General features: G+C 37.7%; 1 protein-coding gene and 1 long non-coding RNA gene across 3 annotated transcripts; both read right to left on the minus strand.

The window, feature by feature from the left end:
* Window positions 1-1,158: 1,158 nt before the first annotated feature.
* Window positions 1,159-315,413, minus strand: PDE7B (phosphodiesterase 7B). Of its 2 annotated transcripts, XM_082731015.1 has the most exons (13): window positions 315,019-315,413; window positions 207,264-207,324; window positions 76,045-76,128; window positions 40,861-41,012; window positions 38,647-38,710; window positions 36,294-36,389; window positions 34,129-34,229; window positions 32,549-32,680; window positions 17,476-17,567; window positions 15,015-15,159; window positions 12,828-12,924; window positions 8,731-8,811; window positions 1,159-4,879 (listed from the first exon to the last, which is right to left on the minus strand). In XM_082731015.1, the coding sequence occupies exons 1-13, from the start codon at window positions 315,037-315,039 to the stop codon at window positions 4,665-4,667; spliced, it is 1,341 nt and encodes a 446-aa protein (XP_082587141.1). In that variant the 5' UTR covers window positions 315,040-315,413; the 3' UTR covers window positions 1,159-4,664. The 2 variants fall into 2 exon arrangements, with proteins under 2 accessions (XP_082587141.1, XP_082587140.1); XM_082731014.1 differs by lacking the exons at window positions 207,264-207,324; window positions 315,019-315,413 and adding an exon at window positions 141,990-142,998.
* LOC309864989 lies at window positions 99,928-101,581 on the minus strand. Its single transcript, XR_014311893.1, has 2 exons — window positions 101,353-101,581; window positions 99,928-100,329 (listed from the first exon to the last, which is right to left on the minus strand). It is a non-coding gene; the product is annotated as an uncharacterized lncRNA (long non-coding RNA).
* Window positions 315,414-576,716: the final 261,303 nt, after the last annotated feature.

A 576,716-nucleotide genomic window follows, 5' to 3' on the forward strand; every position in this document is an offset into this window, starting at 1 on the left:
TGGTGACAAGGATGTCTTTACCTCTTGGTACAGGAGGCTACCTTTACACATGGGAGATTTAGTGCCTGCTTTCAGGGGGACAGAGGATAGGCTGTCATGTAAGTAACTTTTATTTAAAATATTCAATATGCTGACATGGCACATTTTGGGGCAGCCTGCCTTGGCCGCTACAGTCTCCAAGCTTATCTATGTTCTGCTATGTTGTACTCGGGGAGAGAGCTTTATCGGTGGCTGAGGCCTTACAGGTGTTCTCACGGATTCTCTAAGAAGCATTCACTGGCTGTGCTGGTCTCTGACACAGTCTGATTTCTCCTGGAGAAATGGAGTCTTTTTATATCTCAAGTCTCTAGTGCAACCTCTGGCACAGAGTAGATCCTCAATCAATATTTGTGGAATTGAAATTCAATTGCTCACATAGGCTTGACTTAGTGCACAACATCTCAGCTAGGTTCTTGGGGCCATTTGAAGATCATGTCTGACTTTTATTTGGAAAACCACTGGGTTCTCAATTTTGATTTTGATCTTATGATATCAAATATCCACAAATGAAAAAGTGGCTTTGTTTTCAGACACAGGGAAGCCTGAAGGGGGTGAGATTCTGTATCTAATCTTAATAAAAAGGGACATGAAGAGACCATGCAGATACAAGGTTGTTTCTGGGAAGCAAGGGTGGTGATTTTTTTCTCCTCTATTTCCAGATGGGTTTAGGACACTCAGTTGTCCTTCCTGAACTGTTCTATTGTTCTTGATGGTTTCTAGTCCCGAAATCTGCAAAACCATATTTTTCACAGGTAATTATTGAATGAAGTCAGCTTTGTCTTTACAACCTAATCCATTGTACCTTATTCTCACTCATATATGAGTTTGACAAATGTGAAACAGAAAAATATCAGGACTCAGGGGAAGTGTAGAACTGCATGGTGGGAGAATGAGAGCCTTCTTTCCTGAACTTGGGACTAACTGGCAAGAGATGCCTTCATGGACAGGGCTGTTTCTGCAGCCCCAAGTAGGATGAGTCACATGAAGACCATGTCTGTATCTGTGCATTTTTCCCTTGCAAGTTTCCTCTCCTGAACAGCTGGGCTTCATTGTTGAATCTGATTGTTTTGCTTATAACATGTTACCTGGTGAGAATCAGTATATTTTCAAGCTTTGATGTTTTTAGGAAATTATCTTTATTTTCAATCGTTGATCTAGACATGCCAATGGATATTTAGGCCACATTTTGAGCTCACAAGGTGTTTGTTTGTTTTCCAAATCTCACATGTATACACAAAACAACACAATTTTAAGGGTTTGCTTAAAAGAACAGAACATAAGAAATACAGTGAGACACAAGCTCATAACCAAATTCAAATCAGTGAGCGGATCTGATTCAACAAGAGAAAAGATTACAAAACAAGTCTGTGTTTTGTAGGAAGCACTATCTGAAGACAGTGTCACTGGACACGCTCCAAATGCCTTTGTGAGAAGCCTTAAGCAGGTGGAAAGAGAGCTGGATTTTTACTCAGCCTGGAGTAGTTCGGGTAGGTTAGGGCTTCATGAACAAGTTTCTGCATACTCACGGGTTCTGTTAAAGGAAAAGCAGGCTTTGACAATCAGACCTGGCAGTGATATATATTCTCTCTCTCTTAAATTGATCTGAACTCTGTGTTTTGCTTACTAAAAATAGCCCTTTGATTCCTTTCTTCTCAAGTAATGACAGAATTAAACTTGGTAAGTCAACTATTGGTGGTCCATGGACCAGGAGGAGAATATAAAGATAAAATCCATGCTTGATCCAACAGCTGTGTCTTAACTAGCAATGAACTCCTCTATCGAAAGGGAGCCACTACTAGGCAGGAAAAAAAAAAAAGTTTTCACATTCTCTTTCTTTCTTTCTTTCTTTTTTTTTTTTTCTTTTTTTGCCAGAAAGCAAGGAACTCAAGAAAACTCCAGAAAGAAGGAGAAAAATGCATCTAGTTTATGCATCGTGTCTTCTTCTACTTCAAATTTAAATTATACTAGTAGCTGCATCATAATCGATATCCGGTGGTTTTCTCTGTGAGCTCTTCTTCAAGACCTAATTGTAAAATAGGCTTCTGTCCTATGAACTTGGAACTACTAAAAATGCCTCCAACCTTACTTATTTAAGTTACAATATAAATATAATTTAAACAAAGTCCATTTCTTAAACCCAAGACAGAGGTCCCATTCGCTCGAATAGCATCTTCTCTTTTCTCCACTGTACCATCCTTGACAATTGCTTTTCTTCATTTGATCTCAGGTACGTTAAACACAGACCACTCAAAAGCTCTCTCTGCACCATCAGACCAAAGTAAGAGAGATTCAGAAGCAGGAATACATTCAACATTTTCTCTTTTGAGGCCTTACCCAGCTGAGAGCTCCAGAGGATGAAAGCAATAAAGAATCCTGTGTCAGTTCATAGCTATTACAGAGAAAAAAAAGTTAGTGTTGAGATTTCACAACTTCTCTCTTACCCATATCAACAATTTCAACTTCTCATCTATCCATTTCGTGAGGTTTTTCACACTTTCTTTAGTACCATCTGACAATCTCTCCTACTTTAATGAAAATATAACCAACTTTCCAAAACGTCCCCTAAACCTTCACTCGGCAAGCCTCAGTGTCTCTACAGAAACTTAGTACAAACCATTTAGTTTCCAACATTTCATTTGTATGTTAGGAGGGGAGAAAACCCACAAGAGTTGCAAGTAGGAAACGAGAGTTAGCTGTCAGTTTGTCAGCTTGCGAAACAGCTCGATAGTGGCAGAAATGATCATATTATCATTCTCCCACTACAACATTATTTAAGGTAAGAAGAAAGGGACATGCCAATTTTCATGTAACATTATTTAAGCTAGAACTTTGAAAGAAAAGGTTGAATGCACAGAGCTCAGTCACCAGAGAAGGATGCAGTAACAAACTGATTTTCCGACCAAGAGTCTGTCGAAAAAAATGACCAACGAGATTCCAAGGTGACTCTGTTAGCTAGAACTGTAATGAATCACGATGACCTGCCAGGAAGGTAAATTCGGTCGCAAAACTGAAATGTTTTCTTGATTTCAATAATGTTAACTTCAGCTAGATATTTGAGTAGTTGTTCACACGAAATTAAGGAAAAAGAAAAATCCAGTTACTGTTAACGCCAAAGAAATGCACGCCAACCATAAACCAAAGGTGCTTTGGTACTGTAGCCATAACAAACAAAGTGTGGTGGGAAAGCAGGGAGTTCCCTGATGGTTAGATGACAGGGTCATAGAAGGTTTGTGAGACCTGCCGTGTCTCCTGCGAGGTTGACACATCGCCACGGTCCAAGACAAGAGTCACATAAACACGAGCTTATCAGCTGGCTTGTTAAAACAGTGTGCAACATCGCTGTGTTGAAAAGTGACTTCAGGCTTGTTGAAAGGTCCCATTAATCTGAGGAAACGATGCTTGGTGCCATAGATAAAACACTATGGTCTCAAGCGGAATGCGTGTGAAGTTTCCAGAATATTTCCTCAAAGACTTTAGTCAGTTTTGGTTTGTGACCTTAGCTGGAAAGCACAAAGATGGGCATGGGAAGGCAGTTCAGAAGGACATCTGTGAGGATTTAAGTCGGGCAGCTTTCAGAAGATGAAAGATGTTTAAAGTTAAGGCCTTTATCTGCAAACAATAGTATATTAATAAACTCTATACCAGATTTACAAACGCATTCTCTTGTATGAAAACTAACAGTATTCTGTTCACAGTGCCATTATTGATACAGGTAGCAATCCCATAATACTCATGTATTTTGGCATGGGAATCAGTAGCGCTTGGTATTTACAGAAAATGTACACGTGTGCATATAAACATATCATGGAATCTGAGTTGTAGATAAAAGACAGATCGGCTAATGGTGCAAAGGAATGAACTGTACAGCACCTTCCCCTCGGATCGGATAGGAAACGTGGTTTTTTAAATTGAACAGATGCCAAATCTCTGACCCCAAGTGGCATCAAGTCAGTAACAAAACAATGAACCCCCTGTTCAAGATTGGGTACATTGAGTAATCCTAGTCCAAAGTTTTAGATCCATTGTCTAGTGCATAAAATATAAAAGTTAAAAAGATTTATTATTATTTTTATAATAATAATTATTATTAAAATAGAAGGTCCTTTCTCTCACGTTCTCGTTTGTGCTCTGGCACTTAAGACCCATCTCCTTGGAGGTCCGAGTATGCTGGTGTTTTTGTCATGCAGATCAGCAGTCAGATGGCAAACGCTAAAAAAAAAAAACCCCAAAACAAACAAAAAACTGCTCTGGACTCAGCCACCGTCGCCTGTCACAGTGTGACCCGGGGCCCGAGGAGGACATGGCAGGAGCACCTCTTTCTGACTCCCCAGTCTTCTCCTGGAGGGGCGAACCTGACCCCCTCATCCCCCCCCCCCGAGACTCGGCGCCCACGTTCCTGAATGGAGTTGCTTATTTCGGCAGCGAATGCTGAGGTGACGGATGGCTTCTGTACACTTGGAAAAAGGAGAAGAGGCAGGTGAGTGGGAGGAGGGTGGCCTTGCAAAAAGCCCAAGACGGATCCCAGCACGTGGCTGGCCTGGTGGCCAAGAGCTGCCACCCTCTCAGGAGGCCTCTGCTCCAGGAGGTTCTCCTCTCTGTGCGGAGCGGGGGCGGACTGGCTGGGACTACGGGGCGTCGCCTTTGGTCCCAGTGGGCACGTCGCTGTCAGTCCCCTGGCCCGCGTGCTCCGCGCCGCCGCTCCTGTGGGGCGTGGGCAGCAGGCTCTTCCACTGGGCTTTGTTGTGGGACAGGTGGCGTAGCATGTTCTCCGACAGGGCGCTGGGGCCTGTGAAACGGGCCCACTCCCGGAAGAGTGGCTCCACGATGTAGCTCATGAAACCTAGAACGGGCAAGGCCAAGCTCAGCACCGCGAAGGCGGCACGACACCCACCCCACCGCATCCTCCCTCCCAGACCCCGCTGGGCTCCCTCCAGAGGCAAAAGCAGGTATGTTCCCTAAACTTAGGTTTGGGAGCACCTGGTGTGTCACCCCGGGCTTGTTGCTTAACCCCTCGAGCCTCAGTTTCCTCATTTGTAAAAAGGAGCTAGGAAGAGGACCAAACCCATAGGTTTCTTAGGACCAGGAAATGACTTCACACAGGTGAAATGCGCAGAAGGCTCCCGGCACGTAGTAAACCCTCCATACCTTTGGTTGTTATTTGCGGAGGGAGAAAGACATCGGAACAGGAAGGTAGGAAAAAGTCTGTGTTGGAGCTGAGGAGGGGGTGCGGGAGAGGAGGAAAGGGGGAATGAGATCAGGAAGGGGCATATGGTTGCCGTAGATCCATGGGGGAATTCGTGTGTTTCACGCTGTAGGATATTTCTTCAAGAGTATTGATTTACAGCTTTATCTTACTCTCAGTTATGTTAAGCAACTAAACGGAGCTTCGCTCATTTTTGATAGGGATTTTTACCTGTATAAAATCCCTACGTTGATGACCAGATAAGAATGGTTGATATTCGGTATGTCTGTTCTCTTAATTTCAATGTCAGGGTCTTTCCATATTAAATATGATTTATTAAAGCCAAGACGACTTTTAGTCTAGGCTGGACTGACTGGAATCATCACCAACTTGGACATAGTTAGGTTTTACTGAAATGTAGGTGTGGGGAGAAAGTGTTTTTTAGCATAACGAATTTTCCACTGACAATGTATGTTTATGAGGCTGTGAATTACAAGGCTTGATTGGATTATCTTTTTATTGAACAAACAGCAGATGCTTGGCCTTTGAGGGTGCTACAGAGATGGAAAAAGAATGGAGGCATGCAAAGTGTTATTTCACATTTCTGCATTATCTCATTGTATGTGAAATATGATTTAAGTAGTATGAGATCATTTTAGATCACCCAAACCTGACTGAGGAGGAAATTTAAGCCAGTGATAAGGTTATAGGGAGTCACAAGTAAGGATTCCCTTGAATTTTCTTGTTTACTATTCCTGAATTTTCTTCACTTCCTTCATAACCTCCATATCTAATTTCTAATATCCTTCACCGTACGAGAGATTTGATATTAGAAAGATGGCTTACAAAATGATATTATTTTCAGGTTTAAAGTGTAAATATTTATCAGGTGTACGTTCATATCAAAAAGCTACAAATCCAACATTGAAAAATCTGGTACTTGAAAATCAACTCATTTTCTTCCTGGTGTTCTTGGGGAATTATCCCCCATATATCTACTTGCCCGATATAAAGAGCGTTCATAGTAGATTAGGCAAGCCAATTTTGAAGTCTGAGTAGACACCAGGAGGTACTTTTTCAAGTGAAAGTGACTTCCGCACGATCACATTTGGGAAACTGTTCCATCCCTTCCCAGTGCATTATGCCAAGCTCTCTCGTCTAAGCGAGGGACTGCCTGCCTGGATTGTGTCCTCCTAGAAGGCTGGGAGGGGGAGAGGGAGGCATGGTGGCCTCAGAGCAAACAGGGAATAAAGGCAAGCCTCTTTCTCTTCCTCCTTCGATAGCTTTCGCCAATTAGAGATTCATTTGATCTAATATCTTCTTTCTAAAATGCAGAATTCAGTGGAGAGAGGGAAAGGGATTTTAAATCCCACTTCCACTTGGGCGAATATGAATGACTTAAACAGAAAATCAGATCCAAACCTGAGATGGCACGTGGGGAAATTCTCACTGTGGATTGGGACAGGAAAAAAGGGGACAGTTACAGTCCCGGGGGAATCAGGGCAGAGGACATAGCTGCCTTACTTAGGACCCACTGGCAAAATCCTCGTTTGGGAGCATGAAACCTGCAGCTCCCATCAATCAGACTTTATATCCAGATTTTTGTAGTTTAGCTTGATCTATGCCTTCATACACACACCTCCCAACCCTGACCCTACAGAGCCCGGGAATGGGGAACAGAGATTAAGAAAGATTTATGTACGAAAGGTTGTTTTATCATCACCTTTTCTTTCTCTTTCTCTTTATTGGTGTGCTTCTGCAGCCTCACCAAGCCTTTCCTAGTCACTCAATCCCCACCCCATTTTAAAAACAGGTATCTATGGTAACCACATTTTCCTATGCTGAAAACCAGGACATATGATCTGACAAAATAAGTGTGTTCTCATGACAACAACAGGGTAGAATCTCTAAAATCAGGTCTGTCTTGCAAATCCAGGTTGTGTGCTTAACAATTCACATTGTTAAGCACACAACCTGGATTTGTAAAGACATTTCACAAAATGTCTTTAGCAGAGCCTGGTAAATTTCTTTGTAGCCAGAGCCTTAACATTTGTGGGGGGGGGGGGCACAGGGTTGGGATTTTGGTCAGGGTCTATTCCTTTTAAGTCGCATCTGCAGAACCTCCATAACTAAGGGAACCTGGAGTGGAGACTGGCTCCAGGGAGACCAAGGCTGAATTTCTGTTGATGTTGCTCCCTTCTCTGCACTGCCCCCCAGGGATTCTGTAGCTATGTCATCACCCTGAATTCTTCCTGGTTTGTGGTTTTTTTTGTTTGTTTGTTTGTTTTTCGTTTTCTTTTTGTTTTATAACACTCCCATGTTTTCCTCTTTTGGGTGGAAGAATCAGTTTAATCTTAAAAACAACACAACAATACTAAGGGCAATTTGGAAAAAAAAATGGATCACCAATAATCCCATAATTTTAACATACCTATTTTAATATTTACATCCGTCATTCAGATCTTTGTAACTAGGTTAATTTTGTTCCTATTCCCAGAGGATGACTTTATGACTCTTTTGTGGATGAGATTTGACTCATAGTGACTATAAGCATATTATTATTTGGCTAACTTGCTCTGGTTTTCTTAATTTTCAGTTTAATTTTTTCCGATGCCCCGTTCCCTCCCAGTAGAGGCTTTAAGCCTTGATCCTTGCAGAGGGCTGCAGCTCTGTGAAGGCATTAAGCTCTCTGACGTCTGTGGGTACATGTCAAGGCTCTAGTTTATGACTAAAGGAGTTCAAGTTCTGAGTTTGGCTTTAATTGGAAGGAACTGCAAGGATATGAGGACTTGCTTTAAGTATAGATGAAATTGGAAAAGTATTTTAAGAACTGATGGAAATTCATATTGGATCAAAAATATTTCCTATGTGCCTGAAATTTCCACCATTTGATTTGTTTCATAGTTTTATGTAATATAAAGTAATTATTATGTTAGGTGCATTAGCATCACAGTTGAACAGTTTACTGCAATCAATACTTGAGAATAAGACTGAAAATAAGTTTTGAAGTGCAAAGTAGAGAAGTAGGGGACCCAGAGCTAGAAGCAATAACATGGTTTGCCGAGCACGCGCCTTCGGATCTTGTTGGGGATGAAAGGTACTGGGGTAGACTGGAAGGGTCCTCAAGGTTCATTCTGCCGACTTCCCACTCTTCAAGTCCTAAACAGTGTGAACTAATCTGTATCTCAGCAGCAAATAGTTGGTTCTTAAGACTTTCCTTCTACTCAGTTTGGTTTTGATTTGATTCTGAACTACAAAGTTAATACAGGCTAGTTAAGGGTCTGTGACAAAGAATTTACTCCATTTTTCTTAGTTTTTTAGTTGGTAATTACCCAGTAGATCAGTCATGGTTAGACTGTTTATTTGGACTTAGCCATTCATTAAACCTCAAGTTTGGATCTTTCAAAGGCTGTGTGTAGATGTTTTTTCTTCGTGACTCTAGCAGAGCTGCCAAAAGTACTTATTTAAAATTAAAACTGAAAAAAAAATTAAAACTGAATTAAACTCACCAATTTGTATACTAGGGATTGAATCTTTCTGTTGATTACAAAGCGGACTGATTTCCAGCTCAAATTTCTGTTCAAGGTCTCCTAAGAAGAAAGAAGAAGAAATACTGGTAATCTAGAATATGTAAAAATGTGTGTTGTTAGCTTTAGTGATCTAGTTCAAAGAAGTTATTGTGGGAATTACCGTTTGCTGCCTATTACCATTAGGAACTCTCTAGCACCCACTTGCTCTGGTAGCTTCTGTGAAAATTTTAAGATATCAGAGTGTCAATGACCATTTACAATAGGCTTGTTGTAAATGAGTATGCTCTGGGGCTAGAATAAACCTTTCACCAAGATCTGTAAAAACAAGGATACAAGTAATGAGCAATTTCCTACATGAAATGGAAGTTCTGGCTTAAGTTACAGTTAAAGTGAATAGATTTTGTGCTCCCCCTGCCTTTCACCCTGCCTGAGCCTCGTCTGATTTCCTCTGAACCAGGAATAGTGAATAGGCAGGAAATGGGAGTGAGGGACTAGAAAATCTCACTCGAGGAACATCTCTGTCTGTAGCTACAATATTGAGCAGAAACAAAGGTTATCTATCACCTTTAATCCGACTTAGTGTCACCTAGTGTAACTAAAGTTTAAAAAAAAGTATAAGTCAGAAAAATATTTTTTTAATGCCTTTGTCAGCTAGAAAGCCAAAGGCCAAGTGTACCATCTAAAGATTCATCAGAATACTTTATCAGTCTTTTAGGGGGTGAAAGATTATGGGTCAACTTTGCACTGGGAAAAAGAGTCTGGTTAATCAGTAGAGAAGCTGTTCCTTAGAAACATTAGCTGCGTTCACAGAGGAGATCTAAATACAACATTAATATCATGCCTCATGTGTGTCAGGCACTATTCTAAACATTTTACATATGTCAATTAATTTCATCCTCTTAACAACTTCATTATAGTACCCATTTTACAGATGAAGAAACTGAGAGGAAGGGAAGTATTTTGACTCAAGTTGCCACACTACTAATAAATGGGGGACCCTAGTTCCAACCTAAAAGTCCAGCTCCAAAGTATCTGCACTTAACAGCTGAGCTAGGGTCTCAGAGATGCCACACCTCTGTCATTTGTTTTAAGCCTTGTAACCATGAGTCCTGTGGTCCCTTGGGGCCTGGCTATTCTCAAGACCGAGGTAAGGAAATCAGTCTGGATTAACTTGAGGAATCCGGGGAAGCCAGATGATAATAGCTTTCTGAGGACAGGGCATGATATCATTTAATATTAAAATGACTTTTACTCCTTACCTCCATAATTCTATTCATCATGATTTTTCAGTCAGCTTGACACTTTGGAGGAATTGTCTTTGATTTCTCCCTTCCCTTCACCCTCCATATTGAGGCATCAAATCCTATTTATTCCTCTCTCAGAATATCTTTTTTTCCCCTATTCACACTCTGCCTGTCTCTATTCTGGCTTACTAATAACTCACTTTTAGTGTTTGCTTCTTGGTTGGTTTTCTTCCTTCAATATTTCTTCTACTTCAATTATATAAGTTGCCTCCATTGCACTTTCTAAGATGACTCTCATTGTCATGTTCTCTACTTGAGCCTGGTTGGCGTACAAATCCCCAAGTCCCCATATTCTTGCTTTCTACGAGTCCAGATTGCTATATGAAGCAGGTCCCCGTTTCAGTGCATTTGTCCATGTCTACACCTGCCTAGCCAGAGCCGCAGCATCCAACAGACTTTCTGCAATGATGGAAATATCCTCTGCACTGCCCACTGTAGTGGCTTTTTGCAGTATGATCAATGAAACCAAGGAACTAACATGTAAATTTAATTATTTTAAATTTAACTAGTCACATATGCTGCATGGCTCTCCTACTGGAAAATGCAGGACACTAACTACACATCCTCCAACACATCCAATTCAGATTCTTTGTCCTCAGCACCAGTCTTCTCCTGTGACCTCAACCATGAGATGCCATCCAGTTAAATCATTTATTCATTCAGCACAGAATTCTAAAGCACTGTACATTTCAGACTCTTTGTTAATCAGTATAGAGAACAGAGAGGAAAGTTGCATCATTTGGCTACTCCAGGAAATTTACTGCCTACTACTACTGCCTACACTTTATACTATCTTGAGGTTCTGAATCTTTAACTCTACTTCTTTGTATCCTTCACGACCCCTTTGGGGGGCTTTGTACATAGAGGAGTTAATAGTTGTGCTAGGGTTTAACAAGGCTGGAAGCAGATGTTCAATAAAAACTTTTGGGAATCTTGGTTGATGGAGATGACATCAGCCGGTGGTTACAACAGGACAGAGATTCTACTTCCCTAAAACATGGAGAGGAAGGAGTTGAATGATGTTCAGAATCTTAATTTCTGTTCTCAGAATTTAATGCTATTTTCCTAATTCATGGGATGTCATCTTCTTTCCCTGCTAAGTCCTCAACCTTGATTTTAGAGGCTTTTCTTTGCTCAGCATCATGAACCATTAAAGATACTTGGGCTAAGACTATGAGCTGTCTGTGGAAACCCAAATCCTTCCAGGAGACACGCCATAGCAAAGTGAATGGAAGCTCACCTTTTGTGGTCAGGGTTACACATGTTCTAGATTGTTCTATCTTGTAACATTGCATGTGCATATATTGTTAAGGGCAACAATGGGTTTTGGTAAAGAGATCTTATGGATTCTTTTCCTTGGTTGGTCCCATTTACTACATGTAGTTAATAACTCTAACTCCCCAGCTCCGTGGGCCTTACTATCTGTCCAAGTGACATGGCCCCCTGCCTCAAGTCGCTTGCTCATCATTCAAATAAGAGGTAAAATAAGCAAAGGAAGGGGTTAAATGGCAATCAGTGCCATCTGGAGTACACGACTGAGTCAAAACCAAGAGGGACAGAGTAGAATCTCTTTTCTGCCCCATCATTTGATTTCCAAGCATGAGGATCTTAGTCCTTCTCTCATGTTTCAGTATTTTCTATATCACAGAGTAAAGAAGATACTTGTCTTATCTAAGTCTCCTGTTCCAATTTTGTCATATTTCCTTTTGTTTTCTCTCAGTGGAGATTTTATATCATAGGCCATAAGAACTGATTTTTTGACTTCTAGCCACTCACACTCAACTGAAGTGAAGTCACACAGAGTTGTGGGCACTCCATGAGCGCTTTTCCTCTGAGCGAAAGAGATGGTGAGCAGAGACTTCTGGCCCCATGTGAACCCTGTCCCATCTGCTTTGTCTTCTGTCTTTGGGACCATCTCGATGTCACTGACACATCTTTCGATGAAAGCTTCTCCAAAAGGCTCACTGTTGCTGCTTGACCTCCCCACGGAGCTGGTATGTGGGACACTTCAGGCTTTATTTGTTCTCAGCCTCTCAAACCTGATCCTGTCTCTAACATCAGGGCACTGTTGTGCCTGAACAAACATCCTGAGCACGGAAACCAGGCCTGAAGAAACAAGGCTATGTTTAAAGGCCGATATCCCACCCAGCGTCAAGATCCTGTTCGCTCATTCATAGCCTTATTTCTGAATGAGGTTAATCTCTCAAAAATTATACCGAACTTGGGGCCATTTCTTTTCTCACTGAGTATGTTTGAGAGGATGAGCTCAGTTCTTGGTCAGCTGTGCTCTGTTTCATTATTAACTCTATTTAAGAAAGCTGGGGGAAGGAAAACAGGAATCCAAGTCCCATCTGAGTGGAAAACATTGACCCCAAATGGCATTTAGCCTTTAGGTTGTGCTAAGCTCATTAGAATGAAGGTCAGAGCAAAAATCAATCTGTCCCTCACATTCTTATATCCACAGAGGAAAGCCATTAAAAAGATTACATATACATACATATAAATACACACACACATTTATTTCCCACTTCCTCTCATTTTTATTATCCCTCTTTACTACCTGTTTTCACAGTAAGACAGTGTTATTTATGTTTAAATTATTTCCAAAAAAGGGCTGAATGGTTCGCAGGAGAGTCAAAGAGAAAGGCTAGGATAATAAGAGTTGATGAAAGAACAAATGTCATGGTAGATTAGCCATTTCTTGTTTGATGAGGCTAAATGCCCAACAGGAACAGGGACCATGAAAAACTCAGCTGTGGGATCACTACTAACCTTGCCTGTAGAATTCTTCACAGACCCTTTCACTCCATTGCTTGCTCATCTCCCAGATTCTACAAGGATTGCAAATGTCAGCACACTTCAAGGCAATCTGAGAGACAACAGGGTGGGAGAGAAGGTTAGAGGCTGATCTTTCCACAGCCAACGTGCCCTAAGCCCGAGGGGCTGTCCCACCGGCCAGGGGGCCTCATGGTCCCCAGCCTGTATTTACAGAGTGCCTCTTCAGGAAACAGCAGGTATTCACCACCACACAAAACCTTCATTCAGAATCCCCACTTTATAGCTTTGAGAAGGAGAGAAGAGCCACGGTCCAAGGACAAGAGCTTCCTGGAGGAGGCCTGGGGTGGGCAGGCCAAGGAAAGCGGGTGGCCTGGCTCCTTCCATTGCCCCACCCCTCGCGAGTGGGGAAGCCGCAGGGGCCCCAGCCAGGCTCCGGTGAGATCATTTGGCCCTCATCCTCACAGTGGCCGCACTGACAGACGCCGTGGATCACTTCACTTCTGTGTGGGCTCTCGTGCCTGTGTCTGTGGATAACAAGCGAGCCCCGACTTGCTTATCCAGCCAGGGAGCTAAGGTCTATCAAACCTTGGAGCGTGTTGTGTCTCAAGCTAATTCCTTTTTTTTTTTTTTTTAAGATTTTATTTATTTATTTGACAGACAGAGGTCACAAGTAGGCGGAAAGGCAGGCAGAGAGAGAGAGAGGAGGAAGTTGGCTCCCTGATGAGCAGAGAGCCCTGACGTGGGGCTTGATCCCAGTACTCTGGGATCATGACCTGAGCCAAAGGCAGAGGCTTTAACCTGCTGAGCCACCCAGGTGCCCCAACCCAAGCTAATCCAAAGCTTACCTCACGTTGGTCTGGATCTGGGATGCCAGCTCTTGTCAATAATGCTGACTCTAAGAGGGTTACCTTGAATTCTCAGGAAAGTCCATTCTCTCCCTTAACCACCGACGGCTAAGTTGGACCCCCGCTAGTGTGTTCTGGCCACCAGCAAAGTCTGTTTGTTTTGACCCAGTTCCTTGGCATCACAGAATCGCTGGCAATGCTGGCATGTGGGAATGCTCTGATCATATTAAAGTTACAAATTTGATTGTTTCCTTATTTCCCCGTTGTCGGGGACGCCAGGCCATGCTGGAACTGGTGAGGGGCAGAAGTGTCCTCCAGGATCTGCCCTTTAGGAATTCATTGGCCGCAGCAAGCCTTGCTTTTGAAATGCAAGTGTGCCAGCCAATTCTTTCAGCTACTCCCAACTTGGCTGGGAATTTTGAACACCCGATACCTTGATCTTTGTGGCACTCAGGGACTACAAGATGGGTTTGGAAAGTAAAGAAGGAAAGAAACCTAGTTCTACAGCTGGGAGGAAGGCATTTCCTAGGAAGGAACAGCCACAGAGAGCAGCAGGAAAGCATGGAACAAAACCACTGCCCAGTTCAGTCTGCTCTGTGCAGCTGCATTTCCCTGGGTAAAGCTGGTCTATCTAGATGAATCCAGGGTCCATCCGTTCAGCCTTTTGTGCCAAAAGGAAGGAAGCAAGACAAGAGAAAATACAGGAAAAGGCTCTGGTTTGGATACCAGCTCAGACCTGCCCTCATGGGGTCCACCGGTCCTCTCGTTCTCATGTTCCAAATGGCTCCTTGCCGTGAAAGGAAGCAGAAAGGGTCGCCCTGACACAATTCAGTTCATTCACTTAAGACTAGTTTGTGAGCCTATGAATTTAGGAATAAAAGGAAGTACAGCAGGGTTTGATGAAACGGGTTTTACATGAAGGAAGGTTACTTGGGTTTCAATTTTGTTCATACTACAGATAATATAACCTGGTTTTGTGTTATAGAAACAGTGTTTCTAAGTTGCACAGCTATCACAGGGGCCGCTTTTACACCAAGCCACAAAACGTGGTAGGTTCTTACCATGTATGGTTGCCCCACAGGGCTACTTTGTGGACACTACGGGGTAAGGAAAAGTGAGGGCTTATCAACTTGATGACATGAAACCCAGATTTTGCTTACTTGGAAAACACTTAAAAATTTCATGGGTCTCAGAGCTTTTCATAAAGTCGGTCACCGCTCTAACTGATCCCATGGGGGACACGCCTTCTCACCGGTGCTAAAGTGATTGATCATGTCACGAAGCATTTTTACCCGCAAGGAAGGCAGTGGCTTACTTCGTGGTGGCTGTTGCTTACCTGAAGCATAAAGTGTCTGTCGTGTACATCCTCCAGTCTTAAGTCTTTATTGTGGAGGTGAGTTTTCAGTCTGGTCAGAAATTCATTCTGCCTGTTGATGTCTGTGGCCAAGATCAAGGAGCCCAGCTGCTGTTCAATATCCTGTCTGCATCCGCGAAAGGGAAAGAGAAAACACACACACAGAGCAAATCCTTTGGAGGAGGGTGATCGGTTCTGCCCCCAGCAGGTGGCTTGGACTCTCATTGGTGCCTTTGATTCTGTTCGTTACCCAGAGTCCAGTCCCTCTGAGCCCAGGGGGACTCTCTGGACCCCCGGTCACTTCTGTCTTTGGGCCGGAGGTGCTAGTAACTGCACAGTGAATAGTGATGGTAGTTTATACATTCCCATGGTAACCATGGGTCTAAAGACGGAAAATTGGTTAGAAATGCATGCTTTATGTGGGACATAAAAAACTGGATAGCATCGCAAGAGTTTGGGTTATGCTTTTAAAGAGTGGAGACCAACTCAAACATTCAGCTTTGCATGGAGAGAGAAAGGGCATGAGGAGAGTAATAATAAGGAAGACAATAACAGTGACTGATCTGATGGTATGAGAGATACACCAATGGAACAAAAGAGGCTAGGAAAGATACTGGGACTTAAAAAACGAATCATGGGTAATTAAGACACCATTAAAAAATCAGTAGGCAAGCGATATAGTAGTTGACAAACGGTAGAGGGAAAATGAGATATTTTGGAAAAACAAGCAAATCAGAGCTTTAGCTCACACATAGAAGGAAATCAACAGAAGCAAAGATCCATAACTGTTTTTTAAAATTCATCTTCAAAAATTCAGTATACTTAGGTTTGTCTATAACATCTGTGTATAGCAGTCTTTATGAAGCTGATGATCGCTTACGTTTGAAACTATTCTTTACTCCTCCGCTTCCCCCCACCCCTCCATGTCTTAGGTTTACGGTGTCATACTTTATATCCCTTTATTTTATAGGGTGCTTAGAGCACACAGAGTTGAATGCTTAGGTATGAAATAAATATCTGTCATCCCCAGCCAGGCGGAGAGCAGGAACGTACAAGCAATAGCATATATGGTCTGACCCTTGCACCTGTCCCCAAACCCCTTTTCTTACTATGGTATAACATTTAGTCTTCCTACAAAAGCAATCTATAATGCGGCATCCCACAGAGACAAAACAAACATGGCGTTTTTATCTGGGATCCATAGGGATGAGTAGACGTATCTCAGGAAAGGAGTGTACCTGAGCAGCCGGCAGGATTAGGGCGGAGAGTCTGGCCCCGAGTCTTTCCCTCCTCTCCTCCTTTAGTTTTGTTTGCTCTTTCTCATTTGTTCTCTCTCGTTCTCTCCCTTCTCGTCTTCCTTTAGCTGTCCCTGACACATCCCTCCTCTTTTCTTCTCCTTCTTACTTGATTTCTTATTCGAGTTTTTAGTTCTTTGGATCTTTGCAAATGTTCTAGCAAAAGGCACAGGTTTTAAATCCCTGCATGATAATCGGTTTTATTTCATTCCAGGAGGTAAAAAGCGATCGGAACTGAAATTCTTCCTGCAAATGCCACATTCCTCTGGGTGCTAGGAAACAGCAAGATAGTGTCACAAGGCCAGGAATACATGTAGGAGCCCAGAGCACACTGCCTGTTCTGCAGAGGGGAAACTTGGTGCTTGACTTTAAGTTAGGCCCCCTCAGAAAGACGGGCGCATGGATCTGTTCATCTACTCTCCTCTAGCTGTCCTGGGTTCTGCACATTTAAGTTAACAGGTCAGAATTAGTGGTGGCCTTGGATGATGTTCCAGGAGTTAACTCAGAACCATGTGGAAAATGAGGTACTGGCCTTGGATTTAGGATTTGGCCTGAATACCTGGATGGACAAACAGTGGGCCAGGAAACTAGTATTTCCCCTTCTGTTTAAAATGCAAGAGACATAGGTAAATTAATGGCCCCCAGAATAGCTGGGGCCAATTCAGTTACTTCAACAAAATACATCCCAGGAAAGAATTTCTGATTTCTGTGTTTGCTAAGACCGGCCATTAAAAAACAAACTTTATTGAACTAGTCTTAAATCTAGCTGGAGATCTCCTATGTTCCCTCTGGATAAATATTTATTATTTGGATCTTTGTGGGAGGACACTGTTGCTAACATAAAAGACAGGAATGTGACAAAGCCGAGCATTGATGCTGAGGAGTGTGAAAGCTGAGAGCTGTTTATTATCCTTCTTCCTGATGTTAGGTCAGAGACCATCCAAGGGCCTTTCAAAGCTTATGGAGAGATTCGGGTTCTGGGTTGCTGTAACTGACGCCAAATCTCCTTGGGGCAACCACCAAGCGCAGGCAGGAAGCACAGCCGACTGTCTCTGTGCCCTTAACCCTGGGGTCTCAAGCGTGGCCTAGAGAAAGCGGCTTATCTCTAAGGTGTGGACATCAGTACATTTCATCTCTACACCACTTACGTCATTTCCTCTGGCAAGTGAGCAAGAAGCCTCGATTCTCGAAGCATTCCGATTGTAGATCGCCAGTGGTGATTCTCCAGCACAGACATATTCTAGAAAGAAAGAAAATCAAAGTCATAAATGAGAGAAAAGTCAGATTCTGATCTTTCACACCACACACCGTTTCCCTGAGGCCAGTGTTTGCCCTCTAGCCGATCTATCCCTGGTGACAAAGCGGCAGGCGAGAGAAGAAACAGAAAATAGAACCACCGCAGGCTTATAATGACGGTGGGACAGTGGCGGGACAGTGGCAGGGCTAGTCCCTTGCTGTGTCTCCCCTGGTGGGTTATTCTCTCTGGCCCCTGCCCCCATTTTTGATAGCTCAGTCAGGCAGCACTCAATGTAGAAGAAAACAAGCAAAACAGATAAAAATAGGTAATAATAGATACCGCAAGTCCCTGCGCGTAATATAATTCAAGATTTTACTACTCAGCTGAACAGAAGCAGGCCCCACAAGCTCTGACCCATGGCACTAACCACTGAGAATATTCTGTGTCTGGTTCAGCCAGGTGGCTGGTGACATATTCAGATTCCTGAGTCCCAGTCAAGATAGTTTTGATTTGGTAGGTTTGTGGTGAGTAATTTTTATGTTGACTAAAGTTTGAGAACCACTATGCTATGGAAGCAGCTTTATCAATAACCGTCGTGGTCAGTAGATTTGCACTTAGCCTTTTAGGGACGAGTTTCAATCCACGGTTGCTTCCTTGTTCAATGATCTTGACGTTCCTTCCCTCGTGGGAACCTCGGCTATGTTCCATCTCTCCTTTGACCTTACTGATATCTTAAATATGCTGCTTGTGTGCACATTAGCTAACTGTTTAAATAGCAACTATTTCTTACAATCCATTGTGTTTTATGTGAATTAGCAAGCATTATGACCTCGCCACTGACTCGATGCATATAGAATTGAACCCCTCTAGTCCCCAGGAAATATTTTTGCTTTTATTATTTTTTTTCTGATTTATTTATTCATTCTCCATTTTGTTTCAGATGGGGCTATAAACTTACACAGAACACAGGAAGATAGCATTTGTTAAAAGTAAGGTATTGCATGACGGCATATATGAGGTACTTAGAGTAGTCAAATTCATACAGACAGAAGAGTGGTTGCCAGGGGCCAGGTGGGAATAGGAGTGATTATGTAATGAGTACAGAGCTTCAGTTTTGCAAGAGGAAAAGAGTTCAAGAGATGGATGGTGGTGATGTACTTAATACCATTGAATTGTACACTTAAAAAAATGGTTAAGAAGGGGGTCCCTGGGTGGTTCAGTGGGTTAAAGCCTCTGCCTTCGGCTTAGGTCATGATCTCAGGGTCCTGGGATCGAGCCCCCCATTGGGCTCTCTGCTCAGCAGGGTGCCTGCTTCCGCCCCCCCCCCCCCGCCTACTTGTGATCTCTGTCAAATAAATAAAATCTTTAAAAAGGTGAACTTTAGGGGCGCCTGGGTGGCTCAGTGGGTTAATGCTGCTGCCTTCGGCTCAGGTCATGATCTCAGGGTCCTGGGATCGAGTCCCACATCTGGCTCTCTGCTCAGCAAGGAGCCTGCTTCCTCATCTTTCTCTCTCTACCTGCCTCTCTGCCTACTTGTGATCTCTCTCTGTCAAATAAATAAATAAAAATCTTAAAAAAAAAAAAAAGGTGACCTTTAAGAGGGTGAACTTTACATTATATTTGTTTTCCCACAATTAAAACAAAGAACGAGAGGGAGGAAGCAAGGAAAATAATATGGAGACTAAATGGAGCCCAGAGAGTGACTGGGAACTATCCCACCATTGTGCCCTGCTTGGGCACACCTAACTTAGCCACCCACCACGCAATGCTCAGCTTCTTCAGCCAATCTGAACAGAGAATCCTAGGGTCCATTAAGATAAAGCAAATTCAAGAAAACCTCCACTGTTCTTGGGTCTCAAACCAGACTGTGATATCCTTCCAGGACTTTGAGAAATGAGTTTCATGAGGCAGCATCTGGGATAGACTGCTCTGCTGCCCTTCCTTTCTTCCCTCACCAAGGAATTATTATTCTTTATTCATCACCTGACCGTGTTTGAACTGGTGATGAGATTTGGTGACTTTTATCAACTGGTCCATTATCTCCTTTTGGGCATGAGCCACACACAACAAAAGAGAATGTTTGTTCGAAATAAAAGGTCAGACTAATTTGTTTTGATTGCAAAGATTTATGAGAGCAGAGAGCAATAGGTCAGCGTGACTTAAGGGATGTTCTATGCTGCCGTGATATTTCATTCAGTCACTCGCAAGCGTTCACTTGCTAGACTAATTCTTGTAGATGTGGAGGCAAGTAAGTTTTCCGAGGGGTCAGAACACTGGACGAGACCTAATGATAAATGACACCATATCCCTGTTGAGTGGAACAGAAGAGTCTGGAGGATTGCCTCAAGCATAGTTACTCATGTCAGCCTGATTTTACATCTTCATTAATAATCTTCCTGGAGACGGGATAAAAGGATACTTGGGAAGTTTGCTGGTGAAACCATATTTGGAGCTGAGCTCTGGGAAAGTGGAAGGAAACTGAGCGAGCCTGGACACTGGCACAGAATAAAAGACAATAGAATGCATGATTATGAAAACAAATTTTCATGGAGCAGTCATTATAAATAAAAGTATGTTTTGGCCAGAACTGTGCTGGAAGTAGGGGTGGCTCTGTGGATTCCAGAGAATGAGAAAAGAAAAGCAGGGGGATGAACATTTATGAAGCGCCTACTCTGTGCCAGCCATCTCTATGATCTCATTCAGGCCTCACTTAGCTGTCTACTATTTTTATTGTTAACTTGCAGATACTAAATTTCAGGTTTCTTTGCAGGGCTGCTCAGCTAGTGGTTGAGGAAGGCCTTAAACCCAGGCCTGCTGGTTCTCAAGGCCGAAGCTTTGCACACAGCCCTTGCTGCCTCCCAAGAATTTCTTCTGTGTGGCCACAACCAAGCATTCAGAAGCCTGACATTTATAAACTGAGAAATGCCTGCAGTTTCACTTAATTTTCCAGAAATTACCTATAAGTTGTTGCTTTAAAAGTCTATGGTTGATTGTTTTAATGAGATGATAGTTTTCCCCCACATTGGAATCTTGGCATTTACCTTTAAATTTGATTTCACTGTGAAAAATCCTGTAGTTGGAATGTTGGGAGTTGAGTAGATTGAGGCTGTATTGGGAAAGAATTCATCGCTCATGTGCTTTTAGCCCGCACATCCACTTAGACCTGCTGGTTCTTCCAACATGGCAATGCTTACGCCCATCCCTTCCTTGCATTCAAGTGACCTTATTTTAGGGCTTTAGTATCCTTCTTTTCTAACCTCCTGCAATCCATCCTCCTTACAGTGGCCAGAATGTGACTTGCTCACTTGACAGTTTGTTTTTAACCATCTCCTTAATCATTGGTTGAAATATAAACTAATATTTTTTGAGCACTGATTAATATGCCAGGTGCTATGGTGGGTCCTAGGGATGGAAAGATTAATAAGACAAATTGCTGCCCTCAATTCAAGAAGTTCACCTAATTGAGTTTACCTAACTTCGATATGATTATGCCATCTGCTTTCTCCCATGCTCCAAACCCTACATGATTCTTTATCAGATATTCTTTATCAGATAAATGAAGCCTCAGCATTCAGTGCTCTCGGAAAATTATCTCAATTGCCATCCTGTTCCTACACGTTTGAAACAAATGAATATCATTATCGCTCTCCTATGAAGATCTTATGGTGCACATAAATGATGCCACATTAGTAAGACGGTAACATATTATTGAAATAATTATTAAATTATGAGTATATGACTGTCCTTTCAGTGTTCTTTTGTTAATTTCATGTCTTCCAGGGTGAGTTATGATGCTCAAACACCTCTATCTCTGTGTTTACTTAACAGCCTCTCATTTGTCTTTCAAAATCCATTTCAAATACTCCATCCACAAAGCCATTGGGAATCATTCCAGTCAGAGGCAAACTTCATTTGCTCTGAGTCCTGTAGCTCTTTCTTCTGGCATTAAGTCCTGGCATCTGAGTCCTGGAGGATTCAGAGCCTTTGACATGTGTTAGAGTTATTCATGCGCTTACCAGATTATAAACTACATGTGAGTAGAAAACCCGTTTTGTTCCTTTTGTATCCACCCCACTATAAGCCTTGCACAGAGAAAGTGCTTTCTATTAATTTGCAAAATAAGCTGCTGAACAAATTATTTTATTCATTTGACAAATATATTGAGCGCTTACTCTGTTCTAGGTGCTGATTACGTCAACGAACAAGACAGACGGGGAACCGATGGTGGCAGGAATGGGACAGACAGATAATAAACAATGAACATAATAAATACTTCAATTCTGAAAAGAACCGCATTCATGTCAAAAGGCAGTAAATGGATGGAAAGAAGGAAAATAGAGCAGAATAGTGGGAATTTGAGAGCCTTTGGAAGTGGGGCTGCTAAGGTAGTTGGGTAAGATGTAAGATTTGAACAAAGGCTTGAAGGTAGGAGGGAGTGTGAGCAGGAAAGTAACAGGATAAGAAGTTAGACAATGAGACCAAATCATGTATGGCCTTCTGTCTATTATAAAGATTTTGATTTTACTCTGAGAGAAATAAGGAGCCACTGCAGGAGTTTGGGAGGAAGGAAATGATAAAAGATTTTAATAAGATCACTGAGGCTGCTAAGTTGAAAGTGGACTTTGGAGGGAATAAGTGTAGAAGGAGGCATAGCTGGCTCTTTGGGGGTAGGAGCAGTCATCCAGGCAAGAGATGATGGAGGTTGGGGAGCCGAGGTGGAAGTGGGCAGAACGGTCCGTCTGGACCTAAGGATGACTGCAGTGTTTTTGGCCTGAGCAGCTGGAAGGATGGCCCCTCCATCACTTGTGACGGGTGGGCTGCAGGTGGAGTGGGTTTACAGGACATGTTGAGTTCTAGATGTCTGTTTGACATATGGACCTCATAGTGGAGATCTCAAACAGCTAAAGCAGTATTAACAACAACAAAAGGAAGATAAAACAGTTGCATGAGTGTTATAGTAATTCTGAATGGAGAGAGAATGTCACATAAAGGGCAAGACCATGTTGATGAATCATTCTGATGGTCTCTGCTTTAAAATTAAGCCTCAGAGACTCCTGGGTATTCATCCCCTCAATCTGTTTTCTTTTGCTTCTCATTCACAGAGCCTCAGTTTTAGATGGTCTCATGGTCTCAAAGAGAACATTTTCTAGCCTCCTTTACAACTAGGTGGGATCAGTTGACTAAATTCTCATTCATTAAATGTACGCAGAAATGTTATGTTGGATTTCTAGGAAGCTTGTTTAATGGGAATTGACTTCTCTGACAGAGGCCTTTCTTGTTTTTCCCATTCTTCCTTCTCATGGTCTGGAATGCAGAAGGAATAGCTAGAGCTCCAGCAGCTATCTTGTGCAGTGAAGAAAAGTGTAACACCCTAGTGATGGCGGCTTGTAGAACTAAAAGGATTCTTGGTCCCCTCATCCTTAATTTTGTGAAGCCCCTGTGCTGGTTCTGAAGTACCAACCTCTAGACTTATTTGATGGAGAATAGAGATAAACTTCTGTCCTCGGTTAAGCCATTAAAAACACCAAGTAATTTGTTTAGTATATGGTCTTCCATATCACCCTGGAAGGGCTAATGAAAGGATATTTCAATGTTTTGGTCTGTAATCCTGCTTGGTTTTTGGATAAGAGTGATAATAAAGAATTTTATAACTCCAAAAGCGTGAGGAGAGTACACCTCAGTAAAATCAGAAATACATGCGTGTGCCTGTGGGCCTGTCTGCACACCCACCTGCCCACACATGCCCACCCACGTACACGCACCCCCCCCCCCCCCATTTCTTACTTTTGAGATAAACCATTGCCCTCTGCTAGGAAAGATTCTTCTAGCTCTCTAAACAGAACTGACAGCTCCCTCTTCCACCCCAAACCCAGGCTTCTGTCTTGGTGTCTGAGATACTTTATAACAACTTGTTCCCTGGCTCCTACATGTCAGTGATCTTCACAGGTTTTTGTTCATTTACTCTTGAAAATAACTTTGAGAAACCATGCTCTTCATATAGTTTTAAAAAATTGAGGGTTGCCTGGGTGGCTGGGTTAAGCCTCTGCCTTTGGCCCAGATCATGATCTCAGGGCCCTGGGCTCTATCCCTGAATCTGGCTCTCTGCTCAGCAGGGAGCCTGCTTCCCCCTCTCTTTCTGCCTGCCTCTCTGCCTACTTGTGATCTCTCTCTCTCTCTATGTCAAATAAATAAAATCTTTAAAAAAATTGATATCTAAACCTACAAATTTCAATGGTAGCACAAGAGGGAATGCCCTGCATATTCGTGACTACTGGTGATTTAATACAAAGTCATTGCATCATTCTTTTTATAATAAGTGTATCTAAGGGACTCTAAACACCAACGGCATTTAATACATATTTATCACCTGTTGAAAAAAACACATGTGTAATTCATTTTTTGAGTTAGAATTCGAACTCAAATTTAAATTTAAATTCTAACTCAAATTTTAAATTGATTCTTTCCCTTCTAGAACTTATATTCCCATTCTATTTCCCCATAGAATTTTATCTTAACATAATATATTTTTAGGTGTGAAATTCCTTTATTGTCACCTATCATATTTCTCTGCAACAAAGATATGTACACAATTTGACATTTTAATTTAACAAACATTTCTAATGTCAGGCTCTAAGTAATAAATATTTTTCCAGCCTGAGTTTACAATGCAATTATTATTAGTAATAAGGGATCAGGATACATGTATATGGCCAATTTAGAAAAAAAAATTGTGCTTAAGAAAAAAATTTTCTAGCCATACATCTATTTATGTGGTGACTGGGAGAGTTAAAATATGTCAGTTTATAGGAGACTATGCAATCTGCAGAATGGGTAAGAAATATGTTCTTCTTTTGCAAAGTGAGAGTAGCTGAAACGGAGAACTGGCTTGACTGCTTTGCAAGCACATTCCAGACAGGTCAATTTAAGGGCCTTCAAATGGATTCTGTTAGCACTACTCACGCCTGTGTGCCCCATGGAAAATCTTCATGTATCCCCATGGGTGCACAGGCCTGTTCTGAAAAGTGCCGCCATACACAATCACCACTGAGAGCAGGGAGCATATCTTATTTATCTTTGAGCCCCAGTATGTGGCACAGTGCCACTTAAACAAGTCAATATTTGTTGAATGGATACTGACTAATTACTTTCCGAAATCTGAAAGTTCAGTAGCTGCAAGAGTTTAAATAACTTTAAAAGAAAAGAGTTCTGTTCATTTTTTTTGGCCAATACCCTAAAGGAGCCAGACTTGGGGTCTTCTTTTGGGAAATCCTTAGATTTAGGTGGAAGCCAAAGAGATTTTTAAAAATATTACAGCGATGCGCTCTTTCCCACTACTCATCTGCAGATAGCCAGGATCAAGTAAATGATTCCAAAAATAACATGTATCTGATAGCATTTTTCAATTCCAAGATAAGCAAATAGGATGATTATAAAGAATTTTTCAATCAATGCTTTTCATTCTTCATGTAGTAAGAATTTATAACCAACAGGAAATGGGACAGTGGAAGTGCGTGCCCTGATTTGGTGGTCTCCCTGGTCTGAGTGCTGCTGCCCCTGCTTGGCAGATTTCCACTCAGGGTCTCTGGTGTCCTCCCTATTGCCAATATTCCTGATCTCTTGGCGTTAGTCAGATTCTGTCTTTCCTGTTGCAGGTGTCCTGTCTGTACGCCCACCATCCTTCTACTTACTCTTCCAGCAACCTTCCTCCTACCCAACAAATAGTCCCTGAGCACCAGGACTGTGCTCAGTGCCAAGGGAGGACACAGAAGGAGGTAGGTACCCAGAAGTTTGCAGACGATGTGGGCCGGTGGTGGTGTGGACAGCCAACCGGGCAATGGCAATTTAGAGACATGAGCACTGGGATATGGTAAGTAATGAAGAGCTGGAAAATCTTAAAGAGGAGCAGGGAAAATGGGCTCTTAAAACAAAAGGAGGCATTTAGGAAAAAGATATGTCCAAATTGAGCTCAGAAGGATGAGTGAGTTAGAAAGGAAGGAGGGCAGGGGTTATTACTTGTTTGGATCATCTTCCATAGACCCAGGACCTGGGATGTATTAAGCTCTCCGTGAATATTTGTTGAATGGATAAGAGAATGAGTGACATGTTTGGGAATCTGAAAGTAGATCCGATTGGAGGATGCCTGGGGGCCGAGTTGAGTCAGAGCAGAAAGTGAAGCTGGGAATGTCGGGTGGCCTGAGCATAATAGGATTTGTAAATGGTGTGAAGACATTTGGGCACGATCATGAGGATAAGGGGTTTTAAGCAGTCACCTGTAGGGTCAGATTTGAGTTTCGGGAAACTCGTGCTGGCAAGAGAGTGGAGGGAGGACTGGAGACGGGCGAGGCTGTGTGGACCCCAGGATGATGGTGGTGCCGTTCGTTTCGGGGGAGAGGGTGCTGTGAGCAGGCGGGGATTTCCTGGTCTTTCATAGGAAGCGGCCAGAGTTATCTGTGTCCTCACTAACAGTGGGATGGCTCTGCTCCTATACACCCCTCTGGCTTTCACAGTGGTTCAAAGACCAATAGCAGGGGCACCTGGGTGGCTCAGTGGGTTAAGCCGCTGCCTTCAGCTCAGGTCATGATCTCAGGGTCCTGGGATCGAGTCTCGCATCGGGTTCTCTGCTCAGCAGGGAGCCTGCTTCCCTCTCTCTCTCTCTGCCTGCCTCTCTGTCTACTGTGATCTCTCTCTGTCAAATAAATAAATAAAATCTTCAAAGACCAATAGCAGAAAAAGCTCAATTGAAGAAAGAAGAAAATAATCCTAAATGCAGGTGAAGATCTGAGCATAGGATGAAATGATAGCACTTCAATAGTCATTGAAATCCCCCGTCCTGGTTGGAGTCCCACATTAGGTACCCCGTCCGTCTACCCTGAAGAAGTATCAGCTCAGCAATTTTGCATTATCCCAACGACAGTGAGTCCTCATGTCCCAAACTCTTTATATTTATACTTTTAAAGATAATCTTCATCTTAGAATTGAAAGAGTACCTATCCCCTGTTGTGGCAACATAACTTATTAGAGTTTTAATTTGGAAAAACTAAAACTCTTAAAACCCCTGCGGCAAAGCCTGTGTTTCCCTTTATGTTGAATTATCAAGTACTATCCGCTCTAAGAACAAAACAATCCCTTTGTTCCTGAATAACATCACATCAGGCATTTAATAAACCACCAGCACAGGTTTTCAAATTAAATCAAGAGTCTATTTGTCACAGAGAAGCCAGCAGAACAGAACTGCTCTCATGCAAGGCAGCTTCCAACCGTTTCTCCCCTATTTATCAGACACTTTCTTCGATTAAAATATGTTGATAAACTGAGTCTGGTGTATCACAGGAATCTGAGTTAACGACACATTTTTAAAAAGGATGTTACAGGAAGAAAAACAATAGGAACATAGTGTGCACTTTCATTTTGACTCACTCATGAAACAGGGAAGCAAGACGTGAGGACACCATGGAGTTGCTGGGCTCTTCCCTGACAAGCCAGGGGGTCCCCTCTGTAACTCTGCAAGCCCCTCAGCCCAGGAGGGCTCAGAGGGACAGAAGCTCCTTGAGCCTAAATAAGACCTTGGCCCCTGGTGAAGCTGTAACACAGCCACGCTTCCTGCCCGCTGGAAGACATCTTTCTCTGATTCCCAAAGCACTGCTCTGAGACCAAGGAACCTGGACATCAACTGCTGTCCATGGGGCAGGCCCGTGTTCAGATGAGGGCCCCGGACAGGCCACATACAAGCTACTGCACTGTGAGCAGCAGAAACTTTATGAAACAGAAAATGCAATTTGAGCCTCCTTCCTGCAATTTTCACATGATTGGCCCCAACACTGTTCGTACTGCAGAAATTATGAGGTTCTGTATCATCTTTGCAGTTGCTTGTTTGAGGAGGGGTCATAGGACCATGTGGCAGGAACATTTCTCCTGGCTCTGTCAAGTTCCTATTTATGGTTCAGAGTCAGTAGAACAAATAGTGGTTAAATATGCTGATGGGGGATGCCTGGGTGGCTCAGTCGGTTAAGTGTCTGCCTTTGGCTCACTTCATGATCCCAGGTCCTGAAATCGATCCCTGCATCAGGCTCCCTGCTCAGAAGGGAGTCTGCCCCCCGCTCTGCTTCTCACCCCATCCAAGCTCTCTCTCTTTCTCTCTTTCTTAAAGAAATAAATAAAACCTTAAAAAAAAATGTTGACCTGCTCTAAGTGCTTGTTTAAGTGACTAAGAAAAATGATTATATAGTTCTGTAAGATAATATAGAATTCAATATTATGGAACATTACATTACACTGTAAGGAACAATGATTAATTAGTTTATTCATTAGGCTGCTCTGTCATTAGTTAAGATGTTAGATAAGTTAGACCCTATCAAAAGGAATTACATTTGAAAAGGAAATGAAAGTGATTCTTTTTGCAATATTCCTTGTTGTGATAACCAATATCCTATCAAATTTAATGCTTACTTTGCCCAACTGCTGAGCACACAGGTGGGGGATTGCAGGTGGAGGGGCAGAAGCTAAGTGCTCCCATGTCTCCCATGTGCCTTTCTCTTTCAGTCCACCGGGGACATCTGGATGGCCTCCACTCTACTGAGAGAGGTGCCATGTGGAAGTGCTTTTTCACCTTCATGTTGAGCTTGGATTGGCAGTTCAGCTCGTGAGTCTGGTCCAGACATCAGACAATGGGAGGGAGCCCTCTGACCTGGCCTTCACTCCAGCTGCCCTGGCTCTCTCTTTATCTCAGGGCAGAAGCACAGGCTGGGTGTTACGCAATGATCTTATTTATTAGAACTAAAAGAGCACAGCCAACAAAAGGAGGGAGAGGAAGCTCTCTTCCATTTTATCTCATTTATAGAAAAACTAGATTGCAGAAAGTCACGCACAGGGTGTTCTCAGCCCACATAATTTCTGGCACATCTTCTGTACTGGATTCTCATTAACCAAATGTGTTTATGTGGGTGTGTATAATTTTGTTTGTGTGTAATACACACACACATACACACAAAATCACAATATATTGTGTAATATATATATAATGTATATACATATATTTTTATTCATTACAGTATATATATTGTGTAATATATATATAATGTATATACATATATTTTTTTATTAATTATGGTCAACTTGTTTTAAAATATGGTGTAAATTATGGATCCTTACCCTAGAAAGAAGTGCATATGTCTATCCTTGGAAAATCTGCATATAGTTTCCTGAAAGTTCATTCATGTCTCAACCAATAGGTTCTTGGTAGGCTGAAAGTCTACATTTGTAAAGATTTTAAATAACATGTGTTGTTAATTCTCTGGCTCAGTTTATATATTAGGTAACATCATCTTTTTTCTTGAAATTGAAAACCTGAAGTCATGCCAGTTCCTCATCAACAACTTGGTGCAAAGCAGAGATTTTCTGCCTCAGGTCAAGTTCTGTGTAGCTAATCTACAGAAGAAGCTTCTACAAAGAGAAAATATATACTTAATGAAAATATACCCAAGACACTGATCTGAGAGCAGGGGCTGTTCCTAGGCTCACCTAATGGCCACAGAGTCTGTTTTCAGTTATTCTTTAGTTGGGGGTTTTAACCCCTGAAGTCCACCAGCTCATGCTGCTTCCAGTGTCCTCCCTCAGCTCTGCTACTCAGAACGTTACACGTCAAGGCCCAGTTTACCGTTCTTCCTCTCTGAGGTTCCCCCCTCCCCCAGGCCATCTGCAGCATCAGTTTCTGTCTTTCTCTCACCTTTGTAGCTATGTCCTGAAGAGTACTTCACAGAATCCCTCTGCTTGCCACTCGGCTCTAACCCCTTTGTCTCCCTCACTTCAGGAGGAAACCTGGTTGAGGGCTCCTACTGCCTCGCGCACAGAAAATAGGTGATCCCTGTGAATTTCAGAGGCCGTGTGTATAGTGCTGAGTCACTTCTGCTTTGGAGACAAAACACTTATTCTGGCTTTGCCATTAATTAGCTATTTATTTTCAGGAAAAACACTTGATTTTTTTTTTTAACACTTGAATTTTCTAAGTATCAATTTTCCTCTTTCTGGAAAATTGGTATGATAATTGTACCCACCTAACTGGACTGTTGTGCAGAGTAAATCATATAATGCATCAGAAGTGTTTAGCACAGTTTTTGAGTCAAAGTAAGCATTACATAAAGGTTAGTTATATAATTTGTTGAACTATATTTTACATAGAATTTTCTTTATTTTTTTGAAATAAAGAATGGTATATAGCCAAATATAGAAGGCATCAGAAATTTTTTGGAGAGGGTCACCTGGGTGGCTCAGTCGGTTAAGCATCTGCTTTCAGCTTAGGTCATGATCCTAGGGTCCTGGGATCAAGCCCCGCATCAGGCTCCTTGCTCAGTGGGGAGGCTGCTTCTCCCTCTACCACTCCTTCCTGCTCATGATCTTTCTCTCACTCTCTGTCTCTCAAATAAATAAATAAAATACTTTTTTAAAAAAAGATTTTTTTTTTCGACAGAACTGAAATCTCATAATATTTTTAGGTCCTCTTGACAATTTTTACTTTTAATATGTTATATCCCAATTTGGCTGATAAAAATTTCAGCTTTTATCCTAGTGAGCTCTAAGATAGTAGAAATATCTTTATGATACTGTGTGATCCTGTTTGCCTTCAACACACTTTTCCTTTTTTTTTTTTTTAAAAAACATTATTTCTAAAACCTAAAGATAAGGGCCTCTACCTAGCTTCCAAGAGATCCTAAGACCAGATGAGAAGGAGACTGGGGAAGATTTATCCTGCATGTGATTTTCACGTCCCATATCCCAATTCTTTCTAGTTATTATCAAAAGGATCTTTGTCTTTCCTTTCAAGGATCTGGCCAGACAGTCCAGATGGATAAATTCACTGCTAGAAAATATAATAGCTCATTTTATTATAATAACAATTTTGAACACAAAAACAGAACAGGTCCTTACTCTTTAAAGATTTAAATAATATCTGTATGTTTATCTTTAGCTAACTCCCCAAAATGTTTTCAAACTGAGATTAAGTCTTAGATTTTGCACATTTTGAGCATCTAAGTTTCAACAAATGTTTGAGGGCAGAGATTATACTTGATCCATCTTTGTACTCCTAGATCTTAGTATATTATATAATATATGCAATAAATAGTTGTTGATTAAAAATATGCAAGTCTGTATATTGTATTGAAAAGACTGAAGAATTTGGTTGTATTGGAATGTTTATTTTTAAAATTTTAAAAAAGATTTTATTTATTGGTTTTAGAGAGAAAGAGATAGTATGCATGCACAAGCAGGGGGAGGGGAAAAGGAGTGGAAAAGAATCTCAAGCAGACTTGTGCTGAGCACAGAGCCCTATGTGGGGCTCAATCTCAGGACCCTGAGATCATGACCTGAGTCGAAACCAAGAGTCAGAGCCTCAAGTAGCTGAGCCACCCAGGCACCCCAATATTGGAACATATATTTTTAACAAAGAGATTAAAATAAAAACTATTAAAAATTACTGGACTTCAAATGTTTAAGGAATCCATTTTTTTTAGAACAATTTTAATATCTGAACAAGACAGTATTTTTATTTGGAGAATCAATTTTTGTTAATTAGCAATGAGGACTTAATTCTTACACAATTCTATGACTTTCTTATTTTTAACATCTGACATATTTCTTTTTAAACTTCCTGTCTAGATATGAATCCATCTCATGTCTTGTATATACTACATGCCGAAGTGCAGTTTTATGACCCTCATTTTATGTACCAATAAGTCAGTGACAGCAGATACTTTCCTAAACTTCATTGACATGATTTCTTTGATGACAAGAAATTAGAATTATGTAAGCATTTACTTTATATGGGAAGGGACCAAATAGCAAATTTTGCTGATAGATTTCCTTTGTCTAATAAAAGACATTTGAAAAAAATCAGCGTTGACAGGAATAGAAAATCTGTCTGGAGGTTTTCAGTCCAGTCGTTCATGTCTGTGTTTTTTCAAGCAATAAATTTAGCTTCTGATATGCTTTTAGAAAGTTTAGCTTCAGGTTTTATTTTTCTTTGTTTAGTTTGTAGCTCATCATCAAAGGCTTTCTGAATTCTGTCATCTTGTCCCCGCAATGTGGCCACATCTGTCCTGGCTCTGGGTGCTGGCTGGCCACTCAACAGAGCCCAGCTCTGGATACATACTGGTGGATGCATAAACACTGAAATGTCAGTTCCCACCTACTCTAAAAGCTAATCAACGGATGGGAAAAGGCTTTTCTCATGTTCTGATCATGCTTTATTGGAAATATATGCATCCTCAAGCTGTAACATCTTGTATAATGCAGGTGTTTTATGGAGATCTGTCAGGAAATTTTTAGCATCATGTTTTTCAAAAGATCTACTAAAATTGAGATCAATGGCTACCTTGTACACAATGATTTTGTGAATGACAACCAAAGGTTTCCAAAGGACTACCCTGAAAATTCTGGGAGTTATTAATCTCTGATACAAGTTTTATTATCTTAAATAACATCAGAGATAAAAGGTCTCTAGGCCAATCTACTCATGCTGCTGAGCTACCTTAGAATATCAAAGTATGCCTATTATCTTTGATAACATACCTCTGACCTGGAGGCCATTCAAGTTCAGAAATAGTCTTAGAGACATAGTTTAAATTAGGATTGCACTTGGGAATTATCATTTATAGAAGTCCTACAAGGACTGGCTTCAACTGTCCATTATATATGCGATGGTGTCCAGAGAGACACAGTCTCAGATCCTGAGAGGGTAGGCTCAGAGATCCTGTTTTCCTTTGCATAATTTTCAATCTGCTTTGGAGAGAATGGATTTCCTCAGATACATTTGTAAACAAATTTAATCTTCTTTGGAAAATATCCTGGACTTATTCAAATCTATGATCTTTGGCTATGGTTGTCATTGAGGCTGATCCCGAAGGAAGGCTATCTCCAAAGGTGAGAATCAGGCTCCAGCACTGGGCCTAAGGCTGTTGGCTGAACTGTGACTCAACACTGAGCTCCCTTACCTGGTATAGGTTGGCGAGATGGTGGTTAGTTTTGATCAAAAATGGCTGGTTCACTCCTGGATGGTCAACATCGTGGGCTGCTGCAGCAAGCAGTCCAAGCATGATGTCCAGAGGTGTGAGGAAGCTGGCGAGCTGTTAAAAAAAAGCACATTGGGAGATTGATTGGTGTTTTCCCACATAGGTTAGCGTTTGTTTTGGCTGCTCAAACTGTCTGGATTGTGACAGTATTTTTCATGCTTTCCATCCTAACTTTTACCCTCTTGAAGCAGCAGTCAGTGAGGTGATACCACATGGAATTGCAGGGGGAAAAAAAGACAGTGGGAAGTAATTAGGCAAGTCAAATTTTTCTGGATCGTTCATTCAACCACCCTCCTCTTTGTACTGCTGTCCTTGTTTCTTTTCATTGGTGTAGTGAGTGGTGTTGCCTGTTGTCAAGACTGTTCTCTGCTGAGCAGGGAGAAGGCAGGGCCTGAAGTTAGCCTTGCTCCGAGAGAAAGCAGTGAATGAAGGAAAATTTTAAAGCCAAAGTAATGGACACATTAAAAAAAAACCATTTGTGTATTTCAACCATCCACTCTACCATTGCCACTGTACATACAGAACCAAGAGTGGGCTGAATTACAAAATTTGCATATTTCTTCAATGTGTAATAAATAGTGGGGGAATGTGTAAGAATCTGTCATTTTTTTGGTAGCTACGAAAACAAGCAGGAGAATGGGAATCCAGTGTTAAATTTAAGCATACTACTGTGTAATATATTAGAGCTTTCAGACAATTTACAGATAAAAAAACACAACCTTTAATGGGATATTTTACAAGGATGAGGCATCTACCCAGTTTTCTTTTGGGAATGCCTGTCTGGCATCTGTATGTCTAGTGATTGGTATTAAAACTGGTCAAACTAAACAGAGAGACTTGGACTAAGATATCATTTTTGAAAAACCTTAAGAAAATGCATCCTATATGTTAAACCAATTTAGTTATATATGGTCGAGAAATGCTGAGGTTTCAGGTCGTGATTATTATTATTATTATTATTACGTTTTTAGCTTTGGATTGCTTTATTGCTTCAGAACACACTTGCTCTGGGATCTTTGGAGTTGACAAGTTCTCTTGGGCTTGCATCAGGATGCCCCGTTGGTTTAGTAGGAAATAGAGCTTCAGTCTTGAAGAGTTTTGATTCTATTTTTCAGTCAAAACCCATGCAGCAGGAGACTTTTTCCAGAGCATTTCACCACTGGCACAATTTGTGGCAGAGGTCCAAGACCAAACAATGAATTTCTTGAGGGCTTTGAAGATATCTAAGATGTAGATTGTCATAGCAAGGGTTGTTTTTGTCCTCAGTGCAATCTTGAAAAGTATAGAAATTCTGGGGGAAAAAACCCTAGGGAAATGTCCACCCTCTTTCATGTGTATTATATAACTTCCAAAGTGGATCCTGGAACTTTCATAGACATAATTTGTATTCTTAGAGTGAATGACCCATACAGTTATTTTGATATGTTGTGTGATTTGGGACTTAGCAGGCAGTTTACTTGACATCTCCAGATGGCTGAGGAGGCACCCGGGTCTTCTTTTACCTTTGGCTCTTTCAGGTAGCAGTGCATGGCCTGGGTGACATCAGCTGCGTGAACAGCGTTGTGATACGGGTTTTGGCTGTGGTAATCTTCTTGAACCATGACTAGGAGGCAAACAGATAACTCCATCAGCTAAAACCAAAACAGGAAGGGCAGACTAAGCTCAGACCTATCTAGAATCCCTTTTGCTTAAAAATATGAATGTCTCCAAAATGTGCAGCCTGGGGATCCTTTAAAAATAAACGTGGTTTGCAAGCTTGGCAGTTCTACTGGGCTGTTTTTAGTGAAGAGGAGGGGGGAGGGCAGACAGGAGAAAGGCTAAAAGGATTTGCGAGGCCCCTGGGATTCCTCACCACCTTCATCAATCACCCCTTTCTGACGCGCATCAAGGCTTTCATTCATAGGAAAAATAAATACGAAGGAAAAGGACAACTTTATTTCACACCATAGTTTAATTATTTAAGTTTGCTACCATTTATGAATAATACGTTCCAAAGAAGAGGTTTCCCTTTAAAGAGCCCAAGTAGCATTGGGCCCCTGATATCCAAAGATTGGCTTAGCAGTTGAATACCAAAGACTGACCAAAGCAAATCCGAGGCTTCTTCAGGCAGAAAGTCAAAGTACTGTGTTGATCCAATGGTGCACTCCTTTGTTTTATTTCTATCTTATTCAGATCAAGCTAGCATCTCTCACGCCTTTCCAATATAAGGACCAGAGTGCTCTTGGAGCCAAGTAGAGGCATAAGTGAGGCGATTTTGTTTTGCAAATTACAGAAGCTGGTAGCCTGCCTTAGCTCATAGCCATGGGTTAGGGTTCAGTATGTTCAGTGTGCATAGAATGTCCAGATTTGCAAGTGTGGCCATATTATCTCAGCCAGTTTAGCCCTGAATTTGGGTGTTATTTCTGTCATCAAATCTTTTCATTCTTTACACTACTCTGTGGGCCAAAGTATCTGTGTTGTCCTTTAGACAAATAAAAATTATTTGGGCCGTTTGTGGCCATTACTTTGCTTGAGAAATCTAAATTCAATTAGCCTGAGGTTGTTTGTGTTTCTGGAATTGAGCCATGTCGTAGCTGGTTTCAAAAGTTTCTTTCGTGTCACGTATTATTTTACGGGTTTCTAAAAACAATTAGATTTCAACTCTGGCCCTCTCCCTTATTGTTTGTGGTTGGGTCAATTACTTAACCATACGTTTCCTCAGTTTTCTTCTCTATAAAATGGGAATAACAATAGCTCCAATTTCAAATGGCTGCTGTAAGGATGAAAGGTGGTTAAGATATGCAAGTCCATAGTCCCAGCACATGTAAGCACTGTATAGGCCTGGTTGTCCTTCCTTCTGTTGCTATCATGTCACTGTTATTTTACTCTGGAGGCAACAAGGCATCAAGTCAGCTTCAAGATTCAAAGCACAGCTATGGGGCACATTGAAGAAGCCAGAAACATGCTAAGTGACAGTAGGAAGTTATATGGTGATTAAAAATGTGCTCTGGATAATTTGGCAGATAAATAAGCATGTGCATTATGTCCAGTAAGAACTGGGGCTGTTTTTGATAGAGAGTGATGGGGCGGAATGGAGTGGAAACATGGCGGACTTTCAAGTCAGACAGACCTGGACTTAGACAGAGGCTTTGCCAATTACAAGTTGTTGACCTCAAGCAAGTTATGAAACCTCTTCCTACTTTTCCTTAACCGTGAGCCAAATGGCGTTGACAATCCCAACTTGCAGAGTTGGTGAAACGGTTAGAAATAACACACTGAGGGCATCTTGTAGATCACGAGCTCTATGTAAACAGTAGTTCTACTTATATTAAAAAAAAAAAAAAAAAGCCTATTGAAGAATTTTAACAGCTCATGTCCAGATTGGAATTATTTGAGGCCTACATTATTGGGGTTTGCTGAGATGTAAGCAGATCTGTAATTTCTTTAATGGTCACATGGTTTTCTTTATATCATTTTTTTCCTCTATTGTAAACATAGCTAATTGAGTAAATAATTTTCTCACTGATTAAAAGGGGCAAACCATATTTTAAAATTAAGATGAGTTATTTTAAGTTTAACTTGAGATCTTCATTTTCCAGCTATGACTGTTGCCACTTTATGTTAAAGAATACTATGGACTGCCATCATTCAGGGGAAAGGAGGTAGGAATACGGAAATGAAGACTTACCTAAAAACCTGTGCAAGGTCACCATGTCTAGCTTGAAATGGTGAATGAGCCCATGGGTGTTGAAGAGGTGGCACAGCAGTGTTACCAGGCTGTTTCCTATAGGAAAACAGTCACTTGCTTTAACTCATTTTTATCACCATTAAAATATCGAGATTGACAGAAGGATCCAAAGTTTCTGTAGTGAAAGTTCTCTGGTAGGTCTCCTTTTCCCTATTAGAATTGAATTTTTTCCAGTACAAAAGATATTATTCTTATGGTTTGGTCCTAGGTTTTCTCATATTGTACAAATGAAACAAGCTAGGTCAGACCTTTCTCTACATCAAAGGCAATGAAAGCATTAAGAGTCTGCCTATTGTGGGGACACACCCACCCACCCATGTGAGTGTATTTTTCAAAGACACAGTTTAATGGTTACTTGCGATGTGCCTTAAGTTGCTTCCATCTGATGCTTACGTCTACAGAGATACCTAAGTCACCAAGTTCCTTAAGAATCCGAGTTTGTTCTTCCCAGGCAAAGTCACCCAGGATGAGATCTGATGAGGAGATAGTTTAGAACTTAAGCCAGCAGAGATGTGAAATTGAAGCAATACATTTAGTATTTAGAAAATATGTAAGCATTTAGAAAATATGATGGACTAAAGAGTAATGACTTTGAATTTTGAATAATTTGAGTAATGATTTTTTGTATTTTAAAAGCATTAGAGAATTTATGAAAGACTTTGCAGTGGACCAAGATGATGACTGGATTTCTTAAGTGGAAAACTAAGTATTGCCTAAGCACAATCTTCTGGGGCACCTGGTCCTGCAGTTCTGCAGATTCCATTGTCTTTGAGCTATTTCATAACTCTCGAATTTGTAGATAACAGATAGCATTGCAAATGATTCTTGTCCATAACATGCAAACAGAATCACTGTTTGACAACAGAATACAGTTGACTTCCTCTTCGCAGTTTTACAGCTATTAATAAATTCATTTAAGCATTTATTACTGTTTATATATGTGTTGTTCTTTGAATTTTCCCTTCACCTAGTTTTAGCATTTTTTTTAATTAACATATAATGTATTATTTGCTTCAGGGGTACAGGTCTGTGAATCATCAGTCTTACACAATTCACAGCACTCACCATAGCACATACCCTCCCCAATGTCCATCACCCAGCCACCCTATCCCTCCCACCCACCACCTCAGCAACCCTCAGTTTGTATCCTCAGATTAAGAGTCTCTTATGGTTGGTCTCCCTCCCTGGTCCCATCTTGTTTCATTCCCTGCCCCCCGCCCCCGCCAATAGCCCCCTGCCCTGCCTTTCTCGGTTTGACTTATTTTGCTTAGGATAATACTCTCTAGTTCCATTCATGTCATTGCAAATGGCAAGATTTCTTTCGTTCGTTCATTCTTTCTTGATGGCATCTTACTGGATCGCTAATTAATTGAGTTAAATCTTCGGCATGTACTCATTTCATATCCCTATGAGGGTCATGATTATCCTCTTTTGAACCAATTCTTTTATTCACAGTTACTTTCATCTACTGGTACTCATTTCTCAATTGATTTGAGCAAAGTGAAATATAAGATTGTGGGTTCTGTCGCTATATGGTCTAGTTAGCTTTCCACAGTGTAAAGCTCTGCTTCATACTCTTAGGCTGTTTCTTTCAACTGTATGTTATTTGTCAAGTAACCGAATGGTGAGAAAACCATCTGTAATGAATGACTTAAAGTACAAGCCTGGTATGTGGTGGGACATGTGAAGGTCAGCATCACATATTACGTCTTTCATTGGCTCCCTAAGCCTATCAGTATTTGTTTAATGGGCAGACGAATATATAACCAAATTGTATTGCTTTCTTTAAGAAAGTCTTTATAGGCACCAAGATTCTAAATGTGAAACCAGGGGCAATGTCTACTTTCCCCTTCAGCTACCTCCAAAACTTTTACACTGCGTCATCAGCCGGTGTTTTCCTTCAGTAATGCCGAGCATATCTGAACAAGACCTGCATTGGGCGAGCTTCAGCTCCCTCAAGGAAAATGCACAGACACCTGCCCTATAGTGGTCAGGCCTGGTCATATGAGCTTTAGTGTTTCTAGTTTTCACTAACAATGAAAAGCCTCCATTTGGATGTGGCCAAAGTAGTCTGTGAGGAAAGAATCTAATGTGTAGTTTCCAAATTCCTTTGGGATCATCAAGGCCAGAAGGAAAATGGTCTTAAGGTTCTAAGGCCAAATATAGTCCTTTTCATCTGAATTAATTTTCCCTAGGCCTGGCCCTTCTGGAGTGGCTGTAGACTTAAGAAAGTGGAAAAAAAAGGGAAAGTGAATAACAGTGTTTGGAAATAGGATTCTTTGGGGTGACTTACCATTTGTCAAGCGATCAAATAAGAAAATGTCAAAATCCCACATTCCCACTTTGGAGAGCATATGCTAAAAAGGCAAACGAAAACAGCAGTCAAATGAATCATACTGGAGACTCAAACATTTACTTTGAGACAGTGAGTGAAACAATTAAAAAGTTGGAAATAGTAGCACATTGCTCTCTGGCTTGTGGTAAAACAAATCTTGCTCTACTAACAAGAGTGTAAAAAGATTCAGACTATCTGGTTCGGTGTCAGCCACATCCCTCACTGGATGTGGGGACTTGGGCAAGTTCCTTAACCTCTCCATACCCCAGTTTCCTATTTGAAAAATATAGCTGATAATATAATCTACCTCAGGATTTTTTTTTTAAGATTTTATTTATTTATTTATTTGACAGAGAGATCACAAGCAGGCAGAGAGAGAGAGAGAGAGAGGGAAGCAGGCTCCCTGCTGAGCAGAGAGCCCGATGTGGACCTAGATCCCAGGCCCCTGGGATCATGACCTGAGTCGAAGGCAGAGGCTTAACTCACTGAGCCACCCAGGTGCCCCTACCTCAGGATTTTTGTAATGATTAAAAAAGGCAACGTATGTGGAGTGCTTAGAATGTTGTTTGTACATAATAAGCACACATAAAATTTGATATCTGTTAAAATTGTAGTTCAGTAAAGCCTCTACATTGCAAATGACTATATACTTAAGGAGAATGTTTATAGCAAATTTCTAAAAAATGAAGTCAAAATGATTGCTGAGCACATTACTCTGCTCAATGTGGACTAAATGTGAAATGAACCAGTCTAATAGATAGGAAAGTGAAGTGGGCCATGGAAAATGTTGGGTAATTTAAAGACCTACTCTCCAATGTGGGCTTATTATCCTGTTTTTCTTGTTTAAATCCCCTATGCACAGCTATGGTTACAGATTCTATCCTCACTGTGGCTTCTGCAGCTGGCCTTCCTCTTCTCCCAAAGCCACTGCTTCCAGTAAGGACCAGATCACTCCCCTCTTCCTAACCCTAAATATCTTCCCTGCATCTTCAAGTAAGTCTAAGGGCCTTGTCATAGCACACAAAGACCTTCCAGCATTACCAGAAAAATGAAGGACTAATAGGTGACCTGTGAGATCTAGTGTGTGTGAACATTTTATCCAAGTCAAATACTAAAGCAGAATCAGAACTTGATCCCTGATATCCTGACTTGTGACACACAGTTCTTTCTACATCTCAATGTCATCTCTCTTGAGGGGTGAAACTCGGAGGGAGAGGCCCCCAAGAGTGCTCTGTTGCTGTTGCCCTGCATTGGGAGCTCACTTAGTTTTGCTCTTCTTTCTCCAGCCAACCAGCCAACCAGCCAACCAACCAAACGAATAAACAAACAAACAACATTCACTCAATCTCAGGTCTTGGGTTGATAGGAGTGATTTTTTTTCCCTTTTTTAGACCTGAAGTAGTAGTTCTTCTGATATTACTTATTGCTTAGCTACTAATACTATACAGTAATAGTATATATTTCTTAATAGTATATAGCTAGCATAATATTACATAGCCATGTAAACTCTAGGACACTACTTCTGATTTCTGTTTAAACTGTGGTATTTTACCCTGAAATTTAAACTCCTTTGACAGTTTGGGCTAGAGATAACTTGCGAACTTTTTTTTTTTTTTTTTAGATTGTCACATTTTAATTTCAACCTTTGACCAATGAATTGCAAAAATAATCATAAAATTTGTGAAAATTATTTAAATAAAATGAAAAATGTATAAAGGATGACATACCATATCGGTAGATGGAAGTGGAATTAAGAGTTGGTCATTATTGGGTTACTTTCAACATAGCTATCACAATGAGACAATTCACTGGGCTTAAAGATTGAGTTCTTCTCTCATTGGTAATTGATCTGTCCAAAATTTTACTTTACTTAGTGTTGTGCAAATATGTTTTGCCCATTTATAGAAACGAAAGTAGCTAGCATGTGCTAGGTATGAATATCTGAAACACATTAAGCAATGCTTTACCTTCTGTAATCTCTATATCACCCCTATAAGTGGGTATTTCTATTAACTTCATTTTATATTTGAGGAAAAAGTCCAGATGTATTGATTAACTAGCCAGAGTCACAGAGCGTCTCAGTGGTAGAAGTTGACTTCTGGTACTATCAGCTGAGGTACATGCTCTTAGCCCCTGACCTCCTGGGAGGTGACAGAGGGGAAACTAACTTACCCTTGCTTGTCCAAGGTAGTCTTCATCCAGCAGGTGGAGAGGGGCTTGTGGTATAATTCCACGAAGCAGCCTCGATGCATGGAAGTATCTTTGAAAGCTTAACAGTCTTTTCACCTTTTTTTTAGTGCCAATTTCCCCTGAGTGTGTTGTATCTGTGGAGAGTAATCAAATACAGAAGTTATGTATTTTAAAAGCCCTATTTTCTCCACTATGTAAAAATACAATGTATTATATTTAAGATTTTATTTATTTATTTGACAGAGAAAGAGCACAAGCAGGGGGAGCAGCAGGCAGAGGGAGAGGGAGAAGCAGACTCCCCCATGAGCAGGGAGCCTGATGTAAGATTCCAATCTATTATAAAAGAGATAAACTTAAAATATGCTCTCAGTCCTTTCTTAGATATAGCCTATTTAACTCTGCATTTGAAGTTGTCTTAGAACGAAAATGACCTTTCTTATGTATTACCTTCATTAAAATGTCAAGATATTTCTGAATGTGATTTTAGAAGACATGAAATATATAAATTAAAATCTTCATTTTCCTATTAATGGCACTGATGTGCTAAGTACGTAAAATCTGCATACTTCTGTATGCATTTGAAAGGAACAGTTATGCTTTTTTTCCTATGATATTAAAGCCAAGCCTCCATAATTTAAACAAGGTTCTCATCCTACACTCTCTAAATTAAAAGGGCTGAGAATACACGAGCTTATACATGAGGAAAATGTTTCCTAATGTTCCAGGAATACCAGTGGCATGGGAATCAAGTGAGGTGACCTAGATTTTCCGGACAAGAAGCAGAGAGGGTGTCTACTTTCTAATGGATTATATTCTTTTTTACTAGCGGCCAGGAAAGTTTTGATCCTGTCAGTAGAGATATTTTAATACTCATGTCACATGTGCCTTTCAAAACTTGACTGTTGACATCATGGTGATTGTCCAGAAATAACCCAGGCACATTACTTGAAAGGCTGTCAAGGTATGTTTTATCTCAGCTAAAATTCTATGAATCACTCCAGGGCCACTTAAGTGACGTGTGCTGCCCATTTCGAATCTGGAGTCAATTGAACGGTCTACTAGGAAAATGTAGAGTCCGTATATAAAGAAATTCTGGATTCTTTCATGCTGCCTTCTGTCTCCCCTTCTCCTCTAGGGAACTCAGAATCACAGCGGATAGAGAAGCAGAGGAAAGAGTGAGCAATGTGGCCCTCCCTGAAGGCAGTGACTGATGAAGATCAGTTTGTTACTTGGGCTGTATTATGCATGCAAAGGCTTAATTCAGGGCAGGCAAAACCCACAGTTGTCTGGAAATCCCACCTGACCAAAAAGCTCTCTATTTTTAAAATGGATCTAGATTTTCTGTGTGGAAAGAGGCAAATACACACCCAGAAAGAGCAGTGTAACCGAACCTGGGTGTTAAGCGGATGGCCAAATTAAAAATGGTATATGTGGACTCAGTTCTACTAGTGAGTTCTTACTCATTTCTACCAATTTATCAAGTCAAAGTACAGGACAAAGTGGTTCATCCATTTATTTAAAACATAGAGGTACAGTGAAATCCTTTGGTTCTTGATCCTCCGATGAGCAAAACAAAGATGCCTGTACTCAGGAAGTTTACTTTCCAGCACAAAAAGACATGCGATAACCAATAAACAAAAAAATAAGTAATTTATAAAAATTGTGTTAGAAGGTGGGAAGAACAATGGGGGAGTAGCCAGAAAAGCTGAAAGGGAGGGACCAGGTCTTCTGTGTTTGGAGAGTCAGGGTGGGCCTTTCTAGAGGGTACAGTCTAATCAAATGAAGGAGATGAGGAAGTTAGCCAAACAGTGATCTGGGGAAATACCTTCCTCACAGAGGGACCAGCTTGAATGTCCCTTGAGTGGGAGCCTCCTGGCATGCTAGCATGTGGGAGGAGCGGCAGGAATTCCACCTGGATAGGAAGGAGAGGAAGGGGGAGGAGTGGGAGGTGAGGTCTCAGAGCAAAGGCGGGCATGGAAATTAAAAGGGTCTTGTAGCTCATTCTAACAGTTTGAGATCTACTTTGAAAGAAATGAGGAGCCAATGCAAAGGTTTGTTTGTTTGTTTAAGATTTTATTTATTTTTTTGAGAGTGGGACAGAGAGAGAGAGAGAGAGAGAGAGCATGAGTGGGGAGAGGGGGGAGGGGCAGAGGGAGAGGGACAAGCAGACTTCCTGCTAAGCACGGACTCCCCTCTCCCCTGCAATGCAGGCTTGATCCCAGAACCCTGAGATCGTGACCTGAATCTAAGTCAGATGCTTAACTGGCTGTGCCACCCAGGCGTCGTCCTGCCACTGCAAAATTTTGAGAGAAGAGTGATATGATCACACATTTAAAAAGGGTTATCCTGTGAGGCGAGCAGATTGTAAAAGAAAGCTTTGATGTAGTGAGACCAGCTATGAGGCCCTTGAAATAATCCAGGCAAGAGATGATAACTGCTCAGACTTTGGTGGGACGAGTGGAGGGACCAGTAGTGGAGTCAGGGATCTGGAGATCTCAAACTTTGGGTACCTCCAAGTTTTTGCCCTAAATAATAAGGAGAATGCAGCTGCCATCATCACCTGAGATGGGAAAGCTGCAGGTGGGCCAGGTATGGGATGGATTTCGGTTTTGCACATGTTGGATTTTGATGTCCATTGGAAGTTCAGGCAGAGATGTCAGATCGAAATAAATAGATATAAAACCCAGGAGAAGAGTGGGCTAGAGTTACAAATCTGGGAGTTGTCAGATGGGATTACCTAGGGAGTAAGGGTGTATACAGATGAGGAAAGCATCAGAGTCTGAGTTCTGCAGTATTTAAACTTTGAAGTGGTATAGAAGAGCAGAGAAAACCAAAGGAGACTGAGGAGTATCCAGTGGGGATAGGGAAAGCCCAGCATTTCCCAGAAGCCTAGTGAAGACAGTATTGCAAGGAGGAAGGTGAGATCCTCAGTATTGAATGCTGTTAATAGATCAAAACAACAAAGACTGAAAATTGACCACGGGAATAAGAATTTGTCAAAATTCACTGAACTATGCACTTAATAGAGCACATTTTATTCTGTGCTAGAAGCAGCAACACCTCAGCCACACATCTAGCACCCAGATTTTGTTTTAAAACACAATTTCTCACTAAAAGAAACTAGACCACCTCAGTGAAATGGCCAAGTCTAGGACTGGGGCAGGCAAAGTACAAGAAGAAATGCAACCTCTTGGCCTTCTGGAAGGTAGGGGAAGGCTCGAGAAATGATGGGAACAGTACACAATGACAAAGGAGATGACTTGCAGGGGGTCCCTCTGCACAAATATGGGAAACTGAGCATCAACATGAATAATTGAAGAGCTGATTATAAACCATGGACTGAAAGAAGAATCCATTAGTCCACACTGATGGTAAGTAAGCAAGTAAGTAAATAAATGAGAAGGGGAAGCTCTCCCTTGCAGAGAGTCTACCCATAATGCAGAGGAACTAACAGAGTTAGAAAATTAGCATTTTACAACCTTTTTTTTTTTTTTTTTTTTTTTTTTTTTTAAGAGAGAGAGGGGTGGAGAGGGCAGAAGGAGAGGGAGAGAGAGAATCCTATGCAGGCTCGGTGCCCAACACGGAGCCTGACACGGGGTATCACAACCCTGAGATCATGGCCTGAGCTGAAATTAAGAATCAGATGCTCAACTGACTGAGCTCCCCAGGTGCCCCAACATTTTGCAACTTTTATGGTGATACTGCTTCAGGCCCAAATCATCGATGGATGCTGAAACTACTCAGTGAAAGTTTAAAAAGCAACAGGATAATTTATAATATCAAAGTATCACCCCACAGAGTTTCTAACTGGAAAGGAAGAACTGTGTAGTTTTTTAGTGGACAAATGTAGAGGGGGCGGCATCTTCACTAAGTAACCAAAGTTCACCTCCCCAGTAATGGGAGAAGTTGCCATTACAGGCTTTCGATGTAATAACACACCAAGGGTACAACATGGCCCGTGTTGTGTTCTTGCTCTGACCCCCAGGAAGAGGGAACATCATGAGAACCTATGCTGAAAGATCCTCTACACAATAATTAACCTGCATTCTTAAAAGATGTCAATGTCCTGAAAGACAAAGATAGTCTCTGGTACTGTTTCAGAATAATGGATACCAGATAGAGGGCTCTAAATGCATTCATGTGACTCTGAATGGGATCCTGGATCAGGAGAAAATTTCCCAAAATGGCTTATTTAGGATAATTTTTAAAAATTGGATATGGACCTATATATATATGAGATACTCCAATTCTGTCTATACATTTCTTGAACGTGCTGATGGAACTGTGGTTTGCAAAAGAAGGCTCCTGTTCTTAGAAAATACGTGCTAGGACATGCCTACATGGCTCTGTCAGTTAAGCGGTGGCCTCTAGGTTTCAGCTCAGGTCATCATCTCAGGGTCCTGAGATCAAGCCCTGAGGTGGGCTCTGGGCTGGGCGTGGAGCTTACTTGGGATTCTCTCTCTCCTTCTGCCCCTCTCCACCCTTCTCTCTCTCTCTCTCTCTCAAAAAAAAAAAACAAGTAAATAAATAGATAATTTAAAAATAAATTTAAAAAAAGGAAAATACATGCCGAGATATTTAGGGATAAATGGGCATGATGTATACAATGAATTCCCAAGAGGTTACAAAAAATATATATAGCAAAGACAAACAGGGCCGAATAATAATTGGTTCCTCTGGGTAAAGGGTATGTGAATGTTCTATACTTGAAAAATTTCTGTAAATTTGAAGGTATTTTATAATAAAGAGTTTGAGAGGGAATGAGAAGAGAAATGTCAGGCAATAGTATCAAGTATAGACAACCCAAGGGGTTTTACTACATAGGGAAGCAAAGAAATGTTGGTGATGGTTCTATACAGAATTATATAGAATGAAATCAAGGATGTCAAGTTATTGAAATGAGTTATTCCTGTGTTGTGCAGAAATTGAATAGGAAACAACCATACAATGACCTGTTCCTTTTTTAGCCTTCTATGAAAATTTCCCCATTCTAAAACACAAAAAGAAAATCTCCTAGGTAGCTGAGAGTACTAACATAACAGAATGGGAAGTAAACAAGGTAAGCCTGAATGATAGAAATATGCCACAAACATAGCAATTCAAATTATGGATTATAGTTGACCCTTGAATAATGTGGGGGCTGGGGGTGCACACCTGCTGGGCAGTTGAAAATCTGTATATACTCTGGGCATTTCAAAAGTTTATGTGAGAATAACCCACAGTTGACTAGAAGCCTTATTTGTAACACAGTCAATTGACACATATTTTTGTTACGTGTATTACATACTGCATTCTTAAAATAAAGTGAACTGGAGAAAAGAAAATGATAATAAGAAAGCCTTAAGGAAGAGACAATACATTTACAGTACTATATTGTATTTGTTGAGAAAGATCTGCATGTTTGTGGGCCCAGGCGGTTCAAACTTGTGTTGTTCAAATATCAACTGTATTCCTTTGTAAACTTCCATTCAGATTTCCAAGTGGTGTAATACTTCAAATAGATTCATAGGTAAGAAAATGACAAGTTACATACAATAAATATAGATAGGAAATAATGGTTTCATTCATTAAAGTTATCAGATTACCTAAAATATTGCTAATCTAATGATGCTTTGAGCTGGAGGTATTTTGTGTTTTGTTCTTGTTGTTGTGGTTTTCTTTTGTTTTCCTGTTTTTGCTTTTTTGGTTTGTTTTTGAGAAATAGAGTTGGGGGGGTCAGAGGGAGAGGGAGAGAGAGATTTTTTTTTTTTTTTTTAAGAATGTATTTGTTTATTTGAGAGAGACAGAGAGAGGCCAGAGGGAGAATGAGAGGGAGAAGCAGACTCCCAACTGAGCAGGGAGTTGATCCCAGGACCTACGATCATGACATGAGCCAAAGGCAGATGCCCAATCAACTAAGCCACCCAGGCATCCCAAGAGAGAGAATCTTAAGCAGGCTCCACACATAGTGCAGAGGCCTACCGGCTGGGTGGCTGGGGATTTGATCTCATGCTCTGAGATCATGACCTAAGCTGAAACCAAAAGTAGGAAGCTTGAAGGACAGCCATCTAGGCACCCCTGGACATATTAAATTTTAATTGAAATCCATTTTGCCCTTAAATCAAAGAAGAAAACAGCCAGATTCATTCTTCCCCACCTTTCTTCACCCTGTGGTCAAACAGGTAAAAATGAACCAACATACCAGAATATAGATCTCCTTTGATCTTTATTTAAGTTTTTGATATTTTTGGCCTTTATTTTTTTTGAAAGAATATTACTTTAAAATGCGATATACCTTGATCACTGAGTTATTTGGCGCTGTCTCAGATCTGGAGTATGAAATAAGTAACTCACTGCCCTAGTTCCCACCCTGTCTTGCATCTTTGGTGCACAAGCTCAGATAATGTCAAACACGTTCAATAGTAAAATAAACGTAGACAATAAAACCTTCTCATGGTTCATTTTTTTATGGTAGTCTGTAGGTTTTAAAAAGATAGTATATAATATTATTCATGGTGAGGATTTTTCCAAGTTTTTGGACAAATTGGTTATTATGAGGTATATTCTTTATTTATGCAATTTCAACCTCACTGCAATGGACAAGCAGATATCTACCAAGCAGGTGGCCAGTATTTTCTAAATACCGAGGCAAGCCATGACTATGCCATTTAGCACTTCTATCTGGGTTATTCTTTAATTGACAAAGAAATATTTCAGAATTGTTGGATAGCCATTTATGGAAAAAGTAGGGTTTAATTTTCTTATTTGAAGACACACATAAAGCTAAATGAGAAAAGCTTCAAGCTAGACTCTAAACAGGAAGAATATTCAATAGTGCAAGAAAAACAAATTTATTTAAAAAATATTAATAACTCATTTATCAACTGTCATTTAGGGAACACTTGGTGCTATGTGAGATAATGACAAGCTAGGATATAAATCGAAGGTACAGTTGGGAGAAAAAAAATCCATATAAGGAACAATTCATGAATAAGCATACAGCATGCTAATCCCAGGCACTTATTGAATAGGATTGGTTACATGTGTTTCCAAAAGGGCTCTCAGTAAGTAACCAGTGTATTTACTTTGATAGTTTCGGGCATAGTGATATGTGTATCTGGATAGAAATCTAAATGAGTAGCTAAGCTACATTACAGATCAGCTAAATTCAGCTTGTGAAAATTTATAGAGTTTTATTAACGTACCTAATAATGCAATGCTGTTTATTTAATATCTTTACATAGTTAAAAATTCATTATTTAAAGGCATTCACAGTTATCCTAATGGTACTTTTCGTTTGGATTTTGTTGTTTATGGGCTTTCAGTCCCCAAATTTTCTTTTGCAACAGTTATAAAATGGCGTTCCAGAATAGTTTCATTGCCTAATCTATGCGTGCATTGACCCAGACTGTGAAATTCATTTTCTGCTTGCTTGTAGTTTTATAAATTTCACAAATATGTACATATTAACACATTTCTGCACTATTTAGACACTAATTTAGGGTTATGAAGTTTATTTTGGCACTGCTAATATGGTCATTCTTAAATTTCACAAGGTGGGGTTGGCTTAAATACCAAGAACGTTAATAAAAATTATTTTCATTTGAGAAGCTTCTTTATGGCATATTCTCTTTATAGGGGCTGATACATTTTGGTAGGAGGAGACACCTTGAACCCAGAATAAATATCTAGGAGAAAAAAACCTATAAGCACACCTACTATGTTGAGGCTATTTCTGTCATCAACTCTATACCTGGTTCTTTCAGCAAGATCTGTAGTAACTGTTCCTGAGTTTGGATAGCTGGTAGTTGGTGCAGAAGTAGGACAGATGATACTGAGAACAAAGAATGCCTTTATATTTAAGTGAGCAGAACTCGCCTCAAGTAAACATGGAGACCCGACTCTATAAACCTAATATCAATACTTCCAGAGCATTAATCTACCTGAATCCTTTTTTTTTTGTATTTTACAAAGATTTTATTTATTTATTTAAAAGAGAAAGAGAGACAGAGAGTACCACCTAGGAGAAAGGGACAAACCAACTCCCCACTGAGCAGGGAGCCTGCTGGGATCCCAGGACCCCAGGATCATAAGATCATGACCTGAGCCAAAGGCAGATGCTTAAATGACTGAGCCATCCAGGCGCCCCAATCCATCTGAATCTTTTAAACAGTGTGTTACTAATCCATGCTCTACTCTGATAATTATTGTACTCATACTTATTACAATACCTATATTATATAATAATTATAATGAAATTCTTTGCAGGGTTAGTGTTATTCATTTGCTTTGTTGATTCTTCTATTATAGGATTTTTAACAGGTCTTGTACTATGAGTTGTTGGCATAAATAACTTCCTACCCTCCAAGGTCAGAAACCATCTCATCAAACTTTGTAATTGTAGGGGAAGCCATAACGGCTTTTTAAATTTTGTTTTGTTTTGGTCATGCAAGTGCCTGACTTAACCTTTGCTTGCTGGGCCCAGCATCCACTTCAAAGGGGCATCCACTTCAAAGAAGGCTATTCCAAATAAACACATTGCCAGCCTCACCACCAAATAAAGAGCCAGGTCACCTCCCTCCCACTGACGCTCCTTTGTTTTAGAGGTCTTGGTTGATTTCGATAACTAGCCCTGTGGGCCACTTGTTTTTTCTCTTCTTATGCTTTAAATTCCCACTCTTATGTTTTAAATTCACCAATAAAGAGTGAGTCTGCAGAACCCTAGGTCCCCACCCCCAGGCCCCAATAAAAGAGCCCCGGCCTCGCTCACACTCTCTCTCCCTTTCTACCCATGACTTGGCTGTGTGGCCCCAGTTGTGCTGTGCAATTTCCAGGTCCCGTAAGTAATAAACCTTTATTTTTTCAAAGTGTCTTGGTGGTTATGGCTGGAGGGTGTCTTGCAATCATAATAAGAAGCACGAGTGTTGGTCCAGCCATGACACTGGTTAGTGAAAAGCTGAGACCAGCACACAGCAGTAATCCCTTATATTGGTGCATAATGCTGACATAATGGAAACTCTATGCAAAATTTGTGGATTTAATTTGAATAAATTATCTCTGCTTGCAGAAATATCATCATCAAATGCCATTTTAAAATAATAAGTCGATTTATAAAGTGAAAGATGCTACAATTTATGTTAGTTTTGAAATCATTTTCTCAAACCTTCCAGTGGAGTTCCAAGGCCCAGATCTTTCTGCCACCACTCCTTGCTGTGATGACTCCTACTCTAACACCCAACTGTGCCCTGGATGATTGCAAATTCACTCTTATTTACACGTCTGATGCTCTAATTAGATGTCAGGTCTTGGAGGCCAGATTCCTGCTAGTTTTCTTTGAATTTCCACACTATTCTGCAAATCACTGATGGTAAATGAACGACGATGAGGCGCTTAAAAACTTTCTTGTATCTGTGCTCCAGTTCCAAGTTCAAGAAGTGTTGGAAAAATCAGGCTGAAATTCTAGTTTTAAAGAGTAGCTCTTAAAAAGATGAAAAGAAGTGAATTCATTTGATTGTAGGTGTCCTGTGCGCAAATGGCAGATTTACAGCACAGCTCTTTCTCCCTTCCTACAAATTCAACTAATTCAGGATTCAGGGTTCCTGCAAAGTTAGAAACAGGGAGGTTGTCCAGGATGGCATTTTTCTTGAAAAAATACAGGATTTTAAGAGTGAAACAATTTATTCTAAGATGCAGTTCCCTATAGATATAATTTTCAGTAGACCATTTTAAAAGGTGAAAAAAATTTAAAAAATTATAATTAAAGATGTTGCCTATAAAGAATAATCTTGGTGGATTTCTCAACTATACACTGCAGATTGGTAGTCTTGACGAGGTGCTAAAGATACCAGGCTCTGCATAAGACTAGTGTTCCTTTCAACGTATTAAAGACTTGGATTCATTTTCATGTGCTTTTAGCAAATTTCATAATTTAGACTTGGATGTAATGACTTCAGCCCTCAAATTCTACCTTTCAGAGTTTAGCATCTCTAGGCATTAAGGTCTGCATTTATTCATAAAAAGAATCAGCTGCCAAAAAGCCTTGTTAAATACATTACTATTTCTATCCCAGTCTTTCAAACATCGTCCGTGGTCATAAATGGCCATACTTGTTGATTTCTTCCTGTATATATTCCCAGCACTCAGAGAATGGTAGGTAGGAGCTGATGACAACCCGGGGTGTTATCTGGCTCATAACCATCACACGTGGAGACTGTGCTTACGTGGAGGGACGTATTTTTAAGATATGGTCATTACAAATGAATTTTGAAATCCTGAGCAGTGGGACTGCGATAAAATACAAATTAAATTCCTTAGCATCTAGGGCCTTTTCTAGGCTTAGTGTTGAGTCGGAAAGTAAGAAAATCAGTTGTGATACCAAAAAGCTAATAAACAAAAATACATATAATATAACATCAACAACAACAATAACAGAACACTGAGGGAAAGAAAGAAAGAAAGAAAGAAAGAAAGAAAGAAAGAGAGAGAGAAAGAAAAGAAACTCAAAGTATACAATCACCTTAAAGTGGAACTTGAAGTTGGGACATCAATTTGAGTTAAAAGCAGTGTGGAGGTTATTTTAAGTTCTCTACAATCAGGTGTTGAATAGAGGTGTATCAAAGCCCCGTGTGATTAGCTGTTCTGTGTGTGACAGATACTCACGACTGCTTGATGGCTGTCACTAGAAGAAGAGATTTGCTTCAACACTGCCATGGAGTGGGAGGAGGAGGCGGAAGAGCAAAGTCTTCTTCAAGACAGGGTAAATTGTTTCTCTAGTTCTACTTTTTAACGCGTTTATTTTTTCAATTGCCAGATTTCTCTTTGACGTTATTGACAGTGAGGAGGACACACCAGTGTGCCTAATAGGAGTTTCAGAATAGAATGAACCCCTTCCAGGCTTCCCTACACCTGCTGCCTCAGGGTTAGAAAATGTGGTCAGAAAGTATTCATGAGGGTCAAATGCTTGTCCTCAGCCACACGACACTCTGGCGTTTGGCAAAAATGTGCTGTTTTGAGCCTGTTGCTTTGCCTACTATAGACTCCATCTCAACCCAAGAGCTGACTGTAACTTCCAGGGTTCAGGGATGGTTGGAGAACTACTATTTTCTTTTTTTAAGGAGGGGAAAAGGCCTTAAAAATAAGCTCTTAAGACTTCTTTGGGCAACAGAGAAGTTTCCCAAAATCCCAGTTTGAATGAAATTTAAATGAATTAGTAAGAAGCCGATCAAATTTCCTCAGTCCTAAAGAAGAAGTACGTGCCAGGCACAATGCGGTTTTATTGAACTCTCCGCTTCTGGGAGTTTGAAATGTTTAGCAAATCCTGAGTTTTGAGGGCAATGGTTTGTGGGGAGCATATTGAGGTGACCAAACTACAGTTGGTTCTAAGTCTCCAGAGGGTAAAAACGGCTGCATTAACCCCCTAGGTCTCAGCATGTATTTAAAGTAAGTGTGGTCTTTCGTCTGGAGAGATGTGTTTGAACTGTTCTGTTTAACTACAAAAATTCCAGAATTGTGTTGGAATGTGCATCTGCTCCTCTGCTTTCCCACTCTCTGCGAGTTCTTTGCTCTCCTGCCCCAGGAAAACTGGACAAGCCCTCTGATCGTCTCCCGTTGACCCTTCCCGTCTATCTCACCTACCACAGACAGATTTATGCCTTCAGCCCAAATCCAACCATGTCAACCCTGTGCTCCGAATTCTTCAGTGGCTCCCCAGTCTCTACTTTGTTAAGTTCGTATTATTTATTCTGGTATTCGCGGCTCTCTAAATGTGATACCAACTTCTTTTTCCATTTATCTCCTGCTAGTTCCCTTGCAGATAAATAGGTCTCTATTCTTGCTGTTCCCCTCATCCCCAAGCAAGTCTCCCTCTGGTTTTCTACTTCTGTACCAATTCTACACTGCCTGTGTATAGAGTACGATCTTCACCTGTTGAAATGCCACCCACCCTTCAGCAGCCCACATCAGGTATTTCCTCCTCACCCTCCAGTCACGTGCCTTCAGATCCTTCTGGAAGTCCTCCTAATGCACTGCAGTTGGGGTGGTAGTAACAGGCATTCCTAGCTCTCTAGGCAACAGATGCCGTGCAGGCTACTGGAAGGTCTGTGAGGGTATGGTTATGTCTTATGGAGCATGGGGCCTGGCTAAGGAGGTGTTTGTTGAATGAAGGAGTGAAGGCAGGTGGTGATTCTTGATTGAGGTCTAAGATTTTTATTTTTCCTGTCTTACAGCAGCACATAACCTTGCTCCCAGTGGACACCACCATGGGATTATAGAACTGAATGAATTATCCTGAACAGGAGAGATTCATTCTTCGAACACAACAGATAATAGGGCTAATGCCCTGTGTAGAAGAACTTGAACTTCTTTTCTGAATTTGTTGGATTTTTTGCAATGAACAAGTGCATCTTGACAAGGGTGGGAGATTAGTACTAAGTTTATCCATTGGTAGAGGCGCAGATAGGAACATATATCTTGAAAAGTGACCAGCAAAGGATCCTCTATATTTTGTTCTTTGAAAAGTAGGTGCATTTTAAGTGAATTCCTTTTCCTTCATATGTTAAAAAGGTTACTAGAATTATATTTCTTCTGAGTGAATTCTATGATTTAATGGACTGAATCAAGTGGGCATTAGAAGTGGTTGGAGTATACTCTTTAAATGCAAATATCCACTGTAGTTCAGTAGGGAACTCGAGCTATTTATCTGTTCATTGAGATTTGTCTCTTATGGTCCATGGCTCTCTATGGTTTAAAGTGGCTCCTTAGGTGTAATCACATCTCTGACTCTTGGTGGAACAAGCTCTTAAGGAACAGGCTTCCATTAAGACTTAAGCCATTAATTCAGACCATGGAAAGCTTTTCTTACATGGGGAAGAAAGAATTGCTTTAGATGATCATTGCAGTGTCCATCTGCATGGGTACCTGAACTGTTTCCAAAGATATAACTGATATACTTCATCTAGAACAAATGCAACTGGCCTCCTATTCCACTTATACTATCCACGGCAAGGACAGGGCTTGGGGCCAGGAGTGATGGTACTAGGAAATACTGAGCATCTACTAGATAGTGGACATCTGTCACTCCATTCATTTTTGAAAAAGTGGGTATTATGAAGTTGATAGTGATAGATACATTTTACAGATGAAGCCATGGATTTGGCAAGGTTTAGTAATGTTTTCAAAGTCACACAACTGATAAGCAGCAGAAGGGGACAGAGATCCAGGTCTATCTGGCCTTGAAAATGACACTCTAGGGTTCCTTATATTCTACTCTTTATAGGAATGGACGAAGAGTAGGCGACATGTGAGTGGCCAGCATAGGACCCTATTTCCCTGGGATACAGTCAGGGATTGATACCCAGATTCCTTTCCTTTAAAAAATGATATTAAAATAAAAGCAATTAAAGGAAATATCAATATAACCCATAAACTTATGTGTTTTAAAAATGGATGAAGATTTAAAAGTTGAAGATTAGAATCTATATCACTGAACAGAAAATGTCACCATGAGAAATACTGAAAGGAAACTTGTAAAGTAATGACAGAACATATGAGACAACTTCATAGTAGAATTTGGAAGTGATTCTACACATGTCACTTTCCTGTATCTCTCACTATACGCACAAATGGCATATTAGGAGGTGAATAATAAATCACTGGTGAGCTTTAAAATTGAAAACACATGTATGACTGACATTGACTTAATGTGATTTGATTGTTATGTTATTACACAAAGAAATTTATAGGCATTGGTTAGTCCCTCAAGCTGTGGAAAAGACGAACATTTTTGTTGTGGACATAGAGCAGAGCTGCAGTTTCTGGGGAAGGGAAAGAGTGGGAGGCTCTCGGGCAAACAGGCTGCTCAAAATAAAATCGTGACAGGATGCACACAAGCTTCTGGTTTAACCATTTCATAGCCAAGCCTTCAAGTCACCTAAAGTTTCACCTGAAGGGTATCTGCTGACTGAGACCTGGTCTGAGGACATGATCTTCCCTGTTTCACCTAATCCCCCACCCCCAGCATTGTCTTCTCTCCCTCTTTCCTTCCCTCCAGAAAACACATATGGCTTTAGTGTGTTTTCTAAACATTTTTATTTACCTTTATAATGTGAAATAATATTCTACTCAGGAACAGATATTAAATAACTACATGGTATTCTTTGGTAGCTCTCAAGGAATGAAATGGAAGCCCTTTAATCACGAGTTGGCTATTTGCTCTTCCTGAGTCTCAGTGCATAGATTTAAGCAGTGTGGTAAACACTGGTTAGGTTCTACCTACAAATATTTACTGAACACTGACTCAGTGATAGGTCCTTGAATATACAGCATTTTCTGGACAGAGTTTCTTATGTCAAATACCCAGAGGAGGGTGGTGGGATGGACTCTTGTTGTCTTCACTACTTTCATTTCTACTTCAGCGGTGATGGGAAAGGGATATTTTAGTATGAAAATGCCTAGAAATTATCAATGAAGTGGAAAATATGATCAAGGGGAAGATTTTATGTCTAGTGGGTTCCCCTCTCAAGAATGTGATGATTCACTTTGCCCCTTGCCCTTGGTGGAGTCAGATAGCCCAAAAGGGTAGAGGCAAGATGGCCCCTGGCATGTATGGAGGGGACATGGTGGGGTAGAGAGGCTCAGAGGATAGGACAGGAGAAAAGGAATGAAGAAGAGGGATCAAAAAGAGAAGGGGCATACAAGTACCCATTGGAGGTGGACTCTGTACCATGAAAGCCAGTCTGAGACAAAATGTGAGGAGGTTTTTATACTACCCTTTGAATCCCACATGGGTTTGAAATTTGCTATCAGTGAGGTTGTGTTCTTTTTGGTAATGGCCAGGGTCCTTAATGGCCTTCCAGATGAGGTGAATGGTCAGCCAGAAATACATTCCTATTCTTAGAACTATAGAGACTAGAGAGCTCTAAAAACTCTATAAGCTCTAGAAGTTTATAATAGCCTGTATTGGAAAAAAAAAAAAATCAGTACACACAAAACCCTACTAAACCTGCAGACCATCCTGTTCAAGAAAGAGTTGTGGGGAGGAAATGGCGGGGAGTGAAGGTGGGGTGACATTGAAATGCACCAAGAAGCAAATGAAGTATTTGTACTGTTTCTTTTGCCCTAGATCATTAGCACTGGATTCTTCCGAATGAAGAGTTTAATTGCTGTGTCTGAAGGAGGGGCATTGGAGGAAGAGGTGGTAGACACTTGGCAATTATAGGACTTGTGAAATAACCAAAGAGAATTGTCCTCCAGTCCTTCCCTTCCCTCCCCTCCCCTCCCCCTTCCCGCCCTCCCTTCCTTTCTCATTATTCTCTCCTTCCTTCCTTTCCTTCTCCAAACATTAACTAGACATTTACTTTGGTCCAGATGCTGGGCAGTGCTGGCGGTGAAAGATGATGCAGAAACACCTTCTTCCCCCAGAAAGTCCCCTGTCGAGGGGAGGGCTTATTCCTATTCCTCCATGGCAGAAACAGCTGAAAGCAGTGATTCTGGGTGTGTAAGGCAGGGTGGGGGGTAGGTAGGAGTGGGGCGGTGGGTATCTGCACTCTCTTGGGCCCTCCAACGGCCCTTCTAGTAGAACAGGTAGTGCAGCTGGATAACTAAGTAACTGGAAAGATCCCTTGGCCTAGAGTCAAGACCACCTTGTTTAAGTCTTGGTTCTTCCATTTATCAGTCTTGGGGAAAAGAGCTGAAATTTACTTATACTGTGTATGCTCAATAAAGATCAATAAAGATTGGTTGAATGTGTAAAGACAGCCCCAGTCAGAAGGCAAATATCATCTGGAAAGAGTTAGCTTAGCCAATCAATGACTACCTTAGCTTGAATTAGTTTGCAATTAGGTACACAATATCAGACAGATAGATTCTGAGGCAGGAAGGCAGAAAGGACATTTCAAGGCTTGGGGCTTTATCTTGGATGGGAAGTCATGGGCGAGGATCTGCTGGAAGGTGGGGTGGAGAGGCAGAGAGAGAGGAGAAAGAAGGTAGTTGGGTGGAAAGTCTTCCCTGTTTTTCCCAGTGGTTGCAGGTGTTCTGTGCTGGGTTTCCATAGCTACCACCCGCGGGGGGGGGGGGGGCATTTATATTCAGCAAAACAGTTATTCATGAATTGTCTTGTTTACTTCTCAGCCACGAAACTGTTAGTTCCTTGAGGACAGGGGCCATGTCTTATTTACCTTTTAATCCTTAGCATTTAGCACAATGGAATGAGTGAAAGAAGGTATAAAAGTTGAAGAAAAACTTCACTGACTTAGTAATTTTGCCCAGGGGTCCCAGTTCTCTGAACAAAATAGCTTGAGCTAATAATGCCTATCATTGTTCCAGGTTTATAAGCAGAGAAACAGAGTAACAAAAGGTTAAGGAACTTGGTAGAAAAAACTTCAAAAGTAGAACAGGCATCAAAAGAGTTCCCACGCCTCTCATTAACTGATATTGTTTCTTAGTCGCACACAATAGAATTAATTAAAAAAAATCAGGTTCTATCTTGAGCTGAGGCAAGTGTTTTAAACTTTCCTTCTTTGCAAATAAAGCTCTGTTAGTTATTTTCAATGATCAGCTTTCTGATAAGAATTGAGGGGATGAATATAAAGTCATCACTTTGTAACTTGTATAGGGCATATCTGAAACAAACATACATACTGGGCCAGCTTTCTGAATGAATGGGAATCAGTGTTTTTCTCAAATTGCCAGGCCCTACCTCTAGGTAAAAAGCAAAATCTGCCCAGCTTCTGCAGTGTCCTACAGAATGTACCTCTCAGTAAAGACGACTCATGGTCTGCCCTCTTAGTGACCTGGTTGGGTTGACAGATTTCACACTGTTTAAGAACGGAGTGAGGAGTGTGCTGTTTGGAGGCTCTCCAGAACTATTCTTCAAAGTGTCAGAAAAATCACAACAGGGTGTAAAGTTCAGAAGTTCAGTTAAGTTTAAGGTCTTTCACCCCGGAAAGTTTTCATTCATTTTTTTTTTTTTTTAATCTTTCTTGTCCCCCCGCCCCCAATGCTGCAGTTGCAAATTTCCAAGCACGACTTGGTCAAAACCCACTCAAAATTATGCCAAGAATCTGCTTTGAAAGTTATACTGTCAAAATTTGCAGCCCTGGGAGGCTTAGATAATTCAAGAAGTATCTGATTTTCAGTAACCATATTTCTAGTTATATTGAATTTCAGATTCTTTCAGGATCCCCAACTCCGAAATATTTTTCCTTGAAAAAAACCCAAAGTTTCTGAAATTTGCTTTAAGAATACTTACTCTTTGGAAGTGATACCCATTGTGTGAGGCATGTAGTAAAGTGTTTAACAAGAATGTAACAAATATGTTTCTAAACAAAAAAGAAATATTTCTTCTTCATCAACTTTAAGCCAAAGAGAAATTTTACTGTTAACAAGCCATAAAACAATAAAATGTCTGAAATAATAATAACATGGAATATTATAATAATAGCTTTAGAAGTCCTAGAGCTAATCTTTTAAGATACTTTATAACCAAAAGCCATCATTGATAAATAAAAAAACCCAAAGTGGATTAATAAATTACACCTTAGTAATGAAGAGCTTAAGAAACAACCCCAATAGGGCCATTGGATTTATGAGATCAGTGTGGGAGGCATTTGGGAAGTGTTTGGGGGCATTTTTGGTTGTTGTAATGATGGAAAGGGCCCAGCTGGAGAGTGGAAGGGATCCAGCGAAGCTAGATGGCCTGAAGTGGGTGGGATAGCTCCACACTTCCAATGATGGTCCTGTATCTCATTCAGCTTTTATCGGCCGTTTGGGTATTCATGTAGGTGGAAAGCCTTTTTATAATGATCTGAACCTGGAACCTGACCCTCTTTCTCTGCTTTACATATAAACACAAAGCATTTTTTTGCACCATTTTAACTTTCCCTTTTCAGGAAAGCAACTGCTTTTCATTTCGGCAGGGAGGGGTGGTAGACAGGACTTGTCTCCCAGGACTTGTTCTGTATCTTAGGAAACCACCAGAGTGGCAAGACTGCCTATGATATCTGATTGTGTCACCCACAGAACACACCCGTGTCTGTCTGCATTAGTGGCTGTCACACTCTCAGTGATTCTGCATGGATGGGCGCCATGTGACTACTTCATGATGCCCTTTGGGGTGTTGGTGGGGGGCTTATGCCTAAGCATTTATGTGTTGAAACACAATTTAAGCCACAGACTGCTTTTGATTTCTGCTTTATAATACAGCTGGAACCTTAGATTGAGTTTTTGGGAACTTAAGTGAATAAGTAGGCTATGGATATCCTTTTAAGATAGTAAAAATATAAAAATATTTGCTGTAAAAAGGAGACACTGGAGCCGAGAGGGCTTAAAGCTATTCTATTAGATACAAACTTAGCTGATAAAGGTGGTGAAGTAACAGATTCCTGCCTGTAGCCTAGGAAGATCTTTACAAGAAGGCCGGATTTCCCGTGTGAGCCTTATTGCTCCAAGCGGGAACCAAGATCAGAGTTGCCACAAACTTAGTCATATACATGCCATTATTATGGTTTTTGGCACATCTGCCCACACCACTATTTACTTAATGTCTTTTTTTTAAACCAAACAAACTCACGTGTACTGACATAAATCTTTTGTAATTTTGGTACCGATAAAAACCAGATCAGACATGCTTATTACATTGTTTCCTAGTATGCATTAAAACAAATAGGTAACTATTAAGGTAAAAGAAACAAGGTTTTGTTTGTTTGTTTGTTTTTGGTAACAAGAAGATAACCTGGTTCATCCTTCCATACACATTCACTTTGGGAACCGGTGCTATGGAGGCTCTATAGTAAGGAAGATTGCTCACTTGGAAAACATGACTTAAAGGCAATTACCAAATAATATTGATAATCTTAACGAAGATACTCTTTACTAAACTCATTTGAAAAATGTCTTGTATCTGGGCAAAACCTTCAGCTGTTCTAAGCATATCATGTGTAGTTTAACTTTGGTAAGAAGAGACTACATCATCTATAGCAGCAGGTCTTTTTGATTAACATGCTTTTTCACTCAACAAATATTTGTCAAACCCTTACTATGTGCAAAGCATTGTTCTAGGCACCAGGACAAGCAGTGAACAAAATAGAGTTGTTTTTTTTTTTTAAGATTTTATTTATTTATTTGACAGAGAGAGAGAGATCACAAGTAGGCAGAGAGGCAGAGAGGGGGGGAAGCAGCCTCCCTGCTGAGCAGAGAGCCTGATGTGGGGCTCAATCCCAGGACCCTGGGATCATGACCTGAGCTGAAGGCAGAGGCTTAACCCACTGAGCCACCCACGCGTCCCCAAATAGAGTTTTTTTCATTGGGAACTTATATTTCATGAATGCAAGATGAGAATGAATGCAAAATTAATTTCCGTTAGTCTCAAGAAGAAAATAGATAGGGCTACAGCATTAAACTCCAAATCAATCAGATGGCCTAAACTTGGCATGAGTGGATGCACACATGCTATCATTTGGCTTTTCATTTTGTCTGGCAAAGTAATTTTCATGTTTTTGTTTGTTTGTTTGTATAGCTTTTCTCACAATATACGATTTGGTTGATGCTTTGCCCTATTTCTTGGCCTCATTTAAAATTCCACTCTACAATTTAAGGAATGGAATTTAGAATTTCCTGATACTTCAGCCCAAGTTTTCATTTTTCCTATGTAATTTAAAATTGTCCTTAAGTCACCTCGAGTCATACTTGTCTTTTCTTTCTTTCTTTTTTTTTTTTTTTTAGATTTTATTTATTTGACAGACATAGAGAGAGAGAGGGAAAGAGAGAGAGAGAGAGTACGCACACAAGTAGGCAGAGCAGCAGGCAGAGGGAGAGGGAGAAGCAGGCTCTCTGCTAAGCAGGGAGCCCGACATGGGGCTTGATCCCAGGACCTTGGAGCTCATGACCTGAGCTTAACCAACTGAGCCACCCAGGTGCCCCTCGAGTCACACTTTTCTATTATTCATGCCATTATTATTGTTGGTTAATGGTTACCAGTGCTTTGTATCATTTAAAGGAGCGTCAGTTGTTCCTTCTCTTACATCTTCTCTATTTAAGAGACTTAGAAAATAATACCAAAGGTGATTTAAGGTGGTGAGAGCTATTTAATGGCTCAAAATATTCTGAGAGAACATTCCTGTCATAAGACTATGGTGACATGCCTTCTTATTAATTTCCATGTAGTGGGTGTTTCTTACTTATCCAGCTATGAATGTTCGATGAAGTTCATCCATTGTGTTACTCTTGTTAGTCATTTCCAAACAGCTGAAATAAAAAAGATTTTCAAAATCTCGGGTGGCATGACTGGCCTTTATAGGTTCAGCTAATGGAAATTTTTAAAAATAAGAAAGCTGAACTCTTCTCCAAGATTGCTTTGACGTCCCAGTTAATAATTGCTGTTTAAAATAATTGGCTCTAAAGAATTCTAAGATTCTGAGAAGTCATGAGTCATTGAAGACAAACTAAGTTATATCCTCAAATAGCTTTTGTGTTAGGCATTTTGGTTATATTAGAATTCTTTCAAAACAGGTTATCCATATTTGGCAATTCTGAGTTAAGAGAACATTTGACTAACCAGAAAAGGCTCGTCTTTCAATATATTAATCAACTCTTTTAAGAGATTTCCCCCGGAGGTGTTAAAATCTATTTGCCTGTGATTTTATTTACATGGGTAGTAAGACTATCAATGGTATCATAAGTCATGTTGACCCTTTAGAAAGCTAATATTGCCCCTTAAGGAATAATTACTGCTATAATCAAGAGGGATAAATGATAGAGAAAACATCTCAAGAAAAGAGCTCCTCTAAAAGAGGGAACTTTGTTTCTTTCCCAACCTAGGGGCTAAGCTATTAGAATAGTGCCTGGCACATAATAGATTCTCAGTAAGTATCTATTTAGTGAATAAGCAAATGGAAAAGAGTATCCCAGCAACTGCAGTGTGTATACCATAAATAAGGTTATATATATATATATATATATATGGCATGGCATGTAGAACACTTTCAATACATATCAGTTTATTTTAGAGTTACCACGGCAGATTGTATATTGATATTGGCTTGAGATCCTGGACTTTTTATGTAAGAAATTTGAAATGGGATTGAGTCCTGAGACCAGTATATGTTGTTTTTATGAAGCATGTTGATAAAGAAGTCTTAATCTAAGGTAGAGAAGGTTGGACTAAAGGAGTTGATGTGACAGAGAATGCATTTTCATCGCGAAACCAGGAAAAATTGGCCGTGTTTCCAAAACTTAGTTTCAATATTAGCAAGAAGCAACCACTTGCTAATAATAAGCAAGATACAATGGTGAGAAAATGTTTTTCTTTACTCACAAGCACTTAATAATTCTCCACTTTATTCTTTTTACAGAGTAAACGACAAACTGCCATTTAAGATCGTCCCTGTTCTTGCTCTAACCGATCCTTATTGTGTGTAAAAGTTCAGACTGGTTTTAACATTAATTCTCATTACCTTCCCTCCAGCCCTGCAACTCCCTCCTTTCACCACTAAGCACTGACTCTAGGGTCTGAAGACACTCACTCTTTGAATGAATCCAGCATTTTCACACCACTGATCTTTATTTTGAATGTCCTTAAAAAAAACTCCACTTACAAAGATCTAATCATTGTCCAAGTGCCAATGCCAGTCACCTGATGAAGTCTTTCCCTAGAAGGTCCAGTGATCTCTTCATTGGAACTTCCTTGGCACCTGTCAGTTTATCTGGTGTTTATCTGAGTTGTGTGCCACCATTTCCCCCCAATTTTTTTTTTTTTCCATCCTGTATCTCCTAGAACTCATAGCTTGGCACACAGTAGTGGCTCAGTAAATATAAATTGTTTGATCTAATTTAACTTTTCTTCTTTAAAAAAAAAAACAACAACAAGATTTATTCCAGGTCTCCCAAGGAGACTTCTGGCATAGATTTTTAGCTTTCTAGTCTTTACCAGAATTATCTCCAAATTAGAAAACAGAGCTATTGTGGTAAGGCACAAAATGAAAGAATGAGAAAAGAATAAGAAAAGAGATGGTGGCCTTTCCTTCGTCATATGGCAAGGATTGTCCACCCATAGTGAGTGAGAGGAGTGAGAGAGGGAAAGAGGATGAATGGCTTATCATCTATGCTAAGGGAAGTATTTTCTACTTCACTAATTTCTTGGCAACCTGGAAATGCTAAACGTCTTTCCATTGCTGTTGGAACCAATGGGGAAAGATGAACAAGGAGAGAACACTACGCAGCCTCTGCCTAGAAGGAAATGAGCGACGGCCACAGCTGTCTTCACACAAAGAATTGCCTCCTCTCCATGGTAGTGGGGTGGGTATGTGAGACAGAGTAGAGTCCATGGGAGACAGAGGTAAAACTTGTTTCCATGGCTAACCATTCCTTATAGACTCTATTATGCAAGGGCACACACACACACACACACACACACACCACAGGAAAGAGAGGAGTCTCTGTTGTGAGATTATTTCCTTTTTTGCAGTTTTGTATCTCAGGGAGAGGTGAGATTGTGGGGTAGGACAGGAACAGTGATGGACTTTTTTATAATGGCTCACACAATGGGAAAAAGGGAAAGCAATGGCAGATGCTTAGCCAATAAAGGTGGTGCCAGGCCACCATGTTATGGCAGGAATTTCTCTTTCAGTGTTTCCACAGCTGTGGTACTTCTGATACCGAGGGCTGGTGGCCAGGGGGAGCACAGAATTTGTTCTCTGGGCAATAAATACACAACCATCAAGCTCAGAGGGTCCTCCAATGCCCAGTGTCTATGACACCCCACCTTGTGTCCTACTTCAGAGAGAAAGTAGAAGGCATTAGGTGGGAAATTCCTTACTTTTCTGCTACAAAACCTACAAAACTATGCAGACATTCTTTCCTTCTTTCTACTTGTTCTATTGGAAGAGGGGCTGCCTTTTCTTTCTCTCTCTCTCTCTTTCTTCCTTCCTTCGTTTCTCAGATTTTATTTCTTTATTTGAGAGAGAGAGTGTGCACGTACAAGAAAGCATGAGCGGGATGGGTGGGATGGGGAAGAGAGGAAGAGAACAGGCTCCCCGCTGAGCAGGGATCCTGATGCGGGGCTGGACCCCAGAACCCTGGGATCATGGTTGGAGCCGAAGGCAGATGCTTAACTGACTGAGCCACCCAGGTGCCCGGAGCTGCCTCCTTTTCTAAGACCAGTCCTCCTGTCCCCATTACTCTTCAGGACCCTTTACTCCCAGTTGTGACTTTTCTGTCCCATAGAGCTTGTTGTTCTTTCTCAACTAGATCTTTCTCACCATAATTTCAGCATCCTCGAATGTCTTACAAACCAACCAACCAACCAACAACAACAACAAAAACAAGACCAAAAAAGCCTTCTCTCTCCCACATTCTCAACCACGGTTTTTTCTCTATTTTTCTGTATCACTTTATTTACAACCATACGTGGGAAAGCAACATGTCTGGCATTGTAGAGGGGGCTCAATAAAGATTTGTTGAAAGAGAAAGTCCCTGCAAGAATAGGAGAATGAAAAAGAGGATGCATCTTTCTTTTCTTCAACATAGGTTGAGAACTCCTTACTGTTATGTATCGTATACTTGTCAAAGCACATCTACATGTGACCATAGAGAAGGGAAATACAGATACCAGAGATAATAACAGTCCACCTTATTGAGAATTGATACCACGGTAGGTGCTGCGCTAGCACTACTCACTCAGTGCCCTTCATGCTAGCTCTGGGAGATATGCACTCTTCAGCTCTTCTTTCTCAGATCGGGAGGCAGGAGGACAGAGGGGTCTGGACAGACACTGCTGCTGGAATCCAAATCCAGACAACTGTTGGAGAACCAACGGCCCCCACTGCCAGGGGAAGGCCTTGGTTGATCCTTTCTTTCATTGCCAGGGTTAAAATTTATTATCTATATATAAGGTAAAGTTTAAATAAGGAAGGCCTATGGTTGAGTGGAAAAACAGAATGTCAAAAGACCTGAATCCTGGATCTTAATGCTTTCAATACCTTGCCAAGAGTCACTTAGCATCTCTGTTTTCTTTTTGTTCTAATTTTTGGTTTTCGTTTTGTTTTGTTTTTTTTGTTTATAAACTGAGAAACCCGGCTAACAGACCTCTTGATTGCCTTCATTTAGAAGGTTTGTCAAAGGTAAAGTGCTGTTTGAACATGAATTAGAACTTGGATTTCATGCTTTTTGGAATAAATTTCCTCTTGAAATGACAAGGCATTATTGTGAAGTATCATACATACATAGCTTTTAGAAGTACCTAGCTTCATAATTTCCAATAATCTTTCCAAGGTGGTTTAGCAAATAAAGTTTTCTGGCCCATGGCTGCAGCTTTATTTTCTGTATCTTGGTATTACCTTATTTAGAAAAAAAATCCATTTTGGATTGATATTGCTTTTTCTTTTTAATAAAATCCCCTTTGTTCTGATTATAATAGGGATACATCTTATGGCAGAAAAAAATAGAATATCAGGAAGAAAGAAATAATAATCACCTTGAAACCACACCTGTTAAAACTTTAGTGTATTTTAAAAAACATAACCGACATCCTTAAGATCCTGCTTCTTTTCATTTAACATATTATCAACGTTTTGAGAAACTTTCTTTCAATTATGCACAGTTTGCGTGACAGGAAATAACCAACTCCCCCTTGAGAAAAATTAAAGCAACCGGTGGCAGCCTCAAATCTGACTTTGTCACAATAGCAATTCCATTTCCTTCTGCTTTAGGGAAGGCGTGCAAGTGTCCTCCGTGGTCACCACCACACCCTTCTCCTTCTTATCAAAGAATACAAGGTCAGATAATGAAACAGGCGACTTGTCGTTTGGCATCTTCTGCCAGAGCAGTAGGAATATATAGCTGAGAAGTTGCCAAATCTAGTGTTTTGATGTATGATTATATATCTTCTCACTAAGTTATAGAAATATTTGTTCCAAGATATTGAGGCATTTTTGTACCAAAAAGGAGAGAGTCTAAATGTACTAGAAAAAGAAAATGACTATTATAATGTATGAAAAATATTTCATATGAGTAATTATATCTGCAACACAGAAAAGGAATGTATTGCATACATGTATCGCCTCTGACCATTAAAATTCATCTCTAAGAAGGAATTATAGTACACTATCGTTAAAAGCTTGTGCTCTGGTATTTGGATTTTTAGGCTTTGAATTTCAGCTTACAAGTTATTTCTTGGGTGAGTTTCTTTTCTTTGAGCTTTAGTTTCTCTTCTGAAATAGTAGTGCCTAATTCCTAGGGATCTGGTTGGGATTAGATGCATTAATCTTGTGCAAAGCATGTAAAGCAGGGTCTAGAAACTAAGAGCTCCACACACATTATTATTATTATTATTATTATTATTATTACTATTTGCTATACTATGTGTGTGGCATAATTGACCTCTATCAGTGGTTCCCTAATACTCATGGAAGGTCCAGAGCCAGGCTTGCTGATTCAGGTAGCCTGGGGCGTTTTGAAATATGCTCTCCAAAGATTCAGGTTCAAAAAAGTTTGCAGTTACAGGGTGGTGGATTTTTCTTGGAGAAGTGGTGGTTGCACAGAGGAGGGAATGAGTCATCATTCCCCTGGGAGGGTGCAAGCAGGCTTTGCAAAGGTCATAATGCTGGGAGAGGGCTTGAGTGGTGAATAGATACTTAGGAGAAGAAGTGGCTGGGTTGTGTGGGTGGTGTACTCAGCGGAGGAAGAAGATACATCCAAAATTCAACTACATCTACGGTGGACCTATTATAAGCAAGACAGGCTGCTGGACACACTGATCTCATCTACCTCTCCCCTCAACCCAGTGAGGCTGATGTTACCGTCTCCTTCCACAGGTGTGGACAGTGAGTAGTTTGGGCACTTTTCCCACACTCACAAGAGAAGTAGGATTCAAAGCCAGGTCTGACTTCAAAGCTCTTTGTCTTTCTGCCCACTTCCTCCGTTAAGCATGGTTTAGAGTGCACACTTAGCAATGGGTGTGTGGTGTGTGTGGTGGGGCTCTGGGCTGGACAACGATGGTGGGCCAGGCAAAGAAGCAGCCTGTGGTTAGGTGGGCAGAACCTTGGCTATTTCTGGTGTTTGCAGCAGCCCTCCTGTGCTTCTTGGCCTTCAGGAAACCTCTGGCCTTGGGGGGCCTTGACCAAGAGGGACTTCGCCCAAGAGGGACCTCCACCTGGCTTCCTTCAGCCTCGCCTTGGAATGGAGCACCTCCCATCTCAAAGGTGTGGTGGTGGCTCTTGTTAGGTGCCACTGTACTGGCCATTTCCCTTGGGGACTCTCCTCAGTAATTGCTGTCCTCCCTTCTTAGGTTACTCATGAGTAATAAACCACCCAGATGACCCAAGGCAATTTGGTTTGCTAGTTAAGAGAGAAAACCATCTTCTTGAGCTTATGTGGGAACCCTGAGATCTCAGTTTGGAAACACAAAAGATTCTGAGGCTGGAACACTTTCTCTTTTTTCACATGTAGAGTTAAATACGGACCCTTGGCAAGTCATTTAAATCTTCAAGACTTTGAAGGTAGGGTAGCAGTGACACGACATAACCCCTCATTTTGTTTATTAATGAAGTCACAAGAGATAGGCTTGTGCTTCCTTCTGGGTGGGAGGTTGAATTTAATTTTGTTTCACAAACAACTCATTCTAACTGAGTGACTCATAGGATAACTTCAGTCAAAAGAAACTTAATTTACTCCTGCTTCCCTCTTGATTTTACTGTCTCTATAAATCCAAAGAAGCCGCTATATCAGAAAGACTGAGGAAGTCAGGGTTTTACTCACAGAAGTGCTGCAGTAGAAAATGGTCATTTCTCTGTGCTACATTCAAATGAGTTCGCAAACCCACTGGGCTCTGACATAAACAAATGTGTTTGTACTGACTAGAATCCATGGTGCGAGGTAGGGCAGTGTCTGAATCGTGGTGTCTAGTTTCTCACAGAGGTAAATAAATGGCTGGTAAGACTTCTTTGTGGGTTTTATTATCTGTAGTCTTACACTTCTAAATCAAGCTTATTAGACACTACAATTATAGGGTCTCTGGAATGAAGTCGTTGGTTTGGTGATACCTGTTCTGGTCCTATGGCTCATGGAGGATCATGATTCCCAAGTGGAACTTCCAGATCAGGCCTTTCTGATCTGCACTGCAGTCCCTTAATTGCAGCTCTTTCTTGGACATTTCCCTTTCATTCTTGCAAACAACCTGTCCCTGAGCTCACTATCTTCTCCCAACTCACCCTCCAACTTTGTTCATGGTTGATCTCATCTCCAGTTCTTCAGGTGACCAGATCCACCCTAGGATTTCCTAGCATTCAGTATCATCAAGTTTTATCTCCTTGTCTCCATGTCGTCTCTGGATTTAGACCTTCTTTCTACTTCTGCCATAGTCTGCGATCACGTTTTTCTTGATTTACTGAGTCTGCCCCTCCTACATAGGAGTGTTAGTTAATTTTCTTAAATGCTATTTTATGCTGTCTATGTTTTTCTCAAAATTCTCTGGTGACCTTCCTTGCTTAATGAGTCAAGTTCAAGTTCTTTATCTTGTCATTCTAAGCCTTTTGCTTTCTCTCTAGTCAACATACTTTACTACTTTCTGGATCTTCTCCCACTTAATGACTTAATGTCTCCCATATGTCAGCTCAATCTCACTTTTAGGCAATTCCTTAATGAGAGGACACTCTATTTTATCTCTGAGGGTTCAGCACAAGACCATAAGCCCGCTTTTCCTGCTCAGAACACATCAGTAATCTCTGCTGCCTTTTGTCTCTGATTAGTTGTCTCTGTCAATTCTTTTAGAACTAGATTGCTTATGTTCTTGTATACTCCTTGTATAGTTTAACGTATGTGCGTCTTGCCCATGTAGTGAGGTCTTTAAGGGTCAGGGAATATCTAAAAGTTTCCTTTTGAGCACTCAGAATCCTCAGCCCAGGTATAGGATGTAGTAAGTGCCACCCTGCTATCCACTGTCCTTGTTGACTTGAAAGGAATTGTTCAGATATTGCGGGGTCTTTGGCAGACTCCAGTCCCACGGCTGTCGGAGACAGGAGCTATCCCAGCTGTGTGGTTACCAGTGTGGCTCAGGACACCTTGGCTTCATGGCTGGCTTTGCATAAAGTAGATGTTCTATTCGTTGAATGAATGAATGACAACTCAGAGGAAATACTGGGCTCCCTATTTTGATTTTCCATTTTTTATCAATCATATACAAAATAATAAATCTATTAAACAATGTCAGCCAGGCTAACAAAAGGCAGTGGCTAGTTTCAGTTTTAGCTTTAGAAGGCAAAACCTTTCTATTTCATTGTGGATTTCCCCAGAAAGTCAGGTGCATTGAATGATCTCTCCTGACTTCTTTGTTTGGCTCCTACTTGAATACCTCATCTTCCAATGAAATTTATATCTAGTTGAGTAGAATTGTTGATGACTCCTTCCTAGTTCCTTGGGTCTTGAAGCACGTTTCAGAAGGACTGTAAAAATGCTGGCCTTACTGTGCAGTCCTCCTTCACTTCACTGTTGCTCTAAAGCTGTTCCTCTCTAATTCCTCTAGAACGCCTTCCCTATTTTCCCAAGACTGAGTTAACCGTTCCCTTCCCCAAAGTTAATCATGCTCTCCTCTGAATCCTGTATACACAAACATGTTTCTCATACTATGTATACTTTTAGTATACACGCATGTATTATTAAATGTATCAGAACACATCAGAATGTATAGGTTTATGTCTCTATAAATTCCTCAAAGACTGTGGCTGTGTCTCATTTATCTTTGTATCTCTAGCACCTGGCTCACTGCCTAACGTCGGGAGGTACTCCATCAACGGTTACTGGTGAGTAGTGACAGGGAGTGAGTAAAACAGTGAGGCTGACATCAGTTGTGTCTTCTGCAATGCAGTGGCATTTCGGTGGCTAACCATCCTACTGGTCTGGCATTTCTGCGTGTGAAGTGCTGGGGAGCTTGTAGCCACAGACCCTGGGTGCACATCATGGAGCATGACCCCCTTGAGTTAGAAAGGAACCACGACCACAGTCAGAGTCTTGTCTTGTCTTTCTTCTAGGAGTTCTTGTAGTTCTTCTAGACAACTATTAAACTTTGAAATTTTGGAGTGTTACTCTGGTGCTCACAAGAAGTCTGAGCTTTTCCTAGCTGACATCTCCCTTCTCTGCTTGTAGAGCATGGGAGCCTGAACTTCGGGGGGAATACTGGATATCATCTGAACATGACTTCTTTCCAAACATCCCATAACATTTTTTAAAGGATGTTTTATTTTCTCTTTTTCAGTTGAGACATGATTGACATGTAATATTGTATAAGCTTAAGTGTATAAGGTATTTGATTTGATACATTTATATATTGCTGTATGATTACCACAGTGTTAGCTAACACCTCTGTTAGGTCATATAATTACCATTTAATTAGTGTGGTGAGAATAATTAAGATGTAGTCTCCTAACAACTTTGAAGTGTATAATGCAGTACTGCTGACTATAATCACTGTGCTGTGCTTTGGATTTCCCGGACTTATCCATCAGTTGCAAGTTTATACCCTCAAAAACATCTCGCCCTGGAACATTTTAATTTAAGCCCTTTACATTTTGTGTGATTCTCATAGGTAACATTAAGAGTCACCTTTAAGAAGATGGCTGAAAGGCTCTCACCATCTGCTAGGAATTCTTTCTTAGAAAACTGAGTTTGTAAGCAAATTGTCCCTCTTTAAGAGGGGGGCATCCCTTAGTACCAGATGGTTTGTAACATGCTGGGTAGCTTTTGTTGATGGTTCTTCTGTGAACGTATTTTATATTTCTGCAGGGTGTAATGTTTTAGATGTCAGCTTTTATTTTTTTATTCATTTATTTTCAAAGATTTTATTTATTTGATAGAGAGAGAGAGAGTGAGAGCACCAGCTGGGGGGAAGGGGAAGAGGGAGAGGAAGACTCCCTGCACAGCAGGGAACCTACAGGGCTGGATTCCAGGAGGCTGGGATCATGACCTCAGCTGAAGGCAGGCACTTAACTGCCTGAGCCACCAGGGTACCCTTTGATGGCAGCTTGTTTTTAAAAGATTTTATTTATTTATTTGAGAGAGAGAGACAGTGAGAGAGAGCATGAGCAAGGAGAAGGTCAGAGAGAGAAGCAGACTCCCCATGGAGCTGGGAGCCCGATGCAGGACTCGATTCCGGGACTCCGGGATCCTGACCTGAGCCGAAGGCAGTCGTCCAACCAACTGAGCCACCCAGGCATGCCTGATGGCAGCTTTTAAAAAAGTCTTTGAAACTCTGAGTCACTTCTCCTCCATAATAATAAAGAATAATATATATATATTTTAATTATATATTTATATATTAATCACATTATATATTTATATATTATTTTATGTTTACATAAAATATTTGTATTATTTTGTCTAATTATGTATTATATAATATGTGTATTATATGTATAAATGTATGTCTAATGTATATGTATGTATAATACATATGTATAAATATGCATTATGTAATATAATTATAATATATCAAACACATATATATTCATATATATGAATAAATAGTATTTATTAGTTCTATTTCAACAATAATGAGCAAAGGAAAATCTTTTTGTAGCTCTATTAAAATTACCTCATGCTTGTGGAGTTAAAACAGCCCTGGAGAAGCAGATCTGGAGGAATAGAACTTTAAAGATCAAGATTAGCAAATTAGCCAACAGGAAACGCCAAAGAGCCAATTAATCTCCTCCTCCTGCAAAGACCGTAGCTGCCCTGGGGCTCCAGGCTCTCTGAGGCAGCTGAAATGTGCCTCCCTAAAACTTCCTGCTGAAGCTGCCTCATTCCTTCAAGCTCCACAGTCGCTGGGAATGTTTGCTTTGTATGTCACTTCCTTTGCCGAGCGAGTGTGGAAGTCATTGTGTTGCTCCAAAATGGTTGCCATGGGAACATCTCCACCTAGTCATTATCTACTCAGCCTACTGATTACATTAAACCTGGAGACAGAGAGGTACAAGGGCACTGTAGCCACCTGTTCAGGAGAGAACTGGATCGCTTATGCGACATTTTTGCCTCTGTGGCCTCACATTTCTCAGAACATTGTCTCCGTTTTCCTCCAGAGTTAGGGAATGACATAAATTTGTAGGACAGTGGCATTGGGATAACTTGAGTCCTTACATTCCCATTCGTTCTGCCCTCCTCTGGGTCCCCATTTTCGTATCTCACACAGAATAAAAAAAATTGTCATTCTTTTCTCTCCCTCTCTTCTGCCCCTCCATGCTTAGGCGTAAGGATAATCCTCTTCTTTAAAGGTCTATGATTCCTGAGCCCGCACAATGGTGCTGAAGCTACATTTTTTCTTCTTATCTAGAGAAGCTTCTCAAAATTCACACAAATGCCTCTTTTCTAAATTATATGAAATATAAACAGTAAATGAAACTGGCTGTCAACAGGTAACTTTATCTGACATATTTCTCAATAAAGAAATGTGTGGGTCTGGATGCGTCTCTTATGAGGAGGATTTCAGATCTTTATTCCTGGATTGAAAGTGACATTTAAGAGGTGTTGTCTTGAAGTAAATTTTTTTGATAGGAAAAACTTTAAAAAACTATTGGCCTTGTAATTATTGTCTAAACCAGAATACTTAGGGAATGAAAATGGCATTAATAAGTTTGCCTAGGCAACAGGTACAGATTTGACCCCTTATATGTAGACAAGTACATAGGCATGGTAGTACCATGTCTTCAAAAAATAGGGGGAAAGAGATACCTCTTCCGGAACAATGTTTGTTCAGTTGGAAATTGTAACTGAGGAATTTAAAATCTGAATGAGCAAGGAAGTTCCCTTTCTGTTTACACTTCTATCTCGAGTAAGTTAAGTCAATGTGAGTCCATTCTTGAAAGTAAAGTGATGGCGCTGGGGATTGGGGAAAAAGATGACATTAACGAAGGAAAATAGACCAGGGTGAATGTACCTATGAAGATGTCATAAACTTTTAACTTTGTTTAAAAAACTGACTTAAGGGTTAGTCACTCTTTTCTGTTAAGGGTCATACAGTTAAGTGTTTTTTGGCTTTGTGGGTCATATGGTCTTTGTTGGAAAGAAGATGTAGATGATATGTAAATGAAGGGCATGGCTGTTTGCCAATAAAATCTTATTTATGAGACAGGGATGGGTGGGAGCATAGATTACTGCATTGGTTTTCATTGGCTCATTCTCATTCTAGTTATCTGTTTTAATGTCTACAAGTTTTGTTCTGACAGAAACATATTTTAGATACTAATTCTGACATCTTTGTGTTCTGCTATGGCAGGTTGGGGCAGTAGATGAGAGGCCCAATGAAGAAGTGCAATGGACCTTACTATTCAATGTACATTTTTGTTAGTCATATTCCAGCCATTCAAGACATATGCTGAAGTGGGGGGGTAGAAGGTGAACTTCCTGACACATTTTGGACAGGGAGTGGCAGCCACATGGATTTCACTAAGCGTTTTAGAAGAAGAGCAGCTGGGATGCAGACATAGGGGAGAGAGGCTCTGGTGATTTGGTTATTACTATAAATGGTCTTTAAAAAAAAAAATCCTACCCGGATTCTAGCTTGGGAGAGTGGGGAAAACCGCAAGCACCTGAGGAAAATAAAGTCTTCAGTCTCTGACTATACTTGAAAAAAAATGACCCACAAGGAAGGTAAATGATACAGCAAATCACTTTAAACTAGTCCAGTACTTACTGTGTAGAACTGGAATCAGTTGGTAAAAATAAATTTTTAGAAGAAAGTCTTAAAATGTTCCTTTGGAGTTTATCTTTCTCTTTTTATAGAATTATACTTAAAATGTTTCCTTTTAGGGAGGAAGCATATGTTAACAAACTCAGGCAGGCAAATCTCAACAAGAACATGAACGACATTAAAGAGAATTAAATAGTATCTCTATTTAAATATTCTATCGCAAGTCACTATATGGAACACAGATAGACACACACCTGCTGCTACCTGGTGACAAGCTGCTGTAATTGCAGGCTAATCTAGAAACTGGAAAGTGACCACAGTCATGTTATTGATTCGGTTTTCAACTCTCTAACCAGGTACAGCAGGCATTTGACAAATGAATGGAAAGTACCACAGACAAGGAAAAATTTCAGAGGGTTTCAGTCCTATCTGAGCTGTTGAGCAAAATATAGGGGATGACAGATGTCATAATCATTTAATATAATCTTTTTGGGGGATCTTTTGATCTAATTGGTAACAAATGTAAGTGAGAAGTCATCAGGTCTTTGAGATCTCGTAGTCTATTTAGGGATACGTTTTATACATCTAGGAAAGAAATTGAGTCCACCATAAAGCAAAATACAATGAAGGCAAATAGATATTGTTTTAGCATGTTTTACTGATAAAGAGACATAAGTGAAGGGATTATCTAGAGTAGAGTGTTGAGAAGAGGAGAAAGTGGATTTCCAAATGGAGGGCCAACACTGTCACTTAATGTGTGGAAGGTCATGAGTAATAGTTGGAGTGAAATGGGAGTGGAGGAGAAGAGAACATCTCATACCAAGGGAAGGAGGCCAGTGTGAGTCTTGGCACTAGGAAGTTTCTGGAGGACCTACAGAAGATGGGTAACAGGATGGCACCTGTTTGTAAGTGATTTGTAATATAGTGAAATATTATCTGCATTAGTTTTCTGTTTAAATTTTTTATATTTTTTCATTTTTTAATGTTATAAAACCAAAAAAACCATGATATAACATCTCATCTAATATTGAGAGAGATTTTTTTGGTTTTCTCCATCTCACACTTAGTAGGTGAAGCCATTGGAGAGCCCTGGTGTCTGTGAGACAGTGAAATAAATAAACCCTTTACTCATCCCTATCTTGCTTGGTGGAACCATATCCCTGGCAACTGGAAATCAGTATAGTCTAGAGACTGTCAAAGGGGTAACTTCCATGGATGGCTGGAACAGCCTAGTGGAGGTCATAAGGAAACTTAAGAGACACCATCGGAGCTCTGCACTATACCCCCCAATATATCCAATATTGCATTGGTTTGGCAAATCAATTATGTCTTCTACAATGTATTTTTGGGGGCCGTGTTGGGGAGGTTATCTCTAGTATGGAAACGTTGCTCCAAATCTCTGTATCCCAGAAAGAGCTGAGAAAATAGATATTGTACATCGATAGGAAAGTTTAATGAGCTAGAAGATCATAAACATTTCCATCCCCTACTGAGCTTTTGAGGATTTAAAGATAGCAAGTTTTGACTCTCTTAGTAATTTTTAGGGGTTAAGGTAAATCGGATTACCTTTTCTGCTGAACTTGTTTATTCCAAAGGAAAGTAATACAATGTAGTTGCAACCCAACACTTCAAAATTTATGGATGGGAAGTGACATGAGAACCAAACACTGAAAACCTTGGAGCAAACTGAAATTTATCCACTTTCTACTTCCACCGGCCTCTCTAAGTCCAAAGTGCTGGATGGTTGCCATAGTTAGAAGACATGAAATAAGGTGGAGAGACTAGTCACTGGTCTGGGTTTCCAAAGGAATTTGAGATTAACAGAGTTATGAACTGGAGGTTGAGAAAAACTCCAAATAAGGAGAAGTATATGAAGGGGAAAGGTAGAAACGAATGACTTTCTGAGGTATTCATAATGGAGGAAGCAGCAAGTCCAGACTTCTAGGGTTCTGCCATGGTGAAGAGTATTACTGGAAACATGAGAATGGATCTCAGGGACCTTGATTAGATAAAGAAGGGAGAATGACACAACAGATAGTTACTAAGGGCAGCGGCATAATAGGTTCCCCTGTGGAGTTTTAGCAATGAAATAGAATCTCATCTGGTTGAGTCCAGGATGATGGTGGAAAGAATGTGCTGGATAATGAAAGGGATAAGCTTCCTTGTATAGGGCTTCAGAGTTTTTAAGACTTACATTTTTATTTTAATTTTTCCCACTTTATTGAAGTTTATTTTTTTCTTTTCAAATTTTTATTTAAATTCTAGTTAGGTAACATAAGACTTACATTTTTAAAGCTGACCTGATCTCATTTGATCCTCACTAAAGCTGAGGCAGGTAGGCTGGGTAGAATTACATCACTAGGGAGGAAATCTAAAGACAAAGGGTTAAGTTCCATTTGGGAGGCGAGACAGAGAGGAAGGAAGGCAGACCTCGGAGGGTTTTGAAGTTCAGAGGGAAGTAAGTTTTTTTTTTTTTTTTTTTTAAGGAAACATTTGTTCCTTTCCAGGTACACTTGATTACTCACTGTTAAGTAGGCGGAAGTCAATGAATGGGTAGGAGCCACGGCGTTCAGCAGGAACCCCCGTCTGACCCCTTAGACGTACATCTCCTGAAAAACAGAAAATCCAAACAAATGTTTGAAAACATTGCCAAGTATATTCACTTTTCCACTTATGTCACTGGAACCAACACCAAATGTCAGGAGGAAAATGATTTCCATTCACCTTGCATAATAGAGAGCTATGTGAGAAGGGATTTTTTTTTAAAGATTATTTATTTATTTATTTGATAGACAGAGATCACAAGTAGGCAGAGGGGCAGGCAGAGAGAGAGAGAGAGAGGAGGAAGCAAGCTCTCACTGAGCAGAGAGCCCGATGCAGGGCTTGATCCCAGGACCCTGAGATCATGACCTGCGCTAAAAGCAGAGGCTTAACCCTCTGAGCCACCCAGGCACCCCCGAGAAGGGATATTTAATGAATGCTGAGTGTAATGAACTTGGCAATCTCTTATGAGCGAAGCAGCACTCTGTTCCCTTTTAGATCTGCCTAGAAGATGGATCTGTGAAAACCATAGGAATTTACAAAATGTCCATTGTCTGAGGGCCACAAAGATGAGGCATCTGAATTGGGAAGGACGAATGGTGTTCTGGGATTATAGCTTTTATTCTTATTAACATGTTTAATTGCCCAGTGTTATTCTCTTGGTTCTAGCACAGTTGCCTTCTCACTGGTGTCTACCATCCTGTTGTCTAGGCCGTATCATGGATCTGCTTTAGAACCCGCTCAGTGAAGGCCCATCCTGCTCCAGGTAGTTTGGATACTTCACCTCCCTTGGACATAACAGTTGCTAGGGTTTGTAGAACTTATTTTTTTGTAGGTTTTCTTTAATGTCTGCATTCACTTTCCTTTGTGATGTGTCTTCTGCCTTCCCGATCAAGGGCATTGACTTTAGTACGAAACAGACTCGGGGTCAACCTTAGCTCAGACACCTGTTACCTGTACGATCTTGGGAAATTTATTTCTCTTAGCCTCAGTTGCCTCCTTTTAAAGTGTCATTGGTTGAAGAATCTAAAATAACACTTGCTGTCTTGCCATAAATGCTGGGTTTACTTTTTTCTCAACTCCTGAAAAGCAAGGGCTCTGCATGTTATGTGTTTTGCACTTTTCCATACAGCTTTGTGTATTGTATGGCATATATCAGACTCTAAGTGAATGTCTTCTGTTGACAAGAATAAATATAAAGACAAAATTTGCCAAATAATACATAAAGTGTGGAATTAGAGGAGAGGTAAAAATACACGAGATCTACTATATTTCTGGAAGAACTGAATCAGGGAAAATTTCAGTTCCATGAGTAATGGGTCCACTCCCATAAACTACTCTTTCCCAGATGTGAGGCAGCAGCAGGCCTTAGCCTATGAGTAGAGAGGAGGGACAGTCTTCTCTCTACCATTCCCACCTCCTGTAGTCAACAAGCGCCTGGGTGAGATCCCCTTCAGCTGTAACCCACACCATTGGCAATGTTTAAAATATCCCTTACAAATAGATGGGCTTACCAACTGCAAGCTGTGAGCCTCTGGACTATTCTGTGCTTTGAATTTTATATTGGTACCTTATTTAATGCTTTATATCATCTGATATTATAGTGCCATACTGATATTAAGGAACGTTATAGTTTACAGAATAAAGCAAAGTGGGAGGAGGAGGAAAGAGATGGAAAAGTACTTTTATAAATATGAATATCATCTGACATCAAAGAAAGGAATGCTGTTAGCAATTTGGCAAGCTCCTGGAGTAGATGGCCAGCAGTTATAAGAAAGCCACTGGGGAGAGTTGTAGGGTTTTCCTGTCTTCAGCAGCTTGTCCTGAACACCCCATGTTTATAACACAAAGCAGTTTCACAAACATCACAGTATATTTATTTTCTTCTTCATCTCATTGTATCCTCACAATAGTCTTGTGAAGAGAATGACTATTATTATCCTTATTGTATAGGTGAGAAAAAGGAGGCTCAGGGAAAGAAAACAAAGGACTGCTGTTCACCTACCCAGTCCCAGCTCAGAGCTCACGCCCTTTAAAGGCACTCAGTACGGAGGCCTGAATGGCTCAGTTGGTTAAGCATCCAACAGCTCAGGTCATGATCTCATGAGTCATGGGACTGGCCCCCAGTTGGTCTCCCCACTCAGTTGAGAGTTCTGCTTGATGATTCTCTCTCTCTAACCCTCCCTCAGCTCCCTCTATCTCTCAAATAAATAAATAAATAAATAAGTCTTTAAAGGCACTCAATAGATGGTTATTGACTTTAAGTGACTGCCTAAGCTTATGGTTCTTTAAGCTCAGAATTAGCAGGGCTGGTCCTTAAATCTAGGTTACTGAACTTCACAGCAGAGCTCTCCCCTCATGTAACCATTGGTTACTAACCTTAAGGAGAGTACAAACCTGGTTTAAAAAAAAATCACAGGCCCTCACATGATAGAAGATGAAATTTAACAGCCATGGAGAAGATACAGCATGTCAAAATGATATAATAAATTCAGCACTGCCTAAATGATTTCTGTTTTAGTTTTAGAAGATAGACATATATAGTAACAACTTCTGCATGGATGAGACTGTATTCATTTGGTCTGCAAAGCTGGCTAGGTTTTAGTCTTGTTGACCTGTTGTATCATCCCTGTGGGCTTCTCTGAATGGCTTTAGGCTCATTGATTTGAAATCACTTGTGCCCCAGCATTTCTTTCCCTCCGTATTAACAAAACATTCCTCCTGACTCTGCAGTTCAGAAGGTACCATTTTTCCCAGCAAATGTCTGTGTAATATCAACATAGGTTTTAAAGCCTTTGCCAAAATGCATTCCATTTGTCCATCTGACAGTGTAAGGCAGAGGATGTCCATTATCTTCTAAGGCTTTAAGTTTAGGGAAGCATTGAGAAGACAGCACCGCATGGCAGAGGGTTAAAGGGAAGGCAAGGTGTGAGTAATTCAGAAACTCCTGTTGCTGAGAGGATCAATATTTCACCCTCTTGGGTGGTTATGGGCAAATCAATTGCCCATTGATAAATATAACCACTTGGAGGTGGTTATATTTAAATATTTAAATTAATAAGCACAATTAATATTTAAATCAATTGGAATAATTAATATTTAAATTAATTAGCATAATTACAGCAGCTTTGCCCACCCCATAGGTGGCTGTGAGGAAATTACAAGGTGAAAATAGCATGATAGGTAACAGTAAGCCAATCCTTACACCAGACCGAGCATTTTACTTGCATTATTGACCATCATCTGCCCAACAACCCAGTGGAGTAGGTGTTATTACACCATTTTGCAGATGAGGAAACTGAAGCCAGTGGAAATTTGATAATTTGTCTGAGCTCACAGAAATAATAGGTGTGGAGCTTGTGCTCAAAATCAAAATCGGTTCTTAAACCCCATGTTGTTAGTCCCTCTCCTGTATTATGAGGGTGAAAAATTGCATGAATAGTTGAGCATTCACTTTTTATTGCCCAATGCATGCTTTGATTGCTATTTGCTGATAAACCAAAGACATATTCATCATTATTCCTGGAACCTAAATGCCAGGGAAATCCACCCCCTTGATGAATTCGAGATTCAATCAGATAGATGTTGTTTATTTGAACAGCAGTCCAGCGGAAATGGGCTGAACGGGTAAGACAACCAAATCCTGTTCTGGATCAACAAGGCATCTATTATTTTCAAGTAAGAAATGGAAGGCAATTATTAAAAATATTATTCAGTAGAACTGAAATTACCTAGCAACTAATTTAATCAAGCTCTTAATTAAATAGAATTTTCATGATGTAATGCCGTTTTGGGGAAAAAGAAACAGTGAAGCAAGTTGATAGCAAGGACACCTAAATAAACAAACAGAACAAAACAAATCAACATCAACAACAAGAACCTAAAGAACCCATATCTGGAAGGTTCCTTTTCAATGATTATTCTGTCTATAACTACAATTACAGTCTTGGAAGTGGATTACTCATAAACCTAATGATGGTCTTTAGGTTTAGTAAATAATAGTGTTTAAAAAGGATGAAATCACGTTAAAAATACTAGTAAGGCAGGAGGCAGGACAATCCTAAGTGGGTAACAAAGCATTTTAGAAAGTTTTCCACATGAACACTTAAATACAAACAAGCCAAACATTCCATATGTTGAGCATTCTATTAATTGGAGACTCTGCTGAGGTGAACTTCATGTCTTAAGTATATATTTCTAACGTAGAAAATTCTCTCCCTTTCTCCCTGCTTTTATGAGCCCCTTCTGATGCTAAATTGCTTCAATATGCTCGTGGGAAGAGAGAAATACTTCAGTAACTCTGGTCCCTGGAGAAGCAGAGGCCACTGGGCTGATGTCCGAAAAACAGAACAAGTGGACTCCTGCTGGACTGCTTTTTCTGGCCTCTGGTCCCAGGCACTCATCTATTTACCTAAGACCTTATATCCAAACTAAACAATTATTTTGACTATTCATTAGGCCCTTGTTTAACTTAAGCAACTTTTTTTCTGGCAAGTGAAAGGTGCTATGGAAGCTGGGTCGGAAGTGTTGACAGCTCAGAGTCGTGTCCTCAGCCTGTCCTTATTGTGTTCCAGAATGAAACAAACAGCAGGGGAATTATTTTGAAAGGGCTGCTTCTCTTTTGCCCCTTCAAGCCGAAAACATAACATGTCGTCCTTGAGTATTTCAGGCTGCAAACACAGGCAGAGAGCAGAGCTGAGTGGCTCTGGGAGCCAAGACCCGGAGACAGCCACTCACCCTCCCAGGGGACGTGGTTCCGGGATGGACCTCTTGCCCACTTGGCCTCTCGGGCTGTCTCTGCTTCATAAAAGCTTGTGCTAGGGAGCAGACAGACGTTCTGTGGCCTCTTATGTAACTGGCAAAGATGGTGGAGACTCTGGCAGCGGTGACAACGTACAGAGGCTGGAACACGGGCCATATGATGGGAACCGGAGTCTGGCCCCAGTTGTGGGGTCAAGGTCATTTCAGGGTGGAGAAGATGGGTAGGAAAGGAACAGAGCCATGGCTACTGCGCTCCTGTTGCATCTGAGATGTTGAGGAAGGTCATGATAATAGTTGCAGGAAACACGTGGAGGGTCATCGCAGGGGAGTCACTCTGAGCAAGGAGGATGAGCCAGGGGTCGTGTCAGAATGCCACCACTGTGGAGCACCCCAGACATGGTGGGAGAGCAGAGGCTCTCGGGAAAGGTATTCCTTCGAGCTTCCTTAAGACAGTACTCACGCACAGCACTGCTGTAAACTTGCAAACTTAAAGCAGAGAGAACCCAGACCCCCAAATCACAGCCAGGAGCTTCACCAGGCTGCACAGCCTCTACAGGCGGCTTCAGATATTTCAGATGACTACTCTCAATTAGCAAAGTGAATTATTTCTCCTGAGATGTTTATCTAGCCAAACAAAGAGGAGGAAGGTTGTACAATTTGATCTCTCTGTAGATTTATGGGATAACTTAGGTAGAGATGACTGTTCTGAGGGTTATGAGCTTGCCTGAGATCCAAGATGGCTGATTAGACCACATTTCCTATTGGGGGCTTCAGTCCTCTGCTTTAGGTTTTTGAGTGAGGCTGGACCTCTCTGGTGGTTAAGGTGTCTATATCACCTTACAACTTTGGCTTAGAATTATTAAATACTTTATGATGAAGGTGCATTTTAGGACCTGCATATTATGAAGGTGAATATACAAATAACAGTGTCCTTCTTTTCTAAAGCAGGTGAGGCAGGTTTCAACTCAGACTAGACATTCTTCAGCTTGATGGTTTTATAGAAGGAAAATGAGAAGAAAAAAAAAAAGTTACAATCACCAGGAACACAGGAGTCTAATAAAAAAAAGATATTCAACAAGAAGTAGCAGAAATGCCTGAAGAGAATTCCAAGAAGCTATAAAAGAACTTAAAAGAACACAAAGAACATGTCTTCTTATAAAGATTAAGGATGAGGGGAATAATTTGCAGAGTCATTTTAGGGAATATGTGATCTGGGTCTGCCTTAAGTAATGAAAACACTGGTGTAAGCTTGCACATTATTCACTTATTTCTGGGATAATGTTTTTTATTTTATTTGTTTATTTATTTATTTGACAGAGGGAGACACAGTGAGAGACACAAGCAGGGTGAGCGGGAGAGGGAGAAGCAGGCTTCCCACAGAGCAAGGAGCCCATTGAGGGGCTCGATTCCAGGACCCTGGGATCATGACCCGAGTTGAAGGCCGACGCTTAATGATTGAGCCACCCAGGTGCCCCTGGGGTAATGCTTTTTAATGCTAGAATCTCACCAAAGCAAAGTTTGTTGTTTTAAATAAATGTTACAGCTCTGTATATAGATGTAGATAGAGCTGTGCTTGTTCACCCCCAACCCTTCATGATGTCTGGCACATGGTAGGCATTCAAAAAAAAAGTAACTATTATTTTTATTTACTTACTGTTCTTCCTGAGGTTTCTGCCTGTCCCCTCATTTCCCCCTCCCATAATAGTCAGTATTGTTTAGGAGAATTTCTAAGTCAGGAACTGTTTTAAGGACTGTACTTGTATGAGCTTGTCTAGTCCTTATGACAGTTCGCCTGAAGGAGATGTGTGTATCAGCCCCCTTATACTGAGGAACACAAAGAACTTGCTTGCAGGAGACTGAATTGGGATTAGAAGCCAAGTGGCCTCGGGAGCTCGTGGTGTCTAACCACTGCTACACGGGGCCACTATCCCTATTCTCTACAGTAGTGACCAATGAGATCACCCATGACATTATTCAGGGTTTCCTTTGATCCACCAGTCTGTTTCTCCTCTGTCTGCTGGGTAGTTTAGGGTTATAAAGGTAAGTACCAAAGCTATGTCCCAAGGAAAGACAAATGTTTATCCCGTTACTTTTTCATGGGAGCATTGCAAGCCCAGTATGACAGGAATGCTGTGGCCCATGACATGGGAATACATGGTACCCACTGGTGCCGTGGTTAGACCACAGGGAGTCTGGACTCCACTGGAGATTGGAGCATCTTGCAGGTCAGTAGAACTTTTGAGTAAGTGAGTCAGCAAAGGGGCCAGTTCTAGGGCAGGCTCTGAGGGAACCCTAAGTTAATTGAATTCATTTCAACAAATGCTCATTCACAACATTATACAAAGTGTTAAAAAGTAGGTGTGGAAAAGAAAAATACAAAGATCCATAGGATGTAATCTTGCCACTCAGATAATTAATCATCTAGAAGAGAGCTACAGAAATGAGCAAATATGGCATATGCTAGAAGAAGTCTGATGTTTAATGGTACTGGAATATTTGGGTTTGGATCCCTCTTTCAGAAAGAAGCATTGTAGGCTTTATGATTTTATATGGATAAGTAACTTGAAAATTTCTGTGCCTTGAATGGCGCCCTAGCTATCTTATAAAATGTTTCAGTTGGTAAAAATGAAAGATAATTATTTAATGTTTAATTTTTAAATTAAATATCATTTTTAAATTTTTAAAATATTTTAATTTCAGTTTAGTTAACACAGCTTTATATTAGTTTTAGGTGTACAATATAGTGATTCAATAATTTTATACATTACTCAGTTCTCATTCTGATAAGTGTACTTAAATTAAATATAATTTTTACACTGAAAGGCCATTCACATTTTAGAACTATGGTTGAAAGAGTAATTTGGACTCTTATACCAGGTCTCTAGCAAGCAAGTTTCTTATAGACAAGAGACTTAAATGAATAGCATTAGTTTTAGAAACCACTTCTTATCAGAAGAGATGTCCTTTGTATCTGATGAATGTGATAGCTTTCTGGAAAAAAAAATATGTATACACACACAGCAGGAGAGGTGGGAAGGAGAGAGAGAGAGAGAGACATAGGACAAAGAAGAGAGAGAAGAGTCTATGAACCCTGGGGCTGAGGGGGAGGAAGGTGTCAAGGATAGTTCCTAGATTTCTGCATTGCATCACTGGATGATTGGTTGTGCCAATCACAGAAAAAAAGGAAGTTCTAAAAGAGGCATTGTTTTATGTTCTTCATTTGAAAAATGATATTTAATATACAAGATATTTATGACACATGGTAGTTTTGGCATTCACTATACAATAGTGAATAACCTTGGGAACAGACTTGGTCTCATGGAGTTTAGTCTACTGGAGGGGACAGCAAAGAACAATTATGTGCATAAATGTAAAGTTGTAACTTTGGAGAGTGGAACAAAAGAGACATATATTGTGTTAAGAAACTTACAATGGGCAAAGGAATGTTGTTTTAAGCTTCCCTGAGGAGGTGACATTTGATCTGAGATCTGTTGAATGAATGCAAGTTAATTTCAAGTGAGCATATATCTCAATTTTCCCTGGAAAACTTAGTTTATGCCTTCTGTTTTGCCTGGTGGAATTAGTAATAGTGCCCCTTTCACACTCAGAAGTATTCTAGTTGACTCTTACATGATCACTCTGACCTCAGCAATCCACGCAGGTGAAAATGCATTTCCAAATGTCCTATGGCAGGAGGATGACATATTTGAGGTAACTTAACAAGACCAAGTGCATCACAGCAAGAGCGAAGTGGATGTGATGGGGCATGGTATAAAATGAGGTTGGATAGTTGTCAGGACTTCGTAGGACAAAGGAGGCTGAGGGGTTTGACCTTATTCCAAGACAATTAGGAAGCCATGGATGAGTTTAAGGGAAGATGATGTTATCAGATTTGCATATTGAAAAAACAACTTTTGGTGCAATATGCAGAATGGATTGGAAGGGGCAAGAACGGAAAGTTAGAGATAATTGTAATAGTCTAGGTGAGAAAAGTTGGTAGCTTGGAGAGGCGGGTGAGCAGATTTTTGAGATATTTAGTAGGGAGAATTGACACGTGGTGTGGAATAGCATATAAGGCTGAGGGAGAGGGAAATAGCAAGGATAAGTCCTAGATTTCCAGGCTTGCATAACTGGATGACTATGTTTATCACAGAAAAAGGAAATTCCAGAAGGACCAGATTTTGGAGGAGAAGTTCATGTGCTCAACTTTGGTCCATTGCGTGTAAGTGTTCCTGAGATTTCAAAGCAAAAATGTCATGTAGGCAGCTAGACACATGGGTCTGACACCAAGAGGGAATGTCTGGGATGGAGATATAAATTTATAAGTCAAATAAAACTGTGGGCATGATTGAAGTTGCAGGAAGAGAAGTGAGAAGTGAATAGAGCCTCTCATCCAGCCTTGACAAACTATAACATTTAATGTCTTGTTAGAAGAGGAGTCTGTGAGGGAGAAGGGAAAGCCAGGGAGGTAAGAGGAGATCAAGGAGCTTGTTTTGTCATGGAAGAGAGTAATTTAAGAGGGAGGGAATGGTTTTCAGATAAATCTTGCTGAAATATAAGTGAAATGATGATTGGCAAAAGCCCATTTAGTCAAGTGACTATAATGAGAAATAGAAGCCAATTAGTTTGGCTATTATGTGGAGTTGGGAAATTGGAAAGGTTTTGTTGTTGTTGTTGTTGTTTAATTAAGGAGCAGATATTTAGATGGATCTTAAATGATAAGCAAACTCTGGAAAAGCAGAACATTATATTGTTGGCTTGTGATTCATCCAACTATGATAATTGAAATCAAGGGAAGGGATTTTTAGGAAAAAAATCAAGATGATCTTAAGGACAATAATCACTAGGAATGATCTTAATAATAAAGCATAATTTGAAAATTGCACAAAGGACAAAACAGTCCAAGTCATGAAAATGTCTGTAAATTTTTGCAAAATACATTGATACCCTAATCACTTCCTATACTTAAATATGCTTCAAGAAAAAAGTTTAAGGAAATCACTCCCAAGACAATTATTTGCTGGGAAGAAAATGATGGACATATCAATTGAGAATGAATAAATATAATTAATAAGATAAAATACTGGCCAAGTCCCAATATTGCAGAATAATTCTTGTTTTTTTGAGCATTGAATAATTTGAGAGAAGTGTTTTAATGTATTGTTTGTTTTCATGTGCTTCTGAACTTCCTGAATCTGGCCGGGAACAAGGACAAACCTGCCAAAATACTGCAAGAAAAGATGTTGCTGATCATGGGCAGGAAATACTCAAAGTCCCATGAGATAGCATGTTCTTAAGAGACTTCCACACCAAGTCTGCTGACCTCAGAAGGACCACTGGGCTACGACAATCCCTACTGAAGTCTGCTCAGGGCTAGGAGGTATTTGGGAATTCTTCATTTACTTCTGTTTTAAAATGGCACTTAACATTCTTTTAATCTTCAAGTATTGTTCATTTTTTGTTTTTCAGAATGGAAACCAAGGACAAAAATGGACTTTGTAGGAAGTTATTGATTGATTATATTATATCCATGTTATAGGATATTATTTTGTTATTAAAGCCAGTAACTTTTATCTCAATAGTAATAGCTAACATTAATTGGCACTTTGTATGTGTTAGGTAATATTTGAAGTACTTTTCGTGAACTTACTAATCCTTTTAATAATTCCCTTAGATAAATATTTTTATCAATATCCTACCTGAGGGGTAGAAGTATTAAATTACTTTTCCATGATGACATGGCCCAATGAGTGTGAAGGCTGATTTGAAACCATGGTTTTTTTTGTTTGTTTGTTTTTGTTTTTTGCTAATATGGTACCATACCTGTTCAATTATGTCTTGATCTGAAGTGGGAGCCATAGTATATTATTAAGACAGGATGGGTATTATATAGTATTTAAAAACTGTATTACAAAGTAAAGAAATCAATTGTGTGAGAAGTTGTTTACTACCTGTATGACGTTGGTAAGTCCTAACCATTCTAGGCTTTTTAAGATCTTTCATTTCATTAAGTAAAGATAATAATATCTGCTTTGTATACCTAATCAAATGAAATCACATAGATAAAAGTACTCTGTCAATTACTTTGTAATGAATTTTTATTATTAAGAATATTATTGTTGTTACTATATAAGTATTAAACATACAAAAAAGATGTTATATAAATTCTATATTGTATTATACTTTTATTATTTAAGTAGTAGTATTATTATTGATATTGCTATATAAATCTGGGTCAGTGTTAAAGTATATTCAAAGTGAGGAATATTATTTTTTGATATATAATTGAACATGTGTGTTAAGAGTATTATAGGGGTGCCTGGGAGGCTCAGTGGGTTTAAGTCTCTGCCTTCGGCTCAGGGCATGATCTCAGGGTCCTGGGATTGAGCCCCACATCAGGTTCTCTGCTCTGTGGGGAGCCTGCTTCCCTTCCTCTCCATCTGTCTCTCTGCCTACTTGTGATCTCTGTCAAATAAATAAATAAAAATCTTTATTAAAAAAAGAGTATTATAGTCAAATACTCTTGGGAAGCATAGAGTTTTAAAAAAATTAAACTTAAAAAAGAATTGCTGTGTTATAAGGGTACCTAGGTGGCTCATTAGGTTAAGTGTCTGCCTATAGCTCAGGTCATGATTTCAGGGTGCTGGCATCAAGCCCTGTGTTGGGCTTTCTGCTCAGTAGGGAGTTTGCTTCTCCCCCTGCCCCCAAATAAATTTTAAAACAATCTTTAAAAAAAATTGCAGTGTTATGGACTAAATTGTGCCTCCCTCCCCTGCATATGTTGAAGCCCTAACTTCAGTACCTCAGAATGTGACTCTATTTGGAGATGGGGCCTTTAAGGCACTAATCAATTTAAGAAGAAGGTGTTAGATGGCACCTAATCTAATCAGATGACTACAGAGGAAAGACCATGTATGATGCAGCAAGTAGGTAGCTAAGGAGAGAGGCCTCAGAAGAAACTAAACATGTTGATGCTTCGATCTTGGACTTCCAACCTTCAGAACTATGAGAAAAAATTTTGTTTGCTGTCTAAGATGCCCTCTACAGTATTTTGTTATGACAGGGTGAAGAGGCTGCTTCTACTGGCAAAGAAAACTCTTCAGAATTTAGGCGTTCCGTGTCCCCAGCTTCATCAGGGGCTTCCCATCTGTCCCCATTCTGATTTCCAGGGTCCCATTCCTTCCTGATCAAAGCCCTCACTTTAATAATAGACACCCTGCAATGTTGGGAATCCAATTTGTTTTGTAATTCAACCACTAGCATGATGAGATCCTGGAGGGAAGCAGTTCCACAGCTATAGGAAGTAGTCTCTTTCAGAGCAGATAGAGAAGGTTCCTGGTCATTTATGTGGTGCCTGAGCTGGAAATTTTAATCCCTCTGCTCTTCTTTTTATTTCCCCACTTTGTCCAGCAACATTGGGAGCAACAATCATTAGGAGAAGTCAATCTCATGATACTCCTTAGTTTGACAAAAATGCTCCAAGGAATCTTGTATATGGTTACCCAGAAACTTGTCTCTTGTAAGTATTTGATTAGGGATATCCAAAGTTGATTTTTTCCCTATCTCTCTTGCCACATCACAACATGCATTATCAGTGCTTTCTTTATTACTGGGAAGAGATTAATCAGCATCTTTAAACCTTATCAAATTAGAGATCCAACTACAGAAAACTGAGAACCAATTCAGAAAACATCCTTATGATTCTGTTCCTCTGGCACTGGTCTTGGTACCTATATCTGTATTAGTCAGTGTTCTGTTTCTCTGGAAAACCCTGCCTAATACATGAAAGATTTTTCAGATCCTTCAACATATTGATGTTTACTGTGAATATCCAAGAAAGTGAGATCGCACAGCATTTCCCAAACACATTTGTCCACAAAACATGTTTTTTCAAGTGTCTTCTAAGATGACTGTTTTGAGGAAAATAACTGGCTATATATTGCTCTACATAGAGCCTGTGTGTGTGTGTGTGTGTGTGTTACTTAGGTCAAAATCTTAGCATTCTAAGGAACTTAGAAGTCCTTTGACTTCCTTTATAAATACCATCAGCTCTTAAATTCTTGTCTTGTCTTGACTAAATCTACACCTCTGGTTCTAATTTTTTTTTTTTTTTTTTTTTAGGCTACAAATCAGCTGGATAATTGTTCATTTATTCCTCAAAAAGATTTGAGGAATATTACTCAGCCTTAAAAAAAGATGAGATCTTGCCATTTGAGACAATGTGGATGGACCTAGAGAGTATTATGCTAAATGAAATAAATCAGACTGAGAAAGGAAAAAAGAAGAATGAAATGGACCATTTCCTTACACCATGCACAAAAATAGACTAAAAAATGGATGAAAGACCTAAATGTGAGACAGGAATCCATCAAAATCTTAGAGAAGAAAACAGCCAGCAATCTCTGTGACCTTGGCTACAGCGACTTCTTCCTAGACTTGTCTCCAAAGACAAGGGAAACAAAGGCAAAAATGAACTATTTGGACTTCCTCAAGATAAAAAACGTTTGCACAGCAGAGGAAATAGTCGACAAAACCAAAGACAACCAACAGAATGGGAGAAGATATTTGCAAATGACATATCAGATAAAAGGCTAGTATCCAAAACATATAAAGAATTTATCAAACTCAACATCCAAAGAACAAATAATGAATCAAGAAATGGGCAGAAGATATGAAAATGACATTTCTCCAAAGAAGACGTCCAAATGACCAACAGACAAATGAAAAAATGCTCAACATCACTCAGCATCAGGGAAATACAAATCAAAACCACAGTGAGATACTACCTCACACCAGTCAGAATGGCTAAAATTAACAAGTCAGGAAACAACAGATACTGGAAAGAATGTGGAGAAATGGGAACTCTTCTACACTTTTGGTGGGAATGCAAGCTGGTGCAGCCACTCTGGAAAACAGTATGGAAGTTCCTCAAAAAGTTGAAAATAGAGCTACCCTACAACCCAGCAATCGCACTACTGGGTGTTTACCCCAAAGATACAAACACGGTGATCCGAAGGGGCACCTGTACCTCAATGTTTATAGCAGCAATGTCCACAATAGCCAAAGTATGGAAAGAGCCCAATGTCCATCTACAGATGAATGAATAAAGATGTGGTATATCTACACAATGGACTATCGCTCAGACATCAAAAAAAAAAAAACAAACTTGCCATTTGCAACGATGTGGATAGAACTAGAGGGTATTATGCTAAGCGACATAAGTCAATCAGAGAAACCCAATTATCATATGATTTCACTCTTATGTGGAATTTAAGAAACAAAACAGAGGATCAAAAGAAAACAAGACAAAATCAGAGAGGGAAACAAACCACAAGAGACTCTTAATCAAAGGAAACAAACAGGGTTGCTGGAGGGGAGGTGAGTAGGAGGATGGGGTAATTGGTGATGGACATTAAGGACTGCACATGATGTAATGAGCACTGGGTATTATATAAGACTGATGAATCACTAACCTCTACCTCTGAAACCAATAATCCATTATACGTTAATTAAAAAATATATATCAGAATGAAAAAATAAATTTAAGGGTAATCAACAGAAAAAAAATGGAGAAGGGTCTAAGAAGATGGCTCTGAGGTGACTTGAAGCAAAGACTTGAATGAAATGTGGGAGGATTCATGAGGTTCTCTGGGAGGAGCCTTTCAGGCTCAGGGAACAGCAAGCACCCTGCAAGGAACATGAGTGGCATGTCTTAGAAACAGACAGGAGGCCAGCATCCTGGAGCATAGGGGATGAAGGGAGAGGAGGAAAAGATAAAGGCCTAGAGTTAACATGCCAGGAGAAGCTTGGCGTGGGAGGAGTGGTAGACAGTTTAGGAACTTAGAGAAAAACAGGGAGACACAGAAGGCTTTGGATGACAGAGCGATATGATCCAATGTTTTTGAAGAATCGCACTTGCTGCCCTGAGGGAGAGATTTATACATTTAATAGATCCCAAAGTGAATGTGCTTTTTCTATAATCCAGGTTGTGTTTGGTGTTCAAGTCATGGTAAATCCAGTCAGTCACCACAGCCATGTCACTGGCCGTACTTCCTGTGTCCCCTGTTCCCGTGGGTGGTTTTAACTCAGTAGGGGGATAAGCACTCTGTTAGGGCCGGAGTGTGTGGGGCCTCTCTATACAAGAGTGCTAAACCACAATAAATATTCTCCTGGCTTCACAGAAAATGGATCATGGCACATGGCCACATGGCTATTTCATTCACACAAGTTGTCTCTCAAATTTATAAACATATAAAACATAAATACAAACATTTTTGGGAGAAGTATAATTTAGAGTATTTTACTTTATCTGTAAAATTAATGGAACTGATCCTTGTAGGCTACACACTTGGAAGAAAGACCTTGCAGCATATTTACTTAAAGTGAGGACTATTCAGGAAGCAGATAAAAATCAAGAAACATTGGCTACTGTAGAAACAGTCCCAGAAAGTCACATGTATGTGACTGGAACTTACTAACTCATGACAGGGATTGGATCTTCTGCTGATCTGCCCAATGAGAACGCTGCTCTGCTCTGCGCATACTCCTTTTGAGCCAGTTACATGGCCATTAGTACTCAAATTGGAGACCAAACTTAAGTGGAGGTATTTTATAAGCAGAGATAATTTGATGCTTTTTTCTTTTAACCAAATAAGAATCATACAATGTTTGCCTTTTCCTAGTTTTCCAACACACTTTTCATTCTTCGTATTCCATGAAGATTATTGACAGGAGTTTATCAAATATATCTGAAATAGGTGGGGTTATAATTCACTAGACTCAGAAACTTGAATTTGCAGAATGGTCATCATTTTTGTTTGTTTGTTTGTTTTTTACTTTCTTGAGCTTCCATTTCAACCCTCCACACTGACCCCTTTTAAAAACAAAGGTATACCTTTTTTTAGTTTGAATTAATTCTTTTTTTTTTTTTTAAGATTTTATTTATTTACTTGACAGAGAGAGAGACCACAAGTAGGCAGAGAGGCAGGCAGAGAGAGAGAGAAGGAAGCAGAATCCCCACTGAGCAGAGAGCCCGATGCGGGGCTCGATCCCAGGACCCCGAGACCATGACCTGAGCCGAAAGCAGAGGCTTAACCCACTGAGCCACCCAGGTGCCCTGAATTAATTCTTTTTGACAAGAGGAAATTTTTAAAAAGGGCCCTGAGATTTTACTACGTTCTCTTCATTACTATACTTTTACAAGACTTCTGCTCTTAATGTCTTGCCATGTCCTAGGCCATGGACTGGTCCTTTTTCCTTTTTGTTCTTTAAAAAACATTTCTAAATCCCTTAAAAATCCTCTTTCTTACTGCTTTCAATCACACATTTATACTTGCTTTTGGTTAGATAAAACTTTCTCTGTCTTTTATGCATGTTATTAGTATTTTAAAAATACTAGAATTCGGGGCCCCTGCCTGGTTCAGTTGGTGGATGTGAGGCTCTTGAATTAGGGGTTGTAAGCACCCCACGTTGGGCATAGACATTACTTGAAGATTAAAAACACTTAAAAAAGATAAAATATCTGAATTCCTCAGAGAATTTTCCGTGTGCCTTCATTGGATTCTTTAGGTAAACCTCTCTACTCTTGCTTAGTGGAAATATTTTGTGATGTCAGTATAAAAGATTTCTATGTTTCTTGTCTATAAACGCCATAAGTTTTGAGTGTTTGTCTTGGCCATTATTAAGAAAATGGTGTCTGAATTAACAGAATGGATATAAATTATAATAAATTTGTCTTTTAGAGTTTTATGTCCTTATCAAGTCATATATCTGATTTTGATAGCAACATATATATCTCACTTTTTGAAATTAAAGTCCAACAATGCTCAGCATTCCATTTTCTGTGACTCATGCTCCACCATTTTCCTCTTGTGATAATTAAACCAAGAGAAGTATTTCTTTATGTCCAAACCCAATTACACAATTTTAATCTATTTGAATGTGAGAACTGGAATTGAAAAACTGATCCAAATATATCTCTCTATATATTGAAATACTTTTTTTGGAGATGATAAATATATAAATAAAGCTCATTCTCAATCCAGTTCTATCTATTGAGTACTTATTGTGATGCTACTGTACTCATGTATTACTACTGACAGTGACTTTTTTATGCTGCCAGGTGACACCAGGGGGGCAATTTCTTTTAGTACCAATTATTTAGTTTTCCATATCTGATATTTTGCTGTTTATGTCTATACACTTACAAGTGCAATTCTAACAGATGGATGGATTTTTGCACAGTATAGAATTTTTTTATACCGAGTACAAACTTGGTGCTATGTATTGCTTGTTACTTCAGCACTCAAGATTCTACTACCTGTATTTCTCCAGGACTTCCCTGCTTTTTCAGTCCATAAGACACAGAAAATAACATTAGATTCCCACTGGGTTAAATGTATCTGGTTGTGCTAGTCCAGAGTCTTTCAGATTAGACTGTAAGCCCCAAGCTTGCCTGGCCACCCTGAGGCAGAAAGGGACCAACCTCTCAGAACATTAGAAAACTATTTATAGCACATTGGTTGGGTAACTCCAATCCATATAGTATACAATCTATACTATCTCTGTTCCATCTATCCTCCAATCTAAGACAACACTACCTGGAAAGAACCCTCAAACATGGCTCACCATAGGTTCGATAGATTAGAATACACACTTCTTGAGGTCAGCATACCTCATAGAATTTAGAGAATCATACTACTCAGTATCAAGAGTTGGGTAGAGGGGATATAGGTTATGGAAACTTAAAGTAGAAGAAGGAGACCACCATTTAAAGTAAATGCTGTTATTTCTCTAGACTGACATGGGAATGACCAAGAAAAACACAAGCTCTTGATCACCTTTAGCGTTCTCATCATAGGATTCAATAGAACATTCTCTCTCTCTCTCTCTCTTTTTCCATTATAGTGTCAAACTGGTCAGGATTTTCTCTCTTTACCCCAGGACTCGAGGGAAAAAGACTAACACTGTCCTGTTTTACAAACATCTAAGAGTAGCTGTTCTCAATCAGATCTAATTTAATTGGTCTGGAGTGAATCTGGGCATAGGTGTTTTTAAAAAGATTCCTAGAGACTTCAATGGGGAGACATTGTTGAAAACAGCTGATGAATATCCCACTCTGAAACTGAACACAAATGTGAAAGGATATACCGCAAAGCACAGTTGCTTAGCAAGATAGAGATGAGATATGAGGCAAAAGAAAATCATACAGAAGTATGATCATCATAGATCATAGAAATCATACAGAAGAAGAAAATAATACAGAAATATTTATAATATGCATCACCTTTGGGTATTTCTGAATTGTGTCTTGTTGGCGTTTGGGCACTTCAGATGGAAGAATGTATTATCACTACGCTGAGTTAGGAGAGACTTTATGAAACAAATTAACTTGCAGAATGTCTTGAAAAGAAAAAGGTAGGGAAAACATAGAGTATGAATTTATAGATTGGCAAAAAGAAGGATTAGAGTGTCAAATGGAGAAATGGTGGTGGAGTGGGATGTTTGGTGAGAAAGAACTTGGGACTGGAGTTGGATTAGATGAATAGGAGATAAAGACTCTTGGCCCTCCAGTGAGAAGCTTGACTGCTGAGCAAAAATTAGAGCACTCTGTGTAGGGCCTGATTCAGACCCAGAAGTGTAACTGGTACATTTTTTTTTTCTTGAGTTGGGTAATCAGAGCTGAGGAAGGACTTTGTCAACAACAGTCTGTACTCATACTCAAAGCAAAAGTATAACAAAAATAACACAATGGATTACTTTTGAAATTATTTACTGACAAGACTGAAAGCACAATAAAATACAGGTATGTTTCATCTACTTCCCATGTCCTTTATGTCATGGGCCATGGCACCAGCTTGATGACTCCAGGGAGGTAGGGGGCCAATAGGATTGATTGGCCATTGGCCCACTGAGTTGGAGGGCCGAGCCCAGGAACACCTCCTGTGGTGGTTGTGGTGCCAAAAAATTTAAAATATAGCTATAGATATAGGTATATGTTTCATATTGTTTAGTATATGGAAGTTGCAATTCAAGTTTTGAAGAAAAATACAAGTAATGATATAAAATCTGACTATTATATAGCATCTGTGAAGTCATATTATATCCTAATAATCTCTTCAACTAGAAGCACAGATTCTCCAAATTCCTAAATAAGGAATCTTAGGTTTGTAATATGCCTTTAGTAATAACTCACCACCAATTTTATTGAGGATTCATTTCTGGGTCTTTTCTAAAATTTTCAGCATTGTTTTTTTCTCCAAACCTTGATGCTCTATACATGATCAGTCTTTCTCATAGCTATGTAAAGGGACCCATGCTACCCTGCCAACGGAAGGATGTTTTCCTTGATGATATTGCTATGGTACAAAAAGAACAGTCATTTCTGGGTCATTCAGGGCTAATGGTAATACAGGAGTGAGTTAGTTTAAAAGTTTCATTTGGTCTTAGACTATCTCATGGGGCCTACACAATCACCAGCCATCACTGTGTATATCACAAGAGCGACATTTTGGGAAGATAGATGGTTCCAGGGGAATTATATGCCTCTGGTTGGCAGAATATTTGTATCCCCAACCAAGTAGCTGAAAGTGCCTTCTGAGCACTAGAGATAAAAATAAGAAAGAGAGAAAAGACACACACAAAGAAGTAAATGTTTAGAATTTAAGTCCCTGAGGGTAAGTGTTCTGCCTCAATATGACAAATATATGTCATGAATTTAAAATATTCCATAAATATTTTGTTATTTTATTTTATCCAAGCGTACTTTTTTCCCACTTGGGAATATGTCCTATATAAAGATGCATAAAATGTTCACTTTGGCAAACTCATTTCCATTCATTACTTGTTTTTTGGTATTCGGAAAATCTACAACAGTGTCAATATAACATTCTGATTATGTTTTTCAACTTCCCCATTCATTTACTTGGCTTTAAACAAAAATAATATTCAAAAGATGGCCCCAAAGAAAATATGCTGGGTACCAGGGTCATCAAGTGAACAATTGCATCTTTCTCTGAAAAGGGAGCTGGGGAAATGGACCAAATTGCAGGAGGTAGAAGCACATGTTTGTAGTCTTCTCTTTTCTCCATATTTAATAGCATGGAACCATTTATTTATTGACTGCTTGAAATAAATTCAAATAGAAGAACTTTGTAAAGGCTGTAGTCTCTGGTAAGACCTACCTGGTGCCAATCTTTTTTGTTATTTATGAGAAGGCCCAGAGAGTTTGAATGCCTACTCTTCTTTCTTTCTTTCTTTCTTTCTTTCTTTCTTTCTTTCTTTCTTTCTTTCTTTCTTTCTTTCTTTCTCTCATCCAGGAGTTTGTGTTGTTGAGAGCTAACGCCCTTTTGTCTAGAAAAGAAGCTGGAAAATAATCACAAGCTCATGGTTCTCCTAGGACTGAATTGGAACCCTATCCAACCTTGCATTTAAGTGGAATTCAAGTATGGTAGAAAATGAAGAACCCATGTTTTCTGGAGAGTTTTACTTGTGTCTCACTGTTTCTAGATGAGCAAGAATATTTCAGTGATCCCACTGTTTTGTTCCCTGTAAGTAACTGATAAAGGAGTGGAGGCTGGGTATGCGGAGGACTGAAGAAGACCCACTCCTAAGAGTACTTATTGCTTCTACCATTACTTAACTTTTCTTTTTCCATGTTTTATACGATCTTATAGTTTTAAAATAATGGCTTTATTGAGACATAATTTACATATCATTTAATTCACCAATCTAAAGTGTATAATTCCATGATTTTTAGTGTATTTACAGATTTGTGCAACTGTCACCACAAGCCAACTTTAGAACATTTTCATCACCTCAAAAAGAAACCCCATACCTTTTAGTTTTCACCTTCCTCGGCCCCCATTCTACCCTCCTTGGGCAGGAGCTGCTTGTTTGCATTCTGTGTCTTAGATTTCCCTATTCTGGACATTTCATATAAATGCAATCATACAAACTGTGGTCTTTTGTTCACTTGGCTCTTAACCTGTTTTGCCTTGTAATATTTGTGGTTGTGACATCTTGCATTGTGCTTTGAAAACTCTCAATGTGACCCTACCTGTTCTCCTCACATAGCTTGTGCTCTCCTTGAGTCAGAGACACCCTGCAGAGTATGATCCATACAGCACACCCCAATTAGTGCTTGTGAATTTTGAACCATTTCTCTTGTTTTCACTCTTAATGCCAAGAGAAGTTGTCTGCAGTATCTTTCTAAAGAAGGTCACAGTGCTTTTCTCCCATGTTATGGAGTAGTCTCCTCTCTCTCCCCTCTAACAATGTGTTCAACACATACGGTACATGCACAGTGCATTTCCTGCCCTGAGTCTTTCTACACCCATCTCCATCTGTCCTATCTCTCTCCTGCCCAATTTCCAGAAATGTGCTGTAGTAGCCTACCTGCTCAGTTTGAGAGTAACATTGAACTTTAGGTCTTCTGGGCCCTAGTGTACTGGCAGTGGAATGGATTGCTCCACAGAATTCCCACTGATTGTCCACTCTTCCTTGTGTGATTTACAGAAGAGACTTTCTCCCACTGGGATTGGCTTTTTGAAACTATGAAAAATCAAATCGTTTGTTTATTTATTTATTCAAATTTCTGGGAGAGTTCCAAGAGCAAAAGATTCACCAGTTTTGGTGGTGGAATATAACTCTGTTTGCTACATATCTGTATTGCATTACAACCTCTAAACTAGCATATGAGAACAAATTGCTCTCAAACTAGAAATATATATGTATATATTTGTCAAAGTATGGAGATACACAGACACATGCAAGAGAAGGATGATGATGATGATGATGATGATGATGATGATGATGATGATTTTGCCTCCCTCTTGAGGAAGACTGCTGTTCAATACAAAATTTTCTATGCCTCACACATATTGAAAAGTAAGGATGTGAAGTTATTGCTTTCTGATTGTTTGTTAACACTTCGGGGCTCCTGGGTGGCTCAGTCCTTAGAGTCTGCCTTTGGCTCAGGTCTTGATCTCAGGGTCCTGGGATCGAGCCCCACATCAGGCTCAGTGGAGAGCCTATTCTCCCTCTCCCTCTGCTGCTCCCCCTGCTTGTGCTCTCTCTCTGAAATAAATAATAAAATCTTAAAAAAAAAAAAAAGTAAGACAAACTGGGCTACTAGCTCAGAAGCTTTTGCCTTTGCTTTGTTTTGCAAATCCCCTTAGATATCAAAACACATTAGTACCAGGACAGCACTGTTAGCACAAGTATATGAAATCAAGGCACAAAAAAGAATTTCCTGACTCATTCTCTGTATGTGTAGTTTCTATTTTCTCCTGTTTCTGAGGAGAGGGTGTAAAGCAAAGGAGAGAAGTAAGCATATTCTCCTTTTCCTGTTTCAGAGCTGGAAAGCTAGGTCGGACTGTGAAATAAAAGGCTAGCCAACAAAAGGGTCCCACGTCTCTGAGGCATTAGCTTCTGCTCTAAGACTCTCTAAAAAGTGTCTAAAACAACAGTGCATTTTTGAAAGGATCTATTGCCCAGCTCAAGTGGAATGGGAAGAGCACTGGAACTATCATCTCCAGAGTGTGTCCTGCTCATTCGACCCAGCTCTCTTGCAAGTGCTAGAACGAAGCCAGAGTGGCCAGTCATCAGCCTGGAACTGAACCCAGCAGAGAGAGAAGGGTGGAGAGAAAGTGTGGTGGTGATGGGTAGTTTGGAGAAAAAAGAGATCATGGAGAATTTCTGGAGTGTTTTTTCCATCTCCTGGAAATGAAATCAAATTACCCCCTCCCCTCCATTGTCTGGAACCAGCACCACTCCCAAGGCTTTGATTTGCTAAAGCACAACAAAAATTTCCCTCGAAGGGAGAACATAGATCTTGTGCATTTTAGATGCCCTAGCCCTACAAGAGTCCCTTATCCAGTTGAAATATAATACAATTCACAGTTGTGAGGCTATGTTCGGCAATTGCTTTTTATACTTAATAGACCACTTTTACTAACAAAGTCTTTTATGACCACCTTTATAGGCTAAGCCATAATTAAGCCTTCTGACAGAGGATAGTGGTGTTTATCTTAAATCACAGAAACATGGAATTGCCCCCAAATATATGGTATATTAATTCTTAAGGCTTAGAACAATGAATACATGTCACTCTACATTTGTCAAAACCCATAGAATGGACACCACCAAGAGTAAATTCCAACGTAAACTGTAGATTTGGGGTGATAATGATTTGTGAATATAAGTTCATTCATTACAACAAATGTAACCACCCTTGTGCAAGATGTCAACAGTGAGTAAGGCTGAGCGTTGGGAGGTAGGGTATATGGGAACTCACTGTGCTTTCTGATCAATTTTCCTGGGAACTTAAAACTTCTCTGAAAAGTATAGTCCATTTTTACTCATTTACTTTTAAACATTTATTTATTTATTAAACATTTTATTTATTTGAGAGAGAGAGAGAGGAAGACTGTGGGGGATGGGGAAAGGGAAAGAGAAAGAGAGAGTGAGTAGGGGCTCAGTCTCATGATCCTGAGATCATGACTCGAGCCAAAATCAAGAGTTCAATGCTTCACTGACTGAGCCACCTAGATGCCCCCCAAAATAAAGTCTATTTTAAAAAAATAAAAACAACAAAAAACTTAATGAGGCAATAGTGTCTATCCTTCTGCATGGAAATTTTCTTCCCTGTCCATTCCTTTTTTTCTTTCCCTTTCTTGGGACCTTAGCTGTATGGTTCAAGCTGAAAATACATTTGTGGCACAGTTCTCTAGATATTTTATGTGAAAGTGGATTTCAATCCACATGAGCTAAATAATTTCCCAACTTATCAATGATTTGAGAGAGTGTAGATTTGTCCAGTAAAATCTTGTGTGTGTCAGGAAAACTCACTCCATTTCATTGAGGTGCATATTTGGGTCTGGACCCTTTCTCAGAGGGTTGTGAGGTTTCATGATTTTGAATGGATAAATAACGTGGAGATTTATGAATCTAAATGATATCTAGAGAACTTATAAAATGTCCCAGTTAGTAGTATAGAAAGAGGAATATTTTAACATTAATTTTCAAGTCAACTAAAATTGTTACATAAACGAGTCCTTCACATTAAGAACTATGATTGATGGTGTAATTCAGAGGCTCACACCAAGTTTCCAGTAAGCAAGTTTTTATGAGTACAAGCAAACGAAATTAACAACTCTATTTTCAGAAACTATTTGATATCTGGGAGATATGTCTTCTATATTTGATGAGCTTATATCTGTCTGAAAATAAAATCAGACAGAGCAGGAGGGCTGGGGGAGGAGGGAGAAAGTGAGAGGAAGAAGGTGGGAGGGGGGATGAGAAGGTGAAGAGACTCCAAAGAAAATGGTTAGTGAAGGAGAGCCAATCATAATCCAGCTGTTCCAAGCCAACCAAAGCATCTGGTTTCTTTAATTTAGTACACTTCATACTAAAAGGCCAGTTTGTTTACACTGTATATTTTGAGTTATTTGAAATCTTCCTTCCAAACCATTGGGTTTGCAACTTCAGGGGAGGCTTTTCAAATGTGGCTGGAAAGTATCCCCACATCAGTATCATGTGGTATGAATGATATGGAAAAAAGGGAGAAAAATTAGAGACATTTTGTAGTTAGCATGCCATTTCAAACTATTTTATTATGCCTTTTATTAAGTCTATTATGCCCTCCAATTCAACTTCTAAGCCATGCAAATTCAGCCATATTTTCTATACAGGTAGACATATACAAGTAGACCTATGTATCTCACCACTGGTAACAAGACGTATCTCTCCACTGGTAAAATATACTGTGTTCCAGAAATACTACTTACATTTTAAACAAAACACTAACTGAAAATAAACAAAGGTATCAAATCCAAGAAGCATTTATGTGGAGCCTTTCTGGAGGGACTGTTCAGGTTTTGTCCTGAATCTTCAGACTGTTCCTTTATGGACCTCTCTCACTGAGCTCATTATTGGTAGGGTTTCAGTTTTCCCTTTTAAGTGGGGGTATCCCAGTGTTATCCCCCAAGCTACTATTCCCATATGAACTCCAGTCCTAGATTTCCAACTTTTTCAAAACACTTCCACTTTGCTGCCCCATTCTCACCTGGATGTCCAAGACAGAACTCAACATTTTTACCTAAACAAATCACTCTTTAATCTTCATATTTATGTAATTGATGGCATCCTTCTTCTGGTCAAAAGAGTTGGTAGTTAATTTCATCTACCTCTTCTCATCCCTTATAGTCCCAGGTGGAGAAGACAAGTCTTTTACCATTTGCTTTATAATATCTTTTACATTTGTCCCTTATACCCACTCCCATTACGCTCTCTTCACTTGATACCAGAATGACACAATAATTTTCTATTTGATTTTTCAGTATGCGAGACTGAAAATATATACCTGAAGGCAAAGGCAAGAAAAACTCCTGAATATCATAAATAAATAGAAGATGCTCAAATCTATCTAGGAGAGACATGCAATTTGAAACCATTCACAAGAAAACTAATTCATACCCAAAGCAACTGGCAAGCCATTAAATTAACAATGGTATGGTGAGAAAGGTTCTTACCCATTTATCTTTTTTGTGATCCAGGCTAACTGCATGACTGTCCCTGAGCTGACCATCACAGCCTTTCCAGTGTCTGGTAATATTTGGAAATCTCGCCACCTTCTCCAGGTCATTAGGGGATCAGGTTATTAATCTTTGACTTTTAAGTTCAGATAGGATAAAAGAAGTTCAGACAGAGGAAAGCTTGCTCTCATTTCTCCAGTCTCTCCAGCTGGGACTGTTTGACATCATCAAGAGCCGTAACTGCAGCAACTTATGGACCAAGAGCAACAGCATTGCCCAGTGGGAAATGCAGCTGAAAAACAGGAGGTGAGAGCTAGTGGTAAGGGGCTGGTCATAAACACTTAAGAGCTCAGAGTGACACATTTGTGGCCTGTGTAATTCCCACTGACGTCAATTCCATGTTATGGATACTTTGGGACCCAGGAAAGAACCTTACATTGCTCCACAAGTCAGAGTTACTCTCTCAAATCTGTAAATTAGCGGGTCTCAGAGTGTGATCCTTGGACCAACAATATTGGCAGCAATTTTAAAATTGCTAGAAACATAGATTCATGGGCTTACTCTGACCAACTACAGAATCACAGTCTCTGAGATTAAAGCACAGTAAACTAGGTTAACAAGCTCTCCAGATGATTCTTATTCATGCTACAGTTTGAGGACCACTGTTCTACTGTATGAGGATGATACTTAGATATAACTAAAAAAAACCCAAACAAACAAATACGGAAATAAATATGGGATAAAGGGTAATTTGAGTAGAGGGTCTGATCTCTTTTTATACTTGCAATGTGTGGCACAGAATCAATTTCAGTAAACATTGTTGTTTAAATAACTGAAAGTGTCTTATACAGGTTGATGCCAAAATTAAAAATATTCCACAAAGAAAATGTCTTGGGTTTCTTTGCTTATTTGTTTTTGAGACACTCTTTGAAGTCTAGAAAATGGACACCAATCCGAGAGGTAGAACTTTCTAGGATAAAGAGAATCAGTTGTGATGTACAGAGAAAAGACCAAAAGTGCTCTTCCTTCTCCTGTTCTCAGAATGTTAGTAGATGTTCTGATAATAACCACTTCTCCCTTGAAACAAGGCTTACAAGACTGGTTTATTTTTTAATCACTCAGTTGTCCCTGAGGCCATTCTAGCTCTCTTCCATTTGTCCAACTGGTTATCAGATCGTGAAAATATTCCTCTTCCTCTTTGTTGAACTTCTTTCATTGGGTACTTTCTCCAATATGCCTTTAGTTTAAGCATCCATTCTTGTCTGAGGTCACATCTCTTTGGCAGCTCTCTCTTTTTCCATGTGTGACTCTATCCATTACAAACAGGTTACATTAATTTCCCTGAAATTACGACTCTGTGGTCATTGTTACATTTAAGACCCTTCAGTGGTTTTATATCATGCTCAAAATAAAACAGAGACCTTTTCATTATCTGACTCTGCCTAATTCTCCAGCCTTATTGCTTGCCTGGTTTACTGTACCTACCTTACCAACTTACTTGTCCTCTGTAAACAGTGTGCTGTTCTTGTCTTTCACTGTGCTGGGATATTCCTACCCACTTTCACCTTGTGGCTAATTCATAGCTATACTCCAAGACTCAGTTCAAATTTCTCTTCCTGGAGAAGACTTTCTCAGACCACCCACCCCCATTTTGCAGCGGGTGCCCCTCCTCTGTGTAGCACCCCATCCTAACGTTCATCACATCTGTCTTCTCTTTCTCCTTAGAGCTTCTCAAGGACAGGAGCCATTTCTTTATGTATGTAAACATGACACTTGGCTCTTTTCTTGGGTATACAGCAGCTGCTCAATACATGCTGATTCAGCAAAGGGAAGAATGAATCAATATATATAGAAAGTAGTCCTTCCAAAAGTTGCTCCTGGGGATAGAGTTGAGAAAGATTTTCATGTTTGCTGAACAAAAATGGCTCATGAGCACAGATAAGACAGTTCACATCAAACTGACTCCGAGTCAGACCTCAAACTGAACCATATTGGGAACCTACAGAAATCATAAATCTCTTTCCATGCTGTTATTTCTCCTCATATTTCCACACTCCTACTAGGACTGGGAGAAAATGTGTTTAAATGAAACCCCAAAGGTCATTTCAAGGAAGTTAAAATTGAAGTGGAAAGAGGAAGGATAAGAAATCTTCTGTGAGAATGTTTGTTCTCACTGCCAAAATTTCAGCCTCCAGAGATTTGTGTATGGGAGGAGAAGTTTGTGTCAGATTAGAGAGCATGTAAATTTAGATGCTTATTAAATTGAAAATAAATTATAAAAAATTGAAAGTCTACCATCTCAAATTATTAGAACAAGCCTGGAATTTAATTTTGTGTTATATTCTCTAGAGCTATAGGGACCCAAAAGGGGGGGAGTTATTTTCTCACTTGAGAACATGATACTGAATGTGTTTTTTTTCTCCAGTTTTTTTTTTTTTTTTTTTTTTCTCATCACTGTAGCATAAGATCTAGGAGAACTGCAGGTGGGTGGTTGGTTTGAATCCAGTTCCCAGACCTGATGCTCATTAATTGTCCTTGTTTTATTTATATTATGATATTTGGAGTGATTTTCCCATGCTGAAGTAGGCTGGATCCCAATCCACCCGGGAGCACCTACCCTCAAATTGTCACACTAATTTTGACTGAGCAAGAGCAATGATGTCTCAATGGACCAGATTCTTATGAAAAGTCCAGAACAGTTGGAAACCATGATCTTTGAGAAATCATTGGAAATAATAGGGAAGTTTTCTATTTGTCTTCTTCATCCAAATGTTTGGGTGGGTTTCAGTTGTGACTTGTGAATGCTAAAATTTGAGATTTAACCCTATATTATGTTGGCAAGAGTCAAAAATCAAGTGCTTGGAAAGTTCAAGTGTATAAATAAGACCCCAGCCTTTAAGTGGTCTACGCCTAAAGAAAATCTGGTTCTAATAGTGCTGTTCAGTCCAATAGTGTAGCCATCTACTATATGTGGCTATTGAGCCCTTGAAATGTGCTTAGTACAACTGAAGAACTGAATTTATAATTTTAATAAATTTTCACGAACTTAAAATTTAAATAGTCACATGTGGTTAATGCCTATACTATATTGGACCGTGTCGTTTCAAGACATGGTCTTAACGCGTAAATAGATATACTGAGCATGAAAATTTGTGGTCTTTAAAGAGAAGAACAAAGTCAGGGTATTGCTGTGGAAGTTTATCTGTTCATTAAGAATATATAGTTTCTCCAGGTTAGACAATAGTATGAAGGACATGACCCCCTCTTTGTATAAAATTCCATGTATATTCATATAGAGATGGCTGAAAGATATTAGCAAAATAGATTTTTCTTGGGTGATAGGATTTGGGCCACTTTTTACTTTGTTCTTTTCTGTTTTGTTTATTTTTAACAATTGTAATAAGCATGTCTAGTTCTTTTTTTCTAAATTATACAGCTATTTTATAAAAGTGTATAATGTATGTCTTTCAACATTATTTACTCTAAAATGTATATGTACTTTTTAATCATAAATTCAGCTACCCAGCTTCTGCCCAAAAGAGTATTTGGGAGTTGTGGTGGGATTTTGCACAGAAAGTTGTATATAACTTGCTAATCAGAGACTCCAAAGAGACACCTTTTCCTTTTCTCTCCTTTAGATACCAATATTTCTTTTCAGGATATTTAAAGTTTTTCATCACCACAGGCATTCTGAGAAACCTTTGTGGTATTTCATTCATGGGGCTCTTGGATGCTAAGATATCCAAATCTACTTTAACAATGAGGTGTGTGTGTGTGTGTGTGTGTGTGTGTGTGTGTGTGTGTTTTAAGGGAATCAATTAGGTGTGCCCTAGAGCAAATCTTGCAAAGGGGAAGTTTCTTCCCTAGCTCCCCTTTGCAGACATCAGGGCGATGTCTGATCACCAAAGTTGTCAGGTAAGTACTCATCCATTTTCCTTAAGTTAAATGTGTTGTGAAGGATGAGTAGCCTTAGCTGAATGTTGGAAAGGCACTCCAAGGATATAGTTACTCATCGGTCACCTATCCAAAGATGAGCATAGCTAACATTCAGCCCTCACTGTCATTCCTTCCCCCAACCCCCAGATTAATCAGTCCTTTGAGGGCTGTGTTTTACAGTGCAAAGCCATACCCTCTTTGTAACTTGAGCTACAACCCTGCACCATATTCCTACAGAAGAGGACCATATGCATATGCTAAAACATTAGCCTCATGTGATATCTCTTTTCCCCATTTATCATCTGACACCCTGAAGCACTCAGCTCACATGTAGCTTGGCACTAGGCTCAACATTCAACTGAACTGAGCATTTCATCCAACAGCTAACCTCAACTCACCCTGACATGAGATTAGAATCAGGAATTCTGGCCAGATTTGAATTAGCAATGGATGACTCCATCAGATTTAAAATAATCATGGAAACCTATGTGCATATGGGTGCCATATTGGAATGCACAGTACATTTGTGGTCATTATCAAGTAGCTCAGCTTTTGAATATACAACAAAGAAAATATACCCTATATTTGAAAGATAAAAATCCAGGATTGATGAAACCTCTTTCATAAGCCTGGTTGTGGGAATATTACACAATGCAATAATAACTGAGAGAAATTTACATTTATAAAAGTCTGCTTTTTGGGAGACCTCATAAAAGCCTTTAAGGTTAATCTTCATTAAAGTGCTTAATAATTTATAAATACAGGTTGAAATACGTACTTCATATGAACTAGTTTAGTATTTTAAACTTAATTTTAACTTTAATATGAGTAATACCATATATAGTTTAGAAAGTCAATACTATGAAGCCTACAAGAAGCAAAGAATACTCTTCTTTCTCACCACCACTCAGTCCCTAGTCACACACACCACTGGCAGTTACTTTAAACAATTTCAGAGTTTTAATTATTTTATTTATCTCTGTATTTCTAAATAATATATTTGTAGCACTATAACTTGATTTTTCAATTTTAGATATCCACAAACAATCAGGAATTCAGGCTCTTCCATATTCTTCTTTCATCCCCTCTCACAACCCCCCATACTTTCTGTTCTCAAATCATTACAATTTGGGCTAAATCCTATCCATTATTATAGTTTTAATATTTCACAGCTGAGCTTTATTGGATATTATGTTTATGTTTTTTTTTATTGTACACCTCCCCTTTTTTAACATTACTTAGTCTTCTGTGTATTTAAAATCATGGTAAGACACATTAATATTGTGCAGCACAACAGGTATGAGACTTATCTTATTGGTTCTGTTTGTAGGCTTCCTTTGTGTAGCATTTGTCACTGTCCTCCTGGTTATTCTCTTTCTTTCTTTCCTGTGTTGGATTCTCTACTTTCCACCCCCATTGCCCTCTATTTTTATTCTCACTTTAGTGGAACACATCCCCTTGAAGGTCTCTGACAAAGGATACATAAGAAGAGAAAAGTTGACATCTTGTATATCTGCATATAGTTTATTCCATCTTCATTCATGGTCAAGGATCAAGAGGGACTTGACTTTTTTTTTTTTCTAGAGAACTCCTCTTCCCACCAAATGTGAATAGTTTTATGTCTTTTTCCTGGTTGGGCCACTTCCCACAGGGAAAGAATCTGGTGCTGTCTTCTAGTAGATATGTTTTGACTTCATTCCCATGATCTTACAACAGTGCCTCCTCCTTCCCCAGGTGTTGTCATGTGCTGTTGTTCAGAACATTTTGGCCTCATATCCTCAGAGAATAGACCCTAGTCTTCTGCCAGGATGTAACAGGAGTATTAGCTTGGGTTTGTGGGGTAGAGGAAGAGACCTGAGGGTGTAACTGCAACTTACATGGATCTTCAACAAATTCTGTTATTTTTAGTTCTCTCCTTTCTTCCTTGCTGCATGTTTTTACAATTCCCTGGTGTCTTCCGTTCCCAAGTGTTTTAAATGTTTGAGGCCCATGTCACTTATTTTGTCCACATTTTCTCTTCTGCAGGGTCTTAGTTGTACAAAAAGGTAAACACAGCTCAGTTACTACCCACTCATCCACTTTCTGTCCTCCAAGTGTATCACCTGTTGACTGATGTTTTCTTTTTTATTCTTCCCTTGTGGGTTTATTCAGTTTTCAATTACTGCCCTAGCATAGGTTTTTGGGATAAACAGTCACGATCAACCTACCACACTTAACTGCCCTATAAAAAAATAAAGATGAAACATGTTATCACTGCACAGATGCAGAAATTGAGACACAGATAATAAGATACATAATCAAAATCCTAGGTAAATGAGTCATGTAGTTAAGGCTAGAGTTTGCTTTCCTACTTCTGACAAATGTGCTTCTTCTTGAGGCATTGCCTGTGAAGGTTTGTTATGCAACCCTCCTCAATGGTGAGTAAGTACCATTCCCTGGGATCATTCTAATAGGAAGTGCTTAGAGAAGAGGGAAAGGATGAAAGGAAAGGGGGCAATTAGGGAAAGAAAAAGGCCATCAAGCAATAAGCACTATGAATTGCAATATGTAACTGCACTTCACCCAGAATTAGGTCTTTAAATGATGAAGTGGTGCCGTTTGTTGGACATTAGAACACACACAAACCCCCATATGGCTGGGGTAGAGAGAACATAGTGCTCGTCCTTGTTTTAATGGGCAGGAGAGTGAGAGCATCATGATCGTGACTGTGTACCAGCTATTGTGTCAACTCTGCAACATCTCATTTACTATGTACCAAGACAGGAAGTCATCAACTGCTCTCTAAGCAGGACAGTTCAACACGCTTTCCTTTTTGTGAGAATCTGGAGGGGGCAGGGGACTTGTGCCTAACACTTGGTAATTCTGGTATACCAGTTACAATTTACATGATATTACAGCTGCCAGAGAACGTCCAGATAATTTTCTGATTCCTCTTTCCCTTTAATGCTTTGAACAATTCCAGTTTCAAAGAGTCTAAAATATGTTTTTGCTATGTGTAAGGAAAAGTACTCAGAAAGGAGAAACAGACAAAGAGAGAAGGTGACTGTGGCTTGAAGACATTTTATTCATTAGCAAGTGTCAACCAGTCTTTGATTTAGTAAGGTTATTTTAGACCTTTTTCCTCATTAGAGTTAACAACCGAATGATCTTGTGTCATTATTGTGGAGTGAGTGATCTCTCTGTTCCCCTCTTTAGCACTTTGAAAATAAAATTCTCAGTATTTTGAAACTCAACTTCTGTATATTATATATGGCTTTTTTTTCTAGTTTACTTTTCCTCTTGTCCAACATTTCTGAAGACATTGTGATTCTAAACGTTGATTTCTGAGTGATATTTAGCTCTTCCTACTACTTTGTTTCCCAATTTCTTTTTTGCATTAGGAACGGGATGGGAATGAATCCCCACCAAGGAATTAGGTCTATTGGTGGCATGTGGGAGCCAAAATGTTTCATTTGGTTCAGATATGAGACTTTTGGTGAAATGCCATGTTTTGATTTGCATTTTACTTTCATAACAGGTTTTTACAAAGTATGTTGAGATTCTCAGATACAAATTATCATCATCCATGGCTACTTATATTCTGATACACTTTTATGATATATTTCTAGATTTTTACTAATGTAACCACATTAAAGATACTGCTATGAACTCAATTGTGCCCCTACTGCCCAAATTCATATGTTAAAATCCTAGCCCCTAGTATCTCAGGACACACTGCCTGCATTTGCAGAGAGAGGGTCTTTGAAAAGATAATTAAGTTACAGTGAGAACATTAGGGTGGACTCTAATCCGGTATGACTAGTGTCTCTCTAAGGAGAGGAAATTTGGACATAGACAGCCATACAGGGAAAACCATGTGAAGACATAGAGAGAAGATGGCTATTTTTAAGCCACAAAGAGAGCTTCAGAAGAGGGCAAAGCTACTGATACTTTGATTTGGGACTTTGACCCTCCAGAACTGTAAGAAAATAAATTTCTGTGGTTTAAGCCAGCTTGTCTGTGATACTTTGTTATGGCAGCCCTAGCAAACTGATACAGATGATTAGAAAGATAGATTTTGCCTTTATTTAACCCAATCACATTCTTTACATAAAAAGGGTGGGGTGTTTTTAATATCTATTTTTCCAAGACCTATCACAGTAGCTGGCACTTAGACAGCTCAGCAATGCGTGTTGAGTTATGTACACTCCCCTTAACGTCATTCAGGAGGTCCTTGGTTGAGGCCCTAACTGAGTGATAATGTTTTATGGAAGCAAGGCAGCGGTGACCTGGGTTGTGAAATAGGAGGCAGATTCAAGCATGGCCACCTCTGTTGACAGTGCTAACTCAAATACTCCATCAACACACTTTAACCAGGAGAGGAGGCCAAAATAACCCAAGAACCAACCATGTTCTCAGAGCAAACCAGTCATAAGCAACATTATTCTCTGGGGCTTCTCCAAAAAGAGAAGGGTGCACTGAGTGACTCTTTGCCCTTCCTAGCAGAGTATATAGGTGAGCAAATAAAAACCACACGACTGACTTTCTCAAGAGCTGCTGACAAGCCCGAAAGATCCAAAATGGACACCTGACCCATGTCTGTTGTCAAGACATAATCCACCATAGCAACCAGGACATTTTCCATCGCACGTGCTGGTCTGCAGCTCAACTGACAAGGAGCCAGAAAGTCAGGATTCTAAATATCAACAGCCTCACTCTGTCAGCACCTCTCATATGACCTTTCTCAGAAAAGGAAAAGTAATGACAAAATGAAAGTTGGCCTGACCATCCGTGTCCAGAAAAGTCTTCAGTGATAGAGTCTCTGTCTGAAATACTCTGTCCTACAAGGTGGACAGTCTTTTTAAAGGGTAATGTGACACTGAGAAACTTATGCTAAAATGATGAAGGCAAAAGATGACTATTAGAAGGCATTTTTTCTTTCTTAAGGTCAATAGAAAAATAAAGAAACAAAATTCAAACATCTGTCTTACCTGCTAACTCTCCCCAGCATTTCCTATCACTGAAATTTGTTCAGTTCTTTGATAACACTAATGATAATTTTATCTGCCTGTTTCTCCCCTACCCTCCTCCCTCACTATTTATTTGTGCCCCCCCCCATTACATGTAGCCTTCATGAAGGCAGGAACAATATTTGTAGTATTCACCAATTATGTTTAGGACCAATTTTAATGCTTGCCATGTAATAGATACACAATAAATATTTTTTGAATGACTGCATTAATGAAAAATGTCAATGGAAATCCAAGAAATAAGCTGGTTATCTATTTAGTTTTTATCGCGTGTGCCACTTAAAAGGCACTGTCATAGGCTCATCTCATTTAATCTTCAAAATATTAGAATGATGTATTCTGAACACCATTTTTCTGCTGAGAAGACTGAGGCCCAGAGAAATATCACATTTTGGTGCTTCTGTACTTATTGTAGGATGAACTCTCTCTCTGTTCTCCTCTTTAGCACTTTGAAAATAAAATTCCCAATATTTCGAAATTCAAGTTTTATATATTATGTATGGCTTTTCCCCCCTAGTTTATTTTTTCTCTTTTCTAACTTTTCTGATGCTTTGGTGACTTTAAACTTTGAGCAGTGCTGAGGTAAATGCTGAGGTTGGCTGCAGAGACCACGGTAGTTTAGCTACAAGACAGTCTCTGTAATTTTGTTTTCACTGGTTATTTTCAATATATTTATTAGGTTGTTAAATGGAACCATGTTGCCTGTCTCTGGCCAAGTTTTCCCCAGTGCAAATGGCACATTAACTATGCAGCTATAGTGAAAGTAGTCAGCAATCCTAGGTGAGCTCCTGAAACTGAAATCCTGATGGGCAAGTCAGCAGTAGGTCGAAGGTTCAATGAGATCTTTTCCAAACCTCTCTGGTTTGGAAGTATAGTTAGAAACCTCCTGGGGTCAAAACTTCTGATGAGATTCCTGGAGCTTCTTGGTCCAGGCGTGGGTTTGGAATACTTGGGAAACAGCCGACCACAGGGATCTCAAGGCTCCTCATTCTGGCTTGGTTGGGAAGTGCTGAGCTGCATGAAAAGTAGGACATTGAGGGGGTTGTGGAGACTTTTTCAAACCTCAACAGGAATTTCAATTGTTCATTTGGGCAAGACTTTGGGTTTGATTCCTATGTAAGCCCAAATAACTTGTTTTCTACTGACTTTAGATTTTTGGACTCAAATTGTAAGTGTTCAAGTAATATGATCGTAGGAAAATCAATCCATCACCATATTTTAGTTTGATGATAATAAAAAGTCAATGTTTTGCAAATTTTTAGAAAAGGGCAAAAAATGACATTCTAAATAATTAGAGAGGGAGAAGAAGAGAGAATATGGGTGCTAGTACTTTAAAATATATAAAAATTACAGTGTTTCTTTAAAAATTAAATGATTTATGGCATATATGAAATGTCTAAAGTGTTATCCCATCTGGATCAATTACTGAACTTCTAAAATAAAAGAGTAAGTTAGAATACACTTAAAATTTTTTCATTGAATAATATTGTCATTTATGACACTTGAGTATGCCAATATTAATGATTTGAGAATCTCATATTAATAAAATCATCAAAAATCTGAAAAATGCAGGTCTGACCACAAATTAAATGGGTGTTCATAGAGCTTACTAAGTATTCTACCTGGATATCATTGTGAGATAAATAATTTGCCCTAATTTACTGATTCTAATCCAAATAAATTCAAATGTGATGGACTTTTTCTTCTGTCCAATTAGAATTTAAAGACTCATCATCAAAAAATCCCGAAATCTTGCCATTCACGACGATGTGGATAGAACTAGAGGGTATTATGTGGAGTGAAATCAGTCAGTCTGAGAAAGACAATTATCATACGCTGTCTCTGATATGAGGAATTTGAGAGCACGGCAGGGGGCCGCATGGGGAAGGAAGGGAAAAATGAAACAAGATAGGACTGTGGAGGGAGACAAACCATAAGAGACTCAATCTCAGGAAACAAACTGAGGGTTGCTGGGGGGTGAGGGGCAGAGGGCTAGTGTGGCTGGTTTATGGATATTGGGGGGGGTATGTGCTATGGTGAATGCTGTGAATTATGTAAGACAGATGATTCAGAGACCTGTACCCCTGAAGCAAATAATGCATTATATGTTAATTAAAAAAAAAAAAAGAATTTAAAGACTCAATCTATTTCTCATTGAACTCTTCTGTGTGTCACATCAAAATGACATGTTATTGACTGTTTTCGAGTTAAGGTACCTGTTTCTTAAAATTGGTTTTAAATCTTCGTTTTGCTTTTTATTCTTTGGTCCTTTAAAATACAATGCAGTGTATTCAACTGATAGATTCATTGTCTGTAACATAATGTGTATGCTGGGAGAGAGTTGGCCACTGGGGAGATTTCTAATTTTTGTTATTTATCTGTTAATATTCTTTAACTTTGGGGTCTTTTATGTTCATTTTGTCTTAAATTTGCTGTCTAACACTTTTTCTTTAATGTTGACTCAAAGTAGAGAGAGATGACCCATTGGTTGATCAGTAGCCAGACAACTGGGCAGAGAAAAAGATATGCTACCTCTTTAACTGAATCTTCTAGTATTATATTTACCATCCTTAATTTATTTTTTTAACATTTATTTTTGTGATACTTTTACCAAGGCATTTCATCTCTGAGCTATTTCCCGATAAAGATTTCGGATCTTGTAGCACAGTAATAAAAACCAAGAAACAAACACAAATTTAAGATCATTTTTTCATATTTTATAATTGTATATTTAAAAACTAAGCTCTCAAAAACGCTGGAAATGATTCATTCAAAAGACCTAGTTTATTTTAATTGGTCAGATATTATTTTAAACCATTTAAGAGTATATAAATAATTGCTTTCTTGAATGCCTGTAAAATTCTGCACATTTATACAGATTTTTAAATAACAGTCTTGTATTTCTGAGACAGTTTTAAACTGTACTATTTCAAGGACTGAAGTTGAGGGGAAAACCATGACTTTCTGTCTGAGAACACATTCACTGCTGATTATTTTCTAATTCTTCCATGAGTGCAATCTAACACGGCCTCACATTTCCATATTTACACATGCGTGTGCAGTCACACAGTCTTCAAATGGTTTGTAGGCTATTTCCCTGCATGCATGGAGCATGTTCTCGCTCATGATTTATTCCTGCCTGCTTACGGCTTCCAGCTTCCCTGCCTTGAAAGTTTCATACAGAGTACATTTTCAAGTCATTTCAAAATTATTTTTCCTTTGCTATGTAGAGTAATGGGATGTGGGCCACTAACCACTGAACTGTTTTTAGGATTAAAATATAAACCACGAACTTTCTTTTCGGATTGCATTTCCCTTTTTTCTTCTCCTGAAGGGAATCAAGAACCAGAAATTCAGTTTTAAATTAATTAAGAAATCATTGTTTGCTGCTTTTCCTCTTCCTGACCTTCTCTTTTCGTTGACTCTGAAAGGGAAGTGTGTGCTGCACTCATTTCAAAGGAATGCTTGCAATTTGGTGGTAGATTATGCAAACTCTAATTAGTGATCCACAAGGTGTTGAAAAAACAGGGCCCAACGTGTGGGAAATACTGGGTAGCTCACTTCCAGCAACTTGAAAAACACCTTCCTTGCTTAGATGTGAAGCTACATCTGTAGCAATATGAAATCCTGCTCAACGTCATATCAACAATAGTTGAAACAAAAAACAAAGAAAACAAACAACCAAAGAAGCAAAACACCTTAATTCTAGCTGTGCTCGGTACATAGAAATACTTACATATAGCTATTCAAGTCTTAATTAGAATGTCCTATAGAGTTTTGACCTTATAATTTATATATAATACATATAAATTATATATATGTTATATATAATATAAATTTTAACATATAATTTAATATATAAAATATAAATTATATATAATTTATAATATTCAACTTTATAATTTAAGTATTGTTCACTTTTCATTCGCTCATTTCAATCACAAATATTAATGCTCAGCATTAGATGTGTAGCTCTTCATGTAGTGTGTAACCTAGTTGGGGTGGGGGCTGGTGGAAAACAACAGAGGTATAGGAATAGCATTTAGAAATAGACATGAACTTGATGTGGTCTCCCTTGGCAATGGGATCATTTATTCTGGAGGAAAAAAGGTAAACTGTTACTATCGAAGAATTTTTTTAAAAAAGATTTTTATTTATTTATTTGACAGAGAGAGAGAGAGAGACAGCAAGAGAGGGATCACAAGTAGGGGGAGCTGGAGAGAGAGAGAAGCAGGCTCCCTGCTGAACAGGGAGTGTAATGTAGGGTTTGATCCCAGTACCCTGGGATCATGATCTGAGCCAAAGCCAAAGGCTTAAGGAATGAGCTGCCCATGCACCCCTTACTAAAGTTGTTTTAAGCTGTAAAATTTTATATGCATACCTCATCTATATGATCTAGGATGTTTCTGTGCATAAGGGAGACAGGTATATCATTTCCATCACTTAAAGGAATTCCTGCAGAGATCAAAAGCGTTTGTCCAGAGGAGTTCTCAGGGAATCATCGACAAGTCGGGTGATTTGGTCGGGTGACCAAATCACCCAACTTCATATTTCTCTGTCTTCAGATTCGTGCTCTATCTTGCCATCTCTTCTGCTTTGGTTGCTAAGCGATGCTGTGTCACTTTTTTTTTTTCCTTTTTAAAGAATATTTATCATGGTACTTTATGTAACAGAATATACTGTGTACCTAATAATGTGAAAAAAATTCCCTTTTATGTTAGGTATCTGTTCCTATAATTGATTTGCATCTGCACAGTGAGAGAGCTGAATTCTTTGTCTGCAGCCCAGGCCATGATTATTCTACAGATCTGTCCAAAGTGTCACACTAATTGAGGGCTTTGCTTTTCTCACAATTTATGAATGCTCCAATAAGAAAATGGTGGCTTTGCAAATGAATATCCACAAGGTTTCATTTCTGATACAGATTGAGTTCAAAATCAACTCACATACTCTGACCATACAGGTGTCTTCTAGAAGGACCAATCAAACCTGAACAGCAAGCAAGGAATCCAGGGTGTGTACCTTTGCTCTTAGAGCTCATTGAGTCATCCTGGAAGAGCCAGGTTAAAATCTGGGGCATGGTACTCAGCCATTGTGCTGTGGGGATACGAGATATCTGTGTTGTCTCGTAGGCACTTCCTTCTCGATTGTGACTAAGTCAGACTGACTAAAAGTAAGATAAGAGCTACATGTGGATATGCTTGGATAAGACTTAAAAAAAAAAAAGGGAAAGAGAAATTTTTATGGGGACATTGGAATGTGAGAAGCTTTGAGGAAGCCCCCATGGCAGTGATGTGTGAAATCGATGACCTGATTGTAAATCACTAGTTAGAACTCTGAAAACCACAAGGGAAATACTATTTTCATACTATTACTAAGAAATGATAAAAAAGAGCATAGCTTAGTCTTTGAATTGGAAATATTAACCATTTAATGACAGCTGCTGTCATTAAATCATGGTCTTTCTGAAAGTTATGGCTAATTATCTGGATTTTTTAGAAATGCAGAACAAAAGACTTTGATAAAAACATTACATAAACACCATTCAACCAAATCAAGTATCAGCATTTTATAACTTAATACTGTTATTTAGCACACATTCTGTACGCAGGATCCTCTGTTTGCTCTTTGGGTTTAGTTTGGTCCTTCTGGAAGGCAACCAATAATTCCTCAGGGATATGTGGAAGGGGTGGGAAATTCGGAACAGGATCCTGCAATTTCCCCTAAACTGGAGTTAAAAGCAATGTTCCTGAAGCCCTGAGAGTAAACTGGATGCTTGTTGAAGATGGCCACTCCAACCTACAGTAGACTTAGTGGACTCACAAAATAATCAGATCAAGCCCAAGGTCTCTTCTTAAATTAGCCAACACTTGTAACCATTAACATGATTTCTCATATGAGAGAAAAGTGATGACAATTTCAGTTTTTCAAACCATTGTCCTCCTGTGACAGCCTTAAAGGTAGTTTTGTGAAGCAAATGTTTAATTTGGTAAGCTTATTTATAAGTAATTGTGTCAGAAAAATGAAATATTTCCTTAATTGTCACATGAGGATATGACGTCCTCAAAGTAGACTAAGAACAACTTACAAGCCCAGATTTGGGCAGTATTCCCAGATAGCCTCTGTCAAGTTCTCCTGTCCCCAGGTGAGTCCAAGTAGCTGTCTCCTTCATTCACTTCTAAGCATGTATGAAATTGTGCTTTGTGGTATTTGGGTTATGGGTTGTCTGTAAGGATGCGGTATAAATATCTTTACACACACACAAACACATGCCATTCTCATAAATTTACAAGCCATTGGATTCTCTGTTACTTGCATTTGTTTATCGACTTATCTACAACAAATGTTTGTTGAGTATCTACCATATGCCAGGCTTATAAGTGACAGCACTATTTCTGCTTGGAAGAAGCTTGTAATGTTTGGGAGAAAGATAGAAATTAAACATACAATGTCAAATATCATGAAGGAGAAAGATGGGTACAGTATGAGCATGTACTTAGGACCTAATCTATTAGGGGCATCAGGAAAGGATGAAAAAAAAAAGTGATAATTCAGCTAAAGACCATGAAAACAATGCTTTATGGGCCATGTGAACTGACTCCTTTTTGAAGGAAAGGAGATGAATGAAGCTGATTTTCTCATCTGCACCGTAACGTTCTTGATGAAGTTTCCAGATATGAAGGTGGAGATAATTATATGAGACAGTTGAGAAATGAGTTAGGACCAGGGAAGCAAACCAGACAGGACTTAGCCTGAGACCCTCTTAGCTTCCAGTGGAGAACTGTCTCCATTAAGGACCCACATTTAAGCAAACAGGCAGCCTGCTGTTGAGTCCTCCTTTTTGAGTCCCTTGTCCCCAGCCTCTTACTCAATGAATTCCCCACCAACAGAGAAGCAGGTGGGTAGCTTTTGCAGTTATGAGATAGAAAGCTGAAGTGGGTTTTCTTTTTTTTTTTTTGCCAATTGTTTGGTGATTTTTGGCTTCTAATGCACAGACAGAAAGTAATTATAATTTGGCTTGTTTTTCTTCTTTCAAAGCACATGTTTAACCTGTTTGTGCTTTTCTTTACAGCTGCAATGTTAATACAGCTGCACTTTGAGAACAATTTTAGCTATTAACAGTCTTCTGTTGCACATTAAAAAGAATCCCAGAGTAAAAAGATGTACAATTAAGGAGTTGTGAATATTTTCATAGTTTTCTCACATGTTAATAGATCCTTAAACCAGATATTTCACATGTCATATTAAATATCATTAATTAATTAAATGCACTTTAATAAGTTCCTGCCTTGCCCTGGGCAAATGCATGTTGGAGGGAAATGTATTATGTAGCCAGGAGATATGAAATATATAATAGTAACTACAGCAATAACTAGAAGGCAAGAAAGAGATGCTATGGGTTACAGGTGTGGGGGTGTTTATCACCAAGATATCAGGAAGGCTACATGAGGGTGGTAATTGGGCTGATTCTTGAAGGATAAGGGAATTTGGAAATTAGAGAGTTGGGGATGAGGCATGAATGTCTGGGGGAACAACTCTGAGTAAATGTTCAGAGGCGGGAAATAACAGTGAGTAAGAGAAACACAAGCTATCCTGTTTCATTGGCATGTAGAAAATGAGGGAGAGAAGTGGAAATTAAAGAATGGGTTCAGCTCATGGTTTGTCTTGGATGCCAGATTAGTGGGGAGCCGCTGGAAGGTTTTGAGGAGAATGGCATAAGTGGAGCTAGACTTTGGAAAGAGTAACCTGTGTTTAGGACAGATTCACCTTTAGGAAATGTTGACAACAGGGAACTCAGGAGACTGATGTCATAGCCTAGGTCATGACTTCTCAGGATGGTGGAAGAAAATGGCAGAAGGATATGGATGGGAAATACTGATGGGTGGATATAAGTGTTTTGATTTTGTGAGACTTTTTCTGCTTTATTTTTTAGTCTCAAAATATCCAATTGTGGTCTTAAAGAGGCATCTATGAGATTTATCAGTTAGGGTGTCAGATTCTCCATGTGCCCCTGGGTGGCTCATATGTTGTTAGCTCAATGCTCTTTACTCTTTAGGCCACTGGTGATGCCCTGTAAGTCCTTGCATTATTATTTCCCTGTATTCACTCGAAATTCATCCTGTCCCTTCTAGAACCTACTTTTTGTAGCCAAGGTAATAAGTATTAGTGTTATTTTTATAGAAAACCTGCCCAACTAGTATCCAAAATCTATAAAGAACTTCTCAAACTCAACACCCAAAGAACAAAGAATCCAATCAAGAAATGGGCAGAGGGGAGCCCGCTTCACTCTCTCTCTCTGCCTGATGTTCTGCCTACTTGTGTTCTCTCTCTCTGTCAAATAAATAAATAAAATCTTAAAAAAAAAAAAAAGAAAAAAGAAATGGGTAGAAGACATGAACAGACATTTCTGCAAAGAAGACATCCAGATGGCCAAAAGACACATGAAAAAGTGCTCAACATCACTCAGCATCAGGGAAATACAAATCAAAACCACAATGAGACACCACCTCACACCAGTCAGAATGGCTAAAATTAACAAGTCAGGAAATGACAGATGCTGGTGAGGATGCAAAGGATGGGGACCTCTCCTACACTGTAGGAATGCAAGCTGGTACAACCACTCTGGAAAACCGCATGGAGGTTCCTCAAAAAGTTGAAAATAGAGCTACCCGGGCTCCAGCAATTGCACTTCTGGGTATTTACCCTAAATATACAAATGTAGTGATCCGAAGGGGCACGTGCACCTGAATGTTTATAGCAGCAATGTCCACAATAGCCAAACTATGGAAAGAAACTAGATGTCCATCAACAGATGAATGGATAAAGAAGATGTGGTATATATACAATGGAATAAAACGCAGCCATCAAAGGAAATGAAATCTTGCCTTTTTCAATGATATGGATGGAACTAGAGGGTATTATGCTGAGCAAAATAAGTCAATCAGAGAAAGACAATTATCAAATGATCTCCCTGATATGAGGAATTTGAGAGGTAACGTGGGGGGTTTGGGGTGTAGGGAAGGAAAACATGAAACAAGATGGGATTGGGAGAAAGACAAACCATAAGAGACTCTTAATCTCACAAAACAAACTGAGGGTTGCTGGGGGTAGGGGAGTATGAGAGGGTTGTTGGGTTATGGACATTGGAGAGGGTATATGCTATGGTGAGTGCTGTGAAGTGTGTAAACTTGGTGATTCACAGACCTGTACCCCTGGGGCTAATAATACATTACATGTTAATAAAAAATAAAAAAAATTAATTTAAAAAACTTGCCCAAGGTCACACAACAAAGACCCTATTAAAGAACACTATTAAAGGTTCTTTTCACTTTTTTTTTTTTTTTAAATCTCTCAACCTGCTTCAATTTTAACCCTAAGGTTTTGAGAATCTAGAACAACAGTAGAAAATTTAATACAAACTCAGGTCAGTGTGATCAGTAACTGCTTCCCTGATATTCCTCCTCCCCACCAAGAATTCGAAATGGCTTAGAATCAACAGTAGATTCTAGGTGCATTACTAAGGACAACTTAGCTTTTAGGTCTACCTGAGATGCTGGAGACAACTTCAGATCCATTCTAGAGAGGGATCTGGGTGTTAGGTTGGGTCAGAGCCTAAATGGGCATTGGAGGTGGAGAGGAAGGGATGGAAGGAGGGAAAGGAATCTCCGAGGACCCCAGAGCTACTGTTCTTAGGCCTGAAACGGATTTCTTCTATTTTGTTTTCTTGGTAATTCTTTGATCTGAAAAACCTGCATGAAAAGAGGCTGTGTGCCATCTTCACTAATACTGTGTGGTCTGGAGAACCCTCATGTGAGTTCAAATTCTGCCTTTCTAGCTGTGTGGCTTTAGACAATTACCCTAACTTCTTTAGACAACTACCCTAACCTGCCTTAGTTCTTGTATCCACAAAATAAGATACAATAGTCCCCCTTTATTCATTGTTTTACTTTCGATGGTTTCAGTTACCCATGGTAGGGAAGCCGGTGATCCTCCTTCAGATGCACTGCCAGAGGTCTATAGGAGCCTATATCACACAGTACCTAGACCATTCAGCTCGCTTCCTCTTGTCCCATAGGCATTTGTATCATCTCACATCATCACAAGAAGAAGGGTGAGTATAATACATGAGATATTTTGAGAGAGAGCTCATTCACATAACTTTTATTATAGTATACTGTTATAATTTATTTTATTATTGTTGTTAATCTCTAGGTATGTAGGTACAGGCAAAAGCATAGTGTCCATAGGGTTCAGTACCATCTGTGATTTCAGGCATCCACTGGGACTCTTGGAATGCATCCCCCATGGACAAGGAGGGGGACAACTGTAATGGGATTTACCTCATGAGGATATTGTGAGGATTACCGAGAAAGCATTCGAACATGGCTCAGTTCATAACCACGATACACCCTTAGCACTGAGAGGTTAGGTCTCCAGTCCTCTCAGTGCTCTCACAGAGCTCTGCCTACTCTATCATAGCAAGCACACCATACAGCACTTCATTGTTTCCATTTTTGTCTTTTGACTGGACTGCAAGCATCTTGAGAGCCAGTACAGTAATGCTAATATCCCATGTTTGAGGTCTGAACAGGTTAGTGGGAACAGTGGTCACTTACAAATGAGAAGACTGAGGTCTGAGAGATTAGTTTGCCAAGAATCACATACCTAGAAAGCAACAGACCAGGATTCAAAGCTGGGTATATTGAGTTATTCTCTCGATCACGGTCTTGTAGTATCTTAATCGCAGTCATCTTTGTACCCCCTGGGCCTGCTACAATGACCAGGCTGGATTAGATACTCATTTAGTGCTTGATGAATGCTTTTGGTAGATATTAACCTATGGTGGTTGAGTTTGAACACATTTCATATGACCTTTGTAGGGGTAGTGCTAAGTAACTGAAAACATAGAGAGGTGCTTTCCTCCCAAGTTCATATCTCTTTGACTTTCAGATTTGACAAGTAATGCTATCTGTTTTTCCTACAGGAGGGAGGGAGAGAGGAGGATGAGTCACTAAGGTTAGGTTAATTGCTCAAGAATTCCTGATCCCAGACTAGTCTCAGGACTTCCTACCCAGAACAACTACCCTTGAATTAGTGCAGAATTATTTGTAATCTCTGCATGCTATTAACACTAATACTGATGCATTCAAAAAATAAAGCTATTTATTATGCTACTAGCTAATAGCTGAATTTATCTAAGAGTAAAATGAAACAGAGGGTGGCAGTCAACTTCATAGCATTTGTCTCATTTGTGTATACGCACGCATTCAAGAAATCATTACTGTGCATCTAGTGTATGGCAGCTACCAAGCATAGCACACTGTTCTAGGAAATAGCACAAAAGTCCTCCAGCCAGGGAGGCAGAGTTGCAGGTGCTAGCTGAAGGAAGCCTTGGGTCCAGGTGCATGGAGTTGGGGAGTGTCCAGGACCAACCTTAAAGTGCAAACAAAATAATTCAAAGGACTTCTTTTTTAAAAAGTGGTTTGTACAATGAATACTGTTATGCTGGAGAAAAATAAATAAATTTTAAAAAAGTGGTTTGTATCAAGGGATGTGTATATATATAAAATATATATATATATATACTCTAGGTTGATTGATCCATGTTACAAATGTCAGTCATTCTTTTTTTGTTGTTGTTAAAGGATAATAATTTCCATCATGATTTCCATTGTACATATTTTCTCATTTTTTTCTATCTATCCTTCATCTACCTATATATTTCATTTTCTTTATCCATTCATCTTCCCAATGACATTTTAGGTTTTTTTTTTTTTTTGTTTTTTGTTTTTTTTTCATATCCAGGATGTGTTTCTTTTTTTTTTTTTTTTTAAAGATTTTATTTATTTGACAGAGAGAGATTACAAGTAGGCAGAGAGGCAGGCAGAGAGAGAGAGGAGGAAGCAGGCTCCCTGCTGAGCAGAGAGAGCCCGATGCGGGACTCGATCCCAGGACCCTGAGATCATGACCTGAGCCGAAGGCAGCGGCTTAACCCACTGAGCCACCCAGGTGCCCCCCAGGATGTGTTTCTTATCTAATCTTTTTTTGAAGCTCTAATTTGGTACAGATCTCCTACCCAACCTAAGCCTCAGTTTCCCATTTGTGTAGTGGAGTAATAATTCTGTATCTATCTATCTTACTGAGCTGTTAAGAGGATTAAAGGAAATAATATGAATGTGAAGGCTCCTTACGTACTCTAAATTTTTAAAATAAAATTGCTTTTATTACTACAACTTAGATTTTATTATAGTTTATACTTTTTCCTGGCTTCTTGCATTTTTTATTCTGCTAATAAGATGATTTTAGGTTCTTATTTACATGCTTCTTCTATAAAGCCAATATCTGAATATCTATTCTAATTTAGCTATTTACTTGTAAACGTGAATTTTAATATGTTAAGTTTTCTAAAAGTGGGCAGTAAAGAAGAGAAGACAAGGGAGACAGAGCAGGGGAGAAAATACAGAAAAATGACATAAATCAAATGAAGCCAAAGAATCAATCCTCTTTTCCATCAAAGTTAGGGACAAAAGGTGAAAGTCTGGGATTAGGACCTAGATTTAGAAATAATCCTTCTTCAGGAAAAAGCTCTGCTAATAGTGATTAGCTTTAAAAAAAAATAGAGGGGTATATTAGGTATTTGTTTTTATCAACTAAAATAATTATCTATTTTTGATTCAGAGGTATTCTAACTTTTCAGCTAATATTCGACGTCAGAATACAGGGTTTTGGACTGTTCATTAATTTTCTTGTTTGATTCTTTGGTTCCAAACTGGATTGTAAATTTTGAAGAGGAAGAGGTTATAACTTGTGTTTCTTCATAAACCTCTCTAAGCTTGGGAGATATCTGCATTCTGGTGGATGGAATAGTCAACTTATGGCAAACACCTTCCAGAGAGTGATATCTGATATTCCTATTATCAGCATCACTATTTTCTTAATTAAAATGGAGGGTTATTAGCTTTTTGCATATGGAAGGAGTTTACTTATTTCAACTGTGAGGGGTGAGAGATAAAATCTTGAATGTGAAATAGTCTTGAAAACTGAATGGCATGATTTGGGGAAGATTAATCAAGTGGACTTGAGGATAGTATTCAAACAGCTACTATGTTCTTGGACTTTACGTAGTTAAAACTTAGCAATTTATGCCCAGTGTCTAGGCTTTTCCTGTGCAAATGCAACAAAGTCATCACCCGCTCTTGCCAAAGCTGTCATTCTGAGCTTAAATCAAACATGGGCTCTGTTTCAAGTAACTGCACCCTCCAAGCATGTCTCCATCATGGCTCACATCTTTGTGGCTTGCACCTCCACTGGCTCTGGTGCAGACAGAGGAAAGTTTACATCTGCATAGCAAGTAGGAAGGTGCCTTTTGATTCTATGTCCGGGGATTGATTAATTCTAATTGCGCTGAGGAATTACTGAGAGAGCTCAGCCAAGGATGGAGTCTGCGTTCATTCTTCTGCCTTCTCTCTGCCTCAGAAATGAGTCACTTTTAACTCATACCCTACAAAGTTGTTATTAGACCACCCTTGGTCCAAAGCACAGGTCAGCTTGACATGTCAGCACCACTCACGCTGAACAACCGTGTGGGGTAACTCGCTCGCAATTCATGCATCTGAAAAGTGGATTGTGTGTATTTAGGTTGATGGTTTTTCCCATTTCCTATATTTTCATAGAAGAACCTAAAAGCCTTATGTTCTACTAGACTATTTCTTGTATAAATCACTTTTCTTCCTTCAAATCAGTGTCCGCAAAGGAATTCCTTTGAGGTCTAGTAAGACATGAAGTTAATGGACATGGTATTGTATATCTTTTCCAGAATTTTGTAAAAATTTGTAAAATGCCACCTACCCCCACACCCACATTCCCCCCACCTTCTTCTTTTTCTAAATCCACCTGTTGTTTCGTTTAAGAGGTGGCCAACCAACACCTGAGTTGATGAGAGGTGAGGTACTTATAAGCCTCCTGAATCTACCATTGCTTATAACACTGGAATATCATATATTAGGACTGCTAATGGGTAGTACATTCCAAAGTGGGATAATTTTGACTAGTTTTATTCCCTTAAAAGCAATTAACCAGATAGGCTTTTTCTTAATTCCCTTTGACTGTACTTCTATCTTACTGCTGAGTTCCCAGGAAATATACCTTGGAGGTGAGATGGCCTTTGATCAATGAACAGGCTGGTAGTTGTGAATAATTTCAGATGAACAGATGTTATATGTTTTGAAGCTGTCCTTTGTCTCCAATCAAAGGTCATCCAAACTTGAAATCTCATGAGAAAATCTAATAATTTTCTTAAACATAACTAGAAGACATCAGCTCCTGCCAGTTTCATTAGGAAATAAGCTATTATGTTGATCTCCTTACAAAACCCCTGGTTTCTGAGAAGTTTCTTTCCCCATAGTGCTTTGGAAAGGTCTGCCACTTGTCAAGAGTGATCAATCTTGATTCTTAAAAAACTGTGGCTAGAATTCTAATAGCAACGTGTTATGAATTGGATTTCTGCATTAAAAAGTCTAAGCAGATACCATCCCAACAAAATGGAAATCTAGAGACTGAATTCAAATCACAAAACTCTTGGTAATTAACTAGGTTTTTGACATTAGGTGACCATTCATACCACAAACAATTGACTTCTCAAAAATGAGAATACAAGCTCCTCATATTTTAACTTATTTTAACAAAGCATTTAGTTGACAAGCAATACTGGCAAATTCAATATCCTTTTAGAAATTACTTTTGCATGTACTTTGACTCAACCAAATCTTCAACTCTGTATCTCCAGCCTAAACCAATTTGAATATTTTGGCAAATGTATGATTAGAGGTATTAGGCTTTCACTGTAGGTATTGATGTATAAAGGGTGAAGGTTGGATTACAAATTAGAAGTAAAGAGTACTTTCAAGATATTGTATCACTAGATTTGCAAATATAGATAAGTAAAAATTCTTTTCTATGACTTTACTTCTCACTTTATTTATGAGTCAGAGTAATGAATCTTGGATGAGGGAAGGGGAGTTGAATAAGTGTTCCCTGCTAATCAAGAATAAGCTAAAAGGGCAACTTAATATTTTTGAGTAATTATTAGAAATAAGAAAAGTGTGGGATAATAATGGCTAGCACTAGCAGCATGCTAGGTGGATTATCTGACTTAAACATAATGCAGTTTTCATCATTGTTTCCATATTACAGATGAGAAAACTGATGACCACAGAGTTTAGTAAAGATGCAAATTCTTACTCCATAGCCTGTCATTTAACCATGATAATTCCTAATTAAAGAGAAGTATCCCCAGGGATAGGGCTAAAAGGGGAAGTGTGTAGGAATGTAGGTTATTAATTTTTTGTAAGCTCTAAAAAAAGAACATAAATCAGAACTACAAATTTATAAAAATGGATATAATATTTCCAAAAGAGCTGAGAATTGAAGGCTTTCTGAGAAGAGCAGTTCTTTATATGCTTTAACTTTTCAGCTTTGCAGGGCAATAGCAAACAACAATGGTCCTAGAAAGAACTCCGTAACCTCTAGAGTGGCCCCAGAAGCCTTTAAAGCACATGAACCTGATTCAAAGTAATTTTACAGTAGCCAGTATACAGCATGCCTGTATTCACATGCATCTTAATTCATACTTGGTTTCCAATGAAAGGACAAGGTTATTCAACTTGGTTAATGTGTCCAAGACTGATGATATAAATGTATAGCAACTCTTTTTTTTTTTTAAAGATTTTATTTATTTATTTGACGGGCAGAGATCACAAGTAGGCAGAGAAGCAGGCAAGACAGAAAGAGAGGAGGAAGCAGGCTCCCCGCTGAGCGGAGAGCCCGATGCAGGGTTTGATCCAGGACCCTGGGATCATGACCTGAGCTGAATGCAGAGACTTTAACCCACTGAACCACCCAGACACTGCTAGCAACTCTTGATAGCTAAGAGCAACTCACCTTGACCTTGGTGAGGTGTCAGGAAGAGCAGGTTGGCTATTAAGAAGCTAGAAGATACAGTATGTGACAGGTCTTCCTAGTATGTCCAGACACCTCCTCCTTTGAGTCTCTGGGCCACCTTTGGCTCTGGTGTCTTCTTTTCTTTCTACACTCCATTGTTCTTTGTAGAAAGCGGCCTCCTCTCATCTTCTAGTCTTCCACACTTTTCCTTACTTATTTTGCAAGATCATTGTCCAGTGTATGACACTCAGACAAAGCAAGGGGCTGTTTTATTTTGTTTTCTGACATTAATCTGCTTCCTTTAGTGTCTCCTCCGCCCTGGCAGTCCTCCTTGGTAAGTTTATTTAGAAGCAGTCTCCGAAAAGATGTCTGACTGCAGCTCTCAATATATTTAACATCCAGCTTCTCATTGCTTTTGTACTAAAGAGGAAGAAATCTACTTGTTTTCATACTTACTGAGTTTTCTTAAATATAATATTTATCTTTTAATCTAAACAGGTACATTCTTCCTAATTTTCTGAATTTTTGGAAAATATTATAGAGGGTTTTCACTGAGCAGAATGTTAGGTGGAATGAAGGAGATGGGTTCAAATAAAATGAGAATATGTTCAGATATTATTTATTCTGAACATTTAATTAACAGGTATTTTTTGAGTACCTACATGTGTTCATACACTGAGGAACACAGATGAAGTAAAGGGCTTAGCTGTATTACTCAAGATAGTGTAGCAGGTAAAAAACCAGGAGAAGCCCTATGAGCTAATTGGGACACTTGTATGTTTAATTAGAACCAAATGTCTGGTACAATCAAGGGCAAATATAAAAATATTTCTACCATCTAAGAGGAGGCATTTGTTTCTTAATTTTTCTCTTCTTATTTTAAAGATTATAAGAATAGGTATGACCATTATAAAATTAGTAGAACTGTGTGAGCTCCATGTTCCAGGGTCCTGTGACCTAACTTTCTACATTCATGAGAGCTGAACTCTCCTGAGGCTTGCTCTTCCCTCATGAGGCTAGACTCGTCCAACCTTACATCCTGCGACTGTGTACACGTTCTTGACTCATTATGTAAGACCTCTCCGAAACCACAACCTGGGACTACTTCAAATTTGACTCCCTATTTAATAGTCTCTATGGAACCATCTTTGACTATCTGTAAAACTGTCTGTAGGTGGCACAACTCTTCATATCTGCTTAAAGTCCTCAGAAGGACATATACTATGTCACCCATATCAAACCGTATCATCTAACCATTATCATCCTCCATTGTAAATATCACATTATATTACCATATCATCATTATCACGAACATGATAAAAGAGCCCTATATACATACCTGGGGAAAAATGGTTTTCTTCCCGAGGAATTTTCGAGGAGATCGTGAGTGCTAGAATTATTTTTCCCCCCTTTGCCCTGTCTGCTAGGAAATTTAGATCTCATTTCAGCTGTTACTTTATGTGATTATTCTCCTTCCCTCCGACTTTACTATGCAGCTTTTGTCTTTCATCATGACAGAATGGTTTTATGTCTTTGTGTTCTTATGTTTTATTGTGGCTTTTTAAAATAGGCCTACAGGGCGCTTGGGTGGCTCAGTGGGTTAAGCCACTGCCTTCGGCTCAGCTCATGATCTCATGGTCCTGGGATCGAGCCCCGCATCAGGCTCTCTGCTCAGCAGGGAGCCTGCTTCCCTCTCACTCTCTCTGCCTGCTTCTCTGCCTACTTGTGATCTCTCTCTGTCAAATAAATAAATAAAATCTTTTTGAAAAATAGGCATACAAATCTTTCTGGAAACAGGTAGATGCCTATAAATAAGTTGTCACCCTTAAAGTTCTTCTTTTTATAAATTTACATGTAATGTAATATTGATTTGGTCTTTTCCATCATCCTCTGAACAGCCCATCCATGTGCCTCTGCTTATTATCTAATGGTCCAATTCTATAGTTCTGGTTCTGAAGTTATGAAAGCTTCCCAAAGGGGAGTGGATGCCCCATACCATTTATATCAAACCAACCTTTACATATTTAGTTATGATGGGCAATGGTGGTGGCCAAGGAAAGTTGATAATAATGACAGTTGGAGTTACTACTTTGGCATCTTCTGGAGATGGTAATGTAGCTCTTTGCATCTTCTCAGAGACAAATCATAGCTATTGCTTAGTTGTCAAGATTGGCAGAGTTAAACTCTAGGAAGTAAACTCTGTTTGAGACAAGCCAGAGGGAGTTTTCTCATGTCTTATCAACAGTCACTTCATCCAGAGTTTATCATGCACGGATCCAGCTGAATTCGCTCTAAGACCAATTTAGAAGCTCTGTGTAATGTCTCCGAATACCTTAATGTTGACACTAAATTCATAATTCACAATTTCAGGATATGCTTCTTGTGGGGAAGAGAGAGGGGCAGGGGCAAAACAACAATGTGCAAGTTCAAAGGGGCTGAAGATGCACTTTGGGTATTTGGACTGGCACTCCGGAGCTCGCGGATGCTTGTGATTGCTTATCTGACTTATCTAAACTGCTGACGTCAAAAGAATTAGGCTAGAAATCTTATGATTACAGCTTTTCTTGTGATCTTTTCTGGTATTTCCTGTTTCCTGTCAGGCCAAATATACTTCGAGAGAGGGTCATTTTATGGCATTTCACCGTTTCTGCCTCAGCTAGAGCCAGAGGTACGGGAGGCATTAAGTAAAAATAATTAAGAACAACATCAGAAAGCTCCCTCAGCCCCCAACACCCCCACCCCTTCACAGTCACTGACGTTTCTTTCCAACATCAAAAAAGGTTTCTGCAATGGTTCAGGGTAGGGTCTTATTTTTGATGGAATGGGTCTATTGTTCATTAAAAAGAAGAAGCCACTTCAATTATATTTCTCACTATTACCTTATTTGGGTGGTAATCAGCAGGCAGCCTGTGAATGCATGATGTTGGCCGTGAAAAAGGTTTTTGCGAAGAGGGGATACAGTTTCAGAGCAAAAAGGAGGAAGCCGGTCACCAACGGTTACCCTTTTCTTTTAGGAATACAAACACCTTACAGAAATAGGAAAGGAAAAATAAAAAAGTGGCCAGGGGGATGAGTTGTATAAAGTCTTGCCTAAACTAACTGTTGCCAAATCTTCAATGTGCTTTCTGAGCTCAGCACTATGTTTGCAAAGAGAGACTGAGAGGTTGAGGGGTTCATCCTCAGTGGTTTATGGGCAATTGTACTGTAGACCTAAGCTTTCAACAGCCTCATGCACTGGCCCTGTCTGGCTCACCCTCCTGAAATTTGACCTCTGGACAATAATGCAGAAAGAAACAGAACTATTATACAGGATGACAGTAACATGGCATTTCACTTACGATGGTTCTAGCAGCTGCCATCTCTATCTCACATATAACCCTCTTTAACCTCACAGTCCTGTTTAAATTCTTATATCCCGTATTCCTTTCTGGTGAACAGCTACCCATTTAGTACATTGCAGGCACTCTAGATGGGCTTGAGACTTGCCCAGAACAATCTAGAATCTAAGTTTGGGAACAAGAAAAAATACATGTACACACGCACATATGCATTTAGGGGCACACATAAACTTCTTGCTTATGTAAGATGGACGTCGCACATAAAATACAATCACAGAAATGTTAGTGCTTGGTAGTGAAAAGAAAAGAAAATAAGATTTAGAGAATTTAATCATGTAGAGAGGCATTTTTTGGAGTTGGACCATGACAGGCAGCATGACTTAATCAACAGCATGGTGGCACTGACGGACCTAGAACTGGTTCTGAGTATGTTGTGTAACTTCTGTGGGGGTCTCAGTTTCCTCATCTAAAGAAATGCAGTGGTTTAATTGATGATATTAAAGGCATTTTCCATTATAAAATTTAAAAACTTCTCTACTCTTCCACTTAAAAATTTTCAATGGTTCTACAAAAATTAAGGGTTCTTGTCCAAATATAACCAGTCTCATTACTTCTCTGTTTCCCACTATTCTTTTACTCCAATGTCATATCAAGCTAACTTGAATAATCTCTATTTCTCAATAATTTCTTTTGTTTTTCTATCTTTGTACCTATATTCATTTTAATTCCTTCACAGGAAGTTCACTTTGCCACATCTGGTTGAGACCTTAATGATCTTAAAAACACAGTTGTCAATGACCAGTCACACTAAACCTTCCTGGGTTCCCCTAGAGAGTTAACATGACTCCTCATGGAGTATCTACCACACTTAGATTTGTCTGTTTGCTTGTTTTTAGAGAAAGAGAGAGAGAGAGAGAGTGAGTAGGCATGGTGGGGCTGTTGGTTGGGGGGAAGAGGCAGAAGGAGAGGATAGGAGAGAGATAATCTTAAGCAGGCTCCATGCCCAACGTAGAGCCCAATGTGGGTTTGTATCTCATGATGCGGAGATCAGGACCTAAGCTGAAACCAAAGGTTGAACACTTAACAGACTGAGCTACCCATGCACCCCACACACTTGGTTTGTATTTGAGTAGCTGGTTTTCTGTAACTCACTACATTATAAACTATAAATTTACTATTACAAAAATTGTGTTTTTCTTAGACATTCTCTCTTCCATCTTGTAGCACCTAACCTTGAAATAATTGCTTAAAAAAATGGTAACGTGAAGACAGGGAGAACTATGACTTGGCAGAGTAGGAGGGATAGACTGCTTGGAACTGTGAGGAAAAGTTGAGTCAGGTCTGAATTTGGAGAAGTGATGAGCATGAATGGAATGGGAGGTCTGGATGGAAGAACATGAGGAATATAAACCCTTCAGGACAGGTTGGTATCAAGTGTTAAAGGACTTGGACTTGATGATTTACATATTATTTCTTGTGGTTCTGTATAAAATACTATAGCACTTGGGAAAGTTGGTTTGTAAATTAAAGTGAAGTTTTCATCATTTCAAAATTCTTGATATTTACTAAATATGGTTACTAAATATTTACTAATATGGTTTACTAAATATGACAGTTAGAAATTCATTAGTATCCTGACCCCAAGCCTAACTCTCCGCCTTTATGGCAATCCTTCTAAAATGTACAGTTTATCATGTATGTCACTTCCCACTAAAATTAATTGAAGCCATCTCATTACCTGGAGGATATACTCCTTAGAAAGGCAGATGAGGCTCTGGGTGATCTGACCTCCAGTCTACCTCTCTAGTGTCATCTCTAGCCCTCCTCCTGATACACTTCCAATCTTAGGACTTGGCATTTCCAAGAATTTCTTGCATTTGGGCCCACTGTTTCTTCTTCCTGCAATGTCCTCTATCTCTTCTTCATTTGGAGAAATGTAACTTACTTTGAATGATACCTCAAAAACCACCTCCTCTCTGAAAACTCTTTAACACCCATCATACACACAGAATTAATCACTCCCTTGTGTGTTGGCATAGACTTTGTGTATGTGCTTATAGTGTAGCATGTCATTTGCCTTGCTCACTTACTCACTCATTTGTTCTATCCTCTATCTATCTATCTATCTATCTACCATCTATCTATCCACCCACCCACCCATCTGTCATCTATCCATCCATCCATCTACCTCAACTTTCCTGGTTCATGAGTTTTTATTTTCTAAGGAATCAAGACAGTATCTGGCCCATGATAATCAATAAATAAACTTGGTTAAATACACAGTCTTTGTCTTTTCTCAATGTTCTGAGTATTAGTTCTACTGTATCTTGAGACATATGTCCTTCTGCCTTGATATCAGTGAGCTGTTTATATGTCTGCCTCTTCTAATGGGTCATAACCTCTTTTCCTTCTGCTTTCTCCCAGGCACATAACACAATGCTATGCACCTAATGGACAGAATGTAATTCTTCAATTGAACTGCTTTGCAAGAAATACCTAGAGATCTGAATTATTTCCTTTCCTGAATATCTTGAATAAATAACCAGTAAATGTAGGCCTCAGTTTCTTTTCTTTCTAAATTGGGTAGAAGTCCTTTTTCAATTGATACTTACTGTATAGTAGAAGATGCTGAATATTCATATGTAACATTAAAACAATTTCCATTCTGTGACCTCCTAGAGTGTTTCTAATTATTTTTGGAGGGCTAAGACTTTCAAAAAATTTTTTCAAAACAAAGACTTTTTAGTTCAACTTTGTCTATTCATGTTCTATAATGCATTTATCACCAGATCAAACAATATGACATTTGGGACTAAAGAAGGTAGAAATTGCTTTAGAGCTTATGAAATCTGGTGAATTCATAGTTCTTGATTTTATATATCAATTTAATTGACAAGGAGATCTTTTCTCCTATTGTACTGTAGAATTAGGGATTGAGCCAGGAAAAAGCACTCTGTAACTCAGCTAATATTCAAAGGAAAAATGAAGGCAAAAAGATAGGTGTACCTAAACCTCCAATGAATTATAGAGAGAAAGACAGGAGGGAGGCAGCAGTTTCTTCACATCAGCTACTGTGGAAGATGTAATAACGATCCCTGTTACAATGCTAGAAGAAAACAGTGATCCCTGTTACAGTGCTGGCAGCCTTACTCTACATCACTCTCACTTCTCTTGGTGTCTTCTGCCCCCTTTTCTAGGAGACAGAGTGCACAGAAAGGAGAATAACTCTCAGAAATTTCTAAGGAACACATTCAAGCAATGAGAATGCATCAGACTTGACCAGAGTACAATGCATGTATGTTTATGATGACAATTCCAATATGTAATAGATATAAAACTTCAGCTTTTGATATGGAATCCAACCAGAAAGGTGAGACTTGTACACATCATGTTCCATGTATTACAGTCATTCAGTTGAACTTTTCGGTGTCAAAGTCCTGAGAGCTTGCTGAAATGCATGTGTATATTTTAGCCAAAAGAGACATAGGTAACAGAGAGGACAGAATAATTGGGTTCAACATATGCATGGGAATATACTAAAATAAATAATATTGAGCACACAATACTCAAGTTTAGGGCCCAGTAGTGTAGCTCAAGCAGTGTGTAATGGATATAATATTTTTTGAGAATGGTGCCAATATTCATCATTTGATCTTCAGAGTGGTTCTTATTCGTTTGCTTTACTTTGTTGTTGGTGTTTTGGGTTCTTTGTTTGGTTTTGTGTTTGAGTTTTGGGTTTGTAGCAGAATAGTACACTTGAAAACTGGTCTTTGTGGAAAGATAAAGGGACTCTCTACATTCTTTCATTAGATCCCATTAACATTGAGAGTTAGGCCTGCTGGTATGGTTTCTTATCCTTTCCACACTGAGACTTTCTCCTGGGAAGGAAAATATGGCACAAGGTAAGGGCATCTACAACTTATACCCTGGAGAGTTGTGAGGAAGAGAGTCAAAGTCAGAACCCAGTGGCCTTGGCTCCTGTGTCTAAGGCTGGCATTTTGCATTGTGTGCAGAAGCACATTCAGGTAGGTGGGTGAGAACCCAAGGCACATGTTCAACCAGAACCACCTCGGAGAAGAGTCAGGGGTGTGGTGTGGGGGGCAGTATTTACCCAAAAGAAGTAATTTAATCTGGAAAAGATTGACTTTCGTCATAATAGTTAGTAAGAATAAATTTTCTTATCCCATTAGGGTGGGCTAAAGAGGAAGTTTTATTAGTTGGAGAAGAAAAAAAGACTATATTTTATTATGCATTTGAGTGTGGACATTTGAGATATCCATTACAATTGTCTTCACCAGTGACTGTTTCCTCTTCATTGCTATATGTGTTTTTGATTACACTTCTTATACTTGAATGTAGATTGTTTGTAGTAACCTCACCTTACTTCCTTCCCCTTGGTATTCCACAGTTGGCTCCTTACTTTAAGGAGCCAATCCATTCCTTTTCTCTTCTCTTTCTAAATCATTTTCTTCAGCAAAATCTATCAATTTTTTTTCAGTGAATTTTTGTCACAGATCATCTAAACAAATATGCCTCTCAGTTTTCAGAAGTTCTCATCAAGGCTGTAGGGATTTGTGTGAGATATTCGGGTGTCATCCAAAAAGAGATGCAGAAGGAAGCAAGAAAAGAATCCTGTGCTTCGGCTTTAATTCTAGAAGTAAGGAACATCTGAGGATACAATGGAAAAAGCTCTAATTATTGCATTATGTGTATCGTAATACCCTCAGTTATTTAATTTTCCTTTTCAATACCTTGGCTAAAGATTTACATTTATTTCACCATGTTTATTACATTTATCATTACATTTACTTACATCTATCTATATTTATCTCTCACCTTGATTTTATTTTACAGTTTTCTGGCTTTCTCCCTTTCGATTTCTCCTACCAAGTACATACAATGGCTACTTAATCTCTCTTGAAATTTGTTCTTTTCTCTCTAGGGATTTTATTTTTCTGCAGTAAGCCTGGCCCTTTGGACTCATTTTAAGGGCATACACAACTAAATCTTGTTATGTCTTTGTCAACTATGCTTTCCAATTGCATACAAGGCCAACTTTTAAGTTTTATCTTGTTACTAAGGATAAGGACCATGACCTACAGGCTCTTCTTTAGTACTATCTCAGCACTGTGTGCCAACTGAGGAAGTCATACAATGCTCAGAACACAGGCTTGGTTTATAATCTGCAACATACCATGCATGTGGATTTTTTTAGGTGAGAAGAAGTCCTCTGAAGGAAGGATCTCCAATAATGTTGTAGTTTAAGGAAACTTAAGACAAGTGTAAAGATACAAAGTTCTCCTCCTGGGTAGTCTCTTAGCATTTTAGACATTGAAGTCAATTCTGAAGAGAAATTTATGGAAAGGCAGAGAGAGATAAGTGGAAAAATAAAGACTGTCTACACTGTGTATAGATCTAGACTAGGGCATTGTATTAAATTGCAAGTACTTTGAGCTTCGCTTTTTCTTATTGATATGGTGATACGTACCTACCAGGTACCCTGAAGCGTACTGATAACTAAAGAGTGAGAAAAATCAAGTAAGAGAAAAGAGCACATATTTCTTCATGCTGCTTCTGTGAATTGAAAAACTAACTTGAAGCTTTGGTCTTCTTACAATAAAGCTCCTAATGTTTTTCTTTTAGAAATTAGTCAGATGCAGAAGTCAATGCTTTGTTGTCCAGTTAACCAGGCTTGTTAAAAAAAAAAAAGAAAAGAAAAAGAAAGAAAACAAAAAGAAAAAGAAAAAGGAAACTGTTTCCAGGCAAAGAGCAGAGGACGTGGGAATAACATCCTCCACTCAGCTCTATCCCCTCAAAAGCTCATTTATAGGATGGGGTAAACACACACCTTCCGCATTCTATTTTAGAAATTACGTTGAGGAATATACAGACTGTTATCTGTTTAAAAAAAAAAAAAGCAACTTCTGAAACTTTGATTGATATAAAACGTTCCAAAATGCATGAACAGCATAATTATTTTAAAAGTATATAAAAGCATTCATAATTTGTATGCATTTCCTCTAACATTTTATAATTATCAGTACATTTCATCTTCTCTGTATGAAGAGAGAACTGTCTCATATTAGTTTGGCACATACTTTATACCTTTCTAATAGTTCAGAAATGTACTCTTGTGCATTCTTTTCTTTTACTTTAAAAGCTGTAATGATTAAACCTGAACCTCTACTAGAATATAAATTTAAAAATGGTTCCATTAAAAGGAATAACTAAAATTCCTCTTTCTTGAGCATTCTGTGCCTAGAAAAAAAATGTCCATTCTTGCATTCAATGACAAATTGTAAGCTATTTTGTTCTTTCTGATAATTTCCCTTTTTTCACTTATCAAAGTGTATTCAGTAGCTGACATGTGGAAGATGCTAGGAAGAACACAATGAAAATAGAATGTCCTTTAGGTTCTCAAAAAGCTGAAAATCCAAAAGGGAAAGAAGAAAATGTACATTAGTATAACAAAGTGATTTGCTTACAAAATAAATACAGAGAAAGTTCTGTGATACTTCAGAAGAGAAAGACACAGTCTTTCTCAGTAACCTCAAGAAGGCTTTGTGCAGGGAGTGGCCTATGAGTGGCATCTTAAGGAATGGCAGAAGTTGAGAACATGTAGGAAAGTCATTTTAGGCACCAGGAACAATGACAACAAAGCAAGGGTGTAGCTGTGGGAAGCTTGTCTTGTCTGGGTCGAATGTAAGTGCTTATGGGGCAACAATGACAAATAAGACAGGTAAAAGTGAGCTAGTTCTGGTGTGTGGAGAGCTTTGAAGCAGAATAAAAAAAAATGGATTTTCTCTGCAGACAATGGAGAATCATTGAAGGAATCTGGAGAGGAGCAAGACATATTCTGATTTCTCCTTTTGATGTTATTGATCTAGATCACAGAATAGAAAGACGAGGAGTAGAAAGAGTACTGGAGTTGGAAGCTATTGTGAGATGATAGACAAAACATGGTTGGCCAAGGGCCATGGAACTGAAGGGAAAGCAGGTGATGAGTGCGAGGTACTTACTGAGGAAATAGCAACAGTACCAATAGTGTAAATAGTCAACACTTACTGAGAATGTGATAAGGCTTAGGCTCTTTTCTAGGCACCTTCTTGGGAGGTGTTACCTCATTTAATCTTCATCTTTTGTGAAGATGCTATCATCATCCTCTTTTTATAGAAGAGAAAATGGGGTACAGAGAGGTGAAATCATTTAGCCAGGTTCACACAGTTCAGGAACAGAGAGGTAGGACTTAAGAACGTGAAAATCTCAGCACTGCAACGACTCTCTGGTACTCTTAATCTATGCTATGTATTTAGAACAAATTCGAAGTGGACAGTTAGAGAGAATAGTTTTGAACCTGGGTTTCTGCAAGGGTCAGATCATTTATGAAAACAAGGAAGTCATGTGAAGGACTAGATGTTGGGAAGGTGAGGAGATGGGTTCCAGTTTTCATTCAATTTACATTCACATTTACAAACAGACTAAAGTATCAATGATTATTATCCAATATAGCTACAGATTGAGTACAGGCTAATGTCTACAAGAAGTAGTTTTAGAAGAATGTTCTGAATTAATGTCAAGTTATCTAATGTTAGACTCACTGATTCTTTGATCAAAGCAATTTGTCCTACTTTGAATGAATCATTTATATTGATGAGTGCTTGAAACTGTGTTTGAGTTTTTAGGGCGCCTGGGTGGCTCAGTCAGTGAAGCAGCTGTCTTCAGTTGAGGTTATGATCTCGAGGTCCTGGTATCAAGTGCCCACATCAGGCTCCCTGCTCAGTGGGGAGTCTGCTTCTCCCTCCCCCTCTGCTTGCTGTTTCCCCTCCTTGTACTCTCTCTGTCTCTGTGTCAAATAAATAAATAAAATCTTAATGTGTTTGAATTTTTACAAATGTTTCTGAATTTGGGCAGTTTTATATCTAATACTTTGAGTGGAGAGAAAGGTTTAAACTAACAAAAGCTTGTTTCTCCAACTTCTCTGAGGTTGGAGATAGAACTCCTATTCGCCAATTCATAATAGGTCTTCTCTTGGTAAGTGTTTGATTCCTCCCAGAGTCCCTGGTGCCTAACACAGTCCCTAGTATACACTAAGGTTCCTTGAATTATAACAATAGGAATATGCAATCTACAATATATTTAATTTATATTATGCTTTATACTTGAGATACTTTAAAATAGCACTTTGAATGTCAGTTTGAATGGTAGAGCTCTGGAATCAAAGAATCCTTTTGGAGATTTTCTCCTTTGAAGTGGTTTGATTTTTAGAGCTAAGTATAAAGCAAATTTCTGATATTTTATTCTCCTAGAAAGGCTGGACAGGTTATAATAGCAATGAGGAAAATGAATTTATTTTAGAGAGTCAATGTGTTTTTATATTTTCCTGAAGCCAAAGGCTATTGAAATGGGAAGAAGCTTAATAAATAAGTAAACTGTAATGTAAAATTTAGACCAGAGACACCAAAAGAAAGGTAAGTTTCATGGCTATAGAGTTTGTAATTATTTGGTTGAATTCCAAAATAAAATTATTTATTCAGCTATGAATGAGTTCTGTTAGGGGATGTCTAGCCATAGGTTGCTGTCTAGAATTACAATTAGACTAATATTTGCATTCCCAGCATTTGAGAGACTATTTATTTCCTGTTCTCCTTCCCTCTCCCCAACCAGACCCCACTCCTGGGCATGTTCTCACCACCACGCTTTAAAGCTTACTTTCTTTTGATAGTAGATGGAGAATCTTCCCCTGGGTCCTCCTAGCATTTGAAACTTGGATTTAAAACTAAAGCCCACAAAATAAGTAGAAAAATGTAAAGGCACAATCACCTGACTTATTTCACATGTAATATAATTTTTTTGGTTTGACCAAGGTTTATATTATGAGTTCCTTTCTTTGTCCCTCTACATATATATCAATAAAGTGATGTCTTGGTTTAAATTTAAATTACCCAGCATGTGGTCTGACTATGCCAGTTTTGTGGACTATAGTTGGGTGATGGAGATCCTGATCTGGTTCTAACACAGTATCAGAGCATGACCCTGGACAGATTGCTTACTCTCTAGTTAGTCCTCTTTGGATTAACTAGATAATTAGGCCATTCTTTGTTTGTTTCATAAAGGGAAAATGATGTATTAAGAAAACTAAATAATTGGGTACAATCCAATGAACCAAGGTGATGCTCCAACTTTGGGCATGTGGCTGACTTCTAGAGCTCTCTCCAGGGCAAATCGTGCCTTCACCAATGCCCAGATGCACACATCCCGACACGGGCAGATGATGAGACCCCTTTCTCCTGTTATATCCCCCATTCCTTCCTCCAGCCTATTGCCATGATCGCCATTGTTTGTCTCCATCCAATGCCCATCTGAAGGTGGCAGGAAGATGTTCACACATGTGACCTCCTCCCTACAATGTCCTTGATCCCTTTAAGGGACATTGTTCCCCTCTGTCTTCCTTAAAACCTCTCATGAATACATGTTTCTACACTTATTTTCCCATAAATTCTTTTGTTCCTCCCTTTAGTACCTAAGCAAAATCTCAGAGCACTTTTCCATTTCACTTGTGAGAAACAAAGTTCCAGTCTTGCCTAAGAAGTAGGAGTGAAAATAATCATGTCCCTCATTAAAGAAATTTAAGGTCACATTCAACTTATTAAGAAACAGTGACACCCATCTCTAAAGTCCTCAGGACTTTTGGTTCTATCGGAATTTCTTCAATTTCATGGTTTTTAAAAGGTAAACCTATTTATCTGTTTTCACAAGCAATCAAGATATACATAGAATGCTATAATTTTTGGTTTTCCTGTGTGTAGTTATAGCATGGCAAATATATTGTGTGCTGTAAATGTAACATCTGTACAGGTCAAGACAGCAGAGAGGAGGAAATAAATGACTTTGGGGGACGATTCAGGGATGTGAGGGTGGAGATTAAGACAGTCATTACAAAGAAAGGGATCCTTGAGCTGGACTTTGTAGTCTGAATAAAAAAAGTTTTCATTTGGCTAAGTCAAAGAAAGAGTCCAAGCATCAGGCAAGGCTCAGAGATAGGGTACTACCTGATGCATTTTGAGGAACAAGAAGTTGTCTAGTATTGTCAAAGTATGACCTGTTTGAGGGTTCTGAGGCAAGGGTCAGAATTATGAGAGCGGAAGAGTGGGAGGGAGAGAGAGAGAGGGAGAAGGAAAGAGAAAGAGAGAGAGAGAGAGAGAGATCACCATGTGTTTTGGTGCTGTTGTTGTTTGTTTGTTTGACAAGCTTTCTACCACAAAACCCTTAAACTAGTCGAACACAACTTAAACCATCTCTTTCTAAAAATGAAAGCATGCCAGATCCTTGGAACCCTTCCCGAGGCCCTCTCCATCGTGCTGTTCTGGGTAGAATGGCACAGAGCTCCGATGCAAGTAGGAGCTACAATATCAAAGACAAGAAGAGAAGAAGTAAGAGACAATTTGGAAAGTGAAGCAACTTGTCTTTGGGGCTGCCTGCTGGGGTCCACACTGCTGTGTCTGTAGATGATAAGGTCTCGTGCGCATGCCAGGAAGTGTGAGCCCCTCATCTCCTTGAGAATGTGAAGGCAGGGCAGGTAGAAGGGTAGGTAGACCTCCTTGGAGGGGGTGTTGAAGTAGGGCCTGCCTCCCTGCAGACAAGATAAAGGGGACAGCAGACCAGGGACAGCCTTTCTAGGCACCAAAGTGGCTGCTGAGAGATTCCACCGAGAGTGAGGCAGTGGTTTGGGATAAATTAAGACTGTACTAGCCAAACTTTGCAACATTCAGAAAAACATCCCTTTTAAGTGATTAAAAGTTACAGAAGTTCTATTTTCTGTCTGTAGTATTGCTTTTTCAAGAATTGGACCCCCACTGGCATATAATATAAATCATAACATAAACCTATCCCCAACACATGCTAATGTCTGTTGGTAGTTTTATCAAAGGTGTAATTTAAGATATGAATGTTAATCATTTAAATTACTGAAACAAACCAAGAGTGGTAACAGTTACTGAAACAAACCAAGAGTGGTAACAGTTGTCATAGTTAAGTTTTCTGTCTAGGTGGGTTTTTCCACTTTTCTTATACTACTCACATGAAACACAGGATGGCTTCGGCATTACCTCATCTCTTTTGACCAAGACCCATTTCCCTGGGCATCCATCTCCCACTTGCCACAAAAACCTCAGTCTCATTGGTTTTCTTCTCATTCCTAAGTACTCATTGTTTACTAGAGACCAGCAGTGTTTTTTTTTTTTCCCCCCCTTCCTTTCAAATCTTTTTTGTTGTTGTTTGGAACATTACTTTGTAATGATATTCTTTTTTAGATTATTAGGCAACTTACAAAAGTTTCTGCATAAATCACTAAAAATAAAGTGAGTCGTGTTTTGATTTTCTCATCCCTTTCCATGAGGAAGAGAAAGGTAATTTTTAGTTTATCTTTCCCATCTAGGCTCCCACCTCTCCCCACCAATGGTATGTCAGGATTCCACTGCATAGGGCTAGCCAAGACTTCAAATGCATAAACACACACTCATATTTATTCTTCTAAAGTGAACCACCGCTTTCTGAAATATCTATGGACAGATTCCCTAAAGGAAGAGAGCACCCTGTAGCCAGTTACACTTTCTTAGTTTTGGGTTTTATCAGAGCCTCTTGGGATCCTTCACAGGGACCCTAGGTGCCTTTGTGGTTGTGGTGCTGGCTGTCAGAAATAAAGCAAAGTTCTCCACAACTGGCCTCAACACATTCTTATAACATGACAAAGTCCCTATGAGTCATCATTTCCACATTTGTGAGGGAGCTGATTTTTCCTGGTATCAATGGGGGAATCTGTACTATGGACTGTCGTGTCCAAAAGGGAAACCGAGGCAAGGAAGCTTGCTAGCTTTCCCAGGACATACAAAGCTTCCAGGCCAACTCACTCTTGCAAACATTATGCACACCGTAGCTCCATAGTAAAAAACTGGAAAATGTATTTTACTTTATAAAAAACATGACAAAGAGCACCCAGGGAGCATACTGTCTTGAAGGGAACTCTGGCTTGTCCATAAGAAACTGCACAGACAGGATGACCATTAAAGAGCATCCAATTCCAGCCCCACTTTTTTTTTTTTTTTTTTTTTTTCGGACTGAAGTTCAGGAAATTTCACTTGTTTAAGCCACAGGGCAATCAAGTGTGAGCTGAGCCCAGAGCCCAGGTTCCTAGATTCTCAGTCTATTAATGCTCCTCCTACCACATCCTTCTTAATTTTAAGATGCATTTCTACAATAAAGCAAACATTCATTAATCACAGCCCTCGAACCCCCGCGCTGCAGTTTGTCGTCTTTCCTTCTCCCGGTTTTCTGGCTTGAGCTCTGCAAGGAAGGGAGCGACAAGTCATCACCAGCCTTGGCCCCCATTCCTTTCGCACCTCAGAGTCCAATTTACCTGCAAAGCTGTGGAGAGCATCTTCGTTCTCCAGAACGCCTCTCTGTTTGGTCGCCTGCAGCTCACTTTTGGATTTCCACACCAGCTTTACCATCCTGATCATCTCGGGCAAGTCCCAGGGCAGCGGCCCCTGCTGGCACCCCGGCCGGCTGCCCGCGGAGGAGGGCAGCACACCTTCTGGGGCCGTCCACCTCCTGCCTAGCTCTGCCGAGTGCAAGTAGCGCTCGAGGACGGGCATTCTGCCCCGGTCCCCCGCCGAGGAGCTGGGGCTGCTGCTGCCGGGGCCGCCGCGGCCGCCGCTGCTACCGGAGGGGACAGTCTTCCCGGGCAGGGGAAGGCGAAGCCCCGGGAAATCTCCGGCTCCGGAAAGGCAAGCCTCCTCCAGCCTGGCACAGCCTCCCTGTCGCTCCGTCCCTCGCAAACGCTGCCGGCGCGGCGACTCGCTGGGCCAGGTTTCTCGCGGGTGAGAAGTGTTCCCGGGCGCCTGCCGTGGAGATGGAGCGCTCTCCCCTCCCTGCTCTCTCGGGCACCGGCTGCGCGGCGCTTAATTAATCCCAGGCTGCCGCTGGGACGGCGGCGGGGGGGACCGCCATCGAGGCTTCAGTGTTCGCCTCTCCTGCCCGGATTCGTGTGTTCTCCATTCCCCTCCGGTGCTTGTCAAAGTTTGTCAAGTGGCCTGTTCAGCCGCTAAGGTCTCCCGGCAAAGCAGCGGGGCTCCCCTTTGCCAGCCTCTCACGGGGGTCCTCCAGAGGCCTTTATCTGACGGTGTCAGGTGAGGAGTCACCCCAATAGTGCAGGAAGCCTAGAAGCTCCCTCCCTTCCCACCTCCCGGTTCCGGGCCCCTCGAGTTCCAAGGAGCTCTCGGAAAACGGGCCGCTGAGCACCGGCAGAACCAATTTGCAGCTGCTGCTCTGAGGAAGGTCTGGCCGGGGGCCACCTTGCCTGTCTACTAGGTCTGCCTTGGGATGGGGTTATGCAGAAGGCTCCGCGATGGAGCCTCAGCACCACGCTTCACACACTCCCCGCCTGCACCCCCCCCCCCCTTTGCTGTCATTTGGTTCTCAGCAAACCTAACTGGGTTTTGGCCCATTAGTCAAATCCCTTTGTAACCTCAGCTGCCCTTCAGCTGGAAGGGAAATAACATTGAATCACATTCCAAAGCTAACTCCGAGAGAAGTGAATTAGGGAAGCACCAAGATCCTCCTGCGAACATGCAGTGGGGTCCTATAGTCGGGACACACAATTTGGGGTTGTCAGAAACCCATTTCAAAGGAAAACAATGATAACTTTAAAGGCTATTCACGGGGGCGGGGTGGTGGTGGTGCATACATGGCACTGAAAAGAAAGGAAAGAGTGTTGCCGATCGGCTTTCCAGACCCAGAGCGCTCTGGGCTTCATATTTGGGCCACTAACTGCTGTGCCCCTGCCTGTGCGCAGTTCAGTTGAGGACAATCACGCGCCACGCTGTTTGGTCCCAGGGCTTCGAGGTGGAGACACCAACCCTGAAAGTCAGAACCCATTCAACAAAAGGGGGGTACCCCCTGTAGCTTGTATGAAAAGCCCCAGACATAAATGAAAGTGGGTGGTATTGTGTTTGGCACTTTTGTCAGCAAATTGGGTTCGTAGGAACAATTTGAACTCGAACATTCATGTAGCTCCTGTTTTCTTGGAGGCCATTGCAACAAGCCCAACTTTTTCTCCTTTTCTCATCTCCGCACTGCAAGTGCTTTATTTTACTTAGCATTTTGTTTTGCTGAGGTGCATCTGTTGTTCCTGCTCTACATTCCTTGCAGGCAGGTTTATCATACAACCATTTGATGCTGCTTTAGGGGAGAGGAGACTTGGGGTGTGGGGGAGGAAAAAATCCATTACAGGGTGTGTTTTATTTTCATCACCTTCCTCTCCTTTTTTTACAAGTTGAAACCAGTGGAGGCTACAGTTATTTAGTTGTTATCCTTCGCCCTCTAAGGCTATGGGTAATAAGTTTAGTTTTTCAGCCTGAGTTAAATGGCTTTTCTCTTTTTCTGGATGAAAAAAAAAAATCGTAAGCCTACTCTCTTTCCAAATAGGTGAAGAAACGTCACCATCCATTGAGGGTATAAAGCCGCAATAAAAGACATTGAAGACTACTGTTTGTGAATTTCATTATTGAAATATTGATCAGACAGCTCTTCTTGTAACTACCATAGTCACTCAACCCAATTAGGGAATAATCAGTAATCCACTTAGGAGAAAAATGTGCTTTTTTTTTTTTTTTTTTTTTTTTTTTAAATAACTTCCCTCGTTGTTAAAGAATGAAGAGATTTAAGCATCAGTGTGACATTTTCACCACTTCTGACTGCCCTTCCAGTTCTTATCTGACACTTCTATCAGACAGGGGCATTAAGGCTTTGTAGATTTGAAATGATTTTATTTAATAAGCACATGTAGGCTGTTGCACTCTATTAGCATATTTCCTGAATAATGTCTTAAACTCATTCCTCAGTCACAAACTTCCTTGACACAACAACTAAAGTTTCCTAAGTGTTCAACTATTTTTATTTTTGTTCAGTTATTTTGCAATAGTACTTAGCATCAGGATATCCTGACCCTTGGAACAAAGGGGTTAAGAACAAAGAAAACAAATATATGATATAATATGTCACACACACTAATGTATTAAGAATACAACTCTCCATGGAACATTTCTTTAAGAATGGCAGTTTAAGAAATCCAAGCATATAAATTTCCATTGTATTCTCCGTGTTGTTGTGCATATTTCCTTGTAAAAATTTATCTTAGAGAAGTTACAAAATGTGGGATCACTGAACGTGAATACCTGCTAGTGGGGATGGGTTAGGGCTAAGCAAACACCATCTCAAATCTTCATTCCCAAGAAGGAATCTACTTTGAAGTTTTAAAAATTGAAAAGGTTGCAGAATTCTTAAAAAAAAAAAAAAATTCTCCCCAATATGGGATTATCTTCATCCCAGGGTAGAAGTGCAAAAATACCACAAGAAAGGTCATTCTCATGGTATTTCTGTCTCACATAGAAACAGGAAGTACAGGAAATCTTGCGGGAAAGCTTGGCTCGGGAGATTTTTGGCTCAGCAGCAGGCTCGAGAGATTGGGATAAATTGACAAGATGCTAGTACTCAGACTAAAATTATTATGCCACTCACATTCTCTAACAGGTGGTTTTGTTCCATTTCATAGGTAGTATAGGCTGTGCTTGTTTTTGTCCTTCAGATAGTTACTTTGGAAGAGCAAGCCTATAAGCCTATGATTTTAACCTTCCTCAGTGAATATCATTCACCTTGAGACAGTACCTGTAGCCAGAAGTTTGGATCACTGGGGATGGGGAAAAGGGACTGGTGAGAAGGCTCTGAACCCAGCAGAGACATGGAACAAAGAGGTCTCATCTATGTGACTTGCAAGGATTCTTACAAATCTTAATATCTGTAATTAATGTTCTGTAGATAGGACATTTTAAACTTTCAAAATAATCCCATTTTTAAATTTCAGGCATTGTGAGCCAACCTAACTTTCCAGTAAAAGGAAAATAGGGTAGTTCTTTTCTTGTGTAAAAGAAATGTAATGAGAACTAACCAAGTCAAAGACAGCCTGTTCCAATGGATAACTAATTCTACCAAAAATACTTTGCTATGTGTTTGCAGCTATAAAGCTATAAAGGAAAGAATTTGTAACCACAATACTAAAGTTTATGGCCAAGAACAAAGATTCAAAGACAATGATTTAGAACCTGGATTATTTTGAAGAATTTCTAGTGTTCTGGGGGCTACATAAAAATCTTGCAGACTTGTGGGTGTTCTAGTCATTAAGCAGGTAAGATATGTAATTTTAAAAAGAAATATTAACAATATTAAATATTTCTAAGGATTTTAAGAAATATATTTTAAAGATTCATTTATTGGAGAGATAGAGAGAGAACAAGTGCATGCAAGTGGTTGTTGGAAGGGCAGAGAAAGAGACTCTTCAAGCAGACACCCTGCCATGACCTGAGCGGAAACCAAGAGTTAGATGCTTAACCAAGTGGCCATCCAGGTGCCCCAAGAAATGCGTTTTTTAAAAGGAAACTTGGAAGTATATATTCACTTTGTTTTTTATAATTCTGAATTTATTAACAGATTCTCACAAGACCTTCATTTTAATGGAAATCTTCCCACTTAGATATTTTGGCAATACTTTCTACACTTATTAAACCCCATTCTGCCTCTATCTTTAAAGAAAAATTACAAACTATTAAAGGAGTTTATTAATTTTGTCCTGGCCTTTCTTCTCCATCAGTTAAATACAGATGTGTAATCACACACACAGACACAGACACACACATACACGTACGAATTTAAATGCAATTCAACAAAAACACACAAATGTAATTCAAATGAAACTCAAAATGAGCGAGGAAGGAAAAACAGGTCTCCCAACTGTGTTTAACGTAGTCTAAATAGAAGAAGCTCGAACAACGTACAGTGTCCTTCAAAAGAAATAGAAATGGAATAACTCTGGCCTTCACTAATCTCAAGGAATGATGCCAGCAAATAGGGAAAGAGAGTTGGTCTGCAGACCGACCACATAAGGCTGCACACATCTCCCCTAGCACGTGGAAAGGGAGGAAAGTGGATGTGGCAAGATGAGGAAAAATGAAGTAGGAAAAACAGATTCATAGTTTGATTTCACAACAGGTGTTTTAACTACAACCAAGGCTTCTCTTATTCCCTTTGCAGATATATATTAATAATGAGAGCAAGAGCAGAAGGGAGAACTCCTTGTGTAACCCTTTCAGGCACCAGGACTGCCTGTCCTCCCCAACCTATGTTCTGGTTTTCACTATGAGTTATCCCTTCTTCTATTTCTTTGCTTTACACATTTAAAGAGAGACACCGGGGTTTTAGCTGCCATGAGATCACTATCTTGGCTCTCAGATACCTTAACTAATGCTAAGTTTACTGTCTCTTGACAGTTAACTATGACAAACGAGTCCAATGACACAGGGATTGAGGACAAAATGGCAGGATAACTTGATTTTCTCCACTTTACTCCTCCTCCCTGCTGTTGAAAACCCATACATAAAAAAAGACACTGTTTTGTGGTAAAACAACAGCAACTCCTCAAAACAAACAAACAAACAACTCCCTCATCCCCTGCTATTCTCTTCATTACTGAACATCTGAGCTTTGCTGTGTGACCATGGCATCCTCTAGCTGAAACCTTTCTAGGATTTCAGAACTTATTTCCAATTGGGGAAGATTATAAGTGGAGTCCACTTCTCATAATTTCATATTGTGGTATGTCAACTTCTGAATAAACAGCTACAGCAACGAAATCTCCAAAGCAGCCCTCTAAGACTTACGGTTATAAAAATTATGTTTCAATCTCAACTCAGCCCTGAGCTTTGCCTTAAACGTGGGACTTCTCCATAAAAGGGTCTGATGTCAATAACCATCTTACTCATCACACTGGGATCTTATAAAAATAAACTAAGATTAACCTGTGGGTTAATTTAAGACCATAACGCACTTAATTTTTTAATTGGTCATTTTTAAGCTATAAGAAATTATAATTGACAATTTACCTAAACTCAGGTTGTGGCGATGTTTTCCTGGGATCTATTAGAAAGCTGAACAGTCAACCACCCAATCCTTGAAGTAGGTCCTACTTTGGACATTTGTGTTCCCCAAGAGGATGCAGGAGCAGAGAAATCAAAGGCAGAGGTCTTGGAGTATTGGACAGTGGTCCAATGGGAGAGGTAGTAAGGGAATTAATGTACAAAGGTGGGGGAAAGTAGGCAAAATGGTTGAAGTGTGATTGAGAATAGATAGACAAAGGACAAAACATGTGCTTAAAAAAAGGGTCTCAATAGAATATTCATTGTAACTCTTTTGGAGGTGAGAAGACAGCCCATGAATCATACCTAGGGTCTCAGCCTACATGATCGGCACTGTCATTATTATTTACTGCTCTGGTTAATACACTATAGGTTCCCTTGCTTGGGAATTTCAATTTTAGCCCACAATGACTAATGGTATATTTGATGTTCACAAGCTGCACAGCTCTGTGTTATAAGCTGTGCTTGTGTACATGTGTGTTCAGACCTTCCACTGGTCTTATTTCCCTAGACTAACTTATGTGGACCTCAAGATTTTTGCTTAGGGGTCTGTATGCCCCAGGCATTTTTATAATATTTTTTAAAAAAATATTTTGCTTATTTACTTGAGAGAGATAGAGAGAGAGAGAGAGACCATGAGACCCCCCCTCCCCTGCAGCAGGGAGCCCAAAGAGGAACTCAATCCCAGGACCCTGAGATCATGACCTGAGCTGAAAGGAGATGCTTAGCTAACTGAGCCACCCAGGCACCCCTATAATTTTTTTTTTTTTAAAGATTTTATGTATTTATTTGAGAGAGAAAGAGAAAGAGAGCAAGCAGGGGGAAGGGAGAAAGAAACTCAAGCAGAATCCTTGTAGAGTGTGCAGACTTGATCCCATGACTCTGAGATCATGACTGGGCTGGAACCAAGAGTGGAATGTTCAAGCGACTGGGCCTCCAAGTACCTGCATTTTTATAATTTTGATTGCTCCTTGCTGATCTCTGTTTAATTGGGTTTTTTAAAAGAAGTGGAGTGTATAAAACCAAATATAATATTTTAAAAGTAGCCTGTGCAAAGTCTGAAATACATTTCTACTTTTTTTTTTTTTTTTTTTTTTGCCAGTAGGGACAGGAATTTTGGAAGTTCTCAAGAATTAGGTCAGGCTGAGTAGACCTAACGAGGCTGAAGGGCTGATGATCCAGACCTCCCTCAAAGAAACGCTGAGGAATGCTTGAGTGAGATTTTCCCTTCTTAAGGTAACAATAATAATAATAATACCTCGACCACTAATAAGATATAGAGAGATTTCAATAACATAACATAAAAAGAAAGTGAGAAGATGATAAAAAACAAAATCTTCTAATAGGAACTCTTTCTTGCCTTGGCATTCATTTATGCTTATGTTTATGGAGTTCAAAGTCAATTCTGAAGAAGGAAATTTCAACTCCTAATGTGTAGGAAGTATAATCTTCCTGGCTCTTCCAAGCATTCTTTATTTTTTTCCTCTTTCACTTACTACCTCCTGGTGATTATGAATTAATCTATGAAAATATATGTGGCTCATGAAAATATATGTGGCTCATGAAAATATATGTGGCTGAAAGTATCTCCCAGGTGCTATTTCAGAGCAACGCTTCTTAAATGCTAGCATGCATGCAAATCACCTGGAGATCCCATTATGTGCAGAGTCTGTTTGGGCAGGTCTGGCTGAGGACCTGAGGCTCTGCATTTCTACAAAGCTCCCTGGATTTGCCAGGCTGCTGGTGGTGGACCACACTTTCAGTGCCAAGGTGGTGGACCACACTTTCAGTGCCTTCAGTACTGGAGGCTACCAGTAGCAGATACTTTCTGCCTCTTCCACATTAGTTATTTATGAAAGAAAATGCAGCTAGAGTCCTAATCTTTACAGATACATACATTGGGACTCTAGTAACAATAAATACTAGCTCAGGTCAAACACTAAATTGGAAATAAACAACCAGAACCACAGCGTGAGAGAGTAGGACTGTGTCTGGTGACATTCATGACATTGGACTTGGCTTTTAAATTTTGTTTCATTCATTCATTCATTTCTTTTCCCCCATGAATTAACTATAAAAATATGGTTGAAGGTCCAATATAAGCCACTGTAATGAATAATATATATGAAATTTTAACTTTAAACCAAATGGCTATTTTTGAAAATGTTTTTTCACCAAATGTGAAACAAAATCTGCTTAGGCCAATTTTGCCATTCCTCCTTCTTGCCAGTATTTCGTTCTGCTCCTATTGCTATGTTCAGAACAATCAGAACACGGGCAAATTTCAGAGTCTTTGATCTTCATCATTAGGGACAGTCTCACTAAGACCTTCTCCTTCCTTCGATGTATTAGAGGTCTATGTAAAGTGGTCTTTGGATGGAGCCTGGCAATCTTTCCCACTGTGATATTCCAGGCACAAGTGAATGGCAGCCAGATGATTCCACTAAGCAAAGATGGAAAATAAGAAAGTACGCACTCACGGTGCTACAGCAAGCAGCCAATGGTGCTGCTGACTCAGAGAAACAGACTGCCATGTCACACAGCCACAGCGAAACACGAAACACAAGAGATAAATAAAATAAACTCTGCAACACGCTGCACTCTTTATCAGGTATCGCTCAGAATCTATGCAGCTCCAGGCATGGTATTCGTGGGAAAGTGATGCCAGAAGCAAGAGGCAAGGGTAATCCAGAGCATGAGGCTAGAACACCACCACATTTACGTAATTAAAAATCTGTATAGTTAAAAAAATTTGTACAGTTAACTAAATAAGAATGCTTAGCATAAATGAAAGCATCTGCTGGTAATTGGAGACAGAGTTTGGTGTATTTTTTTCCCATTGTCTTTCCTGGTCTTTTCTAAGGCTAAACGCTTCGCAATAATTATGAACACCTGTATTTCCTGTTGTTTCCCCAGGGGTAACTAAAAAAAAGGGAAGAGAAAGCTGGAAGATATTAGATTAAAACTAATATATATTATGGTTATTATTTTGGATAATTTTGGCCCCTGCTTTCCTCTGTGTTGGAAGGAGAATCAAGGTAAAGTGAGGTCACTTAATAGACAGCATACAGACAATATAGAACGCATTCTCTATACAGAACAGTATAGGTATTCTCATCAGCCCCCTCCCCTTTTGACATGTAGTGTTGCTGGAAGAATACTAGTAGCACCATTATCAAGGAAAGAAAGCCTAGCACACTAGACTATTTGAAACATTGATGTATGTATAAGGTCTTCTTCATGAAAAGATTCTTTAAAAGTTTCCTTTTGGGAACTTTCTTTTCCAGCCTAAGTTCAAATGCTAATTAAAATTCGCTTCTTCTATTCTATAAGTTGTCTAAAAATGATTGCATATCCTTCTGCCTATATCATATGTTCCTAATGGTCTCCCCGTATTTTCTTGTCAAACCTCTGAGTTCTCTTACTCTCTGTTCTCCATGACCACCTTCCTGAATCTATTCTGCAGCCTGATACGGAGACTCCTTGCATTCTTTATTTTTGATGTTAATATTTTGTTGCTATTTAAGTGTAAAGTAAAATAGACCTCCTTTGACTTGCATATGTGCACAAACGTTGCTACTTTCACATCTATGTATCTTGAGTATAAAGAGTCAACTCCAGAATCACCTTGTAATAAATGCCTTTTTAATAATGCTGGTACTACTTTCTTTTCTGCTTTCAAACTTTGAGGAATCAAATGATTTGAGCTACTATCAAAATGTGTTTTTCAAATCTCTCATTAAACATTAAAAAAAAAAACTTCAGTGAAGTCTTACTTATCTTTAGTGGTTGTGGCGTTGTGAATTGGACTTACTTTATGACCATGCCATTTTCAAATATTAATATTAATATCATAATTAATAGAATTATAATAATCACAAATAATTATAAACACAAAATATTGTAAAATATAAAATACATAAATAATATAAAATATAAAAATAATATAAATATAATAATAATTATAATAATTAATATAAATATTAATTTGACACAAAGAGAATTACTGCTTATCAATATAGTTCAAATCCCCCTGTTGGGCATTTAATGCTTTCAAAAACAGGTTCCCACTCACCTACTTCTGTAAACTTACTGAGCTTACATTCAACGCACAAAATTTCTATGAAAATGATATTGTTGACCAGACATGACAGATGTGCTGTCATATTTTGTATGGTAGGCAGAATATTGGCCTCCCAAAGATGTCTACATCCAAATCCCTAGAACCTGTGGATATGTTAGATTACATGCAAAAAGGAATTAAGGTAGTTGATGCGATTAAAGTTGCTAATGAGCTGATATTAAAATAGGGAAATACTCCTGGATTATCACACAGGCCTAATGAAAATGCAAGGGTCCTTAAATGTGGAAGAGGGAAGTGGGAGGGTCAGTGTCAAGAGTGGTGAGATGGAAGACTCATTGGCTATCTGTGGCTTTAAAGACAGAAAGGAGCCCTCCAGCCAAGTAATGAGCACAGCTTCTAAAAGATAGAAAAGGCAAAAACCAGATTCCCTTGTAGAGCCTCCAGGAAGGAATGAAGACCTGGGGACATCTTAGTTTTGGCCCAGTGAGACCCATTTCGAAATTTTCATCTCCAAACTGTAAGATAATAACGTGTTGTTTTAAGCTACTAAACGTGTGTTAATTTGTTACAGGAGCCTTAGGAAACAAACATATTGTCCCTCATTTTGTTGGGAAAGATTTTCCCATTCCTCAAATTCAGAAAAAGTCCCATTTTCTTTATGAAATCTTTGTGCTCTACTTCAAATTGCCTCCTTTGTCCTCAAATTGTCACCTTTCTGGAATCTTATAAGTACACTAATCCCATTCTTGAGCATTTTATTCTCTGGGCATATTTATCTCCCACAGGCCCTATCTCCTAATACCATCATGCTGGAATTAGGGTTTTAACATATGAATTTTGGCAGACCACAAACATTCAATCCATAGAAGATCATTTTCTAATTTTGCCAACAATAAAGCATTATCCAGACATGTTAAGCCCTGGATTCTCACAGATCTGAGTACAAGCATTTCCTCTGAGAATGTTTATGTACCTGGTCATAGTACTCAGCATTTACGTGTGTGTGTGTGTGTGTGTGTGTGTATGTATATATGTATGTATGTATTTGCCAGAGAGAGAGGGAAAGCAAGAGAGTGCACAAGCAGGGGAGTGGCAGGCAGAGGGAGAAGCAGATTCCCTGTTGAGCAGGGAGCCCAATGTGGGACTGGATCCCAGGACCCTGGGATCATGACCTGAGCTGAAGGCAGAGCCTTAACCAACTGAGACACACCCAGCTGTCCCCGTATTAAGCATTTAAATGAAATGCCTTATTTTATCCTTAGGAGAACCCAGATGAGGTAGGTACTATGATGACTACCCCCCAACCCCGCCACGTCCATGAAAGCAATTAGCTCAAGATTCATCTGCTGTCAAACGTTAGAAGGGTGATTTGAATCCACCAAAGGCTGATTCTAGAGCACTCCTTAACACTGTGCTCAGAATACCTGTGTGGTTAAGGTATTGGAGAAAGCAGTAGGAACTCTGCTTGATTCCTAGATCGTAATTATATCTGGCCCTATCATCATAAACAGCTCAGTGAAGAAAGTCAGAAGGAAAGCAAGAATAATCATGACACCCCAACACCCATTTCTATGCCTGTTCTTCATGCCTGGATTACATCTTGTGTTCCTCAAGCCAGATTCACTGCCATGGGGTCATGACTGTCCATATCAGGTTGGGTTTTAGATCTCTGCCATGTGCTGGAGAAAGGTGGCTTTTTCAGTGTGGCCAGAGAGAAAGAACACGGCATAAGTGGGCATTTTAAAAAATTTAGATGAATGTCCCTCCAATAATGGGGTGGTTTCATCAAATCAGACCCTACACTGCTAAAATAACTCTTCTGCTTCTAAAGAGTGACTTGATTTACCCACACCAGCACTGGTGATCGCCATCGCAATGCACCGGAGCCACCCGCGAGCAGCGATGAAAGCTCATCACAGTAGTTTCTATGTTGTTTAAACAGGACTGTAGCAGCAATTCCACAGTCCCAGCCCTAAATTCTTGGGTCTGAAGAACCCGAGAATGATGATGTGGAATTGGTGAATGGAGTCCTCTAGGTTTACCCAAGACCTTGGAGAAAGATTTCCCTTTGGGAGCTATTTAGCAAGACTGCTTACAGTTTCACTCTGCCAGCTGCATCTGTGTTTGCTAGATAGCTTGGCCAGAAAAGGGGGGTGGGGAAGGGAGCTTTAAGTGTTTCCGAGTGGTAAGGAAACCACTTGGGTCACTTTTTGCATGGATGACAATACATGGGGAAATTCAAATCGGGCCCAGCTGATTTTTGTCCTGGAGTACTGGAACAGGGATAAAGCTGAGGACAGCCATGTTTCAAGGGATCAGGGATCTTATGTTTTCTGCCTCAGTTCCTTTCTTTGGTTTTTCTTCCACATGGTAAATGTGGTCATTTAGTCATTTATATTCAAAGCCCTCCTGCTAGGGAAATGGAAACCTATGCATTCCACGTCACCTTTACATAGCACCTTCTCTGATAAAGGCATTGCAACGTGACAGAAGGGCTTAGCTCTTCAGAAATGTTCCTGAGGAAAGGAAATTACAAACCCTGGGCAAATCAATCTGACCTTCAGGATGCTCAACTGCTTTCGGTATTCCCCCTTTCTTGTACCCGGTAATAATTAACAAATTCATTCTCTTATTTGAAAAAACAGAACAAAACAAAACAAAACAGTAAATACTGCAAATGTTTCTCTGACTAAATCCAAGTAAATCTAATTATCCCACATCTTTCTGCACATATTAGATACATTATAACTGATGCCTTGTTTTATTTGGCATTTGTCTCTATATCCATTTGCATGTAAAATTTGCATTTCCTGTTTTATGATTGTAGATCATAGCAGTGCAGGTATTTATTTCTTTGATAGCTTCCTTAGAGCCCCTCCCAAAGTGGTCTCGATTACAGTGAATGTTGAAATAGCACTATTGTTTCTATGGCAAAAACGTGGAGAGAGTTCTGTGTGGGACAGCCACAGCATTTTTGGGAAACCTCAGAAAGGATACTTGGTGTTGCAAAATCAAGGATTCTTTTTGACCTAAACCATATATTGGTTTTCTTGAGATTACTTCAGGGTTAGAACTTTTCCTCCATTAACATGGTTAGTAAAGTCACGTTTTCCTGCAAGAACACAAATTTGCAAATAAAAGAAATGGGTTATGGAGGCGCCTGGGTGGCTCAGTCATTTAAGTGTCTGACTCTTGATTTCAGCTTGGGTCATGATCTCAGGGCTGTGAGATCAAGCCTCACTATGGGTTCTATGCTGGGCATGGAGACTGCTTAAGATTCTCTCCCTCGGGCGCCTGGGTGGCTCAGTGGGTTAAGCCGCTGCCTTTGGCTCAGGTCATGATCTCAGGGTCCTGGGATCGGGTCCCGCATCGGACTCTCTGCTCAGCAGGGAGCTGCTTCCCTCTCTCTCTCTGCCTGCCTCTCCATCTACTTGTGATTTCTCTCTGTCAAATAAATAAATAAAATCTTAAAAAAAAAAAAAAAAGATTCTCTCCCTCTCCCTCTACCCCCCAACACTCCACTCTTCTCTCTCTCTCTCAAAAAAAAAAAAAAAAAGAAAAAGAAAAAAGAAAAAGAAGAACAAGAAGGGTCATAGAGAATTGCGTGAGATCTTACTTGGGATTCCCCCAGTTGTTGCATCTTTTTTTTTTTTTTAAGGTTTTATTTATTTGACAGAAAGAGACACAGCGAGAGAAGGAACACTCCAAAGGGAATGGGAGGGGGAGAAGCAGGCTTCCCGCAGAGCAGGATTCCTATGCAGGGCTCAATCCCAGGACCCTGGGATCATGACCTGAGCTGAAGGCAGACGCTTAATGACTGAGCCACCCAGTCATTGCTTCTTTCTTATCTCTAACCCGTTGGCCAAATGTGCCACTAGATCCATTGTCTTCAAGTTGCCATTTCTTGGGGTTTTCCTTTAGAACTTTTGGAGACAGAGTTTTCAGAAACAAAACAAAACAGCCTCTATTCTCCAATAGAACCAGGATGTTGGAAAAATTAGACTGAGTTTTTGTGCCAATTAAGAGGCTTAAGTGAAAATATTTATGGAAAGTATATAGAACAAGCCCAGGCAGAAAGTAGGTACTCCATAAAAGCCAGCTGTTACCTTTCCCTTCAAATTATCTGCTCCCTTCTTTCTGGAGCTGGCCCCAGTAAGCTCTTTAGCCCCGGTGCCACCAGGAGAAGCAGAAAGTAATATATGAAGGGAGCAGAAAGTAATATATGAAGGGGAAAAGATAGAAGATGTAAAAGTAAGGAAACAGAGGGTATGTGTTTAGTGTGGAGCTGTCAAGGAGATGGGGGGAAAAAGAAGACAGAGACAAAAAGAAAAAAGTAGAGGGAAAAGAGAAAAAAAAGTACAGGTTTTCCCTAGCAGTGATCTTAAAGGATACTCCAAGACCCTAGAGGTCATTGGCTTTGGGTCCTTCACTTTAATATTGGTCTGATGTCATTTTTTCCCTCATGTACTAACTTCTAACATATATTCCAGACCATCTAAAAGATTCTTCGGATCTAATTCTATAAAACAGGTTAAAATTATTGTTTTTTTTAGTTTGATCTGGATAGCCAAAAACATCGAATGTTGAGTTAGTTCCTTCCTAAATCTCTTGAAACCTCCTATAGAGGAGAAATTTTCGAATTTCATTCTTCCCATTAAAGGATGTAGATACTGAATTATCAAAGGCTTTCTCAGCAAGGCAGTGTCACCTAGAAGTCAATCCCTTAGGACATTGTAAGAAGCACGTTCCTGGGAAAGTCCTTTACCTCTTCAGGCCTTAGGAACATCATTAAGGGCATTAAAGTAGCCATTTTTAAAATGATATCCCCTTGCCCCAACAAAATAAAGTAACTTCAAAGTCTTCTATCTATTTTGTGGGGGTGGGCATGGGATGGTGCCCATAATGAAAGAACTCGGAGATTTGTTATGAGAGTGTGACCCTAGGTGTAAAAGCTTCTCCTGGTGGTCTTAGAGGCACAAGACTTCATTCTTCTTGCACTTGTCAATAGTAAAGATGGGAAAATAAATTTGACAGTGTTAAACAATATTTATTAAGCACCTTCCATAAAGGTGGCCCTCATCCAGGCATGAAGCAAAGTTTGAACAAGTCGGACTTTACATCCCAGTAAAAAGAGCCAGAAAGTAAATACATAACCACACAAATACATTAACAAGAAAGTATTCAGTGGTTATGTGCAATCATAAGCAAAAATTAATTAATAGTAACAAAAAATTTATTTTCTTGGAATTGATTTCTTAATCACCTGAAACAATGAATTTCTTGCAAGACACCCTATATATTAGAAGAATAGTGGCTAAATAACCCTGGAATGCCTTTAACTTTGTTCTTCTTACTTGGTTGAACACTTTATTCCTAGAGAATCATTTATTAACCACAGAAGTAAGTCAGTTTTAAGAATAATACTTTGTATTTTTGTAATATTTTCTTCACTTAATAATATGCATATAGACTTCATCAAGTAGGCACAAGAAGAACTACATTTCTGTAAAATTAGAGACTAAGATGGGTGGGTGGCCATCGGATGTTTCTGGGCCTATGGTGGGGAAGGGGAAAGCCCAGGCATATGCCACTGAAGGTGAGAAATGCATGTTCACAAAAATCAGCAGGTAGGCGAAGTCCATACTTGGACACTCAGTATGTGTGTGTGTGTGTGTGTGTGTGTGTGTGTGTATTTAAAGTATGGAAAATAGCTTAAGAAACGTTAGAACTTTGTTGGACTTATTTAAGGCAAGTTAAGATTCTGTATTGTTTTTTTTTTTAAGGCACCATGTTCTTTTCACTGCTTAGAGTGTTCAAAGGTTTTCATTTGACTAAAATACCATGATAATTCAGATACAGGCCAAGTGATGGCCTTCTTTTTCTTGACTGGGTTGGGTTCAAGATTATTTGTGATGCTGAGGAGTTGACTGTATTTAGTCCAGTTGGCCAAAATGCTCATGTGCTAAGTCCATTGTACTATATCTCCATGCCTATCCAAGATCACTCAGGAGAGGGACCTAAAGTCTTCAGGTGAAGAATATGGTCCCAGAATGATCACCTATTGATTCCATCTGTACGGAACTACCATAAGAGAGGATTACATAATAGGAGCCTGAGACTAAATAGGGAATATGCTGAAGTAATGCTCTAAATGAAGAAACAGGTAAAAGAGAAATCAGTCCATCTCTCTAGGTGCTCTTTTGTCTGGTCCCCAAGGATTTTGGGGGTGGGAGTGTGTCTCCCTGACTTATGTTGGATTCATTATTCCGCAATCTGGGGCTGAATGTATTCCATCCCACCAGTCATGTTGAGATTGGGTTTCCTCTGGTGATTAAATTATTTGTCCCAAGATGCCTGAAGAGTAAGAGATAAAAGTCAAAAGATAACTGTGCCTTTCAAAATCCCAAGTCACGGTTTAATACCACTGAAGTTTCCCTGGCTACTGTATTCACTGCCATCATAGACCTTAACCACCTGGTGCTACGGAAGTAATCTTGTAAAGATGTTGAAATATAACAGGTTCAGTAAAAAATGCCCAAGGTAAGAATGGTTTGGGAGCTTCTGTATTTCTGAAGTGGATTCATTTTCTTTCTGACCTTACTATGTGTTAAAATATTAGTGGAGAGTTTAAAGTTGCCAATTCCTTCTTAAACCATGCAAGAGCCCATTTACTATACTAGTCAGTGATGTTTGAATATTGCCTGATGTAAGACTTGCCATTAGTACAGCATTGATCACACAACTCAAAAACTTATATATGATGGAAGAACATCCAGCAAAGCCAAAGATTAAAGTTTATGTTGTTAAGTTTTCAGGATTAATGATGAAAGAATTAATTTTGTCATAGCCCTTTAGCTAATACTGTAAACACAGGAGGTGTATTTAAGCTTTACTGGTATTTCCTATTTAAGCCCTGAACTAAAAAAAAATATGTATTTGGATGAAAAAATTTTTAAAAGATTTTATTTATTTGAGAGAGAGAGAGCACAAGTGGGAGGGAGAGGGAGAAGCAGGCTCCCCACTGAGCAGGGAGCCTGACTCGGTACTTGATTCCAGGACCCTGAGATCATGATCTGAGCTGAAGGCAGATACCTGAAGGGTGCCTGAGCCACCCAGGCACCCCTAAAATTTGTTTTTTATTTAATTTAATTTATTTTATATTTTTTAAAGATTGTATTTATTTATTTGGAGGAGAAAGAGGATGAAGGAGAGCATGAGAGGGGAGAAGGTCAGAGGGAGAAACAGACTCCCCATGGAGTGGGGAACCCAATAAGGAACTCGATCCTGGGACTCCAGAATCATGACCTGAGCGGAAGGCAGTCGCTTAACCAACTGAGCCACCAAGGCGCCCTGAAATTTGTTTTTTATATGGAATGTGTAATACATTTCTGTTCTTCCTTAATACTTTAACAACTTAAATGACTTTGTGATGAGTATCAATTATACTTCAAGCACAATGCGGATGTTTTCAGGTCATTTCCTTCTAAATGGGTCAGGCTGCTTCGGTTTTTTTTTTTTTTTTTTTTAAAGTTTTGGGTCAAGATTTGACAGGTTTTCAGAAGTCATTTTTTATTGTTTTCAAGGCATTTGGCTGTAGTAACCTGTCTCTACCCTCAGCTCTGCTTTGAACCTTCCAGAGACTGCAAACCCCTTGGTTAAGGGTCCACGAAATGCCTAGTGCTTGCAAATAAGTAGGCTTTGAGTTAGCTACTAAGAATTTCTCTTAGAATGCTCAGATGAGAATTCAGCTACTTTGTCTTTTATTTCCAGAGATCCTTTTGGCTTACTTCTGGTTTCCCTGTTCTATTCCAGATGATTAAATTTGCCCAAGGCCTTCCTGCCCAATATTTCAGTAGCTGTGGCATGGCTACAGTGGTGAGGCCAGGAGTTCTGGAGCAGATCTCGGTTGAAATTCTGGCTCTGTCATAATCCTGCTGTGTGACATTGGGCGAGTTACTTTACCTCCCAAGCCTTAGTTTCATCAACTGGAAAATGAGAAGGAAAATAAACACTCCCCAGAGTTATTGTGAGGATAAAATGAGGTGTGTGGTATGATAATAACTAATATTTATAGAGCAATGATTATGTGCCAGGTACGTAGTTAGTACTCATAAATGGTGGCTCCTTTGGACATACTTGACTCTGTGCCCTTACTAGTTGGACTTTATACAATTAATCCACTGAAGTCCTCACATGCTTTTTTCAAATGCCATAGAAAATAACAAGAAGGTTAAAAGAAATGAATCAGAAAGAATCTACTATGTACAGCCTTGGGGTTAGACATTTTACTTATATTGTATCATCTAATCATCTCAGCAACCCTTTGGAATAGGACCTATTATCCCCATTGTACGGATGGGAAAACTAAAGCCCCAAGGGTTTATTTTATACTTTTCTATATGATAACCAAGAAAGCAGCACAATAAGCAGAACAAATAGAGTACAGTTGGGAGCTTAATTCTATCAGAGTAAATTATAACACTGACATTAATAATCTAGTTACTTTCTCCTTGTTTTTATTAGCAAGTCATCAATCATTGTTTTCTTTGAGTGAAAGTAAAATGTAAAACATTTTCCACAATATCAAATTCACTTTATTCTTTCTAACATAGATGTTCACATAGATCCTCGCATGAGTAAAAGGCTAAATTACTTTGTTTCAATCATAATACATACTGAGGCTTGTTTTTTGCTGCCAAAACTGTTCTTTGGTTTAGAAAATTTCCCCTAGGTCATTTAGAAGTATTCCCAGAAAAGATGAAAATGCCAAAAACCTGGTCAAATCTTTTTCAAGTATTGCACCAAGAATGGAAGGAATCTGGGAATCAAGAATGTGTATTTATCTGGTCACAAGGAGAACAGAGGTTATCTAAATGCCTCCCCCCCAGTGATCGTCACTTTCTTTTCTGGGTGGCCATTTCCCCCTCATCTTCTCACTACCTTCATGTATTGTGTCATCAATCATCCTACCCTTCTCTTATTTTCAATTTTATTACTTATTCTCAGGAGGAAGGGCACCTGAGAAAATTTCTTTTGCGGCTCCACCTTTTCAAAGGAAGGTGCAAATTAGATGTAGTAAATTTGTAATTCTATTTCCATCTTTAAAAAGAAATGTCATTCAGGCACTGGTCTGCTCTGTCACCTTGAATCAGAAAACAGCTCCATCTGGTTTATTTAGTTTTTGATAGCTCACACTTCAAAGAAAGGCAAGGGTTATATCCTCTGATAATTGCGCAAGCTTACGCAAGCTGAAAAGAAAAAAGGAAAGGAAAAAGAAAAAGAAAAGAAAAGAAAAAATCTTTCCGTGACCCCTGCAGTGATCAGTATGTATATCCTGAAGCAGCAGAGATCTGATGACGTCTGTTGTGGTTTGCTGACTCCCAACAGGCTTGATTCTGCAGGCTTGACTCTGGAAAAAGAATCCCACCAACTTTAAGCAAAATTGTGCCCGAGATTACTAATAAAAATATCATGAAATTGGCTCTGGGGCTACTTTGGGTCTTAAAATTCTGCGTGTGTATGACTGTGTGTTTGCATGTGCACACATCTATGTGTATTTTAACTTCAACATCCATATTCAACTTAATCTTTTAGGAGTTCTAATACACTGTAAGCTTTCAGGCAAGGTTCTGGCAATAACTCTTCCTATGCAACTGGGTTAACTTTCCATCGATATCCATGTGGATATCCTAAGGTCAGGTTAGATTTTTAATTCATGGAAAACTAATAGAGGGTTTGTATGTTTTATGCATTATCATTTCAAAGAGATGAGCTTTTCAATAGAAATACACATCATCATTTTAAAATTTCACTTAAAATTTATACTCTACCTACTTTCAAAATAACCCCAGTTTATTTCTAGCCCTGTCTTGGTTATCTGCTCTGGATGCCCCATCTGCAATATAGTGATAATAATACTGGCTGCCTACGTCATTTCAAAGTGGTGTTTTAAAACTAATGAATAGAGGTCTGCATGAGTCCCAAGCTCTTTAAAATACAACAGCTTTATAACTTCCAAATTAATTTTAACTGGGCCCAAAGTTACATACTGGATATATAGCTCTATAAAAATATGCAAAATAAGAATATATTTGTAAGTTATGCAATTGAAATTAATTTTAAAATGAATGGACTATATATCATATGTATATGTATACACAAAAATAAGGAATACACTCAAATTGTGACAAAATGCATTATGAAATATGACTATAGAAAATAGTAAAATGAATATTCTATAGAAGTTAATATTGATAATAGTTATCAGCATTGGTGGTATTGTGGGTTAGTTTATTTTCTTGTATATGTTATTTATATAGCTTTCCTATTATATAGTCCAAGTCTCTTAAAATGAATATGTAGTACTTCCAAAATCAGGAAAATAATCTCAATAAATATCTTTACAAAAATTAACTGGACAAGAGGGAAATTTCTCAGAATGCAAATGAGCTTTTAAGAAAAAAAAATGCCATTGAACTCTTTAAGCACTATAAAAGTACTATATAGTACTTAAAGTACTATAAAAATTATAGTATAATATTGGACCCTGTTTACCATAGAAAGCTCAAGGCTAACCTATTATTGGACCCTGTTTACCATAAACCCTGTTTACCTGTTTACCATAATATTGGTAATCCAATAATATTGGTATTCCAATAATATTGGTAATCCAATATCCTAATATTGGACCCTGTTTACCATAGAAAGCTCAAGGCTAACCTATCATTAAAGGAAAATACTCAAATTCTTTGTCCATATCCAAAGTCTCTCTCTGTGTCCAGGTTTCTGTAGTATGTCAACAGTTTGATGTAGTCTTATCTGCTCAACCTAGCACACCACTGACTGTCCATAAGTTTAAAAAATTCAAAAAGTATGAAAGGGACCTATTCCGATAGGTAAATTATTCCCATTCGCCATCACTCCTGTCACACTGGATTTCTTTGGGTTCTTCTAAAATGCTGCAGGCTTTCTTCCTTCTGGGTCTTCTCACATGCTGTTCCACCTTTCTGAAACATTACCCACAATCCTTCACCAGGCTAATTCCAGCACATATTTTAGTTGGCTCTCACCTTCTTCACAAATCATATCCTGGTCTCCAGACCAAGTCTGAAGGCCTCCCTTATGCTCCTGTGGCTGTCTCTGTTCACTCCTAGGAGCACACTTGTCTTATCTATCACCTCTAGTCTGAAAGCCACTTGGAGGCAGAAACTTGTATGCCTGGTACACAGCAAGTGTGACTCACCAGAGAAGGACTGATGTGACTTCCTTAGGTCAACAACTGTTCCTGTCTACTGAATTTGGGGATAAAGAGGAAGCCCTTACTATTGGCCACTCTCACTATGCCTAGGTTTTTCTCCCATGAAAGAATTGGTAAAAAGTGGAAGACACTTTTAAGATTTATTACAAGGAAATTTTAATTTAACTTGCTGCATAATTTAGTTAGTTATCCATAAAAAAATAGCTTGGCTTAGTCCTAGAGAAGTGACTACATACACAAAGGAATTTTAAAATAAAAAAGATGAAAAAGATTTTTTTCCCCTCTGACTCTTGTAAGTTTCAACAGCTAACATTTGTGTTAGTTCTACACATGTTACATCAAAGATAACATGATTTGTCGCCTCTTCTTTGAAAAATATCCTGCATCTGTAAGTCATTAGCTTTTGCCTGGCTCTTCTGTTATATTGTATGAGTCCCTTGAAAATGCTTTATGTGTCTCCATTTTCTTAACTGTAGAATGGGGCTAATTTTACACTCCACAGTGAAGAGAATGTAGGGAAAAAGTTAATGCTAGAATATAGATGTTAACTAGCTCTTAGTTAGAATGGCAAAAATTACTTTCATATTATAGTTTATTGTCAGAGTACTCTTTTTAGCCAAAGGAATTATATCCTTTTTTGTGTATATTTAACTACATCTTTCCATCTATAGACTTCCACACATCTCTTTCTCAATTCCCAGCTAAAATGCCTGAGATGCTAACAACCATGTATTGTTAAAAGGTGGCTCCACAAGCACCCTAAAAGTGGAAAAGACGTTAAATACACATTGCTCATTCCCTAACTTTTCCATATCACAACTCTGAAACTACTTGTGAAAAGGAATTCGTAAGATGAGTACGTTAGGTCAAAATAAGGAGTTACTGCAACCAGTCTGGTCCCATCACTCTAGGCCAAGCCTGTATGTCAGTCTCTGAATGCATCTTGATCTCTCCCATTCCTTGGACATTGCTGATGAAGAGAAGGAGCCACAATTCATAATGTAGGGGCCATAAACGGATCAAGAGCACGCAAAGGGAGTCCCAGGAAAATGTGAGTCCTGAAGGCCTTGTTTTGCTACTAGTGGTGCCTCCTGAGCAGTCAGAAGGTGGGAAGGTGACTGTGGACTATGGGCTGGGAAGGAAGTGGGCACCCTGTGGGAGTAGAGGAGTTGAGAGAGGTGAGATGTGGCATATTTTTAATCAAAGCTGGTAAACTGGGGAAGTCAAAGGGATTGCTCAAGTGCTTTTTAAAAAAATTTCCTTTTCCTTTATTAAATTGTCACAAATATGTTACTAGCTTAGAATTGGATTTTCTACCTCATGAGAGAGGCATACACAAAATAAAGACCCTAAATTCTCATCCAAGGCAGACACATAAACCATATTCTACATCATTATAATTTCCCAAGAACTTCAATTCCCCCAATCCAATAAAATTTACACTCTTCAAATACCTTTTTAACAACAAAAACAAAAACAAAAACAGAAGCTTGGCAACAGATGTCTACATACCCCAACCAGCCTGGATAATGTCCGTGATGAGGACCTAGCTGGGCTGTTCCATCAAGTTAGCCACGCCCATACTGCTTGTTCCATGTTAATTCAAACCCTTAGAAGTATACACACACTCTAATGCTTCCCTACCCTGATCAGTCCACAGCAAGCCTTTGATTAGCAAAGACAGAAAAATTTGGGTAAAAAAGGAGAACAAAAAAGGAGTGATTCCAAGGTTGGTCAACACAGCAACTATTAATCACTATTTTGATTATGAAATGGCAATTATAGTTACCATTACTTTGGCATATGATTCAGATCCTATAGTATTTTCAAATAAATAGTGATAAACGGGCCCTTGGTGACCCAAAGTCAGTCTTACTCTGAGAAGAAAGATACTCCATATTTAATATGCCCTTGAGAAGGGAGGTGACATACTGGGAGCCATTGAGTATTGCTATCTGTGTAACAGAGCAGCCTGAGAATCCAGGGAAGAGTCTATTCATATTTCTGTGTAAAGAAAGAAAAAGGAAAATTTAAAAACAAAACAAAACCTTTTCTCTCTCTCTCGCTTTTTTTTTTTTTCTGTTAGAAGTGAAAAATCACCATTATGATGAATCTCTTTCTCCATCAACCACCTGTGAAAGTAAAACAAACAAATCCCGGTTTGTGGTTGGATCTGATATGTGAGTAAAGCATGAAATTCCAAGGCAAGGGGTCTTGGTGATGTTAACATTCTCCTGGGAAGTGGCTGAAAGTGCACCCTCAACCAGAGACATCAGGAGCTGGATTTTTGGACTTGTCTGGACGGATCTTGTTCTAGCCCTAGCACCAGGACTTTGATGGTTTTCCCTTAAACTCTTGATGCTGACCTTTTATGTTTCTGTGATCCTGGTTATGGAATCCAATTTTCATCACTGTGTTTCTGACTCTACTTTCCATTTGCATCATCTTGATTTCTTTGATTTGGGTTACAAATTAGAAACTGACTTCAGATCTTATTTTGTCAAAGTGTCTGCTAAGCCTGAAATGCGTCTTCTAGGAGATAAGAGAAAAGCTAGAATGTGAACTGAAAAAAGGGAGAGTCTAGGAATGAGATTAGGTTTAATGTCTGCCCATGTCCTTGTGGGTTGGAAGTTCCTAAACTCTGGTATGGACTGATTAGAGGTTGACTTCAAAAAGCCATGAAAGACTGCATAGTTTTTTAACCCTGTGATTTCTTTTTTTATATCACCTGATTGTCTTTGAAAGTTTCTAGAAGAATCCCTCAGGTTATACAATATTTACACCTTTTCCAAACTGTACTGAACCACAGGCAACTTGTTGGGCAAAGTCTTCTGAACAGTCTGGGTCTGAGGAGTCTTTACTTCTCTCTTTACCTAGGAGTTTGTGGCAGAGAAAAGGTGATATGCTCATTATTCTGTTTCTCCTTCCTCAGCATGAAGGAAAATTATATTTTCAACCTCCCTTGCAGTATATTTGGGAGCTATATTTCTGAGTTCTTTCTTATCATTTTGTCCTCCTTCCTCCATTCTTTCCTCCCTCCCTCCCTTTCTTCCTTCTTTCCACTGTTTGAGTCAGCAATAGAAAAAGAATGAGAATTATAATATTCTAGCATCACTTTTTGGAATTTTAAAGTTATGGCTATGAATTTTAAGGCAAGGTTGAAAAATAACTCAAAATACATATCATATTATATAAATAAATTGAAATATATCATTTATTATCATAAGTAGCTTGCACTATGTGTTTTTTACTTCATCTACAGGAACCAGGTTTCACACAGGCTACACCATTTCCTTCATGGTGGTCAGCATTCCCACCAGTGGCAGAAGGAATGATGGTAAAACTCTGTCCTCATTGTATAGCTTGACCTGGAGAAACTGTGGAAGATCTTTCTCTACCTCCAAAAAATATTTTTCTGTGGGACTTTTCTTTTTAAATTATAGGGGAATTTTTCTTCTTAAAAAGTGATTTCATATAGGGATGTCTGGATGGCTCAGTCATTAGGCATCTGCCTTCAGCTCAGGTCATGATCCCATGATCATGGTCATGATCGAGCCCTGCATCAAGCCCTGCATCGGGCTCCCTGCTCAGCGGGAAGCCTGCTTCTCCCTCTCCTAATCCCCCTGCTTGTGTTCCCTCTCTTACTGTATCTCTCTCTGCCAAATAAATAAATAAATAAATAAATAAATAAATAAATACAATCTTAAAAAAAAAGTCACAGTTTTAAAAAAAGTGATTTAATATATATTTTATCAGTTAATTCTAGCATAGTCTTAGGAGATAACATTGCTATCATTTATGAATGAAGATTGGGTTAACAATTTGCCTAATGTCACCGTCTACAATGGTAAGATGGCTTGGAAAACAAGTTTTCTGATCCATTTTCAGTAGTTGTGTAGATGTGTATGTGTGTGTGTGGTGTGTATGTGTTTTGTAAAATGTGAAAAATGCTCCTTGTAACAAGAGGAGAATAAAAGGGCAATATTAAGAAGGAAAGAATCATGTATAGTCCCCAGCCTACTGACTATTGCTAACATTTCCTGTTACCCTTCTATTCAAGATAGTCTTATCCAGATGCGTATTACATATTTTGTACATTATGGATATATAATAGCTGGCATTATATCATTTTGTGTTCTTTTACACTTAATGTAGAAAAAGAGTTCTTGTCACTAAAACATTTTGCAAACACAATGTTTAATTGCTGTATGATGTTTCAACATATGTTTCTATGACAATTAAATTCATCTCTCCCTGACTTTTTGGCACTTAGATTATTATTAAATTTTTGTTTTTTATAAATAATGCTGTAGAAACATTGGCACAAAAAGCTTTTTTTCTGCATTTTAGATTATTTTCTTAGGACAGATTCTTAGTAGGAGAATTACATTTCAGAAACAAATGTGTACATGTTCTACATATGAACTAATTCCTCTGCTTCTTGAAATGATCACACGGTCAGTAAACAAGCACCACTGCCACCCCAGACGAGTTCAGAAATAAAGTCACAAGCTTGAAAGGGATGATGACTTCCAGCTTCCTTTTGGACCTTGTTAAAGTGCCAGTCAAAGGGTAGGAATAGGCTGTTTCTTATCAGCCTTCGTATTTGGCCGCAGTACCATATTTCCTGTAATTGGAATTTACAGTCACTAATCCTCACAACGCCCCTCTGCTCTAAGGGGGATTGTTATTTCTCAGAGAGGGGAAAAGACTGAAAAACATATTTACTGTATTCTTCCCTGGGTCCTTCCTACATTGACTCACCCAAGTGTGGTGCACACTGGAAGAGAATTAGGGTAACCAGATGGAGTTTTTCTCCTCGGCATTGGATCAAAAAAACCAGGCTAAGATAAAAGACTACATTTTGGGTCAAATGGGTATATTTCTGCTGTTTAACATTCCACAGTGGGACAGAGAATGAGTTAAAAGGAAGAGAGGACACTCCTCTCTCAACAAAGCCAGATTGTTTAAATGGGTTAAATTGACAGAGAACGAAGTTACAAAACGCTCTTGCTTGTCCTATATTGATAAGAATCTGCACTTTTGTCTCTGTCATTTTCCTGCCCTTTGTAGGGGTAGAAAACTATGTTATCACTTTCTTCTTAGACATGGGGGAGACTGTATAATATATAATTAAAAGAAAATCTAAATACATAGTGTAAAAGAGCTGGTTGCTGGATCATTTGGTAGAACAGTGGGCTTCTGAGTGATGTGACTTTTTTGCTCAAAAATATTTATGATCTAAATAAGAGCTGGTGTCATTGCTTAATCTATTTGAATAAATAAATCTAGAAAAATTAGTTTGAAATACATGCTTGTTTATAAGCGAGACAATAATCATGCCAAACTGTAAAATCATGATTTTGAAATTAGGAAATTCTATGCTATCTTATTCTTAGATATTTATTTAGGTTTGTATGTTTGATACTAAGGAATTTACGTCTTTTTGGAAAGGTTCCTGTATCTAAGCATATGTCACTATCAGGTAGAAGTGTTTTCTGTTAGGGGTGAGCTTTAAATGCGAATTAATGAACTTAAAGGAACATTAAGAATATCTTTCTGTGTACGGAAACTGGGAAACTAGTGTTAACAATTACATTTAAGAAACAATTTTGGGGCACCTGGGTGGCTCAGTGGGTTAAAGTCTCTGCCTTCAGCTCAGGTCATGATCCCAGGGTCCTGGGATCCAGGCCCGTATAGGGCTCTCTGCCCAGCGGGGAGCCTGCTTCCCCTTCTCTCTCTGCCTGCCTCTCTGCCTACTTGTGATCTCTGTCTGTCAAATAAATAAAATCTTAAAAAAAAAAAAAAAAAGGAACAATTTCAATACAATAGGCTCTTAAAGAGGACAAACTTCTAGGATTATTTCAATTCTCTTTTCACTAATTTTTATTTATATGTATTCCCAATTATTTCCTGACAAGTGTATTAATTAGAATATTTCTTTTTAACTCACTCAGACTGTCTTAGAGGAAAACCCTTTTACATGTAATAGATATGGCTAGGTCTTTGAACTTGTGTCCCTGGGCTGGTAAGATTATCTTTCTCAGACCAATCAGCTTATCAGAACAGAAGGTACCTTGTTTTGTACAAAGCAGCGATCACAGGCATGCTAGGCACCTTTAAGAACTTCACCATGGCTCTCCTTTCTAACAGTGGGGAACAATTTTCTATGCTCCTCAGAACAGACAGAATTTCCATTTGTACACAACAGCTTTCCTTTCCTACTGTCACCTCTCAACCGGCTCACAGTGAGTGTCCTTACTGGTTGGTGAAGCAGGAATTAGAGATTAGTTTTGATAAAAAGTACTATTTTATCTACTTCAGAAGTAAATCTTAAAAACAAAAAAACAAAAAAACACCTCTTTTAGAATCTTTGATGTTTTCAAGATACTGGGAGTCAGACACATTTCCATTGATAAAAATGGCTTCCTTTTCCTGGATTCGTCAGTGAAAGTTCCATGCTTTTGGCCTGATTTTGATGGATAAGTGGGAACTGGGTGCATTGTGGAGGGGAAAGGTGAGGGAGAGTGTTAAGCTTTGGGAAGGGGAGTGGGGTGGCCTGAGGACCTTGAGGAAGGGCCAGTGTGATTAAAGTCAGGGCAGAAGGGCTGCAGAACAATTGAAGACGCTTGGTCTGAACAACAACAGAATGCGAAGTTGGGAGAGGATGCAAAAAATCAGGATGGATGGGTCCAGTTCTGAATAAACCTTGATTATGGGGAGAAGAAGTTAGACCTGATTTGATGGGAATGGGCAGCCAATAGTTTCTACTGATAAAAGTGCTGTTTTATGAAGTTTTGTTAGAATGAGGAGTTAAATAGCCTATGGTTTTTTATCCTTCTGACTGCGGACAGTAATTACCATTTCAATTCCATGTTTCTTCTTCTGATAACAACATATATTTAGGTGAGAACTTTAATATATGCTATCTTATGTAATAACTTTGTTATATTTAGTAGCATTCCCTACTCATTTAATGCGTGTTTTGTGGTTACTATGAAAAAGCACTCTATTATTTTTACTATCAACAACACCAAACCAATGGCAGATCCTCAAGTGTTTATTGAATACAAATGGATAAATTAGATTTTTAAAAAAAAACATTCTTATATAATAAAGGCAAGTTCTTGAATATAAAATATCTTGATTACCTTTTATTCTTTCTTTTTTTTTGTGGGGGGGGTTATTGTGGGTTCATTTGTACCCTTGACTTCCATAAACTGTGGAGGAGACATTTCATTTGCCTTTGAATGACTTAATGATTTTCTGATTATAAATCCATTTATACATGTGCTTAGCTGCAAAAGTTTAATTAATAATTATATATCCCTTTACTCTAGGTAGGATGGGGTCAAAGAAAAAACTTTATATATAATTTGTATATGTATTTAATCCTCTTAAGAAGAGCACCATCCAATTTTTTCCTCTAGTAATGTAACTTTGTATGATACACTCATCTCATTTTTATATGAAATGCATTATTTCTTACTAACTCATCCACTTTAACAAGTTCATTTATTCTTATGTGTTTCCTCAGTGGAAACAGATCCAATACAGGGAGAAGAATCTTTAGTTATTGGTGTAATTTCTACTCGCTTCCTTGTACAGGAGATTATTAAAGGAAGGGGTAGTTTAAGGACAGACCCTAGGTCCCTCTTAGATTTCTAGAAGTTGTTTTTCTGACTGCTGTTTATTACTTTGCTTACTCAAGGTAATTATAGCTCTCCTCCTATGTCTATCTGGATAGATTCAAGTTTTTATAAGGGCTGGTCCGTGTACACTCGACCCACAAAGGAAAGAAAGCATTCTTTTTATTACCACCAGTGCTTGCCTTGAGAGAGATAGGAAACTCAAAGTTAAACTTGAAATCTGGACCTCCACATTGGTCACTTTGTTAATCTGCCCAAATTTTGAGGTTCAATCTGCCTTAACACTCACTATTAATTCAGCCCATCAGTTAACCATAAGCCCTTCAATAATAGCCCACAGGAATTCCCTAGTAGACACAACTTTCTGGCTTATTTGGAAATTATACAAGGCCTCCACATAGAAATGGTTGAAAATGTCAACAGACATGCTCTTTTTACCTAGACTGAGGAGGAAAAAAAAAGCTGCTTCTGTGCCAGTTTGTAACAGTCTTGCTTCCATTTCAACTATATCAATGCATATCAATTTTGGCTACACATTAGAGTCAACTGGGAACTTTCAAAACTACCAGTGCTTAAGCTCCATCCTATATTCACAGAGATGGGGAGGTGGGGTATGAGGCAGGAGCATCTGAGCTTTAAAAAATTCTCAAGTGATTCTAAGGATGAGCCAGGATTGAAAACCACTGAGCTTTAGAGCAAGAAGATGCACTCCTCTAGAAGATGATATAGTTGATATTTTTGACTCTACTGTGGCATGCTGAGATGTTAACTAAGACTCGATGTTTATTGTCTACTTTTAGAGTCAGATACGTGGTAGACTCCACCTCCTTCCAAATAAGCATAAACCCATCAGAGTTTCCTATGTCGCCTACTGAAATATGACCTGGTCAATGCATCTGGGACTGACCAAACTCGGGAGGACAGAGAGAACCCAACTTTTGATGATGATGGAAAAGGTAACTGAGCATGGCTGAAAGAACATCCGGACAAACAATTGGTTTCACGATTCACTGCGTGCATTGGGCAAGTCATCACATCCTCCAAGACCCTTTTTCCTAGTCCAGTAAATAAGAGATAATAACCCCATGCCTATTTCACAGGGCTGTTGGGAGTGTCACGAGGGACTGTGTCCCCGAAAGCACTTATAAACTTAGAAGTTTCACACTTCATAGAAGAGAGTATTCCTACTTGTGTAATGGTTATTTCAACATGTCTTACATGTGTTCTTTCTATGGACTGAGCACTAGAAAATACAATTTAATAATTGTGGATGAAACACAAATAGACATGTAGCTAATATTTTCATCATATTTTCCTTCACGTTTATCCAGATGATAAACCATCCACAAAATCGAACTACGGGAAATCATTAAGTAAAAAGGGAATCTGATCTGTTTAAAAACTAGAATGGAGGGGCATCTGGGTGGCTCAGAGTGTTAAAGCCTCTGTCCTGGGATTGAGCCCTGCATCGGGCTTGATTAGGAATTTTGATCAAATCAGTTATTAGAGGAACATGAGAAAATAAAATATTTAAAGGACAGAAAGATTTTCTCAGAAAGGACAAGTACACCTGTATAAAGCTGACTCCATGACAAAAGGGAATGAACATCCAGGGGCCAGAAGAAGAGCTCTCTGCTCTACAGGGAGCCTGCTTCCTCCTCTCTCTCTGCCTGCCTCTCTGCCTACTTGTGATCTCTGTCTGTCAAATAAATAAATAAAATCTTTAAAAAAAATAGAATGGAGAAAACCTAAAGTTATTATCACAAATGTTATTAAATCTTTATTGCCCATGACTTTATGTTAGGTATTGTGTGATGCAGGCTTACTTGGAACTTTAAAAGATTATATACTAAAAAACAATCCAAAGTGTAAATGATATGTATTTGAAACCTAAAATGAACACAATACTAATGGAATGGAATTGTTCTAAGGGACTTCTCTGGTTAAAATCTCTAAGCTAACGTTTATGGGAAGGAAAGGAGAGACAACCACCTACAATTTTTCTCTGATTTGTTATAGTGGTGATGATGAATAAACTATGGACTATAGTGACACTTTGATTAAAAAATTCTTTGGCAAGAGTGCTCTTTTTTGGATTAACAACAACAACCAAAACAAACTAAAAATCCTCAAGAATCACATGAAACAGAACAGTTTGATTTTGTAGCTACAGGAAAAAAATCTATTTTCATGAAGGTCTTCTCAATGAATATGTGTGTTGAAGGTATCTCAAGGCATGGTTGTAGTCTCAAAAGTTCACAGCCTTTTTTTTCTTATAAACCCTGGTCACCTCCATCATTGGAACCCCTTTTCTGCCTTCAGCTGGTATTCTCTTGTCTGTCATCACACTTGGAAGATGATTTGTTATGCACGACTTAAAAGCATTCATAGGAAATATTGTCTTGATCAGAAATTGTTTTAATCTATTATTTCAGAAGAGAGAAATAGATATCTTTGTGAGAAGAAAATGAATCTTAAAAAAAAAAAAAAAAAAAAAAAAGGAAGTGAAGGGTCCCCTGGTTGGCTCAGTTGGTTAAGTGGTTGCCTTTTGCTCAGGGCATGATCTCAGGATCCTGGGATGGAGCCCTGAGTCAGGCTCTATATTCAGTGGGGGAATCTGCTTCTGCTTGTGCCTGATCACTCTTACTCTCTCTCTCAAATGGATAAATAAAATATTTTTGAAAAAAGGAAATAAATATTAAATCTTTCTACATAAGAAAAGAGAGACAGTGTGCTTTATTGTAGAACTCTGACTATATTAAAGCACTATGTTAGAGGACTCTTGACTATCAAAGGCATTTTGGATCCCCCTTTCTACCCTTTATTTAACATGGGATAATATTATGTGTAACTTTGGTCCTTATATGCTTTCTCCGATTCACATATGAATTATTTAAAGACGAATTATCATTAGTCATAGCATCTAAGAGTCAGAATGGCCTGTGAAAAGCTCTGGTCCCAAGTTCTGCCAAATTCAGACATTCCATTAGAACATCCTGAAAAAAGATTGTTAGTCTGAATGAGTTCAGTGCTGAAGATGCTACTACTTTATATTTTGGGACACTCACTTTCTTAGGAGGTTCTGCCTTATACTTTTCCAAAATCTACCTCCTTCTATCTTCCACTTATTTCACACTCTGAAACTACAAAGAAGTCAAAAGATATTTGTAGGTGATGTCCTCCCTTAGTTTTCCCTTCTTAATTTCAAGGAATTCTGGTTCCTTCAACTCAAATACCTCTTATGATAAGGTGTCTAGGACTTTGAGTTGTTAATTTCTTTCCTTTAAATACAGTCCTTCTTTCCATTATCCCACATGATCTATAGTACATGACCTATAGACATACTGCTACAGCAATAGTATCTCTTGAGACTTTGTGTAAGTTCACATATGTGGTATGCATGTGTTATGGACTGATTGTTTGGGTCCCTCCCCAATTCACACCTCAGTGTGATGGTATTCGGAGATGGGGTCTTTGAAAAGTGATTAGGCTAGATAGGGTCATGGGGGTGGTAGGGCTCCCATAAAGAAATTGTTGCCCTAACAAAGACAGACACCACAGAGCTTGCTCACTCTTCCTCTTTGCCACAGCAAAAAAAAAAAAAAAAAAAGAGGCCACAGCAGGAGGGTGGCCTTCGGCAAGCAAGGGGAACCTTCTGCAAACCGGCTGTCAGTGGAACCCGACCATGCTGGGCACCATTACATCAGACGTTCAATCTCCAAAACTGAGAAAGCTACTCAGCCCACAGTATTACATTATGGCAGCCTGAACAGACTTAGACAGCACACGTGTAGTTAAAAAAAAGGGGGCGGATATAATTTTGATTATTGGATGAAGTCACTGTGATTTATCCAACAGATTATTTAGATTTTAAAAATACACAAATACCTTGAAAATCTACTTGCTTAATGATTTATACTTTTCACTTTTTAAGATCATAAGACTTCAAATTGGAAATTTATGTGAAAAAATCAATATCTTAGTGAAGCAAGAAGTTTTATGACTGTAAATATAGATAGCTTTGATATATAGCGTTTGCCTCCCTTTTTATCATTTATGTAATAAATATACATATTTATATATACATATACCTCATGTGTTTCACACATCTCATAATTATGTATTATATACATCTCACATATATTTGCACATACATGTATGTATATGTGCGAGTACATACATCATATCATGTCCTATCATATCCATCTTTATTGTTTGCTTCCTGCTTAGCTAATGTTCACCTTCTTATGTATTTATTAGTGAATCAAGTCAGAAAGATGAGCCACACTTTTTGGGGAAATGTACCCTGTTTAGTAAAATTGCCTTTTTCTTTCTTCATTGGAAGAAAGAAGTGGGAGTAGTTTTTGTAACAAGGTTACTAATTCTAATGAGTGGGAGCATAAACACACTCTATTTTTAGAGCAGATGGGCATCTCCAGTAATAAGTGGGATCTGTCTCATGCAAGTTATCTCAACTGCCACTGCCGAGGGGTGACCAAGGAAAGAAGGCTGGGGTCTGGTAGACTCCATTTTGCACACCACAGTCACAGTTAGAATGTACATGGACATAATGTTTGAGTTTAATATTAGCTGGACAAGGAAATCCCTTATTAATCAAGTCTAGAAGCCCTACCATTCATTTCACAGGTCAGACCCTAGGACCAGGGCAGAACTCACATTCAATGCAGACTAGAGAGGGATCATGCCTCCAATTCCTATGAACTGGCATCACCTTATTCTTACCATCTATGCTAATGGACTCCTTGAAATTCTGACCAATGTTCACATGAACTGAGACTATGAGCACACACCGTTTAAAATGGGATAAATTCTGTTCATTATTATCTATTCCTCTAGATGTGTAATCCATTGTAGATCTGTGTCTGGATTAAGGATCACTGTATTATTTTGGGGAAAGTTTTAGTTACTTGTAAGGATAATTTACATTATCTTTACATTAGATCTACACATATATCCTCCTTCAATAATTCAGAGCAGAAAGTTTATAGGATTATCATAGCTCTCTTCTAGAAGTTTCAAGAGTATTTCAAGAGTTTAGTATCTTACAAATAACAATCTTGTTTCCTCTTCTTGTTTCTTGTGCTCTTTGTGTAACAAGATTATACATAAGATGGGGTTGGTCATTTATTTTCTTCCCCTAAAACATTGTGACCAATCTCATCAGATTCTTGGTCTGAGACAGACTGGAAATTTGGGAGGAAATAGACTCTCCTAATGATTAGAATTCTGGTAAATAATATAAAATATATTTTACTGGAACATCAACATTCAGAATTTGTTTCCTTCCTAAAATCCCTTTCTGAAAGAAGCTTCTTCAAGAAACTGACACTAAGACAGGGTTATCATATCAAGGAGATGAGCAAAAGCAAGCTAGTAAAGAGTTGTGATTGTACTCCTTCCTCACTCCTCTGTTCTTCAGACCTGACAGGTGTAGCTGTCCAGGACATAGTATAAAATGTGACCAGAGTACCTGTGCCATCTTGTTGTAAGCCACCAACATAGGATGCCCATACTGAAAACATAACCATATTTTAACTTACTAACCACTAACGTGTTCCTGTTCTGTAAGCAAAGGTTGGTTGGGTTTCTTTTGTATTCAGTTTATAAAAAGCTTGCTTAACTAAGTGGCTCTTACACTTTTCTAAATGTTCTCCCTTAAGTAAATAATAGTAGTACGATGTTCTGAAGTCCCACCATTTTGCAATGCTCAGGAAGAACATATTCGTTTCTTTAGACATTTTCACACAATGCACTGGGAGTAGAGGGCTCAAAGGAAAATGTCATCTCCACAGTCACTGAAATTACTCTCATTTTGGAGATATTTTGGGAAATAAGTCAAGGCAGCTCCCCTGGTCATCAATCAGACTTATCTGCATATACCTGAAGAAAGTTAGACTTGTGTTCTTCATAGACTGAGTATTGTGAGAACTGCAGTGCATACAAACAGACACTGAACAGGATTTTGATGCTAGGGTCTCTAGTGAGCAGTATGGGTACCTTCTATAAAACACAGGGCTAAAATCTCTGCTAGAGCAGTAGCTACATTATAATTGGATCCCAGGAGTTTTATTAGCAGTGGGATGGGAGGCGAGTTGAGAGCATCATCTGGGTGTCTGAGCAACGAATCTCACAAACACTGTGCTATATAGGATCCAGAGGTGGAAAAACTGTTCTCAAGGGCTCAGTGGCCCCTGTATGCTGCCACCTTGCTCAGAACTACCAAAGGGCTTCTCTAAGGCACAACCTTGCCAGTGCATGGAGAAAGGTTACAGTTGCTTTGAATATGAAATTCTTGGAATTAAGTCAGTCTTGAGCTAGCTAAGAGATAACTGGTTCCATTTTTTCCTATAGTCCAATCCTTCCAGGGAACAGAAATATGTTTGGGTTCTCCAAACAATGTTTATGTGTCTTATCTTTTGTGTGTATGTAAGAAATGTGGTTGGAAGAACTAAAGGTGTCCACAGCAGCTTTAGTTTCGATTTTGAGGCAGCAGTGTTGCCAAAGTGGAGTCTATTTCCAAAGCAATCATTCTCTTTTAGGAGGAGAAAGATAATCTTTGGATTAATTTTCCTTCTCCTTTCCAGTCTTCTTCTCTCTCTATTTTCATTTCTCCACCTATCTAGAAAAAAATGGTAGAAAACTTTGGGCCCCCCAGACAAGTGACACTTCCAGGATAGTCTGAAGACTTCTAGTCATTTCATCCCATCCAACCACAGAAAGCTACCACCAGGGGCCCAATAGTTCGGCTCAGCTCAGCTAAAAGGTAGATGGCATTACAGGGCAGTATGGCTGAATAGGGGAAATAGAGCTATTTGGAGAGGTTTTTTTTTTCTCCTTTCCCAGTGGGGTTTTCCTCTGATTTTGTGGAAAATACAGTAACATGACACCCTCCTTCCTTTCTAGAGCAGTCACAAAGAAAGGAATGCAAATAATTAAAGTGTAAAGTCTGGTGCTTAAACAGGGATAGTCTCGTAACAAAAAGGCAGGTGAAAGGGATGGTGGTGTTCAGTTTGCTTATGTAAGGCTTTAATTTCATGCCACTACTTCTGTGGGGATGGTAGTTATTCTAGAAATTTCTCCAAATCTCCTCCGAGCCTGTCTCCGGTGTAACTTTTGCATTTTTGTTTGTGTTCTCTTTTCCTTGGGACTGATGAAGACTGGGTGGAGCTGGGAAGGTGGGATCAGAGATGTGTAGTGCCAGCCTCAGTGTCTCTGAGCTCTTTTTGAGCTCTGTATCTCTCTCTCACATGATCTCAGTGTAGCCGCCACAATGACTACTCCCACATCTCTAGGTAAGGAAGCCAGCATGGTATATAAATCAGGAACGTTTGTTGTCAGAATTCAAGCTCACATCTGATTCCAGAACCAAGGTCTGTAACTACCACAATAAAGAGTCATCCTTACTCTTTTTATTTTTCTCAAATTAAGCCCCAGTCTAAATCTTATTTTCTATATGAAAATTCAGTATAATTTGTGAACCTGGACTAGCGCTGGATTGGATCTGTATAAAAGCCACCACGTGCCATGTGGGATACCTCTAGTCAGTCATCCAATTTACCCCTTCAATTAGAAAATTAATATAAACATTTGTCAACCAATTTCTGTGGTTAGGGGAATAAACTGCTCAAACTGAAAATGTCTACATCTCTCAAACTAGAGAAAAATATTTTGAAAGATTAATAGAAATATGGTCAGAGAGGTTCTAAGTTAAAAACCAGGAGCTATCATTCCTGGCTGTGTGTTAGCATCTGCATGACATTAGCCTTTTAAAAAAATTGGTAAGCTACAATTTACTTTAGGTCCTCTGATGAGTAACATTGATGTTTTAGGCAGGGACTCCAATATGCGTCACTTCTTACCTCAAGCTGACTGTTACACCAACAATCCTGGCTGATGAAAAATCTTCCTGCAATTGTTGTATTTTTACTCAAAGCATGCTTCTTTTCCCCATTCCAGCTGGTCTAATAGGTGGATGAAAGAATTGCCAAAAACGCAGTGCAGAAGCATCTGGCTCTGAAGAAAAATACATCAACCTTATTTTCTTTATTTCCTATTCCTTTAGAATTTGTAGTATATAGAGGAAGACCATTTTGCAAGAGGTTACTAATGATGGGAGTAAATACTCCTGGCTTGGCAAGTGAGCACACACGTATGGGAAATGAAGAAATCTGAGTAAACATTGAGGTTTGCTGGCAGCAATCACCATCTTCCAAGATTTTTAGGCCCCTGGGTGCAAAAGGCAACAAACTCCTGCAGCGTTTTGCAATGGAGTCTAGGTGTTTATCTAGAAGATCAATTCTTTTTTTTTTTTTTTTTTTTAAGAATCAATGAAATCTTATGTCGTCTGCAGAGAATCTCTTGCTTTGGCAGGCTAAGAGAATGCCTATAGGATATTTTGGAACTATTTTCATTTAAAATGCTCAGATATGAGACAGGAAAAAGAAAGAAGTTCCTATTTAGAAAACTTCAGTGTCATGACCAACTTACTGAAACTTGGATTAAAAAGATAAACGCTTTACAGGCTTTAAGACAAATTCAGTAATTAGTTAGGACCCTTGCTAGACCTTGCATTGACTCAGAATTCAGGTGTGCAGCATTGCCCCGCCGTACTCTTCTGTGGGCTACGTGCCTATACAATGTAGGTAGTTTTCCTTGCAAAAATGCTCTGCTGATATTATGCACACCAAAACATAATTTTGAAACTAAAAAATAGATTCTGCGTAAGTTACGTGGATAATCTAGCTGGGATGGCCAAATCTCACTAGCTACCACCAATGGCTCTGAAGCTGGTTCAGACCACCATAGTTATTGGTGAACCAGCAATAGCCCAGCGTGGCAATGAGAACCCGTGGATTCTCTAGACTCCAACTGAATTTTGTGCACCTTTAAGTCTACTATTTCAAGATACGGGTAGTATTGTGTCTATCCCGTCTTAAGATTTTTCTTTGTTTACTTGCTATAGTGATTGAAATTCCTCAAATAGATAATTCACTCCTTTGACAATATAGCATATTTTCTTAAAGAAAAAGTCATAAGCCCAAATAGTTCATCAATATTTTTGATTTAATTAATATTTTGCATATCATCAGTGATATGAATTTGCTCATCAGATCAGTTTTCTCCACAAAAACTAGATAAGAACAGTGATTAGGAATTTTGATCAAATCAGTTGTTAGAAGAATATGAGAAAAAAAATATTTAAAGGACACACGGATTTTCTCAGAAAGGACAAGTACACCTGCATAAAGCTGACTCCATGATAAAAGGGAATGAACTGGGCGTCTGGGTGGCTCAGTGGGTTAAGCCGCTGCCTTCGGCTCAGGTCGTGATCTCAGGGTGCTGGGATCGAGTCCCACATCAGGCTCTCTGCTCAGCAGGGAGCCTGCTTCCTCCTCTCTCTCTGCCTGCCTCTCTGCCTACTTGTGATCTCTCTCTGTCAAATAAATAAATAAAATCTTTAAAAAAAAAAAAAAAAAGGGAATGAACATCCAGGGGCCAGAAGAAGGGCATGAAAATGTATGCATTGTTTTTTGCATAGAAAACCAATGGTCACACTGTGATGGGAATTTGCCTAGCTCATTTTTAACTTTTCTACATGTGATTTACAGACCTGTAGCAGAGTTGCCTGGAAGCGTGTTAAAAATGCAGAGTCTCAAGCCCCAGCCCAAACTTAATCAGAATTTACGTTTAAACAATATGGCCATGTGACCTATATGCACAATGAGGTTTGAGAAGTGCAGTTCTCTAAGATCGAATCTCTCTGAGGTAAGGTGTATTACATGAAACATCCCTTAGCAACTCTTAATTGGACAATGTATGTTGGATCCACAATGGGCCAGGGAGATTCACTTTCTGTATTTGAAAGTTGAAACAGAGAAAAGAAATTTTGAGGGAGAAAGAGAAAGGGGGGAAGGGAAAGGAAGGAGTGGGAGTGGGAGTGGGAGAGGGAGAGGGAGAGGGAGACTAATAATATGTGGGTGGACCACCTCAGAGTCAGAGAAAACCTATTTGGAGAGGGAGAGAGAAATGAAGCAGATTTTCAGAGAAGCAAGCATGGAATCTCTAGTTCCTATTTCCTTTTCTGTCCCAAGAGGTTTAGTAAACCTAAGTTCCACAAAGCTAGGTAAAGATATGACACCTGTTCTCTAGTGCTTATATGTGGGAAGGCTGGAGGTAATGAGTGGGTAAAATGGATGTAATTTCAGGACCTGATATAGCCTGTGTGAACCAGCAAGAAGCTCAAACCAATGGAGAGTCAAGGCTGACATCTTCAAAGTCATTATTATATTGTTTGGATAACACAGACTCTTTTGGGCATCATAAGGAATTTGACTTCCAAAGCAAAAAACAAATTAAAGAAGGTAGCCCTAGGATGGAACTCCAGGTAAAGAAATAACATAGAGTGGTGCCTGGGTGGCTCAGTTGATTACATTCCTGACTCATGATTTTGGTCAAGTCATGACTCACAGTCATGACATTGAACCCTGTGTGAGGTTCCACAGGGGGCAGGGAGCCTGCTTAAGATTCTCTGTCTCCTTCTCTCTCTGCTGCTGCCCCACTCTCTCTTTCTCTCTCTTTCTGGAAAGAGAGAAAGAGAGAAAGAGAAAGAAAGAAAGAAAGAAAGAAAGAAAGAAAGAAAGAAAGAAAGAAAGAAAGAAAGAAAGAAAGGAAGGAGGAAAGAAAGAAAGGAGGAAAGAAAGAAAGAAAGAGGGAGGAAGGAAAGAAAGAGGGAGGAAGGAAAGAAGGAAGGAAGGAATAAATCACATAGAACCTCTGAAATATTTCTTGGCAATTGTCGCTGCTTAAAAGATGAGTGAAGAGATTTTTCCATATTTCACTATTTAAGCTATCTAGCTGCCTTTTCGTAGAGTGATCCAGAGAAAGAAACTCTAGAGACCTGAAAGCAAGAATGGAAAGCTGTCCTACATCATCTTTGTTTTCTGCTGTACTTGCTTCCTCTCTGCCCTGCTAACAGATGTCTTCCCTGGGAGAGGTGTGGAACAGAGCTCTCCAGAAGCAGTCACTGGGGAAACAGTAAAATTAGTCCCTGAGGACCATTATGAGAGCTGAGGGCCTACTGTGACGACAGGGGGACCCTCATAGCTCCCTCTGCTCCCTCTTTTCCCCCATGTGGCCCAGAGGAGCAGAAGTTGAACTGTGGAGAATACTAGTTGAAGAATAAAGAGCAAATGTTCAGAAGGAACTCATTTTCAGTAATCATTCTAGATAAAAATCATTCTAAAGAAATCATGTATTTCCCTGCATTCTGAGTATACCAAACTCATTTTTAACTAATTTGATTTCTGGGATCTAATAATAGTCTATTCATAAGGACCCACCATAAATAGATTTCTCTGGTCTATTTCTCTGGTCTAGGTGCAGTCTGGATACTGAAAACCACCATTTCTGGCTTCATTCGGCCTTGTTACCCTCTGCATTTGGAGGTCCCCAAGGTTAACAATTCTGATTTTTGGCACCCTGCACTTCTTTGGCTGGTTGGATACATCCTCTGTAGCTCACTGTAACGTTTCATCCCTGTGTGGATAGGTCTAGTGCAGGTCATTTCTTAACTCTGCTAGGCCTGGCCATGGTGCCATATTTGGCTAATTCCATCAGGCATGATATCAGTTCTTATGACTTAATTGTTCTCTCTATTCACATGGCCCCCAAATCTATAATTTTTAGTCATGTGCCTCATTTATCATCTACTCCAAAATATCTTAAGTTGTTTTACTTTGGAAGTATTGCTATTCCCATATTAAACCCAAAGTGTTGAAAACAAAGACCTTTTTTTTTTCCTTACTCTTCTGATTTCCTTCCCTCAATCAGAGGGCCCACAGTGATCTGCATGAGCATATGAACACCGTAGGGGTCTCTTACCTTGGAGAAATTCAAATGTGCTTGCATTATTCTCTGTAATGGTGTTACATTTCCTGCAGCTCTAGCCAAGGGCAGGAGGAAAGAGGCTGGATTTGGCAGTGCAAACTTATCTTTGAAGGACTTGTTTTTCCACTTTCCCTAAAGCTCATACCCTTCCTAGTAGATGAAGGGAGGTGGGGCTTGTGGTATCCCTCTGAGTGTGAGAAGGGCAGAGGGGAAAAGCTGCTGAGAGGAGTGGGGTAGGAACATTCTGACATATATGTCTTCCCCACTGAGAACCCCTAAAGAGGAGTTGCAAAATGGTGGCCTAGTGAACCTGGCTGCACTGAATTTAAATGAAAGGAAAATTATATTAGCTGCTAACATTTACAAACCAGGATGTTTACACATATATCTGAATTTCTAGATTTTCTTCAAAAATGTGTGGAGATAGCTATATAGACCCTGCATTTCCTGAGAACTGAGAGCAACTGCGTGCTCAATGGGGGCATTTGCTCTCTGGGTGGCCTCTGCACCGCCCTGTCTTATGTTGAACACAGTCAATTTCACTCTTATACATCACCCGCCTGGCTCCTGGAGGCATCTGAGTGCAAGATCTCTGGGAGAACACCTAGAGAGGGAAGTTGGAGGTTTGCAAATCCACTCCTAGGATCACCAGCACTACATCTTGGAAACAGTAAGAGCTTGACACACGCTTATTGAATTGATGTGACTTTGAATCTTTGGATTAGAAAAGGTTACAGCAGGAGGACTGTAGACTTGCAGTGATTGTATAGCTATAGTTAAAGATAGCTATAAAACTTGATTTAGTTCAAGTACAAGAAGTGTCTGTCACATATTCCTGACATATTGAGAATACACTTTCTGGTATTTAAGTGCCTAGTGGTTTTATCAGGCATGCTTCTAAGAAATGACACATACTTCACAATCACCCATCCTGTAAAAGAGAGCCAGAGAACTAACTGCATGTACAGTGTTGACTACTTTCCAGGTTGTTCAGTATGAACCATTTGGAGAGAAATAGTCTACTCTTTTTTTCCACCTTAAACTGCTATTATAATAACACTTCATCTTTGAATATAAATCACTAAAGTTTTCAGCTGTAATTGCCTGGTATCTCAGGTTCAGTGTCTTAGGGAACATAGCAAATATTCATAAGAATAAAAGTTAGGAGAGTTTTAAAGATAAAGAGGATCACATACACACACAAACACACACACGTGCACACACACATACATACACATTTGGTTAACTTTGAACGAAAAGATAGTGTTTAAAATATTGCAGGGCCATTTTGAGAATTAATGATATAATGCATGGAAAGCACAAAATACAGTCTGGCATCTAAAAGTATCTAGTACATGTTAGTTGTTTTTATAGATAATCAATTAATAGTTGATAGGAGGTGATTAGCTTTATCTGAAAAGAAGGTATTTTGAACACCATATTATCAAGATGCTAGGAATGGTTTAGTCTTGCTCATTGACTGGTATCACTGTCCAGTTCGTAATTTTCGAGTCTCAGCACAGGAACCAAGCACCCCTTGGACATGGAGCCCGAAGAGTCTTCCTGCTTCTTCTAGGGGGCCACCAGCCGCCAGGACAACATAGATAGTTGGGAGTGCCTTAGTTTGGTAACTGCTCCCCACAAGGCAACTAACCTGGGCATCTTCCAACAAAATATAGTTTATTACAGGAAATAAATGACAATATTAAGTGCATTGAACTGTGCCCCAAGACTTTTTGGGGGGGGGCAGAAGACTATTTTATGAGCAATTTTTGCAAATTCTTCTCCCCATACCCACTCCCATTCCACCTTAACTGTGTCAGGAACACCATCCTGTCATGTATCTGCCTTGGGTTTCTTCTCTGTTTAGTTCACCAATGCTCAGAAAAAACCTTGGTTTTATTTCAATGAGCTGCACAATTTGATGCAACAGTGGTAGCTAAAATGGTTTACTTTCAACCATACTGATTTATAGAATAGACACTGAACAGATTATTTTTAAAATAGAAATTTCTGCAAAACCCCCCATACTTCCCATTGAAACAGTTCTGGGAAACATAATGTGATTTTTTGGGTTTGTTTTGGAGGGGGGTGGATTAGCAAATAAACACACTGACTTCAAAGATTTCCATCTTGTTTTCATGGAACCTAAATGAGATTAGATGACTTGTGATTTATGCTACCACAGTCTTCCGTCACTTCCCACTTTAAATAAAAATATGGTTTTAATTAAAATCACATGCATTGAATTTTTAGCTCCTAAAAAAAGTATGATGGATTACTCGATGAGTGCCAAGAGACACATGGAGCATCCTCACGATATTAAGGCACATGGCCTTCAAGTTGCACGTCTGGGGTATGCTTCTGTCTGCTCACTCCAGCAGCACGTTCTCCCCTGGGGGGGGAAACAATCACAACAAGAAACCCCCACAAAACAAGGGCCACATTTACATAACATTCTGTACTTGTAAACTACATTTTTTGTCTTATTTGGATCTTATAGCAGCCCGGTGGGACAGGTGCATGGGTATTATTGTTTCCCTTTATGAAGGGGTAATCTAAGGCTCAGAAGTTAAAGGGACTTGCTCAATAGTGCAATAAATGGTAGCGTTAGAGCTCAGACCAATGTCTTTTGAATTCAAATCCAGTGTTACAACTCAATCATGTCACTACTTTCAGGTCCAAAATAAAATTTTGATTTTGGTACCACCTGTTTCCATATTGGAGTTTTACACATGCTTACATGCTGTTCTCTCTTCCTGGAATGCTCCTTCCCAGATCATTGGACTCCTCCTTAGAGAGGATCTGCCTAAAAGAGCAACACACCCACCTTCATCTAGGGCTGCTGAGACAGAATACCACTAAGTGATATAAAGAATAAAGATTTATTGTCTCATAGTCTTGGGACTTAAAGTCCAAAATCAGGTCAGACTCCTGAATGGAGGGGGGTTCTTCTAGACAGGTGTAGCCCTCTGGTTGGAGGCTGGGTTCCTCTCTGGATGGTAGGGTTGATTCTTTGCCGGGGGTTGGGGGAACACAGGGGTAGTTTTATTTCAGGCTCTTCTCCTTAGTATAGATGGTCATCTTCATGCTCACGTGACGCTCTCCCTATATGTGTGTCTGTGTGTACAAATCTTTTTTTTTTTTTTTTTTTAAATAAGGACACCACTGTTATTGCAAGTAGGGTCCATTCTAATAATCTCACTTAACTTCATTAATTCCATGAAAATCTTATCTCCAAGTAAGGTCCTACTCTGATGTATTGTGGGTTAGGGGGAAGGCATATGAATGCCTGGGGAGGGTGGGGGGCACAATTCAGCCTATAGTACCTGCCTTTTCTACTGCCATGCTACTCTCCATCCCCTCTCCTACTCTCCTCATCTCAGTTAATGGCATCACCATTTACCCAGTTCCTTAGGCCAGCTATTCATAATTTTCTCTTTACTTCTGTTCACTACATCCCATTCATCAGTAGGGTTTCTCAGACTTCCTACCATCAAAATATCGCCTGAATATAAACTTCTCACCACTATGGACTACTTAGTCCAAACCACTATTCTTCTCCTTGGACTAATGTCATTGTTCATTCCCAGTGCCCCGGTGCCCACTCAGAATCTATTTTCTGTACAGAAACAAGTGTGAGCTCTTTAAGATATAAGTTACGTTATGACACTCCCTGTTCAAAACGCTGAGTTAAGAATAAAATCTAAAATCTTTGCCATGGATTTGGGGCTTAATATTTAAAATGAATTCTGGAGATCAGCAGTATCAGTACCCTGTGGAAACTTGTTAGACAGAATCCTGGGTCCTACATGTGCACCTGAATGTTTATACCAGCAATGTCCACAATAGCCAAACTATGGAAAGAGCCTAGATGTCTATCAACAGATGAATGGATGAAGAAGACATGCTGTATATATATAATGGAATACTGTGCAGCCGTAAAAAACATGAAATCTTGCCATTTGCAACAATGTGGATAGAACTAGAGGGTATTAAACTAAACAAATCAGAGAAAGTTAATTATCATATGATCTCTCTGATATGAGGAATTTGAGAGGCAGGGTGGGGAGTCATGGGGGGAAGGGAGGGAAAAAATGAAACAAGATGGGATCGGGAGGGAGACAAACCAAAAGAGACTCTAAATCTCAGGAAACAAACTGAGGGTTACTGGAGAGGGGGTAGGGGTGGGTGGCTGGGTTATGGACACTGGGGACAGTATGTGCTATGGTGAGTGCTGTGAATTGTGTAAGACTTATGATTCACAGACCTGTACCCCTGAAACAAAGAATGCATTATATGTTAACAACAACAACAAAAAGGATCTTGGGCCCTATACTGCAGACTCACTGAATCAAAAAGGCATTTTAACAATATGTTCAGGTGATTTGTGTGTATTTTGAAGTTTGAGAAACACTGGCCTAGAGAACTGTGTAGGATGTCCTCCAACCTGTATCTCTGAACTCAGTTCCTTCTGCCACTCTCACTTTTGTCCATGTAATTCCAACTCACCTTCTGGCTGTTTCCCACCCTTTGTGGCTCTTTCTCTGCCTAGAATGCCTTCTTCTTCTTCTTTTCCTTTTTAAGACTTTATTTATTTGAAAGACAGACAATGAGAGAGGGAACACAAGCAGGGGGAGTGGGAGAAGGAGAAGCATGCTTCCTGCAGAGTGGGGATTCTGACGTGGGGCTCTATCCCAGGATTCTGGGATCATGACCTGAGCCCAAGGCAGATGCCTAATGACTGAGACACCAGGCACCCCCCTGGAATATCTTCTTAGAGACTATCCTATCTGAAAAAGCAAGCCCTGTCCCCCTAAGATTTTCTTCTGCTTTGTTTTCTGTATAGTCTTTATTGCTACCTGAAATCATATGCATTTATCTAAATTTAATTTTTTCAGTCAATGACCTGTAAACTTCATGAGATCAGAAACCTTATTTTATTCACTGCTATTTCCTCCTCAGCAGAGAAGAATGGCTGGCACACAGTAAGTTCTCAATAAGTATTTTCAGGAAAGGTAAATATCTACAGTTCTGGTATAGGATAGGTCATTTTTGTGTGTGCTGATTCAATTAATTACTTTGCCTAGTAAAACACTCTCAGGCTACTGTTGATTAGAGTGTGGTGTTTTACTAATTCACCACTTTTTATGATTCCCCCTCTTATGTTATTTTTTCTTGCTTTCTAATCTCATCTTCCTTCTTCTTCTTTGGAAGAGCCATGGGGTTCTTTTCTATGACACAGTACCATAAAAATGGCCAGGAGTGATACAACAGGCAATTTCTACTCAACTTGCCAAAGCAACATGAAATAATACAAGTTTAATAATGATTTCATTATATAGCAGGTGCTGGCTGGAGTTTCTGGACTTCAAGCTTTTGAAATCAAAGAAAATTTTAAAATTGCAACCTTAGTGTAAAATCTTGGCAATAAACTCAGCACAGATGGCTGCAACATTTCAAGCTTTGTTTACAAAATAGTGAACTTATCTCTTGATCTGTGAGACACTTTTGCTCTCTAATGAGCCGAGGAAGATTCTAAAATATGAAGTGTCAATGAGCTCTGATTACTTCTTCATTACAGAGAAGTCTCTTCAAAACCGTCCCTGGAAAAAATGCATATTTTAATATACGTATCTGATGTATATTAAGAAACTCTTTTTTTTTTTTAATTATTTATTTGACAGACAGAGATCACAAGTAGGCAGAGAGGCAGGCAGAGAGAGAGAGAGGAAGGGAAGCAGGCTCCCTGCTGAGCAAAGAGCCAGATGCAGAGCTCGATCCCAGGACCCATGACCTGAGCCAAAGGCAGAGGCTTTAACCCACTGAGCCACCCATGCACCCCAAGAAACTCTTTTAAACTGAGGTTCTTTAGTCATTTGTTTCAATATGAATTTGAATCTGGTTCAGGGTGGTCAAAAGCAGGCTTTTTTTTTTTTTTCAAAAGCCACAGCATTCTTGCTGAGACTTCTGAAGAGAATACTTCCTCAGGAATCATGAAATTTCTCTTTCCTCAGGTACCTTGGCCTAATCATTTATAGTTTCTGTGGGCCTTCAGAGCCGGCACAAGTGACTCTATCTGCCTTTTAGTTATCAGTTGTGTCTACTTCTCCCATGACCTCTTGTCGTCTCCTCTGTACTCCAGGGTTCATTCTACCCAAAGCTTTCCTACTGTGTTGAGATGTATTTTTGGGAATGAAGATAAGCCAAACCATTTGGTCTAATATAAAGTTAAACATCACTGCTTTTTACAAACATCACATATGGACATAGACCCTAAATGGTTAATCAGGACACTTACTCCAGCTTATTTGCTGAGCAAGTCAGGCACTGGTGCCTGAGAGCAGACGGTTTGTTACTTCTGATCCCAGGTCACAGGTTTCAAGATTACCCCCTTCAGAGCATTATCCTAGTTTGTTGAAAGCTGAAACTTTGGTGACAGCAATTCTATTCAGTTAGTCGTGTTTCACCAAAAGCAAACGAAAGCAAAAAGCTAGTTCACTCAGCCACCATGGTTTCTAGATAAAAAGTAACCATACTTTTCATTCACCTGACATTGGCCTAGATGGCTGTTTTTCTTTTTCCACATGTGCTTTACTCATCCTACCTTGTTTTATCTTCAAAGTCATAAGCAGTGTAAAAGAGGAGTTTCAAGGGAGTTGTTGGCACAGTTGATGAAGAATTGGAGGCAGAGAGAGAAGGTGACATAGATTTTGTGAAGAGATAGGACAGGAAATTAGGCCTCTGACTCTCAGTTGCATCTCTGCATTAGAGAGTTTTCTGCAACTCCAGGGGGCAGCAGTCACATGTAGTCTAAGTCAATGGCACGCTGGGGTTGTGCAGGCACAACCTTCCAAGAATCCAAAGTCCCTGCTGTTTGCCATAATAAGATTCTTGGGGCATGCTTAACTCCGTTCATATCTGCAAACACTTACTTTTAAAGATGATAGAAAAAGTTGAAGTTTCTCTCTTTTGCTTTTTCGTGAAACTGATTTCCTGATTAACTAGGATTCTAAAGCTATGATTTAGGAAAAATCAGAGGGGATCTACTAAAACAGAGATTGGCCCCTCTATTAAAATTAAACAAAAAATAAGGTTTCTCTGTAGACAAATCATGTAAAGTTTTCCTAAGGAAGGAAAATTTCTTAAAGAAGAGATTGCCCATCACCTTTCCTTTCAAAATCTTAACCACTTTAGAGTGCTACTTCCCCAGTATGATTGTCTAAGTTAGATGAACATTAACCATAGATTTATCTCGACCGTCTGTAACATATGGCACTAAATCTGGTTATGGTTATTTCCCCCAATACATCCTTTCAATACCCATTTCAGGACAATGGGAATATACTTCTCTGAAACCATAATGCAGGCAAGCAAGCACTCTTTTCTTGTTTTGCTAATTTGAAAAATGAACATAATGTATCCAGTGTTTTAAAACATGACACCAATGCCCAAAAATTTCCGATGGCTCCTCTTCTCTTGCAGAATAAATCCAGAATCTGCACAATGACTCATGGGATCTGGCTCTCAGGATCTCTTAGCCCCCCCCCCCCCCCATTCTAAGCCTTTAGCACACTTGTCTTCCTCTGCTCCTTGGGTCCTGCCGGCTCACTCCTGCTTCATGGCTTTGTCATGTCCTCTTTCCTATACATAGGACACTACTGCAGAGCTTGGCTGATGCCCACCTTCTCAGGGAAAACTTTGGCTGTTCTAGTTAAAATCTGCACCCCTCCCCCATCCATCATGACTCCATTCCTTATAGGCACTGCTGCCTTATTTCTTTCTTAGGAGCGTGTCTATCATTGTTACCCTTAAAATAATGTAGTCTATAAATCACTTCTTTATGCTGCTTGCTGTCCATGTCCCATTAACATCTAAGCTCCAGGAGGACAAGAATTGTGTTTTTTTGTTTTATTTTCTGCCTCTTTTCTGTTGCCTAGAAGAGTGTACACAGTTGTAGGTACTCAATAGCTTATTTTTGTTGGATGAATCAGCACTATTCAATCATACAGCCATAGGATATTAGGTGATCCAAGCTCTGAATTAACCAGGCTCATATTATAAACAAGATAGCATACAAAACAATATTTTCCTTCCCTTGTCATTAATTTATAATTGTGCATTAGAAATCTTAGTGTTCAACACTGCTCTTTGTAATGACAACAGTTGTGGATATAATTTACAAGCTATATATTTTAGGGAGGTCACTGACTTTCCTTCCAGTGGAAGGTTTACTTTAAAAATAGACTCAGAAAAAAAACTTTTAATTTGAAAAACAGATGGATGGCTAATGGGGTCACAACACATTTTAATTTTCCTGTGAGAAAACAATAAACTAGATGATAGAGCCCGAACAAAGACTTGCCTGTCTCTCATTTCTCAGAAAAGTTCTCCATTGGGGTCCTGTCCCTGAACAACCTCTCAGAGCCTCTCCAGAGCGCACGAGATCACAACTGGACACGGCTTTCAGCTTTTTCCAATTTCTTTTTATCACGCTTTAAGGTTTTTTCCTTTTTTTAAGTTGCCAGCAGGTCCGTCTTTCCTCCCTCCGTCCCTCCCTTCCTTCCTTCTTACCTTTTTTTCCTTCCTTCCTTCCCTCCCTCCTGTCTTCCTTCCTCCCTTCCTCCTTTCTTCCTTTTTTTTTTTTTTTAGATTTTATTTATTTATTTGACAGAGATCACAAGTAGGCAGAGAGAGAGGAGGAAGCAGGCTTCCTGCTGAGCAGAGAGCCCGAAGTGGGGCTCGATTCCACGACCCTGGGATCATGACCTCAGACGAAGGCAGAGGCTTTAACTCACTGAGCCATGCAGGCATCCCTCTTTCTTCCTTTTTAAACAGACTTTTTAAGAAGAACATCTTTAGGTTCACAGCAAAATTGAGCAGAAAGTACCAAGATTTCCCATATATCTTCTGCCCCTCCATGTGCACAGATCTCCCTATTATCAGCATCCCTGTCCAGAGTGGTACATTTGTGACAACTGATGAACCTACATGGACACAACATTATCACTCACATTTCCACTTTACAACAGGGTTGACTCTTGGTGTACGTTCTGTGAGTCTGGACAAATGTATAATGTCACGTATTGACCATTATAGTGTCGTACAATGCAATCCCACAATCAAAGGTTCTTTCTTTTTTATGTTGTTGTTTTTTTTTCTACTCTAAAAGTTATAAATACATGCTGATGGGATGAAGGTTGTGAAATAAAGAGAAAATATGATGAATCAAAGAAAGTTAATTTTTTCCCTACAACTAAAATTATATACATAAACACACACATTTATGACCATACATATTTGGGAAAACACAGTATATATGTAGTTCTTAATACAGTTCTATGTCTGCAGGATCTTCTTATATTTGAGATAGACTTTAGGACATGCAGAACCATTAAACATTTCTCCTTGTTTCTTTCTGAAAGTAGAATAGCTAGTTGTCTACAATTATTGCATGTATACCTTTATTCACTTAGACAAAAACTTTGTGCTTTTTGAGTCTCTGTTGAGGAAAAGGAAAGAAATAGAGATCTTGAACTTGGAAAACTGCAATCTTCTCCCGTTTGCTTGCTTGCCTACTGAAAGTTAGGAATTTTCCTGGCATATTTGAAATATCTCATGGTAACCCCCTGAGGGGGTCTCTGAGACAGAGTCAGGACGTCTGTGTATGCATGTTACAATTTGGAGAATCTAAGGAAGTTCCACAGGGTTTTGTTCCATAATGTTTCACAGCATTTGTACAGTGAGCCCTCCCTGACCCCTGGTACAACAGATTCTGCGCACGTTTGTTCTGGAGAGTTTCCATTGGCCACGGAACCACAAACCTCAGTTACTTGACTTTCATATTGTTTTGCAATTTCTGTGCTATTTCATGGGCTTTTAGCTATGACACAAGGCAAAGGATTGCTAGGATTCCATGAAACTCTGCAGAGGGAATGGTTGATCTCAGAGAGTCCATTTGTTTTGGGAGAAAGTGACTTTTTGAGAGATAATTTAATAAAAACCACAATTCCTCTCCAAGCTGTAGCAACCAAACTACTGGTTACCCCAAGGCACAGTTCCTATTACAAACACCTCCCCATGTAGGTCCATTTCACCACTGGAATAAGTTCTCAAAGCTTTGACACTTGTCAGGTGTAGGTTTTAGTAAGGCAAACAAACCATAAGAAACAAGCTTCGTGCCCTAAGAAATCAGAAAAACAACCTAAATCTCTCTTATTTTTTTCCCCCTCTTAAACATTTATTTATTTGGGAGAGAGAGAGAGTGACCCTAAGCATGTGCACTGAGGGGAAGGGCAGAGGGAGAGAAAGTCCCAAGCAGATCTCCATGCTGAACATGAAGCCCAATCCCCAGCCAAAATCAAGAGTTGGTTGCTTAACCCACTGTGCTACCCAGACGACCCTACACTTTCTAATGGATGTTTAGGTCAAACTCCTTGAGGGCGGAAACAATTTCTTTTCACTCTTGGATAACTACCATTTAGCATAATTCTTGGCACATAGTAGTTGTTCAATAAATTCTTGTGGACTAAACAAAACGTGAGTATGTCCCATTAACTGTTTTTTAAATTAACATATGATATGTTATGAAATCTCTTTTATTATAAAACTAATGATTACTCATTGCTGAACACTTGGAATGTATAGAGAAACAAAAAGAAAAATAAAAATCATGCACGATCCCACCATCAATAAAGCCAAAAACATCCTTGAGTACTGGGAAACTATAATCCTCTTATTCCACTCAGTTGTGATATTGGGTAAAGGTGACTCTTTTAGCATACCTGGAAATACCCAAACTAAGAGAAAAAAAAAGGCAAAAAGGTAAAAAGGGAAAATAAAAAATTTTGCTGTTTTATTTTTAAAGCAAGTGTGAATAAAATCCATGAAACACATATGAAGTTAAGATTAGAATCACTCTGCTATGTGATTTTATAGACTCACTCTGCTAATGACTAGACTATTGATTTGTCAGAATTAGATGTCTTCACTATAATTTTCATATTATAACTTCATACATAGAACTTCAGATCTTTAAAAAAATGGGTTAATCTTGGGCCCCCTGGGTGGCTCAGTTGGTTAAGCATCTGCCTTGGGCTCAGGTGACCATAGCAGTGTCCTGGAACTGAGTCCCACATTGGGCTCCCTGTTCAGCAGGGAGTCTGCTTCTCCTTCTCCCTGTGCCCCCCCTACTAGTGTACTCTCTGTCAAATGAATAAATAAAATCTTGAAAAAAATTGGTTAATTTTGTATTTTGTAGTAAAAGAAAAAAATGGAAATTAATTATCTCAACATAAAAGAGTTTTTATTTAGGAATTGGGTTTCTGTTTATAGTTCCACTGCGGGTGAGATGCACTTATTAGGATCACCTGTGGGAGAGCAGTTTCCAAGTATTCAAGGAAAAATAACTATTAGTTTCATTTGTGCAACAAACTCCAACTCTGTAATTCATTGTTAATCAACAAATGAAGTATATGTGTTTTACTACACCATTATCAACCTGATGATTAGTTTATGTAAATGACACAAGGTCTCATTAGAGGCTACTGCATAAAATGTTTGTATAGAGTTGAATGCTGAATTATACATTCTAACTTTTACTCAAAGGTAATTATTAAGTGTTAAATTATTCATTGGATTTCATACATGCTGGGAGGGTAAATTGGTACAGCCACTTTGGAAAACAATTTGGTGGAATCAGTTAAAGCTAAGCATATACATACCCTATTATTCAACAGTTGTAATTCTATGTAAATACTTAAGAGAAAATGTGTGTATTTTACACAAAAAGACATGCAAGAATGTTGATAGCAGTAACATTTTTAACACTTCAAAACCAGAGATTATTTGTGTTTCAGTTCAAAGCTAGGTAAATGTTCATTACCACTAGAATAAATAAAATAAATACACATGCCCACACACACGCACAAACCAAGGAATACTCTATAACAATGATCAGCGGTCTTTTTCTGTAATATGAAGGGTTTGGGGAATCGTATGGTCTCTATCAGAATTACTCAAATCTGCCAGTGCAGTGTGAAAACAGCCATAGACAATATAGAACGAGTGGGCATAACTATGTTTTAATAAAACTTTATTCACAAAAACAGGTCACAGTCCAGATTAGCCCATGGGCTATAATTTGCTTATGTCTGCTTTAAAGTAAAATAAACAAGAAAAAGAATGAACTGTAGTTATGTGCATCAGCATGAATGAATCTCATAGACAATGCTGACTTAAAGAAGGTAGACATAGGGGCTCAATTGGTTAAGCGTCTGCTTTCGCTCAGGTCACAATAACAGGGTCCTGGGTTCAAGCTCCACAGAGGGTTCCTTGCTCTGCGGGGAGCCTGCTTCTCCCTCTGCACCTCTCCCTCCCCTGTTTCCCCCTCAGTCCTTCACCCTGCTTTTTCCCCTGCGCCCCTCCCCCTGCTTGTGCTTTCTTTCTGTCTCTCTCTCTCAAAAAAAAAAAAAAATCTTTAAATAAATAAAGAAGGTAGACAGAAAGTAGAAAATGCTCTTTGATTCTATTTTTATATATTTCAAAATTAGGGGATGTGATAAAAGTCAGTAAGTCAGTATGGAATCTTTGGGAAATAATGTTGGGAAGGAGGCACGGGGGAAACTATATTGATCTGTGTGGTTTCACATAAATGTATTAATTTTATAAGAATTAATTGAGCTGCACATATAAAAATTGGATACTTCACAGAATTTAAGTTGTATTTCAATAGAAAAGATAAGAAAATTTTTCTACCTAAATAAACTAATAACTAAATAGACTAATAGCAGGTAGAAGGGCCAATAAATACACAAACTACAATTTCAACTGTTGAGGGATATCAGGCTTTTGATAAATAGAAACTTAAACACATGTACACATATTAGTTTATATTTACTAATGTTAAATACACTAACTGACAACTTGCTCTTTCAAAGATGCTAACATTTGAATCTAATTTCCCAAGTAGCTTTCCCTGAAGGAAAGTAAAGAAAATAGACATGCACAGTCACACAGTTTTTTTTTGTTTTTTGTTTTTAAATTGAATATGTTTCTGAGTCACCTGGGTGGCTCAATTAGTTAAAGGGCTGCTGTCAGCTTGGGTCACAGGCTCAGGATCCTGGTATTAAGCCCCACATCGGGCTCCCCTCTGAGCAGGGAGTCTGCTTCTCTCTCTCTCTGCTCTTCCTGACTGCTCATGCTTTCTCTCTTTCTCTCAAATAAACAAACACAGTATTTTTTAAAAAATTGAATATGTTTCCATTTTCAGCAGTACAATTGCTATAGAGGAAAAATCCTTGATTTGTTGGAATGACCTAAACATTTATACTATTTTGTGTGGTCACAAGTCTGAGACCTGATCAACCCTGAACTGGAGTTCAGGCAGGTGAACTAGGCTGGGAGAAGAAGTTACTGCCGTCTACTTGACCATCAAACCTGTGTCCAACTTTAAGGTCTTATGAAAGCAACATCTGAAAGAACTAAATCCCTTCAAATATCGAGAGATTTGCTTAACACTTACTCCCTTGGAATATGCATGCTAGATGAAAAAATGGAGAACTAATTCAACATTGACAGTTTGAGAGGAGGATCTTGTGACTAAGGGTCAAGGAGTGCAGTCCTGTGCAGGTTACCTTGGCTGGCACTTGGAGGAGAAGACCCCTAAGGAGAAAAGGGAAGGCAGAGTTCATGGATAGGCAACAGTTACTTTTTGGAAATATGTGTTTTGGACACTCTGTCGGTGTTTTATGCATTTTTTGTTTGTTTGTTTTTTTACAGATGGGCATTGATATTTTAGGTTATAGAGTTTGACCTCAGAACACAGTTCTCTTTGACCTATCTCTAGTCAGTTCTTTTCTCTTTCCTACATTAATTTCAAACCTTTACCTGCCTCTTCATGCTTGCATTTTCGATTCCTCTCCTTATTCTTTCCAGGATATCATCTGTTCTTCTTAACCAGAAGGGAAACAATTAAATGGAAATCTCAGTCTCTGCCCATCTCCACCTGATGGGTGTGTCTCCATCCTTACTCTTCCTTGTGCACCTTCCCCCCTTCTCTCTGCTGGAATGGGAAGACATAGCTCACAGCTATTCCCTTTATCTTCAGAAATATTCAGCCACTTCCTCTACTTCTCCTTTCTCCTGAATCAAAACATTCTCAAATCCTTCCCATCTTAAGAACTCTTTCTAGGTGCTATCATTATTCTTGCCTTTCCTTCTCAGTGCTCATTGGCTCCACACCACCACCCCCCGCACCCTTGACCTTCTACTAGTTATGCTCTTGCTGATTCTACCTTCAGTTTGCTGAATCCAATGAACGCCTTTAAGCCTGATCTTATTTGACTTCTGTACTTCACATTTTATCATGACCTTCCTTTTGAAACTCTCTCCTTATGGCTTAGACAATAGCATTCTCTCTTGTTTCCCATCTTTTTGCCCACTCATTCTTAACCTCCAACCTATTTACCCTTCTTGAGATTCTTCTTGATCCTGCTCAACCCTTCAGTGTGTTTCTTCCAAGCAATCCAAGGTGCCATTCATCTTCCTCTTCACCTTCTTCTGGGGACATCACCACTGATACGTTGTCATCAATTCCTTCTCAGAGATCACTGTTCTGAGCTCCAGACCCTCTACTATGTCTGGGAGTTCCTTCAGCATCTCAGGTTTGCTGTGTTCACAATTTAACTCATCATTTCTCCCAGTTGCACATCTATTTTCTTCCCCTACTGGGGAAGGTTGTCTGAGAGAGGGTGAAAAAGCACCTCTATTTAACTACATTTCCTATACTCAATCCATTATAAAATTCTATCATCCCCTTTCAAAGTCTCCTGAATTTCGTGCCTCCTCTCTTCCTTGATGTTGTCTCCATTTGGGCAGGACTCATCATTTCTCGCCTAATTATTACTGCGATTTCCTAAACTGGCCTCTCTTTCTCCAGGCTTGTCCTCCTCCAGGGCATTCTCTAGCAAACCAAGGGATCCATCTGAAACATAAATCTTACACTGTAGCTCCTTGGCTTGAACATCCTTAAATGGTTGTTTGTCCTGTTATAAAGCCCTTTAAATCTCACCTTCCTTTCCACCTTGATTATCTTATCATTTCTTTCCTCTGATTTTATTCTTCAGGCATAATGACTTACAGTTTCTTTATTTGGTCACATTAAGCTTCCTGCACTTGCTGCTCCTTTTGCCTGGAAATGCTAATGTCCTTTTCAGCAGGCTGCCCCTTCCCAGCCTCACAGTCCTGTGAGGACTTCTCTTTGACACTCACTTCCTTATCACCTCTTGCACAGACCTTTCTGACACTAATGCATCTCTTTCTTTCCACAAGACCCAGGCCCATCCTGCTTATGTTCTATCATGCTAGGTTGTTCTGTCTGTGTAGTTGTCCACACCCCACTAGACTGGAAGCCTCTGGAGATCAGCACCAACTTCAGTGTCTTCTCATCCCTACCCTGGCACTCCATAGGTATCTATAAATATCTGATGATTAAAAAAATTTTTGAAGTGTAGCTTCAGATGAAGGGTCTTTTCCTTCAGAGAGAAAATGAAACTACTACAAGACTGACACTTCTATCACTTAGGGATTTGATAGCCTCAGTTCTGATTGAATGCCCTTTGCTTGTGTTGTTATTCTCAGCTAGCTCTTATTGGAGCCGTGGATCCAGGCCGCATTCAGAAGCATGGTGTTTTGTTGCTGTGGAGATGTTGCAGCATTCCAGAGAAAGCAACCGTGAAACCAGGAGACTTATTTTTCTTATGCAAGGCAATAATGACTTCCAAATAAAAATTCTAAAAGTCAGGGAGATAATGCAGAAAAAACCTTTAAATCATAAACCTCGTAAAATAATTTTCTGTCTATTCCTATAAACATAAAGAAGGCAAAATAATGGGCCTCCTTCTGTTTTCTCAACACAATGTTTCATCTGCAGAGGAAGAAACTGTCATGATAGGGAGTCTACCTGCTCATTATATCAACTTTCAGAATACCCCGAGCGGGCGGTTGAGCATACGGTGGTGCTCAAGAAATATGTGTTAGTCACCTGATTCTTAGGCTAGGTTCTAACTCTCTATTTGAGAAGAACTACGTATTTATCATCCTGTAACCTAAAGTAATATGCTTGGGAAACTGCTGATTAGTTCATGTAGGAGCTCTCCTATCCCTTGGCTGAGGTAACAGATGGTTTTAAATTCTACACCAACTGGTGTTTGATACACCTGCTCCATGCCCTGCAGATGGTGATGCTATCCTCACAAATGCATTGACAGGTATCCATTCAGCAAATATTGGGTCCCCGTTACAGGCTTAGGTAGCTAAACGCCATTCCAGTTGTTAGACACTCAGCAGTGAATAAAACTATGTCCTTGCTCTTGCGATATTTGCATTCTGCTGGTGGGGTAATGTTGCAGCACAGCGATTAACAGACAAATGTAAAATATGTCATTTGGTGATCAATGCAATGAAACATAAAACAAAGCTGACCCTGAGTGATGGGGATAATGCCTCCACTGCCTTTTCTTGGAAATATCCAGGTTTCAATTTGCTCTCTTTTGAAAGGCAGAGAATATCATCCATGCACAGGCATATAGGAATAACGAATCGATCTCTTCATATGATGTGAATGAAGTGCTTTGTCAGAGCAAGTTAGAGTTAATTCAAATTCCTGAGGCATTTTAATCTTGATAAATCAAAGTTAAGCAACTTGAAACTTTTGTTTTTAAACATAGACCTTTGGTTTTAAGGTCAGGTACACATAAAATAGCTCTTAACAACAATCTTGCTGTAATAACCTCTGAGGAGCAGATGCTTACTTATAGATTGCAAATAGGCACTTGAAAATATCTCTTCACTTGAATCAAACTGAGATAGTTTAAAGATTTATTTATTTATTTGAGTGGGAGAAGGAGAGAGAATCTCAAGCAGACTCTGCGCTGAGTGTGGAGCCATGTGTGGGGCTTGACCTCATGACCCTGAGATCATGACCTGAGCTGAAGCCAAGAGTCACACATTTAACCAACTGAACCACCCTGGCTCCCCCAAGCTGAGACAGTTTAATATTTGTAATATATCAAAACTGTCAGTTGGCATGTTAAAAGTACAGCTGATAGCAAATAAAATGTAATGACTTAGAACAAATTAGTTATTAGGATGTAACAGAAATAATACTTATATTTCTAGTACTTCTAAAAGTTTACAGAATGTTTTAATATTTATTAGTTGATCCTTAACAAAACTGATAAGGTACATAATAATAGTTATTATTATTTATGGCTGACTCTGTTTTAGGGAAGAGTAAACTGAAGTTACAAACTTTAAGTGACTTGTCTTTAGCCACAGCATTGAAGCTGGTTCCTTTAAATACCCTGTTCTTTCTGTTATACTACAGTGGCCCACTTTGATATCAAATATTATTTTTCTCTGAAACAGTGTGTATTAATTTTGAGAAAAAGATTTATGCTCCTCAAAATTGTCTATATACAGAGATCATATGCTGATGCCAGTGGAAAAAAAGAAAAATATTAATATCAAAAACTCCCCATTTTATTAGATGTCAAAGTTCCAAAACATAAAAAATATCAATTTTCTCTAGTATAAAAGATAACAGTACTGTTTTACTTCTTAAATGAAATACTATGATATTTAGTATCAAATAGAAATGATTAAATGAACATATATATATTTTTTAATTTATTTATTTGACAGAGAGAGATCACAAGTAGGCAGAGAGGCAGGCAGAGAGAAGGAGGAAGCAGGCTCCCTGCTGAGCAGAGAGCCCGATGCGGTACTCGATCCCAGGGCCCTGAGATCATGACCTGAGCTGAAGGCAGCGGCCCAACCCACCGAGCCACCCAGGCGCCCCGGTTAAATGAACATATTAAAAAAAATCAAACCGGGACGCCGGGGTGGTTCAGTTGGTTAAGCAGCTACCTTCGGCTCAGGTCATGATCCCAGGGTCCTGGGATCGAGTCCCTCATCGGGCTCCTTGCTCGGCAGGGAGCCTGCTTCTCCCTCTGCCTCTGCCTGCCTCTGTGTCTGCCTGTGCTCACTCGCTCTCTCTCCCTCTGTCTCTGGCAAATAAATAAATAAAATCTTAAAAAAAAAAAAATCAAACCTAGAATTCAGGTGATGAGGTCCAAATATTATGTTGAGTTAAAAGTATTTAATTTCACGAGTATCTGGTGAATGGCTGTACTTAACAACTGCACAGTAGAAACTAGTTTATAGAGTATTCTATAAAATTCTAGGACTGAAAAAAACACTCTCTAAAGAAAAGACCAGAACTCTCTCTTATCTGATACTTCTGCTCTTTTTAGAGCTAATGACAGCAGTCAAACTGTCCACAGTCAGGCCTCCAATTCCTTTTCAACTTATCCTTTCATCATCCCTGTGCCTGAAACACTTCCTGCTGCCCCCTTCTCCCCAGGTTTCTTTTATCTGGGCTTTCGAATACGGCCATGCATCCAGCTAGAATCCTGCCATTTTCTCAGCCTCTGTATATCCAAATCTACACGTCTTCATATTCCAGCTGTATGTGCCCTTTCCATCTTTTGAAGTCTCAACATACTTCATCTTTATTATTACTATTTTTTTGTATATGCGTTCTCTCAAGCTGATGCTGCAGATTTTGGGGTTCAGGGCTTGAAATGCTTCCTGGAGGTAAACCCTCCAAGGGCAAGACACACGTCCCATTGGCCATGCATTACTAGTGTCCAGTACAATACCTTGCATATAATAGATATTCAGTGTATATCTGTTGAATGAATATTGAAGGATGACTTCGAGCTACCATACAACTTTGAATGTATTCAATACTTTTATTTTTTTTAAAGATTTTATTTATTCATTTGACAAACAGAGATCACAAGGAGGCAGAAAGGCAGGCAGAGAGAGAGGAGGAAGCAGGCTCCCTGCCAAGTAGATGCGGGGCTCGATCCCAGGATCCTGGGATCATGACTTGAGCTGAAGATAGAGGCTTTAACCTACTGAGCCACCCAGGCGCCCCTGTATTCAATACTTTTAAAAAAGTGTTCTCATATTTATATAATGTTTCACTTTTCAGTTGCTTTTCTAAACACTATTAATGTCATCAATAAATAATTCGTTATTTTGATTATCATCAATTTGTTTGTGTTCAATTGTTTATTATTTATTTACCAATTTATTGATGCATAAATGATATTTAGGACATTAACAGCAAGCAATGTCTCCTCATAGAACATTTTATTCTATCACCAGAATAACCCCTCGGCTAGAAAGAACAGATGTTTCTATTTCCACTTTGCAGAAAAACAATAAATTAAAGCCTAAAGACAAAACATATTCTATGAATACACAGTTAATTTTTCAGCGGTGGGGCTAGAAAACAAGTCTCTCTTTGCTTATGTTATATGCGAGTAAAACACTGATTTTGTGTTATTTTTTGCTTTGAAACTGGTAACCATTTTAACTGATTTATAAGAAACTTCAACCAAAAGCCTGACAGTATGAACACCCCCTTCTAAGCCATGGTTCTAAAAAACTGCATATTTTATGTTGATATAAGACACCAATTAGCATGAAAACATCACAGATGAAATAAAAGCAGCATCACTGAAAATTTCAAACTGTAAAATTAAACCTTGATAGAGGTTGGAGAAATTGAGCCAACAAAATGCCATAAGTTATGGATTAAAGGAAATGCAAATCAAAACCACAATGAGATATCACCTTACACCTGTCAGAATAGCTAAAAACAAAAAAGATAAGAAATAAGTGTTGAGGATGTGGGGAAAAAGGAACTCTTGTATATTATTGGTGGGGATGCAAACTGGTGCAACCACTCTGGAAAACAGTGGGAATTTTTCTCAAAAAATTAAAGATAGAAATACCACATGATCCAATAATCCCGCCATTGGGTATTTACCCAAAGAAAACAACAAAAATAATTCAAAGAGATATATGCACCCCTGTGTTTATTGTAGTGTTAATTACAATAGCCAAGATATGGAAGCAACCTAAGCGTTCATCCATAGTGGAATGGATAAGGAAGATGTGCTATACACATACACAATGGAATATTACTTAGCCAAAAAAAAAAAAAAAAAAAAAAAAGAAAGAAAAATTTGTGCCATTTGCAACAACATGGCTGGACCTAAAGGGTATGAAATAAATCTGACTGAGAAAGGCAAATACCATATGATTTCACTCAAATATGGAATCTAAAAAAACAAAATAAATGAATAAACAGACAAACAAAAAGCAGAATCAGACTTATAAACTGATGGTTGCCAGAGGCAGGGGGTGGAGGGATGGACAAAAATGGGTGAAGGGGGGTGGGAGACAAAGGCATCCAGTTATGGAATAGACTCACAGGAATAAAAGGCAGCTTAGGGAACACAGTCAATGATATTGTAATAATGTTGTATGATGACAGATGGTAGCTACACTTGGGGTGAGCACAACATAATGTACAGAGAAGCTGAATCATTGTGTTGTTCATCTGAAGTTAATGTAACATTGTGTGTCAGTCGTACTCAAATAAAATAATTAAAACAGCCTTCCTCCCCAAACGACTACAAAATAAGGCTTACTATTTAAGAGAATCTCCCTCTAAGAATAAGGAGAAAGAAGCAGTTATAAGAGGCATCAAGTCTGTTGGGGAATTCTTTTTTAAAAGTTTCTTTTCCCAAAATTTATCATTTCACAGAGTGAGGTCAGCAAGTAGACTAAGAAGGGAATCAACACTGCTCACTTTATGAAATATTTAAAAATATGCTTGACTTTTTGTGAATCAGTTTGATTCATTATATTTAAAAAGTAAAATCCTTTGTAACTCATCATACTTTATACATTACTTGTGCAATAAGCTAATTTCTCTTCCACTTCCTCTTTCTTTTGGTATCAGCTCATTATACCTAAGTAAGACACAGGTCTTGCTATATACCCTTGGATATAGTTATATGAGTTTCTGAGGTCAGTTTGGGCTTAAGAGAAATCTTATGACTAAATTTTAAAAAGGATGGAGTTGGGAGGGTGGAGTATTAAACATATGTCCTAAGGATAAAGGGAAGAAGAAGTAACTTTTGTTACAATTTGATGCTTAACTCAATTACCCATGTTTGCCTTCTCTGAGGAATGAATACTCAGTACTCAGTGTAGCCAGCCCTGCAGGACATCTTTATTTACCTTCATATCCAACACGAACCATTCCCCTCAACACAGAAATGATTCTCTGTAAGACCTACACAAGACAGTCATTGCTCCCACTTAAAACTGCATTGGATTCGTGTTTCAGAGTAATTCAAGGTGAATTTTACACTTATATCTCATTGAATGTAATGAGTCAGAAGCACAACTTTGGTGAGGATGGCTTACATCTGAAAGTTATGAACTACACAGTTTAACTCATACACTCCAAGTATTTTTCATAATGATCTGGGGATGCACCAGCGGGAGAGACGGAAATGGCAAACGGTGTCCCTGGCTAGTGACCCTCTTCCATATTCTGTCTCCACTGTGTGGAGCCAGAGCACTGTGGCATGTAAGTGGGAAAAGAGGGAACTCTTGGGGGTTACAGTGAGCCCCAAACTTCACAACTTAAAACCATGGATGTCTCTAGTTGGCCTCCCTTAGGGATCTCAGTTCTGAGGTGGCATAAAGACTGGACGTGAAGGGATGGAAATGTTTGGTTTGGTTTTCTTGTTTGGAAATTCTGATTTATTAATAAAAATGTGGTAACATTACCTGTGAAAATACAAATGATGCTCATGACTGGCAACACTTAGAAAACTTAAATCCCTTAAAATAACAGAGTCTATCTTTTACTGTTGGAGAGACAAAGTTTTCTCAAGAAATGCTTTAGGAAGTCATAAGTGCATGATCACAGTTTCCTCTCAAAGGAAGCAACAAATAATTCAGATAATGGTGAAGAGGTGTTTTGTTGTCGTGTGAGCATAAATTCCCTTTCTTGATGAAATATAAGATATGCTCTCATTTACAGTGAGTCACATGTTCATAACTTGATTTTCTCTTATTTTAAGGGAATAAACCATTTGACTTCACTTCTCTTATTATCTTGTACCATATTGCTGTGAAATGATGGCCCCCGGGTACACCTGGGTACACCAGGGGTACAACCTGTTAATGGTGGGTTATGCATGTGTATTGATACCCATAATAATTTAATAATTTCATTTTGTACTCTCCTTCATCTAAGATTTCAAAGAACTTTGCAAACATTTCAGTTAAATTTTGTAACAATCCTCTTAAAAAGATAAGCAGGAAAAAGTCTAAGCCTTCTTAGATGTAAGTTCCTTGAGGGCACAATTTTCACTATGTGAATATATCAAGCTTTCTAGGCATGACATTATTTTTGACACCACATAACCATCTACCATCCATTTTAAAGGTAAAATGCATGAATGTTCTTCCTATTCCATCTTTACTTTTCCTGTGTCCTCAAACTAATAAAAACTTCCATTCTCATAATGACTTTATATTATTTAGTTCTATACCACTAAGAAAATAGAAATCTAATAAACTAATGAAATCTGCAGGCTTAATAATATACTGCTGTTACCAAGACTATTCGTATTTTGAAAGAAATATTGTGCCTTAATTTGCTTAGAATAAATGATCTAATTATGTAGGTGTTTAGGATAGATACCACCTGTCATATATTTAAGTGCTCAATTAATTATAATTGTTATGATAGCAATAGTCATATGGAACTGGTTAATAAAGTATATTTCTAGTTTTTGAATATTGTATAATGAGGCAGATTTACTGGGGATGCATTTCATGGCCAGGAATGTGTTCCGGCAGCTATACAAAACATTCCATATAATCTAGAAGAGATGGGAAGATGACTGGCCTTACTTTAGGGAAGAGAAATCTATAGGCAGTAGTAGACAGTCTGCTGCTATCCCTGTCCCTGCTATAAACTAAATAAGTAACTCACAGGGAAACCAGGACAAAGGAGAATTCAGGCAAAATAGATGATGCTCATGTGCTTAAAATGATTATGGGTTAAAAAAATTGATTGAAATTACTAGATTAGGTGGAAGCTATAATCATATAATATTTTAATAGTATTAAGGTACCCTATTTGACAATTTACTTCAATTTTATTATCTATAAAATGAAGATAATAACAGCATCAGCTTCATCCTATTGTTGAAAAAATTAAATGGGTTAATTGATGAATAGATTTGATGTGATGGTGGAATGTTTTCCCAACTCCAACATTGGGATATAATGGCTGGACAAAGAATTTTTTTCTGCTTATCTGTCTGTCTGTCTATCTATCTATCTATCTCATAAGAAATAAGGGATATTTGAAATGGCTGTATGGATGCTATGCTATGTTTCTTGTTACGTATTTCCAATAAAATACTCATTTAACAGGGGATATAGCCACCATCTTAACTAAAATGAAAACATATAAGAACTGCAACAAAGGTTTAAAACACTATTACAAAAAAATGAGGAGGATCAGGAGGTTGGGAAATATGGTATCTGCTTTTGTTAGTTTTTAGTTTTTATGTTTTTGGTTATTTTTCAAGCCATGAGCAATCTTTGGTTACTATTATCCGATTATCTTAGATTACACATTACCAAGACCATCCCATGCCTCTATCTTGCTGATTTTGAGTCATCTCACTAAAAACTAGGCTGTCAACCTATGAGGTAGCCAGAGAAAATGGAAGAGCTAGAATGAATCCTTTTGTTCTTTGCTAATGAGTATTTTTCAAGATTGGAATGGACAATGGTAAGATTTTTGTGAGTCAAATTTAGGGATTATTTTTCTTTATCCAAGCTACTGTTTTATTTTATTTGAATAATTAACCAAAAGCTTAATAGACATAGCTTAGTGATTTAAATAAGTTTAAATACTATACCTAAACCTTTACAGTTTAAAAACATTTATGTTATGATTTGGACAATTCCTTACTTGGAGGTGAAGTACATCTCTTATATTCTCTTTACTAGCTTTCTAACTTATACAATGAGGAAAATCATATCAACTTCATTTCTTAACTGAATATTATATATTTAAAGGTTTGTGAAAGGTGTTGATGATAGATCATCCCACAAGAACAAATGATTTTTCATTACAATGTTGCAATTCTGTTACAAAGGCAATGCCAGTAATTGTGCTAACTTTAAATTAGTTCATATGTATATTTCTCCCAGGCTCTAGTAAGAGCTTTGTGCTGTGATGTAAATTCTTAATAGTTTACTTACTTACCATTCTGGTTTAGGAATTACAGTGTGATTCCTTTTTTTTTTTTTTTTAAAGATTTTATTTGTTTGATAGATAGAGATCACAAGTAGGCAGAGAGGCAGGCAGAGAGAGAGGGAATCAGGCTCCCTGCCAAGCAGAGAGCCCGATGTGGGGCTCAATTCCAGGACCCTGAGATCATGACCTGAGTCAAAGGCAGAGGCTTAACCCACTGAGCCACCCAGGCACCCCAACAGTGTGATTCTTATTTTTCATCACATTTGCCTCTATACAAGGCACCCAATTCTATGTTATGCCGACGATCCAAGAGTAATTCTGACAGACTAAGAAGCATGGTTCTTGACTTATTGACAGTTAATAAAATCTAAACCTTTTTATCATCAAGTGTTCCACATATAAATGTACTATCCCTGTCTATACACCTATTAAAAAAACCCATAGGCCTCTGTAATATGCAACAAAAGACTGTCAGTAAGGCTACAGAGCAACAGGAAGTCCACGTGACATCAACATACTTAATATATATAAAATGAGAAGGCTTCTTACCTAGCATGCAAACACATTTGACATTCTGATCAGGGTTTTCAAACAAGATTTCGCCACACCTCTGAAAGAGAAGGAAAGCCATAATTATTTAAAGATCTTATATTAGTGTTCCCAAGACAATGTGTCTTCATAACTGGACATCACCATAACTTCACTCTACTTTTCATGTTTTGCTTGGTTAATTAAGTCGAGGGATTTGTGTCACAAGCAGAGAATTTCCTGGTAGTAAATGTTTAGGAGGTAAGTTGGGATAAATTGTTCCTTCATGCCTCATGAGTCTGCCCGGGGCTGATTTTGTGTGCTCTTCTGAGGAGTTGTGAGTTGTGGCCAGAGATGAATTAGGTGTCTAATGTTTTCTATTTCAGTGGAAGACATGTAATCTTTAGATCTAATACTCTGAGGTTAATCACTCTCAAAATTGGTCCTTATTCAGACTGAAATTATTCTAAACTACCCACTCTGCAATCAAACACAGATATTGTAGGCACAAAACTAAGTGGCCTACACTGAACTCTCTGAACCTGAAGGAAACAAATAAGGAAATGATGAAAAAGTGGCCCTCGTGATGCTCTTCCTGAACTCACAGACTCATGGAAATAGCGACTTTCTTATCTATATCTTAGTTTCAACTTGCTTGTTAAAAGTTTTGTGCAAGGTGAACTCTGGAGATAACCATCAGCTATTGAGAATGGACTACATTTATGTATATGACTGAAAAATGGTTAGTACCTGAATAAGTAAATAAATCCTCTAAAACTGAGAAGAAAACAGCACATAATTCAATAGAAAAATGGATGAAGGTACGAGCAATGCATGGAAGGGGGGATCCAAATGGTCAATAAACACAGAAAATAAATTCAACCACATTAATAACCAAGAATCAGCGAATTAAAGGTAAAATGAGGACTATTTTGAATTCATCTGTGTGGCAAAACTTACGGGTCTGGTAAGAACAATTGTTACCAAGAATGTAGGGAAAGGGTACTCTCACATACTGGGGTTTGGAATATAAAATGATAGAACTACTTCAGAGAAAAATTGGCAAAATATAGTAAAGTTGAAATGTGCACATCCAATGACATAGCAAGTCATCTTCTAGACCAATGACTGGAGAAATTTACTTAAACAACTTTAATGTCCAGCTACAAAACAGCTAAATATATTTTTCATACATTGGAATGCTATACAGTAGTTAAAATGAATAAACTAGGGTTATGTATATTTTATTTGGGGGAGGATTATACATATTTTAAAAACATAAATTATATATGTGTGACATGTACATGTGAATGTATAATAATAAAGTTATATAACGATAATGCTCCAATTATGTGAAATATATAGTGTTCAAATCATGCAAAGACATAAAATTTTCAAATCATATAAAACATATAAAAACTGTCTCCAATTTATATGAAGTTGAAGATATCTAAAAATAGTACATATTGTTTGTAGACATATTAATTTACAGAAAAAGCATAAAAATAGGCAATGAATAAGGAAGCTCAAAATCAGGTAGGAGGGTGATACATGGAGCATATATGTTGTCACTCATAATTATGAAATCCTGTGGTACTAAGGAGGGCAGGTTGAGAGGGTAATTGACAACTCGATCATATACGTTCAAACTAATTTTCTGGGGTGACCTACATCAGAGAGATGGACATTTGGCTCAGGGAAGGAAGCCAGTTGCTCTGGTGAATCAAGAGAATGGAATGGCAGAGCAGGGAGGTTGGATGTGCCTGAACGTTGCAAGAGGGCAGTGAAAATTAGGCGGAGAGTCTGTATCATGAGCTTTTTTTCCTGGCTACTCTGCTGACCTAAATATCATGTGATATTTATCACGCTATTTAATCTCTCCACGCTTCATTTCTTTGGAAGTAACATGGAGATGCTGGTATACGCCGCAAAGTCAGATCAGAGAGCAAATGTGAGGATTAACAACCCGTGGAGTCTGATCCAACCATCTGTTCCTGTTTTGTTTGTGTTTTGGCAAAGGTGAAACCCATTCAAATTGCTAGGATGCATTTCCGCATTACCTCCTTTTCCAAGGGGTATTTTTATGACCCGAAAGAGTTAATAATTATTTTTAAAGGAAAGAGCAGAGGTTTCTAAAAATGTTCTCAACTTCTTGGCAAAAACCAAAGTGCTAAGGAGCCCTATCAATCTATATCCTGGGTCCTAGAAGGAAACAACTCTGGAGTGCTCCTTTACCCTTTGTTAATGGCCAAGCCCCCACATGTGCTGGGATTGAAGAGCTTCCATTCTTTCACTACAGGGGCTGGAAGTAGATGGTTGGTGGAGGTCGCATGATTTCCCATCGCCATCCAAACTCAAAGGCAATCTTATATATGCTCCTAAAGAGGCAGGTGGGGATGGGTATGGGTGTGACTTGTGCCATGGGGGTCTCCCTGTCTTTCCTAGACATAAACAAATCCAGAATAAGTTTCTATATGTCCTGAAACATGCATTCCTTAACAGTCATGGCCCACCTGGGCTCACTGACCACACAGCTAGTGACTGAGCAGCAGGAGCAGGTGTGATGGCTCTTCTGATGACCACCGGACCATCCTCTTCTGTGTCTTCATCTCCCTGGCTGTCTGGGGAATGGCTGAGGCACCTCCTAACTACTTCTTTAATTGCTCTGCTTCGTAAAGTTACCTAATGGTGGTAACAGATTTTAAAGCAAAGCCCAGGAGGGGATCTGATTGTTCTCAGGACTTGAAAGAAACCAGATTCTTTCCAGTGCTTTTTCTCATTGATGCCAGTGTTTACAGGGCCTTGGCTGCCACACTCATGCTTGCTATGCAACCTAGGACAATGACCCAGTTTAAGAGATTAATTGGGCTAAGCCACAGAGTCCGAGTCTCAGAAAACCGCAGGATCTTCCATAAGGCAAGATCTCATGTCCTGTTAAGTTCTCAGGTGCTGCAGCTGTCTCCTTATGGCTCTACCTGGTCATGGATGCTGGGACTTCCCATCTAAGCTCCTTGCTGCTGCATGATCCTGACTTTGACCTGGTTCTGATGCCAGGCTTCTACCTACTTCTCAAAATTCCATTTCTCTACAGGATCTCCATCTTTTGTTTTTTTTTTTTTTTTTCCTGATATCCTAATACCAACTCTTCTTGTTCTGTCCATCTCTCCCAGCCAACACTACGATGGAGATTTATCGAAATCCCCATCCAAGGAGCTAGAGCCCTGCTGGCAACAGAAATCCTCTTGGCATATGTTCTTCTAAGCACAGAGGATATGCTGCACATTAACTCCTGTTTGAATGCTTGTTGCCCTCAAAGACATGAAGATTCAAACCACTTTCATTGTTAGTGCTCCCAACGTGCCTCCTTATTACAGTCTTGTTTCCTGTGTGGACCTGGGTGGCTCAGTTGGTTAAGCATCTGCCTTCTGCTCAGGTCATGATCTCAAGGTCCTGGATCAAGCCCTGCATCAGGCTCCCTGCTCAGCAGGGATCTGCTTCTCCCTCTCATTCTCCCTCTGTGCACTCTCTCTCTCTCTCTCAAATAAATAAATAAAATAAAATAAAAAAATCCTGATGCCTTATACTTACCAGGCCCTTAAAAAAAGATTTGTGAATCTTTTTTAGATTAGAATAGCTAATTTAGATTAGCTAGTAGTAATAGATAATTTAGATTAGAATCTAAATCTAATTTAGATTAGAATTAGATTAGAATAGCTGACATCCTGACATCCATTTAGCCCATACTCTGGGCTAAGTAAGCATTGTTCTAAGTGCTGCACATCTCTCATCCTATCCTTTTGTGATACTCTTTTTTTTTTTTTTGAAGATTTTATTTATTTATTTGACAGAGAGAGATTACAAGTAGGCAGAGAGGCAGGCAGAGAGAGATAGGAGGAAGCAGGCTCCCCGTTGAGCAGAGAGCCCGATGCGGGACTCAATCCCAGGACCCTGGGATCATGACCTGAGCCGAAGGCAGCGGCTTAACCCACTGAGCCACCCAGGCGCCCCTGTGATACTCTTTTAAGAGAATAGAAATTTGAGGCCAAGAGAGTACCACCACTCACTACAGAATACTCCACTACCGTGAGTGACAGAATGAAAGCTGACAGCTTACCTGACGGTTGATGGGCAGACACAGATTCTTTAATGTTGTTGGACTATTGTTGGACCCCTCTCTGTCTTGGTCTAGTAGACCATGTCCATTGACATCCTCTCTCCTCACTCAGCCACTGGCTTTTTGCCTGGGTTTTAATCTATCAGAGCATAGGCTTTGTACTAGATTGATCTAAGTTCAAATCCTGTTGTTGCCATCACTTACCAACTATATTATTATGGAGGATTTATTTAGTTTTGTCAAACTTGCATTCTCATTTGTAAAACAAGGCAATCTTGTCTACATCTTAGTATCATTATGTTTAGTTTTAATTCATTGTGAATAAGAATGTACTAATTTAAAGTACTGTAGATGAGATTGTAATACAAAAATATAAATGAATAAATATAATTTATTCATTAAGTTTTAATTCTCATTATTATGAGGATTAAAAATGAATATTTCTAATCTAAAAATTCAGAATAGTTCACAATTTGGTTGCTAATTCCTATATATTAAAAAGTTCTATATTATATCTAAAATTTGCCTTTTAGTCAGGAATACAAACATGGATGACCTACATTATCTATGTAATATAAATATATAAAATACTGCATCTTAGTATTTTAAATTAAAAATATTTTCCATTAGTTAAATCATGTTTCTGCAAAATATGCAAAAAATATATTTTGCTTATGTGAACTATATTTTTTCATTACTTTCATAATAAAATTAGTTATGAAAAATTGATATTAGGCGTGATTTTTACAAATCACACTAAAGTATTCAAAAACTCTTTTTCTTAAGGGAAATTTATATCTGAAATGAAAATACTTAAATAATGATAATAGCAACTAATATACTCAAAAGAAATAAAAAAACATTTAAAAAAGAAATAAAAAAACATTAAAGATAGTGAAAAGTTCATACATTATTCAACTGGCAGCACTCTGTCATTCTTAAATCAGTCACTATTTTTCCTGCTTCGAATAAGACTTCATACTCTTTGTATTTTTCTGGATATTTCCTATCATTTGAATATATTAGTCTCTCAGCAGGCCACCAGCAATTGATCTTTTTAGGGCAGGTGTCTTAATATCTTTGGATGGGAGGAAACATTAGCAAACAAAACCCAAAACTGAAGTCCTCATTGCTTGGGGTGGTTTTCCAGCTGAGGCAATATCTATTTTCTGCAAGTAGGTAATGTTAAATGCTATCAGCAAATAATTAAAAGGCTGTGCTTCCTTGATTATTTTCTTCCCATTGTTGTAGCTATTTTTTTTTTTTAAGTAGAAAGACATTTAATACATGAAATTAGGTGCTCAGAAGCTCACTAAAGGCTATATGCTAGGCATCTAGAAATGAGTGTCGATAATGCAGAATTGGCTCATGAGGGGAACTGATGGTGGGCCACAACTGGGAGCGTGGAGAAACAAGGGGCATCACTGGAATCGTTAACTTCAAGAGTACACCATCATGGCAATGATTCAAAGATTAGAAAGGTATTGGCTTGATTGCCTTTTGATACCCATGGAGCTAGTAACTGAATGCTGGATCCTGCAGAAATGCAGAAAAACCCAACATGCCCATGACTGTGCTTGATAGAGCATTAAACAAAAAACAACATGAAGAGCTCTAGCATATGACTAGACCTATCCCAGGGGGGAAAAAAAAATCAAAACTGAGTTTCCCAAGCTGAAGAAGTGTTAACCGTGGTTGCTTTCTGGTGGTCAATGAAGCACTTTTCATCTGTGTCAGGAGCAAGAAAGCCAGCCGGGAGTAGGCAAGCCTCAGCACAGCCTGACTTCACCTCACCCTCACCCCATCTCTGAGTGCTCTGATTCTGCAAATTTGCCATCCAAGAATTTCTCTAGTGAGGCTTTCAGTAATCAAGGCAAATGCCTGTATGCTGACGCATCTGTTTTATTTGTTCACCTCTGAACCTCTAAGTGTCTAGCATGATGACTGGTGCATGATGGGCACTCCTGATGTTAATTAAATGAATGAATGAATATTTCTTTAATGCAGTTCTGTGGGACATGCTTGGAATTTGAGATTATCTGGGGTAGGATGAAAGGAATTTGTTTTCTGGACTCTTACGTATACACACACCAGTAAGTGTTGCTGTTAGATGCAGCCACACGACGGGGAGCTATGTGTGGTAATGAAGGGGGAAACCCAACATTGAGAAGGCATTTCATAATATCTGGGTCACTTCCCATCTCACATTTTCCCCCAACAATAAACAGAATGTTACTAATCAAAACCAGATTCCAGAAGACAAGCCTAGAGAGAAAATAGCCTAGGTCTATAGATCATAAAAAGATAGCTTCTGTTAAGAAACTGAACTCCCAAAGTCTAACAAGGGCGTGGAAGCTTGGAACCCCATTGTCTATCAAATGAGTAAATGAATGAATGAATGAATGCATGCCTGAATATTCAAAACGACGTCATTATTGAGTGCTTACTCTCTGTGGTACCATGAATGTAAATACAAAATCAAATGAGTCTTAGGAACACCAAATGTCCTCAGGAAGTTTATACGTCAGTCTGAAACCAGAACATAGGAGACCATGGGTACCCTCAGTGGTGGGCTCCCTAGTGCTGCCTGGGGCTAACATAGAATCCTTCCAAAACAAGACAGGTCTGATAGGAAGGAGTTGGCTGATAAAGGAGAGGACAGAGGCAGCTGCTCGTGCAAAGTCCTGACACCCTGCTGGGACCCTTCCAGTAGCTGCCCATGAGGAGAGCGAAACTGGTGGGTCAGGTTAGAGGGCTTAATCAAAGTGGTAGTCACAGGCGGGACAGGAGGTAAGTATGGGCCAACAGGGATTATAAAAATTCCGAGCTTGCTTAGAGAGGCTGAGTTGGCTTTTGAAGAATCAGATGCTTAAAAAATTCTTTTAGCATTGTAATATAATTACAATATGGTGGTCCCAGATATCTCTCACCAATTGTATTGATTACAATCTTTTGTCCCTTTCTATCTCCAAGAGGGTACCAAGTCTGCGGTGTTCCTTATTCTTTTTTCTTGAATTATTACACAGAATGACTACAGCCAAAAGAACAGTCCCTAACCATTCAGTCAAAACCTCATGTGAGGCCGACTGTCGCTACTGGTGAAGCCATTAGCACCTAGAGTTGAGTACATCACAATTTCCCTTGCTCTCACAGGGTGAGTTTCCAAGGTCTCCTACTTTACGGTGGCACAAGTTCCATCTACCGTGTGGGTGGCATAGCCAGGCCTCAATTTCTAAACACTGTGGCAGCCCTTGGCTTTCTGGTGTCAGAGGATGGCAGATTTGGAACTGGGGCTGATTTCGGCTTAAGCTCATGTTTTCCTTTCTAAGTTTTTCCAGTGAAAGAGTAGATTTCCATCCCATTGCAGGCTGTTAAAACGTCAGACTAATAAGTTTTCAACAATCTGTCAGTGCAGATCTCCAGCAACAGCCCGGCACTGTCTTTGAATTGGGGCCTCATTGTCCAATCCAACTTCAGCCAGTCAAAATACGAGACACATCAGCAAAAGGAAAAAAGATAACCACCTCGAGCTGAGCAGAAACTCTTTTAACAAATCCATTGTTGCCAATAGTCAATAGCAAATCTGTGGGCTACATAACCTGAGGTGACCCCTCAAGCAGGGCCATCCCTCATAAACCTCTAATTAGCTACAGTTAGGAGTGACTTGAAAGATATTAATGCTATTGCTATTGGAAAATGAGCCTACCAAGCTTTTAACAGCTTTGTTTTCTCCTTCAGTCAAAGAACAAAATGTTAGCTCAATGGCGTATGCTTTCTATTAGAGAAGTGCCAGCAACAGCAATCTCCAGAGAGTCTCTCAGCATTTTATTACACACCCCTATTTTTAAATGTTTAAAAACTACTTATTATGAACCAAAACTTGGAAAACCTGGTTTCTGCCCAAGAGTAATTTTTTGTTGTTGTTATTAAGCAAACATCCAGAATTCAGAACTGTGTTTTCTGTCCTCTCAGCCACGGACAGTAGAGGGCACTAGAAAGGTTGTCCATCTAATGTCGGGTTGGATCCCCACTTAAGGAGATCCTGGGGTCAAAGGATGCACAGGTTCAGAGTTGTCCTGTGTTGTTGTGCTCTCCAGTATTTGCAGAATTTCTCCATGCACTTTCATGCTTGAGTTCTATTGCACATATCGAAATTCACTTTGAATATCACATTTTTCATTGCATAAAACAATGGCTATAAGCTTTTGGTCCAGCACAATTTTAGCAGAATCTGTACCTGTAAAGGCTGATGGCTTATGGAATGTAACAAGGATATCTCTCTAATGCACCCAGCCATAGCAACTAAGTGGACATCTGGGTCCAAGGCAGTTTGGGAATAATTTTGGAATGGTCTCTGAGAATTCCCCTATATCAGACACAAAAACCTATGCCACAAACACTTATAAAGTCAGAAAAAATTATGTCAGAATTTTGCAACACAATTTCATCTTTTGTTTTTCTTCTTGGAGTCATAGGTGTTCATAAGTAGCTACAGTTAACTTCCGTGAAGGCATAAATATTTAATTTTTACATAGTGAGTTTTTAAGAGTGAAGTCCGTAGATGTTCTGTGTCAGAGAAAGCAGCAAGCAGTATAGAAAGAGAACAGCATTGCTGTTCATAGTGGAAAGAAATTAGAGCATCTGGATCCAAATCCCAAATTTAATCCCTCCTTAGCTGTGTGACCTTGGAAATACTACTTATCTTTCTGAACCTCTTTGTAGAAGGAGAAGGAATGACAATGGTCACTCTTTTACTGAAATAATTAAGGTAATATGTGTGAAAGCATTTTATGTACTCTGAAACCTGTAATGGGGCCTGGTGTGTACGTTGTTTTGTGGAAGGAAGGAGGTGGAAGGTGGAGAGGGCCATTTCATGGGGTTGTCTAAAAAGAAGAAAACACAGCTCTACTGTGTAAGTCATAGGATTTTGCGAGGGGAAAAATTGTCTTCTCCCATGATGGAGAGCACTCGCCCCTTAGAGGGTAACCTGCAAAGTCAGAGTCGTCTTGAGAACAGAAGTTGACAGGGCAAGATTGAAGTGGTAAGGACAGGCTGGGCAGAGTAGCAGATTTTGAGAAAGCATTAGATGAGAGAGGAAACAGAGTTTCATGTGAGGGGCAGAGAAAAAAGGCAGGAAAAGTCATGGCTCTGTAGCATGTGCAGGGCAGCTCCAGTACCAGAATCATGCAGTGCTAATCTGGGAGGGATCTGGGAAAGCACTGTGGCCAACCAGTCACTTTCTAGATGTAGTAAACAAACAAGGCCAATGAAGTTAGGTGACTTCCCCTTTCAAAAGGTCTTACGATGATCAGAATATGAACTCTTGAGTTGAGAGCAAGACTCCAGCATTTACCAGATGCATGACCCTGGACAAGTTACTCAGTAGTTCTCTGCCTCAAAAATTTCCTCATATGTCAAATGTAGATATTACTACTGCCTACACCATGGGTTCATCTTGAGGATCACATGAGAATTGATATACGTAACCCAACTAGAATAGTGCCTGGAAAAAGTAAGTACCTAATAAATTATTATTACTTTCAAGAATATACAATTATTTGTAAGCAGAGAAGCCATGAAAACCATGGCTTTTCCAGCTGCCATCCAGTGTTAGTCCATGTTACCCCCTTAATTTGGACATTGAGTCATTGCCCTGGGTAGCCTCAAGGCGCCTGAAGCACGCATAAACAGACACCTGCAGTACCTGTTAGATGGGGGCGGCCAACAAATATTTGTTTAATGAATGAATGGGAAATCAGAGGGCAAAGAGCAGGTTGAAAACTGGACTAATCCCTCCAAGACAATTATCTCCAGTTGCTGTAAGGGAAGGATGTCAAGATTTAACGTCTCACTTTAGTTGAATATTTCATTCAAAATATTCATTCAGCAAACCTTCATTGAGGGCTTCCCAGTGCAGCAACGTAATTATCTATATTTGGCTGTTTATGCTGAATTTATTTATTAAATTCAGTAGAAACTATTTCTATTTTGATTATATTATTCTCAGATAATTCTTGTGTGTTTAAAAGTCCTAATAAAGAGAATTAAGCAGACTTTTTGTATAGTGGACACTTTGACTTTAGGAGGTTCCTATATTTGGTGCCCAGAGACTGACTGATTGTGCCTGACGCACCCTTTTACTTGGTGTTGAGGAAGGGGAGGAACACAAGTGGTTTTGAGAAGGAGGTTTCTCATAGGTGCTCAGCTACACTGGCCACATCTTGATGGGTGCAGAAGAGTTCCTGAATGATGTATTCTGATTGGATAAGGAAGAGAAAAACTAACATTGAACTAGTCCTCAGTGGGAGTTGAAGACACAAGATAAGCTAGAAGGGTATTTATTCTGGGTAATAAACTATGGGCACAAAAACCTAAAGGTGGCTGAGTAAATGAAGGAAGTTAGGAATGGCTAGAAGGGGATGGGGTCCGGATAATCAGAACTAACAAGTGGGATACATGAGGCTGGGGAAGCTGGTAAGGACCAGATCACACATGGCCCTGTGGGACTCCATTTAGTGATTGGAGACGAGCCTGGGTTCTGTAGGCCCTGGATCTGAACAAAGTTACTACAGGTCACAGGCCATCTGTTCAAGGCAGTAGAGAAGTCCCAAAAGTGTTTAGAAAGCTTTTGTGATGGGAATACCATACAGCCGCCACGTTTGCTGACTGATGTTGCTCCTCACCACACTTGGCTGTATCTTTAAGTGGGAAAAGAGTTCTGCTTATACCGTCTTATACTTGAGTGATTAATGACATCATCTTCATTATCCCTAATACTCACAGTTTTGGCAAACAACAAAGTTAAGGACCACCACCACAACTGTTCACTCTTTCTGACTCTCCAGCATTACCACTCACACAGGGTGTTCACAATCAGATTTCTTTAGATTTAGTGTAATCCATATGGCCATTACAAAGGATAGTTCATGGAAATAAGAATGCAGTTTGTCAAATTTCCATGTCTAGCATGAATACTTTACAAAGAGCAGGACCTTTCAAGTCATGCATAGGGTGAAGACTGAGAACACAGTGAAGGGGTGATTAGTAGCCAAGTCCATGGATTCCCCAAAGATGGTGGAACTATGGTCCTGTAACCAAAGTCTTTCCCAAAACTTGAGATGGAATCTCCTTCTAGACACTACTGGGAAAGCACGCTGTACTCCAAGAAAATCATTCCATTATTCTACTATCACCTTCGGAGTGAAAATCAAACCCAAACAGGACTCTGTGTTCCTACCCTTCAGACTGATATTACATGCAACCTGTCCCTCTGCTGCCCCTGGAAGACTGATGTTGCAAGTCCTTGAAACAATCGCCTATTTGTCTGACCTGTGTTGCCCATAATGTACTCAAAATTGCTAAACTCCAGCCATCTGGCTGAAGCATCCAAGCTTTAGACATTGGTTTTCTTGATTTACACTGCAATTTCCAAGCTACTTTATATGACCCTATAGACAGCAAAAGCTTCATAGATAATATCAGCAGTACCTCCAAATCATCGTACAGACATGGTGATTCAGAGATTATGGGACCTCATCCAGCCTGTAGCTGAATGAATATTTACACAAGACAAAGGAGTACTTACAATGTGCTTTTGCTGCTCAGTGCAGTAATGCTCCTGTACATAAACCAACAATTAAATGTAATCTTATACACTTATAGTTTTAAAAGAAATTCAAACCAGTCCTTGGAATTAAATAACCCCAGTGCTAGAGAAAATGACTTCCAGAACATGAAGCCTCACATGCAAACACAGGGCCTCTGAGCCACAAAGGAACAAACACTTTTCCACAGGGATAAGGGCTTGTTGTATAACTACTTGTGAGGTCAAAGATCCAGATGTTCCCACAGACAATCAAAAAACCATTACTGGTCAAACTGTATTGACCATGTCCATATGGACAGCTCTGAGACATGTATTTGGCCTCGGGAAGGAGAATTCTGTAAGTTCTACTGGCAATCAATGGCAACTTCAAACCAGAGCTGGAAAATCCAATATCTTGGAGAAACAACTGACAGGTCTTAAAAGCTACAAGTAAAAATGAAAATAGTGTCTATTTTGCTAACAGTTGTATTCTGCTTTGATATAGCTTACTAATCCCCACAACATACTTGGATAAAAGCAGTATTAAAAAGTCACCTCCTGTTGGATCTTTCTCATTTCATAAAGGTGGAGACTTCCTGTCTAATCTACTGCTATGCCCCAGCACCTAGATCATTTGTCACACCCTAAACTGTCAATAAATATTGCTTGAAATAAAGAATGAACGGATGATATGGGCCTAAAATATACCCAATCCATTCATTACTATATGGCAGTCAAGTCAAAAGTCTGTGAGATGTTGAAAATTCAAATTAAAGAGAAGAAAAGTGAGTACAATTGTACATAAAATTTAAATAAGATCATATTGCAAGCTTTGATGGCATTACTCCTTTAAGAAGTTGGCATCTGGTGGGAGGGGGGGTGCAGTGAATCTACCATGAATGTTTAAGTGGAGCCCAACCCAAAGGCAAAGATTTCTCCAAGTATTATATGGTTGAAACATAATTTTCCCTGAAAAGCAGGACTCATATACATTTCATTTTTCAACCAGCAGCTCTTTCCACTGATGAATGTCCCTAAAATTAAACAATAAAACAGACAGAATTTGTTTTTAAATCTTCTTGGTCAGGGTCCATATCAAGGAGTAGAAGCAATATCTATATGCCATCTCACTAGTAAATGTTTGAAGGGTTAAACCAGCCATGTGTTTCAGGTGTCGAAGGAGAAAAATTGTATAAAGGTCACGGGGATTACTTGAGATAGTAGGTGCTATGTTGTTGATGGCCTAAAATTCTCATCTTAATCACTTTATGGCCTCAAAACCCTCTTTAGCCTTCTTAAAAGTAGAGATGATCATTGATCTGAGATTTCATTATTATAAATGAACTTCTGGAATCCTGAAGATCATGCTTTATCAGTAAACTGCCTGCACAGCTGACATTGTAATGGGACATATATTCATCTAATATTAATGCTTGTTAATTAATTAATGCTTAGCGAACTAGTAGATTTTTGCTTATATTGAATCTTTTTAACCTGATGACATAAAGCTCCTTGTGTTTTCTGTAAAGCAAGAAAGAAATTGAACACAAAACAACAAATAATTTTAGAAGTAAAATCATGCTTATAGGTTCATTGTATTGATTTACTATCCTTAAATTTCAAAAGGCTGGGCTACTTAGGGATAGGACTATGTCTTAGCTTTGAATTCTAGTATCAAGCAGGTTGTTTGGCATAAAGCAAGTGCATAATAAATGTTTTCATGCATGGGTGAATGAAGAAAATATCATATACCGAAGAATCTGATCATTAGTTAAACAAATTCTACTACACTCAAACATGTCAATACAATAACCTTTCTGGTTATCACTGTGAGGATGAAATGTGTGTGTGTGTGTGTCTTTCTTTCACACACACACACACACACACACAAGCACGGGCGCACACACATGATGCATATTACAGAACTGCTGTCTATTATGCTGTAGGTTTGGTGGTTAAGAATTCAAGCTGCTGTCTGAATCCCAGCCCCACCATTTCCTAGCAGTTTGACCTTGGAAATTGACTTATTCCTTCCCTCAAAGCCTCTCTTTCCTCATCTGAAAAACTGAGACAACACAGAGGTGGTAAGAGATTAAATGAGATAACCCACACGAGGTTCTTAGTGCAGTGCCCAGTACATAGGAGGAAGTAGACAGTGTGTGCCTCTGTAACTATGGTACCTTTACACTGTGGCCTTCATCAGAGTCAAGAGAACAGAAGAGGAAAAGTCTTGTTTGGACAAGTCTGGACATCATGCCACTTTGCCCTCCGATCAAAGTGAATCTTTCCTGTGCTCGTTTTTTTCCCACAAGTTCAGTATTTTTTTTTTTTTAATTTTAAAATTTAAAAAAATTTTATTTACTTATTTGCCAGAGAGGGACAGGAAGAGAGCACAATTAGAGGGAGAAGTAGGCAGAGGGAGAAGCAGGTTCCCCGCTGAGCAAGAGGCTCGCTCCCAGGACCCTGGGATCATGACCAGAGCGAAAGGCAGATGTTTAACTGACTGAGCCACCCAGGTGTCCCTTCTTCTGTATTTTTGAGGAAGTACAAAGAAGGGGTGGCAGAGAGCTTGGTCTTTGGAATCCAGCAGCTTGTGGATGGCATTTACCAGCCACGTGCCCTCCGGACCCGAGGATTCGACATTACGGGTAAAGTTCCCAGCTCCATGGTGTTACTCTATGCACATGTGCGTCTATGCAGCTGTGTAGGCACTTGTCCTTCAGTATTCACCCTCTTTTCTCCATGTGTTCACCATATTATTCAAGGCCCAGGTAACATGGTGATCCTTTATGAAGCTTTTCTGATACTTTTTGAGCTGAAGTTAACCTTTTTTCTTCCTTGAATGTCTTATAATTCTTATAGCAGCTTTCCATTTTCTTGTTCACATTTTCACTTCTTTGTCTATTAGACCATGAAGTCTTTAAGGCCTGAATCCAGATTTGCTTTAAATATTCCATATATTTCCCCTTCAGCCTCTGAAATAGTGTCTGTGTGTGTGTGTGTGCGTGTGTGTGTGTGTGAGAGAGAGAGAGAGAGCGTGGTCATGAAAAAAAAGAACACGGACCTGTTTTTAAAAACCTTGTTACAACCCTGCCTTATTGTACAAAGATTTGGGGGTAGATGTAGATTTCTTTTTGTGCACATATGTTCAATGTTTATGAACATATGCAGATCACCACCCCCATTCACACACCTACATACACATATATTGCAAAGCGTATTAAACCAAGCTTAAAGTCTGGAATTAAAACCTCAGAATGTTCCAAAAAATAACATTTAGTTCACAGTGCTAATAACCTCACTGTAGAACAAAGTTCTTTGTGTTGAAATCTTCTATTTACTCTGAAGTTATTAAGACAGGAGACATTCTCTAGTGACACTTCCTGTAATATATTTTGCTGTTATGATTCCAGGAAAAAATTTTGATCAGTGTTACTCATGTATTACAAACGAAAATATTAAGCATTTGGAATCAAGGAAGTAATATTCAGTTGTTTTCATGGCCTGCCACCATTCATACCTTTCACATTCACCGTTGCCAACGTTCCTTTAGAGCTAGCTCTCTGTTAGTGAAACATTTCTTCATCTAAATCCCAAGAGTAAATCTTTTTTGTTTGTTTGTTTTCAAAGTGAATAATCTTGATGTTGGATAGCATTCTGGATTTCAACTGTACAAACAGGCCATCAGTCCTTCTGATACTATCGCCCATATCAGATCATGGAAGATTATTCTTTTAAGAGAGCACTTAGTTGAATAAGGAAGTAAAATTATGGAATTTGTCTCAAAACAAAGTTCTAAAACCAGGATCTAATTTTGAGTATCTTTACACTAACTACTCATTAGGTGTATGTGTTAGTTACATAAAATATTTACTAAGTCTTTATTTTATTTTCAGATTTTAGACCCCTCAGTGGCTTTTGTTACCTAAAAAGGAAAAGCAGTATCTTTTCTGAATGTTAATGTGCAAAACCTTTAATGTAAGGCAAATTTTAAGGAAGATAGAATACCAGCCAACCTATTAACAGCCGGTGTTTCAAACATGTGGTTAGGTGAGTTGGCAAGAATGCTTCTGCATAAGGAAACTATTTTGATGATCAGAATAAGAAAGCCAAAGAGCCCTGGCAAATGATACTTTTAAAACATGAAATATAACACAAACTTTCAATTACATATGTAACTCCAAGTGGCCCCAGAAATTGTACAGTGGATGATAAAGTAAATGTAAATTAAAGTCTTGGTCATGCACATACCACTCACATATCTGGAAGGCGAATAGCCTGAAAATAATTTTTATGACATTTTTTATTTCTGCCTTGTTTTCTCGTTCAGTTGCATAGGCCAGAATCGTCAGTGTCTTCTTTGATTTCTTTCTTACTCTTGCTACCTCCCACTCCTACTTCCCTCAGCCTCAGAATAATTTAATGATTTTTCAAGTCTTTTCGCTTCTACTCAAATCCATCTACCTTTCCCTTTCCCGCTGCCAGCACCCCAGTTCCAGCCCTCTCATCATGCACTTTCTGCACAGCTGCCTAATAAATCCTCCCTTCTTAGTATTCTCATTGTCACATCACAGCCAGAATGGTCTACAGTCTGAGTCAGTCATTTCCCTGCTCAGAAGACTTTCATGTCTCCCCTTCCCCCAAAATAACCCAGAATTCTTAGTCTGGCACAGAAGGTCCTGCATCTCCCGGCTTTTGCTCCCTACACTGCTGTTGGCTTACCGAGCAACTGTCCTACCGCTTCACTATTTCCATTTACTGTACGCCCCCGCACCTTCACCAAAGGTTCCTCCTTATCTTCTTTCACCTTACAACGTGGACACCATCTGCCTCTCCTGGAGGCCTTCTTCAACCTCTAAGGTTCTGCAGACTGCCTCTTCTGAACACCATGGTGGCACTCAGGATAGACCTCTATGAAAGCACTTACACGCTGTGGTAGTTCCCTAGACTAAAAGGCAGGTAAGTCCCCTAATTTATCTTCAGCTACAGTGTCTCATACTTAATTGGCACTTAATAAATGTTTGTTGAATGAAGGAAGGAAGGAAGGAAACAGGGGTGAAAGACATGTGACTCTAATAGAACAAAAGAGAAGTCTCACAAAGTCTACATAGTCATCCAGGAGTAAGTAAAAACAGTGCTGGGTGTCCCAAGTATGAGAACACCTGGATTCAAAACAGCAATAAAACAAAAAAATTAAAATCCTTGACACTCTTTTGATACTGGAGTTCTAGTCTTGCGGGAGAACAAAGAGCTTTGGAGTGAAGGAAGGCAGAGGCATTGCATAATAATTGTCTGTTATTAGCACGAATGAGTGGTATAGGAAAAGAACAGAATTCAATGTAGGGGGATTAGTTTTATTCTTGGACCTCTACTTTTTGTGTAAACAGGGAGACATATTCGTTATGATCTGCTGGCATTCTGAAGTTTAGATGTATCAAAGAGAAAAAAAAATCCCACAATCAAATTTTAAGATTAAATGTCTCCTTTCTCTGTACCAACATACTAATATAGTTTGAGGCCCATATTGTATGTAACTAAACATATGGCTGAAAAATTGCATAAGACATTAAAAATGTTTATGAGAAGAAAGATCTAATCATTTGCAAGTTTTTAACACTTACAATTATTATGCTGATTTTATGGTTATTTTATAGTTTTTGAACTAAACCCTATTTTCTTGCTTGCTCTCAATCCAAAAGAGATAAGGACATTTTATTTGTTTTGGAAAAATAAATTCAATAAATAAAAAGATAAACTTTCTTTTTGAGGTGAGTTCATTCAAAATGGCTGAAATTTAAAACCCAAATTCAATTTTAAGCAGTGACAGTGGCCAATGCATGTAAAAAAATTCCACCTGCCCACCCAGATCCAGCTTAAAGACCACCTCCCCTGTGAACCATCTCCCCACCGTCACACTGCTTTGCTTGCCGTATGTGACATCACTCTTCCCTTCTCCAAATCTTTACACCAATTTACCTCTTTGTATGGTTAGCATTTTTTATATTAATGGTTCATTACTCCTGTTTAGATTTTAAGCTCTTTAAAGGATGAAAACATTTCTCCTCTTTGGATCCCCAACATGACCTAGATAACACAATTACTTCTTAAATTAAAGCTCTGACAAATAGAAATAACAAACATGTATTTTTTTGCTATTGTGTATTTCAGTTCATTACCAAAAACAAACACTTGTAATATTTAAGGCATTTAGAAGCATGAAAACTTGACAAACGATAACATTTATCTTGTGAGAATCCCTTTCCATGCAGCCTTATTTTTCTCTCACTTCCCAGTATGATTCCTAGATCCCACTGATGTAATATTCTCCATATGTGTGTGCTTATTCATATCCACTTCTGTGCATTTGTCCAAGATGCACTCTTACTTCATCACCTCAATAATGTAAGACCATCGCACATTTCACTTGCTCACCTGTTTTCCTCCAAGATGGCTCTCAAAATTAATTCCTCTTAATTGGGGTCAGTTTTCCAAATCGCCTATCTCAATATATATTTTATTTTATATACTTTTTGTATATAAAGATAATCTGCATTTTTCTTTAAAAATGTTATATGTAAGATGCATTGATTATCAAGTTCTAGTTGGCATACAAGTCATCTGATGTGTCTGTTGAAATGGGTAGTCCTGGGTTCTACCATGACAGAGAAAAAAATAGAAGGACCTAGGAATTTAAACATCTAAAAATCACCTCTGGTGGTGCTGATGCTAATGTCCTTTAGTGTTACCTTGGAAAACAGGAGAGTTGGAGCAGATGTTTTTCAAACCCTTCTGGACCTATTTTTTTTTTTTCTTTTGTGATTTTTCTTCCAAACATAGTCTAATAATGAGCAAAGAGTACACTTCCAGCCAGCTCCAAGTGCCAGGAGTATAAGAACCTTACATCGCAGGTCCAGCTTGATGACCTTAGGTAAGTCCCTCACCACTGACCATCCTTCCACCTCGAAATTATTTGAATTTATTCCTATAGCTCTTGTGTACTTCCTTTCATAGACTTGGTCACAAGCAAAGTAAGTCAAGAATATAGAAGGGCAGTCTTGCTAGAACGATACTATTTTCTATGGAGTTAGCCCTTTATTGACTATTATTTTGACTTTTTTCTTAAGATAACCTCATTCAAGAAAAATAATGGAATTAAGAAAACAAATTTGAAAACTACTCTGCAATGGCTAGATTTATAATCGGCAGACTTCATGCATGTTTAACAAAAAGAGAATTTTCCAGTAATTCTGTGAGGCATTATTCATTGTCAGCTTTTATACTTCAAAAAAAATAGTCAAAATATACTACAAACTAAATTTTCTCCTTTCAAGATAAGCACAAATAAGCATAGCTAACCTTATGGACCACAGGAATTACTGCATCTTTATAAATATACTGAAAATAGTTGTTTAAAAATATAATGTGACTCAGAATAGCACTCTGTACTATAGATTGTAGCCTAGAGAAATGGTCTAGAACTAAAACCTCATTCTACCTCAGCAAGATAGGAACTTTTCAAAAGTATACTCTATTTAAAATTGATGGACACACAAACCACCAAAATTAGGAAAAGTCCAAGTAAGGCCAGTCTTTCCATCTGGATGTAATATACTCCTGTGGAATGATAACAAAATATTGGTTTGGGTTTATATTTTGTATGTGTTTTATTTGATATTTCACTGCTCTATGGGGACCTTTCTGTTAGTTTATTAAGAAATACCCAGTGTTGACATTCAATTCACTATTAAAAAAAAAATCTTTTTAGTAGCTTGCTTCTAGCAAGTAGAAATTTTCTTCTTTTGAGAATTTGGTTTTTAGTCATTGACAGAAGTTGAATGGCATGTAAGCAACAGGATTGGAAACCCAGAAGGACATATTCAGTTTTAAATAACTATAACCCATGTCCATGATTAAACAACTTTTTAGTTTCTATACATAGCTGGTAGAATAGCACATTGACAGAGAATCCCTCTTCTGAATACACATGCACATGAGCGTGCACACACACACACACACACACACACACACAACACATAAAAAGAAAAGGAAAGAAGGCAATACCTTCTCTCTGATAGACACTCTCCTGCACTTTTCATTCATTATCTTAGAATGACTTTATCTTTACGCATGCGCTAGCATTTGTGACTTGTGTGCTCATTCCCAAAATTCACAAGTCAGTTAAAAAAAATCTAAATAATTTACTCTGAACAGTAAATGGAAAGTCAGCTGCTTTTTTGGTAAGAATGGTTGGCCATCATTTCTCAGACCCAGCAGTCTGTCTCAGGATCCAGCATAATGACTTCATAGGCAGCATTCTGAGAGATATTTTAAGACTTTGGCTCGCAACACGGGCCCTCAATGGGCTTCTTGATAGGTAGACTCATTGACTCAGAGTAGAAACTAATTAACATTTCAGATCCCACCCCACATCCCCAGACTAATTCAGACTTGCTGAGTCTCTACACTGTCAGGCGCACAAGAGTCTGAGAACTGTTACTCTAAATCAAAGAGAGAAGGAACAAAGCTAAAGTGGTTGATACATATATTTGACTAATAAACCTAACTACCCATGACAATTCTTCTAAAGCAGTAACTTTCAAATAGATTTTGTGGAACCATGTGCTTCTCAGATTTATTTCACTTCAGGGACAGTACTGATTACTTGACAAACATTTCAATTAGATATTTTTAAGAAGTTAAAAATGTAATAAAACTATGCACAATTAAACAGTTCTTTAACAATTTTGATAGAACAGATCACTGTCAAGCTACTTGTAACCTCAAGAATAGAGTGTCTCCTGTCATCTCTGGCCTTATACTTGAACTTCTCATGACTATATCCTTGACTGGAGCAATGATAGTTCTTGCAGGTCTGTGAGTGTCTGTTCACACGAAATTAACCAAGCAGGTACATTGGAATGGCTTCTCTGTATCTCACTCAGTCAATGCCAGGTAAATTCAGGCACATTTGCTCAACATATGCTTTTGACATGGAATAAGTGACTGAATACTAGTGATTTATCAGAGACCAGTGTTACACATTAGAACTATAATTCAAGCCACATATGTAATTTTAAGTTTTCTAGCAGCCAGCTTATAAAAAGGAAAATAGGAAAAACCAAAACTGAAAAAAGGAAAAGGAAGCAGTGAGGTTAATTTATTAGCATATTTCACTTAACCCAAGATATCTAAAATATTATTTCAGCATTAAATTAATGATAAAATATGTTAAATTTTTTGTACCAAATGCTCTGAATCCGGTGTATATTTTATGCTTACAGCAAATCTCAATCAGGAGCCATATATGGATAGCATAGTTACAGATAAAACTTGTACGTGAACTAGTAGGTGCTTTTTTGTCTTTGTTTGTATTTCCCTTAATCTCATTGTAAGTTTTATGTATCCTTGAATTAATTTTTGTATTGATAGTTTTTAAAAAAAATATGATATAACAAGACTTTTATATTGGAAATAGGTCATCTTTTAAAACTAGACTTTGGAAAAAAAATGACAGTGGATTGGACAAGAGTGTAGACATAAAATAATAACGATACACCAACATCAGTGGATTTTGTCACCACTGTTCACCACACTGTGAATAAAATGAAAGTAAAATGCACAAGAATCTCCCAGAGAGCCACCTGGAGATTGCATTGAGTGTTATTAGTTACAGGGTTCACTTTTTGCAGAGATAATAATCACCCATTTCCTCACAGTATTGTAGGCTGTGAAATTTTTGTACAATGGTTCTATCTTTCCTGTCAACTTACAGTGTTATTTTAAAACAAAACATTGTGAGCAAAAAAATAAGATTCTCAGGTTAATTTAGCATAAATGTTACAGGGAAAAAACTGGAGTAATGACAAAAAGTATCATATAGTATATGGGGAAGAAACACATTTTTCTCCAGAGAAGGCTCATTAAACTATGTGCTAACAAGTATAATGGGTGAGTAGGCTGCTATTGTAAAGGCAATTAGACAATTAGCACCACAGTGATATAACCCAGAAAAACAGTCCAAGAACATGAACACTACAGAACTGATAAATTTATTTAATGACTAAGATTATGTATACTATTTATAAATTCAACATTTCAAGAGTATCACTACTGCCGATTTTCTTTTTCTTTCCTTGTTCAGTAGGTTTTTGCAGGAAAAATATGGTATTTTATTAAATACTTGTCACATAGAAGGAATGGTTAGGTTGAGTGGGTAGACTGGTTTTTCACATACCAACAAACAACATGACAGAAAAGTAAAATAATAAGAATTTTTTAGAAAGGCTATGGAGGTGGTGTAAAAAGAATGTTGGGGGAAAAAACCAGTATCTTATGCCTTGTATAAAAGCTATTTCTGAAAAGCTATTTATGTGTCATAGGAGAATATAAGCTTGTAAAAAAGATCTGTCAAGGCAACAGTCTAAGATCATTCTAATTGTAAATATTATTAAGAAATTGTCTTTAAATCACAGATGTCAATATTTGTAGTGTTAGCTCTAGATTTTTTTCATACCAAAGATCCTTGGGTGTTTTATGGAAAGGTGTTGATAAAAATTCATTTTTTAAAAATTTCCTCTAGTGAAATAAATAAATAAAATCTTTAAAGAAATAAAAATTTCCTCTAGTGAGATATTTTTCAAAAATTTGTTTTCCCCGGTTTGCATACCTTGCTGACTTTCTTTGCAGTAAACATCACAAGCTCAATTTGGCACTGCAGGATCACATTACAGGAATGCTTAAAACGACAGAGAAAGTGTCAGCAGTGAAATACATTTGACTGGAAACATAATGACTATCTAGCTGAGGTAGAGTGAGATATCTCACTCCTGGGTAATCTGAGGGGTTTTACTGGATGTCTCATAATGTTATAACACTCCCTATGGACTAAATGTCCCCCACCATTTGTGTCACTCTAAATTTGTATGTTGAAACTTCACCTTCAGATGTGATGATTTTAGGCGGTGGGACTTTTGGAGGTGATTAGGTTATGGGGGTGGAGCCCTCATGAATGGGATAAGTGCCCTGATAAAAAGATACCCCAGAGAGCTCCCTTGTCCCTCTCCCCCATGTGAGGACACAGCAAGAAAATGGCCAATTATGAATGAGCAAATGGGCCCTTATCAGATACTAAATCTGTTGGTGTGTCAGTCTTGGACTTCCAAGCCTCCAAAAATATGAGAGAGAAATGTCAGTTGTCTAGGCTGCTCAGTTTATGGTATTTTTGTTATAGCAGCTTGCACAAACTAAGATGACATTCATCAGGGTTTACTGAAGATCTGAGGAATCTGTCATTGACACCTTCCAAGTTGAACTCTTGACAATTAAGGAATATAGTATTTGCTCGATATTTTTAACAATTTACTGTCAAAATAGAAGAATTTCTACTTTTCTTTCAGCTTCAGTTACAATATAATTGACACTATTCCAGGATTGCCATACAAACTATTAAAACTGTTACCATTTGCTGCTACTTCATCACTTGAAACAGAACTTCCCCCATATTACAGAAAAAACAAAATATAGAAATACATTGTATGCTGAGTTTGATATAAAACTAAAAATTTCACCCATCACCCATTCTTTATATGTTTGTGTTATTAAAACAGCTTCCATTCTTCTCATTGGCTGGCTTTACAAGTAAAAATTATACTTTGAAATTAAAAAAAACTATATTTATATTACTACAATATTTTGATCTTTCTTTTATTGGAAATTTTGTATAAGATTCTACTACTCAGAAAGTTTGAAAACCTCTGCTCTAAAGCAAATAATGTGGTAGAAAAACTCCTGGTCCTGCAACCAGAGAGGTTGTCACAAGTAGGTGGTACGACTTGGACAAGTCATCTTGCCTTTCAGACTACCGCATTGCTCACCTATAAATGAGCATCTTTGGACCACTGGTTGTGCTCTGAACACTGTCTCACATCACATTTTCTCTTATTCGCTCTTTGCTCCAATGCTGTCTTAGCTTTGCCAATTCTTTCTACCATGCCATGCACCTCCCTGCCAGAAAGTTTTTGCACATGCTGTTCCCTCCTCCTGGAGTAGTCTTCTCTTTCCAGCTAACACTTTCTCCTGCATACATTGTCAGCTCAATCATGGTCTCCTGAAGCAAGCATTCCTCCTCTCTTAGGCTAGGGCAGTCCCTTTAGAATGGACCTCTACTTTATGGGTTATTATCACTGTTACAATTTCACATTTGTTTTGACAAGTCTTTGATTAATATCTTTCTTTTAGATTGTAAACTGTATGAGAGTAAGGATCACTGTTTCCAACAATGATGATGTCAGGCAAGTTTTTCAGCAAGTGCCTTAATTGTTTCCCTCTTTGGGAAACAATTTCCCTCATTTAATATGAGGATACAAATAGTACCTACCTTGTAGAACTTTTGTGAGTTTTAAAGAGATAAAGTGCATAAAACATTTAGAATATTGCCTGTCACATAGTACATGTTTAATTTTATCTGTTGAATAAATACATGTATTTTAAAAATTATTTTAGCGTATGTAAGATTTTTTGCTTATCAATAACTCAAGAGCTTTCCCTCCTGTCATTAAGTTATTTCGAAAAAAGTAATTCTATCTTTTAGATAGGCTACAAGGTGTTGATTTCTCTACAACAGAACAATCAAATTTTAAAATAATAAGTAACACTGTGATGAATATATTTTTACATGAATATTTCATTACTAGTTTTGGACACTTATGGAATTGGCATTATTAGATTAAAGAACAAAACTCTAGATTAAACTCTAAAACTTTTTGTAATATTTAGTTTAAACAAATTTCTAGAATATTTGTTCTAGTATCAACAGGAATTGAATGAGATTGCTTGCGAACCTTCATACTGTGGTTACTATATTAAAAATATTTGTCAATACGATAAGCAAAAATTTATTTATTATTGTTGTTTTAATTGGCTTTCCTGGTTACCAGTAAAGTTTAACATAAATTCATATTCATTCCCTCTTTGAATTTCTTTTAGTGTGTATTTCTATCTCATTTGCTATTTTCCACATATAGTTAGCAATATTAGTTGGTTTGGATGAAACATTCAATTATTAGGGGTATTAATTTGTTGTCATATTTTGCAAGCATTTTATCAAGTTTATCACTTGTGTTTTAATTTTAAAAGGTTTCTATATATGACTTCTACATTTTTATGTTATCAAATTTCACATTTTCTCTCTCATCCATGACTTATTCCTAGAAACTCTCTCCCTACCCTAAGGCCATTACATATATACATTTCTTTCTACTTTATATAGTTCTTAATACAACTAACCATTAATTAATTTTTTTTTGGTGTCCTATTGGAGATTGGTACCATTTATATTTTTTTCTAAATAGTCAGTTTTCCTTATACCATTCTTTGAATGATCTACTACTTTTCCAACATTGTGAAGCATTTTTATCACATATTGCATTATTTCATATATAATAAAGTCACCTTGTCTCAATTTTATATACTTTTAAATATTCTACCCCATATGACATTATAAAAACATCTCTACATATTTTACAGATTAATTTTGATTATTTCATTAAGTTTTTTTTAAAGTAATATAACATCTGTGCAGCTTCTTCAGGAAAAGCCATGCATCTTCACCATATCTTTTTTGCCAAGTGCAAAGTTTGACTGATAGTTGCCATTGAACATACAGTTGTGAACTGCATGAACTTTTCCAGGAGAAGTGTTCTATTTTATGCAGTAAAAGAAGGAAAACAAAGCAGACTACAAGACTGCGTTGTCTACTTTAGTTTATTCTCTTTCTTTTTTAATAAACACTAATAAAACAGGATTGATATCCCTTGAAAGTTCTAATAAAGCAAGGAGATTTTCCAGGTGGTTGGATCTCTTTATTAAAGGCATCTGTGTCATAGTCACTGGCAGAGACCCAAACAACCTGAAGTTGGCTCTGGGAAATTATAAAGATAGAACACAGCCAAAGTCTGAGATGGAACAATGTGTAAAGTCATACTGCATCTTAATTTGATGACCAACAGGGAAGATCTTTCTGCCCCATCAAATATTATAAAACAAGGTGATTTATGATATTCTTATGAGTTGGAAGGTAACAAGAGAAATATATAATAATGCTATCTCATACACTTGACATAAGACCCTGTTTGTTAAGATATTTTATTCCCGCCCCCCACCTCGGTTAGACATCCTTCTTCTTCATTTTTTTCTTAATTTTATTTTTTTTTCAGTGTTCCAAAATTCATTATTTATGCACCACACCCTGTGCTCCATGTAATATGTATCCTCCATAATACCCACTACCAGGTTCACCCAACTCACCATCCCCCTCCCTTCCAAAACCCTCAGTTTGTTTCTCATAGTCCATGGTTAAGATATTTTATAATCAATTATTTTTAACTTTCATTTTCTCTCCATTTTAATGGTTTCACATTCAGTGAAACATTCCTAGAGCAGAAAAAGAAATTTCTGGCAATTTTATCGTCGTGAATATTCACGGTAATAAAGTTACTATTTCAAAAGATGAAAAATTGTCATATAATTCCTCTCCAATATGGTAAATGTTTGCTGAGAGTCAGCTCTAGGTGATCTGCATTGTAGAGTGCGAGAGGGCATTTAAAATCACAGATAAACTCTGACTGATTTTTATTTTGGAATGGTTCCTGAACTCACATATGAATAAAAGAGTGACTTATCCCCTTGGGAATTCACAGTACATCAAACCAAATTAGGAAGCCAGGCAGCTGTGACCTGGTTTTATAAGGGCCAAGAAAGCTATAGAGTTTCACTATTGAAACTTGTAACTCCAAATGATTCTCTGGTTCCCATGCCATTTGGGACAGGGGAGCACCTTACTGAATCCCGTAATATGCCACTCTGGGCTTGTATTTTCTCTTACATTTACCCAGAGTTATAAATGAGGACATAAAGACTTCTGATGTGAGAGATCTTGAGAGTGACAGTCAGCAGGAGAGAAAATCAAAATAAGAATTAGAATGAACAGTGTCAATCAGTAGAAACTTGGATTCAGACTTTATAGAAACCATACTGAAAACAGTCCTTATGTTTTGAGTCCTAATGCTATGCTCATTTTATGGATGCTTGAACTGTGGGAGAGAGAAAGCTATAAACCAGCTCTTCTCAGCCTGACCCAGTGAATTTTATTTTTCCTTGTTTTGTAGCTGCTTTTAGGAAGGGTAGGAGAGGGGATAAATACTGAAATGAGAGGTTGGGATAAGACTACAAGGTGAATTCAGAGCTTTAATTTTTTTTTTTTTTTTTAATCCTTTTGGTCGTAGTAAAGGATATGGAGAACAGGTTAAAAAAAGACTCTGGTTGTTGTTATTTGAGGTTTGGGAATATTCCTCCAAATTCTAAAACCCTCACAACCTGCAAGTAAGTATGGCTTTTGGAACCTAGTTTAATTCTCTAAAGGTATTCGAATAAAATTGTGAGTTCATTTTAATTCATTTATTTTTATTGGCACGTCAGTCTTGTGTCTTGAAGAAAATAAAAGTCCCTTTCTAAAGACAGCAATTACTTAAGTAATTTTCTTTGAAAAAATAAAAATAAAACCCCTCGGAGTGCCCAGATGACGGGATGCATCCTACTATGGAAATTTTCATATAAGTGACCATAATCTAATGGAAACAGCCTAACATGCAAGGGCATTTTCATGTGCTTATTTCTGTGAAAATTCTAGTATTATTTTAATTCTGAATTTGGTGACAAGCAATATGTTCTCTTGGCTTCCATTCAGGAGTAAAGCTTGCAAAACCGCCTGTTGGGTTTTTTCATTGTTATTGTTGCTGCTGGAAGAGCTTTCACCACCACTATGTCACCCTATCAGCCTCCTGAATACAGCCATTCATCTCAGAAAAGCACTAATTCCAAGATAACTTTTGCCATCTGGATTCTACCACAAAGTGTTAGGATGGAGATTAGAACAGGACATTAGAACAGGACACAATTGGTGGCTAATTGGAAATAGTTTATTTTCCAAGAAACTCTGTTTATTTACTTATGTTGTACTCAAAGAGAAATAGAATGAAACTCCAATACTGTCCTTAGCACTCACTGATTTTAATAGGTGGCCCTCCTTGGCATTTGTCCACTCCCAAGCTCTTTCTGTCTTACTCTCTGTTGCCCTTTAAACAAAGCTTGAAAATGAATAAGGAAGTTGGCTGGCTCCTCCCAAGAGAAAAAGAATTTACCAGTGGGAACTACCAGCACCACATTGTTTATCAGAACATAAAGTTCGGTAGAAATCCCACAGTGACGTCTTCCCCCAGCCCTTGCTGATGAATCTGGAGACATTTCCAGAACATTTTCAACTGGATTGGACATTCTTTGCAGGAAATGGTCAACCAGCTCTCACCTCAAATACCTTTCCTTTCCTAGGTTATGTTTAGCTCTTAAAACAAGTGGAAAGTAACCTAAATCGAAGTGAAAAGTAACCTAAATCACAGACTCAGTCTAAGAAAGAACTTCATGGGCTGCGATTATTTTTCTATGGGTTGATAAGTTAACTCTAATTACTGATATTTATGTGAATCTCCTTCTCAAAGTTCATTTGAGTAATAGATCTTTGCAATGGGAATGGAAAAAAGTTGGAGGAGCCTATTACATGGAAAATATACAAAAATAGTCCTAGAGACAGACTAGTCTTTCAGGAGGTCAAGCTACAAATGGTTTGAAAAATAAATTGTCCACATTGGTATAAGGGATCTTGTGTACCTGAAAGTTGAATTAGAATCAGAGAAATAACTTCTCGAAAGATTAACAGATCAAAAATTTGGATACATTTACTTCAAAGGAAAAAGAAACCTGCAGGGGGATTGACATGTTCTGTGCCAGGCAAGAGGCTTTACCTTTAACCTGTTTCTCATGTACTACAATGAACAGTTCTGTATTCTAATTGTAAAGGAAATTATAGGGAACTAAACAGAACTAGCAATGTTTCCTATTAGCAGAATACCTCACAGTCTTGAATTCTATAAAAAAAAAGGTTGGATGACACTAAAAATGATTATGAAATTATTATTTAATTTAAACAGATAAGCAAGCTAACCTTAGCAAAGGCTCATCATCAACATTTTTTAAAAGTCTGAATGTTTTAATGTTACCCAGGAAAACTGAGACAAAAATATAGCTTAACCATGTTCAAAAGCCTGTATTTGGCCTTCTTATTATAAAATGGGGATAACAATATTTACTTTAAAGATCTGTTGTAAAGACTCAATGAGCTAATTTTAAAGAGCTCTGTAAACAATAATGATGAGGAGGATGACAACAGGTAAGTTTTATCAAGTGTTTACAAGTGCCAGGCACTGATCTGACCTGTGTGAACTCCTTTAATTTTCGCAACTCTCCTGTGAAGCAAGTACTATCCTCATAACCATTTAGCATATAAAGTAAGTCCTGGAAAGGTTACCTAGTTTGCACAAGGTTCTTTAGTTATGAAGTAGCAAAGTCTGAATTTCAACTTGGGTCTCTTGTTTCTGGAGTTATTTCCACGGTAAAGGACACATCAAAATACCAGGAAAAACAAAATGCAGTGTGTTTTGCTTAAAGATCACCTATGTCATAAGCACATCACAAGTACTCTAATGGAGTTTATGCAATCACAGCAGGGATGTACTATTGTCATGTTGAGAAAAAAAATAAATCTATAAGTATTTGTAGGGAGCACAAGAGCAATTCACAGCAAGGATATGATTACTTAAGTGTATAAATTACATAATTTTTAATAACATTTTATTAGGTGACTATATCTAAAAATTTTTTTTTTTCTTAGCAAGATTCAGGAAGTTGTAATAAGCCAGAGAGTTAAAGATGTAGTATTTGGAAGACTGGATCCTTAGGTTAGCCTAAGTCTTAAAAGACTCCTTGTTAGGTCAAATGAACAAAGCACTCATTATTTGTTGCCTTTAATTTTCAACTGAAACTGAAGTAAGAGACTTTCAAAAAAGAGGTGTTTGGGAGCACAAGTGGAAAGATCTGCTCAGATTGTTATCCTCTCATATTATAGCCAGAGGAGTTCTTTTATTTTGAGAAGACATTTGTGATTCTTTCCAAAACCTGAACGCACAGTTACCCTGGAGAGTGACTCCCATGCAGCTAACCTGAAAAAGTGATATGATATCTTGATGCTTTCATATTTTTCCTATTAGGAATATTAATGTGGGGAGTGTTTTAAATTAGTACACAAGACAGTTAGCTTTAAAAAGTTCCCATGGGACTGTAGAGGAACTAAACACAGCACAAAACAATCCTCATGTTAAAACATACCAGCAGACTTACAGAAATGATCTGACTGGAAATATTTCATTCATCGTAAAATATTAGATGCTGTATTTAAAAAATGATAGGAATCTGTACTTACTCTCTGCCAAAGCAGAAATGGAATGCCTTAAATGCTAGAGATATTGTATTTCTACTTAAATGAACACCTTTGTGTCATCTGTACAAATCATCCAGAGGAACTGCCTATGATAAAAACATGATCTCACTTTAAATACAATTGAAATTCCAAATACTTTTTAAAGTTCTTCTATAAAATGCATCTTAACATAGAACTACATCTTACAGGAGGGTAATACTTTCTCAAGACATATGTTATCCTTTGCAGATACTCTTACTTTGCTTCAGAGTTATACATGTAATAGTAGCAGTCAAAAAACAAAATTGAATTTCTGGTTTCAGAGATGACACCAGATGTGAGACATGAAGAAAATGTCAAGAATGATATGGGTAACTTGCATTCCCAGCCACAGTGAAGTAACTGGTAACGGCGGGCTCATTTGACCACCAACAATTTAAAAATGGCAAAATATTTGAAACAACTGCTTTCAGATATTGAAAGACACTTAGCACAGAACCATGGCCACACAGAGATAGGAACTGCATGGAAAGACCTCCCTGAATATCCTAGATCTCTCCCTAGGCACAGAGAGATGGAGTCAAAGACTAATGCCCATTAGTTTTGCTGAGATGAGGAGGCAGATAGCTGAGTTTGGGGCTGATGGAATGACTAAAATTTTGGAGCAGGCTCCTAAGGAGAAGAGAAGGGAAAACTACATAGAGAAGGAACTATAGAAATCTGCAAGAGGTCTTTTAAAACTTGGGTCAAAGACTCAGTACACATGGGGCTACTAGGGAACTGAGAGTGGGCTGAAGACACCAGGAGTGCATGGAGCTGGGCGTGGCAGGAATTGTGACCATCCAGAGTGGAGAGGCCTCACAGATACTCTGGGCATACAACTGCTCTGAAATCACCACACTTTAGGAGGAAGGCCAGTGTAGTGTAGAGTAAGGACTATACAAAACCTGCCCTAACACATCTTAGTAACAAGCCCTGAAAGAGTCAACTGAATTATAAGTAAGTTAACTTCCTGCCCGAACAAAATCCAGCAATTATTAAAGGAAGACAATCAAATCCAGACTCTCAACAAGTTAAGATTCATGATATCTAGCATACTCCCCAAATTTACTAGCTATACAAAGGAATAAAAAAAATTTAAGCTGCCACCAGAAGAAAATAGAGGCAAATTTGCAATGACAAAGATGTTGGACTTAGCAGATAAGCTAATTCCCTGATACTACTTCTTTTATATACCTAAATCTTACTTAATCTTGAAGGCTTTGACCTTAGAAAAGTGGTTTGAACAATAAGCCTTCCCCCTTGGGTATAATAGTCCTGCTCTACATAAGTGGATAGTAAACTTTTTGAAGGCAAGGACCGTAATTGTCTCTAGGAAAGGAAATATAATTTATTTCCAATAGCCTGCTCAGCAGGAGCTATTAAAAGCTCAGGGCTTAGCCTTAGCATAACAGTTTATTATGTAAAAAGTAAAAATAAATAGCTATTTTCAACATGCTTTGAATTCAAAGGCGAAAGAGTAATATAATAAGTAAAGAGATGACAAATATCAGTGTAAAACTAGAAGTAAAAGGCAACCAAATGAAACTTTAAGAACTGAAGAATACAATATTCTAAATGAAAAATTCATTGAGTAGGGCTTAATAATGGATTTGATACCCAGGGAGGAAAAAAAAGTGACACTGAAAACTGGAAAACAAAAACTATACAAAATTGAGGCACAAAAGAAGAAAAATTTTTAAAAAATCCCTGCAGATTTTATAAAAATTTACATTAATTTTTAAAACATATGTGAAAATGGAAGGACCTAGAATAGCCAAACAATCCTGGGGAAAAAAAAAAAAACAATGTTGGAGACAATTTGATTTTAAGATTTGCTATGAAGCAGCAGTAATCATAATAATGGTAGTATTATTATAACATACACATACCTAGAATATCTTTGCGACCTTATGATAGGCAAAGATTTCTTACATAGAATAAAGAACTAAATATAAAAACACTTTCTGATAAAGTAAAACTATTTTCATCACAAATGATATGATTTTAGATACAGAAAATCTCAAAGATTTCACTCTACAAAGAAAGCTACCAGAGCTTAAAAACAAATTCAGTAAAGATACAGAGTATAATATCAACACACAAAATCAGTTGTGTCTCAATACACCAGCAATGAACAATACAAAAGAAAATTAAGAAAATTAAGAAATTGTTTTCTTAATTTTAAATAAACAATTTAAAAGTGTTCAAAATCACTTTTGAGTGGAGTGATATCACCAAGATGGTGACATACATCTTCCTGACTTCACTCTCACTCAGAAGAACAACTAACAACTACTTAAGACCAAGTTATCCCTGAGAGAATCCTAGAACAACGGGGTAAAGCTTAAGTACCCCCTGCATCACAGAGACCAAATCAGCCTGCATTAGAAGGGTAAGAGAAGCCGTACACACTGACTACTTTGCCACTCTTCCAGGCTGCAAGGAGAGGTCCTTCATGGGTCCCTGGCTCTTCCAGTGGGAAAAAAGAACCCACAGGACAGTAAGCCTCCTACTCATCTCAGTAGTGTGGGTCCCTTTATAAGAGCCACGACTCTGATTTCACCCCACAGTGATTGCAGAGGAATCTGCAGGGCTCAACCACTGGGTATCTAATTGTGACCGAGAAGGAGAGGGGCTTGCAATTACCAGTCCAGGGATCTTGGCACCCTGAGTTAACACCCACAGTGTCCAAGCAATAATCCAAAATAGTGGGTTTTGCTCATCTGCAGAAGAGTGTGTGGTGCACTCTGAACAAGGAACTCAATGGGGTGCAGATGTCTTGATTTGGAGAGTCAAATGAAAAGCTTTGCTGGTCTTAGAGCCTGGTTTGCTCACACTGAGGCAAGGAACTTAGTCACAGCCCCACCCATAGCGGAGGGTGTCTCCTGGTGACATCCAACTGGAGTTGCTGGTGGGAACACCTGGGACTTTGTGGCCCAGCAGTGCTTGAGTAGAAAGCCAAGTGGGCAAAACTGATCACCTCCAAAGCAAAGCCGTACCAGTGGTGGAAGATTCCTGCGTAGGAGAAATTAATTTATAACCAAGGCTGGGTATAGCTCCTGGCCCCTCCCAAATGGAGAGCTTATTTAGGAACTTTAGAGTTGCCTAGAGTGGACCATGCCTTTTCTGATTAGACAATGAAACTGTGACACAGTTCTACCTACCCACTGTGGCTCCTAGTTCCATCTAACCAGAAGAACTGGAGAGAATGCCTGGATGCTGTGTAATCCAAGTGGCACTTGATTTGAAAGGACAGACAGAACTTACAGTTTGCAGAGCAAAGCCAATGGACCTGTAAGGCCAGGAAACTTGGCTGGGGAGGGGGGAGGGTCAGCTTGAGTTAAGATAACAATGAGCTTTACCAGCCTTAAAGCTGCTTCTGCTTTTGCACCCCACTGTACCCAGACAAGGAAATGAATTCATAGTCCTGTTTATTACTGAATACAGCCTCCAGCCTGCCTGACTGGGAGCCTAACCAGAACATATGGGAAACTACATAGGTCATCTAATAGTCCTGCTTACAGTGACATTTGAACAGGAGCACGGTCTGTGGCTTTCCCCATCTGCAGAGCAAAACTGGGGGCCTCACCTGAACCAGGGTATTCACTGCACTCTCTTGCTTGATTTGGGTCCCCAAACAACAAACTATATAGGTCCTCGGACCTGTCCTGCTGCCCTGTCAGGGCAAGGAAGCTAATTAATAACCTCATCTGCAACTGAATGCAGCCCCGAGTTCCAAATCTCCTGTAAGCCTGACCAGAGAATCCAGGCAACCATGGAGCCCATATGATAGACTCATGTGGGTAGAGAACCAAACCAGTACTCAGAGTCAGTGACCCAATCCCCCATCCCCAATCACAGAACTCAGAAGGTTGCTTCATTCCAAATTGGCCATAATAGACTACCTTCCCTGAAACATTACCAGCAGATGCCCCCAGGAACCCAAACTGAGCTGACTGGCCAATACCTGTCTCTGCCAAAGCAAACCTGTAAAGTCTGAAGAGGAACTGATTACTCAAATGTCGAGATACCATCATAAGAAATCAAGAATCACAAAATACTGGGTAAATATGACACCCCAAAAGAAACTAATAGAACTAGTAAATGACCTTAAAGAAATGGAGATCTATGAACCTTCCAACAAAGAATTCAGAATGTTCCTCTTAATGAAGTTAAATAGACTATAAGAACACAAAGACAACTGATGAAATTATAAAAACAATATGCAAACAAAAGACAAAGATTGGCAAAGCAAGGAGGACTATCAGCACAACACACAATGAAAAGACCGAAAGAATCCTAGAGAATCCCAATTAAACTGAAGAATTCAATAGAGCTTCAAAAGCAAACCTGACTATGCAAAAGAAACAATCAGCGACCTGGAGGATATTAGAAATTATCCAATCAGACGCCTGGGTGGCTCAGTTGGTTAAGCGGCTGCCTTCGGCTCAGGTCATGATCCCAGCATCCTGGGATCGAGTCCCACATCGGGCTCCTTGCTCCACAGGGAGCCTGCTTCTCCCTCTGACTCTTCCTTCCACTCTGTCTGCCTGTGCTCGCTCTCATTCACTCTCTCTCTGACAAATAAATAAATAGAAATTATCCAATCAGAGAAGCAAGGAGGACAAAGAATAAAAAAGGAAAAAAGACATAAAATGCAATGAAAATAAATAATGTTCACATGTGCAAATGCTAGAAAGAGAAAGGGGCAGAAAGTATATTTAAAACAATAACAGCTATTATGTCGTACACCTGAAACTAATATAACACTGTATGTTAATTATACTTGAATAAAAATAAATAAATGATGGCTGAAAAATTCCCAAACCTGGGAAGAAAAATGGACATCCAGATCTGTGAGGCCCAAAATGTTCCAACAGGTTGAACCTGAATAGGCCTACACTGAGAGTAATTATAATTAAATTAAAAATCAGAGGCAAAAGAAAGAGTTTTAAAAGCAGTAAAATAAAAGAGAGAAGTTACATACAAGGGAACTTCCATAAGATTATTGGTAGATTTCTCAACAGAACATTTTGGATGACATATTTAAACTATTGAAAGAAAAAAAGCTGTCAACCAAAAATACTATACATGGTACAGCTATTGTAGAGAGTTGTACATATTTATGTGTCCAAGATTGGAGGAACAATGGACAGATTAACTGGACAGAGAGCAAATGGATCTAATAGATACATATGGATCATTCTGTATTTCCCATGAAATGGAAAAAGGTATTTGCAAACCATATATCTGATAAGGGGTTAATATGCAAAATATAGAAAGAACTCAAATACTCAGTAGCAAAAAAACAAATAATCCAAAAGCCAATAGGTACATGAAAAGATATTCCACATTGCTCCTCATCAGGGAAATGCAAATTAAAGCCATAATGAGCTATCACCTGACACCTGCTGGAATGACCATCATCAAAAAGACAAGAGATAACAAATGCTGATATGGACATGGAGAAAAAGGAGCACTTGTGCACTGTTGGTGGGAATATAAATTAGTATAGCCACTATGGAAAGCTGTATGGAGTTTCCTCAAAAAAACTAAAAATAGAACTATTATGATCTAGCAATTCCAATCCTGAGAATGTATCCAAAGGAAGTGAATACACTAACTCAAAAAGATATCTATATTTCCATTCTCATAGCAGCATTGTTTGCAATAGCCAAGAAATAGAATCAGCCTAAATTTTCCATTGATGGATGAAGGAATAAAGAAGCCATAGTATATATACCCAACAGAATATTATTCAGCAATGAAAAATGAGGAAATCTTACCATTTGTGACATCATGAATTGACCTTGAAGGCATTACGCTAAATGAAATGAGTCAGACAGTGGAAGACAGATACTGGATGATTTCACTTATATGAGGAATCCAAAAACAAAAGTGAGAATAAACTCATGGAAAAAGAGATTAGACATGTTGTTACCAGAGGTGGAGGGTAAGGAGAGGCAAGACTGGAGGAAAGTGGTCAAAGGTATAATTTTCCAGTTATAAGATAAATAAGTACTAAGGATGTAATATACAACACTATGACTATAGTTAACACTGCTGTATGATATATGGGAGGTTGTTAAGAAAATAAATCCTAAAAGTTCTCAATACAGGAGAATTTCTTCTTCTTTTTCTTCTTTTCTTTATATTATAGCTAATGAATGATGAATATTAGGTGAACCCATCGTGATAATTATTTCACAATACATGTAAATCAAACCATCATGCTCTATACCTTAAACTTATACTGTATTATATGTAAATTACTTGTCAAAAAAACTGGAAAAACAAATTTTTGATAAACTAGACCATCAAATTAAAATGTTTGCTCACCTAACATATTTGTATTTTATAAAATATGTTTATTCAAATATAGATTATATTAAATACATTGTGAATAAATTATGAAGATATTATGTGTAATATTATATATGCTTGTGCTTTATTATACTTTTCCCAAGTCACATACAAAGAGAAATACATACGTGAAAAAGTATTTGTATACAAAATATATTAAATAACTACAACTCAATCAACTGACTGTAGGTCAGTAATAAACAGATAATCCAACAAAAAAAAGGCAAAAAGACTTGAGCAGACATTTCACAAAGAAAGATACGCAAATGGGCTATAGGCACATAATTAGTTATTAGGGAAATGCAGTATCACCACGGTGAGATATAACCACATACCCATTACGATGGTTAAACTTAAAAAAAATGCTGAACAATATTTTGACAAGGATGTAAGCCAATTGAAATCATACTTTGCAGGTGGAAATGCAAAGTTGAGAAGTCACTTTGGACAACAGCTTTGCAACATCTTATAAAAGTAAACATATACCTACTCTGTGACCCAGCAATTACACTCTTAGCTATTTCCTCAAGAGAAATAAAAATGTCTTCACGAAAATACTTGGGCAAATATTTATAGAACGTTTATTCATAGTAGACAACAACTGGGAACAACTGAAATGCCTACCAACAAAAGAATAAATAAACAAATTGTGGTTTATCCATACAATGGAACACTACTCAGTCATCAAAGGAACTCCAAAGGAATTCCAGTGTGACAGACACACTGCAACTTGGATGCCCTTCAAAACACACCAGGCTGGGTGAAAGAAACCAGTTACAAAAAAAGTAAGTTCTGTATAATTCCATGTATATGAAGTTCTACAATAGGCAAAAGTTATCTATGATAGAAAAAAAAAGTCACAACAGTGTTTGTGGTGGGATAAAAGTGATTGGACGGGGCACCAGGGGATTTCTGGGGTTTGGCAACTATCTCTACCTTGATCTGGTGTGAGTTACATAAGGGCTGTGTATCTGTCAAAACTCATCAGCTGTAACATGTAAAATCATTGTACTGTATACAAATTATACCAAAAAAAGGGATTCAAATTAAAACCACAAAGAGCTACATCAAGAATAGCTAAAATTAATAAGACTCATGATAGCAAGTATTGGCAAGGATGTGGAGCACCTGGAATTCGCCTCTATTGCTGATGGGAATGCAAAGTGTTATAATGATTTTGGAAAACAGTTTGGCAGTTTCTTAGAAAGGCAAATATACACTCATCCTATGACCACACTTACATACATCTCCAAAAGAAATGAAAACATACATCCACACCAAGACCTGTATATTGTTTATAGCAGCTGTATTCATAACAGGCATGCAAAACCCTAAATGTCCTTAAACTGGGGAATGGATAATTAAATTTGTTATATTCTTACTTTGGAATAATAATCAGCAGAAAAAAAAATGAGGAGCAAATGCTGATGTATGCAGCAAGATGGCTGAATCTCAAAAGCATTATACGAAGTAAAAGAAGCCAGTTTAAAAGTCTACCGGCAGCAAGATTCTGTGTCTCAGAGAGGCAGCTCTGTAGGGAGAGAAAACACATCACTGGTGCCAGGGGCTCAGAGTGGTGACTAGAATTGACAACAGAAAGCAGCACAGGGAATATTTTGGAATGATAGAAGTGTTCTATGTTTTGATTGTGTTCTACGTGGTTTATTTTTCAAAACGATGAATTCAAAAAGGATGAGTTTTAGAATATAAAAATTTTACCTCAATAAAGAAATAGTAAGGTGAGGCATCTGGTTGGCTCCATCGATTAAGTGTCTGCCTTTGGCTCAGGTCATGAACCAGGGATCCCGGGATAAAGCCCTGCAACAGGCTCCCTGCTCAGTGCTGAATCTGCTTCTCCCTATGCCCCTCCCCCTGCTCATGCATCCTCTCTCTCTCTCAAATAAATAAAATCTTTAAATAATAGTAATAAGGTAATAAATAATTCAATAAAATTTAAAAAGGTAAATAATTCCAATATCCAACATCAGTTTCACCTTTTGAAGTGGCAGCTATATACCAACACTGCTTGGGATTTTCAACTCTGGAAAGTTAAGGCACAAGGAGAAAGACATGACAGGCTTAAAGCCATAGACAATGAGCATCAGATAAATCCTTTGGCCTCCGCCCTGGGCCAGCAAGGTCACTGTCTAACATTATATCCCACCTGATTCTACATTTCTGGAAAACTTCATGTAGCACTGTATCCATGATGGATGGGTTACAGAATCCTTGTCTTCCAGAAACTTAATCGTAACACACTTTATAAGAACAGGATCACAAAATACACCTGTGTATCGGTTTTCATGCCTTAAATGGTGCCAAGAAGTTCTGTCCCATGTAAATAATGCATATTCTTTTAAGAAGCATTTTTAAGAGCAAACTATATGGTAGATGATAACAAAAAGGGTTTTATTAAAGCAAACGTAACTGCTTATAATTCTAAGGACAAGTTGTCTGGCAGCTCTTGCTGGTACATGTCAAATGAGAATGAAAACTTTTTTTCTTTTTCTTTTCTTTCCTTTTTCTTTTTCTTTTTCCTTTTTTACCTTCTAAGAACACTTCTTGAATCAAGACATAGTAGAAGGTAGGGAGAGACATTTGTAAGATTTCAATAAGAGAGGTTATATCAGATGGAGTCTGGTGGGATATAAACAGGGAGGAATGTTTTATGCAGCAAAGAATAGCTGCAGTAGAAGCAGGGTGGTGAAGAAAAAACCTACAGATTTCAGTTAAGCTACATTATCTTACAGTCCTGAGCCTCCTGCTTGCTGGGCAGCATCGTGAGCCCAGGCCTGGGATAGCCTGAGCTGGAACCCAGACCCTCACCAGCTGTGTGACTTTGGGTAAGTTACCAATAAGCCCGGAGATTTGAATTTTCTTTATCTGGACTATAGGAAGAGAAATATCAAGTTAACTCATGGGGTTGTTTTGCAGATTTGAAAGTTAATTATCTGAGATCTTTGTTACATAGTCTATGACACATAGAAAGCATTCAATAAATGTCATTGTTATTAATGCAAAGGGTAGGATTTAGAGTCAGAAGATACAAGTTCAAGTGTATAGTTTGTCTTGGACATTCCTGCTTCTAGCACTAGAGGTCGTATGTTCTGGGAAATCCCAGTCCTCAGCAAACAGAAATACCTACACCCCAAGTTCTGGTCCTACTGTCGACTAACTGTGATCGGGGGCAAGTCTCTTGAATTTCTTATCTGTAAATGGGAATGGTAACAACAGATTTCTGTGATGATAAACTAAAACGATGCTTGAGAAGAAATCTTTGTAATTCAAAGGCTCAAGATATTGATTATTATCAATAGCACATTTGTCCCTGTCGTAGAGACCCACAGTTTTTTTTTTTTTCCAGGTTTTGCTCATTTTATTTTTCTTTTCCGATTCCCTTCTACTTTCATGTCTGTTCTCTGTCCATGATCTCTTCGGCTCAGTCTCTTTTTTCAGTTATATTCTTCCTCTGACTCTCCAACTTACGTGCTAATAGAATGTTTAGAACACCAGTAGGACATTCTTTCTAGGGATGCCATGTGCTGTCCTAGGAACTCCTCACTTACAGGATCACAGTGCTGGATGCATGGAGACTTGTGTGAGAGTGTGTGATGGAAAGTAAAGACTACGTTGAGAATGTACAAGCACTTCAACATTATTCACTTTCGAAAATCTCTTCTGGTTAGGAAATTGTATAGCTCTAGGACCCTCTGATGTCTTTTTGAAAATATTCCCATATGTGTTTTCAGCCCACGAATCCAAAGTGCCATCGAATATATATATATGCAAACTACAAATGCAAACCACCTATACGATTTTAAGATTTCTGGTAGTCAAATATGGCTAGTAGTCAAAATATTAGCATTCAACATACAATGAATATAAAACTATTCACGAAATAGTTGACTTTCTTAAATGCCATCTCTTAATACGCATGGCCCATTGTGACAAGGCCATCCAATGAGCCACTGGAGGAAATTCCTCATCCATCCAAAATCTGGGCACATGTAGGGTTTGCTTATATTTTTTCCTGAACAGCTGTGGGTATAAAGATTTAATGGACCACCTAGAATTTTCCTGCCACAGTTAATTACTCATAGGGACAGCTTATGACTTAATTAGAGTTCTCTAGCTTTCCTGCAAATAAAGACTATATTTAATGAGATGTTCACTTTAATTACTGAATCCTTTTTTCATAGTCAAATGTCTTCACTTTTTCCTTTTATTCTAACATTTCAAATATTTTATCTCTCATGAAAGATGTATATATGCAGAATAGAGTTTTGTGCTATCAACATACAATCACTATCAGTAGTTTAATATTATATATAATATCATACATTATATATTACAGATAATTACATATATAAAATTACATAATTATATGATAGTTATAATATAATAATATATTACTTAATAATCTATTTTTCACTCTTTCTTAGTCTGGTTTCTGACACTAGATTGTAGGCTAATTGTACAGAGTAATGCTCTGATTTGTTCTAAGAGTATGGGGTCACTTAGACTGTGTGGAAGTCATGTCATCAAAGAAAGTTTAAAAATCCATTTAGTGAGTATTCTGGTACATTCTTAGATGGTACCTAGGATTCTAAAGTAGTGATTGCAATCTTGGTTTGTAGGGCATGGGAACAGTGGATGTTGTGATGGGTCCTCTTTGGGGTTACGCTCCATATTCTGCCTAGTGAATTCATCTGTTGTCACAGTTTGACCGTATATATTTGACACTTATGTGTCAATCTTAGATATCATCCTTAAATTTCAAACTTGTATTTCTAATGGCCTAATTGAATATCCTCACCTTCTCCCACAGACATTGCAAATATAAAATGTCACTTAGGGATCTGTGTTTCAAATGACAGGAACGTGCTCTAGTTTATGTAAGCAGTTGAGGACGCTACCTCAAGGATAACTGGTACAGTGATGGAGTGCTAGATTTGAACCATTCAACCTAGAACCACTCCCAAGATCGCACCTGCCCATTCACTGACAATCCCAAAGCTGCAAGTGTGGACCTTCAAATGCCACACCTTGTACTCTTGTCTCCACCAGCCCTGGGTTCCACATCCCACCCTATTACCAAGACCCTGTTGCCCAGACACCTTATTTTCCACAGCAATTCCAGAGAGCAGTCTTAAAAATCTACCTGGATACGATAAAAAAATATATAAAATAATATACATTGTTGTGAAATACACACAGAGAAGAGTGTGTAAATATTTATGCACAATTTTAAAAAGGGACTAAAGCTCCCATGTACCCACTGTCAGCATGGGAAAGACAACATCACAGCACCACACTTTGGAGACCCTTTTGTTTCTTTCCCCAGTCACACCCCCTCCATCTACCCAGAGGAAATGCCCGTTCTGAAATGTATCACGCTCTTCCTCTTCTGCCTCGTTAGACTGACCTGCTCAGTACCCCTAAAGAAATGTATTATTACATGCTGTTTTGTTTCAAATATTATGCAAATAGAAATGAATGGTTTGGATACTTGTCCTCCTTCTTTCAAACTTATATTTTCACACTTTCTCTGTGTAGCTGTATATTATTCATTTTTACCATGGTATGGTACTCTAATGCCACACTATATTTATCCATTCTGCTGCTGATAGACATTTGGGTTGCTTCAAGATTCTTGTGTTTTGTTTTTTTACTATTAGCAATAATAGTCTTATGAACACTTCTACATACATACATGTAAAGGTTTCTTCAGATAAATATCTAGGGCTGAAATAGATAACGACTTAGTATTTTCAGATGTTGGACAAATTAACATCTCTGTGAACAGTTGACAGGCCTTCTTATTTCCCCACAATGCTTGATATGATCGGATTTTTAAATTTTTGCCAATTTGGTAAGTGTAAAATAGTATTTCTTAGGAACTTAATTTTGCATTTTATGGATGTCCAGTGAGATTGAGCATCTTCCCAAATGTTTATGAGCCATTTTCTGTGGCCTTTGCTGTGATATTCTTTTCTAATCTTTTCCCCATTTCTCCCTTATGGGGAGAATTAATGTCTTTTTTTTTTTCATATTGAGTCTTTTTGCCCAAGAATGAGACACATATGTCTTTATTAAGGTAATAAAATCTTCCAAACTGTTTATTTAAGAAGTTTTATAAATTTTTGTATAAAATTCTTGCACATCTTTTGTAGGATTAGCTGTTAAGGATTTTATATCCTTCTACCAAACTTAAATGTAAACTAAATTAAAATTATGTTGTCTAACTGCTTTTTCCCAGGTGCATAGAAATGCAGTTGATTTTGTATATTCAATTTTTAACCAGCAAATTGTTAATACTCTCTTATTAACTGTAGTAATTCAGGAATTTCAGGTCTGAGTGTGGCTCAATGGCTTGTATTGGGCTGAACCCTCCTTCTGGTAAGAACTATAAAAGCTAAATAAATGTAAACGGTTGCCTGAAGGCACAGCACAGCAACCAAAGCTAGCAGAAACTGGAAGAACGATCTGTGAAGGAAAGGTGACCTCAAAATTTCTTTGGGGTGCCAGAAAAGAGGGTATAAATGGAAAGGCATGTTTTACTGGCTTAAGGAATCAGAGGTCAAAGTTGAGGACTCCAAGAAGAGCTGGGAAAAGAACCCTAAAAGCTCTACACAAATTCCTCTTAAATTGTTGACTGACTCCTAAATCGTACCTGTGCAGGAACCGCATCCAAGAATCCCACAGAAAGCAGCAGAAAGCCCTAGGCAGGAGGCCAACCTAAAACTGAGCAGAGATTTTTCGCACAGATCTCCTGGTGCCGAGAGACGGTGTTTGCAGTTCCCCTTGCACGTGGCTTATTCCAGTTAATTTCCTCTTATCCTACCAAGCCATTCCAGAGCTTTTCACAAGCCAGGTGGGGCAGGCAATTAAAATCCATTTAACTGCAGGGTCATAGGGAAGCTCTATTTTTAATTTCTTAAGGAATCTCCACACACTATTCTCCAAAGTGGCTGCACCAACTTGCATTCCCACCAACAGTGTAAGAGGGTTCCCCTTTCTCCACATCCTCTCCAACACACGTTGTTTACTGTCTCGTTAATTCTGGCCATTCTAACTGGTGTAAGGTGGTATCTCAATGTGGTTTTGATTTGAATCTCCCTGATGGCTAATGATGGGAGGGGGAGATGAACCATGAGAGACTATGGACTCTGAAAAACAATCTGAGGGTTTTGAAGGGGCGGAAGGTGGGAAGTTGGGTGAGCCTGGTGGTGGGTATTATGGAGGGCATGTATTCCATGGAGCACTGGGTGTGGTGCATAAACAATGAATTCTGGTACACTGAAAAAAAATTTTTTTAAAGTTAAAAAAAAATCTATTTAACTGGTTCAGCTGGGCTACCAATGAACTATGGAAGCCAAAAATGCACGTGGACTCAAGTGAAATCTCATTAACTGCATTTCCAAACTGACATCCCAGGTAAAGCCCAGTGGATTGGAAGAAAAAAAAAAAGGTCTTATTAAAATCTAAGTCAAAATAAGAAATGTAAGCTTTCATGTTATTGAAAATATGTGTGTGACTCATTATGGGAAGACACTGTATAAAGTATGTTCATACCATTGATTCTCATACCTGCCTGCAGGGAAGATTATGCATCATTGAGGACTTCGACTCTTTCCTATTTGAAGTTGGAGAATACACTTCAACAAAAATAGCAAGATGGGGAAGACGTTTGGAACCTCTTCTTACAGGGTTTTATATATCATGTCTGTGCTCAGCAGATGTGACTGGGTTTGCAGGAGCTGTGAGTGCTGGTGGGAGTGGGGTGGATGGATATCCAGAGGATTGAGGCCTGGACCAACTATGTGACAGCTAATTATCAAACATTAAACAAAAATCAGAACTTGGGCATTCTCCAACTTTGTGAAACTGGAGCCAGTAGATCTGTATGTAGTCCAATGGGTAGACCTTTTGGTTATAATTTTGTAGAAAATTTTGCAAAATTGTTTAATAAACTCAAAGACCCCATAAAAAAAATTTCTGGCTTTCCCCCTTACCATTCTATGCAAGAAGTTCTCTAAAATGCTATTTGTTACAAGCATTATACTGGCCCATCCCAGGCCTTATCCATACAACCTTCCTAAAATATCCTCTGAGTCTCCACCATAGGCCTGCTCTGCCAGATACCCTAACTCCTGTCATTCTGGGCACACTTCCTCAACAGTTCACTTCTCAGCAGTCAGAGAAGGAGGGCTGCACTGTTGGAAAAACGCTATCCAATTGAGAAAACAGCATCAAAGAATTCTGGATGTATGGAATTCTTCTTTATAATTTGAACAAAGAAAAGGAAAATTACAGGGCCACAGAAGTACAGAGAAGGAGGCTTGTCTTCTGTCCTTGTTCTGTCACTCCCTCGAACAATCCAGCAAAACGATGCCTGCTAACACCGCTCCAAACAGTGACCGGCATGCATTCCAGCTGCTCACCACACAATCAGTCCTTTCTGTCCACAAAAAGGCCTGGGATTCATGCTGGCTTTTACATAGTGCATTTAGCATCATATTGGCCCACTCCCTACGCCCTTGCACCCACACAGAGAAAGAAAGGGAAACATGGTAAGACTGGGCTGGGCTCTCAGACTGTTATCAAGGCATTCAGGATCAAGGCTTCCAAGCTGTTTGGCCATGTTCAATCTCAACTTTGGTGACATTTACACATCTCCAGCATTTTTATAAACAAGAATAATCCAAAAACAAATAAGAAAGGATTATGATTTCTCTGAAAGAGAGGAAGCAATGTAATGATTATAGTGAAAGGAAACAGTGTGTAATGTTTTAAGGGTTTAGCCACAACTAAATTAAGAGATTACGGAATCTGGTTGGTCTTTCTTTTTCCTTACTCCCTTCTGCTCAACTTACAACTATGCAAAAGCAAAATATTCATTGCCCAAGGCCTGTAAATATACACAGATAAACATGGGTGCATGTATCTTATAATACACTGGAGAAAGATCAGTTTAAGAAATAGGATTATTTTACCAGGGGGGAAAAATCCAGATTTACTAATACTAAATGGAGCATTTTGGAAAAACCTCTCAAATGTGTTAGTTGTACTTTGGTCAATTTTTCATTTAATTCTTACACTTTAACTTTCAGGACTGGCTACATAATTTGCAGATCTTAGTACAAAATGAAAACACAATGCAACTGCATGGGTCATATGTACAGGATCCAGCCCTAAACATGACTTTCAGGAAGGTAAAAGTTCTGTAATCCTATTTACAAAGGAAAAAGAAATTGTGCAAATACAGAAGGTAAATTAACTCTGTGAGGTTCATGAATAGCAATAGGTAGTATCTTGTGTTACTCATGCAGGATAGATAGGAACAGCCAATCTCTGATCTTAAGTATACACAGATCTCTTCTGAGATCCCCATATATTCCAGGAAGGATGGAGAAAGTTTGTTTCTTTTTTTTTTTTTTTAAAGATTTTATTTATTTGACAGACAGAGATCACAAGTAGGCAGAAAGGCAGGCAGAGAGAGAGAGGAGGAAGCAGGCTCCCTCCTGAGCAGAGAGCCCGATGCGGGGCTCGATCCCAGGACCCTGAGATCATGACCTGAGCCGAAGGCAGAGGCTTAACATACTGAGCCACTTAGGTGCCCCAGGATGGAGAAGTTTAAAAAAATGTATTAGAGTTGTGCTGATCCTATGATTAAAAGTGTCCCCAAACATGTCACAGTTAACTTTACATCATAGTATTTCATGCACTATTATAATACAGCTAATTTCATATTATCAGAAGACTATGTAGTACATGGTTGGGCCGACAGTTTATTGAAACATTTTGGGGTGAAAGTTAGTTAGAAATTCTATTTCTTAGAATGTCTGTATAAACATGGAGGAGGTAGGGACTGAGGTGACCTGCTGTCTGTAAGTGTTTCTGGGTTTTGAAGAGCTTGTGCTGGCCTCGAAGGTGCTAAAATTTGCAAGAGTAAGGACATAAGTGACGTGGAATATGTGTTAGGAGACAAGTTTGCTGGGGGATCCCTATTCTCAATATGTATAATCAAGCCGAGACACCAACAAGTGGACAGCTGTCACCAGGCTAATGGATGGTGCCCTGGGGTCTTGAGAGCATTTGTTTCCATTTCCAGGTGGAGATATTTACTTATTCTGACTCACCACAAGATCAGGTGCTTGCTCCACTTTGCAATAATTTGGTCTTCGGCAAAGCAAATATTCTGGCCTTAAAAGCCTTGGAAAAGTCCAGTTTAAACATACAATTTCTTGCCCATTCCCTGTGGTATTTAAATATAAATAAGACATTTGGTGTGATGTGAACAAACTCTGAAAGGAGAACAATCTAAACCCCAACCGCTTCTTACTTAATTGGTAATATTTATGAGGAAAAGTGTTCAAGTCAAAAAAGAAGGGAATAATAAAATAACTAAGCTTATATTACATTTTGATTTTGAAAGACTTAAAGTACTTCCTTAATATTTCTCAGATGTTTCTCCTTTTAATATTTATAAAATGGTCCTTCTAGGACATATCATATACAGGATACCAATTTTCCTTTCTGCACATACTCATGAAAAACTACAATTTCACTCAAAAATTTCTATTGGTACCTCTAAAAATACCAGAGCTTATATATAAAACATGGAATTCACTTATAATTGCTTTACTAAGAAATTTAATGTTTTGATGCTGGCTTAGGTCAAATACATACTATTAATTAAAAATTACATTCCAATTTGTCCATGGACTACTTCCAGATTTAGACTTGAACATAATCCTCCCAATATTGTTTGGGCCATGCAGACCACATTAGAGTATAGAAAAAGAAAAGTTCCAAAATCTAGAAATTCCCTTTGATATTATCATTTCTAAAGTAACTCTAAGACTTTCCCAAATACTGGGGCACCTGTACATGTCCCCTGTTCTAGCTAAGACAATACTCATGCTCATGGAGGCAGCACGTGGTAGTGAAGCAAATGCCAGTGGTAGAAACACACAGAATTGGTTTAAAATTCAAGCTTTTACCAGCTGTGTAATTTTTGGCAAGTGACAACCTTCTTACAACTCAGTTTCTTCATCAATACAACAGCTTTGTTCATAGAGTTTTCCCATAGATTATATAGATGTGGATTGTCTAGCATACTTTCTGACTGATACAATGTAGGTGCAAAAAATCTGAATTTCCTCCCCATCTATTCATTCTGGTGTTTTTTTGTTTTGTTTTGGTTTGGTTTTTTGCCATTATTCCATGTTATCTAGTAACTAACCATACTCAGAACCTTAAATAATTAGGTACCATTCAATGTTTTTTGAGTAGAAAAATAAATTATCGTCTGGATAGCATAGTGGTTAGATTTTGAAGCCAGACTATATGATTTTGGGATCCTAATGCTACTGGCTCAGCTGTGTGGCTTTGGGTAAATTACCCAGCTTCTCTGATCCTCAGTTTCTTAATTCATAAAATCAGAAGAATAACAATACCAGTCCTTTTAAGTTTGCCGTAAGGATTGAGCCAAGCTGTACCTAACACATATCAAGAGTTGCATGTCTGTTAATACTCTTTGTCTTATAGACGTATTTATTTAAAGTAGAATACAATTACTAGAGCTATTTGATTTTATTGCATAAAGTTGAGCTAAAGACAAAACACAAATTATATTTTTTTTGTCAGGAAAGTCCTTTAAAATACTTCCAAGGGTTAAGCCATGAACCCCAGATATGTAACAGTAATAGCAGGACTGGAGATTAAATCCACGGTCAAAATAAGAATAACTAGGTATGTTTTTCCAGTTGTTCATCTGATGATCATTTATCAGCCCATGGCAAGAGGAATATTGCTTAGAGTGTTTGAGAATCTCAAACATGCTGTGTTTCACATAACTATGTCCCGTTTTAGTTGATGTGTAAAAAGGAGATCTTGCTTTATTTTCCACATTATTTCTATTGCTGACTCAGGGCACAAAGAAGAACAAATTGTGTAATTTGAGTTGAGAGAAATCATTTTTGCAGTTGTTCTTTAAAAAAAGAAAAAAAACCCTCACATAATGAGCCAAAACTTGCCTAGAGATCTGTGTGCTCTGCTTCCATTGACGTCACTTGGAAGTTGTGTGGGCAGAAATTGGCTGACTTCCTCCAGCATGTCTTTTGAAAACTGAACATACTGAAAAAAATGCACCCTTTTAATCTCCGACTACAGTAGGGGTAGAAGCATCATAAGCAATTTTCCTGTTTACTGCTAAACAAACACCTATAGAGCTCTGAGAGTCACATTCACAGAGTTAACCTTGTTAGTGTCCAGGAACGGGAACAGTGAGTGTCCCCTTGATCTGAAAAAGGAATTGTAGGATATTATAGCCAAAGTGTCCTTAGAGATGATCTTGTTCAGTTCCTCCATTTTTAAGAAATGGAAACTGAAACTCAGATTCAGAAATGTTCCCAAGGCTAGACAAGGTTCCAAGACAGGATTAGAATTAAGCATTCTGCTTTTTAGTTCCTGCACAGTTTAGGACAATTCTAAGTATAATAATCAATATTTCTCCACACTAATCTCTTCTTATATAAAGCCCGAACACTGAGGTAATTGTTTTTGAAAACTAAGGTTTTTGTGTACTGTAGAAGTTACCAATTACTGAGTTACAATAAACTAAGCATGGTCTGTTGGAATTGGCTAAGCATGGAAATAATTGGAGGCTCATAAAAGGCTGCTGGACACTGTTGCTGCCTGGTGTGCTTCTGGGTATCAATATGGAGCTTGAGCCTTCCATCCAGGCCTTCTCAGCGACATGAACCCTATGGTGCATAGTTTGGGGAGGTCACCCCTTGGAGACAAGAAGAAGAGAGCAGCTCCAACTCCACTTCACCTCCCACTCTTTTCAAGTTTATTTTTTCAATAATCATTCATCCATTCATTGAAAAATATGTATTGTATATCTACTAAGAGCCAGACTGCAAAATTCCAGTTATTGAAAACATTTTCAAATCCAAACTTTAAGGAATCACTTAATAAAGATGGATAATTACTATTTCTCCCACCTAATAAAAGATCCCACATAAGCTAATCAATTTCTCTGAAATCATTCATCTCACATACATAAGAACATATATAGCTTTCTTTTGCTTCTGAGTATGGCTTATTACATATTATTTAAATAGACTTATAAATTTGAATCCACAGAAGCTCTGTATGAATGTAGAGTTTTCCCATTTCTGCTTTGATTTATTCTGCATCTTCCTAAAAAGCAGGATTCTTCATTGACAGTGGGTGATCTTATCTATGCTATATGGCTTGAATACACTAGCAGTTGTTGCCACTTTGGTTCCTTTGATAAATGTCTGTGATGGTCAGATTCCTGGAAGTCCTATAAGTGAGTCCAAGATATTTTCCCCACCATAGTCATTGCTGCTGCATGGGCTATAGCATCCAAAAATTATTGGGAAAAGGGTTGGTAAGACTTTTAGAAGGGCCAAGGGCATTCAGATTCATGGTGGCAAAGAATCAGTTACTGAGAATAAAAGATTGGCCATACAAACTGCAGGTGAATGCTGTCTAGACACCTAAAATGGAGCTAAGAGAATATGTCACCATTATCAACACTGAAATAACTTTGAGAAGGTCCAAAGTCAATCAGACATTTAACAATTGAAAATTCTGAGTATGGAAGGTTAATCTATATATGAGGGTTTTGAAAAAAAAATTACAGAATATGGATATCATCCTGAAGTTACATAGGAAAAGATAATGTAACAATTAAAAGAAAATATTTAAGAATTTGACTCCTGAAACAGGCAGCAAGTAGATATGTCTTCCACGAAACAGGAGCAGAAAGACATGGGAAGACAGAAAAGACAAAACAAAAACAAAAACAAAAAACCAACCAACCAACCAAACAAACCAAAAACCAAAGACAACAAGGCAAATTAAAGATAACTGGGTGGGGGGCGGGGGGAGTCAAGATGGCAGAGAAGTAGCAAGCTGAGACTGCTTCAGCTAGCCGGAGATCAGCTAGATAGCTTATCTAAAGATTGCAAACACCTGAAAATCCATCCGCAGATCGAAGAGAAGAAGAACAGCAATTCTGGAAACAGAAAAACCACCACTTTCTGAAAGGTGTTTTCTTTTTAAAAAAAAATTTTTTTTTCTTTTCTTTTTTTTTTTTCTTTGTTCTTTTTTTTTCTTTCTTCCTTTTTGACCTCTTTTTATCCCCTTTCTCCCCACTCACAATTTTGGATCTCTTCTAATTTGGTTAAAGCATATTTTCCTGGGGTTGTTGCCACCCTTTTAGTATTTTACTTGCCCCTTCATTTACTCTTATCTGGCCAAAATGACAAGACGTAAAAATTCAACACAAAAAAAAGAACAAGAGGCAGTACCGAAGGCTAGGGACCTAATCAATACAGACATCGGTAATATGTCAGATTTGGAGTTCAGAATGACAATTCTCAAGGTTCTAGCCGGGCTCGAAAAAGGCATGGAAGATATTAGAGAAACCCTCTCGAGAGATATAAAAGCCCTTTCTGGAGAAATAAAAGAACTAAAATCTAACCAAGTTGAAATCAAAAAAGCTATTAATGAGGTGCAATCAAAAATGGAGGCTCTCACTGCTAGGATAAATGAGGCAGAAGAAAGAATTAGTGATCTAGAAGACCAAATGACAGAGAATAAAGAAGCTGAGCAAAAGAGGGACAAACAGCTACTGGACCACGAGGGGAGAATTCGAGAGATAAGTGACACCATAAGACGAAACAACATTAGAATAATTGGGATTCCAGAAGAAGAAGAAAGAGAGAGGGGAGCAGAAGGTATACTGGAGAGAATTATTGGGGAGAATTTCCCCAATATGGCAAAGGGAATGAGCATCAAAATTCAGGAGGTTCAGAGAACGCCCCTCAAAATCAATAAGAATAGGCCCACACCCCGTCACCTAATAGTAAAATTTACAAGTCTCAGTGACAAAGAGAAAATCCTGAAAGCAGCCCGGGAAAAGAAGTCTGTAACATACAATGGTAAAAATATTAGATTGGCAGCTGACTTATCCACAGAGACCTGGCAGGCCAGAAAGAGCTGGCATGATATTTTTAGAGCACTAAACGAGAAAAACATGCAGCCCAGAATACTATATCCAGCTAGGCTATCATTGAAAATAGAAGGAGAGATTAAAAGCTTCCAGGACAAACAACAACTGAAAGAATTTGCAAATACCAAACCAGCTCTACAGGAAATCTTGAAAGGGGTCCTCTAAGCAAAGAGAGAGCCTACAAGTGGTAGATCAGAAAGGAACAGAGACCATATACAGTAACAGTCACCTTACAGGCAATACAATGGCACTAAATTCATATCTCTCAATAGTTACCCTGAATGTGAATGGGCTAAATGCCCCTGTCAAAAGACACAGGGTATCAGAATGGATAAAAAAACAAAACCCATCTATATGTTGCCTCCAAGAAACTCATTTTAAGCCCGAAGACACCTCCAGATTTAAAGTGAGGGGGTGGAAAAGAATTTACCATGCTAATGGACATCAGAAGAAAGCAGGAGTGGCAATCCTTATATCAGATCAATTAGATTTTAAGCCAAAGACTATAATAAGAGATGAGGAAGGACACTATATCATACTCAAAGGGTCTGTCCAACAAGAAGATTTAACAATTTTAAATATCTATGCCCCCAACGTGGGAGCAGCCAACTATATAAACCAATTAATAACAAAATCAAAGAAACACATCAACAATAATACAATAATAGTAGGGGACTTTAACACTCCCCTCACTGAAATGGACAGGTCATCCAAGCAAAAGATCAGCAAGGAAATAAAGGCCTTAAACGACACACTGGACCAGATGGACATCACAGATATATTCAGAACATTTCATCCCAAAGCAACAGAATACACATTCTTCTCTAGTGCACATGGAACATTCTCCAGAATAGATCACATCCTCGGTCCTAAATCAGGACTCAACTGGTATCAAAAGATTGGGATCATTCCCTGCATATTTTCAGACCACAATGCTCTAAAGCTAGAACTCAACCACAAAAGGAAGTTTGGAAAGAACCCAAATACATGGAGACTAAACAGTATCCTTCTAAAGAATGAATGGGTAAACCGGGAAATTAAAGAAGAATTGAAAAAAATCATGGAAACAAATGATAATGAAAATACAACGGTTCAAAATCTGTGGGACACAACAAAGGCAGTCCTGAGAGGAAAATATATAGCGGTACAAGCCTTTCTCAAGAAACAAGAAAGGTCTCAGGTACACAACCTAACCCTACACCTAAAGGAGCTGGAGAAAGAACAAGAAAGAAACCCTAAGCCCAGCAGGAGAAGAGAAATCATAAAGATCAGAGCAGAAATCAATGAAATAGAAACCAAAAAAACAATAGAACAAATCAACGAAAGTAGGAGCTGGTTCTTTGAAAGAATTAATAAAATTGATAAACCCCTGGCCCGACTTATCAAAAAGAAAAGAGAAAGGACCCAAATAAATAAAATCATGAACGAAAGAGGAGAGATCACAACTAACACCAAAGAAATACAAACTATTATAAGAACATACTATGAGCAACTCTACGGCAATAAATTTGACAATGTGGAAGAAATGGATGCATTCCTAGAAACATATAAACTACCACAACTGAACCAGGAAAAAATAGAAAGCCTGAACAGACCCATAACCAGTAAGGAGATTGAAACAGTCATTAAAAATCTCCAAACAAACAAAAGCCCAGGGCCAGACGGCTTCCCGGGGGAATTCTACCAAACATTTAAAGAAGAACTAATTCCTATTCTCCTGAAACTGTTCCAAAAAATAGAAATGGAAGGAAAACTTCCAAACTCATTTTATGAGGCCAGCATCACCTTGATCCCAAAACCAGACAAGGATCCCACCAAAAAAGAGAGCTATAGACCGATATCCTTGATGAACACAGATGCGAAAATACTCAACAAAATACTAGCCAATAGGATTCAACAGTACATTAAAAAGATTATTCACCACGACCAAGTGGGATTTATTCCAGGGCTACAAGGTTGGTTCAACATCCGCAAATCAGTCAATGTGATACAACACATCAATAAAAGAAAGAACAAGAACCATATCATACTCTCAATAGATGCTGAAAAAGCATTTGACAAAGTACAGCATCCCTTCCTGATCAAAACTCTTCAAAGTGTAGGGATAGAGGGCACATACCTCAATATCATCAAAGCCATCTATGAAAAACCCACCGCAAATATCATTCTCAATGGAGAAAAACTGAAAGCTTTTCCGCTAAGGTCAGGAACACGGCAGGGATGTCCATTATCACCACTGCTATTCAACATAGTACTAGAGGTCCTAGCCTCAGCAATCAGACAACAAAAGGAAATTAAAGGCATCCAAATCGGCAAAGAAGAAGTCAAATTATCACTCTTCGCAGATGATATGATACTATATGTGGAAAACCCAAAAGACTCCACTCCAAAACTGCTAGAACTTATACAGGAATTCAGTAAAGTGTCAGGATATAAAATCAATGCACAGAAATCAGTTGCATTTCTCTACACCAACAGCAAGACAGAAGAAAGAGATATTAAGGAGTCAATCCCATTTACAATTGCATCCAAAACCATAAGATACCTAGGAATAAACCTAACCAAAGAGACACAGAATCTATACTCAGAAAACTATAAAGTACTCATGAAAGAAATTGAGGAAGACACAAAGAAATGGAAAAATGTTCCATGCTCCTGGATTGGAAGAATAAATATTGTGAAAATGTCTATGCTACCTAAAGCAATCTACACATCTAATGCAATTCCTATCAAAGTACCATCCATCTTTTTCAAAGAAATGGAACAAATAATGCTAAAATTTATATGGAACCAGAAAAGACCTCGAATAGCCAAAGGGATATTGAAAAAGAAAGCCAACGTTGGTGGCATCACAATTCCGGACTTCAAGCTCTATTACAAAGCTGTCATCATCAAGACAGCATGGTACTGGCACAAAAACAGACACATAGATCAATGGAACAGAATAGAGAGCCCAGAAATAGACCCTCAAATCTATGGTCAACTCATCTTCGACAAAGCAGGAAAGAATGTCCAATGGAAAAAAGACAGCCTCTTCAATAAATGGTGCTGGGAAAATTGGACTGCCACATGCAGAAAAATGAAATTGGACCATTTCCTTACACCACACACAAAAATAGACTCAAAATGGATGAAGGACCTCAATGTGCGAAAGGAATCCATCAAAATCCTTGAGGAGAACACAGGCAACAACCTCTTCGACCTCTGCCACAGCAACATCTTCCTAGGAACAACGCAAAAGGCAAGGGAAGCAAGGGCAAAAATGAACTATTGGGATTTCATCAAGATCAAAAGCTTTTGCACAGCAAAGGAAACAGTTAACAAAATCAAAAGACAACTGACAGAATGGGAGAAGATATTTGCAAACGACATATCAGATAAAGGACTAGTGTCCAGAATCTATAAAGAACTTAGCAAACTCAACACCCAAAGAACAAATAATCAATCAAGAAATGGGCAGAGGACATGAACAGACATTTCTGCAAAGAAGACATCCAGATGGCCAACAGACACATGAAAAAGTGCTCCATATCACTCGGCATCAGGGAAATACAAATCAAAACCACAATGAGATATCACCTCACACCAGTCAGAATGGCTAAAATCAACAAGTCAGGAAATGACAGATGCTGGCGAGGATGTGGAGAAAGGGGAACCCTCCTACATTGTTGGTGGGAATGCAAGCTGGTGCAGCCACTCTGGAAAACAGCATGGAGGTTCCTCAGAATGTTGAAAATAGAACTGCCCTATGACCCAGCAATTGCACTATTGGGTATTTACCCTAAAGATACAAACGTAGTGATCCAAAGGGGCACGTGTACTCGAGTGTTTATAGCAGCAATGTCCACAATAGCCAAACTATGGAAAGAACCTAGATGTCCATCAACAGATGAATGGATCAAGAAGATGTGGTATATATACACAATGGAATACTATGCAGCCATCAAAAGAAATGAAATCTTGCCATTTGCAACAACATGGATGGAACTAGAGCGAATCATGCTTAGCGAAATAAGTCCAGCAGAGAAAGACAACTATCATATGATCTCCCTGATATGAGGAAGTGGTGATGCAACATGGAGGCTTAAGTGGGTAGGAGAAGAATAAATGAAACAAGATGGGATTGGGAGGGAGACAAACCATAAGTGACTCTTAATCTCACAAAACCAACTGAGGGTTGCTGGGGGGAGGGGGTTTGGGAGAAGAGGGTGGGATTATGGACATTGGGGAGGGTATGTGCTTTGGTGAGTGCTGTGAAGTGTGTAAACCTGGTGATTCACAGACCTGTACCCCTGGGGATAAAAATATATGTTTATAAAAAAATAAAAAATTAAAAATAAAAAAATTTAAAAAATAAAATTAAATTAAAAAAAAAAAGATAACTGGGTGAAATAGGATAGAATTGAAAGGAAATTATAAGTGAATTAGAAATACCTGAGTTCTCATTGGAAAGAAATAAAATCAGAATTAACACCATAAGAAATTGAATCAGAGAAAAATCATAGGAAACTCTGGGAAGATAGATGGAAAAAGAAAGGAAAATATGGTAGCTATGGAGGACAACATGTAAAAATTCCAACCCAAAGTTTACTGACATTCCTAAGGAAGAAATAAAAGGAAGCAACAATCAATGCATAACTAAAGAAATATTTTTGTGCTAGAAAGATCCATATACTCAGATTGAACATTCTCACTATGACCTAAGAAATTAAATTAAAAAAAAAATAAGATAAGTGTTTACACTAACAAACTAGATAGCAGAGGTTCTCCTCTATTAAAAGACTGAGCAATTAAAAATAATAATAACTAGGTGGCCTGGGGGAAAAGTTAGCTACAAAGGAATAATCCTTAGGCTAACTTTAGATGACTTGTTGACAACATTAAATTTTCAAATCTAGGAAAACAGCTAGAATTGGAGCTTTAAGAGGTTATTAAAAATAGAACATTAATTTCCAGAAGTCAGGTAAAGAAATAACTAAAGTTCTGAGATTAAAAATGATGTAAACAAAAAATCATAGACTGAAACAGTTATCATCTACAGACATACATGAAAACAACAGAAAAATTTTGTCATATGTATAAGAGTATATAAAATATACTACCCACGAATATTTTTTCAAAGATTTGAAGAGGGAGGAATTAAAGGACAAAATTAAAAGTCCAAAAGTGAATAGTTGTATTCTTGTTCTTATTTCGTAACTATGAATTTTTATTCATAATATAGAGAGAGCTCTTATTGGATCGATACAAAAAATACTAATATCCCAATGGAAAATTAGCAAGGAATATAAACAAGCAATATGGACAAAGAGATACACAGTTTTTTTAAGGATTTTATTTATTTGACAGACAGAGATCACAAGTAGGCAGAGAGAGGAGGAAGCAGGCTCCATGCTGAGCAGAGAGCCCGAAGTGGGGCTCGATCCCAGGACCCTGAGATCTTGACCTGAGCCGAAGGCAGAGGCTTTAAACCACTGAGCCACCCAGGTGCCCCTAGATACATATTTTTAATAAGACATTTTTGAATATGTTTACTCAAATGAGTAACCAAAGAAAAATTAATAAAAACAAAAACATTAAATATCAGTTTTAACTTAATCAGCTGGAAGATTTTATTTATATAAGTATGTGTGTATTTATATATGTATGTGTGTGTATGTTTTATTTATATGTGTGTGTATATATACACACATATATATGTATGTATGTATGTATGTGTATATATATATATACACACACATATATAAATATGTACACACACACACACACAAAATGTCATGCTGGGAAGGATACAAGGTAATTAGCATTCTTATTTACTACTTGTGAGATGTACACTATAGAATTCTCTTGAAGCATGATTTAACAGCATGTATAAAAATCTGCAAAGAACTTCTTAAACTCAACATGCACAAAACAGATAATCATGTCAAAAAATGGGCAGAAGACATGCAGACACTTCTCCAATGAAGACATACAAATGGCTGTCAGACACATGAAAAAATGTTCATCACCACTAGCCATCAGGGAGATTCAAATTAAAACCACATTGAGATACCACTTTACACCAGTTAGAATGGCCAAATTTAGCAAGACAGGAAACAACGTGTGTTGGAGAGGATGTGGAGAAAGGAGAACACTCTTACACTGTTGGTGGGAATGCAAGTTGGTGCAGCCTCTTTGGAGAACAGTGTGGAGATTCCTCAAGAAATTAAAAATAGAGCTTCCCTATGACCCTGCAATTGCACTACTGGGTATTTACCTCAAAGATAGAGATGTAGTGAAAAGAAGGATCATCTGTACCCCAATGTTTACAGCAGCAATGGCCACGGTCGCCAAACTATGGAAAGAGCCAAGATGCCCTTCAACGGACGAATGGATAAGAAAGATGTGGTCCATATACACTATGGAGTATTATGCCTCCTTCAGAAAGGATGAATATCCAACTTTTGTATCAACATGGATGGGACTGGAAGAGATTACACTGAGTGAAATAAGTCAAGCTGAGAGAGTCAATTATCATATGGTTTCACTTATTTGTGGAGCATAACAAATAACATGGAGAACATAGGGAGATCGAGAGGAGAAGGGAGTTGAGGGAAATTGGAAGGAGAGAGGAACCATGAGAGACTATGGACTCTGAAAAACAATCTGAGGGTTTTGATGGGGTGGGGGTGGGAGATCGGGGGAGCCAGGTGGTGGGTATTATAGAGGGCAAGTATTGTATGGAGCACTGGGTGTGGTGCATAAACAATGAATTCTGTTACACTGAAAAGAAAAAAAAATCTCAATTAAAAAAAAAATTGAAAAATGTTTAAAACATTTGTTACCAGAAAAAAAAAATTCATCACCAGTTTTACTTCTAGGATTTTTTACCCGGGAAATAATAATATGTTCCTAAGTGTATCTGTAACAATATTAATCCTTGGGTTCTTTATAATGGAAAGAATCTAAATGTCCAATGGCAGGAGATTAAATAAATTTTGTACACAAAATTCTGGCCATGCTAAGTGAGGTTCTGAAGCAATTTTTAGTCAAAATATATGTTTAAGTTTTATTTATTTTTTATTTTTTTTAAATATAATTTTTTATTTTTTATAAACATATATTTTTATCCCCAGGGGTACAGGTCTGTGAATCACCAGGTTTACATACTTCACAGCACTCACCAAAGCACATACCCTCCCCAATGTCCATAATCCCACCCCCTTCTCCCAAACCCCCTCCCCCCAGCAACCCTAAGTTTTATTTTTTTTAGAAAAAGTGTGACCTTAATTTTGTGAAAAAGCTATTTTCTTATCAAAATGGCTAAAATTATGTTTTTATAGATGGTAGAATTACTGGAGTTATTAATTGCATGCTAGGTTTTGAGTATGCAACATATTTTACAATAATTTCTATGTATTCTACAGTAATATATGTTGCATTTTTTAGGATCATGAAAATAACATTTTAAATAAAATATTACTGGGACATGATTATTGATCACCATTATCTTATATTTTTATCTCACATGTTTTCTGACATTTTCACTTTATAAGCAGAAAAATCAAGTTTGTGGGTTTTTTCCCCCAAAGAGTTTGGTTAGGGGGACCAAATTTATGCTTATTAATTCATCAAACAATTATTGAAGTATGTTATAAATTTCTTCTGGAGTTTATATGATATTTATTGGCAGTCAGTGAAATCTACAATCTGCAACTGGTATGAGTTGCTTATCTAATACTTATTGCTTTTTTCTTCCTTGCAGGTAGAATGCCAGTTTTGATCTGGGTAGCAATGTGTCCTGCCACAGTAGGATATATCTTTTAAAAACTTTCTTCCAGCTCTAAGTGACCATTTGACATGCTCTGATCAATAAAACTTAATAAGGAGTCTGTAAAGGCTCTTGTTTTTCTTGCTATAAGCAGCAGACATGGTTTGTTGTCTCCCTCCTTTCTTTATGCCTTAAACCTGATGTGATGTCTGGAGCAGCAGCAACAACCTTACAGCCATAGTAGGTGAGAAACCCGAGGAAAAGACAGAGGCTTGCAGAGATGGTGACCTTGACATAATCCAGCTATTGAATCAAAGATGGCTGCCTCTTTAGACCTACTCAAAAAGAATAACCCTATAGGTAAGCCAGGTTTTCTATTATTTGTAGCCAAATAATACTGATAATCCATGGTACTGAACGCTTTCTGATTTTTAGCTGTCAGGAAACATGGCTAAATTAAGTGCCCAAATTGAAGTAGATCATTCAATTATCAGTTTTTCTCTTCCCTTTATTTTGTTTCAGTTCAACATTCATTCCTAATTGCCTGGCTTTATCTTGTTTAATTTTGTTAGAATCTCAAATTATTTAACAAGCTGGCAAAATTCACATACAAAATATATATGTACTTTTCTCTGTTGCCATCTGTCCTCACTGTCTTTCACTTCGTGTATTTACCTTCGTGGGTGTATTCAACACTGACATGAACAGGGTCATTCATTCTGTTGCCTTCAGCAGGCAAGGGGCTTTGAAGGAGAACACTAATAAAAATAGAAGACACCATCCCTAATCTTACAAAACATGAAATCAAGTTGAGAAGATTAAAACACACACTTTTGTACTCTGACTGTCTCTCACACACACACACCCCACAATGGGAAAGCAATTCTGAAGTTTCAAAATGGGTTTCATTCAATTAACATTCTCAGAGTTTCTGCTTGTGCCAGGCACCACCCTGGGTTTTCTTGATGTGAAGGTAAAAAAAAAAAAATGTATTTGTTATCTCACGAGACTGTGTAGGTGAAACATACCCAAAAGTGATCACTGTGACAGCTCGCTATTGCAAGTGCTCTGACGGGGACGGATGTAGGCTGCGGTGTGTCTGAGGGAGGTACCTGGGAGTCCTTCTTGAGGGAACCCACATCTAGAAAGAAAAGGGGTGCTAAGCTAAATTGGAGAGCAGTATTTCAAGCAGAGGAAAGAGCATGCATACACATTGAGGAGGAGGAGAGGGGGTGGATTACAAGTATTTAACTATTGCTGTAGCATTAAGTGGAATGAAAAGAGGGTCAGAAAGGAGCTAGAATGTAGACAAGCAGCAGGACCGTGCTTTGGGAAGCAAGCTGAGGAACTGTTGAATGGTATGAGGTCTAGAGCAATGAGCATTGATTTTGGAGCCAGACTTATTTTGGTTTGATTCTCATGTGTATCACCATTTTTGCACTCCTGAGCAAACTCTTTTATCTTTTCATGTCTGTTTTCCCTCATCCATAAAATGAGGATACCTATATATATATACCTTACAGTAGCACCGATCATAGTAGATATATTGCAAGGATTATAGTAGATATATGTAAATCATCTAACACATTACCAGGCTTATAGGAAATAACATAAAATGTAGCAAAGACTGTAACAGAAGGTTTCAAAGCAGAAAATTGACTTGGCCAGATAGGAACAGGTGCATAATAAAAGCTTAGGGCTGTAGATGTCACAAGGTCATCTTAGAAGTTGGTTGGACCAATCTTTCAGAGCAGTGTCTTGACATAGTTCTCTTGAGTCCCCAGGTCAGTTTTTCTGTCAGTGACCTAAAGCATTGGGTCCACTTGTTTAGGTATGAATAGGTTCATCTCACCCACGGTGTTTAGCTCTACCTCCAGTCCAAATCACCCCTTTACTCTAGTTCTTCACCAGACTGTGAATTCATCAATGCTAGAATGAATTGTCCTCTCCCAACTTTCTCAAATATCCATCACTTGGCATATTCTAGGCCTACCCCCCCAAAATTTGTTCAACAGCTAAACTTCTTGTAAGTGGCACCAACTTTCGTAGCTAGTCACAAAGAATCATATCAGATAAAGAGGAAGATGTTTGGGAAAGGGTGAGACATTCTCAAGATATCTATTTCACAGGAAATGAGGAGATTGGTACAATGGAAGAAAAGGGACACTTGGGACAGATTCAGTAGACCTTGGGATGAGACACAGAAGACAATGGAGCAAGTACTAGTTGAAGGAGACATATGAAATGCAAGGCTATGTCTTCTCTGCCAAAATCCCCTTCACATTCTTTTTGCTTATTACCTTTTTCCCTTACCCCTCCCTCCAAGAACACTAACACTAATGGCTTAGCAAGCCCTGTCAGTATGCAACAGAAGCTTTTATTTACAAGTAGAAAGTTCTAATGCTTTAAGTGTTTTCATGAGGCCTTATTTCCATTCCAGGCTACAATGAATGTACTTTTTAGCCAATATTCCCAAAGTGTTCTTGCTTTACCTGCTGGAGCCTACAACCACAGTTAACTCTAATCTTTGTTAAAACTTTTACAGGCAGACCAGCACTGAATTCTAGGTCCATTGGATAAAGGACTTCTTTCTGAGTCAACAATAGACATAACTAGTGTAACTGAATTATCCATGGGCCCAGCAACATTGGCAGCAATAAGAGAGAGGTGTTAGGATATCAGATCTCTTTCTAGTCTTTAAGTGGATTTTTCCCTTCCTGATGCAGGTTATCATGGCACCTCATGTTTGGCAGCAACTTTATCTGGTGTGTTAGAAGTAAACCCGTTTACCAGGGCTTGATTAAACAGCATTAATTTTGGACATACAGTCTTTAGCTTTTACTGCTCATTATCATTACTAATGGATTTCTAGTCATTTGACGGTTTTCTTCTGGATGATATAAAGTTCTTTATTGCATGTGTGCCCTTTGGATATTGAGGGACAAACTTCATATTATTGTCAATTCAGAGCCTAAATCTCAAAAAAGATTTATTTAGTTGCTTTATTTTTATTCCATCACATGACTGCCATCATTGACCAATGATTCGACTGCCTATATACATATATATATATATGAACCAATGAATGAGTTCATTTTGGTCAATGAACTCACTGAAATATATATATATATATATATAAAAGAACTCTCACTGAGAGAGTGAGAGTTATATACATATATATTTATATATATATTTAAAAAAATATATATATTTTTATATATATATATAAAAGAACTCTCACTGAGAGAGTGAGAGTTATATATATATATATATATATATATATATATATATCTATCTCAGTGAGAGTTCTTTTATAGGTTTTTAGTGTAGTCCCATCTTAAATAGAAAGGCATAAAGTTAAATGATCCAATATTTAAAATTGAACTACAATTCTTTTTCTGGGAAAAATCTCTTTTTAAAAAACCTCTAAAATTATAATTTTTAGTTTTGCTAGCTAGATTGAAATTTTATTCACAGAGTAGGAATTATGATTGAATCTGCCTGGATAAATATGTTCTCGTATTTAGCAGGACCCATCTTATATTGATATGTCCAAATATTTCATTTTTAATTTAAATGACGTGTTCCAAGATTTATTGTATGTTTCAGCCTATCTGAGTGGAAAGTTGAATGCCTGCCACACAACTCCTTTGGACAGGTCAATTGTGCAGAGCTCACTGGAGTTGTGCAATTTTGGTAAGTGCATTTTGGGTGGGAACGTGGAAGGCTTTTGTCCTTGGGATGTTCTCTCTCCTCTTGTGGCCATTTGCCTCAGATTTCTCTCTTGGAACAGACTCTCTTGTTTCCTTGGAGCCCTTACCTCAAGTCATCTTTTAAGGAAAGTGGGAATACGTTACAATTCCTTCTATTGTGGCTTTGCTAGACCTTAAAGTGTTTGATTTCCCAACCATTTGGAATTTTCCATATTTAAACTAATTTGAAGCCAAGAGTTAAGGTATTTTTCACAAAATATGTATGTGTGTGTGTGTGTGTGTGTGTGTGTGTGTTCTATTCACTCTATAGTTCATATTGTTTTAATAACAGCATAAATTAATGGTGTAAATTAAAAAAAAATACTTGATATAGAATTGTATGATAAACTGGTGACTACCTTAAAATATTTAACAATAAACATCCCAAAACTACTTGGTGTAGAGATAATGCATATAGGTGTGGTCAATATTTTAACTTAAACATTTAAAAATACCAAAATAGTTTAAGAATAAAACTTTATGTGATCAGTTTTGCTATTGGTATTTTAATAGTTTTCATAATTGGCATCATTTTTAAAAAAATGATTTATTTATTTGAGAGAGAGAGAGAGATTATGACTGGGGGGGTGGGCAGAGGGAGAGAATCTTCAAGCTCTGCGCTTGATCCCATGACCCATGAGATCATGTCCTGTGTGGAAATCAAGAGTTGGATGTTCAACCGACTGAGCCACCCAGGCACCCCCATGACTAACATCATCTTAATGGTTCCTTCAATTAATTTTTGGAAGTAGGCAGAATATAAATTATGCATGAATATATAAATGGATCAGGTTTTTAACTAGAATAAATGACTTTAGTGACAGCTTAAAAGATCTACTTTAAATCATCTTATAACATCTATTTTTAAAAGACTTCAACATTTGAAGTTAAATGCTCTCTTTTTGCTTTAATTTCAATGGTATAATTATTCTTGGGATTATGAAGATATTGCCATTATTAATTTCTGGATAACAGATTATCAATTCAAAGAGTCTACAATGGTGTGTTTGCTATGTGCTTGTCATGGCAGGAGACACAGGATGAGTAAGAATAAGTCTTACCCCTACAGGTGTTTACAAGTTGGTAAAGTGTCTAAAAGAAGACAGAGGAAGGTAAGTGCATATGGAAGCTACAAAATCCATACATATGGGTTCAAAGAGAGGCAAGATCACAGTAGAAGGGGAACAGAGAAAAGTTTGTAAAACATACATTAAATAGTGAAGTTGGAAACAAAGCACATATTTCACCTATACATTTTCAGCTTGGTCTATTACAAATATACTGTACCCAGAATATGAGCATCTTTAATGAAGATACTGAGAAATATTCAGCTTGTTATAATTCATATGAATGTGACTAGCTGAACATTTTTTTCCCTTTATTTTTATTTTATTTTTTTTTAAAGAGAGAGTGAGTAAGTGTGGGGGAATGGCAGATAGAGAGGACAGAGAGAATCTGAAGCAAGCTCCAGACTCAGCATGGAACCTGATGAGGGGCTCAATCTCATGACTGTGAGATCAGGATCTGAGCCGAAATCAAGAGTCTGACGCTTAACTGACTGAGTCACTCAAGCGCCCCTACCTAAACATTTCAAATCATATCTTCTACATATAAATTTCAATGATGGCCTTTAATAACAATCCGCAATTGATGCCAATCAATTTTATCATTCCTAGTTATTTTCATATATCAGCGAATTGAATCACATGGAAGAAGTGGGCTATTATAACATATATTCCCTTATGTGATATTATTTCTGTATTGATTGCAGTAATTAATCAATAACTGCTTTTATTTATTTTCATTATATCACTAGAACATGTAAGTATCTCCTCAAAATAAAATTAGGGTTATAAGAGCTTAGAAATGAATAGTCCAAATAGTCTTTTGATACATCAGTTATAAAAATAAGTGTTATGCTAGTCCATGAGATAAGATCCATTAGTAATGACATTTGGGAAAGATACTTGAAGTAATAGTATCAACTGTATTTGCTTATTTTGTTACTTCAGATTAGTTATTTGATTCCCAATTTTCTGAAAGCACATACAATTAAGCTGTTCTCACCAAATCTGGTATAAATCAAGGATGTATTTTAGAGAAACCCAAAAAGAGAACATGAATGAATATAAAGTAATGAGACTGATTTCTACAATTACCACTCAAAAGCCCCTTAAAATAATTTCTGTTTAACCTTCAAAACTCAATGTGTTCATTCAACAAACATTTGAGAACCCACTATGACATTAATAACAAAAGAAAAGAGAAAACTCAATTCAAGTCCATACATATAGAGTGAAATTCCTTATAGTCATCTTTTGAATTGAAATATAATTGATATACAATGTATTTTTAGGTACACAACATAGTGACTATGTACTGATTACCTAGTATGCATTGCAAAATGATCACTATAATAATTCTAGTTGCTATCTGTAGCCATACAAAGATACAATTTATTTGTTGTATGACAACTTTTGAGATTGACTTTCTTAGTAACTTTCACATGTGTAATATGATATTCTTGACTATAGTTACTATGATGTTTATTACACCCTCATGATTTGTTTATTTTATAACTGGTCGTTTGTACCTCTTGATCCACTTTGCCATCTTCATCTACCCTTCCCACCCCCCCCAACTCCCCTCTGATAACCACCAATCAATCTCTGTATCTGTGAGTTTTGTTCTGTTTTGTTTGTTCCTGTGTTTTGATTTTTAGTGAAATCATACAAGTGAAATCATACAAGTATTTGTCTTTCTCTGTCTGACTTATTTCACTTAACATACCGTGCAACTATCCATGTTGTTGCAAATGGCAAGATTTCATTCTTTTTTATGGCTCAGTAGTATTCATATATATAGTATATTCTTTATCCACTCATCTGACAATGAGCACTTAGGCTGTTTCCATATCTTGGCTATTGTAAATAATGTTGCAGAGAACATAGGGGTGCATATATCTTTTTGAATTCGTGTTTTCATTTTCTTTGGATGAATAACCAGAAGTGGAATTGCTGGATCTTATGATGTTCTATTTCTAATGTTTTGAGGAGTCCCCATGCTGTTTCCCATAGTGGCTGCACCAATTAACATTCCTATCAACAGTGCACACGGATTTCCTATTCTCCACATCCTTGTCAGCACTTGTTTTATTCTTGTCCTTTCCGGCTGTGAGGTGATATCTCATGGTGATTTTGATTTGCATTTCCCTGGGTATTAGTGCTGTTGTTATTTGTGCTCTTTTCATGTTCTTGTTGGCTATCTGTATGTCCTCTGCCATATTTAATTGGATTGCTTTTGTTTGTTACTGAGCTATATGAGTTCTTTATTTTGGATACTAACTCCTTATTGTCATTTGCACATATTTTCTCCATTCAGTAAGTTGCTTTTGCATTTTGTTTATGTTTCTCTTCACTATGCAGCTTTTTAGTTTGATGTAGTCCCATTTGTTTACTTCTTTTTGTTGTTGCTGCCATTGTCTTTGGAATCAAATTTAAAATAAATCACCCAAAACAATGTTAAAGAACTTACTGCCTATTTTCTTCTAGGAGTTATGGTTTCTGGTCTTACTTTCAAATCTAGTATTCACTTTAAAAATTCAATTTCTTGAGTATCAGTGATAGATCATTGTTCTTCTAGTTGTGGATGCAGGAGTGGGGCAAGAGGAACTACAATATCAAAGAAGACTAGCACACATTCTTCCTTCCTGGAGTTTACAGTTTAGCTGTGCTAAGCATAGCAAAAGACACAAGGTAAAAGGCAGGTTCCTTTCAAAAGAGAGTGGAAAATGGTTTCTTTTATAAAATAACTAGTGTTATAAAAATCACTCGGGGAATTTTTCAAAAGTCATATACCTAACTTTCACTTCAGACCCAAATGAATGAAAATGACTGGCATTAGAACCCTGGCATGAAACACTTCCTCCAGCTGATTCTAGCATGGACCTCTGGTAAGTCCTTTGAATCTCTTGCTTCAGTTTCGCAATGAGTTCACTGTAATACATTTGTAACTTTTAACAATGCTCTGAAGGTTGCCTTGCTTTTCTCAGCATTACTAATGAGACATGCAGATGGAATTCTTAACCTATGGTAAGAAATGATCAAATTAAGAGACCAGTTTAATGTCTGGCAAATACCTTCTTCTTTGGGTCCTAATATCTATGACTTTATGTGCACTCATTTCCATAAGGATTTGAGGGTCACTCTTTCACATTCTTTTCACATTTAACATTTTTTGTTATTCTTGGTGGCTCATCTTGAAATTATAAGTGTTGCTTCTGCTTTGAAATCTAGTTTTCCTAACAGCACAATATTATAGTTAAAATCTTATCAGAAAGAGCAGGAATGTCTCTGCTCTTTGGTTTAGGCTGGGAGAAAATATATTGCACTTGTAAATGCAGCATCACCCATGGAATGTGACATGGTAAAGTCAAAGTGCATGGTACTCCATGAAGATGGGCAACCAAAGCCCACTGGTGGCAGAAAGCCTCTGAATCCTGCAAGCAGGTCAAATAAGGGCTTTGTTGGCATGTCGTTTTCGGTTGCAAGATAGGAAACTATGCCCTCCTGTTGTACTACTGGGTAAAAATAATATATGAGTAAACACTTCAACTTTCAGTAGTTTCTTAGAGAACGGGTTGCTCATGAGTAGAGAACCATGAGTAGAGCAGGGACACTTAAATATCACAGCACTTACGTGACCAGGGACATTTTCACATTAACAATTTCTGCATTTTCCTCCATGGACTTTGAAAAGTGTCTGTTTACTTTCGTGGACTTAATGCAATTGTCTTGCACCACCAAAAAAAAAAAAAAAAAGGTGAAGCTATAGTTGCTTCCTCTTTTGATCCTTCTCCATATTCTTCTACTAATTTTTGTTGATCTATAATGATCTAAGAAAAGATGGTGCTGATTCCTTGGAGAGTTAGCATGTACACTTAAAAATGCCAGGTATGCTGATGGCCATTCTGGGTTACTAGTGGAGTTAAGCTGTATCTTTGAGGCTCTGTACAATTTCTTCCTTCTCTTTTATCTCTAGTAGGACAAATCTGTTGAACACAAATCATTTACATTCACCAGAGTGAAACAAATCTATAGCAGTGCTCTCATCTGCTACTTTGGCCTGTTTGAATGGACAGAATATCCACAGCTCCGAATACCACAGGGAAAACCTAGAACCTGCCCTGTGAATTTACTATATTAATAAATCAGAGACTAAAGAACAGTTTTGACTTTCTATCGCCTTTCAAAATGGTTTCTTTAGAAATCTCTGATAATAGATCTTCTTGGAAAATGTCATTGTTTTATCAGAGCAAGTTTGTTAATTGTTGTGAATCATGGATACTACAACATAAAAAAGAATATAACTGGTCCTCAGCTCACGTCCCTGCCTTATTCACACACTGAGGTTGGTGTGAAAAAGAAGCAAGATATTCCAGCTGGAGCAAGCTGGACAGCATGGGCTCAGAGCCAGGGTCCTCTCGGGTCAAACTGGCAGTGGTTCAGCAAGAGCCTGAATTGGTTTAGATCCTTACTCTAATATAGGCCTTAGGTTTCCATTGGTAGATCATGTTACCCAAACCTCAGGACGCCTCTAGAATAAACCAGTTGCCTGAAGAGAACTTTAAGACATTCTTGAGAATCTACAAATTGGCATGACCCGTGGAGATCAAACTGCTCAGTGAAGACATTCCATTTATATTCTCAGGCAAACTCGAGAAAAGAAGTTCTCCTCCATACTGAAGTTAGGTTCAAAACCAAGTAGAATATATTGATACCATAGTAAAGGGATATTACAAATAAATAGTAAAATTTAGAGAGGAGCAAGAAAGGCTTATAGGACATGCTTCATTGTGGGTTAGCCAAGAAGGAATACCATTTCATTTTTTTGAAGCTTTATTGAGGTATAATTTATATACCATAAAATTCACTCACTGTGAGTCTAAAGTTCTAAGACTGTCAGTTTATCCAGCTCTGCAACCATCTCCATAATCCACTTTTAGAATATGTCCATCATCCTGTAAGTTTCCTGTTGTTCATTTTGCAGTGAGTCCCCTTTTTGACTCCCAGCCTTAGCAGCGACTCATTTGCTCTCTGTCTAAACTGATCTTTTAAAAGACATTTCATATAAGTGGCATCATGTAATATATGGTTTATATATATCCTGAATGGTTTATTTCACTTAGCATAACGTTTTGGAAGTTTATCTAAATAATGAATAGCATTCTATTGAGTGGATTGGCCTCATTTTGCTTATCCATTCACCAGCTAAGAAGTACTTAAATTTTCTCCAGTTATTGGCTATTGTGAATAAAGCTCTGTATCTTCACTGACATTTTGTACTGTCAGATTTTTGGAGTACAGCCAGGTCTAGTGGGCATGTAATGGTATCTCATTGGAATTGTAATTTTCAGCTCTCTAATAACTAGTGATTTTGAGCATCTTTTCACATGCTTATTAGTTGTATGTACATCTTGTGTATTGGAGAGAGAATTTACTGACCTCTTCATGTCACTTTAGCTGGAAGTCCCACCCATCTCCTCCATTTTGAAATGTTCTCTTATTCTCTCATTTATTCATATAAAATGGGCATTGTGCATTTAAGCTTCTCTTCAGAGTTACAATCAACATTCTGACTCCATGAAAACTCCACTTGGATAGCTCAAATTCTCTGAAACATTCCCAGGATGGAACAATAATCTTCCCTGTAAGAACTAACTAACTAGCTTCCTTCCTTCCTTCCTCCCTTCCTTCCTTCCTTCCTTCCTTCTTACCTTCCTTCCATCCTACCTCTTTCCCCATTCCTCTTCTATACCTCCTCCTCCTCCTCCTCCTCCTTCTCCTCCAGCATTCTCCATCAAAGTAATGATACAGCTCAGCTGCTTCAGCCATAAACCTGGGAGACATACTAGATACCTTTTCTTTGTCATATTCCACATTCAAAAATTCATCAATAATCTCTGCTAACTCTACCTTCAAAGTATGCATCAAATCTGGCAATAATTTTTTCATCTACTCTTCCCTTCACCTTAGTACAGCCATCATTTTTCAGTCAGGGTGCAAGAATCTCCTTATAAATTTATTTTCCACATACTAGTCAGAGAAATATCTTTAAAATAAAAATTGATCATGTTGCCTTCTTTAACACACACACACATACACACACACATGCACACACACACGCGCGTGCGCGCGCACACACACACACACACACACTCTTAAAATATGCTCATTGCTTCCCATTTCTTTTAGATAAAAATCTGGACAATGTAACATAACCTGGAAGGCCATCATTCAGACCTTGTCTAGAGCCACTTTAGAGCCTTCTCTCTCCTGTGTTCTGAAGTTCAGCCTTAATGGCCTCCTCTTCCTTTTCTGAAGTTGGGTATATGCTGTGTCCTTTGTCAGCAAAACCTCTCCCCGCCTACTTCAGCTGATCAACTTCTACACAGTGTTTACATTTATTTAAGTATCTCTTCAGACTTTTGGATTTACCTAGTATTCACCCCCCTGCTCAAGCATGCCAATCATAACATATACTTCCCTTTAAAGCACTTATCCCAGTTGTAAACAAATAATTATTTGCATGATTATTGATATAATACTTATTCCTCAGATTCTCAGCTCCTTGAAAATCAGAATTCTGTTTTTTCCATCATTGTATCTCCTGAGTCTAGAAGAGCTAGCTCAAAACAGGTGCCGATGAATATCATTTGTTTAAATGAAGTAGTAAGTGAATTAATGCTTTTAATTCACTTCTAGAATACCAAAACCATTTCCAGACATATTTTCTCTAACTAAGAATGGTGAATAACTGGAAAAAAATCATCTGGATTGAATTTTTTAAAAAATTCATTTCTGACTTTCAGAAACATCACAACTTTAGATATATTCATATTATTGTGTTTGTTTTCCTTAAGTGTATGTGTATATTCTTTGGGGTAGAACCTATTAATCACATTTATCTTCTGGGTATTCAGAATTACAAAGTTGGAAGAAGATTTACAAACACTGAAAAACAAAGCTACCCATACTTTACTGTTGACATTGGTTTTACTTCTTTGATCTATGTTTCCAGATAACCCAAGATAATGACATTTATTTTATACCTGTAATGACCATAAAGGAAATAACAAGAAACTATTCTAAAAATATATATATGTCTTTTATATATATGTATTTAGTATTGTGTGTATATATACACATATACATATATACACACATATACATATATATACATACACACACACACACACACACATATGAGTATGTTTTCTTCTAGTTTTACTAGGGCTCAGAGATGTCAGATAATTTATCATGTCACAAAAATAATTACCCGGAGGTATAGCTATAAGCCACTGGAAGCAGCAGAGCATAATGGTTACACACCTAGACTTTGCAATTGGACATATTTGATTCAAGTTTTATTTGTCATTTATTAATTGTGTGGCCTTAGGAAGATTACCTAGTCCTTCTACGTCTCCGTATTTTTAATGTTTATAATGAGACTCATTGGGATCATAGGTTATTATAAAATTACATGAGATAACAGGTAAAAGTACTCAGTCAGTAGCTGATATGTGGTAAGAATTCAATGTCAACAGCATCAGCGATGGAGAGAATTAACAGATGACATTTCCAAAGAAGAAATGATATAAGTAAACACAAAGATATATTCAGGGAAATTGTCAACATAGTGCAGTAAGAATTGGAGAGTAGTGGGAGATGAATAGTCATAAGATAGGATGTGACCAGAGTATGGAGGAATCTAAACATAAGGAAAAAAGACTGAATTTGGTGCTAAAAACAATGAGAATCTATGAGAAAGAAATATGTGAGATTTTTTAGTTTATAGGTTTGGAATACAAGAAACTGCTATAAGTTATATTTATTTGGAGCAACTAAACTTTTCCAAATGTGGATAATTGTGAGGCTACAGATCAGCATAACCAACTAAGCCTTTTCAAGAAAAGAAAGCCCTTAATTAAAATAGCTTTTATGAATACTGGTTAATTACTGAATATAAGCTTTTGCTTAACAATTTTGATAGCAGAGTGTAGTACAAACGTTTAAATAAACACCAACACCTAAGTGTATATTTAGTATCTTTTCTTTGTCAATGCTGTATTGTCATCATAACTTAATCTAACTGGTATATTCTCTTTCCTAATCTAGGCAGATCTTTTTATAATCTCTTACTTTTTCTAGTGGGATCACAGCTTAGGGAAGAATTCCTTTTACTTGGGACTTTGCATTTAATTTGCAAAGAAATTATAATATACCCCAAAGCAAGATTTAACATTGTATGTCTAGGCCTTAGTATGAAGCTTTGCCCAATATAAATGCTCAGCAAATACTTGTAAATACTTGTTGAGAGAAAGAATGTATGAAGGAAAGAAAAAAAAGGAAGGAAATATCTTTTAAAAGTATTATTACTGTCCCATAGAAGGGATGTCTCTTATTTTCCTCAATATTTAAGAACATTTATAGAGAACTGTTTATAAATGGAGAAAAGACTGGCTTTCTGATGGTTGATGTAGGAAAAGTGATATTTCAAAAACTGAACTATAGAATTGATTGATAATGGGGAGACCAAAGCCTAGAAGGCCATTGATACGATGTTTATGATTATACAGCTTCACTGTCTAAGCCAAGGTGGTAGCAATTAAAGGGAAAAAAACAGATTTTTAAGGGATCATGAGGGAAGGCTGTCTTGGACATTGTGAATAATTTGACTGTAAGGATAGAAGGAAGTAAGAAATTGGGAGATGTCAAATATAACTAAAACTAATCTCTAAAATAGAGAGGAATGGAAATATAGTGACAGTGTAGGAAAATCAAGAGGAGACTTGGATCTGGAGCTTCAGAAGATCCAGAATGAGATTCCATCCATGTTAAAGAGCCAGCATAGAAATATCCCTGGTTTTTACACAAGTTTGTGTGGGCTCTGTCACTAGCTAGCTGTGACATCATAGGGGATACCCTTAATTAACTGGGTGTAATCTCCTCATTGTAGAATGCTACTTGGGTTAACTGCTGCCTTCTAATTCAGAATTTCTATAATTTTACTAGTTTGACTCTTGGGCAGACAGAGGAGAGGCAGAGAGTGAAAGATAAAGACTGGATTTTAGTTCAGGAATCATGAAAAGAGCAGCAGCAGAAGACAATGAAAAAGATATGCATGAAGTAGGATCCTAGTGTTCAGTAAGTGTCTGTTGACTAATCAATAAAATTAGAAATATAGAGTCTTCCCAAAAATAAAGGAAGAGAGGGTTCCAGAAACACACACACACACACACACACACACACACACACACACACACACACACAAAGCATGCTGTCACTAGCAGTATTAAATGCCACAGTGATTAAAAGAGAATAAAACATGTTAGGGCACCTGGACTTGATTTATAAGATGCTAGTGACCTTAAGAAGATACTGGGACCAGGGTACAGATTTTGACATGAAATCCAAGAGCTATGGTTGAGGAAGGATATAAGAAGTTTCTGATCAAGTGTGGAGGGCTCAGAGAACATGGAGAGCAATTCTGTGATCAGGAGAGTTATGAAAATGATGAAAAGTCAATATGTGCTAGAATATAATACACACTGGTTACTAGAAGGATCCAATTTCTCTAGTGAATTTGAGAAATTTAAATCATATATATTATTTAAGTAAAATATGAGGCTAGTGGGCCCATAAAATACTTAGAGATATTCCTCTATTTATTCCATATGGACAGTATTGACACCTAAACTCTATGAATGTATGGGATGTGAGCTGTTAAGATTCAAAATGGGTAAGGACTTATTGATATATACTAAGATTCGGAGATTGTTTTGAAACACTAAAAAATAACGTTCTCTGTATTAATGGTCTCTGTTAGTTCTTATTACCAAATACAAAGCAAAAGTAAAACTCAAATGACTTTGCTGATGGAGAAATCAACCATGCAGATTTAGTCACGTCCCTTCAACTTAGTGAAGTGAGGCAGAACTTGAGAAAGCACCTCTCTTCATTGGTGATCTGACAGTATCATGGTGTAGGACCCCAGTGGGAGGGGACATCAACACTGTCAGGGAAGCTTTGAAAAAAATGCCCTTGTTTTCAGTGGAGTACATTTGGTGACCTGGGACAATGTGAACTTTTTTTTTGCTTATTTTAACCCATATTTAAAACCCCGAAAGAGTCTGGACTGAGGACTGAGAAAACAGCCTCGTTCAGTGGCTGGCACATGTGAACACTTGATGAAAGTTTTCTGAATAAATAATGCAGGTTTCTCATTGATATCATTGACAAAAGTCCTTCACTCTAATTGTTCCATTGACTAAAACACTATTACAGGCTCATGTTTTAAGCAATAAAAATCATCAGATTTTGCATACACAACTGGAAATCACTTTCATCAGAGAAATTTGTTTTATTTTCCTATTACTCGATGGCCTAAGAGAATGAATGTATCTTATCAGTAAAGATTAGACATCAAGGAGCACCTTGATGGCTCAGTTGGTTAAACATCAGACTCCTGATTTAGGCTCAGGTCTGATCTTAGGGTTGTGAGATTGAGCCCTGCCTCTGGGTCTGCACTGAGTATGGAGCCTGCCTAGGATTCTCCTACCCTCTTCCCCTGCTCCTCCCCAATCTCCTTCTATTAAAAAAAAAAAAAAAGTTTAGACATCAAAAGACACTCTGTCTGAATTAGCTTTGCTGAATTATTAATATCTGAGTCATAGAAAACATAACCATAGTGGGCTGGGCAGTTTTCAAGGCCTCCTCATGAGGGCTGAGTGTCATTGTGTTCAGTGGAGCTGTTAGGACAACTAGTATGTCCAATTGATGCTGCATTTCTTTGGCTGAGTGTGGCCTATTTTACCAGGCCATCTGTTTAACAGGTCTTAGGGGAGATGTCCTATCTTTAGAGTATACACTAATATTTTAATGATGGTCATAAATCATGTTTGACCAATTCATTCTCCCAAATCAGTGACAAGATATAAATCGAAACTTGACAACTAGAGTGTATCAATAAAAGAAAACCATGAACGCGAAGAAACTGGACACCTTGATGTTTGAGGAGTGCCTGGAATCATTGAAGATGTTTAGTCTGAAGAGTAGGAGATTTGTCTTCCAATGTTTCAATGTTTACTTTGTAAAAGGGAGAGTGCATTTGTTCTCTGTCGTATTAGCAGTGAAATTTAGACATGGATTTCAGTATAATAGAAAACTTTATATTGACTGGAAATGTCAAACTACTGGCCATCTAGTGAAATATTAAGGTCTCCATCAGTCATTGAAAGTTTCAAATAAAGATAGATGGTATGATACTATTACATAATAAACCCTAAAGATTCCACCCAAAATGACTAGAAGTAATAGGATACAAAATTAATATGTAGAAATTGGTTTCTATACACTAATAACAAAGTAGCAGAAAAAGGAATTAAAAAAATTCCATTTACTGTTGCAAAGAAGAAGAAGAAGAAGAAGAAGAAGAGACCTAACCAAGGAGGTGAAAGATCTGTACTCCAGAAACTATAAAACACTGGTAAATGAAAATGAAGATGACATAAACAAGTTAAAGATATTCTATGCTCATGGATTGGAAGAATTAATATTGTTACAATCTCCATATTACCCAAATAATCTACAGAGTCAATGCTAGCCCATCAACATGCCAACAGCAGTTTTCACAGAACTAGAACAAATAATACTAAAATTTGTATGGAACCACAAAAGACTCCAGAGAGCCAGGGCAATCTTGAGAAAGAATAAAGGACAAAGTTGGAGGTATCACAATTTCAAATTTTAAGATACACTACAAAACTGTAGTCATCAAAACAGTATGGTACTGACATGAAAGTAGACACACAGATCAAAGAAACAGGATAATGAGCCCAGAAGTAAACACAAATTTATATGGCTAATTAATCTATGACAAAGGAAGCAAAAATAACAGGGAAATAAAGTTTCTTCAGCAAATGCTGTTGAGAAAACTGGGCAGCCAAATGGAAAAGTTACTGGACCACTTTCTAACACCATACACAAAATAAACTCAAGATGGATTAAAGACCTAACTACGAGACCTGAAACCATAGAGATCCCAGAAGAGAACAGAATCAGTAATTTCTCTGACATCAGCAGGAGCGACATTTTTCTAGATATGTCTCCTAAAGCAAGGGACATAAAAACTAAAAGAAACTATTGGGACCACATCAAAATAAAGGCAACCAACTGGATGGGAGACGGTATTAGCAAATATATTTTTGGTAAAGGGTTAACATCCAAAATGCATAAAGAACTTATACAATTCAACACCAAAAAAACAAATAATCCATTGAAAAATGAGGCAAGGAACTTAATAGACATTTCTCCAAAGATGACATACAGATGACCAACAGATATGTGAAAAGATGCTCAAACTCACTAATCATCAGGAAAATGCAAATAGAACCACAATGAGATATTACCTTACAACTGTCAGCATAGCAAAAATCAAAGAAACAAGAAATAACAAATGCTGGTGAGGATGTGGTAAATAAAAAACTATCACACACTATAGGTGAGAATGTAAACTGGTCCAGCCACTCTTTGAAACAAAATGGAGGTTCCACAAAAAAATCAAAAATAGAAATACCATATGATACAATAATTCCTCTACTGGGTATTTACCCAGAGAAAACATATATGCACCCTTATTTTTTTTTAATTCTTTTTTTTTATTATTTCTTTTCAGTGTAACAGAATTCATTATTTATGTACCACACCCAGTGCTTCATGCAATACATGCCCTCCATAATACCCACCACCTGGCTCCCCCAACCTCCCACCTCCCACCCCTTCAAAACCCTCAGATTGTTTTTCAGAGTCCATAGTCTCTCATAGTTCCTCTCCCCTTCCAATTTCCCTCAACTCCCTTCTCTTCTCCATCTCCCCAAGTCCTCCATGTTATTTGTTATGCTTCCACAATATGTGGTTATATGATAATTGACTCTTTCTGTTTGACTTATTTCACTCAGCATAATCTCTTCCAGTCCCGTCCACGTTGCTACAAAAGTTGGGGATTCATCCTTTCTGGTGGAGGCATAATACTCCATAGTGTAAATGGACCACATCTTCCTTATCTGTTCGTCCACTGAAGGGCATCTTCCGCAGTTAGGCGATCATGGCCATTGCTGCTATAAACATTAGGGTACAGATGGCTCTTCTTTTCACTACATCTGTATCTTTGGGGTAAATACCCAGTAGTGCAATTGCAGGGTCATAGGGAAGCTCTATTTTTCATTTCTTGAGGAATCTCCACACTGTTCTCCAAAGTGGCTGCACCAACTTACATTCCCACCAACAGGGTAAGAGGGTTCCCCTTTCTCCACATCCTCTCCAACACACGTTGTTTCCTGTCTTGCTAATTTTGACCATTCTAACTGGTGTAAGGTGGTATCTCAATGTGGTTTTAATTTGAACCTCCCTGATGGCTAGTGATGATGAACACTTTTTCATGTGTCTGACAGCCATTTGTATGTCTTCATTGGAGAAATGTCTGTTCATGTCTTCTGCCCCTTTTTTTACATGATTATCTGTTTTGTGTGTGTTGAGTTTGAGAAGTTCTTTATAGATCCTGGATATCCACCTTTTGTCTGTACTGTCATTTGCAAATATCTTCTCCCATTCTGTGGGTTGGCTCTTTGTTTTGTCAACTGTTTCTTTTGCTGTGCAGAAGCCAAATTGCTAAGGAAATATTGAAAAAGAAAAACAAAACTGGGGGCATCACGTTACTGATTTCAAGCTTTACTACAAAGCTGTGATCACCAAGACAACATGGTACTGGCATAAAAACAGACATATAGACCAGAGGAACAGAGTAGAGAGCCCAGATATGGACCCTCAACTCTATGGTCAAATAATCTTCGACAAAGCTGGAAAAAATATACAGTGGAAAAAAGACAGTCTCTTCAATAAATGGTGCTGGGAAAATTGGACAGCTCTAAGTAGAAGAATGAAACTCTACCATTCTCTTATACTGTACACAAAGATAAACTCAAAATGGATAAAAGACCTCAACATGAGACAGGAATCCATCAGAATCCTAGAGGAGAACATAGGCAGTAATCTCTTCGATATCAGCCACAGCAACTTCTTTCAAGATATGTCTCCAAAGGCAGAGGAAACAAAAGTGAAAATGAACTTTTGTGACTTCATCAAGATCAAAAGCTTATGCACCCTTATTTTTATTGAATCATTATTTACAATAGCCAAGATATAGAAGTAACCTAAGTGTCCATTGATAGATGAATGGATAAAGAAGACATGGTGTACACACACCCTCATACACACACACATGCACATTATACACACACTGGAACATTACACAGCCATATAAAAGGGTGGGAGCTTGCCATTTGTGGCAACATGGGATGGACCTAGAGGGTGTTATGCTGAATGAAGTAAGACTGAGGAAGACAAGTACTATATGATTTCACTCATACATGGAATCTAAAAAGCAAAACAAATGAATAAATAAACAAAAAGCAGAATCAGACCTATAAATACAGAGAACAAACTGATCATTGTTGGAGGGAAGGGGGTGAGGGATGGGTAAAATGGGTGAAAGGGAGTATCAGATATGGCCTTCTAGTTATGGTATGAAAAAGTCCCAATAATAAATAGTCACAATAATAAAAAAAAAGTCACAATAACAAAATACAGCACAGGGAATATAGTTGATGATATTGTAATAGTGTTGTATGGTGACAGTTGGTAGCTCCATCTGTGGTGAGCACAGCATAATGTAAAGAGACGTTGAATCACTATGTTGTATACCTGAAACTAACAAAACATTGAGTGTCCACTACACTCAAGTAAAAAATTAAAAATTAAAAAAACTGCTCTATAAAAGAGATCCTATTAAAGATAGATGATAATCTTCATTCTCACTATACAGACCAATCCAGTTAACAAAACAAAAATTACAAATCAAAGGTGGTAAAGACCCTGCCTTCTAAAGCCACATGGGATACATAGTGCAAACCCTGTTTTAAAAACCTGCATGGACACTCTGAAGAGATGGAACACTTTTATCCCCATCCCCATTATTTTGTTTGAGAAATCACTCTACATGGAAATCTTAGGGGAAAAGTGCTGTAATCCATCTGTTCAGCCTGCGAAGAATATTTATTACTGAATAAGGTTCAAATGGAGGCAATACTTAGGAAAAAAGCAGCAGGAGGATTGACAAACCGAAAGGGAGAAACTGAGAATGTTCAAACTGAAAGAAACATGGTAGAAGATGATATGATAGTGGGGAGAACCAACAAACAACAAAGGGACCAGGAAGCAGGAGAAACACAGAAGGAAAGAGAATTGTAAATGATCTTTTCTCAGCTGAAGACTTTTTTTTTACATGAATTAAATTACACAGCACATTTTGGTCAGCACTGTAAGGAACTCAGGGAAGCAGGTGGTGGTTCTCAGGTGGTCACACTGCATGCTAAGAAGAAAGAACTTGGTGTGCTATGTATGGATAGCCAAGAGGAGAATTAGCCACAAATCTTACACTCCAGCTTTGAGTAATTTCCCCAGACGGATCAGGCCAGCTGCCTCACTTCTTATTCTAAATCTCATCTCTTGCAAATTTCAATCTGATTTGAGGAATGGTTCCAGAGCATATTATTAAAAACACAGAAGAAGAATTGTACCTCTACATAATAAAGAGTAGACTTATTTCAAACCTCTTCCACAAATAAGAGTGGGTGGGAGGATGGGAGAGGTTAAGGTAAACAAATCTTCCTCCACTTTGTTCCCAACAAATTTTTAAACATTTTTTAACAATGCGTAGCGAAAAGAATTGTGTAATTATTTCAATTACACAATGCAGTTATTTCAACTGCATTCTTCTAGAGTACTCTGAGTTTCTCTAAAGGAAATTTCCCTGTGTAATAGAGCAAGCGAGGAGAAAAGTCCAGAGGTGTTGCTAGCGACTTGCAAAGTGATTCCATTCTAGCGTCTGGGCAAGTGGCCTTACTTACAGTAAACATGGCTTTTCTAGCACATTGCCCTTTACTGCCTTTAGACCTATAGTTTCTCTAGATTTGCAGGTCATTGCTGTAGGTATTTGCTATTAAAAACATATTGCGGGACCTGGATATTAATGTGCAGGCTCCAGCACTGAACTTCCTATTTCTTTTTTACGACATTGTGATTCTGACACAGACTGTCAAAGATTTGCCCTCCACGCCATGTCGCCTGATAAAACAGGTCACTTGCATGGTCCAAAACTGAAATGCAATAAAAACAAATGATGCATGCCATCCCTGCAGGGCTTCTGTACTTCCCAAGCTCCAAAATACATGGAGGAAAATGTGCAAACATCAAACCTGGTCTGAGATTTACCCTGGCATGACTCTTGACTGGAAAAGAAAAAAAAAATTTTTTTTCCTTTTCAGCATCTCTGGGATTGGAACTATTAGCAAACTTACAACTTTGTTTATACATTTGCTGAACTCTAGTATATCCAGATTGCAAAGAACGCATCCAGACAACTGCCTTCTTCCTGCCTCTTCATCCCCTGAATGAAACTTTCCCTTTCTTTAGCAGCCCCAGATGGACATTATTTAGCTAAACTGCTTGAAATCCCCATTTGCTGAAGGATTTCTTTTATGCAAGAATCTTGGCTTTAGCTTTCTAGCTTTCTTTGTCCTTAACGGTTTTGTTTTGTTTTGTTTTTATCTTTCTCAACTTCAGGGCCCAAAGGATGATCAGTCCCACATTCTCTTTTTCTTAAATTCCGGATAGAGGAATAAGAGAAATTTACTTCTTCCTACTCAGGATGGTTCTCCCACACCTCACTTTCCATCTTGTTATACTTTTGGTTTTCCCACCTTCCAATCTGAAGCCTCTTCCCGGCCATCAGATCATCTGCAGTGTTTTCCCTAGTTCGACACATCCCATTTACCATTCCAACTTATCATACTCTTGCCTCAGATTTTCCTCCTCTATGTGGCTAAATAGTGACTTTTGATTCCATCCATCTAAGCTTCCATGCTTCGTTCATAATGTATATTTAGTAAGTGTTCAATAGAGGAATAAACTCAGGAGACCCTCCAGTTCTAGAACAACATTTCTGCTCCCCAAATCTGTGACTCAGAGAAGAGACTCTCCAGAGTAGATTTTCTGTTGGGTGGATTATCTGTAGTCCACTTTTTTCTTCTTTTGGTCTTCCCTCTAAACCCCATTCTGTTGATAGGCATCAAAGAGGGTCCCGCCGGGCCTTTACAGGCAGGGTGAGTGTTGGCAAGATTAGCATGCGATTTGTAGGTGAGGTAGTCCTAAGTGTATGAAAACAAAGAGAAGTGAATTTTCTAGAGTGTCTGCTTTTATGGCTTGTTCACTACTCTGTCCCGCTACATTAACAGAAAAAGTCAAAACTTCTGGGTTACGCTTATTTCTTTAATTTTTTGGTAGATACTTATATCTTTATACATGTAATTTGATGCATACAGAAACTTATTTGTATCTTTTTTACTGTCCAAAAGCCTTTTATGTCAGCAGATGTCAACATGATTTGCAAGCTTACAACTTATGGAATCTCTACATTGTGTTGGTACGAATACTTGTTGATTGCTACTGGGTCACTGAGCACTTTTTCCCTAAACTGTCAGTATCTGTGCAAATATACATAGGGAATGTCCCACACTATTTGCCTTCAAATTATTCTCTGCTTCACTTATGTATATTTTACCTCTCAACTATATTTTCTTAAGGGCAGGGATTGTGTCTTAAACAGTATTCACTTATATCAACATTGAGCAAAATTGGGTCTTTGCAGTAGGTGTCTAAAAATGCTACTGAGATGAGTCCTGGCTAAACATTTTTTTTTAAGTGCATTAAAAACAACAACAACAACAACAAAACCCTCTCTTTTTGTAGATCCTGCAGAATTTGCCTCAGCTAATAAAAAAGTGGCACTATTTGACAGTCTCACAGTATCAGTATGTAAACAGACCTTGAGTTCTAGGTCTGGTTTCCTTGATGATCAGCTCTAAATATTATTATTTACTATAGGTGTTGATGTTTTGACTGGTTTGAGTTTTTCTTTAAAAAAAGATAAACAAGTTTGGAGAATTGTTATCTGTTCCCTTGTTTGTTTGTAGAGGGGAAAAGATCTATTTACTTCATTCCTTCAACAGAACAAAATATTTTATATTTAATATGATACTTTTTGAATCAATAAAAGGCTTCTTATTCATCATTGTCCCTTGTCCCTCATGCCACGGTATACTCAGTTCATAGTAAGCATTCAATAAGTGCCTAAATGCTCTTTATATTTAATAATTATATAAGGCCCTTTAAAAGCATGATATGAAAATGAGAAACCACAAAGTCAAAAATGGATGAAATTGGTTACATAAAATTTTACATGGGTAAGAAAGCACAAACAAATTCAAAAAAGGAAATATAAGCTTCAAAAATATTTTCAAGACAAATGACAAAGGGCTAGTGTTCATAATATAAAAAAGCTCTCATGAGTCAAATATTAAAAATAAGCAGGCCAATAAAAATAAGAGCAAAAGTGATACAAGTGGATACCACTGACCAGGAGCATATGAAATTGTCTTCACTAATAATTAGATAAAACAAATTAAGTAACCTGTCACTTTTCACTCATCAGATCATCAAAGAATCAAGTGATTGATATTATACATTTTTGGTAAGGATAAGGGAAAAGATACCTTTATTGGCTGTGGGTAGGAATAAAAACAATTATAAACATTAGGTAAATTTGATAATATCTTTTAAAATTTAACTGCTTAAAGTTTTGACCCATAAATTCTAGTACAAGGATTTTAATCCAGAAATATACTAGCAATAAATATGTAAGAACATGGATGAAATAATGTTTCTTGCATTCTTTGAATAGTGATACCTTATAAACAGAGATCTATCTTATAGAATTTGGGAAAATAAATTTAGAAGAATTAGTTGGACCTTATATTCATGTCTGATTACGGAAAAAGTGTCAACGTTATTTAAGTATAAAAGCAAGTTATGATAGCATACTTAGTGTGATCTTATTTCATAAAATGAAAGTGTATGTTAAATATCTTGGAACATCTGTTCCAGCCACATGAGGACTGACCTAGGCAGACCTCTTTCCACCTACAAATACACATTTAAAAAGGTTTGATAAGATATGGAACAAAAGTTGTAAGTATCTTATTAAACATAAAACAAAGAAAAGAAAGTCCTTGTGAACCAGAGCAAACAGGGAACTTAAATCCAGGTGTTCTGGTCATGAGAGAACTGGGCGACCAACAGGATGTCCTAGCAGATGCTGAGAGTTTCCTGTCCACATCACTTGGGCTATTTAAGGTGCTCCTGCTGATTTTCAATATCCATGATCTGCATTTCAGTAAGTCCAAGCTTTCTTTCCCCACAACTCTAGAAGGCTGCTCTGATTTTACGTGGCATATTGGAAAGACCAGAGAATAATATCCCCTCCACCCCCAGCCCTAGCCATTCTCAACCAATGATTCTCCAGATATGGTTTATATAACCCTTTGTAGTAGGTTAATTATGAGGCATGTGTTTTGCACCATTTCCCAGAATTTCCCACTTGAATTGTGCAGTGACGTAGCTGGCTTACATACACACTTTTCAGTGGCTTCCTTCACTTCCCTGCCACTCACTCACCTCCCCTCTGTCTTACTAGGCTTCTGAGTAGACCTCCCAAAGTCTATACACCCTTGAGTTCTTGCCCCAGGACTGACTTTTAGGGGAGCCAAGACTAAGAAAGATGTTAATAACTCGTAAGTATAGCATTGAGATTTTAGTGTTTATTGGAAAGCCAAAGTGAAGGAACCTGGAACCTGGAGTTTTGTTTTACCATAATCCTGGGCTGTACCTCAAGGAAAGGAGAGACAAAAGTCACAAAGGTCTTTGCTCATCATCCCAGGGAAATGGCAAGCCAGTTTCTCTTTCTGTTATACGGAAGAAAAAAAAAAAAAACCTGACATGAGAAATTGAAAACCAAGACCTGAGCCTGGCATTTAAGTAGTATAGGAATGTAAAGTGTAAAAAAAAAAAAAAAGTATGAACTGCTTCTAAAATGGCAAAATTCCTAGGATACTATTTGGAAGAAAATACAAAACATGTAAGACCTGAGAAAAGCAAATCTCTGCTGAATATAAACTAAACAATGTAAAAAATACAATTAGAAAGAGCAAATTTATCAAACAAGAGTCAGTCATCAGGGGAATTAGAACACACGTTATTAGTACAATTTGAAGAAATTCGAAAAACAGGTAGGCTAAACATTATTGGAAATAAAGGACAATATCAAAATTATAAGGAAGGAACAAGACACTAACATGGCAATGGGCAATAACAAATATATTTTTTAGAACTGAGAATTAAGAAATAAGATTCATTAAAGATGAAAATTCAAATATGGATCAAAAGCCTTTAAGACATAGCTCAAAAGATTACAGATTTGGAAGAGAAACCTAAGGAAAACTTTCACAATGATGTATATTGAAATAAAGATACACTATATATGAAAAGTGTTTAAGAAAAATGGATCATGGAAGGAGAATGCAAACCACACATACTTAACAGACATTCAGGAAGGGAAGAGAAGGTATTCGATGCAATTTTCAAAGAACTTGTGGCTGAAGTTTTACCAGATTTGATGAAATATGTGAAACATAGAAGAGATATGAAATTATAAAGCAGGATAAATATAGGTAAATCTAGATATTTCAGTGAGCCTGAGGAACAGGAGAGAGAGAGAAGCCGTCCTCAGCACTCAAGGGAGGACCTGGTGGAAGAAGTGCCTCAGATGAGGGCTCCAGCTTCTCCTCCCTCAGGATCTACACCAGGGTTCCCATGGAAGCCACTCTTCCCAGTTCATGCTGGGATAGTGAGGGTATGAGAGCAAAGCTCTTCTGGCCCCAAACCAAAATCTTCCAACAGGCAGTTGTGCTTGGGAGATCCCCAGGAGCCTGGCTGAGGTTCTCGGAGTTGCCCTGCAGGCTGAGCCTTTCCTACCCCAGACTCCTTTCCTCTTCTCTCTTTTCTCAAAGTCAGACCTGGTCTGTGGGCTGAAAGCTCTGCCAGTTACTCCTGATCTCTTTGTGAATTACCCTCCAAGGATCATTTCCCCCAAGAAACCCTTTCTGTTTCTACCTTTGTCTTGAGGTGTGCCTTGCAGAGGAGCTGAACCTAGAAAACCTGAAAAGCAACCAGAATAGACAGAGCACTACAAAGTAAAAACTAGACTCACAGCAAAAACTTCATCAGCAACAATAAAGACTGAAATGCAAGTGAATATTATCCTCAAAGTGTTGCAAGAAAATGAATGAAACTTAAAGAAGTCTATATCTTATTAAATCATCATTCAAGAATAAGATTTTAAAAGGACATTTGCCAATCTAAATATGGAAAGTATTCATTACTTATGAACACTCAAAGAAAGAACAAGGACCTACACAGAAAGAATGAGACATAGGAAACAATGTTGAGCGATGTTGGAAACTAATGGTAAATTTAAATAAGCATTTACTATAAAAATATTAAAAAGATAATACTTCAGGGTTTAAAAATAAACCCTGAATAAGCTCAAATAAGCTCAAATAGCATAACGACATGGTTTGGAGGGTAGACAGGATCTGATTTAAGATGATTTAAGTCAGTTCCTTATATCATTCTGGAGTGTGATAGAGATATTGAGTACATATATACTTATTTATATTTATCTCTAGTGTGAATATTAAAAATTTAAGGGTAGTCACTGAAACCATAAAACCTGAAATGCCTAAGGTGCTTGGGAGGCTCAGTTGGTTAAGTGTCTGCTTTTGTTCAGGTCATGATCTCAGGGTCCTGAGATCAAGTCCTGCATCAGACTCCTTGCTCAGCAGGGAGCCTCTTCTCCCTCTCCTTCTGATCCTCCCCCCTCCAAATAAATAAAATCATTTTTAAAAAATGAGATGCTTAATCTCTAGACCAATGAAGAGAAAATGAATTTAAAAGCTCAAATCCATTCAATAGAAAGCAGAAAAAGAGTAAATAAGAAATAACCAAAAAGCATCATGAATAGAAAAGCAAAGTTAAAACTAAATAAATAGATTTTAGTGTATGTACAGATTTAGCTTGACAGTTAAAAGAGAGTCTTTGATATAATAAAAAAATTAAATCCCAGTTCTGTTATCTGAAAAGACACACAAAGAACATATACTCGCAGAAATGTTCAAAGCAAAGGGATAAAAAAAGATATGTCAGGAAAATAACAACCAGATGAGAACAGGAATAGCAGGTTTTATGTTAAAATATTATTAAGAGATTGTTAATGTTTTAATATTAGATGGAATAGACTACATAATTGAAATAAAAGTAATAATTACAAGGAAGATAATCATTCTTAATTTGCATTGTCTTACTAGGCAAACCTTGAGGTGTACAAAGCAAAAATTGACAATATTACAAGGAGAAATTCACAAATCAGAGTAAGAAATTTTAACAACATATTGCTTTCATTGGTCTAGCTGTCAAAAAGCTAGTAAGAGAATAGATGCTTTTGACAACACAGTTAAGCTTGAGTTGGGGACTATTTGCGGTTTCCAAAAATTACAGAAAATATCTTCCTTTCTTTCTCACATGAACTTTTTTTTTCACAAAAATTAGTGACTTAAACTACAAAGCAATTCTCAAAAAGATTTAAGAATCATCTTATATGAGCAGTAGTCCCTGAATACAATGCTTCAAACTTAGAAATCAGTAACAAAAGAAAGCATCTCCTTACCACCTCCCTCGCTTAGAAATTTAAAATAACAACTTCTAAATAATTATCGAATAGAAAAAAAATCACAGAATTTACAAAATATTTAGAAATGAGCTACAATGAATATACCATATTTTAAAGATTATGATAGGTAAAAAGATATTGGAAGGGAAATTTACAATGTGAAATGTATAAATTAGAAAGAAAGAAAGATTAAAACTGACAACAGAATAAACCAATAGTTGGTAGAACAACAAAACAAACCCCCATTGAATTAAGGAAAGAAATTAATGAGACAGATAAAAAGAAAGCTAGAGAGGCTCCAAACATCAGGCACTCTCCTACCTCAGGCCATTTGCACTTGCTGTTCCCTGAGGCATCGGTATCAGCATGGTTCACTCTCTCAGCATCTCAGGTCTTTTCTACAACATCATCTGCTGAGTGATGCCTCCCAACCACTCTGTTTAAAATTTCATGCCCACCCCCCAACATTCCCTATCTTTCCTGCTTTTTTTTCTCCCTCTTACAACAATTATCACTATTATCTTTTACATATGCATTTAACTTACTGTGTCCCCTGCTAGTATCTGTTTTGCTCCCTGCTGAATCTGCAGGCACTTGGAACAGTGTTTAGTTTAGCAATTTTCAGGAACTTTTTGTTGAATGAGTAATTTTACATCTATGGAAGTAGTGAGTACACAGATGTCTGCCACAACATTTTCTTTTCTATAGTTTTCTGTATGTTGGAAATATTTGCAATTAAAAAGGCAAACTTTGGGGTGCCTGGGTGGCTCAGTTACTTAAGCCTATGACTTTTGGTTTCCGCTCAGGTCATGATCTCCAAGTCATGAGATGGAGCCCCTCAGTGGGCTCTGCCCTTGCGTGAAGCTTACTAAGATTCTCTCCCTTTCTTCTCCCACCCACTCCACCTCTCCCATCACATGTGCATGCATTCTCTCTCTCTCAAAAAAAAAAAAAGAGCAATCTTTTTAAATAAAAAGTCGATGTCTATGAATAGAAATCAAAGTATTAATGATTATCAATATTTATATTTTATGTTGTCCAATTACTTACAACATATTTATATTGTTTTTATAATCACAACAAAGATAAAAGTAGTACTCATCAAAATAAATCATAAACAGCTAGTTCATATATTCAGCAAATTCAATAACTGTTTTAAAGCCTCTGTTCTTTTCCAGAAGTAGAGAAATTCCCAGAACTATATCATTCAATATTAATGATCTATATGAAATATCATTAAAGAATACTTCAAAAACAATTTAGGCTAAAAAAACCCAACTCCATAATACATACACTCACAGGACACTGCATTCTTTCAGTGAGAACATTATGGAGAATGTTCTTGGACTCAAATGTCTATTTAAAAACCTGAAGGAAAAACGACACCTGACAATATGTATGGGAAAGACATCTCTCTTCCCATTTTTAGGTATTTTCGTATATTGTATCATTTGGTGTTTATGGATGGTTTACAAATTCAGATGTGTTTTATAAGTCTGTGGAAGAGACGAATGAAAGAAGTTAAACAAGTGCCACTTCTGGATTGATAACCAAATCAGTTTTTCTTTCAGTTCTGGCTCTCCATCTTCCTTGTAAGTATAATAATCAGATACTTCATTTTAGGGTGTGATTGTGTACATGGATAGTTACCAGAGTGAATTTTTTTCACACTTGTAAAATTAATTCATTAATACAAGAGTCATTATAGAATATTGATGGAAATCAATAATCAAGACACCAAAGCATTAGACAATACACCAAGACACAAAAATTGTTCTGTTACGTAGAACCCATTCTCTCTGTAGAATAAAATATAAGCTGAGAATATCCTCACCAAACTCAAGTTATTGGTAATCTGCTGGTGTTCAAAAAGCTTTTCAAAAATACAGTGTAAGAGAAAGAGTTAGGCATGAAAAAATGAGAAACATAGCATTTTTCACTCATTAGTGACATACAACTGGGTAGTGATTGATAAAATTATGAAATCCTAAATAAGTGTTCTTCTGGGTTTAGCACATGGAGCAGCACTAAGATAGTAAATAATGATTTGTAATGAAATTCTAGATCGCCTGCTGGAGGTAAATTATAAGGATGCTACCAATTATATTTATATAAGGTAAAATTTGCTAAGGCAACTGAACTCTTCTCTGCAAGCACTCAGGCTCTTAAGAAGCTGGAATTGGATCATTTTTGACAGCTCTCTGAGGCATCTGTAAGGAAAAATTGGAGGAGCTAATGAGGTGACCTAATCGCAATGTTATTATGAATAGAAGTTATTCTGAATTGCTTGAATTAGTTTTCTTTCAAATTTCATTTTTGTTATCATTGCTCCACATGATTAAAATCCAGTCATTCATATTTTCCTAAGAATCGTTTACTAAAATAAAAATCAAAGAGAAATGATCTTTCCACCATTCACACCGCTATAGTGAATACATATTTTACGTATATACCTCAACAGACTATACACAACACACACATAAGTATATCTATATATATAATCAATCTATTCTTAAAACAACACTGTGAGGGATTATTACAACCAATATCAAACGAATGGAAACTGAACTACAGAACGGTTTGTGACTTCCTTCATATCACAACAAAGGTAAATGTCAGAGCCAAGACTAAACTTCAAGTTTCCTATCTTTCCTGAGAATTCTTTTCCTCAGTTCATATATCTGTGTTTTCCACAATTACTGGCCAGCTTATATGTTAATGACCATGGCCACAAGAACACCTTTCTCTGATGCCAAACATCCCCACCCAGTAGGAAATTCTCTTACCCTTTTTTCGCTAGGCCCAACAAGAGAAGAAAATGTGTTCCTGGTCTCTTGTGACTATTTCCTTAAACCCTGCCCCATGTGTAGTTTAGGGTCTACATATGTATTCTTTGCACTTGGATTTCATTTCTTTGTGGGTTACAGAGGCTTTGGTGGGCTGACTGGAAATCAAACTGTCATAAATAATACAGCATCTAGGAGATGATTCTTTTCCAGTTTTAGACTTTTGTACCAAAACAAAAATCTTTGTCAATTGGAGACGCCCATATTTTCATGTGAAGAAATCTGAGCTTGTGCAAAGCCAAGTGAGTTCTCATTAGGGGCCATGCTTAAGTATGACTGTGCTAAAAGAAAAAAAAAAAATCTATGAGTAAACATGGAACAGCATATTTATACCACAGTTTCTTTGTGCTGCTTTCAAGTGTGTATGGAAAATTCCTGTCGTCAGGGTCCAAGCCGGAAGCCTCAGCCCCTTGCCACTAGAAATGTATAAAGAGGCTTTCATGTCTATAGAGTCTTCTGAAGCATGAGCTCTGGCAAGACTCCAATAATATAGGCAGCACCATGTAAAAACCAGATGTGTATGCATTTGAATCATTTCCTGGCTCCTCCTCCTCTCCTGACCCTTGGATGCTGGTGGAAGGGTTAGTCCTCCACCCTCTTCCTATTTACGTTGTCTTTCTAGGTGATCTCATCTGGTGCCAAGGCTTTAAATAGCATATGCACTGACAAATCTAACTTCAGTTCTGATCTCTTTCCTGAATACTGCATCTCAAACTGAATGTGTCCTGAACAGAATTCCTAACTTCTCTCTGCAACCCCCTTCCCCATCCTCATCCTCCCTCTATCTTCCCTATATTGTCAATGCTACCGGCAATGATGTGAGCTAAACATCTAGAAGGCATCAATCATTCTCAAATTTATTTTATTTAACGGTCATGTACACAATGGACAAAGTACATACTACTGAACCCACTCCTAAGTGTACGTGCTCGCGGGCGCGCACGCGTGCACACACACACACACACACACACACACACAATCAGTCCTATAACACAGGCATGATTGGAATCCTTCTCCAATTTTACAAATTAGAGAACAGGTTACTTGTCTGAAGTTACTTGTCAAAGGTTACAAATCTGGTGGGAGGCTGACCAGAGCCCAGGGAGCCCATCCCCAGAGTCTGGGATCAAAAGCACTATGTATCGCTGTCTTTCCTTCACATTTGATCCACCATCCAGTCCCATCTGTTCTACTGTCAGATGCTCAATGTCTGAACACTGATCATTACTCCACTGTCTCTGTTGTGATCCAAGCCCCCTCACCTCCCATGTGGCCTGCTGTAGCCAGCAGCTGCCCATGATGGATACTGTACCCTGGGCTGAACAACCCATGCTCCACCCAGGAGATAAATCAGTGGCTGTCCCTTCCCTGTCTACTTGGTTTCAGTGACTTCATTCACAGTGAGAGAGTAAGATTCAAACCAGGCTCTGTGAAGGCCCATGCAGTCTGGGCCCTGCTTACTTAGGCCCACTGTCTCTGTCCTTCCTTTCATCTCATTTTGTTCCAGCAGCACTGGCCCTTTTCTGTCTTTACAACAGTGTGACTTGCTCCTTTCAAAGGGCTTTGCTCTCGCTCTTTCCTCTACCTGGATGTCTCTTCTTCCAGGTCTTTTCATAGCTGCTACTTCCTCATCATTTCAGACCCAGAGAAGACTCCATTGACCTGCCAACACACATCCGTATCTCTGTGGCTGGCATCGAGCTGTCTCACTATCTTGCTTTATTTTCTTCATGGCATTTAACCATGTCTGAAACAATTTGTTTTATCTACTTGTTTACCTGTTGACGGTCAGTCTTCCTCACTGGAATTCAAGCTCTGTGGGCAAGGAACTTTGTTTTTTCTACATTCATATCCCCAGTCCCTATACCACATTAGGTCCCCAAGTACCTGATGGTTGAATGAATGAATCAGGCTCTGTTGTTGAAAAGCCGTGACCTTAGACTAATTTTTTAACCAATGAAAGCCTGTGTTTGCTCCTGAAAAGGGGACAATTACACCTGTGTGGAGATTTTCTGAGGAGATTTGAGAGATTTAATCAGAAATTAAAATTTTCCTCAAGATGATAGTGCTTATCAATATACTATATCACAAATTTGTACTAATAGTTTGTGTGCAAAAATTGAGAGTTTTGCAATCAAAAGAAGTCTATATCTGCCCCTGTTCTATGACAAAAGTCCAGAACAAGGAATTCTTAGCTATGTGCAAATTGAAAGCCATAGGAAAAAATTCTCCCTGACACTCTTAAAAAAAAATGTTTGATATTTTGATATCAAACTTTTTTGGAGACAGATGACATAAGTTTGGGCCCATTTCACAGTTAGAAAATATGAAATCATCTTGTTTACTCAAGTGTGCATGAATAACCAGGTCAAAATAATCAGATTTGTAAATATTTATTAATTTTAAATTAGCTCATTAAAATAGTTTAAATATTAAATTAACTCCTTCAAATGTGAAGGAGAGACAGCACATTAAATCAGTTTAAATATTAGTTTAAATATTCCCTTTTTTTTTTGCATTTCTTTAAGGAAAAAACATTAAATATTTGTTCTGTTAAAAATGGAAAAAACAGCTCATGTAGCTTTTATGAAGAATTTGAGGCAGTGGCAATTAAAAACTACATAACTACTATTTAGTTACTCAATAATTGTAACTCTTCGCTATTCCTCTATAATGTGCTAAAGCTAAAAATGTCTTCTCAATTTAAAAATTCATGGAGTAACACATGAAACTTAGTCATTTGGCTTAAATATCAAATAAATTTCCTTTATTTTAATTACCTGTGAGGTATGATACTATCAATGGAAAACAGTAACAGTGCATAAAACTTACCTCTTATTAGTATGTTTTAAATTTATTATGTCTTAATATCTACTTAGTAATAGGTTTGAAAATTATTGAGCATTAATTCTTTTTAAATTCCAATTTTTTCATCTCTATTTTGAAAAGAAAACATCACACAAGGTATGAAAACTAGAAATACACATTTGTTTGAAGAGAATACCAATAGAGGAGAATGTATCAAGTTCATTTTTCTTAACTTTTTAATATTTTTATTCTAAAAATATATATTCTCAAGCTGTTTGAAAATTTCTCATAAATAATTAGTGATTAGAGTCAAGGTTAAGAACGTGGTATATTTTGCACTTATTAGGTTTGACATCAAGTTTACCTGTGCTTCAAAGATATCCCAGTCCTGGCAAAACCTGCATAGAGTAGCACTAGGACAGCACAAACACTCAGGAAAGCCAACAAACTGCCAGAGGCAATAGATAAATACAGAACACCAAAAATCTGGTTTTCCATAACTAGGCCAAAGTTTAATTATAGCATAGCTCAGCTTATTCCCAGGAATATTTTGTTTGCAACTATTTAAATAATTAATTTGTGCATTCCATAGGACAAGCTAGTGTACTGAAAATATTTTTTTTTTTAATTACAAAAAACAGAGTGCACTTGAGAACCAGGTGCTGTATGTAAGTGTTGAATAACTTAAATTGTACACTTAAAACTAATATTGCACTCTATGTACACTAACTGGAATTTAAATAAAAACTTAAAAAATAAATAAAAATAAAATTTTTTGAGTGTTTATAACACATATGGAGTATCATTTTCATTCAATGACATATTTGCTTGTATGAAACAATTAGGACAATAAAGAAATTTGTTAATAGCTCATTGTAGTTAATTTATATTAGCTACAATCTAAAACATTAGCTTCCAGTCACAAAAATCATAAATCAAGAATTAAATAATACTTTTATGTAGCTATCTTTAATTGGAAATGTGAGGTGCAGATAAAAGTCTGTCTATTACAAATAGTTCTTAGACCAAAGGTCTCATTAGGATATTAACAATCTTCAAAATAATAGTTTGTCAAAGTGCTATTGGAAAATAATATATAATAATTATATAATAAGGAAAATAATTATATAATGAGGTGATTACACTGTTGAGATTATAATTCTTATATTGTTTAGCTTTGCATAATGGTTATAATGACCATAGTAAAATTAGGCAGGTGAACACATACTAATTTTTATCTATTTAATTCATGACTTCGATGAATACAACTTCTCATTTTTAAATTTATTTCAAATATATGAGAAAAGACAATAAATTTTTTTTTGAAAAACGAGAATTTACCACTGGTGCATATAATGCCACATCAATTAACCTTAATACTTTCTTCCCTTTCCCTCTTTTCACAGCCATTAAAGATATGAAAGGCAAGACAATTTGATCCAATCAGGATCAATAGCAGATAATACATATAAACACTCAAAATATATAAATAAAACAGTTACAAAGACTTTAAAACAGTATGTAGAATATAGTCAAGGATATGAAAGACAAGACTAAGAATTTTGAAAGAGATCTAGAAACTACAAAAAAGAATGCTAGAATTCTAGAACTGAAAAATGCCATAACAGAAGTTGCAAACTCCTTTAATGGATTAAGTGAGAGATTGTATACAGCTGAATAAAGAATTAGGAAAATAAAATATTGGTCAAAAGAAAATGTGAGGAAAGTGAGGAAAGAAAACTACCAATCTAGAATTTTATTTCCAGGAAACATTCACATTTAAAAAGGGCAAAAAAAGTCGTTTCAGACAACGAAAACCTAAACCAAATTATGAATAGACTAAAAGAAGTTCTATATGCAATCACAGAGATGCAGGAAGTAATTAAGTGTATATATGACTATATAAAAACATAATAATGTATTTATTATGGGACTTAAATTATATAAAATTAAATACCTGAAAACAGCATATAATTCAGGAGAGGTATAAAAATAGTTAAGACATTCATTCAAAGGTTCTCAATTTTTGCTACAGTAATAAAAATACTAATTTGCATCATACTTTGATTAGGTCAAACATACATTCTGTAACCTCAGCAGTAACCAGTAAAACATGTGAAAGAATTTAAAAATAACAAGCTAATGGGAAAGGAAAATTCAATGACAAATATACTCAACCCAAGAGATGACTAGCAATGAGATAAAAGGAAATCTAAAACAGGAAAACAAATGGAATGTAGAGAGTAAGTCGGCACTTAAATAAAAAAAAATCACTATTACATTAAATATAAAAGGGCTGAATACTCCTCTGAAAAGACCTATATAACCAAACTGAATGATAAAGCAATACATCCACTATAAAGAGACCAATCTAAAACATAAACATATAGAAAATTTAAAACTAAAAGAATGAAAAATAGGTCACACATAAAGCATTGATGGACAAAAAAAAAAAAAAGGATACTTTATTATACAAGAAGTTTCATTTCACCAGGAAGATATAATTTGTCTAAATGAAGTATTTATCAACCTCTCCGTATCATCCCATTTCCTTAAGGAGTCTTTTTAGCTTCTCTTTCCAACACTATATTTGTTAGTGAGTCTTTTTGGAAGGAGATAAACTATTACGATATGTAAGAATGTTCTGCTTCCCAAGAACCAATTATCACCCCACAGTGAAGGTATGATTTAACAGCACACCATTAAAATATTAGTTTATTAGTTTATATAAAAATGCTGATATTCAGCTATTTGATCCATAATGGCAATTTCATATCTCTAACACAATATAATGAAGTAAAAGATGGCAGTATTAAAAGGAAAAATAGACAAATCCACAATTATCTGGAGCTGTTAACATTCCTCTTTCAGTAATTAGAGGAAGAAAAAAAATCAGTAAAGATGTGGAAGATCTGAATAATGCAATTATTGAATTTTCTAACTGGCATATATAAAGCACTATACCTAACAACCACAGAATAAACATTCATTTCAAATGCATGTGAAATGTTTACAAAAGTTGACCATATGCTGGGTCACACATACAAGCTGCAACAAATTTCAAAGACCTAAATCATACACAGTATGATCTATGATCACAGTAGAATTATACTAAGAAACAATGACAAAAAGATAACTAGGAAATCTCAATATACTTAAAAATTAATAAATGCATTTTTAAATAATCTGTGAGTCCAAAGAGAAATTACAAATGAAACTATTTTGAATGAACTCATAATGGAAGCGCTAAATTTTGGGACACAGCTCGAACTGTTAGAGGAAAATCTATAGCTTTAAATGTATATATTCAAAAAGAAGAAAGACTGAAAAGTAAATGAGCCAAAAACAACAAAAACAATAACAACAACAACAAAATCATTTGGGAAAACAGAAAAACAAAACAAAACAAAAACTCAGCAAATAAGTCTAAAGAAAGGAATAAGAAGGAAATAATAAAGAACTGAAATTAAAAATAGACAACAAACATAGATAAATGAAAAGGATTTAAAAAAAATAAAACTTATTTACTTGAAATAGCTAATAAAATTGATCTTGACAAAACCATAGGGAAAAAAGGAAAAACAGGAATAGCACAATAAATTAATAGCAAGAATAAAAAGTAAGACTAATATTAAAACAGGATATTACAAATAACCTCATGCTAGTTTTAAAATTTAGACAAAATAGCTAAGAACAAGAAATACACAACTTACCAAAACTGAAAATAAAAGTAGAAAATCTGAATAGCCTATAAAAGTTAGTGGAATTAAAATTATAACTATAAAATTTTCTATAAAATATTCTAGGACCACATGGATTTATTTATAATTTTTAACAAATATTTAAGGAAAAAATAACAGAAATTTATATAAATTCCCCCAAAATATTTTTAAAAGAATAATTTTTCTAATTTTATGAGACCTGTGGATCCCTGACAGGGTTGTTACCAAAAAGGATCGTTTTAGGCTAATCTTTTTCATCAACACAGTTTCAAAATCCTGAAAATTATTAGCATTCCAGAAACAAGGAAATGAGGGATTTAGGGGGAAAAAAAAAAAAAGCACAACATATTGTGACTAAATTGCAATTATTTTAGGACTTCAAGTTTGATTTGACATTGTAAAATCAACCACCATCACAATAGAATGATACAGAAAAATCATATGATAGGTATCAAAAAAATTTGAGGAACGCCTGGGTGGCTCCGTTGGTTAAGCGGCTGCCTTCGGCTCAGGTCATGATCCTGGCATCGTGGGATCGAGTCCCACATCGGGCCCTTGCTCGGCCAGGAGCCGGCTTCTCCCTTTGCCTCTAGCCTGCCACTCTGTCTGCCTGTGCTTGCGCTCTGTATCTCTCTCTCTCCCCCTCTCTCTCTAACAAATAAATAAAAATCTTAAAAAAAAATCTGATAGGTATTCATTCATTAAAACTAGCAAACTGGAGGGGCGCCTGGGTGGCTCAGTGGGTTAAGGCCTCTGCCTTCGGCTCAGGTCATGATACCAGGATCCTGGGATCGAGCCCCGCATCGGGCTCTCTGCTCGGCAGGGAGCCTGCTTCCTCCTTCTCTCTCTCTGCCTGCCTCTCAGCCTATTTGTAATCTCTGCCTGTCAAATAAATAAATAAAATCTTTAAAAAAAAAAAAAACTAGCAAACTGGAATAGAAAGGAACTACCAAATATTATAAAGAATATCATACTAAGTGTAAAAAAAATTGAAAGCTCTCCTGAGATTTGAAACAATCCATTTACCCAGTGTTACCCTCTTCAACAATTTACTGACAATTCTAGCTAGCACAATAAGACAAAGTTCAGTATGGAAAAAGAAGATAAAAAACTGTCAATATAGAGATAGTAAGATTGTCTACCTAGAAAATGAAAGAAATCTACAGAATAAAGTATTATAATTCATAAGTGAGTTAAGCAATGTTGTTGATAAATTGATATAAAATAATCTGTTTTTTTAAAAAAATATTTATTTATTTATTTGACAGAGATCACAAGTAGGCAGAGAGACAGGCAGAGAGAGAGGAGGAAGCAGGCTCCCTGCTGAGCAGAGAGCCCGATATGGGGGCTCGATCCCAGGACCCTGGGATCATGACCTGAGCTGAAGGCAGAGGCTTTAACCCACTGAGCCACCCGGGTGCCCCTAGAAAAATCTGTTTTTCTAAGTATTAGCAACAAAAGTTAAAATTGAAACTGAAGAGATAACATTCTGAATAATATCAAAATATGTAGCAAAAAATGTGTAAAATGGCCACAAAACAAGCTAGAAGATATTATTGAGAGAATTTAATAGAGTCCTAAATAAATGGAGGGATATACTATGTTATAAATTTGAAGAGTCAGGAAAGATGTCAGTCTTTCCAAACTGATCTATGATCAATATCGTAACAGTGTTTCGTTTTACAGGGAGGAAACTAAGTTAATTTATAATTTATATGGAATGAAGAAGGACCAAAATAATCCTGAAGAAGAAAACAGAAGATTTTACGAAAACAGAAGATTTTACCAGAAGATTGCTATATAACATATATAGCATATATAGCAATCAAAAGTATTAAAATATATAAAGAATTCTTATAAGTTAATATCTAAATGAGTTGTTTAAAAATTTGACAGAGAATGTTTACCTGACCTATAACAAGTGAAAAAATGCTCCAATTTATTAATAATCAGGAAAATGCAAATTAAAACCAAAATAAGCTATCATTACATACCTACTAAATGCTAATAAGTAAGGTTATGGGGAAGTGATCTATCATATGGAGTTGGTAAGAATGTACATTATTTGAACCACTTTGAGCAATTTTTCGAATTTTCTACTAAGGTTGAACATTAACATTCTCTGTTGGCTAGCAACTTATTCCTAAGTATACGTTCAACAGAAATACAGGTACATGTGCACCAAAGATGTGTAACAAGAATACTCAGGCCAGTATTTTTTATAATATTAAAAAACTAGATGCAACACAAATGTTTTTCCACAGCAGAATGAGCAAACAAATTCTTGCATATTCAAATAATTAAACACTATGGAATAGTGAAAATAAACAAAATACAACCATATTTAACAACTGAATGAGTCTTACCCTGTAATGGTGAATGGCAGAATGGAGGAGGCATGATGGATTCTTGAGGTGGCAATAATGTAATAATGTTCAAGTTCTTGGCTTGGGTCATGATTGCACAGGTTCACTTACAATAAGTGAATTGTTATGTTTATTTATATGATGGGTATTTTTCTGTATGTGCACTATTGTTTAATATAGAAAATTTTAAAAATTAAAAAAACAATATTTCCCTTAAATGTTTAAAGCACCCAGCAGCACTATACACAAAATAGCTACAACTTCATGAAATAATTTTTATATTTTGTAAGAAAATAGTACCAACTCTTAACACACATGATGCTTACTGTCTTTCACACAGTGTTCTAAGCAGTTTACAGGTAAAACTCATTTGATCTTCTCAACAATCATATGATGCACTACTATAAACTCTTTTATTTTATAGTAAGTCCAGTGAGGCCCAAAGAGATTAAATAACTTTCTTGGGATCATATTGCTAATAAGCGAACCACAATGAATTGCGCCAGATTCTGCACCGTTCACCATTACACTATACTGCCTCTGACAGCCAAAATTCTGAAGTTTAAAGTGTCAGATTCATCCATTGTGAATCCATTAAAAAAGAAATAGTATTGTTCCTTTATATATTAGAATATCCTATAAGTAAATATACCAAGTAGATTGCTTTAACATTTGAAACATACTTTTATGTTTTGCATAAATTTTTTTCAATTCATGCTTAGAATGATTCAAAATGAACTTGAAACATAAAGCATTTTAAACATATAAAAGCAATAAAAATTTGTCATAAAAAAGCTAGGGTTGTATACCAATTCTGTCAGCTGTAACTTCTGTGAACCTCAATTTTCTTGCCATTAAAATAGGCATAACTAATCTTTTCCTAACAGGAATCTTTCAAGAATGAGGTGACTTGACATTTGTGCTATGAATCGAGTGATTAATTACATATGAAAGTCAATTCATCTTTGCAGTAAGTCCTAGAAATTTTAGAACCTAAAGTTACTTCACTTTAAATTTACATTTCAGGGGCACCTGGATGGCTCAGTTGGTTAAGCCTGTGCCTTCAGCTCAGGTCATGATCTCAAAGTCCTGGGATCGAGTCCCCTGTCAGGCTCGATGGGCAGGCTCTCCCTGCCCTCCCCATGTCAGGTTCCCTGCTCAGCAGGGAGTCTCCTTCTGCCTCTTCTCATGCTCTCCTACTCTTATAAATAAATAAATAAATATTTACATTGCAGAAATACAAAAGTCAAAAACTCTAAATAACTTGCTGAAACTATTACTCTCAGAAAGACTACCAACTGGAACTTAAACTCAAGGCTTTAGATTACAAGTTTAGTGCCCCTTGTAAAAGTTTGAACCTTGGGGTGCCTGGGTGACTCAGTCGTGAAGTGTCGGCCTTTGACTCATGTCATGATCCCAGGGTCCTGGGATTCAGCAGCATTGGGTTCCCTGCTCCATGGGAAGCCTGTTTCTCCCTCTTCCACTCCCACTCCCTCTGCTTGTGTTGACTCTGTCGCTGTCTCTCTTTGTCAAATAAGTAAATAAAATATTTTAAAAAAGTTTGAACCTCATTTTTTTCTTCCTGATTTCCTTTCTCTTTCACAACATAACATACAAACTGAATTTTTAAAGAAAAATTATAATTATTATCATTTAATCTAATAAATGCATTTATTTCTTTTGGTAAAGAATTACATTAAAGGATGCATTTTCGGTAGGGTATATTCTCCAAATCACTGTCTTCTTGACATGAATTACCACATAAAAAGCTTTTATATAAATTTGTCTTCAAGTTTGAGAAGTCCTTGCCTTTAATCTCTTTCCCATGCACTCACATGTAAACACTTGGGGCAATATATTAATTTTAAAAAGAGGACACTATTTCTCAATTATTATAAGTCAATGAATAATTTTATGTGATTAATGATTTTTTAAATAATTAAAATAGATTTATGGAGACAAGTTTAGAATGTTGGCTCTGGTCATTCAAAACCTGCAATCAAACAAATTCCTATCTGTTTTATGTTTATCCTTTTCATTTTATTTTTACTTAAAGATTACTCTTTACTCCAAACATAATATAAAGTCTAGAAAAATATAAAATAAAAAGTACTGAATAACAAAAATGACTAATATTTACATTTTCCCAATCAAATTAAAAGCCAAATTGAACATGTTTTCATTTAGTTGAAAAAGCAAGAACAATATCTTACAGACATAGAAATATGCTATATTTCTATTTCATGGAAAACAACTTTTTTCTTAAATTTAATGACCTTTTCTAAATCAAGGCATTCTTTAGACCTTTGTATTACTGCAGCATCTCCTTTCTATAAGAATGCTTCTACACTTTTGTGAATGACTGAGTTCTTTCATCTGACCAGACACAGCTGGCAAGTGGCATAATGAGAAAGGGAAATGAAAGTCTTTTTTTTTTCTCCTGTAAAACCAAAAAATATATAAATCGTATTCAAACTGAAGCGTTAGTTGCTTGTATTGCAACAAATGACACATTTTAATACACATAAGTGTTTTCTACTGTTTTGTGAACACATGATATTATAGTAAATTTTAATTTTAAAGGTCTATCAATAACGTGTGGTTTCCCTAAATACTATTTGGATGAATATAAATTTTGGGTCTTTAATTAATTCAAAAAACTAAACCAACCTGACCAATTCTAAAGCAGAAAATTTAGACAAAATGTTCAAAACAATAAAATATGTACAGTAAAATATGTATATACAGTTTATGGAAAAAAATCTCAAATAGTTGGGCATACAATGGACCAAAATATTTTCTTAGACATGTGTAAAAGCTAGAAGGAACTTTGACCTTCACTAAGCCCCTTGTTTTTTCCAGGAGGAAACTGGAGTTCAGAGTGATGATTGGCCCAAAGTTACTCAAGCAGGAGTTGTTCCGTGCTGGTCATACTGTGCTCCTTCGTCATGTCAATGACATATGGGAAGAACTCAACAGGATTGAAGGAAGAAGCAAATGAAGCAATTTAAAAAACAAAACAGAACTCTTCTTTTACTTTCTATTTTTTTCTCAACTTTAAATATCACACAATAAAAATAAATATTTTTCATTTCCCCACTGTAGATGTAATAAACTTGTGGGGAGAAAAGCTGAACAATTCTAAAGTATATGCATGAAAAGTACGTTTTGCTCCCCATCCTGTATTCCAAGTTCTCCCAGAGGTGTCCATCGTTTAAGATTTTTATTGGAATTTCCAGAAAATTTCTGTTGGTGTGTATGAATGTGTATATATAGTTGTGGAAATGTTTAGCCTTTTTTTTCCTTAATATGTCTTAAAAATTCCATATTTGTGCTTGCGGATCTAGCACATTCTTTTAAATAACTATCTGTTTTCTATTGTACATATTTAAAGTAACATTTTCAACAACTCACCTATTATTGGATTTAGGAACCTTCTTGTTTTTTTTATATTACAGAATATAAAATGAACATAATTTGATATGTACTTAGGCTAAGATTTACCAAGGTCATTAAGTCATTGACTATTTGATATCTTTTGATACCAAGTCAGACCAAATCAGGCATATGTTAACCACCTTATGTCTACACCTGGACCTAGGGAAACAGCCCTAAGCCCAGATTGGCCCTAGACCTGACCTCCAATTGCAGGAGAAGATAGGCGTATTCCTAAAACTCAGAACTCTTAAATATATTTCAGTATATTTAAGTCAGGTATTAAACCCCCTTTTTGAACAAAATCTTTACTTTGTATGTCTGAAGCAGTGGGCTGGTAATGATCATTTTCATCATGTGATGATAAATTTCATCAAATATCCTGTTAAAAGGATATTTTATGTATTTCTTATTTATATGTTAATTATGACAATGTAAAACACAAAAGGTCTTAATAAGAAAACAATCTGGAATTTTAATAAAAAATCTTAGGTGAATTTACCAACTACTAGAAAGGAAAAACTAAAAAAAATATTACTCCAAATTTTACTAAAGGAAACTCCATCAACATCTCATTACTAATCTTAATTTTTTCCATCTTCTCCCTACAAATGTAGGAAAGGGAGGAGACAAGGAAGGGAGGGAAGGAGGAAGGTTAAATGTATGACATAAACTTTCTTTACTGGCATGTCAGCTAAGGCTATTATTATCCTACTTCTATACTACATGCAAATAGATGTATAAAGCAGCCATGAAAGGATTTAGATTTTCAAAATATTGGTGTATTTATACAGTATTACATTAAAACCTGTATATTGTTTAATAAGTTCCTGTGTGTTTAGTGTTGAGTTATTTTTAGGTTTATCTGAAACTACAAACCTTGCTCCCTGTTCTCCATGGTTGAGTTGGTAACTGTAAATTGTCACATAGAGGAGATGCCAGGATGAATGTTCTGACCCAATCTGACTGGTGAGATCTGACTGGATCTCACCAGTGTGTCTGGATTAGGGGAGCTGAACTGCATCAATCCCACCACTAGGATGAGGCAGTGACCCTGGGCCATCAGGGCAAAGTTCTCAGAGCAGCTACTCAGTGGACAACTGATTCACCAAAGAAAATGTTCTTTGTCTGAGGATTCCTCCAATTGGATTATCCACATGTTTTCAATTATGCTAAAGAAACCAGAATTGGGTTAAGGAGATATTGAACTAAATAATATAGAAAATCCACGATAATGATTGGCACTCAGGAGAAAGATTCTTGTTATGTAACATTATAGTACCCACCTACAATGAACACAGAGCACGTCCCTTACTGTATGAAGGAGTGTTGCCGCCATGGAGCAGCCCATTACCCTAGCACAAGAGAACCGGGGCAAGCCTGGGTGATCGTCTCTGGGGAGCAATAGACTTCCTGAGGAGAAATTCTCCAAAACCTAGGACTTTATTTGGCTTTTGTTTTTCTTAGTCAATGAGAGTATTTTGGAGGTGAAATTATGTGAATTTGGAAAACTGAGCAAAGGCAAAGTAGAAAGGGAAGTGGTAGAAATAAAGGATGGGAGAGATGGAAGAATAAAAACAAATGGATGCTAAGAAGTCAGATATTAATCTTGTCAGATTTGGGAAGGAAAATGGCATTCTACAAATATTCCAATGGCTGCATTTAAAGATGAGGAAACTGAGGCCCCCCAAATTTAAGAAATGTGCACTAACTCACATGGGTCATCTCCATAAGTTCTGAGCTGCTAGGTAAGCTTTCCTAACACTGAGGGCATTTCCCAGAACACCACCACATTGCATCAATACTCAAGCCCATTGCAATTTGTGACCATTCCCTGCTTGTACCAAATGGCTGCTGGCATCTGGGGCTGCTGTTAAAGTTCTCCTGCTTTCTATGACTCCTTGGGGTTCCAAGTTCAAACGATGATAGAGAAGACACCATCATCACCATTGATTTAGTTCACTGACTTAATTCACCATCTCCATCCTGTGCAGTAACTTAATTCGGCCCCTGGAGAAAACTTCAGAGGTCTTCAATGTTATATTTTTGTATTTTTTTTAATAACACCATTATATATGTTATTTTAGAAGAATGGCAATGCCTTTAATTGATCATATTAAAGATCACCATAATAGAAATAAATAAATAAAAGAAAGAAAGAAAGAAAGAAATTTAGTTTTCTTCTTAAATTCCAATTGGCATAGTTTCACATCTTCAGTTTCACTTTTCCTCATCACTACCTCCCTCCAAACTTTGTTCTTCCATTTGTCTGCAAAGACTCTGCTATTCACTTATATGTTTATCCAGAATTTAAATTTCCCAAAGGTAGAAATTGTTGTTTATCTATCTTTGTATTCATTCATGGGACATGTAGAAAATACACAGTGATGTTTTTGAATAAAGGTTTGATGTTTTCACATTTATACATATATATTATTTTAAAAACTCTAAATTAAGAATACTGTAAAAAGTTTCAAATAAAAAGCACTGTTAAAAACACAATACAATCAGTTTCCTTTATAGATAATGAAACTGAAGTGAAGAGTGAGCAAGTAGCTCAGTCACCCAGCTAGTTAGAGCCTGAAGAGAATACCCACTCTGGTCTCCTGTCTCTGCCTCCTGATTTTGTTGCTGCTGTCATTGTTTGTTTTGTTTTGTTTTGTTTAGTGTACTCCATGCAGTCACTTTCTAACAAGTACAAATGAAATCATTTGGATACCTAAATGATTCTTGGAAAAGTATAAATACCTTGGTTATACACTAGAACTTTGACACGCTTCACTCTCTGCGTTCAAATCTCTAAGTGCTTGTGTATAGTAGATATTCAGTCAGTTTGGGTTTCTACATCCCTTTTTCCCTTCTCTCCCCCAAATTTCCATATCAATTACTTCAAAAATTGCTAATACACCAAGTATGTACCATCTCACACATCAAAGTTAGCACGTCCACATAGTCACCCCAGATGCTCCTGGAAGCCAACAGTACAGATCACAAGGCTGCTCTCATGTGAATGATGGAAGTGCTCTCCAAGGCACATCATTGGGAGAAATGCAGGTGCCACCATGAAGAAGCACTGTTAGAGAGGACCTCATTACATGTCCAAATGCCAAATCCCTTCTTCCTCAGCCAGATGTACATCTTAGAGGAGAGGTTCCTACTTGTCTCTAGGCTACTTTTGGGATACACGTCCAAAGTAGCACATGTGTGTCCACCATAGGATGGTGGATTTTTGGAAGAAGACATTCTGTATATCCAGGGTCCCCGGTAAGTGACCTACTTTCCCCAATAAGATGTCCCCCAAAAGTCAGTGTCAGTTGAGCCACTTAGACTACCTGTTAGCTTTTACATTTAGATGTTTGGAAATCTATCCTAATTTTTAATTTTGGTGGTTCTCTTTAATATAATGAAGACCTCTTTATCTTGCTTGAGATTAGTCTAGGGCTTAAAAAATTCCTTCCAACACTGTTCTGTGAGTTGGCAAGCAGCTTCCTCTGTGATTTGAGCCTAGCTAACAACCTTGGACTTTGGAAGATTAATTACTAGGCAGATGCATTTTCAAGGTGGTTCATTTTCACTTTGAGGAAACTTGGTCATTTTACTTTTGCATCTGTTTGGAGTAGGATGTCCTTTGGCTGAAAATAACACAAGTCAATGCTGAGAATGCCCTCCTCTGTACTACTGATGTGCTAATTTCTAGATTACATTTTAGGCCGGACTGACACCAAAAACATTTTTCAAAGACAGTAAAAAATGCCATACTTTTGAAGCATTTAAATAATTTACAATATATGAAGGGTAGTAAGTGCTCAACAAGTATTTTAACTAGGTTTTTATTGAGAACTGACAATAAACAGCTTTGTGCTGAAAACCATGTAAAGCACCAAAAGGTGCACTGGTACGATTTTCCCTAAGTCGATGTCTGTTCATGACACATCTTGAATTTTTCCACACTTATCCTAAGTAACTTGATTCCAAAAAGGTTTTTTGTCAGCTAATTTGTTGACTTAGAGTCACCACTGATTTTTGTCTCCTTTTGGTCAACTGAGCCAGTACAGTCTGAAATTGGACAGCTTATGGTATCAGGTAAAAATCCTTACAAAGAGGGTACAATCTTCGGAGTTGCAACTAGTTAACTTTGGGCTTCTACTTGCTACAAAAAGCAACTTCATTTTATTGGAGAAAATGTCAATCAAGACGCAACTACTGACACCCATCTTTGTTTCCCCAGCCGGTAATACAAGATAAAGCAGAGGAAATGGAGGGACCGCATTTGCAACACACAAAGTCCTTGTTTTCCCACTAGGCGTTGGAGAAAAGCAATTGTCCATTCACAGCACATCCTCTGCATTTCAGAGCTAATATTTTCACAGTTCTTAACTTAGTACATTACAGTTTCATGCAGTTAATTTTGTTAACCCTTTGAAATGCACTATGTCTTTGATATCTTGCTTAATATTTCTAACATGACCCACTTTTTAAAATTTCTGTTTCTCGAGGTGGAGAGTAGAAATCTTAAAAAAAAAAATCAGTAAGAAATTTTGGAAACAGAGTCATGGTTTTGAATAATCCCGTCTTACTTGCTATTGCATAACTTTGAGAAGGCTAATAAGGAAATCCAGGTTAACCATATGTTACTGGAATTGCTTTGGCAAAATTGGACTCTTTGCACAGAAATGATTTTTAGCAGGGGTTCCCCTCAACGCATAATAATAACGTGTAATTGAAAACAACATTATGTTATTTGCCCTGCTTCCTGCAGCAGTTAGTGTGTTTACTGTCTATGCCTGCCTTCTGATGCAAAGAGGTTTACTCAAACAGTCACTCTGCCCAAAGCCCATGAAGAACAGGATCTATGGATGATTAATTAGATCCCCGGCTCAATCACTGAGGTCCCTAATTAAATATCTCACTCTGCTTTCAACTCTTGCAGGAAAAGAAAATTAGCAAATTCACAGGGTTAATAAAGAACTTTTTAGTTTCCTTTATAAAAAGTAAGATCTAAAAACCATGGGTCATCTAACTCAGCGCCTGCACCTCTTCTGCCGACTTCCAATTCCAGAATATTTTTTTAAATGCAACAAGGTGATAAAGTGCATTTTCCTCAGGAATTCATTTTTCTGACATACCTTCTACAAGTTTTTCTACCTTCAGCCCTATTACCTATTAGCTTATTCCTACTAATTTTTTCTTCTTGAAGTCTGCTATCAACCAACATGGCAAACTCAAGATAAAAAAAAAAAAAAAAAAAACCAGAAAAAACCCTGATTTTTTTTTTCCCTGTCCTGCAGTCCTCACCAATCTCTGTACCAATATTTCCCTGTTCTATCTCCACCGAAAAGAAAAATGAGCCAACTCTAAGGTTTATGTTGAAGAAGAAGTATTGCATTCATTACAAAAGAAGGGAAAAAGGAGTCCTCCTCCATGGGGGCTTAAAGTGCAATGAAAATCCCGGAGTCTCGCATTTAGGCTGGTTGGAATGAAAGGGTTAATTCAGGGTAAGTGATAATGTTTAGTCCGTTCGCCTAGAAAAAGGAAGGAAATTCAAAAGCTGGTTGCTGTAGTAACAATCACAGACAAAAAAAAAAAAATATATATATATATATATATATATATACACACACACACACACACACACACACACACACATATATATATATATATATATATATACACACACACACACACAGGTTCATTTTAAATAAAACTCCTGCCATCTCTCTGTGATTCCGTTCTCTCAAGAAAAATGAGCTTGCCGCTTAAATTTGTTGTACCTACCTCAACCATTAAACAAGACATTTAACCATAGTGGCAGTTCTGTGACCTTTGAATGCCGTGAAATCTCTGAGCGGTGCTGCTTGTTCATGAAGACTTGTGCTGCAGAATCCAGCAACTTCATCCAGGATTAGGAATATAATTAAGTAAAAACAAGGGGAAAAAAAAAGAAAAGAAAAGAAACACAAAAGCACGCAGAGAAATCGAGAAAGAAAGAAGGTAGAAAGAGAGATTGTCTCTGGGTGAGTACACGACTTTTCTCCCAGGCAAGAGCTGGGACAGAGCCGAGCCTGCTGCAGTGCCCAGACCCACGACTGGCTGGGGGAGCAGGCAGGCAGCCGGCCTGCTAGGCTGGGAGGTGCTGTCAGTTGCCACAGGCGAGGAAAAGCAGAGACCAATCGGCTTCAACTCTGGCGGCTTACTGAAGTGGAGCCTTTTCTGTTTATGTTTCCTCATTTCAAGAGTGACGTCAAAGGGTTTAGTTTTTCCTCTGCATGTGCTATTAATTTTAAAGTACTGTACTATGGGAAGAATGTGTGTGTGCCTGTGGTTAGTCTGGGCACCCCACTCTCAGGAGAACCCAAGAAACATTTCCTATATTCAGGAATGGAGTTTAAAAATTTAAAATACCTCATGGTTGGGTGTATCAAAAACAAAAACAAAAACAAAAAATAGACAAAAACCTTGAGCTAAATAACAGTGGCAAGATTTATATACTCTTTTTCGAAATGTAAGTTGTGTACATATGCCCACTTGACAGCTGTTGCTTATTTCAAAATGAACTCTTTGTCAGCCTTACCTAAAATGAATTGTTAATCTTTATAGTCATGGATGCAGAGTTCTGCAAATGAGCTGGTGAGTGATATTATGTGCAGGGAAAAACAGAGATCCTGTTTATGCTGCTGATCCCTGATTTTCTATCTTTCCTCCAGCTTCTGTGGTGAAGCTTTAGGATTATTTGTGCTAGGGGGATCCTTCCTGCAACTCCCCACAGGGAATCATTTAAGAAGCAGGGCGTGCTGATACCATACAGGCATGCCTGGGATTTCAGCATGTCCTCTTCCCAAACGTGTGAAGGTACAGTTATTTAAGGATTCTTCCTCTACCAGGGGCCCCAGCTTATCCCTGTATTTCTCTTCCTACTCTGGAAAATCTCAGTGGTGGCCATCTGTTGTTTCTCCCTCCTCCATATTCTCTCCCTTCGCCCCCTGCCCCATTTTGCTATTAGAACATCTTTTTTTCTTTTGGAAACTTTCTTTCCCCACCTATGGACCGCACAGCCTTCCTCTGCCACCTCCCTCCTCCCTCTCAGCCCCTGAATCCCCACCCCAACTATGAAGGGCATGTGACCCAGACTGGCCAATCAGATTTCTCCATTGCTCTAGACACAGAAAATGTTTTAGGAGTAGGCACATCACTTAAGAAAGGCCAGAGTCCTTTTTCAAATATTAATACTGATTCTTTGGGAAAGGACGTATTTCTCTCTCTCTACAAGCGTACGAGGTAGGGTTAAATAAGCCTGTAGTTGTTAGGGTGCATCTTTGATGTTGAAGATACAGCAATGAACAAAACAGTACCTGCCTTCATGTACTTTACATCTGAGGGAAGGGTGAAGACAGGCAATAAAAATAAATAAATATATAATATCCGTTGGTAATAAGGCTTTGAAATAAAGGTAAGTAAGGGCAAAAGTAGTGTGCGTGTGCGTGTGTGTGTGTTTGCTGTTTTAGGTATAATGATCATGGAAGCACTATGATAAAGCAATGTGGAGCAGAGTCCTGAATGAAATGAAGAAGCAGGTCATATGTGTCTCTGCATTCCAGGCAACAGAAGCTGCATAAAGTCCTAAGACAGGTGAATGCTTGGTATATTCAAAAAACAGGGGAAATAGAATAGCTAGAAGAGAATGAGCAAAAGAAAGAAATGGGTTTAGAGAGATATGTCTCAGGCAAGATCAGGAAGTATCTTAGAAGCCAGTTAAAGCATTTAGACTTTATTCAAAGATGGAAAACCTATCAGAGTGTTTTGAACTAAGGAATGCCTATGATCAACATAAATTCTAAAAGGATTTCCTCTCCCTTCTGTGTGGAAAACAGACTTTAGAGGAATAAGGGTAGAAGTAGGGAGGCCAATAATGAGACCATTGCAATAATGGCTTGATCTTCGGTGAAGGTGGGGAAGGTGAAGGGGGCCAGATTCTGGAAGGATGTGTGTGTGTGTGTGTGTGTGTGTGTGTGTGTGTGTACACATATAGAATTAGCAGGATTTCAAGATGTGGGGTGTGAGAGAAAGAGAGGGATCAAGAATAGTTCCCAGGATCCTCTCTTGAGCAATCTAGAATAGAGTTGGCACTTACTGATAGAGGGTAACTGGAAGAAGAACCTAGTTTTGAGCTGAAATAAAAGTGGTTCTGGGACTTCATTCAACAGCAACAAATATTTATTGATCATGTACTCTGTATAGGCACTGTTTTAAGTGTTATAGATGAAGAAGTGAACACAAACAAACAAACACAAAGGCCCTTGCCCTCATGAAACTTGGGTTTTTCTGAGAGAAGACAAATCATTACAATAAGGTAGAAGATTATAAAGGATACACTGAATGGGTGATGTGGAGTAGATGGTTCTATATATAGAACTGGAGTTCAGGGGACAGTTCCGAGCTATAGATATAAATTTTGAAATCATTGTATATTCAAAGTATTTAACACCATGAGACTGGATGAAATTACCAAGGCAGTGAGTACAGGTGGAAAAGCCCCAGGCAGCCCAAGATTAAGTAGTCAGGAATATGAGAAAGAACAAGTGGAGGAGACTGGGAAGGAATCTCCAAGATATAAGAAAAAAAAAAAAAACCCAAAAGTGTGATACCTTGGAAGACAAATGATATTTTCAATGATCAGCCTTGTAAAATGAAAATTAGATGAAGACTGAAAATTGACCCTTGAATTTAGAATGTGTAATCATTTGTGTCCTTGACAAAATCAGGTTCAGTACAGTAGAAAGCGTGAAAGGTCAAAAGAGAATTAAAGAGAAAAGTGGGGGCAGACAGTATAGGCAATTCTTTTAAGGTGTTTTTACCCACAGAGAGCTGAGAAACGGGGTACTAACTGGTAGGGAGAGTGGAATCAAGGAGGTCTTTCCAACTGGGAAAAATATCAGTATTTTGTATGCAGTGATAGGAAATATCGAGTTAAGAAGAATAATTAGTGATGCAGAAGAGAGAAGGGGAAATAGTTGGAACACATGGAGTATGTGGTATACTGAATTGCCCTTCAAAGATGCCCAATCTCTGGAATCTGTGCCTCTATTATATTACATGACAAAAGGGACTTTGCAGATATAATGGAGGTGATGGATCTTAAAAGATGGAGATTGTTGGGGCACCTGGGTGGCTCAGATGGTTAAGTGTCTCCCTTTGGCTCAGGTCATGATCTCAGGGTCCTGTGATTGAGCCCCACATCGGGCTTCCTGCTCAGTGGAGAACCTACTTCTCTCTCCGCCTCTGCCTCTCTCCCTACTTGTGCTCTCTTTCTCTCCCCCTTCTCTCAAATAAATAAAACTCAAAAAAAAAGGGGGGGGAGATTATCTTAAATTATCTGGTGTGCTCAATCTAATCATAGGAGCCCTTAAAAACAGAGAACTTTCTTTGGCTGGAAGCAGAAGAGAGATGCAGCAGAAGAAGTTAGAGAAGTTCCAAGTATCAGAAGCATTCAATGCATTGCTACTGGTTTCAGATGTAGGACCTGTGTGCAAGGAAAAGAGAAAACTAAAGGCTATCCCCAGCTGACAAGAAGGGAACAATCACCTTAGTTCCACAGCTGTAAGGCATTGGATTTTGCAACCAACCTGAATGGACAACCTGAAATAAATTCTTCCCTAGAAACTCAAGAAAGAAACACAGCCTTGTTGACACCTTGTTTTCAGCCTTTTGAGACTCTAAGCAGAGTATCTAGCCAAGGCACCTACAGATCTATGAACTAATAAAGTTTCTGTTAATCCATTACAGCAGTGATGCAACACTAGTATAAAATGATTGGCTTTAGAAAGCAGCATGGATGATTCATCCACAGAACCAGAAGAGAAGGCAGAGTAAATGGTAGAGATATTGCTAGGTGGATTGTAGTAATGGTGGTGCAAGATTGTGAAAGTTCTCTGTGATTTCTAATTTCTCAATAAAATTGGAACTAAGTATTTTTTTAAAAGATTTTATTTACTTATTTGACAGACAGAGATCACAAGTAGGCAGAGAGACAGGCAGAAAGAGAGAGGGGGGAAGCAGGTTCCCTGATGAGCAGAAATTCCCAATGCAAGGCTCGATCCCAGGACCCTGAGATCATGACCTGAGCCAAAGGTAGAGGCTTAACCCACTGAGCCACCCAGGCACCCCAGGAATTAAAAATATTGGCTAAGAGACAGTATAGAAGAAGTGGTGAAAGTTTGAAGAGAAAAGAAGTGAAATAGTCATCCAGAAGAGTAAAAATAAGGAGTTATCATAGAAGGATAACATAATGGTCAAGAGTACTAAGGGCTTATTTGAGTTTAGTTGTCATTAATTAAAGTGATAATAGAGAGTGTGTTACCTTTACAATATCCATGAGACATTCAAATAGAAATGTCATATGGGCAGCTTGGAGATAATTCTGGGGAGGTAAGGGCAGATGAAATGCTATTGAAAACTATGGGAGGGCATGAAATCATTTGATGAATGAGTATAGACTCAAGGTCGAAAGTCTGGGATCTTCCAATATCTATTGGGATATTGGAAAATTGAGGATGATCTAGCAAAGGAGACCAAAAAAGACTGGACATGGAGGTAGACACACAACCAAGACAGCGGGCTCTCAAAAGTTAAGTTCCAATAGTTGGTGGTGTGGACTGAATGTTTCTACCCTCCCCGGTACTCCCAAGGACACTTACCAATTCATATGTTGAAGCCCTAACTCCCAGTATGACTGCAATTGGAGAAAGGGCCCACAGGGAGGTAATTAAGGTTAAATGAGGTCATAGAGGTGGGACCCTAATCCGACAGGTCTGGTGCCCTTGTAAGAAAGGAAAACACACTAGAACTCTTTGTCTCCACCATGAAAGAACAGAGCCAAAGGTTAGCTTTCTGCAAGCCAAGAAGAGAACTCTCAGCAGACACTAACGCTGCTCTCACTTTGATCCTGGTCTTCCACTCTCCAGAACTATGAGAAAATAAATTTCTATTGTTTAAGTACCCAGACTATGATATTTTGTTATTCAATCCAAGTGAACTAATACAGTTACGTGAGCCACGAATTCTCTTTTTTTTGCTTGCAGCCACTTCAGTTGGCTTTCTGTTCCTTATAGCAGGAAGAGTCCTAACAAATTCAATATACGGTGCTAATGTTTCCTAGAGGTGACTGTCAACTCTCCTCTACCTGATATAAATACTTCACCATTTGCAGCTTGAAAAACTTTAAGGATCTATCTGTGTCTGTAACTATATCTATATCTATCTAATCATTTCCACCAAGTACAAAATATTTACTAAGACTACTTATTTGAAATATTAACTGGTTTTCCAAGGCACCATTATTTAACATATATTTTGGAGTATTCTTTGAAACACAACATTTGAAATGACCACATTTTCTGTAATGTATTAGCTATAAAAATAATCCACAAAGAGCCACCTTACTTTGGCCTCTTCATTTTCATCCCAAATTCCCTTTTTAAATAGCTTATGACTCACAGAAATGACCACTCTTACTCATTTTTTTTCCTTTATAATTTAACTCTCTATTTTCTCTATTACCAGAATAGAAAATATAATTCTTCTTGTGCTGCATCTCAAGAAAGATAACTTTCTCAGTGACCTTAGAAATATTAAATTTGCTCAAGGAGTACCTATTGAGCATAAATTATTGACAAAACCCAGTAGTGTATGTTCAACATACTACTGGGGTTGACAGAAATCAACAGATGTGACCTCTACTTTTGAAAGTTATATATTTGGCTTAAAGGGCAATATACATGTTCTTATAAGAGTAATAAGAGGAAAGATGCAGTAAGAATTCTTAAGATGGAAAAAGACACAATGGAAATCCAAAGAAAGGGGAGATTATTTCTCACAAGGGGAAGACTTTGCATAATGTCGGAGATTTCATTTGTCCTGAACCAGGAAGACATGTTATGTTGAGAGACTAACCTGTAGGTTAAGTATAAGGATATGGAAGTACAGGACATGGGAAAGGAATGATATATTGTGAACCCATCATGGTAGATCAGTGAAAATTATAGAACGTTAAATCTAAAATTTGAATTTTACTCATTAGGGAGTAAGGCATTATTAAAGGTCTGCAAGTAGGGAATTAAAATAGTAGTAGAGTATTCCTCTTCGCCGAAAAGTCTAGTGTTAAGTACAGACAATTAAACATATGATTACAATACAAGGGAGTGAGGAATGTAATAGGGGAAGTCCAGGATGATTTGGGAGTATATAGGAGAGAAACCAACACCATATTTTTAACTCAAGGCTTCTCCCTGAAAATACTGACATCTGAGATGAATTCTAAAAGATAAGTAAAAGGTATTCTGGTAAAAAGGAAAAGAACCTGAGATGATTAAGAGCTGCTCCAATAAAAAGGGAGGGTACAAAATGATGAATGCTGAAATGATAACATAAACATGGACAGGTGAAGATGAGCATGGTTTACTCCAGGGACAGAAGCAAGTTCAGTTTGGTTGGAGTGATAAGAAGTAAACACAGGGGGCATCTGGGTGTCTCAGTCCTACTCTTGATTTCAGCTCAGGTCATGATCTCATGGTTCTGAGATAGAGCACTATGTCAAGCTCCATGCTTAGTGGGGAATCTGCTTGAGATTTTTTCCTTCTGGCTCTTCCCCAACTCACACGTGTGCAAGCACACACTCTCTCTCAAATAAATAAGTAAATCTTAAAAAAAAAAAAAAAGGAAGAAGAAGTAACTATAGTACGGGGCTTTTAAAGTCATACAAGAAATTGGGACTTTGTTTTAAATGAAATGGGGATATATTGAAAACCTTTAGATAATAAAGGATCAACTTCATATTTTGAAACATAACTTTGGCAGTTATGTGGAGAGCAGATGAGGGAAGTCTGGAGACAAGAAGTCCAGGAGAGAAAGTACAGTAGCTTGGATGAGGATGGTGGTCATGTGGAAGGAGAGATATGAAAAAATTTAACATTGTTCAGGAGATGCCTTCCATGGGATTCAGTGATAGATTGAAGGTGAAAGTTGAAAAGCTTACTACGGGAAAAGAATAAGGAACAAGACAATCAAGGACAGCACTCAAGTTTTAGCCATGGCAAATAGGGCGCCATTTACTGAGTTAGGTTTGGAAGGAAACATGATAAGTTCAGTTTGGAACTTAATATCAAAGTGAAGATGGATACGTTGTCGGCAGAAAAACGTAGGTTAGGAGAAGTTTTGAGTACCATCATACATATGGTTGAAATCAGCCATATGTGCTGATGGAATCACTCAGAAAGTGTGCCTAGCATGAGAATAGAAAAGGATCTGAAAAGAAACCAAAAGGAACACAATATTTAAGGGCCAGGAAATGAAAAGAAACCTTATAAATGGGGACAAAGAGTGGCAACATAGAGAAAAGAGGATGTGGCGTCCATAGGATCTAAGGAAAGTTGTGTTTCAAGACATAAAATATAGTTAATAATGCTAAATCTGCTGAGAGGAAAACAGTACAACATCTTTTATAGCTACTAAACTGCTATAAAACTAAAACATGAAGGTATTGATGTAGGTATAAATAAATAGAAAAATAAAGAAAGAAGTACCTGGGTGGTTCAGTGAGTTAAGCCTCTGCTTGTGGCTCAGGTCATGATCTCAGGGTCCTGGGATCGAGCCCCACATCAGGCTCTCTGCTCAGCAGGGAGCCTGCTTCCCCCTCTTTCTTGCTTGCCTCTCTGCCTATTTGTGATTTCTCTCTCTGCCAAATAAATAAATAAAATCTTTTTAAAAAAAAAAAGAATTAAAAAAAAAGAAAAGCAAATAAATAGAACAGAACAAAGCCCGAAAGTGAACCAATAGGTATGATAAAAGTGGTGTTTTGAATGAGTGAAGGAGGAATAGACTGCTTCAGAAACTATGTTGGGACAAGACTAGCCATTTGTAAATACAATATCAACCTTAGATTCATTCCAAAATCCATTTACAAATATAAAACATATTTAGAAGATTTAAACATGAAAACCTGAAGCTACAAAGTTGCTAGAAAACATACAGCTGGATATATGTGATCTGAAAGTAGAATAGACCTTTAAAAAGGTACTAAAGCAAAGGCCACAACAAAGAGCATTGATAAAGTATCTTTTTTTTTTTTTAAAGATTTTATTTATTTATTTGGCAGAGAGAGAAAGAGATCACAAGTAGGCAGAGCAGCAGGCAGAGACAGAGGGAAAGCAGGCTCCCTGCTGAGCAGAAAGCCCAATGCGGGGCTGGATCCCAGGACCCTGAGATCATGACCTGAGCCGAAGGCAGAGGCTTTAACCCACTGAGCCACCCAGATGCCCCACATTGATAAAGTATCTTAAGCCAAAGTTAAAGTCTTCTATATGATCAAAGACATTATAAATATATTTTCAGCCTATATAAACCATAATAAATATACATTATTACACATTAGTACATCTCCATCAGAGTTTTTTTTGAAGATTTTATTTATTTGTCACAGAGAGACAGAGAGAGCACAAGCAGGGGGAGTGGCAGGCAGAGGGAGAAGCAGGCTCCCCGCTGCATAGGGAGCCCAATTTGGGATTCTATCCCAGGACCCTGGGATCATGACCTAAGCTAAAGGCAGATGCTTAACCAACTGAGCCTCCAGACATCTCTCTCCATCAGATGTATAAAACAGAGGAGAAAGTCTGGAGGTGGGGAGAAGGCCCAAAAGGAATGCCAATGTTCAAGGGCTAAGCAAACAAAGAGAAGCCTTTAAAACTATGGACAAAGAGTAGTGCCTGGGTAGCTCAGTTGGTTATGCATCTGAATCTTGATTTCAGCTCAGATCATGATCTCAGGATCACGAGATCAAGCCCTGAGTGGAGCCCTGTGCTGGGTACAGAGCCTGCTTGGGATTTTCTCTCTCCCTCTCCTTCAGCTCCTCCCTCTTCCAACCCCCACATTTCTCTCAAAAACAACAACAACAAAAAAACAATATGGGGGAATGTGGTGTCACAGAATCCAAAGAAAATTTTGTTTCAAGAAAGGTAAAAGAGGGCGCCTGGGTGACTCAATGGGTTAAGCCTCTGCCTTTGGCTCAGGTCATGATCTCAGGGTCCTGGGATTGGGCCCCGCATGGGGGGGTCTTTGCTGAGTGGGGAGCCTGCTTCCTCTCTCTCTCTCTGCCTGCCTCTCTGCCTACTTGCGATCTTTCTCTCTCTGTTTGTGTCTAAATAAATAAATAAAAATTTTTAAAAAGGAGAAAGGTAAAACAGATAGGGTTTTAAATTTTAGAAATTTTCTTTTGAATGTTAAGATGGGTATAATCTCTAACAACCTCCATGGAGTCTAAGGCAGGTCATTACCCTTTCTCTTAGCCCTTCTTACCTGGTACAGAGTCCTCAAGCTTAGTGTTCTCCTCACTAACTCTTCTGATGCACACCACCCTTCCTCATCTATCATCTCCACATTTCTGTCAACTGATGTATATTTCATACCACCTTCTCCTTTTTGTTTCACTATAACCTTGTCTGCCAATCTGAATCCTCCTCCCTGCTGGTGATAGAACAGCAAGGCAGTAAGAGCATATCTTAAAGCCTTTGAAAATGGAATTTTTACTTCTTCACAGAAAAGTTTTGGTCAAGCATAAAGTAAATAATATTTACAGATACTTATTGAATGCCTACTAAGATCTGGAAACTTCTATCATCAGCAGCAAAATTCATTATGAATGAATTACTTAAATCTTGACAAGATAGAAATATTTGCCCTTCTGCTGGATTTTCATCCACTGCATTTAAAATATTTCCTATTTCAAATTATTTACTCTTTTTCTTTTACCACTACTATTCTTTTACCAAAACTGTTTCCCAAATCAACAGACTATCTTTGGAAACCATGGTTCCAAAGTGCTAATTTAGCTCAGAATCACAGCAAAAATACCAAATAGAAAGCACAATCGGAAAGCAAGAAGCAAAAAACAAAAACAAAAACAAAAACCTTTTAAACTCTACCATTTAATGCTTATCTTCAACAATTCTCCAGCACAGCAAATTTCCAAATCACAATTTAGCTTTGGTTACTCATTTTCTGTTTTTTTTTTTTTTTAATTATTTATTTTTTATTTTTTTTGAGAGGGAGAGAGGGGACAGGAGAGGGAGAGAGAGAAGCTCTATTTTTAACTTTTTGAGGAATCTCCACACTGATTTCTAGAGTGGCTGTACCTGAACATGGTAGTTATCTGATAACCTAAGCCATGTGGAAGATTTAGTAGAAGGAAAAAAAAATGTTGTGTCATGACTCTGATGGCTATTTACTTTCACATTGGAGTTTTCTCATCTAGAGACATGCCATGTGATGGGCTGAATTGTGTCTCCCTAAAATCATATGTTGAAGCCCTAACCTCCTGGTACCTCAGAATCTGAACTTATTTGGAGATATGGCCTTTAAAAGGGTGATTAAGTTAAAGTGAGGTGATTAGGGTGGTCCATAATCCAATATGACCTGTGTCCTTATGAGGAGAGATTATGACACAGAAAGATACAGAGGGAAGACCATAGGAAGACACAAGGAGAAAACATCCATTTGTAAGCCAAAAAGAGAGGCCTCAGAATAAAACCAATCCTATGACATCTTGATCAGAGACTTCCAGCCTCCAGAACTATGAGGAAATTAAATTTCTGTTGTTTAAGCCACCCCAGCTGTGACATTTTGTTATGGAAGCCCAAGCAAACTAATACATGCCAAAACATAGATCCTAAATAAGACTAAGACTCTGGGGAAAGTTGCTTCTTCAGAACATAAGAGGTAAAGGGTTTCGTGTGTTTGACTGCTTGTGTGTTTCTTTTCATAATATCAATGTATATTTTCCTGTAATTTACATTTTTTTATCAGTTAAATTTTTTATATTGTTAAAGGCTTTGCTTTCTATAATATAGAAATTATAATTAAAAAACCCTAATTTATTAAAAATAAGTTGATGGTTAACTACTTTCTTTGCAATGTTACATCAGGATTCCTTTAAACAGCAGTAACCCTCAGTGCATTTAAAATAGAGATTCCGTTTACAAAGATTATTTATTTGCATTTTTAAAATGCTTTAATTTTTGAACTATTATAAAATTGATCAACATTAAGAAAATTATCATTCCAAAAGTTAAAATTCATAATAAAAATTAAAGTCTGATTATTAACTTTACAGGATACGTTAATACACTTTATAAGATTTAAATGCATGAGGGCATTTAAAACCTGAATTCCAGTTAACAAAGTTTCAACTCACATGTTATATTTAGGGAATCTTCTAATGAGTAGGAAAACATTTTACTTGTATTTTAGGAAAGCACACACATGCCTTTCTTAAGAACTCAGTGATATACCACCAGTAGGTAGTAAGCTTTACGAGGTCACCAGACTGGTTCTAACTAGCTGTGTAATGTGTTCCCAGCACCCAGCACACTACCTGACATTCTGTAGGTCACCAGTCTGTATTCCTTTAATGAATGAATTGATAAGCAAATGAGAGTGGCTGGAGAAGTTACACATGAGTCAAAGGACGTAATTAAAAAGGAGAGTAAAAATAAATAAGTAAATAAAAAATAAAAATTAAAAGGAGAGAAAAAAAGGTCCTTATCACAACAGAACTATGCTGGAAGCCAAAAGCAGTTAAACTGTGCTGGGAATCTGGCTTATATGAACCCAGGGAAAGAAGCTGGATATTTTATTGAATGATAAAATCACGAGGTTCTTATTTTGCAGGAGGACAAAGATTTTAGTGGGCAGGTCAGTAGAGGAGGTATATCACCTAGCACTAAAGAAGAGCTATAAGAAATTATGTCTCAGGGAGGGTTGCAAGCAGCAGGAAAGTCTACCTATACATTTATTGAGGGACCACAGAAGAACAAGAAAAGTGGATATAAACAGTGAAATGAGGGACGCCTGTGTGGCTCAGTCCGTTGAGTGTCTGCCCTTGGCTTGGGGTGTGATCCCAGGGTTCTGGGTTCTAGTCCTGCTTTGGGCTTCTTGCTCAGCAGGGAATCTGCTTCTCCCCTTGCTTGTGCTCTCTCTCTCTCTGACAAACAAATGAACAAATAAATAAATAAATAAATAAATAAATAAAATCTTAAAACAAAAACCTAGAAAAATGAGGAGGTGCTTCTTAATGCTAGCAAACCAGGTATTCCCTAAGAAACAGATCCTTTTATGAAAGGAGAGGCCGATTTATTCATCTCAGGTATCTTATCCCACTGTCATTAAATGGCTTTAACCAATCTTACAAAACAAGAAATTAGAATAATTGTCTGTATCTGGCAGCTTCGTGGCTGGGGAGATGGCCAACTTTTACAGTTATTGGATCCATGTAGATATGCCTAAGTCTTTACCACATATACTACAGAATCCCCCTGCAAAAGACCTCAGAGGTGTGTAATGACTCTTCAGATGTGCATCACAGTGTGACAACTTTGGACATTTATCTCAAGAGAGGGGCAAGTAGAGATGCCTGGTACAGTATGAATCTGCGAGGTTGGTTTAAACTGATGTCTTATGTAAAATTTAAGATAAAAAATGTTTCAGTTAAATTGTGTTAAATCAACCACATGTAAAATCATTTTTGTAACATGAAAACTATTTCAAATGATTAGTGTGTGAACATGGAGACATAGGCGTACAGCATTTTAAATGCCTCGTAGGGCACTTTCACTTATTTATTGAGGTAGACATTTGCCAATAGGAAAATATTCTTTGTTCTTAGGTTTAAAAAAAAAAAAAAGCTAGGGACATATTTCAGCAAGAGATTGAAACTTTGAATGCATTTTTCTCTAGCATGGTCAATTTTTTTTTTTCTCTCTACTATCTTCCATGCCTGCTTGTTGCCATGGCACAAGACAACCCCACTTTTCCTATGCTGCATGATCTCAAATCAATACTGCCTCTACCACCTTCTACCACTTTGCTAGAGATGAATGAGACAACCGTATCTCACACATAGACTGAAAAATAAATAAGCAGCAGGGACCGGTAACTTTCTAGTTTCTTAAGAGGCTATGAAATTGATCCATATATATCATTCCCTGAGTGCAATTCAAATAATATTAAGCTTTTCTTTCATTTTCCTCATTCTGTAGACACACAGGCTTATTCTCCAAGGCTATGCCAGAACTCTCTTGCCCAATTCCACTGAGAGTTAAGAAAACAGAGTTCTTTCTAGCTGGTCTCTCTATGATTTACCCTTGAGTTAGGGCAGAGTTGTAGCCCAGTGAATTCCTATTATCCCAAGGGGTGCTTCTCCCCTGACTTTCACAGAAAGTTCCATGAACTTCCCATTCCTGGTCATAGCCTACATTAACTTCCCTGAATGGGTTCTTTTTCCAGACTGCTCCTCACTCTCTCTTCCTCTGAACACACTCTTGCAGTGACAGCTCATTCACTCTGATTAAATTGTCATGCTATCAAACACTGGCTTCTTTCAATTATTTCTTTTTCTCTCCCAGCTTTGCTTGATTTCTGGTCACCAGTCTGCAATGCGAGCTTTTATGATCTTCTTCTTCAATTTCTGGGAATCCTTGCTTCCTTGTTTATCATTCTATTATAAAATAAGTTTCAGGGAAATTTCTGCTTAAATTTGATAATATTTTTTTTTCTCCCAAAGCAGCAGGTGAATAGTAGATTTATGGCAGGAACATTTTCTCATATTTTCATAGGTAATATTATGGATTTGTGAAAAGCCAAAATGCTAAAGATTGCCAAGACTCATACATGGAAATAATTGATACCATATTTATAATCATTCGTTGTACATTTTGTATCTTCATTGTGCAAATCATATTCCTTGCACATGGTAGGTACTCAATTAATTATTCAACACTTTTCTCAAATGCTTTCCCTCTGCTCCTCCTAAACGTAGCATCAGATTGGATAGCTCGCCTTTTGTATCTGCAGAGAATATGTAACCTTAGCATGCCCTGCACTCGTCTCCATGGATACCAAATTTCTGTGAATGGCACTTAGAGTGAAAAAATCTATAGGGGGCACTGAATTTTACTCGTTCTTTCAGCTCGGGTCCTTCTCTTCCCAACCCTCTCTCTCTTACATTTTCTGTCCTTGGCTATGTATGATAAGAATCCTAGCACACTTTATGCAGTAGAAAAACCTTCTGTTAGGAGGACAGGACATCATGTTTGTTTCTTTTTGGCTGCTCCATGAACATCAACCTACAGAAACTGCAGCTAACCACAGGAAATGGGGAGGTCAAAGCCTAAGTATTTTTGACAAACTCTAACCAGGGATCCCCAACTTGAGGCGTTCAGAAACCTGGGGCTCAGTAAGAACAGTAATTGCAGAGGCATGGGACTCCTGGAGCAATTTTTACACATTAAAAAGCTAAATTGAAATAAGACCTCACAGTCCAAAACCATTGTCAAAACTCTTCATTTTTGGTTGGAATATCATGAACTTAGTTAGCAAATCCCTATTTGCCACCTTGTGCTTCTTACAGCTCTGGAAGATAGTTACTTGTGTCCTTAAATAATAAAAAAGAAAACATGTTTATTACTATAATAAAAGTGGACATATTTATGTTATATGAAGAGAAGCCTGAGTAGGAAGTCAAACTTAATGTAACACACAATCTTCTTTGCAGATGAAATCTTTCCATACTGTAGTATCCATTAACAAAAAGAAAAAGATACTGATACTAAAAAGAGAGAGAGAGAAAATAACTGTCTTACCTAATGCTTTATTTGTTTATTGGTTTGTATGTTCTATTTTAATGCCTAAACTTGCGTAAGAGCAGCAGATACACTAAAGCTAATTTCTGATACATTTTCATCCTGGCCATTTGCTTGTTCTGAGTGTAAGAAGGGAAAGTAGATCTCAGACCATTAAGTGAGAAGCCAGATACGATGGCCCTTGTTCAAAGACCCCATGGCAGGACAAGTTGGTGCTGGAGCATAGGTACCCAAGAGACTAAAGTTGAAGATGACAAGAAGATGAGTGCCCCAGAGACCATCGGAGCTGCTGGCAGTTGTGACCTTGAGCATGGTGAAAAGGTTATTTCTCAGCTCCATGCTCTCAGAGTGTGGACAGTTGGGACAGCCTTGCAGGACCCTAATGGCTTTCCAAAAAGGAAGGCCAACCTGCTGCTAACTGAATGTTCTTCAGAGGTGAGTTTGGATTGTGCTAGAATCAAGGACAGGGTTTAACACTAACAATAATAATTACTGGACTGTATCAGACTTTCTTCTTTTCTCTCACTAAATCCTGAAGCTAAGCTTGAGATATGAAGGGTTTTACCCACTAAAAAGAAACTATCTCCACGTTCAAAAATCATGCTACCCACAGTGACAGATAACTGCAGGTGAGAATGGCTAAAAATTCCTCTATGCAGACAGCTGTCAGAATCAAGCTCTCTCCCACACTGTAGGGGTGGTAGAGAGAGCAGAAAGAGTTCTGGGAACCTTTCTTGCTCACCCCATCCTCTTCAACACTGTGAGGCAACTCTGATGAGTACCTCTTCCCCCTTCCTTCTAAGTCAGGCAAAAACATAAGTCCAAATATTTCTTGTCCAGTAGTCCATCAGTATCAGTTATGCCTGAGAAAGACACAGGCTTTGTTCCTGATCTGAAATTTAGAGCTGGGGAAAGAGATATTTTGAAAAGATAGGAAAAATGTGTAAAGGAGCCACTACTCTGGGCTTCAAGAGTAACACGCCAAGTAAATGTAAAGGAACACAATGCTAGTGACCACAATGATGGGAACATTTCTTGAAAAGGGAGAGTTTATGCATCAGATGATATCAATTAATTATATCCTGGAAATTTTATGTCAACTCAGAAAAGAACAAGTCAAAGAAACATTCAGAAAAATAGGATAGACAAACAGCAGAGTAACATTCATTTCAGTGAAGACTTCAGAGTACATTCTATACACCGAAGGTTAATTTCACTTTGCTTGGACTCCTACAAACAGAAGCTAACAGCACAGTTTTCTCTGGTACATGCTATACAGCATAATTTGTCCTATAATAATGATGATGATGGTGGTGGTGATCGTTATTTACAAATTCTTCATTTTTACACCAGGCTTTTTTTTTTTTTTAAGATTTTATTTATTTATTTAAGAGAGAGAACATGGGCAAGAAAGCAGGATCAGGGGGAAGAGGCAGAGGGAGAAGGAGAAGTAGACTCCCTGCTGAGCTGGGAGCCTGAGGTGGGGCTCAATTCCAGGACCCAGTTTTCACGACCTGAGCTGAAGGCAGACACTTAACCCCCTGAGCCAGCCAGGCACCCCTACACCAATCAGTTTTTAAAGAATGTAAAAAGAACACATTTTTCTGTTTTTGACTTTTTATTTCCCCCCAACTCTTTGATCAACTTCTCTTTTCCACAGAAAACAGATGAACTACAGTGAGGACAACTGGTGAGTTCTTGGAAGGAGGGGGTCATTCATGTCTTATATTTCTTTGTAAATCCCGTGACTGGCAGATTTAGGTACTCAGAGAGTGTTTCTTGAAAGGTTGAATGGATGAGCTGCGGAATGCATGAGTGAATAAATATATTTATCTTATCCTCCTACTGTCACTTAAGAGGAAGAACATACTGCTTTGGTATTTGTTCTAATTCTTTTGTAAACTACTGTAGAGGATTAGTCAATTGGACCACATAAAGGTGAAAGGAAGGGAATAGCATTTGCTACACACTTAGAACATGTCCTGTGCTGGTGCTTTCATATGGGATCTTAGCCAATCCCATTAATGACTCTGAGAAAGTATCATTATCTGCCTTTTACAGATAAGCACATAGAGTCCCAGAGAGAATATGAGCCTATCCAAATTCACATGGCTAGGATATAGGATGTAAACTCAAATGCTACTTTTTCCAAACAGTGTAACTTTTTCTCTATTTCCTCTGTAAATGCAAAAGCAAAGTATAAAGATTAAGTCCCTAACAAATCAGATTGTAAAAGTATTTAAAACTCTTTGTACTGTAAGTGGTCCCTACCAATTTGTCAATTATCTATTGAGCACTCACTATGTACATACTTTGGAAATAAAAGGTGTCCAAGAAGCTAAATTTCAACTATCTTTTAATAGGGGCAGTTTAAACCTAATGTCAATGATCTGGATAATATAATATTCCCAGTGTCTAAGAAACCATATGGTCAAGGTTCTTCAAATATCTTAAGTCATCAGACAGGTATAATTTATCCTAAAACTAGTGGTAATTTTCTCTCATTAGTACAAATTAGATTTAGTGCTAACACATCTATATAAGTGCAACAGATATGGTTAAAAATGTCATTAAAATTAATTTGTTTTTTCAGAAGATGAATAAAAAAGTTTACCAGACATCTGAAAGTTTTATTTGGTAATTAGAAGTTTGCTGGTTTCCAGTCAGAGACCACCAGAATTATAAAATGTTGAGAAATGGTGTCCCATTAAGCCAGTTTGTTCCAGTTTCATCATAGAGTATAGCCAAGGAAATATGGAAAATCACAGAATTAAGATGTTTCCCTAGAACATAATCTATGGGGTTATTTTGACTATATATGAAGGGGGTGTATTTGTTAGGGATCCCGCCTTTCCAAAACTCAGTCTGTCATTTTGAGAGAAAAAATATTCAATCTAAATAAATGGCACTTCTGAAAAGACTTTTACTCTGAATCTCTTTTTTTCTTCTTTTTTGTCCTGAATCTCCCTAGAAGTTCCCCTTTCTCTACCTGGATGGGAACAGACTTAATGCTGCTGGCAGCTAAGCCTGCAAACCAGAGGCTAGTTGATGACAGAATGGGAAGCTTTGCTCTCTGTGTCCCCCAGCAGGGTACGCAAGGACACACAGGGAGTCACGGACACTCATAGTTCTAGAGGAATCACACATGTAGATTAGGTCAGAGTAGAGAACACTGGAACTAGAGGGTTAGTCCATCCCTTCACAGAAGGCTGAGCAGGTCCTGGAGGTGGAGATGGCTTTTTTCAAATGCTCACCACAAAATAAATGTACTCCCCACAACTGTGATCCTTCCAGGCCTTTAGGTGGTTGTGCTGCTCAACCATGGATAGTGGGTTCCAGAGCAAAGGGCTCTTCCTCTTTTAACATCATGGCGGCCCAGGCCAGGGAGCAGAGGTAGAAGGAAAACCCATTCCAGACCCTTACTGGGCCACCAACACAGAAAGCTATGTGCCAAGCTACTAATTGTCAGGGTCCAGCCAACCCTTCCTGAAAGGGTATGCACAAGGCAGACATTGTTCTCATTCAGACCTTGCATCAGAAGAAAAAATTCTACAGCATATCCATGGTCAGACTTTCTCCCTTTTCTGTGATGCTATACTGCTGTGTCCGTGTCCTCCCTGGGCCCAAGAAATCGTATTTGCTTCCTAATCGTGTCAAGAAAGAGTCCCAGCACAATATTACATGCCTAGTTTCCTGGCTGTGAGTGAAGAGATGTCCTCTTATCTACCTCCCCAAACTGAAAGAAACTGTTTCAGGAAGCTCTCTAATGAAAACCTAAGGGAAACAGAAGGAGACTTTCATTTTCATGATTTATTCCTCTCAGCTTTTGATTTTTCACAAAAAGCATGCATTATTTTGCAATAATAATAAAAAGAAGGTCTAGAAGGAATGAATTCACTGCACCATTTCACATAAAATCATTATTATAAACGAGTTTAAAGGCACTAAATATAATGCATGTGTTTTATTGAGTGCTGAGGGAAGTGGTACAATTTAATTGAGGATTTCCTGTGCTGTCTGGAGCTGAGAATAAGGGATTGTATTGTGGCCTCTCTGTGCCTGTTTTCCCTTTCCCTCAAAGCCTAATATATCAATCAAGCAAAATCAGTGTAATTAAGAAGTTGACTAAAGACAGAGGGGCTCTTCCTCTGAATTTTTCAAATGAAAACCCAACCACCATTATAAAGCAAACAAATTTATCTATTCACTGAAATTAAGTGAATATAATCATTGTACCTTTAAGGAACCCAGATAATTTGAGATTTAGAGCATTTAAAATACAAATGAATTCCCAGAGAAAAAACACAGACTTTGATTACAAATGGCCAGTGTTCTTTTGATCATGGTAACTAGAGACTTGCAGCAGGGGTCATTTTTCCTTTGGATGACTCCTGCTCCCACCCCATAGCTCAGTTCAACTTCTGCTGCTTCCTAGCTCCACCGGCAAGAGTTGGTAATGGTGGGAGCAGTGGTGGGGTTTACAGAGGACTGTTCCTTTAATATCACTTGGGAGAATGTAGACCCCTGTGGGGGACTGTGGGACGGTCCAATCTCTCAAGTCTAGGATGAGCCCTGAGCAAGCAGCTCCCACTTTTAGCTGGGCAGAGACAATTTCAAGAAGGCAGCAGGAAGTTCAGAAGGTAGAGCATTAATGGGAGTGGAGAAAACGGATCTAGTCAGGGAGGATTACATACTTTTGGCTGCAGCAGCAGCAACGTAAGGGGATGCCAAGTCATAACCAAGTCACCTTAGAATGGGATGAATTTAGTATGTTTATGGCCTGAGGGAAAGAGCTAGGGAAGATGGGGACTTTAAGTGTTATGTTCATCCCGAATTCCTACTGAGTTACTTCAGGTTACAAAATATTTGATCTGTTATCTATGTAAGTTTGTTTTAAGAGCCAGAAATCCCTCTGAAGAGGTAGAATGAATCCTACAGATGGGAGCTAGGTGCACCTCACTTCCAAAACTGCACGAGCTGGGGCCTCATGGACCAAAGGAAAAGACAAATCCTGGCAGTCACTCAGTGGCAAAAAAAAGCACCCCCCCCAAAATAAAACACAAAGCAAACAAACAAAAAACCACCAACCACAAAACTACTCTTATTATCATTATTATTATTATTTCTGATTTAACATTCTAATTATGTAGAAAAATTTTTCCATAGTAATTACTTTATTTTTTTTAAATTTTTTATTTTTTATAAACATATATTTTTATCCCCAGGGGTACAGGTCTGTGAATTACCAGGTTTACACACTTCACAGCACTCACCAAAGCACATACCCTCCCCAATGTCCATAATCCCACCCCCTTCTCCCAAACCCCCTCCCCCCAGCAACCCTCAGTTGGTTTTGTGAGATTAAGAGTCACTTATGGTTTGTCTCCCTCCCAATCCCATCTTGTTTCATTTATTCTTCTCCTACCCACTTAAGTGGAGTGCCTCACCACTTCCTCATATCAGGGAGATCATATGATAGTTGTCTTTCTCTGCTTGACTTATTTCGCTAAGCATGATACGCTCTAGTTCCATCCATGTTGTCGCAAATGGCAAGATTTCATTTCTTTTGATGGCTGCATAGTATTCCATTGTGTAAGAACACATAATCCAATCAAGAAATGGGCAGAGGACATGAACAGACATTTCTGCAAAGAAGACATCCAGATGGCCAACAGACACATGAAAAAGTGCTCCATATCACTCGGCATCAGGGAAATAATTACTTTATTTTTTTAACGCCTTAATTTAATTTTACTTTTTTTCTTGTTCCAAGATTCATTGTTCATACACCACACTCAGTACTCCATGCAATATGTGCCCTCCTTAACACCCACCACCAGGCTCACCTATCCCCTCACCTCCCTCCCTTCCTAACCCCCAGTTTGTTTCCCAGAATCCACAGTCTCTCATCTTTCATCTCTCCCTCTGATTTACCCCAATTCACATTTCCTTTCCTTCTCCTAATTTCCTCCATATTATTCCTTATGCTCCACAAGTAAGTGAAACCACATGACAGTTGACTTTCACTCAGCATAATCTCCTGCAGACCTGTCCATGATGATACAAAAGTTGGGTATTCATCCTTTCTGAGGGCTGCATAATATTCCATTGTATATATGGACCACATCTTCTTTATCCATTCATCTGTTGAAAAGCATCTTGGCTCTTTCCACAGTTTGGCAATTGTGGAAATTACTGCTATGAACATTGGGGTACCGATGGCCCTTATTTTCACTACATCTTTACCTTTGGGGTAAATACCCAGTAGTACAATTGCAGGGTCATAGGGTAGCTCTATTTTGAAGGAGTCCCACTCTTGCCACTGTTGTTCAACATTGTAGCCCTAGCAATAGCAATCAGAAAACAAAAAGAAATAAAATGTATTCAAATTGGCAAAGAAGAAGTCAAACTCTTTCTCTTCACAGATTACATGATACTTTAGATGGAAAGCCCAGAAGACTCCACCCCTAAACTATTAAAACTCATATAGCAATTCAGTAATGTGGAAGGATACAAAATCAATGCACAGAAATCAGTTGCTTTCTTATACACTAACAATGAAAATACAGAAAGAGAAATTAGAGAATCGATTCCATTTACTATAGCACCAAGAACCAGAAGATACCTGGGAATAAACCTAACCAAAGAGGTAAAGGATCTGTACTCGAGGAACTACAGAACACTCTTGAAAGAAATTGAAAGGCGCCAAAAGATGGGAAAGCATTCCATGCTCATGAATTGGAAGAATAAATACTGTTAAAATATCTATACTGCCTAGAGCAATCTACACTTTCAATGCCATCCTGATCAAAATTCCATTTGCATTCTTCAAAGTGCTGGAACAAACAATCCTAAAATTTGTATAGAACCAGAAAAGACCCTGAATCGCTAAGGAAATGTTGAAAAAGAAAAACAAAGCTGGGAGCATCATGTTGCCTGATTTCAAGCTTTACTACAAAGCTTTGATCACCAAGACAGCATGGTACTGGCACAAAAACAGACACATAGACCAGTGGAACAGAGTAGAGAGTCCAGATATGGACCCACAACTCTATGGTCAAATAATCTTAGACAAAGCAGGAAAAAATATCCAGTGGAAAAAAGTCTCTTTAATAAATGGTGCTGGGAAAATTAGACAACTATGTAAAGAAGAATGAAACTTGACCATTCTCTTACACCATACACAAAGATAAACTCGAAAGGCATGAAAGACCTCAACATGAGGCAGGAAATCTATCAAAATCCTAGAGGAGAGCATAGGCAGTAACCTCTTCGACATCGGCCACAGCAACCCTTTCAAGACATGTCTCCAAAGGCAAAGGAAACAAAAGCAAAAATGAACTTTTAGGACTTCATCAAGATCAAAAGCTTCTGTACAGCAAAGGAAACAGTCAACACAACAAAGAGGCAACCCATAGAATAGGAGAAGATATTCACAAATGACACTACAGACAAAGGGCTGATATCCAAGATCTATAAAGAACTCCTCTAACTCAACACTCAAAAAACAGATAATATTCTGCCCATCAAAAAATGGGCAGAAGACATGAGCAGACACTTGTCCAAAGAAGTCACAGAAATGGCTAACAGACACATGAAAAAATGTTTGTCATTAGCTATCAGGGAGATTCAAATCAAAACCACATTGACATACCACCTTGCACCATTAGAATGGCCAAAATTAACAGGACAGGAAACAAGTCTTGGAGAGGATGTGGAGAAAGGGGGACCTTCTTACACTGTTGGTGGGAATGCAAGGTGGTGCAGCCAGTACGGAAAACAGTGTGGAGATTCTGCAAAAGTCAGAGCACTCTCAAAAGTGCCTGTGTTTTTTCTTAGAACAGTACTCAGATAGCGTGCTTTCCTGAAACAAATCAAGCAACCTAAAGCTTCTTCACAAATTCTGAATTTCTTTTTGATTTTCAACACTGCTCTAAACAGACCACAATTACGACATGTTTAAGTGGGAAAGAATTAGTGGCCAGTAACTGCCTAACTGTACGCTGATAGTCCTCATTTTGAAAGAGTCTGTAATTAGTGCTAGCTAGTTGCTGAGGGATTTCTGACCCAGGATGCCAGTTGGTTCAGTCTGGTTAACAAGAAATGGTGATGTCTCTGCATGAATATTAGCTGGTAGGAACTGAACCCTTGCTCTGTGGCACATGATCTATCTGAACTCCTCCCACTCTACGAAGTGAGCATCACCAGGCTCATTTTACCAGGCAGAAACCAGAGGCAGAGAGTCTATGAGAAAAACACATCACATACTGGCTGGTGTGCGTCAGAACAGGACTCAGATCCAGGCATGGCTGGCCACAAAGCATGTGCCCTTCCCAGTAGGCCGCAGATCTGCCTTCTAAAGGAAGGAAGGAAATTAAAGCACCCAAAGTCATGCTGTTCCACAGCAGAAATGGCTTATTCCAGCAGATCCCTTTTGGGATAATAATTCTACACCAGTAAAGCCGCACTTGATAATCTAAGGACAGTCTGGCCCAGCCTGGCTGGGACTAACTACTTAGATTAGTTGAAACCTGCTCCTCATGTAAACTGATCGCTGAAGTTCTTTTTCCTCCAAAGTTTCACCTCGCATGCCTGAAAATGCAGCTAATTCAGAAACAAGAGGTCTATATGCTTTCCCATATCTGACTGTGTCCCTTTATGACTCTGTAACTTCTGTAAGTCCTATTACATATGCTAAATGGCTAATAGCCAAATTATCTGATACATGAAAATGTATCCTGCTTGTTCTTTCAGATACAAATTAATGATGGAATGAGAATTGCATAGGATTCATTATGTTTCTACTTTATGGTTACTGGATAAAAATTTAAATCTGGGGGTTTAATGTACAGCATGGTGACTGTAGTTAACAAAACTCTGTTGCATATATGAAAGTTGTTAAGACTGTAGATCTTAAAAGTTCTCAACATGCAAAAACAGGGTTGCTATGCATGATGACGGGTGTTAACTAAACTTATTGTGGTAGTCATTTTTGAAGCATATACAATTATCAAGACATTATGTTGTATGCCTAAAACTCAAAGTGTTACATGTCAACTATATCTCAATTAAAAAAAATTAAATCTGCCCCTTTATTAAGTTGGCCATGGCTCTCCTCTTCGATGAGAGTTTGGTAAGACTTAGCTAATGAATGAACAAAATTATATCAGGCAAGCTTTGATATGACACATATTGCAGCTGAAAAGACAATCTGAAACAATCATGTACTAATTGATACACCAGAACTCTGCAAAATTGATTTTTTTCTCTGGGAGGAAACAGAAACATCAATTGCCCTAAATCCTTTTTAATTTCATGTAATAGATAAGGAAAAGAATGTTTTGCATATTCTGACAGTACTGTGAAAGTACAATTTTTAGACTTTTGCTACCAGATTGGCTTTTGCTGAAAATGTTTTCAGTTTCCAGCCTTCATGCAACCCGCTTCCCTGGTCTGTCAGGCATGCAACAACTTCCCCATGAGAACAAAACACTTCCCAAAGAGTGTTCTCAGAAATTTTAGGGAACTTTAAAGGAGCATCCTAAATCCTGATGTTCTGATGGTTTCACAACTCTTGCACTGCTTCCAAGTTCCCCTGTCCCTAATTTGTTCTGGTGAGTTTTTGTTTGTTTTCACTCAGAGGGTTTTCTTAACTGGACTCTATAGCTCATGTCAGCAAAGAGAGAGTCAAAAATATCCTTCGTGTGTGCCAAGAAAGAAGTAACCACACACATACAAAATAGAACCATTCTACTGGCTTTTAACTCCACTGATGTCAAAGCCAATTACTGGTAGGCTAGCTGAAGAATTTATAAAATCCTTCTATTCTAAGTAGGAAAAGTAGTTTAGTTATCTTAAGTCTTGCCTATATTAACAAAGAGAAAAACAAAACAGGACTTTGGTGGGTTTTGCTTCTGGCTGCTCTTGGTCTTTTATGTAGAACACGTCTTATGAAAATAGCATAGGCAAAAATGTTCCCACAAATATGTTTTGAGAAATAAGCTATAGAGGATGTACACAATGTGACACATAATTACTATGTGGGAAAGTCAGACTCCCACCGAGATGGTTTTGCATTCACAGTGTCAGTGATTGGCCTCATGTCTCCTTCTTTGCTATCTCCCAACTACATTTGCTCCCCAGTGCCCTCCCTCTACTTGACTCCCTTATTCTGACAATGTTTTTATGGCCTCCACCAGCCGAATGGATAAAAAAGGAGCCAAATGGTTCATTCATTTACTATTTCAGCAACTATTTATTGAATTATTATTCCTTGTGGATACTGCCTAGTGCTATGCCCACTAAGAAGAAAACCCTGGAAGGCACATCAATACATTGCCAGCCTACCAGGAAACAAACCCAGTGTAGCACAGCACAGGCAGGAATAGGTGCCTGGAAGTGCAGGAAGCTCTTTCTCAGTCACAAACTAGGAAATCTGAATTTGGACCATGACTGTCCTGTCACTAGTCTATAGTTTGCTTTTTCTTTCTACTCAATAATTAGCATTCACATTTGTTTTGTTTTGTTTTAAGTAGAGAGAGAGAGAGAGAGAGAGAGAGAGAGAGAGAGAGTGCCACTGACTTTCCTTCAGGGCAGCAATTCCAGGGATGCAAACCAGGTTCTTAGTCTGCAGTCATATGTGAAGATGAGTTAGCAAGGGGTGAACTGCATCTCAGGGCTCCAAGAAAGGGCCTCAGGTAGCACTGAAGGGTAAGAGCTTCTGGGGATGAGCTGGGACAAGAACAGGTCCCATTGGCATATTGGTAGGAAGATCTGCTCATGTACCTGATGGCTGAGATTTCCTTACAAATATTCAGTGTGGCCCCTTATAGAGAATGTTTCCTTTTTTGAGATTTATGTCTTAGGTAATGTGTATTCAACTTTTGAATCATTTGCTGAAAAAAATATAAAATTTAGAGGAACCTCTTTATCATATTGAAGTCCATCAACATATCCTTTCTATGTCAGGCACTGTGTTAGGTACAGAGGACCCAGAACTGAGTCATGCATAGCTCCTGTCTTTATGGAGCTGACATTCAGGACAGAAAAGGCAGCTGCACACCCCAGTACATAAATATGGCTGGCCTTACCCAGGATTTAGCTTCATTGATTCATTTTTATTCTCTAACTGGTTAAGTTCAAGTTCTGAAAACAAATTCCTTTATGTCACAAGACAAAACAATGTTTTCTTTAAAACATACATATATTGATAATTTGTGATATTTTGCACATTTCTTAAGTGATTATTTTTCTGAGAAATTCATGATCAATTTCTCAAAATTTCTTGGTGTGGGTGTGGTAGACAAGAATCACTCATTTTGGAAATTTGCTTATTAAAATATTGAGAAACTAAGATTGAGAAATTTCACACTGGCTTCTTTGCTCATGGTTAAATCTTTTGAAGAGAGAAATAAGCTTGGATACATTAATTTGCATTGGGAAAGAATAATTTGACACAGCAGGAAGAAAAGGACCCAGATGCCCTGGAAAAGTAGAACCAAGGAAAAGAAAAAGAGGGAATAGAATAGGTTGACACAATATACATTACCTTTTATGAATATAAATTGAGGTTCTAGTCATTTATCAGAAAAATGATTCATGGATTTGACATCAGGATGCTTTTTCCTTGTTCTGCTTTCTTTTTACTATGTTATATTCTTATGCTATGTTTCTTAGCTTTTTAATGCTAAAGTGTTAACATTTGGAGAAGCTAGGTTAAGGAGCCACTGGAACTGTTGATAATTTTTGTAACATTTTTATAAGCCTGAAACTACCTGAAAAAATATGGACAAATTGTAACTTCAAGTAGAAACTAGCAGAGTCGAGATTTGAATCTATATATGTGCTTGACCTTAAAACTATGCATTTGAACCACCTTTTAAAGAACTTTATTTTTATTTTTTGTAGTAGGTAATCTATAATTGTGTTTTCTACCTGGAACCCTAGTTCAAGGAGACCAAACTTCTAAACCATGACCTCCATTTATTTCTATGACTGGCTTACCTATTTTGGGATCTCCTGTCATCGCTTACTATTGAAGCTGATTTACTAACCTCTTCAGAAGAATTCTCTTCAATCTTAGACATAGTATTAGTTATCTAATGCCATGTAACAAAATTTCCACATCTATAGTGATTTAAAACAACAATGAACATTTAACTATTTCTGTGCATCAGGAATTCAGAAATGGCACATCTGGATGGTTCTGGCTCAGGGTTTTCCATGAAGTTGCAATCAAGATATTGAACAGAGCTGTAGTTATCTGTCCCTTAACAGGGACTGAAGGATCCACTTTGAAGATGGCTCCTTTATGTGGCTGGCAAGTGGGCAGTATGCCTAAGTCCCTTTCCATGTGGGCCTCTTTTAGCACTGGTCGAATGTCTACATGACATGGAATCTACATTTTCCCAGAGAAAGTGATCCATGAAAGAGAATGCTAGGTGGAAACTATCCATTTTAAGACCTAGTCTCAGAAGTCATGTAACATCACTTCTGCCATAATTTGCTTATTAGAAACAAGTCATCATGTTGGGTCCATATTTAAATGAAGGGTAAATTATATCCCACCTTATGAAAGGAGGGTGTAAAGTCAAATAATTTGGAACATATTGTAATGCCACTATATGTGGGTTGTGGCCAAGGGTACATAACCCATCTATATACTTCATGCCATGGATATATCTGGCTATGGATTGATGTTTCTAATTACTGTTCCTTCAGATAATCTGCCCCAAGGCTTCTTTCCATATTCACACCCAGGAGTTTGCCAAATCCTCTGAATAAGACTCTTTATTTAAATGACTAATAACCCAAGCAATACTCACATAGAACAAGTGAGAATTTATTGCTTTAGGCAACCCAAGAAAGTGTTGAACTAACCAAATCTCAGGATAGGCAGTGATCCAGAGAAATAAGGAGCTTGTATATTGATAGCACTACCCCTTCATGTCCTGTCTTTGCTCTTCTTGGAGTGGCGATCTTAATCTTTTCCATTATAGAGCAGTTCTCCATACATAGCAGAAACTATGGCTGCCTATACCTTTCAAAATTACATCCCACAGCTTCTCCTTCATGGGAGGGTTTTTCTCCTACTCTATTTGGATTCAAGTTCAGCACACCAAAGCAGAGCCTAGGTTGCCCACCTCAGGGTCAAAGAAAGGACAGGATCCCAAGGCCTCATAGTTCCTACAGTTACCACAAGGTAGCTGGGGAGGAATGAGTGGTCAATTTTCAGAGGAAAAGAGTGTCCTGGAAAAGTCAGTTTGGAGTAGTGGGAAGGGTGATGGAGAAACAAACACAGGAGTCCTTAAGAGGTTTCTAGAAAGAACACCTATATTGAGAAGGATTAATGCTGAAAGTAGAAATATCTTATTTTCGCATATTTTCTGCATCTCCCACTTAAAATCAAAATAATGATAGTAACAACATTTATGCGAAATCCACATACTCTTTTGATAAGCTATATTTGTATGGTTATTCACGGTCAAAATAGGCATTCATGTCAATATATTTTAATTAGAACAACATGGTCAGTGGAGATGTTCTAAGTTTTAATTTGAACCCCCAAGCAAGCATTTAAGAACTGGTCCTAACCTTTTGTTGGTTATAAAATATATTTTCTCCTTTGGGCCTTTTAGCAATGTAAGAGACACTTTGACAGTATTTTCAACTGTAACAGGTGGACCACATTTCCCAGAAAAGCAATGAACAAACTGGTAACACCCAACTTCCAAGAAGTGAAAACCATCAAACTTTTACAAAACAATAACTCTGCTATTAGTCATGTGTTTGTGTGTTGGGGATGGGGGAAAATACTTAGGGATGCAACTCTAGGTAGTTGTACGCACAAAAATATACCTATTTCTTTTTGAATTTTAAATAGTCTAATATGACAAACCAGTGTGAGGAAAAAGGGCCTATGAGTGCTTGTTGCATAAACATTTAAAAAAACACACACACACACACACACCACATACTTTATATTTTCTTTATAAAATATATTTTGTTCCTAAAACTATATTTACTTTAGACATTTGACTTTTTTTTTAATTTTTTATTTTTTATAAACATATATTTTTATTCCCAGGGGTACAGGTCTGTGAATCGCCAGGTTTACACACTTCACAGCACTCACCAAAGCACATACCCTCCCCAATGTCCATAGACATTTGACTTTTGAGCAGGCATTTTCTTTAACTCTTGTTACGGCCTGGTGCACAAACATTGCCTCATATAATAATTATTAGTCATTCTTGAAAGGGGTAATAGCTGTATTTAAAAATCTCTATGGCAATCAAATTTTTTTCACTCCCAGCTCTCAAATAAGCTTCCCAGTATCCCCTCTTTCATTCTGACCTCTCCACGGGTTCTCTAGAGATTCCATGGACACACAGATGCTATTCTATGTTCAGTCCATTTTGCATTGACACCTCAACATCCATTTCTGGTCGAAGCTCTGGTAAAGCAATAATTATCCCTTAAACATGTCTTCACAGCGACCTGGTTCCTCTGAGAACCCACAGTTTAGCTGTCTAATTCCTGGTTCCCTCATCAGAATAATTGATGTGTACAAGATAGAGCTCCATTCTGCACTTCTCATTCCATTCTGTGGTCCAGCTCCTGCCAAGCCCCAGGGGACCATAGAGCTGCTGATTGCTCTTCATCCACCTTGCCCATTTACATTCCTGCTTTCTCCATTTCAACCAGAACCTTAAATAGTAAAGTCATGATATGTAAGCCTGGAATAATAGACCAAATGGGTAGGAATGTCACACATAGCAGAAGTATCCTGAATGCCCCAAACTCCTCAGAAAGGTGACTTTTGCCACTGGACTATGTAATGCTGATTTTTATTCGTTGGCATGGGAGGAGGAAATCTACTTTAAGAATGGAGTCAAGGACCGTAGGTCTAGCTCTCTCATTTCTTTTGTCTTGTCCTCAGGAATATTATCTCTTAGAACCTTTGAGGTGGTATAAAGTCTCTTTTCTCATCCACTGCTGAGACTTATCTTTCTTCGCCAGCACAAACAGCCTAAGGCAAATCTGTAAATGTTGTGCAGTAAGGACAGTGTGCTGAGAACGCTGGCCCATAGGCCAGAAGGACTCCCATCCTCAAGATGTGGTCTTTTCATCTCATTAAAGAGAAGTTTCAACTCAGCCTAGGACCAGGCCACCTGAAGCAGCAGCACTCCTAACCAAGATGTCTCTTGGGTATGTTTTCAAGGGTAAGAGAGACGAGGCCCTGCCTACTATCTTAGCTCATATTCAGATGAATCTGGGGCCTCAGCTGCAGGCTTCTCCACTGACTGCCTGAAGTTGGTTGTTGTAGTCAACAACTGTCTTGGTATGGTTAGTGTGCTCAGTGGGGCAGGGGAATGTTTACTGGTTACTTCCTGGAATTGTTGTTCAAACTCAAGATGGTATCTGAAGACCCTGAATATTGTGAGGCTGCGGTCTGTCAGATCCAGAATCTTCTCTCCTGGTCTGGTTTAGGAATAGGACCCTATGTCCTGGTCAGGGATTTAATATAAACAAAATTTCTTATTCAGTCACTGATTTATTTTTTAAAACCATATTGAGTAAATATCAACTACTCTCTACTATGCTTACAGGTGAGGTCCACAGAGGCTTAATCACTGTACTTGAACAGGTCTCCTGAGTACAAGTAGTCCTTGTCATTTCCTGGGTTCTTCTACCAATTCTTTCAGTTCAAGGGCTCACTGTGTTCCTTTTCTGAGGTCTTCTGCCAGAAGTCAACTCAAGGTCTAGGGTCTCCTCACTAGCAGCCCATTTTGTTGCCTACAAAGTACAATCTTTAAAGACAGTTTGAGAAAAAACTGAAAACATGGCAAAGAGAGGTCCTCTTCAAAAATTACTTTTGGTCAGGTCAGATACTTACTTACTGCCCAGTCATATGATAAACCTGCCCAGTCACATGATAAACTTAGACTTACTGCCCAGTCATATGATAAACCTGACCCTTCTGCTACACCTACTCAACAACTTCAAGATACAAATCTCTGCTTTTGGAAACATCTGGAAACTTTATGGACTTGGTATTGACAATATGGAAATGTAAGACTGTGTCCTTCTAAAAGTTTGCCCTGGGCGGTGAAAGTCTTTTTTGTGGACCTATCAAATATAAAACTTTTTTTTTTAACAGAAGACTTTTCACACACATTGCTTCAGTAAGGTCATTCAAAGTCAGCCTCATCCATTTAACCTTCAAGTTTTAACACCCCACACTAATAAGCAAAAACTCCTCTTTCTAAAGCCACCAAACAGTCATCAGAGAGATAGTTTAAAAGAAAAACATGTTCACAGTTATTATCAACAAACCCATTTATGGAACTGTCCAAGACATTTAGATAAAATGAATCAAAGAAAAAATATGTTTTCATGACTTCAAGGAGGTTAGCATACAAGACTGAAAACACTCTCAAGGACATACAATGTTTGGCCTCTTTCTTAAGAGGCCTTCAGGGTTTGAGTTAAGACATTGGAATAAGGTCAGGGGAATCCTATTAAAGCTCTGAGCACTGAGGATGCCTAGGGTGTTAAGCCTAAGTCCCCTAAGCTCCAGAAGATAGGGTAAGTATGTTGATAAATCAATTAAATAGGTTTAGGGCTTTCACAGCTCATCTGTGATATGCTCTGGTTCCCAAGATATTACTTAAGAGCAGTTTTAAAGAATATGAATAATGATAATATCTAAGTTTATAGAATACAGATTACATGTGTATGACACTATTCTAAGTGTTTCCCATGTATAAATAATATGAGAACCAAAAGAGTGTCAGAGAGTCAGAGTGGGTAGGAGACATAGGACAGAATTAGACCTCTTGTATGACCTGGAGATTTTAGAAATAGATATGAAAAGGAGAAACTTGGCAAATATGAATTGAGTTTTTGTTGTGTTTGTTTTTGTTATTTCAGTTTTGTTCAACTTACTGTCACAACATGATTTAGACTTTCATGATGCTAAAGAATGATCTGCCCAATGGTGTGATACTAGCCATGGAATACTGGAGCCCTCTCTAAAATGGTATTAAATGACTAAGGACAGATCCAGATCCTTCTGTTGGATCAGAGAGCTGATATTGATAAAGTCTAAAGGTAGATAAAGATTTGGTGAGCAGAATGAAATAATACCATTTCATACTGGCTCACAAATCCTCTTGAAAATGGAGAAATCAGCTGAGTAATATTCCATAATATATATGTACCACATTTCTTTATGCATTTATCAGTCAATGGATATTTGACCTCTTTCCAAGATTTGGTTACTGTTGATAATGCTGCTATAAACGTCAGGGTTCATGTATCCCTTCAAATCAGTATTTTTATATCCTTTGGGTAAATATCTAGTGGTGCAATTGCTGGACGGTAGGGTAGTTCTATTTTTAACTTTCTGATGAAATACCATACTGCTTTCCAGAATGGCCGCACCAGTTGGCATTCCCACTAAGAGTGTAAAAGTGTTCCTCACCCTCCACATCTTCACCAACACCTGTTGTTTCTTGTGTTGTTCATTTTAGCCATTCTGACTGGCGTGAGATGTTATCTCATTATAGTTTTGATTTGTATCTCCCCGATGATGAGAAATGTTGAGCACCCTTTCATAAAAAATGAATAAATTCTTGCCATTTTCAGTGATGTGGATAGAGCCAGAGAGTCTTATGCTAAACAAAATAAGTCAGACAGAGAAAGACAAATACCATATGATTTCACTCATATGTGGAATTTAAGAAACAAAACAGATGAACATAGGGTGAAAACAAAAAAGAGAGAGGCAAACCATAAAACAGAGTCTTAACTATAGAGAACAAACTGAGGGTTACTGGAAGGGAGGTTGGCAGGGGGGAAGGGTTAAATTGGTGATGGGTATTGAGTGCACTTGCGATGAGCACTGAATATTGTATATAAGTGATGAGTCACTAAATTCTACACCTGAAACTGATATTATATTGTATGTTAACCAACTGGAGTTTAAATAAAAATTTGGAGAGGGGCACCTGGGGGGCTGAGGTGGTTAAGTGTCTGCTTTCCACTCAGGTCATGATCCTAGGACCCTGGATTCAAGCCCGGCGTCAGGCTTCTAGCTCAGCAGGGAGTCTGCTTCTCCCTCTGCCTCTCCCCCTGCTTGTGCTCTCCGTTTATCTCTCTCGCTCAAGTGAATAAATAAAATCTTTTTAAAACAAACAAACAAATAAGAATTTGGAGAAAAAATGAAATAAATAGATAAATAATAAATAATTAAATAAATAGGGGGAACAAAAGAAATGGAGGAATTGACACCAAAAAAAAAAGAAGAAAGTGCCACAAAAAGACATAACTGGAAAGATAACTGTGTTGCAGGTGATATCAGAAGACCTGTTTTCTAACTTCCACATGCATTAGAACGACCTATGGAGGACACAGGTTTTGTTCAAAAGGCATATTTCTAGGTCCCTCTTCCAGAGGATCCAATTCAGCTGGCAGTAGGTGGGGAAGGAGGACAAGGAATATTTTGAACAAGTACACATGTGGCTCTGCTGCAGAGTTTTGATAATGACCATACTGAGAAATATGTTGAAAGACTGAGGGAAAAAAAGTAATAGTCAACGTGAAGCCTGAAGGAGAAAGGACAGGTGAAATAGGGGTTCCAAAGTCCACAGGAGCCTAAATAGGAATTACATTACAAAATTATATAATCAGCAATCCACTATAGTGAGCAGTTATGATTTCTTATTTATTGCTATTGTTTATTCTCTGCCTATGTCCATTAAAACACAAGGAAAGAAGAGGTGATACATATATACTTGGTAGCATAGAACATGTTATCTATTTTAAGAGAGGCTAACTGGGGCAAGGGGAAGGAATGATGGAAAGTATATCACCTGTTGCCCAGTATGATTGCCACATGCCTTAGAGGACTCCAGAGTCTGCTTTAATTGCTTACTTATAAGTCTACATTCCTGAATGATTTCATAGCTGCCGGGGCCCTGGAGTTCATCTCAGGTGTGTGAATCTGATTGGAGCAAGCCCGGTAGGTTAAGAAACACACAAGAAAATCCATCGCTACTGATAAAACCTGATATTTCAGGGGAAAGAAGGTAACAAAGAATTCACTTTGAAGAGTGTATATAAGAGAATTTCTTTTTAAAGTTTTGTTACTGGAAAGAGTAGATCCAATAATTATATTTGGTACTCTGTAAACTGAGATAAATTGTTAGCAGTTTTTTTTTTTAAGTTAAGTAGTGATAAAAACAATGAGCATAATCATTTTAACAGTGTTCAGTTTGTTTTTAAGGTATCTGTTACCTTTTAAGCATTGAATCAAATGCATGAAGAGATTCACTACATGGAGAAACATATAAAATGAATATAAATGACTGATTAATATGAACAAAAAGAATAGCATAACATGCTTAATAACATTTTAACTAAGCAAAATATATTATTCTTTATATTTTAAAAAAGTTTTTAAAATTTACACCCCAGGTATCTATTCTGTCACATGTTTAGTAAAGAAAGCTGCGGATGTATTTTCTCTGTAGCTTTGGATTATTTCACCAAGATTCACTGCATAATGAAATGTAGTTTCACGTAGTTTCACTTAAGTTTCTTAAGAAGGGCAACCAACCGTACTTGATGGAAATAAAGGACAAACTGCATGAAAATATCTTAGAGTGGAAAAAAAAAAACCACCCAGACATCAGTAAACTGTTGCCTTTTTAAGCATCATTTCCCCCTGTAATTCTAAATTCCTTTTCTGCTTTCTGACCCATGGACCACTGAGCTGCCAGCAAGAGCCATAATCATGGGCAAACCAAGCCAGACCCAGGGTCAGGGCAAGCACGTGGCCAGCACAGGCTGATGGAGGGACTGGGCCTCATCTCCCTGGATGAGTGGCTGCCTCCTACACTGCAGATTAGCAGAGACCTTATTTGAAAGCCAATTACTTGTGAAAGGGAAGTGAACGTGAAGGGTAAAGCTCATAAGGGACAGGGAAGTAGTAACCATTGCTGCCGTCCCTTTTCATTTAAAGGGCAAATACTTGGAAAAGGAAAAAAAAAACCACCAACAAAAAAAAACACAGGATGAGAGAGTCCAAGACTACCAATATCTTAGGTCAAGCTAGTCTTTTAAAAACTGTTTTATATAAATAAAGAAATAGTGAAAATGCCTAGACTGACAGTGCTAGACACACCTAGATTGAGATAGAACAGAATAAATGCGTGGGAGTTAAGCCCACCAGAACTTGCCCACCACTGATTTATAACCAAGGGGAAATAACCGAGCGGAAGGGTAGGGCATGGTTTGGGGATACAGAGAATAGTACTCCAGGGTCCACTTACCCTCAACCTATTTGCAAAACCTATTATTAGTGGTAAGTAACAGGGGCAGGGGCTGGGTTGTAGCAATGTGAAGACCTTTCCCTTAACAGCATATTGGCAACTAATGTTATATAATTTCCTCCTACCGACCACAGAATAGCTGGTCATTACAGCTTTTAGGCACTAGGCATTGTTGTTATCATGTAATATCATACACAATAGAGTTTACCGCAAATACTGCAATGAAACTTACACAGTAAAAATCCTAGGAAAATACTATGATTTGTAGAGTAACAGTTCAACCGGAAGGAAATATATGACTTTCTATAGGAATTTACAATAAGTGGGGGAGCATAATGATGATTAAGGGTATTATTTGAAATGTACCTTTGAGTGGAAATTTTCAAAACAAAGAATAATAAATAAAAATACCATACATTAACATTTTAAACCAGTTTATGCAAAAGTACTTATTTATACCAGTAATTTCTTACAATTCAAGGTACAAGCGTGAATTATGTGACGTTTTCTCCCCTATTTCTCTTCTCCCTTTACTCCTTAAATATCCAGTTATAGGACCACCTTCCTATTCTCCTTAACACACACAAATTAAAGTTTCCCTTCTGAAAAGGGAAAATCTGAAAAGCACATAAGGTGTATAAAGATCTTTATATCCTGTTTCAAAATCTTGGCAATTTAAATTTTAGAAGACTTAAATCAAAAGATTGAGTCAAAATGCTTTGGTGCTAAGATTTCCTGGATAGTTTCTCCTGAATCTCCAGACACAATCCCTATTGGTTTTTCCTTGCTGCCTTGATAGGATCATTACAACTATAATTTCTCAGTTATCCTTATTAAAATGTCAACATACTTGGGAAGGAACACTTAACTATGCCTTATTAGCCAATAATACACAAGACTTACATGATCTTTTCTTAAAATTAATTAAAAGTGGGTTTGTTAGGAAACAAGATGGTGAGGTAATCTTCAAGAGGAAGGAGAGAGAATAATCGATAGAGAGATTATTATATGGCAAGCAATACTGTATCTATATGGTACAATGCTATATACATTATTTCATTTAGTCAACATTTAAGTGGCATGGTATAGATAGTTTCTCCATTTTACAAATGAGAACATTGAGATTCAGAGAGGTAAATCTAATAGTTGAAGTTCATGAGTGACAGCAATTCAAACTCAAAGATGTGTGAATTCAAAGACTTTGCCTTTTTAAAGGAGTACTACAATTTGAAGGCTAGAGGCATACAAGCCACAATGGAGTCCAACAAAGCTGGCCCTGCCACTTGTCCTCAAAACTGGACCACAGCAGATCTCTGATTTCCTTACTCCTGGCCAAGTGTTCTCTCTCTGAGACCACACACAGGCTCTCGGGCAATGATCAGGATCAGGAGTTGGCTCTTTGGTCCAGCAGTCTAAGCCAATTTCTATAATCAAGCCAGATTTTTTTTTTTTTTTTAAATACTGGTCTGGACCAACCAGAGATAAGAGTCAACCTATACAGCTCATCTTCTGGAAACAGGAATTTGGCTCCCTCTTCACTTTGTGAAAAGTACCAATTAATCCTACGAGGCAATTGCTCTCCTATGTGGTATTGAGACATAAGGGGGTGTGGAGCACTTGTGAGAGACTTGGCATTGACAATGAATCCTCCCCTCAGTTATAGGATCATGATCCTGAAAAGGACCACAGTTGATGAGACCATAAAAATCTCACCAAAAGCAGGGGGGTGGGGGTGGGAGGAAGAATTACGGCTGAAACATTTTCAACAAGTCATTGCATAGGAGTCAATACAATAGAAAGTCTAGAACACATCCACTTTTTATTTGTTGATGCTATAAATCTTCTCCAAAATGTGTTCCCATAAATCAACTTCTTTACCCATCTAGTGTTACCAAAACATCTAATCAGGTTTGGTTTTTACAAAGTACAAAAGCAAGGTAAACAGAGAGGTTTCCTCCACCAACTGAACAATTGTTAAAGTTGTTTTTGAAGCTAAGCCTTTATTTCAGTTTAGATGATTGTGAGATCAAAGTGGACAATAATTTTTCCACATCAATAATTTAACACCACAGTCCCAGGAATCCTATGTAACTTTCCAGTATAATAAGGAACCAGTATTTCTTTCATCCTTCTGACTCCAAGGGAGCTAACAGAGCATTATGATCCTTTGCTGTTTTTTTCTCCTGGGGTCTTAGCTCTCAATTTATATAAACTCATCATATTTGAAATATACTATTATATATTTGTGTGGACATTCTTTCTCAGTTATTTTTAATACTGGGAATTTTAATGTAATCAATATCAATGTTTTGTAATTTATTTAGTAATTTCTAAGCTAAAAAAGTCCTTCTTACCTAGAAATAAGCTAAATATTTATCCATAGATAAATCTGTAGATTATTTCCTCAATTTGTGTGTGTATGTGTGTGTGTTTAGCATCTCATTCCTAAATCCTACTGAAATTTGTTTTTCACTTGGAATAAAGTGATGATATTAAGTGACTTTTAAACAAATAATTAAATAACTTTTTAACACTATTTCCTGAAAAATTGACTCAACTTCCACAATGATTTTTGATGTCAGCTTTTATCATATATCACTGTATATATTAAAAGCTATTTCCGGGTGCCGTATATTTTTATCATTGATTTTATCAATGATTATCATTGTACCCTGATGTAAAAATATTTTTATTTTTATCATTTGAGTTTTGGTTTTTCATTTCTTTACAAAAACATTTTAATATATTACTTTATTTTTCATGCGATAATATCTAAAATTGAATAATATATTCAATATAATATTAACAATATATAGTAACTAACATTTGTTGAAAGTTTGTTTATGCCAGGCACTATTCAATGTACAGTATACAGTACAGATGAAAAAAGCTGAGGGTATCACAATCCCAGATTTCAAGATGTACTACAAAGCTGTAGTCATCAAAACAGTATGGTACTGGCACAAAAACAGACACACAGATCAAAGAACAGAATAGAGAGCCCAGAAATACATCTAAGCTTATATGATCAGTTAATCTATAATAAAGAAGGCAAGGATTTATAGGGGGGCTAAGATAGTCTCTTCAACAATTGGCACTGGGAAAACTGGACAGCAACATACAAAAGAATAAAACTGGACCACCTTCTAACATCATACACAAAAATAAACTCAAAATGGATTAAACACCTAAATGTGAGACCAGAAACCAAAAAACTCCTAGAAGTAAACGTAGGCAGCCATTTCTTTGATACCAGCCATAGAAACATTTTTCTAGGTATGTATTCTCAGGCAAGGGAAACAAAAGCAAAAATAAACTATTGGGACTATATTAAAATAAAGGCAACCTACAGAGTGGGGGAATATATTTGTAAATAATATATCCAATAAGGAATTAATGTCCAAAATATATAGAGAGCTTATACAAGTCAACTTAAAAAACAAAAAACGAACAAACCCATGAAAAAAATGGGCAGAGAGACATTTCTCCAAAGAAGACATACAGATGGCCAACACGCACATGAAAAGATGCTCAGCATTACTAATCATCAGGAAAATGTAAATCAAAACCACAATGGGATAGTACCTTACACCTGTCAGAATGGTTAAAATCAAAAAGACAAGAAGTAACAAGTGCTGGAGAGGATGTGGAGCAAGGGGAACCCTTGTGCAGTTGGTAGGAATGTAAATTGGGGCAGCTACTGTAGGAAACATTATGGAGTTTCCTCCAAAAATTAAAAATAGAAATACCATATGATCCAGTAATTCCACTACTGGGTATTTACTCAGAGAAAACAAAACACTATTTGAGAAGAATATGCATCCCTATGTTTACTGCAACATTATTTACTATAGCTGAGATATGGAAGTCATCCAAGTGTCCATCCACAAATAAGTGGATAAAGTGGCATATACATACAGTGAAATTTTAATCAGCCATTAAAAAAAAATGAGATCTTACCATTAGCAACAACATGGATGGACCTAGAGGGTATAATGCTAAGTGAATTAAGTCAGACAGAGAAAGACAGATACCATATGATTTCACTCTTACATAGAATTTAAGAAACAAAATAAAAACAAAAAGACAAAGTACTTCATATAATGTATGTTAATTTTATGTGTCAGCCTGGCTGACTATGTGAGCAAACATTATTCTGGATATTCTCATGAGAGTTTCTTGAATTAATTTTTTGAATTAATATTTAAGTTGGTGGACTTTGAATAAAATAGTGTCTTTCATAATATGAGTGGGCTTCATCCCATCATTTGAAGGACTGATTAGAACAAAAGACTGATCTCCCCAGTGCAGAAGGTCTTCACACTTGAACTACACCATTGGTTCTTCCCTGGGTCTCCAGGCTGTTCGTGCTCCCTGAAGATTTTGGATTCCCTAGCCTCCATAATCACATGAGCCAATTCCTTAAAATAAATTTCTCTCCCTCTCTTTTTTCTTTCCCTCTCTCTCTCTCTGATATAAAATATATATTTTATATTATGATATACAATATTTATCTATTATCCATTGTATAGCATGTTTTATATTAAATATACCATATTATATGATATAATAATATATATTGTAAATATACATCTATAGACATATATACACATATATACATATACATCTCATTGGTTCCGTTTCTCTAGGCAACTGTGACTAATAAATATGTACAAGGTCATTTGTTCATTACAACTAGGTATATTTTTACCACCTTTCTTTTACAGATAAGTTCACTGAGTCTGGAAAGCTTAAATGTCTTGTCCAACATCATTCCATCAGTAAGTGGCCGAAAGAGGATTCAAACTCATTGCCCACAATCTTAACAGTACAAACATATTTCTTCAGATCAATGAAGCTAACTTTTAAAACTTTCTTCAAAGAAGATCCTTATACCTTTTTTGGAAGATCAAAATATTTGAGAGTAAGTTCTCAAAGTGATTATCAAAAAACAATTCCTTTGTTATTTGCCTTTCTCACTCTCATTTCCTTGTGAATTAACAATTTAGGTATTCAGTAGCTATATGACATATGATAATACCATTGCTTTGATGTTAACAAATAATGAGTCTATTTCTATTAATTTTGAATCAATTAATAGGTATTTTAAAAATTTCTTTAAGTTTAACTTTCAATATAGTTAATATTTATTGATATAATCCGTACAAACAAAAGCCCTTTGGGATCCTGAATAATTTATTAATTTGAAGAGTTCCCAAGACCAAGAAGTTTGAGAACTGCTGTTCTGGATTCAACATAAAAATTAAGATATTTTTGTGAAATGAGTCCATTTGTCAGTTTAGCAGATGCATTTTTTTTACCATTTCTATAAAATTCTTTAATTCTTACTAAACTCATGTCTGGGTAAGAGAGGGGGAAAAAAATAAACCTAAAATGAGTCTTCACAAATATCTTGAATGCTATTTTCAATTTTTAGTGTTTTTAATTTGGCCATGGTCAGAAAAATTTAGGCCCCGGGTCTATAGTCCAGTTGTAATTGTTACCAATTTTATCCAATTACAGTTGGATAAATGTTATCTTACCTTCTTAATGGCAAGTGAAAGACTAACAGGACACTTCCCAAGCATTTTGAAATGTCCAATATTGGGCATTTGCAAGAGGGCCCACTGAAAATGCATGTGGTGGAGAAAAGCTCTGCGTGCTGGCGCCTGGGTGCACAGTGACTCTGCACTTTCTGGTCCAGTTTCCTGTGGGCTGCCTGGGGGCGGTCCACATCCCCTGGGCATTCTCCCAAGTGTGGGGCGACAGCCATAACAATTTAAGATCACTTTGCTGAGCCTTTTGGAGGAGCAGCGCAGAGCTGAGGCAGAATGAAGGGAGCCTCCTGACTGTTACATCAGTAACCTTTGGAGATGCAGAATGACTCAGCTCCAGGGCAGAAACAGGAGGAAATCCAGAAGGCTCCGCTTCCCCCTCCATATTTGGCAAATCTGTGTTCTCCCAGCCTACCGTTAGACAACAAAAAGTTGTCCCCTCAGTGTTATTAGACGACTCAATGAGATGAAACAAAGGAACCCCAGGCTGAGTCCTCTCTCTTACCACTGTTGTGGAGCGTCTTGTTCTGTCAAAATCAACACCATCATTCCCCATGTTTGTATAGAACCATCTTGGTTTAAAAGCGCTCTCATGTTTATTATCTCTCAAGGACGCTTATAAGCTTTACTTATCTCTGAAGTAAACCAGGCAAGTATTGTTATCCTTATTTCATAGATCAGAAAGCTGAGAATCCAGAGGGTCAAGCAATTTACTCAAGGTCACAGGTAGCAACAGCCTTGCCAAGGCCCAAAAGCCAGCTCATCTGGTTTCAATCCCACGTTGTGTCCACTGCCTTTACAGATGGCACACAGGGCAGGCTTCCTCATTATATGTGACATTACCTAACCGCAGGCATGTTTTCTCGACAAACGTATTTGGAAGAAAAGTAGAGAGACGAAACGAAAAAAGTGAAGATGAAAAAGGAAGAGAAATAAATCAGGGGGAAATGCACTTCCTTTTGTAAAATGTACTGCTTTCGTTTCTTTTCTTTCTTTCTTTCTCTCATTTCTTTACTAATTACATGTAGAAAGTCTGCGGTCATCACTGTCAACTTGAAGGGTTAAAAGTATTTTGAACATCCACCAAAGTCAGCATGTGAAGTAGTATAAAAACACCCACTGACACAAGTTTCTCTTTACAGGTGTCAATGGCGAAAATGAATGAGGGTGCAGAGGCTCTGATATTGAGACAGGAGTCCCAGAATGCACCAGGATGCTCCCCCAGGGTCCAGAAGGGTGAGAGGTGGCCACTTGTGAATGCAGAATGGTCTTCTGTGGGACGTGCTAGAGTTTCTTTAGCCATTAATTACTTTTACAGCTGCCGCTCTAAAAACAGAAGGGATAAAAATTGCACTGTTTGTTCCACTGAAAGTGCAGAAAGGACCAGCAAAAAGAAACCCACAGTCTCTGCCTTGCAAATGAATCAAATAAGATTCTCCTTTAATGTGTGTTTGCTTATTTGAAAATCACTTATGAGAGCGTACTGACAAATAAAATATGAACACACAAAAATTACCAACCTCTAGGCACTTCGATTTCTGATTTATGTGCCTGTTCTCTCTTCTCTCATTAATTTGGCATAAAATAGTTGTTTATTATTTATACAGTCAGACCCCTTTATGGGGTATGCTATATATAATACACTGACATTCTTTCTGTTCATGAGTTTACACCTTGAAATAACTTTATGTTTATATCTGGATTAAAAATAATGAATTACTGGATGGGGTTCAAGATTTTCTCAATCACAGCAAATTCTCTTTCTTGGAAATATGTTGCAGCCAGGTTCTAGTGCATTAAAGTGTGGTAATGGTCTTCGGATCACATACAAGTCTTAAAGAAAACCATGGAAACATTCCTATTTAACAGGTAAATTATAGCATAAACAAGCCACTGTGTGAAAAACAATGCCAGAATTTTCTTCACTTCTCCCAGTTACAATATTTTTTTCAGATGTATTTAGAATCGGTTATTATAAACCCTCATCAGTAGTGGTTAACAGTGTAAGCTCTGGAGGATACAGCCAGAAGATACAATGTTGGCCTTATTACTTTTGGTTTCATGACCTTGAACAATTTCGTGTACCTCCCCAAGTCTTGGCCTTCTTTCCTGTAAAATGGAATAATAAAGGGACCTATCTCATAGAGTTGCTAGAGGCATTTAATAGATAGGACTTATTAGAAACTTGGTATAGAGGTGGATACATAATAAAAGTTCAGTAAAGGCGAGCTCTTATTCTTATTTTTAATCTCTAGAATCCCTTTTTCTGCTTTTACCTACAGAAAGATGGCAGAGAGCACAAGCATACTAATTCTGCCCATTAATAAGCGTCATGTAAATATATATTTGGTAAATGGGAAAATGAGAAAAACATGCATATCAGGATCATTTAGTATAAAGTGTAAACAATTAAGGGGATTTAAACATCAATGTTTAAACTGAAGATAACACCAAAAAGGAAATTTAAGTTGAGGAATATAAAATTTAAGGTCTGATCAAAGAATTTAGTAAATATACACTTCTTAGTTACCTTTGGGGATAACTAAGGTTGTTGTGTGTTTGTTTTGACTTATTCTCTTTATTAGCTATCTATTACCTATCTATCAAAACCAGAATCATTGCTTTTACTTTCAATCTGTCACCGGGTTTGTGTCAATGTTTCCTCACTGACATCACTTTTTTTTTTTCATTCCCAATATTATCTCCTAGGTGAAGTCCCCACACCTGGATTAATGTAACATTCTCCTAGGTATTGTCTCTGTCTTTGAGTATCTTCTTTCTTGTAGCCAGTCCTGCATTTTGCCTACAGATTAATTTTCCTCAAAAACTTGTTTCACCTCTCTGATTTTCCACTGCTTACATGGTAAGATTCTGATTCCCTAATTTAGCTTTTAAGCCTCCATACAATCCAACTTCAACCTACCTTTTTATCTCCATCCCCTCATCCCTCCTCTCCCTCCAAACCACCCCAGTTAGAAGGAAGCCATCTGGCAGAATAGGAATTGTGGACAGAGCAGGCTGCCCTGTCAGCCCCAATCCTAGCATCAAGCCACTTGAACTAAAAGTTCAGGTTTTCTGAATTATGGAACAAGCATTGCATGTACATGCTGGGTATGGAAATGTGAGCTTGACCCATTGGTAAGGGTCTTGCTTTAATCCGTGGAGTGGGCAACTCATCTACTTTCTGTGTTTTTCCACTAATCTTCTAGATGGAGATTGCAAAACTCTATAGAGATAGAGGATGGCTGGCAACCAAAGAGAGATTTAGGGCATCAGTAGTGAGAATTTTTAATGAGTCCTTTAGCCAAACTCAGGAGGTCTGGAATCAATGGGGGAGGTGTTCAGGGTTGGGGAAAGCTAGAAATAGTGCTACTGGGAGAGTAAGCACGCTCGTTCAAAGACCACCGGGAACCTGCCTCTCTCTTCTGTACTCTACCCTCCCTAAACCTGCACTCTTCTAGTGGGAAGGAGTGCTCCAAAGTACAAATCATGGGGGGTTCTGGACTAGACTGACTGAAAATAGCAGGGACTTACTAGACTGTGGTGAGAATCAGAGTTGAGTGGGTGCTGGGGTCACAGGTCTGGGGAACTATCTGGTCAGATTTGGGTCCAGCCACTGGGGGCAATAGTTCCCTCGCAAGATCCTCAGATCTTGAGGATCCTCAGATCTTGAGGATCTCCCTGTGGGAGAAAACCTGAGTTCAAGGTCTCAATAGTTCCCAGCTTTCTTTGGCTCCATGGAAATTTCCTCATGGATGTACTTTGGGTGTGGTGTTTAGACTATCATCTACCCAGAATCTTCTATGATTCCTGGGTGATATTTACTATATTTTTATATCACTAAAATTTTTTTGGAAAAATGGTAAATTTCTTGAGCTCCTACTGTATCAAGTGTAGAACCTAATCATATTGCTTCTAATCTTCATGTTATCAAGGTCACTTTATCAATGAAGAAACTGAGGATCATTTAGGTTAAGTGATAGAACACGACCCTAAAGGAGTCTTTACCTGCCTTGAGCCCAAGGTCTTACAGGTTTCTTCATGAAGATCTACAGATCTATTACCTTTCTTTCTCATTTGCCACCCCCCCCCCCCGCCCCAAGCTTTGACCTTTCTGTCATCTCCAGCAAAGTTCAGAACACAGGTTCTGACTCTGAGCTGAGACATACTATACGGAATTTTCTGTTGCTCTTTCTCCACCTGCTTTGAACACAGAATGGAATTCGAGGATGTAAAATGTAAACATTACAGTTCCCATGTTATTCTTTATAGAGATTTAAAAGAAAATATAGAAATCAAAGCAAAGCTAATAACTCAGGATTGTATCTGTTAGCTATAACAAAATAAAGTAGTCCCAGGGTATAGGAAAAGTTACCTCTCTAAGATAAATGCAAGATATTTACAGAGCACACTCATAAAAAATTTATGCTGTACTATTTTCTGGCCTTCAAGCCAGGCATTCAATGTGTCAACAAATCTTTAGAGGGAAACTATTATGTGACAAGCATGGTGTAGGTGGCTACTCTGCATTTGCCTTGTTTTAGGAGTTTCATTTTTCCTACTGAGTTTCTTACAAACTTTGCAACATTCCTATAATCAGGTTAACTATTCTAAAATTTTAAATAAATTATGTCAAATGATATGCAAGCAGTATGAGTGAGTATTTTTTAAGACTCTATTGGATTTATTCACTTTTATGACTTTTTGGTCAGGGAAAAATGAGACATTTTTTCTTATATAATAACATTCTTGTAACTTACAATTTGGTTTGTAATTACAGTGGTTTTTACTTCAAAAACTGATATTTGGATGTTGGATCAACTCGCAAATGACTTAGCTACAGCTCTCATTTTTCCAGATCTATCTTGCTCAAGCTGTTTTAAAAAACAAACCAAAAAAAGCCAAACACTTTCTCTATCACTAAAGTTTAATCAGACTAGTGATCCAAGTCATAAAAACACCTCACAATGGGTATCAATTAAAGAAAAAAAAAACCCCACGACCCCAATTCTTAATATATTCTACCTATTAGAAGACATTTCATTAGCAAGCAATTTGTCTCATTCTCAAAAATCAACTTTAACCACTTTATCCATGTGATTTATGTCCATTTGATACCCAAATTATCCATTTAGCTAATTTGTTCCTGTGTCAACATGCACCATAAAATCCCACTGAATGGTTTCTCCTTGGTTTCCCTTTGTAACTTTTCTTGTCTCTTCGTCCTGCCCCCTGCTTTCCCAGGAGAGCTATATGACTTGTGTGAGGTGCTCAGTTATAGAACAGAGCTACACATAGAATGTGTAACACACCCAGATGGTAAGGGCTCCACCAGAGCTGAGAAGGTCATTCTCTGGAAAACCTGAGAACTGGTCTCTTACTTAAAAACATCAGAACTCTTGCACTAAGAACCGGGCACCAATCCAGGTGTACGAAGTTGCTTTTTGTGTGTGTGTGTGTCCATTCTAAGAAGTTATCATTTCCATGAGAATGAGGTGCTTATTCCACCACATAAATTTTAAGTTTGGAAAGCATCTCTTTGTAGTTCTAATTTCTTTGAGGATAGTATTTTTCAGGCTTGTTTGTCTTCCATGTTTGGACATCTGAGATGACCATGTTTGGACATCACATTCTGAGGTTCTGCATCCTCAGTGTTCTAGCTTATGGCAGCCTATGCCAGCACTCTGTAGCTAAAGTAAAAGTGGAAATAATTAGGAACTTAAGCCTACTCATGCCAAAACCTGTGTTTCCTAATTTAACAGGTTTTATTTTGCTATATCTATAACATTGTTTCAAATCACTCCTTCATTTTGGAAATGCTAATTTTTTATATAATGCTTTTTTTTTTTTTTTGCTTTTCCTACAGAGCAGTGAGTGAAGTATATCTATTACAATATAGTTGATTGCTATCACATCATTATATCTCCTTTATTAACAATCTCTAATATATTAGGTATTGCACTGACAGGTACTAAAATATCTTTTTTTTTTTTAATTTATTTGATAGAATTCACAAGTAGGCAGAGAGGTGGGCAGAGAGAGGAAGGGAAACAGGCTCCCCGCTGAGCAGAGAGCCCAATGCAGGGCTTGATCCCAGGACCCTGGGATCATGACCTGAGCCGAAGGCAGAGGCTTTAACCCACTGAGCCACTCAGGCACTCCCTAAAATATCTTTTTATAAGTACTGCTAACAAGATAAACTTGTCAGTAGATTGCTCTGATATGCATTTTATATTATTTTTAAATAATATCTCAACATGAAATTATTTCTGTTTGACCCAAAGGTTCAGGTTGCTACTGGGAACCAAGTTTTGAGAATCAAAGCTTGTTTCATTCTTGTTAAGTAAAGCAATGCATTACTGATCTTGGCTTTAACCTAAATGGACATTTTCATGACTTTTATGGATTAAATGTTTACATTCCCCCCCCCAAATTTACATATCAAAGCCCTAACCCCAGTGTGGCTGTATTTGGAGATGGAGTCTCTAAGGAAATAATTAAGGGTAAATAAGGTCATAAGAGTGGGGCCCTGATCCAATAGGATTAATGTACTTAAAAGAAGAGACTTCATAGAACTCACTGTCTCTCCATTTACATGTGCCAAAGAAAGACACCTAGCAAGAAAGTGGCCATCTGCAAGCCAAGGGGTAGTCCTCACCAGACACCAATCCTACTGGCATTTTGATCTTAGATTTCCATTCCCAAGACTATAAACAAATAATTTTTTGTTGTTTGAACTACCCAGGCTATGATATTTTGTTATTGCAGCCTAACTAGACTAATGCAGTGATTTAATTTCTTTAAAAAGTTCAGCTAGGTGAACCATGAGAGATTATGAACTCTGAAAAACAATCTGAGGGGTTTGAAGTGGTGGGGGATGGGAGGTTGGGGGAACCAGGCGGTGGGTATTGGAGAGGGCACGGATTGCATGGAGCACTGGGTGTGGTGCAAAAATAATGAATACTGTTATGCTGAAAATTAAAAAAAAAATTTTTTTTAAGTTCAGCTAGTTTTTCTTCAATTGGGAGATGCACAACATAAAGATAACACAATATTAGGTTTTCCAAAATAAATTTCTCTATTGGGGTACTTCAAAACTGGGATCACTTTTGGCTTTAGGTCTTTCTCTAAAATATCACTAAAAAATGAACATGACTGTTGAAATCTTTTAAAACCAACTTAAAGCAACCAATCTAGGCATATGTCAGCAATGACATTCAAGATTTGTCATTGTTTTGAACATTCACATAAGGTATAGCAAGTTAGTTTATTGTCATATATAGATCTGTAGAAATTGCTAAGAAATTGAAAGTAAAGAAAAACATAAGTTCTAGGCAGTTTATAAAATGAAATCTTGTTCTTGATATTTATTCCTTAAATTATTTAGAGTTAAGCAATATTAACTATATAGTTCTACAGGTAAGCAATGGAGTTATATAACTAAGTCAATAAAGTCAAGGACATTTAGTAAGAATAATGTTTTGTTTGATAAAGAAACATTTAATTATTTAATTGTTATAGAATGCAGAACTATATCAACTTCTAGCATCTTGCACAATAAAGAAAAATTTTTTCATTGTTATCCCCAAAGAATGAATAAATGCAATTTTCAAAAGGTCACAAAATGCTCTCTCTCAAGATGTTAGCATTTCATAATTATTTATTTTTTCTGTGGATTTTTATGGCTCAGAAAATAAGAATTAACTTTGTACTTAATTATTGGAAAAACAAACCTAGAAAGATATAGATTAAATTTAAATCAAGCTGTAAATATTTGTAATTCAAACAATACAAACCATTTTCAACCTGGGCAAAGGTAACAAATCAATATAATACTGTTCAACACCACCAGATGGATTGGGGCTGATGTGACTAAAAAATGACAATGCTGTCCCAAAATAACTAGATTTGAAAATAGTATACCTGTAAAATTTAAACTAATGGCTGACACTAGATGAGAACTTGATTAATGGTATTCCCACACACATCCAGGTTTTTCTTCCTGACATTGGTTGTATTTGTAATTAAGTCATCATTTGCATAATTGCTTGTGTGACAAGAAACTGTAAGCTCCATTGGGATGGGACTACATCTGTCTTGTTCACAGCTGTGTTGCCAGTATTTACAACAGTGAACTCTCAATAACTATTTGACAGATTAGTGAACAAATGGAAGGGGATTGTATGAGCATCTACAGTTTAGTGGATCTATAAATGAACGCAAAATTAACAGATAAATTTGTAAATATGAGTAATAGAACAAAACAGAAAGAAGACCACACCTCAGGATTATTTGGATGTCGGAAGGTGAAAAAAAACAAGGACCTATGGAAAGTGATTTATCCTATTTCCTAACAGAAATATCTCACTTAGTAAATTCGATTGAGTTTTTTTTAATGGCAAATACTCAGGTGACTGGATGATTCAGTCAGTTGAGCATAGGACACTTGATTTAGGCACAGGTCACAATCTCATGGATCATAGGACCAAGCTTCACAATAGGCTCCATGCTCAGCTGGGAGTCTGCTTGAAGATTCTCTCCCTCTGTCCCTCCCCCAACTTGTATGCCTGCTTTCTCTCTGTATCCCTAAAATAAATAAATAAATCTTTAAAAAAGATTTAAAAAAAAATAGCAAATACCCAGTTCACAATTCATTTGGTCAGAACGCATTCGGTAAGAATATTCCTTCTGTTACTGTGAGGAGTAGCTACAGGGTATAAAAATATTAGAAACTAATTTAAATGTATGAATCAAGAATTTTTAAAAATTCACAACTGTAGCCACCATAAAAAAATCATGACTTTCTAGAGGGCTTAAAAGAGGAAATTAAAAAAAACTGGTACAAAAAGATTGGGATCATTCCCTGCATATTTTAGACCACAATGCTCTGAATCTAGAACTCAATCACAAAAGGAAAGTTGGAAAGAACCCAAATACATGGAGGTTAAAGAGCACCCTACTAAAGAATAAATGGGTCAACCAGGAAATTAAAGAAGAATTGAAAAAAATCATGGAAACAAATGATAATGAAAACACAACTGTTCAAAATCTGACAGCAAAGGCAGTCCTGAAAGGAAAGTATACAGCAATACAAGCCTTTCTCAAGAAACAAGAAAGATCTCAAATACACGACCTAACCCTACACCTAAAGGAGCTGGAGAAAAAACAACAAAGAAAGCCTAAACCCAGCAGGAGAAGAGAAATAATAAAGATCAGAGAACAAATTGATGAAATAGAAACAAACAAACAAACAAACAAACAAACAAAACAGTAGAACAAATCAATAAAACTAGGAGCTGGTTCTTTGAAAGAATTAATAAGATTGATAAAACCCTGGCCAGACTTATCAAAAAGAAAAAAGACCCAAATAAATAAAATCATGAATGAAAGAGGTGAAATCAAAACCAATACCAAAAAAATGCAAACAATTGTAAGAACATATTGTGAGCAGCTACATGCCAGCAAATTTGACAATATGGAAGAAATGAATGCATTCCTACAGGCATATAAACTACCAAAACTGAACGAGGAAGAAATAGAAAACCTGAACAGACCCATAACCAGTAAGGAGATTGAAACAGTCATCAAAAATCTCCCAACAAACAAGAGCCCAGGGCCAGACGGCTTCCCAGGGGAATTCTACCAAACATTTAAAGAAGAATTAATACCTATTCTCCTGAAACTGTTCCAAAAAAATAGAAATGGAAGGAGATTTCCAAACTCATTTTATGAGGCCAGCATCACCTTGATCCACAACCAGACAAAGACCCCATCAAAAAAGAGATTTACAGACCAATATCCTTGATGAACACATATGCAAAAATTCTCAACAGAATACTAGTCAGTAGGATCCAACAGTACATTAAAATGATTATTCACCACAACCAAGTGGGATTTATTCCTCGGCTGCAATTTGGTTCAACATCTGCAAATCAATCAATGTGATACAAAAAATAAATAAAAGAAAGAACAAGAACCATATAATTCTCTCAATAGATGCTGAAAAAGGATTTGACAAAGTAAAGCATCCTTTCTGGATCAAAACTCTTCAAAGTGTAGGGATAGAGGGTACATACCTCAATATCATCCAAACCATGTATGAAAAATCCACAACAAATATCATTCTCAATGGAAAAAACTGAGAGATTTCTTCTAAGGTCAGGAATATGGAAGAGATGTCCACTATCACCACTGCTACTCAACATAGAACTAGAAGTCCTAGCTTCAGCAATCAGACAACAAAAAGAAATAAAAGGCATCCGAATCAGCAAAGAAGAAGTCAAACAATCACTCTTTGCAGATGATATGATACTTTATGTGGAAAACCCAAAGGACTCCACTCCAAAACTGCTAGAACTCATACAGGAACTCATAAAAGTGTCAGAATACAAAATCAATGCACAGAAATTAGTTGCATTTCAATACACCAACAGCAAGACAGAAAAAAGAGAAATTAAGGAGTCAATCCCATTTACAATTGCACCCAAAACCATAAGATACCTAGTTTTAAACCTAACCAAAGAGGCAAAGAATCTATACCCAGAAAACTATAAAGTACTCATGAAAGAAATTAAGGAAGACACAAAGAAATAGAAAAATGTTCCATGTTCATGGATTGGAAGAACAAATATTGTAAAAATGTCTATGCCATCTAAAACAATCTACACATTTAATGCAACCCCTATCAAAATACCATCCATTTTTTCCCCAAAGAAATGGAAGAAATAATCCTAAAATTTATATAGAACCAGAAAAGACCTCGAATAGCCAAAGGAATATTGGAAAAGAAAGCCAAAGTTGGTGGCATCACAATTCTGGACTTCAAGCTTTATTACAAAGCTGTCATTATCAAGACAGCATGGTACTGGCACAAAAACAGACATATAGATCAATGGAACAGAATAGAAAGCCCAGAAATAAATCCACAACTCTATGGTCAACTAATCTTCGACAAAGCAGGAAAGAATGTTCAATGGAAAAAAGACAGCCTCTTCAATAAATGGTGTTGGGAAAATTGGACAGCCACATGCAAAAAAATGAAATTGGACCATTTCCTTACACCACACACGAAAATAGACTCAATATGAGAAAGGAATCCATCAAAATCCTTGAGGAGAACACAGGCAGCAACCTCTTTGACCTCAGCCGCAGCAACATTTTCCTAGGAACAACACCAAAGGCAAGGGAAGCAAGGGCAAAAATGAACTATTGGGATTTTATCAAGATCAAAAGCTTTTGCACAGCAAAGGAAACAGTTAACAAAACCAAAAGACAACTGACAGAATGGGAGAAGATATTTGCAAACGACATATCAGATAAAGGGCTAGTGTCCAAAATCTATAAAGAACTTAGCAAACTCAACACCCAAAGAACAAATAATCCAATCAAGAAATGGGCAGAGGACATGAACAGACATTTCTGCAAAGACGTCCAGATGGCCAACAGACACATGAAAAAATGCTCCATATCTCTCGGCATCAGGGAAATACAAATCAAAACCACAATGAGATATATCACCTCATACCAGTCAGAATGGCTAAAATTAACAAGTCAGGAAATGACTGATGCTGGCAAGGATGCGGAGAAAGGGGAACCTTCCTACACCGTTGGTGGGAATGCAAGCTGGTGCAACCACTCTGGGAAACAGCGTGGAGGTTCCTCAAAATGTTGAAAATAGAACTACCCTATGACCCAGCAATTGCACTACTGGGTATTTACCCTAAAGATACAAACGTAGTGATCCGAAGGGGCACGTGCACCCGAATGTTTATAGCAGCAATGTCCACAATAGCCAAACTATGGAAAGAACCTAGATGTCCATCAACAGATGAATGGATAAAGAAGATGTGGTATATATACACAATGGAATACTATGCAGCCATCAAAAGAAATGAAATCTTGCCATTTGCGACATCTTGGATGGAACTAGAGGGTATCATGCTTAGTGAAATAAGCCACGTGGAGAAAGACAACTATCATATGATCTCCCTGATATGAGAAAGTGGTGATGCAACATGGGGGGTTAAGGGGATAGGAGAAGAATAAATGAAACAAGATGGGATTGGGAGGGAGACAAACCATAAGTGACTCTTAATCTCACAAAACAAACTGAGGGTTGCTGGGGGGAGGGGGTTTGGGAGAAGGGGGGTGGGGTTATGGACATTGGGAAGGGTATGTGCTATGGCGAGTGCTGTGAAGTGTGTAAACTTGGCGATTCACAGACCTGTACCCCTGGGGATAAAAATATATGTTTATAAAAAATAAAAATTTTTTTAAAATTTGTCAAAAAAATGTACCATAAAATTATTTTCTGAAAAGGAAATAAAATGAAACTTTGCAAAAAAAAAAAAAAAAAAGAAAAAAGAAAAGAAATGGAAAAACATTCCATGCTCATTGGAAAAACAAATACTGCGAAAATGTCTATGCTACCTAAAGCAATATACACATTTAATGCAATCTCTATCAAAATACCATCCATTTTTTTTTCAAAGAAATGGAACAAATAATCCTAAAATTTATATGGAACCAGAAAAGACCTTGAATAGTCAGAGAAATGTTGAAAAAGAAAGTTGGTGGCATCACAATTCCAGACTTCAAGCTCTATTACAGAGCTGTCATCATCAAGACAGCTGGTACTGGCACAAAAACAGACACATAGATCAGTGGAACACAATAGAGAGCCCAGAAATAGGGGTACCGGATAGCTCAGAGGGTTAAACCTCTGTCTTCGGCTCAGGTCATGATGTCAGGGGCCTGGGATTGATCCCCACATTGGGCTCTCTGCTCAGTGGGAATCCTACTTCCTTCTCTCTCTCTCTGCCTGCCTCTCCACCTACTTGAGATTGAAATAAATAATATCTTAAAAAAAAAAAAAAAGCCCAGAAATAGACCCTCAACTCTATGGTCAACTAATCTTTGACAAAGCAGGAAAGAATGTCCAATGGAAAAAAGACAGTCTCTTCAACAAATGGTGTTGGGAAAATTGGACAGCCACACACAGAAAAATGAAACTAAACCATTTCCTTATACCACGCACAAAAATAGACTCAAAATAGATAAAAGACCTTAATGTGAGAAAGGAATCCATCAAAATCCTTGAGGAGAACACAAGCAGCAACCTCTTCAACCTCAGCCACAGCAACTTCTTCCTAGAAAACATCGCCAAAGGCAAGGGGATCAAAGGCAAAAGTAACTAATGGGATTTCATCAAGATCAAAAGCTTTTGCAGAGCAAAGGAAACAGTCAACAAAACCAAAGACAATTGACAGAATAGGAGAAGATATTTGCAAACAACATATCAGATAAAAGGCTAGTATACAAAATCTATAAAGAACATATCAAACTAAAAAAAAAAAACCATATCAAACTCAATACCCAAAGAACAAAGAATCCAATCAAGAAATGAACAGAGGACATGAACAGACATTTCTGCAAAGAAGACATCCAGATAGCCAACAGACACATGAGAAAGTGCTCCACATCACTAGGAATCAGGAAAATACAAATCAAAACCGCAAGGAGATACCACCTCACACCAGTCAGAATCGCTAAAATTAACATGTCAGGAAATGACAGATGCTGGGGAGGATGTGGAGAAAGGGGAAGCCTCCTACACTGTTGATGGGAATACAAGCTCGTGCAGCCACTCTGGAATACAGCTCTATTTGAAAAGAGAGCTCCCCTATGACCCAGCAATCGCACTAGTGGGTATTTACTCTAAAGATATGAATGTAGTGATCCGAACGGGAATGTGCACCTGAATGTTTATAGCAGCAATGTCCATAATAGCCAAACTATGGAAAGAACCTAGATGTCCATCAACAGATGAATGGATAAAGAAGTGGTACATATATACAATAGAATACTATGCAACCGTCAAAAGAAATGAAATCTTGCCATTTGCGACGACGTGGATGGAACTAGAGGGTATTATGCTGAGCGAAATAAGTCAATCATAGAAAGATAGTTATCATATGATCTCTCTGATATGAGGAGTTTGAGAGGCATGGCAGAGGGTCTGGGTTGTAGGGAAGGAAAAAATGAAACAAGATGGGATCTCACAAAACAAACTGAGGGTTGCCGAGGGGAGGGATGTAGGGAAAGGTGGTTGAGTTATGGACATTGGGGAGGGTATATGCTATGGTGAGTGCTGTGAAGTGTGTAAACCTGGCAATTCACAGACCTGTACCCCTGGGGCTAATAATACATTATATGTTAATTTTTAAAAAAGGAAATCCAGCCATGATTTAAATATATTCTTACTCACTAGGTTATTAATGAACTTGATTCTTTGCAGAAAGATCTGTGCTATTGAGAGAATTTTCTGAATGAAAGCAGTAAGTACGTTCCAAAGGATTAAATTGTTTCTTATTGTGAGTGAAAGAGTTATGTGTTTTTAAAAAATTCAATGCAACTATTCAAAGACATCTTATAATAATAGAGCTTGAGGGGGTATCGTGTGCTTCATAAATCATGCTTGTATGTGTGCATTTTTCTTCTCATTATCTTGTTTCTCTTTCTGGTTTTTTGCTTTTCCATTTTTTCCCTTTTTTTGTTTGTTTGTTTTTGTTCTTTTAAAAATTTGATGGTTTTTTGTTTTATTTGTTTTCTTCCTGTCACTATAATCAATTGAGGCACTGCAGTTTTTGTTTGTTGTCCTAGGAGTTGATTTCATTTGTTGATTAAGAATGATAAAGTCATTCAACAGACATTACAGACACCTGCAGGCAATATGAGTGATTGTGGAGATTTGACAGCACTTACAGCCTCTCACAGATCAAGTAGACATTGATTGCAGCCCAGGGATGCAGAACAGGAAGATAGGCTCTGAGTCTGATTCTAGGTGTGAAATATATAACCACCGCAGAAGAATCTTACTGTACATAAAACTGCTCAACAAATGAGAATTCATACTAGGTAATCCCCCAGGTTTGCTTAGCTTTTTGCAAGTGATGTCTTTTTTTGATATATTGGGAATTCAGCCTGGTAGGACAGTTTAACCTGGCATGCAAGTGAACTTGAACAGCAATTATGCATAGTATCCTATGGATTGTTTTGACTTTTCTGATTTTAATAATTTATACCTACCATAGTGTACATAGTCAATCACAAGAGTTCAATGATAGCTCTAAGAGGTCCTGAAACAAACATTCCAGGGCATGAAAATGGTAACTGTGTAGTAGGGCCTAGATAAAATAATTTGACTTAGAAAGGCTGGAAACAGCTGCTGAAGATAGTTCACAACTTTAAAAAAAATGTATTCATAAAAGCATAATAAAAAATACATTAGTTCAATTTATGTAAATATGTGAGTCTCTATTATGGGATGACCCGCAGAAAAGTGCAATTAAATACAGTAAAATGACAGATTAAATGAAGAGCCTATTCAATGTGATGAGTTTTAAGAATTGTATATACCTGTGGGACTCAAATTCTAATTGGAATCTAGAACATGTCTATAATCTCAGAATGTTTTCTTGTGCCTCTTCCCGGTCAACCTCAGCCCTTCACCCAGAGATTCTGGTACCCTCAGTCATGGACTAGCAGAATCATATAGTATATATTCTTGTGTTTGGCTTCTTTCATGAAGCATAATTTTTTAAAGTTTGTTCATATTATTCCATCTATGAGTATTAGGTCTTTTTATTGGTGAGCTAAAGCAATATCTTATATAAATATACCATAGTTCCTTTATCCTTTCTTCTGTGTGTGGCCATTAAGATCATTTCTAGTCTTTACTTATTTATTAATAAATCTGTTTAGAACATTTTTGTGCATCTTTTCGTGTACACACAAGAAAACATACCTCTTGGGCAAGTGCCTGACTATATGACTGCTGGGTCATAGGGCAGATACATGACTACATTTATAAGAAACTGCTAGACTCACTTCCAAAGTGGTTGTATGCCATTTGACAGCCCTACCAGCAATGTACAAAAATTTCAGTTGCTCTATACCCCCTCCAACATTTGTATTGTCAGTCTTTTTCATTTTAACTGTTTTTAGCAGGTTCATTGTGATGTCTTACTGTAGTTTTAATTTACTTCACTGATAACTAAAGACACTGAGCACTTTTTCATGTGCTTATAATTATACATGCATATATCTCTCTTTATGAAGTACCAATTCAAGCAATTTATGTATTTTTATGGGGTTGTTTTTATCTTATTATCATTGAACTGTGGAAGTATCGGTATGCTTAAGAGAAAAACTTCATATTGCAAATGTTTCCCCTCAATTTGTGGCTTTCATACATATTTTCTTAACACCAGCATTAATAAGTAGAACTTTTTTAAAAAAAGATTTTATTTATTTATTTATTTATTTATTTAGCAGAGAAGACACCCCTAGAGAGGGAACACAAGCAGGGGGAGTGGGAGAGAGAGAAGCAGGCTTCCCACCTAGCAGGCAGCCTGATGTGGGGCTCCATCCCAGGACCCTGCAATCATGACCTGAGCCAGAGGCAGACATTTAACAACTGAGCAACCCAGGCGCCTCCGACAAGCAGTACTTTTTAACTTTGATAAAGTTCTTCTAACCAGAACTACTCTTTCAGATCCTGTGAATCCCTGACCAGGTCACCTATAGCTTCAGGAAGAAGGTTTCCAACTTAGCTTGCAATTCACTCACATCAACAAAATTAAAGGGGGTAAGAGAAACACATGTTCTTATTTGTTCTAGTGAGTTCTAACTTTTCCTCACAGATTTCAGTTTTCCCTCACAGATTCCCTCAGGGTTCATCTCTGCTCTTTTCCACTTCATGTCTGAATTTCCTTGCCAGGTACAGGCCTAACTGGCACAGAGGCAACAGCCTTATATAGACTGCTAACCAGTTCCCACAATGGTTTAAGGTCTAATTCTGAAATAAATTCCTTGTTGTACATCCCATATAGTAGTTCTCTTACCTAATTGAGCCCTAACTGATATGCTCTGGAATGGTCTTCTTGATGTTTACCCTGCTTGGGATTCTTTGAGCTTCTTGGATTTGCTTGAAGTTATACCATCAAGTACAGAAACTCCACTATTGTTTTTCAACTGACTTTTTTCCTTTTATGCTTCAGTTGGGGTAATTTCCATTGCTCCATCTTCAAGTTATTGATAACTTCTTCTACAGTATCGAGTCTGCTGAGGGACCCAGTCAATTAGTTTTAATTTTTGTATTGTATTTTTTAATCTGTAGTATATCCTTTTCTATAGTTTTCATTTTCCTGCTGATTTTTATCATATTCTTTATCTTCTTTTTTCCCCCCTTTAAATCCTTGAGTATTTTTATAATAGCTTTCATAAAGACATGGTCTACTAATTTCATCATTATGTGATTTCTGGGTTTATTTTTGTCAAGTAATTTTTATTTTGGTTATAGGCCACATTTTCCCACTTCTTTTTATGTTTGGTAATCTTTTAACTTATACACTGGACATTATAGATGCTTCATCATTGACAATCTGGATTTTATTGACTTTCTTACTAGAGTGCTAGTAAGAGTCAAATTATTTGCCATAGAGTTTCATTCTTTCAAGCCCTATTGTTAGGGTATGTGAAAGGTCACCTTTTCTCTAGGATTGGATTTGCCCTACTCTTAAGGCATAGCCCTTCTGGAGTCTCTGTTGAATCTGCATTGTTCATAAGGTCCTTTCTTGTGGGTGGGTCAGAACACAAATGTCTTCCTGCTCTGTCTGGCTGTGGGAGTTTGGTTCTCAGCTCTTCAGTATGCATTATTTCCTAGCATTATACTTTGTCTTACCTCAGAATTTCAACCTACATATACACTACTTACTATTCAGCCAAAGATTCTAGGGGATCCCTATTCAGATTTCTGAAACTCCTTCTCTGCCCCACTTACTTCTCTCCAGCAACTTAACCATACAAATTCCAGCTACCTCACCAGCTCTGAATTCTCACCTGTATTTCCTCAGCTCAGGGAGACTGCTGTGCTGTTTGTGCTCCCCTTCCCTGAGCCACAGTCTGGAAAGTGACACCAAGTGGAAAGCTGGTACAATTGCAGGGTTCATTTTTTTGCCTCTCTTCAGGGATCACAGTTTTGCGTGCTTTTTTTCCAAGGTCTAAAAGCAGTGATTTCATACACGTGTTCTAGTTTTCTAGTCGCTAATGGTGAAAGGCTTACTGTGATACCAGTTCCTCCATCATGGTTGAAATTACAATTTATTTGTTCTACTCCTGTTTATTACTGACAGCAAAACAAATCTATTTGTATATATTGTGTTTTTAGAGGCTTAACGTTAAACCAAATAGAATCAACTCCACAGCAAGCAGAATGACTTAAAATTGTTCTTTCATCCCCTTCCCCACCACAGACTGTTTAGGATTTAGCAATCTTAAGAGCAGAGTTATCTGAATGCTCATTTACATTTAAATTTTCATTTTGTTCAGCTCAGTGGTTGTCAAAATTTACTGTGCTTAAGAATGACTATATAGGGGCGCCTGGGTGGCTCAGTGGGTTAAAGCATCTGCCTTCGGCTCAGGTCATGATCCCAGGGTCCTGTGATCGAGCCCCGCATCGGGCTCTCTGCTCAGCAGGGAGCCTGCTTCCTCCTCTCTCTCTGCCAGCCTCTCTGCCTACTTGTGATCTGTCAAATGAATAAAATCTTTAAAAAAAAAAAAAAAAAGAATGACTATATAAATCAATGATCCTCTACTTAATGGGGGTATTTAAAGGTTGTTCCAGGATAGTTTTGACTATAATGTTCAATTTTAGCCCCAGTGTAAAATGTGAAGCCATTGTATGTCACTCATGGATATTAGTTACTTGATTGCATTTGGATTTGTTTATTTTGCGAGAATTTTCAAGGACAACTTAGTACTGTGGAAATGAGATGGAGTGAAGTCATGTTGTATGTAGAGCACCTGGAGGGGGGAAAAACACACAGAGGGAAAACAAAATCTGAGATACTAGGCCTTAGATAGAAAGGAAAATATAATTTGTGTCTTAACTTTTCTTTCAGGTTAGACTGCAAAAAATAATATATATAATAATATTTTTAAAAATATATATATATGTTACACACACACACACACACACTCCAGAACATTAGTGTTAAAGATGGTCTCAATTTAGGTTACAACAAATAGTTTTTAGATTTAAGAAAAATCACAAAAGCAGTACAAAGAATTCTCTTATACTTTCACTCAGATTCCCCAAATTAATATTTACCCTATTTGTTTTCTGCGTCTGTATGTGAAAGTGTGTGTAATTTTTCTGATTTGAGGATAAGTTACAGAAGTAATTAATGACCTTCTGCCCCTAAATACTTTCATGGTGTTTCTTGAAAACAAGCACATTCTTTTATATAACCACCATATGCATAGATCTAGGATCCAATCCAGAGTCACAATTTGCATTTGGTTGCTCTGTGTCTTTAATCTCCTTTAATCTCATATAATTCCTTAATCTTTTATGACTCTCACAATCATGATATTTCTGAAAAGTATAGGTCGCTTATTTTGTAAGATAGCTCCCACTCTGGCTTTGTCTGATGTTTCCTCATAAATTCAGGTTATTCATTTTTGGCAGAAATAGCACAAAAGTGACCTCAGTGCCTCAAGTTAGGAGGTTGAAAAATGGTGATTTTTCTGCTGACTTAAAAAAAAAAAAAAAGATATATCCTGGGTGCCTGGGTGCCTCAGTTGGTTAAGCAACTGCTTTCAGCTTAGGTCATGATCCTGGAGTCCCAGGATCCAGTCTGCATGGGACTCCCTGCTCAGCGGGGAGTCTGCTTCTCCCTCTCACCCTCCCCCCAGGCTCACTCTCAAATAAATAAAATATTTTAAAGATAGATAGATAGGGGCACCTGGGTGGCTCAGTGGGTTAAAGCCTCTGCCTTTGGCTCAGGTCATGATCCCAGGGTCCTGGGATCAAGCCCCACATAGGGCTCTCTGCTCAGCGGAGAGCCTGCTTCTCTTCTCTCTCTGCCTACTTGTGATCTCTGTCAAATAAATAAAACCTTTAAAAAAAAACATAGATAGATAGATAGATTTAAAAAAAGCTAAGATAGTATATCTTTATCATGATTTCCATGGTCCTACATGATCTGGCCTCTGCTTACCTTTAGATTTTACTCAATACACTATACCTCTCATTATGTGACCCAAAGGACACATCTTTTATTTACAGAAAAATATTGCTGGAAAACTCCAATTTCTACTGTATTTACCATTTCTAGAGAGATCTGACATATGTTGAAGTTATGTTTTAATTTGGCTCACAGCATGTTCAATGATGGTTGCTCGCCTCATATAAGAAATAGACAGGAAATATTTGGACACGGAGCAGATGACACCTCCTTCTGTCTTGGTGTATGTTATGATGTCATTTTCTGTGAATGTAGTCAGAGTTAGTTTTTTCCTCCTTTGGTGGGGTGGGAGTGGGTTAAAGTCTTAGAACAAAAATGTTATATGTGTGTTTATTTTATTTTAATTTGCTTTTGTTTTTCAAGAAGAGTTGATTTTTTTTAATATAGTTGACATACAATATTATGTTAGATTTTGGTGTACAACTTAGTGATTAGACAAGTTTATATATTATGCTATGTTCACCACAAGTGTAGCTACCATCTGTCCTGTTACATTGCTCTTATAATGTCATTGACTGTATTCCTTATGCTCTTTTATTCCCATAACTTATTCATTCCATAGCTGAAAGTCTGTATCTCCATCTCCCCTTCACCTGTTTTGCCCAACCCCCCCACTCTCCTCCCCTCTGGCAACCATCAGATTGTTCTCTGTATTTATAGGTCTGATTCTGCTGTTTGTTTGTTTATTCTTTTTTTTTTTAAATCTCAGTTATGGGGGCGCCTGGGTGGCTCGGTGGGTTAAGCCGCTGCCTTCGGCTCAGGTCATGATCTCAGGGTCCTGGGATCGAGTCCCACATCGGGCTCTCTGCTCAGCAGGGAGCCTGCTTCCTCCTCTCTCTCTGCCTGCCTCTCTGCCTGCTTGTCATCTCTCTCTGTCAAATAAATAAATAAAATCTTTAAAAAAAAAAAAAATCTCAGTTATGTGTGAAGTAATATGGTATTTGCTTTCTCAGTTTGACTTATTTCACTTAGCATAATGCCTTTTAGGTACATCCATGTCTCAAATGGTATAATCTCATTCTTTTTATAGCTGCATAATACTCTATTGTGTGTATTTTCCTTATCCATTTATCTATTGATGGACTCTTAGGTTGCTTCCATAGATTAACTATTGTAAATAATGTTACTATAAACATAGGGGTGCATACATCTTTTTGAATTAGTGTTTTCATATTCTTTGAGTAAATATCCAGTAGTGGAATTATTGGATTATATGGTACTTTGGTTTTTAATTTCTTTGACTAACCTCCATACTGTTTTCCTCAGGGACTATACCAATTTACATTCCCACTAACAGTGCACAAGGGTTTCTTTTTCTCCACATCCTCACCAGCACTTGTTATTTCTTGTCATTTTGATTTGATTTTAGCTATTCTAATTGGCATTGGATAATATCTCATTGTGGTTTTGACTTGCATTTCCCTGATGATTAGCAATGTTGAGCATCTTCTCATGTGTTTGTTGGTCATTTATGTGTCTTCTTTGGAAAGATGTCTATTTTAAAACAGATTGAACTATGGTGGAAAATGCAAATATATATATATATATATATATAAAATCCTTTGCATCTATCCTTTGTGTCTCCTCCAGCCTCCTCTACCTTACCTGGAAAAGTAAGGTGGAATAGTTATCTAGCCTTAACCTGTCAGACCATTTGACATTTTTAATTACTTGTTTCATGTGCTTCCTCCCTGGCAAACACTAAACTACTTAAAAAATGTGATATTGGTATATTCTTAGCACTTAAACCCTACTACAGTATTTGGCACATAGAACACTTAAAAATATAATTTTGAGTGAATTTGTTTAAGGGTATAATTCCTTAGGAAGTTTGGGAAGAGGAAGTTCAAGTGTAAAAATTAGTACTTTTTTTTTTTTAGAACATAGTCATTGAATTAAAAGAAAACTGAGTCTATATGCAGTTCTATCACTTAGGTCGGTGACCTTAGGCAACTTCATTATTCTTCTTGGGCCTCTTTTTTCTTACTTAGAAAAATGAAAATAATGACTCTTGTTTGGGATTAAATGAGTCACTGTATGTCCCATGCTCAGTACAAATGTAGATAATTTGAATATTACCCCATAAGTGGTGACTGGTATTAAACTCGTTATGAATCCACTACACACACTTGGACCATGGTGTGAAGAGTAAAGACCTAAGCGCTCAGTGAAGGCAGCAGCATCTAACTGCCAGAAACCTTAAGGAGGAATTAACCTCACGAGGCAGACCAGTGCCATGGGCAGCCTTTCTATTCCTGCTTAGATATTCTCTTGCTGGAGCTAACTTTGAAGTCATTGGGGTTTTGTTTATTCAAGGTAAAAGTAGATATAAGATAAATGCCAACTCTAGGAACAGTGATGATTAAGCAAAAGACAAAAGGAGTGGTATGATAAAGGTCACTCAATCCACTTTGTGACACCACACTTGACTGGCTATTTGCTGAGTAATATATGTTTAATTTGATGTTAGTATTGTCTGGTTGAATCTTTAGTCTCTGTATCAGAACATGCATGTACATGAGATAGCACTGCATGACACAGGGATGTTAGGTTATGGGCTCCAAAGTCAAAATGCCTTTAAGATTTTGAATATCTAATGTGCTATCCATGTGCCACAGTTTTTTCCTTTTATCTCTAACATGGTGATAAGAATAGTTCCTGGTTTATAGGATTATGAGGATTAGATCTGCTAGTTTACATAAATCACTTAGCCTAGATAGAATAAGCACGCAGAACTGTTAGCTGTTATTATACTGTATTTGAGTTTGTGTGTGTGTGACTACAGGTTTGTTGGTCTTTAATAGCATCATCCAGAGACTTCTTGCTTTTCAGTTTTATGTTAATGTCCTAGTCTAATGGTTTAGCTACAATGTGTAGATTGCATTCTCTCAAGTATATTCATTTGGGGATTAAACATCTTTCAGCAGAGAAGCACTGTATTTTTAAATGCTCTGTTTTGGATACAGTAGAGGCATCTGATTGGAAATAGGCCACATTTTCTGTCATAGGCCTATAATCAGCGTCTGGTATTCTTGGCTAAATATTTGTGGTAATGTTAACGTGAAGTCTTTTAATGTTTAATAAACAAATAAAAAGATATAAATAAATTCAACTTATGGAAGTGAATTTTTCTAAATAATAAAAAATTATTTCAAGAATATTTTCTGAAATGCACATTAATCTAGTTGATTCATTGTGTACTTAGGTTTATAGAATGTAGCTCTTTTGCATTCTTTTCTGCTGGAAAAAAAATATTTGGATATGTTTATTTCTATGCTTTTGGGAAAATATTTGTCTGCAAATCTGCCAAGATAACATCCAGTAATTGTAATCACAGCTACTTTTATTTGCTTATTAGTTCTGAGAAAAAGGTAATGCTATTTTTTAATGGGTTTAGTAGAACCATTTCTGTGTACACAATCTTCTGTTTTCACTGTTTTAAAAAAGAATTATGTACTTTTTACAATTCCAAGAACTCAGCTACTATGAAATACTGTGCTTTGAAGGAGAAAAAACAAAGCTCATAGAGATTTTTCTACACTTGCCAATTTATATTAATTTGAAGGGAAGTTGCTTTATATGGTTCTGAAACATTAAAATTGCAATTAAATCACCAGACAGGAAAACAACAACAACAACAACAACAACAAACTCTATCTTGTTACCATACTTTTAGTCAGGTTGAATAAAGAAATAAAAGACAAACTTTATAAAACAAATTTCTCTTGTCTTGTGCTTGCAGAAGTCTGTGTTTCCCAATTCTTTTCCAATTCTTGTTCTACATGCTTAACAAATATTAATAGCACCTGGGATAATTTTAGAATTCACTGTTTTTATTTCATCCAAAATATGAGGATATATTAATGAGAATATTTATTGGTGTTTCATAGTCTGAGTTATTTTGCAATTTAGTTTTATTGCCTTAAAATGCAAATACAAAAATACAGGCTATACAGGATTTTCCACTAATGAATAATTAAGCATTAGCTAGCAGGTGATAGCTGCTCTTCAAACTATGTTATTTTGAATATTTTACTATGATTCTATTTGCAATAATTCAGCACAGAAAAAGCAAAAATCCAACTTTCTGGCTATAAATCTGATATTTAAATAATAAAGTACTGATTTTTAAAATTTGTTAAATAACTCTCCATCAAATACAAATTTATGTGTGCATCTTGAGAAAAATTAACATAGGTTAGATTAAATACCAGCCTTATTGAATAGAATTATTATGTCCATATTTTGTAGTCAGAAATAGAGACATATATTATGACATATGTCCTCATGAGCTAGGCAAAATGTTTACAGTTGAGAAGTGTGCCAACCATAAATTACATTTCTCTGTGTGACAACACATCATGGGGAAATCCCTATTTGTCAGTAAAATAGGTAACCTTTGAATACACAGATTTCAGAACACACAAACTTTTTGTGAACATTTTACCTAATTTGTGAAGATCATTATTTCAACCTGTGGATTGGTTTGATAAAATGAATAAGCTCTGCAAATTGGGTATCAAAAACTAAGCTTGTTATCTCTTTAATTATAACTGAAATAGGTCAATTTTTTAAACATGATGATAAAAAAGGCAAACTAAAAACAATTGAGATTAAATTTATCTGCTTAATTTTTTTAAATAAAGGAGTTGTGAAATGCACTCATTATTTGCAACTCTTTCTCCATGAAATTATATAGAAATGCATGTCCCAGTGCCTAGCACTTGATATTTTACATTTTTCAAAAGTTTTTAAATATGTAATTCCACCTGATTCTTACCACAACCTTTGGAGTGAACCAGTATGGATATTGTTAGCTAGGTTTTATAGATGAGTAAGCCATTCTGAATGTATATGTTATTTTCCTCCCTAGCAGATATGTGTGTTTGTATGAGTGTGTGTGTATGTTTTCAATACACGTGTAAATGGCACTTTGTACCACTGTAGAAATAACTGAAATATACGGCAAGCAATCCTGGATTCTCCAAATTCCACCAACGTTTAAAAAAATAGATTCACCTGCTGTGAAGTGTGTAAACCTGGTGATTCACAGACCTGTACCCCTGGGGATAAAAATATATGTTTATAAAAAATAAAAAATTAAAAAAAAAATAGATTCACCACATAACATTTAAGTTAAACACCTACTCTATAGATTATCACTGAGAGGTCAAAAGTACTTTTGCTATATGTAGTAGGAAGAAAAAGACCCATCAAAATTCTAACATTTGCAGAAATAAGGAAACCTTCTGGAATCTTTAGAAAGAATTCATGCATGAAAACACGATCGTAATCCACTCACTCAGTTAACAAATATGTTTTGAACAACAACTCTGTGCCAGGTGGTATTCGAGGCACCAGGCACATAGCAGTGAACAAAACAGACAAAAATCTTGGTAGTCATGGACTTTGTTTCCTGATCAAAGCTGTTAAAAGTGATTTTCTGGGAAGTGTATCTATATAGGGGATCAATGTAAAAAGGCTTAGATTCATGATTTCTATTTTTTCTGACTCTTTCCCTAGCAGTCCTAGGAAAGAAATATTCAGGAGGAAAGAAAGAAAGCAAATTTTACCTCATCTACATAAACAAGCAGATGGTTCCTACACTTGGAGCAGAAGTGACAGTGTTTCAGGAATGTCACACAAGAGCACAAATTTAAGCACTAACAATATGTGGTATTGAAGAAATGTCCATTCTTTCTATAGTTGGAAAATGGAGTCTAAACATTGTCCCTCATCCAGAAATACCATTATGTAAAAAGTCTAATCTAAGTCCCATTTCCAGATGTAGGATCAATTTAAGTCTCATGTTGGTATAAGAAGTAATGACCATGCACAGTCTGCAACAATCTCAGTTGGACATAGAAATGGAAGAGTGGAAGATCAAGATCTTCCCAACTGACTCCATCATTTGGCTATATATTTGGAGCTATTTTAAAGGCTCCTTCCCAGGAAACTCCCTATACAAATTTAAAAAAGTTGATTTAAAGCACTGAGTGAAAAGACACTGAAGTATGTCTGATTTGCTTAGAAATTTCTTCTAATCATAAAGGACAAAAATGAAAGAAGAAACTACTTCTCTGTGATGTTTATTTGGCCTGCTTTGGGGGGTTTTAATCTCTGATATGTGTGCTCATAAATGTTCCTTCCTCCCTCTTCTTCTTCACCTTAACTATTACCATCTTACCACTTAAGAATGGAAAAGTCAGATGGAAGTAAGGAAGTGATGAGATCACTTTAAGCCAGGACCACCCAAGCTCCTAGAGAGAAATAAAAGCCCAACCTCATTATCAAGATGTTCAGAAGGAGCCACATAAACCTTTCTTTGCAACTTATGGCAGTATTTAAGAACTCATTAACCTGGGAAAGTCAGCCTATATTTAACCTAAATTTCCAATTCTGTTTAGGGAAGCAGAAAATAGCTGCTTCTCATGCTCCACATTAAAAAAAAATAATACTAACTTTTTTATCTTCAGACTGAATAACCTTACTTTCTTTTAATTTTGTTACTATGGAATAGTAACAATATTAACAGACATGCCAAAAGGCAAAATGTACTGTAATATGCATCCCCAAACCTATACTTGTTATAAAAAATTAAATAATATCAATATGATAGAATATTACTGTGTTCATCTCTTTCTAGATATTATTTTCTTTTCTCCTCCTTCTGATGATTTTTAAATACATGCTTTGATTCTTAAATTTGTATGTACCTAGTAAAAAAAAATAATGTAACTTCAAATGTTTTTCTAATAATTTTTTTTTAAGATTTTATTTATTTATTTGACAGAGAGATCACAAGTAGGCAGAGAGGCAGGCAGAGAGAGAGAGGAGGAAGCAGGCTCCCTGCTGAGCAGAGAGCCCAATGCGGGACTCGATCCCAGGACCCTGAGATCATGACCTGAGCCAAAGGCAGCGGCTTAACCCACTGAGCCACCCAGGCGCCCCACTTCAAATGTTTTTCAACCATAAACATGATAGCATGCCAAGCATATCTCTCTGCCACATTTTCCCCCCCTCAATCTAATATTATGGAGATAATTGTCATTAAGCCAAAGTGTTCTCCAAAGTGGTAGAGCCATTTTATTTAACTATATCCTTCTTTGTACATTTTTAAAATTTTCTAATTATCTAATACTGCTCATATTAAATAGGAAAAGAGAGGGAGTTAGAACTGAAAAATAATGAATTTTCTTTCCCTTTTACCTTTTCTTACTTGATTTAACTTATTGAAGGGAGAGGAATGGAAGAAAGATGACTAAGGAGTGATGTCTTCTTTTTTTTTTTTTTTAAGGTTTTATTTATTTGACAGACAGAGATCACAAGTAGGCAGAGAGGTAGGTGGGGGTGGGAAGCAGGCTCCCTGCTCAGCAGAGAGCCCGATGTGGGACTCAATCCCAGGACCCTGAGATCATGACCCGAGCAGAAAACAGAGACCTAACCCACTGAGCCACCTAGGTGCCCGGAGTGATGCCTTCTTATTGAATATTAAATTTTCTATTCACGTGGTGCTTATATTCCTTGTGATTTGGTCTCAATATTGACACAAAATAAAATTAATCAACAATGACCAAGCATCTTATCATTGAAAGTTACATTGAGATGTCCTCTGGTTCATTACTTCATTTTTAAATTACATATCACAGGGTAATAGAAAAATGATATCTGAGTCCAATGTGCCTGACTAGTTGATTTGTATATATTAGTGATGTGAAGACAAAGTCCAAAGAAGTTAAAGGACAACATTTTAGTGTCTGCATGGGACAAGTACTTGAGCCACTGCAAAAAAGATAAAATGATAAATGCATATTCCTGATTAAACAATTAGCACTACCTATAATTTCTGATTTATGCCTTAATTCCTTTGTTCAATGCTTCTTAAGCTTATTTTGATACATTGCCATTCAAATGAAGTAGATTTGAAATATGGCTAAATATATTTTCTTGATTTCTAACACATTATTTGTTATGTGTTCATTGAACAGTTCATTAGATGTCTATATATTTTCATATTCTTCACATACAAGATCATCATTACCACCCCACATCTTTACACAGAATTTCTGACCTGGTATTTCTTATGATGATTTAGAATTTTCACAAGAAAGCATTAATCTACCCTTGGAAACTTTTACCCCTAGTATAGGAACAGAATAAAGTCAAAGTTACTTTGGGTAAACTTGCACATTTGGAAGTATTTAGCTATTTAAAAAAATCTTAAACTTGGAGCCTGACATATTTCTAATTTTTGGCTTCTTTGGCTCTGCAGCCTCCATGAAAAATGGCCCTGCCCATCACTAGCCATGAGAAGCATTATGTTCTAATGTTTATATTGTATTTGGGTTGCTTCTGAGCTACTCATCAAAACCTTGACTTTGTGGTTTTAATATAATTTTCATAGAAACATTAAGAACAGATGTATGAGCCAATCAAAAGGAAATATGTAAATATGGCAATTAAATCAGCATAAATAGGGGCGCCTGGGTGGCTCAGTGGTTAGGCCGCTGCCTTCAGCTCAGGTCATGATCTCGGGGTCCTGGGATCGAGTCCCACATCGGGCTCTCTGCTCAGCAGGGATCCTGCTTCCTCCTCTCTCTCTGCCTGCCTCTCTGACTACTTGTGATTTCTCTCTGTCAAATAAATAAATAAAATCTTTAAAAAAAAAAAAATAAATAAATAAATCAGCATAAATAAAAGAATAGTCTGCATTTTTTCTGATTACCACAAAGAAACATAAAATTATTATTTACTCATTGGTATAGAAATATGTTCTGAAATAAAAACAAAAGTAACATGCCTATATTTTTTATAATCTTACATTATTCAGTGGTATTAATGGAAATTATTATAACTTAACTGTATGCAAACATTTTCCTAAAATGTAATCAGTATCAACTTATTTTTAAATGATTCCGATGTCATGGATCACATTTCAAACATTCAAATTATCTATCTATATTAAAACAGCTGAATAAAATTTGTTTAGATAATGTATTAACTTCTCTAAGTAAATTGCATCAAATATGCATGTTGGAAAATATTTTTGGATGCTTAATAAGGTGGCATTACTTTTGATATTACTTTTTTTCTACACTACATCACAATTTCATATAGTCACAGAATTATAAAAGTGAGAGTCCTTCAGGATTAAAATCAACTATCTATTTTATTTTATTTATTTTTTTTACAGATTTATTTACTTATTTATTTGACAGATAGATCACAAGTAGGCAGAGAGGCAGGCAGAGAAAGAAGAGGAAGCAGGCTCCCCCCTCAGCAGAGGGCTTGATCTCAAGATCCTGAGATCATGACCCGAGCTGAAGGCAGAGGCTTTAACCCACTGAGCCACCCAGGCGCCCCTCAACTACCTATTTTAGGGGTCAGACAGTTGCACAGTTGGGTGAGAAAGGAATATACAAATTTTAGTGAACTCACCTCTGGTTCTTTGGTATATCTTACTTAGTGCCTATGCAAGGGAACAAAATAAATTTCTGATGATTAAGCTTCGCTCTTTGATCACAAATCTAATAGCTTGTTTGGTGCTGATGAGAGAAGTTTCAATTAAACTCTCTTATTGTTTCAAGCATGAATTAAACATTTTTATTGTTAAACATTTTTATTGTTGTCAAGCATGAATTCAGTCACTACTTTCCATGTTTCCTGTTGATACAGATGAGAGGAATGAAATGAAATGATGAGATTCAGGGGCCCATAACGTAATCGAAATCAGAAGGCAGAAATAAGAAATACTTGCAGACAGGGGAGGAGTCAAGATGGCGGAGAAGTAGCAAGCTGAGACTGCTTCAGCTAGCCGGAGATCAGCTAGATAGCTTATCTAAAGATTGCAAACACCTGAAAATCCATCGGCAGACCGAAGAGAAGAAGAACAGCAATTCTGGAAACAGAAAAACAACCACTTTCTGAAAGATCAACAAGAAATCCAGCCGAGACCAAGTTCACCTACCAAGGAGTGCGGTTTCAATACCAAGGAGAGCAGCAGAATTCCAGAGGAGGAGAAAGCAAAGCACGGAACTCATGGCTTTTTTCCTGTGATTTTTTTTTAGTCTTGCAGTTAATTTAATTTTTTCTTTTTCATTTTTTTTTCTTTTTTTCTTTTTCTTCTCGCCTTCGGGTAAAAAAATTTTTTTTTAACTGTTACCTTTTTCTTTTTTAACGATTTTTTACTAGTTTATCTAATATATATATATTTTCTTTTTTACATTTTTCTCAGGTGTTTTCTTTTTTTAAAAAAATTTTTTTTCTTTTCTTTTTTTTTCTTTCTTCCTTTTTGAACCTCTTTTTATCCCCTTTCTCCCCACTCACGATTTTGGATCTCTTCTAATTTAGTTAAAGCATATTTTCCTGGGGTTCTTGCCACCCTTTTAGTATTTTACTTGCCCCTTCATTTACTCTTATCTGGCCAAAATGACAAGACGTAAAAATTCAACGCAAAAAAAAGAACAAGAGGCAGTACCAAAGGCTAGGGACCTAATCAATACAGACATCGGTAATATGTCAGATCTAGAGTTCAGAATGACAATTCTCAAGGTTCTAGCCGGGCTCGAAAAAGGCATGGAAGATATTAGAGAAACCCTCTCGAGAGATATAAAAGCCCTTTCTGGAGAAATAAAAGAACTAAAATCTAACCAAGTTGAAATCAAAAAAGCTATTAATGAGGTGCAATCAAAAATGGAGGCTCTCACTGCTAGGATAAATGAGGCAGAAGAAAGAATTAGTGATATAGAAGACCAAATGACAGAGAATAAAGAAGCTGAGCAAAAGAGGGACAAACAGCTACTGGACCACGAGGGGAGAATTCGAGAATTAAGTGACACCATAAGACGAAACAACATTAGAATAATTGGGATTCCAGAAGAAGAAGAAAGAGAGAGGGGAGCAGAAGGTATACTGGAGAGAATTATTGGGGAGAATTTCCCCAATATGGCAAAGGGAACGAGCATCAAAATTCAGGAGGTTCAGAGAACGCCCCTCAAAATCAATAAGAATAGGCCCACACCCCGTCACCTAATAGTAAAATTTACAAGTCTCAGTGACAAAGAGAAAATCCTGAAAGCAGCCCGGGAAAAGAAGTCTGTAACATACAATGGTAAAAATATTAGATTGGCAGCTGACTTATCCACAGAGACCTGGCAGGCCAGAAAGAGCTGGCATGATATTTTTAGAGCACTAAACGAGAAAAACATGCAGCCCAGAATACTATATCCAGCTAGGCTATCATTGAAAATAGAAGGAGAGATTAAAAGCTTCCAGGACAAACAACAACTGAAAGAATTTTCAAATACCAAACCAGCTCTACAGGAAATATTGAAAGGGGTCCTCTAAGCAAAGAGAGAGACTACAAGTGGTAGATCAGAAAGGAACAGAGACCATATACAATAACAGTCACCTTACAGGCAATACAATGGCACTAAATTCATATCTCTCAATAGTTACCCTAAATGTGAATGGGCTAAATGCCCCTGTCAAAAGACACAGGGTATCAGAATGGATAAAAAAACAAAACCCATCTATATGTTGCCTCCAAGAAACTCATTTTAAGTCCGAAGACACCTCCAGATTTAAAGTGAGGGGGTGGAAAAGAATTTACCATGCTAATGGACAGCAGAAGAAAGCAGGAGTGGCAATCCTTATATCAGATCAATTAGATTTTAAGCCAAAGACTATAATAAGAGATGAGGAAGGACACTATACCATACTCAAAGGGTCTGTCCAACAAGAAGATTTAACAATTTTAAATATCTATGCCCCCAACGTGGGAGCAGCCAACTATATAAACCAATTAATAACAAAATCAAAGAAACACATCAACAACAATACAATAATAGTAGGGGACTTTAACACTCCCCTCACTGAAATGGACAGGTCATCCAAGCAAAAGATCAGCAAGGAAATAAAGGCCTTAAACGACACACTGGACCAGATGGACATCACAGATATATTCAGAACATTTCATCCCAAAGCAACAGAATACACATTCTTCTCTAGTGCACATGGAACATTCTCTAGAATAGATCACATCCTCGGTCCTAAATCAGGACTCAACCGGTATCAAAAGATTGGGATCATTCCCTGCATATTTTCAGAACACAATGCTCTAAAGCTAGAACTCAACCACAAAAGGAAGTTTGGAAAGAACCCAAATACATGGAGACTAAACAGTATCCTTCTAAAGAATGAATGGGTCAACCGGGAAATTAAAGAAGAATTGAAAAAAATCATGGAAACAAATGATAATGAAAATACAACGGTTCAAAATCTGTGGGACACAATAAAGGCAGTCCTGAGAGGAAAATATATAGCGGTACAAGCCTTTCTCAAGAAACAAGAAAGGTCTCAGGTACACAACCTAACCCTACACCTAAAGGAGCTGGAGAAAGAACAAGAAAGAAACCCTAAGCCCAGCAGGAGAAGAGAAATCATAAAGATCAGAGCAGAAATCAATGAAATAGAAACCAAAAAAACAATAGAAAAAATCAACGAAAGTAGGAGCTGGTTCTTTGAAAGAATTAATAAAATTGATAAACCCCTGGCCCGACTTATCAAAAAGAAAAGAGAAAGGACCCAAATAAATAAAATCATGAATGAAAGAGGAGAGATCACAACTAACACCAAAGAAATACAAACTATTATAAAAACATACTATGAGCAACTCTACGGCAATAAATTTGACAATCTGGAAGAAATGGATGCATTCCTAGAAACACATAAACTACCACAACTGAACCAGGAAGAAATAGAAAGCCTGAACAGACCCATAACCAGTAAGGAGATTGAAACAGTCATTAAAAATCTCCAAACAAACAAAAGCCCAGGGCCAGACGGCTTCCCGGGGGAATTCTACCAAACATTTAAAGAAGAACTAATTCCTATTCTCCTGAAACTGTTCCAAAAAATAGAAATGGAAGGAAAACTTTCAAACTCATTTTATGAGGCCAGCATCACCTTGATCCCAAAACCAGACAAGGATCGCACCAAAAAAGAGAGCTATAGACTGATATCCTTGATGAACACAGATGCGAAAATACTCAACAAAATACTAGCCAATAGGATTCAACAGTACATTAAAAAGATTATTCACCACGACCAAGTGGGATTTATTCCAGGGCTGCAAGGTTGGTTCAACATCCGCAAATCAGTCAATGTGATACAACACATCAATAAAAGAAAGAACAAGAACCATATGATACTCTCAATAGATGCTGAAAAAGCATTTGACAAAGTACAGCATCCCTTCCTGATCAAAACTCTTCAAAGTGTAGGGATAGAGGGCACATACCTCAATATCATCAAAGCCATCTATGAAAAACCCACCGCAAATATCATTCTCAATGGAGAAAAACTGAAAGCTTTTCCACTAAGGTCAGGAACACGGCAGGGATGTCCATTATCACCACTGCTATTCAACATAGTACTAGAGGTCCTAGCCTCAGCAATCAGACAACAAAAGGAAATTAAAGGCATCCAAATCGGCAAAGAAGAAGTCAAATTATCACTCTTCGCAGATGATATGATACTATATGTGGAAAACCCAAAAGACTCCACTCCAAAACTGCTAGAACTTATACAGGAATTCAGTAAAGTGTCAGGATATAAAATCAATGCACAGAAATCAGTTGCATTTCTCTACACCAACAGCAAGACAGAAGAAAGAGATATTAAGGAGTCAATCCCATTTACAATTGCATCCAAAACCATAAGATACCTAGGAATAAACCTAACCAAAGAGACACAGAATCTATACTCAGAAAACTATAAAGTACTCATGAAAGAAATTGAGGAAGACACAAAGAAATGGAAAAATGTTCCATGCTCCTGGATTGGAAGAATAAATATTGTGAAAATGTCTATGCTACCTAAAGCAATCTACACATTTAATGCAATTCCTATCAAAGTACCATCCATCTTTTTCAAAGAAATGGAACAAATAATGTTAAAATTTATATGGAACCAGAAAAGACCTCGAATAGCCAAAGGGATATTGAAAAAAAAAGCCAACGTTGGTGGCATCACGATTCCGGACTTCAAGCTCTATTACAAAGCTGTCCTCATCAAGACAGCATGGTACTGGCACAAAAACAGACACATAGATCAATGGAACAGAATAGAGAGCCCAGAAATAGACCCTCAAATCTATGGTCAACTCATCTTCGACAAAGCAGGAAAGAATGTCCAATGGAAAAAAGACAGCCTCTTCAATAAATGGTGCTGGGAAAATTGGACAGCCACATGCAGAAAAATGAAATTGGACCATTTCCTTACACCACACACAAAAATAAACTCAAAATGGATGAAGGACCTCAATGTGCGAAAGGAATCCATCAAAATCCTTGAGGAGAACACAGGCAGCAACCTCTTCGACCTCAGCCGCAGCAACATCTTCCTAGGAACAACGCAAAAGGCAAGGGAAGCAAGGGAAAAAATGAACTATTGGGATTTCATCAAGATCAAAAGCTTTTGCACAGCAAAGGAAACAGTTAACAAAATCAAAAGACAACTGAAAGAATGGGAGAAGATATTTGCAAACGACATATCAGATAAAGGACTAGTGTCCAGAATCTATAAAGAACTTAGCAAACTCAACACCCAAAGAACAAATAATCCAATCAAGAAATGGGCAGAGGACATGAACAGACATTTCTGCAAAGAAGACATCCAGATGGCCAACAGACACATGAAAAAGTGCTCCATATCACTCGGCATCAGGGAAATACAAATCAAAACCACAATGAGATATCACCTCACACCAGTCAGAATGGCTAAAATCAACAAGTCAGGAAATGACAGATGCTGGCGAGGATGTGGAGAAAGGGGAACCCTCCTACACTGTTGGTGGGAATGCAAGCTGGTGCAGCCACTCTGGAAAACAGCATGGAGGTTCCTCAGAATGTTGAAAATAGAACTGCCCTATGACCCAGCAATTGCATTATTGGGTATTTACCCTAAAGATACAAATGTAGTGATCCAAAGGGGCACATGCACCCGAATGTTTATAGCAGCAATGTCCACAATAGCCAAACTATGGAAAGAACCTAGATGTCCATCCACAGATGAATGGATCAAGAAGATGTGGTATATATACACAATGAAATACTATGCAGCCATCAAAAGAAATGAAATCTTGCCATTTGCGACAACATGGATGGAACTAGAGCGTATCATGCTTAGCGAAATAAGTCAAGCAGAGAAAGACAACTATCATATGATCTCCCTGATATGAGGAAGTGGTGATGCAACATGGAGGCTTAAGTGGGTAGGAGAAGAATAAATGAAACAAGATGGGATTGGGAGGGAGACAAACCATAAGTGACTCTTAATCTCACAAAACAAACTGAGGGTTGCTGGGGGGAGTGGGTTTGGGAGAAGGGGGTGGGATTACGGACATTGGGGAGGGTATGTGCTTTGGTGAGTGCTGTGAAGTGTGTAAACCTGGTGATTCACAGACCTGTACCCCTGGGGATAAAAATATATGTTTATAAAAAAAAAAAAAAAAAAGAAAGGACAAATACCCAACTTTTGTAGCAGCATGGACGGGACTGGAAGAGATTATTATGCTGAGTGAAATAAGTCAAACAGAGAGAGTCAATTATCATATGGTTTCACTTATTTGTGGAGCATAACAAATAGCATGGAGGACATGGGGAGTTAGAGAGGAGAAGGGAGTTGGGGGAAATTGGAAGGGGAGGTGAACCATGAGAGACTATGGACTCTGAAAAACAATCTGAGGATTTTGAAGGGGTGGGGGGTGGGAGTTTGGGGTACTAGGTGGTGGGTATTATAAAGGGCACGAATTGCATGGAGCACTGGGTGTGGTGAGAAATAATGAATACTGTTATGCTGAAAATAAAAAATAAATTAAAAAAATAATAATAAAAAAAAATAAATAAATAAAAGCTGAAAAAAAAAAAAAGAAATACTTGCAGACAAACAGGTCCTTCAATATTTTTCTGTTGTCAAAAACAACAAACTACTTCTAGAGAGACACACAAACCAAATGATGTATTATTGTTGTTTTTAATTTACTTCAAACTAAATATAGGCAGCCTCTTGATACCTGACTCATCATGACATTTTTGTCCTATTTCAAACTCAACCACCAAACAATTATGATATTTTTTTATACTATGAAGCTGATCAGACTTATCTCAAGAAGCCAAATTCCAGCAAATTGCATCTCTCTATGCATTGTAAGTTGTCTGAAAACTTAGTTCACTGCAAGCTGGTAATTACAAGTACAACTTCTTCATGCTACACACATGTAACTCTCACTATCCAAAACATTTGGGGAAACTAGTGACTTTATTTGTAACTAACGTGAAACTGAAAGATATTTATTAATTGGTATTGTGGTAAAGGGCTGCTAGTGGAAGAGGAATTTAAAGCTAGTGATTGTATCAGGTAAATATGGACTTATTCCAGATTTGCAGTTTGACATTAAAATAACAAATGAGCAATATTAACTAATAGAAATATTAATTTATATACACTTTAATTATGAAATTTATTCTACTACGTCATGATTTTTCTTTTTTAAATCAACTTTACTGAGGAATAATTTATATTAATAAAATGTGCCAATTTTATGTATACAGTGTGATGAATTTTAACAAATGTAAGCATTCATGTAACACTACTCAAACCAAGTTATGGAACATGTCCATCACACCACCAGGTTCCCTCCTGCCCTTTTGTGATTAATTCCATACCTCTCTTTTCTCAGCCCCAGGATAAAACTGATAGGCTTCTTGTCACTCTAGTTTTGCTTGCTGTAGAATTACATTTAAATGAAATCATGGATGACAGACTCTTCAGTCTGGCCTCTTTGTTTTATTGTAATGTCTTCAAGATACATCCATGCCATTGCATGCATCAATTGTTTGCTGTTTTTATTGCCGAGTACTATTTCACTGTATGACTATACCAGAAAATCTTTATCCATTTCCCTAATGACGGATATTTGAGTTGTTTCCAGTTTGGCTATTGTGAATAAACTTCTATGAATATTCTCAGATAAGTTGTTTAGTGCACTTAAGTTTTGGGTAAATACTTTGAAGTGGTCATAGAGTAGGTTTTATTTAGCTTTATAAGAGACTACAGAGAGTTCTCCAAAGTGGTTGTAAAAATTTATACTTAAACCAGAAATGAATGAGAGTTCTGATGGTGCCATACCTCTTAAACATTTGTGTTGGCATTTTTTCCCTAAATTATAGCCATTCTAGTGAATGTGTGGTGGTATGCCATTGTGATATTAGTTCACATGCTTCTGATGACTAAGAATGAAGAGAATTTTTAGTGTGTTTATTGGCCACTGGTCCCACTTTTCTTTGTTCCTTCTTCTATTTTCAGTTAATTGAATATTTCAGTATTTCGTTTTATCTTCTATTAGATTATTAGCTCTACTTCACTGTTTTATTTTTTATTAAAGAGGTTTGCAATATGCAACCTTTACGTTTTCACAATCTACCACCAAATATTATACCCCTCCAAGTACGATGTATTTGTTTCTGTCCTCTTGTCCTTTGTTGTATTATTTTCATATATCTTAACCTCTAATACAGTCTTATTATTTTTAATGTAAACAATCAATTTTTTTAAAGAAGCCATGAAAGGGGAAAAAGTTATTACTTATTTACATATTTACATTTCTGAAGTTCTTTATTCCTTTCTGTAGATCCAATTTCCATCTGGTATTATTTCCTTAGCCTGAGGAAGACTGACACATTCTCTCATCTTTTGGGTGTGTCGAAATGCTTTTATATTGTCTTAATTAGAATATTTTCACTAGACATAGAATTTTAGGCTGACAATTATCTTTTTTCTTTCATTATATTAAAGACGTTATTCCTCAGCTTCTGGCTTATATTCAATTCCATGATCATTCTTATTTTTTGTTCCCCTATGTGCACCAAGTGCTCCTTAATACCCACCACCAGGCTCACCCATTCCCCCACCCCCCCTCCCTTCCAAAACCCTTAATTTGTTTCTCAGAGTCTACAGTCTCTCATGGCTCATCTCTCCCTCCGGTTTACCCCAATTCACTTTTTCTTTGTTCTCCTAATGTCCTCCATGTTATTCCTTATGCTCCACAAGAAAGTGAAATCCTATGATAATTGACTTTGCTTGGTTTATTTCACTCAGCATAATCTCCTCCAGATACAAAAGTTGGTTCATCCTTGCTCTTGGAGGCATAATAGTCCACTGTATATATGAGCCATAGCTTCTTTAACCGTTCGTCTGTTGAAGGGCATCTTGGTTCTTTCCACAGTTTGGCAATTGTGGCCATTGCTGCTATGAACACTGGGGTACCAATCGCCCTTCTTTTCACTACATCTGTATCTCTGGGGTAAATACCCAATAGTGCAATTGCAGGGTCATAGGCTAGCTCTACTTTTAATTTTTAAAGGAATCTCTACACTGTTTTCCAAGTGTCTGCACCAACTTGCATCCACCAACAGTGTAAGAGGGTTCCCCTTTCTCCACATCCTCTCCAACACTTGTTGTTTCCTGTCCTGTTGATTTTGGCCATTCTAACTAGTATAAGGTGGTATCTCAATGTGGTTTTGATTTGAATTTCCCTGACGGCTAAGGATGATGAACATTTTTTATATGTCTGTTAGCCATTTGTATGTCTTCTTTGGAAAAGTGTCTGTTCATGTCTTCTGCCCATTTTTTGACATGATTATCTGTTCTTTGTGTGTTGAGTATGAGGAGTTCTTTATAGGTCTTGGCTATCAGCCCTTTGTCTGCAGTGTTATTTGCGAACATCTTCTCCCATTCTGTGGGTTGCCTCTTTGTTTTGTTGATGGTTTCCTTCTCTGTGCAGAAGCTTTTGATCTTGATGAAGTCCCAAAAGTTCATTTTCGCTTTTGTTTCTTTTGCTTTTGAAAGAAGTTGCTGTGGTTGACGTCAAAGAGGTTACTGCCTTTGCTCTCCTCTAGGATTTTGATAGATTCCTGCCTCACGTTGAGGTCTTTTATTACTTTTGAGTTTATCTTTGCATATGGTATAAAAGAATGGTCGAGTTTCATTCTTCTGTACATAGTTGTCTAATCTTCCCAGCACCATTTATTAAAGAGACTGTCTATTTTCCACTGAATACTTTTTCATGCTTTGTTGAAGATTATTTGACCATAGAGTTGTGGGTCCATATCTGGACTCTCTATTTGATTCCAATGGTCTATGTATCTGTTTTTGTGCCAGTACCATGCTGTCTTGGTGACCACAACTTTGTAGTAAAGCTTGAAATGAGCCAATGTGATGCCCCAGCTTTGCTTTTCTTTTCAATACTTCCTTAGCAATTCATGGTCTTTTCTTTTTCCATACAAATTTTAGGATTGTTTGTTCCAGCACTTTAAAAAAATGGCGGTGGAATTTTGACCGTATAGATTGCTCTGGATGGTATAGATGTTTTAACAATATTTATTCCTCTGATTCATGAGCATGGAATGCTTTTCCATATTTCTGTGTCTTTCAATTTCTTTCATGAGTATTCTGTAGTTTCCTGAGTACAGATCTTTTATTTCTTTGATTAGATTTATTCCCAGGTATCTTATGGTTCTTGATGCTATAGTAAATGGAATCAATTCTCTAATTTCCCTTTCTATATTTTCATTGTTAGTGTATAAGAAAGTAACTGATTTCTGTACATTGATTTTGGATCCTGCCACATTACTGAATTGCTATATGAATTCTAATAGTTTGGGGGTGGAGTCTTTTGGGTTTTCCATCTAAGTATCATGTCATCTGCAGAGGGAGAGTTTGATTTCTTCTTTGCCAATTTGAATACATTTTATTTCTTTTTGTTGTCTGATTGCTATTGCTAGGACTTTTAGTACTATGCTGAACAACAGTGACTAGAGTGGGCATCCTTGTTGTGTTCCTGATCTCAAAGGAAATGATGTCAGCTTTTCCCCATTGAGAATGATTTCACTGTGGGTTTTTCATAGGTAGATTTTGTGAAGTTGAGGAATGTTCCCTCTATCCCTATACTCTGAAGAGTTTTAACAGGAATGGATGCTATATCTTGTTAAATGCTTTTTCTGCATCAATTGAGAGGACCATGTGGTTCTTCTCTGTCCTCTTAATGCATTCTATCACATTGATCGATTTGGGAATGTTGAACCACCCTTGCATTGCAAGGATAAATTCCACCTGGTCGTGGTGGATAATCCTTTTAAGGTACTGTTAGATTGTATTAGCTAAGATCTTGCTGAGAATTGTGGCATCCATATTCATTTCATTCATCCATATTCATTTCAGACCGAATATTGGTCTGAAATTTTCCTTTTTGATGGGGTCCTTGCCTGGTTTGGGGATCAGGGTAATGCTGGCTTCACAGAAAGGGTCTGGAAGTTTTCCTTTTGTTTCTGTTTTTTGGAATAGCTTCAGGAGAACAGGTATTATTTTTTTCTTTGAATGTTTGTTAGAATTCCCCAGGAAATCCATTCCCCAGGAATGTTTGTTAGAATTCCCCAGGGCTCTTTCTTTTTGGGAGGTTTTGATCACTGCTTCAATCTCGTTACTAGATACTGGTCTATTCAGGTTGTCAATTTCTTCCTGTTTCAGTGTTGGAAGTTTATAGGTTTCCAGGAATGCACCCATTTCTTCTAGGTTGCTTAACTTATTGGTATATAGCTGTTGACAGTAATTTCTGGTGATTGTTTTTATTTCCTTGGTCTTAGTCATGATCTCCTTTCTTTCATAATTTCATTAATTTGGTTCCTCTCTCTTTTCTTTTGGATTAGTTTGGCCAGTGGTTTATCAATCTTATTAATTCTTTCAAAGAATCAGCTTCTAGTTTCGTTGATGTGTTCCACTGTATCTCTAGTTTCTAACTCATTGATCTCTGCTCTAATCTTAATTATTTCCCTTCTTGTGCATGGGATTGGCTTTGTTGATTTTCCAGTTCTTTAAGGTGTAAAGAGAGTTGGTGTATTTAGGATTTTTCAATTTTTTTTTTTTTTTTGAGGGAGCATTGGATGGCTCTGTATTTCCCTCTTAGGACCGCCTTTGCTGTATCCCGTAAGTTTTGGACCAATGTGTCTTCATTCTCATTGGTTTCCATAAATTGTTTAAGTTCTTCTTTGATTTCCTGGTAGATCCAAACATTCTTAGGCAGCATGGTCTTTAGCTTCCAAGTGTTTGTACTCCTTCCAAACTTTTTCTTGTGGTTCAGTTCCAGTTTCAAAGCACTGTGTCTGAGAATATGCAGGGAATAATCTCAATCTTTTGGTATTGGTTGAGCTCGATGTGTGACCCAGTATATGGTATATTCTGGAGAAAGTTCCATGTGTGCTCAAGAAGAATGAGTATTCTGTTGTTTTAGGGTGGAATGTTCTGTATATATCTGTGAGGTCCATCTGGTCCAATATGTCATTCAAAACTCTTGTTTATTTATTGATTTTCTGCTTAGATGATCTGTCTATTGCTGAGAATGGTGTATTAAAATCCCCTACAATTAATGTGTTCATATCAATATGACTCTTTATTTTGATTAACAGTTGGCTGCCCCCATATTGGGGACATAAATATTAACAATTGTTAGATCTTCTTGGTGGATAGACCCTTTAAGAATGATGTAGTGTCCTTCTGTATATCTGATCAGTTCATGTAATTTTTTTTAACTGTAGAAATTCCATATGATTCCTTTAATAAATATCTTTCATTTCTTTCATAGCCAAAGAAAATTTTTCCATATCTGTTTTTTTTTCCCCACTTAGCCAAAATGTCCACTGCTTGAAAGAAGTATCTTAAAGAACATGCTTATGGTTAGCATTGTGTTTTTGTTTATATGTTTGTTTTGCAAACAGGAATTCCTATCTATTGGAGTCAGAAAACCTGCCTGTGGTTTCTGGCTCCAAATCTTACTATTTATTTGATCATGGACAATTTAACTTAAGTTTTTGGTTCACAAGATGAGCCCATAAAATCCCATCCTAGTGTGCTGATTCATTATGATAATATATGTGAAATTGTTTTGTGCAAAAACTATTAAGTATGGGCTATTTATTTTCCATTAAAACTTTTAAATAAAATATTTACAATAAATAACTTTCTATAGATCTTTTTTCTACTTATAACATTCAGAATGTGCTTGCTAGAAATCTAACCATTAAGGAATTACCTGAATATTAATATTCACTTTCATATATTGCCATGGGAAAAAACACATAGAAGAGACTAAATAATATTACATCTATTAGCACACTATAAATCTGTATGTTCCTGTCATGAATTTTCATGTGTCTTGTAAAACTTAAAGAATTGTCCTTACATCTAAAGAATACCAAACTTTTCTTGGAGAATGCTGTAAGAGGAAGATTTCTTGCCATTTCAGAAGGGTGAGAAATTTCTTCAATGAGAAGAGATTCTATCTTCTATTTCAGTATTATAGAATAAGTAGTGACTCTACATTCAAGGAATAGGGGTGACATTAATGATTTTTTACATTTGATCTATTGTTCTTAGATAAGAGAAAATCCCAACTCAACTTGCTTACATGGTACCTTTTCATTCTTTGTGGAGTAAGGACTTTACACCTAGACAGACATACATAGAACACACAGAAAAAGATATTTGAGATAATGTTTTGCATATTTAAATAGATCTTCAAGTTATTTGAAACAAACTAATTTATGTGCCTTCAAGTAATCTGAAAACATAAATTTACTTCCACATAATTTATTTGGTAACTATAAGTCACTTTTACCAATCCTGGTGCATGTAATTCCTACAAGGATCTCTTATTTACTAGATTTGTCTGATACTTAGTTCCTGCACTAGGTTGAAAATATTAATTCTTCCTCTTCCAAAAGACTTCTATTTTGTTAAATTATATAGATTTTAATTGTTACCTTCTTGTTCCTGTCCTTCCTCCATTGTTTTCCCTTTTCAAAGAAAAATTATCACAGTGCCTGTGTAGCCCAGTCCCATTATTTCCCTGGATTACTATTTAATAAATAATTTCTTAATTTGCTGTCCCGGGTCCAAGCATAACCCATTAGGAACCGAGGAAGTAAAATTAAGAGGATGGAGCAGCTTAGGCATTGGAATCCATGAAGCTTGGCAATGGAAAAAAAGGAATTATTTTAGAATTACATTGGAGGCCCTCTATAGTTCTCTGGGGGAGGTCTTGACTGTACCTACATCAAGCAGCACCATCTGAGGCTTAGAATTAAACCAAATCGTACATGAGTTCAAAATGACCAAATTCCCTGTTAAAATAACAGTCAACATTCTTCACAGAAAGAGAACAGTACCTAGAATCTCTTAGGTCTATTACTTCTAATAACCAGAGTTCAATAAACAATTCCTTAGACATACAAAGGAACAGTACTCCATAATCAGAAGAAAAAAAAAAGCAGACATTAGAAATCAACCCCCAGACTGACAAGATAATGGACTTAACAGATAAAAAAGTTAAAGCTGAAAAAAAAAGTTAAAGCTGTTTTTACAAGTATGTTCAAAAATTAAAGGAAAATATATGAAATAATAATAATTGGCTTACCATCCAACAAAGCAGCCAGAGAGAAAAGGACGTATTACATATAAGGGAAAGAAATTGGTTTATTTCATCTTTTCATCAGAAAAAAAATGGAACCCATAAAACAATGAAATGACATCTTCAAAGTTCTGAAAGAAAAACTGCCAATAGAAAATTCAATACTGGGGAAATTTTTCTTCAAACCCAGGATGAAATAAAGATGTTTTCAGATAAATGAAAGCTGAGCAAATTTTCCACCAGCCAACTACACAGCCAGAAATTCTGAAGGATGATTGTAAGGCCAAAAGAAAATATATACCAATAAAACTTGGATCTAAAAGAGAGTATGCAACGTCCCCAAAATTTATAACTGCAAAAATATAAAAGATTAGGTTTGTTTTCTTTTCACAAAGTAGTTAAAATGTGGCTATATTAGTATCAGACAAAGCAGACTTTGAGACAAAGTACACAATGATAAAACACAAGCATCATCAGCAGGTGAATGGTTAAAAATTTATAATATAGTCACACAATGAAATACTATCCAGCAATATAAAGGACTACTTCCACATATGAAAACATGGATGAAGCTTATAGACATTAAATTGAGGGAAAGAAGCCAGGCACAAAAGAGTACAAACTGTGTGATTCCACTTATGTGAACTCCTAAAATAGGTAAAATTATTCCATAGTAAGGAGATTTTTGTCTTTGGAGCAAAGGTAGTGGATATAGTATAGAAGGGCATGAGGAAACTTTCTGGGTAAATGGAAATGGTCTATATCTTTATGTGGGTGATGGATACACAGAGGTATATATTTGTCAAAAGTAACCCACCTGTTCATATAAAATATGTGAGTTTTATTGCATACAAATTATCCCTCAACAACATTTATTTTTTCAAAAGTAGAGTAGGTTAAGGAGAAATATTTAGTTTGATAAGCACTTACAGAGTGCCCTCAGGCTTTGGTTACTATACAGATAAAAGACAGAGGCAAATGAGATTCAGCTCTTACCCTATAGTCTAGTGGAGGAGGCCAGGGAGCAAATGAGTGGTTTCAGAAGATTACAAGGGACACAGAGAAAGATACAATACAAAGGCATATTCTTATCTGCCTGAAACATCTGAGAAGCTTCCTAGAAGGAAAGAATGTTTAGATGTTGAACTCAGGTGCAGGCGGTGAGGATGACAAGAGATATGATCTAGAGCAGCTGGCTAAGCTTTGAAGACTTGAGTGGTTAGTCCAGTGCAGTAAGGTATGACTTGAACAAACAGGACAAAATCCTTTTCCTCAAAGGGCCTCACAGTTGAATCGGAGAGACATAAACATGAAATGCTAGTTCAGCGTGGTTTATGTAACACATATACGTGCAGAGATGCAAGAGGAACCATCGCAGCAAGATTCTGAAGGATAAACTAGAGTTTCCAAGAGACTGTAAGAGCAAGCACATTCTAGGGAGAGGAAAACCCGGTTATTGTGAGGGTCAGATAAGCAAATTTAGAGGAAATCATGATAATACCTAGCATATAGGAGACACTATATATATATAAAGCACTATATATATATATATATATATATATATATATATATATCACAATAGGTATGCTGTTTTTTAATAGGGAAAGTTTGCTCCCACTAGACTGAGAAATTCTTCAGAACCACTGGTTTTGTTTGGGCTGAAAGCACTCTTTAAGGAGATTCTAGCCCATATTAAGGCAATAACTCCTTGAAAAATGTAGATATTGAGTTCTTATGTAAGGAACTGTGTTATTATTTGTATCAATAATAATCTCAAATGTTTACAAGCTCTTCGCTGAATTTCAGTATGTGTTTTTTCAAAGACAGCACAAATGTAGGATCCAAACTGCACAATAAAATATCTGGATGGTAAGCATCAGAAGGATCAGCTATAGTTTTGTCTAAAAATACCAATTTATGTTGAAATATATATGCCTAAATTCAGATTTTGATACATGTGGATTTGACAAAAAGAAAATTAAAAGACCTAACCTCCTGGCACCTAAGATAAAATGTCTAATGATAGTCTTCAAAAGAGAAAAGCTCAAGATACATATTTAAATTGTAACCATTCTTTTTTTGAGCAAGAAAATTTTACAAGTGAAGTTATCATCTTAGATACTTTATATGGCTGCATTCTGTGTTTGCACATTCCCAACAGAGCTTGCCCCAGACAAAGGCTCACCTTTAGCAAATAGAAGTTTAAGAAAAATAATTCCACTAAAAAAAAAAAAAAAAAAAAAAAAAATAATTCCACTAGTAGGCTGCATAAAACCAAAGAGTATTTTTATGACCTGTGTTATGGGGAAAAAGTAATGAGTTCTATGTGAGAACATGGGACAAGATCACACCGTGCTTCCTGGACAAATGCTCTTCCCTAGAAAAATGTGCCTAATGATTATAGTCTCAATAGGCATTCATGAACAAAAAGCAATGACATATTAAAATTGTTAGGACAAAGACATGCACATAACATCACTTCATTTGCATTTATAGGAAAAGAATTCCAGAGTTATATTTATTTATTTTCCCTTAAATAGCATTTTAAAAAGCTAACTTTTTAAAGAGTAACTCACCTATAAATTTAATGGAAAAAGAAATGGTATAACCATCTATTTAGCAAACATTCTTAAAATTTTGCATTCCTAACTTAGACGTTTCTCTTTGTTCTTGATCTTCATGCTATACATACATATATACACACACACACATATATATTGTATATATATGTATATATACAATATATATACATATATACAATATATGTGTGTATATACATATATACATATATATACTATATATATATATATATATACAATATATGTGTGTATGTGTGTGTGTATATTCAAAGTAATGATGCCTGTGTGAGAAAATTCTTATAATACTTCTTTTTAAAGATTTATTTATTTATTTATTTGAAACCAAGAGAGCAAGTGGAGGATGTAGCCAAGGGAGAGGAACAAGCAGACTCCACACTGAGTGTGCAGCAAGACATGGGGCTCAATCTCTGGATCTGAGATCATGACCTGAGTTGAAATCAAGAGTTGGATGCTTAATCAACTGAGCCACCTAGGTGCTCCTGAAGTATACTTTTTAAATGACAGATATGTTTTCAGTTTATTGTTACAAGATGTTGTGTTGCAACAAACATTATTACATATAGATTTTTCCACATTTTAAAAAGTATTTCTTCAGATTAAATTCCTAAACACTGAATTGTTGGGCCAGAAGATATATATGTGTTGAAATTTATAGGCACTGCTAAGTTGCCCTCCAGAAATAATGTTTGAAGGGAGAAGTTATTGGTAATAGGGCATCTATATGAAAGTTGCTAATTGCTTTTGGCTGGGCTTTTTCCACTTGGTTTAATATACAGATATAGTGACACACATATAAATATATGCATATATGAATTAAAACACATGTGTATTTATATTCATCAATGTGTATAACTCATAATGAAGTGTGTTTTCATTCATTCATTTGTCATCATGAGTGCCTTGTCTGGGAATAATAAATGTTTCAAATGATTTTTCTTTATTATGAAAGCTCATTTGGGATATGGAAGAAACAGAGTGGAAAGATTCTATACATAAAAAATGCCCTTTTGACATTGCTAAAAATAGAAAATATTGTGAGAAATGTTACCAGATAACAGCTGAATTTTGGGGATAGGAGCCAGACTAGTAGTTTTCTACTGCTGCTATAACAAATCATCATGAATTCAGGTCTTAAAACAACACCAACTTATTTCTCTTGCAGTTCTGAAGGTCAGAGGTCCAAAATGAGTCTTACAAGGTTTCTTAGTTCATTCAGGTGGCCATAAAATAATACCATAGACTGGATGGCTTAAATACAACAGAAATTTATTTCTCACCTTTCTGGAGCCTGGGATTTCCAAGATCTAGGCACCCTCAGACTTGGTCTCTCTTGAGAGTTTGCTTCCTTGTTCATAAATGACCATGATCTGGCTGTGTCATTATGGGGTGGTGGGGGTGAGGGAGCTCTCCAGGGTCTCCTTTATCAGGGTGCTGATCCCACTCATGACAGCTCCACCCTCATGACCTTATCATCTCCTAAAGGTCCCATCTCCAAATACATCAAATATGCTTAAGTTTCAGCATACAAATTTGGAGAAGACAATCAGCCTAGAGCAAGAAACAAAGGCCAAACTGTTGGCAGAGCTGATTCCTTCTGGAGACTCTAGGGGAGAACCCATTTTTTGCCCTTTTCAGCTTATAAAGGCCACTTGTCTTCTTTGGCTTATGGCCTCTTCATTACATGACTCTAACCTCTTGCTTCTGTCATCACATCTACTAGTAGAGACTTTGACCCTTTTTTTCCTCTCTTATAAGACCATCCAGCTAATCCAGGATGATCTCAACTTAATGGTACTTGCAAAGTTCCTTTTGCCTTATAAAGTAACTATTCATAATTTCCACAGATTAGGACATGGACATCTTGGAAGGGAGTCAGAAGGAGGCATTATTCTGTCACTGTTGGTGAGGGGCACCTGGGCCAGATAAGAGGACTGGGTGGGAGGGATTTTCTTGGGTAACTGTGGTGATTAGACCAAACAGCTATGTGAAGCTGGCCCAGAACCTACTAACCTCATGTGCCAGGCTCCACATGCGGTTCCTAGGCTTTCATGTAGGAGCTCTAAGGCAGACATGGGAGTGTTTGAAAGGAGAGCCCAAACTCCTGCATCCTTAACTGTAGTTCCCTTTTTAGTTCAGGAGGCGTCTGGAGCAAACTCCTAGGTAGTATAAATTTAAGTAGGAAATTTATGCCTCATTCTGTCACTATCTTATTCATTTACTAAAACATCTTCTCTCTATAAGGAATATTTTGTCAGATATAAAGACACATCTTTACATGCATTTTTGCTGTTCTTCTCCCCTTTACAAAAAATAATTTAAAGTTGGGGAGGATGGCTCAGTTAGTTAAGCATTGGACTCTTGATTTCAGCTCAGGTCATGATCTCAAGGTCCTGAGATCAATCTCTGTGTCAGGCTCACGCTGGAATGGAGCCTGCTTGATATTTCTCTCTCTCTCCCTCTGCCCCTCCCCTCACCCCTACTTGCACCCTTCTCTCTCTAAAATAATAATAGTAATAATAATAATAATTATTATTATTATTATTTAAGGCAACTAACAATGAAAGACCGATTTGTATAGCAGAAACAGAAATATAAAATTAGGTGCAAGAAGAAATACTTAATATTAAAATAAAATCATTGTAAAAAATAAATAAAATACTAAAGTTGTTCTGCATAAGTGAAAAACTGGCTTTGAGGAAATGAACCACTTCTTTCTGGTCATCCACATACTTTCTCTAAAGTTACTGTACCCATAAAGGGAACAGTGAAATTATAAGATTAAAAACTTAGTGATGGCTACGAGATTCCCAAACTATATTACTAAACTTTTACTACCTAAAGTTGTTCTATAACTCCTTTTTATTTTCTCAAATCTTTCTCTGGTTTCCTAATCTATGATGTAACAAAAGATGAGGTACAATCTTAAATGAACCTGTCTAACCCATAACTGACTGAATGTCATCAGAAAGATGGTTTGGAGAGGAACTCTAATTATGGGAAAGGAACAGAGATGTGGTGACATAAGGAGACTATCTGTTGAACAGGTAAGTCTTGTCCTGGATTGAGTTTCTACTTTTTAAATACACTGAGAACAAAGAGTAGAAAATTAAATCTATAAAAAATTACATTACAGGGGCGCCTGGGTGGCTCAGTGGGTTAAGCCGCTGCCTTCGGCTCGAGTCATGATATCTCGGGGTCCTTGGATAGAGTTCCACATCGGGCTCTCTGCTCAGCAGGGAGCCTGCTTCCTCCTCTCTCTCTGCCTGCCTCTCTGCCTACTTGTGATCTCTCTCTGTCAAATAAATAAATAAAATCTTAAAAAAATCACATTACATTAATGAATTTAGTGCCTACATATATATAGATAGATAATCAATATGCCTACATATATATATTATATATATAATCAATGGATTTTTGGATATATATATATATAAATGGATATATATATATATATATATATATATATATATATATATATATATCTGATATATATATATAAATCTTAATGGATTTTTCAAGGACCAAAGCTCCTAATAGATTACTCATTGATCTGATAAAAAGGTAGATTAGCAATGTTTTCTTATGTTCTGTATTCTTGATTCTCTGGAATCTGGGGCCTTGCTGACTGGGGAGAAACTAGTTAATTCTGAGAGATAGCACATATGAGGGTATCTCTGATACACAAACCAACCAATCCCAAGTTCATACCTCAACTTGCTTCCTTGTGTTAGAATCCTGTGGTCTGGGACACTGTTCCTCCTGCTCTAATTCACCACAGAGCCAAGTACTAGAACACCTGGAACCAATAATGTAAATCAGGTTTCACCAAAATTATTCAAACTAGCCGATGTCTGACATAGTTTCTTTCCCATATTGAGTTACCAATAAATTCAAAGACAAATTAGCAAAATCTGCAGAAGACAGGTAGGAAATTTTTAGAATTATCTGATACATGTTTATGATTTGGGATTAGATGGCTGTTTACTAAATTTTCTCTGGTCCTGTACATCCAGAATATGTAGGCAGTCATGCAATTTGATTTTTTAAAAAATGGTAATGTTATAAAAGTGTTGCTTTTTCACAAAGAGTTGCCACCATAATTGACATAGACTCTGTCCTCCCTTATAGGAGGAATATTCTCAGCCAGAATCCCTTTTGGTGCCCTGTGTTTACTGTGTTATTAGTGGCAGATTTCCTTCAGCTCAGTTGAACTAGTTTAGACCTCTGAGTCTACAGGAACCTTCAACATAAAAACTGAAGAAAAATCCATTGGAAAAGATCCCTAGAGTTATAACAAATGTGTTCATATTTAAGTCGAACATCCCACCTAAGAAATTTAGTTCCTTTCAAAAAGAGCTGTAAAACATCACATTACACACAGAGTCAGGCCAAATTCTATACTTTAAAAAGATTCATGTAAAGTATAAAATGGCTTTATATTTTGTAAATGTAGAATTACCCTTGATTTTATAATAAAAGGAATTATATCATTGCTCTTTTGATTTGAACTTATATGACTTCTATCTATAATACTGAATCTAAAGTACTTCCTATAGTACTTGCATATAAAGATTATGATTTAGTTTAGAAGTTGGGGTAATTATTCCTATTTGTAACTCTGTCTCTCCCAACAGTTTTCTTTTTTTCTCACCATCTGCAGTCCAATCTCAGAACCTAAAGCTATGTTTTTGTTTTTCTTTAAAATGCTGTATTAGGCAAACCTGTGTGAGTCCAGTCCCCATCCATAGATCAGGCATGCCATTATCCATCTATGGATTAATTGGTTGAATGATGCAGTGTTTGCAGCCTAGAACCATTGCTTTGCAAATATCCATACTCTGTGCTTGAGCCTGCCAGCTGAGTTATGTAACAGAAAACATTGCTATAGCACCAGCTGACACATGTTCCAGAAATTCTCTATGGGGCATCCCGCCTTGAGATTGGGTGTTAAGATCCACATGTAGGTGATGGAAACGGTAGGACTAGTCAAGATTTCTTCACATCTTCAAAGTCTGTTTGGCTTCTTGAGGCCAAAGTTATTTGTATGACAGTACCAGTTTTAACATTTCTCTGCTTACACAAAGTAATATTTAAGAAAATATTTCTACTTTGATTCGTCAAACAATATCTCACTTTTCTTTTGAATTTCATACCTTCCCACTGGTGACACTACTGAGAAAATACTGATTACTAGTGCATATTTTTCTTCTTGCTTTCCAAATATCCACCAGAGTGGGTAAAGTATTTCTTTAATTATCTTTTCTGGTGTTCACTCATATTCCCTGTAATATTTTAACATGGGCAAGGAATGAATTACAAAGACTGAGTGTATCTGAGATGTATGTACATTTGGAGTCACAGAAAGGCTACTGAATGAATCTGAAATTGCCATGTAAAAGAATTGGCCTTGGATTGGACTCCCTTTGGCCAAGCAGAAAATTCTAACAACCCTCCATCTCTCTTTCATCCTTTATCTGGTGCTCCTCTCACCTGGATCACCAACCCCAGACCTTTGCAGATGTAAAAAACATTCAAGCATATTTCCCTGGCTTCCACCATTGGACCCCCTTTGGAATTCTCCTCTCCCCTCAAACCTCACATTAATACCTGTAGGAGAGAGGCAATTCTGCTTCTATTCTAGGACCAAGGGAACCCCGTTGCATGGCTCACTTAATCCACCTTCTTCATCTGGGGTAGGGAAACAAACCCAATACATGATTATTGATGGACAAAAAATCCTGATTGGCTAGACAGATTGGGAGCATTAAATGTAAATGGCTCACTTAACTAATATTATCATATATTCAAAGAAAGTATTATAGTGGTCAGTTGATAGTATAAAGATCAAAATGGAGTACATCAAGGAGTACTGAGAACTCTGTGAAGACCATTTTATTCACAGTGCAGGGTATTTCAAATGCTGAGTTTATCTATCTTTCCAAAAGGGATGCCTTTTAGATGCCTTTTAGAAACAGTACTGGAAAACAGATGGCATCTTTGGCCTACCATTTATTTTAATGAAAATATCATTAAATGTTTCACAAGTAGGAGATATGTTGCCAGATAGTCTTTCTGAGGTTAATGATGCTTCCATTTTAATCATTTCCTAATAGTTTTTATTAAGTCAATAATAGTTATTAACTTATAAAATGTTTCATGATATTTAGCATTTATTTATTTATTTATTTGAATTTTTAAAATTTATTTATTTGACAGACAGAGATCACAAGTAGGCAGAGAGGTGGGTGGGGGCGGGGAGCAGGCTCTCCTCCAAGAAAACCCAATGTGGGGTTCGATCCCAGGACCCTGGATCATGATCTGAGCTGAAGGCAGAGGCTCCAACCCACTGAGCCACCCAGGCACCCCACTCTTCAGCATATATTTAAATCATCAAGTAATTTGGTAATTGTATTACTGGATATATTTTACAGATAAAAGAGATATTTTAAAACTAAAATAATCAGGTGAGAAATTGGGGTAAGACCAAAGTGAGGATAAGGGAAAAGATGGTGCCAGTGATATTCAACATGTTCTTATAATAGAAAAATACTAATTATTATTCAACAATAAGAGACTGGTTTACTATATCATGAGGGAAATAAGTTTATTATGTAAGATCACAAATGAATTAAATATCCTACTTATAGTCACACAGCTAGTAAGTGATAGAACAGTGATTTGAACCACAAAATTTTGTCCTATAGACTGTATTGTATCCTTAACCACTACACTATACTACTTTCCATCAAAAGGACAGTATTCAACCAGTAAACGCACAGATGGCTAAATATGCCAAATAAGATGGTTAAATATTCACAATACACTGTGAAATATAATAAAGATTTTTAAATTTATAATTATTTCATAGTATTATACTGTTTAATAAAAACATACTAATATTTATATAGGAGACTTGTAGGAGAAAGTCTACAATAGTTTGCACCAAAATGAAGAATAGATAGCAAACATCAGGAATGTAGAAAGTCATTTGGAGGGGTGCCTGGGTGGCTAAGTGGGTTAAAGCCTCTGCCTTCGGCTCAGGTCATGATCCCAGGACCCTGGGATCGAGCCACACATTGGGCTCTCTGCTCAGCAGAGAGCATGCTTCCTCCTCTCCCTCTCTCTCTCTCTCTGCCTGCCTCTCTGCCTACTTGTGATCCCTGTCTATCAAATAAATAAATAAAATCTTTTTTTAAAAAAAAAGTCATTTGGATTAGTCAGTGTAAGGCGTATATGATACAGTTAACAAATAACCTGCAAATCTCAGTAGCTCAGAAAAACACATCGTTACAGACTGACCAAGGTTCTGCTCCAAGAGTACTTTATTTTGAGACCAAGGCAGAGATATAGCCTCTTTATGATATGCTATTCTAGAAGAGAAGAGGACAAAAAGGTTGGTATAATAAGGCAATTACTCTTAAGGATTCTGCCTGAAAGTGTAACATGTTACTTTTACATATATTTCACTGACCCAAACAAAGTATATTGCCAAACCTGAAGTGAATGGGGCAGGATGCATAATTTTGGGACTTAGAGAGGGTCAGGTTAAAGACCTAGTAGGAAAAAGCATCACATTATTTCCACAATAATACAATCTATAAACAATTGCCAGGAGCATCTGACTAATTTCCTAGAGAATGTTCCTTTGTCTTGGATTCAGTTTTGATAGGTTAGACACATAGAGATAGATGGCATCTTAAAGGATATAAAAATTAAGTTCCTTTTACAGAATGACTTACTGACGACTCATTGCAAAAAGATACATAACAGATTAGAAATACACCACAATTATCAAAAACTATATATATATAAACATTATAAATACAGGAAAGTATTTCAATTCATTTTATTTCACTTCATTTCATTCCAGTCTCCAGAATAACTAGGCTGCTTCTCAGCTTTTCTGATCATGTGTTCAGGAAAGCCTCTTTCTCACATCCAGGGTTAGGGTTAGGGTTAGGGTGACGGTAGGTGCCTGGAGTCAGAGACCTCTCCAGATAATTAGGTTTAAGGTCAGGGTTATAGTAATGGTTAGGGGTAGAGTTAGGATCAGTTTTAGGATTAGGGTTAGGGTTTAGAGTAAAGGCTAGACTATGTGCATGGCATCCTGCAGTTCAGAGTCCTCTCCAGAGAATAAAACCCTATACTTCTGCTGACATGAGAATGGACATGGCAGCCATCTGGAGAGCTTAGGTAAGGAGGGGATGTGTGCCTTTAAATACTCTTTATATTACAGGATAATTTTAAATCATGATAGGAAGAAATAAAACAAAATAAAAGCAATACATCTATAAAATTATATTACAATTTTTAAGGGAAAATGTAACTTTAACGTGTGTGCCACCTGTTTAAAAGATGTCAAAAATAAGCCCCAGATCTTGGGAAGTTCCAAGATTAACAATGGTTTAGATATGATTAAAAGTTTAAAAACATACAGACATAAATGTAGATTTATAATCCACTGAAATATTTGAATAGAATATTGCTAGCATAACCAAAAGATCTATTTTTTAGAAAGCACTGTTACTCAATCTTCTGTAAGAATAATGTAAAATTAAAATATGACTTCCATATCTAAAAATACCTTCTTTGTACTAGAATCTTTCCACACTTCAAATCACTGAACTGTTGGTCCTACTTACCAATTATTTCAAATTTATATCAGTTTCTGATAGAAATATTGCTTGTATTTTAGAAATAATAGCATGATCAACGAAAACAGCAAAAGGTGATCTGGATTATCATAGAGATTTTTGATACAATGATGAGCAGATTTACATGCTAAGCAGGTACTCAAAGCCCCAGTACACACATACATTGTGAAGGATTATATAATATAGACTAGAATAATAAAAATACTATACATAATATGATATATCTCAGTAGTTTTCATATGTATATGTACACACACACACACACACACACACACACACGATGGAATACTACTCGGCCATTAAAAAGAATAAAATCCTGCTATTTGCAAAAAATGGATGGATATAGAGGGTATAATGCAAAATGAAGTCAATCAGTCATAAAAAAGACAAATACTATATGATTTCATTCATATGTGGAATTTAAGAAATAAAACAAAGGGAAAGACACAAACAGACTCTTAAATGTAGATAACAGGGAATAATCTCAGTCTTTTGGTATCAGCTGAGTCCTGATTTGTGACCCAGTATATGATCTATTCTTGAGAAGGTTCCATGTGCACTTGAGAAGAATGAGTATTCTGTTGTTTTAGGGTGGAATGTTCTGTATATATCCATCTGTTCCAATGTGTCATTCAATGCTCTTGTTTCTTTATTGATTTTCTTGTTTCTTGATTCTCTTGTTTCTTTATTGATTTTCTGCTTCGATGGTCTGTCTATTTCTGAGCGAGGCGAGTTAAGATCTCCTACAATTAGTGTATTCATATCAATATGACTTTTTATCTTGATTAACAGTTTTCTTATGTAATTAGCTACTCCCATATTGGGGGCATAGATATTTACAATTGTTAGATCATCTGGGTGGATAGACCCTTTAAGGATTATGTAGTGTCCTTCTGTATCTCTGACTTAGATTTAGTTTAAAATCTAATTTATCTGATATGAGAATCGCTACCCCGACCTTCTTTTGAGACCCATTGGCATGAAAAATGCTTCTCCATGGGTGTAAAGATACTCCATGGGTGTATATTTAGGTTCAAAATGGGTCTCTTGTAGACAACATATGGATGGGTCCTGTCGTTTTATCCAATCTGCAACCCTGCGCTGTTTTGTGGGCGCATTTAGGCCATTCACATTGAGAGTGATTATTGATAGATACGTTTTTATTGACATCGAGTTACCTTTGAAGTCTTTCTTTCTGTAGATTGTCTCTATATTTCTGTTCAATGCTATTCTTAGGATTTTCCTCTTTTATAGAACCCCCCTTAATATTTCCTGCAGTGTTGGCTTGGTGGTTGCATAGTCTTTTAAGCCTTGCTGGTCTTGGAAACTCTTTATCTCTCCATCCATTTTGAATGTCAGTCTTGCTGGATAAAGTATTCTTGGCTGCGTGTTCTTCTCATTTAGTGCCCTGAATATATCTTGCCAGCCTTTTCTGGCTTGCCAGGTCTCTGTGGACAGGTCTGATGTTATTCTGATGGGCTTTCCTCTGTAAGTAAGGAGCCTCTTTGCCCTAGTGGCTTTCAAGAGATTATACCTACAATTATAATTCCTCAATTTGATTATCAGGTGTCGTGATGTTTTTTTGGAATGTATAATCTTGGGTGGAGACCGTTCAGCCTCTAGTACATGAACACTGGTTCCATTCACGAGATTGGGAAATTTTTCGTGAAGGACTTGTTCCACTATATCTTCTAGACTTTTTTCTTTCTCCTCCCCTTCAGGGATTCCAATAATTCTGACGTTGGAACGTTTCAAGGCATCATTTATTTCCCTGATTCTGTTTTCATGGTTTCTAAGCTGTTTGTTCCAGGCTTCCTCCTGATCCTTTCTCTCTATCTGTTTGTCCTCCAGATCACTAATTCTATCTTCTGTCTCATTTACCCTAGCTTTGAGAGAGTTTAGATTAGATTGGAACTCATTGAGAGCATTGTGAACCTCCTCCCTGGTAGCTTTAAGCTCCGCCCTAACATTGTGAACATCCTGTCTGGTCGCTTTCAGCTCGGCCCTAATCAATTCTGTTTGGTCATCCATGGCTTTCTCCAACCTAGCTATTGCCTGGATAATTGTTAACCTGAATTCTCTTTCCAACATATTGTCTATATTGATATCCATTAGCTCTGTTGCAGAAGGTCCATCCTCTGTATTTTTCTTCTGTTGGGCATTCCTCCTGCTAGTCATTTTGGTGAGAGATGACTGAACAGATGTAGCTGGATGTATTAACCGTGGTGCAGTCAAGGTGCACCCTGGAACACTTCTGAGCAATCAGGATTCCCCATCCAAACGAGAGACAAAAAAAAAAAAAAAAAAAAAAGTAGATAACAAACTGGTGGTAGCCAGAGGGGTGGTGAATGGGGGATGGGTGAATTGGGTGAAGAGGATTAATAAATTACTGGCCAAAGCTTGTCAGCCCTATTTTTTTTAAAAGATTTTATTTATTTATTTGACAGACAGAGATCACAAGTAGGCAGAGAGGCAGGGAGAGAGAGAGAGGGAAGCAGGCTCCCAGGTGAGCAGAAAGAGCCTGATATGGGGCTCGATCCCAGGACCCTGGGATCATGACCTGAGCCGAAGGCAGAGTCTTAACCCATTGAGCCACCCAGGTGCTCCAACTCTACTTTTAACATATTTTCTCTTAAATAGAAAGCTCCCCACTTGTATCCTAACTGATTTGCTTTCCCCTGAGGCACTTTCTTCTTTTCTAGTTAACCCTATACTTTGCTCCTAGAGATCTCATTCTAAAACTCATCTGACTATATAACCCAAGTCTAAAATCTTTACTAGGTCCAGGCTGCATATAGAATGAATCCAAATTTTTTTGGTTTCACATTCAAGGCTCTCCACATCTGACTATATGTTTGTACATGTATCTCTTTCTAAATTCTGCCTTCTTCCTATATCCTCAAGCTTAGTCACATGGGAAATCTCATCCTTCAGCCCCAGCCTGCCACAGTCTCAGCCTCCAGACCATTACCTATGCTCTCCCATCTGAATGTCCTTCCCCAGTCTCTGCTTGTCTTTTCTGCTTCAGACTGCAAAGAGCAATTCAAAGATTATCTCCTTCAAATGGGTTTCCTATATTTGCCATCAGAATTCTTTCTTCCCACTAAGCACAATGAAAAATATTTTTAAAAAGATAATATTTATTTAATTAAGACAAGAAAGAGAGAGTGTACATAAGGGGGAGCGGCAGCAAGAAAGGGAGAGGGACTCTCAAGCAGACTCCATGCTGAGTATGGAGCCTGACTCAGGGCTCAATCACATGACCTTGAGATCATGACATGAGCTAAAACCAAGAGTCAGATGTTTAACTGACTGAGCCATACAGGTACCCCCCCAAGTATTTTTAACTAAAAAAAAAAACAAAAAATTAAAGTGCATACTAGTTTCACTTTCAATTATGGCCATGTCCATCTCTTCAAATACTTTGTTGGCTGTTGCAGCTTTTAGTGTATATGCTGTAGTATTTTGTACCTATCATGTTCTCAGTAAATGTTTTCCAAAGTGAACATGAGGGAAATAAGACCACATGGATTCAAAACTCAGTTCTGCCACTTAACAGCAGTGTCACTTTGCATTCCAGTTTCTTACTTACAGATTTACTGAGCCAATATGTTACAACATTAGTTTTTGTGTTTTTAAGATATTTGTTATCTATACTTTGAGAAGTACCAACAAGGAAGCAAAATATTCTCTATTCTGAATAATCCAAAAATTGAACATAGCTGAAAACTGGAAATAAGACAACAGACTGCCTTCAGAAACCTGGTCAATTTCTTAAATCAAACAATACTAAATAAGACTATGAAAAGTAACAAGAATACGGAGCTCTACAATTGGAGGAAGAACTCTCTAGAAAAATAACTAACTGGCTTTCAACCGCTGTTTTATTAACTATGAAGTATTGAACAAGATAAAGATAGTAAGAATGTAAGAATAATAAAAAATTAGCTTGGAAGCCAGCTAAAAGAAGGAGAGTCCTAGGTACAAAAGTGACGCCAACTTTCTGTCTCTTAGGTTTTCCTTCATCCTCTTTTCTTTGACTTCCTTTTTTGCCAAGTAACATGTGTCATGATCTAATTCTTGTTCTTGTCTCAGTCTTATTTTCTTTGCCAAATACTGAAGTGGAAAGTTTCCTTGAGAAGTTTCAGTTTCCATATGCTTCATAGTGTCATGGTGAAGATTCTGAACCTCTCTGTACCAACCACAAACTTTGCCTGAAAATGTGACCTTGACAGAGTTCATGCCAGGAAGGGAAGACTTAGTAGGAAGACCGACTTTACCTTGTGTCATTCTAACAAAGTTAATGAGTTGTATAGGGAGGAAAAAAAAAAACAAAAACAAAACCACCATTCTAAGGCACCATTCTCCCTAGAAAAGATGTGGGAATGGGGAAATAAAGTGCAGAATTCTCTTAGGGAAAATAGCCTTCAAAGAAAAGGGAAAGAGAAGGGGACTCTTTTTTTGAGGGAGAGGGGGTAAAATTGACAAGGAAACAAGGTGAAGGAGCCACCAAGGCCAATGAACATAACATATTTTTTAAAGTTCACAGATTGCTGCCAAGTAGCTTTTCTGAGTATGTTGAGCCATGTTTTCCTTGCTTTATTTCATTTTCTGTCTGTACATTTTGTGCCTTTTATCTTCACAAGAAACATTTTTAAATAGAGAAAGTATCTCCATGGCTGAAGTTTTTATACACTAAATAATTACTAAATATTTACCAGCCCACATTTCCCTCGTCAGCTGGCCCACCCTGCCACATGGGGATGCTCTGACTATAAAATGAATGAGCTCACCATTCTTTTCTAATTGCTCAGTAGAGACAGTTATTTAAATCATCTGATGGGCAGCTGACTTTAGTAGGTACTTTCTCGGGTTAGAATGGTGTCTGTAACTATGAGCCTGATTCAGAAATCAATTTGTAGTAAGACATTTCTACTGTTTGTTGTTCAGATTTGTAAAGACATCTTTTCTCAAAAGTTGGTACCATAACTGTCAGTCAGCTTGTAAAATTCAATGAATCTATAATGTAATTTAGATTTATTTCTAGTAAAAGTAGGCTTAGTTCAAGTCTCCTATTGGTAGAAGCACACTTGTCCTGGGTAAGGATAGGAGGGGGCAGAAAAAAGTAGAGAGCAAAGAGCAAGAAGAGATAAAAGCTGGAATCTCTCTCATCTTAATCAAAACCAATCTAAGACAAAATTTTGAAACAAAAAGCTGATCTGGGACCACTTTGCATCTTTTCCTCAACTCCAGTCCCAGCTTTCATGCTACCCTAAGAATTTCCCACATCTTTGTACTATCCCTTCCTCCGTGGTCTCTTTCTCTCCAATGAAAAACCTTATTCTTTCAGTAGATTATCTCAGTAGTAATTAAGATAAACCAGTTACTTGAAATAATTTATGCTAAGTTAAAGTGACTTTTAACATTATTCTTTACTGCTGATATTTGCAAGACTGCAGACTCTGAGAAACAAACTGAGGGTTTGGGAAAGGAGGGGAGTGGGGGTTGGGTGAGCCTGGTGGTGGGTATTATGGAGGGCATGTATTGCATGGAGCACTGGGTGTGGTGCATAAACAATTCTGGAACACTAAAAAGAAATAAAATAAAATAAAATATTTTTAAATAGATGCTTATTAGTCTAAATGGTTCACTAACTTAAGAAGTTTCCAATGATGTAATAAAATGGATATTTCAAAATTTCTAAGCTTTTTCAAGAAGACATCAATCTCACTTTAGAATTAGGGAGAAAGTTGCTATCAGGGTGAGGCTGAGAACAGAATGGGGACAATCCAGTTGTGGTCGTTTGAAAGCATATGGAGTTTATAAGTAAATTATAGCTTATAAATCACTTTAACATAAATATCTAAGTATTTATTCAAGAGGCTCCTTTTATTGGCACTCTTTAGTGGGGGGGGGGCAAAAAGGGTGTGGAGGTTTTTTCAAAGACCATAATATTTCTATTCAAAAGGAAGAACTGGAGTCCAGTGGAAAACACTATGAATACTCTGATCTAGGCTTAAAGATGGTTGCTTATATTTTATTGGAAAACTCTAAGGGAACACCTAGAATAAGGCTAAGTAAAAATATTAAAGGATGGCTGAGTATTATCTTCTCAGGGAGATATGTGTTTTAATAGAAAACAAAGTAGCCAAGCAAAATGATAAATTCCCAATTTATCATATTAGGACTCACAGTATTTGAACCACTCATGGTGGTGGTGACACCTAAAGTCGTCCATCTATGTAGCTATTTCACCTACTAGGAGATCATCCAGGCTATTGTACTGGTCACTTTTATAAAATATTTTGGATCAGTTACTAATAATATATTCTACAGAATCATTATGACTTTTGCCAAACCTTAAAGCATTAACAATGTTTAAATTAATTGATCTCTATTTTGTGTTAGAAATACCCTTTCACACTGACATTCTAGCAATACAAGAACAAGAAAATTTACTCCTTTAGAAAACTTTCTCTACTGTGTGTCTTTTGCAGTTTATTTTCCCAAACTGAAACATAGATCTAATACTGTTTATTCCTAAAAATATAATCTGTCATTGATATATTCTTTTCATTTGTATTTTAAAAATGAGAAATCTGGCAGACTTTCTAAGAAACATTTAAGTTGCAATTGCAAATTCTAACAGATGCTGGAAACCTCATTCAAACATTTCTGTCTGCTGCCACCCAAACTTCAATTCTTTCAAGTTTTGCATTAAAAACAAACTTGTTTTCTTGTTACATTTCTCTACTTTTAGTAGATTCTTTTCCTAAATAGCTTAGATTTTATACAAGTCTGAATCAGGGATACAAGGTAAAAACTGTGATACTTGCCAGCGAAGTTCAATGTAAGTTTATCAGACCTTACTGATTTGCTTACTTTGGTAATTAAAAGCAAAGCTCTGGAGAATAGCATTTTTTTTAAATCTAATACTGAGGAAGAGGGAGAAAAAAAATTGGTATCACTTTTTTATAGGAAATTATTTCATGAAACAAATTGAATTAGAATTGTTACATCTTACCATTTTCTTTTTTCTCCTAGGGAATTCATTTCTTATGTAACAATAGTAGAATTACATTTTGATAGTTCAAGTCAGTTTCACAAACATGGAACACTTACTACTAGCAAGGTACCATGAAATACCCTACAGGGAACTCAACAATAAATAAGACAAAATCCCTGCAGCTAAAGAATTTACCATCTACCAGAGAGAATAAGAAAAGAAGAAAAGCACAAAAATAATGAAACATAAGGCTGACTAGAGAGAGCTATTTGGTTTAATGCAAAAAAGCATGGTCTTTATAGCCAAATATACCTGCTTTCTTTTTTTGTTTTTTGTTTGTTTGTTTGTTTTTAAAGATTTGTTTATTTGAGAGAGAGAGAGTGAGAGAGGGCACAAGCAGGAGGGACAGAGGAAGAGAATCTTAAACAGACTCCATGCTGAGGGCAGAGATAGAGAGGGGGCTCCCATCTCATGACCCTGAGATCATAACCTGAGTGGAAAACGAGTCTGTGGCTTAACTGACTAAGCCGCCCAGGTGTCTTATATACCTAAACATACCTGCTTTCAATTTGGCCACGACATTTAGTAATAGAGTGACTTTATAAAGTATTTATTACATAAATATACAAATATACATACATAAATATACAAAAATATTACATAAATATTTTGAACATAATTTTCTCCTGCAAAATAGTGATATAATAATTACCTAAAAATCTTATCACAAGGCTTTTGGGGAGTAAGAGATGTAAAGCACCCAACGAATAGCAGATGCTCTAGGTTGGTTTCCCTGGAAAGAAGACCTTAAAATGAAAATTTCCAACTAGAAATTTTATTATGGTGTGCTCTTAGAATTGACAGCTGTGGGGGAGGTAAGGAAGCAGGAATAGGCAGAAGGAGAAGGTGGGCTACCAACCAATTTCAGCATCTTGGCTAAGTACACAGGGAGCTCTGGTGCTTGGATAGTCCTGTAGCATTCTCTCAGACTGGGACAAGGGAGTAAGGCCTTTAGAGCCCTAAATCTATAGTCATTACATGCATAGTACCTGTGAGAAAGTATATGTGTGACCTTGGAAGAGTCAACTCTCTTCAGAGGCAGCTTTTTTCAATGAATGACAATTGTTGGAGTTGAAGGAAGGGGGTCTCAACTGGGGATGGACAGCCTTCAGTGCCTCTAATAGCAGGGATATGAGAACTTAGATACTAACAGATGAGATAGTGGGGAGAAGGGAGGAAGAATCTGGTGGCATACCACATGATCTATTTTAAATGTAATTAGCATCAATTTTTCTGACACTTTTAAAAAAAATATAAATGTGCCTAAGAAAGTTTGGAAAATGTAGGAAACACAACATTTAAAAATTTTATATCAATCACAATCCCACAATACCATGAACATTTTTTTTTTTAGATTTTATTTATTTATTTGACAGACAGAGATCACAAGCAGGCAGAGAGGCAGAGAGAGAGAGGGGGAAGCAGGCTCCCCTTGGAGCAGAGAGCCCAATGTGGGGCTCGATCCCAGGACCCTGAGATTATGACCAGAGCTGAAGGCAGATGCTTAACCCACCGAGCCACCCAGGCGCCCCTACCATGAACATTTTGGTATATGTCTTTCTAATATTTTTTAAGCATATATGTTTTCTAGAATATTTATTCTCTGGAATAATGGTATACTAGAAAAATTGTTCTGTAGTCCATTTTTTTTCATAATGTGAATATTTTCTCATGTAAATAAATATTATTTTAAGAGTTTATTTTGGCTTTCTTCTATTTTAATGATATCCCAAAATTTGCTAAACTAAAACTATATTGCTAGACACTTAGGTTTTCATATTTTTTCTTACTTTTACAAAAAAATGCTATAATATATGAAAATATATATATAATTTCTGGTTATTTCCTTAGGTAAAAATCATAAGAATGGAAATTGTTATGCAAAGACTATTTGCAGTTTTAAGGTTTCGAAATATGTTGCCAAATTATCCTCTGAAAATTCCTACCACACAATGTTTCATACTTTCTCTTCCCTCACCCTTGCCAAGATTGGGAATTATCTTTCTTCTTCTCTGTCCCAGTTTTAAAGATAGAATTTTATCATTGATACATACAAATGCAATGAGAATAGCAGAAGTCAAACAGTATCTATGGAAATTGAAAAATGGAAGAGATTACAAGAAATCAGAACAAATGAGAAAAGACTTCCAAGAAAAGAAGACAGATGATATGGGTCTTACATAATAGGATTTCAACAAATAAAAATGGAAGGAATCCCAGATAGAGAAAACATAAGGAACAAAGACAACATTAGGAAATAGTGATTACCCTTGTTTGATTAGAATGTAAGCAAGAAATGAGACAAAGTAGACTGAGACCATAATGTAGCACAAAAATGGTAAGTAGAGTTCAAATTTGGACAATAACCAATGATTGCCTGACATCGGTGTTAATAATGATTTGAAATATGGTTAGTTTCATTCATTTGTTCAAGAAACTTTTACTTACAGCCTACAACATGACAAGTACTTGCATCACTGATGAAAGCACACAGAAATCCCTGCATTCTAAAGCACAAAGCACAGAGAAAGACAAGAGGACCACAAGAAGAATATTACAAAATGGGAGAATAAAAAGCCAGGTAAGAGGCAAAAGAAGTATAATCAAAAGAAGACCAGGAGACTGAATTGCCATGGATAGCAAAGAATGAATGAAATGGAGGTAAAAATCAAAGCAGAGAAAAACTGAAGGTAATAAAAACAAACACAAAAAATTATTGGTTTGGCAACTTAAGGATCATCAGGAACATTTTTTAAAAATGTATATATATTTTTTACAGAGATAGGAAAGGAAGCCAGATTGCTAGGGAATAAAGTAAATGGGGTGGAAATGGGAAATCTGCAAACTGATCATTCAAAAAAAAAAAAAAAAAGACAGTTTAAAGAATTTGAGTATAGAATGAGATCAGGAAAAAAAAAAAAAAAAAAAGAATGAGATCAGGAGAAAGGACCAATGTTAAAGGAAGAGAATTTTTTTCAGTTAAATCCTAAGTATCTAGGAATAAATTTTAAAATGTTAACAAAAATAGCGTTAAATTTTTAAAAAGTGTCAAATTTTTGGTCAGTTAATTCACTTGTACAAACTTCCTGTTGAGCATAATTTAAGAAGACCTGAATAAAGATGTTTCTATGTGCCTGGGTAAAAAGAAACCACCATATTAAAGATGTCAATTTCTGTCCAACTAATACATTAACTCAACGCAATAACAATCCAAAAATCCAAAAACAAGATTTTTCATGGAATGTTCCAAGTCAATTCTAAAAGCCACATGGTTAGTAAAGGAAGAGAATTTTCCACCAGATATCAAGACCTATAAGCAACAGTGTGGCATTGCTGCAGTATTAGGGAAAATGGCCAACCAAATAGAATAGACTTATATATACAATTTATATTGATATATGAGAGAGGTACTATTTCAAATAAATAGTGAAAGATGGACTATTAAGGATAAAATTTAAAGTAGACACCTATTATTATAGTATACAGAAAAATTAATTTTGGTAAGCATAAAAATTATAACAAAAAGTGTTAAACCTGTGAAGGCAGCAAAAGAAGATCCAGTAGTATTAGTTTATGACCTTAGGGAAGACTTTAATAAATAGGATACAGCAACCAAAAATGATACCTTAAAAAATATATAACCTTGATTATATTAAGATGTAAAAAGACACCATATGCACAGCGGAAATACCAGTAATGGGCTGTAAGAAAATCAGGTTGTATTATATAATATCAAAGAATTATGTACACCCATAATGTATAAGAACTCCTACAGTCACTGAGGAAAAGACAAACAGAGAGATCAATAGTCGGTCCACACAAGCAACAAATGGCAAACAACCAATAAACATGAAAACCATGCATCATTACCACACTGGTAATGACGGAAAAGATACCAGTTGAAAAAGTGATACTGGTTTTTACCGAAGACTACCCCAAATTTAAAAGAATTTAAAATAACAGAAATTAATGAGATAGAATTGGAGCTTGGGTCTCTTTTATTTTTATTTCTAAAAATAAAATTTTTTATTTAAATTCCACCTAGTTAATATACAGTCTAATTCTAGTTTCAGGTGTACAATATAGTGATTCAACAGTTCCATACAAAAGCCAGTGCGCATCACCACAAGTGCACTCCTTAATCCCCACCACCTGTTCCTCCCATCCCCCCACCCAACTCCCTTCTGGTAACCATCAACTCTCTTTTGTTAAGATAACTATTTCTTGGTTTATCTCTCTCCCTCTCCTCCCTCCGCTGCCCTGTTCATTTGTTTTGTTTCTTAAATTCCACATTTGAATGAAATCATATTGTATTTATCTTTCTCTGACTTATTTCACTTAGCATACACTCTCTAGCTCAAGGAAGTCATTGCAAATGGCAAGATTTCATTCTTTTTTATGGCTGAGTAATATTCCATTGTGTATGTGTGTATGTGTGTGCGCGCGCATGCGCATACATACCACCTCTTCTTTGTTCATCACTTGATGGACATTTAGGCTCTTCCCATAATTTGTCTATAGTTAATAATGCTACTATAAACATTGGAGTGCATGTATCCCTTTGAATTAGTATTTTTGTGTTACGTGGGTAAATACCTTGTAGTGCAGTTGTTAGATGATAGATGGTAGGGTAGTTCTTTTTTTTTTTTTTTTTTTTTGAGATAGAAAGGTTGGGGGGAGGGATGGCGGGGAGAAAAGAATCTTAAGCAGCCTTCATGCTCAGTGTGGAGCTCATCTTGGTGTTTGATCTCACAACCCTGAGATCATGACCTGAGCTGAAATCAAGAGTAAGACACTTAGCCAAATGAGCCACCACGTACTCCAAGGGTAGTTCTATTTTTAACTTTTTAAGGAAACTCCATATTGTTTTCCAAAGTGGTTGCACCAGGTTGCATTCCCACCAACACTGAAAGTGCATTCACCCTTCTCCACATCCTCACCAACACCTGTTGTTTCTTGTGTTATTTATTTGGCTAATCTGACAGGTGTGGGGTGATATTTTGATTTGTATTTCCCTGATAATAAGTAATGTTAAGCATCTTTTCATGTACCTACTGGCCTCTTTGGAAAAATGTGTATCTTCTTTGGAAAAATGTCTATTTATATCTTCTGCCCCTTTTTTAATTGAATTATTTTGGGGGGGCTGTTGAGATTTATTAAGTTCTTTATATTTTTTGGATACTAACCCTTTATCAGGTATGTCATTTGTAAATATCTTTTCTATTCTGTCAGTTGACTTTTAGTTTTGTTGATTGTTTCCTTCACTGTGTAAAAGTTTTTTGTTTTGATGAAGTCTCAATAGTTTATTTTTGCTTTTATTTCCCTTGCCTTACGAGACATATTTAGAAAGAAATCACTACAGACAATGTTAAAGAGGTTACTGCCTGTGCTCTCCTTTAACCATAAAACTACTTTTATGGTTTCAGGTCTCATATTTAGGTCTTTAATCCATTATGAATTTATTTGGTGTAAGAAAGTGGTCCACTTTCATTTTTTACATGTTGCTGTCCAGTTTTCCCAGCACCATTTGTTGAAAAGACTCTTTGTCCCATTAGATATTCTTTCCTACTTTGTTGTAGATTAATTTGACCATATAGTTGTGGGTTCATTTCTGCATTTGCTATTCTGTTCTTATTAATTAATTTATTTTTTTTGCCATTGCCATGCTCTTTTGATCACTACAGCGTTTTTATATAAATTAAAGTCCAGATCTGTGATGCATCCAGCTTTGCTTTTCCTTTTCAAGGTTGCTTTGGCTATTTAAGCTCTTTTGTGGTTCCATACAAATTTTAGGAGTATTTATTCTAACTCTGTGAAAAATGTTGTTGGTATTTTTATTATTAACCATTTATTTCTCTGATAGAATAAGAGTTTTGTTATTCAACAGGAACAGTGATTCAAAGGGTGCTTCCCAAACTAATAGCATCAGCATCACCAGGAACTTACTAGAAATGCAAATTCTCAGGCCCTGTCTCAGACCAATGGAATCAGAACCTCCAGGAGTGAGTTTCACAGCCCGTGTTTCAACAAGTGACTTTGATATATTATAAAATTTGAGAGCCAATAGCCTAGAAGATTAGAGGATCATTGAGAATCTGAAGTAGAAAAGAGAGGTACCAACTGATTTACAGAAGTGAGGAAATAGATGGGGCAGGAAAATAAAATTTGTTGGGGAAAAAGGAAATGTTACTAGAGTTTAAGATATTAGCAATAAGGTAGTTTTAAATAATGGTGAGATTTAAGTTATGATCATAAATGGACTAGCTGAAGTGAATGGAAATGGAAATTGGTTTTTGTAAAGATCATAAAAGTAGGACCAATGTTGGAAGAAAAAGCAAGAGTAGTGTTGAAGTCATTGTATTGACAAAAAGAATAAAGATTAGGCATGTGCTCTGTGTGGAAGCTATGGAGAAATGGTGGAGTGTTCCCTGGATATCCGCTGATAGTGAAAATTGAGGATAAGTATTTTCATGTTAGACAGAATTCACTTAGAAAAGTCCGGGATGTTCAAAGATGTGGAGGGTCTAAGTATTTATGAAAACCAGGAGAACTCCAACTCCATGGTCCATGAATCTATAGAAAAGAGACAAGAGGTTTCCATTAGAAAGAGTTTTACAATATCCCATGATACTGAACATCATAATAATTTTATTATTAATAATATTGAGATAGTGATTATTGATATTTGTTATGATTATAACATGATATTGATTCCATTTTATTTTGAATGTAATAATAATTGTTTATCTACTGAGCATCAGTAGTTGGAAACTATAATTAATGTATCATGGGACATGTTAACCAAATAGATGCCTTCCCTGTGTTTCAGATTTTCAATAGTTTAAAGATTAGGAAAAAGCTAAAAAATTTTTTAAAAATTGGAAAGTTAAAACTATTTCTACTCATACATTAACCTGTCAAACATTGCAAAATTGCCAGATGTATCTTGCTCTTTCATATGTTATCAGATCTTTCCTTTGTGTCTTGCTATTCCCAAATAAGTAGCCTAATCAGAATCCTCTAGTAATAATCCTTATTTTAGACCCAGGGGACTATTTCTTAGAAAAACATCATTTATAACTGAATTCTTAATATTTAAGAGTTAAAGACTTATAACAAAAACTCCAGTAGTGTACATGGTAGATTTGGGTCAATCACTAAAAAGAAGCAAGATCCTCTCTTATCACTGGGTTAGTGATGGGGACATTGCAATGTTCAAAAATCCACAAAATGTCACAGTTTTAGGCAAAAGTCTTCAAAATCCAAACTGGCTGCTGTAGATTATAAAGAACTTTTTAAAAAGGAGAACCACCACACGCCTTCTTCCCCAAAGACTATGGAGGCAAACTTCCAATGCTCACCATCAAACAGTGTGTGTAAAGACTGCAAGATCAACCCTGGAATTAAAAAGCAAATAAACAAAACACTTTATATGGCCAAACTCAAAAGGGCTGTACTGTTCTCTGGACAGAAATGAGGCTGCAGGCTGGTATTTCAAAAGAGCCACAAATTTTCTATCTGTCCCAAATGGGAAATAATAATTTTATTGAATAATAAATTAAAAATGAATCCACTTCTTTCTCCTTATAACTCAGTAAGTACTTGTGATGTGGTCTTTGTAGCCAGAGTGCAATTCTTCAGTTAATGAAAGAAAAGTGTGTGTGAGTCTGTGTATACAATTATCCAAATGAAAGAGTAGAACAAAGTGAAAAAAATATTTCAAGAAACTTAATTTTGGAATAAAAAAACAAACTAACGTCCTTTAGGGTTTCAAGTATGCTGGCAGTGTTGGTATTGCCCCATAAGATACCAGTTTCCATGAGCAAAAAGCACAGGCAGCTTTGAGTACCTCTCTATCTCCATTCATAAGAGGAAAATATAAATACATTTATAAAGATCAGTTTAGGATTTTATTGCTTTTGGCAGAAGACCATTTAAAGACTTAGAGTAAAAAGTCTATGTCATATGGTTATTTAAATAAGAACCAAAAAGGGCAAAGTTGAATTTTTCCTCAATTAGTAATACTTCAAAATGTATTTAATGAAAAGGATTTCTAAAGAAACAAGTTATTATATTATTATGTAATATGAAATTTCTATTCTTATTTTTAAATGAATCAGGGTTTTTTATATTAGAGTCTTGATAGTAAAACACAGTTCTTATCACACAAATAACCTAGCCTTTTTGCTTTTGTTTTGAGAAGATGCTAATTGTATTTACTGCCATGAATATTCTGGCTGTGTTCCAAATGCACAGGGAAGACTAAAATTTAATATAAAGATCTGCTAGCCCATGGAGTTGTTATACATACAAATCTTTGAAATGAGGAATGAAGATTTAGAACAGGTTAGTGGAAAGTAGTTATCCTTAGGCCTAGGGAGTCACATAACAGTGTGAGAATTTGGTGAAAGATATGGATCCTCTTTTTGCAGAAAAAGGAGAACCTTCCTACATTGTTGGTGGGAATGTAAGCTGGTGCTGCCACTCTGGAAAACAGCATGGAGGTTCCTCAAAAAGTTGAAAATAGAGCTATCCTATGACCCAGCAACTGCACTACTGGGTATCTACCCTAAAGATACAAACGTAGTGATCTGAAGGGCATGCGCACCCGAATGTTTATAGCAGCAGTGTCCACGATAGCCAAACTATGGAAAGAACCTAGATGTCCATCAACAGATGGATGGATAAAGAAGATGTGGCATATCTATATCTATATCTATCTATATCTATATCTATATCTATATATCTGTATCTATCTATCTATCTATCTAGATAGATAGATAGATCTGCAATGGAATACTATGCAGCCATCAAAAGAACTGAAATCTTGCCATTTGAAACAATGTGAATGGAACTAGAGGGTATTATGCTGAGCAAAATAAGTCAATCAGAGAAAGACAATTATCATATGATCTCTCTGATATGAGGAATTTGAGAGGAAGGGCAGGGGATTTGGGGGGTAGAGAAGGAAAAATTGAAACAAGGTGGGATCAGGAGGGAGAAAAACCATAAAATACTCTTAATCTCACAAACAAACTGAGGATTGCTGGGGGCTGAGGGGGGTAGGAATAGGGTGGCTGGGTTGTGGACATTGGAGAGGGTATGTGCTATGGTGAGTGCTATGAAATGTGTAAGCCTAATGATTCACAGACCTCTACCCCTAGGGCAAATAATACATTATATGTTAATAAAAATAATTTTTAAAAAGATATGGATCCTCTTCTAATAAAAATATACACAAAAACACACGTGTAATATGTAACATTGTGCATAGTGTTTCATGGTGTTCACAGATACTTTTGACACCTACCCATGGAGACCAAGCACTCCAGGTTAAGACTACCTGATGGTTTATGTGAGTTCAAAATATCAGGCTATCTAGATAGAACAATCTACTGAAATATATATTCATTGTAGAGAATTTGGAAAATATTAAACAGCACAAATAATCCCATGTGAATCCATGCACTCACCATGGTAAAATTACCATGATCCCATCACACACAGATAAGCCTGCTTGACATTTGGGTGTATATCTTTCTTTTCCAATTAAAAATGTATTTTTCCACAAATAGAATTATATTGCACATAATATTGTATTATAGTTTTTTGATTCAAATAATATGATTCTATCTCCATGCTATCAAATATTCAGTGACTATTGTATTTCATCAAAATGCAATTATTTATTTAACCAGGTTTTTATTATAAAACATTAATTACTTATTTCTTAACATTATCATTTCTGATTTTTTACTCCTATAATCACTATTGCTATGGGAATAATTTCTTTTTCCAGGTGGCGGATAATTTCCACATGGGGATAATTTGCCTATTTGCCACATTCATTTTATCTTACATCTTCTAAAATCACCTTGTCCCAATCACTGACCTATTAAACACTGAGTTTTAATTGAAGTATTTGTTACTTGTTCATGAAATATCATGTTAGTTTAAGAAATGAATATAGCTAAATTTGTTTGCAGTGCTTTAACCTAGAGACTTACTATTCTAGATATAGTATAAACTGGGCAGTAATTCTTAAGGATCATTTTGATGGGGGTGCATGGCAGGATGAGCAGGATGTTTGGCTGGTTTGGTTTGATTTGCTATAATGTGATTAGGATTTTGAACTCTGTAATCATTCACTACTAGGTTCTAACTGAGGAGGGGTTCAAACCCTATATAAATTCAAGTTCCTATGATGCTGAGAAGTAAATGTTGACAGGCAGGCAGACAGGAGACCTTACTTAGAGTGAGTTTTAGGTGAATCCTAAGGGCTCTTTCAGTGCTAAAAGTCTTTTATTCGAGACAGAAAGGAAATTAAGATGCCAAAAGATGAACCACTAGTGAGTTTTGGGTGCATGGGGGATATTTGTGATATTTTCTTCCTCTTTATATGTTGTATTCTTCCTATATTTTCTAAATGAGCTTATATTAAGTTGACCATCAGAAAAACACACGGGAAATATTTAAGTGCATTCTGTGGTCTTGCTTTCACAGTTAAATCTCATGTTCAGTAGGTCTTTCAATCCTAATGCCTCCTAATCATTTGTAACCCTAATTAATAAGGTCATTTCCCAGAAAACCCGAGCTTTACATTCTTATAAATCCACGGAATTCATAAGACCAAATATCTACCCCACCTCCAAAATCCCAGAATAGATCTATCCAAGACACCATGGAAGAAACTGGGTAATCACAGTATGTCTGGCCATTTCTTCATTTTATGTACATTTTGGGTCTGACTGAAGACGTTAAGAGATATAATGGATGAAACTGAAAACTCATGAACAAGAACATGAAAGATTTCATCTCACACAAATGGTTGGTCCTATAGTTTGAAACAGTTTCATCCCAATCTTGGCTCCTTCATTCTTTCATTAATCAAATATTTATTTCATATCTTCTGGGGTGCCAGGTAGTACACTAGGTGCAGAGAGTATAAAGTGGAAAATAAAGCTGACATGACCCCAGTCTTAATGGAAATAATATTTTAAAAAAATAAATGTGCACATAAACCTCCATTTATAAATTCTTGTTAATAGGAATGGATTACATTGCTTAAATGCTTACCAGGCACCAGGCATTATGTCAAGTGCTTTCAATTAATGATCTCATGTATTCTTTCCAATTTCCCTCTGAGGTAGGTATTATAGATGAGAAAACTGAAGCTTACAGACTCAAGTATTTTGCCCAGAGTCACACCAGGGGACAGGGTTTGAATGCCAGGCTGTTTGATTTCCAAATCAATGCTGTGACAGAAAAGAATGGGGTGCTATGAGAGAGTGGGAAGAGAAAATAACTTCTCGGGTGTCAAGGGAAGCTTTTTGGAGGAAATGGCATTCAAGTGAGGCCTGAAGTATGGGGGGGGGTTAGGGAGGGTATGTGTACTCATTCAGCATTTAAAGTGTTTCTGACCTCAATTTCACCCAAATCAATTATTTATAAATAACTGATTTGCTTAATAATATAGCTCTGAGATTTATGAGCCATAATGAATTTGGAATAATAAGGCAAGAGGTCTTAGGTTTGGAGCATCCTTTTATTCCTCTTGTTGCTGTGCTTTAAAATAGCATACACCACAAGGATAGCTGCCTGCCCACAGCCCAAACAGCTACATCCTCACTAACTTGCTGCTGGGGCATATTGCCATCAGAGGCCTCTTATGTTCATAACAAAGTCTGTCAATCTAGTGCTCTGTATCCAACACAGCACACCAATTCTATCCTGTGGGACACAATAAACATTTGGAGAAAAGGATGGGGGAAAAGGATGATGGGTTTGGATTATAATGACGAGGAGGAAAAACAAAATCTGTTAAATATTCACATCTGTTGAGTATGCTGTTATCGAAGAATAGAACTGTCTTTATAGAGCCCCACAAAAAAAAAGTGAATTGATGAATAAATAGATATACAAACAAACACTAACTAGAAAAGAATTCACAATCTTTCACATGTAGTTTCCCCAGGTGAAAATATAATATTCGTCACAGACCATAGAAGTCCACCACAAACAGGCAAATGTTAAATAATCAAATGCTCCATTTTTAAATGCAAGGATCTACTCTATATACCATATAAAGCAGGTGTATCCTGGTTTTTCTTCCACTAAATACTATTTTGTAAGCATTTTCCTGTGTCACTAAACAATAGTCTAAAAGTTACATTGTATAATTTTATAATTTACTTCTCAGTTATTCTATTATTATACATAATGATTTATTCCCAGTTTTCATTTATAAATAAAAATGTAAAGAGGTCTTGTGGGTTAAGTCTTGGTTATAGTTTTTAAATTGTTTCTTTGAGGTAAATTCACAGTAATCAAAAGTATGACCTTTTTAAAGCTTGCTTTACAGAAATGATGTACCAATTTCCACCTCTAGCAGCAATGTAAGAAATGGTCACATTACTATAATCTTACCCGAATTAAGTATTATACACATTTCTCATATTGACAGAGAAAAAAATTGCATTTTGTGTGCATAATTTTCTTATTAGTGAGCTTAGATCCTTTCTATTTATTGGCTTTTGTGTTTCTTATTTAAATTATCTACATTTTTAGTGGGATAGTCGCTTTTTATCAATTTATAAAACTGTTGTCATATTATGTTAACCATTTGACACTCATATTTGTTGCGCTTGTATTTTTTGTTGGTTTGTTGCATTGAAGTCTTTAAACAATTTTGGAGGGGGGCCTGGGTGACTCAGTTAAGAGTCTGCCTTCAGCTAGGTCATGATCTCAGGATTCTGGGATGGATCCCCTCATCAGGCTCCCTGCTCAGCAGAGAGCCTGTTCCTCGCTTTCCTTCTCCTCCCTCCCTTTACTTGTGCAATCTCTCTCTGTGTGTCAAATAAATAAATAAAATCTTTAAAAAAATTTTTTGGAATTAATTTTGGCTTGTCATATCAGTTGAGAGTCCAATTTGATTTTTTTCTAAAAGGCAATTTCCCAGAATCATTTATAGAATAATCTTACCTCTTCTCATTGGTAAATGATGTGGCCTTTACATAGTCCGTACATTTCAAGAAATACTACGGACTTGTAGTAATCAAAACAGAATGGATCTGAGAAGCAAAACTGCCCTTGTTTTTGATGTTAATGGTATTAATAATAATAATAATAATAATGGTAATATATGTCTTGCAGAAACAATATATCATATAAACTTGTTAATTATTCAAATGATCTGTCATTGTTTATTCTTTAATTCTATTGAATCTGTCAAAAGCTGAGACAGATTATTAGAATCTGCTTAACAGTTTTCTTTCAATTTTCATTTGTTTTTCTAGTAGTCTGATGCTAAGTTACAGTTCATAATTTATATCATTCTGAGTCAAAATTTCTGATATGGTAAAATACACTATCTCACTTTAATGTTATTTAATTTTATATTGTTTAAAATTCATATTGCTACCACTGCTTCCTATTGATATCGCCCAGGTAGACATCTCTTGACCTTTTATTTTTAGCCAAGTAGGAGTTAAAAGTAGATAGCCAGTCTAGGACAGCAATCATATCAGGAGCACTAAAAATCCCGTAGCCTGCCTTCACATTCTGTTTCTGAGTTAAAAGAAAAAGAATGTGTGTGAGGGAGGAGTCCTAATAAATAAAAGACTAAATGGAACTTCCTTAACCTGAAAATATTTATTTTTAAAATGTACTTAAAATTGAATGTTACTGACATTCCTTTTAAAATGAGGAATAACCAAAAGACAACTGACAGAATGGGAGAAGACATTTGCAAATGACATATCAGATAAAGGGCTAGTATCCAAAATCTATAAAGAACATATCAAACCCAATACCCAAAGAACAAATAATCCAATCAAGAAATGGGCAGAGGGCATGAACAGACATTTCTGGCAAAAAAGACATCCAGATGGTCAACAGACACATGAAAAAGTGCTCCACATCACTCGACATCAGGGAAACACAAATCAAAACCACAATGAGACACCACCTCACACCAGTCAGAATGGCTAAAATTAACAAGTCAGGAAATGACAGATGCTGGCAAGGATGCAGAGAAAGGGGAACCCTCCTACACTGTTGGTGGGAATGCAAGCTGGTGCAGCCACTCTGGAAAACAGCATGGAGTTCCTCAAAAAGTTGAAAATAGAGCTACCCTATGACCCAGAATAAAGATGTGGTATATATATAGAATGGAATACTATGCAGCCATCAAAAGAAATGAAATCTTGCCATTTGCGACAATGTGTTTAGAACTAGAGGGTATTATGTTTAGTGAAATAAGTCAATCAGAGAAAGACAACTATAATATGATCTCCCTGATATGAGGAAGTTGAGATGCAACATGGGGGATTTGGCGAATAAGTAAAGAATAAATGAACAAGATGGGATTGGGAGGGAGACAAACCATAAGAGAATCTTAATCTTACAAAACAAACTGAGGATTGCCGGGGGGAGGGGGGGAGGGAATGGGTGGGGGGGAGGAGTAGAGGGAGAGAGAGTCATAAGCAGACTTCATGTTGAGCATAGAGCCAGACATGGGGTTCAGTCTAACGACCCTGAGATCAGACCCTGAGCCAAAACCAAGAGTCAAATACATAACTGACTGAGCCACCCAGGGACCCCAATCTATTTTGTCTTTCTGACAGATTTTTTTTAATTTTATTTTTGCCTCTGATATTCTGCATATTTTATCATAATAGTTCAATACTATATGTCTTGGTGTGAATTTCTTTTAGTTTGTCCTCTCTGGAATTTGTTCTGCTTTCTGAATTGAGGATTAAAGTCTTTCATTGTCTTTCTTAAATTCCCACTTTCTGAAATACTGAGATGTTTATTGCACAAATTATTTTCTTCTTCATGTCCCTTAATCTCTTTTTTAAGGTTTCTATGTTTCCATTTTTCTCTGGTGTATGTTGTAAAATACATTTAAATTGATCTTATATTTCATAATTCTCTTTTCAACTACATCTTATCTGTTTAATTTACTCAGTGGAAAATTAATTTCTAGAAGCTCTATTTGGTTCTTACATGTCAGTCTCTTTTTATAATACCATTTTCCTTGCTAATTTTTTTTTAAAGATTTTTACTTGTCTGACAGAGAGAGACACAGCAAGAGAGGGAATACAAGCAGGGAGAGTTGGAGAGGGAGAAGCAGGCTCCCCGCTGAGCAGGAAACCTGATAGGGGGTTTGATCTCAGGATGCTGGGATCATGACCTGCGCTGAAGGCCGACCCTTAATGACCAAGCCACCCAGGCCCCCCTTCCTTGCTAATGTTATTAAATCTCTGCATCATTTACTTAAATATTTTAACACACATTTTAGCCATAGTAAATACAGTATCTAATCTTTGGAGTCAAATTTTGCTAGAGTAAAAAAGCCCAAGGTTGATTGTTTCTCTGGATAAACTTGACTTTGTATTGCTAGGTTTGTTTATTTGTATGAAAGAATGCCGTGAGACCTAAGTTTTAGGTGCATCTCTTCAGGAACTGGTTAGATTTTGTTTTTCTATCAGAAATTCCAGGGTACTACCAATGAGGTACCACCTAAAATCAGTTTCTCCATTTCCAAACTGCCTAAAAACAAGCCTGCTGTTACCAAATTTTAGAAGGAGATTTTGACCCATCCATACTCCATGACAAACAAGTTTCTTTCTCTTCTGCCATTATTAGTAGTCCAAAATGTTTTTGTTTTGTGTTTTTTGGAGCAATTCACCATTTTGCTGACTGAATATGTATAATTTGAAGGACTTTGGCTTTATGCAGGGATACACTTTGCCTCACACAGTCCTAACCTTGACTATTTTCACATGCGCACCCATCAAAATCCAAGACTTTGGGGTTACCGAGACTGGTTTATTTTCCCAGGATAGAAAAATATGTTGAATGTCAGTTCATTGTTCTAATTTCAAACTTTCCCTTTAATTCTCTGCTCTTTGGAAACTTACCTTACTTTTGTGCATGACCAACTGTGTATTTAAAAAGGTATTTGTCATATTCTATCCAGCTTTCTAGTATATTGTTAGAAAGTTTCCAGAGTATCTCATCCACCCTATTTATGGAAATGGAGCTTTCCTAAGATAAGGTGTTTATCATCTGTAATTCCTATTATATGTTCTTTTAAAAAAGATTTTATTTATTTATTTGACAGAGAGAGAGAGATCACAAGTAGGCAGAGAGGCGGGGGCGGGGGGGGGGGAAGCAGGCTCCCCGCCAAGCAGAGACCCCGATGCGGGGCTCGATCCCAGGACCCTGAGATCATGACCTGAGCCGAAGGCAGAGGCTTAACCCACTGAGCCACCCAGGCAGCCCTGTATTATATGTTCTTTAATATTCTTTAATATTTTTGGATTTCTTTTCATATATTGCCTTGTCCTATAAATTGTATCTCTAAACATCTTTGCATCCCTATGCAAGGTTAAGTTTCTTGAAAAAAATAATAATTCTCATTTATTTTCCTAACTTTATCTATGAGCATGGAGAAGTGAATGTTTGCATCTATTTCTGGAAAGTTGAAAATGTCAACTTCATCATTCTATTCTTGGGCATTTTAGCCGAATTGTTCTGCTTTACAATTCAAATGATTCTAGAGTAGAGATGCCTAAAGAAGATCTATTACCAAAGACTAGATCAGGATATGGAAGAAGGCCAGAGAAGGGAGAGTTCTTTATTCTTTCAAAATATTGAACCTTTATATGATAGAAAAATTTGACTAAGAAAAACGAAGTTTATACTGATAGCTTAGAGGCAGGTCAAGTGAAGCTTTATTATCTTACTTTATTTACAGCCAGGCTACAATCTAAATGCTACTTTTGTTCCTCTCTCACATAGAACTTTGATCATTATTCCATAAATATTTAAATACTCACATTTGCATGAAAGACATGTACGTTAACCACACACACACTGCTTATGCTCAGAGGGACTTTTGCTTCTGTGACAGAGCCCTCCTTTGCAGTACAACCTATAAGACAACTGTCAGCATTTCTTAAGCTGAACTACAAAATGGGCAAGCATTTGTTAAGCAACAAGAGTACTTCAACTGACTGGGACTTAAGCCATTGACGTCAGCACACATTAGCCAAAATATTTTCCCCTCGTCCATGGCCCCAAACTGTAAACACCCAGCTTGTATGTAATTAGCCTGGCTACTTCAAGAGTGGAACAAGTGAATCTGAAAGACACTCCCCCAGCACTCTGCCAGGTTGCCAGAAAAACATTGTCATTCTCTAAATTAATGCACGTAATTGTCCATATTGACTTGGTGCACAGCATGCAGCAGAGAGATAAAAATAGAAGCAATGCAATTCAACATACATGCAGGATGATCTTGGGAAGAAAAAGTCTGCTGCAAACTGAGAACAGTGCCTTTCTTTTATGAGCAAGCATAGTTCATTCATTTCCATGTTCCTGACTTTTTCTATTACCCTTTCTGCTTTCATATTTTAGGACATTTATATTTAAAAGATGAGTATATTTTTTGCTTCTCTGAAGCCTGATTTATTTCCTATAGGATTTTTATTCATAGCATTGCCTTTCTATAGGAAACCCACAGCAGGAAATTCTTGGTTTGTGGTTTGTTGCAATACAACAGAGATTACATCAAATTTGCAGGCAACTTTACTTAAGAATGGATCATGGGCCACAAACATGGAAATGAGTTGCTGGAAACATAGAGGTATGAACCAGAAATGAGGAAGGTCTCAAACCTTCTTCCAATTTTCAGAGCTCTACCTAGTTGTGGGAAAGGCTAAGTGGTCATTATGTACAGAAGAATGATAGAACATTGCAAGGGATCTTGCTCCCCTACAGTCAGGGTAAACCTCCTATGGCCATCTGCTCTGTTGTGAATGGACCAAAACCTACCCAGCATGCAAAGAAGAGTAGAAAGTACAAGGCAAAGAGAGAGAAGCTTACCACTGGGACATTTTCTTTAATACCAAGTTCCTAAAAACACACAATGTTTCTTATTGAACATTTTTGGAACTTTCTGTAATGAAACTCTTCTTAACTAAATATGCCAGGGCCAAACCTAATACACATGGCCAGGACATCATACTCTTTGTATCAAACATTGTATCTGTGTTGTTCGGAAAGGTTCATCTGTTCATCCCGAGTTAGACAGAATCCCAGCTCTGCTTCTGAGTTACTATAAAACCTTAGGCAAGCTACAGACCTGTTCTTCTGTTTAACTTCTAGTTTGTAAAGTGGGGATAATGACTCCTAGAAGTGCTAGTATGCAGTTTGAAAAAAAAAAAAAATTCATGTCAATATCTGGCCCACAACACATACAAAATAATTGACAGATTTTACTGTTACTTCAGATACCAACTGTTAATAAATTACTGAAAGTTCTTAATTTTTTTATTGTTGAGCCATATCTCCATCATACAAGGGTTCCTAAACACTTCAGAGTTTAAAAAAAACAAACCAGATTCCCAAAGCCCATCTTAGAGATTGTGAGTTAGTGGTCTGGGGTAGAGGCCATGAATCTGGATCTCTTTGTTAAGCTTCACATTCGTTCCTGAGGATTAGCTAAATTTTAAGAATACCAGGATAATGAATCCATGTGAAAACTAAGTTCCAATAGTTGATTTTCAGACAAAGACAGAATTCTAGCAAGTGATCTGGGGTTATAGGTTAGAGTTCAACCTTGATTAATTCAGTAAGAAAGGTAATTATATTCATTAAAGTGATTTAATTCCTCTCAAAGGGCTCATCTCTAATTAAGTCCCTCTTCATTAATATAATCATCTTTCTCAACTGTAATGGCCTGAAGACTAGCATACATCCCTCATACACACTTCATGAAAGCTATACTCTTCCTTTGAAATTTCTAGAAGAATGGCATGAACCTCAAGCCCAACACTGGTACTGTATTATTAGCATCTTACATGATTTTCAAGCACAATTATGACATAAGAATATTAATTTTAAAACATTATCAGCTATTATTACCACTCCTGGACATGCTATGCTAGGGATCATGTTGGACTCAGATCTCTGTTTATATTCCTTTCTCTATGTTTCTACTTTCATAACCTTCTTCATCGCCCTTTGGTTAAAATGCATCTTCTAATTGTATCTCCTGGCTCTCCCAACTGTCATTCCCTTTTAAAAGTTTCCCATCTTTGATCAAAAATTTGGAATTAATGAACTTCCTTTTTTTCCCTGAATATCTCAAAGTGCTTGGCAGGCAATCACATTCACGTAATTTAAATGTAGTATGTAGAGTAATAAGAGTAGGGTCAGGCCATCACCCCAGGTCACAGGTTCCAAGATTGGATGTAAGATTCAAGAAGGACATATTTATAAAAATTATAAAATTTTAAAATATATGTTAAATGACAAATAATTACAATGGAAAAGTTAATTCAACACATAAAAGAGAAAAAGCTTATTTTAAACATCTAGTTTCATCAAATTCTTAATGTGGAAGAGCATTTTTGGGTCGAAAAATTTATGTTTCTGATTCCTGGTCTTTTTCCAATAAGGAATTGTTTTGGAAAATTTGAGTAAGATCTATTTAGCAGCTTTTGAATATACAGTGAGCCAAAACAAAACGTGAACAGGGGATGCAAGAGGATGATTCATATAATATTTTTTAAAATGATATTTTGAGGGTAGATTATTTCTCACAAGGAATATTCTTTTTTTCTGAGGAGCAGAGAATGTTCTTTTAAGGTGAGACTTAAGGAAAGAAAACTCACATCTGAAAGCACAATATATGAGGCAGAATAACAAAGCTGCTCTTATGCCAAATTAGCATTCCAAAAAATGCAAGAATTTTTTCATCCATCAATGTTAGCAGAAGAGGTCATTTGCAATCAGAAACATATTGCTCTTTGTACAGAATATTAATATGGATTACCAACATAGATTATTGTATGTAATGGAAATTTTCAGGAAAATTTACAGCAAATAAATATTCTAGATTTACACTTGAGCCATTTTCACTAAGAACAAAACTCGGGTTACTTCTTGAACAAAGTTCAAAGTTTTTAATTTAAAGCAACACACACACATACACACACACACACAACACAACCACACACCCAAATAAAGTCTACTTGACAATCATATGTAAACATCCAGAGATATTTAAGTGCTTTTTTTGGCTTCAATTTTCATTCACTATAAATGCCATATGATGTGAATTGCATGGGAAGTACTGCGGGTTTGAGTTCCCGCCAAGTCAGTGCTATCACAATTGATCAAGGGAACCAAAGGAAACAATTAGATTATATATATATTTTTTACTTTTATCCTAAAAGAGTATTTTAATACATTGTAATGCATTATAACTTACAAGAAACAGAATATATATATAGGAATCTACTTTTTCCTTTAATCATTCCTGATGCTACCAAATGAAGCATATAGGAGACAGAACAAAGCCACTAGAATCAGCATAAAAATGTTAAAGAAGCTATCCTACTTCCTTTAAAAAGTTTTTCCTTTTTAAAGTAATTATAATTAAAAAGTTATATTGGGGTGCGTAGGGGGTAGTCAGTCAGTTAAAGCTCCACCTTCAGTTCAGGTCAAGATCTCTGGATCTTGGGATCTAACCCTGGGGCAGGCTCCCTGCTCACTCTGGAGTCCCACTTCATGCTTTCTTTCTCTCTCTAAAATAAATAAAATCCTCAAAAAATTATATGAAAATAATGACTAAAAGATATGTAGAATAAGAGAAAATCACCCATGTTTTCACCAGTAACTGAAAATTGGCAACCTTTTCCATATTTGCTTTTCTCCCCTCCAACAAACACTGCAAAGTCCTTTTTGACCACTACCTTACCTCCTCCCTCTCTCTAGAGGCAACCACTAGCAGGATTTTGATGGGTCACAGTCTGGCCCTCTGGGTTTCATGGCTCCAAATTTGGGCTTAAATTAGACCCTTGGGGATTCTGCATGACACAAATTGTGGGCCAGGGAAGTGGGCCAGGTTCCAATCCATGGGGATTCTTCCTCTTCAGTGAGTGGATCTAATCCAGCACCCCCCTCCCCTTGTAACACTCCACCCCAAGCTTTACTCTGGTAGTTCCCCTCTGGCCCTTCACTTCCTCCAGCACACATTCAGCTCCTCCTCCTGAGTGGGCACTGCAGCCCCCAGACCCTATTGTCCTAATTTGGTCTTCAGCACCTAGCTTTAGCCTTCACTCTGATGTTCTTTCTCTTCTCTAGCCCCTAGTAATTTTCCTTAGCAGAATGGTTTGTTTTTGACATTAGTAAAAATAATTCTCTGTGCTTTTTGTTTGTTTGCTTTTGGGGTGTAACAGGTTGTTTTTAATATATCCTCCCACTCCATTCTTGACTTTACCATGTCTATTACCTAAATAATTAAAATGAGTTTTAAAATAAATAGGCACACTTAACTACAGAGAACATACTGATGGTTACCTTAGGGGAGGTGGGTGGGGGGATGAGTTAAGTAGGTGATGGGGATTAGAGAGTGCACTTGTGATGAGCACTGGGTGTTATATGAAAGCATTGAAATCACTAAATTATACACTGAAACTAATATTACACTATAAATTAACTGGAATTAAAATAAATACTTAAGGAAAAAAACTTTAAAAATAAGAGAAAAAGATAAACTTGCAAAGAAACAAAATATCTCAATTTTTAAAAAGAAAAATATATTGTACAACGGCTATAAAGAATGCTGCACATTCATCACATAAATACATATGGAACATCTACTGTGGGTCAGGCACTTAGTAATGAATAAAACAAGCAAAAAGAAAAAAACACCACTTTCTTTTAATGGGAAAATATGGATGATAGATAAATAGATGATAGATTGATAGAATAGACAGAAAAAATAAAGAAGGAAATTGGAGGGTGCTGGGGGGTTGGAGAACACTTTGCAGTTTCTTACATAAAGTGGTCAGGAAAGCCTCAGTGAAAACAAAGAAGGAACAAGGTTGGCATCCGTGTGACAGCAAACAATTGTAGGCAGAAGAAGCAGCAAATGCAAAAGCACCCAGAAAGGAGTTTACCCAGTGTGTTGAAGAAATAGCAAGTGTCCAGAATGATTGGATTAAAGAAACTGAGTTGGAGAATAAAAAGAGGTAAGATCAGGACACCTGGGTGACTCAGTTAGTTGAATGTCTACTTTCAGCTCAGGTCATGATCCTAGGGTGGGGGTACTGAGTCCTACATCGGGCTCCTTGCTCAGGAAGGAACTTGATTCTCTCTCTGCTTGCCATTTGTTCCTGCTTGTGCTCTCTCTTACTCTCTGGCAAATAAATAAATCTTTAAAAAATAACAAAATAAAAGGAGATAAGATCAAAGAGTTTAAGTGGACAGACTCTATGGAACACTTTACACCACTATAAAGACTGACTTTCACTCTGAGTGAGATGGGAAACCAGATGAGAATTTGGGGTGGAGAAGATACAAATGATTTGACTTATATGTTACTATCATCACTCTGTCTGTTCTTTTGACAATAGGCAATACAGTGGTAGGTAAATACAGAAGTAGGAGACTGATTATGTGCCTATTGTTTCATCTGGGCAAGAGATGATGCTAAATCACCTGCACACAGCGAAGTTGGTTAAAAAAAAAAAAAAAAAATCCAGGAGTCAAGATGGCAGAGAAGTAGGAAGCTGAGACTGCTTCAGCTAGCCGGAGATCAGCTAGGTAGCTTATCTAAAGATTGCAAACACCTGAAAATCCATCGGCAGATCGAAGAGAAGAACAGCAATTCTGGAAACAGAAAAACAACCACTTTCTGAAAGGTAGGACCGGCGGAGAAGTGAATCCAAAGCGACGGGAAGATAGACCCCGGGGGGAGGGGCCGGCTCCCGGCAAGCAGCGGAGCAACTGCGCACAAAATCAGGACTTTTAAAAGTCTGTTCCGCTGAGGGACATCGCTCCAGAGGCTAAACCGGGGCGAAGCCCACGCGGGGTCAGCGTGGCCTCAGGTCCCGCAGGGTCACAGAAGGATCGGGGGTGTCTGAGTGTCACAGAGCTTGCGGGTATTGGAACGGGAAAGCCGGCTGCAGAGACAGAGCCGACAGTAAGCTCGCAGCTCGGGGTGACCTTGAACCGGTCGCAGGCTCGGTGAGCTCGGAGCGCGGCCGAAGGTCAGGCAGACGGGAGTGACTGGGCGCTGTTCTCTGAGGGCGCCCTGAGGAGTGCGGCCCTGGGCTCTCGGCTCCTCCGGGCCGGAGACCAGGAGGCCGCCATTTGTATTCCCGTCCTCCGGAACTCTACAGGAAAGCGCTCAGGGAACAAAAGCTCCTGAAAGCAAACCCGAGCGAATTACTCACCCCGGCCCGGGTAAGGGCGGTGTAATTCCGCCTGGGGCAAAGACACCTGAGAATCACTACAACAGGCCCCTCCCCCAGAAGATCAACAAGAAATCCAGCCGAGACCAAGTTCACCTACCAAGGAGTGCGGTTTCAATACCAAGGAGAGCAGCAGAATTCCAGAGGAGGAGAAAGCCAAGCACGGAACTCAGGGCTTTTTTCCTGTGATTTTTTTTAGTCTTGCAGTTAATTTAATTTTTTCTTTTTCATTTTTTTTTTTTTCTTCTTGCCTTCGGGTAAATTTTTTTTTTTTTAACTGTTACCTTTTTCTTTTTTAACGATTTTTTACTAGTTTATCTAATATATATATTTTTTCTTTTTTACATTTTTCTCAGGTGTTTTCTTTTTTAAAAATTTTTTTCTTTTCTCTTTTTTTTTTTTTCTTTTCTTTGTTCTATTTTTTTCTTTCTTCCTTTTTGAACCTTTTTTTATCCCCTTTCTCCCCACTCACGATTTTGGATCTCTTCTAATTTGGTTAAAGCATATTTTCCTGGGGTTGTTGCCACCCTTTTAGTATTTTACTTGCCCCTTCATTTACTCTTATCTGGACAAAATGACAAGACATAAAAATTCAACACAAAAAAAAGAATAAGAGGCAGTACCGAAGGCTAGGGACCTAATCAATACAGACATCGGTAATATGTCAGATCTAGAGTTCAGAATGACAATTCTCAAGGTTCTAGCCGGGCTCGAAAAAGGCATGGAAGATATTAGAGAAACCCTCTCGAGAGATATAAAAGCCCTTTCTGGAGAAATAAAAGAACTAAAATCTAACCAAGTTGAAATCAAAAAAGCTATTAATGAGGTGCAATCAAAAATGGAGGCTCTAACTGCTAGGATAAATGAGGCAGAAGAAAGAATTAGTGATATAGAAGACCAAATGACAGAGAATAAAGAAGCTGAGCAAAAGAGGGACAAACAGCTACTGGACCACGAGGGGAGAATTCGAGAGATAAGTGACACCATTAGACGAAACAACATTAGAATAATTGGGATTCCAGAAGAAGAAGAAAGAGAGAGGGGAGCAGAAGGTATACTGGAGAGAATTATTGGGGAGAATTTCCCCAATATGGCAAAGGGAACAAGCATCAAAATTCAGGAGGTTCAGAGAACGCCCCTCAAAATCAGTAAGAATAGGCCCACACCCCGTCACCTAATAGTAAAATTTACAAGTCTTAGTGACAAAGAGAAAATCCTGAAAGCAGCCCGGGAAAAGAAGTCTGTAACATACAATGGTAAAAATATTAGATTGGCAGCTGACTTATCCACAGAGACCTGGCAGGCCAGAAAGAGCTGGCATGATATTTTTAGAGCACTAAACGAGAAAAACATGCAGCCCAGAATACTATATCCAGCTAGGCTATCATTGAAAATAGAAGGAGAGATTAAAAGCTTCCAGGACAAACAACAACTGAAAGAATTTGCAAATACCAAACCAGCTCTACAGGAAATATTGAAAGGGGTCCTCTAAGCAAAGAGAGAGCCTACAAGTGGTAGATCAGAAAGGAACAGAGACCATATACAGTAACAGTCATCTTACAGGCAATACAATGGCACTAAATTCATATCTCTCAATAGTTACCCTGAATGTGAATGGGCTAAATGCCCCTGTCAAAAGACACAGGGTATCAGAATGGATAAAAAAACAAAACCCATCTATATGTTGCCTCCAAGAAACTCATTTTAAGCCCGAAGACACCTCCAGGTTTAAAGTGAGGGGGTGGAAAAGAATTTACCATGCTAATGGACATCAGAAGAAAGCAGGAGTGGCAATCCTTATATCAGATCAATTAGATTTTAAGCCAAAGACTATAATAAGAGATGAGGAAGGACACTATACCATACTCAAAGGGTCTGTCCAACAAGAAGATTTAACAATTTTAAATATCTATGCCCCCAACGTGGGAGCAGCCAACTATATAAACCAATTAATAACAAAATCAAAGAAACACATCAACAATAATACAATAATAGTAGGGGACTTTAACACTCCCCTCACTGAAATGGACAGGTCATCCAAGCAAAAGATCAGCAAGGAAATAAAGGCCTTAAACGACACACTGGACCAGATGGACATCACAGATATATTCAGAATATTTCATCCCAAAGCAACAGAATACACATTCTTCTCTAGTGCACATGGAACATTCTCCAGAATAGATCACATCCTCGGTCCTAAATCAGAACTCAACCGGTATCAAAAGATTGGGATCATTCCCTGCATATTTTCAGACCACAATGCTCTAAAGCTAGAACTCAACCACAAGAGGAAATTTGGAAAGAACCCAAATACATGGAGACTAAACAGTATCCTTCTAAAGAATGAATGGGTCAACCGGGAAATTAAAGAAGAATTGAAAAAAATCATGGAAACAAATGATAATGAAAATACAACGGTTCAAAATCTGTGGGACACAACAAAGGCAGTCCTGAGAGGAAAATATATAGCGGTACAAGCCTTTCTCAAGAAACAAGAAAGGTCTCAGGTACACAACCTAACCCTACACCTAAAGGAGCTGGAGAAAGAACAAGAAAGAAACCCTAAGCCCAGCAGGAGAAGAGAAATCATAAAGATCAGAGCAGAAATCAATGAAATAGAAACCAAAAAAACAATAGAACAAATCAACGAAACTAGGAGCTGGTTCTTTGAAAGAATAAAATTGATAAACCCCTGGCCCGACTTATCAAAAAGAAAAGAGAAAGGACCCAAATAAATAAAATCATGAATGAAAGAGGAGAGATCACAACTAACACCAAAGAAATACAAACTATTATAAGAACATACTATGAGCAACTCTACGCCAATAAATTTGACAATCTGGAAGAAATGGATGCATTCCTAGAAACATATAAACTACCACAACTGACCCAGGAAGAAATAGAAAGCCTGAACAGACCCATAACCAGTAAGGAGATTGAAACAGTCATTAAAAATCTCCAAACAAACAAAAGCCCAGGGCCAGACGGCTTCCCGGGGGAATTCTACCAAACATTTAAAGAAGAACTAATTCCTATTCTCCTGAAACTGTTCCAAAAAATAGAAATGGAAGGAAAACTTCCAAACTCATTTTATGAGGCCAGCATCACCTTGATCCCAAAACCAGACAAGGATCCCACCAAAAAAGAGAGCTATAGACCGATATCCTTGATGAACACAGATGCGAAAATACTCAACAAAATACTAGCCAATAGGATTCAACAGTACATTAAAAAGATTATTCACCACGACCAAGTGGGATTTATTCCAGGGCTGCAAGGTTGGTTCAACATCCGCAAATCAGTCAATGTGATAGAACACATCAATAAAAGAAAGAACAAGAACCATATGATACTCTCAATAGATGCTGAAAAAGCATTTGACAAAGTACAGCATCCCTTCCTGATCAAAACTCTTCAAAGTGTAGGGATAGAGGGCACATACCTCAATATCATCAAAGCCATCTATGAAAAACCCACCGCAAATATCATTCTCGATGGAGAAAAACTGAAAGCTTTTCCACTAAGGTCAGGAACACGGCAGGGATGTCCATTATCACCACTGCTATTCAACATAGTACTAGAGGTCCTAGCCTCAGCAATCAGACAACAAAAGGAAATTAAAGGCATCCAAATCGGCAAAGAAGAAGTCAAATTATCACTCTTCGCAGATGATATGATACTATATGTGGAAAACCCAAAAGACTCCACTCCAAAACTGCTAGAACTTATACAGAAATTCAGTCAAGTGTCAGGATATAAAATCAATGCACAGAAATCAGTTGCATTTCTCTACACCAACAGCAAGACAGAAGAAAGAGATATTAAGGAGTCAATCCCATTTACAATTGCATCCAAAACCATAAGATACCTAGGGATAAACCTAACCAAAGAGACACAGAATCTATACTCAGAAAACTATAAAGTACTCATGAAAGAAATTGAGGAAGACACAAAGAAATGGAAAAATGTTCCATGCTCCTGGATTGGAAGAATAAATATTGTGAAAATGTCTATGCTACCTAAAGCAATCTACACATTTAATGCAATTCCTATCAAAGTACCATCCATCTTTTTCAAAGAAATGGAACAAATAATGCTAAAATTTATATGGAACCAGAAAAGACCTCGAATAGCCAAAGGGATATTGAAAAAGAAAGCCAACGTTGGTGGCATCACAATTCCGGACTTCAAGCTCTATTACAAAGCTGTCATCATCAAGACAGCATGGTACTGGCACAAAAACAGACACATAGATCAATGGAACAGAATAGAGAGCCCAGAAATAGACCCTCAAATCTATGGTCAACTCATCTTCGACAAAGCAGGAAAGAATGTCCAATGGAAAAAAGACAGCCTCTTCAATAAATGGTGCTGGGAAAACTGGACAGCCACATGTAGAAAAATGAAATTGGACCATTTCCTTACACCACACACAAAAATAGACTCAAAATGGATGAAGGACCTCAATGTGCGAAAGGAATCCATCAAAATCCTTGAGGAGAACACAGGCAGCAACCTCTTCGACCTCTGCCGCAGCAACATCTTCCTAGGAACAACGCAAAAGGCAAGGGAAGCAAGGGCAAAAATGAACTATTGGGATTTCATCAAGATCAAAAGCTTTTGCACAGCAAAGGAAACAGTTAACAAAATCAAAAGACAACTGACAGAATAGGAGAAGATATTTGCAAACGACATATCAGATAAAGGACTAGTGTCCAGAATCTATAAAGAACTTAGCAAACTCAACACCCAAAGAACAAATAATCCAATCAGGAAATGGGCAGAGGACATGAACAGACATTTCTGCAAAGAAGACATCCAGATGGCCAACAGACACATGAAAAAGTGCTCCATATCACTCGGCATCAGGGAAATACAAATCAAAACCACAATGAGATATCACCTCACACCAGTCAGAATGGCTAAAATCAACAAGTCAGAAAATGACAGATGCTGGCGAGGATGTGGAGAAAGGGGAACCCTTCTACACTGTTGGTGGGAATGCAAGCTGGTGCAGCCACTCTGGAAAACAGCATGGAGGTTCCTCAGAATGTTGAAAATAGAACTGCCCTATGACCCAGCAATTGCACTATTGGGTATTTACCCTAACGATACAAATGTAGTGATCCAAAGGGGCACATGCACCCGAATGTTTATAGCAGCAATGTCCACAATAGCCAAACTATGGAAAGAACCTAGATGTCCATCAACAGATGAATGGATCAAGAAGATGTGGTATATATACACAATGGAATACTATGCAGCCATCAAAAGAAATGAAATCTTGCCATTTGCGACAACATGGATGGAACTAGAGCGAATCATGCTTAGCGAAATAAGTCAAGCAGAGAAAGACAACTATCATATGATCTCCCTGATATGAGGAAGTGGTGATGCAACATGGAGGCTTAAGTGGGTAGGAGAAGAATAAATGAAACAAGATGGGATTGGGAGGGAGACAAACCATAAGTGACTCTTAATCTCACAAAACAAACTGAGGGTTGCTGGGGGGAGGGCGTTTGGGAGAAGAGGGTGGGATTATGGACATTGGGGAGGGTATGTGCTTTGGTGAGTGCTGTGAAGTGTGTAAACCTGGTGATTCACAGACCTGTACCCCTGGGGATAAAAATATATGTTTATAAAAAATAAAAATTAAAAAAAAAAAATCCAATGTATTTTGAAATGGAACCAACAGGATTTGCTGATACATTAAATGTCAGGTATAAGAAAAAGAGAGATCAAGAAAAAAATTTTTTTACCCAAGTGCCTGAAAAAATCGAGTCAGTATTTACTAAGGTAGGAAAGTTGGCAACAGGTTGAAGTTTGGTGAAGGAAATCAGAAAGTCGGTTTAGAATGCATTAATTTTAAAGTGCCAAGTGGGGATATTAAGTAAATAGTAAGATAGGAAAGTTGAGAGCTTGAGAGAAATTTTGGTCTGATGATGAGAGAGAATAAGAGAGAGTATATAGATAACGTTTAAAACCAGGAAGCTGAAAGAAATGACCACGGGTAAGTTAAGTCAAAAAAGTAAGCACTATAAAGATAAGCACTGGGACATAGCATTCGGAAGTTAGAGAGATGTGAAGGAACAAGCACAGGAGATGAATGGAAGTAAACAGTGATATAGGAGAAACCCAAAAGAAAGTGTCTGAGAAGCCAAGTAAAAGAAAGTGTTTTTAAAAGCAGGAAGTAATCAAGCTTGCAAATGTTAACTGAAAGTCAAGTAAGGTGAGATCTGAGATTCTATCATTAGATTTAGCAATACGGTATTCATTACTGACCTTGACAAAATAAATTTTAGGAGGATAGAATGAAAAAAATGTTTGGAGAAGGTTCTGGAGAAAATGAGAAGGTTTGGAATGGCTGAAAGAAAGAAAGAATATAGATAGTTTTATAATGTTTAGCTGTTAATAAAAGTATATAGATGATCAAGTAGTTGAAGAGGAGAAATGAGATCAGGGGAGGGATTTCTTTCTCAATTGGGTGAATATGAAAGTTCTCTTCTTATTGATTTCACAATGGTAAGAGATGGAAGGCAACTAGCTGAGCATGAGGATGGGGAAGGAGTTTAGGAAAACAATAAGGAATATTGACTAGGAATAGTTAATACATTTAAAGTGAGACTGGTCATCATGGTTGTAGTTATTCCCCAGCTGTATTCATCTTGGAAATTATAGATTCAAAAGAGGAGGAACTGAATTTTCCCAGGATAGGGTTTTACCAGGTGAATAATATAATGTGAGAGCAGGGTAAGAAACTTGGCAGTATGTGCAAGGAATAGATTTAATAATGAGCCATGAAATATAAGCTGTTTAAGAAGCAGAAAATACTAGGGTGAGATGGAATATCAGAGAATGGGATGTTGGAGGCTGACATTATGGATGGAAGGTTATTGGTAATGAAAAGTTCTAGGGTGTGACCATGGGAATAGGGACTAAATGAGAAAGAAAGAAAAAGATCTTTGGGGGAGGAAAGATGAAGAAATTGAGATTCCAACATATGGGGAGTATCATTTGGGTAGATGTTAAAAGTGAGCATGGGGCTACCTCACAGAAAAAGAATTAGTGAGATATAAATAACAGCCACAACATTACAGCCCTAAGAAACAAGAACAAGAAAATGTAATCTCGGGTAGCAACTTCTTTTCATCCTCCTTTTGCTTATACTTCAAGATTCATCTCCAATATTGCCTTTACTATAAAGTCTTTTCAGATGTTCCCAGTAAGGACTCAATCACTCTTTTCATTATACTATCAGATTGAAGGGGGTGTCACTATATCATTTATTACTGAGGAACTGAATTTACAGATGATGGCCAGACCATACATAAAAACATAACTTTGGCCCACAACCTCGCTAGAAAACCAACCCCCTGATTTATAATAAATAGTCCAGGAATTGAGCCTGCTGTAAGTCGAGCTTGTAGGAAGTCTTTAGTAATAACCCAGGAAGTTAAACAATTGCTTCCATAATCAACCCAAAATGGCCAGGACTTGATCAATAACTGACAGTTTCCTTGATTTTTGTCACTACTTCTAACCTAGGACCAACCAGAGAAAACCAAACCTGCACCTCTAACCAATTCCACAGGTTGCTCTGCTTCTAGGTAGCCAGACTACAGCTTCTAATTAGGATGAACCTTTTTCTAACCTAAAATGATTTCCCACTTTTCTGCCTGTCATTGAGTCTCTGCCAAAATGCAACTGATAGTAGGAGTGACTGGATTAAGCATCTAACACTTGATTTCAACTCTGGTCATGATCTCAGGGTTGTGAGATTGAGCTCCCTGTTGGGCTCTGCTCTGGGCATGGAGCCTGCTTAAGATTTTCTTTTTCCCTCTCCCTCTGCCCCTCCCCCAACAAAAAATGTAATTGACAGTGGCTGACTTCACTGGTATTGTAGTCTGTTTTTCTCACTTGGTTGGTCTTCATTTGTTTCTATCTTTCCAAGCCAAGACCTGACACACAAAATTACTTAATAAATGATTTGTTTTTGTTGATTTATGCTGGTTTTGTGAAATGGCTACTGCCACCACAAGATGTTTTTCACAACAATCTAACTTTGTTGTCATAAATTTTTTAATAATATTCCCTAACCATTCAGTTAAAGCCTATAGGATCTGTAGTGATATCTCCCCTTTAATTTCTGGCATTGATAATTTGTGTTTTCCCTCTTTTTCCTTAAACTTAGCTAGATTATTTAATAATCTTCTTGATATTGTCTAAGATCCAGCTTAGGATTTCATTTTCTCAATGCTTGTTTTGTATTTTTTTATTTCCACTCTTAGCCTTTTTATTATTTTCCTTGTTCATAATTTCTTTTATTTTTCTAGCTTCTTATAGAGAAGACCCTAATAAACTTAGGTAATTTATTGTTGATATTTTTCTTTCCTAATATATGTATTTGTTTAAATCATTTTGAGGGTAGTTTTAAGTTTTGTTTTGGCAGGTCTAGAGGAGCATTTACTTCAGGAATAATGCATCCTATTAGTAAAGTATAGCACTTTCTAGAGTCTTTACAGCATTCCCCAACTGATCAATAAGAGCTCTCCACTTTATCTGGTGATAATGCAAATGATTCTCAAGTTGTGTTCCACTCACAACCTCCTAGTTGTTCTTTGCCCAAACTTGTAAAGTTTCATCTTATTCATGCATGTCTTAATATTTTTCAAAGACTCCTGGGACCTACTTTGTATATTTCTGGCTCCTTTTCTGTGTGTCTCCCAACTCTCCATATTCTTGCATCACCATTTAAAGATACTCAGATTTAGTTCTGAATTCGATTTTGCATTACTTATGGTGAATCTCAGCATAAAGTTTCAGAGATTCGTAAGTAAGTGAGCATTTTGACAGGGAGAGGAGTTACCAAAATTTCCCCACGTTTGGCAATGGATGCAGAAATTACAGATTGATTTCAGATAACCAATCTTGAAAACCAGAAATTGTATTCTTGAGTCAATCAACACATCTTGAAATAAGCTCCATGTTTAGGCAGTTGACTCAGGCACTTCTGAAGATTTTACCATAAAAATATAAACAATAACTTATTATTTATCCTCATTAAAGGTTCTGTGAAATTCTTCTAATTATTTCATTTGCACCAAATGCCACTAACATATTTTTAAATCTATAATTTCTTTGAAGCTCAGATAATAACAAGTATAATCCCTTGATTGTCTTGCTTAACACATATGTGTTGTATATATATTTACATACATATGATATATGATGGGCATATTATGTATAATAGTATAGATTTCTAATATAATATTGAATATAGGCAATTTCTAGAACAAAATACTAATATTTTGTGGTGGTATTTTACTTATAGCTCTAAGTTAATTGGGTCCAGTTAATTAATTCGTAAATCACTTAGAAAATATAATATTTTGAGCCACTGAATTTCCTGTAAGTTGGGTGATTCAGTTTTAAATTTAAAAACTCCTTCCTATTTGGAAGGAGACTGATAAACCTAATCAGTATGTGTACATGAGCCTGTTAGGGCTAAGCGCCATGCTCTGTTCATTAAAATTATTTGTATGATGGAAATTCTCACTCTTGATCCCACTGTGAAATGGGTTTGACTAACAAAACTTACAGAATGAACTCTGTTGACAGATGACCAAGTAGGAGTGAAACATAAAATTTTTCTTTAAGAGTTACTTTCTCATTATAAAATCAATACATATGCATTATAGAAAATTGAAGGTGTAGATATAAAAATGATAATAAATATTAATATTTAGATATAAAAATGATAATAAATAACATAATGTTATTATGTTTCACAACTTCCTTTGTGAAAATGTGTTAAAATAATTTTCTAAAGAAAGGATTTCCATTGCAGATGAATTCCTTGACTCCTGCAAGTACCTCAGCTTTACATCTTTAGACCAAGCTTTGTAATTTCCTTCTGAAAATGTGGTTAGGTCTTAAGAGTTTGTGTATACTTTCTAGTTCATTTTTTAAAAAGGAATTTTTCTGCAGTCCCCTCCTGCAGGAATGGATACTCCTGCAGCATGTCTATGGGGTCCTTTCTACTGATAACGTTCTGTGAACTTGTTCTTTAGTATGGAATGCATTCCAATTCCTCACCAGGTTTTGCATATCAAAAACACCATATGCTAATCAGGGTTGTAAATTATTTTTACAATTGAGATACTTATATCATTCTTATGTTGGATGTTTTAAAAATATATATTAAATTCTTGGTTGCAGTTCAATTTGCATTTTTATTTCTGTCATCACCCTGTGTACATTCTAGTGGAGGTGTTAATAAGTAGTAAAACATCCAGAAGACAGAGTGAAAGAGAAGCAGAGAACACAGACAGCATGCAAAATGTATCAAAGAATAAAATATAATTTGATTTTCATTCCAAATTATCATAACTTGTATTTGCAACAGGTGAACTTTATTCTTTTTGACCAGCTCATTTTCTAATAGATTTGAACCCCCCAGGAAAACTATTTACAACATAACTATGACATTCATAAATATCACTGAGAAATATATGTATATGTATTTTTCCTTATGGAAAAAATCAGTAAATGATCCTGTAACAAATGTATATTTTACACTCGACACAAAATACAGCGGTATAGGTAGTATCACAAATAACAGTCAGCCACTTTCTTAGTGATGGAAAAATGTCTTTTTTCCCTTGGGTCTCTGTTCCCTCCTTGTTCCACAGTTTGACCTGCTTCATTCATTCTGCTACTTCTGCTTTGCCCCAATTCCCAAGATAGGCCCCAACTTTACACTTTGGGAATTAATTGCATCCAAACCATCAGCATGGGGCTCAACATCACTCACCCTTTTAGGTGGTCTTAGGTTTCAGTCCTTACAACTAGAAATTCCTTGTTCCTGATCCTCAGTTCCCACCTTGTGCCCCAGGCCTGACAGAGCACTATCTTATTTCTGGATATGACAGAGGCCCTACCTTGGAAACCCACCTCCCATGTTATCCTCTCTAGGACCTTTCTTCAGTTGGTGGCTAAAACTCTGTTTCATGCTTACAGACTTTCCTAAAGATAATTGCTTGCTTTTGTGAATTTCTTAGCCCCCTTTCTTAGAAAGATGACCTTGTCATATTGCATCTCACTCTGATCATATATTACTTTCTCTATACCCTTTAAGACATTATATTCTGCTAAGTGACTTGCACAGTTTCCCATATTCTAAAACTAGGTCCACCTTCTTCCATATCCCCTCTACCTTCATATCCTGTTTGACTAAGTTCCAGATCCCAGACTCTCAGGCTATACTCAGGAAAGCTCCTTATGGCCATGTGCTGAGAAGACCAAAAAAAAATAAAAAAATAAAAATAAAAAACAAACAAACGAACAAAAAAAACAGTACATCTCTGAAATTCAACACTGAAGACATCGTTTCTCTAGGTTTCCCATTCAGGACAGCTCCCAAATATTAGGGAATTGTTTTCCTTAATATAGAATAAAGATGTACTTGCCCAGAGTCTTTTCTGGAACTTTCAGCTATTTGCCAATTACTCCTGCCTCCACCAAGGAGCCTCACTCCTGATGCTAGGACTGGGGAAGAGGTGTTTTGAGTTTCCTGAACTGGCCTTCAGATGTACATTACCAGAGAGAAAGTGTTATAAAATACTGTTGTGTGTAGTTGACAGAGTAAAATTCCTCCCAACCTTAATCATACAATAGATAAATCTGGAATTTGTGATAAGGTCCGAGAACTTAACCAACACTTAAAATATTATTTCAGGACACCTGGGTGGCTCAGTCAGTTAAGTGCCTGCTTTCGGCTTAAGTCATGATCTCAGGGTCCTGGGATTGACGCCCGTATCTAACTCCCTGCTCAGCAAGGAATCTGCTTCTTCCTCTTCCCCTCCGCCTGGCTTGTGCTTGCTCTCTCTCTCTCTCTCTCAATCTCTCAAAAATAAATAAATAAAAATTTTAAAAAATAAAATATTTCAGTGGAATAACGTTCTGATTTCCAAATAACCAATACAAAACTAACTTTTTGTCTATAACATTCATGATATGAGACATTTTCCAATTCTGTTTCATAAGTAGTCAAAATTATTTCAACAGTGATAGCTGTGTATGTATATTGTTGAAAATAATGTAATTAACCAATATAGGAGAAAGCAGGGGCCCTCATGTAAGCAGACATGAGATGGCTAATTTGAATTTTGGTTTTTGTTATTAAGGCAAACTTTTTGTAATACATGTTAATCTTGATTCTGCCATGGAGGCAGAGAACATAATCATGGAGTAAAGGCTTTAGGTAATGAGAAAGAAAATTCCGGTTTAGCTTTCAGTTAGGTCTCTTGCCACCAAAGGCCATGGATGGTACTCAATGGTAATTATTATCCCTACTTCGTAAATGAGAAAACTGAGAATAAGATAGAAACATCTGAAACAGAAACAAAAGGGATATAAACTTAATATTTCACTAATACCTTAATACTGAAGTATTTATATTTTAATACAGTGTAAAGCATTTTAAAAAACAGTTCAATCAAAGTTAAAATGCAAAAAACAAACAAACAAAAACCCCTATGATAGTACTAAAGGAAACCATAGGAGATCCTTAATAACCTTAGAATGGGAAGACTAAAAATGACACAAACCCAGAAGCTATAAGAGGAAAAAAACTGATGAATTGATGATGTGATCATATAACAAATATATTTTTCAAATTACTACATGACAAAAAGAGAAAGAGAAAGTTTAAAAAGTTAAAAAAAAATGAATGACACACTGGGAATAAATTTCTGCTGCTCACATTCCAGAAAAGAGCTAATTTCTTTAATCTCTAAAGAATGCCCATTAATTAGTAAGGAAAAAACAAAAAGACAAGTCCCATATAAAAGCAGGCAAATATTAACAAATAATTGACAGTAAAGTAAATGCAGATGGCTTTAAGCATATAAAGAGAGACCTAATCTCATTCACAACAAGAGAAATGGAAATTAAAACTACAACCACAGACCATTTTATACCTACCAAGTTGCCAACCATTAGACAGGGGATAATTTACTATATTGCCAAGGGTTTGGAGGAGCAGGCACTCGTATATTTACAGTGGGAGCAAATTGGTAAAGCCCTTTTGTTTAGTTGTTATTTAGCAGAGGAACCTGAATCATGTAAGACATATAATTTATAACTATTACCCTGGGGCCTAGTATGAATACACAAATGAAGTAATATCCTTGATAAGTTTTCTCCAGCAAGTCTGTTACCTATTGGGCTGTGAGGAGCCATGAACTCTGGGCTTTTATTACAGATGAGGCTGCTATTTACAAAAGAAGACATATCCATAACTTTGTCCCAGCCCCAAGTCTACACCTTGTAAAGTTGGCCTATACATATTATGGTAATTTTATAAAACATGTCCATGAATTCTCTGGTATCCTTTCTTTCAATAAAACAAAGCTTAATTCCCCTCATTTTGAGTGTTGGCTGGATTTAGGGACTTGTTTTTAATGCATAGGATAGAAAAGTTACCATCACTTACAACATTGGGTCACAAAATAAACACCACAGCTTCTGTCTTAGTTTTTCTCTCATGCATCATTCGCTCCAGGAAAAGCCACGGGGTGAGGAACTAAGGCCTCCAGCCAACAGTCATACAAGTAAGCCCTTTGGAAGTGAAGATGGCCGTCCCCACTGAGCCTTCAAAGTACAGCCTCAGTAGGCACCTGACTGCAACTCTGTAGGAGAACCTGAGCCAGCACCAGCCAGCTAAGCCATTCTTACATTCCTGACTCTCAGAGATATGTGAGATAGTAAGTGTTTGTTTTAAGTGACTCGATTTGGGGATCTTTATAATGCAGCAATGGATAGCTAATATATGTATCTCTTGTCCTTCCCTGCCCCCACCACTTCCCAGAGAACAGATATGTCTTTGAGCTCACCACAGAGCCATGGCTTGCTCTTCTGTTCGTTCCATCTCCAGAGACAATGAACTCATGTAGCCTCTACAGCAACAAGCTGGAGAAGAGGAAGAGGTCAAGAAAAGTGATGTAATCACTATAGGTTCAAGCGGAAGAGGGAAAAAACATATGAGAAAAAATGTGTCAAAAGACTCCTTACACAATCCCCAAATTGCTACATAACTTTTCTTGGAACCTGCTGACTTGAACATATCTAGCTGGTTTCTTTCAGGATACTTCCCACCATTTACTTCCTCCACTTCATTCATCTTCCTCCTCCCAACACAGGTGGTATACACACTCTTAGATAAGAGCTGGAAATGCGGGAGGATTCAGGGTTTATACAACATTGCAACATCGACAAAGAAAAAGGATGCTAGCATAACTAGCTATTTTTTTCTAAACTGCATCCTTTTCATAAATATGCAAATTTTGTTCCAATAAATTTCACCATACACATTCTGGGGTCCACAGTCAACAGGATATGTAGCATTCAACATTTTACCTTATAAGGCCTTCATGTTCTCTCTTCCCCCCTCCCTTTCTCTGTCTCTCTTTCTCCCTATTTCTGTCTTTGTTTCTCTCCCCGCTACACACTCACAGCCCACTCACCACCCTCATCCCCACCCCTACCCCACCCCTACCCCTAATACTGGTAGTATTAATTCTGAAAAATTCTTTGTCCCTCAATGGAACTGCATTTTTTTTTAAAGATTATAAAAGTCTTTGCAAAGTTCAAAACTTTGATATAAATGTATTGCACACTACTAAGAGCCATTCTGAAACACATGTGAAAGCATGAAACTTTAAAATCATTCCCTTTCATACACACACATTTCTATGCCTCCCCCCGACCCCAGTTTTCTTGCTATGAGTAAAACAATGCTCCCGAGGCAAAATTTCTGCTGGGACTCAAACATAGTTTGCCCTTTGGTTCAGTTGCTCTCTTACCTGACAGAGGAAGGAACTAGCCACCTTGTTCCTACCATCGTGAAGTTCAGAATCATACATTACTGCCCTCAGAGCCCATATCCAGAGCCCCAAAGAGGAGTCTGCACCCAAGTAGCCACCAGACTGCTACTCTCTTTCATCCACCATGCTTTTTGGGTTCTCCCCTAGTTTCTCTGTCTAAGATACTATTTCACTACCAAGACCACCGGTCTTGCTTTAAACTCTTACCTGCATGATTGGGAACTGATTCCATAAACCAAGAAGATTATGCATATCTGGCATTCCTCTCCTGGACATTTCCCCCTCCTATTGGGCTGGTTCTAATGCTAATGCTTATTATGCTCTTAGGACATCCTGCTTTGAACTGCAACAGAGTAGAGAGCCAGTCTCTGAGGTAATCCAGAGATCCTAAGTCTTGATCCCCCAAATCAGGGTTTCTCCCCCACCCCTATCACAATATCTCTGTGACTGAGTTGTCAGCATGCTTCGTACCCAGCATGATTCCTTTTACCTCAATATTTACCCAAACCCAAACTGCCTTTTATGATCCTTCCACACAGAGACTGGGCACAAAAACTTAGTGCTTTTCCCCTCTTGTCCCTTTGATGTTTTGCTAAAGGAAAGGATGTTTGAAACAAAGAGGAGAATAAGGTGGATAAAAGTAAATACAAACAGATCACATTCTCATTTAATAAGATTTTTGCTCAGTGTAACAAGCACAGAACAAAGGAAGCCCTCCGCTGCCATGACCGTATCCCGAAAAAAATGTTAAGGAGAAGTTGAAGAGTGTCTTCACGTGACTTGATTATTTTAATGTTTCTCACATTAGGTATGTTTTCAAATGTCACCAAGAGGAATAAAAAATAATTATGCATACTTAATTAATAAACACTTCTATGATAGTAATGTTCTATCAGCAAGATAGTAATCTGTACGCACCTGCTCACAAAGTTTCCGTAGCTCACAATTGCTCACCACACAAAAAAATTATGCTTCTTCAGGTTTCCAAAGCCCTCTGACAGGTTCTGACTCATTCTACTTGCCATTCACACTCTCCCATACCCACCAAGACCTATGCTTTTAAACACAGAATGATTTGTAATTCTCAAAAGGTACCACACTCTTCTCTGTCTCTTGGCTTTTGCACACTCTGTACTTTCTGAAGTGTTCAACCTTGCCATCATTTCTTTCCTTCCCAACCCCCACCTCATTTAGCTGGGAAACTCACTTATTCTTTAAGGCCCAGATTATGAATCATGTTCTTGTCTAATGCTTTCCTGACACTTCACACTCTGACCAGAGAGAATTGAACATTCCTTTTGTATCACCTTTGTGCCTGGTATGTGCCTTTAAATACATAAAAGTGTTCAAAAGGCATTTAGTGAAAGAATGCATGGACAAATGGATGGATAAGTGATGAGCATTAAGAGTTTTTCATGGGGGGGGGGGGCGCACCTGGGTGGCTCACTTGTTAAGCATCTGCCTTTGATCCCGGGGTCCTGGGATGGAGCCCCGCATGATCGAGCCCTGTGTCGGGCTCTCCGCTCTGCAGGTAGCCTGCTTCTCCCTCTCTCACTCACCTTGCTTGTGTTCCCTCTCTCTCTGTGGCTCTCTCTGTCAAATAAATAAATAAGATCTTAAAAAAAAAAAAAGAGTTTTTCATGGTTTCCCAAAGCAGCAGATACTTGCTATGTTCTATTAAAACACACTTTAAATATATCATCTCAGCAAGAAGATAAGCAAACTGAGGTTCAGAAAGGTATAGTTACATGTTCAAGTTGACACACTAGTAAATAGTAGAGTTGGAATAACTCAGACCTGGGTCTGTTTGACTACAAAGCCCATGGTTTTTTCACAGCACCACAATTTCTTTATTCTACTGAGTACATGGCAGGATAATATATTTAACAGGATATTTTAAAACAGAACTATCCCCCAAAAAACAATTTAGAGAGCTACCATATCTAGAAACGGTTAATACTTAAACATTGCTTTGCATCTATTCACACCGATAACCTACCAAACTATAAGGTAGCCTCCTAAAAGGAAATCATGCCTGAGAAATGACTGGTGTCGAGTTGTATCTCTCCCTAATAATGAGTATGGGTCTTATAACAAAACACACACAAGTTACTAGTTATTAAATCAGGTTTGTTTGTCTCAACACTAACTGGGAGTGTGTAGGGCCATCAATAGTGTATTAACTGTGGGCAGGAAGAGGTTGGAAAGAGAAAAGGTTGCCTAGTTTCTGAGGCTGAAGGTTAAGGGCTGTGCTCTGGATCTACTGGATGTCACCTGAAGCCAGGTCTGGGAAGTAAGCCAGGGGATGCCATTCTCTTCCAGATGCAAACACCTTTTAGCTATAACAAGCTGGAAGGCCATGAAGCAGTGGTCAGCTGCACTGCAATTTGTTTCTAAGATGACAAAGAGCAGAAAGTACAAACAGAGTAAGGTTAGAGACCTCAGTCAGAGTCACTGGGCGATCCCACTGTTGCTGGGAGCCTGAACTTGGTAGTGTAACTTCTTTGCTTGGAAGCCCTCAATCAAGCAGGAACTCTGAGTCTACAACTGTAATTTCAAACCACAAAAGAAAACAGAACCCTCTCAAACTTTTATTTTGTTGAGGAAGTGGATGATTTAAATAAGTCTGTTTGACACATGCCTATCTGACTTTCCAGTTCCCTTAGGTTTCTTGCAAGTCAGCCATAAAGCTATTCCCCACTTGTTCTGACAGGATTTATGCATTCTACATCTGGTATTCAGCAAGCATATTTTTCTTCCTTTTTCATTGAACTTCTGCCCATACACACATACAGGGTCTCATTTTAATAGCAGGATTATTCCCTGTGTATTTAAATACACAGGAAACAGGAAATCATCTAAAAGAACACAGTGATCTCATGGTTATATCACTTTTCCCCACAAGCCTATTTGGAATCAGAGACAAAGACAAGATTCTGGGGCTTATAGCGTTAGAGTTTCTCAACCTGAGATACTGACTGACTGACCTTAAGTTCCCTCTTCTGGTTCTTAACAGAATACAAATTAAGAAAATGAAATAGCATATTTATTCTGAGACACAGGAAAGAAGAGAAAAAAAAAAATATATATATATATCCCCCCCCACCCCAATAAATCTGTATTCAGCTCTCAGAAATGTAAGAAGGAACTCTCACATTTGGCTAGCTAACTAAAGCCAGGGTCAGAGGGTCTAGGGAAAGCCCTCTGCTGGGAGGGCTGGGGAAGCAGGGAAGGTCGTAGACATTCAAACATAGCTCACAGTTAGCCATAGGTTCCCTCAAAAACGTATTTGGAATGTAGAAACTTGTATTTGCTGAGTATTGACATGTCTTGACCATGTTCCTTACAAAAGCCATATAAAATAGGTATTATTATCTTCTTTTTATGGCTGAGGAAACTGAAACCGGACTCCTAAAAACTCCATGTATTGCAAAGGACAGTCTTTCTCCCTGTCAGAAATTCTCTCTATGGGATAAGTTTTCACAGGATGCTCCACACTGCACCCTTGGGAAAGAGGATGAGACTATGATCCTGTTATAGCACCTTGGGAATGAAACTCCCCACACTTCCTCTCCAGCTCTACCCAGATTAGAGACCAAAAGTGCTCAAAGTGATGGCTCTGCAAAATGGCAGCTCTAGAAGTCCTTTCTCCATCAAAGAACAAAGAAACTGGGTTCTGTATACTTTAAGGTATTCTATTCGTTAAGCATTGCTATCTCTTTCTGGTACCTACGTCAACTCTCTGTTAACTTGAATGTTTGATGAATCTGAATATTTTATTACCCAAACATGGCAGAAAATAAAACATCTGTGAAAGCAGAATGCCTTTGTTCAGCCCCTGTAACAACTACCCTACTCCCAGCTCTTTGGGAATGCCAACATTTTCCCTCACATTTTTGCATCAGACATTTTGCTAGTTCTTACCCCCACTTCCTTTTCTGTGAATGTTCTCTTGATCCAGGCATCTGAAATTACCACCATCAAATCTGATTCAGATCTTTCTCAAAGTCTCCACTATTGGCCCCATGTGGATTTTAACTCCTTAAATGTGCCCTATAACCTTGAAACTATATTACTTTTCACCTAATCTCAACACCTTGTAACTAATCTCTAGTCATCTTTTCTATAACATTCTTTGTTTTGCTAACCTTTGAGGAATGAAACAGCATCACTTACTATTTTTGACTCTTGATATAGGGTGTGCATACATCCAGTGGAGTGTAAAAGCTGCCTCATGCCTGCTCTCAAGAGCCCATTGTATACATTATGCTGCATGTCTCTTCCCAATTTAGTTTTCAGTTATATAATGTCTGTATGGTACTTGGCCATTGTGGGAGTATTTATATCATGGAAATTAGCAACAGATCAAAGCTGTGTTTTCCTCCCTTAGAAAGCCACTTTACAGCAGTGTCCTTGCTATTCAAAGTGTGGTTCACAGACCAGCAGCATCGACATCACTTGGGAGCATGTTAGAAATATGGAATCCAGCATCTCACCTCCTGCCTCCCAAATCAGATTTTTGCATTTTTTAACAAGACCCTTTGGTGATTTGTTTGCATATTAAAGCGTGAACAAGAGACATCTAAAATCACCTCTTAAAATCTAGAATTGATTCATTTTTTAAAGACTAGGCTCAATAAATTTATAACATTGATGAAAATCCACAATGTGAAACTGTTTCAATTCTCAAGGCCACTTGCCAAGGGCTGAGATGTATTTGTTCTCTTTATATAGTTATTGCTGTAAAATTCTGAGTAATTTGTTTCTAAAAGTTTGAAATTGGAATGTCCACTAGCGGGAGAAATCTGGATTTTTAATACGAAATTAAGAACACACCAAACAAAATAAAGGAAATAAAAAAGATTTTTGGACATGGGAACTGGCAAAGATTTGGGAAGGGGCATGGAGAATCTTTTCTTCTTTGTACATGCAACTTTGATGAGCTCAGGGTGCCTAACATATGTAGGAATCAAAGAAATTTTGAAACTATGAGCTAATATTAAAAAGCAGCTGTATCATCCTTTATAAATGGCTTCTCCAGTGCAATAGAAGTAGAGTAAAAATCCTGGGTAAAAGGGTAAGAATAAGCTCAGAAGCATACATGAAACTAGCAAGACCAAATTCTAATATATAGTAACATAAGTTTCTGTAAAGCTGCGTCAGTTGAATATTTATGAAAGAAATCTAGATCTTTGACAAAAGCATGAACTTTAGAGTCAAGCTGCTTGAGTTTAAATTCCAGCTCTGCCACTAATGAGCCGTGGGTCCCTAGGAAAGTTTGTCTGTACCTCAGTTCCTTACCTGTAAAATAGGAGCGTAAGAACATTACTTACCTCATTGCATCTGGCAGTTGTAACAACCATACCCATTGGTCACTGTGGTTAAGCTTCCTGACTCTGGAGCCAGAGTGGCTCATGTGAATCTTGGCCCTAACCCTATGCATGTGCTGTTGGGTAACTTCCCTGATCTCTAAAATGGAGAAAGAGTAAATAACTCGATTTATGTATAATGTTTGAAAGAGCCTCTGGCCAAAATGCACTATGTAAGTGCATTTTACCAGGCAGTTCTATTTGATATCTTTTTTAGAGTTTTAATACTTATCTGCCATCAAACAAACCACCTTGGGATAGAGTTTAAAAACATATGTATGTCCATATCTCTGTAGCTTCAGAATGTCACAAACAAAACCTCTCAAGTCCAGAAATGTTTTAGGTATAAATGTGTGTATTACACCTTAAGACACTGGTTTTCAAGGTTTAAGGGGAGTAGAATTTGCCACTCCAAAATAAAATTGTTTTAAGCTGATGATTTTTAAGGAACAGCAGACATAGTAGATGCTCTGAATATAGAAGCCATCCTTTTATAAGAAACATTTACATTTATAAGGGTATCCCCCTCTCTGTACCAAATCTAAATCTCTAGAAACTTATCAATGCCAAAAGTGACAACTTAAATCTCCATAACAACATTTCCCTTGCTTCTTCTCACCCCTCCCATACCCTAACCTTTCATAATTGGCCTTCTCCTCCCCCTACCCCCACCCACAACCCCCAACATCTTTCTTCTGTCTTTAGCTAGAGATGTTTCAGAAATTACTCAGTTTTCCTAGATATCTCCCATATATACAGAAGGCATACATTTATTAAACTTTTGTTTGTCTTTTCCTGTTAATGTTTTTTGTATTTTGTTTTTTTTTAGAGAGGGGGAGAGAGAATCTTAAGCAGACTCCATGCCCAGCATGGAATCCATACAGGCTCCATCTCAGGACAATGAGTTCATGACCTGAGCGGAAATGAAGACTTAGTTGCTTAACTGACTGAGCCACCCAGGTGCCCCTCTCCCACGTGATTTTAATATACAATTAGGATTGAAGACTACTGGTCCAAGGACATGACTAAGCAGCTGTAAGAAACAAGCATGTAGTACTTTGGGGGAAGCAGACTGACAAAATGGAATGGACTTCATGTGGCTGTTATCTTTTTTTTGTTAGTAGTGTCAGCCTGCAAGCTTAAGAGATCTGGCATCTTGATGAGGATAGGCATATTGAAAGCCAATCAGCTTTGTTAGGGGCGGTGGTGCAGGAGAGGAAGTCACTCCTTTTCACTGCTTGGACTCACCAAAGACTGATTTGACTTTAAAATCAACTGACCATTTACAATAGAATTATCTCTTCCCAAAGGATTACCTACTTGGAAAATGAAGTTAACATCACAAAACTGTTCCACAAGCCTATGAAATCAGAAAAGTGTCCGAGAGCCTGGAGGAGGAGCATAACCCTGAAGCAGTAATAAACTAGATTCTAGACCACTGGTTCTCAAACTTTCCTGCATGTTAGCATTACCTGGCCTTGGTCATACTAAAGACCAACTACGTAAGAATAACTAGAGGTTAGACCAGGTTAATCAGTATGTTTTTAAAACCTTCCCAATGATTTCAAAGGGCATTCAAATTGAATATCCAGAAGAATTACTATTCTTCCCACAATATTCCCAAATTAGTTTTTTCAGTGCTTCAGTTTATCTGATAACTTTTAAATTTACATTAAAAGTAGTTAATTGATATAGAAAATGTGTTAGTATTCTTTAATCCACCTCCACCCAAATATCTACAAGCTTCTTTTTTAATACAGATCCATCCACATAATGAGAATATAATTAATTATTGAATTTATATAATCCATTAACCATGGAGGAATTCCAAATTTCAGACTTGGGGGAAGTATTAGCTCATGCCTGATTTTTAGAGGACTGGAGTTATTTGAAGTTAATTTGTATTTATGTATCTTATAAAACTACATAGAAAAGATGAAGTAAATCAAAAGGTTTTGTGATTCCTTTTAGGATGCTATACTGCAGCTACAATTGATCAGAGAATTGGCATGAAGAATCAGTAATGCATCTTGTCACCTAATTAAAATGAAAATGCTCTTTGAAGAACTGGTAGGAGAGAGCATCTGCATCTCTCTTCTGTTCATTACTAAGTGCAGTGAATTGAAAATAATAGCTTCTCAGGAAGGCTTTTAGAATGAAATTGCCTAAAACCTTTTCTTCTAAGACTAAAACAATATTAACAAAGCTGGTCTATCATTGTTAGGACTTAGGTTTTGTTACCTGAATATGTCATGAATGTTCTATGTGCGCATTATTTGAGTAATGTCAAGAATGAGCATTTGGAATCCAGTTTTAGAATGCTCCATATGGTCCACAAAATGTATTTCCTCTGCTCTACTGCAATGTTGTTGATTAAACTCTTTGAAAGCATCAGAAATCAGAAATACAGACCCCTAGGGACACCTGGGTAGCTCAGTTGGTTAAGCGTCATGAATTTATCTGGCATTATCAAACAACTAAATAAATGACCTTCATGAGTCCTGATCTTCAACTGCAAGTAAATAAATAAATAAATAATGTGATAAATAGATTTTAGGTATATTATGTTTATTACATTATATTCCATATCTCATATCTCATATAAAAATATAGTTTTAAATGTTAGTAACATATTTTTTCAACTTAGCATACCTAAAGTATTATCACTTCAATCACATTCAATATAGAAATTGAGATATTTTATATTTTTTGTACTAATTCTTTGAAATCTAGCACATATCAACTAAGCCTAGTCATTTTTCTTTTTAAAAGATTTATTTATTTATTTATTTAAAAATTATTTATTTGAGAGAGAGAGAAAGGGCATGCATGTGACAGGAAGGGGAGGGGCAGCAGCAGAGGGAGAGAGCATATCAAGCAGGCTTCACACACAGGTTCTAACTGAGAGTCAGCACTGTATGTATAGAGGGCCCTTTACAGACCAACAACTTAGGAACATGGCTCCAGGCAGGAATCAAATAAGCCTTGGGATATTCTCTGCTGTCTTAGTAATAATGGAGAAACTGGAACAAACCCAACTGCCCAAGACTTTTTAAGACTCTATTTTTCAGAGAAGTTTTAGGTTCATAGCTAAGATGAACGTACAGAGATTTCCCATATACCTCTTGCTTCCATAGCTGCAGAGCTTCCCCCATTATCACCATCCCGCACCAGAGTGGTACATTTGTTACAACTGATAAACCTACACTGATACCTTTCTTTTTTTTTTTTTTTTTAAGATTTTATTTATTTATTTGACAGACAGAGATTACAAGTAGGCAGAGAGGCAGGCCTGGGTGGGAGGTTGGTGGGGCAGAAGCAGGCTTCCTGCTGAGCAGAGAGTCTGATGTGGGATTTGATCCCAGAACCCTAGGATCATGACCTGAGCCAAAGGTAGTGGCTTAACCGACTGAGCCACCCAGGTGCCCCCACTGACACCTTTCTATTATCCAAAGGCCATAGTTTAGATTAGGGTTTACTCTGAGTGCTGTACATTCTATAGGTTTGGACAACTGCATAATGACATGTCTCTACTATTATGGTATCATACAGTATTTTCACTACCCTAAAATTTCTCTATGCTCTGTCCGTTCATCTCTACCCCACTCCCATCTCCCCCCAGGGCAGTTACTGGCCTTTTCACTGTCTACACAGTTCTGTCTTTTCCAAAAGGTCATAATTGGAATCACATAGTATATAGCCTTTCCAACTTGGCTTCTTTTACTTAGTAATACACATTTAAGATTCCTCCATGTCTTGTTATGGCTTGATAGTTCATTTATTTTTAGCTGAATAATATTTCATTGTCCAGATATAACATCACCTACTGAAGGACATTGTGGTTTCTTCCAAGTTTTGGCAATTATGAAGAAAGCTGCTATAAACATCCATCTGCAGGTTTTTGTTTTGGCTGTAAGTTTTCAACTCCTTTGGGTAAATACCAAGGAGGGTGATTGTTGGAACTTATGGTAAGAGTATGCTTAGCTTTGTAAGAAACTGCCAAACTGTCTTCCAAAGTGGCTGTGTGGTAAACATATATATTCAATAAAATACAGTGCATCAGGCTCATTCAAAGCAATTAAATTCAGAATTTCAGGGCAGGAAGGGAGGCTAGAAAAGGAAAACCAGAAATCTGTATTTTATAAGCTCCCTAAGATAAGTCTAGTTTATCAAAAGTTAAGAAATTTTGTTAAAATGTAGTATAATGCTTATTTTATCTAAGAGTTTGAATAGAGCATTGGTGGTAACAACATCTTTAATTTTTCCATCATCATCTCATATTTGTATTCATAGAGATCAGAAAGTTGCTTCTTCCCTTAATACACATTAGAAAGGCCTATATTTTCCATCTGGAGTAGAATTATAAATAATAGTAACAAAAAGCTGGAAGGATGCTTAAAATAGCAAAGAGTTCACCTCATCCCGCACCATCCCATCTTGAGGGGCACAGGTGAAAAAAATTTAAGGACCTCTAGAGAAGATTTCAAAACCTTTTCCAATAATATATTCTGTAACTAGGATAATTTAATTTAAAACAGTTTACTTATGTTAACCTCATTTCTTTTTTTCTTATCCAAACTTCTGAGTTTAAAATATTGTTTTAAACAAACATAAAATCCAATATCTAGGCCTTTATTGAAAACAGGGAAACAGAGCATTGACCATATCCTTCCCTTAAACAAATCTTCTCTAAATATTAAAATATAAGCTTTTCAGAAGTCATAGTTTCCAAACTTCATTTCTTTGCCAGTTGATATCAAAGCATACAACTCTATAAGGGAAAAAATTGCAAGCAGGGGCTCCAGGCACACACCATAATTTGTGGCCTGCCCCCAGAGAGCCAATAAGAAGACCTAGCTAGGCTTGCAAGAAGACAAGTTGGATTAGAGGGTGGGGTAAGAAAAGCTTAAAGTACACAGGTATGATGGGTCAGCTAATGATGGATTTTGGAGTCATTAGTTTTTAATTTACATTTCATCCATATTAGATATGTCCACTTTCTGGTGGTAGTTGGCACCCATCCTTTTAAACCCAAGATTAATGGTGATAGTGAAGTTTCCAAAGAGGTTTAGAAGGAAATTTATAATCAAACCATGACACAAAAGGAAGGAGTTGATTTAAATGGCAACAAGCAGTAATGAGTGAACCAACACTGCCATTTCCCCATCTAATCTCAATAAACTACAAAGGCTCCAAGAGAACTCTAAACAAATATATCTTCTCTTTTTTTATTTCATTTTATTTTATTTTATTTCTTTTCAGTGTTCCATAATTTACTGTGTATGCACCACACCCAGTGCTCCATGCAATACGTGCCCTCCATAATACCCAGTACTAGGCTAACCCAACCCCCACCCTTCTCCCCTCCAGAACCCTCAGTTTGTTTCTTATGGTTTGTCTCCCCCTCCAATTTCCCCCAACTCACTTCTCCTCTCCATCTCCCAATGTCCTCCCTGTTATTCCATATGCTCCATAAAGAAGTGAAGCCATGTGATAATTGACTCTCTGCTTAACTTATTTCACTCAGCATAATCTCTTCCAGTCCTATCCATGTTGATACAAAAGTTGGGTATTCATCCTTTCTGATGGAGGCATAAGAGACTCCATTGTACATATTGACCATATCTTCTTTATCCATTCATATGTTGAAGGGCATCTTAGTTCTTTCCACAGTTTGGCAACTGTGGCCATTGTTGCTATGAACATTGGGGTACAGATGGCCCTTCTTTTCACTACATCAGTATCTTTGGGGTAAATACCCAGGAGTGCCATTGCAGGGTCATAGGGAAGTTCTATTTTAAATTTCTTAAGGAATCTACACACTGTTTTCCAAAGTGGCTACACCAACTTGCATTCCCACCAACAGTGTAAGAATGTTCCCCTTTCGCCACATCCTCTCCAACACATATTGTTTACTGTCTTGTTAATTTTGGCCATTCTAACTGGTGTAAGGTGATATCTCAATGTGGTTTTGATTTGAGTCTCCCTAATGGCTAATGATAATGAACATTTTTCATGTGTCTGTTAGCCACTTGTATGTCTTATTTGGAGAAGTGTCTGTTCATGTCTTCTGTCCATTTTGTGATGTGATTATATGTTTTTTGGGTCTTGAATTTGAAGAGTTCTTTATAGCTCTTGGATATCAGCCCTTTGTCTATAGTGTCATTTGCAAATATCTTCTCCCTTTATGTGGGTTGCCTCTTTGTTTTGTTGACTGTTTCCTTCTCTGTAAAGAAGCTTTTGATCTTGATGAAGTCCTAAAAGTTTATTTTCACTTTTGTTTCCTTTGACTTTGGGGACATGTTTTTTTGTTTGTATTTGTTTTTGTTTTTGTTTTTTTAAGATTTTATTTACTTATTTGACAAAGAGAGAGAGAGAAATCACAAGTAGGCAGAGAGGCAGGCAGAGAGAGAGGGGAAGCACGCTCCCTGATGAGCAGAAAGCCCAATGTGGGGCTCAATCCCAGAACCCTGAGATCATGACCTGAGCCAAAGGCAGAGACTTAACCCAATGAGACATCCAGGCACCCCATGGGGACATATCTTGAAAGAAGTTGCTGTGGCCGATGTCGAAGAGATTACTGCGTATGTTCTCCTCTAGGATTTTGATAGATTCCTGCCTCACGTTGAGGTATTTTATCCATTTCCAGTTTACCTTTGTGTATGGTGTAAGAGAACGGTAGAGTTTCATTCTTCTAGTTGTCAAATTTTCCCAGCACCATTTATTGAAGACACTGTCTTTTTTCTACTGTATATTTTTTCCTGCTTTGTCTAAGATTATTTGATCGTAGAGTATATTTTTTCTACTGTATATTTTTTCCTGCTTTGTCTAAGATTATTTGATCGTAGAGTTGAGGGTCCATATCTGGGCTCTCTACTCTGTTCCACTGGCTTATGTGTCTGTTTTTGTGCCAGTACCATGATGTTTTGGTGATCACAGCTTTGCAGTGAAGTTGAAAGCAGGCAACGTGATGCTCCAGCTTTGTTTTTCTTTTGCAACATTTCCTTAATGGTTCAGAGTCTCCTCTGGTTCCATACAAATTTTAGGATTGTTCCAGCACTTTGAAAAATGCTGGTGGAATTTTGATTGGGATGGCACTGAAAGTATAGATTGCTCTAGGGAATATAGACATTTTAACAATGTTTATTCTTCCAATCCATGAGCATTGAATGGTCTCCCACCTTTTTGTGTCTTCTTCAATTTCTTTCATAAGTGTTCTGTAGTTCCTTGAGTACAGATCCTTTATCTCTTTGGTTAGGTTTATTCCCAGGTATCTTATGGTTCTTGATGCTATAGTAAATGGAATTGATTCTCTAATCTCCCTTTCTGTATTTTCATTGGTAATGTATAAGAAAGCAACTGATTTCTGTACATTGGTTTTGTATCCTGCCACATTACTGAATTACTGTATGAGTTCTAATAGTTTGGGAGTGGAGTTTTTGATTTTCCATATAAAGTATCATGTCCTCTGCAGAGGGAGAGTTTGACTTCTTCTTTGCCAATTTGAATACATTTTATTTCTTTTTGTTGTCTGATTGCTATTGCTAGGACTTCTAGTACTATGTTGAGCAACAGTCGCTAGAGTGGGCATCCTGTTATGCTCCTGATCTCAAAGGGAATGCTGTCAGCTTTTCCCCACCGAGGATAATATTCGCTGTGGGTTTTTCATAGATAGATTTTATGAAATAGATGAGTGTTCCCTCCATCCCTATACTTTGAATCATTTTAATCAGGAACGGAAGCTCTATCTTGTTAAATGCTTTTTCTGCATCAATTGAGAGGCCCATGTGGATCTTCTCTCTTCTCTTACTGATTTGTTCTATCACACTGATTGATCTGCAAATGTTGAACCACCCTTGCATCCCATGGATAAATCCCACCTGGTCATGGTGGGTAATCTTTTTAATGTACTCTTGGATCCTATTAGCTAGGATCTTGTTGAGAATCATAGCATCCATATTCATCAGGGATATTGGTCTGAAATTCTACTTTTTGGTGGGGTCTTTGCCTGGTTTGAGGATCAGGGTAATGCTGGCTTCACAGAAAGAGTCTGAAAGTTTTCCTTCTGTATCTATTTTTTGAAACAGCTTCAGGAGAATAGGTATTATTTCTTCTTTGAATGTTTGGTAGAATTCTCTAGGGAATCCGTCAGATCCTGGGCTCTTGTTTTTTGGGAGATTTTTGATCACTGATTCAATCTCATTACTAAATTTTGGTCGATTCAGGTTGTCACTTTCTTCCTGATTCAGTTTTGGAAATGATACATCTTCTAAGGTAGTAACATGGATAGGAGACAGGTAGGAATTCTGGAGTAGTTGAAGACTACTTTGTGACATGGGTAAAAGTTAATGAATTCTTCTATATCTCAGTTTTTCCCAACTGCAAATGGAAGATAATAATTATAGTGACATCATAGGGTTATTTAGGTATTAAAAAAGATATTTGTGAAGTAAAAGAATATAGTTAGACATAAGGCAATTATATAATAAATGTTAGGTATTATTTTTATTGATATGTTATTATCTAATAGGTTATAAAAAATCAAGCTGGAACTAAAATATTATACCATTTGTTTTACCCACAAAGTATGAGGAATGGGTGGTTGGGAAATCCCCAAAGTATTTGAATTTAGAGTTAAAAGTCATTTACATACACTTATGACTGGAAAGGACTTAACCTTACCTATATTTTATTTTCTTTGTAGGCTCTGTTACTATAAAAAGACATCCCTTAAATTTCTACCAAATTACACATTAGGACTATAAACAGTGTGTTTATTTCTAATTTGAAGGTGCCCTTGGGTGTTTCCACGTTCACAGGCAAAGCCAAAGACCTCAAAAGTGTTCAAAGCTTGATTGGCTGGTTTGTGTTGGAATGTAATTTGCATCCCATACCTTCCTGAGCTCCTATGAACTGGAACTCAGAAATATTTCCCCGTGAAAGTAACTCAGAATCAACTGCTTGTTAGTTCACTTACTCAGGACCAAATTCTAAACAGACATTAACAATGGTAGCCGATTTCCCCCACTGGTTTAAGGAAGATTCTTTTGCTGGCCCAAACACATTCCTTTCAGATTTTATCTATCATATTAATTTTATACTGCTTGAAATAAAATTTTCTGTTCTTCTCCAGTAACCTAGGACCTTATATGTAATCTCTCTGGCCTTATAAAGTCATGAATTGAGAATAAAATGATAAAGCAGAAAACGTTACTCGAAAAAATCTTGTTTTCCTGGATGGTTAAAATCCTTTTAAATTTAATTTAAATTATAAATTTTAGTCTAAAATACTATAAAATTATTCTTAGTTGTTCTTAATTCTAGCATGTTTTCTTTCAATCATTCTTCCACTAGGAAGTATTTATTTGAATGCCTAGTTATGTAGATATTGCCATAGACAAATCCAAGAAGCTTAAGAAATGGCCCCAATTCTCAAAAATTTTAGAATTTCAATGGAATACAAGTAATAACCAGAAAACAAGTTTAACTAAATATGGATAGTATCAAATGGATGCCAAAGGAGTTCAGATAAGGAACTAATTAGGGGTTACTTTGGTCCCTGGAGGGGAAAAAAGCATGGAAGAGCTTACCTTCAGCAACCCCTCAAATCGTGGAAGGTTAGAAGAAATTTGCAACAGGCAAAGATAATTTGAGAGATTATTCAAAATGGAGAGAACAATAGGAACAAAAAAGTAAATATTTAGATACTCAAAAGTAGTAGACAGTTTTCCAACTGAATATAACATTTCCAAATGTATAAAAATAGAGACAACATGTATTTTTAGATATCAAAGATATAGCAGAATTCCAAGGAAACAAGAAAAAGGAAATCTCCACATGCTAGAAATTTAAAGGAAATACGAGAGAGATTACGGGTCTTAAAGCCTGTTGTGTTCATGGCCATGGACATAGTCCAGGAAAATGTATGCACAGCAGGAATCAGAACTGGGCTCTCTGTACAAAATCAGCAGAAACACCCCACTAGACAAACCACAAAGGATCCAGAATATCTGTGCTTGTGGATCCAAAGCAGCCACTGGAAATGAGCCAACAGCCCCACCCTGTGGGTAAAAAAGAGTCTTCTGGGGATATTAGAACCCTAAAACTAAGCTGTCAATGCAATAGGAACTGAGTTCTCATTACCAATGCACTCTGAGAATACCAGGCTGAAAAACTAATACAAAAAAATAATTCAGAATGAGTCTTTAAGGTACTGATAGAAAAAAACAGTGGAAATCACCCCAGGATGGTTATCTGGATCTCTTGAAAAGATAATTCTTTCTGAAAATAACTAGCAAACAAAAAACCTAAAACAAAATAGAACACTTAACATGAAAGACACTTTTCAAGACATGAGGACATGAGGAACTAACAATAATGGAATTACTAACAATACTAACTATAATATATAATAATATAATAATGGAACTACTAACAACTAACAATAATGGAAAAATATGAAAGTGAGTTTAAAATAAGGATGTTTAAAATATAAAGGAATAATTTGCACCTGTAAAATAAAAAGAGAACAAAATGAAACAAATTCTAAAAAGCCGAATAAAAGTACAGTCATTAACTTTTTTTAAAAATTTCGTCAGATTATACAGAAGAAGAAGAAGAATATCATTCTTAAAGATAAATTCAAAGATGGAACAGAACATCTCTGTAGCATGGGAGAAAGACAAAGCAATGGAGAATGCAAAAGAGACATTAGGAATCATGGAAACTCTAATATCTACCTCACAGAAAGTCCAAAGATGTGAACAAAGAGTAGACAGACAATATTCTAAATTGTAATGGAAAATATTCTGGATATAAGAACAGATAAATCTTCAGATTGAAAATATCCACCAAGAATAAAGTAGATGAAATAGAAATATAAGGGGAAAAGATCTAAGTGAGACAAAAAAAAAAAAATTGTGTCAAAGATTATTGGAAAATGTGGCTGAAAAAGTCATTCATTTGGTGTCAGACTACAGAAGATCTGGAAATCAGGCTGAGGAGTTTCAACATAGTCTTGTAAAGAATGGGTGCTATTACATGTGGGGCTGGGCTGCTAAAGTAATGCTTTAGGACATTTGAAACAGGAAGACTACAGTGATATTTTCCCCTAGAGAAGAGCTTTTTATCCAAATTTTTGTTTTAAATCATTTTTATATTGAATATTTTTATTTATATTTAAAGAGCCGAAAAGTCTTTCCTGATATTCTAAAATGTTATTTTCCAATTTGTATTTACAAGGGTAACTAAATTCAAAGATATAAATTTTTTTTTTTTTTAATTCAAGAAAATACAAATGGAACCTTGACATCCTCTAGCCTGGATTCATGGACCATATATTTTCAAATGAGTCAAATAGATAGAAATCTATTGCTTTAACAGTCTCCACAAAGGGAGATTCATGAACTTGTTAACAACAAAGCTGAGGGCCAACTATAGGGCCAAGGTCTGAGGGAACTGAGTCCCTTTCCCTAGGGTGCTTTTCCATAGCCCAGTGAGGAGACAACCAAAACATCCATTAATGCAATAATGTGTGTTTATAGGGGGGTGCTATGCATTTCATTGTTGCAGGGTCTCAAAGGAGGACTCCTACAGGACCAGCAATGTGAAGCCACAACTGAAAAGTTGCATTAGCTACACAGAAGACATTCTTGACCTTCAGGACACTGCAAGTATAAATCTTTTGTTATGGCTGATGCACAGGGAACAGATGGACATATCCTGACAATGGAGCTGGAGAAAGGTAAGTACAAGCCAATCATGAAGTGCTTTCTAAGAGCCATTCTATAAAGTTTAACATCACTCTAAACATGATAGGAAGTCAACAAATACCTGTAGAGGTGAGTGCCAAGATCTGATTTGTGTTTGAGAGTCACATTGGGAGCAGGGTAGAAGGGGCTTACAAAGGGAGGATGAGACAGGGAGATCAATGGGAGGAAAAATAAAGTAATCCAACCAAGAAATGATGAAAGCCTGCACTAAGGCTTCTTAACACTGTAGATGGGGAGACAAATGTTTCTCGTTTCTGTTTTTTGGGAGTGTGAAAATTTTTTTCGCAAGTGAAGTCTTATGATAAGAAACAAGTAACTACAGAGCTGGTTGGGGTGGAGGTACGTCAGGGTCCACTCCGCTCCTGCTTCAACTTGCACCCTGCAGCCCTTTCCCTTGCGCGGGACCCCTCTGATAACCATTTGCACCAGAGACAGAGGTTTAAGAAGTAAAATCACTGTTGTGACCCGTTTCATTTAATAAACTCCTCCAATGTCTAATAACCTGTGGTGTCAAGTTGTTCTTCACCATCTAAAGTAAATCTCTGCAAGAGTTCATGAGAACACTTATTTTAGTTCCTTCGGTGTCAAATAAATATTGCACTCAATAAATCTCTCAGTGTGTTTCCAGCCTCTGTAACCATACATCAAAACCCAGTTAATTATAGTCTTGTGGAAGCAGACACTCTGACCCTCTATTTCCTGAATCAATTTGGGGATGATGACTGTGGTTCCAGCTTGCATAAACAATTCAACCGTTTTAGATCTCACCTCTTGTCATTCTATAGCCTCTCCTTTACAAGAATCATCCACCTGCATGTATTCAATCTCTTGCTGTAATTGTATGATTGGATATAAATATCAATAGCTAGACCTGGCTCTTTTTTTGAGCTCCAGACCCGCAGTTACTATTGAACATTTTTAAATTGGACTCTGCAGACACCAGCACTGGCCAAAAGGAATCTTATCACTCTCTGCCCTCCACCTACTCCTCTGCCTATTTTACTCACTAAACTACATATGCAGGCTCCATGTAGTATTTACCCTATAGTCACCTGTCCCTCTCCTCTCTCAGTCCCCACCAAATTACCTCATCCTTCATTGTTTCTAACACCTCGAGACCACTCACAGCTGACTGCTTCCTCTCCAGCCCACAGCAGCTTTCATCTACTTACCTGAACTTCCCATGGCAGAGACAGTGGTGCTTGGCAAGCATTCCATCGACTTTCCCCCATTTTCCCCACCTCCTGTGGTTAGGCTGACTCTTGTAACTAGTTATGACTGCAGGAAGAAATGATACATCCAATTTTCATCCCAAAGCAGAAAAAAGCCAAGGCACAATCTCTTTCCCTGCTTCAGTAACTAAAAAAAAAAAGCCCTGTGTCTCAGGTCATGCAGCCGAAACAACGTGGAGCCTGAGTCCCTGAGTGACATCGTAGAACAGAGCCCCTGCTGATTTGTGTAGGGCCTGTTGAGAGACAGGGAATTACCTCTGGGCTGCATTAAGCAACTCAGTTCTGAACATTGTTTGTTACCACACCGTAATCTAACTTAATGCTGACTAACACTGACTGGTCTCTTCATCCTCAGGATGGCTCTGCTTCAGTTTGCTTCATAACCTCAGAAGGGATGTTTCTAAGGGGATTATATTATCATGCCACAAACACTTCACCCCCCCCCCCAAATCCTACACAAAACTTTTCAGTGGCTTCTCATATCAGACTAGCTCTATTCCAAGGTCTCTAGCATGGTATCTGAGGGGGCTCAGCTAGCAACACAGACTGCCTTGCAGCCTCATCTGCCAACGGCCCTCAACACTCCTGCTGAGTAAACTACCTGCATATCCTCCGGGGAGGTTGTTCACTCACTTCTGGGCCTTGGAGGTGCTGCTGCCTGCATGCAACATCCTCCCCATCCTCACCAGCTTCTACCTAGTGAACTCCTCTCCCTTACTCAGGACTCATCTCAGATGTATTTTCTTTGTGGATGCCATTGGGTGAAGGCAACCCCACTTTGGATGGAAACCCACAGTATTCTGTACTGAGCTCCACAACATATCACACAGAAGCATTGTCCTTTTTTCCTTTCTTGTTCCTTTTATTCCCTATTCCCCCAGTCTTTGGGTCGATTCCATTCTTACCACTAATTCCCAATCGCATAAATTCCTCATAATGAATGCCACAGAAACAACCAACCATAAAAACGCATATAACAGAAAATCAATACCGAAGCTTTAACTAATGTACTATATTTATATTTACCAAATAACCTAACAGGTTGTTTTCCTTTCTTCTCAACTCAATTTATTGAAAATAGGGAATGGAGATACTGCAGCAGAACTCCATATACATTAGATATTTTGTTCATTTCTTTTTAATGATAAGCATAACTATACAGCAAAAGAGGACATGACGAAAGAGGAATTAACTCGATGTCTAATTTTATCTACCTATAATTTGCTACTGATGTGCAGGCAAATCCCAAGCAATTACCACAACCAATATCTAAAATTAATACATTTATAACTATTATAACAATGTTTTTGGCTTGGATATTTGGAATATTTGCTTTTTTAAGATTAAAATGTTTTCGGAGTGCCTGGGTGGCTCAGTCCTTAAGCATCTGCCTTTAGCTCAGGTCATGAACCCAGGGTCTTGGGATCAATCTCTGCATCAAGCCCCGTATCAGGCTCCTTGCTTCATGGAAGCCTGCTTCTCTCTCTCCCACTCCCCTTTCTTCTGTTCCCTCTGTAGCTTTGTCTCTCTCTGTCAAATTAATAAAATCTTAAAAAAAAAAAAAAAGACTAAAATGTTTTCTGTTCTCTTAGTCATTATGACCTCTTTTATTAAAGAACTAACTTCTTTTTAAAAGTACATTAATTTCATCAAATTCATTCCACCACAAAAATGTTTAATGCTTCTTTTTTTTTTTTTAAGATTTTATTTATTTATTTGACAGAGAGAAATCACAAGCACACTGAGAGGCAGGCAGAGAGAGAGAGAGAAGGAAGCAGGCTCCCTGCTGAGCAGAGAGCCCGATGTGGGGCTCAATCCCAGGACCCTGGGATCATGACCTGAGCCAAAGGCAGCGACTTAACCCACTGAGCCACCCAGGCGCCCCTGTTTAATGCTTCTTGATAAATATGTGTAAAAATATGTCTTGGGCAAATATTAAGAAACTGGTTTTTTGCCTTATTCTGATCAACCCATTATAGGGACTATAACCAAGAAATTAATTCTTCTTCTGCTTTAATTTTCTGACCAGGCACTCCTAAGGATTTCTTCTTTAGGGCCGCCGAAAGTCACTTGCTTTCAGTTGCAAAATGGCAAAGTCTTTGAAATTAAAGGTTTTATGGCTTGAAAATTGTCCAAAGACTCAAAGAGCTATGATTTAAATTTTTTTATGTTGTTTGACTCCAAAGCAAATACATACAAATAAAACCTTGAAAAACTTCAGTAAAAAGGAAAGACCAATTTAGAAAAATTAGTTGATTTCTATTAATTGGTCAGTGAATTAGCTGACATAGCACTAGCTAAAATTAAATCATTCCATGATATGTGGAAAATTCAAATTTAACAAAATTTTCTTGCTGTGGGGATGAGGCATGGCAGGAAGCAGACTCAAATGGTACAACTGTCCTTACATCTTAATTCTGCAGTTTGCTGTTGTCTACCTATTTATTTTGCCGTTTATAGACAAATCGTATTGCATAAAACATTGTAATAGCTTAAATAATACCTGACCTCGTTTCAGCTTGAAATTTATAGGAATTCTTAAGACTTTAACACATAAAGTCTTAAATTCACAAATAATTCAACTAAGGTCATGCCAAAGAAATGCCAGTGAGAGAGCCAGTGACCCCCGGTGACTCCATCTGCTAACTCACCACGGTATTCCTTGTTCTCTATAGCTCATCCATTTAACCGTAATTTACAAACCTTCTCATTAGCTTGGACCATTTTGGCAAGGATTTGATTTGGCAGCTTAACATATAGCCCTTTTCTGCCCTTGAAAATGTAATATAGTATTCTGCAGCCATAGTATATAACCGACTTTCATGACCCACATGAAACAGGCAAATACAAATGCAAACGAGTTGGAAGGAGATGGAAGGGAAGGGGAGTGGACATTGGGGAGACAGCTTATCCACAGCCCTCCTCTCTCGTTCTGAAGTGAAGGCACATGAAGCAGCCTCAGGCAGGGTGGGTGTCAGCTGGCCAGCTACTCTCCTGACTGCAGATGCAGAGGCCAGTCCACAGACCCGCAGCCTCTCTAATCCCATGGCTCATTATGCAGTCCTCTTTCTTGGCCTTCCTTATGCTGTTTTCCTCATTTCATCAGAGAGGAAACCAATGCTAAAAATGTTTTCTGCATATAACATTACCTTTATTTCATTCTGATTTACCCTGATCTCTCTCTCTCTCTTTCTCTAAGGAAAATGGAATATAGTTTTGGTTCTCTGCTTTGTTTCCATGAAGCTCTCTGTGCTCTGTCAGATCACCTAATCCCAGGAAGGTTCATGATCGGCGTATGCTACCACTTAATGTTATTTTGTACCTTGTCACCTTCGCTTCCTCTTTGAATCATGTTTTGCTGGTTCTACTTCACATTATAAAACAGATGGGTCCCCAGAGTGAATGACATCATGCATTTTTAATGAATGTGACATGGAAACTAAATGCTTTTAAACCTTTCTGAAACAGTAGTAAGATGGATCCATTACCACACTGATTCCGTTACTAGTAGAACATTTAATTTAAAAATTTGTAGCAGCATGTCAGCAAGTGGCAGGCTTCCAATTGGTTCTTATGGAAACCACTTTCAGGAGAAAAAAAAAAAAAGTGTGTGGACAGCAATGCAAGATGTTCTTGCCAACCTGATCGTTCTCTTGTTGCTTATGATATACAGTGGGTCCTGGAGGACTGAAAATTCCCCTTTTCCTTTTCCACAGCTTCAACATGTGGCTCAGAATCAGTGTAGTGGGTGACCAATAAATGTTGACTGAAAGAATAAAAGAGTTAAAGGATGGGATATATAAACTTGAATACTTGCTTATTGATGGTAGAAATGATGAAAGATTCTCTTCTTTCATCTTCTCAAGGTAAACACCTTAATACGATAAAAAAATTTTTTTTTTTCTTCCAGAAAATCAGAATATGTAGTTGAACAGTTTCCATCTCTGATCTTTCTGGATACAGTGTCCTTTGGCTACCTCTCTGACCTAATTCCCTACTGCACCCACCCCTACCCAAAATTAGTTCCAGGCCCCTAGCCTCTTCACTGTTCCCTGCAAACATGCCAAGAACACTGACACTCCAAAAACCTTTGTTCTTTCTGTTCTCTTGTCTGGGATGCCCCTCCTTCCAGTATCCCTCTGGCATGCTTCCTGGTTTCATTCAGGTCCCTGCTCAAGTGTAACCTCAGAGATGTTGCCCCTAATCACGCTAATTAAAAAGCACACTTTTCCCATCACTTTCTCTCCAGTATTTGTTGCCATGTGACATCATGGATATTTTATTTATTTTCTGTCTACCCTCCTAGAATATTAACTCCTTGAGAGCAAAGACTTATCTATTTTGCTCACTGTATATCCTCAACATCGAAAACAGTGCCTGCCAATAAATATTGGGTGAAGGAATAAATAAATACAGAACTTGTTCAGGTAGCGAAATGTTTAATAAAGAGATAGCACCTATGGTGGAAAGATAACTAGTTTGGGATGAGAGGGATTACCATTTACAAGACTGTGGGCAAATTGTTTAGACTTACTGGGTCTCAGCTTTCCTCTCAATAAAAAAGGTGTAACAGTTCCTGCACTAAGAGAACACAAGGGAACAGGAGTTTCAGGAAGGATCAAGACGCACATGACCATGTTTTCCAAAGTATGAAGCCATGCCTAGCCAAGGGTGAAGAATATTAGCTTAGTAGTAGAGAGAGATATCTAAAAATCTGGATCTTATCTATCATTTGGCATCTTGTTTCTCAGTTTTCTTCAAAGCAATTAATTATGATAGCAAATTAATTCAATTTAATAATTTTAAAACTGCAAAGAGGGGTGCCTGAGTGGCTCAGTGGGTTAAACGGCCAACCCAATTTCTGCTCAGGTCATGATCTCAGGGTCCTGGGATCGCCTTGCATTGAGCTGCAATCTCAATGTGAAGTCTGCTTGAGATTCTCCCTCTCCTTTTACCCCTCTTCCTACTCGTGCATACTCTCTCTCTCTCTCTCTCTCTGTCTCAAATAAATAAATAAAATATATTTTTTAAAAATACTGCAAAGACACCAAGAAAACCTCAAAAAGTCCTTGCTTTCATTTAGCAACAAGAAGTTCAGGACACACTTTATCCTTACTGTCTCCCCTGAATCCCTTTAGCACCTCCTCCATCCTGCTCCATAGGGTTCTAGGCAAACTTTGAATCAATGACTTCCCTTTTCCACTGAAGGATGGGCACGTGACGTGTCAGCAGCCTTTAATCTGGGACTGCTGTTAGCACTGGCAACAAAGCAAGTCTCTCTCCCTCTCTCTCCTTCTGGAAAGATTATGCGTGCTGGTTGTGCTATTTTTCACTGCATGGAAAGACCAGTTTAAGAAGGAATGATGCCAACATGGGAAAAGTAGAGTTGAGAGATGAAGAGAGACGAAGTTCTGATGACATCTAAATGTGCCTGACGTCAGCTCTACCTTTTATAGCTTTCCGGTTCTGCAAACCAATAAATTATCTTTTTTTAAAACTAATTTGAGGGGCGCCTGTGTGGCTTAGTGGGTTAAAGCCTCTGCCTTTGGCTCGGGTCATGATCCCGGGGTCCTGGGATCGAGCCCCACATCAGGCTCTCTGCTCGGCAGGAAGCCTGCTTCCTCTTCTCTCTCTGTCTGTCTCTCCACCTACTTGTGATCTCTGTCTGTCAAACAAATTAAAAAAAAAAAATCTTAAAAAAAAAAAAAGCTAATTTGAGTTGTGAGAGGCTTAAGAAATACAGGAGGATATGAAGAAAACAGTGTGATTGAGTTCTGTTTTGCAGAAAACAAGAAGACAAGACTTGATCCAAAACGCAAAATCAATAGGGTGAAAAAATGTTCAAGAAATTCCTGCATTAAGAAATTAAGAAGAAGAAAAATCATTTATCACCCACCTACCCCAAGTACTTATTTTCCTTATGTTCCTGCTTCTGGCTCCAGGCCAGGGAAGCCCAGTACTTGTTCAGAGCTGAAGAAATTCTAAACTTCGCTGGCTGGTGAGGAGCAGTGCAGGGACAGAAGTTGCAACACCTTTGCTAGTCAGCAAGAAGAGAATCATTTCCTATTATCCAGGTTTGGGCTCTGGATATATGTTCATATACCATCATTAACACTCCAAACAGATTGATTCTGAAATACTATCAGTGCAAGTCAATTGAGTTCAGTAAGTGATCAGGTTGCTCATAAGCAAATTTTGAAATATATTACATTTCCAAATTGGAAATGTGCATGCAGGTTACTGAGATCATCAATAACTTTTAAGAGTAGAAAGGGTTCCTCAGATCAAAAAGTTTGAGAACTGCTATAATAGAGGAACCAGTCGAAACCACAGGTTCTACCTCTTTATTATGTGTACATGTGTATGTATGAAAACGAATCCTTCATTCTTAGTTACAAAAGAGGAATAGTTTTTAAAGTGTAGCACAGAGTGCGCACCTGGGTGGCTTGGTTGGTTGAGCAACTGCTTTCAGCTCAGGTCATGATCACAGAGTCCCAGAACGAGTCTTGCATCAGGCTCCCTGCTCCACCAGGAGTCTGTTTCTCCCTCTGACTTTCTCCCATCTCATGTTCTCTCTCACTGTCTCTCTCAAATAAATAAATAAAATCTTTTAAATAAATAAATAAATAAAGTGTAGCACAGAGAAACCTATATGCCCTGGAGACCCCTTCATAGAGTCGTTGAAGTCAAATATACTCTCATAATCATTCAGAGATATTACTGACCTTTTTCACTTTCATTCTTTTACATGTATATATACAGTGGAGTTTTCCAGAGCTATAATGGCATGTGCTATCACAACAGATGAATGGAGAAATAGATGAGAATCTAGTTTTCTCCTATTAAACCAGACATTTACACAATAATGTTAAGCAATGAAACTCTCTGGAGATAATTTTTATTATCCATTTAATATATGTCATTCATATTAACTTTTAAATGAGTAATAAACATATTTTTAAATTTATTTTATTTAAGATGACAAATATTGATGAATATGACCCACACACATAAAAGAACTTTGAGATCCTCAATAGCTTTAAAGATTGTAAAGGGTTTCTCAGATCAAAAAGTTTGAGAACTGCAATAATAGAGGAACTAGTTGAAAATATACTCGGGTGAAATTTGTAATAACTGCATATTGCACAAGTTTGCTATCAAATCCAAACTCTACATATTTTTTCAATGAAAGTTATTTGTGGGAATCTTCAGGAAAAAAATTATTTTATTTTTATTTTTAGAGAGGTGGGGAGAGAGAGTGCATGCAAGCAGGATGGAGGGGCAGAGGGAAAGGGAGTGAGAGAATCCCAAGCAGGCACCACACCTCGTGCAGAGCCCAGTGAGGGGCTCAGTGTCACTACTCTGAGATGATGATCTGAGCCATAATCAAGAATCAGACTCTTAACCAACAGAGCTACCGAGGTTCCCCCCCAAAAAAAAAAATTCTTATAATTTATTTATTAAAATGGGTATTTAGGAGCACCTGGGTGGCTCAGTCAGTTGCACTTTCCAAATAAATAAATAAAATCTTTTTAAAAAAAATTAAATAGAGTGAGTATTTAATATGTCTACCTTGATTTTAAAATCTGTAAAAAAAAAAAAAAACACCAATTTGCTATAGAATGTTATTACCTTTAGCACACCTGTACTCATCAAAAAAAGATAGTACTGTTATACATGAAGAGGTTAGATCACCTTAGTAGAAGCTTTTAAAGCAGGTGTTGGCAATTTTTTTGTAAAAAAAAGCCATGATATAAGCATTTTCATCATTATAGCATTTGTGGTTTCTATCTCAATGCTCAGCTCTGCTACTGTAGTGCGAAAGCGGCCAAGCAAACATTTACTAATGAAGACTGAAGTTTGAATTTCACATAATGTTCACATGTCATGAAATATTATTCTTCTTTGGTTTTTTGTTTTGTTTTGTTTTGTTTTTTAAGAGAGGGACACAGTGGAGGGGCAAACAGAAGAACTGAGAATCTTTTTTAAATTTAATTTTTTTTCAGTATTCTAAAATTCATTGTTTATGCACCACACCCAGTGCTCCATGCAATATGTGCCCTCCTTAATACCCACCACCAGGCTCACCCCACCTCCACCCCCCAAACCCTCAGTTTGTTTCTCGGAATCCATAGTCTCAACTGAGAGAGAATCTGAAGCAGACTCTATGCTCTGCTCAGAGCCCAAGACAGGGCTCCATCTCACAACCCTGAGATCATGACCTGAGTCGAAATCAAGAGTCATACACTTAACCAACTGAGCCACCCAGGTGCCTCTCTTCTTTGGTTTTTAACCACTTAAATTGCTCATAAACAGAAAAACAGGTGATGGCATGAATTTGGTCTGTCAGGGTGTATTTGGCCAACCTCTGGTCCAAAGTACATTCTACAAAACTTGACTCCTTGAGATCCTCTGTGACAAAGAGTTCCACAACTAAATAATTTTGGGAACTGTTGCAGTAAAGATTTAACCTGTATACTCTAAAGCTTCTGAAATATCCTCCAAGAATGTTTTTCTTTCACTCTGTTTATCAAACCCAATGGATCACAGAAACTTTTTTTTTTTTCAAATAATACTTGTTTATTGTTCTCACACTACTATTCCATGGCATTTACTCTGAGAATTATTGCTCCAAGGGATCCCAAACTCAAATGTCTGCAGGATATTGTGTGGTACCTATGTAAGATAGGAGTTCTGTGTAAGAAAATAAGTATTAATCTGCTCAAACTGCCCAGTAACACTGCCTTTTTATCACATACAGGACAAAGAAAATGACCAAAATGTATCTTGGTTCTGTATCCAGCCCTTAGACACCTATTTGCAACCAAAGCTATATAGATTTATATGCAGTGGAAAGAACATTAATGTTTCAAGATCTATTATACAAGAAACGGACAGGCTGCTTCTCTTGACAAGAGTGATATCACTTTCAGATACATCCTCAGGGAATAATCAGAGAAGGTCACAGTAAAGATATAATCACAGAGGAAACAGCATTTGTGCTTTTGCCATTACATAGCTGATTCTGTCTGATTTTCAGGATGTTTCTCAATGTTTAATGTACAAATAACTTGAGATCTTGTTAAAATGCAGATTCTGATTAAGTAAATCTGGGTGGGACACAAAAGTCTGCATTTCTAAAAAACTCTTGTGTAACACTGATAATCCATGGGTTCGGGATTCAGGGAGGGATTTCTTGCACTGCACAAATTCAGTAATATCCAGTGACCTACTAAATAGAAGAATGTGTATGTTCCAAGGTCCCCAGGCAATTTATATGCACATTCAAATCTGAGACACACTGCTCCAGAGCCAATTTCCATGAATACATATTCTTGGTGCCTTGAAAGTTCAGTCCAGCTGTACTAAATAATCTTTATCAATAATAAAATATAGTGTGAATCTCTTTGACTAAGTAAAGGAAGGAGAAGAGAAGACTATTCTTCCTTCCCAAGACTCTGTTAAGGGAGCATTACTTCATCTTGAAAAGTCCAGAAATGACTATGAAGTAACGTTTGCCTCACATCTACTAACGCATCCACATTCATACGCAGGAGACGACCCGGAATGCAGGACAGGAGCTCAGAAGTCACTTATCAAAACTTCTGATATCAGGGATTAGAAAAAAGAACTACATAGTAGAGCTACAAAATATCATTTCAAGAATGCTAACTTCTGGTGGAAATATTCCCATTAATGAAAACTGGCAGGATCACAAGGAGTGAATAACCAGTAAAGTCACACCCTACACCTGCAGCACATCCTTTGGGGAGCTGGTATGAGGTGGGGATCAAAAGTTTGGTGTTCTGTCCCAAATAAAGGTCACAGAATAGGGATACATACCCGGAAAGGCTTACAGATGTTATACAAGGCATGTACCTAAAAGAGAAACCATATGAGGCTATTGATAAATACTTGTTGAATGAGTTCAACAGTATCAGACTTGTGCTCTGAATAAAAGAGTTGTAATTTGTGTGCTTCTTGTCCTAAATTTGGGGGTAATGAATGTAACATCCCTTGGACTCAGAAATGCTGTATTTTTGGCATTCTGACTTGGTGGGTAATAAAGCGGGGTCTTAGGAAGGGTATTTTGTTTGTAAATCAAGTATTAAAAATCAGCAAAAGATGTTGGGACACCATGCTAAGAGGCTGGGGAGGGAAAGGGCATGTTCTTGCTGATAAGAATACTGAAAGTTCAAGAATGGAACCGAGAAGATTGGGCTCTTGAGAATTATGAACAGTAAACAAAGGCACCCTCTCAAATGAAAGCATAGCACAATTACATTTAGCTCAGTGTAGCCAGGCAGAGTGGTGCCTTCAGAGGCCACTTGAGCCCTAGAGAGTTTTCTCTGGGCACTGCATGAAGGAAAGGATTTGGTACACACCTTTTGTTCACAGACCTAGCTTCCTCAATCACCCAACTTTTTTATTACCTTCCCCCTCGTTTATTTTTTTCATCCCTTGGCTTTAGGCCTGGCTTCCCTCCCAGCCCATCACAATTATGTTTTTATCCTTAGTCTTGGAGCACATTCTATCTGTTCTGGCTATGACCCCAGCCACTCACCATAATAGTTTTACTTCCTCATTTTTCCAGTGAACTCATGAACTTCTTTGGGTAATGCCTCTCTTTATTTCACCAGCCCTAGAATCATTTGGTCCTTAGTATCTGGTCCACCTTTATAAGCAGGGTCACCACATTCCAGGTCTGAACAGAACAGAACATATTTAATAGTCTGACCATTGTCCCTGGTTGACCTCAGGGCTCATTCTGCATCCTTTCATGTGTATTTTCGCTGTTTCTCTTGAGTCCAAATCGAAATCATTTCTTACATGGGAGAAAATCCTCTTATACATTTTTAGTTCTCACAGAAAGCCCTATGTTCACCACATTTTGATGATTAAGTCTTAGGAAACAAGAAATGTAAACTGAATGCCTTATGTTCAGATTGATAATAGTTGCATGGACTTCAGCTGATATATTCTCTAAAACAGTAGAGACCCCTCATTCATTATGTAATAACACACATCCACCAGTAGCCAACACATTTTGTACCTTTTTTACCTGGGTTAAAATCAGACAGACAGCTAGCTAACTTCAGCCTATTGATTTTACAGCTGAAATGACTTGCTTTATGCCTATATCCATGAATAGAACAAAGCCAGTGTAAAACTCTTTGTAATTTAGTTGAAGGAAAACTATTGAATCTTGTTCATAAAATTAAATACCTGCCATTTTTAAAATAGATAACTTTTCTAGATATAGCTAGCCATTTTTATACATATTAATTTTTTTATTTTCAGGGTCAAAGGATTATAATTTTACCATTAAAATTCAACATTTTACCACTAAAATTCAAAATCCTATGTGCAAGAAGGTTTATTCCTATTAGTGAGACAATCCCATATAACTTCAGCTTATTTTTAAGCTAAAGTCAATATTAAACTTATTTTGTATAAGAACAGAGCTTTATACAGCTCCATTTACTCTGAATGTGTGAATGAATGAAGACAAGTTGATAAGGCATATTGCTCACCTTTCTTCTTCCTAGAGAAATTCAAAGATATTGCAGAAAACAAGATAAGAAAAATCTCTATCTTTTAAGCATTTACTATATACAAACACATGCATTATCTTAGTGAAAGCACAACACAGCAGTTCTATGGCAGGTTTTAACCATTATATTTATAAACAAAATGAGAGTCAGAAAGTTTAGCTGTTTTATCCAAAATCACACAACTGGTAAATGATGAACACGTCAGGCTCATGTCTGACTCCAAACTATAATATTTAATAATAGTAACAAGAAAAACAAGTATTACTAAGAATCACCTGCTAGCTACTTCACACATCCCCACATTACCTCAAACCTCACAACAGTAGAAGGAAGTAGATTCATTTTAAGTCCCAACTTTGCAAATGAGGGGCTTGGGTATAGAGAAGTTCAATAGCTTGTGTGAGTCTGCATTGTTGATTAGAGGTCACATAAAGATCTGAATCAGACTGGTGGGAATCTAGTGACACTTGCTTAATCATAATACTTGGTTAGAGACATGTATTTTAAGGATGATCTTAAATTATCCACCCACCCCAATATACTCGTACTGTTATAATTCATATGTATGAATTAAAATGTGCATTTTATACAGTCAATATATTTTTGAAAAATTAAAATATGTATGCATTAAAAATAAAAGATACTAAAACTGTCTTTAACATTTAACTAAATATTTACCATTTTTGGTGCTCTTCATTGCATTCTGCTGATCTAGGGTTCTACCTGGTATCATTTTTCTTCAGCCTCAAAACACTCTCTCAGCATTTTAGGTAGCACAAATTTATGAAAAACTATTACCTTCAGCTTTTATCAATTGGAAAATGTTTCTAGTTTTGTTTTATTTTGGGCCTTCAACTTTTGGGATATTTTTGTTGGACATTGAATTCTAGATTGATATTTTTTCTACATTGATTTGATTTTAAAGATATTATTTCAACATTTTCTGGCCTGGAAATTTGGCCATCTTTCATTGCTCTCCTTTATAATGTGTCTTTTCCTTCCAGTTATTTTTTAAATTTTTTTTTTATTTTTAATCTTCTGCTGTATAAATGCAATGTACCTAGAAAGGTATGATGTTCCTTTACATTTGTCCTCTTTGGGGTCTGCATGGGAAATAGGCAGAATTCTTCCAGGGAATGCGCTGCCAAACCCAAACATCTTTTTTTTTTTTTTCCTTCTTCTTTTAGTATTTTATTTATTTTTTTATTTATTTTTTATTTTTATTTTTTTAATCTTTTATTTCTTTTCAGCGTAACAGTATTCATTGTTTTTGCACCACACCCAGTGCTCCATGCAATCCGTGCCCTCTCCAATACCCACCACCTGGTTCCCCCAACCTACCCCCCCACCCCTTCAAAACAAACCCAAACATCTTACATAGAAGGTAGAAGAGTTTCTGATCCAGGCACTACAAATCCATGTTTATATTACTGGAGGGTAAAAGACTTATTTGGCTCCAAAGGTCTGTGAGAGCCCCAGGCCATCAATGTCTCAAATCATGGTGAGTAGTAACTTTTGGAAAGCAAGTCACCATTTTGGAAAAGATAAGACTAACCTTTAAAAATGTGCTGATCTCATATTACCATCAGAAGAATGTGAGGTCAGACAGGTAATTTAAATAAATAATTTGCATATCTGACATTCTTTGGGGGATTTTGTTTGTTTTGGTTGTCACATGTTTATCCCTTAGAACCTGTGAGAACAAAGTATTACACCTCCCATGACCAGAGTAGGTTGTTCTGGTCAAAATATCCCAACAACTGGTACAGTCATGTCCAGGCAATGAGCAGGGAGTTAGCCATCAGCCTTGGACATTAGTAGTGGTGTCTCAGCCTGGATCTGTAGGGTATGGAAAAAAAAAGGAGATTAAGTAGGGATAGAAAAGACCTTTAAATGCATGTTATTTTCAACCTTTGATTTTAGATTCCTCTATGATAAATATCTACCCTACTTTTCAAAAACAGTGGGAGAATAAAATCTTATAGTCCACATCAGGACATTAATTTTTAATCTTCATACTTTAAATAATTATTGATCACACCTTGACAACTTTTCTTTTGAGATTACTAGCCAGCCAATCTAAAGGATTTCAAGCTGAAATAACAATATTCTTTAATTTTGCCAGAACTACTAATTAATTTTTTAAAAAATTCTTGACACAGATCCAGTCTGGAAGGACTAAAGCCAAAGTGAACATCCTGTAAACTCTGGGTGAACAGTTCATTTACATCTGGATGCTCTGATTGAATCTAAATAGTGTGTTCTAGTCTCCCAGGAGAAAGATCTAAGTTCATGTCTATGCTGGTTTGTATCCAAACTGAAAAGAGAATAAATATTAATTTTGGCATACACATGTATTAAAACTATATATTGAAGGTATTTTTCTTCATAGGAAATTCTAATTTCAAAATGCCATCTTCTAAATAACAGTAAGAAAAATAAAACTATAAAATGATCTTTGTATTTTTCTTGTACATTTTAAAACTGTGTCTTGTAATAAGTAATGGGCACCAAAATACTCAACAGCTGCAAAGCTAATCTCAAATCAATATTTATGTTTGCTCTTACAAATAAATGGGATGACTTTTCATGCTAATAAATTCAAGCCACAGTTAATTATTTTTATAACTTGAGATTGTGTGTTGTTACTTTGCTGTGTATTGAAGCTGTATTTTATCACATAAAACTTGCAACACACGAGATAGTGGAATAGACATTTTTTTTTAGTTTCAAATCTTACAAGAAATTTGTTTACTGTAAAAAGTCAAATTAATTTTAAAAAACTAAAAAACAAAGTCGGTTTCTTTTATGTAATGATTATGGTTGTCCTATTCCTGAAGTTGAGAGCTATAACATGCAAGAAGCGAAGTAGTGAATTTAAGCATTCATTCATTTAACTTATTGATCCTACCAATTGTTTTTGTATGTATTAATGCTGGAGATAAGGGAGTAAACACAACAAATACATCCTCTGCCTTCCAGGAGCATTCAGAGTCTCTTTGGGGATCAATAATAACCAAAAAATTGTGCAATTAATTGTTTAATTAGAATTGTGGTAAGTAGGGGCACCTGGGTTGCTCAGTTGGTTGAGTGCGTGACTCTTGATTTTGACTCAGGTCATGATCTCAGGGTTGTGAGATCAAGCCTTCAGTCAGTCTTGCACTCAGGGAGGAATCTGCTCAAGATTCTCTTTCCTTCTCCCTCTGTGCCTCCCCACCCTGCTCTCTCTCTCTCTCTCAAATAAATAAATATATCTTAAAAAAAATAATTGTGGTAATTGAAATTAGGCAGAAGCTTCATATTACTAAGAAGCTTCCAGCTTCTCTGGGCTAAGGTCATTACAACTCAGATATAAAGAATGGGTAGGAATGGGAGGTATATGGGCAAATGCAAATTGGCATAAGCCACAGTGTAAAGATTAGAAGGAGGTTCAGAAAAGGGGATTCACGGGTCTGCATGAATGCAATGCAGTGAGGAAAAAGGAGATGTCAGGGGTGAGGCTTGTGATGTTATCAGGGTGAGATCACACACATCATTGTATGCCTTATAAGGATTCTGATTTTTATTTTAAGAGCCCTACACAAGTAACTATTAAAGAACCTCAAGGAGGAAGAGGCATGGTAAGATTTTGTATTTTAAAAATCATCCAACTGGGGCTCAGTCAGTTAAGCTTCTGCTTTTGGCTTAGATCATGATCTCAGGATCCTGGGATACAGTCAGCCATCAGGTTCCCTGCTCAGCGGGGAGTCTGCTTCTCCAACTTTCCCTGTCCCTCTGACCCTCCTATCCATTTGTGCGCGCTCTCTCTCTGTCTCAAATAAATAAATAAAATCTTTTTAAAAAATCATCCAATTTCCAAAGTAATAGAGAATATATTGGACTTGTTAATAGTAGGTAAGGGAGATCACTTAAGAGTCTCTTCTAGAAATTTAGCCCAAATAAGGGAAGTAGTTTGACTATGCATGATGAGGTTAGAGAATAAAAGCAACTTCTAATTTGGTGATATTTAGGAAGTGGAATCAACAGGAATTGGAGGTTTAAATATGGGGTTAAGGAGAGTGAGTAAAGAACAATGTCCAGGTTGCTGATGTGTGCAATTAGTGGATATTGATCTATTTATTGAAATAGGCAATCCTGGAAGTGGCTCACAATCTTATTTTTTGAATTGAGAGATGGAGGAAAGAGAAAGGAATCTGAGTTTTGGCATATTGAGTTTGATATACTTATGAAATGTTCAAGTGGAAACAGTGAGTAAGCAGCTTTATATGCCCAGAACTAAAAGGAGGCATGTATTTGAAAGAAGATAAGTGAAGTCATGAGAGTAGGTGAGAGTGTCTCAGCAGGCTTTCTCAATAGAAATCCTACAGAATCCTAGGGTCTGTGAAATATTACCAGGGCTCTTAGGTCAAAGAATGATTGAAAGAATATTAAACATTCATGTGCTGCATGATGTGATGGGCTGTGACTGAACATTCCCATTAGCAATTTTGTTACAGAATTTTCTCCCCACACAGCAGTGAGCAGTGGGAGGGACAGTGTTCATAAGAATGAGTCCATTCTCATTGAAGCCGGGTGGGGGAAGGCCTTTGATGTCTGAAAAGTGCTGTTGTTGTACAAAGTAGGGGAAGGTAGATGAACAATGTCTACCTCTTCCTCTTAATTTGCCCTCCCTACCTCCCTTTATGCACAGCCAACTGACTTGAAGCAAATGAGCTTTACCAAAGTAATAGAAAATCAAAGGGAAATTTTCATTCTAAAGACATTTTATACACACCAACTACAAAATGCACTCAGCCACCTGCTCTTATGCTGCAAAATGTGGATGACATAGAGTAAAAGTAAATTGTGTTGTGAGGTATTAGTATTTCTCAAGATTTTCTCACTTTGTTACCGTGCCTTTCTGTTTTATACTTTATTTGCATTTGTGTTTCCCAAATATTTCTGGTGGGCAAGTTTCATGATGTCTGAAGATGGGATGCAAATAAAACGGAAATGAAGGTTCTAGACTTGGGTATATGGACTGTTTTGATAAGGTTAATGATGAGGAATTACAATCTTCTGAGTCAATTCACTGCAGCAGCGCAGCAAGTGACCCAAAGGAAGTAAATCTTTGTAACAAAAGCTACTTAAGGAGTTTTACATCCCAGCTGTCCTATGCGTTGTGCACAGTCTGTGTCAAACAACTAAAAAGGCAACAATAACTCGAGCAAAGTTAGAAAGACACCCATCCATCACAACCATTTGACAAAAAAGATGCTAATTATTTTAAAAAACAATTTGAATCTCAAACACATAAATGTTTTAGTTGAAAAAAAAAGTCACATTCAGTGAAAAGGCTCAGAAAGCAAGTTATTTAGCAGTTTTCAGGAACATAATTTATAACCTAGAAAAAAATTGCATAGTTGGTGAGAATTTAATTATAGCAGGCAAAATTATAGTTAGTAAAATGTGAGGGTGAGATTCTGTACAAACACCGAAAACGTTCCACTATCAACCAGTATGATATGTTGACATATTGATGTTAAGTCACATGATGCTAAAGAGGTTTTGTATAATAAATGAAATAAACAGCTTCTCTCCAGCTTGATGAATAAATTTTACCAATAAATGTCATACTGTAGAGTTTGTAAGATTTCTAAATGACAGTGAAATTTAAAAATATTTTCTACTGCAAAATGTTGCTCAAAACAAGTAAAATACAAGATACATTTGATGTTTATGTTCATATCTGAAAACATAAGTTCTATTTTATAAGAATGGCATCAGTTTCTGTGTTGATGGTAACCCCCAAAAGTTCACATTTACTGACATCACAATATACTGATTTCAGAGAACTACTGGTGTCAAAACTCTTAAACATGAAATGAAAACATATCTGGATGATACTATAAAAATTATTATTAAATAAAGGCCAGTTCACTGAAGATAGACTTAAGACAGTGTAAAAATCTGGAAAGGGAGTACCTATGCTTCTACAGACAGAAACCCAGTGACTTAACAGAGGAACAATTCTCAACAGGTTGTTTGAGCTGAAAGAAAATTATAGGAGCATTTTCCAGATATTATTAGGCCAGATTTTGCTGGATACTTTGAAGATGAAGAATTGCTACAGAAATGAGCCCACCTAGCAAACATTTTTCATCCCATTATCCATTTGAATAAGTCTTTGTAAGATCCAGGAACAATTTTTCTCACTTCAAGTAACAAAATTCCTAAATTTAAAAGAAATCATACGTGTGGTAATGAACACTGGGTGTTATATGCAACTACTGAATCACTGAACACTACATCAAAAACTAAGTATATACTATATGCTGGCTAACTGGACATAATTAAAAAAATTAAAAATAAAAAAAATATCTTTAGAAAAAATGTACTACAACAGGAAATTCTCAAGTATTTTAATTGCTACTTGTGTTTGAGAGGGAGGGAGCATAGACAAGTCTCAAGCCATATTGAAAACCATCCAGAGAACTGAGAATAACACTGAAAAGTATTTTTCCTTTCAATCCAACCATATGACTGTGTGAAAGATCCTGTCTCTAGATTTCCTTTCAGAATGAGAACTTGACTTTGAGAGAAGATGAGCTCAAGTTTGCTTATACACTCAAGATGTCAATTAGTGCTCTGCCCTTAGATAAGTTCTGGATTTCTGTGAAACCAGAGAATCCTGCCACTTATAGGGAAATAATGAACATTTTCTGCAGTTTCAACTTCTTTTGACTAGGAGTACTTCTTACTTAACCAGCATCAAAAACAAAGACAGTAGTTTCCTGCTTACAGTGGACAATGAAATAACATGTATGCTTATCTCATATATTTGATCCAGAATTATATATTTTTGCAGCAAAAACAAGCACAGATTTCATGTTACATATGTACATTTCATTCTTTTTATTCAAACAATTTTTTATCCAAATATAAGCCTAGGAAAGAGATGGAAGGACCAACACAATTGTATAATAATATTGCAACTGCTAGGCCTATATTTAAGCCTAATCATGTCACTCAGTAAGAAACTATTTTGTCCAAGTCTTAGGTAAAAAACTTTGACTTTTACACATCCTAAATTATATTTTTATTTACATTGCTTTGGCTTATGATTTTTAGGAGGTTTACTATTAAGAACTAACAATAAGTCTTTGTGTTGTAGGTAACAATTAAAATCAAATTACTTTTAACTATAGAGAACAAACTGAGGGTTCATGGAAGGAGGTGGGTGCAGGATGGGCTAAATGGGTGATGGGTATTAGGGAGAGCACTTGTGATGAGCACTAGGTATTGTTATGTAGGGGATGAATCACTAAACTCTGCTCCTGAAACCAATGTTACACAGTATGTTAACTAACTAGAATATAAATAAAAGCTTGAAAAAAATAAATAAAAATCAAGTTATCAACTTGATTTAAATTAAACTGATCAAGTCTACCTTTAAAACAGTAAACCTTGGGGCACCTGGGTGGCTCAGTGGGTTAAAGCCTCTGCCTTTGGCTCAGGTCATGATCTCAGGGTCCTGGGATCGAGCCCCACATCGGGCTCTCTGCTCAGCAGGGAACCTGCTTCCCCCTGCCCCTGCCTACTTGGGATCTCTGTCTGTCAAATAAATAAATAAAATCTTTTTAAAAAAGTAAACCTCAAAAATAAATTAATTAATAAATTTAAAAAGTAAACCTCATTTTGTCTGAAACCAGTTATTTTATAGAATTTATTCTGTTTGCCCTATGAGTTTTAAAAATTTATGAAAACAAAATAAAATAAATAGAATTTTTAAAGGTAAGCCAAGATTACTTACCCTTTCTCTTTTCAATAAAGGTAAAATAAAAGGTCATTTTTAGTCATAAATAGGGGAAGAAACCCTTGCCATATACTATATATCATACATCACATCTCATTAGCATCTTATTTAGTTGTGATAAATCTTTCAGGTCTTCATGAATGAGGTGTGAAAAAATCAAGTAGAAAATTTTTTAAAAAGTGGAAAAAGAAAAAAACTAAAGTTTTTATTTCAAGTTGATATTTTTAGTGCGAAGCAAAACCACACAAAATGAGAAGGCTGATAAGTTGGCCAAAATAAATATATCCATATAAAACTGTCATTCTCTCCTCAAAAGAGCATTAACAGTATTATAAGTTTATTATATCTACAACTTACTGATCATGCTAACATACCAGAAGCTGTAGATACAATAATTTTTACTTAAGGATTCCCTGAGACTGGAAAACTATTGAATAGGTTTCGTCTTGTGAAAAGAGAAGAGTCTTTCGATTGAAGCTTAAGGGAGTTCAGTGTTTACAGTTAGATGCATAAGGATTTTCTGGTAAAAGAATGAAAAGAAGAAACTAGAGAGTTAGCCAAACATCTAAAAGGACCTAGTGTTATGGAAACCAGGGCAGCAAAGATTCCCACTAGGATGGAATAATCAGCTGTATTATTCTTTGATATGAGGTCAAGTGATAAGAAATTATAATAATGTGTGCTGGACTTATCATCAATCAGAGAAGTGACTGATGACCTTAGTCTACCCCTTTAGAGGCAGGTTAATTAGTAAATGTGAGCTAAGGAAATGGAACCATTGAGTAAAGACAACTGTTTCCCTTCTATGCTATCTTCTGTGTGCAGGTAAACAAAAGAAGAGTTAACATGGTAACTGGAGGGAATGAAGAAATTTTTTAAATGAAAAAACTTGTCTATGTTTAAATGCTGGTAAGAAGGATCCATTAGACAGAAGGCGAAGAGGCAGAAAGATAATAAAAAGAGGGCAGGAAGGGAATGGGATTCTGAGTGTGATGGGAGGAGGAATGGCCCTATGGCAAGAAAGGTCATCCCCCTCTCCTACAGTGGCAGAAGGAGGAAACAATGGATACAGAGACAGGTAAGCTTATAATGAGGGAAGAGGGCTGGATTTAGCCCACTCGAACCACATCTATTTAACTTCTAATTTTGTGTTCTCTCCATTATACAACAATGCCTAAGTGCAAATTAAAACAAAACTTTCAAGTTTAGGATAACAGCATTTTACAATATCCATATCCCTCTCCTTGCTTTCCCTCTTCCACTACCCTACCCTACCTCCCCTCATCTACAAGGGACCAAGAGCAATGAACTCTTTTAAGGTCGTTAAATAGGGTCAACAATTCAAAGCCCTTTGTGGACTTTTATAGTGATGAATATATCTGCCAGGAATCAGACTTTGAATAAAAACAGAATCCATATGCCCCTGCTCTTACCAGACATTAAATCAAAAGATTAAAAAAAAAAAAAAAGCTCTGAATTCAAGTACATACATGTCTCTCCCTGTTCTAGCACCATTCTAATTTCCGGTTCCACATCAGTGTATGTTATGATTGCTTTAGAATTTAGGAGGTTTTTGGTAAGAGAAATTATCTGTGCTTTTGAAGGAGGGTAAGTAGGGATACAGAAGTTAAAGATTAATTACTTCCTCCAAGCAGGAACAAAACCCAGGCGACTATTCAACTCCTCAGTTTACTTTTGATTCTAAATGGTCATTTCAAATCACAACAAAGTAGACAAATAAGTAATTCCTTATTTTACAGGATAGGGTTTAAAAAATCATGTGTTACTCTGGGATACTTAGTAACACAACAGATTCCTCTAAATGATAGTGCCTATCAGAGATACAGTTTCATGATACAGAAATATTCTTGACCTATAGAATTTTAACTTTCCACAGCCACAGAGTTTCTAATTAGGTATAAATACAACCTGTAAAGCATTCATTTGTTTATACATCTAAAAATTTATATTCAGTTGAAAGTTCTTTAAAGAAGAACTTGTTTCTAAATAAGCTGAACCATATCAATTCTTTTTTTACTTTTCAAGCTAAAAAGGATGGAATATCAATACTTGCATAGCACTCAACCTAATGTTACAAGCACTTGACACATAATAGGCACTTGATAAGTTCTTCTTAAATTAATGTATGAGCCTGAGAATTCAAGCATGTGTTCTACTTTACCTGGGAAGCACATTAAAGAAAAGAAAGTCAGCAAGTTGACTTCAAATATTCAATAAAACAATGTATGATTGCAAATTAACTACTATACCAACACAAAAAAATTAAAATAATCAAAAGAGTTCTTGAAAGTTTGGTACTGTCAACAAAAATCCTCTGGGCCAGTCCAGAATAATCACTTGGTTGGCATTCTAGAAATGCCAGTGTTGTAGAGATCAATGAAACATTAGCCAGAGAGAAATCCCTGCTTTAGGATTTACCTTTAGTTACTGAAAATAAATCTCCCCCCAACTTCATTTTCAGATAGAATGAAAATAAAACACCAGGAAAAGCTCACAAACCCTAAAATAAACAAAATTTAACTTTACACAAGGAAATACTGAATTTAAATTAGAATGTCATTTTATACTTTCTGGCAATTTTTAAGTTAGACATACTTTACAGAAGTTGCAATTTCCAAGTAGTTTTGGAATCTTGACTTTAGGACTAACTCCCAATCTAAATTGGAGCGTACCACCCCTCCTACAACCCACAGCCCACTCACAAATCATAGTATTTGTTTAGCAGATGATAGCTCTAATTCAGGATGCAGAAAATCTTTTTATCCTTCTGATCTCCCTGTGTTGCAAATATAAAATGCATTATGTGATAAAAGCTGATTGTATCAGTCATGTATTTTGATAAAGCCATCATGGATTACTAATTTTTAACAAAAATTGTTTTAAAAAATGTGTGCCCATTTTTGCAAGCAAGACTGTGTTGAGAGGCCTCAGTAATTCCTCCAGTTAGCCACTTTGGGATCTGGGCTCCCATAAAGTATTCCAGGCACTACACTAAATATTGCACAAGCCACATAACAGGCAATCCTCACAAAAATCTTCTGTTATGGATGCTATTATTTACCCCATACAACTCATGAGCAAATTAAGCTCAGGAATATTAAGTAACTCTGCCAAGGTGACATGACTGTTGGTGATAGAAATATAATTCATATCAACGCTGATCCCAGCTTTGCCTTTCATCTTTATGTTATATGGCGCCTTGGAAATAAAATCTCCTTCCTTTCTCAAAAACCCTATGTTGTCCTAACCTCACCAGATTAGGACAGGTGGCACTAACACCAGGACAGGTGGCAGGCCATCTCAGGGAGGCCATACAAATCATGGTCCTCTTCCTTCCCCCTGTGAGAGACATGTTTAAATAACATAAATATGTATTTTTCCTTACAGGCTCACTCTCCTTCTTGAAATTCGGGCGTCTGTACTATGTTTAAGAATCTCAAAGATTTACCTAAATTCCTGAGCCCCTTTCACAAATCTTTCTGCGCAGAGAAGGATTGCAGTTCTCTTCAATTAGAACAACTGCACCCTTCTCTCCATTAAAGACATGACTTCACGTCTTTTCTCCTCAATCCTCCTCAAGACTGTCCCTCTCAGTGAAGTGATTCCTGAATGGCCTCACCTCAACTCCAGGGCAAAAAAAAAAAAGTTTGTTTATCGCTACTGAGGGTACCGCCAAGCTCTGAGGCTACCAAGGCTGAGTCTATCTGTTTCTCTCCCCTGAATGAGTTGGCATTTGTCTTCTCTACCTTATTAAATTGAAGTCCCTGAAAGTAAATCTTCTGCAGTAAGTGTGTTCTCCGTAGTTATTGAGTCCAGACTGAAATTTGAGAAGTGATTGTATCATTCTGCTGAAAAGCAAAACTCTGTTGACAGGGACACCAAACTCTTTCCTGCTTTAGATGTTTGCTTTTACTGGCTGCCCCACAGCCTTGTGCCACCTCCAAAACCAGGAAGCACATGGTGTTTCCTGTCCCTTGTGCTACCTCGCAGGAAATGCCGGGCTTTGGGTCATCCGGGATGCTCTGGCTAGAAATGCCAACACAAGAGACAGAAAAGGAGCTGACACCAAATCCAGACAGTGAAGGGACTTTGCACTGGCCCCGTGTCTGACTTTCTCACTTTTCCCCGACAACCCCTTCATTTTATTCATCCTGTTTCTCCTAGAAGTCGTGTCTACAAATTAATAGTGACCTTGTACACACAAATATAAATTTTACTAGTCCATTTAGATGTGAAGATTAATATTAAATGTTAAATACTTCCACTTAAAACATTCATTTTGTCTTAAAATTCTTCAACTTTAAATCATTACTATTCTCCTAAAATAATGAATTATTTTTCAACAGGAAGATCATTTCTATTTTTCCATTAGAAAAGAACACAAAAAATTCCAACTCACTTTAATTCTATATCCTCCAAAGGAAAGAAGCCACACACACAAGAAAAAAAAAAAAAAAGGAATTAATTTGGAGCCATGAAGGAAGGAGTAAAATAGCTAACATTTAAATAAAATAGCTAATATTTATTCATGTTTATTATTATGTTGTTCAGACCCTCCAGAAAGCACATGCCAAGGCAGGATTAGATGGAAAAGAGGTCTACTGAGGGAAGTAAATGTGAAAGATAAGGGGGCAGAGGAGCTGGTAAGAATAAACTTCAAGACTGGGTTGCAGTTTCTACTTCTCTTATTTGGAATTGAATAGAATTATCTGAATTTTGATAACTTTTTAAATTTTATTCTGATTAATCTCTTTTATTTCTAATTAATCAAAAATAGTTGTTCACCATAAAAATTAGTCATATCTGACATTAATCAATGAGTTTGTTTTTATATTAATTTCAAAACACACATTTGCACTCAGAAAATCAGAATGAAAGCAACTTGAGTGCCCGGACCCCCCAGGTCATTAGATCCAGCTTTCTACCCAGAGATGGGTGTTCAACTCTTCCCTGAACATTACCTTTGTCAGGGATGTAATGCAATGCTTCATTTTATTCATTTTTTATTTTAGTCTCATGCAAAGTGCTATTGAGCCTGTTCCCCCTCCCCATCATCCACTTAAGAGATTATTTTAAGTCAAATACAACATTTTGTATTTATCCTTTTTGCACATGATATTTATGGCTTTGTGGAAATCTCACCATCGGACCTTTCTTAAGATTAAGTAAAGTAGGGGCGCCTGGGTGGCTCAGTGGGGATTAAAGATTAAGTAAACTGGAGAGTGATCCAGTGAAATGCCCTGAATCATTGTATTAAAATGGTCTTCTGCAATTTAGTCCTACTCAGCTCTCAAGGGCAGTCCTTGTATATCAAGGTCTGCCTGGGCCAGATCTTTTGCCTTCACCATTTCTTGATTTTACAGCAAAACACCTGATCTATTTGATAACACTTCTTAAACACCAACCATGCTTTCCTCATTGAAAGCATGTGCACCACTTTTAAGGACTGCTTCTATTAACCTCTGAATCCTTAAGTATTATCTATATAGCTGGGATCTCAGCCTACATTCTGACAGCCCTTCTTAACAATTACTAGCCATTTTCCTTGTTCATTCTACCTTCCCAGAGGGCTGAGCCTCAACACCTCCAAGCAGAGCTCAGAAGTTGGCACCATCATTTCATCTGTTTATGTGTACCTCATGCAGTACCTTGTTTTGACTATTTAAACCTACTATTAAAGCCTGCCAATTTCTACTACTTAAAAAGAAAGTATATGTTAAATCAAAGAAAACCAGTGTTCTGAAGATAAGTGTAGAATACATCTTAAATGTACAAATATAGATCTTTTACATTCAATTACAAGTACTGATTTGCAAAGTATTTAATAGTACTCTTGCTATAGCCCCTTGCTCTAAGATACTGACTGGAACCACCCTATAATTACATGGCTTACAGAGCTTGTACATTAAGCCATCACCACTCAGTAATTTCACTTTACTTTCTGTATGTTTGTTGTTACTGGTTGTTGTAGTTTCTGTTCCTCTTTAAATTCTTGGCCCACCATAGAAAATAATATGGAGATTAAATTACTCCATATTTTGTGACAACTATGGTCAAGAAGGAAAAGGAAAACGACTTAGATGGCACCCTTCTTGCTCCAACTCCCCCTACTTGTCTATTAAGGATTAGGAGGGAACAAAGCTTTCTTTGAAGACTGTCATTACTTCCTGGTAGTCACAATGAAGCACTGCAAGTTGAAATCCTGTGTACTTCAGCTCTCTTTTCTTCATTTATCCATTCATCCATCTACCCATCCAAAAGCAAACAAGCAAAAATATTTTGGAAGCCCCTACAATGGGCTCTGCAGTTTGATCTAGTTAATTTAAAGAAATCTCAGGGTGATAGAACTTTGAATGCTCTGAAATTTAGCATGAATCACATGAGAATGTATGAGAGTTTTGTACTTGGTTTCATAAAAGGGAAAACTTTGAATTATTGGAACCTGACGTAGTAGTCAACACACCCCACAGTTGGTTGACATCACCTGGGATACCCCTGATGTGCTCTGACAGGCCTAGTGTGACTCCTTTTCTTGACTTAGCTTGTCCTTCAGATGGGAGTTTTGCCACTCCACATTAGTGCTCCCCAGCAATCACAAGGAAGTAGGTTTTTTTTTTTTTATATTATTAGTATTTATTTATTTGAGATAGAGACAGTGAGAGCGAGCATGAGAGGGGAGAAGTTCAGAGGGAGAAGCAGACTCCCCGTGGAGCTGGGAGCCTGATGCGGGACTTGATCCGGGGACTCCAGGATCATGACCTGAGCCAAAGGCAGTTGTTTAACCAACTGAGCCATCCACCCAGGCACCCACAAGGAAGTGTTTAACCAGCCTGGAGACAGTCAAACATATCAAACAAAGGAATTACACAGGCACTGACCACTAAATTGATTATGGAATCATGAATCTATGTAGTTATTTACTCTTTGCAACAACTCAAGACATGCTAGCACAGGGCAAAGAGCTAGGCTGCCTGCATTCAAATCCTAGCTCTACCCCTTATAGGTATCATCAAAGGGATGATGAAAAGAAGGACCATTTGCACTCCAGTGTTCATAACAGCAATGTCCACAATAGCCAAACTGTGGAAAGAGCAGAGATGCCCTTCATTAAGTGAATGGATAAAGAAGATGTAGTCCATATATACAATGGGATATTACTCAGCCATCAGAAAGGATGAATACCCAACATTTGCATCAACATGGATGGGATTAGAGGAGATTATGCTAAGTGAAATAAGTAAAGCAGAGAAAGTCAACTATCACATGGTTTCACTTATTTGTGGAACATAAGGAATTGCATGGAGGACATTAGGAGAAGGAAAGGAAAAATGAATTGGGGGAAATCAAAGGGGAAGATGAACCATGAGAGACTATGGACTCCAAGAAACACACTGAGGGTTTTAGAAGAGAGGGGTGTGGGGGGAATGGGTTGGCCCGGTGATGGATATTAAGGAGGGCACATATTGCATGGAGCACTGGATGATATATGTAAACAATGAGTCTTGGAACACTACATCAAAAACGAATGATGTATTGTATATTTACTAACATAACATAATTAAAATAAAATAAAATAAATGAATACATGTAGAAAACTTAAATAGCACAGAATAAATGTTATCAGTATTAACTATCATTATAACTTAACCTCAATTTTCTAATTTTCTAATCATAAAAATGATAACATAGACATGCTCCATTCCACTGAAACTCCACAGCTTGTGAATACTGAACAGTAATGTTGAGACACCATGTGTCTTTGGTTACAATTCCTTGACTTATCTATGCCCAGACCCTACTCAGTGTGACAAACCAAAGGATTCTCTCCTGTTCGTGAAACTCTGCCATCAGGTCACTGAAGGCATGGAATGGCTAAAGCTGCTCTTCCATGAACACAATGTTTATTATAACTTGCAAATTTGTCTCCTCTTTCAGGGTTCAAGTTTCCAACTTCAGTGCTAAATGGGAAACTGAGGCAACCATACCAGTTTGACAGAATAGTGAAGGGCAAAAGAAAGGTGAAATTATGATTTTAATAGCCTATTAACTCTGGAAAAAGCTTAAATTCTGGAAAAGCTTAAACAAACATACTCATAATAGCAATTAAGAGAAAACATTTTAAACATTTTGGACTAAACTAAAAATCTAAAAACAAACAAAATACCAACCACTACCTTGAGCTTACAAGTATTATTTCATCCTTCAGCATCCCAAGCGATACATATATTTAAAGGAGAGAGTTCAGAAGAACCACAATAGAAAGAAAACAGCTTGTAAGCAGCTGCATAGTAATACCATAGGCCAGTTTTCATTTAAACGAAAAATAACACATTCATTTGAAGCCTGGAAGTTCAATTTCATATCCCTGATTATTTCATGGCTAAATAGGAAGGTTTTCCCATGTTTCATTCCCTTCACAAAATTTGGGCCTAATCCTGCATCTTTAAGGTTACAGGCACACACACGCGCACGTGCACACACACACACACACACACGAATTTCAGTGGTGTTATCTGCTTCCTAAGTCTAAAATTTTAAAAAACTCACATTCATCCAAAGTAAATATGCACAGCATGTCATGAGAGAGTGTTCTGTTCAAAGAAAGCGCGTTAATCATAACTTGTCTTTACATGACACCTAAGTTAGGAGGAGTTCAAAGCAAATGCATGTGTGGCAAAGGTCAAAGCCACCAGCCAAACAGGAAAGCCGTGGAGATTCTTTTCCATTCCAAGTTATCCATATAAGGTGGGGTTTCCTTTTCTGTTTAAGTTTAGACATCATCAGAAAAGTCAAACCACAAGAGAATGATGTGCTAAAATATGGTAGATGTTTATGTCTTCCATGCCCCATACAACCTTTTGCTGGACAGCCTGTTTCAGCTTCTCAGATTTTTTTGTTGTATTATGTTACATAATTAGAAATTTTATTACAAAAAAAAAAAAAAAAGCACACAAATAAGGCTCAGCCTGATACCTAAAGATCCAAATAAATCATTGGTATGATATAAAAAACTGCTAATGACAATTCTTTAAATCCTGAAACTTCCAAATAGAATAATGAGTTTGAATCAATTCTTGCTTCTTTCTGATAAGAAGGGACAGTAATCATTTAAAAGCGTGAATTTATGGGAAAAATACTGATTGATCACCAATTTTTGCTAGGGACTCTGAGGAATAGTAGATAAATCTCAAAATTCAAGATGTCCTTAAGATACAGTAGAGAGCTATCATTTATACAACCAGAATACAAGGTTATCGCATTACGTGAGTTTACCAAAAAAAGGACTTTGGTTTGGTGGTGGAAGAGGTCAATTATATCCTCAGCCCTGAAGGACAATTCATTATTCAACAGGCAGAGAGATGTGGAAGAGAACTGGAAAAAAATTTCAAAGAGGATGGAATGACAACAAGACCGTGAAGTAAAGAAAAAATATGTATATATACAAAGGGAACAGTGAGTTACACAATGTTAGGTGTCAATTATATCTCCATAAAGCTGGAGGAGAAGAAAGGGAGCAGCAAATGACCCAATATAGTTAAAGATGGGTGAGGGTCAGAAAAATGATGACAAGGAGTATGGTATCAGACTTGAAAGTGAGGAAGTGAATCCCAGCTCCATCGCCGAGTAGTCTTGCGAAATTGAATAAGTTATATAATCTTCAAGCCTGTTTTCTTTCGTTATAGAGTCAATAATAATACCTACATCATATGATACCTGTAACAAAGTGAGATAATCCCTGCGATGCTCACAAAGGCAGAAATTATGTTATATTTATCTCTGTATGATCAGAAACAAGCACCTTGCTTGAAGCAGAATAAATGCTCAATAAATATTAGCTCCCACGATTATTATGAATTCTGGGGCAAGACTAGAAAGGTAGTTAGATACAGACCATCAAGGCCCCGACTATCAGATAAAGGGATTTGAGTTGTATATATAATGAGAAATGGAGAGACACTTACAGGTTTTGTGATCAGAACACTGCTCAAGTTAATCCAGAAAATAAATTGTGCAGAAACCAGAGGTAAGACAATCCTTAAAGAAATTAATGAGAACCTAAATTAGATGGGTGCCTATGAACATGGAAAGAGGAGAAAGGTAGGAGGGATCACTTGGAGGACTCCGGAGTAAACCATAAGAAAGCCATAGAATATTCTCTGTATTTTCATAAAACAAAGGGCTGGATTCAGAACATTAAGCCGACCACTGGGATAAGGAAACAAACTCTAGGGCTTGAATATCCTGAAGATACAAATTCCAGATAAATTAGACATTTACTGGCAGGAAGTTTCCATCTTAACCAAGAAAAAATAAGGAAAACAGACTATTTCTATGACTGAAATCTAAGTCCTAAGGGAGACATTTATTTAATAAAGTAGTGAAGAGTGTTGACTGCGTAGCCAAACTTCCAGGGTTCAGTCCCAACCCTGCCACTTTCCAGCTATGTAGCAAGTTCTTTAACAATTGCATGCCCACTTTTCTTTATTTGTAAGATACTTGGGCCTACTGGCATCGAATTAACACCAGCACCTATTTCAAAAACTTTTTAAGATTAATGATTTAATATATCTTAAACACTTAGGATGGTGCCTGGTATATAACCAGCCAGTGATAAATGTTAGTTATCTTAATTCCTGAGCTATTTTTATTTGATCTGAACTGAGATAGATGGGTTGCATATGGATCAATCCCAAATGCTACAGTTGACCTACACCCCACGATGTACCACTACCTGGATAAGACTAATTAATTTTCCACCTCTTCCCATCTGCCACATACAAAAGATAAAAGCCCTGGCAATTTTGCATACAATTTGAAACATTACTCTTTCCTTCAGGCATCATGCTTATCCATATCATATCTTTAAGGGTTGTAGGGACTCAGTATTATGGCTTCAGATGACTAATAGCAAACTTATTACAGCAAATCCTTTATTTGGGTCCAAAAATCTTAAATACTTTCAATATTTCTATGACTTAAGAGGTGACATTTTCAAATATGTATTACAGAAACAAAAGCCATATTGGAAGTTCATTCTATACAGGAAATTAAAAGAAAATGAACCAACTTTGTTTTATCTTCTTTGATAATGACTTAAAATAATACAGTGTTCTGCTATTTATCATCACAGAGTGGACAGATACTATATAACCACTATATAAAAATATAAATATAAAATGCAGATAATGAGTCCATATATAGTGAAATATATTTTACAGTTATCACCTCATAATTACTATATAAAATATTAAATGCATATTAAGTCAAGTATTTTATATATCATTCTAGTACACAAATTTTCATTGCTTGTTATAGGCCTTTTCAAGCCCTCAGTGATTAATTACTATTTAATGATGGACCAGCCATGCCAAACAATTCACTAGATTGAAACTCTTCCTTGGATTAATTCAACATCTGCTGAGTTTAAAAGTACACAGAATTATTAATTTAGTGTCATCACAGACATGCGAAATAAATTAATTCCTTCACCCACTACTGGGCATAAGCTCAGTGCAACAGAAATCCCTATTTTTTAATATCTGAAAATAAATAAGAATGAAAGAATGAACTACAGATTTTAAAAATAGCATTCACAAGGCTTAAGAGTGAATTATTGCAAGAGACCACAACTCTAATTTCTAGCAACTACTTTATTCCATTAAACATTCTCTTTTAAAGCAAAACACGATTAAATGTATTTCAACTTGTACCACATTGATCAAAAAGTGACAATCATGAATGCCTAAAAAAATCCACTGGAAGTCAAGATGACCTTCCCAGAAAATACTCTTGTTATGTGCATAATTATTCTGAAAGTCAAACAAAAAGACCACTCATGATTATTTTATAAAACCACATCTGTCCAGATAAAGTAAACCATTTTTTATGTCAATCCATAACATTAAGAAACATGATTAAAGGATATCTGTTATCCTCTTGGTCTTCTCCTTTATCAACAAATAAGAAGAAAACATGGAAGAAGGGAATTGATCTCTAACCAAAGAAGCGGACAGTACTCTATCTTTCGCTTATGAATACTGGCAAACATACTGCTAAGCTTTAGACTCAAGAAACTGTACAATCACCAGCAACTAACAGACAGTAACAATTTCATATTATTCCTGATAGAGGATCCCAGATGCAGCTACCTCATTACTTCTCCTTCTTGGATAGAGGGTGCATATATCAGGTTTCCAGTGTCAATTCAATCCCTCATGTTCTTCAATGAAGGGAAGAAACAGAAAGCAGTAAGTGTCCTGGCTAAGAACTCAAGCTTACAGTTATAATGCCCTTAAATTCAAATCCCAGCAGCCCCACTGGGGCTGAAGCAGCCACTTCTCTAAACCTCAGATCCTTCATCTATAAAACAGATGCATGTAAAGGGCTTAGAACATACCCTGGGATGATTTAAGTCCTTGATAAATAGTAGACAGTAAGATTATTACTGCAAATGATTTCTCCGCAAATACAAAGAGAAGTATAGTGTTATTGGTTGCACTAGTCAAGAGTTGCATAATTCATTCAACAGCAAAAGCATAAATGATGAGTATATTTGTGTGAAGGATAAAGCCCTTGGATTAGTTGTTTTCAGTCAGTAGAGATGGCAGTAGAAAGGAAACTGAGGCCAGGATTCTAGCAACAGAAAATAAGACCTACTATTATTGAGCAGCCAATAAGGTTTTTTAATCAAGGAACTAAATAATTAAAACAATTCTAGCCATGGGTGTAGAGGATGACAGAAATGAAGAAAGGCTTGAAGCCTAGAGCTCAGTTAAAAACCAATTGTAATGATTCAGGCTGGAGAAGCTTAGGACCTGAATTAAGGCAATGAAAGGAATTTACTAAAATGTGAAAACCTTCATGCAACTCCTACACTCAAGTTGTTAACAGATTCTGGGTTCTTAGCCTCAAGTCTGTGAGGAAGGTTGGTCTGTGTTATGTAGAGAAGGGAAAGAAATACTGCTTATAGTGAAGTTCATTTTAGTTAGAATGATCCTAAAGAATTCCCCAATATTAATTAATTTTATAATTAATTTAAAACCAGTACTGAATTGTTGCTTTTTTCAATAATATGAATAAAGAGAATAGGAAAATAAAATGAGAATAATGGCACCCACTTTATCATGTTATTGTAAGGATTAAACAATTAAATATATGTAGAATGTCAAAGCCTGACATACTAAGGTGTTTCAGTTAGCAATAGTTACAGTGAGAGAACTCTTTTTTAGAATATTATGAACCAGATAAGCCTGTATTTAAAGAAGAAAAAGACCAGCAAGCTATCATGGATTTCATCTTAGCACTACACTCAGATCTTTATTGTTTCTTTAATTGATATATATATATATATATATATATATATATAATTTCTTAGGAAGCCTTAATAAACCTAATAACTGAGTGAAATTAATAGGCAAAGAAATGCTAAACAAGAAAACTAATGGACACCGAGGAAGAAGCTAAAAAAGGTAAAAAAGTAGATCTCCTAAGAAAAGAAAGCTGATGTTTTCGGGCTAATTGTTTAATATATTAATTCATTCAATTCTCCAATATTTTACTGTTAAATTTATCACAGAGGAGGTATTAAGGAACAAATGAGGCACAGCAAAAAACTAAATTTGGGAGGTAAAATACAAACTAGAGAAATTCTTCTAGAATCCAGACCACAAGGGTAAAAATATATGTTTTTTTTTTTAATTTTTATTTACACACACACACACATACACACACGAGGCCAGATGCCCCCCCCCCAAAATTCATTATATGATAAGAATTCCAGAATGAGAATTAGATAAGAATCAATATCCAAAGAAATAATAGAAAAATGTTTCCTGACATAACAAAGGAAAGGTTTAGTCTAAAAAATGAGAGTACACTTCTATTTTAGATGGATTTAGTGAAAACAGTATCACGGTTGTAAGTGTAGTCCTAGGCTACTCACAAGTGGGCAAGAGGCCATTGAGCCAGTAATCACTTGTGCTACACTCTTGACACATTCAAACCATCTCAAGTTTTCCCTACAATGAGTATTATAATAAAATATATATAAATATATATATTTATACTTATATAAATATATATAAAATATATAATAAAATAATAAAATATGTGTGTTTGTGTGTGTGCATGCACATCTTTTCTGAATTTTTTAAAAGAAAAAAAACTACAGACCAATATCTTCATGAATGCAGTTGCAAATATTCATAACAGAATATTAGCAAATTGAATACGGCATTATATAAAAAGGATAATTTGCCATGACTAAACAGTTTATTGTAGGATTTCAAGGTTGAATAACATTTTAAAAATCAATAAATGTAACTCCACATACAAACAGGATAAAGAAGAAAAATCATATGATTGTCTCAATTGATACAAAGCCCAACACTCCTTCATGATGAAAACTCACCGCAAACTAGGAAAAGAAAGAAACTTCCCCAACCTGATAAAGAGCATTTATAAAACTGCTTTAGCTAACGTTATACTTAATGTTGAAATATTAACTTCTCCCCTCACCCTAGCACATAACTCAGAACAGGAAATAATGTTTGTTTTCACCACTTCTATTCAATGTTATAGGAAAGTCCAAACCAGATCAATTACAAGATAAAAGAAATAAAAGGCATGCATATTCTAAAGAGATAATTAAAATTGAAATGACTTTTGAAAAATTGCTCCCGCCGGTGATGATAAGAAAAGAGGCTATGAGGCAAATGGATCCGAGAGATGAACTTTATTGCAAGCACCCTCGGGCTAGGTTCCACAACTCACAGAAAGAGTGGAGGGGGGGCAGCAGTGAGTCAGGAAAGTCGCACTGGGAGGGAGTTGGTGAGGTCCTTTTATGGGGATGAGGTAGGGCATAACCTTGAGCCCATTGGATATGTGGTGATCAGAGGGTATGGGACGGGGGTGGTCCATATGATGGCCAGTTTCCAATTTGGAAGCTCCTGGGTGGAGAGTTTCAGTCTCCACAGTCAGACGGTGACATGGAGACTACAGGGAGGGTAGCAGGAAAGTCCGCCATCTTGGAGAGGGTTGGCGGGAAGATCCTCCATTTTGGAGTCCCGGTTTCCCAGCCGGTCCATCATTCTGACCTCTTTATATTTATATTGGTGTCAGGGGGCTTCAGCTTTACTTTGGCTGCTTCCTGCTGGCAGTGGGACGTCTCATAGAGGCCATTGGATGTGCGCAGGCAGGAATAGGGCTGGACGAGGAGTTAGTTGACTGATACCCTGGTCATTTCCTGCAGGCGCTCCTTCAGCTCAGGTCATGATCTCATGGTCCTGGGATAGAGCCCCGCATTGGGCTCTCTGCTCAGCAGGTAGCCTGCTTCCCCCTCTCTCTCTGCCTATCTCTCTACCTACCTGTAATCTCTGTCAAATAAATAAATAAAACCTTTAAAAAGGGAGGCGGGTCGCCTGGGTGGCTCAATGCGTTAAGCCTCTGCCTTCCGGTCAGGTCATGATCTCAGGGTCCTGGGATCAAGCCCAGCATCGGGCTCTCTGCTCCGCAGGGAGCCTGCTTCCTCCCCCCTAAGGCTCCTGTAGGAAATATAAGTCAGGGAGCGATAGAGATTAATAGGAGGAGTATACAGAGGGGCCCTGCCAAAGGGAGGAGCCAGGTTACCCAGGCTTGGGGGTTTAAGCCCCAACTAGAGTCATCTTGACGCCTTGCTCAGATCCGGTTCTTGAGTTCCTTGACTTTGGAGGTGACTACAACCGACTGGTTGACAAAGTAGCAGCACTCCTCTTTCAAGTAGAGGCATGTTCCCCCTTTCTCGGCGGTGAAGAGATCCAGGGCGCGTCAGTTTTGCAGGTGACAGTGGCTAAGCTGGTGATTTGAGTCTGTAGGGTGGTGAGGGAATCTGCTATTCATTCCATGTCCTTGTTGAGTGCCTGGGAGAGCTTATAATAGAAGTTAATGGAGGTTCCCAGCCCTGCAGACCCAGTTGTTAGTCCTGGGTTATTAAGAAGGGGAGGAAGGCAGCCCTCCTCTTCCGAGAGGTAGGGAACAGCTGAGATAAGAGTTGTTCAGATGAATAGATGCTGGTGGTTGGAGACATAAGGATGAGAGTACAATCTAAGGAATCATTGGGCAGTTGGCAGTGATAGATCCCTTTTGGGCAAGATTGGTAGGGAGTGCCTATAGGTCCGATGTGGACCATCTTAGTGGAGGAACTGGGTATAGGCCAGGAGTTAGGAATTGGTATCCTGATGATGTTAGTGAGGGAGAAAAAGGAAAACAGATCCAGCAGTCTTGCCCCCTGGAGACATTTTTCCAGAGGTTGTAGCTGGAATTTAGGCAGGTTAGGGTGAGCGGTTAAGTGGAGGGTGCCACCTTTAAGGAGTCAAGGTTGATCCCTTTATATTCGGGTTGTGCTTGTACCCGATTTAGAAGTTGTTGTACTTTCTTGAGGGAGTTGTTGCAGGTGGCCTGGTCCTGGAACACCCTCCTCCATCAGACTTTTCCAGATTTGGGGTAATTAGTACAGGGGGGGCAGGAGGTCTGAGAGAGTTCAGAGGTCCAAAAGATCTTTCCTGGGGCATGGGGTCAACGTGCAGAGGGTTAGTGTTTTTCCCTGGTAGTAGGACTTGGGCATAGAGGTATAGGCCAAGAAATAGCGTGAGGTAGCTGAGCCCCTCATGCAGTCATATGACTCTGCCTGGATCTGGGGACTCAGGAGGAGTATGAGAAGGGAGCCCTAACCAAGTGGAGTTTGGTGGGGCCCTCCATCTGGGAGGCTCACTTACTGTCAGTGGGGACCCGTTTAAGGTTGATGATGTGCACCCACGGCTGGTAGCCCAGTAACTTTGCTGCAGTTGGTGTGGTGAGGATGACAGTATAGGGTCCCGTCCACCGTGTCTGTAAGGGACCGGGCTTGCGACTCCTGAGGAGAACCTGGTCACCCAGGAGTAGTTTCCTGGGAGGAGTCTCATCATCCTCGGGGTCAGTCAAGGCCGGGGTGACTGAGTCAGCATGAGCTCTCACAAGGGCCCAAAGCAGAGTGAGGTAAGACAGATATGAGAGAAGGGGTGGAGGAACAGCCGGGAGATTGTGATCTATAAGGAAGGGATGACCATAGAGAAGTTTGAATGGGCTTAGTCCTGAGGGTCCACGGGGCGCCCGCCCTAAGCCTGGTGAGGGCTAGGGGGTAAGAGGGTAGGCCAAGAAAGACAAGGTTTCCAGGGTAAATTTGGAGAGTTGGGCTTTAAGTAGGCCGTTGGTCTTTTCTACTTTACCCAATGACTGAGGATGGTAAGGGATATATAGTCTCCAGGAGATGTTAAGACTTTCAGCCACTTGCTGGGTTATATTGGATGTGAAGGCTGGCCTGCTGTCCAACTGGAGGGTTTGGGGCAGTCCAAAACAGGGAATGATGTGTTCAATAAGGATAGAGGACACAACGTCCGTCATCTCGCGGGCCGTGGGAAAGGCCTCTATCCAGCCTATAAATGTGTCAACCACTGTTAGTAGGTAGCAGAGGGTTTTATGACGGGGCATGTGGGTGAAGTCCAGTTGCCAGTCTTCTCCCGGCTGGTGGCCCTGCAATTGGTGGTTAGGTCCTGGCCTGTGCATTCCACTTTGTGCAATGACAGCTGAATAGACAGTACATGCCCTGTGAATGGTTTCAATGACCTTGGACAGGGAAGGGTGATAGAAGAGAGGTTGTAAGAACTGAAACAATGCCTTGGGGCCGATATGGAGTGACTAGTGAATTTCTGTGACCAAGGTGTGAGCCAGGTTTTCAGGTATGGCAATGCGGTTCTGGATGTAGATCCACCCTTTGTCCCCCAGTTTGCCCCCAAACTTTTGGAGTGCTAGTGTCTCCTCCTCAGTGTAACAAGGTTGGTGTGCAGTGTTGAGGAAGAGTACAGGGGCAGGAGTGGCCCTAAGGGCCATCTGCCTGTCCACCATATCAGCCTTGTTGTTGCCTAGGGAGATCGGGTCAGGGGTAGTTTGGTGTCCCCGGCAGTGGACAATGGCGACCTCGGTGGGTAGGCGTAGGGCCTCAAGGAACCTGGCGATGAGCGGCGAATCCCTTCTTGCTAAATAACCGAGTGAGTGTGGGATATGAGGCAAGCATATCTGGAATCAGTGTAAATAGTGACTTGCTGTCCCTTGGATAGGTGGAGCGCCCAGTTTAGAGCTATCAGCTCCGCCTTCTGGGAGGTAGTCCCAAGAGGAAGGGGGGCTGCTTCGGCAACCGCCTCAGAGGTAACTACGGCATAGGCGGCGCAGCGCAGGCCATCTGGAGTCAGAAGGGAGCTGCCATCCACAAACAGGATGCGGTCAGGGTTAGTCAGGGGTTGATCGAAGAGTCCAGAGTAAGGGGGTAAAGTCCTCCAGAAGTTGAGGGCAAGAGTGAGAAGGGTCAGAGGTAGGCGAGGGTGCAGGCAGTAAAGTCACAGGGTTTAAGCGGGGGGAAACAGACAAAGATATCTGAGGGTTTTTGACGAATAGCAAATGGAACAGCTGCATCCAGGGGGGAGTCAAATGGGCCAGAGACCGATGGCCAAGGAGGTCCGTGAATCGGTGGGGGAGCAGACTGTAAGAGGCTGTCCTAGGGTCAGTTTTAGGGCCTCCTTAGTGAGGGAGGCCACGGCAGCCAGCGCTCTGAGACAGGGTTGCCAACCCCAGGTGGTGGGGTCTAAATGTTTGGACAGGTAGGCCACTGCCCTATATGTAGGCCCGGTGGGCTGGGTCAGAAGGCCGGTGGCTGACCCAGAACGTTCATCCGTGAAGAGATGGAACAGTTTAGTGGGGTCCAGGAGGGCCAGAACTGGCCCCTTGATGAGGCAGTCTCAGAGCTTCGAAAATCCATTCTGGATTGAGGTAGGATCAGTTAAGGGACCCTGGGAGGTTTCCTTGGCCACTTGGTATAAAGGCCAGGCCAGGATAGAGAAGTTCAGAATCCAGTGTCTAAAAAACCCCACAAGTCCCCTGAAGGAGAGTATCTCATCTACACTCTGGGGGGGTTGCAGTTCTCAGAGGAGGCAAATACGGTCCCCAGTAAGGGATTTAGAGGTAGGAGTCAGAGAGATCCCTAGATATGTGACTGGTGGCATACATAGCTGGGCCTTAGATGGGTTGATTCTATACCCCCAACTCCCAGGAAGTTTAGTAGGGTAGAGGTATCTTCCTGGGAGGTGAGGAGGGAAGGGCTACAGAGAAGCAGGTCATCTATACTGCAGCAGGGTACTGGTCTCCAGGAGGCATTCCTGGAGGTTGGCCACCAGGGCCTGGCCGAAAATGTGGGGGCTGTCTTGAAACCCTTGTGGCAGGACTGTTCAGGTGAGTTGCCCAGAAACATGGGTGTCAGAGTCTTCCCAGTTAAAAGCGAACAGGGAATAGGAGTCAGGATGCAGGGGAATAGTAAAGAATGTATCCTTTAGGTCAAGTACTGTGAAATGAGAGGTGCCAGGAGGGATGTGAGACAGCAGGGTGTAGGGGTTGGGGACGACAGGGTGGAGTGGGACAACAGCAGGTCCTGCACCAGCCGATAAGCCGCTGATGGTTTTCGTACAAGCAGGATGAGGGTATTGCAGGGGGGGTTGGTAGGAATGAGAAGGCCCTGCTGCTTTAGGCATTCTATTATAGGTTTGAGACCCTGACAATGGATAAGGGAGATGGGGAACTGAGCCCTAGAGGGGTATGTGAAGTTATCCTTTAACCAGATATGAACTGGACTGTGGTGGGAGGCGAAGATGGGTTTGGATGTGTCCCAAACTTGGGGATTAACGGCAGGTAGATTTGTTGGGATGGAAGGAGGAGAGGGGAGGAGTGGCAGTAGGAGACACTCCGAGCTAAAGGAGAGAGGCAGATGGTGGCCCGCAGTTTTTCGAAGATATCTCTTCCCAAGAGAGGCACTGGGCAGGTGGGGACTACGAGGAATGAATGAGAGAAAGGGAAACCATCCAGGCCGCAAGCAAGAGGTTGGGTCATCCTAGGGGAAGAGGAGGTACTCAATCCCCATCACCGCAACTGGTGAGGCATGGGTCCTGAGTAGGATGGCAGGACTGAGTAGGTAGCCCCCGTGTCCAGCAGAAAGGAGATGGACTTAGCGGCTACCTGGGGCATTACCCTGGGCTCGGCTTGGGTGAGGGGGGTATCCCAGTCAGGGCTCGGTCAGTCATCCTCCAGCCTGAGCAGCTGGAAAGCAGGACTTGCCGGTTCAGGGTTTCCCCTGTGTAGAGGTGTCAAGGATCCCCCGAGGCTAGGAGAGTCCGACTTCCAGTGTCCCATCAGGTGACAGTGAGGGCATAGCTTCATGCGTGCCTTTGGGTTAGGACATTGATGGGCCCAGTGCCCTTCGGCACCACATTTAAAGCATGCCCCCAGAGGGGTATTTCCAGTTGCCCCTCATTGTTGATTCCCTGAACCAGCTGGCTGCAGGGCCATCACCAGGGCCTAGGTTTGTAATGGGACCTTCGGTTGGAGTCTGGCTTGCCATTTGAGTTTGGCTGCCTCCTCTCAGGAGTTAAAAACCTTAAAGGCCATTTTCACCAAATCAGAGATGGGGGTCTGGGGGCCCTCCTCTGCCTTTTTTTTTTTTTTTTTTTAAGATTTTATTTATTTATTTGTCAGAGATAGAGGGAGAGCGAGCGAGCACAGGCAGACAGAGAGGCAGGCAGAGGCAGAGGGAGAAGCAGACTCCCCGCCAAGCAAGGAGCCCAATGTGGGACTCTATCCCAGGACACCGGGATCACGACGGGAGCCGAAGGCAGCTGCCCAACCAACTGAGCCACCCAGGTATCCCTGCCTTTTTAAATTTCTGTCTGATGTCCCACCGGGATTGAGAAATAAAGTGGGTCGCCAGGTCTGTGTCTCCCGCTGGGGAGGCTGGGTCTAATCTGGTGTATTGTGTTAGAGTCTCAATCAGCCGGTTAAGGAACAGGGCAGGGTTTTCCTGTGGGGCTTGGATAACCTCCCTGATCTTATCGTAGTTAACCGCTTTATTGCAGGCTGCTCTCATGCTGGCGATAAGGCATTGAACCATGCGGTCTCACCGCCGGCAGCCATCTTCCCCATTCTGATAGTGCCATCCGCGCTCTACAGTGGGGACCCCCTGAGCGCCTACTGGCATGGTGGTGTCCATGAGATGGACTTGATGAGCATGTTCTCAGGCGGTGGCCCGGATGCGTTCCCTCTCTTCGGTGGTGAGAGTAGTGGTCTGAACCACGTGTAAGTCATACCAAGTAGGATCATAGGCTTGGGCCAGATATTGGAACTCTTTATGATTGTCTGGGTTGGCCAGAAGGAACCCAAGCATTTCTCAATTTGGGAGAGGTCCTGTAGGGAGCAGGGCGCATGTACTCTGACAAGCCCTTTGGCTCCAGCTACCTCCCTTAAGCTGGACAGAGGTCTCGGGAGCGCGTCCGGGCACAAATGGGAGTGGAGGATGGGAAGTCCAGCAGAGACCGACTCGGCTTGTGCCGGGGGTGGGGGTTTGACTTCGGAAAAGGCTGTTGGGGCCTGCGGGGGTGCTGGGGTTGCCGTTTCCCCGGAGGGCTCAGTGGCCGCCAGAGGTTGAGGAGGGGGCTGATAAGGAGGAGGAGGGGGTAAGGTGGGAGCTCGAGTGGGGGGTACAGAAAGAGAGGACTGAAAAGGAGGGTCTGGTTCCGTGGGTGCGGTAGGGGATATGCACTGAGTTGGGGGAGGGGCGCAAACAAGGAGGACTTGAGAGGTCGAACACCGGGCGCACAAGGACGGCCGAGACCGTAGGGTTCAGAAAGCTTGGACGTAGGGAATTTCAGACCATTTGCCCTGACGCCTGCATAGATTGTCGAGATCTGTGAGCACTTGATAGTCAAATGTGCCCTCGGGAGGCCATTGTGATTGGTTGTCTAATTTGTATTGAGTCCAGGCAACGGTACAATAATGTATAAGGCATCGCCTGAGTAAGTGCTGGTCTAACTCCAATGTACAGAGGTTGGCCAGAAGGCAGCCCAGGAGCATTTTGGAGTCAAATTTGGATTGGGAGGCTCCCATGGTCCCCTTCACCCACCGACTCAGATTACGGAGGACAGTGTCCCCTCGTCCATGCACTGGGTCACCAGAGGGACAGCAGTTCCCGCAGAATGAGGACGTCTCCCGATTCCTTGGAACTGGTGGGGCCACCAGGTGGCCGGAGGTCTGCCCAAGGGTGGCCACGGCTAGGACAGGACGACCTGGAAGTGGATCAGGGGCCAGGGAACACTCACCACGACAGGTTCCGAAGTAAGCCTTCTCGAAGTGGGCAGTGGGAGGTTGCGGTCCGCAGGTGAGGAGGAGGGAGCCTCTGTGCCGGGCAAGTTCTCTCCCAGGTTTTGGCACCAAATGTAAAGTTGCTCCCGCCAGTGATGGTAAGAAAAGAGGCTACGAGGTAAATGGATCCGAGAGATGAACTTTATTGGAAGCACCCTCAGGCGAGGTTCCGCGACAACTCACAGGTGGGGGGGGGCGGTGTTGTGAGTCGAGGAGGTCGCACTGGGAGGGAGTTGGTAAGGTCCTTTTATTGAGTTGAGGTAGGGCATAGCCTTGCGCCAATTGGGTATGCGGTGATCGGAGGGTCTGGGGCGGGGGTGGTCCGTGATGGCCGGTTTCCAATCTGGAAGCTCCTGGGTGGAGAGTTTCAGTCTCCTGACAGTGATGTGGAGCTGCAGTGAGGGTGGCGGGAAAGTCCGCCATCTTGGAGAGGGTTGGCGGGAAGATCCTCCATTTTGGAGCCCGGGTTTCCCAGCCGGCCCATCAACTTTGTTCATAGATGACATGATCAAGGACACAGAAAATCATAAGGAACCTCCAAGAAACCTATTGGAATTAGCAAGTGAATGTATTAAGGCAGAAAAATGTAAAGTCAATATATAAGAATTATTTTTGTTCCTGTTTGCCTGCAAAAGCAACTGCAAAATACAAATTTCAAAATACCATTTATAATAGCATTAAAAAAAACCATGAAATTCCTAGGGATGAATTTAATAAATATGTGCCAGACCTGAATAAACAAAACTATAAAACATTGCTTCCCTAAATTAATGAGGAATTAACTAAACAGAGACATAAACTCTGTTCATAAATCAAAAGACTCAATGTTGTTAAGATGTCAATTCTTTCCTGAAGGATATATACCTTTCAGGAACATAAATATATACATTTCAGTTTAATCCCAATAAATTTCATCAGAGCTTGCTGATGAAAATAGACTAGTTCTGAGAAACAGAAATGTTGAGGGCTTAATGTAGTTTAAACTAAATTTTTTTAAAGAACTAATCTTAAGCACTTTCTGATTCCAAGAATTACTATAAAGCTAAAGAGATCGAGACAGTGCAGTATTGGCTTAAGGACAGACACACAGATTAGCAGAATGGAATATGGTCCATAAATAGACCAATACCTATATTGTCAGTTGGTTTTTAATTAAAGTTCCAAGGTAATTCAATAAAGAAAGAAGAGTCATTTTAACAAATGCTGCTAGAACATTGTTCATATGGGAATTCATATGGGAAAAATCCTTAGCACATTTCACACCACAAACAATCTATTTGAAATGGATGAAATGGATGACAGAACTGACTGCAAATGCCAAAGTTATAAAATTTATAGAAGAAAGTAAAGGAGAAAAGTTTCATAATCTTTTCTTAGGCAAAAATTTACTAGACAGAACGCAAAAAGGAAAAAAAATGACAAATTATATTTCATCAACTATAAATAGTCTGCTTTTCCAAAAATACTGTTAAGAAAACAAAAAGGCAAGCCACATACTGGGAGAAAATATTCACATTACATATGTCTGACAAAGAAGTTGCATCCAAAATATATAAAGAACTCTTACACTGAGAAGCCTTAATAGTAAGAGCACAAACCACCTGAACAAATACTTCACTAAAGAAGACGATAAACAGAAGAGGAGATAAGATGGTGGAGTAGCAGGGGGACCCTGAGCTTGCCTTGTCCATTGAACACAGCAAGATCAACATCAAATCATTCTGAACAATTAAGAAATCAATCTGAGGATTAAGGAAACAATCTACACAAGTGGAAGGAGAGAACATAATAGCAGATATGAGGTTCAGAGCTGTGAATTGGGGAAGATAAAATCCACAGTGGGGGGCCTTTCTAGGGATTGAAATCAGGGAGCAAACAGGAGAGAGAGCAGCTCATAGTGTTCACATAATACACTGCAGTGAGGGGATCCCCTGGGTCACACTGGGAGAGATAGTTCCCCTTCCTGAGTATTTGGAAGAGGATAGTCTGCCTCTCCAAGGACAAAAGGCCAGGTGGGAGCCGGTGAGAAGCCCTTCAACATCTGGGACAGAGTTGCTCTGATAACCTGTTTGCAGCTTCTCGATGTGCACCACAATAGACCCCAATCACCACGCATGCCCTGAGCAACTGTTTTTCTGGGACAGAATGGTGTCAAGCTGCAAGGCTCCCCTATAGGGGAGGGATTTAAGAATTGGAGGCCCAGTCACCAGCCAGAGATAAAACATAGAACTGTGGCTCCAGGCATGCTGACAGCTGGGTACAGACAGATTAAGGGCAGGGATCTGATGAAAGCATGGGACACAGGAGACTTGTTCACTTTCTTGTGAGGGCTTCCTGAACAGCAGCAGTGGCTGTGAGTTCTCCACCTCAGAGAAGAGAGGGCAGGGTGATGCTATCTTCCACCACCCCACCCCACCAGCACGACGGACTTGAGAGAGAAACAGTATCCCAGTGGAAGCTGGAGTCACATACACCACCCTGTGCCCAGTAAGAGCATCTTTACAAGGACAGGTCTGACTATGAGCCAGTGCAGCAGGCCTCTTGCTCAGGAAAGTAATGGATATATCAAGTCTACTAATTATAGAGTGCACCAAAGCATCAGCTTCAATACTGGTAGTAATAGGACCAAGCTTTCTTTTGTCTTCTTCTCTGTCCTTCTCCTCTCCTCCTCCTAATCTTTCTTCTTTGGTATCAGGATAACAGTTTCTTCATTCATTTGTTGGTTTATTTGTTTCCTTGCCCTGTTTTTGGATCAGCCTTCTTTTTTTTTTTTTCTTTTTTCCTTATTTCTTATTCTTTGGAATTAGGCTTAATTAGGTTCAATATCTGCAAATCAAGCAACATAATATACTGCAGTATTAAAAGAAAGGATAAGAACCATATGATCCTCTCAGTAGATGCAGAAAAGCATTTGACAAAATACAGTATCCTTTCTTGATGAAAGTGGATGAAAGACCTAAATCTAAGACAGAAAACCATCAAAATCCTAGAGAAGAAAGCAGGCAGCAACCTCTTTGATCTTGGCTGCAGCAAATTCTTACTACACATGTCTAGAGGCAAGGGAAACCAAAGCAAAAATGAACTATTGAGACCTCATCAAGATAAAAATCTTCAGCACGACAAAGGAAACAACCAAAAAAACTATGTCAACTGATGGAATGGGAGAAGATATTTGCAAAGGATGTATCAGATAAAGGGTTTATATCCAAAATCTATAAAGAACTTATCAAACTCAACACCCCAAAAAACAAACAAGAAATGGGCAGAAGACATGAATGGACACTTTTTTTTTTTTTGGTATTTTAAAAAAAAATTTTATTTTTTTATTAACACATAATGTATTATTAGCCCCAGGGTTACAGGTCTGTGAATCATCAAGTTTACACACTTCACAGCACTCATCATAGCACATACCTTCCCCAATGGAATGGACACCTTTCTAAAGAAGACATTCAGAAAGCTAACAGACACATAAAAAGATGGTCAACATAATTCATTATCAGGGAAATACAAAGCAAAACCACAATGAGATACCACTTCACAACTGTCAGAATAGCTAAAATTAACAACTCAGGAAATAACAGATGTTGGCAAGGATGCAGAGAAAGGGGAACCCTCCTACATTGTTGATGGGAATGCAAACTGGTGCAGCCACTCTGGAAAACAGTATGTATGGGGTTCTTCAAAAAGTTAAAAAATAGAACTACCCTACCACCCAGCAATTGCACTACTAGGTATTTACTGAAAAGATTTAAAAAATGCTGATTTGAAGGAGCACATGCACCCTAATGTTTGTAGCAGCACTATCAACAATAGCCATACAAAGAGCCTAAATGTCCATCAACTGATAAATTTATTAAGAAGATGTGGTATATATGGAAATTAATATTGAAATATTACTCAACGATCAGAAAGAATGAAATTTGCCATTTGCAACACTGTTTGGATGGAGCTAGAATGTATTGTGCCAAGTGAAATAAGTCAGTAATAGAAAGACAAATATCATATGATTTTTACAAAACAAAGCAGATGAACACAGGGGAAAGGAAGGGAAAATAAGATAAAAAAAGAGAGGGACACCTGGGTGGCTTAGTGGGTTAAAGCCTCTGCTTTTGGCTCAGGTCATGCTCCCAGGGTCCTGGGATCGAACCCCGAATCGGGCTCTTTGTCAGCAGCAGGGAGCCTGCTTCCTCCTCTTTCTCGGTCTATCTGCCTATTTGTGATCTCTGTCTGTCAAATAAATAAATAAATAAAAGTATTTTTTAAAAAAAGATAAAAACAAAGAGGGAGGCAAACCATAATAGGCTATTTTTTTAAATTGTTTTTATTAACATATAATGTATTATTTGCCCCAGGGGTACAGGTCCGTGAATTGTTAGGCGTACACACTTCACAGGACTCATCATATCACATGCCCTCTCCAAAGTCCATAACCCAACCACCCTCTCCATACCCCCCACCCCCAGCAACCCTCAGTTTGTTTTGTGAGATTGAGTCTCTTATGGTTTGTCTCCCTCCTAATCCCAAATTATTTCATTTTTTCCTTCCCTACCCTCCAAACTCCCCACTTTGCCTCTATCAGGGAGCTCATATGATAATTGCCTTTCTCTAATTGACTTAATTTGCTCAGCATAATACCTTCTTGTTCCATCCATGTCATCGTAGATGGCAAGATTTCATTTCTTTTGTTGGTTACATCGTATTCCATTTATATATATACCACATCATCTTTATCCATTCATCTGTTGATGGGTATCTAGGCTCTTTCCATAGTTTGGTTATTGTGGACATTGCTTCTATAAACATTAAGGTGCACGTGCCCCTTCAGATCACTACATTTGTATCCTTAGGGTAAATACCTGGTAGTGGGATTGCTGGGTCCTAGGGTAGCTCTATTTTCAACTCTTTGAAGAACCTCCATGCTGTATTCCAGAGTGGCTGCACCAGCTTGCAATCCCACCAACAGTGTAGGAGGGTTCCCCTTTCTCCACATCCTCTCCAACATCTATCATTTCCTGACTTATTAATTTTACCCATTCTGACTGGTGTGAGGTGGTATTTCATTGTGCTTTTGATTTGTATTTCCCTGATGCCAAGTGATGTGGAGTACTTTTTCATTTGTTTGTTTGGCTTCTGGATGTCTTCTTTGCAGAAATGTCTATTCATGTCCTCTGCCCATTTCTTGATAAGGATTATTTGGTCTTTGGGTGTTCAGTTTGAGAAGTTATTTATAGATTTTGAATACTAACCCTTTATCTGATATGTCATTTGTAAATATCTTCTCCCATTCTGTCAGTTGTCTTTTAGTTTTGTTGACTGTTTCCTTTGCTCTGCAAAATCTTTTGATCTTGATGAAGTCCCAATAGTTCATTCTTACCCTTGCTTCCCTTGCCTTTGCCATTGTTTTTAGGAAGAAGTTGCTATGGCTGAGGTTGAAGCGGTTGCTATGTGTGTTCTCCTCAAGGATTTTGATGGATTCTTGTCTCACACTGAGGTCTTTCACCCATTTTGAGTCTACTTTTGTGTGTAGTGTAAGGATATGATTATTCTGCATGTGGCTGTCCAATTTTCCCAACACTATTTGTTGAAGAGACTCTTTTTTCCATTGGACATTCTTTCCTGCTTTGTCAAAGATTAGTTGACCATAGAGTTGAGAGTTTATTTCTGGGCTCTCTATTGTGTTCCACTGATCTATGTGTCTGTTTTTGTGCCAGTACCATGCTGTCTTGATGATGACAGCTTTGTAATAGAGCTTGAAGTCCGGAATTGTGATGCCACCAACTTTGGCTTTCTTTTTCAATATCCCTTTGGCTATTCGAGGTCTTTTCTGGTTCCATATAAATTTTAGAATTATTTGTTCCATTTCTTTGTGTCTTCCTCAATTTCTTTCATGAGTACTTTATAGTTTTCTGAGTATAGATTCTGTGCCTCTTTGGTTAGGTTTATTCCTAGGTATCTTATGGTTTTGGGTGCAATTGTAAATGGGATGGACTCCTTAATTTCTCTTTCTTCTGTCTTGTTGTTGGTGTAGAGAAATGCAACTGATTTCTGTGCATTGATTTTATATCCTGACACTTTACTGAATTCCTGTACAAGTTCTAGCAGTTTTGGAGTGGAGTCTTTTGGGTTTTCCACATAAAGTATCATATCACCTGCAAAAAGTGACAGTTTGACTTCTTCTTTGCCGATTTGGATGCCTTTAATTTCTTTTTGTTTTCTGATTGCTGAGGCTTGGACTTCTATTCTATGTTGAATAGCAGTGGTGATAGCAGACATCCCTGCCATGTTCCTGACCTTAGGGGAAAGCTCTCAGTTCTTCCCCATTGAGAATGATTGTGGGTTTTTCATACATAGCTTGGATGATACCTGAGGTATGTACCCTTTGAAAAGTTTTGATCAAGAAAGGATGCTGTAATTTGTCAATTGCTTTTTCGGCATCTATTGAGAGTATGATATGGCTCTTGTTCTTTCTTTTATTAATGCATTTATCACGTTGACTGATTTGCAATTATTGAACCAACCTTGCAGACGAGGAATAAATCCCACTTGGTCATGGTGAATAATCCTTTTTATATACTGTTGGATTCTATTGGCTAGTATTTTAGTGAGAATTTTTGCATCTGTGTTCATCAAGTATATTGGTCTGTAATTCTTTTTTTTATGGGGTCTTTGTCTGGTTTGGGGATCAAGGTAATGCTGGCCTTATAAAATGAGTTTGGAAGTTTACCTTCCATTTCTATTTTTTGGAACAGTTTCAGGAGAATAGGTATTAATTCTTCTTTAAATGTATGGTAGAATTCCCCTGGGAAGCCATCTGGCCCTGGGCTCTTGTTTGTTGGGAGATTTTTGATGACTGCTTCAATCTCTTTACTGGTTATGGGTCTGTTCAGGCTTTCTATTTCTTCCTGGTTCAGTTTTGATAATTTATATGCCTGTAGGAATGCATTCATTTCTTCCAGATTGTCAAATTTGCTGCCATATAGTTGCTCATAATATGTTTTTACAATTGTTTGTATTTCTTTGGTATTGGTTTTGATCTTTCCTCTTTCATTCATGATTTTATTTGGGTCTTTTCTCTTTTCTTTTGGTAAGTCTGGCAAGGGGTTTTTCAATCTTATTAATTCTTCCAAAGAACCAGCTCCTAGTTTCACTGATTTCTTCTACTGTTCTTTTGGTTTCTATTTCATTGATTTCTGCCCTGATCTTTATTATTTCTCTTCTACCACTGCGTTTAGGCTTTCCTTGCTGTTCTTTCTTCAGGTCCTTCTGGTATAGGGCTAGGTTATGAACTTGAGACCTTTCTTGGTTCTTGAGAAAGGCTTGTATCACTATATACTTTCCTCTCAGGACTGCCTTTGCTATGTCCCACATTTTGAACATTTGTTTCCGTGAATTTTTTCAATTCCTCTTTAATTTCCAGGCTGACCTATTCATTCTTTAGTAGGATGCTCTTTAGCCTCCATGTATTGGGTTCTTTCCAGCTTTCCTCCTGTGATTGAGTTCTAGCTTCAGAGCATTGTGGTCTGAAAATACGCAAGGAATGATCCCAGTCTTTTGATACTGGTTGAGACCTATCTGTGACCTATTCTGGAGAATGTTCCATGTGCACTAGAGAAGAATGTGAATTCTGTTGTTTTGGGATGGTATGTTCTGAATATATCTGTGATGTCCATTTTGTCCAGTGTGTCATTTAAGGCCTTTATTTCCTTGTTGATCTTTTGCTTGGATGATCTGTCCATTTCAATGAGAGGGGTGTTAAAGTCCCTACTATTATTGTATTATTGGCGATGTGTTTCTTTGATTTTGTTATTAATTTGTTTATATATTTGGCTGCTCCCATGTTAGGGGCATAGATATTTAAAATTGTTAGATCTTCTTGTTGGATATACCCTTTAAGTATGATATAGTGTCCTTCCCCATCTCTTATTATAGTCTTTGGCTTAAAATCTAGTTTATCTGATATAAGGATTGCCAGCCCAGCTTTCTTTTGATGTCCATTAGCATGGTAAATTCTTTTCCACCCCCTCACTTTAAATCTGGAGGTGTCTTTGGCAGGATACAAAGTCAATGTACAGAAATCAGTGGCTTTCTTATACACTAACAATGAAAATACAGAAAGGGAAATTAGATAATCGATTCCATTTACTATAGCACCAAGAACCATAAGATACCTGTGAATAAACCTAACCAAAGAGGTAAAGGATCTGTACTCGAGGAACTACAGAACACTCATGAAAGAAATTGAAGAAGACACAAAAAGATGGAAGACCATTCCATGCTCTTGGATCAGAAGAATAAACATTGTTAAAATGTCTATACTGCCTAGAGCAATCTATACTTTTAATGATATTCCAATCAAAATTCCACCGGTATTCTTCAAAGAGCTGGAGCAAATAATCCTAAAATTTGTATGGAATCAGAAGAGACCCTGAATCGCTAAGGAAATGTTGAAAAACAAAAATAAAATGGGGGGCATCACGTTACCTGATTTCAAGCTTTACTACAAAGCTGTGTCTTTGGGTCTAAAATGAATTTCTCATAGACAGCATATTGATGGGTCTTGTTTTTTTTAAAGATTTTATTTATTTATTTGGCAGAAAGAGATCACAAGTTGGCAGAGAGGCAGGCAGAGAGAGAGAGAGAAGATGAAGCAGGTTTCCTGCTGAGCAGAGAGCCCAATGTGGGGCTCAATCCCAGGACCCTGGGATCATGACCTGAGCCAAAAGCAGAGGCTTTAACCCACTGAGCCACCCAGGCCCCCAGTGGGTCTTGTTTTTTTATCCATTTTGATACCCTTTTGCTTGGGGGCATTTAGCCCCTTTACATTCAGGTAACTATTGAAAGATATGAATTTAGTGCCATCGTATTGCCTGTAAGGTGACTGTTACTGTATATTGTCTCTGTTCCTTTCTGGTCTACTACTTTTAGGCTCTATTTCCTGTAGGGCTGGTTTGGTATTTGCAAATTCTTTTAATTTTTGTTTGTCCTGGAAGCTTTTTATCTCTCCTTCTATTTTCAATGATAATCTACCTGGATATAGTGTTGTTGGCTGAATATTTTTCTCATTTAGTTCTCTGAATATATCATTCTTCTTTCTGGCCTGCCAGGTCTCTGTGGATAAGTCTGCTGCCAATCTAATATTTCTACCATTGTATGTTACAGACTTCTTGTCCTGAGCTGCTTTCAGAATTTTCTCTTTGTCACTGAGACTTGTAAGTTTTACTATTAGGTGTGGACCTATTTTTATTGATTTTGAAGGGTGTTCTCTGTGCCTCCGGGATTTTGATGCTTGTTCCCCTTGCCATATTAGGGAAATTCTCTACTATCATTCATTCCAATATACTCTCTGCCCCTCTTTTTCTTTCTTCTTCTTCTGGAATTCCAATCATTCTAATATTGTTTCATCTTATGGTATCACTTATTTCTCAAATTCTCCCCTCATGGTTCAGTAGCTGTTGGTCTCTCTTTTGTTCAACTTCTTTATTTTCCATCATTTGGTCTTCTGTATCACTAATTCTCTCTTCTGCCTCATTTATCCTAACAGTAAGAGTACTAGGCTCTTAAATATAGAGAACAAATTGAAGGTTGCTGGAGGGAAGGTGGATGAGGGTTGGGCTAAACAGGTGATGGGTATTAAGGAGCACACTTATTGGAATGAACACTGGGTGTTACATGTAAGTGATGAATCACTAAAATCAACTTCTGAAACCAATACTATATTATATGTTAACTAACTTAAATTTGAATTTTTTGAAAAAGAAAATATGAATAGCCAAAAAAGCAAATGAAATATGTTTAACATCATTAGTCATTAGGGAAATGTAAATTAAAATTAAAATGATATGTCACTATATGTACACAATGGAATGACTAAAATTAAAAAGACGATACCAAGTGTTGCTGAGACTATAAAACTGGAACTCTCATATATTTTGGTTGCAAGAGGAAATGGTGCTATCACATTAGATACCAATTTGGCAGTTTCCTGGAGTAATCTCAGAAATTCATAAACAATCTATGGAATCCCTTTCCCAGATTTCCCCCCTATGCTATCTCCCATGTGCACCCCCAAATCCCTCCCCACCTTCTGGTTCCCTAAAGCTCTCCTCTCTAGTCCTCCAGCTAAAAATCTGGCATCTGTTTACCTTTCTCTGCCACTCAGTCCCTGTGACTGCATCCACATCTGGACCAAGTGGGAGGAGGATAGAAAGAGAAAAATAGCAGTAAGTGTTTGTCCTACTTTCTTGGAACCATACATCCTCCAATTTAAAAAAAGAAAGAAAGAAAGATCCTTTCCCTCAGAGTTTAAGGCATGTGTGAACCTTCACTGCCACACTTAGCACTTGCAGAAGAGAAGACCACTTTCTTTCACCTGAAGTCTAAACTAGGAAAATTCTGGAGCTCTAGCTGCCTCTCCATACAGATTTCGGCTGCCTTGAATCTAAGCCAGAGAATTCAAGGGCAAAAGTGGTGAACTTACCACAAATTTAGTGATACTTCAGATTCTCATCTTCTTCCCCACCACATCTGCTACTATTTATTTTTTAGAATTCTCAAATATCTGCTCTCTCCCTTCTTTCAGGATTTATACGTACATCAGGGGGAGATACAGGGTACAATGTACTCTAAATAACTCTCTCCATATTTACCCTCATCTCTGCACTTATAAAATATGGCAACAAGATCTATGCTTCTACTAAGTATTTTAATGCTGCTAAATGATGCTAAATTTTCATCTTAGGGAACAGAAACGATCTAATTATTCACCAAGTACAACCATGTACAACAGCAATTAAACTGTCCCCAACAAAACTTTCTAGCTAATAAATATTTAATAAAAACTATAAGTAAACTATTGTGGAGGGGAGTTGATTAGGAGTTCACATAATTTTTTAAATTATCAAAATTTGGTTTAATAGTTCAAATATAGTAAGTCACTTTGTTATGTAATCAGTAACAATTATTTTTCACAATGAGATTTGTTCATGCAGTAAACTCAAACTGGCAGCACTGGTATATAAAATACGTAGTGTTTAATGTCACTACTTCTTCAATAAATGCCTCAAGATGCCTTCTTCTCACATCACAAGTATATGTTATTTTGAATTCTAGAGCAAGATTTGGAGAAAGAGATGGAAGAAATTTGAGAAAGAACTTTCTCAAATATAACTTCCAAATTAGGCACCAGGCAAGACTAAACTTTTCCTAATGGAGAGTCATTTCTTTTGACTTGCAACTCACTTATTGGTTGATAACCCAAAATCCATGGAGCCAAGGTGCTTAACATCTAGTAGTTCACCACCAGACCCCCACTTTGGGATGAGATGTTCATCCCACCCAGCTGCTGAGTATATCCACTCCCTTGCCCAATGTGGGGCATTCCACCTTGATATAAAAACCAATGGTCAAAGGATGGGGGCAGAGGCATGAAGGGGTACAGAGACCTGCTTCAATTCAAGAAAATTCTGTAGTGCCACCTGAGCTCCTATGCAGTCCTTGGGACAGCTGAAGACTGTGAGTGCTTTGCAGTTCCTTTCCTTCTGCTCAAACTTGCTTCTGGTGTTGCTGCTAAGAGTATTCTCTACTAACTCTTGCAAATAAACCTGCGTAAGTATTCTTTCACAGAATTGGCCTAAGACAATTGAGCAAGCAAGAGAGAAAGGAAAACTTACATAAGCTAATAATATCCTTTATAAATTAGTTTTTTCACATCACTTTCTGGCTTTACAAAAAGAAATTACGGCACCCTGAAGTACTAAGTCACTAAGAAGAGGCAGGGTGTAGGCAGAAATGCAAATCTTTGACTCAGCAATTTAGCTCAAGATGACGTATCTAAAACGGTTACTAGAAAACTACATGAACATTTATTTTCAAGGACGTTTGTTGCATCATTGTGAAAGACATGAAATAATCTAAATGTCCACAAATGGGACATTTCTTAAATAAATTAGAGAAACTTCATATGACGGCAGTTGCATTAAAGATCACATTATATACCGTTAAGGAAAAAAGTTCACTAACATATGGGTTCTCCATTACATTAAAAATGCTTATTTATAGATATAGATTTTTAAGAGAATGGTGATTTCCTGTCTGCTGAGAATATGGATGATTTTAATTTTCTTTGTATTTTTCTGATTTTATGAATTTTTATAATGAAACTGAATTGCATTATAATCAGAAAAATCATTTTACTAAAAAATTGTTTAAACAGATATATACCTAAGCAAGATTTCTTAATAACAATTACTAAAATGAAAGGTAAAAAAACATGCTAATTTATTTTCTAAATTATGCTCTTTTAACAAATTTATTATAGAATATTTCAATGATTGGAATTCATATTAATACAAATTAAGAGATGATTCCTTGGTTTATGGGGCACAGTGGAAACTAGCTCTGTTTTGAAACTGAATCCTCAAAAAAATGTGGTCTGTGTATTTTTGAGTTCACAAGAATTACTTTGGTGGCTACAGCAGTCTGACACTCCTGATTTTAAAATATAGAAGATAAAACATATCAAATAATCCACAACAAAAATATATTAGGATATACAAAGATGGTGGCCAGGGACTAATCCCCTATGAGATTATCTTTTATATGATTGAATTAGCATAAAGAAATAAATATACGTATATAAATATACATTTAAGAGTTATACACAGTTGTGTAAATAAAGTATCAATAAATAAGAAAGGTACAGAAATGGATATTTGTTCTGTGAACTAGAGATGCAGTACCAAAATATATTTTGGTTATATATATATATATATATATTGACAAAATATATATATAATGAAAAGCAAATATTACATAATGTTTATGATAATGACCATAACTTAATAGATTTGAAATTATAAGGCTTGTGTGTATGTATGTATGTGTCTGTTTGTGTGTGTGTGCGTATGTAATTTGCAGGATATTCTTTGGCATAATGAAAGTCAGTTTTGCTTGAAGGTTAGTAAAAGGTTGAAAAACTAACAAAAGCAATAATGGGATTTTCTTTTAGCCAAATAATATCATATATCTTCATATTCTGCTGTTTTTTCATGTTTTTACTAAGAAAATGAATTAATAGAAAAATAGAAAAAAAAAAAAAAGCAGTGGAAGAATGTGAGTGGCAACTCACAAGCCAAATTCAGGAAGGTAGAAGACACAGTCATTGACAGAAAGGATTGGTCCTAATTTCACTGAAACCAACAGAAAGTGTGAAGTAGTTAAGTTGCAAAATCACTACTTCTATTAACAATAACCTAACTGATGTGAGATCTCAAGATCATTCTCTTTAATAGAAGAAGCAGGACAAAATTCTCATGAAAGTAGCTGTGGGTCACACATAGGAGAGATTCAGAAAAATAGATTGATGCTGGTTCTGCAGTGACCTAGGAGACAATGAAACAATAACAGAATATGTGATTTTGCTGTATGTTGGGCAGTGGCAATGGATTTGTATTACTGTTTAATTCACTTAGCTGGAAAAATTTGGCTCATGGTTGAAAAATAAGATTTAAATTAGGAAAAGGATTATGTCTTATCCTGTTTTATCTAAAAACAATTTTGTAGAGTATCACACAGCATCAGCATTTTAAGAAGTCAGTAAATCCAAGTTAATGAAAAAGATTGCTTTGCATTACTAAAAGTAATGAAAATGCTAATAATGCTAATAATTTTGTAGCTATTTCTAATGCTAATAATGTTAATAATTGTGTAGCTATTTCTAGGTTGCTGGTTACTTCCAATGTATCAGGTCTGTTGATTTGTCTTCTTTAAGGTGTTTTTCCTGTTTTCTGTAATGGTTACAAATGTATAAATATCCAGGAATACCTGCCATACCAAGAAAAGAAAAAAATAACCGTGAAAAGGAAACAGAGAATGTCAGTAAGATTGACTTTTAGACTGGGTGACAGGAAGATTTTACATACATATACCTAAGCTACAGCACCAGAATTTTCTCTAGAACCCTAGAATACAAGAAAGCTAAGTTTCTCCTGAATAGAGCCTTTATGAGAGACCCATCCTAGTGAAGGCTGCATAAAAAGCTACTTTATTTTCAGTGTGTTTTGTGTCACATCTTCTACTCATTAAAAATTAGCGAAAGGAGGCCAATGCCTTATCCAAAGGAAACAGTTAACAAAATCATAAGACAACTGACAGAATGGGAGAAGATATTTGCAAACGACATATCAGATAAAGGACTAGTGTCCAGAATCTATAAAGAACTTAGCAAACTCAACACCCAAAGAACAAATAATCCAATCAAGAAATGGGCAGAGGACATGAACAGACATTTCTGCAAAGAAGACACCCAGATGGCCAACAGACACATGAAAAAGTGCTCCATATCACTCGGCATCAGGGAAATACAAATCAAAACCACAATGAGATATCACCTCACACCAGTCAGAATGGCTAAAATCAACAAGTCAGGAAATGACAGATGCTGGCGAGGATGCAGAGAAAGGGGAACCCTCCTACACTGTTGGTGGGAATGCAAGCTGGTGCAGCCACTCTGGAAAACAGCATGGAGGTTCCTCAAAATGTTGAAAATAGAACTGCCCTATGACCCAGCAATTGCACTATTGGGTATTTACCCTAAAGATACAAATGTAGTGATCCAAAGGGGCACGTGCACCCGAATGTTTATAGCAGCAATGTCCACAATAGCCAAACTATGGAAAGAACCTAGATGTCCATCAACAGATGAATGGATCAAGAAGATGTGGTATATATACACAATGGAATACTATGCAGCCATCAAAAGAAATGAAATCTTGCCATTTGCAACAACATGGATGGAACTAGAGCGTATCATGCTTAGCGAAATAAGTCAAGCAGAGAAAGACAACTATCATATGATCTCCCTGATATGAGGAAGTGGTGATGCAACATGGAGGCTTAAGTGGGTAGGAGAAGAATAAATGAAACAAGATGGGATTGGGAGGGAGACAAACCATAAGTGACTCTTAATCTCACAAAACTGAGGGTTGCTGGGGGGAGGGGGTTTGGGAGAAGGGGGTGGGATTATGGACATTGGAGAGGGTATGTGCTTTGGTGAGTGCTGTGAAGTGTGTAAACCTGGTGATTCACAGAACTGTACCCCTGGGGATAAAAATATATGTTTATAAAAAATAAAAAATTTAAAAAAAAATTAGCGAAAGGTAATCTATTTCAAAAATAGTTTCTCAGGGCACCTGCATGGCTCAGTTGATGATCATGAACTGATGATCATCATCAGATGATCATCCAACTCATGATCTCAGCTCAGGTCATGATCTCATGGTTGTGAGTTCAAGCCCCATGTTGGGCTCTGTGCTAGGCATAGCGCCTACTTTTAAAAAAAAAGCTTCTCAATGGGTCTAAAGTCATGGAAATGCTAAGAGCTGAGACTATATTCTGACCTGTGAATAACATGATCCATTAGTTAGAAAGGAATCAACCAGAAAATGGCAGGTATTCCTCTGCATGGTAATTTCCATTTACAACGAAGTAAAATGTGGTCAAAGGGATAATTTAAGGATCAGAGGTTCACCAAGCCCTTTTTTACATGGAAGTATGATCAACTTTTCTATGACATCAATCTAAAAAGTATACACTTTTTAAGTCTCTAAAAAGTATACACTGCATAGTGACCTTAAAATAGCAACCTGCAGCAGGTGACCAGATAAATTCACTGGTAACCAGCCTGACAGTTGGCTGGGGTTCTGGATTTACAAGGTGAGTATAAACATGAAAATGTTTATGAAACTGTTTCAGCCTAGAGAGCATTTTAAGGGAATTTTCAAAAAAAAATTTATTTTTGAAGTTCTGGAAGAAAATAGAGTGAAGAGGTTAAGTAAAATTCAGTTGAAACTTTTAGTCCATTAGTAAAAATTAAAAGTGATTTTTTCCCTAGCTCTATTGAGGTAAGGTCGACAAATTAAGAATTGTACATATTTAGGTTGTACAATGTGATTTTTAAAAATTGTACAACATGATGATTTAATGTACAGTGTGAAATGATTACCATAATCATGTTAATTAACATATACATCAATTCATATAGTTACCTTTTGTGTGTGATTGTAGTAAGAACACTTAAGATCTACTCCCTTAGCAGATTTCAAATCTACAGTACAATATCATTAACTATAATCATCATGCTGTACATTAGATCCCAAGCACTCATTCATCTTACACCTGAAAATTTGTACTCTTTGATTAACAAAGAGTACCTCTACCCTACACCAAATCCCTGACCACCACCCATCTACTCTCTGGTTCTACATATAAGTGAGATCATATGGTATTTGACTTTCTGTGTCAGTCTTAGCATACAATCTTCTGGGCTCATTCATGTTATTGCAATGGCAAAACTTCCTTCTTTATTATGGCTCAATAGTATTCCATTGTATATATGTAGTACACTTTCTTTATCCATTCATTTATCAACTGACACTTAAGTTGTTTCTGTGCCTCAGCTATGGTGAATAATACTGCAATGAATATGGGAATGCAGAGTTCTTTGAGGTACTGATTTTATATCCTCTGCATAGATATATCCAGAAATCAGATTGCTGGATCACGTGGTAGTTCTGTTTTTTATAGTTCATTTTTAATTTTTTGATGCAACTCCATATGTTTTCCATAGTGGTGGGACCAATTTACCTTCCCACCAATAGTCCACAAGTTTTCCCTTTTCTCCTCATCCTCACCAACACTTGTTAACCCCTGTCTTTATGGCAAATCTCTAGTAGTGAGATGATATCTCATTGTGGTTTTGATTTGCATTTCCTTGATTATTAGTGATGTTGAGCACTTTCATATACCTGTTGCCTATTTGTATGTCTTCTTTGGGAAAAAAGTCTATACATGTCCTTTGCCCCATTTTTTAATCAAGTTACTTGTGGGTTTGGTGGGTTTTGTTTTGTTTTTGGTTTTTGTTTTGTTTTGTTTTGGCTATTAATTTGGATAAGTTTATTATATATTTTGGATTTTAACCTCTTTTCAGATATATGGTTTGAAAATATTTTCTCCCATTCTGTAGGTTGCCTTTTCATTTTCTTGATTATTTCCTTTTCTGTACAAAAGATTCTTAATTTGATATTGTCTCCCTTGTTTATTCTTGTATTTATTGCCTTTGCTTTTGGTGAAATAGCAAAAAAAAAAAAAAAAAAAAAAAAAAATCATTGCCAGGCCTGATGTCAAGAAGACTACCCTCTGTGTTTTCTTCTATTTTCATGGTCTCAGGTCTTACATGTAAGTCTTTAATCAATTTGAGTTAATTTTTGTATATGGCATAAGAGTCCAAATTCATTCTTTTGCATGTGAATATCAAGTTTTCCCAAGATTTCCCATTTCCCATTATATAGTCTTGGCATCCTTATGAAGGATTAGATTACCGAATATGTGTGGATTTATTTCTGGGCTTGCAGTTCTGTTCAGTTGGTCTGTGTGCCTGTTGTTAGGCTGATACCATATGATTTTGATTACTATAGCTTTGGAATAGAGTTTGAAATCAGTGTGATACCTTCAGCTTCTGCATTTCTTTGTCCTCCCTTTGTCCTTCTTTGGCTATTTTGGATCTTTTGTGGTTCTCCATTTTCTTTCATTAATGTCTCATAGTTGTCAAAGAATGTTTTTAAAAATTATTTCACTCCATCATTATTGGCAAGGTCACTGGAAGCAGATTTCTACTTACAATAAACATTCGATCTTTGCTTAATTATTCATCACAGATATTGTACTTGTAACATGGCCTTTATTACTTAATTAATGATTTTTAAGAAGCAACTCTAAATTCCTTATAATGCAAGAGACTCTTATATGCCATATGCCATGGTAGTTAGATCCTTGCCACTTTCATCTACAGAACTTAAGTACTAAGCCAGCACATAAACCTCTTGCAATTCAGGGTCACCATTTGCTTCTCTGGTAGAATTATTCTAGGCAATGCCTTAGTCCCACTACTGGTCCTCCAGGGTAAAAAAAAAAAAATTAAAACTTTGCTACTGAGATCTATAAAGAACTTCTCAAACTCAACACCTAAAAAACAGATAATCATGTCAAAAAATGAGCAGAAGACATGAACAGACACTTCTCCAACGAAGACAAACAAATGGCTAGCAGACACATGAAAAAATGTTCTCATCATTAGCCATTAGGGAAATTCAAATCAAAACCATATTTTTACTCTGACCCCACTCACTACACCATTTAGAATGGCAAAGATTAACAAGGCAGGAAACAACAAATGTTGGAGAGGATGTGGAGAAAGGGGAACCCTCTTACACTGTTGATGGGAATGAAAGTCACAGCCACTTTGGAAAACAGTGTGGAGGTTCCTCAAAAAATTTAAAAAAGAGTTACCCAGTGACCCAGCAATTGCACTACTGGGTATTTACCCCAAAGATACATATGTAGTGAAAAGAAGGGATGTATGTATCCCAAAGTTCACAGCAGGAATGTCTACAATGGCCAAACTGTGGAAAGAGCCAAAATGCCCTTCAAAAGACAAATGAATAAAGAAAATGTGTTCCATAAATATAAGGGACTATTACTCAGCCATCAGAAGGGATGGATACCCAACTTTTGCATCAACATGGATAGGAATAGAGGAGATTATGCTGAGTAAAATAAGTCAAGCAGAGAAATTCAATTATCATATGGTTTCAATTACTTGCAGAACATAAGAAGTAACATGGAGGACATTAGGTGAAGGAAAGGAAAAGTGAATTGGGGGAAATCGGAGGGAGAAATGAACCATGAGACACTGCGGACTCCAAGAATCAAATTATAGAGAGGAGGAGGATGGGGAGATGGGTGAGCCTCATGGTGGGTATTAAGGAGGGCGCGTATTGCATGGAGCACTGGGTGTTGTACAAAAACAATGAATCTTAAAACACTGCATCAAAAACTAATGATGTATTTTATGGTGACTAATATTACACGATAAAAGATAATAATAAAATAAAATAAAATTTCCTACCTAGAAGTGGATTAAAATGAATACATGAAACACATTGCCAGGGTATATAACTGTTTATTTTGTAAGTATTATATTATTATATAACTATTATATAAAAGATTATATATAACTATTATATAAAAGTTTATATTATATATATATAATATATATAACTGTTATATAAAAGATTAAGTCAAGTCTCAATGTATTTTAACTTTTTGTTAAGGCAAAATATGAGCAATCATTTAGTTCATTAATATTAACGAACACTGGGTATTACACACAACTAAAAAAATCATTGAACACTACAACAAAAACTTATGATGTACTACATGTTGGTTAACTGAACATAATGAAAAATAAAATAAATTTAAAACTTAAAAATATATTAATAATTAATAGCATATTAGAATAATGTTATGCTGTGGACTACCTAGATATTTTACTATTCCATGAACATAATTTTTGCTTTTCCACAGCTCTGCTTTTGTTCATGTCATTCCAGTTCCTTGATGTCAAAGATTTTCACAAAAGGCAAATTAAATTTAAAATAACCCTCATCCTCATTTAACTATGTGGTAATTGTGTTCTTCTTCAGGAAAGTGAAATTTTGTAAACATTTGTAATAAGGCTCTGATTATAGTAATAATATTTATTTGTGAAAGAATTTCTTAAGTGCCAGCATTTCTAGGTCCTTTCTGTACAGTTTCTCATTTCATCTTTATAATACCTTTAAATTTAGGTCCCATTTCACAGATGAAGAAACTGAGGCACACAAATAAATTTATCCTGCTTAAGGTCATACAAGAAGTAAGTGTACCATTTAAAGTAATATTCAAATAATTTCGTTTTGGGGCCTCTGTACTTAACTACTTCACTGTATTGCTTCTTCCATATGTTAGGCTATCTGGCATCTCACAAATGCTGGAGGTATCTTCAAGATATCAATTTTGCCATATCTTCAGTGAATATTTTTCATAGTCTTACCCCATTCACACTGCTTTAGAGTTGAAAAATAGCTTCTTTGAGGCAAATGTGCATGGTTTCTATGGACTGAAATCCTTTGTATGTTGAATAAGTCTTATAAAAACACAATAAATTTTCATTTATTGTTAGATAATACATACACGTGTTTTATTTTATGTATCTTGTTTGCAGAGGAGACATTAATATTCTTGTATTGCTTTTTAAAAAAAAATATTTTATTTATTTATTCATGAGAGAAGAGAGGCAGAGGGAAAAGCAGGCTCCCCACTGAGCAGGGAGCCTGATAGGGGATTCAATCCCAGGACCCTGGGATCATGACCTGACCTGAAGGCAGACACTTAACCATCTGAGACACCCAGGTGCCCTGTATTGTGGTCAGAAATTTAAGAAAAATTTAAGGAACATAAACACCACTATACTTCAACCTAGAGATAAGCCCAGAGATCAAATTCTCTGATTCCATATGTTTTACATAAATCAGAGATGTAGAAAGATACATGTCACTTACAGATGACAAAAACATACTAGTAAATATATTTTTTAAAGTTCATTCCGATATAAAATGGGAAATAGTAGTATATTTACTGAGAAATCATTTTTCATCTGTAATGTTAGTAAAATGACATGATTTAAGATTAGTGAAATTTTGTAGTAGAAGGATTATTTTAAATGGAAAAAGTGTATATTAGTACAATGATGTCACTTACAGGAGCTCCTCCTTTAAAAATTACTAGAGGGGCACCTGGGTTTCACAGTCGGTCAAGCATTGGACTCTTGGTTTCAGCTTAGGTGGAAAACTGCATCAGCCTCCATACTAAGTGACTCTACTTAAGACTCTCTCTGCCCCTCCTGCTCCTGCTGTCTCTCTCTCTCCCTCTCTGAAATAAACGAATCTTTAAAAATAAATAAAAATTACTAGAGATGTATGCAACCATACATGCACCAAGATGCTTATTTCAGTATTATCTTAAACAAGAGAAAACATTCAGAAACATCTTAAGCATCTTTTATGTCTAAAAAGAGGAATGGTTAAATAAAATCTAGCAGATATATATAGTGAAATATAATGTGATATATATAATATAGATATAATGTGATATAATATACATACATGTATACCTATATGTGATATATATAATATAAATGTGAAATTATAATAAATTATCATTTATTTTATTTTTTATGTCTGAGGACATGATAAGATCTTCACAAAACAAATTCTGAATCAGGATTCTTAAAATGCATGCTTTTCCACAGACTTCCTCATCCCTCAGTAAATAGATCCTTGAGGGTCCAGTGCAGGTTTTTAGGCATGTCTCAACTAACAGGAAGGACATACCCTATAGGAAAGCCTCAGATATGCATTTCCTCACCCACCATTCCCATTCCTAAGAGTCATAATTGAATTAAGCAAATGTTTTTTTTTTTTAGCAAATGTTTTTAATGAACATACAGAAACTATAGAAATTTAGTTCACTTGAAAGAAATACAATACATTACATAAAAACCAATTCAAAATTAATTATATTACTAGTATTTATTGTGAAAATAAACTTTTATGCCTACAGCATTACAGTGTTCAAATTATATGTCTTTAATAAAACTTTTAAAGTTACAAATATGGCCTTTATTAAAATCTGCTATAGAAGAAAAACACATAAAGCAATTTGCACACACACACACACCCCACGCCACTCTTATAAAATTACTAAGTAAAATTTTCATACTGTTCTGAGTACTTACTGGTTAGTGTTTGTCATTACTGGACATATTTATACACAGGACTGTTGTTTTGACATCAATCCTTTTTAATAATAGTTTCAGTGGAAGTCTTTTTAAATTCTATGAATTAAATGTTACAATTTCGCTGGTTTGGAGTATGTATCATAGAGAACCACGATGGAGAGGAGGCACCCTGATCAGTTAAAAAGTGCTTTGGAGAAAGAATGAAGGAGGAGAAGCTGGACTAGGAGTGGAGATGGACGTTTCATCTCTTGGGTAGGCTGCTGAAACCCTCTGAGTGTCCATTCCCTCATCTGGCAAATCGTGTTTACTGTGATCTATTAAGTCTAAGTGACATGATGGCAGTGATGACCAAATGTGACAATGGATTTTGTTCAACTACACCTACCAAGTGTTATTAACCACTGAGCTAGAGCAGAAGCTTATTCTGAATCTGTTTCTTCATTGATACACCATGGAGATGGAACAAATTAAAGGTTTTTCAAAAATTATTTTTGCAATAGAACTCATTTTTTAAGTCAAATCTCATACAGCACTTTGACATATTGAATCTATAAAACCAATGGAACAATGGTCTCAAATCTTCAAAATCTGTCATTTAAATTTGGATTTTTCAATAAAAATCAGAGAATTCTTCATTTGCATGCCTGCCCCCCCCACAGTCTCTCATTGCTTCAAATAATAAAATAAAATTACCTGCTCCTATTTTTCTTTTAAAAAGATATTATGGCTAGTTAAGTTTTAAATTAATTTTCTTACTTGTACTCAAAAATCAAATATTTAGTGGATCCTCAAAGTGTATAAGAAACAAAATGATTCCTAGAGGGTTTTATTTTGAACTATTATTCATAAGTGTATTAAATCTCTGCATTAAAATAACAAATAGTCTACAAACTTTGGTTGATTAATGACTTTCATGCTAACGGGGGGGTCTTCATCAAAGTCATGTGGCAGATGAAAAGTATAATGAGAAGCAGAAATATTTTGACTCCTAACAATGTTCCATTCATCAAATCAGACTCACTTTTTTTATTAAGCATGAAAAAAAGCATGACAAATGTGGAATCCTTTCCAAACCAGCCTTCTCTACCTCCAAAATGACTTTACCATAAACCCTGAAGTATTTCCTTCTTTTACAAAACCAAGCAAGCACAATTTTTATAGAAACCATGCCTGGGTATATGTGTGTATAAAACAGCAGAAATGTATCCATACCTTTCTTACTAATACTCTACTTTCCATACATTTGAATTTCTCTTACTAATTTCATGTCCCTTTGCTCAAAATGGAACAGACTGTCATTTGTGATGTGACTGGACAGATCTTCAAGAACTGTAGCAACTTGCTGTGGGATGTTTAGGCTTCACAACATATATTATGATTACCCCTGTATTTCCCCCAAGCTAATTATAATGAAATTCCCAATCAAATTTTTGAAAAATAGTCTTTTTATGTTTATAAATAATGTCTGTTAAGTGCATAAAACTACAAATAAAATATTTAAAAACAGCAAGAAAATAAAATCAACTAGTCCTTTACTTAGAAATACTTTGATAAATATCTTTTCATATATTTAATGTCCATACAACCAAATGTATAATTAAAACAGGCCCCTATTTTTCATTTAATCAATATAACAGACTTTTTTCATGACTTTGTGATTTCAATATGTGATTTCATTATGGATTTCAGTAAATTTCATTATCTTAATGGTTCTCTAATTGTGTGGACATATCAACATTTATTTTTTGCAAATTTTGTATTTATGTAACATAGAACATTTGCAAGTATTTACTGTTATAAACAATTTAGTAATTAATATCCTTGTACTCAGAGATGATATTCAAAACATATAATGGGTCCAGGGATAAATCAATAAAAAATTATGTAAAAAACCATAAGAGGTTCTTAATCTCAGGAAATAAACTGAGGGTTGCTGGGGAGTGGTGGGGGAAGAATAGGGTGGCTGGGTTATGGATATTGGGAAGGGTATGTGCTATGGTGAGTGCTGTGAATTGTGTAAGACTGATGGTTCACAGACCTGTACCCATGAAGCAAATACATTATATGTTAATTTTTAAAAAGTCATGATGACCACCTTCCCAAAAAGAAAATAATGACAACTACAAAACACACACACACAGATAAGACAGCCTCGTCATGATGACCCCCCCCCAAAAAAGAAAATGATGACAACTACAAAACACACACAAACACACACACACACACACACAACATAGCCTTACATATGCAACTGAGTCTACATTAGCCTGGATTAAATTTACATAAGTTATTAAACATTAAATTTTACATGTTTCATTTATTATTTTCTTCCAAAAAATTCTTAAGAATGAAACTGTGGGGTCAAAAATACATACCATTTTAAAGATGATTTTGAAGCGTACTCCTAAAATATCTTTCCAACTAGCTCATTATTCATTTACACTCCCACCAGCAAAAGGAAATAGGATTACCAATTTTCTAACAGTCTTGACAACACTGAATATTTATTATAAGCCCTGTCAAGAATCTCTACTAACCAATACGCAAAAGATGATGTCTAATAGATTACATCAATGACCTCAAATCTTTGCCTCTCCCTAGTTATTCATGTCCTCTACCATGTGACTTTGCAATCCCTCCTGTTAAAAGATATATTTCTTGCCCTTTGATTCTGAGTTTGGTCATGTCTTTTGCTTTGCTCAATGATATGTTGGCAGGTATAATCCAAGCAGAGGCTTGATACACAAACACTTGCCCAACTGGACTTGTACTCTTTGTACTTATACCACTGCCACAAGAAAGGCATATTGAACAGCCCACTGATCCCAAAAAAGAGGATGAGAAATACATGTACTCCATTGGAGTATGAAAGATACATGGAGCAGAACTGCCCTAGCTAAACAATCCCAGACAAGCCTCAGCTAGATGCAGGCACCAGCTACATAGAGAAACAAAAGCAAGCCTAGCAAATACATCCCAAAGCAGGGCAACTTCCAGTCAACAAAAAGACGTGCAAATTTTGATAACAACCAATGGGTTTTTTTAGCCATGGGGTTTGGAAATATTTGTTACACAAAAATGGGCTAAACGACACAACAGCTCCTTTAATTTCAACTTATTTGGTTAATTTTTGTGTTTGTTGTTCCTTTACATTTCTTCTTTTATGGTTTCTCTGCTCATGTCACCCATCCTTTTGATTTTTATTATTGATTTGTAATAGCTCTTTATGGTATATCTCATTGTGTGTGTGTATATATATATATATATATATATATATATATATATATTTTTTTTTCTTAGCCTTTTACTTATGTGCTGATCATAGCATACAAATATTTTAAACACATGTACTTAAATCTTTCTATACTTTATTAATTTATATTTGGTTACCTACTTGGAGAGACCTTCCTTCTACATCAAGATTTAAAAAATATTCACCTACATTTTCTTTCAATATTTATATTGCTTCTGTTTTTACAGTTAAATATTTATTATAGCTAGACTATATTGTGGTAAAAAGATAAAGAATCTAACATCCATTTTTTTAACAGACAGTCCTTCCAATACTACTGAAATAGTACTGAAACCGTACTGTTGAATAATTTTTTATTCCATCAATTTCAGGTAACATATGCATCATGACATCAATTTTCCCAAAATGTTTGCATTTGTTCCTAGCTGTTCTGTACTAATGATTTATTAGTACATTCTTATTCGAGTACCCCAGTGATTTCTTTTTTATCAGCTTTATACAATTATAAATCTTGGTGAGGAGGTACACATCTATTACTCCTTTTACCACACACAAAAATAATTGTGTAGACATTTTAGAAGTGTATTCTTCCTATTAATTTTAGAAGTATTTATTGGAGTTTTCAAAAAAGCTTCTTTTAGATCTAACTAATTAATCTAATTAATGTATCTAATTAATTTAGAGAAAATGGCTGTTTTAGTCTTTTCATTTAGAAATATGGCATGTATTTCAAATTATTTCAATATTATTAAATCTGTATCAACATTTTGGTTTTTCATCATATGGGTCCCTTGTATCTCTACTTAAGTTTTTTCTTAGATGTTTTATCGTTTTTGTTGCTACTATAAGATTTGTTTTCATTAGACAATGAATGGCCATTCCTTGTATAAAAAAAGATATTGATCTATAGTCAGCCATTTTATTAAACTGTTTCATTCAGTAAATTTTCAATTGATTCTCTTGAGGAGACAACTATATAATCTTGAGATAGTCCTCTAAAATAAATAACATTATAAAGAATGCATTTTTGTTTTAAAGTATGAAATGTTTTATTTCACACTGTATATATTCCACAACACTTTTTATGTAAAGCAAAAGCAGACAATAAGTCAAGGATTTTCAGCATCTTCTTAGTTATAAATTTTCAAGATAGTCTTCATGATTTTTTATTCAAATTGACAGGATTTTCTACTTACAAAATAGTTGAAGTGTTTGGTGAAAAATTTTGCAAATTTGAGTATTTAAGTATTTGACTATTGAGATGCAGGGGAGCCTGGGTGGCTCAGTAGGTTGGGCCTCTCCCTTCAGTTCTGGTCATGGTCTTAGGGTTCTGGAATTGAACCCCACACTGGGCTCTCTGCTCAGCAGGGAAACTGCTTCCCCCCCCCCCCCATTCTGCCTGCCCCTCTGCCTGCTTGTGCTATCTCTCTTGTCGAATGAATAAATAAAATCCTTTAAAAAAAAAAAAAAGACTATTGAGATGCAGAAATTGCATCATTAATGATTTGCAGGGGATTCTAATCAGAAATGACATTGCCTTCTAGCTAGCCCAAACTCCAGTCTGTAGATTATTTGCATTAAAATCACATTGTTTTTGTAACACGAATATTCCTGCATCCTACATTATATACAATTAATTTGAATCTGTTCTGGGCATGGCCTGTGTATTAGTAATTTTTAAAATCTCTCTCTCCCTGCTATTTAAATTATCCTCCACAGATGAGTAGCATCAACATCTCCTGGGAGCTTGTTATCAATGCAGAATCTCAGGCCTCACACTTCAGAACTTCTGAATCAAAATCTGTGTTTTAATAAAATCCCCAGATAATTCACATGCACGTAAGGTTGGAAAAGCTGGGGTTTGTGAAAGTCCAATATGTAACCAGGGTTAAGGATGACTGCAATTAAGCAACACATCTTCCCATCATGCAATTTAATAACAGAAATTATTGTTTCTTAATAAAGATTCACTTTTCTCCCTACAAGAGAATTTACTGGTACAGAGACAAAAGGTGGAAGAAGAAGACCCAAAAAGGAGAACATCACTCACTAAAATTTTAAATAAATATTGAAATACTAAAACCAGATCTTGAGGTTGAAAACAACTTACTACATCCACTAGGATACTCCCGTAATTAACTTTATCATTAGAAATTTCTAAATATCTTTGAATTACCAATACATTTACAACCTGGACCACTTATCCATGCTTAGTTGTAATGATTCAGTTATCTTCCTCTCTTTTCACTAGTTCCTATGAATTAAAGACCTATAATGTATTATCCTTTCTTCCATCAAAATTACCACAAAATGTTCTTAGGCTTTAGGAAAAAAGCACAGCTAGGATATAGTATATAAAGAGAGCGATAAGAGCAGCAGGTATAATTGAGAAATTATTGTGCATGCGTTGTTTTCTCTGTAGGCTCCAGAGTATTATTCTCTGCTAACGATATTGAATTTTACTTTTTAAGTTCGTTTATTTGTTGTTTTTAATCATGGAAAGCCAAACTAAACTTACAAGATTACTTTGCTAAGCACCAGCATTTTAGAGGAGTTTTGCTTTGTTCTACATCTGGAAAGATAAACTGACCTATGACCTTTTGCACAATCTGTAACTCTCCAGAACCTGTAAGAAAACCGCAGAAACAACCACATTTACGCACATCAGCACCACAGTAAATCCACGTGAGTTACGAGGTGGAAATAAAAGGCTTGGGCCAGTGCTGCTGGAATGCATTGTGATAAAAAAAAACATCCAGGAGGGTGGTCCTCCAAATAAAGCCCCATGAACAGCAAACAGCATTTAACTTGTGAGTTAAGTAGCATGATTTCTCAGTAACGTGCTCTAACTAGAAGCTGCGCTCTGTGTCATCTTTATTGTATTCTTCCTCCTTCAGAGTTTTGACAGAAGATTAACTATGAACTCTTAAGTTATATTTAATAGAATTAACCTATTAACAATGAAACTGGTCACAGTTGTATTACCCAGCTTCTCCAGGTCATTCACGGATTAGACTTTTTGTTCACTACGCAAGAATGCCCATGTTGTTGTTTCTGCCTCTTTGTTAACAGTTAATAAAAACCAGTGTTACCAGACAGGGTACAGCTGACCCACTTGTAAGGACAGAATTGGGACCTAACCAACAGAAGAGGGGATGGTGGTAATCCTCTGATGATTTTGACTAAATAAAGCAGTCTGTGATTTGTATAATCTCTTGAACAGCCTGCTTCTTGGTTCTTGGCTGGTGGCTCTATTGGTTCCCCTGCCTAGGATGATCTTTCACTGATTTTGCACCAGTGCTTCCTGCTAGCCACCTGGGTCTTCCCTGACTGCCTACTCCAAAGGAGCTTCGGGTTCCTCCTTATCAAAGAACTTTGCTTTCTTTCCTTCAGAACACTCAGCATCATCTGATACATACAGTTTTAAATTTTAAATACTGTCTAGTTTTCCCCCATGAAAGTGTTTGCTCCAATAGGGCAGGGACCATGTCTGTCTTATGACCAAGCATATGGTTCCCAGAACCAGAAGAGAGTTTGGCCCCTTGAAGGCTTTCAACGATTATTCATTGAATAAAAGAATGAGCTATGATAGCCACAGGAATCAACTCTTAGGAGTATCTAATATAACCTGAGATATCAAATATTAATATTAATCTATGATGAGAAAGCTGTGGTTAGATAGAATAACTTATTTCAAATGAAAACCTGGGAATTTATAAAATCTACTGTGTTAGATCTATTTAGATTAGAACAGGTTTATTTATCTTGTATTACTCCTTTTCATCTATTCCTCACAGAAGAAATGCCTTGGCTCCAACTATTAAATTTGACTGTGGTTCTTATGCCTCAGGCCAACCCAAGGAGGAATATATCAATTAAAAATGCAGGAGATGTTTTGTTTATGACTTCCTTTGCTGTGAAAACGTTTTTTATTTTGATACAGTTCCAATAGTTTATTTTTGCTTTTTGTTTCCCTTGCTGGAGAAAAAAGTTGCTATAGTCAATGTCAAAGAAGTTACTGCCTATGTTCTCTCCTAGGAATTTTATGGTTTCAGGCCTCACATTTAAGTCTTTAATCCATTTTGAGTTTATTTTTGTGTATGGTTTAAGAAAGTTGCCGAGTTTCATTCTTTTGCATGTAGCTATCCAGTTTTGCCAGCTCTATTTATTAAAAAGAGTGTTTTTCGACATTTATATTCTCATCAACTTTGTCTTAGAATAATTGATCATATAAATGTGGGTTTATTCCTGGACTCCATTCTGCTCCATCTATCTATGTGTCTATACTGTTTTGATTACTACAGCTTTGCAGTATATCTTGAAATCTGAAATGAGATGCCTCTAATTTTGTTCTTTCTCAAGATTGCATTAGCTATTCAGGGTCTTTTATGGTTCCATACAAATTTTAGTATTGTTTTTTCTGGTTCTGTGAAAAATGCTGTTGATGTTTTGATAAGGATTGGTTTATATCTGTAGATCACTCTGAGAAGTAAGAACATTTTAACAATATCAACTCTTAAAATCTGTGAGTGTGGAATGTCCCTTTGTGTCATCTTCAATTTCTTTCATCAGTGTTTTATAGTTTCAGTTTTTCACCTCTTTCTTTAAGTTTATTCCTAGATATTTATTCTTTTTGGTGCAATTGTAAATGGAGCTATTTTCTTAATTTGTCTTTCTGTTACTTCTTTAGTGTATAGTAATGCTACTGATTTTTGAGATACTAATTTTATATCTTTCAGCTTGGTGGAATTCATTTATCACTTCTAATAGTTTTTTGGTGGCATCTTTAGGATTTTTTTTGAAGTAAGGTATCATGTCATCTGCAAATAGTGACAGTTTAATTTCTTTTTTACTGGCATGAATGCCTCTTATTTCTTTTTTTTGTCTGATTGCTGTAGCTAGACTTCTAGTACTGCATTGACTAAAAGGGGTGAGAGTAACATCTCTGTTTTTTCTTGACCTTAGAGGAAAAGCTCTGTTTTTCACCATTGTATATGATGTTAACTATGAATAGATATTTTTCCAAAGAAGACATAGAGACAGTCAACAGGTTGATGAAACGATGCTTAACGTCACTAATACTCAGGGTGATACAAATCAAAATCACAATGAGATATCATCTCATGCCTGTAAGGATGGCTATTATCAAAAAGTCAAGAGATTAAGTGTTGGTAAGAACATAAAGGAAAGGGAATCCTTGTGCACTATTGGTGAAATGTAAATTGGCATAGCCACTATGGGAAAACAGTCTGGAGGCCCCTCAAAAAATTAAAAATAGAACTACCATATGATCCAGCAATTCCACTTTTCTGTATATAACCAAAGTAAATGAAATCACTATCTCAAAGAGATAATTGTACCTGCATGTTTATTGATGCCTTAATCACAATAATCAAACCACAGACACAACCTAAGAGTATGTCAATGGGTGAAAGAATAAATAAAATGCCATAAACATATATATATATATATATAATGTAATATATATAATATGTCACATATACATATATATTTATATATAATTTAGCTGTATCTTTTAAAAAATAAGAAATCTTGTCATTTGCAACAACCTGGATGAAACTTGAGGTCATTGTGCTAAGTGAAATAAATCACACAGAGAATGACAAATACTGTATGATCTCACTTACTTGCGGATCTAAAAAGCTAATTCATAGAAACAAAAAAAAATGCAAGAGATGTTCCTATTTTTTGCGAAGTATTCACTGATCTCCAAACAAATTTTCAAGTGAAATTTTAAAAAGCCTTCTCATATTTGGCTTATTTTATTGTTTTATAACCCTCTATAAATGTATCTATTTCCAAATTTAAGTAATATTTATTTGATCCCAAAACAAATTTATTCACTGTAAAGCTTTTCAACCTAGATCTGCACTTGTCAACTGTTAAAAACCTATATGGTAGCATTTCATGTTATGGAAGTGTGAAAAGTAGCTTCCCCAGAGAGAAATGAACCCTGCTAAGACAGAATTTAATTACCTTTTCTGCTCAGTCTAGGCACCAGAACCTGTCATTTAACACTTGGTGCAGTTCATGTGACCCAGTTATCTACAAATATCAGTACCTGAAAATGTTCCAATACCTTGCTAATCTGCAAATAACAACAAGATCTGTTGCACAAATGCTGAATCTGCACTCTAAAATTTTCTCTATCTAGCCATACTCCCCAAACTCTGAAGAATATGCTGTATATAATGGATTTCCAGATGCTCTTCACAAAATATTTGATGATGACCTTTGGTGAGTTTGAAAAGACAGTCTATGCAGTGATTATGAATGCAGAGTATGGAATCAGACATCTGGGTCTGAATCGAGCCCTGCCAGCTGTTTGCTGCCGAACTCTAAGTAAGTTACTTAGTGCTTCTGAACATCGGATCTCCAAATGAGGGAAATAACAGTACCTACCTCAAAGTATTGTGAGAATCACACATACCAGGACCTATAACTCCTCAGCACAGTATCAGGTACATACTCTGATAGAAAGAAATGATAACTGCTTTGTGGCCAATATTTTCCCAGTTTGTAGTTTATATTTTTAATTATATTGATTATATTGGTAATATAGTGAAATTTTCATTTTGTGCCTTCAAATTTATGCATCTACTTCCCAATTTCTCAATCATAGTGGCCTTCAGATAACTATTAGTACCCGCTGAGGGTTTAGTACTAACATCATTTGGGTCCTTTCTGTGCATCTTATCCCTTGTTATACTTGTCCCACTCTAATGCACTGTCTTTAGGATCTTCGTGCTCTTTCCTCTCCATTTTAGTCTTTGATGGCTCACTTTTGAATCATTAGGTGGTGAGTCTGCATAAGCTGGTTACTGTGGAAGGTTCTGAGTCCTGCTTATATGCTCTGCACCCAGTAGTCTCGCTCAGTCTCTCACCATGATCAATCTGTCCTCTCACAGTGAACAGATCCCTCTGCTTTAGCCCCTGCATGAACCTGACTTTTCATATGAGTGTAGAAAGAGATATTGATAGAACAACACTTTTTTTTGTAGAAAGAGACATTTCCTGGTTGAAGCTAGAACTGAAAAAAGATTCTCCCTGCCCCCACTGCCCACAAAAGTGAATGTCATAACATTTCCTGTATGACCTATTTAAGTATCTATCTATCTATCCACAATAACTTAGGATATTGTCATAGATCTGCTACTTGCTTAATGCCATGTGATCTATGTGATCCCAGATTTGATTACAAATACACACAGACGTATTAGACTACTGATGATATATATGACCATGAGGCAGGAAAATTGTTCTTATTTTCTGGAGTTTGTAAAATGATCAAGAATTCTCAGTTTCATAGTATGAGTTGGTATTTCTAGTGAGAAAATATAGACAAGAAAAAAATATCAGTTACAATTTCTATTCAGATAAATTTAATAATAATAATCTTATAGCCAAGTTAATGCCAGTCATGGGTAGAAAAGTAACACATATTTGTTCTAGAAAAATTTTACATATAAGAAAATTTAAATCATCTGGCTTATTGGGGAAATTCAAATCAAAACCACATTGAGATACCATCTTACACCAGTTAAAATGGCAAAAAATTGACAAGGCAAGAAACAAAAATGTTGGAGAGGTTGTGGAGAAAGGAGAACCCTCTTATATTATTGGTGGGAATGCAAGTTGGTACATTTTGGAAAACTGTGTGGATATTCCTCAAAAAGTTAAAAATAGAGCTACCTTGTAACCCAGCAATTGCACTACTGGGTACTTACTCCAAAAATACAGATGTAGTTAAAAAGAAGGGTCACATGCACCTCAATGTTCATAGCAGCAGTGTCCACAATAGCCAAACTGTGGAAAGAGCCAAGATGCCTTTCAATAGATGAGTAGATAAAGAGGATGTGGTCCATATGCACAATGGAATATTACTCAGCCATCAAAAAGAAGGAATACCCAACATTTGCATCAACTTGGATGGGACTGGAGGAGATTATGCTAAGTAAAATACTAAAAGTGAAATTGGATTTCAAACAGATAAAGTCGATTATCATGTGGTTTCAGTTATTTGTGGAACATAAGGAATAGCATAGAGGATATTAGGAGAAGGAAAAATGGGAAAAATGAAGGGGGCGAAATCAGAGTGTGAGATGAACTCTGAGAGACTATTAAGATTCTAGGAAACAAATAGAGAGTTTTAGAAGGGAGAGGGTGAAGGGGATGGGTAAGTCTGGTGATGGGTATTAAGGAGGGCATGGATTGCATGAAGCACTGGGTGTTATATGCAAACAATGAATCATGGAACATTATATCAAAAACTAATGCTGCATTGTATGGTGACTAACACAATAAAAATAAATAAACAAAACCTGACTGTTACTCTTTCCCCTCTCTTAGAACATGTGTCCATCTGGCCACTGTCAATACTTCTAATTATAAGTCTGAATTACCAAGTCACTAATTTGGGATTTTCTTAATTTTCTTGATCACTGTTTTAAGCATTTTTGGTGGTAGAAAAATAATATTAACCAATATATAATACTCTAAGTTCATTCTAATTTTTTCCTTAGTAAAATTAGAATTTCCCTGCCTATCTTCCTTTTTCTTTTTCAGGATTGTAGTTTCATTCAGAGACTTATGTAAAAACAAGGCATTTGGAAGGATGTGGGATGTGTGGTGTCTGTTCCTCAGTCACCCTGCCCCAGGACAAGTCTGACAGATGCTGTGTGCTTTTCACATGGCCACCACAGAAAGCTCCTGCCAGAAGTCAATCCTGAGATGCCCCCATCCAAAAGGAGAATAATACTTAGAATATTTTTTTTTTCCTAAAAGTGTCTTGGTTTGAGTTTCATGCCTGAAAAAGAATGAGGGGGCAGACTAGGATAAAGTATAGTGAGCCAGATTCCACTCCAAGAAGTACAAGTAAAGAACCAGAAAGAATGAGACAAGGAAGGATAAAAGGCCAAGATAAAGAGGTGTTATTGAGATTAATAGTGTGGACCATGGCTCTTCAGAGACAAAACCAGCCCCCGACAAACAGGACTAGCCTGAAACTATCAGCTAGACTTAGGTTTTGCTAAGAGCTGGCCTGACACTCACAGCGAGGTCTCAGCGTTCTCAGATTGGGCAAGAATAATTTCACAGACCATTAACATCAGAAAAGGCCACTCTGATTGTAATGGACAAAAATATCACTTTATAACCATATCTGAAAACAAATAAAAACATGAACATTGCTCAAGCCATTAAAAACAACCAAGTATCTCCCTAACCTTGCTAATATGAATGACTGCTATTTTTTTTTACCAGTTACAGATACAACCTCACTTTTTTCCTCCCATCTTAAAGGTAAGATTTGAGATATCCAATCACAGAATTATCCTTGCTTCCTGACTGTATCCAATCCTGAACAGGGCACCATTGTCCTGAACTCTCCCCCAAAATACCTAATACAGTCAAAAATTTGTAAGTCCTTTCTGACTGCCTCTTAAAGTGGATGTCTCACAGTTCTCCATGTGGTGCATTCTGTTTGCAATACGCATTAGACCTAATTTGTTCACCAGCAGATGTGTTTCTGCTGGTCTCTGGTTATGGGGTATTGAGACGCTCTATTATGCTGGTACTTCTTGATGAGTTTACAGAATGTATCACAGACTTGTCCAATAGAAAGAGAGAGGCAGAAGGGGCTGTGCTTGAACTCAGACCAAGGAAGTTCCTGCTTTGGTGATGTGGGACCCATGAGGCATAAAGTGAAGTAAGCCAAATTTCAATCCCAGCTACCTCTCAAATCCAATGTATGAGTCTCCTCTGCATTTCTCTTATCTGTGCCCACTATAGCATTCTGATCTTCAATAGGTACTTAAAGCAACATGGGATTCCCTTGGACACAGAAACCAAGAGGTAGGGCTGCTTGCACTGCAGCCTGGGCCAACTGGAGCTCTACTCTTGCTCAGGCCTTACTCAATGTTAGCAGCTTTTTATTTAGGTCATCCAGTTAATAAAATGGGCAGTACTCCAATAAGTGGAAAAAATTACTACCAAAGTTTAAATACATCTACTAAACATTGAAGAGTTCAACAACCCATGGTTTGTGAAACGACCTATCTTTTCATGCCCAAGATTCTTGGATTCCATAAAGTTCACTGAAGTGTCAGACCCTTGTATTTTCAGAAGTGTGTGTACAAAAGAAGAAGAAGGAGGAGGAAGTGAAGAAGCCAACAAAGAGGAAGTACATGTATGTTAAGGCACTTGGCATAATGACTTATCAACTGATAAAATCAATGTAATGAATGGCCAATGCCCTAGGAACTAATTGATTCAGTTAGTGAAAACCTAATTCTTTTGGTATCTTTTATGTTTTGACATTTAAAAACAGAACATTTATAAGATCCCAACATGAAGACCATAAATGGAATAATTGCTATAAGTGGAATAACTAGTTGATTAATCTGCCATCTTCTTCAAGATAGCCATTTTTCATTCCTGTCAAACTACAGAATTAAATGGGAATGTGAGAAGAATTGCTGTATTCATTCATGATGGTATTAGTTTCTGTGATTATTTTTTACATTCTATTTTGAGAAGGAGGGATAAACTTAACAAATGTTGTGTAGGACAGTACACTAAAAATTACAAACATCTCTCGGAAAAATTAAATGATATTTGTAAATGGATAAAATATAGATATTTATAAATCCCCAAATTCAAATTGTTTAAATGTCAATTCTACTAAAATTGATCTATAGAGTCAGTACAATCCCAATTAATATTCTAACTGACTGTTTTTGGTATAAATTTCAAGCCGAATCTAAAATTTATGTAGAAATAGAAAGGCTCTATAACAGCCAGAAAAAAAATTAAGACTTACACTTGCTGATCTCAAGGCTTACTATTTAAGCTACAGTAATTAAGAAAATGTGGTATAAGCTTAAGAATAGATACATAGATCAATGAAACAAAACAGCATCCAGAAAGAATTCTGCATCTATACAGTCAATTGAGCTTCAACAATAATGTCAAGATAATTCAACAGAAGCAAAAGATAATTTCAACAAATGACGCTAGAACAACTAGTATTCATATGGAGAAAAAAATCAAGTTTTAATCATTGCATCTTTTACAAAATTAACTCAAAATAGATCACAGATGTTAACATAATGCTAAAACTCCAAAACTCCTAATTATTAAGGAAATGAAAATTAAAAACACAGTGAGATATCACCTCACACCTATCAGAATGGTTATTGCCAAAAGACGAGAAATAACAAGTGTGGAGAGGATGTGGAGAAAAGAGAATCCTCATAAACTGTTAATGGGAATGTAAATTGGTACAGCCAAAATGGGAAACAATATGGAGATTTCTCAAAAAATTAATAATAGATCAACCATATGTTCTAGTTATTCCACTTCTGGGTATCTATGCAAAGAATAAGAAAACACTAATTTGAAAAAATATATGCACCCCTATGTTCCTTGCAGTATTATTTATAATAGCCGAGATACTGAAACAATCTACTTGTTCACCAATAGATAAATGGGTAAAGAGGATATTACACATACACACACACACATATACACACATACTGGGATACTATTCAGCCATAAAGAAGAATTTGAAATCTTGCCATTTGTGACAACATGGCTGGACCTTGGCAGTATTAAGCTAAGTGAATTAAGTCAGAGAAAGACAGATACCATATGATTTCACTCATATGTGGAATCTAAGTATACAAAACAAATGGAAAAATAAAACAGTATAAAATCTCATAAACATAGAAAACACATAGATGATTACCAGAGGGGAGAAGATTTGGAGGGTGAACAAAAAGGATGAAAGAGGTCAATTATATGGTAACAGATGGTAACTAGACTTTGGTGATGATCACTTTGTAACACTAACAGATGTTAAATTACAATGTTTTACATGTAAAAGTTATATAATATTATATATTAATTTTACCCCAGTTTTTAAAAAATCCTTCTAAAATGGATAATTTTACTGGCAAAGCAAGTGAATCTTTTTTATGGTTGAACTGTAAAATGACAATCACTTTGGCAAACAGTTTTCTAGTCTCTTAAAACTAAATACAATGAAGTAGCAAATATAAGTATATTCTCTATGAGAATAGTAAAATACAATAAATTATTCATATTACATTAGAAGTAGCAAATTATTTTTTTTCATTCTTGAAACTGAGAAACAGTAAAAGAGAAGATTCAAACATATTTTTGAATATGAAAGTGATCACTACTAGAATTAGTCATAAGGTATACAGATGGCTTCCAATTCAGTAGGCAATATAAAAGCAAAGAAAATGTGGCCCATTTAGCAACAGCAGTGCACATGCATGCATATAAAACAATATTCTCTAAAACTTAGAATACAAAAGTCCTGACATAAAAAATAAAACCTCAGAAAGTATAAAACAAAATGGTGAGAGTTAGGGTTGGGGTTACAGTTAGGGTTTTCAATAAATTGAAATTGCCTGAAATTCAACTCAAAAAAAGGCAAATACTCTAGAATCATCTATAGATCAGCATTAAAACTATCATCTTGGAAAGGTATGCTTAAAAATACTATTAGAAATATTACAAATGAGGGGCACCTGGGTAGCTCAGGGGGTTGGACCTTTGCCTTCAGCTCAGGTTATGATCTCTGGGTCCTGGGATCGAGCCCCACATCGGGCTCTCTGCTCAGCAGGGAACTTGCTTTCCCCTCTCTGCCTGCCTCTCTGCCTACTGGTGGTCTCTGTCTGTCAAATAAATAAATAAAATCTTTAAAAAATAAAAATTAAAAAAAAAAAAAGAAATATTACAAATGAGGGACACCTGGGTGGCTCAGTTGGTTAAGCGACTGCCTTCGGTTCAGGTCATGGTCCCAGGGTCCTGGGATCGAGTACCACATTGGGCTCCTTGCTCAGCGGGGAGCCTGCCTCTCTCTCTGCCTCTGCCTGCCACTCTGCCTGCTTGTGTTCTCCCTTTCTCTCTCTCTGCCAAATAAATAAATAAAATCTTAAAAAAAAAAAGAAATATTACAAATGAAAAGATGAGAGCAGCTAATTTTGGCAAAAACAAGTAAGTAAAAATGCAATACAGATGTCAGATAATATAAATTTTATGGTAAAATATATCAGATTGAAGGAAGAATGTTGATAATTTATAAAGAGGTTTTAATCAAGAAAAATATAACAATTATGAACATTCCAACCAAAGATTTTCCTTTAACATTTCTTGTTGTACAGGTCTACCAGCAACAAATTTTCTCGGCTGTGTGCATGTGTGTGTGTGTGACAGGGGGGGTGGGAGAAAAGACTTCATTTGTCTTCATTTTCAAACAAATTGTCAACGTTATAAAATTCAAAGTTTTTGTTCTTTCAGAAATTTAAAGTTTCCTTTTTAAAAATAAAAATAAAATTACTTTTTAGTCTGCATGGTTTCTGACAAAAAATCTGTAATAATTCTTCTCTTTGTCACTGTACATAATGAGGCCTTTTTCCTCTGGTTTCCTTTTATATTCAAATTTGGAAGTATATTTGACCCTTTTTTGTTGAATATTTTTCTGCTCTCCCACCCACCTTCACTGAGGACTCCAATTACATGTATGTTAGACTGCTTGGTGTTATCCCACAGGTCACTGATGCTCTGCTCATTTGTCTCAGTCTTCTCTTCCTCTCTGTGCTTTTCATTTTGGATTCTCTATGGCTGAGAGTTTGCAGATCTTTTCTATGCTGTCTAATCAGCTGTTGATCCCAATCAACTGTATTTTCCATTTCGCATATTGCACTTTTCAGTTCCAGAAGTTCCATTTGGGCTATTTCTCTCTTCATCATATTCATGGTTTCCTGTACCTCCTTGAACATATGGTGCACATATATAATTATTGCTTTAACATCCTCCTTTGCTAGTTTCATCAACTTTTTAATTCTTAGAGCTATTTTCTAGGTCCATTTCTATTTTCGTGTGATTTAATCACATTTTCTGCTTGTTTGCGTGGCTGGTTAGCTTTGGGTTTGATGCCATTTATTGTGAATTTAATGTTGTTCTTTGCTGGGTTTTGCTGTGTTCCTTTAAATAATGTAGGATTTTGTTCTGGCATACAGTTAAGTTACTTGAAATAAGGTAAATAATTTTAAAGCTTAAAGTCTTTAAGTTTCACTGGGGTATGTCAAGAGCAGCCTTTAGCATAGAGCCAATTTATGCCCACAACTAAGCTGAAACTCTTCTGAATGTCCTACCCAATGCCTATTTCCACTTGGATAGCGGAAACATAAACTTTTACCAGTTAGTTTGAATTCTGAGAATTGTTCTGCCTAGTCTCTTTGTAATGTGTTCCCACCCTGATTTCAGACAGTTTCCTCTCATGCATTATAGAGATCAATACTCAAGTAAAGAATTGTGAGAGGTTCCTGCATAACCCTAAAGCTCTATCTCTGTGTTGCTCTCTCCTCACTAGTACACTGTCCTACAAATTCTGGCTAAATTGTTTTTTTGTGGATTAAACCTCCTTCTCCTATCTTAGCAAGCTCCCTAGTCTCTGGCTGCACTCTCCATAAGCTAAGCAGTAAAGTGATGCAGTTAGAGACCTTATTTTGTTTCTTTTCTTTAGGGTATCACAGTCCCGTGTTATCTTTTGTCCAATGTCTAAAAACCATTGTTGTATAAATATATCGCCTGGTTTTCTATTTGCTTCAAGTGACAAGTCCTTATTACTTCATCTTGGATGGAAGTAGAAGAAACACATCAACAATTTTAACAATGTGTTCAAAAACATATATTTGCATTAATCTTATTTTAATGGTGAAATGCAGGAATAGTAATAGCCCCAGTATTTGAAGGCATAGGATAATAAATATATTGAGAAACAAGAGAATATGTTATATTGGTAAATCATCCGTTCAAACCATCCCAGTGTTTGGCAAAAACATACAGGGTGTGCTGAAATTAATTTACTTGTTTAAGGGAATGAGGATATTTCAAAGTATTTTTTTCCCTTTAGTGAAATGATATTTCCCCAAACTCTGAATGCCTACTTATTAGAGAAATTTCTTTTTGAATCAGGGATAGCAAACTAACTCTAAGAGATTTAAAATGAGATATCCTGCCTGACTAATTATTCTCCTCCTAAAAGGAGAACAACATTTCTAGGAACTCACTTTTGTTCCATCTTCCTCGTGGAATTAATTAACTGTTCCACCATAATAAAATGAAAGTCATTAACATAATATTGCTATGTCCTGTCTAGTTTCCAGTGTTCCTCTCGTGTCAAAATTGCTTTCTAAAAGCAATGCATAAGTTCTGCCTCTTTCAACTAAGGCTGACGATTTCACACTTGTGAATTACCCAAATTTAGACCCCCAGAGACTCATAACTGACTACATGTTCCCAAAGAGTCATTAATTCACCAGCATTTGCTCATAGTAACTCCTCTTTCTCACCAAGGCCTTGATGAGTAATTCACTCTGCTGATCCATCTCTATATTTGTTCAAAGATAAAAACTGCTCTGAGAGGTGCTTATCTCCGTTAGTCTGTTTGCCAAAACTGCCACAACTGAGGCTGTACAAGTAACCACGGTGGGAGGGCACTTACCCTCAGGTCTGTATAGTTGCTTTTTAGTATCGTTTTAAATGTGCCATAGCATTTCATTTTTCCCACAAAAGTCCCACACACACAAGGTGACCAACACTGTTTGCTCCTCTCCAACTGTAATCAATAGAAAAATAAAAACAAAAGAAATCTTGTCTCTTGAAAATAAAAACTAGATGTGAATATGTAAACAAAAATTGCATGAGTTGCAAGAAAAAGAAAACCCAGCAGCGTGGAAATCTTTTTTTTTTTTTTTGACCCTATTATTTATTTGACAGAGAGAGATCACAAGTAGGCAGAGAGGCAGGCAGAGAGAGAGAGAGGAGAAAGCAGAGAGCCAGATGCGGGACTCGATCCCAGGACCCTGAGATCACGACCTGAGCCAAAGGCAGCAGCCTAACCCACTGAGCCACCCAGGCGCCCCGTGTGGAAATCTTAAATCATAAATTTTTCAAAAGAAATTGAGTACTATAATAGCATTGTATAAGTAAATAGCATTTGAGTATGCTTTTAAATGTTGGAAGTTACTAACAAATAAACCATCAATAAAATAGCTTGTTTTAAAAAATGAGTTAAACATAGCCACCATTACTGTTCAAACTCACAAGCTTTCCTGTAATTTTACATATACTATCACATTGATTATCACATTATTTCTTCAAAGTAAGTGCTAATGTTAACGTCAACCGAAGTGAAATATTCTAAATCATGAATTAGCACTAATCCCACTATAAGAGTTTGAAAATCCTTGAAGAGGTTGCTTTTTGAATTCACAAGAAAAAATGACATAAAAAGACAATTTATTAACCCATCTAATTACAATAGAGAAATTAAGTTAGAATTCAACTTCCAGACTTATCTTTGATAATTTAAAGATACTTTAAATAATTTAAAGTTATGAAATAATTTATTTCCCCATATTGAAATTTATTTCATCTCATCACAATGGTAAACACAATAGAAGCCTCATATGCAAATATGTTTGCATTGTTGAGCCATGTTTTATCGACCCACTGTAAAGAAACTGAACTCTGGGGACCTCATCAAGATAAAAAGCTTCTGCACTGCAAAGGAAACAGTCAACAAAACAAAAAGGCAACACACATAATGGGAAAAGATATTTGCAATGACACTACAGAAAAAGGGCTGGTATCCAAGATCCATAAAGAACTTCTCAAACTCAACACCCCCCACCACAAAAAGTAATAAGTTAAAAATGGGCAGACACTTCTCCAAAGAAGACATGCAAATAGCTAACAGACACATGAAATTCATTAGCCATCAGGGAAATTCAAATCAAAACCACATTGAGATACCACCTCACACTGGTTAGAATGGCAAAAATTGATAAGGCAAGAAACAACAAATGTTGGAGAGGTTGTGGAGAAAGGAGAATCCTCTTATATTATTGGTGGGAATGCAAGTTGGTACAGCCACTTTGGAAAACTGTGTGGATATTCTTCGAAAAGTTAAAAATAGAGCTACCCTGTAACCCAGAAATTGCACTACTGGTATTTACCCCAAAGATACTGATGTAGTAAAAAGAAGGGCCACAAGCACCCCAATGTTCATAGCAGCAATGTCCACAATAGCCAAACTGTGGAAAGAGCCAAGATGCTTTTCAACAAACAAATGGATAAAGAAGATGTGGTCCATATATAACAATGGAATATTACTCAGCCATCAGAAAGGATGAATAACCAACATTTACAACAACTTGGTTGGGACTGGAGGAGATTCTACTAAGTGAAACAAGTCAAACAGAGAAAGTCAATTATCATATGGTTTCACTTGTTTGTGGAACATAAGGAATAGCATGGAATTCCTCAGGAGAAGGAAGGGAAAAATGATGGTGGGGGGAATCAAAGGGGGAGATGAACCATGAGAGACTATGGACTCCAGGAAACAAACTAAGGGTTTTAGAGGGGAGGGGTTGGGGGGATGGGCTAGTCTGGTAATGGGTATTAAGGAGGACACATATTGCATGGAGCACTAGGTGTTATACACAAACAGTGAATCATGGAACACTACATAAAAACTAATAATGTACTGTATGGTGACTAACATAAAATAATAAAAAAAATTATTACAAAATATCTTATTGGGAAAAGGCAAAACACATAATGATATATAGGTCAAGTTCAGAAATTACATACAAATTCTTTGGTTATTTTCTCTTGTAAATGTGCTTCAATAAAAGAGCTGATTAAATATAACAAATATTTGGTTCATCCACTGGCTGATCTTATTTGCAGCAGAGCAATTTTTGTGAAATTTATTCTTTTTTGTGAAATTTATTCTTGAAATAACAATTTACTATTTTATTATTTATAATATTGAATTCAAATTATGATTAAATATTATGACACTTTAAAAGTTAAATTAATTAAATAAAAACTTAAAAAAAAGAAGCTGGATTCTGAAATCGGATAGACTCCAGGTTGCTTTACTGATACACTTACTTACTATGCTGAGATTGATGTTTGATGTATAATTAGAGCTCACTAAATATACATAAAATGATGAAAGTATTGTACTTTGCCAAGTACAAACATTACCATCCCTTTCCCATAAAATAGAGTTAATATTAAGTCATTCTCAGAGTAAATATAAGAGATTGTAATTATCATAAATAATGCTTGAAGAGAATTCAGTACAATGCCTGACATTGTTAGCACTCAAAAAATGGTTTCTAAAAACCCACTTATTGTGCATAAATAACTAGCACATATTAAATCCCACAGTTAACTGCTTTCTTTGCTCACCACTGTTTTTACCAAATCCCCTCACTCTAAGAAGACAGACTTGCTTCAAACTTCAAACAGAAAATAGAGGCTATTTAACAGGAGGTAAGAGGCCCCATATGGTTGACTTGCCACCAGGTGGCTATTTGGTCTCCTAAAATAATAATGCTCTATCAGGAGCTCAGCATTGGTCTTGGTTACTGACAAATTGGACATTTAGAGGCAGCAGTAATACACAGGCCTTGGTACATGAGACCTTCCTATTGGGTCCATGTATACCCTCCATCTCTGCCATCATGGCCACTCTGTTCACATTCCAGAGAGTTCATATCCCTATCCCATCAGTTCTGGGTGACTGGTCATAGAGACTGGATAATGCCAAATGGCTAAGACATGTTGTCTGCTTGGTTATTTACTGCCTTTTCCATGGTATATGCTTTCTGGTAGGCATTAACATTTGAGAAAATGTCTTTACTCCTTCTGAGGTACAGCTTCCCTTAACCTTTCTATTCCTCCCTCTAATATCTGTCATTTCCACTTCACTCAGATGATTGCTTTATTTGGTTTCTAAGATCCACCAGAACAGAAAGTTTGTTCCATTGCCTGGAGTCCTTGCCAGAATGTCAAATCCTACATCCCAGCAACCCCGGGTCAAAAAGTTTTTTTTTTTATAGTCTTACTTCTGGGCCCCCTTGATTAAGTCTCATCAAAATCCAATCACAAGTGTACTCCTCTGGCTCCTGCCCATACATGTGAAATAATTCTCACAAGTTCTTTGGTGTGCTATTTCTTTGCTCTCTTCTCAGGCTCAGCATAATCCCAGCAGGGTTGTGTTTGGAACTTAGGTTACCAGCTTCATAACTAGATGAGTGGGGAATTCCTGACAGGGACACTTGTTGTCTTGTAGGGGAGAGGTTTCTGCAGTATCTTCCAACAAGAAAAATAAATAATGCTTGGTAGGGAGAAGAGGACAACATCTACAAACCCTGAGGGCCTGGGGGAACCTAAACAGCCAAAACTTCGCAGGGACATTCTCCTAGATATCTTCATCCCATGTATCAGGCTCCCAGGACCTACTCTGTCTGAGCATTTAAACGTCTGTGAAGCTGTCACTTTGACTGCAAAATCTTGTGTCTGCTTCTTGGCTGGGTATGTTCCTCCACTCTAGAAGATAAGGGTTTTTATGTAAGCCACCAGAAAGTCCTTCTCGTGTTTTTAGTTAGCTCTTAACTATTTGTTAACAATCCCTCAGTTTTCCATTCTCCCTTGTAGAACATCAATAGAACTTAGCAATAATCTGCCCTCTGGCTGTTTGATTCCCCAAATCATAAGTGAAATCTTAATAATTGGGCCACCAACTGTACCAGGACCCACATTCTTCTCAGAAGGTTCTCCTCACCATCTGGGCAAAGAAGCCAGTCTCTAAATGCTATCTTAGTGCCTTTTTTCTCAGACCCCTCCCAGCTTCCCTTTGCCAATTTACGTTCTCTGAGAAGCAGAAGCCAAGATGAGATCAGACATGCAGGTATTAACTGGGGTTAATGTCTCTGTGAGATAAAGGAGGAAAAGGCAGGATTAAGTAGGGAGAGCCTTAAGACGGGCATGCCAAACTGACACCTGGAAAAGAAGAGAAGGAAAAAAGGATTGGATAAGAAATTCCCAGACCACAACTCAGTTGTAAGAAACTTTTGACCAGGCCAACAGGGATGGGCATTCCCAAGCAAAGGCTGCTCATTTGAACTAGGGCAGGAATGGGCCCTAAAACCTCTGCCATACTCAGCCATTGGCTGGGAGCAATCTGGGAGCAATCCAGGGGAAGTGTGATCTAAGTCTCTCACAAGTGCAGCAATGGAGGCCATCCCTAGAGCTGGCTCTCTCAAAGGATACAGAGCAGTGCAGGTCCGTAGCCACCACACTTGGCATGTTTGAACGTATTGAGAGATGAGAGGAGATCTGCATATTCAGAAATGAGAAGAGATCTGGATTTTGGGAATAAATTAATGATGAGTGCACAGACAGCTAAACTTGACAAAAGGCAATTAGTAGAAAAAAATGGTAAGTTGTACAAGAAAGAATAGTCACAATTCACTATGGTTCAGTGGTGAGTGATACTTCAATGATCTCAAGCATAGAAATTAACCAAGTAAAATGTACCAAAATGATTTTAATCAAAAACTACACTGTAAGGAGGGCAAAAGTGTGACCAGCAAAGGCGGGGGGGGGGCCGTGGGGGAGGTGGTACAAGAGACCAGAATTACTATCTTCCATTTAGGAAGTCATAGGATAATTTTTAGGAATAAAGAATCAAGCAACAACAGTATAAGCAGTTCATTTAAAATTATTAAGGTAAATGATAGAAGTAACAACTGAAATAATTGAAAATGTTGTCTCTAGGGAGCAGGAATCTGTGGTGGCAAGAGGCTTAGCAGAGGACTACTCTTTTTCTTTTTAAGCCTATGGTATTATTGTATTATTTGACTTTTTAAACTCTGTTAATATTGAACTTTGATTAAAATATTAAAATTAAATTTTAAAAAGCAAATAAAGAATGTCCCATAGTTAATTGTAAATTCTAATGAATGATTTATGCAATTTTCAGATATGATGTTGTTGAAAAGTACATCAAAACAAACTTAACTCATACTCACTAAGGGGATACACTTTTACTCTCATTTCATATTTCACTAGAAGTGTTTGAGCATGCAAAATTAAAAAGATCATCTACTGTGTCATTAGATTTTAAAAGGAATGTTTTTAAGTCAGTCAGTGGGGAATTTTATGGGGTTTTTAGCTCGTTTTTTGATAATATACACTTGGCTTAAGATCTGCCTGTGTCAGCTGTTATCAGCTGCCTGTGTGCGTCACTGAGTTTGCTTTGTGGTATTATCTGTAGCCAAAGGAAACACAGAGGAAATCATCACAGCAGCTCCACACATTTTAATCAGCTGAAAAAAAAAATCTGTTCCCCCACTGGTATTTTCACACATACCTTCAACAGCAAAGCCTACTATATTATAGCAATAAAAAAAATGCAAAACAAAAAACTGTATATGGATTCTGATAGCTCCTAATTCAATCTTAAAAATGTAATTTATATAAAGTCAATAATTCTAAAAAGCCTTCTAGTCCCAAAATTTGCATTAACCTTTTCCACGACAACGTCACTTGCATTTTTGCTTAGAGTTGTTTCCACAATCCTACCTTCTTTGTTTCACACCCGACTCAGGGAAAGCCTCATCTTCCAGTAGGAAAATCAAAACCCCTCTCCGACAGAGAAAAAAACAAGTCTAGTAAAAATCTATCTTGAATGGAAATGATAAGCAATATCCATCATCATGTGTATCAAGTATAAATGGTTCCATAACATGAAGTACTGGAACCATTTAACTTATATTCTGTGTCAAATTATTCCCAGTTCTGAGCCCCCACCTGCCTAGGTAGGGAAGCAGCTGATCAGTATCAGTAATTAGTTTTTACTCCCACACCATTTAAGGGGCTGTATAAGAACCCCAGGGTCCAGAGGAAATGTTATGTTCCCAGATTCTTATTCCACTGTGGTCACCATCTTACTGTTCCTCTTTTGAGCATATATCCTCCAACAATGCATGTATTTTGCACCACTGGGACCTGCTGATAGAGCAGCCTACAGAGATTTACAGAAATATCTCTTCCCAGCTCCCTCAGTGGGCAGTACCTCAGTCATTGGAACTCTGAGGGCTGCCCACAAGACTTCCAAGATTTTGCCTTCACAAAAGCCTTTAAGACAATCCTCCATGGGACCAGCAAGCTTCTGTTTCTTTTCCATTCTTTTTTCAATTAAGCCTGCTCTACCAGGGCAGAGAAGAGGTGGGGCATGGGGAAAGGTGCTCCATTAAATTATTAATACCTCGTCCTGCCACAGTTATAAAATGTTTTCAGTTACTTGTCCAATTTTCCTTAAGGTAATGAAGAGTGAGCATATAAATGCTTGTTTTCATGCCTGAAATAATTACAGCAATCCTTTGCCAACCACGCTCTTGGAGCTGGCAAAACAGTTGGTTAGAAATACTTTTTCATAGAGAATAAAAGTTTGGGCAGGGAAAAAAAAAGATAGGTAGATAGATATAGATATAGATAAAAAAATATTTAAAAACAGCATAAATAAAAGTCTGAAACAAATCATACTTATCATTAAAACCTGTTCTGCTAGAAAATCTTCCCTGAGCTCCCCTTTCAATTGTTCTACAACCACTGATGCTGTTTTGTGATCTGCTGAGGCAGATGTACTCATAAGCCTGATCACTCAGTTAAAGGGATTGACAACCATCACCCACTTGCTTGAAAATTAATGTTACATTTGCATTCTTCCTGTACATAAACCCAAAGCCCTTACCCTACACAGGCATGAAGGGCAACCAAAAGAAGAGATACAGTGTGTATGTTTGTATGCGTATATTCAACAGTGTGTATACAAACACACACACACACACACACATACATATGTATCTTCACAACACTGGAGGAGTTATAACTATAAAACTTTTTCTTTTTCTGAATCAAATAATGCCTATAACTTGTCACTCGCCAAGGATGGCAAAATTTCTATATTACTTATCACTGGTGTCCACCTATTCCCTTTTACAAAATGCCTATGCCTTTTAATAAGTTATCAAGATGATTAGGAAGTACTATTTTCCCATACTAGTCTACGCATTTGTTTAAAGGATAAAATTTAAAAGATCTTTTCTCTCTCAAAATCCCCATAGATCTATACCCAGGTCTGAAGGAGAAAAGAGAAGTCTGAGGGGTTAGTATTCTCTTGCTGCATAAGGATCACTGAAGCACCTGTTAAAATAATAATTTTTGGCTGCCATTCCTGGAGATTATGATTTAATGGGCCTGGGGCAGGGCCCAGAAATGTGTATTCTGTATATTTATGAAGTTTAATAAGTGATTTTGATAGAACTAGATTTGGGAACACATGTAAAGAACTGAACTGAACTTCCATATGTAAAAAGATCTCAGACTTTTAAAATTTGTTATAAAATGTTAAATCACTATAAATTTACCCTAGAATTCTAAAAGCTGTGGTTGGAAAGAGATTACTATAATTTTATGAGATATAATTTATACATATTCTCCCCTGCTTTATGTCATTATGGTAAAATATGCTTAACATGAAATTTACCATTTTTAAGTATACAGTTCAGGGGCATTAAGTACATTCACATTGTTTTGTAGCTATCACCACTATCCATCTCCAGAACTCTTCATCTTCCCATCTGAAACTCTGTACCCATTAAACACTAACTCCCCATCCCCACCCCCGTGCCCCTGTCAACCACCATTCTTTCTGTCTTTGTGAAACTGACCACTCTAGGTACCTTATATAATTGGAATAATACAGTATTTGTCCTTTTGTGACTGGCTTATTGTACTCAGCATCTTGTCCTCGAATAAATAGTCCATTATATGTATATAGCACATTTTAGTTATCCATTCATCCACTGACAGACACTGGGGCTGCTTCCACCTTTTGGCCATTGTGACTAATACTGCTATGAACATGAATGTACAAATGTCTGCTCAAATCCAAATCTGTTGGATATATAGCCAAAAGCAGAATTTCTGTAATTCTGTAATACTCCTAATAAGATAGAAGAGTGCCTGCATGTATTTTAGCCTGAAATTCCTAAGATATAAATTTAATTCTGATTTTTTAAAGTGACAAATACAAGACTGGCCTCACATTTATTTTAGAGTTTTATCTCTACTTGCTCTTTCCTTTCAGATCTCTGCATCTCAGTATGTTTTGTTTTCCATCTTCAACACACCTCTCATGACAAGTTCACTATTCCCAACCTTCAGTTATTCTCACTTGCTCTTTAGTTTCCAAGTTCATCATCAAGCCCTGGATTGTCCCTCCAATTCCTCTTGCCCATTGAGCCATATCTTTGTGAATGAACAAGCTATCTGTCAAGAGCATTGTTCCACTGGACATTCCCACTCTCTCCTGGCCTCATCCACTCTGGTTCTACCAACTCTTTCCCCTTAGGCTCTAATTCTGCTTAAAACCAGAAGGAAATTCCTTTATCTTTAAAAACAATAACATGGGACGCCTGGGTGGCTCAGTTGGTTAAGCAGCTGCCTTCGGCTCAGGTCATGATCCCAGCGTTCTGGGATTGAGTCCCACATCGGGCTCCTTGCTCCGCAGGGAGCCTGCTTCTCCCTCTGACTCTGCCTTCCACTCTGCCTGTGCTCGATCTCGCTTGCTCTCTCTCTGACAAATAAATAAATAAAATCTTTAAAAAAATAAAAAATAAAAACAAAAACACTCAAGCCTACAAGTTCATGGTCCACCACACCTACTTCAAATGCTGAACACAGGCACATGCATGCACCCACACACAGAGACTTGGCCTCTGCTCTAACAAATGCAAAGGATGGTGTACTCACCTTACACTTTGTCCTAGTTAGTAGACTTGGTAACCAGGGAAACAGTCCTAGCTTCCAACCAATACAGAAAATAAGAGGTCTTTCAGCTAAAGATTAAAAGCAAAAAACAGGGCTATATTGTTTGCCCAATAATACTTAGACAACAAATAGGATTCCAAAAGCCATTATTTCCATTGCCAGTGTGCACACACACATACACACACATACAGAACTACCTTTCATAGGTGGCATCCTGTCACAGACTTTTCCTCATGCCTGTTAAGTCCCTGACCAGGTCCCTCTGTCCTGCTTTCTGCCAAGTGCAGAAGCTAATGAATCACTTGTTCTAACTGATGAGTGTCCAAATGTCCTAAGGTTGTTTGAAGTCAGGCCTTCCAAGTACCAAAAATTATAAAACATGCTTCAAAAAAAAATCTACTGGAGTTTCCAAAGCCAGACTTCTGATTCAAAAGTTGCCTCCTAACCAGACAGTGCTCAGCCTCATTTGCTGGACTTCCCATGCTCTGAGGGCTGTGGCCGCTAGAAACCAGAGGTAGGTCCAGATGAAGCACCACATGAGACCCTGTCTTCAACTATCACACACTGTGATGCCCCAATAATGGGTCCGTGATTAAAGGAGCGAGACTGATACAAAGCAAAGGTCAAGCAAAGCTTTATTTCGCACCAAGCATCAAGAATCTAACCCAACGTTCGGGGCCGCACCTCTTACAAGAGAGGGCGACCCTTCTCTGTTTCACAGACTAGCTTTTAAGGGCAAAGGCCATGAGGTCGGGCCTGGCCATGCACGGGTGGGCAATGAGATTGTAACACACACAGGAAACTCCACAAGGATGCTAGGTGACCAATTGAGTTATAATTTACCCTAGTAGACATTTGAACCAGCCTATTACATCTTGATTGGGATTGGCGCCCAAAGGGCAGGGCCCATACTCCTTGGTAACCAGGGAGACAGTATGCATCCCCCCACAGATCAGATGTCTCCACCTGGCCTGACCCACCTTTGTATCTGGGCTTTGTTACCTGAAGCTGGTTTCCGGGACTTGTCTCCAAGTAAATCCCCTGGGGGAAGGGGAGCAGGGACAGTTTCTAAATAGGTCCTTACAACACAAAATAGTGTTGGTAGAGACAAATCTTTTTAAAGTGGCAGGTGGTAGAAATTGTTTCTGTACTCCCAACAAACTCATAAAAAAGGTATAGAACAGGCCAAATTTTAAAACCCAAATCCAAAAAGGACAAGGAAAACCCTGGGTTTTTTAATTAAAACTCTTTCACACTCTACTCTACACCCAGCTGAAAAATCTTATCTCACACTCGGCTTACCTTTTACTGCTAACCTCCACCAGAAAAGCCTTGAATCTCTTGTTCCATTCACTCTAACCACAACTGTATTTCTACAATGGCACCGGACCTACTCTGCCAAAGCCATCAGTTTAAAACAAAACATGGAAAAGTATTATTACATCTATTGAATTGGTTTCTTTATTTTGGTGGTGATGCAGTGAAACCAGCAATTTCAGAAATTGCTAATTGTCTAAAAGTGTATAATCATTTTCTAGAGCAATTTGGTGGTATGTATCAAGAACCATAAAAAATATTACACATTTTACCTTAGTAATTATGCTTCCTAATAATATAATACAAAATGGGTAAAGGGAGATTATTTATATATACATTTATAAATACATATTCATAGTAGTGATATTTTAATAGAAAAATGGAAGACTATTCAACAAATGAGCAACGTTCAAGCAAGTTAAAGTACACTTAGACTATTGCTATGTCTATCATAAAGAGCTTGTAATAATATAGTAAATGTAAAAATACACATGATTGACTACTAAATACAGATAAATACAACTATGTAAAAATCTGCATAAGACAAAAGTCCATGAGAATGGATAGCAAAATTTACACAATAGTCTGTTAAGGGAATGGTCCTGTTACTCTCCTATATCTGAATAGTTTGTAACATTTTTTCATTATTTTTATGATAAAAATATGTACGACATTTTTAAATTGTTAACATCAGATGGCCACATAAAATCATTAATAAAACACTATTTAACACTTTACACTGATTATGAATACATATTATCTAATACATAGTAATTTTAGTTTCTTTTTAATGCATATAGATATTTTTTCATTTGGAATTCATCTAAGATGATTCCAAACAATCTAAAAACCGAGTGCAGTTATTCCATTCAGTCTAATAAGCCAGTTATTTTATAGTCTATCGACCAAATGGATGTCTCAAATGTGTGCAAATGCGTGCAAATGCAATGGACTTTCAAGCTCATTCAATTCCCAACCATATCCTGACTGAGACTTGAAGTTTATATTATTTTATTTCAGATACTAATGAAATAATTTTGACTGTATAATTTTCAACAAGACCAAATGAAATCTTCACAATGGCTTTGATGCTTTTATCACTACATATATGTGAGATTAAGAACCAGCCAGGAGTAGAAAATATGAAAAATAAAAGGAATCTAGAGCAGAGGGGAAAGTTTTATTCCACTCATTATATTCTGGACCAAAAAAAAAAAAAAAAAAATACAAAATGCAAATCGGCTGAGAAGCACTTTTACTTATTTAAAGATCATAAAAAGTACCATATCAGAATAAATGCATACAATGTCTCATTCCTGTTTGCAGATAATGCTAATCAAAGATGTGTCCTGATCATAGTATTCTATAGGACTACATAGATAAAAAGAGGCAAAAGTTATGTGAAATGGCAATTTAGAAAGGAGAAAAAGTTGCAAAAGTAGTGGGTGCACTCCCTTTTTATCACCCAATCCTTCCCCACCTCTTCCCCAAGCTAAAGAGTGAGGAATATTCCAGGTAGAGTGTCAGTGAGTTTCAGAGCTTTCCACTCACTTCATCTTTTGGAAAATGAGTTGTTATTCTCAGAACAAAAAACAGGAAGAAAATGTTTGTGTTCAAAGCACATTTTTAAATTATTGTACTAGTTCAATCAGCATGTTTTAGGACTTTATGGAACTTAATCTCATGGTTTTACATAAAATGTTTGTCAATGATAGTTTCTAGTATTTTTCCAAGAGCCAATTTAAAATGGTTGTCAAAAGCTTCTTATTACATCAAGTTATAACTGATTAACAGTGTTAGAAGGGACAAGGGGAGTTAGAGAGGAGAAGGGAGTTGGGGGAAATTGGAATGGGAGGTGAACCATGAGAGACTATGGACTCTGAGGAGGGGTTTGAAGTGGGGGGGGGGGTAGGTGGTGGGTATTAGAGAGGCCACGGATTGCATGGAGCACTGGGTGTGGTGCAAAAACAATGAATACTGTTATGCTGAAAATAAATAAATAAATTTTAAAAAAAAAGGAAGGGGCTTAACAGATATGATTTTGTAGATAACAAATCTGAAATCCTCAAGCAACTCGGTTAAATTCTTTCATCTGTGCCTCCTTGTATCCCATTCTTACTCCACAGTGGTCTCTTTTCTAACCTAGTATAATCACTGGCTCTCAGAGTTTAAATTATATTTAGATTAATAAATTTGGTCATATAAAATTTTTAAATTTCTGTGTAGCAAAGGTAAAAAACAGATAAACAGATAAAAATCAAAAGATCAAAACAACTTAGAGAAATAATCTACAAGATGACAAAGGGTTAATTTCCTTAATTAATAAAGAGTTCTTCAGGTCAATATGAAAAAAAACACATTACAACAGAAAAATAAGCAAAAGATTTAATTTAGAACTTGTCATTACACTGGGAATTCCCTTTATTGCTTTTCTATGATAAATCTCCTGTTTCCTAGATCCCCTTTCTTAATTTAGTCCCTCATTTTCAAAGAGTACAACCTCCAGTGGGCTTCTGAGAAAAGGCATAAATACTTTGAGGTAAATATTTTGAGCCTGTGGAAGTCTGAAAGTATCCTTATCCTATCATACATTTGAGTTCTATGCTTGAAAAAAAAATAAATGGAAACAAATATTTTCATTTCATTCTTTATTAGCCATTATTACTATTAACAGGATGTGCTTGACATTGGGCACTGTACACTTTTCAAAACTTGGAAAACTGTCACCCCTATTTCACCACAAAATCACCCACACTGATCTTCACAGAGTACCTGCTTTTAACAGCATAAACGCAGTTTTGCAAAAATAATGCCATTAAAAGGAATACAGCCCAGTACTTTCTAATCATGCCATTTGCGACGACGTGGATGGAATTAGAGGGTATCATGCTTAGCGAAATAAGTCAAGCAGAGAAAGACAACTATCATATGATCTCCCCGATATGAAGAAGTAGAGCTGCAACAGGGGGGGTAAAGGGGGTAAGAGAAGAATAAATGAAACAAGATGGGATTGGGAGGGAGACAAACCATAAGTGACTCTTAATCTCACAAAACAAACTTGAGGGTTGCTGGGGGGGGCAGTGTTGGGAGAAGGTGGGTGGGGTTATGGACATTGGGGAGGGTATGTGCTATGGTAAGTGCTGTGAAGTGTGTAAACCTGGCGATTCACAGACCTGTACCCCTGGGGATAAAAATATATTATATGTTTATTAAATAAATAAATAAATAAATAAATAAATAAAAGGAATACAGCCCAGTCTAAAGCCGGAACTGTGAACTACCTCAATCTAGTGTTTCAGGATGTATCCAAGACATATCATTACCACTGGGTCTACCTTAAAAGTAAAACAGCCAGTTTTTTTACCAGCAAAATGCATCCACTGAGGCACAGCACAGGAATTGCAATTTGTGCAATGCAAGCCACAGGCAAGTCTGAAGATCAAAGGAGAAGAATGTTACTTCATGAGAAAAGGAGGAAGTTCAAAGGGGCTACTCTGAATGAAAGTCCATTGGAGAAAAGTAAGAGTTCAGATGATTTCTCACTGGTTGATTTGTAGTGTTTTCTTATTGGTTGACTTTGTTGCTGGTCAAGGAGACAAGGTACACTCTCCTCTTTTGGGTTTGCAACTAATGGGGAGTGACAGGGTGTGAAAGCTCCACTTTTCTGGCCTCCCAACTCCTTATGATATGAGTTTTCCTTTATTCATTTTCACAACTGCATTTTTCTGAAGATTTAAAAAATTCTAGGGATATTCCTCCTCTCTCTCTCTCTCTGCCTACCTCTCTGCCTACTTGTGACCTGTCTGTCAAATAAATAAAATCTTTTAAAAAACAAAAAAAGGGGGCGCCTGGGTGGCTCAGTGAGTTAAAGCCTCGCCTTCGGCTCAGGTCATGATCCCAGGGTCCTGGGATGGAGCCCCACATCAGGATCTCTGCTCAGCAGGGAGCCTGCTTCCTCCGCTCTCTGTCTCTCTCTCTGCCTGCCTCTCTGCCTACTTGTGATCTCTGTCTGTCAAATAAATAAATAAATAAATAAAATCTTTTTTAAAAAATGAATGCAACTGATAAAACTGATAGTCTCTTTCCTGGTAAAGATATTAAACTTCAAAAATAAAGAAATAAATCTATGAGAAGTAAAATCAAGTAAACTTCAACTTTCCCCAAGCCACATTATAATGCCAAAAGATGGTGGGAAAATGCCAGGTCCTCGGGGAAAAGATCTTGCACTCCAGAGATATGTATAGTCGAAGGATTGTCCCGGCACAAAGGGACCCAGCAGACATCAGAAACATGGATGCATTAAAAAATATGGCCCTTGAATACTTCTTAAAGAAACTAACTTTAAGAAATGAATGGTGGTGATGTTTGCACAAAGAAAGAAAAAGAAAGAAACGAGAAAGACACCAACTTTAGCCAATAAATAAAAAGAAGAAGCAGCTGTGGCAAGAGTAAAGGTAGTGAGTGAGTAATGAATCCATTTGAATGTAGAGCTAAGACTGAACTACTGGGGTGATGGTGGTCACAGGTCAGGCCATGGACTTAATTGACCACGACAATGTACAAAGGGTCACCCCGTAGGAGGGCTGGTGTGAGAGAACATAAAGGGCCAGGGGGATGAACTGATAAACGTACACAATTCGTGTACAGTCTAAATAATGCTCTGTGTATACTATTTTATGGTATAAAAAGACCAACCAGAAACCAAAGAATATACATCCTTTAGAAAACATAAAAGCAAAGGCTAAAAGAAAGAAAAAGACTCAGATAGGATCACATAATAAAACTTGGTGTGCTAAAAAACAACGTCTGAAACAAAGTGACACAGTAAAATTGGAAACAGAAGAATCAACAGAGATATACCTGGCAGATAGATACAAACCCAAAAAAAGCAGGGTCATCATAGCAGTAGGAGACAATGCTGAACACAAGTCAAAAAGTATCAAATATGGCAAAGAGTGGCATTTTGGAACAATGCTGATGATACACAATATAGATCTGATAGTCATGAATATCTATGCACCAAATAATAACAAAATAGTCTTAAAACAAAAATAAGAAATACAAGTGACATTATCAGTTAAGGTTCTTTGGCAATAAACAACAAAAACCAATTCTGGCTCATTTAAGACTAAAAAGAGTATGTTAAATCACATAGGTGAAGATTCTAGAGCCAGAACAGTTTCAAACCAGATTAGGACATCATCCTCAGGGGCTTGCTTGATGGTTCCTGACAACCTCCATTTCTCTCCTGAGGCAGCAGAGGGGGTAATCAGCTTCCTCAATAGCCCAAACAAGGGTTCAGATATTTAAACCTGGGTTTTGTGCTGACGTAGACACTGCAATTATGGGGGAAAAAATCATACACTGATGGTCATACACTTAGGCTCAGCTAACTTTTTCTGTGAAGAGTCAGAGAGTAAACCTTTTTGACGTTACAGAACCCATGATCTCTGTCACAGCTACTCACAACTACTCTGCTATTGTAGCATAAAAGCAGCCATATATAAATGAATGAACATGGCAGTATTACCATAAAACCTTATTTATGGACAATGAAACTGGAATTTTGTATGATTTTCACATATCATGAAATATTCTTCTCTTTTTTGACAGCCATTTAATGATGTGAAAACCTTTCTTAGCTCAAACTTAATGAGTGACATGCAGGATTTGGCCCATGGGTGGTAGTTTGCCAACTTCTGGTATAGGACACCCACAAAACCTGAGCACAGAAGACTGAGAGAAAAGGAGAAGTTGGCCCCTCAAAGCAAATTAGAGTAATGAGTGCAGAGCAGCAAACACAATAAATGATCACCCTAGTACCATGATGCTTTATACTTTTAGTCCCAAAGGGCTTACAGGGGTATTGCCCACAAAACTCAAATAATTCATCCTGATGCTAGAAGCATAACAAATGGCCCACCTCCAGCTCCTAACTCCTTTTCACCCACCATTATTATTGCCAGCAGGCAGAGCCTGTATGACTGTACTTCCTGTGGCATCAATCAAGTAAGCAAGTCACCAGTCAGAATAGCTCTGCACTTTCTGAATGTGGACCACTCGGTCAGTGCCTGGTTCCCAGTATTACTGACACCAAGAAATTACATAATTTGGAGAATATTCTGCATGTTCTTTCATTTTTTCCACAAGGAGCTAGTTATTGATGACCACCCGTTATTCTAGGCTCTAGGGAAAAGAACAAAAAGCAGAGGAAAAAAGGAGGTAAGAGCACCTGCTGTCATGAAGCTTATTAACTAATTAGAAGTAAATAGAGAAAACAAGTAAAACAGGGAAAGGAAGAGGGAATGTCAGGTGCCATTTTAAATAGGTAATCAAGGAAAGCCTACCATAAAATGACATTCAGGCAAAGATTTGAAAGAGAAGAGGGAGTGAGCTCTTCCAAAAATTCAGGGAAAGAGTATTTTAAGCAAAGAGACTACCAAGTGCAAAGCTCAAGGGGTAGGAGTGTAACTAGCATTTAAGGAGGTTAGGATGACTAGAACCCTGTGAATGAGGAGGCAAGTAAGAGAAGATGAAGTCAGAAAAGTAGCAGGACAGGAAGCACAAATCACAAAGACCTTGGAGGCCATGGTACTCTGATTTTTACTCTGAGGGTCCCATAGAAGTGTTCTGAGTAGACAAAACATGATTTGACTCACTCTCTTAAGCAATCATTTCGGCTCTTGTATCAAAGAATTTTGAGGGGCAAGGGCAGGAGACAGGAAGACCAGCTAGGAGGCTGCTGTAATCATGTAGGTGCCTCATCCCCCACTCTCAAGCAGAGAACATTCCACTGGTGGAACTATGACTCTGTCTTCAAGTCTCCAAGTGAAGCTTATGAGAAACTAAACCATCACACAGCTTTGCAGAACAAACGCTAATTGTAGCTAGCTCAGATATTCACCAACCCAAGCTGGCTCCTGTAAGCAGACATTATCGGGGGATCCCCAGCTGACAACCCCCAGCACTGCACAAAAAGAATTGAGAGAACAGCGCCATCCGTGACCTGTTGCCTAATTTTACCCTCAACCTCTGCAAATCCACTATTCCATTTATTCTAGAATATGTTTCGCCTGTGCTTTAGTTCAAAGGTCTCCTGCCAGCATTCACTTAAGCTCTCCACTCAGCCACTCACTGCTGGGCCTGGAGCAAGGTTAATCACCATGGGTTGTGTTTGGGTTAAGAGGTAGCAGAGATGCCACCAGTATATTCTCATCATGGGGAGTGTCCACTTCCTTACCCAGCAGGCACATGCCTTCTTTGAGCTAAATACTCTGAAAAAATATACGGACATTAACTTCAAGCTATTTTCTTTGACCTTGCAAGAGCCCTACAAGTTTTGTGGCAAGAAGGGAAAAGATAGCACCACCCCCTCCACCAGAATGTCCAAGCCACCGGTTCAGCAGCACCACCTTCAGGGATGCCCTGAGATGTGACTATCTAAGAGCCTTAAAGGGACCCGTTTTTGTATCCTCAACACCCATATAAATGCCAGAAAAGAGATGCTATTCTAGAGTAAGAGGATTCCAAGGTGGTAAAAAATGTTTGAATAATCCTGAGTCTCACAAGATAATGGCAGAAAGTCAGCCCCAATTTCCCCCAAAGGGCGAAGGTTTGAATGATGCTTCACTTCCTCTGAGAATTTAAGGGCCCTGAAGTTCCTGTTTACTGCCACCAGCTGCTCATCTGCCCTAAACCCTTGTTTTTAAGATGAGCTACAAAATAGTATCCTGGGGGAAAAGGGTAAAAAGTGCCAATGCCTATGCTCCTCCCCAGGCAGCTGACTCGGAAATCCCATGAGTGAGATGAGTGAGGTCCAGGCATCACTGGAGTGATTAAAATGTGCAGACAAGGTTGAGCACATCAAAACTCATGTATCCATTTCTTAAATTGGGGCAAAATCACTCAGGAAAATCCAAGGACAAAGCAACCTTTTTCTCTGAACCTAATTCAATAGAAAAGCAGCCCTGGGCCAAGGTCTGCTCTCCCTTTGGGAATGGGAGTTGAAGGCTACCAAAACTCCATTGCAGATTCAGAAGTACTTCCCTTTGCCTTTGCTCTCTAACACCACAGCCAAGACAAAGTTACAGATCCAGCATCCCCTGTATGCTTCCGGGGTGGGGGGGGGGGGGGCAGGGGACTGGTTCTGTTTCTCTATCTGCTTATTGACAAGCTGCCTTGTCATCGGTGAGCTTATAAATCCCTCTTCTTGGAACACTCCCCACTCACAGTACACTTCACTCCATTCTCTTCTGCACACAACTAAATTTGCTCAAGGCAATAAACCCTCCCTGCTTCAAAGAGATAATCTGTTTGCTACATAGCATTCTCTGCTCCTTGCTTGTACAGCACTCAGCACACAATGTTACATTCCTTTTCATCAAGTCTGAGACACCATCAATTAGGAGATACATTATTTCATAGAATACTAAGGAACAAAACAAGCTGTCAATAAAATTATAACAATGCTTTCTTGTAACTTAGAATTTTCATTTCATAAATATTGGAAGAATTCTTTTGGTGTAATTTGGAGTTTTATCAAAAAGCCACAGTTTTGGGGCGCCTGGGTGGCTCAGTGGGTTAAGCCGCTGCCTTCGGCTCAGGTCATGATCTCAGGGTCCTGGGATCGAGTCCCGCGTCAGTCTCTCTGCTCAGCAGGGAGCCTGCTTCCTCCTCTCTCTCTGCCTGTCTCTCTGTCTACTTGTAATCTCTCTCTGTTAAATAAATAAATAAAATCTTTAAAAAAAAAAAAAAAGCCACAGTTTTGTTAGCAATTCTTATTTAACCAGCTAATAGTCTCAACTTTTCCTATGTGGACATGCCATAGAAACTTAAGCAGCTGCTATTCCAACTCAGCAAAAGTTGCTTCCTTATTTTTTTTTTTCCAACAATACTTTCTGATATTCATGTTTGACACCCGAATGACAGCCCTGCATGATATATGACTTGGTCACATCAACTCCTTGTTGTTTTGAAATTTCTTTCATCTTTTCAAAGGGATTTGGCAATTTCTCCTTCCTTCAGTTGAATTGCTTGGTATGAGATTTTTGGTACTTCTCAGACTTTAATGTGCTTATGAATCACCTGAGGATCTTCTTAAAATTCAGGTTCTGACTCTGTGAGTCTGGATGAGGCCTGAGATTCTGCATTTCTCACCACTAGTTCCGAGGTGATGCTGATGGTCTCAGTCTGGAGACCTCACGTGTTATGGCAAAATGACAGGCAATCCTTTTCATGCATCTCGGTCCCAACACCTTACACAACTTATTCAGTTGGTATTTTCATTCCTTAGGATCCATCAAGCATCTTATTAATTTGCAAGGAAATAAGAAAGGGGGTCATCCTTCCAATGATAAATATTTTATTTCACTAATACCAAAGAAATACCCCCACTGAAGTGTTTCTAGCCTTTCTGCAAATGCAATAACTAAAGCTGAATTATAGTATCATCTTTAAAAACTTTATAAATGACAATTAGCTCAACCCATAGGAGTATCAACAATGTATATAATGGTGAAGAGAAGACTGTAAGAACAGCTGTGATCCAGTTTGTACATACACAAACCAAGACTACTTAAAACTACTGCTTTGCCAACAGCATTTGTGAGATGTCATCAATTAGAATGTGCAACTTGATTTCAAAGATACGCAACTGTGGAATGCCATGGATGCAGTAGTATAGTGGTCTATATTCTTGTCTCTTTTCCCCAAATGTATTGTCACCTGCATGCAGGAACTAGGAAAGCCTTTGTCCTAAGCCCAGAACTCAGTGTCAAGCACAAAGTAAGTGCATGCAGTGCAGATGTAGCCTTAACACTC

This window comes from Mustela nivalis (genome assembly GCF_964662115.1).
Source record: "Mustela nivalis genome assembly, chromosome: 5".
Taxonomy (NCBI): Eukaryota; Metazoa; Chordata; class Mammalia; order Carnivora; family Mustelidae; genus Mustela; species Mustela nivalis.

Bases quoted from the DNA above. Each gene is read 5' to 3' on its own strand.
- PDE7B (XM_082731014.1), bottom strand. From the start codon at position 142,227: ATGCCCGTCCTCGAGCGCTACTTGCACTCGGCAGAGCTAGGCAGGAGG. The intron at 34,230-36,293 runs GTAAGTCTTCAT...TTTGCCTCCTAG, and splicing joins GACCTTGCACAGGTTTTTAG to TCATGGTTCAAGAAGATTAC. The intron at 32,681-34,128 runs GTAAAAGAAGAC...TTTTTTTAACAG, and splicing joins GCTACCTGAAAGAGCCAAAG to CTCGCCAGCTTCCTCACACC.